The following is a 542,658-nucleotide window of genomic DNA, read 5'->3' on the forward strand; positions in this document are numbered from 1 at the left end:
AAACACTGTCTTGTCATTCAAACATCCACCTGCAGCTCCACAAATAAAACCTAAGGAGTTCCAACATATTCACACTCACAGTGAGTCCAGTAGCTACTGGCTTTTCCTAGTTCACCTCCACAAGGGCAAATAAGGGGTCCTAAGCAATTTTCCCTTGTTTTTGTTTTTGGAAAGAGTTTATGTGTTGCAGAGCACACAATTTTCAGCAAGAGGAAAATTACACGATGCATTTAAAATGGAAATTAATTTGCAAGGAGAGACCACCATGAAATGTCTGCAATGTATTAGAATGGATCAGATTAGTCATGTTGGTCAGTAGGTATTGATCTTGTGGACGTAACAGGATGTCATTTTAGTCAGTAGCCCTTCCTCTGAACACTTAAGCAAAACTTTTTAACCATTGGTAACCAAACCACCTGCCACATAGGGGGGGATATGTATACTGTGTTTTGCCCCCTCTGGCCCTCTTCATTCTGTGCCTGTGTTAAAAAGAGTCCTGTGCCTCTTTCTTCCCCACCTCATTTGTCCTGCACATCAGCTGAGATTTGCTGCTGCTGGACCCTCTCGAGTGTGGAGGCACACCTATAGAGGAAGGTTTGAGGTGCAGAGTACAAAAGGACATGGAGACGCAAGTGTGTGGACAAGTTAGAGAGAGAGTGAAAACTGGCAGCAGGTCTGGGGTTGGCGAGGTCAGGACCCACACGCTCACATGAGGGATAATCTGTGGAGGTCCTGTACAGTGGGGGGTGAGGCCCATTCAGAGCCCTGTGCACAGGCCACTGCAGACTCTTTGTGCTCTGTCTCTTCTCCTTCATCCCCCTTTCCCTTCCATTTGGTTTCTTTCTCTCAAACCCTCCCTCCCTGTCCCCTTGTTTCCTTTTTTCCAACACAGTTGCAGCTGGATTTCAAAGAGGCTCTTTGCCAGCAGAAAAAGCTGAATGTTGTGCAGGCAGATCCTCAGTCAGGCAGCCTGGGATTGTGGAATTCCTGCCTCCCACTCTTTAGGAACCGTTTTTTGCCCCTTCAGGGGCCCCTGCCATAACTGCCAGTGGCCTCCTCCGGCATCTCCATCTCCTGCAGTCGAGGCCTGTTTGCAAAGAGCCTGAGAAAAACAGCGCTCAGGTTCAGCAGCACAGTGCAGGAGGTGTGAGAGCAGAGCTCTGATCACCTTCAACTCAAACAGAGCTGATTCAAACTGTCTGAGAGGGAAATTGTAGTCATTCTTTCAGTCTGTCACAGTTTCTTAATTGTATCATACATTGTCTTTTCTATTTGCATGCTACACTTAATTGTGCATAAATATGTCTTCATTTCTTGGAAGTCCAGTCATGTCTTCCAGTGTGAAGGAACCCTATTTTTCTGACATGTCTTTTATCTATACCTCTACAGTTATATAATGCACAGCTTGCCCCTTCTCCTCACCCCCTCTTTGCCCACGGTTCTCCTTCACAGGATTATTTTCCCGGGCTCCAGCGAGGCCCACATGAGTTAGGCACAAAGCAGGTAGCAAACTTGGATGATAAACCCTTGCACAAGCTCTTTTCATGTGTTGGGCAGATGTGGCTGACCATGTACCAGTGAGGAGAGCCAGAGAAGGAGAGGGAGAGCTGTGAGATAGTTCAACACAAGAGAAGGGGAAGAGGGGGCCCCTGGGAACTTACCTCTTTCACTTTGAAGAGTGTGCAACAATAATGTAAAGAAGTAATCAAATCTACTTAGACAACAGCAATCTCCCTCCAACAACTGCTCCGCTTTTAATCACTCTCACAGCATCTGAAAGATCATCAGATTTTTTTTTGTTTTGTTTTAAATCTATAGTCACCATAGACTTGTTTTTGTCTGTGACCTTGCAATATTAATAATAACATATTCATACAAATTTAATGGCATCATGGACAACATAGTAAATAATAAAACAAAACAAATGGCACTTCCACAGCATTTGATTGGAGATAATTCTTTACATTCATTTATTGTACTTCTAGTTTATTTTGATTTCTTTCTTGTTTGGTAATATTTATAGGTCTTTTTACTCAGCTGTGTTCTTGCCCTGAATATGAGCAGTGTACACAGACAGAGAAGGATTTCCCCTGTAAAAGTCTGCAGTGTTACAGCCAGTTCTTTGCATCACTGCCCCACCTTCCCTCTCTCCACCTCCAGCCCATCACTTCCCTCGCACCGGTGCTGTTACAGTGGGAGCAGGGGCTCCCTGATAAAAAAAAAAAAAAAAAAAAAAAAAAAAAAGTCTTTGGACTCTGCAGAGAGAGAGAGAGGGAGATTGAAGAGTGAATGGAGGAGCATATTACTACTGCATGGACCGGTGTATCAGCCAGTCACTTTGAGGCGCGCACAACCAAACGAGGACGCACAACCTCAGGGTCAAATACTTTTATTAGGTCTGTTTTTAAACCTAATTACTCTGCAGTAAAGTCTGGGATTTGTACATGAAGGAGTTGTGACTCTGGGATTCACTTTTTCTCACCTTTATTTTTATTTCAGCCATATTTTTGAAGCAGGACACATCTTTTGATGCTTCGTTTTTCAGGTAACAGGCGTCACATGATTTAGGTTTTATTGCGTAATTAACTGTTCAATAATAGTGTATAAATTGGACTCCTTATTTGGATTGTGCATAAAAGGAAGTGATCTTGCAAGTTCTATAGTGTGAATAAAAACCAGAAGTGCAGAATATAGCTGCAACTGCACAGCGACAAAACCGGCAGGTTACCCATGATTTCTGCCAAAACCGGCGTGTTTTACGTGCCATTCTCAAAACTTCACCTGGACTCATAATGTGGTCTGACCTTTGGCTTGATCTTCAGCATCCACGTCTCTCTCTATAGAACACCAAAGAGCTTACAAGCTTGATCGCATGGCTCAAATGGATTAGTGAAAACTGTTGCTGTTCACCTCAGAAATACAGCAATAGGAAAACAAATAAACATGTTGTTATTAAGACTATTGGCCATATCTTTGGTTATTGTCACTAATACTTGGCTGTTGAATCCGGTTTGTTCTGACGGATTCAGTCGCTACAAGCGCGCGATGGCGAGGCGTGCAGACCGAGAACTTTCCAGTCAAACAGGTGAACCGTGCGCAGCGGCTGTCGTTTGGAGGTCCCGGCGACATCCCCGCTCCCTCTCCTCCTCATTGTCCCCGTCCCAACAACGCCCTCCAGCGGTGAACACCCGGGCCAGCCGCACTCACGGGTTTGTGAGAAGCGCTCCAGCGGCGTGCACTGGAGAGTGCGGGGTTGACAGCGTATATCAGCGAGAACATGAAGCCAGACAGGGAAATCCAGGGTCAAGGAACTCTCAGAAACGCAGCGCAGACAAAACAAGGCACGATCATGGGCACAGTGCACCGCAGCAGGGCCAAACGATGCCCCCCTCAAGGGTCACGCGCAGTCTCCAAGACGAAGAGGAGCTGAACTCAAGCTGGAACGGAGCTCCCCCCCGCAGCTCCACGGTCTCCGCTCAGCTGCACGTTCCCTCCACGTATAGTGTGAATGGAGACGCACAGCCTTCCACTGGCGCGGTCGACGAAGAAAACTTCTCCGGAGAGGTTGAAGATGAGGACCTGGGTGCATCCGCGAGGCCCGCGCTTCATAGCGGGAGGAGTGGAGGTTCGTCCTGGGCAAGCCCGGTGCCCCGTCCGCCGCCATCCTGGATGACAGCCTTGTACTTCCGCGGAGGCAGGGAGCAGCTGAGACTCAAGCCGGACGCTGATCTGGAGTTGCCGAGGGCTAAGTTCAGTCTGGAGCTGTGGGTGAAGCCTGAAGGAGGGCAGAGCAACCCCGCAGTAATTGCAGGTGGGTTCCATAACCTTACTCTTGAACCTCTCACCAATAAAAGCTACATTTTCTGTGCTTTTAGTTAGGTTATTCATGATCATAATTTTGTCAGTTCTGGTGTCATTATTCCACTTATCCAAATGCAAATAATGCTGAGAAGACAAGGGAGTTGTAGTCTCAACGTGTGAACTGATAGCGACCATGTCAGAGTAGCAAGCTCCAAGCTAAATATTGAATTAATGCATATAGGCTACTATACTATTGACACTGATGCATTAGGATATTGCAGTAAATCTTTTTTATTAGGTAGGAAATGCTCAAGACAATATGTATAATTAGAGCCCACATGACCAGAGGAGGCTGAGCTGGAGGTAGCAGAGGTGCAGCTGAAGAAACTGAAGCTGGAGTTCTGTTCATTCTGGAGAGAGTGCCATAAAACTGACAGCTTATCAGAGCATTACAAAGACAAGACTGAGTGGAGTATACACTCTCCAAAAATACCAACCTGTTTTATAGAGGATGTTTTATGGAGTCATCATGGTGCAATGCTCTATGATTTGTAAGGTATTGCCTCCATTGTCTTGTGCATTTGACCCATCCTCTCTTGCTGTGGAGTAAGGTGAACTCAAAAACACAATGTTACAAAAGTAAGCATATGCTGTCATAATCACAGACTGAATTATTAAAAAATTAAAAAGAGGTCTGTAAATCAATCACTTAATATAGTTTAGTGGAAGGTGATATGCAACTTTTTTGTTAACTAAATAATGAACTTAACTCTAAATCTGTTGTTGCTGGAATCTGCCAAAATCCGGACATTCCTCCCCTTGTTTTGTTTTGTGCCATGAAATACGCACATCTGTCAGTGATTCCCCATTGTAGTAGTTCTCATTGTGGCCCATTTAGCCTGCTATATTTGCTTTAGCCTAATGTAGATTTATGATAAATAGATCTTTGCATTTGTATGGTTACATTTAGTAGCTATACAGTAGTCAGCATGCAGTTTAATGTATTTCATTTGGCACAGGTAAGGCTTCCTATTGCCGCTCTCCTTTACTGCTTCAAAGACCAACCGTGAAAATGGCTCCTAGTGCTACATAGTTTGCTACACTTTCCCATATTGATGTCAAATGCACTCACACACATAACATAGCACCGTGGAGGGTGAAGGGGTTCCCTGACCCTGTGCTGTCCCAGTCCGCACATCTGGGAGGCAGATGTGGAATCGTCTGTTGCAAGAGCAGATGGAAACACAGGGCCTTGCCACGGCTGTGAGAAACAGCTCTGTCTTTTCTCTCTTCTAGTATATTCTATGTCTCTGTTCTGCAGCATCTCATTGAACTCAATGACAACCACACGCTCGAGATAGGCTCAATGAGTGGTGCACAATGGATTTGTTCATTTTGAACTAGTAAAAAGCACTTACTCTAAGCACTTGCTTATACTCCTCCTTCTCCTACTACTGCTTCTACTACTACTGCCACTACTGCTGCCAGTACTATTAACACATTTTAACACAATAGGTTTTAAGTCCAAGGCTGTACTTGATTTTGAAAGTCTACCATGAAACTAATAACAAATACTTCATCTTTCCTTTGCCAGCTAGAATTGCCACAGCAGCATTTGTCTCTTAATGCAAAATGAACCAAACTAATATGTCTTTATTTCTCTTTATTCACTCTGTCTGTCATGTCTTCAGGTGTATTCGACAACTGTTCCCATTCGCTGAGTGAGAAGGGCTGGTCTGTGGGCATCCAGACACTGGAGCCTGGCAGTACCAAAGACGCCCGATTCTACTTCACTCTGCGCACGGACCGAGCAATCAAATCCACTACTGTCTATAGCCACCAGCGGTACAATGGCAACGCCTGGACACATCTAATGGCTTCATACAACGGCCACAACATGACCCTGTATGTCGACGGAGCTAAGGTGTGTAAATTTATATCCTAAATTGTAGTTACCTTACTTTAGAGTTTACATGCTCAAAACTGATCTTATGGCAATCACAGCAAAGTGTGACCTCTCAGAAGAAGCTGTACTTATATAGTACAAAGCTACTGGACAGAAATCTTATTATATTATTACCTCATGCTCAATAGAAATTTCTGCATATTTACCATCATTTCTTCTGGAAATTATTTTTTGACAGGTTGGAGAGAGCAATTTCCAATCTGGAAATCTGTACAGCTCGTTCATGAAGACCTGCAGAACCTTCTTTCTCGGCAACAACAAATCAGAGAAGGGCCACAGCTTCAGGGGACATATAGGAGGTTTTATCCTGTGGGACTATGCCCGAAATCAAGAAGACCTGATGCAAAGACCACAGGACATTGATAAGAGTGATCCCCTACTGGCCATGTGGGCTGACTTCACCAATGTAAGTTAGGGTTCATGTTTCCTGTAATTTATGTCTTTGGATATTATCTGTGGTTGATGCGCAAAGCATAACAAGCATAACCCTATGAAAGTTTTCAGATTCAAGAGTGTGGTGATGCCAGTTTTTCCTGTATTAAATATTACTGACTTTTATTGATTTAGTTATGATGTCATCTGAGACCCACTAAAACTTTTACCAATAGCAGGCCTATGTTGAAATCTAGCTAAATCAATAAAATCCTTGTTGGCAAAAGTAACAAAACAAATTTCAACATAGTATCTACAATCTTATTACCGCATCATTCCAATTATGTTTTGGTTGTAGGTAGAGAAGTTGTGGACTCCATACAAATTTGGTGTCCACCCGAGCATTGTCACCACTCCAGTCCCTGAACAAGAGCTTGTGTCCCCATTTGACCCTCCTCCCTGCGGACTTACACCTTGCGATAACACAGAGATTATTGCTGGCTATAACAACAACTGGCAGCTCCGGACCTCCAAGCATGTGCGCTATAGGATCGTCAACTTGGCCGATGACGATGGTGGGAACCCAACGGTATCCAAGGTCCAAATTGACCTGCAGCATAAAGCTCTTGTTGAAGCCTTTCACCCTTATAACATCACTCTGGAGATCAACATCCACACAGTCAGAAACTCCAGTCTAAGAGAAAAGTTTATTCTGAGCAACTGTCGGATTGAGAAGATTGGGAATCGCCAGTGTGATCCTGAATGCGATCACCCCAGAACCGGTCACGATGGAGGAGACTGTCTGAGGCTGGGGCCGTGCTACAGCTGGAAAAGACAAGATGGCGTTTGTAACATGGAGTGCAACAGTATCTACTACGACTATGATGACGGGGACTGTTGTGAACCGGCGGTAACGGATGTGCTGAAGACATGTTTTGACCCAGAGTCTCCAGACAGGTAAGAGCTATATGTTTATTGATAATTCTTAAACTACCATTCTATCAGAGTGTATTTAGATAAGTTCGACAGGCAGATTGAAGACGTTTGCATTCCTGTGAAATTTTCCAACTATGGCCTGTCACGATAATTACTATATCGACTTATTGTTCAATACATGAAAGCTAGAACAATATTTTTGGGGTGAATATGCATCATATATACAATTTCTTTGCACTACTGGGAAATTTTTTGGCTATATGATAAAATTTGAGAGAGACTGAATTAATGACACTGTGTCTTGTGTGTTTCATTCTGCTCATTATCTATATATTTTTTTTAATATTATAGATTTAGAATAGTTTTTCTGGTTTAAATGTGCTGTTGGGTTACTGTGTCAGTGGCATAAGTGTCAGTATTATCTTTTATGTTCTATATTTACTTCATCAATATATCACACTTCAATATTTGTTATTGTGACAGACCTATATGGATGGCTATAGTCCTTTAGGTGTTTGCCACTAGTTATTTCATTTAATTATTTCATTACGATTATAAGAATTTATATGCACTACAGCAGAGGAGGAGTTTTCAGAATGACTGGAGAATTTATTTTTCACGGCTGTTTGCCAGTACATCTGTGTTTACATAGTTATTTTTTACAAGATTATAATGATTTTGAGAATTTTTATAAATACCACACCCCTTTTAGTTGATTAATTGATGCATAGGGTATGTCTTTAATCACCCAACAATTATTTTGTGTACTACTACCTTAGAAATAAAAAAAAGGAAATATTACATCTGATATTAGAATTTTGCTGAGTAATAATAGAGCATCAGACTCATGGTACATCTTATGATCCCAAATGTTGCATGACATTTGTTGCATACTCATACTTGAGTCAGATATACATTTTCCACCAACAGCAGCATTTGTCCTGTGAACGGAGCTCTTCTGTTCTTTGCAAAAAGTGATACGCTGAAAAAGAAAGTTAAATGGATGTGACTTTGACTGAAAGCTACACTGTGATCTGTCACCTTGTAAATCCACTGCATGGATTTAATCAGTCCAGTAATAGTTCTTTCATCTCTGTTCACACAATGCTGGACCAATTTACCAATTCTCCAATTTCCTGCAACACTTTGTTTTGTTTGATCTTTTAATGAAACTGTCACCGCACCTCCTGCTGATTTTCTTGCAAAAGGAAGTTTCATTTTCTATTGAGCACCTGCAAATGTGCAAAGTTTGTTCAGTTGTGAAAACTATAACCAATGAAAACTGTGATTTATAGCTGATTTAGTTGGGAATTTAGTATTCTGTCTGGGTTCTTCTATTTCCAGACAGTGTACCCAGCAGCATCAGACTTATGAAAACATGTTTTTTTCCAGTTCTTTTCTGGTTGTAAGTTTGGGCACACAAGGCCACTAATAAGAAGAGTTCTCCACATGAGGTGCATATCTGGCTGGAAGGGACGTGCAATGAACAGCTCAACCGAATACATGGACAAATTGGCACTCTCACTTTCCCCAGTGGTTTACAGCAAGAGCCCTGTGAAGTGGGGATGTTGGGTTAAAAGGCCAAAGTACACATTTATTTTTTGCTAAACAACTCGAGTGGCGGCCTGCTGCCTTCCATTTGCAATGACAGACAGGCCCCCGCAGAGTTCCAAATAGTTTGCATCAAGTCTCGCCATGAGGTCGTCGGCCCAACTTCGTAAAGAGCGACTTTTAATCCATTTTGTAACCACAAGGCCTGCAATGTGCCACTGTGAAACAAGAGAGGGGAACTCTATCTGTTTATTAGAAGGATACTTTGAATGCTATAGACAGTAAAATGGTGAACAGGGGAATAATGCTGACAGGGAGTAATAAAATGTAGTTGTTGGCTGCCTCTATAGTGTCTGACTGAAAGTAGCAAAACAAAAATAGAAGCATTAGACCTCCATGAAGCAAATGGTCCAAAACCTTTCTTATAAGACTCTGTAATATTAACTATGTAACTTTTTCTGGTGGAGGATCTGCCACCTGTGTGTCTCCATGGACATTTTCTGCATTAGCTCTATTTGTATTTAGATGCAGTTTTTGAGTGGGTGTCCCCTCTCTTGTAACTTGGCCTGGTGGTGTCAGCTGCTCTTTTGCATGGAGATGTATTTATTATGTAATAATTTTAATGTCATATTGTGGAAAATTCTACATATGACACCTCCATGGAGACAAGCAAGTAGTGAATCCTCCGCCAGAAAAGTTACTTAGTGCAGGGTAACACATTGTGTAATAACTAGGGTAAAGAAAGAGTATTCCAAAATAGATCCTCTTTTCTCTCAGGGCAAAAACATTATTCCAAGTTTTGAGATTTTATTGTGTTTCATTTTAGGACACTTATGCAACTCTGCTGGCACCCTGTCTATATAAATGCCCTACGAATTCAACCATTTGAGCAATTTAATTTCATATTTCCATTTTTTAAACGTAGTAGGCCATTGGTGGACAAATGCATTTGCCTTTGTAAATATAGAGCTGGGTCATCTGGAGGAAGTCTTTTGAATTATGTGCCTGACCCTGGCTCCAGCTTGCCGCTTTATCAAGCGGAAAGAAAATGAATGTGAGCGTGACATTTTCTGGCATTTGTGAAACCATTGATCTATTTGAATGTTGGTCATGGGCTTTAGGTACAGTATTTGTCTTTTGATTTGTCTGCCAGGTGCTTTAGAGCCTATTATTTAACTGCTGCTATTCATGCAAAAGTCCTTTGTTGTGATAATTGAAATTTGCATAGTTAACATTAAAGCAAACATGTTTTTCTTTTTTCTTTGAGTATTTAGTACTATACTAAAACAATTATATAGATCAGTATTTTACACTTTGTGCATTGTAAACTCAACTGCAGTACTGATATAAAACAAAACCATCCACTGGCTTCCTGTTTAAACACTAGAAGGGACAGGATTCACCTTTTCATAGTGCAGTTTACTGAACAGTTTACAGTTTAAAGTGTCCTTTACAGTGCAGTTTGAGTGTGCTGTTTTTATTATTATTTTATATAGATGGCTGTATGACACTTTTTAACCATACTTTTTTTGTTTTTTTTTTTTTTTTTTGTAATTGCATCTAAGTACTGGGATGTGTGTAGGGATAGGTGAAAACAGAAATGTTCTGCACTCAAATTGCAAATGCAAGACAATACAAGATTAACATGCTCAAATCAATTTAAACTTAAATTTAAATAAATTTAAATTAAACTTTGACTGAGTGCATGGTGCAGGGAAAACCATTAGAAGATGTTTAAAAACTCTGCTTTAACATTAAAATATAACAGAACTTTGAATGCCATATAGTTGTTTCTTTACCTTTTTGTATCTGGGAGGTCTATGTGGCCTGAACTGAACCTATGGGATATAACAGGGATTCCCCAAAGCATATTCACCTTATTTAACAGAGCGCCTGGGCTCTGGTTTTATTCAGGAGGTACAGTAGATCCTCACAGCAGTGCACATTGAACTCATTTTGTGGTGTAAGGCCATGTAATCATGCTGTGTTCGTATGGGAAAATTGGGATTCATTTGGAGTGAAAGATTAAAGTTTAGTAGGCCTCTAACTCCACAGTACCATTAAACAGTTCAGATTATTTGTAGCCTATGCAGCATCTGTGCCCCAAGTATAGAGGGCTACTGTGCACCATGTAGAGCTGGGCAACATGACTTATAATAACAATATTGTTACTTATATGTATCATTTACAGTTTTTATGTATTTTATCTTATCTAAAACAAATACAAATGTTTCTCAATGTTAATATTATGAATACAAATAAAAAAGGTCAAATTTCTTTCTCCAAAGTTTGATTGCATGTGCTGACAGATGATTGGCCAGATACATAAATAGATAGATGTACAGAGTTTGATAAAAAAAACAACAACATTTGAATCATAATTTAGATGTGATTAATTACACATTACTAGCACCAAGAGAACATTTCTGCAAAGGCCCACGTCAGCTTATTTGGCTATATTGAATGACTTCTCATGTTGTTTTGAAATGTTGTGTTCGTTTCCAGGGCATATATGAGCATCAAAGAGCTGAAGGATGAACTTCAGCTGAGCGGCACTGATGCACTAAATGTCTTCTTTGCTAACAACTCTGCACGCGAGGAGCTAGCTGGAGCCGCAACCTGGCCCTGGGCAAAGGAGGCCCTCTCTCACCAAGGTGGGATTTTCAATACATTATTTAATCACAAGCATATTTATCAATTTGGAAGCAATATTACTTTCAAATAATGTTAAGTCAGATGTGGAAAATGTAGCAGAAGGATACACAAGATACTGATCAAGATTTGTTGCCATGACAAACTGAAACTAACAAACATATTTTATTTTGTTATTTGCTGGCAGTGATGTGTCAGTAATATACATATTTAATTCTTAGCTTCTTGGTCTCCATGTTTGCACTCATAATATTCTGTACACTCATATCCCAGAGAGATGTGGGGCGCTATAAGGGCTGGCACAGATGTTCCCGGCACTTTGCCTGTTTCCTGCTTTAATCATTAAAGCCTTTTCCACTGGAAAAGCCTGATCAACCCAACAGCAACAGCACAAACAAACAGCAGAGTGCTGGGCCATTGTTACCACCTGTATGTTTTTACTCACTGCATGAAAGTAATAACTCAAGATGACCATTAGCTGTATTATGTTGTTGTTGTAAAAGACAATATTGAAAGCCTTAATCTTTCAAAGGAGATGGATTTTACCTGAGGATTCTTACCATGTGTTCTTATTTTGAAGATGTGCCTGCAGCTTGTTTTTTAGTGTTTTTGTTGAATGTTTTCCTGTAGGGAGTATGTTTAAAATTAAGAACCAATAACTCTTGAATCGGTTCTGTCTTTTCCTGATAGTATCACTATTACTTCACCACAAGAAGACCCTTATCTCTGCTGTGTAGGAAATCTAACAAGAATTTGAGAAACCAAAGATAAATGCAAAGTGAACAAATTGGATTTGGTTCTCCTTGAGCTTAATTTTAATGTTGTTGTTTTGTTTTAGTTGGGCTGAAATGCACTTACTTACATTGGTGAAGTCAGCCCATATGCACTTACATTTCTTCATTAGTGTTTGTAGATCATACAAATGTAAATACATAATTGTAATTTTGATTGTAGGGGGCATGGTGTTAAATCCATCCTACTTTGGAACAGAGGGGCACCACAACACCATGATCCATGAGATGGGGCACATCTTTGGTCTTTACCACGTTTTTAAAGGCGTCAGTGAACGGGACTCTTGTGACGACCCATGTCAGGTATCCTTCATTGACTGATAGAACTTAAACAATAATTTTGACTTGAAACTTTTCATTTGATCATTTCAGGAGACCACCCCTTCCATGGAAACTGGAGACCTGTGTGCTGACACTGCTCCCACTCCCAAGTCCAAGGTCTGTCACGATCCAGGAGCTGTGAACGACACTTGTGGGGTCATCAACTACCAAGATACTCCTTATAGTAATTATATGAGCTACACTGGTAAGTGTGCTGTTTTGACCTGATTATGTCAAATATCTCAAATAGTTTTGGTGGAAAATGAGCATGTTCTTAACTTAGCAACATTAAGAAGAAACTGTAAGTAGTAGGAAGGTAAGTATTGAAAATTAGATACTAATCAAAACTAAAACTAGCATTGACAGTATATACTAATTTACGCAGGTATTGATACTAAAAGAGTCACATTCACAAGAGAGTAATAAACCTTTCCTGTATCACTTTAGAATGATCTTGAGCTATATCAGAACATAGACCACATAGACTAGTATATGCACACGGACCACTATAGAACATACCTGGACGACTGAGGGATTACACTGATATAAGGCCACATGGTAATATAAGAGAAAGTACTATTATTTAATGTTAAAAATCGCACTCTACCTAAAGAATTACCTAAACAAAGAGTTGTTTCTCTATTATCATCATGGTATCAGAACTGGTATTGAGTATTAAGTGTATTCTTTAGTATCAGAATCGAGGTTGATGAGTTTAGTGTTAATACTGTGACTATTTTATACTGGAAAAGACTAGAAGCAATGAATAGTTCAGACTTAAGCTAAGGCACAATTTTTTCTGACTTTATCTTTTGCACATCACTCACTTAAATCGCTGAACTTGAAATTTAACATTTAAACAACTTTTCTTTCCTCACCTTAGATGACAACTGCACCAACCACTTCACACCAAACCAAGTGGCCCGAATGCACTGTTACTTAGACCTGGTCTATCAGAAGTGGCTGACAACTCAGCAGCCTTCCCCTGTCCCTCTGGCCCCAATAATAACAGCCCAGACTGCAAGATCTGTGTCTCTGTATTGGTTAGCCCCATTAAGTGGGCCACTTTATCAAAGGTAATTACAGGTAGCTCTTTGAAAGTTATAGGTTTTAATGGTGATAAATGACTGTTCAAATACTGCTTTCTCTTGTTGTAGCTCTGCTTTGGGTTTTTCGGGAGTGGACTGTGGACTATGTGAGAGTGATGGCGTCTTTCATCAATACGCGTTTGAGGCTGCTTCTCCTCGAGTCTGTGACACGTCTGGATACTGGACACCTGAAGAAGCTGTTGGTCAGTATCAAGTATAGACTGTATATATAAATGGACATAGCTAACCTCCTGTTTGCCATGTTCCAAATAGGAAGTGAGCATTGGCACACTCCCCTCAAGCTCGCATAGCAGCAGGTCACTTTGGTTTGGCTCCATATTGGAATCCAAATATGGAACTCGACTCTAAATTCGCCCCGTAACTGCTGGGCTTGATGAGCTTCCATGGGTTACGTCACCTCGCAGTCCACTTTTTTACAAACTTTACAAAGATGAGTGGATCTGGCGCTGTATTCTACCTCCCTGATTTCAGAGGGTGTGATTGACAGGTGGATTAACCAATCAGAGAGACGCATGCTCCAGTCATGTCAAAAACAAACAAGGCTGCTTACTTGTAAAAAGAAGAACATTTTACATAAATGACCTAGAAACAGTGTGGCTTTTTACAGAATTAACAATTGAATCACCAAACTATTACTTAATTGAGGCAAAAGAAGTTGTATATTTTGCATTGAATTTTCACAAGTAGATGTCATTTGAGGGACACGTGCTAAAAATCAGTGGCTGTGGTTGGATAGACGTTTGGACGAAGGTTTTTCATGCTCTATGGTCTGGCTCCAGGGACTGACTGGTCAGGAAACTTCTTTATACAGTCTATGGTAACAACACAGCAGTAACACTGGACAATATTACACCAATTTAAGACTTTTTAACTTGAGCCTATTTGTGTACATAAATTGTATTACATCCTGTTGGATAATCAAGCTAAACTGCTGTGACTGCATTAAAGGTGTATTATGTAACATTTCTGGCAGAGGGTCTCTGTCTATCTCCATGAAGAGAAGTAAGTGATGCCAAGTTACTGATCAGATCTGTGGAGTGGCAAGCCTATACCTAATGAGCACATGAGCAATAAAAACATCCTGATGAAATGATACTTACTGTACTGTAGAACATTCCAGGCAAAGTAATAACATCTCCTCAGAGACAAGCAGATAGTGGGTCCTCCACCAGAAAGTTAGTGCCAAAATAAACATTGTAATCAAAATATCAAAACTCAAAATAATCTTTCTCAAAACTAACCTGCAAATCTTACCTTATATTGTATGATTCTTCTCTAAATAAAACAGAAACAGAACAACCTGAGTCCACTGAAGGTTTCTCTCTGTAATTATTAATGAATTGTTGTTTAGGTAAACTTCCACTACTGTGCTGTGTGTTGTTTACTGTAGTGCTGCTGCCCATCCTGCACACCTCACCTCCCTGTAAATCTCAGGTGCGTGCAAGCCTAATAGCTCCTGGAAAAGGAAAAAGACGAAAATCATTAAATGATAATTGCCCCCAGCCACAGACCTGTGTCTCTGCTTTGGCCAAAGTGAGAACAAGGATTATTAGGCATCTGAGCGTCGACTCTGGTAATGTTTGGGTGCTGTTCAAGCTCCATAAACAACACACTATAGAATGTAATGGTGTGAACATATGGTCCTTGTTAGTTTAATCATTTTTACTTTGACATGTAGCAAGAAAACACTACACAAATGGAAAAAAACACATTCTATTAAACAATGTAAAAAGAATCAAATGAATGAGTGTACAATAACACTTTCCGCTGCTTCCGTGGAAACTCGACCCAAATATGTGGAAATCCTCCACTGGAATTTCTCCTTTGAAAACAAGCGGCCGGAGGACCAGGGGGGATTACGAGTCCCGCTCTTTGGCTGTGGGATCGTAATGATGATAAAGAGTCAATTACTGTCTTATTCTAAACAGGACCGCGCACACACAAGAGGAGACAGGCTGTCTGCTGGCATCCCTGCGTTCTCCTCTCTGCGCACACTTTCACACATGATAATGCACAGAGCTGCTCTGTCAGCCAAAACATGTGTACATATATTATACAATCAGGAAGGAAAGGTAAGGGGGGAAATTAGGCTGTTTTGATTCACGTTTAGGAACTGCCAGGTAGTTTCCACATTTATTTGTTACAACCGTTTCTACTTTAACAACATTTTAGTATTGCACAGTGAAGTAACAAAAACAGAGGTAATGTGCACAAACTCATGCATTAATTTTTAAAAGGCCCAATCCAAAAAGAGCTATTACAAATAAAAACAAAACAAAACAGGGCTTATCTGACCATCAAAAAAGTATTGTTATGTTATAATATTTAACCAGAAAAGGTGTACTTGACAAGAAGGATAAAATAGAAGGACAAAATAGAATAAGAATAAAGATGCATTGATTGATTGATTTGATTGCAGCTTAATCAAATGCAGTGGATTGTCGAAATACTATATTGATAAGTAATAATAGTGCTGACACCATTTAAGGAAATCACAATTTTAAGTTCAACTTTGTTTAAAAACACTACTTGTTTTAATGTCCTATTAAGTCACTGGCTCAGGGTTTAAATGCATAAAACTGTGGTTTATGTAATGAATAACACCTACGCCTAATTGAACATGTGGTTTTATTTTGGGAAATGCTTGATAATGACACCATGTTTATTGTATTTCCTTGTGATAATTGGAAATAATTAAACCATTAATGATGGGTCAAATGTAAAACTGCCTGCTCCCTTGAGACTAATGACCGTTTCCTCACTCTGCCCTCACAGGCCCCCCTGATGTGGAGCAGCCCTGTGAGCCCAGCCTGCAGGCCTGGAGCCCAGAGCTGAGCCTCTATGACACCAATGTCACATCTCCATGTCCTGACACAGAGGGGTGCACCCTCACTCTGGACTTTCTTCACCCTGTTGTACCTCACAGCCTCACCCTGTGGGTCACCTATATCTCTACAAGTAAGCCTCCTTTAACAATATACCACAGACTACACATGTTACCAACACATATACATGATTAAAAAAGCTTTTTGACTAGAGTTATTTGTTTTTTAACTTTTCTGGTGAAGTGTATGCCTCTTGCTTGTTCCCATGGAGATGGCATTGCTGTAATCCCCCACAGTATGGCTTTATCCTTGTATGTATTCAATTACAGGTGCATTTATGACTTAAAGTACATTGGCAGGATTGCCTCTCAACATATCTTACCTGCAACTTTTAGCATCAAAATGATCACAAAACTGGCTGTCCCAAAGAGAAGGAGAAATTGAGAGGGTCAGTGCTGCCCAAAGTCCATGTTAATAATGTTGATATGAATCATCTTTACATTACTTGGGTATTGATGGCTGGAAGGACATTTAGTCCATAACAACTGAATTACTAATTCCTATTAATTACTCTGCAGACCCACTTCCCTATGCAGCTTTTTAGCATCCTGTTTTGTTTGTCAGATAACCCGGCCATTGCCGATATCGAGCTGATCACAGAGAGAGGAGGGGTGATCCACCTGGGCCCTCAGCATGTGTACTGTGACATGCCTCTGACTCTGCGCCTCAGCACAAACAGCGCTGCAGTGGAGGCCATAAGACTCAGCACGTTCGATGAGAAACTGGAGATCGATGCAGCCATGTTGTCTTCAGGTCCAGACAGTCCACTGTGCTCAGGGTGTAAGCCTTTGCTGTACAAGCTCCACCGACAACCCCCCTTTACCAGAGAAGCCCCCGCTCAGAGGCAGCAGACTTTCACTGACAGGTTAGTGTCAATAATACATTCCATTTACACACTTTTATATCCCTTCTCTGTATAAAGTAAATAAAGATATGAAGATCACCATGAAGATAAAAAATATATATCTACTGTATTAATGTATTAATATATTAATAGACACCAGGCCCAAGTATTCACACAGAGGAGGGCACAGCTAATATCTTTGCCAATATCTTAGCAATATTCAAAAACTGAAAACTCTGAAAAACTAATCAAACCTACTCACACACGTTAAAAACAAAACAAAACAAAAATAAAATAAAATAACAGATGAGTAAAGCAATGGATGATTCAAATGTGAGCCAAACGTCAGAGATACAAAGCACAAACTGGACAAAAACAACATCTTGTGTGGGGAAATAAGTGAAATCAATTATTGGATATTGTTTCTGTTTGAGAACATATGTATTTATATGTTATTTTTTCCTAATATCATATTCTAATCAAATATTTATAATAGGGATTTACAGGGAGTAACCCGACACACACACATCTCAGATACTGACTGATTTCTGACAAATAAATGCTCTTGATGTGTTCAGAAATACAGAGAACAAGGATATTTTTATGGAGCTTAAGTTTCACTGACTTCCTGCTATGTGCCTGTCAGGTCACTGGATACTGCAAGGTTACAGACCAAAGCAGAGTGGGCATAGGCCTGGTTTTGTTGCAATAATCCTGAGAGATATGTTGATTGGTGATGAACGTACAGTGATACATAATCCTCCCTTTGTTCATAATACCTTAGAACTGCTTTGTATTGGCACAGTCTTTTCTTCACAAGTTCCTATTCTGCAAGATCTTCTCGTATTAAAGATGCACTGTGCAACTTTTTTGATGTAGGGTCCATCACCTGCTTGACTCATGACACTGGATGTTCCTCAGTATACGCTTACATATATTTTTCATTTATTCAGTTACTATTCAAGTTATTTGTTTCCATGGATATTGGTAGTCATTATTATTTGCTTTTTAAGTAATTTTGTGGAACATTCCTTTACCATCAATATGGAGATATGTTATTCATTCTGTATTTCTTTGTGCAGCTCTGTCCAGCTTGGTGTCCATTATAAGTACACAGTCCAGGTAGAAGCTGAAAATGTGAGTGATGAGTCTCCTTCCCTGCTGTACATCCACGGACAGTCTTACTGTGGAGATGGCTTCATACAGGGGTCAGTACAGTATAATGGCACTAATATACTACTGCGTAAAACCAAGGCAATGCTGACACTCTGATCTGTAGGTCTGAGGAATGTGATGACACTAATCTGCTGGATGGAGACGGCTGCTCCAAGAAATGCCAAAAAGAGCGGGGCTTCAACTGTAACGGTAAGGGGAAGCTATGAGTATTTTTGCAATAATATAAAAAACAAAGGATAGTGGAAGTATCGTACTGTATGGTGGTAGAAGTACAATGCAATTCTACCTGTAACAACATGCTATTACATTATTAAAATAAACTATTTCCTAAACTATTTGTTCATTATTAATTAAGTTTGTGTTCATGCTCCATTAAGGTTATTAAATGTGCAGTTATTATTATAAAGTGTTAGACTTTGGGATAGACGGTTTGGGTTAATATTACCGATTGTTAAATTGGTGAATGTTATGAGGAATGCTACTAAAACTAACACTAATAGAAGAGTTTTCTAAGGAACAAGACATGAATCATTAAAATGGTATTTAAATGACAAAATATGATGATCTCTCAGTTATAGAATGTGTATGAGTTTTATTACCACATGTTTTTGTACATGGTACGAGTTTCATGTCTTTCAGCAGGTCTATTCCTGCCGTGAGTGAGACCATTACATCTCTCCTTTCACAACAAAAGAAATTATGACTAGTAAAGAAAACAATTTGGCAAAAACAGCTTTTACAAATTGGAACACTTAAATCCAATTATTCAATTGTTGGTCTTAGTCATGAACAGAATATTTGTTTGGGTTTCCTAACCACATTACTCTCTCGTAACCCTTACTTTTCCAAACTGGCAGCTTTCAGACTGCTTTTCACATTAACACACAAGTTTTATTGTTGAGGGAGAACCCCGTGACAAACAATATAAATTTAATTAAATATTGGTTTCTAAGAAAGATAAACCATATCCTGATTGTGCCATAAGATACATTATAAATTAGGTATGAGCTATTTCAATGTTTTGTTGTTTTTACCAATTCCACTGTTCCTGGACTTATCTGCTTTGATCAGTTGTGAAAGACATGACGGTGTCTTTCGTGCAGCTGTCCAGATGTTATTGAAAACAACACAGGAGGTTTTAGAGGAATATTTGTTGCATTACGGACTGTCATTAAACTATACTTTCACACTGGTTTTGGTAGACTAACACAGAACCCATTATTATCACGGCAACCTTAACCAATCAGGTGCAACTGTATAGCTGTTAAGTGGACACTATGTTCCTGCTGTAATCTCAACAACATTGTCCAAGTCCAAACTACCTGGCACCAGAGCAGAGCAGGAACTGGTAACAAAAATCCCCTCTAATCTTTAAGGATTTGTCTGAGGTGTAATAGATTATCTGCTTTGGTTTTCAAACATCACATCACAAACATTACAACTGGGGTGAAAAAAGAATAGGCCAATATTTTAAGTGCTTTTTTTTGCTGTGATGGTAGTAATATGATGGCACAAATTCTCATTCCTGTGACAATAACTGTGGTCAAATTGCCATATTGTGATTTTCTCTTCAAAGCTCTATGCTCCAAGAAACAACTACTTAAGTGGAAATAGTCAAGTATAGAGCATATTTTATGTAATCTTTCATTCTCAAGAGACCCCTGGGTCAAAGGCAAACCACACATTGTTGGGGGGTCTTTTCAGCAGACCAGATTGGTTCATTAATCATTCCAGAAAATGATTGCATTTCTGGACCCAGAATTTGATGTGCGTGTCTGAAAATATGTGGCTTTGGAGCTATTTGGACAATCGAGTGAGCATTTATCTTTGACACATGATGATTCACTTTTCACCTGGTCACTGTAAATATTGTAGCGCCCTGTGTGGGATCTACCACGCCAAGTCCCATATTTCCCCCCCAGACTATTAATATCACAAATACGGCTGATTGGCTGAGTCAATACTGCTAACATCAAAAGCGCCAATGAAAACACAAGGTTGATTTGTGTTTCTGACAATATATTTGGATGAGAGTCAGACAATGTTGGATAATTTTTGCATTGCGCCAGATACAGAATCAAGCTTCACATTCATAGGTCTTGTTTTTGTTTGTTTCTGAAGGAGAACCCAGTCAGTGCTATGTTTTTGATGGGGATGGCGTGTGTGAGGAGTTTGAACGTGGCTCCAGTATACAGGACTGTGGCTACTTCACTCCTTTGGGTTTCAATGATCAGTGGGCCTCAACTGCTGCTGCCTCCCACCAAGACCCCCACAAGTGTCCTGCACGCGCTGTCACCGGGGAGCCACAGCTCAATAAGGTATTCAAATCAAAACTGTTTCTCTCTATCAAACGCTTATGAGCGATTTATTAGAGCTTGAGTAATTTGTGTGCTTTTCTGCATTTGAAGCTTAAAATTTCAGTTTGCACTTAGCTCTGTAGTATTTTGAAACAGGGAGAGCTAAAAAATTACACAGTTCCCCCAAAAAATTATAAATAAATAAATAAAAGTAAAAATGAAAATCTGCTGCTTGCTACAAAACGCTATGGAGATGTGAAGCCAGAGATAATCAGCTCCACAGTTTTGAACAGGAAGTCAATGGACTAGGCCTGCCACCGTAATTACTATATCGACTTATCGTTCAATATGTGGAAGCTTGAACAATATTTTTTTTGGTGTGCTTTTTCTTTCCACTACTGGGAAATTTGTGATAATTTTTTTTGCTATATAAGATTTGAGCCTCAAAAGTTTGAATGAATAACATTTATGACTCATTACAGATGGAAACTAAGAACTAAAGTGTTTCATTCTGCTGTTTATTTATTGCAGCTCATGTTTTTTTTTTAACAATATTATAGATTTAGAATAGTTTTTGTGGTATAAGTGTGATCTTGTTTCATCAATTGTTTCATCCATTCAGTTTGTTTCAGTATTATTGTTTATATATTTATATCGTACTTCAAAATTTGTTATTGTGACAGGCCTACAATAGACCTGTTTCTATATTTAAGATTTAAAATTCTGATCAATTCTGGATTTATTTCTAAAAAAAAAAAAACAAGAAAAATATTATGTGTGTTCATTTAAGACAACAGATGACTTAACATGTACAATACAAATGACCTTAGAAACACATTTCCCAATTGCATCATGTAATGGAACACTTGGGGAATGTGGGTTACGCAGACAGCCATAAAGGTAGAAACGCTCAAAAGCTCAAAGCATTTTAGTGGTTACAGGCTCAAGGGCAAATGTGTACCCAGTAACAATATCCTGAACAATATGTTCCTGCAATAATCTCAACAACATCAACATCATCCAAGTCCAAAATACCTGGCACCAAAACAATGCATGAACTGGTAATCACAAATCCCCTCTAATCTTTATGGAGAAAATGTAGTATGTGTAATGTGTACTGCAGATATATAGACCACATGTGGTATAATGCATCATCATTTAGTTCTTCTGAAGTTTAGATTAATATGATTTTGTTTTTTACACCAAAGTACATTTACACACCAGCAACATCATTGGAACACATTTGATAATTTGCTCACAGAATATAGATAACAGAATTTTTGTGAATCCTTAAATTCCTAAAATTACATTCATTCCTAAAATGAATAAACAAGTGGCTTGTAATTCTATGTACTGAATGCATTCGTGCAGAGTCAGTTAAAAATTTGATTTTGAGAAATAAGCTGTGTCTGACTGGCGGGTGAAGCCACGAGAGAAGAGTAAAAGCCCAGCTCATAAAGTTGAAGGACAATCTGGCAGAACTTTGAGTGAAACATCTTATCATGGATTCCAACTAATCCTGAGCCTGTCATTCCTATTTACAACTTTTGTATCGAGAACAACAGACACTTGTTATGAATTGCACACCTTTTGAAATTCAACACTGGTACACACAACAAATTATAATAATGTATTTCACTGAACACTCTTGAAACGGTCTACTGTACATTGAGTCTTAGTTGCAGGGTAAATGCTGTTTATGCCCCTATATAGCAAATGACAATTAAGAAGTAATGTTTTCTGGTTCAAGGTACACTTTATAACTTGCCATTCGGCTGTCTCCATAGAGATGTTATTACTTTGCTTAGAATGTTTCACAGTATGATATTAAACAAATGTTTTTCCATGGAGAAGAGTAGGCGACTCTACCAAGCCAAGTTACATGTCAGATCTGTGGAGTGGTGACTTCACTCAACACTGTATTTAGCAAATAACTGTACTTGAATAAATGCAAGATAGATTCATTTATTGTCATATTGTGGAACATTTCAAGATAAGCAATAACACTGAGCAGACAGCAGACCCCAACCTGAAAAATTAACAATTTCTAATAAAAAAATCTAACCACTGATGCTGATACTGGGACTGGACTAAACTGGGACTAAACCAGGACTAGAAGAGGACCTACACAGTGTTCTTCACCATATTCTTATATCAAGTTTTCTCCATTAGAATTGACTGGGTTTATTGTCTGTACACAGCTGTGCAGGTCTCAGTATCTGGACATAGGGGACAGACCTCCCACTGGAGCCTGGTTCCCCTGCACCACTCAAGACGACAGCAATGACCTGGAGCACACTTACTGGCTCAAGGTAGAGATGGCTTCTATTTGTGCAAACATTTCAGTGTATTAATAATCCGTGTTGTCAAATGTGTATATTTTGAGTTTCAGCTTAAGACAAATCATTCCGAGTATAAAAGCCTTCAATTACCATGCTCCATTTACTCATAATTCACAGTCTTATACAATCAAATGTATGACAACTGAAAATACAGTCTGATGGATAGTGATAATGATGTTAGGAGCTCATTTAACTTAGACTATTAATGTATTCAATGTAAAAACATATTAACAGTATTAAAGAGTTTTCAAATAAACTCTGTACCTAAATACCTTATTATTGCTACTTAAGAATCCTGTCTTTCCACTCTGGGTTCGTGTCTGGTTTGTGTGTTTTGAGCGCCGTTGCTATCATTCATTTTTTCCACGACCGCTCTTCCCACACTGAGCTCAGCGGGTCCAGAGAGTGTGGGGTAGCTGTTGATGTGACTGATTCTTGTCTGTCATGTTTGGGATTACCAAGCCCTTATTATGATACATATGCTCTGTTTTACTCAACTTTCCATTTCTTACAATTATGGACACCCTATTTGTCAGGCCCAACCATTCTGGCAATCCCCCTTATCCACAAATAATTCTTGTTAGATATAGGCCTACAGTTGTGAAAGCAGAGACCAATACAGAAAGTGCACCAAGTAAACACAATCAAAGTGAAGAACCTGTGCTTAGACACTGTAAACTAGAGTTAAACTAAACTAGTTAAACTAGACTAAGTCCATTGAATGGAAAGTATTTTATTATTCTGTTAATAATATTTGGTGGGATCATTTTAAAATCATGTACTGTACAATCTAAGGTATTAATACTGGTTAAGAGAAAGAAAAGACAGGCTGATGAATTTAACTTCTATATAAAATGCTTCTATTTAAACAACTTATATCTGGCCCATCATCTAACATCTTCATTTCCTAAATGACATTTAAATTAAGGCGAGACACTGCAGGTGAATAGGAAAAAAACAAAAATAAATATTTAGATATATCAATTTGAAACTTCTCCTGTTGTTTACTCACATAAATGTAAGAAAAAAGTGTATTACAAGCTTTTCATCATGTGATGTTTTCATATAAAAAAAAAAGGGCTTTTAAGTGTAAAAACTGCCACAATTTTTTGAGATGTTCAAAATAGAAACATGAAAAGATCCATGTTTAAATTTCTTACTTCTTTTTGTTGACTCATTAGATTAAAAAAAAAAAAAAAAAAGAAATCTAAGAAGGGAGTTTAAGATATCTTATCTAGTATTTGTGTAAATGAAATCTCACTGAAAATTTGACTGAAAATAACAATTTCGCTTCATCATTTTAAGTTTCATAGAACTCTGTGGATGAAAGTTTATTAAATTAAGTATTAAAACATCTCAGTGGAAAGTGGATCATTTTATTGGTTCCACATGAACATTGCCAGGAAACCAATAAACAAATTACTATTTTGGTTTTCTTTGCCTCACTTTAAATTTAAGTAACTTTTTGTATTCTAATATTAAATCTATTTTATTATCACGATTTGTATATTGATCCTTGAACGCAGGTGGGATTTCCTCATCCTGGAGTAGCTGCCTCAGTCATGGTGTACCTAGCCTCAGATGGTTCATGGTCCGGGGAGCAGTGTCGAAGAACTGTCGTGATTCTATTGTCAGATACAACTGGGAAGAACCACTCACTGGGTATCACACATCACAGTTTCATCAGTACTACAGCTTACAGCATTCTAAATACTGTAACTTTCAGTGCAAAGTGAAGCTAAGAGTGGACAAACCTAAATTATTTCAGTAACAGCAGTCAGCAATGAAATATCACAGATAACCATTAATTTAAAAAAAAAGATTCAGACTGAGTTTATTGTTTGTTAAGCACTGTTTTAGTTGCATTACCATGGTGCAGGAAGGAAACCACACTGAGGTAGTCACATGGCTGATAAGCAGTGCTCTATGGACTGCATTTTTACATTAGATCATTGTTACATTACAAAATCAAATTCAGTTCTGTCAGGTGGACAAAAGTTTTTGAGTGAAGATGTTTCGCCTCTCATCGAAGTGGTTTCTTCACCTCTTTGCTATGGGCCTGGACAACTGAGGGACGACACAGTCTTTGTTACATTACATTAGATTACATGGAGCATTGTTTTTCTCAGGCTCTCATGACCTGTCGTGCCATCACAACCCCCTGGTGGTGAATGTGACCCATGATCTCTCACGCCCCTTCTTCCTCACCTCTGCGGTGGTCCTGCTGCTCTCCTCTCCCTCAGTGGCTGTGGCAGGTGTGGCTCTGAGGACCTCCTGCCACTTCAGCACCTTCGCCCTGACTGGGTGCGCATCACAGGGTGGGCTTCCCCACAGCTACCTCTCCCCTTACACACGCATAACGCACCTGCATGTAGAGAACACAATATAGACATTAAACATGACAGAGTTCATCCCAGTAACTCTGGTTTTATACAGAAGTTACTCAAGAACCCTGCCATCACAAAATGATCACTTTAGCAAGCCTGATGTAAGAGATATAGGCCAAATCTAACTAGAGTCACTTTCAAACCTGGTTTTGGTAATCTGGAGTTTAGTCAGTCTGACTATGGGAAGTTTACATTTGAGGGTAGCAGATTTGGTACACACAACATTCTGGACTATAGATTGCCATGTGTGATTTAATTGTTCATCTGTTGTTTTTTAGGATTCATTAGTTTTTCTTTTCACAGTTGTTTGAGGCAGGCTTGTCAGTTGGACAGCTGTAGTCCACCACAGATAGACCATGGCTTTGTCAGGTAGGACCTATATCCCTCAGAGGTATACCATGCACACCACTGTGTGATCTTAAAATGTATGTGTGTGTGTGTGCGTGTGTGTGTGTGTGCGCGTGTGTGTGTGTGTGTGTGCATGTGCGTGTGTGTAGGTGTACAGGGGGAGGAGAGGCGTCCCGCTGCTCTGTGCGCTGTCATCGAGGCTACAGCATCAAGTTTCTCAGTGGCAAAGGAGAACTATCCTATCAGGTTCAAACTGCTCTTATCTTATCTGGCTGACATTAACATGACTTGGATTTTTTTCTTTCTTTAGAAATATGTTAAGATTTTATGGAATGCCTTACAGTAATAATTTAAAGTGTTTCTGGCATGCTTGTCGAAAAGTACGGAAAGATAATTAGCAGCTGCACAGAGGATTTTCCGGACATGTATCCAGATGTTAAAGAAAAAACATAATTATTCCATCATATTGTAAACTACCATTGCAAATTTCTACTTAATCAAAAAATACAAAGTAGCTGAAGTTGACCCCAATGCTATTTCTAACCTTCTCAAAGTGATTGTTAACATGTTGTCTGTTTGCAGAGGGAGGCAAAGCTGGAGTGTTTCCATGGTTCCTGGGACCGTATGGTTCGGTGCCGGCCTGTGGACTGTGGCCTTCCTGACCAGTCCCACATTTACCACGCCATCTTCAGCTGCCCCTGGGGAACAACCTATGGGAAACAGTGCTCTTTCACATGTGGTTCTCCAGCCATACTACAGGGTAAAGCACATCGCCAGAGGACCATTATTTTAGCTGTCCACTAATCAGCAATTATCTTTTCGATTAGTCATCGAGTCAAATAATTACATATGAGTTTTTTTTAAGATCCTATATTACTTAAAATTTATTCTTGAGCTCCTGAGTTTTAAGCCATGTTAGAATGTGGTTACCTGGAGCTGTGTTTTGTTTCATTCATAAATGTTTGAGTAATCCTACATTATTGGACTGTTCGCATCCCCAAAACTCAAAATGCTCTTTTTCACCTTGTGATGGCATGTAGTGGTAGTTTTCAAGTTAACAGCAACCTTTTACCTTTAGTTTGGTAGAGATTGGCAATTTCAGGTGTGAAATCATACAAATGATTCTAGTGAAGGTGTATGGAGTTTAATAACACAGTGGAGCACTTCCTGTGTTACTACATGACATCACAAGGTGCAAACTGAATTTTCTGTTTGAAAAATGGACGCAGGGTTTGTGTGAATGAAACAAAGCACAACTCCAGGTATGTCTGTGATGAGGAAACAACTTTATAACATAGATCAGAAAACAGCTTAATATGGGCCCTTTGAAATATACTTTTAACAAGATAAAAGTAAAAATATGCTGACTGAAAAGCTTATAATAAGATTATGATTGACTAAAATGTATTATTGGTAAGAAGCCCGATAAAGATGAACCATTTTTGCAATGAGTCATTACAGTCCTAATGACCAGCAAAAAATGCAGCAAATTTGTGACTTAAAATCTTAAAAAATGTACAACTTCTTGCTGCATAATATGATCAATGTTAACATTTTCCCTGTGACAATTTCACAGATCCTGTTTGATGAAATAAGTTTTCCTTGAACTCTTTTCTCATAGTCCAGCAGATAGCCACTGCAATGCATCTGAGCATCCCCAGATTCACACAATGGTTTAATAGCTTATAACCATGCCATGATTAAGATTAATTATATTTTATAGACCCAGTAAAAGTATGTTATGATTGTCCATAAAGCCTGACACTCACACATACTTCATGTGGGGCCACGTAGGCTCAGAAAATATTAGCTTTGGGCAACACTGAAGCCATTTGCTTATAACTTTACTGCAAAACTATAAAACTAAAGCTGAATGATCCCAGGGGGCAGAAATGAATCAAAGCAGTGACGGAAAAATCCACATATTTTAATGTCCAATGCACACTCTGTTCTGCTGTCAGGTCAATATGATTTAACCTACTATTTTACATCTTTGTAGATTAAGCAATTGCTTTGTTTTCATTCACAATTCACATCCTTTAACAAAACAGTTCTGTACACAATGCAGAGATTTTTAATAAAACCACCTTGCGCATACATTGTGTGCACCTTAAAAATGTGAAATAATGGCCTCTTATTTGGCTGCAGGTGACAGTGACAGGCTGGTGTGTCTGGAGGATGGCCTGTGGTCCTTTCCTGAGGCCTACTGTAAGATAGAGTGCCCAGAGGTTCCCAGTATCCCTAATGCACATCTGCTGACAGGAGAGTGCCTTGCTTCAGGGCACGACATCGGCTCTGTCTGTCGGTACAAGTGCAGTCCAGGATACTATGTGATGGGCAGCCTGAAGAAGAGCAGACCAAGGTATATGCTACAACATTTATGCATCTATCTAAAATATAATCTGTGTATAGTTTTTCACCTGCAAAACTGTTCATCAGAGCACATTAGCAGACACTGAAGTAACACAGAGTTTTTCTAGAGCCAACTTCAAAGTGTGTGTGTAGTTTTACTGTGCACGCCTCTATTCTCAGCAAAGGAAGTTCACTCTTTCGCTTTGTTTTACAAGTGCCCCATTATGTGCCGCTCAGTGAAATCTGTGCCTTTGATTCAGATGTTATATGCAACAGACTTTTACAATATGACATGTGAACACACAATGTTTTGGGTGAAAAGTGAAACCATGATTTTAAAATGATATTCTAACTACAATCATATGACATAATTTTGTGCTGAGCAATCCTGCAATATCCTGCATTAGAGCCTTGTTCGCTTTCTCACTTACCCCTATCTCCTTTCACTGCTCTGAACTTTGTTGTGATTATTCAAAAAAGTTCAGACTCTGGGTCACACATGGAGGGTTCAAAAATGTAAAATATTATGTACGTATGTTATAGTTTAATACTAAGTACCCACAAAAAATATAAAATATGTCTCCTTTATGAGCTGCTCATTACTGAACAAACTTGTTAATGAGATGAGGTCCCTGTTAGTGGAGACACAGCCTCTGGGCTCAGTCTAAATGGTCCACAAAGCGTTGTATCAAATATCACATATACACATTTTTACTATCACAAAGAGTAAGACCATTAAAACTCTACTGTAGCGCACTTTATGTTTTATAGTTTCACTACATTTGTTGCCAATGTGGTGCACCATTTTATGTTTGCATTCATTTGCAGCTGTGTATCTTTATGGGTTACACTTTCTCAACTATATGTGTAAACATTTTAATAACCTCTGACGCTTTATCAATTCAACATGTGAAATCAAACAGCAGCAATTAGGTAGCTTTAAACAGGCCTTTTTACTTAAGCCTTCCACATTAACTCAGGCTATAATGCATACAGTTACACTTATTTATTGAGATGGAATAAAAATAACCAGATCAAACAACAAATAGCAACAGGTACCAGCAAGGACAGATGATATTATTTTAAGTAAATCAATACTATGTTTATAGAGAACAGATATTTTCATAATGTATGTATTTTGTATGTCCAGGAAGTACTTTAAGTTGGAGTGTCTGGAGGAGGGGCAGTGGGAGGAGGCTGGGTGTGAGCCTGTGTCCTGCCCAGAGTTACCTGATGTGTACCAGGGCATGTACACCTGCACCAATGGCCTCTACTATGACAGCTACTGCACACTGCAATGTCCTGACCCAAAAGAAAATGTACAGTGGAACATAGTATTAAAATGATAAAACCAAATATCATAATTAAATATGACTCTCTCTAATCAACAGAGTGTAATTCATTGCTCAAAGGATGGCAAATGGACTTCAGAATTCACAATGTGCTCCCAGCTCCAGGGCTCATGTCCACCTCCAGCTGAGACCAACTCTGTGGAGTACATCTGTGACCAGGGCACGGCTGTGGGTAAGTAACAGCAAGCTTAATCAAATTTGCTATTTAAATGGCCGCAATCAGTGAATCGCTGAGGCTGCAATTATCTTAGTAACATAATATTCCCTGTAAAGAACAAAATATCTAGTCCTATTATAAAACTTGCTAACTCTGTACTTCAGACCTCCACACATATTTTTGTCTTAGCTTGACAGTTCATTTTTTCCCCTTCAAATGTTAGTGCTCCAGTATGAGTTTAAAATAACACTGTGTAACGTTTTGGTAGTGAAAGTTAGTTAGAAAGTTCAAAACACCATACTATTTCTATGGCAAGAAGCAGGTTTTTAGTGCAAACAAACATGGCTTTTTTGGCCATGAAGTTACACAGTAGGGCTTTAAAATAGAAATGCTAGTTTATATATTTTTCAAATGCCTTCAGCCCTCTTTGTAAGAGCATCTGATTAAGGGCTTTAGACAGTTATTACTTATGCAGTTGTGGTTGTAATAGAACTTGAAAGTAGCTCACATTCAGGGTCATACCTGAAATTACAAGGCAAATTGTTGGACGACAAAACACATAACTGAACCTGGAGGCTTTTAGCTGCATCAAAAGAGTTGCTTGGATGCTTTAGCCCTTACCAAATGTTTGTTTCATATTTAATACTATAGTAACTTGGCATCTGTGCTCTGAAACTCAAATTACATCATTCAAAAGCAAATGAGACAAACATATGATTCTTCTCTCAAATAAAACTGAACTGACATATTGTGGTGGAAATATTTATTTTTGAGCATCCGGGAGGAATGCCTTAGTAAGTTAGATGTAACTCATAGCAAAACAGTAGGAAGTCGCTCAAATCAAAGGCTGCCAGGAGTACGAGTGGTTGATGACAGTCAATGAGGCGGTATGTGGTCTGTAGCTTGAAGTTTGTGCATGAATAAATTAGTGTTTGTGGTTTGTTTTCTCTTTCGGTGCAGGTGCTGTTTGCCTCCCTGTTTGCACGGATCTGTGTGACCCCGTGGTGTTGCCCAATGGCACAACAGCAGACTCACTACAGCACTGGATGATGCCAACCCAACTCCAGGTGGGACATGTGGAGTTTAAATGAGGTCATGTTAAGGCCATAGCTTCCCTATACACAGCACAGTTTTTTGCAAAATGAAATTGTGTCATATAAGTTGTGAAAAGTTTGGTTTAAAGTACTACTACTGCTACTTTTACAATCATTACCAGATTTTCTCTGAGAGTCTTTACAGTTACATGTTTGACTTCATTTCACCTACTACAATATACCTGTATCACTTCCTCTCTCATGTTTCCACGATATAGGTAAATAAAAAAATAAAATGTATTATTATTATTATTATTATTATTATTCTATTAATTGATACTATACACATACACAATACAAAAATATGAGATCAGCAATAAAGAAATGGCTTGATACTTGATTCAGATACCAGTTTGCATGTTCTCTCTGCGTCTGCATAAGTTTTCTGTAGTAGTCCCTTAGGTTTCCCCATCACTAAAAACGTGTACAACAGGCTCCAATCTGGGGTCAGGAATCAGGGGATTTCTTAATCTAAAACAAATATCAGGAAAGGTCTGATTTTGTACTGTAGTTACTTTCCATCTGGGACTCCAGCTTAACACACACAGTTTAACACACTTCTACACCAGCAGGTTGCTGTTTCTAGGCAAAAAGAAACGTGATATGGGAAAAACTCCTCTATTCAATAATCACTAAGTGGCAGTAGGTTCAGAAATCAGTTGTTGTTTTTCCTGCTGCCGTGCAACCAGCTCTTTCTGCAGGCTGATCCATGATAAACAGGGCTCGGACTCTTACACAAAAACACCTATTAGGATGAATAATGCATGCAAACATCTGGAGGGATAAACTTCACTGCTGCTGAGGCTACTGCGCTAACTACTCGCCCCCACCCTCCTGGCTCAAACATGACTGATGTGGCCCCAACCATTAGGAGGCAAAAGCAAATTACAAATCTGCTTTAAATTGGCACTTTACCCGGATATAACTCTACAATGATCAATCTTTGTATCTAATTTTACTGCACCATGAATTAGTTCTTTTATCTCTATGGTATATTACAAATGGTCTGTTGACACTTTTATAAACCAGGGTAGTATATGAGCACAGATGGGGCACATATTTCAAAACATTTTATTAGATGTAGCTGTGAAAGAAGCAGTTTTCCAAGTGCTACAGTGGTAATAGTGTTAGATTATATATATATATATATATATATATATATATATATATATATATATATATATATATATATATATATATATATATATATATATATATATATATATATATATATATATACACATATATATGTATGCCATTCAACTTTTTACAGGTGTGTTATTGCTAAAAAACAAACAAACAAACAAAAAATTATTTTAACTTTAACATTTGAACTTAAAGAGATAGATACATTTAATGCCATACTGTGGAACAGTTCAAGCAAACCAATAACATCTCCACAAGCACGTAACGGACCCTCCATCAAATAGGTACTTGTAAATTATTTTAAAAAATGTTTCTTTTAATGTCAGAAATTGTACTGAATGAATAATGCAAATCCTGAGGTTCAGCTGAGCAGCTAAAGAACAAAATGTGTTTTGTATCAGATTTTGGTTAAACATATTTCTTGGATTTCCCAGAAAAGCTTTTAAGTTGTTCCTGCAGTAATCATGAGGATCACACACCTGACGTATGCTGTGTGGCTCTTATCACCTGTGTGGGTCTTTATCAGAGTATCTGTGTTACTGTTACTGAAAGTGGAGCAGATAGTGTGGATTAAGGGCTTTGTTGACGTCAAACTTTTGAAGAAATGCTCACATCTGACACAAGGGCTAACCGAGTTAACTTATCAAGACCAGATTTTCTAGGAAAGTGTGTTTTTTTATTTCTTAAGTTGCGCCTAAGGTGGGTCCACTTACCCAATATCATAAGAAATCTCTTGGTGTTGCAAACATGACTCACTTAAAAGTTGCTCTTTGGTGGTCAGTGCAGTGGGCCAGCTCTGTCCAGGTCAAATAGTTGGATGGACACGTGCTTGCCATATGCAGTGGAGATGCTGTTGCTTTGTCTAGAATGTTCCACAGTATGACATTAGATTTATCCCTATGTAGACTAAGTTGCATTACCAGACCAAGTTATAGCTCTGATTTGTGGAGAGGCGAGTTAGCTCACAGCAAGAATGCATATTTTTAAAAGTATTTTGAGCAATATAAAAACATGTGTAATGAAATAAATTATAGTTAGGTTTAATGTCATATTCTGGAACATTCCCGGGAAAGCAAAAACACCATACAGGCAGTGAAGCCTCCACTGGACAAGTTTCACAGTGCACCCATAACCTTAGAAAAATGAGAAACATTTTCTTTAACAGTATTAAACTTTGAAGCAAGACATTTTTATTATGGTGAAGTGTTTTAAACAAACTTTTACACAACAATTATGATCACACATGATTGCAATCCCTTTGCGAACAGTAGGAATGAAAATAAAAAGAGAATCCTTGGTGTTTGTGTTGAAAGGCAGATAACTAAAAATAGATTGTTATGTAAACACAGTTATTATATTACTAATGCATTATTTAGATTGAGACCTAATGGGGACATGCAGTTTGTCTGCCTAAACAAATCTCCCATGGATTAAAACACATAACTGCTTCTAAATCTAAAATCATAACCCTTCATGAATCCAGCTCTACTGTATTCCACTTGAGATCAAATAGTTGATGGATGTGTTTGCCACAACTCTGTGATTACTGGGCATCATGTTATCGCAAATATTTCAGTATCAGGTCTCAATCACTGGGTCACGTTGCACAGGAAACCACTGGGGAGGGTCAGCTTTCTCTTCCCATTTTTATTAGTCAACCATTGGCCATCGACCGCAGTCATGCCACTGATCAAATGTGGGCAAAGAGACGCCCACGCATGACCTCATTAGTACTGTGTGGTATGAAGGATTTGTCGAATTGTGCCTCTGTCTATCGAACATTGTTAGATGTAAGTGCCTTTTATTGTGAGAAACACTGATATCACGTTTTTACCATAGCTGATAATTATTCAGGTCACAATATAAAGAATTACAAATATTATTGTGACCATTTGAAAAACAATCAGTAGAATCAAATCAATCTAGACTCCAAAAAAGTAAATTGGCATGATAAATATTCACATTCAAAGTGGTTTTCATCAAGGAACCACTCGCCTGTTCACACACACTGGTGTATTAAGTGTTAAGTGTCCTTGGGCAAGACACACCATTGGCATTCATCTGTGGGATCTGGAATCACACCAACCAGTGGAATAGTGGTTGTCATTGGCTCTACCAATGACATCTATCTAGAGGAATTTGAACTGCCAACCTTAGAACCAGTGGAGCAACACTGAAATACTGTTGCCCAGTAAGCCTGATGTTTGGCTAATGGCTTTATCTGGCTGTTACATGTCACTTTAACTCACTTTTACCATTCGGAACTTTTGATTTAATAAAACATTTGGCAGAATTGGTAAATATTTATTGTATGAGACGCTGGGAATGAAAGTAAATTAAGAATTTCACTCTGTTTTGTTTTGTCAATAATTGTGAATAATGATTAAATCATCATGTTTCTGAAATAATGTATTATTCATTTATTACTATAATTTATTTCTTTTTTTCTTCTTTTTCTTTTTAGAGCATCGTGTGCACAGGAATGATGAAGTGGTTCCCTGACCCTCAGCACATCCATTGTATCCAGTCATGTGAGGTAAGTGTGAGCACTCAAGGCCAAATAAAGACCAAAAATATGCCACGTTATATATAGTCTAATTTATTTCTGTCAGAAATTTTAGGAATTTCTATATTAGTTCTGACGAATTATACCAAGCCAACAAATCTAAAAACGCAGGGTCTGACAGATGAGAGTTTATTTATCTTTTCACAGTCCATATCACAGTGAAATATGCACCATCACTCAGCCCGTTGTGTCAGGTGAAGGTGAAGCGTGGAGCATCCATTTTGTTGATACTATGGCACCTGTCCGAAAAACAGAAATATGAGGCTCAGACGTGAAAAATGTGTCCTTGAAATTGATTTGTTGTGGATCGGTTCATTGAGGTTATAAAAAATATTTGATACAATAATATACAGCAACAATATTTCACTTATCAATATTTGAAACATGCTCACATCTAAAACATACTATACATATATATTTGTTTAATTCATTCTTTATTATTACATTTGTTTTATGGTGTTTGTTTATGTGCTGCTTTGTGTTGTGTTGTCCTGTTTTTTGATAAAACATGTTACCCCCTGTCCTAAGACAAATTTCTCCCATGGGAGACAATAAAGGATTATCTTATCTTATCTTATCTTATTAGAAGTTAAAATTTTGTCCAGCTGACCTTAACCTTTCAGACGTCTTTACTATTCTCTATTTCTTTAACTATATCAGTGGTGGAATGTAATTAAGTACAAAAGTTAAATACTTAAGTAAAATGTTTAGGTATCTGTACTTTTTACAGTGGATACTTTTTACTTTTACTACACTACATTTGTACTTTCTCCTCCATTTTAGATCTGGACTGAAGAAAAAAGTACTTTTCTTTATGGTTTGAGACCTGCTACTTATTTTTTAGCACATTTAATTTGAGTTAATGTCCCAACTTTGAGCAAACCAAATACACAAATACACAAAAATAAAGACATTAATTCTCTTATAATAAGCTACATTCTTTATCAGAATTACTACATTTTAATCTTTGTTTTAAAAATCTCTGCAAAATACTTTAACTTTTTAAACAGGTACTTTAATAGTTCTAGTTTTTTAATGTCATACTTTTACTTGAGTGATATTTTGCCCCTGTATCTGTGCTTTTACTTACAAAATAACAGTAACATAAAAGTACTTCATCCACCACTAAACCATATTAAAATTTCAAGGAATGCATTTGTTTTTATGTTGAAAATTCTCAAACTCAGCCCACTTGTACACAACATTTACAACCTTATAAGCAACTGCAATTCCATAATTTCCTTGCTATTAGAAGTCAAATACACAAAAAGGGTCATTATGTCAAATAAACTAATTGCTGTATTACTAATTAATTATTTAGACTGAGACCAAGCAAGAGCGTGTATTTTGGCTTTCTTCAAACAATAATCACTAATCTCCCATAGATTAAAACACATAATTGCTTAATCTAAAAACACAAACCTCCATGAATCCAGATCTATTTCATTTGGCATTTCCTTGTTGCGTTTGGACTAGACCGGACTTACCAATGGAACACATAAACTGTTGATGTCTTTGAGTGTTAAAGCTCTGATGGTCCGTGCCAGCTCTGCATTTTCCCTCTCCACCTTCCCGTGAATGTTGCTATGGCGATAGAGTTGCTCCCGACCAAGCGGCCTGACACGGCGCTGTAAATTATCTCAACCGACCACATGTGCTGCCTCTGCGCCGGGCCAGATCTGCTCCAGATGCCATGCCTGCGCTTTCCCCTTACATACTCCCTTGGGTGTGAGCTTCGCGTCCAATCTTTTGATAAATCACTGAAATGGCAGCCCAAGCGTCAGAGAGCCAGCTACTGATTCTGTTTTATTACAACATCGCTTCCCCAATATCCGAAATGTTAAGGCTATGCTCCCTCCTAAGTGAATATACTGAGTGATCCAGAGGCATTTATTTCGAAGTGGAAGCTACTGATCATGTGATATCGCTATGTTAATTATGCTCTGACATTTATATTTGACATAAATCTTTTTTTTCTAGACAGTTATTTCAAGTATGTAAGCCTCCACTTGTATTTGCAATAAAAATTTGTCCCACTGTAGCTTCAAGAATATGACATTCTCAAATTGAAGTCCAGGTCGAAATGTAATTATAAAAATGTATAATTATTAATCTTGTTCAGAAATGTTATTAGGAACTATTAAATCAGTAATCTAAACTAACTGAGTGAATGAATCACATTAATCATGAGTGGAGGACGGCTTCCAAGAAAAGGAGACGCCAAAAGAAAATTAATAATGTAAATATTTGCGATGTCTTCATGTTACTGTATTTTTAGGGAAATACATTTTTGGTAGACTTTTAAAATGATAGGAATTGTCAACAGAGTACAGCAAGTCCTAATCGTTCAAGTGCAGAACTGTCCCACCTCTGTCTCTGATCCTTTCTAAATGGATAAACACAAATAACGGCACTGCATCATCTGCTCTGATTGGCCAGAGTTTAATTTTTTTGTTCTAAAATTCCATGAAAAGGTAACTGGTATTTTGAGTAGTATTTTTTACGTGTACTTTATATATTTCATTTTAATTCTGCAGCAGTTTTCTAGCCATTTTAGCCGTGTGACTTCACTTTTACAAATTTTCAGTCAGTAGCTCCTTTCCACCACTGATTTTAATTTATACTTTTATGGATGAACACATTAAAGAGTATCAGTGAGAAGTTAAAATCACTGATCCCAATAATAGAAAGCAGTGATTTTCTGGTAGCCTGATGCATTGTACATGTGTTTGCCTTCACCAGTGGTTTTGAAAGAAGCCACTATATAGAGTAATAGAGCGGCTGACCTTTTAAACGCCCTGTAGGGACAGAGGTGCGGAGCCAACTCTCGCTGCTTTAACGGTCTTCATGCATGTATGCGTCTGAGTTCAAAGCCTGGTATTCGCGGTTGGGAAGCAATGTAAATCCTAATTAACCTCAACGTGAGCCATGACCTGCTCAACGGCTCTCCTGTGGCCCACTGTGAGGTCTGTAATGTGTTGGTAACAAAGAGGAAATCCCCACAATAAAACATACGACTCAATGTCAGAGCCACTTAACCCTTTGGGAAGACAGCTACTGGCTCTATGCGTGAAAAGCTAAGGGGCTAAGGCTAAGGGTCAGGAGTAACCAGGTGAAATATGGGTGGCTGGGTATTTATCACTTTGTAGGGACTAAAATCTGTGTACAAACTCACAATATGGGGACCTGCCCTTATGTGTACAAATAACTGGTCCTCATGATGACATTATTCCTCAATTATTAAACAAACAAACAACATATTGGTTAAAGATGGAAACTCATGTTGAAAGCGTATCCATCTTGTTTGGTGGGTTAGAATTAGGGCTGGGTATTTTTCTTATTTCTTATTTGTTATTTATTTATTTGTAAAGGGACAGCACATATTAATGAACATTAAAAAAAATTAAGATTATAGCCAGAGTGGCTAATTTCCATCTCAGTCCCTTGGCAAATTGATGTAAAGGACAGAGAAAAGTATAACAACAGTCACACAAAAGTACATAAAACCAGCACACTCACTATACATACAAATTCATGTCAAACTGTTCATTTGAAGTTCAAAGTTAAGAGTTTAAGAGTTAAACCAAGAGTTAAACCAACAACCCCTCAATATAAAGTATCATTAAGAAGTTGCTGATACGATACACACCTCGATACAAAGGCCACGATATGATGCATATTTCGATACAGTGAGCTTTCGGTTCGATACAATATATTTCAAATCGATTTGATACAGTTCACTAAAAAATAAAGGCAAAATCATGGCTATGATACTAAAAGTCTTTGTTAAACCACTTCTTGATCAAATTGGATATGAAACACAAACATTTTAATCATCAAAACAGTGAAAATCTCAAATGTGTTGCATAAATGAGTTTCCTTCCTCTAAACAAGCAACAAAACTGTAGCGCTGTAACAAAATGATTTTGTGAAATATACCCAAAAATACTCTTGGTGATATATCGATACAGCAGTCCTCGATATCGATACAATAAACAATAACAATACGATATGATATATAACAACAATAACAATAAACGATATGATATATTGATATTTTGATATTTTTGCACACCCCTAGTTAGAGTGTTATTCTCCAATCAAAAATGGGTTAGATTCAGTTACATTGTTTGTGTCCGGGGAGATGTTATTGCTTTGCTTAGAATGTTCCACGATATTGAACATTAGAGTCGAGAAATAGTGTTTTAAGGTCTTATTTTATGTACATTTATTTTTAGCTATAAACACATCTATGTTTGAATAAAAGCAAGTTAGGCAAGTTTCATACCTTATCGTGGAATATTATAGCTGAGGCTAAAACATCTCCGTGGTGACAAGACGGTAGCAGGCCCCATTAAAAAAGCTACAATGCACCTAAAAGTTACCCTGTACCAATGCAGTTTTGTACAATTGCACTGAATACTGCACACATCTGTTTGCTTCACCGAATGCTGTTTGTTTTTTTGCAGCCTTTTGGAGGAGACGGATGGTGTGACACGATAAACAACCGCGCTTACTGCCAATACGACGGAGGAGACTGCTGCCCGTCCACACTGTCCAGCAGAAAGGTACGCTATTACAACACATTGGAACACTTAGAATAACTACACTTAAAGCTGCACTGTGCAACTTTTTGGTTTTATGCCATTGCTCTGCTTGGAATAAATGACATTAAACACATCTACTTTACGTTTATTCAATCACAGATGGTTTTATTGCTCAAAAAACAGGCATTCTCTCCACAGATCTGACCTGTAACGTGGCATTATTTGGTCTCCGTGAAGATAGAAAGGTTTAGTGCCATACTGTGAAAAAATCCATACAGCTATACAAGTAATAATATAATATAATATGAACAAAGACTTAGTTTATTAAGAAGGGTTCAGGCTTAGTAACGTCATTAATATCAAAACCCTCCCTACACTTTCTTAGTAGTATGCCCCTGGTTTGTTTATGTGTGCTTCTTACAGTGTTATTTTTGCATGTTTTCCCATTTTTAACTACAAACGGCAAATAAAGTAACCTAATCCCTTGATTAAATAGTTCCTAAACCTGAATCATTCTTAATAAACAATTTGTTCTTCATGTTTTTATTATAGCTAATTGAGGTGTAGTTATCATAAAGTGTTAGTGACCCCACTTATCCACTCACATCTGTACTTAAACACGGCTAAATGTCTGTTGGCTTACACTTCACACTGAGCGGAGGGCCTGGATGTTGCAGTCAGATCCTTCCTGTTTACAGTAGTAGAAGTCAGTCTTTGGCGAGGCTGCAGTGGAGCTACACAGGAGACCAGTTCTAAACAAACAAACACAAATCCCTGCTCCTTTCCTCTGGCTGCTGTTAACGACTGGGCCCTCGTCTCTACTTAAAACAACACAGGAGACTTGTGCCCTCCAGCTTTCCACTCAAATTGTAAATAAGCAGATTTTCACCACCCCGTCCGCCGCACACTTTCACCTCTCTCATGTTTTGGATTTGCTCTGCCGCTCTGAACTTGATACAGTTAAGTAGCAGAGACACAGACTTTGTACATATAAGGAAATACATGAGATTATTTCGAATGGAGTATTTCGAATGGAGAAGCAAATACAATATTTTGCTTGTATTTAAAGTAACATAACTTTCTAGATTTGGCACATTATATGTTATATTCTGTGGAAATGTAAGGTTAAAACAATAATGAAGACAGATATGTTTTATGCCATACTGTGGAATATTATAGCCAAAGGAACAACATTTCCATGGAGACATTTATTTTATTTATTTATCGTTTTAGCTAAAAAGTTATGCAGAGGAGCATTAACTTGAATCCATGTTAAAAAGTTAACTTGAAAAGCATGCAGTCATTGTGTGAAAATTTGTTTAATCTATTTTGTTTGGTGATAATCAAAGAGGAGAAGAGGAACATCTAATTTTGTAGGTTATAGTACAATTATATTATTGGTCCAAGCTTTTCCCCCATGAACTTAACATTATAATATATTAGATTCCAGGTTTATTAGTCGTAGTCACTAACAGTACTGCCAGCAAAAAATGAATTATTGTATTTAAGGATGAAATTAATATTGAGTTTGTGGACAGACAGGCAAACAGATAGAGTTCTATCCATGTTCACTTGTCAGCCAAAAATACCAGCTAATATTTGTAGTTTTTACAGTGCAGTCTTGAATACATCTAACAAGCTCTGTGTGGTCGGCTTATTTGTGTTTGCTGAAAGATGCAGCCGTATCATGTTTCCCTAATTGCTGTGTGTGATTGCTGTATATGTTATGTGTGGATGAGAGGAACAGGATGAATAATTACTAGAAAGCAGGGGTCAGGGCCTCTGTACAAACTGTACACTAGAGCATTTTACTGGCAGAGCTCTATCCCAAAGCGGACATAAAGAAATCTGAGATACAGATATAACTGGCTGCACTTTTAAGGGATAATTGACAAGAGTGAAATGTACAGATTCTACTTGAATGACAAGTATGCAAAACTTTAAAGTTGCATGTAGCTGTGCAACCTGCTCATTTGCATGAGGATTTTATTACAAATGTTCCACAGTTTGGAATCTAACTTGCTTATCTTACATTTATTCAAGTGCAGGATTTGAAAAACATTCATTCCTACTGTAAGTGTGCTTGCCTCTCCACAGATGTGCCCTGTAACTTGCCCTGTTGTCACCATCTGTTTGTCTGTGTAACATCTTGGTGTACTCTTTTTAGTCCCGTTAGACCTTCTTCAAAATACTTAAATACATTTTAATTTTGAATGAGTCATCTAGTTGTTTAGTTGAATTGTTAAATAGTTCAGAACATAAGTCAGGAAAAGGATGAAGGAAAGAATTATTAAAGCTGACAAGAAAAGAAGTTAAAAGCAGTTTCATGATAGAAGCAGGATTCATGTGATGTGTCTTTCCCAGCCATCTATGGAAGCACAATGTTCATTTGATTTGTTGGATTTTGGCTTCATTTTGGACTCACAAAAGGCCAAACCAGTAAAATAATGGTAAGAGGTACGAGGGGAGAGTTTGGTGCATTTTTATCAGCCCTATTCTCTTTTCAAAAATGTTGCTATAAACAGGCAGTTAATCCTAACGCTTTTGAGATGAGCCAACAACTTGGCTGCAGGGTGTCAGTAATAAAACCAACCCCTGCTGCTGCACTGTGATTAATGAAATCTGATGGAAGATTTAAAACATCACATTCTATCTCTCAATCTCAGTAAAACTTGGAATTGATCATTTCTTGGTTTGATCATGGAGAAACTGGGTAAATGGCACTTCCTTCATTACCTCTGAGTGGATTTGAGATTAGAAACCAATCAAAAGATCTAAATGCAATAGACTAATAGAAATACTTGTCTAAAAACTTCCTTAAAGTAGCAAAAATGTTTTATTATTTTATTATGTTTGTTTGTGTAAACAAAAAAATCAAAACAAAACAAAAAAAAACCCAGAAATGTCAGTGCATGTTAAATCCCAGCCCTGCATCTTCTACAGTGCCTACTCGTTCTCTGGTTCTCTTTTCTTCTTCTCTGGACTAAAGGAGTGGTGTTTACATTTCTTGCAGCAGACTGCGGGGCACTGGAGTTTATTTTGCAGCCTGTGGTGATGGCTCTCTTCCTAGCCCAGAGCTGGCAGCCTCTTGTTGTTGATTCTTAACATGTGTTCATCCGTTCACCTCTGCGGTGGTGCGTTCCTCTCTCTCTTCCCCCTCAAGACCCTCAAGGTTTCTCTCCATTCAAAAGGCCACGTCGAACCATTTGACATCATGCGCTTTATCGGCCTCCGGGGGGCTGTTGGACTGCGCTTTGAAACTGTGAGGAAATACAAGTCTTCGAAGAGCATGCTTGAGTTACTAAGCGGCACTTAGCTTTCAGCGCTCAGTGGGCCGGTGGGGGCAATGTTGTCCAGTAGCCGTCAGGTCACTCCAAGTAAATTTGTTTTTGATTCTCTGTTTTTGCCATTCAAAGATCCGCTCCTGGCGTCTGCACCAAACTAACAAATCTTCCTCTTGATCTCAGCGCTGTAACCAGAACTGTGACGTTTGATCTCACTACCACTTTACCCCAAAGCATACCACTGGGTTAAGTAGTCCATGGCAGATGGTATCAGCTACCTTTATGCATTTACCACCCATCATTCTTCATAAAAAGATCCATTACTAAGGACCGGACAAAGATGTACTTCTTTACAGACCATCTTTTTATCGCTGCTTCACATCTTGGACTATTCCACTATATCAAATAACTTGTATGTTTTTATATTTTATCTAAAAATTTGCCATTGTACTTTTCATTTAGACTCAAACTCAGCACACGGACTCACAGACTTGTTCTTGTTTAGCCAAGACAGTAGAGAAAATGATTTCTAAACTAATGCTGAAGAATAATAACAGGTCTCTTTACTTTGTAGTCATTATTCATTCACTTCACTAGCAGTAAGCAACTTCAGTGAGGATGGTAGACTGACATAAATACAGTCACCAATCTTCCAGCTCCGACCACCACCAATCACTCACTCACTCACACCACATCCTGACAAAAGTGTCTTGCCAAGAGATACAACAACATGCACTGGTCAAAGGGGGATATGAACCGCTGTTATTTGCGTTGGTGAAAGAGAGCTTTAACCACTCACCACACAAAACATATTACGCTTCTTTAATACTAGAAAATGTCATTATTGTTGTAAACTTTGACATTGAGGAGTTATTTTGAAGCCGCCAGAACACACAGTCAAATGTCCTTGTGACCAGGGCTTATTGCTGTGTTGTTCACCGCAGGTCATCCAGTTTGGAGCGGACTGTAATCAGGACGAGTGCACTTGTCGAGACCCAGACGCCGAGGAGAACAAGAGTCAGGCCAAGCACTCACAGGGGGGCGGAGCTAACTGACGGAAGAATGAGACAAGGCAAAAGAAGAAACAACCACAACAAACAAACATCAAATATCCGATTTGTACAGTTTCACTTTTCGATCCAAAGAAAGCCATTGAAGTCATACAAGATGTGATACTGGAATTGTGTAAAATTATGGGAAAAGTCCTTCTTAAGTGTGGTTCACTGTCTGAATGAAAGGTCCTGCTTTAGTAATAGCCTAAAGGGTATTATCTTGTCCAATTTAGTTTTGTTTCCTGACCACAGTTTGAGGTGGAAGTAATACAATTCAAACAATCACTTCTAAAAGAAAATACATTAATTGCTACAATGCTCATTTTAAGGAAATATAGTTTGTTTTTTACCAAGTAGATCTTTGCACATACATAAAATACTCATATTTATGTAATCTGGAAAGTATAGTTTTAGCTGAACAATTCCCAAAATATTTTAGCTAAATTTCTTTTTTACATATATATATATATATTTTTTTTTTTACGTTGAGTTTATGTTTTCTAGGCAAAAATGTTAAGTTTTTTTTTTTTTTATCTGTTTATGCAATTGAGTACTTCCACCTCATTATTACATAACAACTTTTCCCTCCAAGAGACAGTGACTACACATACTTCATTTAAGGAGAGACAAAACCTTCCCTTAACATTCAGTCTGAGTGCTATTAAAGAGAAGTATTGTAGTGCATTTGAATGTAATATATGTGACTCATAACACTTTGAAAATGAAGAAGCCAAAAGGAACTGGCAGTGCCTAAAGCCAACCGCACAAATCAAATGACTATTAAGGGAATGAGAAGCTTGTCACTGAAAAACCAAAGACAAGTGACTGAAGGAGACGACATTTAAAAAAATCACAAATATTACCTCATGACGCTAGTAACGCTCATATAGGTTCAACTGTATATTATTTATCAGTGTTCTCAATAGTAGCTTTTAGTCTAGCAGCAAATATCTAGAATAATGAAGGTGTAGTTAACATAAAAATATGTCTTGTTAATTCAGATAGTGTCCACATATCACAGTTTATCATCCATTCATATCTGTGCATTTTTCCTGTTTGTATTAAGGAGGTATGCACTCATGTTGTCATTATTAAAACACTTCTGAATGCTTTTCACCGGTAAAGAAATAGTCAACACAGCTTATCTTATTCTTTATGTACTATTTAACTCAATAAAAAGGTATATAAAAAGCTGCTTTCTACCAGTCCTTAAAAATGCATAGTTATCTGTCCTGTCTGTTGAATTACTGTGTATTATTTGAAAATGGCTTCTGGGTTTTGTACATGTATAAATGATGTAATTAAATAAAATCCAACACCAAATACATACAATTGTCTTGCATTTTGGATCCAGTCTAGGAAATACACCCTGGTGGTTTAAAGGTCCTATTTTGCGCAAAATTGACTATTGTGAGCTTTAAGCCATGTTAAAATGTTGTTTTCTCCTCAAAATACCTGCAGCTGTGTTTTGTTTCATTCCCACATGTTTGAGCAACCCATTCTTATTAGTTTGTCCACATCTTGTAATCTCATGAAGCTGTAGTTTTCAAGTTAATAGCTACTTTTTACCTTTTGTTCAGTAGAGATTGGCAATTCCAGGGCTGAAGTGATCCTGATAATTCTGTGGTGTGTGTGGAGTTTAAAGACAAACTGAAACAAATCCTGTATTATCACTTGACATCGTAAGGTGGACAGAGTGTTTTCTGTTTGAGAGAAGAACTCTAAATATGCAGGATCTGTGAATGAAACAAAACACAACTCCAGATACATATTTGACAAGGAATATGGAGTAAGAAAGCATTCACAAATATTTGTGTGCATAGGATAGAAATATGTGCATATTTGTCTGTAGTTGAGCATAAAATAAATATTCATAAACTTTTGAATGAGTCCAGTCGTACATAAAATGTGTTGTGTGTATTTTATCCATCAGAATACGAATTGAAAAGTTACGACATCAAGAATTAAAATAAATGAAAATTTACAATTATGCTTTCTTCAGTACGAATACGAATTCACAGATGCGACTCGACTGTCAAATATACGTCTTCACTTCACAGGCATTATTTAATGAGCAGAAGAACCATCGATCGAGATGCCGGACTTTTGCACCGCAGACAGACTGAACCAGTACTGAACCAAGACTGAACCTAGACTGATAGGACTGATCCAGGAGGACTATATATAATACCATGTTTTCAATTCACATTGTGATGGATAAAATACACACAACACATTTTATCTACAACTGGACTCATTAGAGAGTTTACGGATATTTAGGTTATGCTCAACTACAGCCAAATACGCATGGATTTCTATCCTTTCTACCCAAAACATGCTACATAGGTCTCCAGAACAGTTGATAGTCAAGGTCAGTTAAATACAATCAATTAAATCATTGTGTGTCCTTAGGCAAGACACTTCACCCACATTGCCTAGTATGAAAGTGGTGTGTCAGTGAGTGATGGTGGTGGTTGGAGGGACCGATGGCGCCGCATGGCAGCCGCGCTTCTGTCAGTCTGCCCCAGGGCAGCTGTGGCTACAATAGTAGCTTACCATCACCAGGTATAGAATGAATGAATAATGCTGAATAATGCTCTGTAAAGCATCTTTGGGGGCAAAAAATGTCTGTGAAAAGCACTATATAAATAAAGACTTAATTACTATGCACACAGACATTTTGTTCTATAACTTTCTTACTCCATAGAGGAAAAAGCATTATAACTTTGATGAGAAAAAGCTTAATATGGACATTTTAAAGGAAAATAGCAACACATAGTACACATAAAAGCAAAACAAATTCACCAATATTTTTTATTTTTTTTTTATTTTTGAAGTGAAAAAGCCACTACCAGTCAGATACATTAAAGACCATTTGTCATGCAATTCAAGAGCTGCAGTGTGCTACTTAAAAACTCCTATTTTCAACAATTTCTAGAATAAATCACATGTAGGTTTGTGGCTTCTATGGGCATTACAACAGAGAAATCTACTAGAATAGTTACAGTATTGTCATTTTGTAAGCTCACCGTATTAAACACATTTATGTACAAGAGTAAACACTGATACAACGTGATGCCTTTGCTCTTTGCTGTCTATACAAAATCTACAAGCACGGCATTTCAGTTTACAAAGGACTGCAAAATAAAACAATAAATAATGCACCAGTTTAGTCATTGTTTTCATCGGCATTATATGGACAAAAATAACTGAACAAACTCACATATAATCAACACAGATAGATGCTGTAGTCAAAGGGCAAAGCTCAATGTCTGTAAACTTGAATACTGTTAGCATAATGACTTCTTAAATGTATAAATGCAAAACATTGAATACTACATTCAATAAATTGTTTTAGTACAATTATTATTTACAGTGTTTATAGTATACAGCGTTTCCTTGTTCAGGCTTTTTTTTGAGTTAATGTAATAGTTACCCTCATCAGACCTTTTCTATCAGTCAAATGTAAAACAACAATAGCCAAAAGTGCATGTTTCTAAAAAGCATCTCTACACTAAAGAGGTCAATAAAGTCGCTAAATCATTGGACTGTTCGGAAGAGTTACTGCATGTAAAAATCCACTAAAGCAAAATAAAATAGCTTTTCACATATAACACATTCCTTTACAAAGCTGGCTCAACAAATAATGCTGTTTTTGAATTGTTTGTGGGTGATGTTTGCAAAGACAGACAGAGGAGATTTTCATGTTGGGCAGACAAGAAAACAATTCAAATGTGTTCTTTAGAGCATCTGTTTTACCTTCAGCATTTTAGAGAAGGGTCAAGGAGACTAGTTCACAGCTTCGGGTAGAACAACGGATGAATAACAGGCGAATAACTTTTACTCTTTTTTTTTTTTTGACTCATTGTAAGGCCTGTCACAATAATTGCTATATCGACTTACAGTTCAACACACTATAGATGGAACAATTATTTTTGGAGTCAGTATTTATTGTGAGTACATTTTCTTTGTACTAGAGGGGAACTTTGTGTTATTTTTTTCTGTACTATGATCAGATTTGAGCTGTATTGGACTGAATACATAACGTCTAAGACTCAGCTCATTGACATGTTCATTGACAATATTGTATACAATAGAATAGTTTTTTGGAGAGATCCTGCTTTAGGGTTGTTGTGTCAGAGGCACAATGACATTCAGTATTATTGTTATTATTTCTTCAGCAATATATCGAACCTCAAAATGTGTTATCATGACATAAAAGACAAAAAGACCAGGATATGTTAGTTTCCATTTAGTTAGAGCAGATATTTAAGGCGGTCCCTTACCAAAACTTGGTCAGAACTGAAGAAGCTACTTGGATAAGTGGCAAAAGTATTCACTCTAAAATGTTTTGAATTCAACCCTACTTGAACAATATTCAAACATACCCTTATTTCTCAGCTTTATTCTTTCAAATACATCTTCTACGGAGCAATTCTACAGGTTTTAATTGTGTAAAATGAAAATGTGCCTCTATCCATCCTTACATTTATCTCCAGGTTCCATTGTGCGTAAACAGTGTATATGTGACATTTAGAGCTCTTTGGGCTCTCCATAGTCATTGTACATGACTGTGAGAGTCTGTTCATCACAGGCCTTATGCACGTCCTGGCCCATCTCAGACCACTTGAGCCCAAACGCCTTACTGTCTGTGTAGCGACACGACAGGAACTTCAGAGACATCCTGCGCAGGCCGATCTTAGGCTCCTGCAGCAGTCCCTTACACCATGGAGAGAGCTCGTTCAGCTGGGACAGGATCAAGCCCGCCTTCCTGAGGAGAGGGAGAGAGAACCAAGATTAATGTAGCCAAATCTGAATTCTGTCCATGTTATCTCAATACAAAACATTATGGTCACAAATACCCGACAACAGTAGACATCTTTCATGCAGGTCAAGCTCAGGGTCATGTTATGGCCAGAGTTTACAATGTATCCTGACTCAAAAATATATATTTGATACATATTCCATTCCTATAATAGACTAGACTGGACTTTTTAAAGTTACTGCTACGCTACAACTTGTTAACGGGCCCAAACCATTGTCCAAACTCTAACCCTATCCTTAAGTATAACATGTTTCATACCCTTAATTATTTAAAGGGCCCATAAAAAGCTATTTTTTGATCTGTGTTATAATGTTGTTCCCTCATCCAAACCAGACCTGGACTTCTGTTTTGTTTCATTGACACATGTTTAACACAGAAATCCTGCATATTTAGCCTGCATTCTTCTCTCAGACAGAAACGCTCTGTTCTATCTTGTGATGTCATGTGGTAATACAGGAAGTGTTCCACTCTGTTTTTAAACACCATACACCTTCACTAGAATCACTTCGGTGATTTCAGACCTGGAATTGCTAATCTCTACTAAACAAAAGCTAAAAGGAGCCGTTAACGTGAAAACTACTGCTTTGTGACATCATAAGGTGGAACACATCATTTTGAGCTTTAGAGAAGTAGACGGGCTAATGATTCAGAATTACTCAAACATATGTGAATGAAACAAAACACAACTCCAGGTATGTTTTTGATGAGGTAATACCATTTTAACATGGCTCACAAGAGACAATTTTGAGTAATGTGGGACCTTCCATCTTCATCACTTCAAATGAACAATCACAGCAGAAATCAGCTGGAAAGTCCCCCTGGCTGGAAAGTGCCCAAACTGGAAAGTCCCCCTAAATTGTACCCTTTATGAAACTTAGTTAATCTCTCTCTCTCTCTCTCTATATATATATATATATATATACACATTATATATTGTATTAATTACACAGGCAAGTTACAATATATCTCAACACATTTATTCATAAATACAAACAAAACATGCAAAAATGTGGGGTCTCAAGCACGCACAAATAGAGTAAATACAGTGTCAATTTACTCCTCAGGACTAGTCCACAAGTGAGGCACACACTTTATGTATAGTCTGTCAATTTCTCATGTGTATTCACTCCTCAAAATAGTTTACCCACTGAGACACATTGCCTCAGTTTGGGAAGATCGGTAAAATGACATAAACAAAGCCAGACATTTGGTCTTGCTACATTCACATTTCATTTTATTATGATATAGAATGCTGATTTTCTAACTCAATACATCAAATACTAAAGGCCGGCAAGAACGCCCACCCTCTCCCAGGCACAGCAGTTATCTGGGCGCCCCCTTCTCTTGGGCGGCATATAGGGAGTTACAAAGCCAGGGGGACGTTCGAGCCGGTATTCATCACAGCAGATCATCCCTTTACACCATAATATCTAGCATGATCACACATTTAATCTTCAATAGAAATTTAAATTATGATCAAATTACACAGGCAAAAGAAGAAATTTGCTTCCAAAAGAATGCACATAGTTCTCTTCTACTACAGAGCATACACTGATTCAAACTGATCTTATATGGACACAATTCACAAAATGATTCATAAAAAGATCCAAACTAAAATTAGAGAGAGTAGCTCATTCGTCACAAGAACAAAACCATAAAAGATGGAGAGTTGTTTGAGTGCTTCTCCTCGTCTTTCAAATATGGATTGTGTAATAATAATAATAATAATATTAGGAAAGGGCACTGGTGCTGTCTGCCTGTCTGAGGAAAGCGTGCCAAGAAAGGTGCACTGTTTCAGCTACATTCCAGCTTTGACCCAAAACACACAATGCCCAAATGAATGACGGACACATCTATGGGATTATAAATAGTTTTAATAAGAGCAGGGAGTATGATTTCTTTAGAATTCATAAAAGCCAAACCCTTGTGAAGAATGAGCCTCCATTGTAACAGTAGAGCACATTAACTGCAATAAATAACTAAGACAATCTATTAGGGTCATGTAGTTAATCTTTGCTAAGTGGTTGTTTAAAGAGGCAGGGACGGGAGATTTCATTCATTCCAGTCACAGCGCCTCATCCTTCAGCCCAAACCCGCCACTAATACAGCAAGCTGCCCCAGGTCGAGCCAAACCACAAGTCTGCCGGAGCGTCACAGAGAAGCCACAACACGTTATACTGATGAACTGATGACACATGGGAGCACCCGGGCTACAACTCGATATGTGCAAGTTAAGAGGAAATTAACAACCGCACAAGTGGAGTGAACAAAGAGCGTTTATTTGTTCATGTTCTGACCCAGGTTCGGATTTTCCACATAAGCCACTTGCATAAAATGACATCACACACGCAGACGCTACTATTAGTTTCATAAGGCATGGGCTTAATACAATTTACAAGCAAAATGTTAAGGTTGAAGTGGTAGTGGATTCAGCGTTTTGGTGACTGACATGGACTTTACCTCGGTGGAAATAAGTGGGAAAGAAAATATCAAAAAAAGATGTTGCCCATGGAGACAAGTAATTAGACTACAAATAGAGTTTTATGTTTTGTTTTATTTAGTCTCCCAGCTCTTCCTATGTGGACATTATCTGCAGGCAAACATTATCCATTGTAGTTTTTTAAAATTTTTATTTATTTAGTTTTTTTTTTTATCAGTATTTAACCATTTTGTATCATCTATCCCAGGGTTTGGTCCACCCAAAGCCCATCCAGTTGCAAGTAAGCAAACCCATTAAAATTATGCTCTAAAATACGTCTCTAAATACCAAAGATAGTCTGCAGGTAAGACAAGGCAATATGCAAAATAATTGACGTCATGCAATTAGCGCTGATTTAGTGGTTGGTGTAATTAAGATGCTTGAACATTTAAAAAAAAGCAAACATTCATACTGACGTGATGTCTGGACATGGCTCTCAAGTGCACTGGCTACCTTGTTTAACTCCTATTGATTCACAGTTCATTAACAAAGTTACTAACCTTTTGTAGAGGGGAACTTTTTAAACTTTTAAAGTAGGTGCTTCAAGCTTTAAGCATGGCCTGACCACTTCCTTTGCCGTCCTAAGCTAAACCTACATTCTGAAAACACATATCACATCTTCTGATAAATCTTGTTTTTTCTGGCAAAGGCAAAGGCCATTTTCTCTCTTTGTACAACGAGTCAAACCAGGTTGTTCATGTTATTTTTGGAATTCCTTGCTAATTTGCACACCATTTTACATATAGAGAGATAAATCCCTGCTTGTAGCAATTACTCTGAGTGTAGCTCCTCAATTGCTTTTGGACTGAACCTATTTTGAGTGTTCTGTACATATAGTTCCAAGCAGCAGCGGAACAAAACATAGCCATTTAAAGGTCTGCTAAGTTTCCTGACCCAAAAATAGAAATAATGCAACAAATAAGACTATATCGGAGCTGCTGTAGTGTCATACACTTCATTTTTCAAAGCTCTTTTAAAACTCCAATGTTTTGCTCAAAATGGTTGTGGTTAAGAGCACTGGAATATTTATTTGGCTCAAATAAATAAAGTGCCTTTATTATTTTCATTTTTAAAGGGAAGCAGATGAGAGATTCACGGTTTCCAGATAGCTAGAGTTGTCACTATAAATCTTTACACATGTACAAAAGTGGAAAATGGTTTGACCCCTTACCAGCAGCCCTCAAAGAGACACTTATGAAACTTTAGTGTGGTTTTGGCTGTGCACATACATGCCATTCAAGACATTTATTACATAGTGGGAGATCGCACACACTATGGCCATAGTTCATCCCTTATAGCTGCTCAGAATTGATAAAATGACTGCTGTGCAAAGGAACAGTGGGTTTCCAAAACAACATGTACACCTGTATTTGACCCGGGCCAAAAGGATGATGTCATGAAAAATATATCAAAGCAAAACAGTCTTCCAACAGACTTGTTTTTGCTAAGCTACTGTTGAGTTCAGATCTTTGTCTGAGATTAATTAGACTGAAAGATGAAAAATAGACTTTCAAATTGATAAAGGGAAATGCTTAAATTAGGAAACACACATCCTATTCCACCACAATTTGAACAAGACATTATGATAAAATGTTTAAGCTGCTGATTCATAAAAAAATAAACCTACAGGTCTACTATATACATTTTCTGGTGGAGGGTCTGCAAGTGGGCATTGCTTTGCCTACAGTGTTCCACAGTACAGCATTACATTGATAAATAGTAATGCTGTACTGTGGTAGCCTGATTCATCAGCCGGTTTCACTTCGTGGAAACTGTCTGACCTTGCAGCATTAGAATTTGTTCGCTCAATGGTAGGCGAATACTTTTTAGCATTTAACCAATCACTGCTATTTGGTTGTGATGTATGTAATGCGCTGCTAATGGGGCTAACTGGTATATTAAGCTTTTCCCAAATCCCTTAGAAAGAAGGGCAATAACGTCATTCCCCTTGGTGAAATTCTCCAAATATTCTCTTTATTCTGGCTTTAAATCCTTGGGAATTGTTGACAACACTGAATACATGGCTCTTCGTTGATTTGCACTTCCAGTGTTTTTGCAAACCGTCTAATGTATTTTGATTCCAGACCTAGTCGCTGGAGAGAAATGAAATTGAGCGGAGGCACTAGGTGGCACCAGCCTGGCTAGTATTGTGGAACGTTAAAGGAAAAATAACATTTAGATGGAGAGAAACAGATGAGGGAAAAGTTACATCACAAGCACATTTCAGTTCACATAATGGCATTGATATGGGTTTCTAAGACTATAAATCCATAGGAGTGAGCAAAGAGACAGCAGAGGTTAGCTGGTTAGATCCAGTGGTGATTTTGATAAAGGAAAATGCTTTATTTGTCATTGAACAAACCGGTTGTACGACAAAATTCGACAAGATGGAAAGCTAGTCCCAAACCACTGCGCTCCACATTGGGCCAACCCGACTTGCATATTGTGAAAATGAAGTACACGCAGACACCTATAGGTACAAAGATACCCTGCAAACTCCACACAAAAATGACCACTCTGGAATTTGACCCCATGACCTTCTCGCTGGAAGAGGAGAGTTTAAACCACTGTGCCACAAAAGGGAAGAGCTAAACAGAGCCTGAAATTCATACAACCATTTAATCTATGTTGTCCATCTCATGTATAATATTTTTACACATACTTGACAGGTTATCCCAAGATTTTCAAAAAGTCATAGTTTTACGATGTATTGATGGAAAAAGTAAAGATTCTTGGACTTCACCATGGCCCAGCAAGTTACTCATAAAAGTCGAAGTTTAAGTGATGACAAGATACTTTTTACTAGAAATGGATATTGCTGTATGTCAATAGTTCTGTGTTTTTCTTCACTCAAGTAACACAGGAACTAATAAATCACCATGGCAGCCAGAGCTAAGGGCACTTGTGTTAACTGCGTATATTTTTGTCTTTCTTGTGTCTATAAAAAGCCCAACAAGCAAAGAAAACAGTCTGTAATTATTACGCTGGAGATTTCCTGAGGACAAAAGCCAACCATAACAATACTATTATCTCAAGTAGTTGTCTGATTGGAGAGGGAGTCATGTAAAAACAAAACTGGAATAAAGACACAAATATTTTGGAGTTTTTTAAAAAAAGTCCAACCAAGGACATGGTTTGGGCTAAAATGGTAAGGATAAGGTTTCAGTGTCAACAAAATAGCAGTGAATTTCAACTGACGACAAGATCTGGGCCTATGGGGAGTAAGAAGTGTCAAGTACAGAAAGGCTTTCACCAAGTTTATGGTTTTATTCAGAAATGTCACGCAATGTTGCATGAAAGAGGTCCACAAAAATGTCCCGCGAAGTGTGCCAAACAGTCTCGTCAGTGAGATCGGATACACTTCTAAAAACAGAATGGAATATTTTCGGCCACAAGAATGATAAAGCCTTATAGATCTGTTCCACTGTTTACATATTACTTTGTCTTGGCTGATAGGAGTTTCCAAAGTGCCAAAAGTTGAAAACATTATCTATATTTTGACATGCTAATGAAAATCTTGCATCGAGAGCTCTCTATTCACGACAGGCAAAAAGGGGGAATTATTTTGACTTAGGAGACAGCGGTGCATGGGTCAAGTCAAGTCTCATCGGTGAAGGTTTGTGGGTTGTGCGATGAAGAGACAAAGCTCCAAATGGTTTCATATATCTGAGCTGTGTGAAGAGAGAATAGTTTTCGTGCAACAATTTTAAAGAATCAGGAAAACCAAAACTGTCTGAAAATTATCCAAGGAAGATGATCTGTGGAGGCATTGGGTTTGTCAAAATATTAGGCCAAAGGTTACAGAGATGCTAGCTCTAACCACAATTTGCGCTGGTGGAGCCTATTCTTGGAATTTTTGGTAAGTATGTTGCATAGCTTAGATATAAACCGAATCATTTTTGAGCACTTTCATTCAATTAGTTCAATTTAGAGTTGAATTCACCTTACAAAATCATGTCAATACTTGTAAAATGGAGGAAGTCAAAGAGAAACCTACAATAACAGGATGACCAGCATACTCCAGTTATCGCACCCACTTTATTTTATGAATTTAATGTACCACTTCTCTGAGAGGCTGGAAAGCTCTACCACAGAACACCCTTCCTTGTTGTTGGAAAAAAATCATTCATCACATTTGTATAGAGTGTCACTGAAATCTTACAAAACTTATAACCAGGGTGGAAAATAAATATGCATGGTACTGTAATTAAGTGGACTTTTAAACCTTTTAAACCTGTACTTGTTCTCGGAATTAAGTAATTCAAGAGATGTACTTAATAACATTTAGTTTTAAAATCATAGAAGGCAGAGGTGGGACCAAGTCGTTTTGCAAGTCTCAAGTAAGTCTCAAGTCTTTGAGATCAAGTCCAAGTCAAGTCCCAAGTCAAATACAGGCAAGTCCAAGTCGAGTCTCGAGTCACTGCCCCATAAGTCCAAGTCAAGTCCAAGTCATCTGCTTTGAGCTTCAAGTCACTTCAAGTCTTTAAACCAAAGTATCTTCGATTATTGCAATTTATATGAATTTTAAACTAAATTGTACTTAAAAAGTCATGGTATATTTATATATGAGGATTTATAGAGTATGTAAGAGTTGTAGAAATTAATTTAGTTTGTTTTTTCTTTTTAAAAGTCTTGATAAGATCTTAGTGTGAATCATTATGGTCAGAATAGAAATAATCCAGATTTAGTGCTTTCCAAGTCTTCTCAAGTCCCTGACCTTCAAGTCCAAGTCGAGTCCCAAGTCTTAGACAGTTTTATCAAGACAAGTCCTAAAAATAATGACTCAAGTCTAGGTACATACTAATTCATCTTTGTCTCACTTTGGTCCCTGCTCCTTTTTATAGTAAATGGTCACATTTTTATAAAGGGCTTTTCCACCTTCATGGCGCTCAAAGGGCGTTACATCAAGCAACCACTCACCCATTCACACACACTCTCATACACCAGTGTACGCAGACACTGGATGTGAGGTTGTCTTGTCAAGTGTCTTGCTCAAGGACACAATGACAGAATTCATCTGTGGGAGCTAGTCACGCCGTCTGCCAAATGATTTTAGATAGATTCCAGATAAGTGGACAAACTCTCTTTTTCATGCGTATACTTACCTAGGTTAAAGTGTTACAGGAGTACTTGTAATTATAAAAGTACATTATGTGCGGTATAACTGTACTTTAGCTTTGATGAAATAAAGTACTCTTTCCGCCACAGCATCTTATAATTACTGTTGCTAACCCTGAACGCTCTGCTTGAGTATTACTAAACTCACCATGCTATTATGTATTAGCATTAATCACCCCTCGCTTTCAGTAAAAGAGCATTTTAATGAGATCACTTGAGAGGCTGTGTCTCCCAGAACATCCAGTCTGTTCAGCATGTGTCCCCATTAAAACAACTTAAGGTACGTTCAGAACATAGGAGAGTCTAATCAGTTTCATCTGACTGAGTAAACGCACGTACTGCAATGGGCCATTTCAAAGTACTTTTATACTGCGCAGATGGCTGGCAGTATATAACATCTCTAGTTTGGAAGGAGTATGTGGGCTGGAGCACTGCTAAACGGGCCCGGTGAAGTCAGAAGGTTAAGCTCTTTCTCCTTCCCAGTCACTTTAAATGAATTTCCCCCATAACTCTAATTCACACAAACAAGTGTCTACAATCAGAGACAGCCCACTGGAAGCCATCTGTCCCGCACCTCCGAGAATCAAAACAAGTTGGACTCCGCACTGACAGATGTGTTTGCAAACTTATTTACTTACAAACAATGTTAAGTTTTCTGTGAAAGGTGCAATATGTAACTGGAGGGTCTGCCACCTGCTTGTTGCCATAGAGATGTAATAGATTTTTGCCTTGAATGTTCCACAGTAAGAAAACAGATCCATCTTAAATTACTAAACTGCTGGTATTTTATTGTTCAAAAATACACGCATCTCTCCACAGATATGACCTGTCACTTGGCCTGTTTGCATCAGTTGCTTGTCTCCATGCAGATAAATAATTTATATGCCAAACTGTGAAACATCAATAATAAGATAGATAAGATAATAAGACCACTAAACTACTATTTTGTAGTATGTTGTTGCAGATGTAATATTTTTAACAAATGTGGAAACTTGTGGTTGATTACCCACCTTCTGTATGCCATTAATTTGTTTTATACTTACACATAAAATGGCTTTGTAAAATACTAAAGGGATACAATAAGTTATACATAATATAAATAAGTATTTCCGAACTAAGTATAGTCTGGAAATACTAATATTTTAGAACCATGACCACCATCATAAGTCAATAGAGAAAGTGTGAGTCAAGTCATTTCAGTCTGTGGGTAAGACCTGCAGGGGGCAAAGGCACCGCTAATAAATAATATTATTTGTGATTTTAAATCTCTCCAACTCCACCACATGTTTAAATGGTTTGGACCACAAAAAACTAAACTTGTGTTGGGGTTTTGAATATGTTTGCAACAGTTGGTAACATTCATTTTGACTGAGAGAGTGCTGTTCTCACAACTCTGCGCTCCAGCTCACAATCTTGTCTACATGCCACTTTTTCTCCACTTCGCAGCCAGACTGTGAGTGTGCACTTGTGAATGGTGAAGAATAATGTTTTACACACTGGAGACAAATTATTAAAATGACCCGTGTTTATTGGTGTTCTTGCTGTGACCTGGAACTATGTGATTTTGTATACTGTAAAATCTGTCTGATAAATTGACCATTAAGCTCTATTTGATGATCAATTTGCTTGATGGAATGTAAATTTATAAGGTTGCATATCAAAGATGTGACGACTAATGAAGGCAAGTACCGTATATTTGAGCAAAACTATTTATGTCTGGCTTTCTATTATGTATCCATTAAACAATCTTCAATCATTGTGGGACATATATGGATGAGTGAGACTGCAGACTTAAAAAATACTGATTTTAACATGCACCTTTTAACACCTATCAGCAGTTGTGGATGGCTTATAGAATGTACACCCTGCTGTGGTCTGTTGGGAATTGTAAGGCAAAAAAAAAACATTCTTTAATTTAGTTTGCCTGCCACTAAACTATTATTGTAAAGCTCTTAGTGGCAATTGTTGTTATTTTGCGCCATAAATCAAGAACTTAAAGGCACACTGTGTAACTTTTCTAGTGGAATGACTGTCCCGTCTCATGGTAATGTTTCTGTGTTGCCTAGAATGTTCCACAGTATGACTTTAAACTCCGTAGAGATGAGCAGATGACACAGGGTCACGTTACAGGTTAGATCAGTGGAAAGGAGAGCCCATTCACTGCAAGAATGTATATGATGATCATTTTAACAATAATATCCAGTAATTGAAAAATGTTGAGTTGTTTCATGTTGTTTGAGTTTTTGTTTCATTCACACAGGTTTAACACACTAATTCTGCATTTTCAGGCTGAGTTCTTCTCAGAAAACACTCCTTGTTATGTCATGTGGTAATACAGGAAGTGCTCCACTGTGATTTTAAACTCCATACAACTTCGCTAGGATGACTGATTGAAATCTCTATTGAAGTAAAGGTAAAGGTAGCTGTTAACTTGAAAACTACCTCTGTATGACATCACAAGGTGGAACAGGGCATTTGAACTTTGGAGATGTAGATAGATTAATAATAAACTTTTACACAAAAATGTGTGGCAGAAACAAAACACAACTCCAGGTATGTGTTTGATGTTCAATGTTCTAACATTGATTGTAACAGGCGTAAAGTTTACAAAAGTCAATTTTGTATGATATAGGACCTTTAAAGCCATACTGTGGAACACTACAGGTTTAGCAATAGTATCTCCCAGGTCCCAAACAGCTGGGTTATAATCTACCTTGAATGGGTGAGGAATAAATCAGATCATCATGTTGTTGCTTTGCTGTGAGGGTCTTCGCTCAGATGAAATATCAGGTGCTGAAAGTGTTGATCCCAGGTGTCATGAGCAATAATCTGAGCCAAAACTATATGATATTTATTAGCCCCTACAGAATAAAACCTCACAGAGGAACATGCTAAACTATTCAACAAGTCTAGAGATCCCTGCGTGTTTATGACTTATTATCAAGGCTCAAGCCCAATTTGGACGTCTAAAACAATCGTTTTGACACAGCATAGATATTTATTATATGTACTGTTTGGCACGAGCTGACAGACCAGAGTTTGAGGTCAAATCAGGCAAACCAACTATGATTGTTATTGTATCTATAATGTTAAAACATATTTCTCTCATAATGGTATTTACACTGTTGTTGCACATTAACTTTAGACAGAAACATGATCTGGTGAGCAGTGATTTAGATTATTAACAAAACAAAACTAAAAATCATCATTATTTGTATTGTTTGGCAAAAGCTGCAGATAAAAGTTTGAGGCAAAGTCAGGCAAACACGCCAATCACGAGTCCATCTGTGAGTCTTATTGTAACATACTTAACAACATCAATTTCTCAACTGAAAACTGATCTAATGCGTGCAGGTTTAAATCATCATAAAATACAAACCTAAAAACTAAAATGTTACCTTGGTCCGAGCTCGTCCTCACACCTCCAGGTGAACTCTCCGAAACTCTCGTAGCGCTGGTTGTAGTGGTAGAGCACCCGGTGCAGAGTGGGTGCCCCCAGGTCCATCAGGGTGTTGTAGGCCGTCTGCTGCTCCTTCCCACTGGTGTAGCCATTAAACAGGTTGTAGATTTTATCAGCTATTTCTAAAGATCAGAAACAGACAAACAAGAACTATGTAATTGCAAAGTACTTAAAAATTCCCTTAAATGAGAGTTAAAGGTATGGTACCTGACTTTATTCTTGTAAATGGGTAAATGTAGTTTGTTCACCCATGGAATTTACTATAAAAGCAGCAATATAAACAGATGTGCTCTTTCTGCATTTAAAGGGCAAATGTTACGATTTTCTGATCTATGTTATGATGTTGTTTTCTCATCACAAACATACCTGGATTTGTGTTTTGTTTCATTCACACATGTTTAAGACACCGACCCTGCATATTTAGAATTCTTCTCTTCTCTTCTCTTCTCAGAAAACACCTGTTCCACCTTGTATCATGCGTCATAAGGTAATACAGGAAGTGCTCCACTGTGTTTTTAAACTCCACACACGTCATTTGGATAATTTCAGGCCTGGAAATGCCAATTTGGATGTTCATTTATTCATCAATTTGTATTTTGATGTTTGGAGATGTAGAAAGACTGATAAAGGGTTATTCAAACATGTGAATGAAACAAAACACAACTCCAGTTTTACAACATTATAATATGGTTTAAAGCTCACAAGAGTAACTAGTAAATTTGTGTAATATAGGACCTTTAATATTTAAAGTATTTTCTTGCTTGCAAACCTGCAAGAAAAAGACACAAACATTGCTGGACTGACTGAGCTTTGGCGGTCCACACTGCTTCACTTCAGCATTAAAAAAGCTGCTCTCACGCTGTGGATGCAAACAAAAATCTATGCATGTGAATACTAACAATGTGTGAGTAGATCTTATCTGCTGTTAGATAAGGACAGGAAACAAGAACGTAATAGTATAACAGTACATCAATAACAGGCTAAATGAAATAATAATATAATTCAAGTAAAAAATCTAAAACAAAAAAATAAATAAATACAAAGGAATACAACAAATAAAAAAAAAGGTTGAGTGAGAATTAAAGGTAGGATACCCAACTGTATTCTTGTAAATGTTTAGTCATTTAGTTTGGAATTCTGTGGTTTGAAAATCGTATGATGTAGCTTTAATGTAACCTATACTGCCTACCACTGCTTATATTATGAGCAGGTTGGTAAATTATAGTGCCCACTTTGGTGATGAATAATACAGATGGCATTTTACATGCAACCCTGGATATTAAAAATGGTGAAAAAGATAAATCAACAATAAAATAATGGAAGGAATCTGTGGTCAGAGTGACGAATGTTCACTGGCTAACATGCCTCATCAGGTCAGGAATGCATCCACCTGCTTTGGCTGTTAGTGCTAATAAAGTGTGCTCTGAAGTGGAAGTATCAGATTTTACACCAACGCTCATGTATTCCAGGCATTAAAACCAAATGCCCGGGAGTATCACTCTTTACTGTCTGGAGCAGGGCTAGTGGCACGCACTGCAACAACATTCACTTTAATCGTGGGATATTCTTTTACAGTGTACAATTTGCATATTACCAGGCAATGTGGGGACAGACAGTTTTATTACAGCAGTGGACGATTACCTTTAATGGAGTGCTTTAAGGAAAGATGGAGAAAATGCCAAGCCATAATGTCAAGCAAAAGTGGAAGCAATGTGCCTAAGATCTAAATAAACAAAGTATTTAAAGGTTTAAAAGTATGATGTTTCACTTCTGTGAAATATGATATAAAATAAGTATCACCTGCAAGAAAAATGAAAGGTGCACCAGGTAATTTTTCTGAGGACGGCCCACCACATTAATCTACCTTGAAAGTTCAACAGTATGACATCTCTATGGAGGAAAGCACATTTCAGCACCAGATGTTTACATGTCAAATCTGTGGAGAGGAGACCACTCACAGAATGCAAGATAAAAATGCTTGTAGGTGAATAAATGCAAGATAGATAAGTTTGACACTTTAAGACACTTTGCACTTTAAATGTGAGCTCACTAATGCACTGATATTATTACAATATAAAATTGCATAAGATCAGGACCTTTCCCTTAAACTTTGAAGCATTTAACTTTTTCTAGGTCAATATAAAGACCAGTATGACGGTTTGCACAATTTGTCTGGCATAATTGTATGTGTGTTTTACCGATCAAGAAAATAAACCCAAATAACTCATTCCCACATACCTAAACAAGACTTAATGAATATATATAAAAAAAAAAAAATTAAATACAAGCATAAGCTGAATATAATACTTCTGAACATAACTCTTAATGCATCTACTAAAAATGTGTTTTTATTTAATAGTAAAGCTACCTAAGCTCTCACTAATGTGGTAAATAGAGTTATTTGTGTGTGCGTGCAACAGTGAATCAGCGTATTATGCTCTTGTCTCTCACCTTGTGCTTTGACGTCATCCACAGTGGGACAGGGCGTTTTGATGGTGACCTCGCTCGGACTGGAGCGGCGGCCTGTGGTGTCCACTGCCCACAACCGGAACCTAAACAAACAAGCAAAATCCCATCATTGAAATTTTAAGCCGAGATAGAACATGAAAATTTCCACACAAGTACGGTATATCAGTCCATGGAGATGAATCTACCCTTCATCTGCACCTGTGCTTACTACTTCTTCCAGATGCTCAATATATATATAGTATAAAAATAGAGCTAAAATAAAATGTAACAATATTTAAAGCGCCCATATTATGCTATTTTTGGATCTACATTATAATGTTGTTTCTTCATCCAAAACATATCTGGAGTTTCATTCACACATGCTAATCCCTGCATATTTAGGCTGAGTACTTCTCTCAAACAGAAAACACTCTGTTCCACCTTGTGATGTCATGTGGTAATAACGGGTGTGCTCCATTGTGTTTTTAAACTCCATATAATTTCAGTAGAATCATTTGGATGATCAGTCTTGGAATTGTCTGGAATCTCTACTGAACAAAAGGTAAAAGATCTGTTTACTTGAAAACTACTGCTTCATGACATCCCAAAGTGGAACAGAGCATTTTGAGCTTTGGAGATGTAGACATACAGACTAACAATAAAGCGTTACTCAAACATGTGTAAAAGAAATAAAACACAACTCCAGACATGTTTGAGGAGGCAACATGGCTATAACATGGTTTAAAGGTCACAAGATTCCATTTAGTGTAATATAGGACCTTTAATCTCTGAAAATCTCATGAAACTATTTATTTTCCAACCTTTGCTTTTACTATATGCTTCTTTTACATCAAGTAAGTAAAATGGTGAACTAAGAAATGCCGAATTGAACTATTTATTTATCCATCAAAATATAAATTAATATGAACTTGTCTTCACTTTGTAGTTGGGTCATTCTATTGTCTGTCAATGTCCTCATTTGCCAAGACTAAAATCTAATTTTGTGTAGTCTTGTGGGGTGCCAATGCAAATCATTAACACTGAGATCAACAATATGTGTCCATAATACATGATATCTCCACAGAACAAAGCCCCATTTCTCTGAATGCACATCTCCCCCCAGTGTCTGAATCCACAACTACACCTCTCACAAATGTGACAACATATTATCAGCAGTAGCACATTCACCACGTGCATGAAGACACTGTAAGCAGTATTTACCCATCATGCACTTTGGCCCTCTGCATGCCTGAGTGACAGTACACTAATATAATCAATAACCATAAGGCCCTGTTGAACACTATAGACTGACGTACAAGCACAGTGTGACGTCTGCCTCCTGCATCACACATGTGCTACGGGCTTAAGCACACAATACATTAGTGACCTCTCCGAAGCTTTGGTGCTATAGAAGGTCTTAATGTGTGCAGGCCCAGATGGAGCAGATAAGAGGAGATGAATGAGGTGCCGGGCCATGTGAGGGGAGCTGGAACTCGTCTCATACAAGGACTGAAAGCTTATAGTGCTCAATGTGTTCACATACAAAACAACTGTAGAAATGTTGAACTCAGAACTGAAAAACAACAGGAGATGTAGGCAAAAAGTCAAATAAAAGTCAATATAATTTGTGAGCTCAATAAATACAAGAAAAAATACAGCAAATGTTGGATATGATACTCAATGAAAGTGGTCTGAACACACGCAAGTCTTAACACATTTACCATAAATTAGTTTTAAGATGCCCTAAAGCTACCTAAAACACAAACATGGTAAATAGAGTTTATTTGTGAAGAGTGTAGTAGTGCAGCAGTGATTCATCATAACATGTTCCTGTCTCTCACCTTGTGCTTTGAAAAGTGAAATAAAAGCATATCTAACATCTGTGGTCTGATGCTAAACCACAGGATCCCAAACAGACAGTGGTCAGTCAAGTATGTGAGGCTGTCAGTGAAGACAAATGAACTGACTTCTCCAAAGATAAAGCACATTTAGTGCAGGATCAGGATGAGCACACATGTAACCTTGTGTTTTCTTTCAGAGGAAATCTGTATTGTGTCTTTTTATGAATCATGATGATAGTTATACTGTAGGTGGAAATCAAAAGTCTGCAGATCACGACATATTACTGCAGTACTGTAAAGCCGTGCATATGAAAATGTTGAAAACATTTCCACAGTGCACTTACATGTACGTGGTATCAGGCTCGAGGCAGCGGACAATCAGACTGATGGAGGAGGAGAGCAGGTCAGGGATGTCCCCCAGCATCACACAGGGAGATCTGGCACCAGACAAGATGTCGTCCACAAAGCTCAGCAAGGTTTCTGTAATACAAAACACAACACATTTAAACATGCTCTATCTCCACTATTTTCTCCATTAAAGTTAGTTGGCTCGATATAACAAAGGTACTGTACATTATGTTCCAGGGATCAAGAGCACCTTAAGTATTTATGCTCAAAGGCCTGCTGGATGTCCACCCACATTTTTATTACAATAAAATACCAGAATTTCTCACAGCACCAGAGCACATGTCCTTAACACCTTAAACCAGACTCCTCTCCATGCAAAAATAACACATGGCCCTAAACATGAAGTAGGTGTCAACATTTTAAATAAGCCAATAAAACAGCTGAAACATCCAATCCGCCGTTTAACAGTGATCTGAAGAAAGTCGTACGGAACTTTTACAAAGCTGTTCCCTCACGTGAACTGTATTATGTAGGTGATTCCCAACCGTTTCCCCCATTTGGGTTGCAGAGCACTCTGCCCCCAGACCCTGTATCACAAAATGAAGTAATTGCATTTCATTCCATTCATAAATTAAATCCTATTTTTTTAGGTGTGTATGGAGATTTTCCACAACTAAATTTGCACAGATATTATTTTTAATGACCTCAACCTTAAAACAGAAAGATATCTAAAACCAGAGTATAGTGAGGACCTGCAGTATCTTGAGAAGTACAGTGAAATGTTTACACATATTTCCCAGATCACGTGGGGCACGTGTATATATGGTGTGTACTATTTCTTTCTCTTTAATATTTCCTTTCTAGGTTCTCATCAACCTAAAACCAGGCTCCTGGAACAAGCTGGAGGTGGAGGGGTTCATGATTGCTGCAGTGAAGTATTCAGCACTTTGATTCCAGACTGACAATAAAAACATTTCTTTATGCAATGCAATGTGATTTTCAGCACAAGACAGTAGTATGTTTAAAGGTACACAGTTTAACATTCAGTGGAGAGGTGACTCTGCTCATCATAACAATGCATGCGTATAACCACTCATAATGAAATAGATGCTAGATGGAATTTAAGTTTAATGCCATACTGTGGCACCTTCTAATCCAGCCAAATAAAAAAACATCTCTATGGAGACATGAAGCTAGCAAATCCTCAGAAAAATTTCACAGTGCATCTTTCCTATTATCATATAGTGCAGGGGTCTCCAACCTGTAGCTCGGGAACTACTGGTGGCTCTCCACCCTCTTCCAAGTAGCTCGCCAAGGGATTTCTGAATTAGATGTGTTGTGCTGAATAAGCAAAATTGTATTAATTAAATGCCTATTACCATTATGCATGTATTATTTTGATGCCTAACTTTGTACATGACTATTGATAATGTTTATGTTTTATAGGCATCTAACTGTACCTCATCTAATGCCATGCCTCTTATATTTACTCAATTTCTTGTGACCGTTAAAACTAGCAGCTTTCGTTTAGTAAAGGTAGCTCACTGGAAGAAAAAGGTTGGAGACCCCTGATGTAGTGTAATACTGTTCCGACTTCCGACATAGAGCCACTCTTTCTAAAATGTATGTCACGTAATGTCACGTGTATCTTGACACTTTTAGTATTATAACTGTGTATTGTTATTTTTTTTGACAACCCATTTCCATACACTCAGAATGACCGTGTACCTTGTAAATAACAGTTAACAAGATACCTGCTCTAGCACTACCTTGCTTTATCCACAATTCCCATTTTTCAAACCTTAAACGTTGTCAAATATGAAAATTTGACATATAAAATAGTTGTTTCTGGAGTCTCTACCTGGGCCCCTCCCTGCTCCCACAATCCCCTCTGCTGTGCCATGTTTTCCCAGCTGGAGCCTTGTGCGTCAGGCCAGCGTCTCCGTGTATAAGGGAAAATCCGAGCGGAAAGACCAGGTTGGTGAAGCTGCTCTTAGGTGGTCATCCCCAACCCCGCCCTCCTCCTCACACAAGCAATGACTGTACATGTGTGTATTTATATTAACTGCAAACTGATGGACACCCAGTTTTCCTATCGGCATGTGCCTGAGTGATGGTTGGCCACCTACTGCATGTCTTTCCTGTCAAACTTCAACCCTTGTCACCGGCTGGTAAACAGTAACCAAGCGCACCCGAAAATCAGAGTATTTACCCAGCTCTGGTCGGACACACGCTGAAAGATATAAACACGTGTTAATGAAAAGTGACATTGTGAGGTTTTGCTCCACTTACCATATTAATTGCAAAACCGTTTGGAATATTTGTCTGGGAAGAAGGCATTAAAAAGAAGAGAGTGTTTGAGACGATTCTCGAGCAGGCACGGTGGAAATTTGTGGAATTACATTTTTTTTATTTATCAAAGTCTGTGTGAGTTTAAGGCTAAAAAGGAAACAGCTACATGTATATACAGTATATTTAGGTTTAAAGTGTGTCAATATTATGCAGTTTTTTAAATAATTAAAGGTGTATTATGTAACTTTTCAGGCAGATGGTCCATCTTCTGCTTGTGTGGAAACATGCCAAAAAAAAGGCCCAAAACTGTCAATCTCAACAAACCATTTATCTATACGCACACACAAAAAGTAATATGGATGAACTACCTTGCTCAAAGACACAGCAGCAGAGGTGCAGGGAGCAGAAAATGGAAAACCAACTCAGTGTTTGTTAAGACCTCCTTGCTCATACCTTTTTCATGATAAAAATGTTTGTAATTTGTATGGCTTCAAGTCCATGATCAAATCAGGAAGGGCATCTGAGAGATAATTAAAATTCTGTCAGATGTTGCAATACCAAAAAGACATCACAGCTTCTTGCATTCACACTGACCAGCAAAACATCACATTCTGCACTTTTTGTTTTTGCCAAATAAGTAATTCACTGAGCAGGTTACATAAAAGATAACACTTATTTCTCTTTTACTGGAACCTGCTTTGGAACTACAAATACTTTGATAAAATTATGTTTCAGATGTATCTATTTTTGTGTTCACTGGAAAATTAATCATCACCTCGTCTAAATTGAAAGCCTCCCCAATAACTGAAAAAAACAACAACTGTATTTTATCTATTATATTTTATTTTCAGATCTTGGCCTCTCAGAAGTACGTAGTGAAAAAGGGAAAACAAAAATGTGATAAATTGCTTGCTGAACCATTTTCTGGTCTGGCGTGTCTTTACTCGCTGATGTCAGATGTGTGAGTTTAACCTTTGGCAGTCTCCAATAGTTTGTGTGATTACTAAATTGTTATTTAAGTGCTGCCAAGAGATTTCTTCTCACTTCCTCTAGCACAACAACATGTTAGTAGAAAAGTCAAATTAAACAAGTCTCTACTCCAGCCTTTGCGAAAACATTGAATTGTGAAGTACTTTGGGAGGTCAGGTGCTGGCATTTTGTTGCATTCTGTAAAACTTAAACAAAAAACTCAGTTCAAGTCAAATGGCAAAACATAATTATTTACAAATAGCATAATATGTTTTTGTCTTCTATATAACTGTCATTGTTGGCAGTTTTCAGATTATAGAATGTGATAATGCCAAAATTGGAGGGAAGGGCCAGCTTTCCTTATTGTACTTTGCCATGAAAAATCACCTCAATTAATGACTAAACCTAGAACTCACTGCATTACAATTTCATTTTGCATTTTAACAATTTTAATTTTAGCTGTCCCCCAAATGTATTAATTGATATTGTCCTATAGAATGCTGTGATGTCATCTGATACCCATAAATTTTAAAAATATGAACATTACTAAGGCAGTTTACAGTAATAAATGAAACAAGTCTTCTGAAAAGTCCTGTACTGCATCACTATAAACATCATCACAACAAAGTGCTGTGCTGCTGGACCAGTCCCTCATATGGAAAGCTAAAGTTCACGGTATTAGTGAAAAAGAAAGTATGGTGGGAAAGTATGAGGGGGAGAGAGAGTCTGAAAAAGAGTGAAATGTGAGTGTGTGACACCTTTTATACTATTTGAGTCTCTTGACAAATTCACTATATTTATTGCTTTTTCTACAATGTTTTTTTAAATGAAATCGGAACTGTTAAAAGCCCTCATGGGGACTGGTGGTGAATTAACTGAGGCTATAAACACCGTGATACCTGCATTAAACTTAATTGTTCACTTTCTTTGCTGTATCTGTCCCTAAAATAAACAATAAGTAAATAAAATAAATACTGAGCAGCAGATTTTTGGAGAGAAGTGTCTTGAATGCATGACAATAAAGATGACTCAAATATGCATGAATCACTAAATACAACTTTGACAGGGTAAATGAGAAGGAAAAAAAATGTCTCCTTTCTAAAACAAAGTGCAAAAACTGTTTGTTTTGGTTCACAAAGCATTTTTATTAAGTTTAGTTTGTTTAAATAATGATATGCTAAAATCCTGTTTTATTTTATCTCGCAAGTATACATTTAAAGCAACAGAAATCATTAAATGAGACTAAATAGATGTGTGTGTGTGTGTTGCTTAGTACACCAAAGCATAAATAATTTGTTCACACATCTGGTCACACATCACACATCACCTGCCTCTCTCCATGGAAATATTGCCTGGAATGTTCAGCAAGTATGGCATTACATTTATTTATCTCTACGGAGACAGCAGGTGACACCACAGGGCCAAGTTAAATCAGATCACATCTGTGGAGAGGGGAGCCCACTCATAGTAAGAATGCAAGTTTTTAGGTCAATAAAAGCCTCTGTTGTTGAGTAAATGCAAGATTAATATGTTTAATGCCAAGCAAAAATGTGACAGACCCTCCAGCAGAAAAGTTACACAGTGGACCTTTAAATAATTTGGTCACTGAATGGCTTGCTCATATCAGTGTGTGTGTAAAGCACCTGAACCAGATCGCACTTCAGAGCTCCATTAAAACAGCCCAAACCAGCACTGAGCTCTGTCGTGAAAACAGGAATGCTGCAGGTGGGTGGCCAAGCTGTCCGAAGAAGAGAACTCAATCATAACAAAATATACCAGTCCCAAATAACTCTGACTAACTTGGAATTTACTTACGCTGCTTGAAAAGAGACTGATCAAAACTACATGTGTGTCCACTGCAGATAGACAGATGAATCAGTGGAATAGATTTTGGAGGCAAATCACAGCGGTTCTTCACCCATAACGACACTTGGCCTGGTGCTGCTGTGGAAAACAGGTCTAAAGTCTGGACCTGCTGTTCTCATACACCCTGATCTTTCTGAACTCAGTCTCAGCAGGTGAATACACGTCTGACATAGGATAAAGAACAGTCACCATGGAGATTTTATGACTATTTGAATGTGTTTACAATGACACTTAGCACATTTAAACTGGGACTAAACTGGGACTAAACCCAGATTTAAACCTGGATTAGACCCAGACCAAACAAGAACTAGAACTAAAGCAAGGCTACATCAGGACTAAACAGCGATCAAGTGTGGATACAATCTAACTCACATCACAACACTTTAAAAATTTCCACACACATTATTACAGAAAAAAAAGTAATACTTTAAAGTTGAAATACTAAACAAATATACAATGTTTATAGCTGTTTTTAGAGTTTCAGATATGAACAATAAAAAAATACTGAATATATGCCTTATGGTCATGAGTTACCTCCTAGTTGAATAGCCCCATCAAGTTTTCAAACTCTTCAACAACTTCTATGACTTCCTATAAATATAGCAATCATGCTCACACCCCAATATGTCTTGCCCAAGGGCATAACAGCGGTATAACAGCAATATAATAAAACATCACAGCCTGTATCGGTATACATTATTCTTGGACATATATCATGTATTTATGTGTGTATATTCTTACAATATCATAAATTTGAAGATTATATCAGAAAGTGCTAGCCGTAGTGGTGGGTTGTGGAAAGGTTACATGCTGTAGATACATTTGATTTGCATGCAGACTGGGTTTAAATGCGAATGAGAAGATTTATCTGCTCTTGGAAGTGACAACATGACTCTTGGCAAGGACAATGAGCTTTTCACGACATATTGAAATGTATTTTCTTTCAGTTCAGGGAGTTTAGCAGTCCACCATCTGAGATACATGGTGCTGGATTTCTTAAGTCCAAGAAGCTTATCCTACAATGACACTAGTAGAATTAAGGGGTCATTTGGGATATGTTGTAAATCTGTCTCTTTAGCAATATCTGCAAAACTCTCTCAAAATGTTCATGCAACTGAAAGTAATAAAAAAGTATGTATTTGTGAATGTTTCACGGGTCAGTTAAGGGCCAAGAACAAAATATTATTATTTTCCTATATATTTCAACTATGATAAATACTAATTTACCGAACAAAAACTCTTCATATTCAAGTCCCAGTGAAGAAACTATATTGAGCGAGAGAGCATAGACAATTTGAAAATATTCCATCCAATCTTCATTCAAAGATGATACAAGAAAAAAGCTAAACAGGGGTCATTGGGTTTACAAAGGGTCAGGTAGTTGGACAGCACATGGCGTCATTCACTTTGGACCAATCAGATCGCACATAGAGGGAAAGGGGGTGAGGCTAAAGCTCTTGTCATTCAGCTGGAGTTGTTTACCCCTAGTATTCTCTGAGTATGATTGGCTGGAAAAAACAAGATCTGCCAGCAGACTGAATAAGAGTTATGGGATGTCTCACCTTTTGAAGTGGTGCCTGCTCTAGTCAGGTCAGTGTGTGTGTGTACGCACGTGTGTGTGTACTTGTGTGTTCGTTGCTGTTTTTCTCTGTTCTTGATGGAAAGGACAGGTGTCGTGAAGATTATAATGTTTTTCACTGCAGTTTTAATCAACATCAGCCAATGAAATGAATAGTATTTGAAACATATTACGTAAAAGCATGGTAGATGTACTGGCACCAAGTTAACAAGACTTTGCCAAATAATCAGAAAATGTCAAAATATTATTGAAATGTTCATTAAATTGTAAATGAAATCACCTTAGTTATGGTTGTGTTGTCACTCAAACGTCCCTAGAGACAACACATGGACGTGCAGGTGCTAGTTTGTCCAAAAAGCTGCTTACTGCTCAAATTAATTTAAGCGAACAAAACAATATTGTGAAACTGTATAAGAAACACATCACTGCCTCCCACTTCGTCAGTTTAGAATCTGTGCTACTATTACTACTACAACTACTGCAAATAGAAAAAAGAATAGGCCGCCAACCTGTGCAGAAATTCTTGAAGAAGTCAATGTATATAACCAATCAACTCCATTGCACACTCACTAAATTATTAATTAATTAATTAATCATTACATTTATATAGTGCCTTTCAAGTGCTTTATAGTTCATTATTCATTCACTCAACACTCAGTGGTGGTAAGCTACTGCTGTAGCCACAGCTGCCCTGGGGCAGACTGATGGAAGTGAGGCTGCCAATCTGCGCTATTGGCCACTCCAACCACCACCAACACTCACTCACACAACACTTTCATACTAGGCAATGTGGGTGAAGTGACTTGCCTAAGGACACAATGACAGTTTTTGCGACTGGGGCCACACTGTTGCACCTGGTGTTCCCAGTGGTCTCCCATCCAAGTACTAACCAGGCCCAACCTTAGCTTCTGAGATCTGACAAGATTAGGCTTTTACAAATTTGACCAAAGTTAAGGTGAACTATCTAACATTTCTGGTGGAGGATCTGCCACATGCATGTCCCCAATAAGATGTTACACTAAACCAAGCTATGGGTCAGATCTGTGGAGAGGTGACCCCACTCAGAGTGAGAATGCATGTTTTTCAAGGCACTTATTTAGTATTTATTTAGTGAATAAATGTAAAATAGACATGTTTAATGGCTTACTGTGAAACATTCCATCCAAAGCACACCAACACCCCCATCACTAGAAAGGTTACATAATGCACCTTGGAGAAGACAAAACATTACCTTTTAAAACTACACAGTGTATCTTTTTGCTGGCAGCACATCACAGAACGAAAACAAAAGTTTGAAGAATTTTCCAAATGAAAAAGCTACATTTTATACGGTGGAATATTTTCTAGTTGTTTTATTTGTTGGGTAAAAGTTATGTGAGGGGGCTTTAATTAAACACAAACACACAAAAGTGCAAATCAAGATTCAATCAATAAGAAGGACTAGATGCTACCATAACACTTTGAAAAGCAGCTTCCTTGTAACAAGCTCTAATTGACAGCTGCACACATGCCCAAACACACAGTGAAAAGCCCATCTGGATTTGGTTATCAAATCCTCACTGAATAAAGCTGAGCAGAAACATAACAACAGCAGAGTGGACAAACAGCTCATTGTTTCTTGGCCTCTGTGAGTGACGCTTTCAACCACATCCAGACAGCCATTTCTGCAGCACTGTATTCTCAACGTCAGTGGAGGACTCCCTGTTGGATGCGAGATAATCGTTAAATAGGAGAATCTGCGGCAGGACTAGGATCACGTTCTGGGCGGGTAGGCCTTAGGGTGTCATTTTCAAAAGTGCTCTCGCGTGAAGACAGAAAGGTAAGGCGCCCCAAAAAATCTGCAACCTTTCTTCTCCAATTTCTGTTTTGTGCGTCAGAACAGTTACCATTTATACATTACATCTTCAGAGGGCTGATAAATTGTCTTATAATTTGAATAAAGTGTTGTGGACCCAAATTGATAGCAGTTGCCGTGAGAGCTTTGCACGCAGACTGCAAATATAGCCAAATGTGTCAATAAAACAAAGAAACACCTTGGACAGAGGCACCAACACAGCACCACGGCATGCAAAGGCTAAAGGCTGCAGTAGCTTTAAAAAACTTTATAAGCAAATAAGAGCGTGCATATCAGTGTTTTATATGGGAAAACCCTGCCCTGGACAGAGTTAGCAGCTTTCATCTGTTTAAATTATTGAGTCTGGAATTTGTCAAAAAAGGTAAGTCTCACAAGAATGTTTCAGAGAGGCAATTAGGGACACGCCTGATTATTTTAGAAAAATTCTTAAACTGCTTGGGTGAATTTGAATACAATACTTTAAGGAAACACAGGCAGGTATAGCAACTTAAATAAATATAAAAACTGGAACTGGACTATAGAAATGGATTAGTAACCCTCTGTGATCTAAATTTCCTTTGTGATTAATAAAGGTCATGACTGAGGCTAGCTCAAGATCTAGAGATGGGTCCCTGGGTGCTGCTCTGAGACGCCCACTGCTCCTGACAGATTGCTCCATTGCATTGATGGATGGGTCAAGTGTAGTGGCCAAAATGGAAATTTGCTCTCTACATTTGATTTTCATTTGTAATACATTTATAAACACTAATTAAATAAGAAAATATTGCACATACACACTGTACATTTTGGTTATCACCAGTAATAAAGCTGCTCAAAATTAGTGCCATGTATTTTTGGTATGTATTAAAGCACCTATATAATGCTAAATTGACTCTTGTGAGTTTTAAGCATGTTAGAATGCTGTTACTGCATCAAAAACATACCTGGAGTTGTGTTTTGTTTCATTCACATATGTTTTAACCCTATATTATTATGCTGTCTACATCTCCAAAGCGCAAAATGCTTTGTTCCAGGTCATAAAACAGTGAATTTCAAGTCAATCTTTACATTTAGTTCAGCAAATATTCACAATTTCAGGGTTGAACTTATCCAAATGAGTCTAGTGAAGGTGTACGAAGTTTAAAAAACACAGTGGAGCACTTCCTGCATTACCACATGACATCAGAATGCGGAACAGTGTTTTTTATTTGAGAGAAAAAAACGCAGCAGCGAGCATATGTTCCTTAGCTTTTAATCTACCTCAATGCTCAGTACAGAATTCTTGTCTATCTTCAGCCTAATATTTACATTAGTAATAGCAATATCAACCAACACAGTGACCTCTGGTGTTCATATGCATGTACTGTTATTACAGGTGTGAACAGAAGAGTGTATGAGGTATTTACGAATGGCGATGGACATAAATCTGACTACACACTGCTGTATCTAAAGCCACTAACAGAGCCCAGCCTTTGACACATTCAGCATTTATCTTCCTCTTGATGACACCCAAAGAGACTCATCACTAGCTTAAGTACTTCTCCAGTTTTATTACACACTGTATACCATGTGGAGTGATCAAGGTCTGCAGTAGTGTTTGGAAATGTCTTTTTATAAGGGCATCTTTTCATCATCATGCAAAGAAGGTTAAAAGAATAGTCAGCAAAAATGTGTTATGTTGTGTTTTAAGATCACAAATCCATACTTTTACAACTTATATTTGTAGCAATTTGAAACCTAGATACTATGTAACTTTTCTGATCGAGAGTCTGCCACTTGCTTGTTTTCATGGATGGCATTCAACCTAACTATCTCCATGGAGACAAGCAGATGGAACCACAAGGCCACAAGTTACAGGTCCCGTTTACCGATAAAGATGTTTTTCAAGTAATTTTTTTGCGATAAAAGCATATTTAATGTGACACTGCTGAGTATTCCAGACATAGCAACAATATCTATGTATAGATAAGCAGGTAGTGGAGTAAGCAGACCCTCCACCAGAATAGAGTATCCAAGTAGGACTTTGGGGACCTCTACTATAACATGATAAATCCTAAAATGTAAATATTCTTTTAAACATTTAACAGTTATATTTAACTGTCAAAGTATGTCATATAAAGAGACTCGATGCAGTCTTGCAAAGTAATCTCTGAATCCATCTGCTGTATTGCACAAGACTGTCTCCCCTGACAGTGTCCTGAGGGCTGCTGCCGTTGGCAACAGCAACAAATCCAACGTGAGTGCGATTTTGAAATCAGGTGGTGTGGTAGTTTGTTTTTGATTTGAGTTTGTAATGCTCACATAGGAGTGGGATTTTCACCAAGACATTGAGCCAATAATCTGTAATTGCCTTTACTGTCAGCTCTTTGGATTGGGTCAGTGAAGAGAAATGCAGAAGTGACCACCTACACAACACAACAGTCTATCTGTGCATCTGCTTGAGAAACATCTCTTAAGTTTGCCCTTAAATGAGATCATATTACAGCAAGACACTGCAGGACACTTCGGGACATATATGAATCAGACAATTTGGATGTTGCAATACAGTTTACGGGATGTCTGGAGTTTTTAGGGTAAAATGTTGACTTCCAGTTAGTCTAGTAAATTATGAGTTTCCTATCGTGCATCATTTAGCATTATAAACAACTAAACATTCAGCTTATGCAAGTGTTAGTGAAGCATACAAGATAAAGGAACATTTGTGACATATTTTATTGCATTTATGTGTGCTTTAAACTGGTGCAAGACCTGTGTCTGAGTTGTTTAGATGGTGGAAACAGCATATCCTCTGTATATTACTATGGGTTGAATGAATAAAAGGAGTCATTTCCATTGACTGCATATAATTTCAGCTTAATAAAGGTTTCAAATGAAACAGTTACTCACATTCACTACCTGACTTAACTCACAAAAATGTACCTGCTTGTGTGCTTACAGCTATTTCCACCTGGAGACACACAGAGAAAATGGTAGTAGTTTTATTTAATGCATTAGCTTTGACCCAGGAGAAGACACTGAGATGGAGCATGGGTGATTAGATGATGTTTAGAAGATGCCTTGCCTCTGAGGCCTGGGCACTGGAGGTGGTAGATGTGAGGTCGAGGAAAGTGAGGGGACGATGACAGGATGAGAAGAGTGATGGAAACAATGACAGGATGTGGAGAGTGAAAGAGACGATGAGATGATGAGTAGAGAGAAGGGGATGATGAGGAGAGAGAAGGGGATGATGAGATGATGAGGAGAGAGAAGGGGATGATGAGAAGATGAGGAGAGAGATGGGGATGATGAGAGGATGAGGAGAGAGATGGGGATGATGAGATGATGAGGAAAGAGAAGGGGACGATGAGAGGATAAGGAGAGTGAAGCAGCTGTGCACCTGCAATGGGGCTTTAAATTGGGCAAACTGGACGCTGAATGGACAGGAGGAGATGGGAGGAGGATTTGTGGAAAGGCGATGAAGACCGAGGAGCGGGTAAACTCTGGAGAAGATGTGAGGTAGATGCGAGCAAAGTTAGATCTTCCAAACTGAATTACAACTAGGATGACCCTGCACCACGTTACCTTTAAAATTGGCATGTAGCATAAGCCTTAGCCTAAACATAGTAGTTATTGATGGAGTATTTGCGATCTGGTAGGCTTGGAGGAGCATAGGTGATTATACATTGCAGATGGAGACACATATTAAACATGCCTGCGTGTGCCGAGATGTCTTTTCCACAGAACACTGATCAGAGCGGCTGGACCCACATCACTGCCAGACAGCGCTTGTGTGAGGTTTTCTTTGGCCCAGTGGACTAAAGCAGTACAAGAAGGCTCAGCGTGTACCTTCTCCTGCTTGTCCTCTCCAAAATCCTGATGGAAAATGGGTTAGGGGCTGTGGGAGTGCAGGAGGTAAGCATGCGCTGTTTACTGCCCAGAGGCGGCCAGAGTATAGTCAAAAATAATATGCAAGCAAAATATTATTATTCAAGTAGAAGTACAAGAGTGGTGCAACAGTAAACAGTATGTGGGAAAACTCAAGAGTAATCTGAACCCCACGCCAGATTCGAGATTTGAAGTTAATGTAATTGGAAGGACAAAAAAAATTGCACAAATCAGTGAACAAATTTATTCAAAAGACAGACTAAAACTAAGTGTGTAACAATACAATATTATCACGGTATAAACCTCACGGTACGATATTTATTGCGATATTGTGGGAAAGATCACGATATGGTGGGGAAGCTCATGATTAGAGATGTAACAATATCCAAATCTTTTAGTATGATATTTTCACGATATACATCTCACGATACGATATTTATTGTGATATTTTGTGGAGGCAACAAAATTGAATATGCTACTTTTTCCTCTTAAAATGCCTTGACAAGATTTGATCCAAAGAACTAAGACTTAAAAGTGCTTAGAACTGTTATTTCTGTACTCTACACTGAAATGGAGCAAAGGATCATGGTCTATATCAGGGGTGTCAAACTCAAATTCACAACATCTGCATGTTTTGTCTTCGTTTGAGATGTGTAATATTAAACCTTTTCTTATTAAAAATAAATGTTTAATAATAGTTTTGCTTAAACATTGAATCCAGAACAAGCATAATATAAAATAATAACAAAATATTAAATAAATAATGTCTCTATAGCCTATCTGTAGCCTGGGCCACCTCTTATACATATATGATATGATCTCGCGGGCCAAATATAATTATATCGTGCGCCAAATTTGGCCCCCAGGCCTGAGTTTGACATGTCTGGTCTATGTAGTTCCCTCTGTCTTTTTTTTAGCTATTGCTGCACCATAGCTCTTAATTTAAGCAAAGAGACTTGTAATTCAATATATTTTGATGGTCCACGATATTATTGTGAGAACTTTGATGATACGATGTCACAATATTTCAGGTATTGTTACATTCCTAACTAAAATGAACTCTAAACGGGTTGGAGCAAGAAACACAAATGTTCAAAATCATTTAATACAGTCAACATCAAGATTTAAATACTTACTTATAATACGGTCACTTAGTACACTTAGAAATGTTACCCAAGTAAAAGTAACTGAGTAATATATACATGTTCTGCCCCCCCTCTGATACTGCCTTTGCTATAACATGGGCTATTCTTCTTTTGGTGATATTTCACTATTCAGATATTCAAGTGTTTTGGTGGTAAAACAATCACAGTCATTTGGCAAAGGTTATGGGGTAGTAGCAGGGAAAGTTTGGGTAACAGGTGTTGCTTTTGGGCTTGACCTTGACTGACAAGAATAATTACAAGAGAATGGCCAGACAGGCTGAACTTCTAACAGCTTAAATAAAATAACAGACTAGACAGAAAACAGTCCATGTTTGAAAAGAAGTGTCAGCAAATCCCCCCGAGTCAATAATAAGAGCTTTTTCATAAACTAGCTGGTCTACTTAATACTAACTTTATATAGTGGGAATGTAAATTAGACATTTGATTTATTATAAAATAAATTTAGCATTTTTCGTGTACAGACATTGCTTGCAACAGTGGCATTTCAGGAGGACTTTTTTGAACCCTATTTGTTTGGTCTTTTTAACTGTGCCGAGTATAAATTCTGTCCAAACAAATATGTTGGTCCATTTTCCAGCTTCTAACATAATGTCATAGACATATTCCAGTAAAGAAAGAAGAATAACTGACAGTGTTAATATCTAAAGAAGTTGAAAACCAGTTCAGATGTTCAGCATAGAGATAGAAGAAACAGTGATGAAACATTTTAAAAAGCTGCACAAGAAACTGGTAAAAGATTGTGTGCACTTCTTAAATGTCAGCTACAACATATATGATGTTTTAGCACATTTCCAATAGACTGCCATAATACTGATAGATAGACAGATGATCAACAATGATATATAATAATAATAATAAGTAATACAGCGTAATTCAATTTATAGAAATGCTTTGTATGGTATTGTATGGACATCATTATCGGATAAGATAATATAAGCCTATTATTTTTTGTAGCTATAGCCCACCCCATGTTTGGCATACCCTTGGTAGTGTCCTAATTTTCTATAGCCAGTTTTTAAGCTCAGTTTATGTGCGAGCTGCAACGGAAATGAGTTGGGTTTTGATTGAGGTGACGCGGTGCGGAGACACAGGTGGCAGGACGCAGGAAACCCTAAGCTCATTTAAACTGGAATAACACATGTCCGGGTCCCCCCGTACCACGCACAGTACTGTGCAATGTCGTGTGAAGTACGTTAGTAGTACCTCATGCATTTGTTGATTGGGGTTGTGTGTTCCACTGACCCCTCATCCAACCTTGCCCTCACCGGCGATCAAAGCATTTTACATCACTACTCGGAGGATGTTTGTTTTCACTGCAAGATTGGTCCTGCCGGGTGGTGCCCTGACTTAAAGCAGACTTCCTATTCACACACATGGAGTCCAGTGCAAGTGTGTGTGTATGGGCTTTCGCTATGATCTCACCTTGTGTGTCTGAAGCTTGTTAGCGATTACAGCACAAACAAGCTGTTGACGGGCCTGCAGTCCTGTATGCTGTGTACAGTATGAAGGGAGCTTAATCTGGCATTACAAAACACAAAAATACTGCAGTTGCCTAGAAATGGTGCGACGAGGAGATACACTACACATCTGTTTCTTATGTGGAGAAAAAGTTACGACAGTTTGTTTTTCCTTCAAGAGATAATAACTGTGCTTTTCTAAGATGAATTCCCATAAATGAAAACTCTTATTAATTGTACTACACTAACAGGAAATGTATTACAGACAGAAGTGGGCAGAATAGCCAAAGATTTTACTCAAGTAAGAATAATGTTACTTCAAAAATCACATTGCAATCATTTATTGTACACTAAAAGTACAAAGGAGTGGTTCAAAAACTAATACTACTACTCACTCTATAATGCACAAAATCGGGCATTTTTAAAGGACAGACACAAAAATGAGAAAAATGTAGTCATATCTGTAGGAGTGGTGCAAAAAAACCTAAATGTACAAATCAATTCAAATTGTCAACATAAAACTTTTGTCATTTGTAAACTTAATTACAGTAGGAAGAGTAACCAAAACATTTATTCAAGTAAGAGTACTGTTACGCCAGTAAACATATTACTAGTAGGAGTAAAAGTAGGCTGCTAGAAAAGTACTATGAAAAGTACAATTTCTTTTAAAAGTTACTGAAATAAATGTAACCGAATAAATGTAAGTACTACCTCACTCTGGAAATAATGTAAACGTGAGTAAAAAATCTTCATACTATCTCATGAACCACAATTTCAGTGTTTTACAGATAGTAAAAAGTGCTAAAAAGTGCTATTAATGATGGTTATGTTGTGCTAAAATACATGAATCATAATGTGATTTCATTAGTGTCATCAACTACTATGCCAAAATATCTGTGATTGCAATCATGTGAAAGTCTGCTTAACATTTGAACCCATGAAATAATAAAGAATATTGTGAAGTATGAAGCCTGAAGATTGGTAATCACTGTGTAAAATTTGTTTCTAAGAGCGACAAACAGAGAGGTTCCAGGAAGTGAAGTTTTTAAAATGCATTAGAGATGGACAAGTTCTATAAAAGTGTTACCGATTGCCATTTATTTGACCTACAACTTGACCGTAAGTGACCACATAGATGGTAAATAGCCAAAGAAAATTCCTGTATTGTTTAGAAACTGGTTCCTGGAAAGTTCATACTGGGCAAAGCTTAGCAAAAGATCAATTAATTTCAAAGTACGCCAAGCTCCAATTGCTGTTTTTTAGTTTTGTAGAATGTAATGATGTCATACTCCCAGACAGGGGCAAAAGCCAGATTTCCCTCTTGTTTACATGGTATTTTCATTTTAATTATCTAAACCGTAAATCTACAAATGTTTAACCTGATCATTTTTACTAGTGACTTGACCCTAGAACTCACAATATTACAGGAAAATGGTACTTTTCATTTGAGCTGTCTCTGTAATTAAATATTATTGATCTATTGCTCAGTTTCAGATGACATCACAGTGTACTGTAGTCCAATAATTTTAATACAGATGGGAGCAGCTAAAATTAATATTGTTAAAAAGTAGATTTTTGCTGTAATATTGATATTGACAGTTATGGGGTTTAGTCATTCATCGAAATGAACAGCTTCAATTTTTTATTTCAACAAAAGTGCAATGTAATCAATCGGGGAAATTGCCTCTTACCCCCCATCTGGGAGACATCACATTTTAGAAAACAACCAATGTGAGGTCATCTGAAACCCCGCCATAAGTACTCAACAAAAGTACGGTAATCTTTTTAAGTCAACGTATGGTAAAACAACAAAACACATGTATCATGCATGTAATGGTAAGGATGCACTGTGTAACTTTTCTGCTTCTCTCCGTAGAGTTGTTACCTGAAATGTAACAGTACAGTATGGCATTACACTTATTTATCTCTACAGAGACAGCACCTGATGCCACAAGGCCGAGTTGCATGTCAGATCCGTGAAGAGGCGAGTCCACTGACAGTAAGAATGCAAGTTTTTAGGGAAATATATTATGGAGTAAATGGAAGATGTTGTTTAATGCTTTACTGGAACATTCCAGATAGAGCAATAACATCTCCATGGAGACAAGCAGGAGCCGGATAGCCAGGCTGGCGCAACCTAGTGCCCCTGTTCAATTTCATTTCCCTCCAGCTATAAGGTCAGGAATCGGAATATATTAGACGGTTTGCAAGAACCACGGAAGTTATAGGCTAATCAGTGAAGAGCTGTGAAGTCATGACGTCAAACTCAAGCGCCTGTCTGGGGCCTTTTTGTGGTACATCACAACAGTAAACAAAGCGGTTGAGGTGGATGTAGATGAAGCCATACATTCTGTCTTGGGAACGATTCCCGAGATTGAAGATTTTCTGCTTTGTTTGCTGTTGTGCCGACAATTACTTGGACACCACTGAGCGTTCCAGCGCATTACATACATCACGATCAAATAGCAGCGATTGGTTGAATAAAAAAAGTACCAGCCTACCGTCAAGCGAACGACCCCTAATGCTTCAAAGTCAGACAGTTTCCACAAAGTGAAACCAGCTGATGAATCAGGCTAGGTTGCAGACCCTCCACCAGAAAAGTTACACAGTGAGCCTTTAATAAGATATTCAAAAGCCTAAAAGTTCTATTGGAGCATTCCTGTATTCATATAAATAGTTGACGTTCACCTGTGGTCTTACGGACAAGGCGCCAAGAAACGGGGAGCTTGGTTCAATAAAATCAAAAGTGCACATTAGTGGCTGATAAGACTTTTCTGGGAGTAGATTGCAATGTTGGAATGTGCTTCAGAAGATGAGAGCAGAGATGAAGGGAGTAACGAAGGGAACACAAACTCAAAAAGGATGCAGCCAAGACGAGATCTATGGAGGATTGAGCATGATTCTGTGACTGACATGAGACTGACGGCTGTAATCAGGACCACACCGTACAGTTGGCTTTTCCCAGTCTTCCCATTTTTCTCAATTCCCCAAACGCATTCCCTCTCAGGACCTCTCTTTGGTGGTCCTCTTTGCGCACATCCACCTGTTCGCTTACATGATCCAGCCTTCTCTAAATCATCAATCATCGTGCAGAAGATTAGTGGGCTCTGTATCACGCAAAGGAAGTTTCTCTATCAGGTCTCTTAGCAACAAGTGGAGTTGGACAAGTTTCATTCGTTGTAATTAGAGCCGGGCCTAGTGTAATTTCACACATCGAAGCGTCCAAGTGGCAGCAAGAGGCAGTCGGGGAAAGTTTTGACGATTTCAATAATGTGAAGTCATGTTATTCTGGCGAAACAAAACTCTCCAACCAATATGTTCAGAGCTGGCCATGGAGACTGTGAGGGAACCGCAGAGTTCATGTCAGGTAATTTGACAAAGAATACAAGGAAAATACAGTAAGACTCGGAGCGGCCTAAATCAAATGTTACGAAATAATACCATTCATGTATTCACTGAAGTGTTACCCATGCCACTCACTTTTACACAGGCATATAAACAACTACAATACAGTAACACATTATTGGTTGTAATGCATTTGTCATGAAGTTCTACAACACCATTAAGTTGAATTTCATCATTCATTCCTGTATTTAAAAATATCATTAGAGGAAGCTTTGACTTGTAATTAATAAGCTGGCAACATAAACTACACACACACATCTTTTACATTTGCAGCTAAATAGTACTTTATATTGTGTTTGAGTTCAAATTAAACAGTGCAATCTCTTGATAAATGCTACTTAAGGAAAGTGAAGTAATTTGCTTATGCAGAAATACACAGCTGCAGGCCGACTTGCTGCTTAGGCTTAAAGGAACTTGTTTTTCATCTGAACCCATGGTGCAACACCTTAAATAATGCAACATGTACACAAACACATGTACACAAACATGTTAAGAGAAAATACAGTGAACTTTGTGCCATAGGAAAAATACAGAATAGGGTAACACTTTAGACTAACTGTGCCTTAATTGGCCATAATAGTGCAGGAAGAAAGGCCTAATTTATAAGGAGTTTATTAAAAATGAGTAAAGAGTTCATTTATTTTGTAAAATTTTATTGATACCCTAGGCCTAATTCCTAAGAAATTAAGTAGTGACAAACCCTGAATTATTCTTAAAAAACTCTTTGTTCATTGTTATTTAAGTCTTTGTTCATGTTTTAAAAGTAGATGTATTCTGCAAAATCCACATTTAAGAACTAATAAGAGTCTGATCAACTCCCGTTTTCACTGCCACAGGTACATAGCTACTTCTCTGTACTTAAAGGTACTACAATTTTATTTTCTTAATCTTAAAAAGATGATTTGGCAGTGTCGCATCATTTTTGCAAAATGAGAAGAAAAACATAGCTGTGACATTGAAGGTGCTGACAGCTGCTCGGCTCTTTGTTGTGATGATGTTTACATTATAAGATGTTGCCATAAACATTATTAAAGATAATCCTTTGTTGTCTCCCATGGGAGAAATTTGGATTAGGACGGGGGCATCACATGCTTTAACAAAAAAACACAACAACACAGCAACATAAGCACCAAACAAACAACCACGATAAAACAAATGAATAAAAGACCAAGTATGACCACGAGTTATCTCCCATCAGGCATCACAGTTTTCTAAAGCAGACGTCTTTTATTAAGTTATTTTGGGCCAGTATTGATTTTAAATACGTTTATATTATTATATATATAACACTATATATATATATATATATATATATATATATATATATATATATATGAACACAATATTATGATGATCATCATTATTATTATTATTATTATTATTATAACAATATAAATGTGTTAGTATTTTCTAGACAATAAAAATATAACAGTAGGCAATGATACAACAAGGTAAGTAACATGCCACAAAAGAAATCTGAAATATATATTGCTAGGATCATACTCTTTAAGTCTAAAAAACATGTTTAAATATACACATAAAAATTATTAAAAGCTATGTTATTTTATGCTGGTATATTGAAAAGTGAACTAGAGGCTGTGACTTAAGATTCACAAGTCATTTTTCAAAACCTTGTACTGGGATTATTGCTTTTTACTGCGTACTGATAAAAGTTCCAGCAAATATAATCACAGTGAATGTCAAGAACCCTCCCAAATGAAAAATCTCTTCTTCTTGCATCTCTGATTTTCAATAACAATAAAAAGCTGCTGACTAAATGAAGGAATAAACAACCCCGGGCCAAAAGTATTGTGCATATTATACTTGAGAGGATTTGGTCTGGCTGATCCGCTTAAGCAGCACCACGGAAAACAAAATGGACCAGTCATAAATCATTCTCTGCTTTACTTTTGCTACTATGGATTAAATGTTTGGTGAAAGTAGAATAACTATGAGCTCAAACTAATGAAAGAGACTTTCAAATAACTTCTGTATTCAAATGTTGTTGTTTCTTTGTTTATTTCTCTTGGAGATGAGTATGGACCTATGACCCAGAAACAACACGTAACAGGACAGGTTAGACATCAACTCCTTTGTCTTTGTATGGAGGGACAGGAGGCAAAATAGTGGTTAAAGGCTGATAGAGCGAAGTGGTCAATCTACTGGCTCACAGGTTGGCAGTGTAATTCCAGCTCCCACAGATGAATGTTGTCATGTTGTCATTGTGCTCTTGGGCAAGACACTTAACCCACTTCACCCCCAGTGTCTTCTGTGCATGAACGTGTGTGAATAGGTGAGTGGTTCCTTGACGTAAAGTGCTTTGAGTGCCTTGAAGGTGGAAAAGCGCTATATAAAAATGTGACTATTTACCATTTAAAGGTAAAGATATTACTTCATTATCCTGGCCTTCAAGATACTCAAAGTACTTCACAATGCATTATTCATCCACTCCACACTGACTGGTATGGTAAAACACTTGGAGCACACTGACACCACCATAAACACTCACAAACACACATTTATACATAAGGTAAGGTGGGTGAAATGTCTCTCCCATCATGTATTGGTCTCAGTAGGATTTGGACCACCAACCCTAGAAGCCACTAGACTAGCCCGACTGCTGGCTTGTGAATCAAGCAGAACTAACTTGCATGCTATTTTACAACATTCACAATTGCTAGAAAGAGCTACTGCTTAGAGGACCTCAAAGTTCATAATTACGTGTATACAAAACATTTGCCAAACAGAATGAGGAGATTACTAAAATGAACTAAAATCCTATCCAAATCTGAAATAAGTAAGCGTAAGTCCTTTCTCTTTATCCAAACAATACAAGTCACCTTACTGTAAGCTTCACATTCTTTCCCAAGAACCTGGGCCACCTATGACTCTATGCTTGAAACGAAACAGAAAACATTTCTAAGAAGTCAAATAAGAGGAAAACTATAATTTATCATTTCTGATTTTAACAAAAAAAAAAACAAGTCAATTTAGTAAAAACATATAAAAGGTTTTTAGCTCTATCAGATTGAAATGTGGTGGCTTCTTCTTTGAACGTAGAGACATCTTTTACAATTACAACAATGACCTCATCTACTCTAGGCTAAAACCTTTCCTATTCTAATTTCACTTTCCAATGCAGAGAGCTTTGAAGCTGTACCCAAACACTTTCTGATGCTTTGAGAGAGGGACTGTGGGGCGATAAGACATCATGGCTGAACTTAAAGTAAACACAATATTTTAGCGTAGCTGATTTAAAATTACCACAAAAAGCTAGGCAGGATCCATACTTTTCATCTTGTGTTTATCACTTTGACAGCACAGATTAAGCGACGAGACTAGCATTTGTTTTGTTTCGGATATGGAACAAATGGGTAATGGCGCACCAACTCTGGCAATTTGTTCAAAAGGCCACAAGAGGAAATTATGTTGCGTATTCCAAAACAAGAATCAAAAGGTCAGACTTGCCATAAAGTGATATTTCATTGTTGTTCCTAGAGAAAGCTCCCTTTAGCGATTCAGCTGTGCAGTGATTACTGTACGCACGGCCACTTTTCCCAATAAGTCTCTTTTCCATTTCTTCATTTGTGTTACAGTAGTTAGGGGTACAAAGATTGGTGGAAGGGAAGAGAAATGTCTGAAAATGTGTTATAATTTTAATGATTTTAATATGAACGTATCAGAATAATTGGATATGTATATTTCATATTTGTTTAAATGGAGGAATAACTACTGGAAATGTATCGTCTCGTTTTTTGAGATAAAACAGATCAGAGAAAGTTTCACACAGGGCATGGTCATTTTGTTCAAATTGTATTTTACAGTACACTTTCTGATGCAGCCAAAATAACTACAAAAAGTAATATATAGGTAAGTTAAAATGATTATGAAATGTATCACAATTTTTGTCTGGGATCCAGAAAACACACTGCATCAATACTTTATGAAGACGTGAGTCTGGTCATAGGTGAATTTGAAAATGGGGAGATTCACAGGTGTATTAGCCAATCTGGGACATGCATTATCCATCAGTATCAAAAAAAAAAGAAGGAAGAAATATCACAAGGGCTGAAAATCATTGCAGATTTCTGCAGAATCAGTGAGTGAAGAACTAAATTCTGTTCATCTGAGGTGAGATAAATTTTATTTGGTTTAATTATTTTGTATTTGGTTTTAGTAGGTGACCAATGAGCTCCTCTGTTTCACACGTGTCACTGAAAAAAGAAAAAAAAAAAAAAAAATCTGATTGCACGACTGACTGATATCAATCTGTAGAAAAAATACATAGAGATATCAGGCTATCTTGACTTGAGTAGATTTGAGTGAAATTATGAAATATTTACACGTAATAAGATGATTAAGGACAATAAGTAGTGTCCCATTGGTGAATTGTTTAACCCATCAAGTGAAATCTACACTTGACACAATATTCTTAATTTAAGGTTACTAGGTTACTCACCTAGATTTGACTTTTTCCAGTGTTTTGTCTGCAGTGTTGTGGACATCATAAAGTTTAATAAGGAAAAGTTGTCCCACTGAGCTCTGTCTCTCTAAGCTCACATTATAATTTAAGTTTAAAATAAAAGTGAAAATAAACAGCTCAAAGCTGGATAGATGAAGTCCCATTACATTTGTAGCGCTCATAAACCAAGCGCTCCCCCGCTGCCTTCCTTCCCCTGAATCCTCTCTCTGATGGATGATGCCCAGTTCTCAGGCTAACACAGTTTATTCTTTCATTACACCACGACAAACTTTGGTCCACGCGGGGAACTGTAACGGCCCCCATTATGGATTAGGTCATTACTGCTAAAATAAACCAAGCTTGTTTTGCCAGCACCCACTCTTACAGGCCTCTACTGCGGCCAAATAAACCAAGAGCAGCGTTATGGATTGGTGAGGTGTATACGCTACTATACTACTATATGCGCACTTCAATGGGGATGTCCAAGGGGTTTTGAACCTTAATGTGTAAAGTGAATGTTATGACTATATATTTGTACGTTATTATAATGTGCCAAATAAACAATGCAACTTTCAAATGTGATTTCCCATGTAGCCCCTCATTTTGAAACAAGCCTTTTTAGTGTAAACAAACTTAAACTATAATGTATGATACTGTAATTCAAAATCAGCAACCTCTATTCCAGGTGAAGGAGTGCCAAAATTGTTACTATTTACTGCCATCTTGTGGAAGATTTTATAACAACTTCAATAAATGATTACCTATGAGACGTTAAATGACCATAAGCATACTGCCAAGTTAGAGGAGCAGAGTGATTCCAAGGCTTTTTGGCAACTTTAACAGTACCAAAATTGCAATTTGATTATTAAAAAAAAAAAAAAAAAAAGATATACTTAAGTAAATGTTTGCTCATGTGACTGCACAAAATTATGGATTTTACAGTGTAATTTATCAACAAATTTTATGTTGATGTTTTTCTTGCAATTAGTATTCACGAATGTTCCTCGTGATAGTAAAATATAAATAAAAATAATTATATAATTCAACATGACAATAAAACACACTGTTAAAAAATGTCTGCCTGCCTAGGAATTAATTTTAATATTGTACCATTCGTTATAATTTTTTTTTACATTTCTATCCCTCATGGATCAGTAAAGTTTCTCAAAAGTGTAAGTCTAATTTTGTAACGACAAGCACCAATTTAGTTCTCAGGTATAATTCAATTATGGACTTGCTGAAAAGGCTGCTGTTACTTTCTGTTGGTGGTAGAGGTTTTCCAGGTGGTGGACTAGATAAACAAATTAGGTTTTTGAGGCCACATGGTGCTAACAAATTGGCTGTTTTGCGAGTTTGAGCCAGCACAAATAATGATCATTGGCCAGCAGCTGTCTATACAAACTGGGGCCAGCAGAATTACGCTTCCCACATCTCAAAATGGGACAACACAGAAGTCTCATCCAATATGGAAATTACATTTCTGTGAATACTGTAATGGAGAGAGGGCCACAGCTTGGCACTTGCAAACAGTTATAGATAAAAAACAGAAAACTAAACAAAACAGAATACCTGTCTCAACTTTGGAGTGGTCACTTCTTTCAGACACCTTCTCTTGGCTGATGAGGTAATCGGCTATGCGCACTCCGATTGGCGGTTCACTGTGGGTCCATTCCATGATGACCAGTGAACTGCTCGGCTCATAGGTGTAAGACAGTTTCAGCCTAGAAACAAAACATATACAGTCAAAAATGTGGTCAGCAAAACTGTCTTATTATTGTAACTGACATCTAACAGTAATTTGATTGTTGTACCATGACAGGATGCAAATAAATGGAAACACATGCACTGTTACTTAGCATTCATTAACAACTGAATAGTCTTTTCAGTGTTTGTAGACAGCAGCGTTTTAGTGACATTAATTCATCAAATAATAGCAATTTTTTACTAAAGGGATTATTTTTTAAATATATTTTATTCTATACAGCATCATTTATTATAATCCCTTGAGGAATAGATTTCCCTTATCTTACACATAGGCAAATTTGATTGATCCGCAAGGGGAATTATTTGGATTCAGTAGCTCACACATCGCAATATAATATAATAACAAAGAGCAAAAATATAAATAGTAATAATACATTCTAAGTAGGAAGAAAAGATAGCAAGAGACAGGTGTGAAATAAGACAATTATAGAAATGCAAATGTACAAGTGAAAATAAAATTGAAATATAAGTAATAAAATATAAACTCACAGCTTTGTACAAGAGGTCATAGGAAGACAGTGCAAAAATGATATGATGATTGACAGGACATAGGGTTATCTGTTACATAAGGGTGAGTTGTTGTATAGTTGTAGGGAGTATTATCTGTTAAATAACAATGAGTTACTGTACATGTGTATGGAGTATGGAATGAATGCAGTCCTGTATCTCTCACTGTTTGAGCAGAGATGCAGGAGCCTGTTGGAGAATGAGCTCCTCTGTCCCTCTATAGTCTGGTGCAGTGGGTGAGTTGTTGTACCGTTGTAGGGAGTATTATCTCCTCTGTCCCTCTATAGTCTGGTGAAGTGGGTGAGCAGGAGTGTCTATGATGGAGAGCAGTTTGTCCAGCGTCCTCCTGTCCCTCACTGTGAGAAATGTCTCCAACTCACAGCTGATGCACAGTATGTCAACATGTAAATAGATAACCTGTCATGACTATTTCATCTTTGATATAGATATATTTGTATTACTATATATATATTTTTTTTGTTTTTATTTTTACTTGCATATATACATTCATATAATTATTCCTTATTTGACAGCAATCTCTTGTTATTTTTTCTACTTATTTTTAATTTATTATTACCATATATTTTTACTCTTTGTTATTATAATATATTGTAATGTGTAATGCTCCTGTGTCCAAACCATTTCCCTTGTGGATCAATAAAGTTTACTTAGGTTAAGAGGTAAATAAAACTATATGTTACTTCTGAGAGTCCAAACTTCACTGTCATTGGTTAAAGCCACCTGTTGGAGCCCCAATAAGACCAGCAGGTGTGTTTGAGCATTCACCTGCATTTTAACAGAGAAGCACTGAATCCCAATCACTATCACAACTTCATGACTTTTTTTTTTTTTTTTTCATTTTCTATTTCAGCTTTCCCCTTTTTTGCAACACTTCATCAATTTCCTTGTAGTGTGCAGATTGCGCTGGCATATAAAATATCTGATTTATTGCTGTGAAAAGAAAATGGCAAAAGCGTACTTGTCTCTGAGGCGCTGCAGGTGCAACTTGTGCAAATACAGTGCATCGCTTGTGGATTGTGCTAGCTTAGCGATTAGCACAATAGCACATTAGCTCGGGGCAAACAGCTGGAGCCTGCATTGACGTCTTCACCGTTCGGTCCCAACAAAGTTCCCCCAGCAGGAGATGGGACCAGGCCAGTGCCATGATGGATGGTATTTACAGCGGGCCGTTTATGAGTGATGTGTTTTTGGAGGAGCTAATGTGGTTGGTGCGGGCTAACCTGGGCTGGGGAAGTGGGGCGCAGGTGGGCAGTCCATCTGAGCCAAAAGAGCTGGAGTCGCAGCGGCACCAGTCATCGATAACATCGCCTTTCCCTGAGCACCACAGCATGCTCATCATGGCCTCCTGAAGAGCCTGTGTGCACATATGGAGCAGGTGTGAACAGGACACAAAACAATGGAAAATACTTACGGTACATTTGCTACTGACATTATACTACATTACATATTGCAAGTCTGAAATAGCTCCTTTATGCCTGAAATACTCATTCACACTTTTACTTTTTACAGTAGCCTATGTTCAGAAAACAATATAATACTTAAAATTGTGTATTATGTGCATGCAAAATGAAATTAGAGAGAACTTTGATATCATGTTACTTGACTGCTGTTAGTAAGAAAAGATGCTCTACCTTGCGGTGTTAAACTAAAAAAGATTTTTTTTTAAAAGATCAGGGAGTTCACCATTTAAGCGTAATTTTACAAATGAAAACTCAGGGATAGATTTAGGCACAGTTGGATACAAAATAAAGAGCTTTCCCTTAAGAATTTTCAGATGCCAACTGAAACTATGCCTAGTGGCACTTAGTCCTCCAGAAATGTGTTCAATTTAGAACACATTATAATCACACATTGCTCATGGCATCAGCTCTTCACTGTAGTAAACCACAGTCAAAATATTCAATTTGATTCAAAGACAAATGCTTTTTGATTGACACTGTAGGACATGATACTCTATGGATGTGGGGGTGACTGTTTTAAACACTTGTTTACACACAGTGTTTTTATCATTCTGAAATAGTGAAGTGTAGTAGAGCTGCTGTAGAGCTGCTGTGGTACAGTTGTCTTGTGCAACCTGCTCTGCCTGTACTGACAGGGGCACTTGGGGTTTGAAGCTCTTCCTGTGTGCATTGATATTCTTTCTGGCCAGTGTTACTAAAGCTGTATTGATGTAGTACAGGACATTATATAACACACAGCAGGCAACCAGCCGTGTAAAGAGAGGCCATACATGAGCAATAACCTTTTGGTTGAAAAGACAGTGATTTCTCTCCTGTGATCATGGCTGGTTAAAACCTCCAGTTGAGCTAAAGTTTACTTTCAGAACTCAAACTGTCTGTGCATAAATGCAAACACTTTCACAACTTTGTTTGCACCTTTTGACTTGATAAAATTTGCAGCATATTCTCTCTGTTTTGACAGAGACATCATTACTGGAACTAATGATCTATGTATTTCCTTTTATATAGACAGTTAAATAAAAGAGTATCCAGACCTACCTGATATGTCTCATTGTTGGACACCAGCTCGTAGATGGGGGCTGCCTTGGTGATCTGCAGTAGGACAGGTTCAGAAGGCTGTCGTCCCTGTGCTGCTCTAGGGCTCATGTGGCACAGGTGACAGGCGCGGGGACACTGGCCCTGGCTGGTGCAGTCCATCCTCACGCCTGCAGCCATACGCTTGGCTCCAGTGTCCAGCAGACTGGCTATATACGCCGGGTAGGTGAGGGTCCGAGGCTCCTTATCACGCTCCTCAGACTCTTCAGAGGGAGAGTTACCTGAAAAACAGAATCAGGGAGTAAAGTAAATACAAAAAGGACACGAAAACCTTTCCAAAGGTCAAATAACACAGTTGTTTACCCTATTGTAAAATGTACTATACACTATCCATGATACTGAGCCAATGAAAGCTGAAGTAGAAAAAACGCTCTCAGTGTGACATTTATTTGTGAATTGTATGTATGAGAATCTGACAAGTGAGACATATTTTGAAGAGGAAAGAAATGCTAGAAATGCTAGACAAACATAAGATGGGTAAAGTGAATATATATTAGGCAGTCAGTACACAAATATGATCATTCTTATGCCAATCTGTACCCCCAGAACAACTTTATGTATTAGGTTATATACTTCTTCAATTGATGTAGAAATATGTATTACAATTTTAACCAAAACCTCAAGTGCCCTGTTGCATTTTTATTCCTAAAGCTGATCAGTTTAGTTTAAGATGATTATAACCTAAGAACACTTAAAAAGACACTGCAGGCATGTGTTTAATCCAATAAGGGAGCGAGGGAGAGGATAGGATAAACACAGAATATTCTTACAGGAGCGTGGTGTAGCTACTGAGCATTACCACAGCCTCACAGTCCCCTATCTGCCATTTAGAGACCTTTTAGCTCCTTACATCACACACACACAATACACAGGCAGCACTGTAAATATTTGAGTTACTGCTACAAAGGCGCACATATTCTCCTTTGAAAAGAAGGTAGAAGGAATGCACCTAGGCTATATTATATAACTTAATATTGGTACTTCAGAAAGAGGGATGAGATTTGACAAGAAAATGTATGTTTACAAAATACGTAATCTATACCACACATCTACACGTAATCTATTTTTGAGGAAAACTCCATATTTTAAATATATTGTGGATCTTACATCAACATTTGATTAGATATATTTTCTGAACAGGGCAGCTACAGTAATCTACTTCTGAAAGATGAATGTTCACAAAAAAAATAAAATAAAAATATCTGTATGTTTCCTGAAATAACATTCAAATCTACACAATTATATGTGGTGACATGTTTTAAATATTATAGTCTCTGAATCTTAAATCCAGATTTTTAAAAGGCATGTTTTTATTTTATCTTTTGGACAGGGCAGAAGTGTAAAAAGGAGGTGAAGAGTGGGGAGAGACATTCATCAAACTGTCTTTTCAGATAAGGTTTAGAGCTCTTGTATATGGTCCTATTACTGCAATAATTTTGGCACTCTTTTTCCTGTTCCAAAAACAAAAACAGTTTGTTCCTTGAGGCGGTTCATGTTTGTAAGTCCCTGGTCTGTAGCTCCAGCCTTGGGCCCACAGCACTGCTCTGACAGGCTGACAGCTGACTGACAGATTTTGGGGCAGAAACCACAATCCAGCATCCACTAACACTAACAACTCCATGCCTCAAGGTTAACATACTTTTTTTAAGATTTAAGTGTGTCTGTTTTCAAACTGTCCTGTTTTGGATAACACAACAGTTTACGATCTATTGGAATCTAAAAAAGAACAAAATCTGTGAACCTATAAATACACCACACATATGAGTCAACAAGAATGACATAGCGTTAGTAACTGATGGATTTCCTCTTAGCTGTTTTGGACACATGATGCACACCATAAACCAATTACCAGTAATGCATTAATTAAGGACCAGACATGTTTGGTTGAGGTTGATCAAGAAAAAAAAAAAAAAAAGACAATAATGCTCAAATGGAAGCAAATGAATCTATTATGAAAGGTAAACAGCAGAGAGCTCACAAATCATGGCTACACAATTCTAATAAATCATTTGCAGTAATCCTTTATGATTTATGGCTAGAAGAATATGTTAAATGGTAAATTGCCATATCTCAAAATGTTACAGGATTATTTGAATGAATGGATGGTGCTACTTTTTCATATCCACAGGTTTTGGGGTGTTATTTCAACTTTCAGTGTTTTCAACATTAGCTGCTGCACTTAGAACACTTAACATTAGATTTGTCAGCCTCTCACCCTGATTTATTACATTTTCAAGTGCCTTTCTCTCCTGCTCTAAAACACTAGCTCACACATTTATTCCTATGCTAATAAATGTGTGGTAGGTGTGAATGAGGAAAACTGTAGCGTTGTGTTGCATCTAAAACAAGAAACTGTTTGAGTTTTCACACATTCTGACAATATCCCGCCGTTCACATCGCTTTAGTCTTCTTCCATGAGGCGTTCTCAAACCATCAAAGGTGTACTCACACTTCCACCTTCCTGTCAAGTCCTATACATAAGACAAACAGCTTTAAGCTGCAGAGCTATAGGGCTTTGAAGACTATAACAAAACAGGGAGAATGCAATTCAACAGTTCAAAAGTGTTTCATTTTGATTTGATTTACATTGCTTTAAATAGGCAAATGCAAGTCGGATTTTAGAGAAAAATGTTAAAATACAGCCGCACTCGGATCTGCATTAAACGGACCACTCAACACAGGTGGTCTCAGAGTGTCTTCTGACGCTCTCTGGAGAGAGGTGAGTGTGGTATTACCGACCATCGCAATCTGTGGTCAAAGTGAAAAGGCTTAGAATTTGATTAAAAAAAACAAACAAAAAAAACACTTAGATCATGGATATTGTTTGAATGGCTGTGGCAAAACTGGGAATTTACAACCTTCATTTAACAAAGCAAATTTTATCAACTTAATATCGGTGACTCTTCTCTTCCCTCTGTCTGAGTAGGTCAGACTCTGCTTGGTCTGTCAGCTCCTCAGAGAGGTTCTCTTCTTTGCCCCCAATGCAGATTGTGTACATTGATGTACATGTAGTAGGTGACAGATAAGACCACATAAACATGTGAGGTGATGTTTATAATGAATTATTCATTGTAACTACAACAATTTCTATGTAAGTTACATTTTCCAAACAGTGGCACTGACATGTGCTCTCACAACACAGATGCAACAAACCTTTTCAGAATCTCCATTTCATATCACTGTAAAGTCATGAATATATTTTCATTTAATTCCGCTGATAAGCAGTGTGTTTGGCTAGTGACTCATCATCTCTATAGCACACAACAGATGGAGGAGAGCTATTCAGTCTTTATAATGGTGTTTTTCATTTGCCCATGCTCGCTGGATTCTCCTTCCTTCATGAAGCGTCTTGAGTGACTTACACAGTTCACAGTGCGCTACCATAACATAAGGGCTCATAAGCATAAGACTGTAGAATGATTTTGAAGTCTTTGTTTCCCTTTTATTGGCCCTAAGTGGATTTTCTATTGCAATTCATCAAGACACATTGTCAAATGTAAAGTCAATTAAATCAGTATTCATCTTAAAGTGGAACTAAACTCTGCCTGCAACCACGAGGAGGTTGGATAGTTCAATGAGAAACAGTTTGGCATGATCTTTAAACTCCACCCTTGCAGGTGTGTGTCTCTCATGACATCAGAGGTGTGTGGTGTCACAGGCCTCTTAAAATGCAGCAGTAGAGTATAACCACAGCAGCACACTCTTTTTTATGGTTTCAGACATCTAAGATGTATATTAACATAATAAGCAAGAGGTAAAAAAAATAAAAAATACTAGGAACTGTAGATAATGCTACTTAAACATCATGGACACAGTTTAGTTGCAAACTTAAGGTCCACTTTAAGAGTCTTATTCTACACTCTTTTCTTTTAAAGTCAGTTTTATGATGATTATTTATGCTTTTATTTGTTTGTATTGTGATTCTGCAAGGCACTTTGGATTACTTTGTGTACGAATTGTGCTTTACAAATAAACTTCCCTTAACTTAAGGCAGTGGTTGCCATAGATTAAATGTATTGAGTTGTACCTAAAGAGTACTTTAACACTTTGAATGTGTTGAATTGCTTTATTAACAGTTTTGTTACTTTTACTATAGTTGAGGCAGTGTTTTATATGTGGTGTATTAACTTAGTGTCCATCCATTTATGGTAAATTTTCTCTTGGTTTCAGTATTTAGACTGAGGTAAGTAAAGACATAAACCGACTTTACCTGATTTAGTAATATAGTTTCTTAATTTAGTACTTAGTTATCACATCTGTGTTAATCAATACAAGATTTCATTTGTTTGTGGATAAGATTTGATGTAGGGCTGCTCTAATGCTTAGTCTGCATAGGCTTAATTTAGTCCTGAGTATGAACCTTCTTTGTAACACTGCTCTAATGTAAAGTGTAGTTAGTATTTTGTTCACTAGATGGTGCTTGTGTATCACTGTCTCAGCAGTTTCTCTCTTCCCACATGCTGTACTTTCTACATAAACAGGGCAGACCATAGCTCACCTTTTCTGCAAGTCTATCATGAACATTATACAGTTATAGAATGGAATGATTAGCGTAATCTGCACAGTGACAGAAACAAAGGCAGTGGTTTAGAAAACAGGAGAACAACCAGAAAGAAAACAGCATATGGGAAAAGAATCATGCATATTTATGCAGAATATATATTAATAGAAAAATAATGTTTAAATGAGACAACTGCAGTATAGTAAGACTTCACTAGAAGTCAAAAGCCAGAAAGACTGGAACAAAAATATCTCGACCCAACTCATATTTATAGTCAGTACTGCAAAAGAAAACGGCAATGTATTTTTACAGTCTTGTAGTTGCTTGTACTTTCAGTTAGTAATGCCAGACTGACACATTCAGCCTTTTGCCATTTGAATGAAAGTTGTATTCACTAGACAAACTGTGATAGTGAACTTCAATGACAATCTTGAAAACAAGAAGGATACAGCACACTTCAGTATACTGTATGTGCACATACTGTTATCTTTGCAGCCTATGGCAAGATTATTTTCCCTCAGTAGTTGTCTGTATATATACAGTAGTCATCTTGGACTATTCCATTCCACAAAGTCCACACTGGGAACACTGCTATAGGAATTACATATGAGGGGCCTGCAGTCCTGCTTATGATCTCAACTGCTGAAGTGCCCTTGGGCCAAGCATTAAATCAGAGCTGGAGGCTACATAGACTGCACCTTCACCATTCTCTAGCGCACATATAAAAGAATAAACCCACTTTGTACAATTGCTAATCTATTAGAATTGCTAATGCTAACATAAAGAAAGACGAATAATGTTTGCATTTACATGGTGATTTAATGGCAATTACTTCATATGAATAGAAATTTAGAAGAAAACAGACAACAGAAAATTATAATTTGAAATGGATGATGCACCCTGCACAGTGTCCAGCTATGACCCTTGAGTCTTATAGGGTTATCCACTACATTTGCTCGAGGCTAGAAACAACAACAGGTGGACAGTTAAGATTCAGTTTGCCATACGTGTCAGCAGAACAATGCAATTTATATGATGGAAAACTATTTCAGAAAGAAAGTACAACTCAAAATATAATTATAGAATTCATAAAGGCAGCTTACAGCAAGACACATTTAATCAAAAGACAAATACATTTTCATACATGTCCATAGTCTTCAGTTACTTCATATTTACTGATAATTTCTTGTACTGTCCAAGGTGTTTGTCACCACACTTTTTACCATTGCTTTTACTCAGACAAGGTACTTTTCCAGATGTTATCTTTTGAGTTGTCTGGGTTCAACTTTCCAGTCAGATCCGGACTCCAGGTGCGCGCAGGATTTCATCTATTCTGTGCCGCCTGGATCCTCAGATGAAGCGAGCGGAAATGTCTTGGCTCACATCCTACCTGCATCTCAGCTTCACACAAAGTTCAACACGGCTTTAAAGCAAAGCATCCCCTCTTTCCTCTGCAAGCTTTCTGAGTCACAACCTATCAGCACTCTGCCTCTCCCATCTCCCTAATCCCCTTTCACCGGACCACCTACATCAGCCCCAACGTGTGCTGTCCACGGTTCTTCTGACTGAGTTGGCTAAGTATGATCAGATTCACTAAAGCATTACTATTGAAGAGTTAATAAAAGTCTTATCATTTAGTTTTATCATCAGTCTTATCATAAACGTCTTATCATTAAGTCTTATCATCATCGCAGGAGCAGATATGGCAGATGCAGAGGTAATTCCAAAATGTTACCTAGCAACCTTAATATTAACAAGAGCTAAAACTTGTATAAATTCTTTAATAGTTATGAGACAAATAAAAAGATTACATTAGAACCTCAAAGGTTACGCAGTGCAACTTTAAATGCAGAATAAATTGCCAGAAAAATGCCTTTTGTGCATATAAATGAGCTTTTCCTTGTTGATGTCACAAGTAGAGGCATCAGAATCATTTTATCATTTAGAACTCACTTGTACTTCTTGTATTTTGTACTTTTATTGCACAAAATTAACTGATGTAAAACTATAATAAATATTTACTACAGGTACTATCCCACCAGATGAGAAGAAAAACATGAATTCTGTCATATGCACTTTAAAAGCAGTGTGTGGCCCAGAGCAGATGCTGTTTGTCTAAGTGCTGATTTGGGGCAGCTGACCGTGGCCTGATGGAGCCATTAGTGACATCTCCTTCACTTGGCGCTGAAGGGCCCGTAATGCTGTGCGGGGCTGTCACATGCTCACTCTGCATGGCCCTGTACATGTTCATTAGCCCCACTTCACTCCAGAGCGCCGCCTGTGTCCGCCACTGTTTTGTGTGAAGGTCACTGTGGATGTAAAGTGCTATTCCAGTGTATTACAAAATGAACTCTGAAAGGCGAACGCATCTACACTCTATTAAAGCTCCATGTTTAGGCCTGTATAGAACATATGTGCTATAGCTGACTTTCAACGCCAAAACATGAAAAACAAATCTTTAATTTTAAACATTTGCAGTGGTCTATACATATTCCCAGCATTGTTGACTGTGATGAGTTTATATGCAGTGGAGTTTTTCTATAATAATATTGCTAACAAACAAACATTAGCATTTTAACAGCGCTCTTCCTAATTTTCAAAGGATAAATCTCTTAATCTCTATAATTAGATGCAGACAGCATTTAGACTTGGACAAAATTTATTAACCATGGTAAAGCACACAGCTAACTGATGTCTAACCGTAAAAGCGGCGTAGACAGTCTGTCCTGGTGAAAAACAAAAGGCAACATTAAGGTGCAACCAGTTTAAATAGGCACCAATATAGGCACCAATTAAAAAATAAAAAATAAAACTGTAACAACTGGCAATAACATGTAATGCAATAATGTAAACCCTTTTATCCCTAAACCTAACTTTAAGAACAAAGAAATTACGTATATTACACCGCACATTATATTGTATTTAATTTAATGTGGTCTGACCAAATATGAACAGATTTATTTCAGTTTAATTTCAAGAGTAGAGTACTGTTGGTCTTTTTTTCTTTTCCAAGATTACTGTTTTGCCGTGATTCATTGAGTTTGAGACTGTAGGACTGATGCCACTATAGCTGTTTATTTAAATCTTTCTTCGTAATAAAAGTGTGACTGCGCTGCCAGTCAAAAATAAACTATTTTTTTATTCAATAAACAGTAACTTTGCAAGTCAAAGTTAGTGTCAATCACACTTGTCAATCACCACCTCCTCACATGAAAGCTTTCCAAGGCTTCAGTCCTATTAAAAGACCAGAATGGTGCAATATACAGGCCCACTATTAACTGCAAAGACTGAGGTGGCTGGTGGGAAAATTATACAACTACTAATTATACAAATTACCACTTCACAGAGGAAAAGTCAGGAGTATTAAGGGTACTGTGTTCGTGATCAATCTTAAGTTTCTGACAGGTCTTAAAAACGTATGGAAATATTATGAGTATCAAATGTCACAATGGTAAAATGACTACACATATTACATGCATTCTGGGGTTAAAGTTTGAATGGTGTTTTTAATAATACTAATAGTTATAGCAGTAACAGTGGTAATAAATGTTGCAGTGATGGAAATATGACAAGTATAGAAGAAGCAGCAGTAGCAGTAGTATATAAATATGACATTTTTGTATCAACATTTTCATTTTCTCTTCCCATCTTTGGTATTTAAAGGGCCCATATTACACTATTTTCTTATCTCTTATAATGTTGTTGCCTCATCAAAACATACCTGGAAGTGTGTTTTGTTTCATTCATGTTCATTCACATGTATGTTTAACACACAAACCCTGCATATTTAGGTTCTTTTTAGAGTTATTTTCTCAAGCGGAAAACAATCTGTTCCACCTTGTGATGTCATGTGGTAATACAGGAAGTGCTTCACTGTGTTTTTAAACTCCATACACCTCACTAGATTCATTTGGATAATTTCAGCCCTGGAATTGCCAATCTCTACTGACCAAAAGGTAAAAAGTAGCTGTTAACTTGAAAACTATCATTTCAGACTGTGCACATATAAATGAACATGGTTAATGTGCTAGCTGTTTTTTTCCAAATAGGAAGTTTGCATGCTCGCTCTTCCGGCTCCGACTGACCCTGGCGACCATTAACTCCCATTGGAATATTGTCGCCCCTCTCTCTGTTACTGCTGCTGTGAGCCTTGTCATTTTGGTCTTAAAATGTTCATATTAACCCACTCTACATGATCCTGGGTTGTTTTTTCGGTATTTTGTTGTCAAAAAACCCCTATTCATAATATACAGCCTGGCTCCAAATTTGCCCCTGTAACCGTTGGCATTGCAAGCTTCATTTGAGTGGCGCTGAACACTGTGGGTGACGGCACACTCGCTTAGTCCACTTTTTTATACAGCCAGTGGGTGGAACAAAACATTTTAAGCTTTGGAGATGTTGACAGACTAATAATAAAGGACTACTCAAACACATTTGAATGAAACAAACCTCACATCCAGGTATGTTTTTGATGAACTAACAACATTCTAACATGGCTTAAAGCTCCGTCAGTTTTGTATAATATAGGATCTTTAAACCTACCAAGGAGGGAAATTGAGAACAGGTTTCACATTTGCCACCTACTAGTAGAAAAAAATCTAATAAACTTATGGATGGTATTAACAAAAAAGTGTAACAGTACAAACTGAATCTGCTCTATTTTCCCTTCTCACTTAATTATCAAGCTTGCACATTGCCTTCTATAGGGTCACACTTTCTGCTGCAACTTGCTTTTACCACTGTAACTTTACAACGTGCCAAAAACGTAAAGGGCTGTTAATTTCCACCTCTTGCTTCATACCTGTAGTCTTTTTAGTAAGTCCGCTCTCAGCCATTTCACGACTCCACCTGCATGAATCCACTGGGGCACCTCCGGCAAATGCAACAACAGTTCCTCCTGTCTCCCTAGCAACAAACTGCACGCTACTTTTTAATATCCCAATGAAGAAGCTTGAACGGCGCTAGTGTGGTGGTATTACAGGTAGGTGTAATGTAGTGTAGCAAAATGTTCCATAGCTGAAGGCAGTGAGCTGTTCTTTCCTTTTGTTTCCTAGTGAGAGAGGAACCCTGGAACTCCAATGAAGCCAGTATCCAGGTGAGAGACAATGAATAATAAGGTGCATGGAAGTTGGAGATGCTGGGGTAAAATGATAGAGTAACAAAAGGTAAGGTTTGCATCAGTTTTGGGGTCAATGGTGAAAGAATTTACCTCAGAAGAAGAAGGATTTACTGAGATACTGCTGTTAGAGATACAATATATGTATATGCACTACACCGCCAAATTCCAAGTTTTTTGTGCTCATTTGCTTATTATAGGAATTTAATGATTTCAACATAATTTCATGATTTCTCACTTTAACTGTATTATGCACAAAAATATGTAAATTGTGTTGTCATATTTGGTGCAAGAAGCCGTCACTGTGCGTTCCTACAGTGATCCTGATTAAAATGATGTTAAAAAAAAAACATACAGACATACCCCATACACCACATTCTACTTTAGGCCTTACAATGAAATGCCTGAACTGTTCATGTGCCGGCGGTATTAAAGGTAGGAGTAATGTAGTGTGGCAAAATGTTTCATAGCTGAAGGCGCTGAGCTGTTTTTCTTTCCTTTTGTTTCCTGTTGTGAGAGGAACCCTGGGAAGCTCTAATGAAGCCCGGATCCAGGTGAGAGACAGTGAATAAGGTGTAATGAAGTCACAACTGCCTCTGCTGCTGCTCTTGCGGAAAAAATGACACTGGTTTTAAGGTACAAAGGCCAGATTTGCATCACAGAGCTGCAACACCACAAGAGTTTCTGTCACTGGAAATAGATATTGCTCTATGAACGGTGACCTTTTTGCACTTACTATACATGGCATGGAGTTATGTTGGCCTAATGGCTCATAAAAGACATGTACTGTGTAAGTTAAAGCAGAAAGTAACCCTGCATGGGACTTCTGGAAGGACCAAAAATGTAACACTTTAAATGAAAAAATTATAATTCTTCACCAGTTATGCTAGTTATTTTATCATACATTTATAAAACAAACAAACCAAACAAAAAGCAAAACAATAAATCAAGGCTAATAAACAACCTTTGAACCATAGAAAGTGTATGTATGGGCTTAATACAATCTACTATACTTGTGTTCCTATAGACCAGGGAGACTCATCGCGCAGCTCAAGAGCCACATGCGGCTCATCAAGCTTTAATTGGTGGCTCGCAAGCTTATACAAAAATAGTCACACAGGCAATATTTTTTTTATTTATTTTCTAGATAAACATATAGTGAACATCAACATTGCAACACAAACATCTGCATTACACTAAGTATAAATCAAGGCTTCATTAATGGTGTTTCCTAAAAGAAGTGCCGTGACACCAGCAACCAGTGATGCGCCATGTCCATGTATAAACGACCTGTACACGACTGACGTTTTCAATTAAACCACCTGCAACTCCGACCGCAAATTTTTTTTTTAATATTGTACCCGACCCGCTGCCTGAGCCACATTTTAAAAAGTAGTCCATGCTCTTGATTAACATAATTTACATAACGTGACATAAACATAAATACAGTGAGTGAAATAATGTTAAATAAAGAGCTGCGCTAAACCTGCACATGTACACTCTGCACTCGTATGACCTGCACACGTCTGATCTCTGAAAACATGAACCATCTCCAATGCGATATGCGCACAGAACAGATTCACCATCATCATCATCCCTCTGTCACAGAGAGAACACTCATATTCCACTGAGTCGTGTCCTTGAGTCCAACAGAAGCTGAACCACATTAGCGCACAAGGAAAGCTGCTTTTTTCAGTGCTTGCAGTTTTTGTTTTGTTTCTGTAAAATGTAAACAAATGTGTCAAAGCTGCATTAAACACATTATAATCTCAAACAGGTTGATGTGGCTCTATAATGGTTACGGTTTATATGTTGTAAAGTTGAGTTTATGTATGCAGATTAGTAATAGTCATAATAATGATTATGATTTTAATATAAAAACGTTACTGAACATGAATACAGTGAAAGGCATGCATGCCAGTTTCCGCTCATCCCAGCATTAAGGTAAACATGGCTTTAATTGAAAATATATTGGCTGTGTTTCTTTTTTGTCCAGTTTATATGTAGAAATGCACATTTGCAATGGTGACTTGGTATGTTGGCGTATGTTGGGTGTAAGTGTCTCTCCTCTTGATTTTGCTCTTCCAATGTGGCCCTTAAAAAATAGTATAATAGTATCACTGCTGTAGGCTATCGACCCTAATCTGCAGAGGGTTCTTACACAATACATACTCAATAAATACTCACACTTACACTGTACACTATATATAATTCATATCAGGATCCACAAGATGGGAATGGTTGCGGTATAAACTACACAAAACATAAGAAAAGAGTAAATTATATGAAACACATCTTAAACCAAGAAATCATCCACTATATAAAACAACCTGAAGCAGCTATAGCAGTGCTTAAGACCCTGTAGTCTGCTCTTGATTAGTCAGAGCCCACTTCCTGTCAGCACGAATAGGTGAATTGTTGCATTCTCACTTCACCAATTCACTTTATAACAAGGTACTTGGACTTGACAGACTGTGCCGCACACTTTTTGATTACTGGGAATTTTTAGAAAATTTTGGCATTTAAGGCCATAGAAACTGGGAAGAAATATGTTTGGATCAGGTTTGAAGTACAAGAACTGCTGCAAAAGAGCAAAGAGCAAAGATTTTTCAACATGTCTAGGATTTTAAATTAAAAGCTAAAATTGGACACTTTTGGACATTTTTCGTGTTAACAGCTTGAGTGATTGACCATAATATAATAAATAGACACCAAACTTACAAACGGTAAAGGACTCAAAGTCATTTTTCCATGTTCTGCTGTCACATGTTCTTTAATTTGGCATATTTTCAACATCCAAATCTAAAATAACCATCCAAAGTGTGGAAGAAGCCACTCACGATGATAAGCTTTTTAAGGCAGGTGACACATTTGAAAGGTGAATTAATCTGACACAGCAATGCAAGGACTGCCGCTCCTATTAAAACAGTCTTTTCCCGATATCTTCTGGACAAGTTCAGGGAGATCACCTTGGACAAGATTGTGTAGCAGAAATTACTCCTGGTCTGAGGTTTTTATCATCTAAAAGGCTATCTATTGCTCTTGCTTGGGACACACAGCCTCTAGGGAGAAAGAAGAGTGAAAGGTAAGGAGCATAAAGGTCGCAGATGCCAGGGGTGATTTGGTATTTTCACACCAATAACGATCAATTTGAGCATCTGAGGCGGTTGGTAATAAGATATGAGATGGTAGAAGTGGGGATTGTCAGCCAAAAAATCTATAGCAGAGGCCATCCATTTTATTCTGCCAACTGGGAGTTACGCTGAAGACACCTTGTAATAAAATGCTTTACACCCACTCTGAGTTTCTCTGGGATTTGACAATGTGGCACTGGGATATTTTAATAGAAAACTTTCCGCCTATTTTTTTCCCTTCTCGGTAGAACTGTGAAGAAGTTGTAGAAAGGTGTGAAAAATGCTCCATAGAGAAATTAAATGTTTCTTATGGACAAATTAACTCTTGGTTTGAGACATAACTTTTCAAAAGATACAATACGTATGTACAAGGTATCCCCAGGTTTGAGTCCCCCAAATTGAAGACATTTTAAAGACCTTTTTAAGACCACTTAAATGAAAATTAAGACCAACATCTCACCCATTATGCAGGCAAAAAACACCAGATCCATTTCTAATAATGACCAACCAACTACTATATCTAGAATCTAAGAGCCACTGTGGATTAAACCTACACTTCCCCATGATCCATCTAACGTCTTCCTCCACTCTACTGGTTGTTTACTTATTGCCAGAAACCAAAGTATTGTTTGTGCATACTCCAAATTAGACGTTCATTCACGTGACGTGATTTCACGTTGTTGTTTGTTTTTCCTCCCTCCGTTTAACATTGCACTGCAGCCCGGTTGAGTATACAAAAAATTAAGATAATGAAATTTAAGATCTTTGTGAAAAAAATAAGACTTGAACAACATAATTTAAGACTTTTTAAGGCCTTAATTTAGGAACATAAAATTTAAGACCTTTTTAAGACTTTTAAGACCTCAGGGCTGCCCTGCCATACATTTTCTGGTGTGGGTCCAACACTTGACCCGTATTGCAGTAAACCAGGGGTCATCAAACTAAAGCTTTGTGGGCCCACCACACCCCTTTGACCGCCCTCCGCCACACTTGTATTTTATAGATTTTTTTTTTTATATAAAAAATATATTTATATGAAGTATTTATAATAAATAATTATATGACGTATTTACATTTGCCGCAAATTTCGCACAGAATTTTTGTCACCTGAGAAGCTCAAGATCAAATAGTGAGTCAAAGCATGCGTACAGTAGTGCAGTTAAGGACAGCAAAATGCCTAGTGTTAAAGTACAAAAAGTTGGCAGAGAGTGCCGGGTTTTCGTCAGGGTCATACAATTCGGTTCTACGACGTACCCCCCATCACAGTCATGAGCGATAATGTGGCCCTCAGAGAAAAAAAGTTTGTTGATCCCTGCAATAAACTCTATCCAGAATTTATTTAATTATAGGTATCTTTATTACTCAAAAATCCTTCCACATAGCTGACATGCAACATAGAGACATATAAATTGAATGCCATACTGCAGAGGATTCCATTCCAAGGAATAAAATTTCACGGACTTTTGTAACAATATAGAAAGGGCATTCATCCTTGAAAGAATCAAAGTCTGAAATCTGGGCATATTATTTTTACCATTTCAAAACATAATGTCTTGGCAGATGCTTCAAGTTTGGTTTATCTTCCTTCAGATTTAATTTTGGCACATGAATACTCTACTCTATTCATAGTCTTTAAACAAATTTCTAAGTCTTCTGCACAGTATTGTAGATCCATATTTATTGTTGTTGGACTGTTGGAGTGCAGGTGGATTTTGGAGCCTTATCTCTCCAAATGGCACCTGGCATTTTCCTCGCGTTGAGATTACACCGAGGCGAGCGAGGGGGAAAAAGTTTTATTCTTGGTCCTACTTTTATCGGACACACTGATGACCTTCACAGCTGGCTCTAAACTCTTGTCCAAACAAGCTAAAGGAGGAAATTGAAAATCGTGGGAGTGGAAGGCGAGTGAAAGACATCTAGAAACTTTGGCTTAAGAAAATGTGAACACAACTCAAAAATGGAACAACTTAAATGTCAAACAACTGTACAGAATAAGTTTTCAGCAGAATCTGTGGATATAATGTATGACGGACCCCTCAAGATCAAATATAACCTGGACAATGGACACATTATAACAAAAACCAAAAGTTATGACAAAAACTTTGCTAAGATTTTTTGAGAAGAAGACATTCATTTCTGATCAGATGCACTGCCTGTCTCCATGGAGATAATATTGCTTGGACTAGAATAACACAGAACAGAAAATAGCGTAATATGAGCCCATTAAAGGTCTCTAAAAATATCTAATTTCATCAACGTGAGGTCAGTAATAAGCACAGTGGGATTTTAAAGTAGATTTTTTTGCTTTGTTGTCATGTTTCCCCCCAGAATTGAAAAGGCTCAAAACAATTCTTTAAAAGTATAGCTCTAAAAACAAGCCAAAGAATAGATGCCTGCATTATTGAATTATTGAGTGTGAAGTCCGGGTAGTTTAGTCTGCAAAAACCTCTGTAAAGTTCACAGCGGCGGAAGAGTAGCGCTGCTTTTATCTGCTGCTGTGTTTCAATCACTTTTCATTACCGGGGCTTAGAAGCAGAGACTGGCTGAGGGCTGTTGACAAGCTATAGGATTTAACATAAAAACTCCGGCCGCGTTGGCAAGAATCAAAGCCAGACGAGAAAACAGGGCTCTCAGGGGAAAGCACTTCTACAACAATTATGTTCTAACAGCCTCTGTCACCTCACATATTGTACATATTCTCAATAATAGATTTGCTGTCTGTCTCTGCTCATTTGTGAGAAGCTGGCATTACAGCAGGCCCGATCAACTGTTTCACTATAACGCCAGATTTAATTTAGATTACAGTGTCTGTGCTAGTGATATGTGTAGAATGAAATGGGTTTCTGAATGCAGATTTCAACCTCTGAACTTGGAAGATTGCTGTGTTTCAATAGAATACATTTTTGAGAGACACTATTATATATTTTTTTGCCAAAAAGTTACGCAGTACGGTTTTAAAGAAGATAAACCATGCCCACATACCATACACATATTATCTCAGTTAAAACTATGAAGTCACCATAACATTTATAGGTTATAAAAGCTGGTAACTCATTGTACATTTTGTGCAAAAAGGCATGACATATGAGTCAACCAAATTTGCAGCTTAACATTACTTTCCAAACATTATGGCTGATACATATTTTTGTCACAAGGTCAGGTTTGCTCATCCCTGTCTACTGTGAAAGTTTCATTAACATAAACTGCAGCATATGGTTGTGTACAACAAAAGCTTTAATGGCACACTTCTACTGCAAACCTGCACTCTTTAGGGTCAAGTACCTCTTAAGTGCACATAATGCTCAGCAGACCTACTGTAATGATATATAATGGGAGCTGGAATGTCAGAAGTGTAGCTTCAGGTCGCAGTGCTTTTAAAGGAGAAGTGTAAATGAACTAAGCAAGAGCATTTAAGAGTGTGTGTATGCCACTGATGCATACGAATCAAGACCAAGTGCAATGATATTGATAAAAAAAAAGAATATCTGTGATTGGCTGTAGCCACGCCTTCAGCTTGAGGGTTACTACCAAGAATGCTCAGATGACCACAGGAACCACTGATGCTTTCACCTTCCTGGCCTTCTCCAGTTCTTCTTTGAGTCCCTGGCATTTCTCTAGTTTCTCAAGATCCTTATTTCCTGATGTTCCCATTGCTTGACATTGCAAAATTGACCAAAACAGCTTTATACTCTTGTTTATCCACCACCATGTCCGATTGGTTCACCATCACCATTATATCAGTCTGTATCTGGGTGTACCACAGGATCTTGCCTCGGTCATTCTCCACAACCTTTGGAGATTTTTCCCACCTTGACTTTGAGATGTCCAGCCCATACTCTGCACAGATGTTTCTGTACAGTATGCCCACCACTTGGTTATGTCGCTCCATGTATGCTTTCCCTGCCAGCATCTTACACCCTGCAGTTATGTGCTGGACTGTTTCAGGAGCCTCTTTGCGTAGCCACACCTTGGGTTTTGTGTGATGTGTATCTGGGATTCTTTTGCTCTGGAGCTCAATTTCTTTTCTTTTTTTTTACTTATATGTTCACTTATATATTATTCAGTATGTAATTCATTTTGGCTGGGTTAAGATACTTGGAACAATCTGACAACATTTAAATGCCGATCACAGATGGATTGTCCTCAGGTCATGAAAAAAGTTGCCCAAAAAGTAAAAATAATTGCTCTAATCAAGCTTCTAAATGCAGTTTCCGATATTCCTTTTCTGCAGTGTAGCAGTCTAAATTGGCAGGCTTCACTTGCTCTCCTCTGCTATTCTCTCTGTACTAACTGTTCTCTCCCACTCTGTCTCGGCCCCTTTCTTTACAATTTCCGAGCGATTATAAATAACCTATGGAAGACATTTCAGAGAGTGCAGCCTTGCCGCAGGAGCTGTCCCAGCAAATGGAATATAATAACCTCCCCCACCTTCCCCTCCTCCCCCTCACCCCCCCTTCCTCCTCCACCCTCCCCCCTCCTCTGTCCTCTGTCGTGGGCCGTCACTCCGATATGTGGAAATATCTGTAATTAGGCAGCGGGCATAGTCTCCCTGCAATTACCAGTTGATATGCCAGACATTCGTTAAGCTTGTTAGTGTGGACGGCTGGCTTCATTACCAGAGGACTGAGTGGTAGCGTACCAATAAAATAGATTTATAGGCACACCGCCAGGCGACCTTTGTGGCATATCTTTTTTTTTTTTTTTTTATCAGGGTCTGTTACTTTCTTTTTCATTTGCTCTCTACCACAGCGTGTGAAAAAAAAAAAAAAACACAAAACAAAAGTGAAAGTGAGGGGGAAGATTTATGATGGGATGCCAATCTGAATTTGACAAAACCACTTCAAAACAAAAAGGGATCTTTGCAGTGCCTGACAGCCAAGCCGAGAGGATAGATTTCTCATAATGTGATTTCGCTTCTTCTGAACTGCAGGTTACAGATATGCAGAGTCAGCTTAAACAAAACAAAACTAACCTGAGTGTAACTTCCTAAAATCCTTAAACTTAAATCCTGGCTTGTTGTTCTGGTACATGTATACTTCTTTTATCAGGTGTTTGTTGTGTTCTGTTCCAATTATTTTTAGCTCAGTTAAACAGCATCATGTGATTCTCTTAGAACTGAATATATACCAATACCCACCTACCTATATTCCACTCAAAAGTTTCTGCTTTATTGTTTGATTACAGCTATAACTTTCAGGGCTAGATCTGATCAATAAATATGCTTTTGTATAATGAAAAAGTACCCAAAATATAATCAATATCAGTGATCACATTGACAAAGCAAAAAGAGAACCAAGCTTTTGGTCATGTACAGTACTATGGAGCTTTGAAACCTAACTAGAAGTAGTTCTAGTACATCCAGCCATTCATCCTGCTATCATAAAAAGACATTTAGATAAAAGTGTTAAAATAAGGCCTTGTGAGGTTTAATACAGCCCGTCTAAAGAGGTTTACTCAAGTTCAAACTGGGACTGATTCATCTTTCACTCTTTCTCTAACTCCCATTAAAAATATTTGCCAGAAAATGTTATGAGCACGAATTATTTGTACTAGCGAATGTATTGTGTTCATAATTCTTTTATATGTTGACTTTTCACTTCTCTGCCAAAATCAAGAGCAAAACTTGATTTAAATCTATAGCCTAACTTAACTGCAGTCAAAGTACAACTACCTACCTGTCTCCAAGCAATCTCTCCCACACTCAATTTTATGCAAAGTACCACAAACTTTTGAAACGCTTGGAGTGTATCCATACATTTTCAGACTAACACTGTAAAATATGTGTGACAAAAGTAAGGAAGTTAGATCATGTTACATTATGGATATGAAAAACTAGAACAATGCAGTTTTACACATTCTTTTTTTTTTTTTTTTTTTTTTTTAACAACAGCTTGGCAAAGGTTAATTCATTTGTGTATGTATTAGCATAATAACCATTAAAAATCTTCCAAATGCAAGTTAAACTGTAGCTTTTTCTGTCCATAACTATCTGCAAAATATAAATAATAGCTGTTATTTATAATACACCATTAGTGCAAGTCTTAAGAAGTACAAATCAAAGTTATAGATAAGTGCAGGCAGACAATTAAGAGGGCAAATGAATATAATATAATTAAGAATTCATTAATGTATTTGAGGTGAGAAAAGAACAGAAAATTGCTGTGCAGGTCTGTAGCAACGGACACTGTAATAAAGGTTAATAGTGTACTAAGGGCTGATAACATCATCATTTTGACCAGCTTTAAAAGTAATAACCCTATAATGTAATAACAGACCAATAATGTAAAAACTATGGTGAATGATGTAAAAAAAGTAAAATAAAAATCTTGCCAATAATGTAATAAGTCAGCAGCTCTCAAAAATGTAATACAAAGTATAACCAAAGAAAAGATTAGACTTGAGACTGAGTACAACCAGGTCTAAAGCAGATCTATAACAGGACTCTTGTAGGTCTAAACCAGGTCTAAATATGGACTGCATCATTTCAACTATAGTTCTAAACAAGAAATCCACAAAAGTCATTACATTATTGGCTGGTTATTATATCTTTGGCCTGACAAGGATATATTTCTGTGATAATGTAATAACTGCAGCCAATAATGCAGTAATTATTGGCAAGATGTTACTATGCTTTTGGCTCACCACTGTTATTACATTATTGGCTGGTTTTTACATTATGGGATTATTACAGTATTATTTTAAACTTGGCCAAATGTATAAGTTAATGGGTCTTTTCATATTATTATTGTTCATTATTGTATCATTGTTATGTTATTGGTTGCTACAAAGTCTGTCAGAAGTGTTCATTTGACATTATGATTACCAATGTATGTTTAAATCACATTACTTTATTTGATATGTAAATACAACAGTAATTACTACAAACTCTTTCATGCCACAAATGCAGTGATGATGGTTCAAACTGAACACAAACCCCCCTCTCTTATTTGTGTAGATGCTTCACTTTGCAATTGCTGTCGTCCTGGCAACCTGTCACTCAGGAAGAGCCAGTATCACCAACAAACACATTTAATTGTACTAGAGCCACATAGCATTGGCTTAAATAGCGGCATTGGTTTCAAAGTTGATGAGAGACCAAAATGCAGACGCATGGACCATGATCTTCGAATGCACTTGCCAACCACCAAGCACGTTTCCAGGTTGTCTACCTTTGTCTGCATACATGGACAGGCTGTGTACAAAAATACATCTAATCATCTCACGCCTCACAGCATCAGCAGCACCACTAATGATTGGTTTAATGAGGACTGCAGGTTATTGAGCCTTGGATTTCACACCTTTTATAAACTTTGAAAGGATGAACTCATGTGGAAACAACTAGTGAGAGACCTTGGTTTACCTTATACAGGAAGAAAAGAGTATACTTCAAATGGCCTTTTGAAAGGAACGCTATGCTCATTTGTACAATTATAAGCTAAGAGTAGAGACAGCGTACTGGTTTTAAAGATTTAAAGGTGCACTGCGGAACTGCTACCAAAACAGCTTCACTCTAAAATCTTTGTCCAGTTGGTAGATTAGAATTTTTCTTTTTCTATCTCCATGAAGATTGTATATGGCTGTATGACATGAAACATATCTATGTACATAGAGAAAACGGGTGAAGCCACCGGGCCAAGTTACACATCAGGTCAGTGCAGGGGCACCACATTCAAAATATGTTTTTCATGGCAATATATATATGTATGTTTGCTCTCATAATGTGGAAGAGTACAGGCAAAGCAATAACATCTCTATTGAGATGAGTACTGGTGTATGTTTAATGTACTGACATCTTTGTATTCACTTATGTTGTGCAATGTTTATGTCAACAGCTGTCTCACTTATGAAAGTAGACACAGGGGGTAAGCTCTAGAAAGTAATTGTACAGCTGCCTGAACACCATATAAGGCATTACCTACTTGTATGTAATTGATGTGTGCTTGCGGTTTTCACTGCAAACAGATCAAATAAACAATATGAACTCAAATGATCTTATGAGTATGTTACATTATTTCTGTATATTTTCAAATAAAACATTATACAAGCATGCTCTGTAATGACACTGAACTATTTTGAAAGTCAATTCTGACAGTAAACCAAAGCAAACAAAACGCTTTAATTGAAGTATGTGTGAAGCCGTGGGAAGTGAGAATGAGCTGGGCTCATAACCAGTTTACCCAAATGATAAAAGTCACACTTGATTCTAATTGTGGACTCATTTAAACAACTTTGTTCCGGGATCATTTAGAAAATCCGCCCTTCTGTGGAAGTATCTGAGACTCTGCACCAACGCATCATTATCAGTAACTACAGTGCCAAAGTTTACACCTGAAATAGGACTGCAGGTATAATGAAAATAAATGAAGAAATAACAAACCCATTTCCTGCCTAATTAAATCCAAATGACAAATGTGATACTTGTGCATAATTAAAGAGTGGAAAAATTAATTAGAGTCGACTTTTCAGCAAGTGAATTTGGCCTCTCTTGTAGTTACACAGGCTTAATTGGAATTATTTTAAGTAATTAAAAATAACCCATCACAGGTTTGCTCAAAAACAAAGACGAGCTTTTTAGTGACTTGCCTCCAGTGATATCACTGTGTCTCTGAATATTTGTGACATTTACTTAAAATGTGCAGGACCAACCAAAAGCAGTAACTTTTTCTAATGCCTATTTATATCACATGTAATCTAAACATTCAAACAGCATACAGGAACACTTTAGTTTGTTTCTCCATGGAAACAAGTACTTGGCAGACTGTCCACTAAAAAAGTTACATAGTGCATCTTTAAATAAATGAAAATAGATCAGTCAGACATATTGGGCAGAATATAGACTAAATCACAGACATCTATCTAGTCTGTATTATTGTTACATAATGCAGTTCAATTACAATGTTCTAATTCAATATATAGTCTATTTTTAGGCACCATGTCTAACACCCTGCTGTACTCCAAAGGCTAAACTTAGTAGTCTCTTTCTCTCTTTCTCTTTACCCCTGTGACCTGAAATGCCCTTTCACCTCGCCTGCCCCTAAGTACCCCTCCATGCCCGTTCAGCTCATAAGCGTGAATCCACCCTGGGGTCAGACATTGGCATCTACAGCGGTCCCACTTTGGCGCTGTCTGACTTCATATCGACATGTGTACTAGAGCTGCAGGTCCCTCTACATCCATCATGCCACTTGTAAACACAGCTGAATGGTGGCGGCGGGCGGGCAGGCAAAGCGCGGTTTTCATGGCGTAAATTAGGGGGCTCTCGAGAAAGCAAAAAGCAAACAAGTTTATTTGAGCATCCGTCAGCGCGATTGCTTAGTGAAAGTTTTCAGATGCTTGCTTCCACTCGGCTGGCTCAATGGTTCCTGTCACATAATAGTGAGAGCTGGTGGAGAAATGGTAGGATGGAGAAGAGGTGCTCCAAATAGAAATATGAACAGGGCTGACCATTGGAGTAAACAAAATACAGCACAAGATCAATATTATGCTTTTAAGGTTTATATTTTGAATGCAATATGGATATCTATACTATCTTTATCACTTGCTGGCAATAGATTTTGTTCACATTGCACATTTTTAACTCATAGGAATATTGAACACTGGGAATTGAACTATAACATAAGTAATATAGAACCTTTATTAATATCAAGACTGCAATGATCACATGCAGCTGAATTAACTAGAAAGAAATGTTACAAAATACAATTAATTAAGCCAGAGGAAGATTCAGAAGTAATAAAATAAAGGATTTGTAAAGACAGCTCTCTGAAAATATTTTATGCATGGTTTATGAGTTCACGAGTGTGTTGAGACAACAGGAATTTGCATTAGTCACCGCTCAACTCTAGAAGTGTTCCTGATTGTTATGTGTGATTGGTTAAAAACAAGAAAAATAAAAATCCAGTCACTGCTCAAGTTGGTAAGTTGAAATAAAACCAGATGAGGCCATGACATCTTGTTTGATTCCTTTTTATGCTGCGCTATTTCCTCATTTATTTCTCAGGTAAAATTAAGGTGAGACACTGCTCATGAATAGGAAAAAAACGTACATTTAGAATTACCAATTTGAAACTCCTGCTTTAGTATATGTAAATAAATATAAGAAAAAGTGTTTTACACATTTTTCATCATGTAAAGGTTTCATATAAGAATAAGGCATTTTATGTGTAAACATGACTTGAGACTTGTACAGAAATTGACAATTTTTGGGACATTTAAATATGAAAAATAGTTAGAGCCAGGATTCAGTTTCTTGCTTCATTTTTGATATTATATATATATATATGATATATATATATATATATATATATATATATATATATATATATATATATATATATATATATATATATATATATATAATTTTGTATTCTTATTCAGTATTTGAGTAAACTAAACACCACTAAAAATTAGGCTAAAAATTCTAGTTTTGTCAAATTTTTTTGAAATTAAGATTTTAATATATCAGACATGGAATTAGATATAAAAAAAATCTTTATGTATAATATTGTAAAGCTTGGTGTATGTAGGAGGGGCTACTTTAATATGTGATCCTTACGTCCCTATGTGGGGAAAATTCATTTTGAGAAAACGGCCTTTGAACTTAAAACATTCCTCATAAATCTATAGATGCAAGTGGATTGAATTAAATAATAAAACATCTTTTAGTCCAGTTGATTCTTTGTTGTTTCCACATGAAAGCTTCTATGTTAAGAGATCAGACTGACCAAAAAGAATTGAAAGACTGAAAAAAAAAAAAAAAAAAGCAATAACTTAAAAAACAAACATTGCGTTGGATTTTCCCATTGTTTTTATGAAGGCTTATTTGAATTTGTTTGTCTCTCAAGAAAAACTGCGCCACCAGAAAAAACCCCAAAACAAAACAAAACAAAAAAAAAACAGCCCTATCTCCATGTCCTCTGTTTTATCACAAGCCATGATCATAATATTTATTTTCCACATTTCTCTGGTCCACCTGTCAACACTTTTTATATTACAAAATCCATATGTTTTCCTTCTGCAGCATTATCTAGTTTCAAGGTGTCCATTTTTGTGATCCGTGAAATTTCTTTCTCTGGCCGTCGCTATCGGCCGTAAACTGCAGTTGGTCGAGGAAGAAGAAGAAGCGGAGAGTATTCCAGGGTTATCTTATACAGTCACACACACACAGTCGCGGTTGGCAGCAGGGCTAGGAGTTACTGACTATAGTTGTTATCTTAGACACATCTCCAGACAGTGCTTATCCAAATGTGTGCTCTTGGCTTGGCACCGCACCCCATCCCATGCCTTTTAGACACCGAAAGCTGGACAGATGGATTGTGGGTAGAAGGGTGGAGTAAGTGTAGATGCATTACCAACGGGAGATGGATGTAGGGCGAGGAATCTAATACAAAAAGGGGGCGAGAGAGTGTTTAAGCTGGACAAGATTGGAGAGAGAGAGGGGCGAGGCGGGACAAATGGGAGGAAATGGAGTGATGTGGGTGATGGAGGAGTAGATAGTAAGCGTGCACACAGGGCTGCAGCGATGATGACCTGTCTGCTTTAAGAGGATCTATGTCAGGAAATTGCCCGCTGACCCCAGACTCGCCGGCAAGTCCTGCAAAACTGTCTCTTATGTAACTTACAACTTTAGTCTGGAACATGTTTCTGCACAAATCAAAGGCTGCTACTTAACTTGAAAGCAATCTGGTGTAACATTATGACCTGCCAGTTAAAATCCGATACCGTATATGCAACACACTGCATTTCAGATATACTTCTATAACAGCACTGGCTTTAATATTAGCTGTATGCAGTTCTGGTTCTGGATCTGCTTGTCTCCGTACAGATGTCATTTGTTTTGCTTGGAATGTTCCTCAGTATGGCATTACATTTATCTTTGTGGTGTAACGCGGGGTGGTCACAAGGACTAGATTTTTCCAACCATAATGTGTCCGTGAATGTATCTGCCTGTGCGTCACCGCGTGGCTCCTGGCGTCCCTGATTACCATATTTTTTTGGACTATAAGTAGCACTTTTTTCATGGTTTGGGTGGTTGTGCGACTCATATATTCATATTTTCACACTGACAGCCAGGAGGGGGCGCTCTAGGCTTGTGTGTTAGTATCTGCTACTCTTATTACTTCTCCTGTACTATGCATGTGTCCTGCATGTGTCCTATTGCAAGTAGTGAAATATGCAGTTGAAAACGGTAATCGAGCAGCAGAAAGAAAGTTTGGAGTGAACGAGGGACTGGTGGGGAGCGGGGATGGAGAACACAGCTTCACGGCAACTGGGAGGGTACGGCATGCAACTTTCCTGGAAGTCATTGGTTGGATCAACAAAGCCTGGACTTCAGTGACAACCAAAACCATCCTGTCGGGATTCAGAAAGGCCAGAATAATTCTAACTGGAACTGATGCTGAGTCTGACGACAGACACGCAGAAGAGGAAGCAGCGCTCCGTTTACCTCCAAAGGTCGCGGAGTTGCTCAGAAGTAACACCGAGGATGAAGAATTCAGTAGATTTAGTGATTTGGAGTGAGATGGTGAGTTTGGTAACCTTGTTCTCTTCTGTTGTTTATGCTATAGTTATCTGAAGAACTGTTCATATTGACGTTAACAGCCTGTTGTTGTCTGTTCTATTATTATTACTATAATTTGCCTTTCAAGATGAAATGTCGGGTCCTGGTCTCTGATTTTATAAAATAAATTTCTGCCAAAATGTGTGACTTATTGTCTGGTGCGACTTACAGTATATATGTTTTTTTCTTCTTCATTACGCATTTTTGGCTAGTTTGACTTGTACTCCGAAAAATACAGTAGTAACTATAAATAGGTGTGCACACCTCAGTGCCATTGTCACGTTTTTTGGCCCATGGCTGTACGTGGTGCATGTAAGTAGCGAAGCTGTTTACCTGAGAATGTCTGCTGTTAAAAAACTGCCCTAATGTGTTGTTTGTGGAAACGGGATTCAAAGTGCTGTGTGGAGTTAGTGGTGACGGCGGCCAATTCTAATGTGCTCCGAGGCCATGTAGAGTGCCCCTTCTAAATTTTCAGTAAATGCCTTTTTTGTTGTATAGGGTGGTGGTCGCTAATGACCTACCTGAAGTTAATTTATTGTTCCTTATGTAACAGATTACCACTGCTGCTTTATTCTTGCTCTTTATGCTTTATTTGGATTCTTCGTGCTGTAGTTTATTTTTTGATGAATCTTGTGGGACGGTAGCTGAGGTCTTGGAGGGAAGTGCAATATCTTCCTGGGGTTGCAGTGAAATGCAAGATTAGGCCTCAGGGTTAGAACAAGTCACTTTAGTCCAGATAGGCCCCCTTCCACGAGCACTTTCACCATCTGGAACTCTATGCACTTTAAGTTAACAAAGCCCACCTCAAATACCTCAGCACACACACTTTACACAGCACAGCATTCAGGTTTACATAGCAGTGGCACTTTAACTTATTGTAAATGTAGGGTTTAACTAGTGGTTTGTTTTTCATTAATGTTTTGTTTGAGATTACTGATGTTGATTTTGTTGTGTTTAGTTAGGGATGGGTTGAATCCTGCATTTACAAGGGTTGATTTGTTAGCTGTGTACCTAAAAGAAAATGAAATATTTTTTTTAAATGTCTGAATATTAAATAAAGTTTTGACATTTGTTTTATAGCATATTGCCCTTGTCCTTTTTTATGCCAGAACAAATTCTGTGATTAGTTTAATAAAGGGATCTATACCACTCATTTGCACTGGCATTTATTGAATTACACTGCATTGGTCCAAAATACCTTGAAAACCAAGTGAAGGTGAACTTGACCTGGTAGTACCACCTGCTAGTTTCCATGGATAAAAGTAAGTTTAATGCCACAGTGTGGAACATTCCAGGCAGTGTGAAGTATCTACCAGGAATGTCTAAACTATGGCGCAGGGGCCAAATGTGACTGTCAGACCAATTTTTCTTGGCCCTCAAGCGTCCAGGTGAATTAGCCCATATTAAGCAATACTTTTTCTACTAATTTTTGCAAATGTATCTAAACCCAATATTGAAAATATTTCTTGGAGCAGTAAATGCATTTGATTCATGTCTAAGTACAGATTTTTTTTAAATAAGTACACTTTCTATTCTGATAAAAAAAAGTTAATCAAATTCACATTATTTTGGAGAGTCAATATGTACCCACAATGCCAATTGTATTTTTAATATGTGTGAATTTTTGAAAGTACCATATTCTGAGCTTTCCTCCACACTGCCCACCTTTTGTCACTGTTCACATAAGTGGAGTGGGTGCAGTCACATAGAGTAGGAGGTACAGTTTTAAAAGAAGTGCATTGGACTCAATCTGATAACTGTGAAGCAGACTTTTGACATCTCTTTGTATAACTGGATTTTAGACCGAAAACACCTTGTCAACTCAAAATGTCAGAAATGTAAGAAGACTAGTTTTTAAAAAGCTCCCTTTCCAAACATAGCATTTTGGTGTCAGACTAAACTACATGTCAAACCATATACCTAGTAAACACTGAGATAGAAACTGACTGTCTCTATGTACCACTGCAGAAATGTATATGATGAGTGTTGAACCTTATGTGGGAAGCAGATGGCAATAATGTAAAATTTCTCTTCCTGAACACGACTACAAACAGCTGTCACAGTCAATATGCTGGTGGTAGGTAAATATGGAGGAGGTAGAGGCAATGTGCTTCCAAGACATCTGTGCACCAGGCAGACAGGGCTCAAAGCGTATCCAGGTACAGGTTACATTTGCACATCCTTTTGGTGATTCTTTTGCTCGTGTCAATGTGTTCCCGATGTAGGATTTGCAGAAGCGAAGCGAGAATAATATTGTACACAATGTTTGGTTTTGTACTTTTGAACAAGTATGGAGGCACCAGAAATAGAACAGTTAAAAGTTGTGCATTCCAGTTGTTTTTTTGATTAGATTCATTCATTATGGCGTTTTATGTGTTTTGTGAAAAGAGAGAACACAGTATTGTTGATAGCATGGGAACGGAATGTCAACTACAAATTATGGAAATTGCTCACAAAAATAGGATACCTTATTCCATAATCATACACTTGATATAGACAGTAGTTTACCAGGGAACAAGAATTGTACTTTCTTGATAATAATGAATGAAAATCGGAAAATAGACTACAAAATGCATGTATAACTTCTTAACCACATGTACAATCCTATCTCAATCTGTGTATCATTCGTTCATTCATTTTTCAGTATAAAACCAAAAAGAAGAAAATGAAAAAACAACTATTTTCTTCATTATTTGTCTCCAAAACTAAAATGAAAAAGCGGATAATGATTCGTTTTTTCAGTTTTCGATTTTGTGTTTAAATGAACAATGGAAAAAATGGATAACGGCCATTTCCTGTTTCCATGACTTAAACTGCGATGCCGGACCACATACAGACTGAACCAGGACTAAAACAGGATTAAAACAGGACTAAACCGTTTTCACAGTCCTGGTCCTGGTCCCAGTTTCAGTCCTGGTCCAAGTCCTGGTCTGGTCCCGGTATGGTCTCGGTCTGGTCCCGATCGGTCTCAGTCCTGGTTTCAGTCCTGGTTTCAGCCCCAGTCTCAGTCCTGGTTCTGTTCCCGGTCTCAGTCCTGGTCCCAGTTCTGGTTTCAGTCCTGGTTCTGGTCCCAGACTCAGTCCTGGTCTTGTCCTGGTCTACGTCCTGGTCTCAGTCCCTGTCTGGTCCCGGACATGATTTAGTCCTGGTTCAGTCCGTATGTAGCGCAAAAGTCCGGCATCGCAGTTTAAGTCATGGAAATGGGAAACAGTCGTTATCCATTTTTTCTATTGTTCATTTAAACACAAAATCGAAAAACTGAAAAAATGAATCATTATCCGTTTTTTCATTTTGGTTTTGGAGAAAAATAATGAAGAAAATTGTTGTTATTTAATTTTCTTCTTTTTGGTTTTATATTGAAAAACTAAGAAATGAACAATACACGGATTTATGTCCATTCTATTACCATGTTCTTATAATGTGCAGTAAAAGCAATATGCTTACTGCTTACTTATTTTTTTATGGGGAAAAAGCCAATAAAACAAAAACAAAAAAAGCCAAAAAAAATTTGTGCCAGACAGACGGATGAGAGAAAAATGCATCTGACAACACCAAACACAAAATCTTATGGAGACCAGTTGCTAAGGGCAGATAAAGTGTTTGAAATATGCAGGTTTACTTTCGTTGACAAATGTCTCCATGCATAAGTTTCAGAGTTCCTCCAGGCTTACAACCAGGCAACTACAATTTCAACATACAAATATTTCACTATCACATCTTTGCACAAGTCCAAAACATCTCCATCTGTCCTATTTGCAGTACCAGGTAGCCCCAGCTCTAGCTTATATCTTTTTTTAGTACAACTGCTACGATTACTACATTGACACTCATTTAATATGCACAGTACAATTCTACAGTATGTCCAATGAAAGATGATCTCATTTTAGTCCATACACTTGGTTTAATACTGCATAATCTACACAGAAGAGTGAGAATCTTGCGTGTTAATATAAGTATACGTAGAGCATGGCAGGCTGACTGAATGATTTGATGAATATGAAAATTATAGGAATCATATGAGCTCCATATGTCAAAGTGACAGAGCTGCTATGGGGGATAATGGATGATGTTCCAGTATTATCATGCCTCCAGAGAATCGTCCAGTCTGCTATAATCACATAGTATTTGCATAGAGACTAACAGAAGGACACTGTCAAAGAGGAAGACTGGAGCAGGGCCAAACTTCTATACAAATCATTGGGACACTTTTTGGTATTGGGTTTGACATTAATGAGAAATTTGAGTTGGAAATTTGTGTCTGAGTTGAAAGAGAGATTAGTACATGGTGTGCGTTCCACTTGAGAGAAGTCAGTAAGAAGGACAAGTTAAATATAGTGTACAAATTTGTACATATAACACAGGTCAGTGCGTAACCTTGCATAACGCTTGGTTGATATCCTGAATATAATTTGTTCACATTTAGAACAAAACTGAGGTATCTTTTACAGTTTGAGTATTTCCAATCTTTTAATGGGTTTGCTCTCTTTCGGGTTCATCATGAGTTAGAGTTAGTTATCTTATATGTGATTTAGTCTCATTTTATCTTGGTTTAGTCCATTTAAATACTAATTTAGTCTTGCTATACTTACTAGTTTAGATCTGATGGTACTTGGAAAGCTAAATATTATCTTAGGTGATCTTTAGTATATAAAGAGAACCACTGGCATTAAAACATATTCCCTAGCTTCAAACTTGGATTTTCTAAAGCTGCATAGTGCTTTTGTTTTCATAGCCTTATTTGCATACTAATAGGAGAAGAAAGGTACATAGTAGATTACTTCATTTTGAGTGAGGTACAAGCCTGTATTGTAAAAATATAAAAAGTATTCTAATATTTTCGTGCTGTGCTATCCTCACAGTACCAGGGTCTGTTGACTGACATATATTACATGTTTTTCTGCTTTTAAGTCTCTTATCAGTGCAGGACATATCTTCTCCATGTCAGGACCAATTCTGAGTCTGAACCGGAAGGAGCTGTGTGGACTTGTGAAATTCATTTGGACTTTTCATCTTCTCGTGCCTCCCATCATCCATCTCTGCTGTCTGTCCTGTCACCATCACTCAGCCCCTCTCCACTCACTGATTTAGTCCAGTCCTCTGGGAACGAGCATTTGTGGCAATGGGAGTATTTTAAAGATGAAAAATGGATTGGGAAGCACGTGTACAATAGAGCAAGGGAAGTTAACAACAAATCCTTTAATGAATACTGAATTTTACTTTCTTTTTTATGAAGGCTGAAATATTAACTTCTTTTAGTCCCACGTTTGGACCCAGGAGTGTTTTAAAGTTCACTTATTTCATTATGAAAATAACAAATATCTTTATAATTGTTTGCAAACACTGAGGCTTGTAATGACTCAATGGGATAAACAATCATTTATATATTCATTTGTCAATGCAAAGCAGCACCGCACTGCAACAAAAAGCTCAGTCCATTTGCTATAGTGTAATATGAGGGCTGTGGATTGGAGTGCAGAAGAAAGTAGTATCAATATACATACATAAACTGTACAGAGCTCAGGATCAAATCTCAAGAATTACTTATTGGCAAAACATTTTGTGTAACAGCGTGCAAAATGTCTAGAGAAGCATTAGTCAAACACAGTGTAAAAAAGTAAACAAAGAGCTACCTAATGACCTGCTGGGTCAATACTTTTATCACACTGTACTTCTGAATGAAAGCTATGTTTAGCATCTTAAAATCTATATTGGTTTAGCATTAGTTCAATTGAAAATTCTATGAGGTGTGACAACACAATCCCAGGCTCTTTAGCATATCTATAGTCCCTATATAAGTGCATGTGATAAACGCTGAATGTCACACGTGCAGGCTGCACTGACAGGTGCACTGACAGGTGCAGACATCTGTCATTTCTCACATGTCATGTGTTGACTGTGGAGTGATGAAATGCATGGAAAGCATTTTTACTCATTTTAAAGCGATCATCATGCCATACTATCATACCATCCCTATCCAAGTCAGAGCATTTTCAGTGACGTCTGTAATAGTGTCCACCAAGTTCTAGCCCTGTGCTTCTTCAGGTTAAAGGAAGCCATGAACTGCTGTTGCTGTTTGAGAATCCACTACCTATTCACAATTTTATTTGAATAATTAGTAGAAGAATCTGAAAACTAAATTGTGTTTTATTTAAAGTACAATATGCAGTCAGTTAACCCTAACTTTATACTTTTTTAGCATTAGCATTTTCTGTAGTTGTGTTAAAACACATTTTAACATTAAACAAATATCCTTATTAACAAATATCCTTATTCTAATATATGGATATGGATAACCATCACTAACACTAACCATCAAACCAATTCTTTTTTTTTTTTTTTTTTCATATTTAAACATTTGTGCAAATAGCAGTAATGTCTCAGCCCATCTGTTCAGCCAATGCTCCACTTCCTAAATGAACACAATCCCATATTCCTCACAGATAAATCAGGTCACATGACTACTTTGCATGAAGATAGTACCCAGAAGCGATAAAGGGAAGTCTCCTTTGAAAAGCCCGGGTTCAAAGCAATTAAAAGATGCTTGATTTGAACTCATTTTGAGAGTTGTGATGCATGAAGCTGCTATTTGTTCCAATTAGGGTTTTTTATGGGAAAAGGTTAGCTCTGTCAATCAGCAGGAGTGCACAAATGAACTAATCCCATTGTGTGGTGTGAAAGAGAAGAATAGGGTGTCTTTCACTAAAACATTTAGTGCCCTTTAAACGTGTGATGTCTATAAAAAGAGCGCTAAAAGGCTTTTTCAACTAGGTAATAACTTTCACTTCCAGGAAACTTTTTAATATTTTTACATTTCAATGATTTTATTTTGTAAGGAATTACACAGACTCTGAATTAGCACACCTATAAATGATTCAAAAGCAGTCGTATGATTTGCTAATTAATTTTATTGGTTTATAAAGTTTAAGAAAATGGCAAGATAGGCACTGACACTGGGTTTTTGTTGAGTGTATTTATTATATCAAAGGAGTTAGTTTTCAAAGTGAGCTTTGTTTTTGGAATAGATCAAACAGAATGCACCCAGATTGAAGATTAAAAAAAAAAAAATCTAGTTCAAACATAGTGAATTTTGAAAATTGCAATTAAAGATGCATTATGTAACTTTTATGGCAAGGGTCTACAACATACTCGACTCCATGGCAATGCTATTATTTTTACCTGGAATGTTCTATGGTAGGACATTAAACTTGTATATCTCCAAAAAGACAAGCCACCAGGTCAGCTACATATCAGATCTCTGGAGAGACGACCCCGCTCACTGTAAAAATACATGTTTCCTAAGGTATTTTTTCAGCAATATACACACTTGTAATTGAATAAATAAATGGTCACATTTTATATAGTGTTTTTCCACCTTTCCACTTCAGTCTACACAGACGCTGGGAGTGAGTTGCGTTAAGTGTCTTGCCCAAGGACACAACAACAACAGCATTCACCTGTGAGAGCTGGAATCACACAGCCAACCTGCGGGCCAGTGGATCTGACTGTTCTCTCAGTGATGTTTAGGTCGAGACTGGGATTCGAACCAACCTTCGGATCAAAGCAAAACATCTCAAGACAAGCAGACGGCATCAAAAAGTTACACAGTGAACCTTTAAAAGAAACTTGGACCAAAAGTCGAAATTGTAAACTGCCTTGCAACACTAGCACTTTCTCATAATTTATTTGTCTGACCTTATGAATGGTGGCCCTTTCTGACAGCCCGTACTATAACCAAACAGCCTGTGATTAATCAAAGCTGCGCGCGTGTCAGAGTTTTGTGGCAGCAGTAATGGCATCGGCGTGGGGGTCTGAAGCCCGGAGGTCTCTGGGGTGGTCTGATAAGCTCCTGGTGTGTAGCTCATCAGCACAGGCAAAGGTTAACCAGGAGGGGGATCAAAGCCCTGTTATTTGGGTCATGTGGAGAGTGCACTGATGGCTGGTGGGTTCAAAATGGCACAACAGAGGGAGAAAATATGGTATTGTTGAGAATAAGAAGATAAAATAATATGGCTGCCAGTGTGTCCTTGCCTTTGCCATAGACTCACTCAAAAAAACTTTAGTCCAGTTGACAAAATTATTTTTTTCTTTTGCTATGGATCCTACCTGAACAACTGATCATGCATCCGTTAATACAGATATTTTAAGACCAAAATGATGAGGATCACAGCAGCAGTTTTTGTTTTTATTTAATGTCAATTGGAGCCAAAGTCGATGGAGCTGGACGTAAACCCATGCTCACTTCCTGTATGGAACGCAGCAGCTAGTGGGTTAGCTATGTCCATTTATATAGTCTATGGTCTTTGTAGAATAGACATTGCAGAATAGATAAATAGAACAAATGTTTCTCTAGGCTAAGAAAGCAGAAAAACAATCTGTGTATCATTTGTTTATTTGTTTTTCAATATAAAACCAAAAACAAGAAAATGAAAAAACTGCTATTTTCTTCATTATTTGTCTACAAAACCAAAATGAAAAAACAGATAACGATTTGTTTTTTCAGTTTTCGATTTTGTGTTTAAATGAATAATGGAAAAAACGAATAAAAGCAGTTTTCGTGACATAAACTGCGATGCCGGACCGTTGCTGCATACGGACTGAACCAGGACTAAACCAGGACTAAAACAGGTCTGGGACCAGACAGGAACCAGACCAGGAGTGAAACCAGGACCAGACCAGGACTGAGTCAGGAACTGAGACCGGGACTGAGACCGGGACTGAGAGCGGGACTGAGACCGGGACTGAGACACGGGACCAGACCAGGACCAGATCAGGACTGAGACCAGGACTGAGACCAGGACTGAAAATGGTTTAGTCCTGGTTTAGTCCTGTTTGAGTCCTGATTCAGTCCTGGATCAGTCCGTATGCGGCGCAAAAGTCCGGCATCACAGTTTAAGTCACGGAACAGGAAATGGCCGTTATCTGTTTTTTTCCATTATTCATTTAAACACAAAATCAAAAACTGAAAAAAACTAATCATTATCAGTTTTTTATTTTATTTTATTTTATTTTTTGGGGGGGGTTTGGAGACAAATAATGAAGAAAATAGTTGTCTTATTTTTGGTTTTATCTTGAAAAAAGAATGAGTGAATGATACACAAATTAAAAATGTTTGTATATTGTGTATCTGTAATACTGAAATGCTGAAAAAAATTATAGTAATCCTCATCATGAATGTTCTTTTTGATCATACCATATTTACAAGCATAAGCAAAAAGTTAAGTTGGAACATTACACAAAACTAAACAATGGTTCCGAGATTGGTACCAAGGAAATTATAAAGATCTGTTCTAAATTTAATCATAATGCCAGCTCTTTTCTTCTTCTGTTTGTTTAAAGCAGATTGAAGTAAAGGTCGCTCACATCTCACTAAACAACAGTTACCCTCTGTAAAGGTTACCTCCTTTCAGTTTGTGTACTTTCATAATTAAAAGGTGTCTGATTTGGAGATATTAGCGTTGGTTTTGAGGGGGACAAAACAACAGAAGGTCATCTCCAGCACAACCCCCGTTCACATGGTCCACACAGCCATCCTCTCCCAAATGTCAACAGCTCACAAATATGTCTTCACAATTTTCACCAGCGCTGGGTGTCAAGCCTCTGCGCCAGACCTTTTAAAAGTGTGAGATCAGTCTGACACGAAATACTGTTCAAATAATCTAGAATAAATCCAGAGACTATTGGTTAACAGCAGATAGATTTATACAAGTCAGTAAAAAAATAAAAAAAATAAATAAAAAATTAAAATACAATCTTTATAGGGCCGTTTACTACACTCAATTTGACCAAAGTACTTTCCAATAAAATCAACAAAAAAAAAAAAAAAAAAAAAAGAAAAAAGAAAGAAAAAAAACATACAATACTGAACTAGGAAAAAAAGTCAATTTTTGGTTGGCTATGATAAAAGAAACCTATATCCAATGGATAATATTTTTGTAATAGTAGTAGCAGTAGTAGTAGCAGTAGTAGTAGTAGTAGTAGTAGTAGTAGTAGTAGTAGTAGTAGTAGTGTTTTGCTTCAATATTTTACCCGTGAGACATTCTCGGTTAAGGTTAACTTGAAGTTTGATGCAAAATAGTAGTATTATTTCCAGTTCAAACACAGCATAGCTCAAAACTTTGAAGCAGAATTTTTAAAGAGACAATGAACAAGTAAAACAAAAATATAGAAAATGGTATAACCTTTCTTTCAGCGCTTCATATTTTACTCAAGGTGACCAACACTCAAAGTGACCAAAGTACTTTCCAATAAAAACAAAACAAAAAAACAAACAAACAACAAAAACGTGTAGCATTGAAAGAAAACAAATCAGTAAGTCAGCTATGATAAGAGAAACCTGTTTCCAATGGATTCTATATTTGTAATAGTAGGAGTAGCAGTAATAGTAGTAGGAGTAGTAATGTTTTGCCTCAATATTTTACCCGTGAGACATTCTCGGTTAAGGTTAACTTGAAGTTTGAAGCAAAATCCATAGTATTATTTCCAAATTGAACAAAGCATAGCTCAAAACTCAAACTTGGAAGCAGAATTTCTAAGGAGACAACGCACAAGTAAAACAAAAATATAGAAAACGGTATAACCTTTCTTACAGTGCTTCATACTTGGCTTCCTGCTGTTTTTGTGCACTCCCACACAGGTGGAGCTCAGTATCTTCTAACACTAGATGGTGCAATTGAAGGGTAATTGCTTCACTTAGCGCAGAATCAATAGTATTTCTAAAAGGAAGGTCACTTGAGGAATATTACAACCCATTTTGCAGCTCCTGGGCTGTTAGCAGACATAAAGCCAAGACCTTTGCATTAAATATTTCTTTCTTTAGGGTACGGCTGCCCCTGAAACTTGGCCAAGGATATATCTTACCACGATGGCATAGGAAATGTAAGGCATGTCTGTATGGGGCAGAAGTCACAATGAGCAGACATCATGAAAACTGAATAATAAACTCAATATTTTAAGTGGAGATAGAAATAAATAAAACAAAAATCAAACTGTATTAAGAGTTGCACTATGTAACTTTTCTATTGAAGAGTCTGCCAGCTATTTGTCTCCTGGAATATTAATGGGCTTGCCTCTTCACAGATCTGGCCTATCTATAACTTGGTCTGGTTCCAGGCAAAGCAATAACATCTCCATGGAGACAAAACTCCACCAGTATGCATTCATCCACTTTCGTTTTTGCAAAAATGTAAATGTTGAATCCAAATAAATATACTTTATCACATTTCCAGTTTTAAATTTGTTCTGTTGATCTGTTTATGATATAATGTTAATTTAGTATGTGAAAAAAGGTGATGAAATGCATTTATTTAGAGTCACATTTCAGTTTTGAGTGGAGCTCACTCATGGGAGAATACTGGTGTGAACTGGTCCAGAAGTGCCACAAAAGTGAGTCACGGTTGTCAAAATCTGTTCTTTTGAGATCCGCTGTGTACTTTCAGGCCTCCTATTCCACTGTTTAAAATGGGCAGCCTATTTTTAAAAAGGAAACTAAAGGTGGCAAAGACTTCCATTAAAAAGGGCCAAAGCAGTGGGGCCTCTGAATCCCAAACAGTATTAGTGGCTGAAATGTCTGTGACCTTTACAACTTCCACTGGGTGCCTCACTCACTCCGTTTGGACAAGGGGAAGTGAATGAGTACAGTGGAGGACTGCTCCGTGGGGCCAGCTGTATTTCATAAAATGACTTTAAAGCAGAGTGAGGGAAAAGGCTGTGAAAGAAACAATGTGAAAGTGGCTTAAAGGTCTAATGTATTGTAAAGGGGATAGGAAATTTTGAAATGATCCAAAGTTGCAAAATGCGTTCTCATGTGCACAGGCTCCCCTCTCCATAGATGCGACCTGCTACTTGGATTGATGATAGATAAGTTAAAAGTACAATATGAAACTTTTCTGGTGGAAGGTCCGTCAAATGCTTTTCTCCATGGAGATGTTATTGCTTTGTCTGGAATGTTTATGGTATGATAACAGTATTATTTTATACCTCTGTAGTAGAGATGCGCTGATGGGCTATTTTTTCATCCGCAACCGCGACACAAAACTCATCATCCGCCCGCTATCCATTTTGCACCGAAGGTTTTCAAAACCGCACCCGCCCGCCATCCGCCGATTGATTTTAGATTTTAGAACAATCATACAGCAAACAAACTAAGGAGCCTCGATAAAAATGCAAACTCTATAGCTCATTCATTCCAAAATTCGCTCAGCATGTATGTTCGCATTCTTAATTGTCCGTAACAACTCCAAACTTACCTGGTTTTCTTGCGCAGCTAATTAACTGACAACGTTTTTCAACTAGGCTATTTTTGAACCTTCTTGCCTTCCTGTTGGATGTTGTTACATTCTGAACATTCTGCCATTGCCCGATGTTATTTCAAAGTCATAGCCTCACTCCATCGGTCTTTCTTTAAGTTTTAAATACCCCGAGTGGCAGTCTACGCTATAATGTCTGTGTGTTTTAAAATATAACTGATATCGAAACAAAAAAAAAAGCATAACTAAATAAATATGGCCCTATAGCCACTTACGTGTTGGCAAACAGCTGAAATAAATTAGAAATAATAAAATAAACTGCATATAATATGTGCCTTGTAAATCTTAGGCATCAATAACCTGACACAACCTGAACCTTCGAACATAAAAACGAGGTCAAATGGGCTGATTAAGGATATGACGTACACTTCATACTACAATCATAGACAATGACACTCGTCTTTTCAGATGTAGGTAACTAACAATAACTTTTTTTTTTTTTTAGTAGTTAAACCGCCACCCGCCCGAATTTAATTAAAATATAATTTTTCGTCACGTCATCTGCCCGACCCGCGGATTAACCGCGGATACCGCGGTTGTAATCGCAATCCGTGCATCTCTACTCTGTAGCTTCATGGAGGTAAAACCAGACCAAGTTACAGGTCAGATCTGTGGAGAGGCAGCTCTGCTCACAGTCAGAAAGCCTGTTTTTCTAGGTATTTTTGAGCTATAAAACCAGCTGTAATTGAATAAATGTAAGGTAGAGCTGTTTAATGTCATGCTGTGGAACATTTCAGACAATGCAATGACATTCCCAACCAAATAGTTACAAACAGTGCACCTTTAAATTCCATATTGTGGAACATTCCAGGCAAAGTAAAAAATAAACAAACAAACAACAAAAAAAAAAAAAACATCTTCAGGCAGTTGGTGGATCAATAATGCATTTATAATACATTAGTAAAGCTACTCGCTGCATGGCAAGCAATAAAATCAATAATATCTTTGAGTCTCCAGATGATTAGAAAGCAAATACAAAACCCAAACATGCACCGAATCCTCCAACTAAGGCAGTCCTGACCAAGACTAGCTCAAGATCTGGAGATGGGTCCTTGGGCACAGCACTGGGGCGCCCACTGCCCCTGACGTTTCACCCAGCGGCTTTAAAGGATGCTGAACTATTAAACTGAACACAAATCAATACTACAAACAACCATATGGGGACCTCTTTACATCGTAGATGTGACATATCCGAATACTCTGAAACACGGTGCATGATTCACACAGTGAAACAGAAACACAAATGAAGCCTGCCACCTCACGGTCTGTCATTTCTTCCAAGATGGCCGCCTAAAGATACTTCCTCTGTCAAGTGCCATAAATCATCCAGGCAAGCATGTGGCTGTGTGTTAATGTGCATTCTGCTGTCGAGGTGGGATGAAGAGGTACAGCGTGAGAAGGCAGCTAGAATAACAAAGTAGGAGGCAGGCAGAGGCGAGAGAAGCAGCGAATAGAGTCTGAGACGTGGGCTTTTGACAGAAAAAGGATGGCTCTGTGAAATAGTGTAAAAAGATGTGATGCACTGTGGAATTGGAAGGAGTGAATGGGACTGAGAGGGAGGTAGTGAACAAAACGCAGTGGGAGTTTATAAGGGAGGACTCTGTGAAGATGGGAGAGAAGAGGAGCTCCTATAGGAATGGCATTTGTAGGGTCTAGATTCATGATTAGATTTGGACTTTTGTGAGATGGAACCTGGATGGAACATGTTAGCTCCAGACACATGATATCAGTAAAGGAAATAATAATTATTTTGGTGAAGCTGTTGGGAATAACCTTAAGGGTGGACAACATAAATAAAAAAAACAAAACAAAACATTATATTAAGTTTTATATATATATATATATATATATATATATTTGCAATGCAACACAAACGTTCTAAAACATGTATTTAACTATTTTTAGATAAAGTTTAAAGGGCCCATATTGCGCAATTTTCTGATCTATGTTATTATAATGCTTTCTCATCATGTGTTTTGTTTCATTCACACACACAAATCCTCCATATTTAGGCTGAGTTCTCTTAAACAGAAAACACTCCACCTTGTGATGTCATGTGGTAATACATGAGGTGTGTTCACTGTGTTTTTTTTAAAAAAGGCAGCTTGAAAGTTACCACTTCACATCACAAGGTGGAACAGAGCATTTTGAGCTTTGGAGATGTAGACAGACTAATAATAAAGGACTACTCAAATGAGTGAATGAAACAAAACACAACTGCAGGTAGGTTTTTGAGGAGGTAACAACATTCTAACATGGCTTTAACTCACAAGCATATAGTGTATCTCTCTGTAACTGCTATTGCGAGCCTTGTTCTTTTGGTCTTAAAATATTTGTATAAACCCACTCTACATAATCATGGTGTTTTTATTTCACAATTTTGTCCAGAAATAAATCTGCAAATTTGCCCCTATAAACGCTCTAGCATTGTGAATTTAATTTGGTTGGACTCGAATGCTATGGGCGTCTCTCACACTTTAAAGCCACAGAACTTTATAGAAAAAATCAAAAAGACAGAAATATTACATTATACCTTTAAGCTTTGTAGGACATGTCTGTTCTGTATGCAGAATTGTAGAAGCGGTATAAAAGTTGGATAGGAATACATTTTACCAAGGCCATATATTGATGGCAAGACATAGCTCAAAGAATTATCAAAACAGCACTCATTGGTATCGACCAAAAGTGTTTGACTGAAAGTGCAACAGTGATGTCAATGGAGAGAAAAGGTGCATATTGAACGGCATACACATAAAGCAGGTTATATTGTCAACATTAGTATACGGCAGGTGGTTAAGACATGCCTCATTGATGAATACAGAAAACAGATGTTGCTCAATGGCGTAATACTGTCCAGATCTGAGCACTATCTTTACCATAAAACTGAACTACAAGCAGTGGAGTTAATAAGGTAGTGCAGTTGGGAGGAGCTATACAGACAGGGAGGGGAAGTGTGTGGAAGTGTGGCAGACTAGCTTACCCCAGGGCCTCCTTTACTCTCCCCCTCCCCAGAGAAGCAATTAACAAAGAAATTATGGCAGAACAATTCACCCAAAGGCGCTGCTGCATCTCATGTCGGCTAAGTGCGCTAATCACTTTTTCCATTACTGTACAGACGGAGGAGTGAGCAGGCCGAAGAGAAGGAGATGGGAGGAGACAAGAAGCACAGAGGCGCCGCGGTCTGGCCTGCCAAGTATTTATAGTCCTGACATACACACTTAATGAATTAGCACTTCCCTCAAATGTCATCTCTGTTAGCATGCTGCTGTGGTGAGGAGCCGTTTAGTCAGGGCTTTTGGCTGCTAAAACACTCGGATCTGGGACAGAGATAGATCAGTCCAATGAGGTTCATTTGGTCTTCTGATAATTTATGTTATTAGGTTCTTTTTTCAGAGCAAGAGTTTGTTGTCATACCTGACAGTTTGACAGTTTCGAAAGCTCACTAGCGGTCTTCCTCAGTGTGGTCACGTGATGTTGCTGTGACGTATCAGGTCAGCTGATTTAAACAGGTTTTGACGTTGTCTTCCTACCGGTGGAGGCAGGACGACAGCGCTATCTGCAGTCCAACTTCTTCAGGACAGTATCCCAGGTGTGTGAGACTAAAAAAGCCCCTTCATCCCGGTTTACAGTCCCATGGGCACGTTTCTGTATTTCTATTGCCTCTTTAATCCAGCAACGGTGTTTGTTTTCCTCTGTCCTAATGATGTTTGCTTTGTCCTAGTCCATAATGTGGTTCTCTTTTTTACAGTGATCAGAGATGGCCGAGTTCCTACTGTTTTGCTTTGTGTTTTGTTGCTCATGTGCACGTCTTCGATGTTTCCTTTGCGCATTCTGTTCTATGTTCCTTTATTCATGTACTGAACGCCCTCCCTGTTTCCCTGATGTATGTTTTATTGCAGGACATGCAGGGTATTTCATATATGACATTCCATTTATGCTCTGGTTTTATTTTGTTTAGACAAACTAAATACGGAAATAAATACAAAAATACGGAAACGTGCCCACGGGACTATAAATCGCTACAAGGGGGCTTTTTTACTCTCACACACCTGGGATACTGTCCCGAGGAAGTCGGACTGCAAATGGTGCTGTCATCCTGCCTCCTCCGGTAGGAAGACAGCGCCAAAACCTGTATAAATCAGCTGACCAGACACATCACAGTGACATCACGTGACCACTCTGAGGAAGAGCGCTAGTGAGCAGTTGAAACTGTCAGGTATGAAAACAAACTCTGAAAAAAGAACTTAATAACAGAGATAGACCAGGCCGGTATTTGCACATTTTTAGTGAATTGGCTATCCGTCTTAAATCTCCAGCACATGTCAATATTTTATTTTGGTCAATTTCCTGCCTAAAGAGTTCACACAGTACATTATTTTAATAATTAATACAAAAGGATGAGCACAAAACATGAATATTCAAGGTTTGTGGGTGAGTTTGTAGTCAAAGTAATTATATTATTTGGGGAAAATAATCTAAATCACCTCCACATATTGGCTCAAAAATATCGTCAGTTTACTGGTTAAAAAAAACACTTATTTGTTGAATCCTAATCTGGGTCGTACCTATGGTTCTTCAGGTGATGAGAAGAATGCTTTCAAAAAGTATTGAGCAAAATACTGAATAGCTGCTTTAAATGTGGTTTTGTAACATATTGTGCATAATTTTTATTGTTACATAGCTGACAAATGCATTCCTCACTGAGACAACTGAAAATACAGTGAAGCACCTACTTAGTGAGCGGTAAACCGTGTGGGATTTTGTTTTGAAATTTATCTCTGTTGGTGTCTCTGTTGTCTGTGTAATTTGATTGTCTTTAACCATAAGTAAAGTAATGGAAGACATAACAAGGTATTTCACATTTAATTTGCCCAATGAACAGCAGTAATACATCAAAACCGTGGGTGGGGTTTTAAACAGTTTTGCCTTGTTTTACCTTGAGCCACACAACCTGCAAATCTGACAGAGACAAATTAACTTACAAAGGACCCAAATGTGTATTGTGTAATAAAAAGGCAATTTCATTACTATTCTCCTCGGCCTAGGGACATCAAGCATAGTTGTAGATTCAATCGTTTTTGAAGCAACATGCAGCTGGACTTAGCCCACAGCGTGAATAATGTAGCTAATCTTCATGATAATCTGGTTTTCATGCTGAAGTGAAGACAACACTTTTCCCATTGGGGACAGTAATGGTTGTAATATTGCACATTTGGCTATCAACCACAGTGACATGTTATAAGAATAAGTTGAGTATTTGTCATACAACACAACAGTTTTTTTTAATTACAGTAATAGAAATTAAAGGTACACAATGTATCTTTTCTGGTGGAGTGTCTGCCATGCTTCTGTCCATAGAGAGCTTATTGCTATGAGTTGTTTTCCACAGTTTAGCATTAAACTCAGTGGAAACAAGCAGGTGGCAGTGTTTTTTGGTGGCATCAACTGGCTAAGTTAGGGAGATGATTCTACTTGCATTAAGAAAGAATGAGTTTCAAGATGTTTTTGATCACTAAATATAAATAAAGAAATAAATGTACTGTAAATTGTACTGCTGTGTTTAAAAGAGGCCATCAGAGCCTTCACTGACTGAGGAACTTGTCCTTTTACCATGTTGACAGGAACATGATGACACTGTTCTATACAATGTTTATGGAATCAGTTTTAATGTTTTCACTGGTCTCATGGTTTGGGAGCATCTCTGCTAAAAACAAGAACTGAATCAGTTGGTTAAATGGGCAAGTGAGGTGATTGTCCATCCTCAGAGCAGCCTGGACTCCCTGTACTCAAGACAGTTACAGAGGATGTCCCAGAGTATTATAAAAGACGTGCAACATCCATTAAACTCAGAGTTTCAGCTGCTTCCCTCTGGTCAGAGGCTTTTAGTCCCAAGATCTAGAACAAATTGTTTTAAAAGGAGCTTTGTTCCAGCTGCTGTCATGCTTATGAATAAATTGTAATCTATTTATGTATAAATTTTTGTATGTTTATGTTGGAAAAATCGTGTGTTTTTATATATTTAATATTTATTGTGTTTTTAGCCAAGCCTGATGGATGAATTTAACTAATTGTTTATGGAAAAAAAAAAAAAAACATTCTGCACTGTAACACTTTATTTTGTAATTGTGTTTTTATAAGTTATTGTATATAATGTGGATAATGAAATGTGAAATGTGGGACCTGCCTCTCAAATCTGCAAAACTAATTTACCTATGGGTACAAATAAAGCAGCCTAACCTAATCTAACCTAAATGCTAGGTCTAGCCATTTACTGCTATACTGTGAAACCTTCCAGGAAAAGCAATAAGAAACCTTCAAGAACACTGTACACTCAACAATCTCACTATACACCCATAAGAATATTCACAATTAGCTGTTTTTAGCTGGTCCCTAAGAATTTACCAATTTGCGGTCACAGCAGGGATCAATGATGCATGCTGAATGTATCCTATGCAACCAATGCATGCACAAAACTAAACATGTTTACAACGTGCAGGTAATTTTGTGTCTTAACACATGGTTAAATATGGCACCAGTCTTTCCTGTGGCGAGGCTGATTGAGAGCTCTCAGGTCTGGGCTTCGTGCTGTTTATTGAACTACATGTTAGTTAGCCGCATTTGTGCTACAGTGGTCACACCTGTTCTGTTCTGCCATTTTCATTTCATGGGTAACAGGCAACAGATCGACATTTCCTCAACACGAACACGCAAGAAACGAAAATGTCTTAATGCGAGAAAATAAGTCGATAGTTAAGAAAACAAGTATAAAAGGGAAGAAAGGTTATAAATGCTTATTATGAGTGACAGAAATAATATATTATAGGGAAATAAAGAACTGAGACAAATTGCTAGTTTAGGTTTACTGGATATGCCAGAATATACTGTACATTTAAATGGAGCTCTGTATATCTGAGTTCACTTGGCAACCACAAGGGGCCAGTATAGGAGCATATTTTTGGTCATGTACTTGAATAATCAGGGTTACTAGAGAACGCCTTTATCTTTACATAGACAACTCCTGAACTAGAGAACTTAATCCCAGGTTTTGGAGGAGAATGTACTATCTGTTTGTTTCTGAATGATCCGGAATATGGCATTGAACCTACCGCGCCATGTAAACAAGTAGACAACACCATCAGGCCAAATTACAAGTAAAGTCTTTGGAGAGGTGCCTCTGCACAAGATTTTTGAACAATATAGACATTGGATGCAGGTTAATGCCATACTGCAGAACATTCTACACAAAGCAGTGTCTCCCAATACAAGCTGGTGCGTGGTGTATCCAATAAACTGAACATGGCCTTCCTATACAGTACGATTATGCAGAAACAGCGAAAGTCTCAGCCGCCATGTCAGATTAACAGCCAACTTTACTTCTCGCTCCTCTGTGAATAGCTTTCCAGTGAAACCAATCAAAGCTCTCACTTGTACACTAAACAGGCCCTATAAATAAAATGGATCTAATTTAGGCACCGGAGTGTAAGAAGCAGTGTGCTGCTCATGAATTTGGTTACACCTCACTGCGAGAAACAAACAAATAAGCAAAAGTTACAATGAAGCTCGCCCACTGTGCACAACGGGGAGCTGTATTCAGGTTGGATTAAAAAGTCTTAGATCTAGAGAGAAAAGGCAACAACAGGAGAAGCCATGCACGCCTTTTGACTCTTTTAATATGTTTGATTTGCCTAATGACTCTAAACACACAACACAACAGAGGAGATGAGGAGATGATATGAAGGGGACAATTATTATAAAAAAAAAAAAAAAAACATCTGAAGATAATTACTTAAACAGCATCATATTCAGGGCAACAGTTACACATCACCACAGCAATTAAGCAAAACATTATCAAATATATGAACATATTATATGATTTGAATAGACAGTTTTTCAAATCTGGAAGGAATCCTTTGTCTGAAACTCATGAATACCTGAGTTTCATAGGTAACTGCTGGAAAGCAATTTCTACCCCATAACACTAGTTTCAAAGTGATGGAAATTTGATCAGTGCGATAGCAGTTAGTGATTGAAAAAAAAAAAAAAATCCATCTTTTGAATGCTCAGAAGTCCTCAAAATGGCATCAAGTGACTGATCCCATAAAAACAGTGTCAAAATCTTGTAGTTAAGATCCCATTGTTCTCATTGTCTCCAAAGACAAGATAATGGTCTGAATATATGCACTAACTCTATGTATTCAGCCTCATATTTTATTATGGGTAGTTTTATGTATTTTAGCATGTTAGCGTGTATGTGTATGTGTGTGTCTGGGTGGTTTAGTTGTGTGGGCTCGGACAGGTGTGGGGGGTGAGTAGGTGGAAGAAAAGTGGGCTTGTTTATAATCACTGTAAAGTACTTACGTTACATTTGTGTCTGAAAAGTGCTTTATAAATACAGTTTGACTGATTGAACTAAGACAATAGTGCAGAGAGCTGTACCTCTAATTTGCACATACCTACTACCTTAGTATTATTGCTGGGTTTCATTTGACATCACCACATTCTATTGGCTAATAATTTGATAGTACAGTAGGAGGTAGTTAAAATAGATATTGTTAAAATATAGATTTCTGCTGTAAGACAAACAGTTACTGGTTCTAGTCACTAACAGATGATGAAATGATCAGGATAAACATCAGTGAACTCATCTTTTATCTAGTGACATAAAGTACATTGTAAAATAGGAAAAACGGTCTCTTTCTCCCCATCTGGCATTATGACATCACATCTGAAAACCGCCAATTGTGCCAGGATTAAGGGATAAAAAATCCTCACTGATAATTCCTATTATTAAAGGATTACAGATCTTCTAAATTAGACATCACCTCATTTCAATTGACCAAGTACTTACACACTTAAATAATTCTACCAGAGAAGAGCTCATTTGACCATGTTATCATTGCAACAGGACAAATGCCTTTTCCCACAGCAGTGTAAAAGCAGTGCCATTGATCAGAATGTATGTGTGTGGAGTGTTTACCAGCAGATCTAACTCTCGGGAGGCCGCTGGAGTGTGAAATGGGGACGGCTGTGAAAGATGCAAATGGACTTACCCTGGTAAATCACTGCTTAAAGATATACCCTATGTCCACATACACTCCCACACTGCATGGAGATTTAATATTGTTTGGTTATGCCTCTCCAGTTTTATTATAATGCATGTTGTGCTGTGAATTCAACTACCACAGAATGAGATGCGCTGGACTCTTTGAAAACAAGCCATCATCTTGCGTTCCTTTTTCGCATATAACTTCCCTTGGACACATTATGCTAAATTACATCTGAAGAGATTTCTGAAATGCTCACTTTCACTTGGCCTCCAAAACATGCTGGTCCATTTGATTTTTGTATTCTCAAACTCAACCCCTCTCCGAGCACCACTCTCTGGAAACCTTTGAACGCGATCCTATTGTAAAAGTGCACGTCTTCTCTGGGCCTAATTTAAGCTTTAGCTGGGGAATAGCCAGTTAAAGCTCCTGTTTCTAAACCACCGTGTGTTGATTGAAGCGGCCATTTTCAAATAAGAGCGGAGAACAGTTTACCCGCTTCTGCCTTGTCCATCCATCCTCGTTATAAAAATCCCCTTTAGCTGCGGGGCGTCCCATGGCCAGACACTGCAGTGGTCCTGTAAGCGGCTGTATTAAGACTGACTCTTCAATCCCACACGATCGATGCCGTCACTTACACACAGGCACAGCGCTGATTACACCGGCCTCAATTTGCAGCGCTGTTGTGGAAGTGCAGTCGGACAGAGCAGGGGGTGCCCGAGGAGGTGCTGCCTGCAGGGCTCCGGCTGCTGTGAGGCCGAAACAGCTCCCTGTTGGCATGGCAACTTGGCAGGTAACAACTTAATTACACACAAAATTATGGTCGGGTTTTATAAATTGTTTCACAATTGACAAAGAACATTTCGTGGCTACAAACTCATTACATTGACAAGTTAATGTATTGGACTTGACCATTTACCAAAACATTGTATAGCTGGACAATTAGGTTTAAATAAAATGATTCTAGTGTAATATTTATGCATGTTTCCAACCATTTACTGTATTTTGATTTCTCCTTATTTAACTTCTAAACACCATAACAAGACTACTGATTTGCCTAGTGTCATTGTCAATATTGGACATTTGCACATGACAGCACATCCCATTACCTGTAATTATTACTATTAAAGATCCTGTGGTACACAAATACATATCTGGAGTTGTGTTGTATTTCATGTTTGAGCGCGCCTTTATTATTAGTCTGTCTACATCTCTAAAGTTCAAAATGCTCTGTTCTACCTTGTAATGTCATGAAGCAGTAGTTTTCAAGTTAACGGCTCCTTTTAGCTTTAGTTCAGTAGAGATTCATAATTCCACGGCTGAAATCATCCAAATGATTCTAGTTAAGGTGTAGTAAGTTTAAAAACACAATATTACCACAGCTGGAACAGAGTGTTTTCTGTTTTAGAACTCAGCCTAAATAAGCATGAAGTATTAAACATGTGTGAATGAAACAAAACAAAACTCCAGGTATGTTTGTGATGAGGAAATAACATTATAACAGATCCAAATATACCATAGTATGGGCCCTTTAACATGTTACGCTCAAGCCCAAGAAAGAAAGAAGAAACAGGTAAAATTTTTCACTAAAGCTGTTATTTTAACAGCACACAATTTACTTGTGCAGGTCACGCTTGCAGACAAACTATTAACTGCTGTCACACATTTGTTTTAAGAAAAATCAAACCCAGTCTGGTGGAAAATATCACTCTAAATGTGTCCCTGTGATTCCTGCCTCAAACGGCAGAAGCGATGGGGTAAGTTGAAGACAAAAGCGAATCACTTGAGTGCACTTTTTATGTCGGATTACAGAGCAAAAACTTCAACAAAGGAAGCAGGCACAATGCGAGTCATTCTGTGCACGCCTGACATCCCTTTGTGAGAGACATGGAAAACGTGAGCAGGGAGAAAAACATATTAAAATGAGCCTGTTATGCTACCTTGCATTGTACAGTGTGAAGCAATTGTATGCTGCTGTAAACAAACAACAACAGGAGACGGGGAAGGACTAAACAGACGCTAGAACTGTAATTCTTCTGAGATTTCTATTCACCATCATTAATTAATAACCCCGAACAAAACAAAAGGTCTATAGGACTAAGCCTGCTATGGTTAGACCAACCTTCTACTAAACAATGTACTTTTATGGAAATGCAAAGGTCTGCACGTTGACCAAAACCTAGGGCTAGGTTTAGGTTAAGTTTAGGTTAACCTTAACTTAACAGCACTTTTAAGACAAATTAATGCAGGATTTTTACACATATACACAAATATTCTTAACACCTGGCCAACCAGAACCACACACTTTGACAAAACTTTGCAAAGATGAATGGATCTGAAGCTGAATCCTGCCTCCCTGATTTCAGAGCGTGTGATTGACAGGCAGATTAACAAATTAGAGAGCTGCATTCTCTGTTTGCATCAAAAACAAACATGACTTGTTACACATAAAAAGGGGAAAAAAGTATGCACCAAACTATTACTTATCTCAGGTAAAAGAAGTTATATGTTTTGTTCTATATGATAGGAGAACTTTGGAGAGAATATGTCTTCCCCACCTGAGACCCATGTGCTATAAATTAGCGGCTGTGGTTGGATCGTCTCAAGTTTGGACGAAGTTCTTCACGCTGAAGTTGTCCAATTTCAGTCCCTTCTGGATTTGATCAGAATATAGAAGGGACTGGCTTGTCACAGAAATGTTCTTAGAAACATTCAATAGTAAAGAAAAGAGTGCATTATGATCTTAAAGGCACAATACATAACTTTTCAGGTTGGAGATGCTTTTGCTTTGCCTGCTATGTTCCGCAATATGGTATTAAATCTATTTATCTAATCTATATAAGATGTCTTTACTCAGATATGGCTCAAAAATACTTTTAAAAACATGGATTCTTACTGCAAGTGGGTCATGTCTTCACAGATCTCACCTGTAACTTGGTCTGATGGCATCTCTTGCTCGTGTCAAAATTTAAAAGTGTAATGCCATACTTTGGAATATTGGAGGTAAAGCAATATCATGTCCATGGAGACAAGTAACTGGAGGGCCATGAATCAGAAAAGTTACACATTACACCTTTAAAACATGCAACCATCACTGACCAGCAATCTAAAACCCCAGCTGGATCAGGGCTAAAACTATTTCAAATAAAATGAAGTTAACAGAACATGAACTGCAATTACTGAGTTTCCCAACATCTTCAGACCAGCTAACCTATTGTTTTACCTTTCATTCTATGGGCTCACCCCCCTCCATTCACTCACGCTGTCTCTTTGTCTTGGTCCATCTTCATCAACCACCTTAATGAGTTCCACTGGAGCTCATTTGAGGCGGTGATTAGATGTGCACTAATAAATGATGCGTGTTCTCGATGGGACGCCGTGTTGGTGTGGGCCAACAGTCAGCAGGGGGCACGGGGTCTCACTGCGCGCCTGTTGTTGTTAGCTCAGAAAATGCAAATATCTATATGGTGCTTAGTGTCGGATAAGGTCAGTGAATACAAAGAAGGAATGCCTAATCTGCAAAACTAATTAATATCTGCAAAAGGTGTAATGAGGTGTGATAGTGCAGAGATGTTTGAATATGTGAAAGGAAATATTAAATGAATGGCTCACTGATTATAAAAATCTAAACATCAATTTCTAATTAGTACAGTTTGAATGTGTTTAATAAATAGTAAATCATGGTAAATAAAACAAAGAAAAAAAGAAAAGTCTACAAATGAAAATATATTAATTTGAATGCGCCCTACAAAATTAATATTAAAGAGGCCATGTGAAAAATTACCCGTAAAAGTGGTAGAACAATGAACCCACTATTAGCTGTGAAAATTAGCATGATGGATTTATGGAGAGTGTGATATGACCTTGATGGGTCACTGGGATTATGCTAATGTTTCCCTTGACAACTGGGTAAATTACCTTCATTTGTCACTGACCAATAAGAGAAAAGATTAGATCAAAATATATTTATTCCCACTGCAACAGCCAAGGGTGTACCACGCACTTGCTTAATGAAAACTAATCTGAATTTTATATTAGTATAGAAACTTGACTGCTTCATAGTGAGGAGACCAGAGACAATGTGGGTTACAACGTTGAGTTACATAAGACTGCATCAGTAACAGAGTAAAACAACAATTTTTTAAAGTTAATCACAATATTCTAATGCTGATAAAGTAATTGCTAGGCCTATCATAACACAGTTTGTTTACAAGTAAATACAGACGATAAACGATATTGAAACTCATTTGTGCCACTGATACAATATCCCTAAAACAGGATTATCCCACAAAAAAGATTAATATGTTTAAAAACATGAAAAATAAAACACTTTAGTAGTTATTCTGAATCTATAATGAGTCATAGAAGCAATTTATTCCACCCTCTGCAGCTCATATCTTTTCCTAGTACAGAAAAACAGCAAAAAGTTCCCCATTAGTACAAAGAAAAAGTACCTGTGATAAATACTAAGCCCCAAAAATGTAGTTCCATCTTACAAATCAATATAGTAATTATCGCGGCAGGCCTTGCAATTGGTCTAATTTCTGGAACACTTAAAGATACTTTGAGCCAAACAGACAGCTGTGTATAAACTGCCTGATAGTAAACAAGAAATAATAAATTAAATATACTAAAGTGTGCTAACATTGACTCATTATGGTTACCAGTGTTGGGGAGAATACTTTGAAAATGTATTTAGTTACAGAATATTGAATACCTCCATTAAAATGTATTTTGTAACGTATTCTAATACATGGTCCAATCAGAGTACTGCATTATGAATACTTGGAATACTTTCACGCAGAGTTGCATTTAAATTATAGTTTAAAGAAGCAATATAGGGTTAAAACAGCTTTATATTTGTTTCACTGTTTGTTCTGCATTTATTTATCACTGATCAGAGGAAAAATCACACTTGCACACACCACAAGAACGGTGTGGGATATTTTTCTCACTAATTCTGAGCACTTTGAAGTATTCCTTTGATTTTATAAAAGTAAATGCATTCTAATTACCACCAAATAAAAGAGTAACTGTACTGGAATACATGTACTCGAAATGTGTATTCTGAAAACACATTCTGGGTACATGTATTGTATGTATTTGTTTACCATATTTATTTCATTCATATAGTATAAAACGATATCAACAGTGTTACAACATACAAGAAATGAATAAAAAGGAGCAGAAAGAAGGAGTAATCTTATGTTATCTGTCCCTTTTTCCCTTTTCCAGTCAATACATCAACACCAATAGTTAATTTAAAACAGTTCAAACAGTACATTTCAGTTCAGGCACAATTATTAATCATTTGCAAACAGAAATCTTCACTATTATGCACAACAACTTAGTTTTGTTTTTCATACATACGCATTGCGTTCGATTTTATGTGTTTTTAAAATGCCATCATTGTACTTGATTCTTTTATATCTTTGCCAAGACTATTCAATAAATTAAGTCTTTTCACAGCGATGCTTTGCTCTATAACCTTGGTTCTGAATCTGTGTTTTTGAACATGTAGGTTCCTTTTAAATTTTAGTGGCTTGTTCTCGTCTCAAACAGTCTTTGAATATTTACAGATAATACATTGCACTTTGCTTTATACATGACTTTGAGGAGAATTAAGTCAACAATGTCATGCATTTTCAACACTTTAAGTTGAACAAATAATGCGTTGGATGGCTCTCTACAATGACTGTTGGTGATAATTGTCAAGGCCCTTTTTTGTAAAATAAATAACAGCTGCAGGTAAGTTTTACATGTTGACCCCCAAATTTCTACACAGTACATCAGATATGGTGCAATTGGAGTTATACAAGGTTAATAAAGCTACACTATTTAGTGAGAACTTTACATTATGTAGCACAGCAATTGCTTTTAAAATGTAGCCTTTAGTGTAATTTATATGACACCTCCAGTTTATGTATTCAGTTACTTCCCAACACTGATGGTTACTTGGCACAAGTTTGAGCAAAATAAGGTCAATAGATTGAGCATTTGTTTCATGTTTTGCCATGAGGTTAAAAGAGCATTTCCCGGGCACAAAGAAAAGGACTGTCTACAAAGTCAAAGGCACAAACTCTGCTCACTTTCGCCATCAGCCAAATACTCCATATGCTGCTTATTTTGCTCTTTCAAACAAGCTACAGGAAGCACAAACAAAGAGAATCTGCTTCCTCCAAATCCTAAAGTCACTCCAATAGATGTCATTATAGAGAGAGGGGACACAGAAGCTCCAGGCTGAGACCCAGTTTTTATTTAAACATCAAAGCAAGTTGAAAGAGAGAGAATGACAAGCACGCACACACAGTGAATACCCCACAGAGAGGTTCAATCCACCATACCTGACTCTACTCCACAATACTTACTTAGCATATAATACACTGCACACAAAAGTCAAAAAGACAGTCTGCTCGTGGCGCACTTCTGCTGCTGTGAAGTGTGCACAAAGAAGAGATTTCAAATATGTCCACGGGTCCAAAGAATCAAAGCAAGTGAAACGACAGGTGAGCGTGGTCTGTACAAGTTTGGACACTGCCATAAAGGGACAAAGGTATGTACAATGGCTGGTCTGGTTGGATTTTGGTACAAAAAATAAAATGAATTTTGGTGGACAGAATTCACGTAACCCCAACTTTCTATGTAAAATTTCCAGTGTTATGGAGCCTTTATAGAAGTCTTAATCTATGTTTATACTTTAAGTCTCGAAACCTAAGTCTGAGTTTTGAGGGGAACTGTCCGCATTGCAAAATAAAATGTGACCCAAAACCGGTTTCGTTTGTGAACACAACAGCACTAAAGTGTCCTTATTTTGTACATTTACACGTCTATAATATTTAAATGTATATCAGTGAGATTTTGGTCAATATCTAATGACCTAAAATGAGTTATCTTTTTATCTTTCACCTTGATTGTGCATTGTGTAACTTTTGTGGTTTGTCTTGGAGGGTCCGTCAAATCCTTTTCTTCATGGAGGTGTTATTGCTGTGTCTGGAATGTTTCACAGTATGGCAGTAAACCTTTCTAGAGATATAAGTCAGGCCACGTTACAGGTCAGATCTCTGGAGAGGCAACCCCGCTCACAGTTAGAATGTTTGTTTTTCTATTCTTGAGCTATAAAACCACCTGTAACTGAATAAATGTAAGGTAGAGCTGTTTAATGTCATACTGTGGGACATTTTAAGCAGACCAATGACATGTCCATAATAACAAGAATGTGACAGACCTCCAAACGAAAAGTTACACAGTGCACCTTTAAATAGGCTTTTTGATATTTTATGTTTGACTCATATTCTTTCCTAATATATAGAATCAAAAAACTTTACCTAAAAATTCTCACTTTCCTTTAACTTAACTGCTGTTGTCTGGCAAACATTTGGATGTTTAATTGTCTTTTATTGTTGCCGTTTCCAGTGAAAAAATATCATACTATGGCATTTGAGCACTGCAGAGGTCAGATAAATGTGATTAAAATAGGCCTGAGTTCAGATTCAGTCACATCTGGGGAAAAAAACTCACAAAAACTAGAATATGAACATACTCTAACTCGATACAAAAGAGTGTCTTGTATATGTCTCAAAGCAAGAGCTGAAAACTGCAGAGCTATTCAAGTACCTACAAAAGCAAATATGCACTTTGTGTCAAAACAAAATTAAAATGTAAATCACTACTTGATTGTGGACCATTTTAAACAGTTGAAGACAAAAAACAATATTTGTTTCATTTGAAAGAAATTGCATGCTAGCTAAAACCACAAAAATACAGCTTGTAATGATGTATATTTAAAAAGTGTTTTAAAAATGCAATTTAGTGTAACAAAATAAAGAAGCAACTAGATACGCATTTGATGAGTTTCCTTTGGAGTTGAAAGAGCCACTTGAGCTGCCAGTGTCACTGAAAAGGACTTGGTTTGAGGCGAAATAAATTAATAACAAATATCTCATTCTGTTTATTAGCCCAGATTCATAACACTAGCACTTCCAGTAGCCGCAAACATTCGTCATGGCGATAAGCATACTGTATTCACACACACAGAGCTATTATCAATATTTAATACTCTCGCAGCTGGCAGCCAGGACTAATGCAGCTCCACAGGCAGCCAGGAGCTTTCCCCCATGTTTATTCCAATAAGATGGCGATTTTTATTTGCTTTTTATCTGCTTGTATTGGTTTGTGCGCGGGAAATGACAGAAAATTATTAAAGATGGCAATATGAAATGTGTGTGTGTGTATCCGCAGCAACAGAATCTCATAGGCCCACGCTCCAGAGCCACCCACCAGCAGCTAATATAAATTTAATGATGTGGTACAGTAAGATCTGAGACTGTGTGCATATATTGTCACTGTGTAAAAGTGTAGTGGATTCTTGTTCGCTAAAATGGGATATGAAATGTAAAGAGCCATAAATTTTATTCTCACATGTACACGGATGTCACAAAATTACATTATTTTGAGGAGAATCATCACAATGTTATAATTCAAGGTTATTGACACCATTACCACACAACATTTGGAATACTTACAGAGGCCATATTACGCTGCTTTCTGATCTATGTTACAATCTTGTTTCCTCATCAAAAACATACGTGGAGTTGTGTTTTGTTTCATTCACTCATATTTAAAACATAAACCCTGCAAACTTACTCTGTGTTCTTCTCTCAAACAGAAAACACTCTGTTGCACCTTGTGATGTCATGTGGTAATACAGGAAGTGCTCCACTGTTTTGGAAGTGCTCAAAATTTTTTCATTCTCCTTATGGTTTATTTTGTAGGATCATGTGTGCCTCCATTAATGTTATTATTAGTTTGTACGACCATGAACGTAAACCAAAAAAAAACCTTAAATTTTTTCTATAATCATAAAATATAAACTTTTGTGCCTTCGTTAACATTAGTATTAGTCTGTACGACCATAAACATAAACAAAAAAATCCTTACATTTTTTTCATTCTGATTGTGGTTTATTTTCTCCGATCATAAACGATAAACTTTTGTGCCTTTGTTAACATTACTATTAGTTTGTATGCATTTATGTTAGAGGGGTTGGTTTATGGAACAACCTGAGAGATGAGTATAGAGCATTATGTTTTGAAAGATATAGAGCTCTGGAGTGAATGACTTATGCATTAAATTCTATTTGTTTTAACTCATATTTTGTGTCTTATATGTACAGTTGTAAATGCAGACTTGATGTTCATGCACTGCTTTCTTTTCTTTCTTGGAATTCTGTTATTGTTTAATAGGGTTTGGTAGTTTTGCTTTAGATTGGACCCTTTCTGTCACGATCCATGTAGTCTGTTTTTGTTTTTGTAGTGTTGCAAAATTACCCAATAAAAAAAAAGGAAGTTTTGGAGATAGATTTGGAGACAGACCAATAACAAAAGTTTACTCAAACATGTGTAAAAGTAACAAAGCACAACTCCAGATATACTATTGATAACATGGCTTAAACATGGCATTAAAGCTCACAAGAGTCAATTTTGCATATATAAGAGCATTAAATCACTTGTATTAACAGTGAGATTGTCATTCTTCTAGTGTGACCGAATGAAAATTTCCATATTTTTTCATAATTTTAGCTCTGACAATTGTCCCCTTAGAATTATAGGGTTATATGCAAAATGTTTTAGTGATGATTATTCTTTTATTCTATTTATTTATTTATTTGAATACATTGTACCCTTTTTCAATATTTGGTTGGCACTTTCCCCCCCATCATCACATTTTAAAATCACAAAATCACCAATCTATGTACTTTTTCAGAATGTTGCTTTTAGATGGCAACAAACAAACACCAGGAATACAATGGCAGCACACTAAATGTTAGAGATGATAACACCTCAATTAACATCCCACCTTACTTTTGTCCCCTCTCTTTGCATGCTCTGCCTCACCTGCTCTCTCCCACATTTACAAAGTCCCCACAGAAGTCTTTGATAATGACTGGCCGACTGGGGCACAGTGATTCATTGTCACTCTGCACTTTTCCACCAAAAATAAAAGTCAAACCTTTGTAGTTCTCTCACTGCCAGGTGCACCCCCCTCCGATTGCCTTTGTGCTCTTTCTGGCAGCTCTCCATTGACTTTAAGGTGAAAAATGACAATTTGTGAGGAGGACGGGAAAGCAATGGGTGTTTGAAGGATATTACTGCAGTTTTCTAGCCCCCGATCACCCTGACACTGCAATTTATTAAAGAGTGCACTATGGAACTTTTCTGGTGGAATGCTTGTCTCCATGGAGATGTTGTCAGTTTGCCTTCATGGACGTATAGCTTAGCTGGAATATCTAAAGAATAAAGAATGGAAATAACTAACTTTTCTTTTACAATGGCTTGTCTCTGTTGTAAAAGAAAGTTATGCGTCACATCTGTGGAGAGGATACTTTTCAAGATACAAGACAGATGTGTTAAAATTATAAACTGTCAAATATTCCAGGCAAAGCAATAACATCGCCAAAAGTTACATAGTGTATCATGATGTATGTTTTTTATTTTATTTTTTATATTTTGTTATAGTCTATACCAACTACTATGAAATTTACAGTCACATGAAACAATAATTATAAATGCTTAGGCTACTAAAATAAATGTTAAATGTTAATTTTCAAATACGGTTTACATGGCAATTATAGGCCTCTAAGTTCGAAGGTTTCCTAACAAATCCACTACAAGAGTCCATTCCCACAACTCCCCTTTGCCCACCGCTCCACAGGAGTTTGAAGACAAACTAAGAATATAGAGCACATGGAACGAACTGGATAAAATCCACCTGTGTACACTATTTATTTTCAGAAAGCACAGCGCCCCTACTCGGACCCGTTTTAGAGTTCGAATGCTGCCTCTGCGACAGAAAAACCAAGCCCCATCTCACTTTTAAAGCAACAGACTGACAGGTGGAAGGTTGACAGAGAGAACGAGCTCTGTAATCTTTTGAGAAGAGAAGAGACAGTGCAATGTAGAGGCAGAGTGAGCATCTTCTCACTGAGGAAAACTGTTCCAACTTGCTCAACCACTCAGCTTCTCTTTTCTCACCCAACCTTGTGCTCTCTCTTATTTTGTCGTGACATTTTTTTAAATCACCCAAAAAGCCCAAAGTTCACCCTGGCTCTCCAATGGTTTCCACCTATGTTGAGGTAACAGGAGCAACAGCAGCAGCAGTAATACGGCTCCTAAATATCGGTTCAGCCAATATTCTAGTTGGACAAAAAAATCGATGTAACAAAACTATTTATTTATGCAATGTTGTACTGTAGTTACTTGAGAGATAAATAACAGATACAGAACACATTTGGATTAGTTCTGTCTCATTTTAATTTTCAAAGTTTTAAGGAAATAAATGCTGTTTTCAGTCTCTGCACTGCTATTGGTTGATGTCGAGTATGAGCAGATGCTTAAAGCCATATTATCAAAAGCTGTATCAGAACTGAAAAAGCTGGTTCGGTGCATCCCTATGTACATTATAATCTTTCCCTCTCTTGTTGTCAGCTAATTACCATAATGCATGTATGTTGTTTCAGTATTCATATCGCACATCTCTTTGTTGACAGATTTCCATTAAGACGCCCAGTACAGTAAACGTGAGAGCCATGTCCTACAGCGGCCAAACTTCTGATCGATCTGTCTATTAAAAAAGCACAGACGCGGACATCCACACGCGTCGAAAATGACACTTTCTCTCCGGTTGGAAAATGAGCTGTCAAAATCTGGAACCACAAAGCTCTCATCAGCTCTGTATTTGTTTTCTTCCCCTCTGAGTCGCACGCTGCTTTTAACAAATTAATGCCCCCCGACAGCGTACACAATTCTCAACTCCACAAGGTGGAGTGATACAAAACTTATTTAAATTATACAAACAATCACTAATTTAAACGCATAAAAACAGAACATTTTACTCTGGATATAATAATCTTCCATCGCTGTCATTGATACAGCTTTGTACATTGAGTAGAGCGGATGTTTCCTCCTTTGTGAAGAGCTGCAGTGATTTTGAATGGGATGAATACGATACTAATCAACTGTTTTTGCATTTGTAAATTAAACCTTTATTGATTCAGGTTCTGGACACTCTTCAGTGCGTAATCAATACTGCCGTCTAGTCAGGGTTTTTTTTTTTTTAAACAATCCTCTAAATGCCTGTTGGAAAAAAAAAAAGTAACTCTCCCTGACCTTGAGAACATTTCAAGAATCCTGAGTCATTTCCTGAATCCTGTTTGGCCTGTTTAGATTGAACTGCATTATAATATGGTACAAGAACATATCAGGATGAGGATAGAAACACTGCCATAATTCTGATATAAAATATTTTAAATTAAAGGTTCATTGTGTCACTTTGGGCAGGAGTCCGTTAAATACATTTCTCAAAGAAGATGTTACTGCTTTGCCTACAATGTTTCACGGTATGATGTTAAACCTTTCTGTCTTCTTGGAGACCAAACCAGAACAAGTTACAGGTCAGATCTGTGGAGAGGCCACCCCGCTCACAGTCAGAATGCCTGTTTTTCTAGGCATTTTTGAGCTATAAAATCACCTGTAATTTAATAGATATAAGGTAGAACTGTTTAGAGATCTCAGGAGGTTCAATTACCAGTGAACCAAAGCCCTATGCAGTAGAGATGCGCGGATGGCGGTTACAGCCGTGGACTCTGCAGTCGGGCAGATGACGTGACAAAAAATTATATTTTAATTAAATTCAGGTGGGTGGTGGTTTTACTCCGCTTTCCTTTCTTTCAATATACATTGAGTAGTAATGTGTTTAATGCAGCTTTGCACATTTGTTTTACAGAAACGAAACTTAAAACTGCATGTCTAATTTGCATAAACTATTAGCGGTGAAAGAAACAGCTCACTCCTTCTGCCCTGAAGGTCAACTTCTGTCAGACCTAAAAAGGACAAGGTGGAATATATGTGTTCTTTCTGTGACAGAGGGATCCGCTAATGGTGAGTGTGTTCCGTGCTTCTATTGTGTTGGAAATGGTTCATGTTAAACTTTTCAGAGAATGATGATATGTCTGCAGACATAGACTGTATATATGAATGGACATATGTCCTAGCCTTCTAGTGTTGTGGCAGTAAATTACTTGGTGGCGCCTAGACCTCGACGCAGATCCATAAATCAAAAACTACGGCGACAAGGCAACAACAGCAATGTGTGTTGAGTCAACACAGAACTATACTTCGCCCTTAACTCAAATAAAAACCTCGGAACTCGGCGATCAATTGGTGGATGGCAGACGGGTGCAGTTTTGAAAATTGGTCAAAAACTGTGGGTGCAAGTGGATAGGATGATAAGATTTGTGATGGGGTTGCGGATGAAAAAATAGCCTATCCATGCATCTCTAGTATACGGGTGAGCTACACCATAGTACTAGTTTACCCCATAGTGCTAACATAAATTATTCTCAAATATAGCTAATCCGGATCATCATCCTAACTCAAAATCTGAAGCTGGGTCAGTGGGTGCGTCACCGCAGTAGTCCTGGTAGGTTGGAAGTTGAAGGATAAGTCAAGTGCAATAAACAGAGAAACAGAGAAAGTAAGAGAGTAAGTTCAGTTTATACCAAACAAATAAATCAGAAATCATCTCATCTTCTGCTTGCTCTTACACATGCAAGTCCTGTACAGCTGACAGTAAATCATTATGTGAAGACTTATCAATCTGACGCACACTTCTTCTTCTCTGACCTCCACCTCTCTCTCCATCCCTCCATCATTAAGGCACTCTGCACTCGTCTGATATATGGGCTGTTTGGCTTTTTATGAAAAACATCCATGAATTTAACATGAGCTATGGCATCAACTTTACGGCCACAGTGTCCCAAGGCCTGAACATGTGCCTCCTCAGAAAACAGTTAAGGTCAGAGTGGTGTCTGGAGAGTTTGCTTAATATTCACGGAGTGGTAAAGTAGAAAATATATGGATTTAGTTCTTGAACTTTGTCATTAGGCTGTTTTTTATTGGGAGAGGATATGTGTGCTGTGTACTAAAATAGCTGTACACACTTGAAATGAAAGCACAACAGTAAATAGCTTCATAAAATGCACTCTATGAGGCCATTACTTGTTCTACTCATCCACTTAACTACAAAACTGTTTGGTTTGGCTGTATTTAAGCTTCACTTGTGAAAAGCGTAGGATGGGTCCCTTTCTGTAATGATTTTTAGATTATAGAACAGGGTTATGAAACTTAATTCTCTTGAGGGTTAATTTTTTTTGTGTGTGACTCACAATCACTTTTTTTTTTTTTTACAGTTTGGGCTCTGTCACAATTAGGGATGGGCATGACTAGTTAACTAAATGATAACTGAGCGTTAAGAAGATTTTCGTCGATCACTTTCATTTTTAATCGACAACCCAAATGTAGGTTACTGTGTGTAGCAAAGAAAACACTGGAGTTGCAGCCTCACAGTCCCATGTTTTGGCTATGGCACACCTTCTTGGAGAGCACTGTACCACTCAATGCATGCGTTTACATGCACATCAGTGTCTCAGGTATGATTGGGTTTTTTGAGTATCCCGGTTTCGTCATGGTGCATGTATACGTAGTATCCCAATTACTGAAACATAGAGTTGAGTGTGCACGCATCTAAAAGACAAACAATTTTCAGTCTTTTCATCACAACAGACAAGAGCCAAAACAAATAAAGTGATCACATAAAGTGAGTGAAATGACTGTTAAATAAAGAGTTGCTCTAAGATGTAAACAAATGTGCGCAAAACTGTATGAAACACATTATAATCTCAAACGGGCCGATGTGGCTATGGTTATGGTTTATATGTTGTAAAGTTGAGTTTATTTATGCAGTTTAGTAATAGTAATAATAATGATGATCATTTTAATACAAAAATGCTAATGATCAATCGAAAATCAATCGTTAATTCTCCCTAGGATCGATTAAGAAAATGTAAACGATTGCCCATCCCTAGTTTCAGTAATGATACTATAACAACTGTTGTTCTTTTTACAGATACTTTGGACCATGGGCCACAAGTTGAGTATGCAAGTTCAAGAATATCATATAGAGACAGATGTCATACTTTCAGATGAGGTGCTGATGACATTGTATTTCCATAAGAAAATTCAAAAATGAACCTAATAATTTCTGGTTACACCCTATAAAAGTTGCTACGTTTCAACAAAATTCTGTATTTCATGTGCACCTCAAATAATAATACATATACATATAAGATAAATAAACAAAACCAATTCCACACACCAATTAATGGCAACTTTAGTGATGTTAGTGGTTTTCAAATGGGTCTTGTTTATTTTCTGTTGATAGACACGAAATGAGGCTTTTACTGTCAAATGAATGCAACACCCACAGTATCTTTAAGCTCCATGGACGTCTCTGTAACATCTGTTCTTATTATATCAGGGAGTCATAGAGGTCACGCACATAAACCCCATTTTAACAGTTCAATTCGTAGCCCGCCCCTTCAGAGACCCAACGGTGAGAATTGAGTTATAATTAGGTGCGACTGACGGCGTCTTGGAGGTAATTAAGCAGAAATGGCTGATGAAATTCCCCCAGGTGGGCAGAGGGAACGGAGACAGGAAGTCCCAAATTAAAAATGATTATTGGAGGGTGATGAGCGAGAGGACGGGGGCGAGCAAGAGGTGGCGAAAAGAGGAGGTGAGAGAGAGATTTGTCATGGATCTTTGCGCCCATGTAAACGACAGATACTCGGAGCACAGAACAGAGCCACCCTGGACGAGAGCGTGGCTGGCTTTATGATGCTATAACTGCTGGCCGTGACAATATGCATCCAATTAACAGGCATTATGCGATTAGCCAGCCTATCCATTCATCTAATGTGATTGGCCTCATTAGCGGAGGACTTCATGAAGCAGATGATCTGAGCCCACTCTATGTGATGTGGCTCTGTGCCTTTCACTGATCTGTAAGGACAAAAGCATCCATCTGAAAACTAATGGTTGGTAAAATCACATCTACATTACTATTCAGAGTTCAGTTATGACACATTTATGACAATATGCAAGGTAGATTTGTTATTCTCTAATCATCAGATTATCCAAGCAATAACATGTTGGTTTTTCAATATGCTACTTAATGGTGTCCACTAGGGGTGTAACAATAAATTAAATATCGTGATATCTTATCGTCAAAAATCTCACAATAATACAGTGGGGCATCACAATATATCAAATCACAAGTTCCTTTGCTTAAATGCATTGTTTTACACCTGCAATAACTAATAAACATTGGGAACTACATATCCAATGATTCATTTCAGTGCAGACAACAAAAAGTAATATGTTTTTTACTTGAATTCTTGAGATTGTGACAGTAATAATTCACAAAAAATTCTTGTCAGGGCATTTTAAAAGCAAAAAAAGCATCCTATCTACAATTATATCAGCCTCTCCAAAATATTCCAATAAATATTGTACCGTGAGATGCATATCGTGATAATATTGTACAGAGAGATTTGGATATCGTAACAACTCTAGTGTCCACAGAGATTTTTCTTGACGTTTCACAGCATCGCACCACATGTGTATATCATGCCTTTATTCAATTACAGGTTTTTTATTGCTAAAAATCAGTTGAAACCGTACATTTTACTGTGAGTGGATTCACCTCTATACACATCTGACTTGTAACTTGACCTTGGGCTGACTGGATGAACTATTCTAAGTAAAGCAAGAACATTTCCATGGAAACAAGAATAAGTTATAATGGCCAGTCACTCAAGTTGTGCATAACCCTGCATTCTCTAGCGCTTACATTCTGAAAGTCAAAAGCATTTGATTCCACAAGTCTCTCCCAGAAGACCCTCCCAATACAAACCAATCAAAAACCACTTCACAACAAGTCTGTCTAATTTGCCCTCATTAACAGTATAGCACTATTCCCACTGATCCCTCACATCCATTTTGTATTTTTCAAAGCATTATTTAATAAGACCAACTTTTTAAAGGTTGAAAAATATGCAATGCTATTTCAAAGGCGAATTGATGCTAACCATAAAACATAGCTGCACAGCAACACTTTTCTTTTCCATCCATTCTATCCAACACTCTTATCACAGATTGCACCTGACTGATTTATTATACATTAAAGAAGGATGCGGTGTAAGATAGATAGTGTACTCAGTGATCCCTAGACACATTAGAGCGAAGGGTATCAAGTCATGCAAAATGCTTTTATCTTAAAAGCCTGTACGTCCCATCTCCAGACACAACAGCGATATCGGATGCTTCAAAGGCGTGGGTAATGTTGAGTAACAACATGTACGACTCAGTCACGGCACAAAAGAGGCTACGGTCGGCTGGGCTGCAGAATAATGGTGATTATGGAAGGCTTTATTGAATATATGAGCTTAACACTATCATTATCCCTCCATTTTAAGCTAATGTCGGCGTGGGGAGGGAGTAATTATGGGTTTGAAGTGGATCCTTTAGATTTCACTGCATTTGTGAACCACTATGTTTAACACCTCATTCTGCAGTGAGGGCAGGCAACAGAAAGGTGTTAAAACGATATAAAACTGTGTAAAGTGTTGTATCATAAGTGAATTATTCATTTTGGAGACAGAAAAAGGTTATGGTGACTTATTTTATTATTTATTTCCTTTTTTGTTTCTTTCTGTAGTTATTTAAGTTACGCTCTCAACAATATCGCGATTGCTGGTTTGTTTACCTGATTTCCAGGAGAGACAGAACCTGTAAGTTGGTCTGATTTCTCCATGGATGTACATTTAACTGTACATCCATGTACAGTACAACTTTAATAATTATTGTTTGCCTGGAATATAGAATATATGTTTTAGAATTACAATATTACTAATTAGAATATGACTAATGAACATTGTTTTGGTGGTGTTTCATTGCAGAAAACGAAATGTACTCTCAATAGATGTTAGTATTATGCAAGAAATGCTAGACATTTACTAAATAGACTCAAAAGAAAATAGTTTAATGGGAGTCAACACTGTTTCAGATTTTGAAATGTCCAACCCTCTACCATCCATCCAAGTTCAAATTCAGTACACCACTATGACCTCCAGTGGGACCGAGCACTCTCCCTGTTCAGATGCATATATTCATTGGCTCCTGTAGTGCTTTCGTAAACTGGTTGGTGTGCCACTGTGCTCTGGGTTCAGACCTGTGCTGTTCAATACAGCTAACTAATGCACAGACACACCTGAGAGACAGCGCTGAGGGGAAATACTACTAAACATCCCTGGGCAAGGTGAAAGTTGTAAACACAGCCACCAGCAGGGTTTCTGGACAAGTCAGGCAAAAAGATGTACTTAAACTATGTCACTAGAGGGGGCAGTGGTCAACTACAGCCTGAAGACACATATACCGTATATTTATCTTTCACTAAACTGTCAATAAAAAAGTTGATTGTCATCAAATCAATTAGCATACCTGACAACATAACATGTTAACAAATCAGTGCATTGTGCTGCACAGTTATATGCATAATGTGTATATATGGTTTTGCAATGTCAAATGATACCCTGGACTGAATACCGACATCAACGTCATGTGTGATCAATTTCCACCTTCAGCTATTTGCTGCATGTCACTCACCCCTTTCACGGTTGCATATGTATCATCCAATAAAGTAGGGCAAAAAATCCTTGAATATAACTGCAAACTGTATATACAAATGTGGTTTCCAAAAAGTTTAGTACTGAGATACTATTAGTAACTTCAAAATAATATTACCAAAGTATAAGTCAAGTGAAGTCTAAAAAAACTATGTGTACAACTTAGTTACTCAAGTAAATGTAACACAATAAATCTGTGCTCCCCATCTCCGCCAGTCTCTAAATCTCTTTATGTAACCGGACGCCTCTGTCTCTCCTCTCTCTTTCCGAAGCCGCTGGGTGTGTCGAGGAGCCTGGCAGAATCCGAAGACTTTTCACTGATAAATATTCATCCACCCCTCCCCATCCACACCCCCTGCAGCCTACTGTGTCTGCTCGAATGCTAATCAATTTTGGCTGATATTCTTTCCACTGGCCTACATAAAGCTTTGCAGAAATGGCTTCCTCCCTCTCTCCCTTTTATTACTATACACTTGGTGCCCTCTCACAACAGATTATTGGGACTTTTGGATATAATATGCCTCATGACTTTGCACGGCCCTGCGGATGTGTGGAATGAGTGGGTTTGATGTGATTTGAAAGTGCATGCTCCAAATCAGGACAAAATGGGAAACTTCAGAGTTATTGACTGTTTGACTTTTAGATTAGATAACTGCTGCTTAAACTGTTACTGAAGTTAGCAAAATGACTACGTTTGTTAAATTGTTAAATCATGAGTAGAACTTTATCAGACATGATCTCATCCATCAAAGTACAGCGTTAATATAAGTTTTGGTTTAAAGTGCGTATCAGTTGCTTAGGAACAGTAAAAATGGAAAATAATCAGGTTTTAATTGTCTGCTTCTGCAACTTAGTAAACTTAGTGCACTATCTAACTTTTCCAGTGGAAGGCACAGCACCCACTTATTTCCATGGGGATGTTAATACAGTATGATATTAAGCTGACATTTCATTTATTTAAATTAGGGTGAATTTACAGCGCAAAAATTATTACATGAGCATGATCTCCTGTCCTCAGTTCTGACCTGTAACTTGACCTAACGGCATCACTTGCTTGTCTTCATAGGCTACGTTCAGACTGCAGGGCTTAATGCTCAATTCAGATTTTTTTGTGAAATCTGATGTTTTTGTGAGGTCGTTCACATTTCCAATTAAATGCGACTTGTATGTGATGTCCAGTGTAACTTTAAACAGCCCAAAAGTGTCCCGCATGTGCACTGGAGGACACGATGACGTCAACCGCAGTGAGCGTGCTCTGTGTTTACGGAAGTTGTCCAAACATGGATGCGAGCATTGAGCACCTGGCGATTTTAAAGTTCCTTTCATACCGGAGCCAGAACATGTACAACTTATTTGTTTTAAGGAGGAGATTGAGAAGGAGAAGGACGAGGTTTTTGGCCGTGGCGTTTTGTGGGGCAGCGGCAGGAACGTCCGTTGAAAGGAACGTGTGGATGTGGAGATGTAGTCAAGAGTGGTGAGTGGTGATGTGCTTCGCTTCAGTAACACGGAGTTCATTAACAATTTTCGCCTACTTCAGCACAGAATAGTGATGTTTGTGGCTTGTTGTCGTGTAGTTCGGATGAATGCACTTTGGCCGTTCAGACTGAAGTTGCATGTCAAAAGATCGGAAACATATCGGTTTTAGGACCACATATTGAAGTGGCCTGGGTCGCATTTGAAAAAATCGGATCTGTGTCGTTCAGACTGTCATTAAAAGATCAGATAGAGGTCACATAGGGGCCAAAAAATCTGATTTGGGTCACTTCAGGCTGCAGTCTGAACGTAGCCTTAGAGACAGATGTTTTTAATGTCATACTGTGGAACATTCCAAGCAAAGCAAAGCAATCTCTATGGGATACATGGCATGCCTTTCACCACAAAATGGGCCTTTAAATATCAGTCTATTATGTTAAACCGTTTTGGGTCCAGGCTCTTATTACTAAAACTCCTTTTAGCTTATTAACAGTATTTTGCATATTTTATTTTGGCCATATGCTGAATTGGAGCTAGCTCAAATTGGACTGACTTGCATCTCCTGGTAGCTGGTTTGGCTTTGTTGCTGATATTCTAAAAGTATTTGTTATGACTTGAAGAGATTCATTACATGAGCCAGTAGTCCTTGAGATAAAGCAAAACCAAACGTATTGATCTTTTCATCAAGCAGCTAAAAAAGAAAGATGATGCAAGATGTTAGAAGAAAAAAAAAACAAACAAACAAAAAAAAAAAACTACGAAAACAAGCAGGGACAGATGAATCAATTGTTGCTGATGAAAAACTTTTGGATCTATAGTCAGCGGCTGTATATGCAATTTTGCTGATTTTGTAGCTCTAAGTTGTTGTGGCTGTTGCAACTCTGCACTAATCCCACCGCAGTATCTTTTTTGCTTTCCCTTCACAGTAGTTCTCGATTCTGGCTTATCCAGTGAACTGCTATGAACCTGCAGGCACATACAGGTGAAGCAAGACATAATCCTCTATACCTTTCCTCACACTTCTCGTCTTTCTCACGCCGGTGGCATACACGTGTAATCACTCCTGGACAGAGGCAGTGGGGAGCCGGGCCAGAGAGAGCAGCAGGGGCTTAGGGGTAATGGAGGAAAGGAGAGAAGGGAGGAGGAGAGGAGGAGGGAAGGAGAGGAGGATGTAGGAAAAGGAAGGAGGGTGATAGGAGAAATGCCTGTGGTCTGAGTCGACGGGAGACCTCTTCCTGCTGAATGTAAGCTGCTGTCTGGGCGTACTAGCTCCTGGATTGAGGGAAGAAAGGTGATGCCAGGCCACAATTTAAGCAATATCCAGGCACTTAGAACAACAGCAAGTAATGGGGCAGTTCAAATTATACTAAAATTTCAAATTAGATTTTAATGTCAAGGATAAGTCTTGGTACTTGATAATGATTTCAATAGCACAATGAAAAAAAAATAATAATAAAAATACTTAACAACCCAAAATAACTGCAGCTTCATTAGTCTTGCACTGTGATATTAAAGTAGATCTGACATAGCGCAAGACCATTCAAAGGTCCAGTTTTGTCCAGTGTATATTATTGTTTCCAGTATCAAATTTTTTTAATAATAAAATGTAAATATAGATAATCTAAAGAGCCATTTGGATTACACCTTTTATGATCAGTATCAAATTACTGTATTTTTTGGACTATAAATTGCACTTATTTTCATGGTTTGGGTGGTCCTGTGACTTATACTCTGGTGCGACTTGTGTGTCAGTATCTGCTGCTCCTATTATTTCTGTACCACTGTCACGTCACACTTTACTCCGTATGTCTCATGCAGAAAAAGCCTCTGTCCTGCTGAAAGTAGTGAAATATTCAGCCGAAAACAGTAAGCGAGCAGCAGAAAGAAAGTGAGCGAGAAACTTGTGCGTGACTGGCAGAAAGCGGGAATGGAGAACAGCTTCATGGCAACCAGGAGGGTTTGCCATGCAACTTTCCTGGAAGTGACTGGATGGATCAACAAAACCTGGACTTCAGTGACAACCGAAACCATCCTGCCAGGATTCAGAAACTGAACTGATGCTGAGTCTGATGACAGCTACAGAAGAGGAAGCGCTGCTCCGTTTACCTCCGGAGGTCGTGAAGTTGCTCAGAAATGACACAGAGGATGACGAATTCAATGGATTTAGTGATTTGGAGTGAGATGGAGAGTTTCTTGTTCTGTTCTGTTGTTTATGCTAGAGTTATCTGAATTACTGTTTATATGTGACGTTAATAGCCTGTTGTTCTCTGTTGTATTATTACTATAACTTGCCTTTCAAGATGAAATGTTGGTTCCTAGTCCCTAATTTTATAAAATTAATTTCTGCCAAAAAGTGCGACTTATAGTCTATAGACTTATCTATGTTTTTTTCTTCTTCATTATGCATTTTTTGGCTGGTGCAACTTATACTCCAGAGCGATTTATAGTCCAAAAAATACAGTAATATTAGATTACCTTTATTTCCTAATTTAGAGGCAGTAATGAAAATATAATAAAACATCACATAATTTGTTTACATTTTCTGATATGTCAACCATAATTTCATCAGTCTAATAAATCAGTTGGAAAAATGGAAATTAAGCATTACTGTAAATGCGTCAATAATCTGCTAAAAACTCTGCTACGACGATGACAACGTCTGGACAATTTGCTCACATGGTTTAAACAATTGTAATTTATTCAGGTGTGACTGCATCAGGAATGTATAACTCTTGGGATATGTTAATGAGATCAAGAGAATTCACATTAATCCTCAACGGGAATCAGCTATAACAGGTTTTAAAATGGAAAAAAATGACTTCACTGTGGACTCATAAGGTCAACAAGGTACTCAAATGAGAGGAGACTGGAAGAATTGATATGCGGACAGAAATGGAATAGATCACTGACAGACATCTTGGGATCTGGAAGTGTCATAATGAGTTACATGAACTTGAGCCAGCTGCGTTCTACACAGGGGTTTAATGACAACCAGCTACACTTAATTGGGCAAATGTGGCTGAACCGTTTTTTTAAAGAAACTAGCACCACTTTACCAAACCCACCAGTTCACTAGAATGCTTTGAGCGCTCATATTTCGGTGGAAAGTTTAGGGATATTGGGATAAATGTACTATGAAATCACTATTAGCGATAATGTATTCAGAAACTTCAAGTTAACCAGTGCACGCTTATACTGAGGTGTAATGTAGCAGAGTATTTTCCAGATGCCCAAAATGTCTTAATATTTGCATTTTGTTAAAGCTGCTTTTGGTCTCAAAAAAGGTGCATTAACAAAATAATAATACTATAAAAGATATCTGTTTTCATTCATTTATGTCCTGTTATAGGTCTACTGCAGATAGGTGCAGTCTTCAAGAAATGGGGGCTAATGGAACTGGAAAGAAAACTCCTGTGTAAAAATTATTTGGGTAAAGATAATTAAAGGTACTCTATGGAGCTTTTGTGGTGGCGGGTCTGCCATCTGCTCACCACATTGATAGTGTTCCATTCCCTGAAAAGTACAACAATATAATATCAAAGTTATGTATCTTAAGTATTTAATAAAGACCTCAAAAATGCACCATTGTGTTTATTTTGAGTGGGGTCACCTCTCACCACAGATCTGACCTGTAACAATCTGGCATCAGCTGCTTGTCTACATTTATATAGATACCACCATGTATCACCAGAAAAGTTTCACCATGCACCATTAAAGGTGCACTGTGTAACTTTTTGGTTGGGTGTCCGTCACCTGCGTGTTTCCATGGATATGTCATTGCTGTTCCTGGAATGTTCCACAGTCTGACATTAACAGCTCTACCTGGACCCATGTGCAGTTTTGATGAGGGAATGTGCAATCAAAACTGCACATAGGCTTAGGGAGTGCGCAATTATTAATAGAGTACTGTGAAGACTGTGAAAGGTTTGCCTGTAAAGAGTGACTTAAAGGTCCTGTTGGTTTATTCCTCGTGGTCAGATTAGTGTTTTCACACCGACAGTATTTGGTGCGCACCAAACGGTCCATTCGAACCAAAAGTGGTTAGTTCGGTTCGTTTGCGTTGGTGTGAAAGCATCAATCGGACTCGGACCCGAACCAAATCAAGCGGACGAGACGCAAAAAAGAGTGGTCTCGCGTTCGCTTGAATCCGCACCAAATGACCAACTTTGGTGCGGTTCCTCTGGGTGTGAACGCGAACCCGGTCCAAACCATAGACAGTATGGACAAACGGACTATTCGAAATGCATCATGGGAGAAACACGTCTCCTCTGCCTGAAATGACGCGCTGTACGACTCCAGCGCAGTAACAGATTGTTGTCCAGACGCAGAGGCGATTCATTTTCGAATCATTTTACCAACAATGGCCAATACAGAGAACGTAACACACGAAGATCAGAGCAAGAACCAGTGTGCGAACGTGTGGCTTCAGAGTGAGTCAAAATTGGGGGTGCGTACCCCTGTTCGGGACCTACACGCACAGAGAAGTCCCGGTGTTCCCCGTGATCACACTGCAACCAAAATTTGTTATTTTAGGCTTTAATTAACCAAATAATTTTATGGCAATAGGCAATCGCCCATTCAATTGATACAACTTAAAAAAGTCCCTGCTTTTAGCTAGTGTGAGAAATACAGTCGGACAAACCAGAGTCCTGAACCAGCGGGGCAGCTCCAGTTCAGGCCGGCTCAGAGGAGCTGGAGCGGGGAGCCTCGACCTGAGGAAGCGCTTTCCCCGGGAAGAACCAAATGCGCGGAGGACGGACGCTCAGAACAACATATAACAAACCAAACTGGACTCACGCTTCTGTCCGGATGCTGCACCACCTCGAACCAGCTGCGATTCTTGAGCGCGGAGGACAGGAGCAGCGCGCCCGACTGTAGTCCACAGCGCATTCTTGCTTTTCCCGCACGGAACAACGCGCAGACGACGGAAAACGTACCCGCTCAGACCCAGTCATTGCGCACTGGTCTTTCTCGCCACTGTTTGAACCAGCATATGGAGGATGAAGCCTCCGGACATCTGGCAAACGAGCTTGTAACAGAAGACCAAGGACCAGACCCCAGCCCCGTCCTGAGGAGCTGCGCGCTACTGTGAGCACTGTTGGCTGCTGCTGTACCCGAACTCTGGGCTGATGCGGTGAGTTTGTACAAAGTTCTACATGTTGCTGTTTTCTGAGTTCATGGTGATAATTTGAGATGAGGACGGCCCGTGGTATTAACAGGAACATCGGTGTTGATAACTGGAGTATCGCTGTTTACCGGGGAAACAGAGACACGTGAATCGAACCAGTTTTGGTTCGTTTGCCGGTGTGAACGCGGACCACACTGGAGTGTATTTGCTACATAATAACTTTTATTGCCTGGTGCGGACCAAATAATCGAACTAGCGGTGTGAAAACGACCTTAGTCTCTTATTTATTACTACAGCTCAAAAATACCTTTAAAAAACAGGCATTCTGTCTGCGAGCAGGGTTGCCTTTCCACAGATCTGACCTGTAACTTGGTCTGGTTTGGTTTCCATGAAGATAAAAAGGTTTAATACCATACTGTGAAACATCCAGACAAAGCAATAACATAACATCTCCATGGAGAAAAGCATTTGACGGACCCTCCAATAGGAACGTTACACAACGTATCTAAGTAAACGTAAACGTGTCAGAGCTTCTGTGTATTTTACCTCAAAGAGCTTGCATTAAAGCTCAGGTGTATTCCACATAGTTAGGTCAGTAGTGTATTTTAATCCGTATTTATTCTCGCGTGCCTATGCTTTGTATGCATGAAGAGCCCAGTGGATCTGAAGCATATTTGTATGGTCTGACCTTGTGAAGAACATTGTGATTCTCCATTTCCATTCATTAGCCTTATTCCATACGTCATATACAAATGCATGCAATATTCATCAGGCATTACCATACCTGATCATTAGGCTTAATTATTCAACAAGGAATGGCCCCTTGACTTTCTGTGTGTCTCACTGCACCATGCTGCCTTTGGGCCCTTTGTAGGTCATTACGTGCCCACTCCACATCACTTATTCATGTAAATCAGATCACAATGCATACTGTTTGATATTAGGACCTGAACGCAGAAGCAGCAAGAACAAAGAGAGGGGAGTAGTTTCAATTATGTATTTACCTCAAAGGCAAGCTCTTAGTACTATCCTGTTTTCAACTGATTTGACTAATACAGTTCATCTAGCTATTGCCACAAATGACAAAAACAACTATTGTCTTCTATAGCAGCAGGACATTAGAAACAAATGAGCAAAACTTGACAGAGGCATTCTGATTACAAGTTACCATATTTTTCAGATTATAAGTTGCACTTTTTTTCATGGTTTGGGTGGTCCTGCGACTTATACTCAGGTACGACTTATATATTAAAATTTTCACAGTGACAGTCGCGAGAGGATGTTCTAGGCTTGTGTGCCAGTATCTGCTACTCCTATTACTTCTGTATCACTGTCACTCTGCTCTACTCCGCATGTCTCCTGCAGAAAAAGCTGCTGTCCTGCTGTAAGTAGTGAAATATTCAGCCAAATATGGTAATCGAGCAGCAGAAACAAAGTTTGGAGTGAGCGAGACACTTGTGAGGGACTGGCGGAAAGTGGGGATGGAGATTACAGCTTCACGACAACTGGGAAGGTACGCCATGCAACTTTCCTGGAAGTCATTGGATGGATCGACAAAATCTGGACTTCAGTGACAACAGAAACCATCCTGTCGGGATTCAGAAAGGCCAGAATATTTCTAACTGGAACTGATGCTGAGTCTGACGACAGCTACAGAAGAGGAAGTAGTGCTCCATTTACCTCTGGAGTTCGTGAAATTGTCATGGATCTATGATAATTTATTGCAGTTCTATGGAAGTTGCTCAGAAGTGACACCGAGGATGAATAATTCAATGGATATATGTGATTTGGAGTGAGATGGAGAGTTTGGTCAATAGTTCTATTCTGTTGTTTATGCTATAGTTATCTGAAGAACTGTTCATATGTGATGTTAACAGCCTGTTGTTCTCTGTTGTTATTACTATAACTTGCCTTTCAAGTTGATTTCCCCCCAAAAAGTGGGACTTATTTATGTTTTTTTCTTCTTCATTATGCATTTTTGGCTGAGGCGACTTATCCTCCGGAGTGACTTACAGTCACAGTAATAAAAGGATTTTTAAAGGTGCTGTGAAACTTTTTTCTTGAACAGTTCGCCAAATGCTTTTCTCCATGGAGATGTTATTGCTTTGTCTGGAATGTTTCACAGTATGGTGTTAAACCTTTCTATCTTCATGGAAACCAAACCAGACCAAGTTCCATGCCAGATCTTTGGAGAGGCAACCAGCTCACAGTAAGAATGTCTCTTTTTCTAGGTATTTTTGAGTTAAACCACTCTAAATAAATACATGTAAGGTAAAGCTGTTTAATGTCATACTGTGGAACATTCCAGGCAGAGCAATGACATCTCCATAGAAACAAGCAGGTGACAGACCCTTCACCAGAAAAGATACACAATGCACCTTTAAAGTAACTGTTGCTTTTGGAAGCGAAAATGTGATTCATTAAAAAAAAACTTAAAAAAAACTTTTTAAAAACAATTTCTCTTTCATTTTCTTGCCAAAAACTCCAGATACGAACAATCAGACATTTCAGACAGAAATTAAATGACTCACATCAGATGTAACTGCTAACATGGCATTTAAATAATCAAATAACTTTGCAAATCAGATAATGATGTGATTTTCGGGCGTGCAGGTAAGCTACTGTTACTTTCTATTCAACAAAGTCAAAATATAAAGCACTTCTAACCCAGGTCTAGCCCATATCCAGCAGCTCACTACGACATGCATGTTCACTGACCGGTCAATGATATCAGAATATAGTGGTCATTTACATATGCTCTTTAGGGTGGGTGTCCAAAATGGCTGCCCAGAGGTGATTTGATGCAGAGGTTGGCACGAAGCAGACAAAAGGTGATTAATCATGCGAGTTAATAAGGGAGATGCGTTCGATCAAAACAAGGCGTGTCTCTCCTTGCTCAGACTTTGCGCTCAGCTTTGACTTTGATATATTTGCATGATAAAATGTGTTGGAGAACTGTGTGACTGTTTACCCTTAACTTATTTTCATCCTTCGAAGGCAGGCCCACACAGGAAGTTTACTTCTGTGTAATACGCAGTGACAACTTTGCTGGGGCACAGAATACAGTTAATTTTGGGAGACAGGTTTGCCTATAAAAAGACATGCAGTGCTGTTTGGGAGGCCACTTTTTGGGTGAAGTGTCTGACAACAGTTGCAGCTTCAAAGTCCTTCTTAAACCTGCTCTAAATACAAATATAAACAGTACAAAACAAAGACTGATGAGATAAAACTTTTTGAGCGTGTGAATAGTAGTCAACAATGAAGATATTACAACACTGCAAAAACTAAAATCTAGCTAAGTTAAGATTACTTGAATTAAGAAAGTTTTATCATGATTTGAGTAAATTTCACTTCTATCGACCAATGGAACAAGATGTTTTGTACTTAAAATATCAAAATACAATAAATTATGATTAAACTACAAGCACATTTTCCCTCTACAACTCAAATTTAGAAATACAATTATGTAATACAATTTAATTAATTCATGGATTATAGCAAAAGGAACATTTTAGCTGTTAGAATTTTGATATTTAAAATCTTCACGTCAAAGAGGTCATTGAAACTCACACAAAAATGAAGCCTGAAGACAAAGTGACAGGTAGGCCTATCACTTTGCTTTTTTTAAAGCATGCTTTCTAATGGGGTCTAGATTGTTTGATAAGACACATTGTTCAATGCATCAGTTACAAATAATTATTACAAAAATAATAAGTGATATTTCAGTATTAAAATGTACACTGGTATTCATTGGTATTCATAGTGTAGTCACATAACCTGCACATTGGCTGTGTATTTTTACCAGGCCGATCCCGAAAGTTTAATTCTCCACAGAAATCGTGACTTTTGACCTGTCAAGCTGCAAGAGAGAAAAAAAGAAAACAGTGTTGGAGGAACCACGACACAGGCTCATATCCATTCAATACAAAACAACATGAGCACTTCAGGCCTCTATGTGGGACTATGAGAGGAATCCAAAGGGCAGAGTGTCAGAGATGTACTGTAAAAGGTTGACGTTGTAAATAAATAAGTTCATGAATAAAAAATATGCCACAGGCCAGGCACATAGTGAGGTGACCGAGGTGCTGGAACACAGATACAGCTCCTTTGGTGTTAGTTAGTGATGGGCCCAGTGTCACCATTATACAAGAGCTGTACTGGCATAAACAGCCCAAAGGTCAGAGCGCGTCACCCAACTCACAGATGGAGAAGTAAACGAGAGAGGCAGAGGGAGAAAGTACGGTATAGCTCAATGATCAAAGCACAGGCCTCAACAGCAAAATAATGTGTTTACATTTACATTTCAACATTGTCACCTCAGAGTGAAACTTAAACAAGTTGTGTTATTTTCACTTCAAAAGATGTCATTTGCACAAAACCACTTTGAGTGTATTTGGTAAACAAACAAATAATAAGTTACACTATTTGAGAGTGATTTATGGTTCAATTAAAAGACCTATGAGAAGATTAGATGAGACCTAAGAGATTTTCAGTTCTTTTTTCAGCTTTCATTGGCATAACTCATAACTAATGTATGTAATGCCTTGTAATGTCCAGAGGGGAAAACTTTCCATAGTTTCTCTGTTCAAGTGATTGAGCTCCTTGCACAAGCAGGGAGAAGTTGTGACAATATTCAGATCAAGCACAGAGCTGTGACAGTGGACATGTTGTCTACTGTGTGACTGTCTTGTTGACTGTGGATATCAACTCAAACTTCAGCTTTTTTAAGCTCTGCATGGTGCACAGAGTCTGAGTGACACATGAGGATGTTGGAATAAACCCAGCACACAATACACAAGGAACACGTTGTCATGTACCTCATCAACAGTAAGGCCAGAGATGTCCAGTGTGCTTTTATTCACTGCATGTTAATTAAGTAGCCATAGCTTAGAGAAAAAGGCTGGCAGAAATATGCATTTGATGCTAATTTGTGGTTGGATGACAGAAAGTATAGCTGATTTTGTGGCATTTTCACACCGTGTGGGTAGAAGTGAACTGACAGCCAGCTCATTTCAATACAGTGAAGGCACGCATTGCAAAAGTCCATCAGCACGACTCGGAGAGGCAGACAGGGTGCTTGTTTTTGGCATACAAGAAAGATTTATATCTGAAAATAGTGAAAAGACACGTTATGTGGACTTTATGATGCAACCACCTGAAACAAACACAATCCACATCTTATGTGAGACTAGAAAATCAGGAGGCATTTTGCACAGTTTATTTGGTAACCTATAGACAGAATCATCATGACATGCCAAAAAGTGCAAGAGACCAAAACAATTACTCCCCATGCATACGGCGTAAACTGTCAAGTGGCAACGATTTGTCCCCTGTATCCCGATTTTAAGAGGAAACGGCAGTATTGCAACAGTCACCAAACAAACACCTATGTAAATGAACACGAATAATAAAAAAGTCATACATATACTAAAATAGAGTACATAAAAATACATTTAATTAGAAATTACCAATATTGTTCAAGGTGATTGTGTTTATGTGTTTAATGATGAAAAGAAGTTTTACATTGTTATATAAGTTTTACATTGTTCTGGAACTGGTTGGCCTTGTTAACATCACCATGAAAACTTAAGACAAAAAAAAAACAAAAAACATTCTCCTCTTGACTAAATTACTGCACAGAAATAAAATGCATGCTATTTTAAAATGTTCCTGTAGTTATGTGGTTTTATCCTTGAGACTACTCCTTCAGTATTCTTATTTAAGAGCAGTAGTGTCTGAGTCCTGATCTTCAGACTGTGACCCAGTGGACCTTCAGCTCTCATCACAATTCAGATGGTGGGCTGCACAATCATGAAAAATACATGTCTATTGTTCATGTTGTACAAATCCTAGAAAATATCAAACAGACACAACCCACTGTCAAAGAAATCAGAGCAGCTATATGGACACTGGCTCCAAGAGCATGTTCTCGCCTACAACAAATGCTTTTGGGCTCTTTAAGCTTCTGTATAGTTTTTACAAGAGAGAAAGAAAACTATTGGGAATGACTGTACGTGATTTATAGCTTTTAAAAGTCTAAACGACAACTCAGTCTTGTGCTGTTTGAAAAGTCTACAGTTTGGCTTGTGTGCAATGCTAAATCAATGCAGATCGAGCTTTGATGAATGCACTTTTCTCAGGGGAACAGACTCAACATGACAAAAGGAATGTGATTTTGTCAATACAAGTTTCGCTCTAATCAGGATCAAACGGACACATGCTGGAGTATGTGGGGCCATTGGCAGAATCAGGCTGCGATTTAGTTTACTCTTTAGATGAAATATACCTATGTAACATGTTTAGTCTCTGCGTTTTACGAGCTCACATGAAAAACATCGCACTTCTTTGAGGATTTGTTTCTTTAATACACAAAAAATACAACACACACACGTACACACGCAAACGCAAAAAGAACACAATGCACAATGGAACTTTTCAGGTGTCTCTGTGAACATATTATATTGCTTTAACTGAAATGTTCCACAGTCTGGCATTAAACATATTCAACTTGTGTGTTTTATAACACAAAAGATATTATCTCCACATATCTTACCTGTATGGCCTAATGGTATCACCTGCTTGTCTCCATGGTGATAGATAAGTTTAATGTCACACAGTGGAAGAGGGCATTAAAAGAAATAACATCACCATGGAGACAGCGGCAGCCCCTCCACCAAAAAAGTTATATAGTGCACCTTTAATTAAAAAAGTTAACTGGAAAAAAGTTACATAATATTCTTAAATAGGGTCAACATTTATTTATTTGTTGGAGCTTTCAAATTATATAATGTTAATGACCTCAATAAATAACAAGATCGCTAAATACAAAAAATGGATGGTTTATTATTATTTGTGCCTTAACTTGCTCTGAGAATATGAGATTTTTTTTATGATGAAATGTTTTCTTTGCTTTCAGCCTCTTCTTTTGATTACACGACCGTTGACGGACAGCTGAGGAGGAAATCCCATCGTGGCTGCTTTTGAGTCAATGACAAAGCTCAAACTTAATCAAAACACATGGCACACAGCCTGTCCACCTCTTCAACACTGATATATTTCCACAAAGCCGATGAGCTCAAGGCCACCGCTCGTTTGGATCCAAGGAGGAGTTTTATTGAAAGTAGATTGAACGTACAATGACAAGCTTTGCCATAGAGACTGTGAAATGACTGTTATTCTAAGAAATCTACACCCATCAAGCAGAGCACTATGATCATGTGTTTTTAGCTAATATCTAATAAATAGATGATATACTATTAATCTTACTATTAATGCACGATTTGAACTATGCACTTTGAATAACTTTGTGTGCAGATTGTGCTGTATAAATAAATTTGCCTGTAAATAGTGTCACCCTCAACAATTGGTAAAATGTTAATACTGTAGCCACAGCTGCCCTGGAGATGACATGGCAAATGCCTCTCTAACCACTAATTACTCAAACACCACATCTAGCATCCAACAACATTATGAACTGGTTGGAGCTGGTCACCTGAGTCAATGTTGGAGAATGAAATCAGTAAATCAGTAAAATCATCTACAATTGAACAAGCCGTTTTACTTCAAAAAAGAAAATACAACAAATGAAGAAATCATCAGACAAAAAATTGTATGTTGTTTGATATTACATACTTACTTGCATTTTAACAATATTCATTTTAGCTGACCCTGATCTGATTGTGTGGTATCATCTGAAACCCAGCAACAGCAGAAAGTCTTCAGAATTATTTTTCAAAAATGTGAGTTTTTGTCACATTTTTCAACACTATTAAGTTAATTTGATTTTATTAATGTGACTTGGATCTGAATATATAATCATCAGCTGAAGTTGTCTGAATATGTCAATTCTATTTTGTTCATAGGGGAGAGAGAACACAGTCAGAAGACTGGACAGAAGGAGATTTGCAGCTCTGTTAAAACTACAAAATGGAAAATGAAATACCTATAGAGGTTTACAAATTGGACTTGAGCCTTTTATATGATCTTGCTGTACTGCATGATCTGTCTGTCCAGTTTGAGGTGGAAGGAGAGGGCCAAGAACATGTCATGTTCTTGGCCCTCTCCTTCCACCTTCCAATGACAAAACCTTCCATGCAGAAGTATGAGTGGGGAACTTTGTAGGCTTTGGCAGTGGAGCCACAAAAAAAAAAGAAAAAAAAAAAAAAGGCTAAATTAAATCCAGCCAAGAATGTGGTGGGGGATCTGAAGCTTCCAGTGCCAGAGAATGTGACTCTGTATTGGCATGAACCCCACATGGATCTGGTGAACCCTGTGGAGCATCCATTCTATTTCTATAATAAAAATCCAGTCTGCGCTCTCACAGAAATACTGCAGATACTGAGGAAGCAAAGTGCTCCTGAGTTCAGGGTGGACTCATTTGAACAAAATGGCTGCTACAACACCACCTTCTGTATGGAGGCAAGAGTGAGTCAGATGCCCTGTGTGGGAATGGCCATTGCAGCACACAAAATGGTGGAGATAATGGGGTATAAGGAGCTGATGGAAAAGTGCAATCCATACTCACAAATATACCCTTCCAAGAGTAACTATTCCAGCAGCATGTTGGCCAGCAGCAGGCACTAAACAAGGAGAAACTCAAGCAGGCAATTAAAGCCAAGAAAGAAAGAGAGGTAAAGTCTCCACTGGAAACTGAAGAAATATCTCCAGAGCGTCAGGAAACGGTATCAGAATTTACAAAAGAAATGTATTTTGAAAATGTTCTGGAACACACACCTGCAGTAACAACAACAAATCCAACAGGTACCTGATATCGTCCAAGATATAACATCCCTGATCAACGCAAGAAAAAGTCCAACATGTATCAGTGAACCTACAGGTGCTACCTGTGGAAGTCCTTTCCCACTTGGCTTTCACTGGAGTAACAGAAAATGATGGCATCATGTGTGAACCAAACTCTACCACCACTCACCAGGAGCAGTGTGTCTGCAGCCTGAATCCAACTGTGCCTGAAGAACACCAGAGCAGCACTTCACAGCACCAAGTGCCACTGCCCATGAGCCAGAGAACAATAGGGAAGAAAGCCCAGCAGAGCACACCCTGCATCAACAAACACAGGAAATATCCACTCTTCTAGAAACCATAACAGAAATGAGCAACCTGCCTGCATCTCTCCAGCTTTGAAGATTTACAAAAAATTGGCAAAAGAGTGGCCAAACCTCTCAAAATGGACTATGGCTGCTCTTATGCACCAAATACTACAGCTTTTGAAGCAGTGACCCATCTCAATGCTGAGCTGAGAGCCTTACAGACCCACTCCAAATCCGTCCCATCAAGCTTCTTGTCCAGACTGAGGAGGACATTTCAGTAGGCCATAATTTGATAAGAAGATGCATTTAGAACCATTTTAATAGAAATAACATTTATTTTGAAATGTGTTTAAATGTATTTAAAAATAAAGAATGCATAGCAAATATCATATTGACTCTTGTGTATTTTTCTTTGTCTTAAATGCCTTTAATACTAACACTGGTGCGCATTAAGCATATTGATGTTGTTGATGTATTGTCCTAACTAATTAGACTGCTCTAATGTGTGAAGAGTAAGTTTGAACTGCTACAGTTCAATATTAACTACATTAACACAGAGTGTTAATGTAGTTAACACAGTTTATTAAGATTATTGTAAAAAAACAAACAAACAAGTCAGTCAGTTTTCAGTCGAGGGAAAATTTTGTTTTAAGGGCCAGTTTAAAAACAAAGAGATAATATGGACACAATTATATTTTCTGATATATAAAATATAAGTTCTAATATCCACTCATTTAGCACCATGTGTGGAAAGAATCTGCCTTTTTCACTTCATCTGTCAGTGGTAATGATATTCTAAATGTGGGTCAAATGCACGTTGGATTACCTCCCTTTAACAAGATAAAGTGCTTGTAATCCCTGACACGAGCAGAACTTTGACACACTAAACAACTACGCTCAGTGTTTACAACCTGCTGCTCTTTCCGCAGTGAGGAAACCCTTGCATCAGACTGGTCTTCAAACACACACATTTTGCTCTAAACTGCACAGCCAAGGTCCCAGGTTGCTACTGGAAAATGAAGAATTGTGCCAACCTTGTGAAAGAATAGAATAAAGAAATGTTATAGCTTTAGCTTTGAGTCTGCTGTCAAATAAATACACTTTAGGTTCAAAATGGATTTTTAGTGGCTACGTAAGAAAACGCAACTATGAACCCAGACTGTCCTCAAATTAAATATGGGAGAACACAGGACTGCAGTGATATGGTTCAAATATGGTATAGGTCTACATGTACAGTGTGCTTTTTCTCTACACATTTTTTCATTTGTTAAGCTGGTAAATAATAAAAACATGCTGAGATGGTCAAGCTTAATGCTGACCGATCAAATAAAGAGCCATATTCATAAGCAGATGTTTGAAATGAGGAGCGCAGATGTGCAGTTCAGTGGTCAATAAAAAGAGCAAATATCCATGGATATTGTATCGCTTCGTCTGGAATGCTCTACAGTGGAGAATTAATACATCATGCAATTATTACAGATGTTCTTATTGTTCAAAATATATGAAATACCAGAATGCAAAAAATTCCCATTCCTATTGTGAATGGGGTCTCTTTTCCATAAATCTGAGATTGATAAATCGAATGCCTTACTGTGGAACATCAACAAAAAGCAATAACATACCAAGCATACTGTAAAACATGATTATGATGTTTAAACAAGGCTGTGTTGACCCACTGAAGGGCATTTGGACAGGTCTCTTTTTCCTTCTCAGTGATTATCAAGGAAATGTCCACATACATAAGCTAATTCTGGTGCATTTACCAAAATGTGAATTAATTTATATTGTCCCTGTAAAATAAACAAATAAACAAATGAAGACAAGTGCATCAGAGCATTTACCTTGCAAAGGAAAAAGCGATGTGTGTTTAAATTGGGAGAAAATCAAAGATGCAGTTTCAGTTCTCCCTCAGTAATGACAGATTACATAAAAGAAAAATGATTTAAGTAGTTTTAAAAAAGAGTACAATTTCACTATGGATTTGCCAATATTCTTGAAAGCCTATAGTCTAATTGAAACCACTTAAGGTTTCTCTGAGACTATAGCTCCTTTCATTATCCAATAAAAATTGATTAGGAAACAGAGTGATATACTTTCTTTTGACCTAATAAATCAGTTGATATGTTCACTTTTCTCTCTAAAATTAAATTCCTCGAACAAATTTATAAAGAATAAAAATGATTTATAGAGAATAATGAGATACAAGGGTACAGCAGGAGGACTGATACAGCTCAGCTAGCAAACAAAAGTGGGATGAGTCTCTATGTTTAATATCAAAAAGAAATGATTGTAATTTCCAAGATGCAGTTAATGTTTTCACCTGTAGGGGGCAATTTAGAAGCATAGGAACACTGCACACTATGTTACAGAAAGAAATGTATGAGTCACTTCCTTAATCAATCTGCTTGATTTCCCCAGAACTATAGTTTATGACCAAACCAAACATAGAAATATTAATGAAATTTGAATATATGCTTGTCATTAAATCAATATGTGGCTCAGTTTACACAAGGAAGCAAAATATATTCACATGTGTTATAGGGTTAGAGGTATTCTGCAACCTAATACATGCCAAAGTGAAATGAAAGAACAAACGCTTTGATGAAAAACACATCGGAATGGGAAATATTGAAAAGTGAAAAGTGTTTTTAATATGGCATCGCTGGCACCGACAGCTGCAGCAACAAAGGAGCTTGAGCGATGAAACAGAACATATTTGATCACTACGGTAACCCCAGCAGAGAGTTGGAGCTTGGGATTTTTCAAGCACACATGCTGAAGATGAAGAGAATAATGTATAGACTGTACCTTGAAAATAAGCCCTCAGTATAAGACCCACGAGTTGGCAAAGATGGTAATCACAATATGTTTTACTTCCAAACTACTGTCTTGGGTCGCATGCTGATAAGAGGCAAAAAGTGCAGTGATGACTCTCAGCAGACTTTAGTTTTTCACTTTATTTGATAGAGCTTACCATAGGACAATAGAAAAAGAAAAGAAAAATGCAACGGTATACAGCTATACTCTGTGACACTTCTACATTTTGATACTTAAGTACACTATTGATCTAAATTGTACACTAGAGTAAATGTCACCACAGCAAAATCGGTGGTAATGTGTCCTCTGCATTTGACCCATTCATACATGCTATAAAGAGAGCTATAAGGTCATGGTGTGGAGTACCTATATGGAGGACAAGCCTGTTGCCGTGTTTTAGGTTGGAGGATGAAACTGGAGCACACACACAGAGGCAAGTTTGAAGCACTGAGGCTGATGAGATGTACTTTGTTACTGGCTAATTACCTGTTTGAATTGACAAGTTTTCAAACTTTATATACACTAACTGTATCATAAATGCAAGGATTCAGTCCAATTAAAATGGTGGTTTTGTTTATTTTTTATATTTGTTTCTATGGAGCACTTGGAACAGTGCAGAACAACCTCAGGTAATTAGCCACTTCATTCACTCTCATCACAGTGCACTTGGTGGGTTATGGAGGGTGCCAATGGAGCCACTCCAATTGTGATGAATGATTTGTCAACAACAAAATGAAACCGCATTGGAGTGCGATAAACGGAAGGGTGAGGAGTGTGCGCCATAAGCCCTATTGTTGGCTGTCTCCATCTGTGCTGTTGGTGCTACAAAGGAGCTGAAAAGCTGATAAAACATCATAAAGAGCAACAGTTTGATTTAAAGCAACAGGTCAAAACTTTGTTGAAACATGTAATCATAATAACACTCTGTTCCACCTTGTGATGTCATTTCACAATACATGAAGCCCTCCACTGTATCTTTAAACTCCATGAACTTCACTAGAATGATATAATTTCAGCCCTAAAATTGCTGAAAGGTAAAAGGTAGCTCTTATCTTGAAAACTACTGCTTCATGACATCACAAGGTGAGATTTGGAGATGTTGACAGACTAATAATAAAGGATGACTCAAACATGGCTTAAAGCTCATAGGAGTCAGTTCTGCATAATGATATAGGTCCTTTAAAACAACTCAACAAATGGTAAACTTAAAATGTATTCATAAAAAGAGAAAGGGCATCACACTATGCAAATTTGCTGAATGCACAATACAGGTCAAGTAAATGGCTTGTAAAAATATTCCAGTAGTTCATGGACTATCTACCATAGATTCAGTGGAGATGATGCACTATTGAAATTCATTGGTGCTCCTGGCTAGCTCGCCAACAGTCACATCTACTCAGGATTACAGTGGCATCTGCATTTAAACTGCAACTCCAGGAGATAATAGCCTTAAGATTCAATGGTATAATTCTTTAAATGGCTCATATTTCAGTTATAACTTCATCAGCACATTCACAAATCGCACTGATCTATGACGATGGCCTGTAAAAAGATCCAGATTGTTTTTGAAGGCTCTTATCAGCCATATGCTAACATTCCTCTCCATAGATTTCTTGTGGGTAGATTGGTGGGGCTATGAATACATCTGAATATGTTTGTGGGTCTGAACACAGAAAGTGGATCTGCTAAGAGCACACCTCCTCTTATCTAGTGCTGCAGTATGCGACTTAAATCTGTGCAACGTAAACCTGAGAGTGTGATGTGCCATGTGTGAAATCTCACCAATGCAGCTACGTGCCATGTTTGTGAACATTTATGATGAGTACAAGAATGCTCTGGCTGTAAGATGAATTCTGCTGGTGAAACGGGTGGATTTCATTTCATCTGCAGTATTTTAAACCAAATGGAAACTCAGAAATGTAACTTTTGGTTTCTTTTTTAATAACTTAAAATTGCTTGACCTTGATTTAAATAGATTTTGACCTGTCACACTGCCAATAGGAATAAGTATTTTATTTTTATTATTACATTTCTGGAGATTATTGTCAAGAAAAATGCTCTTTACATTATGCATTGTATGGTAAAGGCTGGTAAATAAGAAAAGAAATTAGACTATTAAATGTAACCTATTCAGTTTACACAGCATTTCTCTGATAATAACTAAAACAAAAGCTATGGTCAGGGTCACCTTTTTTTTCCTCCAATCTGGTACATTGTTACTAAGAATTTCCAATTGATTAGACACTTAATTCTCTGTCATGGTGCATTTTAAAACTTTGTTGTATACTAAATTTGGCTTTAATGTGAAAAGAAAGTCTATAGCAGAAATAGTAACTCTGGGCATGGTATCATATTGTGAGTTTTTGAGTACACACAGCATCATTCAAGCCATCTGACCATATATTTAGTCAACTTGATCATAACCTACTATCTCATCAAATTTCTGCATGCCTCATCCATTAAATTGGCTTCTTTAACTTCAGCTGTTTTCCATCCGTGACCATCTCAATCTTCAGCAACAAAACTGCTGCTGGAGCGTGAAGACCACGCCATCTGAGCTCTAATTACATTAAGACTCCAAAACTGATTTAACACATGGGCAAAAAGGGGGGCTTTCATTCGCTGTTTAATTAGCAGTGGTAAAAAGCAAAAGTTGTGACGGTTGAACAAAAGTTTGTGAGAAGTGAAAAAAGCTGAGTAAAGTATATAGCACAGGCCAAATGCAAAATATGAAAAGGGCAGTTACGTTAGAGTCTAAACTCGATAGTGCACCATTTGAAAGATGTAACTATAACATTTATCACAAATCTGTCTCAAGCAACTTTCACTATGTAATGTTTAGCAGTCCAAGCTTCACAGTGACAAAGTGGATTTCCAAGTGTAAATGTGTTTCTTCATAAAAAACAAACAAACTGTTGAACTTTGAACTGTAGTAACGGCCTATGTGTCATTTCAAAGTCTATGTTTATTCATGGACTCCTCATTAGCGCAGTCAAGCTGTTAGTATTTTACCTTGAGTCCAATTTATATATGATAAAAATGAAAAAAATATAATACAATTGCTCTGCAAGAAGAAAACATTATCAGTTGAATATTTAACCACCATATAATATAAAGTAATAAATAGTGTATCTGAAGAGGTAGCAACTAAAAAGGACAGGTTGTCAGTTTTCAAGATTTATCTTAGTGGTTATGGAAAACATTATTTGAATATTTTTCTGACTACAGATCTCACTTTTTTATAATATAAATGCATTTTAATCTGTGCAAGCTTTTGTAGAAGACTGTAATACTTAGAAAGTTGTGCTCACAGAGTCCTGACTTGCTGATATATTCTCCCATGAAGCACCTCCCAGTGAGTGGATCGTATAAAGAGCCGCAAAAATCTAATTATATTATGCAAACGCGCATTGAGGAGGCTGTGAAATGACGTTGTAATACATTTAGAGTGTGACAGTAGATGAATCAGCCTAAAGAATTTTCAATTATACAATGAGCCACAAAAGAAGGCTTCTCTAAACGCGTTATGAGAAGATGTGAATATTTTGGGCTGGGGTGTTGAGGTTCCTGGTTATAGGCGCCTGGAGCCAGTGGGTCTGTGCATGTTAATGAGAGAAGTTTAGTAGCTTGTTCAAACCCAGAGACCACACACACACACACACACACACACACACACACACGCACACACACACACACACACACACACACACCACACCCACACACACCCACACACACACGCGCGCGTACACACACTCCCAAGGCAACCTCTCAGTGAATCTTCCAATCTCAATCACAATATCATGTGATTAAAGCTATTAGGAGTTATGGAGAGTAATGTCTGTGTATAGATTATATAAACTCTTACAACATTCAAAATTACGCAAGCAATTTTGTGTTCAATACTGCTGGCAATTTGTATGTTGATGTTTTAATGAATAACATAAAACTTCTCATGGATATACAGTGGTTATTTAATTAAATGTTATTAATCAGAGGGTAGCGAATACGTAAGTGCTATTTTTAGGTATGTGTACTTAACTTTACTTTAAAAAAGATTTTTCTTTATGGTTAGAGACCAGCTGAAATGACTGAGATTTATTTTTAGCAAATTACATTTGTGTTAATGTCCCAACTAGATAAACAAAACACAAAAATACCTAGAAAAATTAAGAAACCATGTGAATCACATGTACATGGTTTAATTGTTCAAAAAAATTACATTTACTTTATACTCTTAAAGTACTTTTTAAACAGGCACTTTAATAGTTTTACTTAAGTAGATTTTTTCATGTGATACTTTTACTTTTACTTGAGTAATCTTTTCCTCTTATATCTGTACTTTTACTTAAGTAACAAAATTGAGTACTTCATTCACCACTGCGTTTAACATCCGTAGAACATGGCTTATTGCAAGACAGGGTCAAAGAGGGTGCAGTTAAAGGGCTCACTCAAGATTTATTTAGTTAATTTATTTCTAGAGAACTGAAAGTTTAATTAATCTTCACAACAGATAGGCACTTCTTCAAATATCAAGAGGATGACCAGTGAACATATTTAATTGCAATTCAACAACACAGTGAAATATGCCTTTTGAAGCTATAAGGTCCTAGCATACATTGCCATTGTTTACCATGCATACACTTAATCTACATGCTTTACATTGTATACACAGACTCTTTTATCTGCAGTCTAGTGGAATAATGTCACATAGTATTTACTGCAGAGCGGCTTTGTGAAATCCTCTGGCATTGGTTGTGGTGTGGCTTGCTGCTATCAAATACTTATGGTCTTTAATAATCGGCGTGTACTGAAAGAGAACAGCATGTGAGAAGAGAGGATTTGTGGTGCAAAAGCAAAAGTGGGCCTATGATTTTCTTTACAAAGACGAGAACAAGGCGATAACTCAAGTGTGTACATAAACAGTGGGGAGGCACATATCACAAATGGACTCAACATGTACAACAACAAAGGCAGAAGACAAAAGGGAATGGGAAGTCATTTTACGCCTTTTTTGTTCATTCACTGTAGTTAATTCAGTGTATATACTATCATAAAGTTTTAAGCTTTTATCTGATTGCTTCAAATGGCTTTTAAAAGGCCTAACCTAGTAACCAAGGATTTCATCTAATTTGTCACCTAGGTCTTTGGCCATACATTATCCAAGAAGTTGAATTAATTCCTATATAGTAATACTTGATGTACCCATTATTAACCATAACTATAAGACATATCCACCCAATATATTAAAGGGCACATATTATGCTATTTTATGATCTATATATGTTAAAAATTTCCCTCATTAAAAAACATAGCTGGAGTTGTGTTTTGTTTTATTCACAAATGTTTAACACAAAATTCTTCTCTCAAAAGGAAAACACTCTCTTCCACCTTGTAATGTGATGTGGTAATACAGGAAGTGCTCCTCTGGGTTTTTACACCGTCGCTTGAATCATTTGGATTAGTTCAGCACTTTTGAATTGCCAATCTCTACTGAACTAAAGGTAAGAAGTAGATGTTCAAAACCTTCACGACATCACAATGTGGAACAGAGCATTTTGAGTTTGGGAGATGTAGACAGACTAACAACCCAGGGTTACTCAAACATATGTGACACTAGAGTCAATTTTGTGTGATATAGGACCTTTAAACAAAAATGTATCACCCAAGACAAAGATCTCTGGTCATTAACGTGTGTATGGAAGCAGAAACATAATGACAATATGATTAAGACTTGTTGGCTTGTAATGTAAATGTTGTGCAGAATTGCAGGATAAAGGGTGATTAGCCTGCTACTGTTTCTTGGTTTGCAAAACTGGCTTTACTTGTGTAATTATATTCTCAATTTATAAACTAAAATGAAGCATCTCAAAAACACTGCAGCTCAAATGCTTTTAACACTGCTTATCCATAAACTTCGCAGAATAGAGACTCTAATGGATAGAAAACATCGCTTGACTTCAGGCAGATTTGACCAACTTGTCCTTGACATATCTTCCTTTTGGTAAAAGACATTGGTGGGACATGTCCTTGTTAAAATAGCTCAAGTATATTTTCCAAATTGAGAAAGGGATAGAAGAGGCACACACTTGTCTTTGAATATGTACAAAGGATTGCAGCATGCAGTAATCCCCAGTTAATGAATGGAGAAAAGTTTGCCTCTAACTAAATGTCTGGACAGTCCCATGAAAGTTTGATTTTTAGGAAAAGAATAGTAAAAATCTGTTTATTTCCATACTGACGTTTTGAAGGAGTGCCAATATTATATCTGGAGCATATTTACATAATAGTATCATAAATATCAAAGCCAACATTGCATGTGTCTATGAGGGTTAGGGAGAAGCTTGGTCTTTTGAGTGAAGGGAAAAACACATTTATTTTAATGACTGTGGGAAAGAAACAATGTCCTGGGAAACTCGGAGTAAGGCGTTTTTAATTATGCAACAGTCGGCGCTGTATTTGTACTATTTATAATGTGTGGATGAGAGTTTTCCAAACATACTAATCTTTATTTCTGTCTGAGGATCTTTAGTCAAAACAATGCAAAAGAGACTTGGTTTCATTAGAACTTTTTGTAGACTTTTGGTAAACATTAGCAATGACAAAATTTTGCTATAAATAAAATGAGACTTTTGACTTTTAATATGAATAGTACCAGAATACAATACTTATATAAGACTATTTTGTTACTTTTTATTTTTTATTTATTTATTTTTTTATTATTATTTTTTTGAGTGATTCATACATGTGAGTCATCTTGCATTGTCTTGTAATAGAAGAATTAATTACTAAAAAATACTGTTTGTCCCTGCCCACAGCAATTTACAGTGGTTCTTCAAAATATGTGTAACGGTTAAATGTGTCTGATCAAAAATATACTTACATATACTGGCTACAGTGAAATAAAGAGACAGGTCAGGTTTTGAGCACAAATCTATGGACCCTTTCCAATTCGACGCTTTAGATTAAGAGATTTGCAGTGAACGAAGTGCAAAAACATATTCAAGAAAACAAGTTTATAGCATCAATGTTTAAAATAGTGTCACTCGCATTAGCTTTGATCGCCTGCAGACAATACCTCAATACATCTTGGTGCTTCTTTTGTGGAAAGAACACATGAAGAAAGGAAATAGTTAAAGAAAAGAGAGATGATAGAGCCATGTGTGCTGGCCTCCTTGTGCTCCGACCGCTGGGCTGTTCCTCACATCAGAAGAAGAAAATGTTTGAGTTTCAGCTGCAGCTCGACCTTGACTGGCTCAGGTTAGAATTCAATTTGTGTGGAGAAGACGAGTGGATCTTCAAGTGGCGCTACTGAACGGATGCTGTAGGATGCCATTAGAAAACGCAGTCAAATAAAGAACATTTAATGAAAGACAAGAGGCCCGCAAACTGTGGAGTGTTGTTTCAGAGCAAGGCTGGACATGACAAGCCTTATTTGAAAATGTGCTCAAAAGTTTTAAATGTATGTATAGTGCAAAGTACTATTTCTGTCATTTCAGGGTTGACAATCAATTATCTGCCAATGGTTTACACTGATATGTTCTGATTTACACCTCAGACTTGCATGTTTTCTTTGCACACACACTTTGAATGGAGACCGATTGCTTTTGTGAGGAGTCATACATTTTGAAACTCAACTATGAAATGCATCTGTCGACATCGCCCTACTCAGTGGATAACATAAAACGGTGAGTTATCAAGCGCTGGGCTGACTCAGTCCAACTATTCATCCGTCTCATATCCAAGAGCCAGACTCTCTGATGAAATAAACCTGCCTAAAGTAGCTGTTTGCTGAGCAGAGGAAACAGATCAGCGCTCACTGCTGAGAGCACATTTTGAATACGCTTCTTTTAGAATCTGTACGTGTGAAATACAAGTCTTTGCAATTACATATCAGAGCTACCAAAAGGCCTGATCCACATTATGATACCTGTTAGTCTCACTACAGTGGTTCCTGGTTTCACTCTATATGAAAAGGTTTGATAAAAAACATATCTGACTCAAGACTTTTCATTTGAGATACAGTATTTCTGAAGTTCCACTCAACACAAGTTTTATTCAGGCACCAAAGTGTTATTTAAGTAATAAATGTCCCTTTCATTCAGAAGTTGTATGCTCTCCCATGTTCTTACAGTTACCACCATAAATCTAAAACAAGCATCATAGGCTAATCCTCCAGATAGGTACTCCTGGCCATTGGAAGATTTAGTAGAACTAGAACGCTTTCTTTTTAGACATAAGACACACATTCATCTTTCAAACCAAAAAGTGTGTATCCAAAAGCCTCTATTCAATCCACATTCTAAAATATATTCAATCTTTATTTAATCAAAAAATGAGAACACCTTGCTGTATACGACTACGCTATCTACTTTTAAAACTGCAAGACATCACAAAACCTGACATTTGACATGTAATCCAGAATAAAATGGACAGAGCTCATGTCCTTTGATAAGAAATCTTACATCTAGAGTACTTCGAGATAGCAGTGTAGTGGTGTGATCAATGCATTGTGTTGCATACAAACAGCCCCAGGCCTATGTGTCAGTTCTGCTTGAGGAGAGCGCTCTGAATTCGCTGACTCCGCTCCACACAAACCTCTTTTTTGTGGCACATTGGCCCCACAATCTGTTCCTCATCTGCTCCAACTTCAGCCGCTGGAGCTGTTCCATTTCGTTAGGCCTGACGAGCTGGAGAAGGCTTTTTCCCCTATTGTACAAAAAAAAACTTACATATCCTCAGAAAACCATGATTCCATTTGACCTTATAACTGTGCACAAACTCTCACTCCATCTTAGACCGAAAAGACTGTTTTGAAGATCACTGATAAGATTTTAATTATGGGTTAAACAAACAGAGAAGGACATAGTTATAAAAGTGAAATAAATTTTTACTTTTATGTTTTAATCTATTTAAGAGGTTGAAATTAATTCATGAATATTTTTGTCAAAGTCAATAGTCTGAAAGCCTAAAAAAATCTAATACTGGCCTGAAAAATATGTATTATTTAAACTCAACATCTTCTTAAATTGGGTTTAGTGATTTAATAATGTCAGTAAAAACATATTCTACACCACAAAGTATACACTTCTTTGAATAATACTGTAAAAATCATAGTCCACATAAGCTCCCTGCTGACCTCATAGGCACTGCACAGACACATTCACACCCTCTTGTTTGACCAAAAAGGCGTTTCTGGAGCACGCTGACATCTGCTGCTACTTTAATTGTCGGATACCTGAACAGGCCCAGACATTTATCACTCCGCCTACCTCCTCCGCCCCGGAATGACACGTCCAACACGTACGCCCGCACCTCTGCACCCCACCTGTCCCCTCAGCACCTGCCCCTCTCCTCACTACTGCCCCCTCCCTGTCAGTCCAGGCCTCTGTATCATTAGAAGGGTCTCCTCTCACCTCCTCTAGTGTCATCTGTAGTCTCTTTATTTCACTCCTAATCCTTCATCATTTCAGCTCCTCTTCATCACCTCTCCTACACCCTCCTTTGTCTGAGGCAGCTGGTATTTTCAGACGTTACAAGTCGATCTATCTAACAAGTCAGCCCAAAGGCTCAGCTGGAGTTATACTTTATACTGTCACACACTTGACCTCAAATGTCTCTCAGTGTGTTAGCCAGCTCACAGGTTAGAGATTTTATCGCTTTAAATTGATATATTTTGTAGTATTGTGCAACAGTACGTTTTCCAACAGTATCATTTTCCATATGCTATGTTATTATAAAGGGGAATTTTTCTGGTGGAAGGTACACCACCTGCTTGTCTCCATGGAGATGTTATTGCTGTACACACTATGGCATTAAACTGTGGATTGCTGTTACACCGTATGGCATTAAACTCATCTATCTCCATGGAGACAAGCAGGTGCTACCACTAGGCCAAGTTATAATTCAGATAGCAACGAAATGGCTCTGCTCAAAATAAGAATGCATGTTTATCAGGCATTTTCAATTAATAAGAATCCATGAAAGTAATCCTTGAAAGAAATCACGCAGGCAAAGCAATAACATCAAAGTATGTGACTGAGGAGTAACCTGTCTGATACCAGTCAGCAATGAAGGGTCTCCTGAGGGTACTATTCTGTCTCCATCCCGGTTTATTTTATTTATTTATTCTAAAAAAAGGACGGTGCACCGAAATCATTGATCTCAAAGAGAAAAGATGCTACTCTCCATCTGCGGTCCTTTGGCAAGTACAGGAGACATTAAAGATCCTATTTACATAAAAGCACCTCTAACTGAGTCTTGCATGGGTCCATTTTTGGAGACCCGAACCCGCCCGCACCCATGCAGTACAGCACCGTGCCCGCCTGTTTACCCAAGATTATATCAAAGTTAAACCTGCACCCGCCCGGACTCAGTGACATTCCACCAGTTACCTGCCAGTGACCGTAATAAATCACACACATATTAAAAGCATTCTAATTGAAGCATCCATCAGAATACAAATTGAAAACTTACAACTTCAAGAATTACAATCATGAAATGAAATGAAATGGTTATGCTTTCTTCATTACAAATACGAATTCACAGACGCGACTTTACTGTCATCAGAAGAAGAAACATTGAACATGATTGAGATGCCGTACTTTTGCACCACACACACCACGGACTTAACCAGGACTAAATCAAGACTAACCCAGGACTAAACTAGGACTAAAACAGGACTCATTCCAAGAAGGAACCAGGAGGACTAAATCAGGATTGAACTAGGACTAAACCAGGACTTAACCAGGACTCACTGTTGGGACGAGCCCGGAGACGCACCTGCGTAGACCATTGGGTGACCGCCGGCGAAAGTTCCGGCACAGAGCTCCACACCCCAGGGAGGTAAGCACAGCAGTCGCCCGATCGCGCTTTGCGGACACCCTGCTCCACGGGCTCGGGGTTCTCTCTCTCTTTTAAGTTCAAGATTAGTCCTAGTATAGTCCTGGTTTAGTCCTGATTTAGTCCTGACCCACCCATGTGTAATCACTACCCGCCCCCATACCTGCCCGTAAAATTCCAGAACTTTAAAACCCGCCCGTTTCAGTTTAGTTTACCCGACCCGGTGCAGGACTCTGCCTCTAACAACAACATTTCAACAATAGCAAACAATCTAATTCACCACAGACATTTAAAACAGTCAAGTCATTAAAACCAAGTCCCATAATCACCACTCACATATTCACTCTACACACCTCTGATTTCCAGAACATTTCCAGGTACTGCAGCATGTGGTCGCTAAAAATAATGCTACTAATTGCTAATTCTGACCATTTGCACATTGAAAAATGTGTCTGTAGCTTTTATTGCTTCTTTCAGTGCAAGTAACAATGTGCAAATGCTCCAATTTCGGTATGACCTAATATATCAGTTATAGACTTTCATTATGTTGTTATACAATTATGATCGGATAAGATTTTTATACAGACTCTTCTTTTGCAAACACATCCACAGATAATATCTCTCGTTACAGAGTTAGGCATTATTACAAATGATTGAAATGAGCTTCTAGTGGACACAATTTGACCTTTCTTTTATTGCTTTGGAGAAACTCAGGTATGAGTCTTGTAATTCACTCGTGGAGGTTTATTGTTATGACAGCTTGTTAGAAGAAAGAAAGAAAGAAAGAAAGAGGGGAAAAACAATCACTTGAGCTGCTTGTTTTTAATGCAACACACAATTACGAGATTATGTTGTATCTTGAGATAAATGTTTATGAATACAAATGAGAAATCTGAACTGTATAAACTGCTGAATGTGACTGTTTGGCAATGGTACTTCTAATAATGGAAATGTATGTGGACAAATATCACATGCTTATAAATGTAATTTCACTTGTCATTGTCTTAAATATAGATTTCAAATATGGTATAAAAGTAAAGTTAATGGAGAATTTTCTTTAGATTGTGATTATGCAGATCACAATATATAATAATAATAATAATAATAATAAAAAAAAAAAAAAAAAAATAAATAAATATATATATATATATATATATATATATATATATATATATATATATATATATATATATATATATATATATATATATATATATATATATATACTTTTTATTTGTCTGTTTATGTCACGTTAACTTCACTTTATCTTTGTTTTTGTTTTACATGGTTTTATTTCACCTTTGTTGCATAATGGTATTCATGAACAAACTTAAATCAGGATGTTTCTTTTTACAATAATCGCAACACTTTCTAAGCAGTTATGTTTAGGTAAGGAAGTTTCTACATATTTAGATGGTATACAATTGATAGAGTGTTGAGGAAAACAACCTTTTCCTCTCGTGTTCGAATACACTTGAAACAGAAATAAAGTCCAGATAATTAACTTATTCCAAGATTAGAAAGCCATACTTGTACAAGTATGTAAAGGAGTCTGTGTCGACATTCCCATCCAGAGATTCCATGTTTACACCTATACAGTGACTTTTATACTCAAACTATCGTGGGAGGCTACAGTAGTTTAGACTTAGCGCCTCTTCGTTGGTGCACGGGTCGGCCAGGACTCTTGGCACGTTGCATAGTCCAATCAGACTCCATCTGGGGTGTTATCTGGAAGTCATGACATCATCATGATTGTACAAAATAGCTAAGCCTAGTTATTTATCCTAACAAGAGCCAACCTCCCTGTCAATGGAATGGCTTTTAATGTTGAACTTTTGTCAATATGATTCATTGTTTTTATTTTTCCTGCATTATTTTTTGCCCTTTTGACTGTTTTAATATGTATACTGTAAAGTATATTTGAGTGGTCTGAAAAGCACTACTTTTTTTTAAGTATTATTATTATTTTACTATTAATGGAAGAACAGTTCTATCTGCAGTCACCAAAAGAACTACTCTTGTTTTCCAGTAGCCTCAATACATTTCCAGCATACCATATTACACTGCACAAACTGGTGTACCCAATGTTCAGTTTCTCTTCCTTTGTCCTTTAACAAGCTCCTGTTGCTCCCCTCTCTCTGCTTCCTCTCTCCTTGTTAAAATAGCACATTCTAATAGACTAAATAAAGCTCCTACATTGTACCTGACGGCCAATGGACTGGCTGGTCACACCTACGCACAGTGCAGCTCCGAGACAATGAGGTCATAAACGCTAACGTCTCATTGGCTGGTGCGTTGTAGGGGGCGGGGTATAGGTCAAACTAGATAATGAAGGAACGGTAAAAACAACATGGAAACAGAGCTAACGTGGCGTGACACTGGTCCTAGCCAGCGTTGCTTGTGTGAAATCCCGCTTTTGTGTCTCCTGTATTCTCAATTGAATGTGACATTTAAGAATTTAACAAGCTATATAATGCCACCTTTAAGTGCGTTCTGAAGCATTTCCAAACTTTAATTGCTGCACGGCTGTTTTGACAGAACTCCAATGCATCTAATTATTTTCAAGCAAACTGTGTCGCGCGATTTTTCTTAGTGTGACAGGTCAGCCACTGAGCGGAGGACAAGATGGGATAAATAAGGACTCAGAGCACATCCTGACAGCAGTCACACACTTCTTTAATTGATGTTTTGACGTAAAATGGTGGATGTCATAATGTGGAACTAAAGCATGACAGTTTGAGTGAGAATCAATGTGTTAATGAAAATATGATTGTGTATGTTTCATCTAAGGTGAATAAATTACAAATCACAACAATGTTTTGTTTAAACAAGTTGACATTAATGTACTTTAGTGATATTCTTGTGTATATGCCTACAGGGAGGACATTCAGCTTAAAGGGCCCATACAAAGCTATTTCCTGTTGTGTGCTCATTGAACACAGACCTGGAGTTGTGTTTTGTTTCATTCAACCATGTTTAACACTCAAACTGTGCGTATTTAGGCTGATTTCTTCTCTCAAACTGAAAATACACTGTTCAACCTTGTGATGTCATGTGGTAATACAGGAAGTGCTTCACTGTGTTTTCAAACTCCATAAACAAGGTATCCCCAGGTTTGACTAACCCAGATTTAAGACTTTTTAAAGGCCTTTTTAAGACCACTTAAATGAAAATTAAGACCGACATCTCACCCATTATGTAGGCAAAAAACACTAGATCTAATTCTAATAATGACAACCAACTACTATATCTAGAATCTAAGAGCCACTGTGGATTAAACCTACACTTCCACATGATCCATCGAACATCTTCCTCCACTCTACTGGTTGTTTAATCATTGCTGCCAGCACCAGGAACCAAAGTATTGTTTGCACATACTCCAAATTAGTTCTTAATTCATGTTACGTGATTTCAATTTGTTGTTTTTTTTTCCTCTCTCCATTTAACATTGCACTGCAGCCCGGTTGAGTATACAAAAAAATAGGCTAAGGAAATTTAAGACCTTTGTGAAAAAAAAGACTTGGACAACATAATTTAAGACTTTTTAAGGCCTTAATTTAGGAACATTAAATTTAAGACCTTTTTAAGGCTTGTAAGATCCCGCGGCTACTCTGATACAGCTTCACTAGAATCTTCTGGATCATTTCAGCCCTGGAACTGTCTAATTTCTATTGAACTAAAGGTAAAAGGTAGCTGCTAACTTGAAAACTACCACTGCATGAGAGAAGAAGAATAGCTGATAGCAAAGGTCAATTAAATATAATCAATCAATTAACTTGCCAAGGTACTACAGGTGGAAATTGGCACTGGCGCTACAACCTGGTACAGTGCATCTCTCCGGTTAAGGGTAATGTAAATTGTGCACTGTCCCTGTCTCAGTGAATAAAACCACTATGACATCACAAGGTGGAAGAGAGCATTTTGAGCTTTGGAGATGTGTATGAATGAAACAAAACATAACTGCAGGTATGTTTTTGATGCGGTAACAATATTCAAACATTAAATCTCACAAGACTCAATTTCATGTAATATAATTCCTTTCAAAAATCTGCCAGATCACTTGGATGAAGAAAGAGGTAGCAGTGAAAAAAGGTATGCATAACATCTTCTATATTTTAAAACAAATTCCAGCCAAAATGAACTCCAAACTGACACTTTCTAGTCTGTGATTTTATTTTTTCATGGTAGAATGTTGAATTTGGCATTACGATCACAGCAGAAAGCTAACAAGAAAGCAAAACAAAAGGGACAAAGCCGTACAAAGAGCTAATTGGCCACTTTAAGCCGTATGAGGGACACAAAAATACTTAATTGCCAAACTTCAGAACAAAGCTTTGAGAGTCACCCACACTGCACCAACGCTTCACAGCAGGCAGTATGCTGGCAGTGGCCTCAACTGGACAAACACCATCAACATCACTATCACTTCCAGCTAATGAAAAGCTATTCTGACTTTGAAAATTTGTAACTTCGCGATCAATCTGGTTTTCCTACATGTACCAAAGCGTGATAACATGAACGGGGGAGCAGTAAAGAAGGCGGCGGTGATTTTTTAATTTTTTTTATTTTGCCGCTAGTCTCTGATCTCTGGCGTAGTAATTGAGGTCATGTGTCTGACAATGGAAAACTCATATCACGAAGCAGCGAGAGGGGAGAGGAGCTGCTATTAATCACCCGGACAAGGCATCATGGCCGGGCACACACGCCGACTGACCGCACCTAATGAGCTATATGCACTCTGCAAACAGGCCTGCTACACTGGAGAGGTACACTGATGTAAATGTACTGGTGCTTCATTAGGAAACCATTGAAGCATGTGGTGCCTCTTCTTATCTGCCCATGCTTAAAACACAACAGCTGTACACATTGTTTTATTGATTTGTGATTACAGTGAAACTTGATCATTTTGGGGTTTTTTTTTTTTTTTTTTCCAGAATACAAGAAAGGCCCCCGGTTCAACTAAGAGCTACAGAATTCACAAAGATGAGTCAGTTTTAAAAATATACAACTTGCACATTGTAAAATTACTTTAAGAACAACAACAATAAATACAATATTTTAATTGTAGGAGTGTAACGATATCCAAGTCTCACGACACGATATTGTCATGGTAAGAACCTCATGGTATGATATTCATTGCGATATGGTGGGAAAGCTCATGATATGGTGGGGAGGCTTACGATTAGGAATGTAACAATATCCAAATCTCTTGGTATTATATTTTCACGATATACATCTCATGGTATGATATTTATTGCTATATTTTGTGGAGGCTAACAAAACTGTGAATATGCTACTTTTTCCTCTTAAAATGCCTTGACAAGAATTAATCCAAAGAACTAAGATGTAAAAGTGCTTAGAACTGTTATTTCTTTTTGTAGTCTACACTGAAATGGTGCAAAGGATCATGGTAGTTCCCTCTGTCTTTTATTTTAGCTATTGTTGCACCATAACTCTTAATTTAAGCAAAGAGACTTGTAATTCGATATATTGTGATGGGCCACGATATTATTGTGAGAACTTTGGCGATATCATGATATTTTGATTATTGTTACATCCCTATTTAATAGTGTAAACAAACTGATATTTGTATATCTATCAATCTAAGTAGTAAGTGATTTCTTAAGTAATTTCCCTTGTGGATAAATAAAATTAGTATAAGTCTAATTCTATGTATAGATATACAGATATATCACTCAGTAATCACACAAACCTAGAGTCTAGTGACTTCAATCTACTGAATTACAAAATCAGTCCTCTGGTAACAGGATCACATACACTGATCAGCAATAATATTGATATTTGCAAACCAGAAAAAAAGAAAGTCACGGGAAATTAGACAGGAAATAAGATTAATATCACAAAAATGAAAGAAACACAGTGAATATTTCGTCTGTGTTGTATTGAATTTGGAACTGATCTCCAACAATATTTTAATCTCATTTGAAAGGACAATGCTAGCCTGTTAAAAATAGACAGAGTGTAGCGAGCTGTGGTAGGGGCGGTGGGGTCCCATGCAGCGGCTAAGTATCAGAGAATGATCCAGTGTCTGTGGTGCATGTGGAGGTATGTGACACCAGAGCAGAGCCACGTTTGGAGCAAAGGGTGAGCACATGGATCATCAAACTCTCCTGTGAGCTCATTACTCCCTCCAAAAGGCCAGAGCGCTTTCCAAGAAGACCACAGAAAGATTAAGAAAGATGGCTCGGATTTCACGTTTTTGCCGATGAAATCCATTGGTCTCTGGGAAAAAGAATGGCGAAGGGCCCGAGTGAAACCGTTAGACGTGGATTGGAGCCGATCAAATGTTCAGGACGTGGGTGACACAAGAAATTTAGAACTACGTACTAAGATGGAAGAAGTACTCCACAAAGCAAATAAAAAAATACTACAGCAAATGCTCCTTCCACTGTATTTAAAGGTGCATTGTAAAATGTTTCTGGTGAAGGGTCCGTCCATTGAGAAGTTATTACTTTGTATGCCTCTGAACATTTCAGTCATCATGGAGACCAAACCAGACCAAGATACAGGTCAGATCTGTGGAGAGGAACCCCACTTACAGTCAGAATGCCAGTTTTTCTAGATATTTTTGAGGTATAAAACCACCTGTAATAAATGTAAGGTTTAATGTCATACCGTGGAACGTTCCAAGCAGAGCAGTGACATAACCATAGAAACAAGAAGGTGATGGACCCCCAATCAAAATGTTACATAGTCCACCTTTAATATCAGCCACGTATATTGAAAATAAATTAATTAAATGAAAATGTAATCCCCAAGAAAGTATAAGCGTACTGCTTCAACATTAAACTTAATAGCCATTGTACGTTATGCTACTACTAATGCTACTACATCAACAAATACTCTTATCACTACTTCAGGTGCTTTAAAAGTAGTCATACTGCTGCTCCTGTTATTACTACTACTGCTGCAGACAGTTTTGTATTGACAGAGACAAAAGATTAGAGATAATAATGTAGAAAAGTGAAAGACTAAACCTTGAAGAAAAAAAAAAAAAAAATAGAAAAGAGTTTTATACTTATTTGTAGGCAAGTAACCAATACCTTTCCACTTCTGACCAAAAAACAATATTGGATTTTAAGCTCTGCATTGGTTCAATCAACAGAGCCATCTTCAGAGTCTCTGGTCTCTTTCATATTTCTTTATACAGGTTGTTGACAAAAGCAGACAGATACTGTATTATTGACTGAGAAAAGAGTGATTGTGCTTTGTGGTATTCATCAAGTTTTGTTTTTTTTTCACATGTGCAATTTGAAAGCACACAAATGCTGCATTTGGACAATAGTGACATATTTTCTCTATTCTTTTTGGAACATGTTGGCCACATGTGCTGCAGGTAGTTATTGTGTGATATGTAGCTGTTGTGTTGAGATGCAAGATGTTTTCATTGTTTACTACAGCATTCAAATAGCAAGTTTTGAAATATATACCGTACTTTCTGAACTATGGAGCACACCTGATTATAAGCCACATCAACAAAATTTTAACAAAATTTAATAATTGTACATATATAAGCCGCACCTGAATATAAGCCGTGGGTGTCCACGTCTTCAAGAACATTTTCAATTTCAAGCCATCTTCTTTATTGCCTCTGAAAGCTTTTGTCGTCTTTTTGCACTGAGTCAGCTCATCACGATGCCGTCGCCAGAGTCTCACCATCGACTCACTGATGCCAAACTCACGTGCAGCAGCTCTGTTTCCTTCTTCAACATGACAGCCAAATCACTTGCCGTTAATTTAAAAGCTGCATCATCTGCATTTCTTCGTGTGTTTTCCATGAAGAGGGTGTGTGTATGAAGTGCAAAATAACTGTTCAAAACACAATCAAACAAGCATCTTCCTCAGAGCATCAGCCCCATCTCTCCCCGTGCTCTATGGCGCATGTCTCCTGCAAGAGTCTCTGTCCTGTCTGTATCATGTCAGTGTCTCTGAGGATTTCAGCAATTTCAGAATTTCTGGCTCTCTCGGGAGCTAAGCTATCAATCAGGTATGAATGAATGTTCGGCTACTGACATTTGAGACATTTCTTCTCATCATTTATGCATATGGGTAAGATGTATCCCCCTCACAAATTTTTATTTAGCATCATAACTTATTTTATCACACGGTGATAAACTATTTGACAGAGCTGACAATATCACTAGCTAGTGTAGCAACTTCATGTTGACCCTAGATACATGTGTTAACTGCACAGACAGTGACACTTTCTGCACTCAGGCTGCGTGTATCCGCTGTGTTGCCAAACCATAGACCGTACATATGAATGGACAATGTGCCAAACAAAGAATTCCATACATTACCCGCATCGTTATATTAGCTGCAGGGTTCAGAGTGTGAGAAAAAAGTAGCGGCTTATAGCCTGGTAAAAAAAAAAAAAAAAAAAGTTTTTATTGGCAAATGGTAAATTGTCACATTTTCATATTTATATAACGCTTTTTCACCTTCAAGGCACTCAAAGCGCTTCGTTAAGGAACCACTCACCCACTCAAACGCGTGTATACAGACACTAGGGGTGAGGCGGGTTTTGCCCAAGGACACAATAGCACTTATCTGTGGGACATGAAATCGCACCACCAACCTGTGAGTCAGTGGATCTTACCACCCAACCAATGATGTTTTATGTTGAGAGGGGGAATCGAACTGCCAACCTTTGGACAAACACTCCCTTCGAGCCATAAAAGCTTTATACATTTACTTTTGAGATTTGCCATATTGCTATATGTCCTTGAATACGTGACAAAATAGAGCTCCTTTATGGCTTTTGTTGCAAAGGAAATAGTCATTTTAGAATGTGTCTCCAAACTTAAATTAATCCCAAATAGAAAATAAATGCAATATTTACAAACCAATTCTTCCACAGTAATCCTAGTTGTGACTATTGGGCAGCATTTCATTTCAGTGACTACAAAAGTTGGTTGTTAACTTTCTCGCAAGCCCAATCGTGTAAACTTGCTGATGTTACAATACAGCAGAAATAAGTGATTAGATGACAAATATCTAGATAAGCCTTATGTCGTTATAATTTTGTGTCTATTCCAATAAATGATAACAGCTGACATGGCAAAACCTACAGGCTGTGGACACCCTGCATCTGTAAAAAAGCAATAAGAGAGCACAGCCATCGATACAAAAATGAATAAACAACAAACAAATTGAATCACACAGGGTTTTTTTGAGCTTGCCAAATCGTTTAGTAATGTGTTTTCGGGAGTGTGAGCGCAAAAAATTAGGAGGAATTTGCTTGTGATGTGGGTGCGAAAAGCCAGTCATCGGACGCCATCTGTCAGCGCCGAGGTGAGGGGAGAGAAAGCGGGGAGCGCGGCAGGGGCGTCCTTGGACAAAGCATCGGTTAGTGAGAGATGGATAGGGAAAAAGAGAGACACACAGAGAGAAAGAGCCAGAGGCAGAGAGAGAGAAAGAGAGAAAGAAAGAGAGAGACCCACACATTGAGAGAGAGAAAGAGAGAGAAATAGAGAGAGAAAGAAAGAGATCCACACAGAGAGAGAGGGAGAAAGAGAGAGTTAGAGAGAGAGAGATAGAGATAGAGAGATAGAGATAGAAAGAGAGAGATAGAGACCTACACACTGAGAGAGAGAGAGAGAGAGACTCACACAGAGAGAGAGAGAGAGAGAGAGAGAAAGAAAGAAAGAAAGATAGGGAGGGACCCACACAGTGAGAGAGAGATAGAGAGAGAAAGAGAAAGAAAGAGAGAGAGATCCACACAATGAGAGAGAGAGAGCGAAAGAAAGAGAAAGAGAGAGAGAGAGAGACCCACACACTGAGAGAGAGAGATAGAGAGAGAGAGAGAGAGAACCACACAGTGAGAGAAAGAAATAGAGAGAGAAAGAAAGATAGGGAGGGACCCACACCGTGAGAGAGAGAGATAGAGAGAGAGAAAGAGAAAGAAAAGAGAGAGAGAGAGATCCACACACTGAGAGAGAGAGAGGAAGAGAAAGCCAGATAAGGAGGGACTCACACACTGAGAGAGAGAGATAGAGAAGGAGAGAGAAAGAAAGAGAGAAACCCACACATTGAGAGAGAGAGAGAGAGAGAGAGAGAGAGAGAGAGAGAGAGAGAGAGAGAGAGAGAGAGAGAGAGAGAGAGAGAGAGAGAGAGATAGGGAGGGACCCACCTTGACAGAGAGACAGATAGACAGAGAGAAAGGTAGAGAGATCCACACAGATAGAGAGAGAAAGAAATATAGAGATGTACCCACACCGAGACATAGATGAATATAGAGACAGAAAGAGAGAGAGGGACCTACACTGACAGAGAGATACAAGGAAACAGAGAAATAGACCCAGGGAGAGAGAGACATAGACAAATAAATAGAGAAGCAGAACAAAGAGAGAGAGAGAGGGAGACACATGTACACACATAGGAAGAGAAAGGATGAGAGACAGAGAGAGGGAGAAGGAGGGTGTTTGGAGTGACCGACAGGAGACAACAGGAGCAGACAGGCCATTAGTTATCTCCACTGGCACTTAAGAAACAAGCAGGTCCCAATGAACACTGACTGAAAAGTGTGAGGAATCAGGGATAATAGAGCCAAAAGCAAAGACTTTGACGGTTCCATTAGTTTCAGTTACAGAGCAAAAATGATCACCACCGCAGTAATAAGAGTCTATAATTGCACAAAGGATAGACTGAGATACACTGTGTATATGGATAGTTCAAAATATGCAAGTGCTCTGGGAGACTGGGTTATTTTCAACTCAAAAATCCATCTATCTATTAATTTTCTTCCACTTAAAAAAAATTAATAAAAATAAACCTTTATTACATTTTGGCTATCAGATATAAAAGAGCACAAGGACGCACAGTTTGCTCGTGTCCCAGATGAAGGTCTCATTGGCTGAAATGTGTTAGCGTTTGGTGTTTATTTTTACATTTGATAGCCAAGATAAAAAGGAGCTTTTTCATGTTTTTCTAAATTGGTAGAGTACCTTTTTTCTGTATCAGAAACCACATGTACACAGGTTGGAGCAAGGATCAAACAGCCAATATTCGGGTCACTGCTGTCCAAATACATATCTCAAACACTAAAATCTGAGGCTACGTTTATATGATGATGGTCTGAACAGAAGACGCAAAAGTGGCATCACGTCTTCACTTTTATTTCGAGTTTACACAAGCGTTTTCTGGGGGAAATCTCCGTGCATACGGTGACGCAAAAGTGTGTGGAATTCGATTGGGTATGCATGCCAGGCAGCTTGGTGGTGACGCTAGGTGGTGATGTATGTGATGTAAACGTGCACGCGATGTGAGCAGATCTGACTAAAGTTTTGTGTCTTGGACAGTGTAGATGGAAACACGGCAGGGAGTATTCAACTTTTCCACTCTGGAGGGTGGTTTCAGATTTTTGCGTTTTTAAGCCCCAAAAACGGCATCACCATCTAAACGAAAGGCACTTCCAATAAAATATTTTGCTGTTTTTACCCGCAAGCATTCTCGTGTAAACAGGCCCTGAGTCAGCGTCTGTATTGTTACTTTGCAGGTGAAGTCATCAACATTCCTAGGGGGTGCGATGCTAACTGTAGGATCTTCTCTGTCTGAGGCTTTATTCGACTTTAATCTGAGCTTTATTTTAACACAATCTGACCACAAAGAGCTGGAACTACAACAGGGGAGCTGATTTGTGCTGTTAGACAATTCTTTTGCATGTAAAATTATAGTCACAAACAAGCTAACTTTTTTGTTGAAAGTCAAACACCTAAACAGAACCATGAACACTCATATTGACCACAGATTCCAGAAAATGTGTTTTTCCTTGAGTTTTCAGACTATTTTAAAACTTTGACAGTGTTTGCTAATGTGTGCATTGTGTCACCGTGGTAATGCCTAGGGATGTATCAATAAACAAAATATTGTGATATCATATTGTCAAAGTTTTCACAATAATCGTGGATCACAATATATCGAATTACAAGTCTCTTTGCTGAAATTAAGACAGAGGGAACTACATAGACCATAATCCTTTGCTCCATTTCACTGTAGACTACAAGAACAAATAACAGTTCTAAGTACTTTTTAAGTCTTAGTTCTTTGGATTAATTCTTGTCAAGGCATTTTAAGAGGAAAAAGTAGCATATTCAGAGTTTTGTTGCCTCCACAAAATATCGCAATAATTATCGTACTGTGAGATGTATATCGTGAAAATATCAGACCGAGAGTTTTGGATATCGTTACATCCCATCCTGAGCCTCCCCACCATATCGTGAGCTTTCGCACAATACTGCAATAAATATCGTACCGCGAGGTTCGTACTGCAATGATATCGTATCGTGAGACTTGGATATTGTTACACCCCTAGTAATTCCTAAACATTCCACCATTAGAGATACATGTAGAACGCCTCCATCGTGATGTCAGTGCAGTATCAATTAAGGAGTACCTAGTTTCCTATATATATATTTCCGGACATGTTGCCCATTAATTGCAGCACAATAATGAAAAGTTAAATTACAATGCAAGTCTTGTATCTTCCCCAACAACAGTGGACCAGTAGTAAGCTAGATACAACCAAAACATTTGCCAATTAGTTAATGCATACAAACATATGCTGGCAGTTACCTTTGCAGTAACTTAGCAACAAAATTATCAGGTAACAAAAATGGTGGATGACATATGTTGAGAAATTGTTGTAAATAAAGCCGGAAGCAAAGACTGTTAGACTTTGATCGTTCAATTAGGTAAAACCCTTGAAGAGGTGCTGGAGCGGCTTATGTTCAGTGCTGATTATAATGTAACGCTTGGCTACAATCAATAGGCACAAACAGATGGTAAAGTGTTGTGGCATTAAATAGTTAGTAGTATGTGGCGCATGTATCCAGGCACAGCAGATGGAACACGCCACACACATTTTATCTCAGCAAGAAAACTGCAATATTTGGCATGAAAATACCTGTCATTTTAAAGCCTAAATGAAACACAACTGGAAAAAGCGTCAACAGAAGCATACTGGTGAGAAATTATTGTTGAAAATACTGGTGAATTATGACAATAATTTGCTTCTACGTTCAATTTGGAAATGCTTTTGTTGAGTTGAAATGCACAAAAATGGGCTGTCATAGAAAGAACTCTGGCAATAGGGGCAGCTATGATTTGTTACATGCATAATAGTGCTAGAAAAAAGCTTGCATATTAAATTAACTGGTGTAATTATTAAAAGATAACAAATGTCAGCTGAAATTGTTATGGGCTTTTGTGTTGAGTGTACTGTATGTACAAATGATTAAATATTTTGCGATACAAATTACGCCAATACAACGCATCCATATAGCTGATGATATTTTTGTTTAATTGTTGCTGTTGCCGAAATTTAATCAGTTAAGTATCTATCTACCCATCCATCTTAAAAGAGAAGAACTAAAATAAAGGTGATGCACTACCTCCAGAAAGTTATACTCTGTTACTTTAAATGTATGCATGTACTTTATGTTTATAGCTAATTACTAGTAAGCTACCAATGCATATACTGCTTGGAATGTTTCTCAATAAATAAGTCAGTTTCTGTATTTTGGCTTATACTAAATGTAAATATGGAGCTGGTATGTATTCAACAATATGTTCACTTTGAACTTGCTGCCAACAGTTTTCATGAAAACACATATTGCTTTGGTCTAAAAATGGGGTATATAGTATTTGAATGGGATTAGCATCTAGCAGTGTATAGTATAGGGCTTAGAGAAGTTCTGCCAGTTCCCTCTACACGGCTGTGACTTTGCACAATGACTCAGATATTTATAGATCTCTCCCACTCCACTGCAGATGTAGATCCCAATAATCGCTGTTAATAATCCCCATAATAACCCTGTGTGTTCAGAAGCAGGGGACGTCCTACCTTTGCTGATGTCCTGGTACTCGAGCCACAGCTGTCTCTGGACCTGTTTGTTGGGGTACCAGATGGTGCAGGACTCCTGGAAGCCGTACACTGCCTCCTGCACGTAGTGATTCCCGAACTCCCTCAGGATGGACACGTAGTCACTGCGCTGTGTTGCCCCGTCCAGAGAATGGATGGCGGAGCTGAAGGCTACAGGGAGGAAAATATGCGTTTAGTTAGCATTTTCCATCGCTCTTAAAAGCATTATGTTTCTGTAATACACACTGCATTATTGGGCTTAGAGTGGTGCAGGGAGTGGAGAAAAATACTATACAAAGAACTACAAACACCCACACTAAGAAAGTAATTATGTCTATTAGGCACAATCCTAATTTATTTTGCATGGTAAATGGAAGCTGTATTCAGTCACCACTAAATATATGTTTCTTACTTACAGGTAATTTGTGCAGTGCTTTTTTGCTCATCTATCTTAAGATAATTCTTGTTGGGAATTGCAGGTGTACAGAGTCCATCCTTCCAACTGTGGGCATTACTTACTAGTTAAAAAATGTGTAGAAAGATTTATTTAAAATTTATGTTTGCGAGTTGGAGTTAAAGGAAACTGTAGCCTACTCCAGTAAATAAGGCTATGTTCATACTGCAGGGTTCAATGCTCAATTCGGATATTTTTGTGAAATACGATTCTTTTGTGAGGTTGTTCATATTTCCAATTAAATGCGACTTGTATAAGATCTCCAGTGTGAACTTTAAACGCCCCAAAAGTGTCCCACATGAGCAATGGAGGACACGACGACGTCACAAACAGTGAGCATGTTCAGTGTTTAAGGAAGTTGCCTAAACATTGACGCGAACATTGAGCACCTGGAGATTTTAAAGTTGCTGTCGTACCAGAGCCAGAACATGTACAGCTTATTTGTTTTAAGGAGGAGACTGAGAAGGAGAAGGACAAGGTTTTTGGCCATGGCATTTTGTGGGGTAGTGGCAGCAATGTCTGTAGAAAGGAATGTGTGGGTGGGGAGTTGCAGCTCAGAGTGGTGGGATTGTTATGTGCTTCACTGCTTCACTCAAACGGAGTTCATACACAATTTTCATATGACGAGAAGAACATTTGTGTTCATTTGTGACGAGTAGGTGGATGAACGTGACCTGGCCATTCAGACTGAAGTCGCATGTCCAAAGATCGAAAATGTACCGCTTTTAGGAGCACATCTCCAAGTGGCCTGGGTCACACTTGAAAAAAATTGGATCTGTGTCGGTCAGACTGTCATTAATAGATCAGATACAGGTCTGCATAGGGGTGAAAAAATTGGTTTTAGGTCACTTCAGGCTGCAGTCTGAACGTAGCCTAACTTGTTCGGTTCCAGTATATTTCAGTGTATTGCCCAAAACAGACTGTATGGTCACCAATCCATCCAGTGACAAGAAAGAAAATATCTAATGTATTTGTGTTCTCCTAGAGTGCACCATGTAACTTTTTTGTGGAGGGTCCACCAACTGATTGTCTCCTTGGAGCATTGCCTGTAATTTTCCACAATGAAGCATTAAAATCATCTGTCTCCATGAAGATTAGAAAAAAAATTAACTAGGCCGAGATAAAGGTCAGATCTATGGAGAGGCATCTCTGTTTTTCATGGTATTTTTAAGCAATAAAACAATGGAATAAATGCTAAACATGACAGTTTAATACCATACTGTGGAACATTCCAGACAAAACAATCACTTCCCCATGGAGACAAGCGGAGGACCCTCTACCAGAGAAGTTACACAGTTAATCTTTAAAGTAATTTTTTAGGCTTCATGGAACACATTTAAAAAGTAAACAAACAACAAAGTAACATATCACATTTACACAGTACATTTTTAAAAAGTAAAATCAAATACTCAAGAGTTTTCAGGAGACCCTGTTGTCTTAATCGCAAAGTTCTGTGGTATGCTGAGTGAGTATTGGTGCTTCATTTGCAGTGCGCTGTGTTGACTCTGCAGACCATTAGATTAAAGCTTGTGATCAATGTCTAATATTGTTGGGGCTTAAGAGTGTCGTTTGGTGTTATAGACCCGCACTAATCCATTCTAATCCGGGTTTAACTCACTTTTCATTGAACAAAGGTATTTCAATAAACTGCAAGCATCTTAGCTGGGCGTCACTGTCTTTATGAGCTTCAGTGGACTTCAGAAAAACACTTGAGTATTCGTACAGCACGTCAGCATAAACATTCTGATGTTATAAAGTGTCTATAAATTGCATGTTTACTAGTACAGGCCTACATGAAAGAAAGTCTGTGTTAGTGGATTCAGTAAGGGCACAAAGATTATTAAAAAGATTTGGGCTTTAGAGCAGAAATAATCAGTTCTGTTTACAGAATGGGCTGTCATCAGACGAGAGCAACTTTCTTCAAATTAAAATTTCAAAAAAAAAAAGAAGCTTGCTCTATTTGGGATTTTCAGAAAGCGTGTTTATTAGCACAGGCAGATGCATGATTTATTTATTAACATGGGGGCAGTAGTTTCATTTTGAGTTAAATATACAAAATGAGAAGCATACCATCACAGAGCAAACACACTATTCATAATTAAGATTTTACTCACTATATGTGCACTTGCATTTAGAGTAACATACAACTCCCAATACACTTGTACCTTCAGCATTTTAGCTGAAGTGGGCTACATTTATCTATTATTATCTAAAATTAATTAGTTTGAATGAGAAAAATACAATATGGTTAAAGTAAACATTCATTATTATTAGAAATACATACTTATTTATCAGGACTGCACTCAAAATGTCACTGTAATAATACAACATGATGTTTGTAAAATCCCTTTGTCGTACAGGTAGAATCCATGGCAAAGCTGAAATTCAATTCAACTGTCAACTGTACAAAAGTTTTTTTGATTGAATGTTTCACAGCTTGGATGAGTTGCGAAGTGTATTCGTAAAAACCTTTTGTCCAGTTGACAATGTGAATTTATTCTTTGCAATTTAACATGATGGACTTCTTGGCAATAGGTGTACGGAGTTTGTATTGTGAAGCTTGATGTTAATTTATCATAACTTAAAGGTGCACTATGTAACTTTCTGGTGACAGGGCCGTCAAATGCTTTTTTCTACAGACATGTTATTGTTTTGTCTGGAATGTTTCACAGTTTGGAGACCAAACCAGACCAAGTTACAGGGCAGATCTATGGAGAGGCAACCAGCTCACAGCTAGAATGCCTCTTTTTTGGGGTATTTTTGAGCTTTGAGTAATTGAATAAATGTATGGTGGAGCTGATTAATGTCCTACTGTGGAATATTCCAGGCAGAGCAATGACATAACCATAGAAACAGGCAGTTAGCGGACCCTCCACCAGAAAAGTTACACAATGCACCTTTAAATATCTGCTGATGTCGTGACGTAAAATTACAACAGAATTTTTTATTCAACGTAAGGAAGAAAACAATTTAGTAAATTATTTATTTATTATATTGTGGGGTGCCTCAGGGGTCAATCCTGGGCCCCCTGTTGTTCAATCTCTACATGCTGCCATTAGGCCAGTTTAAGCAGCAATAACGTGTCGTACCACAATTATGCAGATGACACTCAGATCTACGTCTCTCTGGCAGCAGGAGACTATGGACCATGGAGCACTTGGTCACTGCATCCAACAGATCAGTGTGTGGATGCAAAACAACTTTCTCCAGCTAAACTTGACAAGATGAAGTCATAGTGTTTTCCACAGAAACAAAGGGACAGTGTCAGCAGTCACCTCCAGTCTCTCTCTCTAAAACCTTCAAATCAGGCAAGAAATCTAGTAATAATGGACTCAGACTTGAACTTTAACAGCCACATAAAATCAATAACATCTGCAGCCTTTTACCATCTAAAAACATAGCAAAAATCAAAGGTTTACTGTCTAAATCAGACAGAACTATCCAGCACAGTAGGTTAGACTATGTAAATAAGCTGTGACATGCAGAACATCCAGAACGCTGCAGCTCGGGTCCTTACTCGAACTAGGAAGTACGAGCACATAAGTCTGTGCCAGGTCTCCACTGGCTTCTGCAGAGAAAGTTAAAATGCTTGTGTACAATCCATGCACCAAAGTACACTGTGACATTTAGTGTCAATATGAACCAAAACAAGTTAAACGTAGTTTCAAATTATTGAACAGAATTTTTTATTCAACGTAAGGAAGAAAACAATTTAGTAAATTATTTATTTATTAGTACCAAACATGTTATGTACCAAACAGAACATGTACTTCCTGAAAATAGTATTAATTTGATTCACACATATATCAATATCTAACGCTAAACATGACTATCTATACTATCTATACTGTGCAGTGTTCATATGATCCTCTTCAAGGCTTTGGAATCCATTTGTATTCGCTTATAGCAATACAATACATGAACAAACTGCTTACTATAGCACAGTACTAATGCACCTTTTTCAAGATGGCAGCAGTCATAGTAGCAGCGACACTTTTTATTGAACATAAGCACCGATAAGAGCTCCTTGTGTTCTATTTTCCATGCAGTTGTGTAATAAGATCGCACCTATATCTCCATAAGAAAAGCTACGTTTGATGGGTTACATTGACCGTGCGCTTGCCATGATCTGCTCCACAAACACTGAAAAGCAAAAGTGCAATAGCAGTTTATCATTATCGTTTCGAGGAGTTGTGATATTAATATCTCAGCCCTCACGCCCGGATCGCTCTCACTCTCTTTCTCTAAAATTAAATTAGGAAGCCAGCGATGTGCGAGACAGGGCGGATGAGCGATGGTGGCTGGGTTATCAGATGTAAAAATCACTACACTAGCCTCACCCCTCGACTGGCTGGCTACGGAAATATGATGCTCTAAAGTGGGAAGAAGAGGAGACAAAAACAGGAAGAAAATATCTAGAAAGTGTTCTCTCAGCAAATATAGACACTTTCGAACCATGCCAGCGTCATCAGGAATGCATTAGAAGTGTCATGGCCGTATTTACAGAAGAGAGGCACTTACCAGAACAGGAAACATTTATGTTTGACTTTAGGAATGAGACATTTTCTGGCTTCATAATAGAAACAACATCTCATCAGGGCAGCGAAAGAGGATTTCATTTGAATGAGAACTACCACAAGAAATACCAAAGCTGTGATACTTGATGTGTTCTTCTTTATTTTTATTATTTTATTGGAAAAGCACTTTGTGTGTAAACTCGGTGTGACTACTGCATACTGCTTGCATCTAATTGTTAAAAATAATTTGATCGCAAACTCATAATACAGCCTGATGTGTTACTAAAATACATTTGGGGATGAGAGTGTGTTGGCTGTGCGATGGCAGTCTACCCCTGATTAACAGTCTGAAAAGCTGTTCTAAATTTGTGCATGTTCTCAAAAAGTCATGCATGTGATTACAAGCAATATCCCAGACTGGAGATAGATTTAAATACTTCCTGCTTTTAGAGTTTTAAGATCTCTAAAAGTTTGGTATCAACTTCAGAAAATGTTGCTGATGATGAAATGATACTCCAACATTTCTCAATTTGATACCTCCACCAACTACTATATCCATTGCGTTACTTGCCTGTCTCTTCTACATTCTGTAGGAATTCAGAAGGGTCTGAAATTGGACTATAGCGTGTAAAATAAATAAATTAATTAATTAATAAAAAAAAAAATTCTAACTTGAGGTGATCCAAGCACTGTTGCTAATTTGTAGCGTGTCTCTCAAATGTGGAAGACACCTCATGAAAATGATTTTAATCATTCATATTAAAATCCATAACTTCATTTACCTGAGATAAATAAGAGTTTACTGTTTGGATTGTCGATTCTGCAGAAATCCTTGGTGTTTCTTAGGCTACATTTATAAGATGACGGTCTGAACAGAAAAAGCAAAAGTGGTGTCGCGTATTCACTTTTTATTCCGAGTTACACGAGAGTTTTCGGTAGCAAATCTGCATTTATACGGTGACGCAAAAGTGTGTGGAATCCGATTGAGTATACATGCCAGGCGGCTAGGTAGTGACGCTAGGTGGTGATGTATGTGCGGTAAATGTGTACACAACGTGAGCAGGTCTGACCAGAGTTTTGCGTCTTGGGCAGTGTAAACGGAAATGCTACGGCGGAACATATTCAACTTTTCCACTCTGGAGGGTGGTTTTGGATTTTTGCATTTTTAAGCCTCAAAAATGTGGTCACAGTCTAAACGAAAGGCACTTCGGCCCTAAATCCTCTGTTGTCTTTGTCCTTTTTTACTCCTACACTATGCTTCATCTTTGTTTGTCAAAGCGTGTGGTTCTGGCTTGCCTGGTAAGTGTCTTACATCATACAATTCCAGGTCCAATATATAACAGAACATTGTCTATAAAAATATTTTAACATTTTAACATAACCTGGCCCCTCCCTATCTCACTGACCTTGTCTGTCTGCACTGTCCACCACGCCACCTCAGATCAGCCCACACCAACCTCCTCACTCCCCTCATCAGAACAAAGCAACAGACCTTGGGGGATAGAGCCTTCGCTGCTTCCGCCGCAGCCTCCCTCTGGAACTCACTCCCACAATCCATCAGGAACTCGGACTCACTGCAGCACTTCAAATAACTACTAAAAACTCACCTGTTCAATCTGGCATTCCCCCCTTAATTCCCCACGTTTTCTACTGTGTTGCTTTTCTACAGTGTCATTTGTAAAGTGTCTTTGAGTGTTCAAAAAAGCTCTGATGTATTATTATTATTATTATTTTTCATTGTTGTTAAGTTATTATCAATATTTAGTCATACAATACATGTTCAAATAATGGTTAGACCTATAATTCATGTTCAAATAATTCTGATTGCACAGTCTGTTCTTTTTCTGCTGTATATTTTCTTTCCGACTACATCCTCCTCTACAATTTGACACAAAAGCACAAAAGCTACAGAGCATGTTGCCGGTGTAAACTGAAAATGGATAACTTTTTCACCTTGGTCCATCTTAATTTGTTCCTTTTTTGGTTTGGAACTTTCTGAACTTCAAAATAAATAGCTTTAATGGCACTATTGACTGCAGTGAGTGAATGCGCCGCACAACTAAATGGGTTTTTGGAGATGATGAAAGCCCTACTGCACTTGAAGTCTTTAATCAAGGCACATCTTACACTTTTGACACTTTTTCTTATTTTTTATTTTTATTTTTTCAGGAAAGTCTATCAAAAGGCATTTACTTTGCTTTACTTTGTCACATCTAGTACACTAGCACATTATCAGGTTACCCATAAAACCTTCTTTCATGTGTTATCATAATGACTTTCTCCTATACGCCCTTTTTATGTTGTTTTGACATTACCTTGTACAGATGCGATGTCTTTTCTTTCCAGGCGTTCGATTTTGACCCTTTTGACCTGACCTCGTGTTAATTCATGATTAAAGAGAGGTTGACCCTGGGTTCTGTGCAGCCCACCAGACGCTGCACTCTCAGCACTGGAATCAGGCGGTAATTGACTCTTTGAAAAGCTTTAATTTGTGTAATGGCTCCTCCGACTTGAACCTTTTAGCACTGCTGCGCATAGTGGCTAGGATTTAGCATTACATCCTGTGGTGGGAGTCGTTATGTTTTCAATCCCGGCAAAAGCTCTGCAGGGCACACAGAGGGCTGCAAACTCTCTCTTTTTTTTCATTTTTTTTCATTTTTGAATATTTGTATTTTAATGAAACTAATCATATCTTACCTTTACCTAAACTTTAGTGTGAGCAATTAATGGACAAAAGACAAGATTTGTCTAAATCTAAGTTAGAAACATGCTTTGGGATTACACAGTGGCAGAGTGGTTAGTGCAGAGTGTGAATGAATGTGACATAGTTGATAGTACACAGTATATCTATCGATCTATCATTTTGGGCCGATAGACAGCACTATTTTGGGATTGTCAAAGCTGTGTTTTTTTGCAGTGCTCCTAACTGACCCAGGTTTTGTTTCGTCAACTATTTCACACATGTATGCATCATCAACATGCCTCTGTCACAGAAAGAACATCAATATTTCACTGAATCATGTCCTTTAGTCCAGCATCAGTTGCACAAGGAGCTGTTTTTTCCAGCTTAAAGTTTATGCAAATGAGCCATGCGGTTTTAAGTTTTGTTTCTGTAAAATGTAAACAAATGTGCACAAAGCTGCATTAAATATATTATAACCTCAAACGGGTTGATGTGGCTCTATAGTGGTTATGGTTTATATGTTGTAAAGTTGAGTTTATTTATGCAGATTAGTAATAGTAATAATAATGATAATCTTTATATAACGTTAATGATTAATTGACCTGGTGTAGTCCTGATTCAGTTCTGGATTAATCCTGGTTTAGTCCTGGTTAGTCCTGTTTTAGTCCTGGTTCAGTACTGGTTTAGTCCTCCTGATTCAGTCCTGATTCAGTCCTGGTTCAGTCCTGGTTCAGTCTGTATGCAGCGGAAAAGTCCGGCATCTCGATCAATGGTTCTTCTGCTCAATAAATAATGCTTGAGAAATGATAACGGATTTTTGACAGTCGTAGTCACGCTGGGCACCCGCACGTACCCAACCCAATGCAGGACCCTGGTATGATGTAAGATTCTGTAATGTTTGCAAAAAATGAAATTGCAATATCTGCCAAAAGCCAAAAAAATTGCAATACATTTTTTTCTTTAAATTGTTCAGCCCTATATACTAGTATGTACTTGTATGTACAGTATATACTAGTATGTCCCACCTCATATTGGTTGGGGTAATCCACAATTTAGTTTTTAATTTAAAGACTTCACAACATCTAACACTATTAATTGCTTAAAATGTGTTGTGGTGGTTGTGGTGGTTGTGCTGGTGGTGTTGTTGTTGTTGTGGTGGTTGTTGTGGTTGTGATGGTTGTGGTCGTTGTTGTGGTTGTTTGTTTGTGGTTGTTGTGCTATTTATTTATTTAATTTATATATATATATATTTTTTTTTTATAGCAATAAAAATCAGTTTGAACCATATAGCACTTTTTGGACACATTACCATGATATTGTCCAATATGATTAAATGTAGTTTCTGACTTTAAAACAATTCTTTTTTGTAAGCATCTCGTAGCTCTTTTAGCTTTAACAACCTAAACAATGCTCCAGCTGTTCTCATTATCCACTCACCTACGTGTCACAATAGCTGCAGTGTGATAGCTAATTTACGCCACCGTGTGCACTTTTCACAGACTTTGTACTCGTGTCCACACACCAGTCAGTGCTAATGATGTTTATGTAGCAGTGATTTACCTTGAGACAAGACCCACTGATTGAGTTTGACGTGGTACAGCACCGAGCGCAGACTCCACTGTTGGACCAGAGGGTACCCAGACACCTCACTGTAGTTCACCATCCCTGGAACACACAAGGCATGCTGGTTAATGTTTCAGTATAAGGCAACACAGTTTATCGGAAAATTATTGATATTTTAAGAAAAGTAATAAGGCAGAGTATACTGAAGACTGAAATGTATAGCCTTCTTTAAGGTGGATCTGTAAGTCATTTAATTTTGTGTGTGTGTCTTAAAACATTCATATTAACTCACTCTACATGATTCTCGTGTATTTATTTCACCATTTTGTCCATAAATAAATACCTATTCAGGACATAAACTCTACTCCAAATTTGTTCCTATAACTGCTAGCTTTGGTGAGCTTCATTTGACTGGAGTCGAATGTCCCACTCCCTTAGTTCACTTCTTTATACAGTCTATGAAACTGAATTTACTTTATACTGTATGTTGAAATGTTGTAATAATATTCTTATTGCAATAATAAATAATGGAAGACCAACTTCTTCTAGCCATAAAAATTTGCATTGTTCATTTCATCAGTGATGATCAGGTTTGAGTATCCTAGTTTCATCATGGTGAATGTATACGCACTATCCCGGTTTCAGAATCCTGAATAAGGCTGTATTCCGGTTATGAGAAACTGGGATGCTGTAGCTGGTATATTCCGATAGTAACCGGGATACTGTGGCATGTATATGCAGTATCCCAGTTACTGCAACATAAAACTGAGTGCACATGCAGACAAAAGACAAACACTTTTCAGAGTGAAATGACTGCACTAAACCTGCACACATACAATCTGCACTTGTATGACCTGAACATGTATGATCTCTGAAAAGTTAAACATGAGCCATCTCCTATACGATATACCTCATCAGCACCTCCACTGTCACAGAAAAAACACACATATTCCACTGAGCCATGTCCTTTAGTTCAACAGAAGCTGAATCGCATCAGCACACAAGGAAAGAGCAGCTCTAACAGTTTATGCAAATGAGCCATGTGCTTTTAAGTTTAATTTCTATAAAACATAAACGAATGTGGCAAAGCTGAACTATATTATCAAACGGGCTGATTTGGCTTTATAGTGGTTATGGTTTATATGTTGTAAAGTTGAGTTTATATATACAGAAGGTTTTAATTAAGAATCTGTTGCAGTGTAGAACTTGTATAATGTTTGGAGACGTTGGGTTTGATCTGTGCAGTGGATCGTAGCTTCTTACTGCTGGTTAGGACCTTCCCGAGCTGCTTATGCTAAAGGAGCTCATGGTTGTTTATATTTTTCCTGGTTTATTAAATTAAGTACATTTTTGTCAATAAACCGGGATACTACATTTGATCATGTATACAGGGATATCAGTACCCCGGTTTCTCAGTGTGCATGTATAAGCTGTATCATCGGGATATGGCTAAGATACTGATGTGTATGTATACGCACTCAGTAAACATTTTTCATCAGTGTTTTTGTCAATGTCATATTTATGCTGGCTAAAACTAAATACAAATTATATTACAAAAATGCATATATATTTTCGTCAAAATGCTATGTACTTTGCATCAGATCAAAGTCCTAATGTCTCTTTTAGTGTTCACTAGACCTGAATATTTACGGTATGATTACATGAGATGACAGAAAATAGTAGGTTTTAGATCAAAGTATAAACCCATTTGAGGCTCCCAAGAAACATATAAACATAACATCACTTTGAGTTAGCGACAGCAAAAGACAAGTAAAGAGTTCCATAGAAAAAAAGTACATCAATATTAAACATTTGCTGAGATGAACTTTTTTTTAGGAAACTTTGTCATCAGAAAATTCATTTGCAGACATGCATTTGATCAGTTGCAGTGATATTCAGAGCATGTAATGAGTCAGAGCAGAAAGTAGTAAACCAATTACATATGCTATAAATAAATCAGGAATAAAATGTTCCACTTAGAAGGCAGATATGTGTGTGAACTTCAGGCGGAACTGGGGTGAGTTTGAGGGGAACAGGCTTTATGCATTTATGAATGAGGACATGTTTAAATGTTTTACTATATTATTTGCACCACGAGAATGAGCAGACACAGACAAACCCTGAAGGTTTACAAGGCTGTCATGTGATCAAAACTGAGTAGGATTTAGTAAAGGAGATGGTGAGGTGTCTGGTGGTTCTGCTGCTGTGGCATGGCGATGAATTGGGTTCATAGACTGTATAAGGAAGATACCCTCATAGCAGCAATTTCTATCTCAGAGTTTTTCTTCCACATCTTCCCACAATATCACTTCAAAAGGGCTATGACACCTATAACATCTACTGTACAAAACATCATGAATGAATGAAAGTCATACTATAAAATGAAGCTTTAATACCATAATGTCACCTGGAAACACTTATTCCATGTATACGTTCCAGGATAGGTCATCACATATTGATATTTTACATTGAGAGGAGGAATTGTGAACCACTGCTGATATGTAACCACCTCCACAACTGCTTTCACACATATTCACAGCCCGCTCTATCCCCCGTATTGATTTCAGTCTCAATTTCCAGTTCGTTTCTTTGCTTCACGTCAATACCTCCTCACATAGCGACAGCCTTGAAGAAGTCACATGTTTACAAATACTATCCAGTTAGTCACTATCAAAGATTTATTCTCTATTACATCCATTAGCCCGGGTCCTGTCACCTTATCTACAGAGTCAAATCAGCTGAGGGTACATCTTTTTATTATTGTTATTTTTATGTGAATCAGTTGTATAATAACGTTAGCTGAAAATCTTATTATTTTCACAGGGGTTGCAACAGTTCAATTTCCTTTCAAACAGAGTGATTCAATAAGATAGGACACTTTGGCTGTTATTATAGTTGCATATAGATTTCAAGTTTACTGTTAATATAAGGGAAATTACTTGTACTCAGTATTGTGATGTAGAAACTAAGGGTTACATAAACGGTAATCCAATTTGAAATAATTAAAAGTCTTATGTTACGCAAAGTTGACTCTTGTGGGCTTCATGCCATGTGATAATGCTGTTACCTCCTCAAATATATACCTGGAGTTGTGTTTTGTTTCATTCAGACATGTTTGAGTAACAGTTTATAAGCATTCTGTCTACATCTTCAAAGCTCGAAATGCTCTGCTCCAACTTGTGATGTCACACAGTGGTAGTTTTCATGTTAGCAGCTACCTTTTACCTTCATTTCAGAGATAGACATTTCCAGGGCTGATTTTTTTAAGATGATGGATGGGCTGTATTTGAGTATGTTTGTGATGGCAAAACAGCATTTTAACAGATCAAAAATAGTGTAATGTGGGCCCTTTAAAAGCATCAGAAGATTTGTGTCAACTAAGGTACAATTATACACAAGACATGTGGTACAGAAATACAGTACAAAGATGATAATGATAGCTTTGACAAGATGAGATCTATTACATAGGGGTGAGTCGTTGTACAGTTCATGGAGTACATGCCAATGTAATACTGACAACAGAAATAAAAAAAATAAAAAAAGTCCTGGTACCTGAAGTGCCTGATATATTAAACTAAAATCACAGTAGATGATTTGTAGATTTGGTGATTAAATTAAGGTTGTAATATTCAGCTATAATTCGGTCATTCAAAATCATTTGCTGAAATAATTCACCCTTAAATGTGAAATTAGGGTCTTTAACATTACTTACGTTTATAGCGGGGCCATAAGAAAGAGCCATGGGTAATACATCATCCCGTCTCCCATGGCAACTGACAGAGGTGTATCGGAGCAATGCTGGGATTACTGCAATACATCACTGAGGCTGCCCCAGAGCTCACTACACATCCACAAGCAGCAGGACTGGACTGGACCAGAATGGACTAGACCAGGGAAGAAGGACAGGACGGGACTAGACCGAGTAGCTGACCAGAAATATATGCTCAAGCAGGGTTTAAGTGTAACGGGGTAAATTATGCTGATGAATAGAGTGAATAGAGACTGACCAAGACGAATTTGTGATAACTGCTGATATTTGATATATATGGGGTTTTTGTTTGTCTGTGTTGTTTCTTTTAATACTGTACTTGCCACTTGTCATTTCATACCCTTAAATGAACTATAAGAATAATGTGTATGATTGACCATACTTTCTTTTTTCTACTCAAATTTATCAATAAAAATGCATATTGCTAGGGATACTATTTTAAATTGCAAACCGCTGTAATAGAATCCAATGTAAACAGATATTAATACTGCATCACTCTGTGGTGTAGTGTGTCTGTGTAAATAATTTACTGATTGAAGAATAATGAGTTCTGAAATAGGAGTTTCTATTATAGCGTATAATGATATTAGATGTCGATATTAGAAGTTACAAAAGCTGAACTGAGGAATAGCTTTTGTGCCTGATTTGACTGCAATTCTCTTTCTAATACAAGTATATATTTCAATCAATATTTTGGCTTCAGCGTTCTCATAGCAGGTCAACAGTTTGCTATTTTAACACGACATTTTACATGAATAATGGTTTCTATTCCATGTGCTGGAATGGGTTTGCAAAGTAATATCAATCAAGAAACTACAGATTATATTAAAATCCTAAAATAACATGCATTCAAAAAGATTATTATTATTCTTTTTTTATTATTATTATTATTTTTTTTTTCAGTTTAAAACAGGGGTGTCAAACTCAAATTCACAAAGGGCCAAAATTAAAAACTGGGACCAAGTCGTGGGTCAAACTAAATATAATCTGCATGCTTTCTCTTCTTTCGAGATATGTAATGCTAAAAATGTTCTCATTAAAATAAATGTTTAATAATAGTTTTGCTTAAACATTGAATCTAGAACAAGCATAATATAAAATAATAATAAAAAAAAAGTTAATAAATAGCCTATCTGTAGCCAGTGGGCCAGCTCTAATACATATTTGATATGATCTTGCAAACTATATCTCTGGCCAAATTTAGCCCCCGGGTCGGAGTTTGACATGTCTGATTTAAAAAAAAAAAAAAATAATATATATATATATATATATATATATATATATATATTTTTTTATTTTTTTTTATGATACAGTTACAGTAATACTATGAAACATTCCTGACAAAGCAAGAACATCTCCTTAGAGACAAGGTGGCGAACCCTCTACGAGAAAAGTTCCAGTGTTCCTTTAACCACCAAATCAAACCCTCTTCATAGATACAATAACACAGAACAGCCCTGCATCCTGCACGGACACAAATGACTCCTGAAGTGTGATATGTGAGGGGATGCGCTGAGGGCCATGAGCCGTCTTTTACAAGATTACAGCCAAAGTGTAACATTTGGCCGAGCTCTGACGTTCCCCGCTGAACTTGATGAATAAGGCTCTAAATGTGATGTTCCTGCATTGTCCTCACCTTCAGCTCCATCCATTTATCCCCTCTTATGGGAAATGGCTGGATAGATATATTCCCCGTCACACCCCCACACCACCCCCGCCTCCGCCTTTGCCTTCTGCTTTAGAGAAAATGAATAACAAGCTCAAAACATATACAGTACAGTGGCGTATTCTTCTTCTCGCTGAAAGGCCTTGTCTTGCCTTTTAGCCCTGGGGTGCACTGCTCTCATTGTCTGACAGAATGATTAATTTGAGCCAACTTCACATTGCAAACATCCCCAAGTTCAATATTTTTTCTTTCTTTTCTTTTTTTTTGGTATACATGGGGCCAGACTCGTTTGGAAGAGCACATGACTGAGCACTACGAACCACAATGTATTATAGAAGAGAGCATTTATTCTGGTACAAAAGCTGAAACTGGCATTGCACCACAACTATAATCTTTAAAATGGAGGGATGTTTCCTATTGAAAATACAGTAATAACCCTGCATGTGGCTGGGTGTCATTGCATAATCTGACTATAAAAGCTTAAAATGGCTGTATACAATGTTCAACTGTATATGCGAGTGGACTTATGTAGCTGACCTACTAGCCATCGTGCTCCAAATATGAAGTGGACATGAGCATGCTTACAGCTCCATCCACTCCAGCTCCAATTAATTTTTTATTGAAAAAAATGTTGGCCCTCTCTATGTAACCACTGCTGTCAGACTAGTCATTTTGCTCTTAATAAAAAAAAACTAAAAAAAAAAACTACCAGGTCACCTACTTACAATAAACATGTACCAGATTGAAAAGAGAGAGTGAGATAGGAATCATTCAAAGACAAGAGTAAAAAACATCATTCTCCAACAGAGGCAAAATTAACAACAGACTCAACAAACTGAAAAAATGGATCCCACGTTTTCTTGAAAGTCTTCAATGACCCCCCCAAAAGTACATCTTACTTTTTCCATGTTCACAAAATATAGAGTGTCTCTAATCCAGGCGTGGACTGTGGGCGAAGCAGGAGACTTCCATTTAAGAAGAATAAGATGTTAAGCAATGAGGGTAACAAATGCAATGACATTTTTTTGATACTTTGGCATGATCTTAAAATGTTTGTATTAACCTGCTACATGATCCTGATGTTTTTATTTCATTATTTTGTCCATAAATCAATTCTGATTCCTCGTATGGAACTTGGTTTCTAATTTGCTGGTGACCTTGGTGAGCTTCATTTGACTGGAGCCAAATGCTAAAGGTGGCGTCACACTCCCTTAGTCCACTTCTTTATACAGCCTATGGTTTTGTTCGAGTACAGATGCATTGTAAAAGTAGCTCTTAGGGCATGAAGTCTGCATTTAATTAGAAAACTTTTATTGTTTGCAAACCAGGACATAATGCTGTTCTCGTTAGTACTACCATGATAGCAAAACTTTGTTCTGGCCTCTCAAAGTGTGAAAAGCATTTATATATTCAATGCAGAAAATAATTAGGATGCTAGAAATGTGTGGAAAAGTAAGGAATAAATTTGGATCACTGCAAATTGTTTAAAATGAACTAGTTCTGTTTTCACATTACATTAATATATTTTAAAAATTCACGTACAGCACCTTTAAATTGATTCTTAATTAAAACAAAATTTATACTGTTAGTCCTGCTAAAATAAGCTTTAAATATTGCGCATTCTACAAAGGTCGGAAAAACTTTTAAAAGTGACCCCAAACACACCTGTGTGATGCAACATCAAGTAATAGACCAAAACAGTTGGAAATGAATTACACATTTTTGTAGACACAATTGGAGCCTGTTAGCATTATTAATGTGAAAGTGACTTCTGCAATAAAAATACAATGTTTAATGAAGTTAACCTGTTGGAGTGCAAAGAGGACACCACATTGTCCTGAAATATTGAGCAATACCAACAGCAATTGAACCGGCTTTGCCAAAGGACACACCAGCACATGAACTCACTAGAACTGGATTTGAACAGGCAGCCGCAATTAACTTCAACTTAGTATTGATTTGTGGCATTATTATTATCCACTAACCCATTTTCCATTCTCAGTTTTGAAGAATTGCAAACTTTACAAACTCTGTGCAACCCCTATTCCATTTCATTTCACAGAAAAATGCCTTGGAGAAATCGTATAGGATCTCTGCACAGAAATAGAACCAATTAGGACTGCAAAAATAGCTGATGTAGTGGAAGCTTTAACAAAAGGCCGCTTGCCAAGTGTTGATCAGTACAGGATGGCCAGTGAGGGCTAAAATTAGAGAATGTACACTGAGCCGCTGTATTTGCAATGTCCGAGTTCAGCTTATAAGGTACAAGAATGTAGTAACAGCAAAAAACACATGTACCTAGTTGTATTTATATGCTATACTAAGCTAAAATCAGTGAGGGGATTTGGCTGCCTTGGCTATACTGTTGATAAAAATGTGATGGTGCACAATTTTCTTTTTTTTATTTCTGTTTATCTGTGAGTTTCAGAATGGAAAAATGTAGGACCGTATCCATAGCAATTAACAATTCAAATCTTCTGAATGATGAACCATTAACAAACTGGCACCATGTATCAGCATTCAGAAACTAAATCTGATTTAACATTTGGGTTGAGTTGAGTGATTCTGAGGTCTACATTTTCAATCAATCAATAAATAATATTTTTATCCAACAAATTTGGAATTTCAAATAAATTCTAAAGCTAAATGAACATCAAAATGACTTCAAACCTGATCGAAACACAAATTGCCAAGACAAGATGGTTGGCATTTATTCCTCCAATCAGTCAAGGAACTAAAGCAGACCTGGTGAAATAGGTCTTCTAATGCACAAGGGAGAAGTGTGGTGTTCTGTCCATCAGTAACACAATGGATCAATATCTCAGTAAGTGACTCGGTGAAGTTCTCCGCAGGGAAGAGCCACGCTGTCCGCTTCTGCTATGAAAACCCAAAGGATTGCCATTTACACATAGTTTCACTCCTGACATTTGTCTTTGTTAACCTGTCAGCCGGGCCATGGTTAAAAAAAAAAAAAAGAAATAAACAAAAAAAAAAAGCATAACATGTCCGAGCAAATAACAATAAATAATAATGTCTCATAGCAGGCTTTTTGATTCACTTCCCTAAACTGTTTGAGTATATGCTCCTGTTCTAAAACATAAGCCTAACTTTTATCTTTAAGAGCGTGCAATAGTATCAGTTAACCTAAAATGTCATTCATTATTCTAATTTCTGGGGTCATAGAAAGTTTAGGGAAGCCATGGGAGTCTCTTTTGTAACCTTTTTCCACACTAGCGCACTTAAGGTTTTAAATGAGCTTCTTAGCAGAACATTTGAAAATGACTTTATAATGTATGCAGTGCCCTTTCTCTCACCAAATCTGCACATGAAACCTTCTGCAAGGCTTTCACAGCAATATTCAGATTAGAAATTAGGATGTGCCAGACAGAAAACTGCTGTCTTTGTCTTTAATCAGGAACAGCCTTTCAATATCCAGCAATTTGGAAAATTTGTACTACCTCTGCTACATGTTAAAGCTTACCAAATTGTGTAAGATTTCTAGAAGATATAGCTGATTAAAATAAACAATAAATCTGATCTATTTAAGGGAAAAAAAAAAAAAAAAAAAAAAAAAAAAGACATCTCCAGTATTTGGCCAAGATGAAACCACAATAACTTGTGGTTAGCTAGCTCATCATCGGTTTCAGACTAGACAATACAAAAACAGTTACCACACATGGACTGGTTTGGCAAACTCCCGCGAACTGAGAGCTGGTCCAGTGTTCTGTGAACGGGACAAAAAACACAGTGCTCTCCTCTCCAGTACCCTGGAATATGCCTTACCAGGAAGGCGGAGGAGAATGATCCCCAGTAGATGGAGCCCATCCTCTGGTTCCCCTTCCTAAACAAACGGACCACTACCCTGGTCTGCCAATCCATAGATAATGTTCCCGACTGCCACACAATGTTGCAGAGACGTGTCAACCAAGACAACACCACAACATCCACAGAAATAAGAGACGGATCTCATCCACCTCATCCACCCCCGGAGCCTTGTCACAGAGGAACTTGCCAACAACCAGAGTGACCTCAGCCTGTGTGTGTCTGCCTCTGAGACTTCAGCCTCTGCTTCTTAATGACAAAATGTGACAATGGGTTTGAGCACATCCTCAAAATATTTCATCCACTTGACTGCATCCCTTACCCCCAGTATCTGCACCAGGTTCAGGGGTTATCACCCAACAGATGACCACAGCTGCAGACAGCTGTATCAACAAGAAGTGGAAAACATGAGGTCCACTCAGACTCAGTGTCCCCATTTCCCCCAGGATCTATGAGAAGCTTCCCCAGAGGTGTGAGATCGCGTTTTAATTTGTAAAAATATATAATATTAAAATATATTTAAACATTAATACATTTGTACTAGACTGCTTTTGTTTTTGTCTAATGAGAAAGTAAAATGTCTGTCTGTCAAAACTTCCCACGATTGACCATTGAACAACGTCTTAAGACTGTAAGCGCTTCATTATTGTAAACTCTAGGCTAAGGAAGATTCATAGCAGAGAGCCCAGGTAGGAAAGTAATCTTATGGCTCATAGAACACCATTAACTAGCCTAGCAGCATGCTCCCATTTCACTCTCGGATAAGTCTGGGAATGAATGATTCAGAGGAGAAGATGACTTAGTACAGGAGCCGGAAAAGTCAGAACTATGGGCCATGGTGTGCCAAGTTCATTCTCTAGACTAATGGCAAACTAAATGTAATGCAGCAGAGGTCTGATTTCCTTCCCTGGACAATCCTAATAGGCAGACGAAATGACAGGACAAAATGTGGGCCCTCAAGAATGATGAGCTGACACTGCAGGGGTGGTTAGGTTGCAGCCTAGGCCAAGCATGCTTAATAATTCAAGACAAGGAGAGAGGGAATTACCATAATATTTGGTCTAGTTCACTTCTTTTCAGACAGGAACACTAATCCTAATATTATAGTCTCGATATAGACCAAGTTTGAGAACAGAAAATGACCTTGTAAGATGTACGACTTCCCCCAAACTACAATTTATAAGCTTTAAGCCTTCAATTAGTACAATGAAATAGAGCAACTTAAATTATATTTACACATTTTTATGGATCAACCATCTCACTTATTAGTGTGACATAGACTTTGCAATGCACCTTTAACTAGAAGTGCATAGGCTTGTGGCTTGATTGCCTGTAATTGGCCAGTATGTGTTTAAAGCTAAACAAATTGGTGGGAAGGTTTAGGTGGGTCTGTGCATAAAAGTATAATTTCAGTCAGATGAAAGGAAGTAAGTCACTAGCTTGGATAAAATTGCAATGAAAGTCGGTAAAGTGGTTTTTAATTAGCTCAAAATATACCTCTTGAATAATGAGACAAACAATTAAACTTCAAATCAATTTTCCAACATAATCTCACTCCGTTTCAACCTTGTAAGAATTAGAAACAACAAATTATAAGATGTTCTGTATTGTGTAAATCTGTTTAGGCCAATTTGGTGTACAAGAGATAACAATTTACCAAGCCCAGCTCATGAATCTGATTTAGAGATCATTTAATTACATTCCCCTTTTCTTATCAAAACACAGAATAGCTTTTGAGATTTAGGGCATTTGGCAAACACAAATAAGATGGGAACCTGAAATATGCAATTTTCACCAGTTTAAAGGTGAACCTCCATGGAGATGTTCTTATAATGTTCTACAGCGTGGCATTAAACCTATTTACCTGTATGGAGACATGTACTGGATGCCACCGGCTGAGCTACAGGTCAGATCTGTGGCAAGGTGCTCACACTCACAGCAAGTTTTCTGAGATTGATTTATCTTTTTAAACAATAAAAACATCTGGAATTGATTCAGTGCAAGATAGGGTAAGGGTATAGATATAGTAAGGGCATACTGTTAAACTTTCCAGGCAAAGCAATAACATTTCCATGAATACAAGCATGTGGCATATACCTCACCCCTCAGAAAGGTTACATAGTGCACTTTAACAACTTATTTTGATCAATATTTTCCATACATTGAAGAGAAAATACAGGGTGAGAAAAGGTGGCTTAGAAAAACAGGAGATACAGAAGAGCTCTGACAAGGGCATGAGTAGCTGACATCGACATAAAGAAAACCAAAGATCAAATATATACACTAGTGAATGGACATGCAATCTAGTAAATGAAAAATCTCTTTTTCTGAATCAAAGTCAGTTTATTGAGTAGAGCCTGGTGACCTTGTTCTCAATCTAAATCTGCTTTATTGTATTGAACAAGAAAAAGTTTTAAATGAACAAATAGGGACAAAATAACAAAAAACACAAAACTCGACAACCACAGAATATTACAATAGCAAAACACAACTAAAATTATCAATAATCTTCCAGTGTTGCATGTAATTAGGCTGCACATGTGGTTAGTGACAGCTCAAGGTGACATACTTTTCATTTCCGCTGTGATGACGGATGCTTTCAGGGGATTTCACAAATTGTCACAAATTTAGAAAAAAGGTGCCAAAAAGTTCAGTATATACCTCGGGTGCCTCTGCGGTCACAAGGCCATATGCTGCCGCTTTAATTATGAGGGACTTGGGGAGATGGACTGGGTTAAAATACAGATGAAGTATGAATCACTGCCATAGCATGTGTCTCGGAAGTCCTGTTTGATACTGAGGGCCCACACAAGTCTCAATGCTATAAATAACCCAGACAGACATGGAAGCAGGCTCGCATTTACATACACATCTGAGCCTAATTAAAAACTAAAAATACAGGAAGTTAACATAGGCTAAATGCATCCACGCAGGAGGTCTGCTCGATGTTATGATTCAAACAACGGGGAGACGAGACAAGTCCTTCATATGCAGGCAGACTCTCCAGGGGATGTGGCTTTAATTAAAACATGCAGTAATTTTACACAGACATTTCCAATACTGACGTTTGACCAAGGCTAATTTTATATGCAAGTTAAAAGCTTGATTACAACATCGCTTTTTTCAGTTTATGGGCTTGAAACAGCAAGTCACTGGTCTCCAAGTGTGAATGAAATGGACACAAACTCAGTCTATCCAGGACTACAACTAATCCTGTATTTTTAGAGTTCTAATCCACTTTATAATAGCTTCATTTGTGTTTCATTCATTTAAGGTGGATATAGAATGAAAAAGAGCTGAAAAAGTAAATATATCTGCTCCCTTTGCACACAAACACATTAACAGCTCCAACTTGTTGAATCAACATTTACGAGTGACTTAAAGTGACTACAAAGGAAATACTCAGTAACACAAAGGGACAGTTACTTTGCCATCTCATTTTTTTTTTATTGCCTGAAATAAATAGGCAATTCAAGTCTGTTTGAGAAAGTCAATAATTAGACATGACTTCCTTTCAAAGATTGACACTTTTCCCACTGATTAATGGTAGGTGTCTCAGGTTTCAGCCAGTAGACCGTGATCCTTTTCTCACGGTCATCAGGAGAAGATACAGCGGCATCTCATATTTTTGTAACATAACATCAAGGGCATTTCATTTAAACATATGAATATGTTTTTTTTCACCCAGACACATTATTTTTCATCAGTTCTTTTAGTGTGTGTGATGTGAAAAGTTTACCCTCATAACATGCAAGGTAGGGAAATCCTCTAACTCTGTATTCCTGGCCTAGCCCTGAAACTCAGGATTCAAAGCCCGAGCACTTTGCCAAGATACAAGATGGAGGAAAAGTACTTTGCATGCAGAAGAGATTTTTTTTTTTTAATTCAAGGACACAGTAAAATAGTATAATCTCCAACAGACATTGAAAGTGCCACTTTCTAGTTCGAAGCTACGCCAACTGGTGAACTGGCATCTTAACTCTACCAGAGCCAGGAGTCTTGTGAAGTTGGTGCCGGAGGTGGTCCATATGGTTATGCAAGACCCTTAGTGCCCCTGAACATGCCCTTCCAGCAGTCAAGCACGAATGTTACTGTATTGGCATCATTTCAGAGTACCGACCATTTCTCTCAAAAACATGGACCAGCTTAACTCCTGTCTGCCAGATAGCAGTGACCTCCCTACTCAACAAGAGCCAGCCCCTGATACAGACCCAAAACATGCTGTCTCTAGAGGTGGAAACAGACACGCTGTTTAACATACTCATCAAATCACAAAAACAATAGTTTTTTATTGTATTCATTTCATTTACTTATTTGGTGGTCAGTGAACACAAGAATAGTTTACTTTTTTTTTCTTATTTAAGCTCAAAAAGGAGTGGGAAGAGATACTAGATCGACAATTACTACTTATGATAAAAAAGGTTGCCATTTTTGTATACACTGACAGATACTTGTTGTGTTTTCAAGTATAGAAGATTGAAAGCTAAAATAAGTTTCAATCAAGTTTGAAAATGTCTAGACTTTATTTGAAAAAGGTTCATTTGGCCTTCCAGTATTGCATCCAAATAAAGGTTCTTTTGGACAGACCAGTGTGTTTACACATACATGTCTAGACATGTCTAGACTTTGCACTTAAAGGTGCACTGTGTAACTTTTTTATCGAGTGTCTGCCAACTGCTTGTCTCCTTGGAGCTGTAATTGCTTTGCTTTTTAAGAACGCCTGTTTTTTATAGTATTTTAAGCAATAAAAACACCGGTAATGGAATAAATGCAAAATAGACAAACTTAAAACCTTACTGTAGAATATTTCTACCAGAAAAGTTACACAATGCACCTTTAACATCACGTCTTGTTTGACTAAAAGAAATCGTGGAATAGTGTTCTGTATTGTTTTCGCTCAATCGGATTTGTCTTAAAATAAGTCCATGGGGCATCCACCGTGTAGCTGGTCCTGGTATATACTTTGACTTGTGGCAGTGTGGCCGGAGCCAACAGTGCACAGAGGATGTCGCTGATGAAGCCACCCTCTGTATAAGTGATGGGCTCTCTACGCCCTTCACCTCTATATAAAGACAAACAATACAGCACATAGCTTTTGACAGAGAGGGCTGTACCGGGCGCTCCGCAGGGGTCATTACTTATCCCCCTGGCATTGTCCTGGTTGGTCACTGCAGTCTAATTCTGGTGCACATGCGAGAGGCAGAAGTGCAAGGGGGACACTGGGACCACACCGTGTCTCATTACAGGGCTAAATCAGGACTGCAGGTGGCGTTGCTGCTGGCAGGTCTGTGTCTGCAGGAACCCCCCCTGAGTCGCCCTATCCCGGCCCCGATAACACGCTGTGACCCCCTAGCCGCATTAATTATCCCCTCCACTGTTGTCAGCTAATTAACTGACGTTTAACACAGGAAATGGCTATGGCAAATATGGCCCAATTAATCTGAGTCAATGAATAAATTAAAGAAAGAACTCCTAAATGTGATTACCCAAAATTTAATCTTAATTGAGGCTGTATCTAAAATATAACTGAAAACAAGGACGGCTGATCTAACACAAGCCTGCAGTAAAATAAAATAAAAAAACAAACAAACATGAAATATAATATCAAAAACATGAAAGGGGACACAGTATGAATTGGTGATGACACACCGTAGTTTCATTTCGAGCTGACTTTTTCTCTACAAACAAAAATAAGAGTTAGATCTAATCTTACCTAAGTCACCATGGCAACTGCAACAAGATTCTCTGAAAGTTGAAAGTTTCCAGACTTTTACATCTGCATTGTTAAAACTATGTAGGCTGTATTGTTGCTTTTGTGCAGAAGGGCACCAATACTGAAATGAGTAATGTAAACTATGGAAATAACTCTATGTAGACAGTTTTGCAAAGATATAAGATCTTAAAAATATTACATGTGGGCCTACATAATTTTGGCAATGATTTTTTTTTTTCAAACAGGCAAGACAAGAAAAAAGAGAATGTTTTCCTATAAGTCTAAATGTTATGTAATCTAATTCTTCACAAACATGATTCTGCCTTCATCATTCTAGTGATTTCTTGTTTAGATGGATGGAAGTTGATCTATTTTGGTTAATTAGATAATTTGATTTTCAACATTTTATGCAACAAATACACTGAAGTTACCCTGACTCTGGGTCTTGTCAGCAGTGTAGTGGTATAGGCTGGTGGAGACAGAAAAAAAAAAATAAAATAAAACTTTGAGACAAAACAAAAATGTAGTTTCATCTTGAAGTTTTGATGAAATGTAGTTGTGTGGTATTAGAGACTTTACCATACCTTATTGAGTCCACATATCTGACAGGTCCGTGGTTATACTTTTCATATCAAGAACCACCTCAGAAAAGATTTGACTTCCCAGGTATGTACAGACATAAACAGGGTAAAAAAAATGTTGAATTATGCTACATTTTCTAACATAGAAATCACCACAAGGAGGACAAAACAGGAGGACCAAACAGTGAATAAAACAGTGAAATAATTGAAGAATATATAACAACTCTAGAGGACCTTGCATACCACCAGTAGTACATGCATGTTTCAGAAACACAGCTATAGATACAAGCATAATGTAATAATCACTCACTAGCCTTCCAGGTAGTCCACAAGTTTTCTGCATTCCATAGCCAGTCTCCTAAATTTTTCCATGGCTATGACTTATGGATTATGATGGTTACCACAGAGATTGCCAATTTAAAATAAAATATGAAAAGCTTTTAGCATTAGGCCTCTAAAAATGACAGGCAGAAACTTAAAATGGCCACATACATCCCCTCCGTCAGCATTATCTGGGCTGTTTGTGTCTGAGGGACGAGGTGTAGCGCCGAGCACACACAGAGGAGGCGGTGACAACCAAACAGTGAAATGATGGCAGCACTTCGCCCTTCAGCCTCCTTTGAAGATATACTGCTCCAAACACAGCCCCGTGATAAAGAGACTTGTTCTGCTCACCATCACGCTATTTCAAGTACTTTATCAGGGCACACTTTGAGCACATCAGGGCCCCGCTGCACTGAGCTTAACCTGAACTTATCTCCAATGCACTCTGCCATTCGTTTTGAAATCTCAGCTGTGCACTTCTCTCTCTAAGGCAAAAGAACAGAATTAGATTTAGTCAGCTTTTTATACAACTTCAGACAGACTGACCACGATGACTAAGGCCAGGGATACGCTGCATGCGTATTTCACCCTTCGCAAGTGTAAAAACTGCAGTTTTGGAAGCATATTTTTTATGATGCATTACAAGTGAATGGGGAGGGTCACACACTGCCCACACTAGGGGTGTGGACTATGTAGCAGCACCTCCTGCACACACAGATTTTAGAAAATAGAACCCAACCTATTTTTTAACCTATAGGCGTAGTGCACATATCCCTTTAAATACATACAGAAAACATGCATTTGCTGTTGATTTTGTGCTATTAACATCAGCACAGTGTGTTTGTGGTGTAGTGCTATGTCATTTGAAAGTTCAGAAAGACTGGCACACAGTCAGGTTTGAGTCTTTCCCATTGAGAAACAGAGCCCGTGCCTGGTCCTGCTGGAGCTGCTGGTGTTTGTCCTTGCGTGCAATGTGTTTAGGGCCTAAAAACACCATCACAGACAGTTTTATAATTACCAAAAGAACAAAGTAGAATAATGATGTTCTTTTGCATCAAATATTGTTGGGACAAATAAAATTTCAAATGTACTACTGTCAGTGCAATTCTGCTGCAATTGTTTGCTGCTATTTAGATTTTTACTCAACTTAATTTTTTGAGTTGGCCACAAAACTAAAACTGAATGAAGACTATTGTGTTTAAAATAAATAAATACTGGAAAAAAATTTAAATAATAATAAAATAAATAAATACTGTAAACATGAAATGAAAATATTTCCCAATACAAAAGAAACCAATCTGTCAATTTTCTCAATTTTGAAAATTTGTGGAGCCAAAATATTGTACCTGCCAAATCCTCGAAGCATTCCACAGTGCATACTTGAATGTGCATTTTTTGAAATGTGAAAGTTTTCTGTTTTCACAACTTCTCTATTCAGCCAACATTGTAGATTTACTCAAAAATATAAAAATAAGGATCTGTAAAATGTCAGAAAACTTTTTCCAACCCCACAACGCAGTATTTTGTAAACATATTTCAACAACAAATTTTGGGGACATGTCTCAAATTCCAGCTACCACCAGCACATGCGAACAGCCTGGTTTGTCATTCTTGTTTTTCTCTCCCCATATTCCTGTCTAATCGCTGTCACTATCAAAATAAAAAGCAAAAGTTACATTTAAAATATACGTATATTACAAACGTACATTTCCACCACATTTGAAACCAGCTGCACGACATGCCTGTCACCTCTGAAATATTCACTTGCAAATGTGTCTTGCGCTTGAATAAATCATGTTTTTCAAAGTCAACACATGCTGAATAATTGGTGCGCTCCAATGCACATCAGCACCATGCCAGTACACAACTACTCCCATAGCATCAGGACTGCAGCCTGCACCAACAGGCTGTTTCTTTAAAGTCACTGGGGTTGAGGAGGTGATGACAGTGCCCCCTATAGGCATGACCTTCCCTCACTGCCACCAATTACATCAAGACCTTATAAAATATAGATTATGTGCCATCTTGCTGCTGACATATCTAAAGGCTTGTTGCAGTAGAAGAGGTTAGGCCGACCCCGAGGGAAGACCAGGGTGAATTATGACAGGATGAAAAGTTACTGGGAATGACCTTGATCAAAAGCCGAACTTGAAAAACAAATTTACAAAACAAAACTTTCATAAAAAGAGAGGCTAAAATGTAATCAGGGCTCTAAATATTCAAATGTGCTGATTGTGATGGTACTCATTATTCTATAACGCGAGGCAGACCAATAAGCATGTATTATTAATGGATAGAAGTGCAGTTTGGGACAAGTGGCATTTAACTTTGTGTCTTAACCTTTCTGCATAAATGTCACGGCAGATTCTAATAGAAAAGTTGGAGGATCAGCAAACAGTCATTTCATATATTTTAACCTTAGGGTAATATTGGATAATCATATCATTTTAGAAGCATGGTGTTTTTTCTTGAGCTTCTTTTTTGTATAAACGTTAAAAGGCAAGTGGCATTTCATCGATGACAATTAAAAATAGTGAACGCAAATGCCAATTATAAATCAAGTAAAAATTCAATATATGTTGTAGTATTTGTACTATCATATCAAATGGAGTAGATCTGAGGGAAATCTAAAGAATAAGCAAAGAATAGATACTTACAACACAAAAATGGGTGCCCTTCTTTCACATGTCACTCTGTGTATTGTTCTTTGGTCTTTCTTCAATCATGCTATTGTATTTTTTTTACCTTTTTCTCTGTTTCTGTCTCATTTTTCTCTGTCTATCTGCTCTCTCCTACTCCGTTATCTCTCAAGTGCCATCTTATGGGAGATCTGCTTAGCAGCCGTGAGCATAGTTGGTTTCCAATTAAATTAAGATGTATTTGCCTTTCAAACCCGTGCCTGTCCTCACTCTTTCTCCCATTGGAATAATTGATGGGGGTCTGTGGCCTCATGATGAATGTGCTCCGAAGCCAAAGATGAATAGGAAGATGAATGATTGGAGGCTGTGGAGGCCGGAGAGGCTGGAACAACGAGTGCTGACATTGTGACAAATACACTGACCACAGGTACTGAACCAGGGCGAGTGAGCCACAGGCCAGGGACAGGAGAGAGACAAGCACATCTCCTCTTCTATATCATACACAGATACACCTGAGCATCATAGTTAAGTGCAGGAGAGATGCTGAAAGAGAAGATGTGTGGCAGTGTGCCAGTTGTGCCAAAGTGTGCCCACTGTGCCGCTCTGTGCTATAGCCACTGTATGCCACTGTGTGAGCCAGTGTTTGTGTGTGCCCTCAGTGGAGATGCCGAGGCCAACTGAACAGGTGTGGGAAGGTGAGAGCCTGCCCCAGGTGACTGTATGTGGATGGCAGCAGCACTTTGTCCGCCAACGTCTCCAAGCTGAACAAGTTTTTCTTTTGCTTTTTTACATGCTGTCAGACAACTGAGAGCAGGCAAGTGTTTCTGAGAAGAAATCCAATGAGCGTATGATGGGCCATCTGTTACAAAAGGCCAGTAAGTAAAATCCTACTGCAGAACCAAACAAAGTACCTTGTGGCTACAAACAAGCACAACTTTCTAAATATTTGATAATATGATAAAAAATATGGAATATTTTAAAGGTGCACTATGAAAGCTTTCTGAGTGAGGGCCATGATCTGCTTGTCTCCATGGTTATTTCTGTATTTTGTTCCACAGTAAATATATCTCTGTGGAGACAAACTGGTGACTGGTCAGATCTGTGGAGAGGTGACCCAGCTCACTGTAAAAACCATGTTTTTCATTGTATATTTATCAATAAAAACACATTTAACTGAATAAATAAACAAAAGATTTATTGGAACTGTGGAATATTACAGGAAAATAACAACTCCACAGGGACAAGCTGGTGGCAGAGCCTGAACCAGATAATTAAGATGTTTGAGAAATACATCATCTCATTGCATAGATAATCATACCATCACCTTTAAATTGTGTAATAAAAAAGTGTTTCTCAAAGTCATATTTTGTGTCAACATTCAAATAGTATCCTTGTGTCACCTGGTGTTTTCATTTTTCTCAGTGTCCAATGTTATTTTATAGCTAGTGGGGTATTCAAGCGTGTATTCAAGGGAGATTATCATATCTTTTTCAACAGCATGAAAATTTGTCTAGAAAATGAACTCGTCTGCAGGATGTCACCTCTGCAACACAGTTTCGCCTAACACTATTGGACAGTGAGTGAACGCTTGTCAGCTTCTACAACAGATTTTATGATACTCACACCATTCGCGACAAGGCAGCCGAACCAAATGTCACTTAGTTTGGAGACATCTTCACTATGAGAGACTTTGGGTCCAATATGCCTTTGCTTAGACTATGAAAAATAAAGGGAAAATAAACAATAACTATAAAGCTGTCATGCCAAACAATTTTATACGATTTTCAGTCAGAGCCAGGAAGATTCAGTTTATACATTTTATTCCTCTTGACCAGAATGTGATTCAGCAACTATATGTGTGTAAACCAACTAGCCAACTATTTATTTCATTTAGAGAAAGCTACATTTTGCTAAAATTAGGACAAGATAAAGAATACCTATGCATATCATTGGCAATTAGAAATGTCCTGAATCTTTATCTTGATTTAAAAGTTTACCTTGCTCAGTTTTTACATTTTTTTACCACTACTTCTTTCATGAATCAGATTATTTATATAATGGAGATATTTTCAATGGTAAGAAGCAAGGTTTGCAATTATTATTTTCACACCATCACTGGCCTTCTTTTCAGTGGGAGTATAGAAGTTAATGGATGCTGTCATACAAAGATACCCGTCTATGAACTCATTATCCAGTCATCAGACCATGTTACATTATCGATACAATACAGTATGCTGGTTCGCTCTTGATTCATTATAATACTTTTCAATGCACCTCCGATCTGATATAAGAGAAAATACACTTTTTTGTTTGGTCCATATTTTAGCATTCAGGGTGATACTGGGATAAGCCCGGTTGTCTGTATATAGTGACAAAGACAGGAACGGCATAAGATCCATTTAGATTAGACTTTTAATATCCTCTGCTTCCAATAAAGTGCAGTAGACTTGGTTGCCTTGGCGTTGTGGTTTGATTGTGTGTCATGGCGGATGTGACCCCAGATGAGGACGGGTTGAATTGCTGCGGCAACCGGCCTTGTATCTTGTAACAACAGGCGATAAACCCAACAGCAATCTGCTACTTCCTACATGATGTCACAATAGAAGAAAAAAGAGCTGACACTGGGCATAGAGAAATGTGTATCGCTTTTTGTTGTTTTTGCTTTCTCTGTGATTGTATTTTGTGAAAATGACAACAATCGTTTTGTCACTTAGTTGTTAAATAAGACATATTGTGCCTTTGTTTGCTATATACTGTAGTTCTAATCTATGCCACCCATGGAACATTTTCTTATAATCTAGACATCTGGACACAAATTGCAATATTGATCTAAAATGATAGAACCAAGTCAGCTGATTTCCGCATTTAAAAATTGTGGTGTCCAATGGGAGCCAACATCACTGTGAATGACATCAACAACAAAGAGCCATGCAGTTGTCAACACTTCCGGTGGACAGTTTCACATCACCTTAATAAGTAGTATTTATTTTTTCATTTGTACCCAAATGTCTACAGGACATGGTAGCTATTTTGGTACAAGATGTATAGTAGTGTACTAGTTTCTATACATAGCTGTTGTATTGTTTGTTTTTCTGAAATGCCATTTTTTTACCATTCAAAACTGTTGTTAACTGCTCTGCCTCTGAATACTGAATAGTGAATACTGAATAGTCTTATAGGTTTGACAACAACTTTGCTGTAAAAGTGGTAATGGCCATACCATACAAAGCATTATCCAGTTCAAGGTGAAATTACATATAGATTTCCCAGATGGTAAATTATTAAGAATAAGCCGAAGCTATTCATATTTAGACCACATTTACTATCAAAACTAAACCTAATCTAAAAGTTGCATCTGAGGCAGGGGAAGGTCAGTTGGAGCAGCTAATGAGAGCAGCAGATGGACCTGAGCTCTTATAGTGAGTTTGAATCTTCACAGAGACAGTCTGTATTCTGAGCAGCTGTTGGCTCTGGACAGATGTGAGCTGCAGACACCGCCGGCCCCAGCTCCACTCATAATGAATAAAACAGAGAGAGAGACGGAGCTGCTCTGGACTAATGTATCCTGACAGAGCACTGAGCCGGACCCCTCTGCTCCTGTGCTCTCCATCCTCGTCATAATGTGAGACACATTTAGAACACGGGACGGCTAGTATAGTTACAAACAACTGGTCATTCAGACATTTTAGATTCAGAAATAATAATATTAATGAAATAATAATGTATTAAAATTCTGGCATATATTTATAGCATAGTTGCACTATTGGCCATTTTGCACTGTCCTTTAATAAATAAATAAACTACTCAAAACAATTAGGGGAACACTTTATTTTTGGGATATCACAGACATATATTGGCGCATTGGAGTTTTCCCCTGAGCTAGTTTGGAACCTTAGCGACCTGTGAATCAGTTTCACAGCCTTTGACCCAATTGCAATAAACAAGGTCTAGACAGGACTGTCAAAAGCGAGCCAACCTCCAAATCTGGAGTGAGTTACCTAGTGGTAGCCACGATGATTTTGTGCTCCTGACCTTCCGAATCGTTATTTCTTTCTTGTTTGAGGAATTTCTGATCATTTTGACTCTATTGCAAACATAATGCGTTACCTCCAGCCTTGTGAAGTCACACAGGCAGTCCAGCTGCTGGAGGATGGATCATCTGTACTTTCAGGTGGCCAGAAGGTTCAGAGTGTCTCCCAGTGTCATCTCCCACGCATGGAGTTGCTTTAGAGAGATGGGCCGGTACTCCAGGAGGCCTGGACAAGGCCAAATAAGGGCCACCACCCAACAGCAGGACAGATTTCTCCGTATACCTGCGATGCGGTCCAGGAGAAGCACTGCTAGGTCCCTTCAAGGAGACTTTCAGCGGGCCACTGGAGTACGCATTTCTGACCAGACTGTCAGAAACAGACTCCACAAGGGTGGCATGAGGGCCAGGCGGCCGTTGGTTGGGCCGGTTCTCACCGCCCAGCACCGTGCAGCCCAACTGGCCTTCAGCAGGGACCACCAGAATTGGCAAATTCGCCACTGGCGCCCAGTACTGTTCACAGATGAAAGCAGGTTCACTTTAAGTGCATGTGACAGACGTGACTGAGTCTGGAGACGCCGTGGAGAGCAATATGCGGCATGCAACATCGTTCAAGCATGACTCATTCGGTGGTGGGTCAGTTATGGTCTGGGGAGGCATATCTCTGGAGGGTCGCACAGACCTGCATGTGCTTAATCAAGGTACCATGACAGCTGTTAGGTATAGAGATGAAATCCTCAGACCCATTGTTCTACCCTACGCCGGTGCAGTGGGCCCCGGATTTCTTCTGGTACAGGAGAATGCCCGGCCTCATGTAGCCAGAGTGTGCCGCCAGTTTCTGGAGGAAGAGGGCATCAATGCTGTGGACTGGCCCTTGCGTTCTCTGGACCTGAACCCCATTGAGCACCTCTGGGACATTATGTATCGGCATATTCGGCAGCATCCAGCCACACCAGAGACTGTCCAGGAGCTTACCAATGTGCTGATCCAGGTCTGGCAGGAGATCCCCCAGGACACCATCCGCCGCCTCATCAGGAGCATGCCACAACATTGTCGAGAGTGCATACAGGCTCGTGGAGGGCATACCCACTACTAAAGTGGCTGTGCAATGTGCTGTGCTGCAAATTCATCATTTCTTCCATTGTCATTTCTCCCTACAGTCACTTTGTTTTTCAACATCATTTCATAATTCGGTCCTCCAAGAGTTAACTTTTGTTCTTCTTGGCCAGTTTGATGCTCCCAGTGTTCTGGGTACATTGGGAATTTAGTTTCAGTACAAAACTGTAACATTTGTGCATTCGACATTGAGTTTTGTAATAAAATACAAGTGTTCCCCTAACTGTTTTGAGCAGTTTAGATACATAAATACATAACTATTTTGAGGACTTCACCATTTAAATAGTTAATTGTTAAGGCAATGACCCTAATTTTTCATCATTCAGTAACCCATGGACACAATAAATATGCTTTAATATGTTAGTAAATAATTAAATAAAATATACATTTGCAAATAATACAAAATGCAAATAATACAAATCTTGATGAAGCAACACATTAAGATACCTGCCTATAGCTGCAATTTGGCCTTGCAGTGCCCCATGCGTTTATAGAGATTTGGTTTAATGCCAAAGTGTGGAACATTCCAGACAAACAAATAACATCACCTTACAGAGAAGCAGGTGACAAACTTTCCATCAGCAACATAGTGGACCTCTAATATAAATGGGAACTATAAACATTAAGTATGATGTTATATACTTAAATAAGTAACTAAACTCTCTCCTCTGCTCCTCTTCCATCCTCTCAAAAGAACACCTTTTCACACCCTGCACCTCACCTCAAGATCTGTGTTCAAACTTAGATTCCCACCATTGTTCTTACAGCATGCAACTGAAATACAGATAACAAAATATTACACTTCACCAAAGGCTGAAAACAGTGAAGCCTCTGTCCTCTGCTTTCTGGAGTATGTGCTGTCAAATACTGCAATATATAAATTCACCCATCGTCTTTCTCTCATCAGTTAAAAGTAAGATAAAGGTTACTGAGCTGTATGCAGTATAATATGCTGCAGAACTTGTATTATTCTCTGGTGCAGATTTGCCAATAACACACAGGGTCAGGGGCTGTTATATGACTTCTCACTTCAACAACTTCAACAACTTCCACAACAATCTGGAAAAACTACTGAAGACGCCTTTCACCCCGATAAGCACAGATAGACAGGATCTGAGGGGACATTTGACATAAGCCTTAGTTTTAACACAAAAATAAGAAACATCAGCAAATTAAAGTCATTATTTATATATAAAGGAGTTTTACACATCACTACGTTCTGACACAGTGCCTTCACAGCTCAGTTATTTGTCCAGAGATCTGTCAAACAATGGCTGACACACTGAATTACGCATTGATTTTACCCCATTTGCCCTCATGAAATATGTATTAAACGTGTACTATGAAACTTTTCAGGTGGAGAGTCTGTCACATGTTTATTTGCCTGAGTTGTTATTGCTTAGCCAAGTTCTGCACTGGCATTAAACACACCCATATCTATCTCCACGGAGACATGCAGGGTCAAGTTACATTTCAGAGCTAATTGTAAGAATACATGTTTTTCAAGTTGTTTTTTACAATTAAAGACCCCTGTAACCCTTGGAGTGTTTTAAGTCTCGTCTTAAGACCCACTTTTATTCTCTGGCTTTTAACACCGCGTGAGTTGTGTGGTCCTCTGTTTCTTTTATTTATTTGTAATGTACTTTATTGGCTTTATTTATTTATTGCTATTCTATGATTTTGCTCTTGTTTTATTGTTTTAAGACTAGTATGATTAAATCTGACCGTTTATTTTATCATTTTATTATTGTTGTTATTATTGTGTATTTGCGCAACACTTTGGAAACTGTTTGTTTGTGAAATGTGTTATAGAAATAAAGTGGACTGGATAATAAAAACAGGTTCTGATTAACATTAAAGGAAAGCTGGGATCGTGATCAAGTGACCCCATCAATCCTTAATAGAAAAGCTACATAGAGTGGCTTTAAGTTATAAAAATTGTGCATGTTTTACAGTTTGACTTTGCAATTATGTAAAATTAGCCACTATGCAAAACCTATGCCTATTTCAGGGTTCTGGTTGTAAGTCTATAAATGCTTTGTTGTGTGCATTTCCGACAGGGCAGTGATGAAGTACAGGAGCACAGCTGTGAGCTCTCTCTTTCTGTGTGTGTGTGTGTGCTCTGTGTGTGTGTATGAAATATGGTTCAAACCTGTGAGGTACTCTGGGTCGGGCACCGGGTCAGACAGCTCCTCGTGGCACTGCACCTCCGTTGGCACCGATGCCACCACCATCCCGTCGGGCAGCTGCTGGTCAATGCCCCGGGCGAAGTTCTTTTGCCTGGGGAGGGGCACATAATGGGAGGTCCAGTTAGGGGACAGAGGGACTAAATTATAGAAGCATTTGAGAATATATCAGTTTAAATGCGTTTTTTATTTCAAGCAAATTAATTATGCATAAATTTAATATACACAATTGCAAAAAAACAAAACAAAAAAACAAGCACAACAGCAGACAATTGTGGAAAAATATTGATACCGTACAAGTTTGTGTGGTAATATTTAGGACTAAAATATCAAAAAAATGACATATTTTTAATGCATCTATTTGATATCAATTGGAAAACTGGAACAAAGAGCCCCAAATAAACAAGCTCAAATCAGTCACGTCTTCTCTCATTTTTATGCAAGCTGTCTCTGATCCAACCTTGCCCATTTACACAGGACTGTACCCTATTGGAGTATATTAAAGGGACAGTCTGGAATTTTGGACATAGGACCTCATTTCCTCATTTCATAGTTAGCTGGAGTGTTGGAGACATGCGGAGACACTTTTTAAAATATTCCATCCAGTCCTTGTATTTGTAGAGGTCCCTGGTGCTAGGCTAGTGCATGTCAATGGCCATAGTTAGCCTGCCACTAAAAACAATCTTACCCACTCCACAAAGCACCTGAAGCAAAACTATTATTACACCAGATGTGTGATGTGAATGTCTGCGTTGATAGAATAATGCAAGGCTTTGGGGGCAGGAGTGCTACTTGGATATGCAAAAAATGTGCAGGATTGTTCTTTTGGTGCTCTTCAGTGTAGGGACCAGTCTCAAATACAAAGTAGGAAAAAAACTGAGGCACTCAAAAAGTACAAAATAATTAAAAGCCTTTAATACCACATGGCAGATAAAGTTAAAATACGCCAACGCGTTTCAGCCCTTCAGCCTTCATTAGGGCAAACTCGAGATGGTTATCACAGTGCAGATTTAAAGTAATAGGTGTAGGTCACATGTTCACAGTGGGCTGGCCCACAGTCCCCTAGATGCATGATGGGACATGTAGGCTTAACAAATTTTAATTACAGGCTATACAAGTTCAAATACAATAATACAAGACATAAATGGTACAAATCCCAACAACCAATACATAGAAAGATACAGTATATGAAAATAGTATAAAACAGTATAAAAAACTCATAAAAAGATACATAGTGTAAGGATATATACATATATAGTGTGATAATTCAAAAGTGCTTCAGCTATAGTTTGCATAATATATTTAAGGGCTAGTCTTAAATAATTTCATGAAGACAGGGATATAGAACAAGGATCGATTACACATTTAAAGCTTATAGTTTTAAAGGAAGGGGGAGAAATCTAACTCTCCATTGAGTCCTGGAAACTGTGTAGCCTTGAGAGTGTAGATCCAGTAGGTCTCTCTCTGTAATAGTTTTTTCAGTCTATCTCCTCCTCTTATTGTTTCTTTAATGTGTTCAATTGCACAGACTTTTAGGCTTTTACAGCTGCCATGGTTGGCTTCTTTGTAATGCACGGCCATAGGATACAGGGGGTTACAGGTCCTTATAGCCTGTTTGTGCTCAGCCAGTCTGTTTTTCAATTTGCGTTTTGTTCAGCCTATGTAAAAACGACCACATGGGCATTCAAGTCTGTATACTACATAAGTAGTGTTACAATTAATTAATGTTCTAATATAAAAACTTTGACCTGAGTTAATGTCCATGAATGAGTTTGTCTGTTGTACATGTTCACAAAAGGTACAGTTACCACATCTGTAGCAACCAGCCTTAGTGTCCAACCATGTCTTTTGTTTCAAAGGAGGGAGATAACTGTTCACTAGTCTCACTGAGCGTAGGGGCTTTTCTAAAGGTGATGGTGGGGGTCTCTGGGAGAGCGTCTCTTAGGGTGCTGTCGCTTCTTAATATACTCCAGTTCTGTTTGATTATTTGTTTGATTCGGTTTGCTTCAGTGCCATATTCAGTTACAAAATACACTTGATTAGTACTCAAATTTTTCTTTGGTTTCTGAGTCAATAGTTCTTCTCTATTAAGACTTTTGGCTCGATTGTAGGCTAAAGACAAAGTACTGTCTGTGTAGCCTCTGTTTTTGAATCTACAGCTCATATCTTGAGCATTTTTTTCAAAGTTAGATTCAGTATCACAAATCCGCCGTAGTCTTTGAAACTGACCATAAGGGATATTCTGAAGCAACCATGGGGGGTGAAAGCTGTCTGCTTTTAAAATTGTATTTCGATCAGTTACTTTTCTGAAAATTGTGCTGTGTAAATCCCCATCAAGGTCCTTATAAATATTTAAATCTAAGAAATGTATTTCTGATAAGGAGTATTTTTTTCCTACTTTGTAGTTGATAGAATAATGTCTGATATAAATCTAAGCTTGCATCGCATGAATCGTCGCATGTTGAGGGACTATTTTCTCATATATCAGTTCACTGCTGCCAAGCTTTTTATCAGGAAGTACAACTCTCTGCTGCTGCTCAGACATAAATCCTTCAAATGCAAGGTTGGTTTTACTTATAAAATTATTCTATCAACACAGACGTTCACACTGACAGTGGTGTAATAACAGATTTGCTTTGGGTGTTCTGTGGAGCAGGTAAGACTGTTTTTAGTGGCAGGCTAACTATGGCCATTGACATGCACTAGCTTAGCACCACTGACCTCTGCAAATACAAGGACTGGATGGAATATTTTAAAAAGTGTCTCCACGCATCTACAGCACTCTGGTTCACTAGGAAATGGGGCCCAAAATTCCAAACTGTCCCTTTAAACCTCATACAAATAATCAGGTCAACACAAACATAAACCTTTCTCACTCAAAAATGACTTCACTATGAAAAACTACTGTTACACTTGATAGCATGTAACAGGATGGCATTGTATTAATTTAAATAAAGTTAATTTTCACTGTGATGAAAATGTCTGTTATGGTTTAATAATGTTATATAAGGAATTATTTCCACAGGCATTATAGTGGAAGACATGCTCCACAGCACATCTGAAGTTGATCACCACAAAAGTGCAGGCAAAGAAAAGAAAAGCATGGCTCTTCCAGCTTCATTGCCATCAAAATGTCCATATACATTCACCCCACAGCTAAACACAGCCTTTTTCTCATAATGAACGATTTCCAAAGCATCATTATAAACTCGAGCGATGACAACAGAAGTTAAAGGGAGTGGATGACAGCCAGAGGAGCTGAGTACATCAAAGACGTATAAATCTGAAAAGCGTGTGTGGGCAGATTGCAAAGTGATACATTTTGGCACATCATTAAGAGGAAATCAATATAAAGTAACAATTATGCAGGACGTTGGCTTTTTGGAGAGACAAAAACTCACTTTGCTCATGTCGTTTATCATTATGTTGATTACTGGCTTGTGACGTCCAAAAGCTGCTGTCCTTATTCGTCTGCTGCCTCTGACTCTTGGTTGAACTCCCAGTTTTTTGTTCACTTCATCATTCTGCATCTTGATGCCAGTTAGATCCACAACAAGGCCCGGAAACAAACTGACTTCAATAAATCAATAACTTTAGGTATTCATGTGTTTTGGGACAGACTGATGAGGAAATATAGCCTCTCTGGGAGTCAGGGTGCCATTTTGAATGCTAGTTCATTATTTGACTTGACACAGGAAGTAATTGCCTAATTAGGCGCTGTCATTGAAAAGTAATGCCTTTGTTAATTGCCCATTACCCCATTTTGAAGCTCATTGTTTTTACGTGATCAATACAAATCTACTGTATGTGTCTTTTAGAGGTACACAAAGGTCTCATAATACTAACTATACACTTTCATTTTCTTATTGAACTACAGTGGGTTATAAAACACTTCACAATCCACATTAAACAGCACATGCACAAGTGCTTCATATTGAAGATAATAAAAGAAAGCAAATTGTTGATAAAACAAGAAATAAAAAGGATAAATATGTGTAAAGATAAAATATAGTTAAAAGAAAAGTTAAAGGAGTAGACTAGTTAAAAGAATAGTAAAAGAATAGTTAAAAGAACAGACTAGATTCACATCAAATTAATCAAAGGACCACACAACTCACACAGTATTAAAAGTCAGGGAATAAAAGTGGGTCTTAAAATCAAGCCAGTGAATTTCTAGCTTAAACGGTTGTAGCTGTTTAAGAATAGTGCATATTGTGTTATGTAGAATTCCTTTGCAATTTTGGAGTTTAAACAAAAATGAACTTGTTAAAATTGAAGCCATGTGTATCTGGAGACAGCATGAAGCATTAGCCAGGTCGGTCCCAGGCAGAGTCAGTGAACAGGGGCAGTGATTAACAACAGATCCAGCTCCAAAGGTGTGCCTCCATTGATTAAACGTCCCCCAGAAGACAAGTGAAATTTAAAAAGTTTTCTCTGAAAGAATCAAGTAACTAATGTGAGGTTCATTGCCCCCCACAATCCTGCCTCAAAGTCAACCATTTACTTCCTCTTATTCTCATATAAGAACTCCAGCTGAACAAAGATCATAAAGTCATGGTGAGTGCAGGAATAGGTAAACTTTACTGTCCTCTGCATTGACCTTTCTTCAGTGAGGAGCAGTGGGAGTCTGTTCTCCAGATCTTGAACTTGTATGAAAAGGCCCCACGCCACCCTGGAGTTGAACCCATAACCTTGTTGCTGAGAAGTAGGAGGGAGTACACACCAGGACATGAAAAGGAATAAACCAGATATAACCAGGTAAAGTCCAAAATAAAACCACACCAGGTCAGAAGCAAGAATTGAACTGTTGATGTTCAATTTGAGTTTAATTCGACTCAATTTACTTTAAAAGCCACAAATCACTGAAATTAAATGAAATGAAAAACTGATTTAACCAAAATAAAGTTCAAACAATGAAACAGTCATTGCACAATAAAATGCAAGCAGATTAAATATCAAGGAATAAAACTAAAACAGCTGGATTTATTTAGTTTAGACACTGGTTCGCTTCCAAGCAGGTAGCCTAATCAGTCTGTTTGTCTGATTAAAACCGGCCTTAAATACACTTTTTTACTCCTGGATGCCTCACAATGTACATCAATTAATTACAAGTAGATTAACTAATGCTCATTATGAGTTTTACATGTATAGAGGCACATACATTATATGAGAGACAAATTGTGTGTGTGTCAATGACGTAAATTGTAAAATATTTACAATGCCTGTATGTGGCAGTTGGATTCAGTTTATTTTTATTTGGACTAATGACTTATTTTCTCGTGTTTACTTTGCTCACAGGTCTTCAACCACCTCCTGGGGCCCCCTTATTAAACCAAGCAAAAACAGCCAAAACACCTTTAACAGGGATTGTAGATGTTTGTGTCAATTTACAGAGAATTGTTATAATAAATCCTGTTCTTAGTAGGGGCTATTAAAAGTAATTGTTTACGGGGTTTGTAATACACATCACGCAGCAGGATCTATGCAGTGTTCATGTGCTTTGCTGTGAAAAAATAACAAGAACACAAATATTTATAAATCTGAAAAAGTGTGGCCTCTGGGAGAATCTCACTGTGACAGAATAATGTGGGATACAGCCTGTTGTTTTAACAGTCGCATCACAGTTTGAACAAGAACAAGTTGAATTTACATAGACACAGAGAAGTCATGTTTTCTGCTCATTTAAACCCATGTCAACCTCTGACTTCCACACGGCCTTGCATCGTCAAATAGTGTAGTTCTGAAATAACTATAAAGTTGTATTGTTGCTGTGATTTTCAGAACAAAAAAATAATAAAAACATGGCATTAGATAGTATTGCGTTGCCAGTAATGTTACACAGTATGACAATAAAACAATTTTTATCAGTCATTCATAGTTAAGACATTTGCTAAAAAAAAAATAAAAAATAAAAAAATAAAAACTATGTGTATTTAAAAAAGTTGTACTGCATTTTTCCTGGCATTTTCAGAACCACAAAAAAAACTCTGCTAGGACATATTATTGCTTTACCTGAAATGTTCCACAGTATGGCATTAAACAAATGTTCATCTTTCATTGATTCAGTTAGAGGTGTTTTTGTTGCTAAAAAAATCTAGAATGTATATGTCTAAATAGATATAAAGTTATATTGTTATATTTAAATGAAATGTTCCACAGTATGGCATTAAACTTCTATTGCTAAAAATACACTTGTGCCCCATTTGTCTCCATGGAGATAAATTTGCATTGTGGCAGTGTAGCTTTAAGAAATTTCATTAAAGGCACCACTCAACAATGCTATAACCAAAATGGAAGAAACACAAAAGCTCTGCTTATAAAATGGCAAATAAATGATAAAAGCTCATATATGCAGCCTTTTTTCTAACTCTATATGACGCCCAAGGCTCTTTACATAAAGAAACATGCATCCACACATACATTACATTCATAGAACACTTTTCTTTTATTACAGCTGTATTTTTCCTATTGAGATGTGTTTTGACGTCAGCATGATGTCTTTGTTGATTGATTTGTATGCGAGTGAGACGTACTGTTTGTGACTACAGTAAAAAAAAAGGCTATTCTTTATTGTGGAACACAAAGAAAACAGTAAACTGAGAGTGAAAGAGAGACTCAAGTAGAAGTTGTCCGTAAACAAACACTATGAATCACAAGATCCACAGTTAAAGCTGAACTATGTAACTTTTCTGGTTTGTCTCCATAGAGATGTTATTGCTTTGCCTGAAACATTCTACAGTACGGTATTAAAGTTACACATCTCCAGAGAAACAAGCCTGTGAGGTAACAGGTTAAAATTTGGTCAAATGATTTATTCCTTCTTTTTTTCTATTCTCTTTGAGCGAGTTTGATCTAAGAAATGGACAAAAATAAATAAATAAATAAAATGCTGTGAATCCGAGAAGCATCTGTCATCAAAATAACTGTATGATTTTTGGCTTTTTGGCTTTCATGATAACAAAGCACACATTTGGGAAAAGTTACAAGTTTAAGTGGATTGCCTGAGACGGTGTAGACTCTTAATGTCTCCTCTCTCTCTTTACGGCACACCAGGCTCCCAACATTGAAGATCCCCGTTGTTTTTTTGGGCAGATGACGCTATGTAACATTTACCAACCATCTGGCTCATGTTCGTGTGTCATCATTCATTTTCTCCGGAGTGATATCTCTCTCCAAAACTTTGACAAACTTTTTTTTTTTTTTTTTGCACAACCATAAGTCACATACAACCAGACACCTGTTAGATGAATTATTAAAATGTTGAATGTGACAAACCCAAGGAGGGACTTGATTGATAGTATCCCATCCACTTTTGTTTTCTCAGCTTCCTCCCCTGACTCAGTGACTAAATGTCCCCGTCGTCTTCATCACTCTTGCTAAAACCCCATTTAATATTTTAATTAGAAGAGTCAATGGATGTGTTTCTCCAGAGGGGCGATTGTTGCTACAGTAGAGAGATATGTGCCAAAACTGGAAGAATAGGGAAGATGTTTGGCGTGGTGGGATAAGTCAAGAGGGAATCTTAATCATTCATCCCAAGAAGAGACCAGAATGAGAACAAAGGCAGTTAAAATATTCATTAAAACCTGCTCAGAGCTGGTCGTGTGCGAGGAGAGGAGGAGTTGTGATGGGGAGGCAGGGATAGCCAGTGTTGGGAGAATAGCGAGATGAGGTTAGCTATTTAATATCTCATTACTGGAGCCAACTGGTTCCCGTGGAGACCAGTAGACAGAGCTCCTGCTCCTGAGTGCTGTAATGTGAAACAGAGATCAGATCAGGAAGGCGCTGCTCCTAAGATGCCACAGCAACAGGCTCTAACTTCCTGGTGTCATGTGGAGAGATGTTTGCAAAGTTCTTATGACATTTTAATTAATTAACTTTTATTTTATTATTAATATTTTTAACAAATGAGTGCTTTTTAAAAGACATCATTATAGAAAACTAGAATTAAATAAAACTCATGAAATACTGAGGATAAAATATTGGAATTGTGATGCATGTTAATTTGTATAGAATCTCCTGTTTTTTCACTAGAAATCAATAGAGATAAGGATTATAATTTTGTAATCTTAAAATGTAGTTCATTAAGAATTTTTTGAATTAATTGCTACTATTGTATTCATTTTCTTAATGCCAAACAAAATTATAAAATAAAAGTTATACAATGAAAATGGACTCATCTAAAGTGTATGTTTTAATTCAGCTTTTAATTCTAAATCACCATACTGTTTTCTTTCATTGTATTCTGTATGTTACATTACTTCATGGAAACATTCCCAGCTTTGCTGAGATATATTATAAAAGTTGCACATAATAAAGTATAAAGTTGCACTTGCAGGGCAATGGATAATGTCAATGCAGCCATGTTGAAAGTGTTGACTTTATTTTGGACTTTCAGGGTGAGATCTGGGGTTAAGAAATATACCACATAATAAAAACTTTCAAAGAACCCTCCCAGGTCTGTCCCAGAGAGAGAAGCAGAGGGTACTATGTGCTCCCTTCTCAAAAACAAGTGCGAGAGGTTTTCAGAGCTGAGAGCTTGAAAGACAAACTGCACTTTGCTGAGTGAATCAAACTCGGAGGAGTGCTATACACAGGAGAGGCAGAGGAGGGCTCCACAGCAGACAGGAAGTCCACAAACACACTACACTATATGTGTGGGGACTACCGAGGGGCTATCAAACAATTCACATTTATTTTTGTATTACTACTCTTGCAAACTCTATAGTGCAGAGTCCCAGTATTCATTTCTTTTCCCAGTGTATCTTGTTGCAAATAAATAAAAGATTGCCAGTGAAAGAGTTGATTTGCTGTTTATAAAAAGTCCACAACCCGTATTTACAAGTGGAGCACAAATACAAAGAGCAAATATCTCACAGCCTGCTTTGAAGAAGAATTTGAGATTAGTAAATGTGAAACTTGAGGCAAGTCTGGGCTCAAGACTAAACAAAAGCAAAGTGTCTTTTTATCAGTGAGGGCAGAGGCAGACACTCCGTGGCACTGCAGAGAAGGCCTGTTTGATCAAATGCCAATACACATCACAGAGCTGCTCTTACCATCTGCCCTAAGCTGGATGGATAATCACATTCTTCCCAGGCCCTTTACAAATCTCTCTATAAAACACAGCAGTCATTTATTTCAAAGTAGGAGGGTTTTCTTCAGCAAAAGGCACAAACATGAACTTCTGGACCTGTTAAAGAGCCCTTATTACTCTATTTTCTGATTTACATTATAATGTTCTTCATCACAAACATACCTGGAGTTGTGTTTTGTTTCATTCACACGGTAATACACAAACCTGTATAGTTCTTTTCTCAAACTGAAAACACTCTTACCTTTTTCTTACCTTTTCTCAAACTGAAAACACTATTACCACTTTTTGATATCACGTGGGAATTCTGAAAGTGCCCCAATGTGTTTTTAAACTCCATACACCTTTACTAGAATCATTTGGATAATTTAAAATCTGGAATTTCCAATCTCTACTAAACAAAAAGTAAACGGTCAGCTGTTAACTTGAAAACTACTACTACATGACATCACATGGTGGAAGAAAGCATTTTGAGTTTTGGAGTTGTAGACCGACTAATAAAGGATTACTCAAAAATGTGTGAATGAAACAAAACATAGCTCGGCATGTTTTTGATGAGATAATGACATGGTTAAAAGCTCACAAGAGTTCATTTTGCATAATACAGGATCTTTAAGCTATAAGCTTTAAGCTATTTAAAAATACATTTTTAAAAAACATAGTGCACTAGGTTGGCTTTGTATGTGGGTTTGGGGAAGAGCAAGTTATGATGTGTAGTGGTTGTTAGAAATCTTGCAAATTTGAAAATGAATCTGCGTTATTTTGATTTCTTGTCTTATTAACACTTATCAGAACTGTGAGAGATAAAACTGATGACCAGATTACAAGTCAATGTATAAGGAAAGGATGTAGTTTTGACTGATCAGGCTAGTGGAAACTGAATGCCACACAACGAAATGCACTAGTATGTCTAGTCAAGTCATTAGCCATATCCCTTGATACATGGCTTCCCTTCCCAAAATACATAAGGCCGGGCTACAGCAATATGAAAAATACATTGAACTTTTTCCTACAAAACTTGGAATTGTAAGCATAAATTACTACAAGATTTACAAACATTCCAGGTGTACCTGACCTAAATCATCTAAATTAACTTATTGACTGGGCTCTCATTTAGCAGCACTAACCTGTGTAAACAGGTGCAACGCCGCTATACCCTGTGTTCATTTCACATTCCGAAGTTCATTTGGTTCAATTAGGTTCAATTGCAGCACACCGCAACCAGGTCAGTTTTAATTCGTTTGGAGCCATCTTGTTTAATTAGACCCTGCATTAGGCATGTGTCCCGACAGAATCCTACCCCCTCCCCCTTTCACCCTCACCTCCTCTGCACACAGCTCACTCTTCAAAGTCTACTACTCTCTATATTCACAAGCACGTCCAAATGAGATAAGAGCATTGGAGATTTTTGATGATATTAACTTTGCTGCCTCGCCCGTCCCTCTGCGCACTATATACCAGGGTTCGATCCCTAAGTGGGTGGGGATGTAGCCTCTAGGTGGTGAGTCCGTGCACACACCAAATTAAATTCACATGCCGAATAGATGGTTGTATCTGACCTCCTGGCTCTCAGATTCCAGTCGAAATGACTAGGCGATGTGGACAGTCATAATTAGCCACCTTCAAAGTGCAGCAACATCCACATCAAAGACAAGCTTGCCATGAAAGGGAATTTCAGAAGTCTCCCATATGTGTAACATGAGAGTATTTCTTGTATTGTTATTGTCTTGACCAGAGCTGGAAGGAGTAGTGATGATGTAAAAGTAGTTACATAATTTTTTTACTGAAATTAAGTAAAATTAGACATGTAAAAATGTACCTAATAGTGCAATGTGTCCCCTGCCTGCTTGTCACCATGGCGATGTAATTGTTTTGCCTGAAATGTTACACAATATGACAAGAAACTTATCTCAGTGTTGACAATTCACACTGACGATAGAATAATTTTAGAAGTAAAACCAACCTTGCATTTGAAGGCTTTATGTCTGAGCAGCAGCAGCGAGTTGTACTTCCTGATAGAAAGCTTGGCAGCGGCGGATTGATATATGAGAAAATAGTCCCGTAACATGCGACGATTCATGTGATGCAAGGTTAATTTTTTTTCAAATATTATTTTATCAACACAGACATTTATTTCGACAGTGTGGTGTAATAATAGATTTGCTTTGGGTGCTTTGTGGAGTGGGTTAGACTGTTTTTAGTGGCAGGCTAACTATGGCCATTGACATGCACTAGCCTAGCACCAGCGACCTCTGCAAATACAAGGACTAGATGGAACATTTTCAAAAGTGTCTCCACACATCTCCAACAGTCTGGCTCACTAGGAAATGAGGCCCTATGTCTAAAATTCCGAACTGTCCCTTTAACACTCATTATTACTGCCATGTTAACAATACTCAAACAACTACATGCTGTATCTATTACTACTTAACACCTACTACTTCTAGTATAACTACTACTACTGCTGCTACAACTACTACTACTACAGCAAAGACAACCAATACCTTTCCAGCTTCCACTCTTCTATTACAACATTCATGAAGGACTTTCCTTGACGGTTCTAGGCTTCACTATCATGATTATTATCTTTCTCAAATCAGGCTCCCGGCTTGTCACAAAATAACCTTTAAATACACTCATTCAATTGCTTAGTCTTTTTTTATCCCACGGAGCTGTTTCTCATGTTTTAGTCATTTTTCCTACATGTGTTTCAGCCTATGCGGACTTTCAGAGATAATAATAATAATACCTAGCACCCTATGAAAGGTTACGCCTATACTGGAGCTTCTTCTTTATAATGGAAGCTGATAAGGGGCTATTCTATGTACTTTCTCTTTATATTCAACATTAATAAAAGCTGTCATTTCGCTGCTACATTCACTGCAACATCAAAGCGGTTCTGCTGCAGGAGTCATGACCTAATCTCACACACGGAAATAAGTTCCATATCTCCTCGGACACAGAGTAAGACAAGTGAATGTACAGTATATGGACCTTTGTACTCTGCTTAATGCACCAACTGGAAACTAGAATGATGAAGGAAACCAGAGAAAAGTGGTTAAAAAGTCTTTATACTAGGCCTGCTCTCTCCCCACCATTAAATGGAAGTTCAGACACCTTCATTCTTATTCTTACTATGTTGGAACTAATATGGGCATAAATAAACTACTTTAAACTACAACCAAAACCTTCACTAAACAACCTTATTTCGAGTTCTGTGACTGACAGAAAGTTCAACTAATCAGAGACGCACAATGTGTCCAACTTACAGGGCTCTTGCAAACCATCAAGTGTATTCCAATTCCTGACCTAGGCACTAGACTCAGACTCTCAAAAACATACTTGGAACTTATCAAACATGTTAATCCATGATTTTTGGTGAATATAGCATGCACAAAGAATAAAATATGTTATATGTTAGCAGTGAATACCTCAGAGAAGTGTAGTAATGCGTCATTAATGTATTCATAAGACGAACTTCTAAATATTTCTGATATTCCTAAATGATTTGATATTGAGCATGTGACCCAGTTAAAACTACTTAAAAATGTAACTGTACATGTTTCTTACATATACATACTAAGTTTGACAATTGGCGTATGTAGATGTAGATTATGGAAAGTTTTGTTAAAAACACATTTTAAAAAATCACAGATGAATGAAAAATGTTTGGACTTAAACTGAACTTTTTTTTTAAATGATAGAATACCAATGCTCGCGTCCATTTCACATGTATCATTTAAAGTATATACATTTGATCTGAAACAACTTGATAAAACCAATTTGATTTAAAAGCTCATATTTCAAAATACAAATTAACTCTTTTATTTGAAGTCACATATTTGAACAATTACAGTTGTAGAAAGCTCTGAGTAAACTGTGTCTTAACAAGATTTGGCAATTTTAATCAAGCTACTTACCCACTTGTAGATTAATTTGTGAATGTAATATTCCTTGTGTTTGTGTTGGCTTGGTGACCTTTTAAAATTGATTGCCTAATTTTGTTTACTCCTGACTGAGGTTTTATTACACTGGAGTGTGGACTACAGCAGCTCCATGACTTCAGTGTGCTCCAATCACCTACTGATTACAAAATGTTCAAAATCTACCACTGTTCTAATGGACTCATTTAAATGTGACCTTTTATGCTTCAGTAGAGTAAAGTAAAATTTTGCTCCTGCTATTATTATTATTTGAGTAAAGGCTATGAACAAAGAAAGATTTAGCAATGTACCGCAAACTACCAGGGTGCCACTACCTTGTAATGGACAGCTCAATGCCCAGTCAGTCATTATAATAGCTGTATTTTTGGTTTATCTGTTTAGCAAACTAAATTCTCAAACCAAACTCATTTCCCATACACCTCAGTAGGGCTGCAAGATTAATCACAATTAAATCAAAATCAGACTATGGATGCAACTAGCAAACCATACAGTAGACTGGACTAAATGAAGTACCCTAATATGTACTGAAATGTGATTCTTGTATTAGTTTGCCAGTTCATAGTCCAGTCTTTTTGTCAATTCTTCTAGATATGTTGTAAAACATAAATTGCAAATGTAATCGCAAAGGTTGTCAGCAAAATTGAAATTAAGAACCCCCCCGAAATAAAAATATTATCACTAATTATGGTGTCCCACATGGTCCACTTTTTGCCCAGCGTGTGTTCTTACCTGAACGTGGCCTTGAGTATCTGTCCGGAGGTGCTCTCTTTGGTGTGGTTGTTGTATCCATAGAACAGGTCTCCGAACACAGTCTGGTTGGCAGGGACATCCACAGCCTCTCCACAGTCCACCCCCTCAGTGCACGACTCTGACAGGGGCAGACAGGAGCGATGGTCTGGGCCCAGTTTGTAATCCTCAATGCACCTACGTGACACAAGTGGATATGTAAATTTAGCTTTTATTATTGAGTGAGTGTGGCTAAAAAAATGAGTTTTGAGCAGCACTTCAGTAGTATATTGATTTCAGTAGACTTTTGGAATTCTCTATGACTGCTGGTTTGATGTTAGATTAAAACAAAAAGAGAAACATAATTTTTTTTTAAAAAGAACAAAAAATATAATTCAAGAAGAGTATTTTGCAAAATCAACTTTTTGGATCTTTCTGCCATGTTATAACATTGATCCCTCATCAAAAACATGTCTGAAGTGGTTTTATATGGCATCCATGCATGTCTGAGTATTTTGGCGATCTCTCCTGGGCCCTATTCAAGCCCTCCTTTGCAATTACCAGCAGTAGAATTCTAGCCAATGCTCAGCCCACAAGCCTGCGTAAGTCATGCTCCCGTACGACAATTCTCCATAAATATACAAAAGCATGATACCAAACAGTGCATAACTATTTCACAAATCTGATGTGATGTGCAGTAGTTTCATTAGCAGAATGCACACTGATTATAATGTGAGAGCTCTCTGAAAGAAGGTGACTTATTTTGAGCATTCTCAAAACAATAAAAGGTATCATGTGATCTAAATACCGTATGTTCTGTGTTAGCAGTTAGTAGTAAGTGAGTGCAATAGCACATTTGATGTATTAATGGAGTAAAGAACTAAAAAAAGTACTGCTAAATATTCCTAAATGATTTCACCAATGTGAAACCACGTGACCCAGTTATAACAACTTTCAAACATGAGCGTGCATGTTTCCTGCACATACACACTAAGTTGACAATCATGTGATAAGTCTCAGTGAAATGGGGAGGCTTGTTTTTATTATTTGTTGTGCATATTTTTTGCATGTTTTTATTTGCTGCTTTTACCTGTTATTGTAGAGTTTTTACTGCATGTTTTTAAGTCTCACATAAGCGCTGACCTATAACCCCAATGCACATGACTCTCTTCAACCAATGAGAGACCCCGACCAATTAACGGACCTGGAGCAGGGTGGCAAAAGACCGGAAACAAAAGGGAGAAGGGAGGCAGACAGAGAGAGCGGAGAGAGGAGCCACCACCAAAAGCCAGATCGCAAGCCAGAACAGAGCACCACAATGCCTGATCAATGCAGAGAGAAACTCTGCCTTGTGTGTAAGTGTTGTACATTTTTTAGTGGTGCTCCAGCTCCACAGCCTTTGGCTGTAGGCTACACTGTGTGTTGTGCTGGGTGCTGCATTTGGTGTTTTTTTGCTCAGGACGCAGCACTGGTTGGAGTGCAGCATGGATACAGCGAGGACAGAGCAAAAGGACAGGGACCAATCAAAATGATCTAAAGAAGGGCACCACAGTGCTGAATCCAGGCAACGGGGGAGTGAGGGGCCCCGCCTTGCCCTGTAAGTGACGCGGGATACTGCTGCCCCCCTCACATGTATAAGCTTACACAGTAGTAGTCTGTTGTTCGTGGGTTGTTGCTGCCAGTCTCTGTTTTGTCTGCAGGACACGGACACAGATCAGGCGAATGAATGATCAGACCCTCTCCATCACATTATGAACATTTTAACCCTCATCCACCAAGTATTTTAACCCTTTTTAAACTGGTTTTACTGAGGATAAATTTTTTTACTTGTACTTCTTTTCTTTTCTTTTTTAACTCTTGTAATAAATGATTTATACTTTCACTCTGGGTTTTGTTATTGGCACTGCAGTGGCTCCCTTCTCTTGATTTCAGCAGTTATACTCTCAAATTTGACGTTTTCATTTACATTTTTAGCAATAACATTCAAACCATGTGTAAATCACTGTGGGCTTATGTGCATGTAGAATACTCAGATATGATCCTTTTCACTCACTTGAGTAATTAAGCGTGAGGAGCATGTGGAGCCATAGACTTTGCCTGATGCCTGTTTGACATGTGAGTGAGCAGTGACGGGTTAGGAGAAGAGGCTGCAGAGGGTTCACACACAGAGGTAGATAATACTGAGGATTTACTGTGGGGAGCCTAAGTCCTAGTGCCAAATGTCGGCCGTCTAAAAGCTGGACTCTATAGAGAAGAGCCTGGATTAGCCACACGAGCGGTGGGGGAAGTGACAGGAGGAAATACTGATAGGCAGAAAGACAGTGTACAGAGTGTTTATGTAAATCTGACACAGAGCAATGATATACAGTGTGCCTTATGTGGAGGCAAGGAGCCGCACTCACAAGCCTGTTCAGAGGGGAAGAAAAACAAAATGAAAAATAAAAGATTTTAATATTTTAGTTTGATTAACCAAGGACAGAATCTAGCAGATAGTTCACTAGTTATACTTCTGGTTGTGTCATGAAATGCTGTTGCAAATGACTGCAAAATAAACTCTGTGACAGCCTTAAATTTTAAGGGGAAAATTGGGAAAAAGACTATTGAACTGAGTTGAAGTCTCGAGCATGCATCCAAACATCTGCATCAGACATAACAAATACCTTTCTATCCTAAGTAAAAGGTGAGGACCAGGTCAACAGTGACTCATGACCATTAACTCAGATCTGCACATTTCTGCAGACAATAGTTTCTACTTTTCTCCCATTGTGGAACTTCAGACAGATTCTTTTCACCTACTCAGTCTGCCCAAGTCTTTTGTTCCTTTTTCTGTGTATCCTGAATCATTTCTGCCAGTTTGTAAATGGTTGGACTTTTATGATTAAAATAAAATAATGAATGTGTGTAATTAATTTAGAATCTTATTATAAATGTATGTCCTCAATTAACAGGGATATAGCACCAAATGGAGAGCACCTCCTTTCACTGAGCACTATGTAAACAGTACCCTTTAAGGCTACATTTATATGATGACAGTCTGAAGGCAAAAGTGGCGTTCCGTCTTCACTTTTTATTCTGCGAAATGAGATGAGCCTTTTTAGGAGGAAATCTGCGAGTATACGGTGACACAAAAGTGTGTGGAATTTGATTGAGTATGCTTGTACTTAAAGCAACAAGGGCATCTTTGGACATACGAAAGTTTTCATGGCACATATTTTCATCAGCTACTCCTTCCACAAAATTGTCTCACCATCAACTGGTTCTCCCAGGTCTCGTCCATAGTCGTCTGGCTTTCCTGCGACGAACTAGTGCATCCAGAATTTGACAGAGATAATTGCAGACCCTTCTCTGTTCACAAATTGTATCTCTGAATATTCCGTACATTTGTTGGACTGCCTCCTGTAAGTTTATTAAAGCTGCCAGCGCAGCTTGAAGGTCCGACGCATGGAAATTATCTGACATGTTTGTTTCTGTGAAACGCTACTGCGGAGAGTATTCAATTTTTCCACTCTGGAGGGTGGTTTCAGAGTTTTGCGTTTTTAAAACCCAAAAACGCTGTCAGAGTCTAAACGAAAGTCACTTCCAATAAAATATTTTATCATTTTTCCCCGTACTCGTAAACATACCTTGACCCTCCCAGTCTGAAGCCCTGTCACTTAAAATAACTAAAGCTACTGTGTTGTGTAACTATACAAACTATTGTGAAAAAAAATTGTTAAAGATCCCAACATTTTTTTTTTTACCAGTTAGAGTTTCTGATTAAGTTCTTACGTTTTATGATTGGCATATTTGTTTTAATTAACTCTTCATTCAGCGCTCCAACCACAGATTTCCAGTGTTGCTCTTGAGTAGAAGAATAGATAACTGATTATTTCATATATTTTAACTAACTGTTGAAAAAAATGCATAGATTTTATGTAACAAAAACAGTTTGCAGCTTCTAATAAAACAACACCATTCATTAAACAAATAAATGCTAAGAGGTACAAAAGAAAACTTTAATTTATAATTGTTGTTTGTTTAAGAGTTGTTAAACTTAGCAGATGGATAAAGTTCAGCCAGTGCACTCACAAACTCAGTGCCCACACTGCAGGGTGACTCAGAGCCAATTAGAGTGTATGCTATGAGAGAAAGATAAAGAAATCAAATTGAACAAAACTCCAGAAATCCTTATACACAACTTCTTACCTGTCACTTTAGTCGTGTCCAACTGGCGTAGCTAGTATTCAGAATAGATCTTTGTACTGGATTAATACGAGTACTCAAAGTCAAGTGACCTATAGAGGATCTTTGCAGAGCCCCATTTGAAACAGCTAATAATTCAACCTTCTCAGAGAAAAGACAGTCATCACAATATATTTGGTCTATGGTAAGTGAGTTTGGACAGATTTATTTTGTGCTAACATAAATAGAAAAGATCAAAAGACTCTGTGATGAAGCTGAAAGGGCTCAAAGTCTCATCACTGATGCAAATACTATGGTGTGCTCTGGCCACAGGAGTGGCCTCTGGGCCCCATCCAAATAAAGCCCTTTATCAGAGCTATCCTGAGGAGGATTCAGACTGCACACAGAGAGTGCCTTTAGAAAAACTATGTTTATACCTGCAGTGGGGACTTGAACACAGTATTACAGCCCAAGGCCTAAGAAAAGTATAACTGAACACTTCAGTAAAAATGTATTTATTTACAACGATATGACCAAAAACACTCACTTATTTCTGAGAGATGGAGGGCTTTTATGTTGGTTACATTTTGGAGAACGGCCTAATCTGCTTATGCATTGTATGAATTAGAGTCACCAATTTACCCAAAACCTTTTTCCCCTCCAGAAATAACTGCAATCCAATCCCTTCATCACTGAATGTATCAACACATTTATGTAGTTTAAGTTCATTGTCTTATTTTATTTAACATTGATAGAATTTAATAATAAACTTTACCAAAAACTATCAGGCATTTTTTATTTTGCTCTTTCACATTATAATGTAGTTTCACTGTATTATTTAAGAGAACAAAGTTCTCTTAGCAGCAGGATTTAAAGATTATCCTAATTAAACCTTATATATGTCCCTTTATCTATAGTCTTTACCACTGGTGCACTGCGGCCCACAGTCCAGAAGAAGTTCTGGTTCTTATGTAAGTCAAACACACTCTGGTTCTTACCCACAGAACATGAGGATGTTGTAGAGAGTGGGGTCGTCCTCTAGGGGCGCCAGCTGCTGCAGACACAGCTGCTCACAGCCGCCGTTAAAACCATCGGAGCAGTCGATGCCGATGTGGTGGTCGTAACACCCGGTCCCATCCTTCATTGGACTCAACCCGGGAGGGCACTGAGGAGGAAAGGGAGATTTCAGTGACTTATGCAAGCAAAAGGCAATTAAAAGTTAGGACACCAAAGAGGCAGAGTAAAGACAGACCGGTTGGCAAACAAAAATATTAGAAAAGGAGAAGCATTTTAAAGGTGCACTATGTAACGTTTCTGGTACGGGGACCGCCACCCATTTCTCTTCATGGAAATGTAATTGCTTTGCCGGCAATGTTCCACAGTATGGCATTAAACATATCTGGCAATTATTCAAATAGGTATTTCAGTGTTAAAATATTCTTTGAATAATATGCATTATTTTTGTGAGTGGGGTCATCCTGCCACAGATCTGAACTGTAACTTGGCCCGGTGGCATCACCTGCTTATCTCTGTGAAGATAGACAGGTTTAATGCCAAACTTTGGAACATTCCTGGCCATTCAATACTTCATATGTGCCTGATTCGCCTTAAAGTACTGTTGTATTACAATGTAAACCTATATGTAAACAGAAGATTTTCTAGAAATACTGCTGTCTCCATAGGCTTTGTTTTAGTTTTGATCATTATAAAACAGTTCTAATTTTATCCAACTGGTCCAGTTGAAAATTACCACTTTATTAACATTTGACTTCCTTGTGCAACAAAACCTTTAAGTGTTTGTGTTCAAAAACTTTTAAGACAAGAATGACTTTTGGTCAGTGCAAAATAAATTGTATTTATTTTAATGGAATAACACCTTTTGCATAACATTTCATTTTGTTATTGTTCACATTTTACTGTGACCCAACTCTTTATGAATTAGGGTTGTATTTTGAGTGAGTACGCACTGCTACATTACACTCCTCCCAGATGGGACAGGTAAACAGACCCGAGAACATCTGTGACTCAGCATGCCAACAGTAAGAGCTCCCACAGGCACTGCACCGGGCTGAGGCACACAAAGCAAGATGTTTTATTTAAAAATTGTCATCAGCCTAAATTAAAGCTCCTGGCTATGACGGAAAAGAACAACGGTACAAGCTGTTAACAAGAAGGGGAAATGTAGGGAATTAAATGTGAGACTGCAGTATAATTTGGATTTGGAGCAGATGTTTCAGGAATGAGGAAAAGTATTTGTTAAAAAGGCAAATGATTTCTGCGAGCTGAAAAGGTAAGCAGCGTTGAGATGGAAATCAAGAGACAGACGCTTGTATTGTGCTCCTGCTAAATGCTTCATTATAGTCAAGTGGAGGGTAAAATGTTTCTGTATAACTTGTTGTTGTGTTGTTTTATATCAGGCAATTTTAGGATGGCCAACTGTCTGACAAAAACATAACAATAGCATTATTTTAATAGGGCAAAATTTGGTTGAACAATCTTTTAGGGCAGTGTTCAGAGTAACTAGAGAATGGAGTCTGAACATCCAAGTATTGTTGCATGGTTTCAATGGAAACTTGGGCTTTCTCCCACATTGCATTTGTGCTGCTAAATTTGCTTTAGCTTTAGCGAAGTAATAGGTGAGTGAATGGCAATCTGTCTGTGTGTGTCTAGGAGTTGAACAGTGACTAACAGTCACTGCTAAGGGTAAGATAAAGTTTGTTAGCTCATGTTGTTTGACGATTTGTGCCATTCCTAAACCCACAGAAATAGAATGGTTGGATTAAAGCGACAGTCCAGAATTTTGAACATAGGGCCTCATTTCCTAGTGAGCCTAAATGTTGGAGACGTGTGGAGACACTTTTTAAAATATTCCATCCAGTCCTTGTATTTGCAGAGGTCGCTAGGGCTAGACTAGTGCATGTCAATGGCCATAGTTAGCCTGCCACTAAAAACAATCTTACCCACTCCACAAAGCACCAGAAGCAAATCTATTATAACGCCAGACTGTCAGTGTAAATGTCTGTGTTGACAGAATAATGTTTGAAATAAAACTAACCTTGCATAGCATGAATCGTCGCATGTTGAGGGACTATTTTCTCAGCATCAGCGGAATTTTACTTTGCCATAAGATATGTGCTACGTGATATCAGTCTGCCGCTGCCAAGCTTTCTATCAGGAAGTATAACTCACTGCTGCTGCTCAGATATAAATACTTCAAATGCAAGATTGATTCTACTTCTAAAATTATTCTATCAACACAGACAGTGTGGTGTAATAATAGTTTTGCTTCGGGTGCTTTGTGGAGTGGATAAGACGATGTTTTTAGTAGCAGGCTAACTATGGCCATTGACATGCACTAGCCTAGCACCAGCCACCTCTGCAAATACAAGGACTGGATGGATTTGGCATTCCAGTCACTGTGGTAGTCTCACAAACTACAAGCTAATTTCACTGTTAAAGAACAGACAAGAATCAAACTGTTTCTGTGTGTAATGGGGTTCAAGCAATGGATAAAGAATTTATCTTTTTTTCTCCATTGTTTTGGGTTGCACTGTATCACTGAAGCACAATTATAGTCTGTGAATTGTTGTGTTTTCTGATACAGTACATATTTTTGATCAGCTCCTCCAGTGTACATTTTGTTTATCTTAATCCTGCAGTATCTATTTTTTTAAATGAGTACAATGTGTAATTTAATTGATCCCCAGTAAGTCAGCAATTATGGGTCACCCTGTAAAAATCTGATGATAGAGGATAAAGTGCATGTTAGTGGCCCTTGCTTCATTTCACCATTCAGAATTGTATAGCTGTGCACCCACATGTGGATACTAAAGCGTTGTGCCAAAGGGTTGTGAGAAAAATAACTAGTCATAAAGATTTAAATAGCCCTCTTTTCATAGTTTGGAAATCAGGCACCCGAGTTTTTAACTGGGACTAAACACAAACTCTGCCCACAACCACATTTCAGATAGAGCTGCTGAACTGGGCAGTACCTGGAGGACTAAAGAAGAGAGTGAAGTAGAGGCTGAAGTATAAGGAAGACTGATGGATCTAAAAGGTATGCACACTTCAAACTCCACCCCTGCAGCTTGGTGTTTGTATTCAGAAACCCCTGTCTGTAATCAAGACAGTTTTGTGTGATGTCACTAACTACTAGTATTGGCTGTGGCCAATGGAGGCAACACACTGTCAGTTTTATACATATTTTGGACCAAGCTGCACATTTACCTTTAGTTTGCACTGAAATTACCCAAAAAATGCAGAAGATAATACTATTAAAACACCACCTAGACAGCTAAGTAGTGGAAAAAGTGGATTTAATGTTTAGTTCCACTTTAAAAAGGTACACTTTTAGAACAGTGAAACCAATTCTTTGCACAGTCTTGATTATTTACTTCGTCTGTGAGAATGACACAATGATGAACTGTCAGACAACCCCACGCCACCTCGTAATGAAACCCATTTAAAAGACATTGTTGCTCTGCTCAGGGAGATGAGGCATTGCAGCAGGATTTAATTTCAATTTTACACCATTCAAAAGGACTGTCTTTAGGTTTGATGAGTGGAAAGAAACCATTTTAGTCCTCTAAGTGCAAAACAGCAACGGGTGTCAAAGATAAATTTCTAGAAATTAATACAAGCCTTGACAATGTGGAGTCTCGGGGAGCAATGGAGGAGTGTTTAATTGAAATTTGTACCGTGTTGAATTCATAACGGTCCACAGTGAGACCTCATTTCACCCCGTGTCTCCACACAGCCGGGCAGTATAGCTTCAGAGCTGTTTTTAAAAGTGCTTGTCGGCTCTTATTCTGTCAGCGATTTCATTCAAAGTCCTCTTTTTAATAAGGCTATACTTTCAGACCAGTGTCAAAGCAACCTGGTTTTTCCTCATACCCGACTCAACACTATCCAGAGGTCTTACGGGATTCACTAGTGGTATAAAGGGATATACATTTCATTTGTTTAAACCAAAATTAGATCCCAAGAGTATATGGTTAAAAGCAGCAAAGAAATGCATGCAAGCTAGCTTTTGTATTTGGCTGCATCTACAAATGTGTTGACTTAAAGCATTCACAAAAAAATGTAATATAATAAATACATTATGTTGAATACATTCCCCAAATCATCTACGTGTCTGACTTTACAGCATTAGGATTCACTCCACAGTAGGCGGGTACTTTTTTGTTTAACCAATCACTGCTATTTGGTCAAAACGTATGTAATGAGCCAGAACGCTCAGTGGTGTCCAAGTAATTGCTGGCTTCACAGCTCTTCGCTGATTGGCCTGTGAGCGGTCTACAACTTCTGGGGTTCTTGCCGTCTAGTGTATTCCGATTCCTAATCTAGTCACTGGAGAGAAATTAAATTGAGCAGAGGCATTAGGTGGCACTAGCCTGGCTATCTGCAGTCCATGTCTGCATACTGAAGGTGCACTGTGTAACCTTTCTGGTGAGCGGTTATAGCTATTTTCTTGTCTCAATGGAGATGTTCACCTTGCCTGAAATGTTCCACAGTATGCCCAATGCAGGTGACACCACCAAGTTGCAGGTCAGATCTGGGGAGAGGCCAATTCTGCTCTCAGTAGGAATTCATCTTTTCAAGCTATGGCAACAGTTTTGTAATTGAATAAATCTAAGATACAGTAGATACTGTAAGTAGATAATAATTTGAACTGTGGAACATTCATGGCAAAGCAAAAAATCTTCATGGAGACAAGCGGTGGCTGACCCCTATACCATAACAGTTATATAGTCCACCTTAATTTTTTAACAATGCATTGTATATAGCTCCTTTAGAGACGCCCACAGCGCTTTAGCTACCAACTGTGAAGAGAGCTTCTGTATTGATGGCATCTCTCCTCAAACACAGGCAGCTTTAGTTATTGACTTCTATAATAATATAATGGACTTCTGCCACATCCCAAACTGATCGCTTTCCATCTGCACACAGATCATAATCATTGAGTATTTGTGCCTTTGTCCATGGACAGAGATTTGGACAGATCTGGTCCATAATCCAGGCTAAATCACTGTAATCCTCTGAATAAAACAAGTCCCTGAGTGAAGAGGCGCTAAAGCCTCGCACATTTTATCTGATTAAAAACTTTTCTCACTTGTGTTTTTTGGCTTCAGTGTGAGGACACAAGCTATTCAGGCCTATCCGGGTTACTCCGAATAATTTAGCACTGGAGTTTTGGGCAGTCTGCTCCTTACTCCATGGAGATATTAATGCTTTGCCTGTAATGTACCACAGTATGGCATTATAACTATTTATCTAGCATTTATTTGATCACATGTGTATTTAATTTAGCTGCTCAAAGACACCTGAAAAAACATGCACTCTTGCCGTAAACTGGGTTGACTTAGTGTCACTTGAATTTAATGCCAGGAACATTATAGGCACCAAGAGAAACGTTACATAGTGAATTTAAAATACATATTATTCATTATTATTGTGCATATGTTTGCTAGTGATTTTCAAAAATATACAATATATTTTTGTCCCTATTCTGTATAGATCAAGGTTGCTAAATGATTTGCAGTGAGTGTGTGGAGGACAGTTCTATCCACTTTGAATAGTAGGACAGCGCTCAAGGATCCACCGAGGCAGGTGTCCATCACATAAAGAGAAGACCTTCACACAACTTTGACTGAATATGTTATACTGCGTTTTGCCAACTTGTGCTGACCAGGGCAGTATATTCACATCATTCAATGGAATCCTTTTTGCAGACTTATAACAAGTTGAGAAAGTTTTGATAACATCATTTTCATATTTTAAAATTCTACAGTTTATTTGGGCAAAGTAAAATGTTAATTTCCTTTAAGTCATCACTGTGCTTTAAAGGGCCTTTATTGTGCTGTTTTTTATCAAATATAGTTCTGTTTGTTTCATCCAAATATTTTTAATACATAAGATTATACATAACATTTTTAATAAATAAACAAATACATTTTTAATACATAAAAGATACATAAACCCTGCATATTTAGCCTGAGATATTCTCTAAAACAGAAAAACACTTTGTTCTACCTTGTGTTTATAACCTCCATACACCTTCACTCGAATTATTTTGATAATTTCAGACATGGATTTTACAGTCTCTACTAAATAAAAGGTAGTTGTTAACTTGAAAACTACTGCTTCATGACATCACAAGGTGGAACAACATTATAACATGGCTTGAAGCTCACAAGAGTCAAATTTGCGTAATATAGGACCTTTAATTGCTCATTCAAGACAGTTACGTGTAAATTAGGTCTGAAAATGGTGTGCTTTATTATTAACATTAGGTTCATGCTGGAAAACATTCACTTGCTACAACATATTGCATAAGACTACGATTTAAACGTTAGTGACTGAAATACTCTAGTGCTTAAGTAGTTTTATATCATAGTCATATTTTATACCATTTGATACGTTAAGAGCAGGAAATGGTCTAAAATGCCTTATCAGTGTTTTTCATTATCGCAGACTGATTCAATTAGATGTGTGAAAAATAAATTCTTCTGCAAAGTTCAGGCTATGAGCAAACATAAAGAATGATATCATGGTGTGACATTTAAATATGAAGCAGAAGCCATAAGTCACTGCTGAATGATGAGCAGATGGCTGGATAATCGCAGGACTTTAACACAGACTAAAATGGTCTTTTTGAACAAAGTAATAACCATCTATCATATGCGCTATTTCATAAAGTGGACAGCGAGTAAAATGGTCATGCTGTAGACCAAGACTGAAAGAAGGCCTTGAAGCTCCTTGCCTTTTAATCCTGTTTCTTAATGGAGATAAATCCATGCAGCTCTGGAGGCTTGAGAGAATGTGCTCCGTGGCCAAACACCAACAAATTCACGAGAGAGACGGATAAGCTATGTGGTTCTATAAATGAGTCTGATTGGCCGACTGGTGCGTGACTACAGGGCTAATTTAATAGTCACTGTAATGTATACGTGTTTCACCAAACAGGCTCAGACATTCTGTTCTGGCAGTGTAATATACAGTGCTTTAGTAAAATTATTAGTTTTTTCTTTTTTTTTGGACACAAGAAGGTTGTGTGTCCTTAAAAGCCATTATAATTCTGCCAGAGTTTCCCTAAAATGCCAGACTAAAATTTCCCCCAATTAAAATGGAATCTGTTCTTGGACCCTTTGGAGTTTAAACAAATGGCTGAGCTCTTTGTGAAGATGACACACTAGTTTTGGACTGTGCAGCCAGAGGTACTCTAATTGTAAATGGTAACAAGCTCTGCACAGTGGAAAATCAGATTTCAAATACTGGCTAGATTTGTTTTGGTTAATATTGGAGTAAAGCTGCTGTTAGGAGATATGGACTAATAGGCAATAGATTGAGCATCTGTTGTGTCTGGACAAAATTAACCAAGAGGCTAAAAATTTAAGTTTTATCAATTTCAGTTCTGTTTTTTTCACATGGCAAAAGTGCACTGCATCTAAGTCTAAGTAAGCAAGTATGTTTTTATTTAGTGCTTTTCACAGCCATATATCACAAAGACGCTTTACAGAGCATTATGCATTCACTCCATACCTGGTGGTGGTAAGCCACAGCTGCTCTGGGGCAGACTGACAGAAGCAAGGCTGCCAATCTGAACCATCGGCCCCTCTAACCACCACCCCTCACAGACACAGACCACTTTCATACTAGGCAATGTGGGTGAAGTGCCTAGCCTAAGGACACAATGACAGTTTTGGTGAGTGGCGCCCTCCTGTGGCACCTCATTTTCCCAGTCGTCTCCCGTCCATGAACTAACCAGGCCCGGCCCTGCTGAGCTTCTGAGATCTGACGAGATCAGGCTTTGACAAGTCTAAATCACATTTCTAGTAATGGGTCTGCCACTTGATGTGCCCATGGAAATGTTATTGTTTTGTCTAGAATGTTCCACAGTATAGATGCAACTTACCTACCAAAAGGGAGACAAGCCGGTTACAGCTCTATGCTACAATAGAACTCCGACTGGTCTAGAGTCGCCCCTATTCACAGAAGAAATTATTGTATTTTTGAGCTATAGAAACACCTGTAATGAACAAATGCTAAATGACAATGTTTAAAGTCATACCATGGAACATTCCATGCAAAGCCGTAACATCTCCACAGAGACAAACAGGTGTACCATAAAAATAATTGCTGATTAGTCCATGTTTGTATGATCAATTTACTTTGACTGAGAAGTTAAAATAGAAATAGAAGGAAATGTATTTTAGCCCAAACACACACAGACAAATCACTGCATATGAACTGTGCATCACCTTATCTATTCTGTTACATAAACCATTTAGCCTTAAACCTGACTCTAGCTTTTTATCTTCCTGTCACGTTTGCTAATAGGAAAAACTCGGGAGTGCACCAGCGGCCATTGTGTGATGAGATAAGCACATGGGGTCAAAGTTCATTCTATCTGCGAGTGCTAGTTTCTCCCGCGGATGTTATGAGCAGTATGTTTGGTTGCGGCGGACATTGGTGACCCCCCCTCACCTTCTTCACAGGGAAGTTCAGAAAGCACTACAGGGGGGCGGCTGGAGGTCAGGTGGGCATGAAGCAAGTGCAACTCTGTCTTCAAGAAATGTTTTAAAGGGTCAAAGGCTGATGTTTTCCTCATAGCAGGATTATGTGTGTTTGGGGAAAATAAGTATTCCTACATAGCTTTATTATTTAACCCTTCCAGACCTAAGGGCATTTTTGGTACATTTGTCCTCGCCTGGATTTTTTTCCTAATTTTGCTATTAAAACTCCCACTTTTATCCCCTAATGAAGTGCTATACATCCTTTTTTTCAGTACAACCTGTTCTTTTCACAATCTGAATGCTGTAGTTGTGTCATATGGCTGTAATAAAAGCTATAGCACTAGAAATACAAACAAAAAAAACGGAAAATAATATTCACACTCCTTTATTCAAAACACACAGCAAACATGTATAAACAACTTTTTAGACATAATAAATACTTAGTTTAGGGTCTTAGCTACAAAAGTGCAAAATATGAAGTTTGTAGGTCCAAGTCCTTCACTAGTGCCAATCATGGAAGCAGTTCCTATCAGGCACCAGGCATAGTGCCACATCACATGCCTTGCATTTCCATGCAGTACACTGCCTCTTCCCCCTGTGTTTGTCAGCAGTGCACACATGACAGCCTCCCATATGATCCTTGCCTGCTGCGGTCTTCCTGGTGTGGTGGTTAGTAAGTGTGGTCGAGATGAAGTACTGAGGAGTGGAGATCTGGATCTTCCATGTCCTCCATCCCTGCCCCTCCTCCTGCTCTCAGAGGAGATCGTATGTGTTGAAGGTGTTGATGGTTCTGGACGGGTGGCTGGGGTTGCAGACACTGATGAAGCTGGAGAGACACCTGAAGTGAATGGCACAGGGGAATCTGGAGGAGCCTGAGGAACATCCTCTGACTCAGCACTAAACAAAAGAAAAGGAAAAAATGTTAGCTTGTGTAAAACTTGTGTATTACATATGTACTACAACAAGTCTAAGTCTAGTGCAGCAGGGGCAAACACAATGCACAACCCCATCCCCCACCCAAATGGTGTCAACAGATTATGACCTCACTAATTAGGACATCCACACATCCTAAACCACTTCATCCATTTTACACATGTAGTTTGTAGCTCGTTATTACAAACAACAACATACATGTCATAAGTCTAGTGCAACAGAGGTAAACAGTTGTCTGAAGTTCACAATCTTATCCCCCACCTAAATGATTATACCCCTCACGCATCACATAAAACTGTATCCAAACAATGCGTAAATAGGCATTACGCATGCTACTATTATGTATTTACGCCCGTTTACTACAAGTGTTGCATGATGTTTGCTCTAAATAACTATGAAATATTTGCTACTTACTCTTCAATAAGGTCCAGATCCTCCAGTTAATCCAACTCTTCATCTGTATAAAAAGTGTCCACATCGGACTCGGCGTCACTGCCAGGCTCCGTTACCATCGCCACTGCTTCCAGCAAGGAAAGTGACGCTTTGCGTGCCATTTCTGTTCGTTCGTTCGTTCGTTCTTTCGTTCGTTCTTTCTTTCTTTCTTCTGATAGACTTCCAGGAGCTCTTTATCCTCTGTGCGCAAAACAACAAATGCCTTGGCACACGAATGTGTGTACGCCAAGCGCGCATCTGTGCGCACCTGCTCACACCCGCGCGGACCCGATTCATTGCTTGGCACTAGGCTGTTTACGTCCTGTTGGGTGTATTATGTATCATTTGCAAGTAAAAAAAAAACTTCTCAAAGAAAAATAGTAAGGGATGCGCAATTACGCACACCGAGATGCGTAATTTGCCATTTACTTGAGAAATAATGGTACTTAGGCCTGCTTTATCAAATGCTATGAGCACAGTCGCTCAGAGAGGAGTAACTATCTTGACTTACAACAATCTCTTTGGCAAAGTTTGGGCCAATGAAAATGGATGGAGCGCGTCACGCGCCGAAGAGCGAAGTTCCTATTGGACACCTGTTTTCACTACGTCACCACGCAGCTCGTGCGTGTGACGTAGGATGATGCCGGAAAGATGCTCGTAAAGCCACGGGTTTATGGTCTTATCTATACGAGGAAAAAAAAATTAAGTCTCTATCTTTTATGGTTAAAAAGTTATCCGCGGTTATGTAAAACATGTCCGCCGGTATCATATACGATACCGTCGGTCTGGAAGGGTTAAAACAAAAAACAGAAATCACAATGAAACCAAAATTTTGTACTTTAGTAATAGTAATTTAGTAATTATTTACAATTATGAAATTGTTTTCTTTGGCTCATGAATGAAGTTGTACTTGAACTATGACTTGAACTTTTTTGCCAATACATTTCTGGAGAACTGCACTCCATTTTCTGTCTGGATGTCTGGTCTCTTTTTCTAATCCTTATCTGTAAGTAAAACAACGAACCCTGACCACAAGCTGAGATGGAGTTGAAGAAACTGCATGACCAGACTACATCATAATAATTCAGCCACAGAGACAATACAACTGAAAGAGAACCAAAGGGACAATGTTATGAGAAAAACTTTTTTTTTTTTTTTTTTCTAATATTGCAATCGGATTCCTTGATGTATTCACCTGCACCTTCTTTTTAACCATTAGGCATTATGGATTTTCCTTTTTAAAATAAGAGGTGCCTTAATAAACCAACAACTAGACCAGTGGTTTTCAATAGGTGAGTCACTAGGGAGGCGCGACACAGGCGGACTAAACCAGGTCTGATCCCAGGACTGAACCAGGAGGAGTAAACCAGGACTGAACTAGGCTTTAGGTGCTTTGCGGACACCCTGCTCCGTGGTCCCGACGCAAAACATTGCAGCACGGAACACATTTTGAAAGCTCATTGTGGGCATGGTCAGGAGATGTATGCGTATCATACATCATTTGTGCTGGGTATTTTATTTGGTGTTAATAAAAACATTTTGAGCAGCCTAAACTTGCAGATGTGGTCAATTCCTTTCCCTTCTTCATGTTTGATAGAGCTTAAGAAAGTGAACGTCCCCATCCTGTGGGATTTGCAGGCGGGACTGGGACAAAATATCGCAGATGCAGGCAGGAATGGGAATGAAAATTCTGTCCTATGCAGACCTCTAGTTCAGAGTTCTCCCTCTCTCTCTCAAATCCAAGATTAGTCCTGGTTTAAACCTGATTTAGTCCTGGTTTAGTCCTGGTTTAGATGTCGGCTCCGCTGTCTTTAGTAAGCGGAGGCTCACATTCACCCAATTTGAAAACCCCTGAACTAGACCATTTTGTGAACTGTACACAACCAGGGAAAACGCTGTATATGTAGGAGTTCTTCTCTTAAACTCAAAACACTCTTGAATAACACTTGGATAATTTCAGCCATGGAATTGTCACTCTTCTCTGAACAAAAGGTAAAAGTGTAAAAAGTAAAGTGGCTGACTTGAAAACTGCTATGACATCATAGGGTGGAACAGAGCATTTTGAGCCTTTGAGATGAAGACAGACTAATAAACAAGGATCACTCATGTCATGTGTGAATGTGTGAATGAAACAAAACAACTCCAGGTATGTTTTTTGAGGAGGTAACAGCATTATAACATGGCTTAAACTTTACAAGAATCAATTTTATGAATGTGATAATATCATGCCATGAAATATCCAAAAGGTAAATGCACAAATATTGAATCTATTAATTTCCATGGGTGATTTGAATCAAGAACTCACTGTATTACAACACAAATCTGCATTTAAACAATATTCATTTTAGCTGCCCCCATCTGTATTTTATTCTGATATAGTAACATTAAGGTGAGATATAAAAAGCCTGATAAAAAGCACTTTGCATTTAGATTACCAGTATTGAATTGAGGTTAACTGTATTTCATTGACCTAAACAAACACAACAATTCTTAATAAAGCAAATCTTGCCATCTCTAATAGTAACTGCACTCTTCATTCCCCATTGGCAGCCACTTCAGAATGCTGAACTTGAGCATTTGTCAGCAGTGTAAACATAAGCCTGTGCCTCCTGCTCCTGATGACCTGCACAAACACAACATCAGAGGTGACAATCTAATGCTCTCATTCTTCTGCAGCCCTCTATCTCTGCCACATATTGACTCCACTCGACACTGCTTACTGTCCCCAAATGTGATCGCACTCAAGATTGTTTTTTGCCGCCTAAGGGAAAGCAGCCAATACTAAATGGTGGCTCACACACTAAAGCCAGCGGCACCTAAAATGAAACTACTGATTGATGACACTCAATACCGAAATGGCCACAGCAAGTATTTTGATACAGACAGATCAAGAGAGCATTTAATATTGTGAGTAGGTTATTGAGTGATGAGAAATAGCACTGTTGCCATAACAATTAGCAATTCAAATCAAAGTATTGTCTCGATCCAGTAGACAGAAAAGTCTTTAAAATGTCACCTATAAACAGGAAGCTGAAACCAATGAATTTATGATGACAATTACTTTTTTCTTAGTTTCTTGAATGGGAGGTAATTGACAATTTTTATGGCTTCACCAATTGTTTAAAAATGTTAAAGCACACTTGACTTTCCAGACTTCTCAATCATGTTATAGTTGTTTCCTCTTCTCATTTAACCTCTCAAAGTTGTATTGGGAGTGATTCATCCATGTCTGAGCAATCTTTAATTGGTTATTTACAAGATGCCATATTGCCAATCAACCCGTTTTCACCACCACCGGCAAACAAGCACTGCTCTGTGCTTACTTCGTTATCCAATTAAATTTTCTTAATCAGTGATTCACGTAGGATTAGGCAGTGTCGTGTAGTCATGTTGCTAGAAATGAAAAGAAATCTGCTCGAAAGGGTGATCTACAGCTATCCATAGGTGGTGCTGACAACTTCATGACTCTTTGTTGTGATGATGTTCACGGTGAAGTCTGCTCCCTGGGCACTGTAGTTTTCTAACACGGAAGTCAGCGCACTTGTTTCTTTTACTAAGTCGTTTTAGATGAATATTGTGATTTAAAATGTGCACATTATAACATAACGAACCATGGGTATAACTTCTTGGCTTCTTTTTAAAGACAATACATTAAAGTGTATTTACCTTGTTGATATGTATGGGCTGCTCGCTGCAAGCCATCTTCAGAACTGTCACCGCTGTTGGTGGTGGCGTGTTGTATATCAGCTGTTGTTACTTCCTGTAAGTGTGGTCAGCCTGATGGACCTGACAAGTCGCTCAAACTGACCACGCCTCCCATCACCCAGTGTTCTCTGGAGGAGGGTGTCCCAGGTGTGTGAAAGGAGGAACGCTCCATCATCACGGTTAATGCTGTCCGTGCCTAGTTTCCTGATTTCAGTGTCCTCCCTGATCCAGCGTATGAACTTGTTGTTTTCCGATTCAATGACCCGCGCACCGTCCCAAACCAGAATGTGTTTTTTTTCTTTTTTCTTTTACGGTGGTCTGATATGGTGGATTTTAGGTTTTCCTGTTCTGCCTTGTCTTTTTGTGTTCTGGTGAGTCTCCCTGATGTTTCAAAGGGAATCGTAGAGTATAGTTATACACAAACACAATATGCCTTCTTTAAACTGAATCTTCTGTGTTTTCATCTCAGTTGCTGTACTGATTTTACATATTGTCAAATTTTAACTCCTGTTTAGCTGTCCTCACTCCATTTACTTTATATTACTCCTTCTATCAACTCAACGTGCATCATATACAGAGCATAAAAGCATGGAGACTATTTCAGATAGGCTTATACACAAAACAATACAGACACAATTTGATGCTCTCCTATCTTCGTCAATTTACTCAAGTGTCATATTGCAACAGTGTATACGATCAGGTAATAGGAACACTTCCTTGAACGCCTCGATGATCAAAGAGTGATTTTTTGATTTGGCAGCTCATAGAAAATGCATGCGTTGCCTTTTTGACCTATAAGCACTCCCCTTTTCAAGCATAACGTGTGAAAAACAGACGAAAGGCGCTATTGTACAGTACACTTGAACACTAACGATGCACGCGCCTTTGGGGGTTGTGAGCAAAGCAGTGTACACAAAACAACCACTGCATAAATTGTTCTGAAGCAGCCCAGCCAATTCTTATCCTGGCCAATCTGTGCTGTCAACATCATCCTTCTTTCCACCATTTTGTCAGAGAGATGTGTGACAAGACATGGCTAATTAATCCCACAATCATGCTGTGATTATTACGATCTTTACTTACCCTGGAGTGCAATACTTTGGAGACTCGGAGGACGGAAGGCTTGGTAAGTAGCGCAGAAAGTGTCAAAGAGCCAGCTAGCGTCGCAGATATTAAACACAAACAAGAGACAGGCAAGGCTTTTTGGCTATTGCAGTTGTGAATGCTAAGACAAGGTGTTAATTGATTAGGGCGTCATCAGAGCGTTGGGCCCGAGCCAGTTTACCACCGTGATTATAGCAAGCAAGGCTCATTTATAATCTCGACAGACGCGCGATAATTACTAAAAACACACGCTAATGTATGCAAGGCAGAGCGCTGATGGGCAGGATGAGATGATAATGTGGATATGAGTTTAAAGCCTGTCCTCTTTAGGCCTATTTAGTCTAATATAAACAATATGGTATACACAAGGCGCTGTGCAATGCATTAATATGGAAGAGTTAGATTTGGACAGTAATTTCAGAAATGGTTTTGTGAGAATGATTATGCAAGTCATTAATGTTCTAAATATTAACATAAAGGTGTTGGTTGTTGTATTTATAAATCAGTTACAAGTGTGACAGGCCTGAAAATACTGGAAAATATACTTCAAAACATTTACACGCATTTCAGATATTTAATGGATCCTATTCATCTAGGAATCAATGCCAAACAGAACACATTTCCACCCATCAAATTAATAATAAAACACCAGGGGCTAATAGGATTCAGTAAAGTTTAAAACTCTAACAAAATATTTTATGTTGATATCATCACCCGCTTGTTTCTATGGATTTTTTATTGCTCACTAAGCATACACTCTGGTTGTGAATGGGGTTGCCTCTCCACAGATCTGACCTGTAACTGGTTTGGTCTCATCTCATCTCAAACATCCCAGATGAAGGAGTAACATCTCCATGGAGACAAGCGAGATAAGCGTTTGACGGGCCCTCCACCTGAAATCTTCCACAATGCACCTTTAAATACCTAGTAAATGCACAACTAAAGTGACCCTAATTTTCTAATAAGCTCTGAGTTAAACTTCTCGGCATGTAAACGTCTTGTCTTATCTGTGTATCTGCCCCATTTGGATAGCACACATTTCCATAATGAAAGGTGCAAGCCAAATTTGTGCTGCCTTTTTCATTTAATTTGCCTTCCCAATCTGTTCACAATTAGCTCCTGATTTACAAAGGCAGCAGCGCAGCACCTGGGATCAACTCCATACAAGATACTGTGTAGCAAGCTGCATAAAAGTAACCAGAAAATACACAACAACATCAGAGGATTTACTATCTTAACTTTGTATTACCTTGAATCTTGCTGCCAAGTCCAGTGAATCAGATGATGAAGAAAATAAATATGGTTTCTGGCTTTTGCTATTAAACGCAAACAACACATTTAAAGGTCTTATATTACGCAAAATTGACTCGTGCGAGCTTTTATCCATGTTAAAAAGTTATCACCTCATCAAAAACATACAGTACATACATACGGGTTTGTGTTTTGTTTCATTTGGGCATGTTTGAGTATTTATTATTAGTCAGTCTACATCTCCAAAGCTCAAAATGCTCTGTTCCACCTTGATATATATAAAATATTGTAAATATATAACAAATTAAATAATAAAATATGAGCATGCAGAGCAATGTGAGGACAACTCCAAATGCAAACTAATAATGAAAATAAAATTATTTGAGTGTTTTTCAAGTGACCACTGTTATTGTTCATGAATCCAACAGCAGAGGGGAAGTATTGGGAGAATTTCAGTCAGACCATGTTGTTCTGCCAATTCAAGAGGACATGTGACCTGAGCCAGGGATTTCACAGAGAGAGACATTTTGTCACTGAAAACACTTGACTTTGTAATTGTTAGTGCTGTTTTTCCACTCATACATGAAGTCCACAGTGTTAATATCCCTGTGTTCAATATATAAAAGAGAAGTTCAAGGAGGCTAACACACTGAGCATAAAGGACAGAATAAAGGAGAATGTATTATTGGAACAACATTGTGTCTATGTGTGCCCTTAAAAGTGTGTAATATTGTATTTTATTTTTTAAGCAATATGAGATAAAATGTCTTGATAACAATTTTCTGCTCAGATGAAATTAAACTGAAATCTAATGTGATGAAGATATGAAGAAAATAAGGTTGTGTTTTTAAAGTCTTAAAATCATGACTTCCAAAGTAAAATCAAGTCTCTCCCTGATGTTTGCCTAACCTCTTAAATTACTCATATGTTCTTCTGAGCTTGGGAGTTTTTAAAAACAACCCAGCAGCCATTTCTGTCTGTGGCAAAGAGCTGGGGACTTATCTTGGTAATGTGCAAAAACAGCATTTCCTGAGCACACCTGAAAGGCTCCACTCAAGTACATCACAGTACTTGAAAAGAAATAAAATTGTTAGGAGGGAGCGCCTGACAGCTTACCAATATAGTCTGGGATTTAGTGCAAGCAAAACACTGGCAGACGGTGCTAAGACTGCACAAATAACCCCCTCAAAAAGGCATTTGCTGGAGCCCCTAACAGATGGAGGGGAAAACAAATGTAGATGCTACTTTTCCTGGTTGCTAAGCACCACCTGGAGGTAATAGATGTGTTCTGTGTCTAAGAGGCGAGAGATGGTCTTAGATTGCACTGCCAAGGGTCAGCTCGACCACAGGAAAAGCCCATGCTCACACAGGTATAGACAAGATTTGAAGTGACTCAAACATACCTATTTCATTTTGGCACACACAAAAATTGTATCTAAGGTGGAATTGAGCTACATAAAAAGGAAAAAAAAATCTAAGGTAGACAGTCATTTTCAAACATCTGGTGCTGTTGGCAATTTGGAATGGCTAGCAGCAAAACGGAAGTAGCATTGACTGTGTAACAAAGTTATGAAAATGATCATTATGACAGGTCTATACTATTTTCTGTACAGTCTTACAGTGTTGTGCAAGTTCACACTTTTCATGAACTAGTTCAAAGTTCAGTTCACACTTGTTCAAAGTGAATAGTTCACGTTCATAGTTCACAATTTTAATTTTGAACTAGTTCAAAGTTCAGTTCATTTTATATTTAGATGAGATCTGTAAATGAAAGGCTGCATTTATTTTTCAAACTGACTTCTAGTTTACAACAACTTTACAAGATCCACTGTTGGACAAGTGACTTTAAAACTGTGATGTGTTATTTATGACTTGTTCCTGTCATTTCAAAGTCATTTGTTACATTACAATATTACTGTATAAATGTAAAACATTATATGACTATTGCAGCACTTTTAATTTACTCTCACCAAAAGAACTGTGAAGATGCTGAACTTTTGTGCCGTATATGGACTGAACCAGGACTGAACCAGGACTAAACCAGGACTAAACCGGAACTGAACCAGGTCCAAACCAGGAATAAACCAGGTCTAAACCAGGACTAAACCAGGTCTAAACCAGGACTAAACCAGGTCTATACCAGAACTGAACCAGGACTAAACCAGGTCTAAACCAGGTCTAAACCAGGACTAAACCAGGACTAAACCAGGACTAAACCAGAACTGAACCAGGACTGAACCAGTTCTAAACCAGGAATAAACCAAGACTAAACCAGGACTGAACCAGAATTGAACCAGGTCTAAACCAGGATTGAACCAGGACTGAACCAGGACTAAACCAGAACTGAACCAGGTCCAAACCAGGACTAAACCAGGTCTAAACCAGGACTAAACCAGAACTGAACCAGGTCTAAACCAGGACTAAACCAGAACTGAATCAGGTCTAAACCAGGACTAAACCAGGTCTAAACCAGGTCTAAACCAGGACTAAACCAGGACTAAACCAGGACTAAACCAGGACTGAACCAGGACTGAACCAGGTCTAAACCAGGAATAAACCAAGACTAAACCAGGACTGAACCAGAATTGAACCAGGTCTAAACCAGGATTGAACCAGGACTGAACCAGGACTAAACCAGAACTGAACCAGGCCTAAACCAGGACTAAACCAAGACTAAACCAGGACCAAACCAGGACTAATCCTGGACTAGAACTTGGAATCTAGGACCGCCCCTGAGAGAACCCCGAGTGCGATCGGGCGTCAGCTGCGTTTATCTCGGTGGAGCGCGGACTTCTGCGTCGGTCCTTTCGCTCAGGATCACGGTCTACGCGGGCGCACCTCCGGCGTTTCACCGCTGCTGATATCGCGGTGATTTTAGCAAATTTGTGTGAAGAAAAACGAAAAACCCACCATTTCAATCCAGGTTAAAAAAGCATTGTGACGCGCGTTACTGACATATGTACCAAGTAAAATAATACGCGCGCAGAGCAGCACGTCCTGTGCGTGTAGATTTCAGAAAATAGGATCCATCCTATTTTTTGACGCTCTACACGAGCGTAGGCGCGTATCCCCGTCAAAATCCACAGAGAGCATGTATCTGTTGTTGTATCTGTGCATTTACCATCAGCACATTGTGCTCCCTGGGCAGTTGTGTATCATGTGAAAGAGCCCAGATCCACATACACTGTTAATTAGTGCTTTGAAATTTACTTTTGAAATCCTTGCGTTTGCCGTGGTCAGCCTGTACAGAAGGTAAATACAAGCAGCTAAACGCGCCCAGTCAAGTTTGATTGACTTCTCATTGAGAGACACAAGAGCCCGTACGTTCTGCTAAAGCTGCCGGTGGAGTCGCCTTCACGTTGACACGCGGCTGTGGTTTCGCGAGGTGAAGTGCGAGCAGAACCTCACTCGTCAGGTGAAAACAAATTCCGACGTTTAACTGAACCCCAACAGTGACGTACGTCGTTCATCACACATAATCTGAACAAATTCACGTTCAAGTTCTTGATTTACAAAAGTGTTGCGTTCAGTTCAAAGTTCACTGAAAAACGAACGTGTTCAATGAACGCGTTCTTTTGAACTCGTTCATGCACAACACTGCAGTCTTACTACCTAGTAACATAATTCCAGTAACGCAACAAGTCCCAACAGATTTAAAAAATGACTTGATACAACAGTTACTATAAGCTATTGTGATATTCTGTTTGGGGACTGGGAAGCCATCCAATCCCAGTGTACCCTGCGGTCAGCCATGACTCCTTTATAAGAGCCATTTGCACCTCTGGATTCTCTCATACATATTCATACTGCTGCACAATGACAGGAAAATGCATTCAACATTCAGTACGACTCATGTGAAGAGGTCAGTGCAGCAGGCGATAAATCAAAACTTGTATGTTTTTCTTATATGTTCTTATATGAAAGAGTTTGTGTGAATGTGGTCAAAGGTGGCGTGCTTGCAGTGACGTTTGATTTTCGTCAGTGTAGATGTTATAAAAGGAAGTGACTCACCACACAGCCAGTGGAGTCCAGTTTACGGTCGGAGATACAGCGGAAGTTTCTGCTGCAGCCGCCATTGTCTTTGGTGCAGTCCCTGACCGGTCCAAACGAGTCCAGCAACACCTCCAGAGAGTCAAAGGACGAGCTGATCATCAACTCCTCCCTGTGTCAAAGACCAGAGGACATTCACTCAGGGATTATGGGAGTATGAGGACGCCATATCAATTTGTGTAGTAAAGGGGTGTCAAGGCAAATAGTTTTTTCGATAATTATCATTATTTGTCACAACAACAAAAAGGGACACCAGGCCCAGATGCCCCTGATTGCCAGGCCTTGCCCCACAACGGGACAGAGGGGGGCACTTCTTCACCTAAACCTACATTTTAATTTCATAATGTTGGACACATACTAGAGGAATTAGACACTGGGAATGAACAAATATGGATTTCACTGTTGACAATGAATTATAAAACTGTGAAGTTTCTTTTTACAATAATAATCATAATCAAAATTGCATAAACTGACATCCCTCGAATTGAATTAGGCAAGCGTCAGCCCTAATCTATCAGGTCCTATACACTTGTTTATTTCCATTATGCCTTCTTTACTGGTTCCAAATACTAGCTTTCACTGATTGGGCTATGGTATCCATAGTTACCATACAGGTATCGATTTGTTGTGAGCAGTAGCCATGGACATGGTACCATATTCACCTAATGGAAACCCATCCAGAACAGAACCAAGGGCAGATAGAAATGGGGAAAGACAAACTTTATAGGGAAATTGACACAGTAGCATGTTTTATTTCTTATTGGAGTGAATGCAGTTGAATGGATTTCAAAAGCAGTTTTAAGGTAAATACAGTTATAGGATATTTGTGATTTGTGTAGGAGAGTGTAGACAGGGGTAGATGAGGAGGACTGACCCTCCATTTGACATAACATACATGAGATTGAGAGAACAAAATAAGTGTTACATGGGTCATGAGGAGCAGCTGGAAAATGCTGTTTCCACCTGTTTTTCACCTGTTTGCAGCACACTCAGAAGATTACAGTTACACTTACAGTCTTTTCAGATGCTTCCTACATGCAACTATGAGGAGTCCTGCAGTTTTCTTTTTTGGAGAAGAGTCAATACAACATCCTTATTATACTGTGATGCTCAAAGTGATTTACCTATTACTATTACTACTGCCCTATGCAACCCCTTCCGACATAGATAACCATACTCCAATGGGGGAAATATTGCCTCTCCCTATTTTTATTTTTTTTTTTTTTTGAAAGAAGACATCATTAGCCCTCTGCATCATGAAAAATTATATTATTCTACACAGGATTTCATAGACAAATCTAATCATGCAAACACCCCATCAAGTTCTTTCCTTAAAAAAAAGAAGGTGGTTAATTTGAAATCATTAGATATTCCTTTCCTAATGCACTCCTAGCATCCTAATTATTCACTGGGTATGTAAGCACTTTTCACAACTTTCAGAAGCCCTCACTGTAATGCTAACAACAACCAGCCCGCTATCCAGTCTTACTTCCTGGTTCATGGACAATAAAATATATTTATAATTTTATGCAGACAGCAGAAAATGGTTTCATTTGGACCCTAAGAGCTTTGTAGGGCTTTTACTTGTCTGCGTACACTTGTGTGACTGTGTGTGTGTGTGTGTGTGCGTGTGTGTGCATGTGTGTGAATGGGTAAATGGTTCCTTGAAGTAAAGAGCTTTGAGTGCCTTGCAGGTGGAAGGGGCTATATAAAAATCTGACCATTTACTATTTAACCAACTACCTACTGATTTACTGAGTACCTCTCACTGTTTATTTTTGTACAGCATTGAGTTTCTTATTGTTTCATACATATTTATATCACTTTCAGGCAAAGAATAAATTAATGACACAATTCGTCCTGCCAGCAATACATGAGTAACTATGAACACAAACTCCCTGGGATCATGTCTGAGACAGTCTGCACGGAAACAAGCAACAATCAGTGAGCAGAGTGTTGTAGCACATGCATACCACCTTGATCTGTTTAACTTAATAAAAGAAATATCTCTTTTCATGAATCACAAATACTTTCATGTTTAATTCATTCACTGTAATCCTCATTAGAAAAGCTATGACCGGCACAATTGCTATGCTAAGTACTCAACTCTAGAGATAAAACACTGCAAAAATCCAGTGCGCTAACCTTGCTCCCAGCTCCTTGAGTCTACAATTTAGATTCTTAGTTTTTTTTTATTCAATAATAACTCCCCCAATCCATTGTGCAAGGTCACTTAGTAGATGATCTGCTCGAAGGACAACAATATATTTGGTCAACTTTTTTTTTCCTGAATTTTAATGTAGTGTATGCCTATTTCTTGCAGAGAAGAATTGCATTACGGCTAGATAAACAATAACTTTTATAATAGGATTGCCATGAACCTTGAAAATGATGGCCTCAAACACCAATCTTTACCCACAATTCCCCAGTCCTCACACGGCAAGGGTGAACTTTTCCTCCTGTTTTGATGCTATCTTACAAACCAATTTTTCTATTATAATTGCCCATTGCTTTGTTGCCATTTACTCAGAGGGGGCCTATTGAACACAGCCTGAACAGATGACGAAACTCACAGCAAGCGTTAAAGCTGAATTATCTGGCAACCACAATTACATTCAACACAGGCCCACAGTTTGTTCATTCTACACCATTTACAATAAAGGTTAGACAAAAATGCTCACCACCGCACAGATAACTGCCACAGACTACAACTGTATTAAATCTCAAAAAGAATAGAGTATATGGTAACAGTAAAAGAACATAGTAGGGTTTTTCTTCACCTACTGAGACAAAAACGGTTATCTGACCTTCTGGGATTGTATTGCTCAATCAAAAAAAAAATAGCATTGTTATCTGTGAGGGCGCAGCAGAGGTTGATAAATTCAACGTATTGGAAAGTAAATCTATTTTCATGCACTGTTTAAGAGAAATGTGACAGAATAATGGTGCCAGTACACAGTGTTGCAGTGTGGACAAAGATAATGGTGTGGTTTTGCATTGAAAATATGGGTTTAAGTAAAAGTAAAATAAAGTAAAAATATGATCTCTAATGGAATTTTGGGCAGCTGTAATCGTCTTTACACTTGTTCTGACTATTTGAAAGTGGCAAGGGCATAAATAAATAAATAAATAAATAAATAGCTCAGTTGGTAGACTGTCCACTGATCTGAAGGTTGGCAGTTCCAATCCCGCTCTCAACATGAACAACATTGGTGGAGTCGTCAGCTCCACTGACCCACAGGTTGGCAGTGCAATTCCAGCTGTTGTGGATGAATGCTGCCGTTGTGTCCTTGGGCAAAACACTTGACCCACCTCACCCACATTGTCTGTGTATGCTGGTGTATGAATGTCCTTGATATAAAGTGCGTTGAGTAGGGATGGGCATTCGATAAAATTTTCTTAATCAATCGTTGGGAGAATTAACAATCGAGTTTCAATTAATCATTAACATTTTTATATTAAAATTATCATCATTATTATTACTATCTGCACTACTAATGCATAAATAAATTAAACTTTACGACATATAAACTGTAACCACTATAGAGCCACATCAGCCCGTTTGACATTATAATGTGTTTAATGCAGCTTTGCGCAACTCTCACAGAAATGAAACTTTAAACAACATGGCTAAATTGCATAAACTAAGCAAAGAAAAAAACAGCTCTTTTGCACTGATGCGGTCAACTTCTGTCGGACTAAAGGACACGACACGAGTGGAATATAGGTTAGGGTGATCATATTTGCGTTTGTCAAATCCAGGACACCGTACGGGGGTGGGTGGTGGGGCCTTGTCATCGACATTGAGCTACTTTCACCTGGCAAAGCTTTTTAATATTTTTCAGTGTCCTGGTGAGCTTTGAGGTCCATGACACCCCCACTGGACACCGAAACATATGTGCTTACTATGCACATGGTCTCCCACTTGTCCTGACCGGGATGGAAAGCGGGGAATTTCTTGCACATGTCATCGTTAAATGCGCGTCGGCATGTTGCAGACTGACCGACTGTTTGTGTCTGCTCGCTCCTTTTGAATGCACAGAGAGCTACGAGAGCCGCTCAGTTTAATGTCCCAATGAAAGGTAATGAAAACCCGGACATTTGCATCAGAAAAAAAAAAACACAAAAAAACAGACAGCCAGGACGTGAAAAATGGACGTTTGGTCACCCTATAGCCACACACAGCAACCTACATTTGGTTTGTCGATTAAAAATGAACTTTATCAACAAAATTCTTAATGATCAGTTATAGATTAATCAACTAATCATGCCCATCCCTAGCATTGAATACCTTGAAGTTAGAAAAGCTCTGTATAAAAATGTGACTATTTACCATTTATGTAAAAAAGTAAATAAATAAAGCCTAGAAGTCACTGCAGACCAAAACAGTAACACACGGTGATTTAAGTCTGGGGATTTAACAACGACCCTTTCTCAGCAGAGCCCTTACCAACTGCGCTGCCATGTTGTGAGTACACATTTATCAGTAATGCAGCCCTCTCAGGTCCCAGGCTCTGTATTGGCAAAGTGTGATTAGGCTGTTGTGTAATCTGATAGTGAACAGTGACATCACTTAGAGCAGATAAACATTTTAATTGTGTGTCAAAGCAGCAGATAGAGAATGCAGTGCCACAGGAGTAATAGCTTTGAAAGTGCCTGCTCGAATCCAATGGTTTTATTCTAGTATTGATTGGATGTGTTTAATTTGAGATAGGCCACTAATATAACCTGTGACACTGACATGGGGGCCGCCAGAGAGACATTTAAGTTAGTGGTCAATTTAAATAGTAAGAAATGCTAGTTCATTAGAAAATAGTTCTATCACAGTGGGCTCAATATTCCTGGACTGACAAAGGAAAACTGATTAAATAAAAATATATTTGTTTGTGTTTGAAAGGTTTGTAATTTTATGAAGAGTTTTTTTTTTTTTTTTACAATCTTAACTGGATATATTCTACATCATCTGGAAGAATTGTAATCATATATTTGTTCTCAAGTAGTTGTTTCTTTTTTCTATATTTATATGCTATTAGTTTGACTGAAATGTTCCACTGTATGGCTTTAAACTGATCTATCTCCAAGGACAAGCAGGTGGCACCTTCAGGCCAAGTTACAGATCAGGTTTATGGAGAGGTGACCCCTCTGACTGCAAGAATAAGATAAAAGAATAGGAATAAGGAATAAAGGATAAGGGATAAGGAAGAAGGAAGAAGGAAAGAAAGAAAGGAATCCTGTTCTATTTCCTCAGCCCCTCCATCCCCAAAGATCTCGGATTCCTCATTCAGACTCTCACTATGCTGGCAAAATATCATATACACAAAACCAAATGGGCTCAAAATAAACCAAATATTCATCAATATAATATCGAAATCCAACAATACTTTCAAACGATAAAACAGGTGGGTCCGGTCAAGTGGTAACGGAGGGAAACGGGCAGATTTTTTACATTCAAATAGCTCTTATTCAGAAACTAGAGGGACTATTGAAATAAGTAAGGTATTAGAATGTAGGAAAGAGTTAGCACTCCAAAAAGGTAAAGTTAACCTGTGATATTCTTTCAAGTTGTTGACAAAAAATTTAAAAACTCATGTTGGTAACGGAGGGAATGAAATATGCAGCACTTTTTGGGCAATAAATACAAACATCGATAACTAGCGGTTCTCACTTACATATCCTTAACAAACTGGTTTGAATATTTGCTTCATATAGTTTTCTACCATATGGTACAAGATTAGGTTGAAAAACCTCTTACTTTTTGAGTAATGAGATTTTTTATTAAGAAAGATCATGGTAACAGAGGGAAAAATAACGGTGGGAAAATTGTGCAAGGAAGTAGAAGGTGCATGATTTTGCATAATTTGTCAGCTTTTTTCTTCCGAATACTTTAATATTACTTCAAAATGAAAGGTAACTATTTCTATAAAATATGCCAGTCCTTCCAGGAAAATTTTATCATTTTAAATACTTTTTTTTTCAAAAATCATGTACCTTCATCAACAGTTCAAAGATCGAATAACACAAGATATGATGAAATACATCACTTTATTTACATGATTTGCAGGTTTTTGAAATTTGGGAAATAATTTTTGTCCCATGTTTCATACATGGTCTGTTTAAAATGTATGTAACTTTAGAACCAAAAATGGTACAGAAAAAAGGCAAACCGTTTCATAAACTAGAGTACATATGTATCTGTTGAATTAATTTTTATATCAGATGCATTAACTTGAATTTTTGGCCTTGCTGTTTACTTCTGCTTAACTGGGCCCAGGTCCAAAACAAAAAGCAGTTAAAACTTACAATATCTATAAAAAGTATAGTACAGCTTTATTTAATTTATGACATTATTTTGTTTTGTTGTTTTTTGTTTTGTTTTGTTTTGTTTTCAGTTGTTTAGTTTTGTTTTCATTCCTTCTACTCCACTGTATAATAATTTGCAAACCACCCCCATACTGTAGGGGAAAAAAAAAAAAAAAAGACATATGTATGTATGTTTATGTATGTTTATGTGTATGAATGTATATGTATATTTTCCACCCCTCACTCCTGCCATAACTGTGAACTGGACTTTGCATTGATGCAACAACAATCCAATCTGCACTTTATACTGTATATACATTTGTTGTTTTGTCTTGTTGTTATGTTTTTCTAATTAAAAAAAAAAGAAAGAAAGAAAGAAGAAGAGCAGAAGAAGAGAAGAAAGAAGAGAAGAAGAAACAAGAAAGAAGAAGAAGAAACAAGAAAGAAGAGGAAAAAGAAGGAAGAGGAAGAAGAGATAGAAGAATAAGAAGAAGAAAATAACAAGAAAGAAGGAAAGAAAGAAAGAAAGAAAGAAAGAAAAAAGGAAGAAGAAGAAAACTGCAATTAAATAAATGTCGTAAGACTTTTAATGTCCTAATGCGAAACATTCCACACAAAACAACAGCACTTCCATAGGCCAGGAGGTGATGAACCCTCCATGGAGAAAGGTTTTATACAGCTTTAAAATTATTATTGTAACACACTTTTGTCCACTCACATTGCCACAATATTAATCATGCCTTAACATTTTTAGGCCATAGGTTCCAGAGACAGGAGTAAGCGTAAACTATTAAATAAAAAATACATACATTGTGACATTTACATTGGATATGTGTTATCCAGCTACAAAATAAATGTCTCGAACACATCTGATCTTAACTGAAGGCAAATAAATACAGCTGTTAGCACTGTCACTTCTTAGATAAGCCATGCACAATGAATGGTGGATAAGCAGTACCTGTTTGTAAAGTGCACATTTCGTCGGAGGCAGCTGTCACACTGTGAGAGCGCTTCAATTACAGCCCCCATTAGCCCACATAGCTAAACAATGGCAAAGTGTATGTCAATGTATGTAGAAGGAACGTTTTAAGTCCATTTAACAACATGAATAACTAGCAAGTTATAAGCTCCAAATACGCCTGTCAGTATAATTCCACTGCCGTAAAGCCAAATGAGGAGATAAAAAGTGGTCAAATGAAAGGGCATCATAAACAAATGCAAGGGAGAATTAGGGAATAAGTTAGCAAGAGAGAATATTAGATCTTAGATAACAAGATGTGGTTAGGGTTTTAAAGTAAAGCAAGACTTAAAAGATATTATTAAAGATGGATATTGGTGCATGTGGATCAGTGTTCTTCGGTCAGATATTCAGTTTGAAAGTTTGCCTAATTTAAAGTTCATTTCATCCACTTTTTGTTCTCCTTTGGATAATTTCTTGTTTCGGAAATGTACAAAACTTTTAGACCTGGTTTAGCCCAAGAATAGCCTGGAATTGTCTTGTTGTACTTGATTTAAATCTAGTGGTACTAAGAAAGCCAAATCTTTTCTTACGTGGTATACGGTCTGCAAAGTTTGAGAGCCACTGATGTAGATAAAACACACTGATAACAACAAAACATGAGATAATCTTTCCAAGTATATAATGAATATGAAATACCTGGAAATAAAAGATTGAAATACATGCTCTATCTTGCTCAGTGTCATCACAGAAGATTTCTTGTTAAAAATCAATTCAATACTAATCTACTTGACCATGTTGGGGTCAAATGTTCAGCTTCACAGTGTATTTTATTGAGTTGGAAGCATTCAGATAACCACAAAACTACAAAAACCTTTATTGCAATACCACAGTCGAGGAATAAAAGCACTTAGAGTAGATCTGTTATTTTCAGCTTTAGCAACTCATCCCGCATGGCCATGACATTGAAGATGCACTTTGTACATTTACTTTTTCAAGCAATAAATGCTCTAATAAATGACATGGTGGATAGTATAGAGAGTAGGGGAAACAGAACACCATAATGCCTGATGTTTTATCACATTGTATATCATTGTTTAAAATTCACTTGTGTCAAATGTCTGAAATGGTTCTTGTTAACTATATTGCAATCGCCATAAACAGAACAGAAATAATGGAACAGAAGATAAATGTCATGTAGTTCAATGATTTGTATTGACCAAAGTTCTTCAGAATGGTGTGTGTGCGTGCGTGTGTGTGTGTGTGTGTGTGTGAGAGAGAGAGAGAGAGGGGCTGTATGCATTATTCATCAGATGTATGGGTCAGTTTAATGCTTATTTTATTGTGTGTGTGTATATGCTGCATTCACAAATGACATGCTCCATCATAAGCATGCCCTCTGCAGCCCAATTTGTGCAAATAAAAGTCACTTAGCATGAATAACAAACATAGTTAATAAAATGGTATGGTGCCAAGTGTAAAAAGCCTGCAGGAGAGTTTTTAATTGCACTTCACACTTAAAGCAAAGGTCACTACAGTCTATTGGACATTAAGCACTCAGGGCCAAAATGTCCGGTTACAACAGCGTTCAAGGTGCCATTGGCATTAAGGGAATATTACTGTCCCTAATGCTAAAATATGACAATTTAAAGCTGTGCAGTATAACTTTTATGGTTGTGGGTTGCCTCCTGTTTGTTTATATGGAGATTCTACAGTAATGCTTTATCTGTTATCAGTGTGCTTTATCCTTCTTACTTCTCATCAAATAATAGGTCTTTTTAGAACAAGCCATTCTCCAAAAATCTGGCTTTTAAATTGGCCTCGTCATGTAACCTGCTAATCTGCTTAAGTTTAAAAGTCCATTGTGTAACTTTTCTGGTGGAGGGTTCATCAAATGCTTTTCTCCATGGATATCTTATTACTTAGTCTGGAATGTTTCACAGTATGGAATCAAACATTTCTATCTTCATGGAGACCAAACCAGACCAAGTTACAGGTCAGATCTGTGGAGAGGCAACCCCGCTCATAGTGAGAATACATGTTTTTCTATGTATTTGTGAGCTATAAAACCATCTGTAATGTAATAAATATAAGGTAAGATCTGTTCAATATCATACTGTACAGGCCAGTGGCAGAGTTAACAATTTGGGGGCCCGAGGGTAGCTTGAGTTTGGGGCCCTCACTATAATGCACTGTTTTGTTGTTTGTTTGTTGTTTGTTTTTTGTTTTTTTTATATGTATCACCTGTTTTTCCCCATTGTTTTACATACACATCTCTATTTGAATTAGGTTGGATAGAAAACTTATGTCGCCTTAGTTATGTCGCCTACTAGATAACCAGAGCTGAAAGTAGTTTTATTTTAGTACAATTACATTTTTGTTTACATCCATTATATACGATTATGCAATGATTATGTTCAAATCAGGGTCAAGCTGACTAGTTCATTCTAACGTGAAAGGGGGGATGCTTTGACAGTTAAAATAGATTTGACAATCAGGTATTATTATTATTATTATTATTCATTTATTTAATTTATTTATTTATTTATTTATTTATTTTATTTTTTTAAGTAAACTACTCTCATTTAATGTCATATTGAGAGAAAATCAAATTGCTCTGAAGATCTCGGCCATTCACGGCATTGAGAGCAATTGTTTCGGGGCCCCTCCAGGTTTGGGGCCCTAAGCGGTTGCCAACTTTTGCCTACTGGTAGCGCCACCTCTGGTACAGGCAGAGCAATGACATACATATCCATAGCAACAAACAGGTGACAAACCCTGACCTTCAATATCATACTGCAGAATATTTCAGACAAACCAAAGCAATAAACATATCAATTAAAACATGTACCAGAAAAGTAGCGCCTTAAAATTTGTATTTTGCTAATAGTATAGGAAAAACTTAGGGAAACATCTAATAGCCCAAACAAGTTTAAGTATTTCATTTACATAAAGCATTAATTTTAATCATGATTCATTATACCCCTCTCCCTCTGCACCATCTTCTCTCACACAAAATTATGTTACTTTATACAACATTAATTCAGCCCAGAAATAAGCAAATTATTTTTTTAAACCCGCAAAAACATATCATTTTAAAGCCAACTCTGCAACATAATTTGGATGCAAAAGTCATGTTGACGCTTTTAATGCATTTCCAATTCTCCCGTAGCACGCCTCATTCTTTATCATTCACAACATTACCACATCGGCCACGTTTAAAGCCCCGGAGACACACTGTTTATTAAAATGCCACACAAGCTTTTAAATTGAATTACTAAAAAATGCTGTGTGAAGCAATCATTTGACATGGTGTACAGCAATTACAAGTACAAGCAGCTAAGCAGGTGGGAGCTCACTTTGATAGCTAATACTATGCAAAATCTGTGTTTACTCAGCTACCTTGAAAGTATTTGTTAACGATGCAAATACATGAAAAAAAATAAAATGAAAAAAATTAAGGGTACCAGATTATTTTTTCCATATATTTGCGCAGAATTTCTCTTGTCGCAATAGAGATTTACTGTATAAGCAGCTCTTGAGGTCAACATAAGTCCACTGTATGCTGTCTGCCTCTAATTAGAAAGCATTTTAATTGTCTGTTAATCAGTTTGAGAGTTGTTAAAGAGCTTATAAACTCATTGCTGTGAATAATTGGGACGCTCAGACTACATAAAGTGAGTGAAGAATAAATTAAGACTGCAAACCATTTAAAACGGACTAGTTCTGGTTTTTATGTTTCACAGTAAAAGTCCAATACAGCACACCTTTAAGCAGAGATGATTTTTTTTTTTTTTATTTCTACTGTTGATTAAAAGTGGAATCAGAATAGCCCGTTGGTGGAATTATGGAAGCCTAGAGAGTTAACGCTAATGAGAAACAATGATGTGGACATTCAGTTGTGTGGAACTAATTTTACCTGACATCATTTTCACAGGGCAAATAACCGCTGGCGAATCAGGGCTGCATCAGACACGCTTGTGTACTCTAAACCTGTGGAGAGGGCATGTCCCGGCATACAATAAAAGACAATGCACACCGCTAATTATGCTACGTGCTAATGTGCTCTCTGTAAACGACCTGTTCATAGACGCCATGTTAGCTTGATTGAGTCATAATGCTATAGTGGCCACGAGGCAGAAAAAGTTCAGCAGAGGCAATCTTTGAGGTAATGAGACATAACCAAGGATAGGCAGGGACAAACCTATCCCATTGTGGGGAATGTGCACAGTATATTATGATCAATTACAGTTATGCTAGTCTTTTTTTGTTTGAGCAGTAAAAGCTCTTTTCCTGACTAAACTGATGAGGATTTAGAGGCCCAAGACAAATGTCAGTACAGGCCTAAAAAAGTATTATTATTGTGGGCTTATTCACCAATATCCACTTTACCATAAATAGAATAAAGCTCATTATTTGCCAATTACACAATCACACCGTATCTTCAAAGTAGAATTAACAATCCTTTTTGTCAGACAGGAGAGTTTGTGTACCTGCTTTATACATATTTTGGCAGCTTCCTGTCAGAAGAGTCATGTGATGGTGTGGTGACTTGTCTTGTAGGCTGCACTACTTGATTTTGCCAGACAGTAGGGGGCGTAAGCTTCTCCATTACCGCATCCCATGTGTGTGATAAGGAGTAGGTTCCCTTGTCACGATTTTGGCTCCTTGGACCTTGTTTGCAGATGTCGATGGCCTCTCTGATCCAGCGTTGGTATTTGTTGCTTCCTGCACAGATGACCCTGGCATCGTTCCAGTCCATAATGTGGTTTTGTCTCTTGCAGTGGTCGAATATGGCTGATTTCAGATTTTCCTGCTCTGCTTGTTCTTTTATTACTCTTGTTTGTCTGTTTGCCATTTCATTTCCATACACTTTGTGATGTTCTTTTTTATGTGTTCCAAATGGTGTTCCTGTTTCCCCCAGATATATGGAACTTCCCACTAAAATACATTTCTTTCACCTCAGATAAAGAGCATTTAGATTATCAAACATGTTTCTCAGTTCTCTGTTTAAGTATAAGCGGCCATGTTTGCTTTGAACAAACAGACCATGTGTTCCTCTGCCTGGTATATATCATTCCAGATTCTGGCCCCATATTATAGTCTTTGTAGGGTATTATAAGAACTGCAAGCCCAGCTTGGCTTACCAGGGTCTGCACCATATAAAAATCACTGATCTATTCGTAACATATCACATTTAACAAGTACGTAAAATGCTTGCTTCACACATTTGTATGTATTGAAATCATATTATTATATATTTATTAACATGACAGCAACAGTTCATATATAATTGATACACTGTAGTCCTAAGTGAACAAATCCACAATGCCAATAGACAGTCTAATTTATTATTATTGAAAGTAACAAAGCAGTCTGGAGCTTCTATATTATGTATGTGCTACGTTTCGCCATATAGCGCAGTGGTAACTAGGCCGATTTATAGCTACAGTTTTTAAACATTGAATAAATGCTTATATACGGCTTATAAATGTTTAACAGTGGCATTTATGTAAAGTGATGCTGCCTTCCTTTACTGCCTTACATTTAATAAATGTTATGTGCAAGAATCAGGGACCTGTCAATATGAAGAATGCACAATGCTCTTTACAGTGCCTATAGAAAAATGCACAGGCCGAGGCCAGTGAGGAAATGGTGCTATTCTGTTCATGAAAAGGTTCATCTGTGTAAACACATTTGAGACTATTTTATATTTTATAGATTTTTCTTCTAAAATATATTTTCAGCATTTACAACCAACCAATCCAATTATAACTTTAATATTTTAACTGTATGTTATTTTAAAACTACGGTTATATTTGAAATGTCTGTTTTGTCCAACTCTAAAGCATCGATTATTTCCAATTAAGTAATAATTAAGTCTAAAATATAGATAATACAATATGTGATATACTGAGCATTTTAGTTGCTTCCAGAATCTTCATAAGTTTTAGAGATGCAATGAATGACCTCTGCGTTTATCAATTTAAACCAATCTGAAAGTTTTTTGAGTAAATTAATTTTGGTACAAATCAATTAAAGTCTGCAGTAAAAAAAATATACCAAAAAGATTACTTGAATTGTAATATTCTGAGAAGTGTGTTGGTAAAACTCAGGATACTAAAGCTGCCCTTTGAGAATCTGGATGTAAAATGTCACCACATCATCGCTTTAGCCTGATACAAATGAGCAGGAAAATGTATGCCAATTAACTACATTTCTGAATTATGGCCAAAAACCTGTGTTAACCTTTGGACCAGCCTTTGCTAATCAAGTCGTTTAACGTGGACATGGAGCCAGACTTAATGAAATGGCCTCTGGGAAGTATTTCTGGAGCTGTGGAAGGTCACACTCACCCTGAAGTTAAGCCTAAGTTCACACAAGTTGAGCTGCACTTTAAGTAGTTTGACGCAGCAACTGGTGACCTGAAAGTCTAAGCTTTTAACACAAAGCTATAGTGGAATTTGTGTCTCCAGGGTTTCCATGTTGGCAAAAAATAAAAGGGAAAGGGAAACATCATATTAATGACTATACTAACTTTACTGAACAGAGCTGCTGCATGAGAAATGAGGCAGTTGATATTTTATAAACAAAAACAAAACTAAAACTAACTAAATATAAGTCTCATCGCTTACATTTAGTAATAACAGTAATTACCCTCAACAGTCCCACTGCAAAAACTATACCTTAATTACTACACCTTGCACATTAAGAAAAAAAAAATCATCAAACAAATACTTAATTAAGAGTGTTTCAGACTTAATACTCAATTAATACCTTATACTTACCTGGAGTTCACACATATTTATCACACAATCCCTGCATATTTAGACTGAGTTCTTCTCTCAAACAGAAAACAGATGCAGATAGACTAAATAAACCAGGATTAGTCAAACATGTGTGTGTGAATGAACCAAAACAAAACCCCAGGTATGTTTTGAGGAGGTAACAACATTATCAGGAGGCTAAAAGCTCACAAGAGTCAGTTTTGTGAAATATAGAACCTTTAAATAAGTCGTCACTATTCCTGAATCACTTTAAATTATGATCATCTTGCTTCATGCTTTATAAACTGTTACTATACACTTGAAATAAAGCAGAAGTTGATTTTTTGGGGGGGGGTTTAGTTCATGCCAAAGTGTGAAAAGTGTTTATATTGGAGAAAGATGAAGTTGCACATCTGTCAGTGCATCTGACAGTTCCATTGGCTTTTATAGAGCCTGGTGAACTTGTCAGTGGTTGACTTCCAATATGTTTGGGATGTTGCAATACACTCCCAGACAGAGTGATATTGTAGCAGAAGTTGTGAGCATATTTCCCAACATGCACATCAGCGCAGCTACTGGTGGTCCCCTGAGAGGCAGACAAAATGTAAATGCAGAGACACAATCTCTTTGACCAGAGCTGGGAGGGGTTACAGCGAGAGGATCCACACTGACTGACTAATACTGTGGCATCCCTGCTGTCAGAACTAACTCTAATACTACTGTAATTCTGCTGTTGGGGCTATGACTCTGTGGTCTATATATAAAGTGACAAGTTTCAAGATATTTTGAATAGCAAGATTTTATACTTATGGTACCTAAAACTGACTCATAACTCTTAAATATACAGTACACTGTTCCAAAAGAAAAACAATTAAACAATGCAAATTCTAAGGATGACATAGGGAGAATTCAGATCAGTTAAGTCCAATTGTACATACTTAGTTGGTTCTCAATACTGCCAAATTTCTGCACTGAAATGATTAGCTTTCTTCTAATGTATTGGGACTATTGTAATGGATATTGTAATGGCTAATGTGAAATGGATATTATCATGGATATGACAAAAACAAATCAAATGCTGCAGCATAATCTTTCAAACAAAGGTAAAGAGATATTTCTGACTTTTGTGTTTCATTTTAGATCCAATTTTAACAGTATTGCAGTCTGAATGACATATGACCGGGTCCCAGATTGAGCTCCAATGGTAAAAACCTTTGAATACAAGAAATTTGTTGAAAAAAAAATGTGGCAAAAAGCTTTTGTAACCATCCAAAATCTTTCGAAAGCATTATAAAAAAAAATACTCAAGAGAACACCTGTGTAAATCTACAGTCTCCAAAAAGCACAATCATTCTTGGTTTTGTCAAAGTAAAAGATCACAATGGACATAATGCCTTCAAAACCGCAGTGGAAACAAACTGTGCCTTTCATACCGGCCTCTTTTGTACCTGTGCTTTTGTCAGACCTACACAATAAGCCTCATTGGTGGAAATGGGAAAAACTGTGAGAAGAAACAGCCTTACCGTACATCCACAGCGTCCTCCATGACCGTCATATCAGTCTTACACTTGGCCGAAGGGTTGATGGCGAGTTCGGCCGGAGGGATCACAAAGCTTTTACTCAGCGGTAGCCACATGCCCTCTCCCAGTGTGTATGTGAATCTAGACAAAGCAATACAAAAAACTGTTAGTGTATTCACAAAGACATTTTAGGATGCAGGTCTTTCAGAGTGCCTTTATCCATGAGTTTGAGAGCTGAAAATGAGGATAATTACAATAGCAATTCTGAATTCACAAAGCAAAATCTTTTTTATTACTTATTATTTTTCTTTATATTTTTCTTTTTTTTAATTTTATTTTATTCAATTGTGCCTTAAAAGGGAAAATGAAACTAATGAATAATTTCTGTTTGCTGATCTCCCTCGTATAGTTAGTTCTTTGCAGATTAATAATAAGAACTTTGATGTGAACAACGCCTTTAAAGACACCCAAGTAGTGTTCTAATAACATTTTTTGGGATCTGATCCGATACTTGTACTTGGAGTACTCACCGATATCGATATCAGTTTGATACTGCATAGCGTATAGCTACTCAATTTTGTTACAATACAAGAGCGAAAAAGAAATATTCTAAAAGGCTATTTTTTATGAAAACCTGCAAGAATAAATTCCATTTTGAGGAATAAAGTATTGAGTGAAATGTATTGCTGTAGTACTGATTTAAGTACTTTTGCTTTTCTACTTTGTCACTTTCTGTCACAGAAGCTTTAATAGATCCATGCACAGAGTGCATAAAACCAACAGTGAGGCCTGTAAAAAGATGCTTATCCTCAGAGCACATGGCTAATTTTGCAGTGTAAACAAAATCCGAGTTGTCGCTGTTGTCTGCCTCTGCTCTCGGTAGCTGTAGTTATTTTACCAAGCTCAGTGTACACACCATATGGTCCACACCAAAAGCTAAATGGATCTAAGAAGTAACTATTATTCTGTGTTACTGCGTGATTTAAGCGTCCACAGAGTCTACAGTCTGCATTTAACCTGTTCAGAGTGTTAGCAGTAGCATTAGCCACAGACGTCAACAACAGCTACTCGCATCTACAGGTCTCATTCAGGAAAATACAGAGTGGTATCAGCTCGGTGATTTGGTCTGAGAACTCGCCGATACCGATACCTGAAAAAATGTTTAGAGCTTTTGCCGATACCAGTATCGGCATCAGAACAGCCCTACACCCAATGTACTTAGCGTGATCCTAAAAGGTAGCCATGCTGCTTTGCATTGTATTTAACTTTGGCCCTTCAGTCCCACATTTGAATTTCTACAGTGAATAGTGAGAAAGTGGAGTTGTGTAAGGTTAAAATAAGCAACAAATAAGCAGTTTTTAAACCTGCCATTTTGAAAGCGACACCCTTATATTTCACGAACAAAGCCGAAAGTCTTTTCTTACACTGCCAAAAAACTCCGAAACACATTCTGGGAGGCAGAGCAGGCGCTTGCTGATATTCAGGCTCTGTTTCCAACAAGGCTGCTGAGCCAAATACAAAGCTGCTGAGTGAAACATTTATGTTGTAATGCATGGAGACCCACATAGAGGACAAAACTTCAGCTCCTGGACAGAATAGAAAGCCAGAGCTTTTATGGCTACAGGGTTACAATGAGCCCCGGAATCAAAGGGCCTGCTCACATATTAACTCTGCACAGCTATACTTTTATCTACTTTCTAAAACTTCACCAGTACAGGTCAGTCAGTATGGAAAATGTCCACTCCAAATGTTTCTTGGCTATTTTGAAAGTCTCAGGCCCTCAAGTCTATCTGGTGCTCTTCGAAATGTTCAAGAATGAATCTGAAAAAGTTAAATGTGCACTTAATCACAGAAAGAAAATAAATAGTATTTATTTAAATTTACACCATTGTAATAAAGTACTATTAATAATCCCCCTTGGCAAATGAATGAATATTATAATATAGCTTTTCTGTCAAAGCAACTCTGATTAGCTATTTTTGAACTCCCAGCCTCTGTGTGTATATAATAAAATCATGCAAGACCATTTACAGTCTACAAATAGCTCCAATCACACACCATTTTGGACTTGAAACCCTCCTCTGGTTCCATAGTGCTCTCCAGTACCACTCTGATGTATGTGTCCCCTTTACCTGACACTTCATCAAGGCCTCGTCCCCCACCGTGTCAAGCCAACGCCGCCAATTTCTCAAAGAGGAATGTTTTTAGCGCTTGAATGATTCTGAATAATGGCGTCAACTTGGCTGGAGGTTATTTATTTTACCTTTCAGCAATGTTATTCTTTTTGCATAACTCTTTCTCTGAGCAGAAGGACACCGTGTGCTAATGGACGCAATGCATACCAAATGAGAAGCTGTGATAGGAAAGGGGCCAGTTGCAGATCCTCCCCGGAGAGAAAAGGCAGTAATAAATCTGTAAACAGCAGATGTCTGGAACCAGAGCTTTAAAACTATTCTTCAGATTTGTTAGTCCGATATCATCCATAAACACAATAAGTGTAGAATGCTTATGCTACATAACCTCCATGAATATTCACAAAGGATTCATTAGAGTTGGAAAATTATGTATATATGCAGATTGTACTGGTAGCATTGAATACATAGGAAAACTTGTTGATTAAGCTGTTTTTATTTAGGCATATCATAGCCCAATTTGCTTGCAATAACATGCTTTGTTAGGATAATGGAGAAGAAGTAACAAAATATACAGTTGATAAGAATTTAAGACATTAATTGCAATTGTTAAAAATAAGTGTACATCTGCAAAAAAATAAAATAAATAATAATAATAATAATAACTAAAAATGTGGAAGATTAAAACCGAAGGAACAAGATTTCCATGGAAACAAGCAGAAGGTCAGGACACAATTTTCTAGTTTTTTCAGTGCAATAAAAATGTCCAGAAAGCTTCCAAATAGCATTTACGCTATAAGAGATAGGTAAACTAGTTAAAGGCCATGTACTTTATTTTTTTCCATACACCGTATTTTTTGGACTATAAGGCACACTTTTTTTCATGTTTTTGGTGGTCCTGTGACTTATACTCTGGTGCGACTTATATATTAAAATTTTTACACTGACAGGTGCGAGAGAGAGGGCGCTCGAGGCTGTACCACTGTCTCTTCACCCTCCACTGTGCATGTCGGCTGCAGAAGAAAGAGAAAGAGCCGCTGTCCTGATTGGTATCATGTCAGTCGATCGCACAGTTACTGCTTTACCACTGAAAATGTGAAATTTAAAGAAAAATAAACCATCCTGTTAGGATTCAGAAAAGCCAAAATAATTTTAACTGAAACTGATGACGACAGCCACACAGAAGAGGAAGCGGCGCTCCATTTACCTCCGGAGGTCGCGGAGTTGCTCAGAAGTGACACTGAGGATGAAGAATTCACTGGATTTAGGTGATTTGGAGTGAGATGGAGAGTTTGGTAAACTTGTTCTGTTCTGTTTATGCTATAGTTATCTGAAGAACATGTTACCTGTTGTTCTCTGTTCTATTGTCATTACTATAACTTGCATTTCAAGATAAAATGTCGGTTCCTGGTTTCTGATTTTATAAAATAAATTTCCATGAAAAAGTGCGACTTATAATCCGGTATGACTTATATATGTTTTTTTTCTTCTTCATTGCGCACTTTTTGGCTGATGCAACTTAGACTACAGAGCGATTTATAGTCCGAAAAATACGGTATGTGAAGGGAAAAAAATCTTGCATCAAATTATAGAACATTTCATTGTTTGATAATCAGGAAGCGTGTGGTAGCCTACAAATTGTTTTTAGTTTTACTCCGCTCTGGTCAATGAGAGTTATGAAAAACGCTCATCAAACTCATCGCAGTGAATAATTATGGTGCTTGTAATGCACGAGTGAAGTGAGGAATAACTTTGATTCTGTTTTCCACATTTTAATCAGGTGCAGTGTCTTTTACAGTAACATAAAACCGCATGTGTGTATTAAAGCTGAAGAAGAGGTGTGACCAACTGCTGTCATGAAGTAAGCTGTCATATAAAATGCATGCTCTACTTAAATGACATCTTCCTTCACACTTGCTATTACCACTTCTTCAAATACAATGTCCATTTCTAATAACTTATCTCCCTCTAATGAGAATATGCAGTGAATTGTTGATACTCCCTTAGATACTGCGTGACGTATTCGGCCGAGAGTGGGACAAATTAGCGGCCACTTAACGAGCCCTGCGCTATAATGGACATCAGGGGAACGTTGTGTTAGCGTATGACTTATCTAGTGCAGCCCAAAGAGAAAGTGGAGGTGGAAAACAGTAAGAGATCCCGGGAGACGGCAGTTGTTGGGAGGAAAAACATGTCTGCGGTCCTCTGAGATGCTACGCTAAGGCTAAAGCTGCTTCTGAGCGCTGACTCTGAGCATTTATCTGCATGCACCCTGGAGGATCCCGTATACATCCTCCCCTTTGGTTCATTATAATCTCCCTGTGATTCTAATTGGCTCGTTTGCTTCTGTGTTTAATGGTAATATCCGCTAAAGTAAACAACAAGGCATGCGGGTAAGCTTTAAAGCATTACTGGTGTTCAAGCTGGATCACAAAAAGGGCTGTAGGGGTAAAAATTTGAAGTGGTATTACCAGATTTATCATGTTGTCAACAATCGGATGATGGCTCCGGCAATTTGGTGAATTTGTTTTTCACAACTCTGTACCCTCATTTCAATCTCTAATCTGGATTTTTCAATAGTCCATGGGCTGAAAAAAATCTTTAGGACACAAAATTGACTTTTAAAACTTTTAAAAACATTTCTGTTATGAACTTTTCAGAGTTGTATTGTTAGTTATCTATGCATGCTTGAGTAATGCACCTATACAGCCCACAGCCCTATACTTGTTTGCAATTATTTCAAAAACTTCCACTTTGCCAATAGGTTTAGAAAAAGTTACATATCCTTTTTGTAAAAAATAAAACACCATAAATGAAAAAAACTTCAGTAGGAAAAAGTCTGTTCTGTTCAGAAGTTTTGAACAGGCCGTCAATGCATCTATTTCTATCATAACATTGTTTAAGCACACTATTACAGTATTGCATTTACAATAAACAAAATGTATAGCCCAGTGATACTCACCATTTATTTATTTTTTTCACAAGAGCCACTTTGGAAGAGCAAAATCAAGAGGAGAGACACTTATACCCAACATACGCCAACATACCAAGTCACCTTTGCAAATGTGCATTTCTACATATAAATTGGACAATCCACAAAAAAGAAACACAGTCAATACATTTTCAATTAAAACTATATTTACCTTAATACTGAGATGAGCGGGAGCTGCAAGCATAGCCTTCACTTTCTTCATGTTTAGTAATGTTTTTATATTAAAATTATCATCATTGTTATTATTATTATTACTAATCTGCATACATAAACTCAATTTTACAACATATAAACCATAACCATTATAGAGCCACATCAACCCGTTTGACATTATAATGTGTTTGTTGCAGCTTTGCGCACATTTTCTTATGTTTTACAGAAATGAAATTTAAAACCACATGACTAATTTGCATAAACTGTAAACCTGGAGAAAAAAAAAAAAAAAAAAAAAAAAAAGCTCTTTCCTTGTGCGCTGATGCAGTTTAGCTTCTGCTGGACTAAAGGACACGACTCAGTGAAATATGAGTGTTCTCTCTGTGACAAGGGATGTTGATGATGATGATGGTGAGTCTGTTCTGTGTGTATGTCGCGTTAGAGATAATTCATGTTTTCAGAGATCAGACGTGTGCAGGTTTAGCGCAGCTCTTTATTTAACAGTCATTTCACTCACTTTATTTAGATGATGTTAATCAAGAGCCGGTACAATATTTTCAAATATTTTTTTGCGGTCGGAGTTGTGGGTGGGTTAGTTGAAAACGTCGGTCAGGTCATTTAGATCCGCGGATCACTGGCTGCTGGTGTCACGGCGCCCTCTTTAGGAAACACCATTAATTAAGCCTTGATGTATACTTAGTGTAATGCAGATGTTTGTGTTGCAAAGTTCATTAAATGTTTATCTAGCACATCTGAAAAAATATATTGGCTGTGTTACTATATTTGGTATAAGCTGCATGTGGCTCGCGAGCCGCACAATGAGTATCCCTGGTCTAGCCTAATTATGACCTACAACATGTGATAGTCTTTTACTAGAGATAAACATGCTGTATTTAAAAAAAAAATAAAAAATGGACCCTGTATTTTCAGTATCAACAATAAATGCAAATCCAAAAGCTTTTCACTTTGATAAAACATTTAAAAACTTGTCCAGGCAGAAGGACATTTGACTGTGACCTTTTTGTGGCAATGTCAATAATATGGTACCATGTTTTTACTCTGGTTTAAAACCCAAGAGAAAATGGAGAAGTCTAGTCTTAAGCGCTCACTCAAACATTTAGATTGGGATGTGCAGCGGGTGGCAGCAGTCTGAGGACTCAGCACTGCTCAGAATAAGAAAAGCTCTGGTGCCAACAGACACATCCTAACAATAAGTCCACAGTATCAGCAGCTTCCTGATGTTAACTCCCTGCCTGCTGTCTATGTATCAAACTACTGGGGTGCATTTTGGAGACTTCTTTGAGTCTTAAAGACTAAAGAAAGATGACACATTTGCACTGTTACCTTAGCAATTCACAGTCCTCAAAATGGTAATGGTTTAAAGGGCTCATATTACGCTATTTTCTGATCTATGGTATAATGTAATTTCCTTACCACAAACATACGAACAGTGCATATTTAGGCTCTTCTTTCTTCTCTCAAATGGAAAACATTCTACTGTTCCACCTGATGTCATGTGGTAATACAGGAACTGCACCACTGTGTTTTTAAACTCCATACAGCAGGGGTCACCCAACTTTTTTCTCTGGGTACCACATCGCTCCTGACTGTGATGGGGGGGCCTGGCCAGGGTTGGGCAGGACAACGAAGGAACACATGCTGTTGAGCAGCCAGTCCGCCTTTCATCCAATGAATCCTATCTTCTTTCATTTGTCCTCGCAAGTTAGCGTACTCTTTATGGTGGGTTTCATAGTGACGATGCAGATTATATTCACGGTTCCTTACACTAAACAATAAAATAATCAGTTGTCCAATGTTCTTTGAAAACTCTGCACTTTCTGTCAACTTTTCGTACTTTAAAACTAGGCATTTTGCTGTCCTTAACTAAACTACAGTACTCTGCATGATGAAAATTCAGCTGCAAATTCGGCGGCAAATGTTAATACGTCATCTAATTATTAATTAAATATAAATACTTCATATAAATATTTTTAAAAATCAACAAAATGCAAGATGCAGACATTTGCCAAAAAGTAATTTAAAAAATAGACCATGACCACTTTTGAGGATTGCCTCATAGGGCCAATTCAAGTGGTGGGGGGCAAAGGAGCCGGGGTGCCGGTCAAAGGGGCATGGTGGGCTGGAGTCGTCCCGCCGGCCTTAGTTTAATGTCCCAGGCCATACAGCTTCGTTAGAATCATTTGGATACTTTGTTATGAAAGTTGTTGCTGACTAAAGGAAAAAAGTAGTTTGAAGGTTTGAAGGTAAAGATGAAAACAGACAAGTGCACATCAGGTGCAGAAAATACTGAAAGGTGGTAAAATATAAGCAAATAGTTACACATCTGTGCAAAGGTTTTAGACAGGCCTGAGGACATACTGTATGATAAGTTTCAAAAAAGTTCCAAAAGTTCCAAAATAGTTCCAAAAGTTCCAAAATAGTTCCAAAGAGTTTACAAAAGAAACAAAAGAAAATGTGTAAAATTGCTTTTGAAAATATGTTCTTTTCATTCTAATCTAGTTTCATGTTTGATTTTTTCATTTATGTTAAAGCAGACCTATCAGCTTTAACCATGTTATATTTGTTTCCCTTCCTCATTTACAGTCTCAAAGTGATATTTGGAGTGATTCATGCCTGTTTGAGCTATCTTTAATCACTTATTTTTAAGACGCCATATTGCCGATCAACCCCCGCTTCAGCCCCGCTTCATACACCCGCTGCTCTATTCTTCTTCAGCTCTTCCATTTTATTTTCATAATTGGTGATAGACGTAGGATTTGGCAGTGTCTCCTAGGCATTTTGGATGCTAGTGTGAGCTGTAGCTACCCATTGGTGTTGCTGACTCTTTGTTGTGACGTCTGCTCCAATTGGGCATCACAGTTTTATAACATGGATGTCTGCAGACATGTTTCTTATTAAGTTGTTTTACATGAATATTGCAATTTAAAATGTACAAATTATAACATAATGATCCATGGGCGTTGTAGGTTTTAACGATATATAGCAGGCTCAAGCAGCATATGTGTTCTTTTAAAAAAATCATCATATTCTTATATTTCAAAGCTTAAAATGTGGCCTCTTAAATATTATTAACAACAAGGCACCAATTGCAAGAAAAGATTGAAAATTCTTCAATACATTTTGAAACTACAAATAATATATGCATACAAACTCGATATTCAGCTGACGCAGCTCTTATCTATATCTGTAGCAGAATTACAATGAGGATTTTGACTGCACAAACTGTGCAACAGCAGGAGGCAAACCGGAGAAAGTTTGGAGAAGTCACTCTTACCTGAAAATGCGATCAGAGGGCTGTTCTCCCATCACAAGATCAAACCCTCGCTGGAAGATGGTGTAAGGCCAAGGACTGCATGAAAAAGACAGATCAGAGAGAGAGGGAACATAAAACTGTGTTCAATCAAAACTGGAGAAGTGGTAAAACTTTTAGTAGGGCCTGCCCCCTAATCCCTAATCTGAAGACTCAAAATTACAAGGGATATTTTTGCCGTCCAGCTCCACACATCTGCTCCACCCTCAAACCCAAGTCATTAAGAAGGTAGGATGGAAGGTGAACAATGAATGAATGAAGTAAAATAATGTGATGAATGGAATCTGCATTGAAGCACATTTTATCAGCTTCAATACATAAACCACATTTAGTGTCTCATTAAAAAAAGTCACAAAAATTACTATACTGATTTATCATTCAATAAATGACAGATGGAACAATATTTTTTGATGGGGAATTTTTTGTTAATTTTTAACTTCTATGACTCATTACAGATGCAAACTAAGCACTAAAGTGTTTCATTCTGCTGTTTAGTTAATGCAGCTTCTGTTTTTTAACAATATTGCACATATAGAATAGTTTTTGTGATTTAAATCTGTTCTTGGATTATTGTGTCAGTGACATAAACTAGCTTTATTATTATCATTTATGTCTGTCTCTTCCGCAATGTGCTATTGCGACAGGTGTTACAATTATTTACAGTAATATCTGGATTTCTCTTGTTACTTAAAGGTACACAGTGTCCTTCACCTGCATGTTTCTATGGATATGTCATTGCTCTGCCTGGAATGTTCCACTGTATGACATTAAACAGCTCTACCTTACATGTATTCAATTTCAGGTGGTTTTATAGCTCAAAAATACCTAGAAAAACAAGCATTATGACTGTGAGCGGGGTCGTGTCCATGGAAATGGTTTGCTTTGCCCTGAATCTCTATACTTTACTATAGCTCCATGGAGACTGACGAGAGGCAATCCCACTCACAATAAGAACGTATATTTCCCAATGTAAGCAAAACACATAAAACTTATAACTACCCACACCACCAGAAGTTACATATATCCTACCTTAAATCATTTAATAACTAAAACAAGGCATTTTTAATGTTATTATTAAAAGAAGCATACAGCTGAGGCTTTTATTTGTGTGTGCCTTGCCTTGTATCTGCTTACATGTGTGAAATGGCAAAGCATGTCAGTCAGGAGAGAGTGGGAATAGGCCTATACCAAAGGGAGTGTGGTGTGAAAGAGGAGGAGTATGATGGAGATTAATGTAGACCGGCAGCTCAGGGACTGAACAGGCTGCAGAGAGACCAAAAGAATAAAAGAAGAGAGGGAGAGAGGAGGGGGGGAGAGAGGGAGAGAGAGAAAGAAAGGAGTAACAGAAGGATGGATCAGAGGGGACAGAGAGAGAGAGAGAGGGAGGGAGAGAGAGGGAGAGAAAGGATAGAGCGGGGAAGAGTGAGAGAGAAGGTAGAGAGAAAAAGGATTAAGAATGTGAGGGAAGAGAGAGAAAAGAGAAAGGCTGAGGGAAAGGAGAGTAAAAGGCAAGGCAAGGCTTTTTGTATAGCACAATTTGTAAACAAAGTAATTCAAAGTGCTTTACAGAATAAGAAAGACATTAAAAGTCACAATGGAAACAAATCAAAACATAAATAATAATCACAAAATTAGCATTAAAAGAAAAGAGGGCAGAATAAAAACCTTTCAGTCATATGCACAGCTAAACAGAAGTGTTTTGAGCCTGTATTTTAACATTGTCAGAGTAAAGGTCTGTCAACTTAAGGAAGACAGATTTTAGCTGCATTAAAACTGAAACCCCGACTCCCCAGGTTTAGTCCTGATACTGGGCACCAGCAGGAGGCCGGTCCCTGAAGTCTGAGAGAGTGCTCAGGGACCGGCCTCCTGCTGGTGCCCAGTGTCAGGACTAAACATGGGGAGTCAGCGTTTCAATTTTATGCAGTTAAAATCTGGTCAGTCTTCCTGAACACGTGAGACAGGCAGACTCTGTTTAAATCCAGGCTCAAAACGCTTCTATTTAGCTGTGCGTATGACTGAAAGCTTTTCATTCTGCACTCTTCTCTCTCATTTAATGTCTCTCTCTCTTTTTTAATTTTATTATGATTATTTATGTTCTGATTTATTTCCATAGTGAATTTTAATGTCTTTCTTATTCTATAAAGCAGTGTTTCTCAAACTTTATTTCTGGGGCCCATATTTTAAAAGTCACAAACCTTCACAACCCAAGTCAATAGACATTACTCATATGTCACAAAATAAACATGGATTTGACCATTATTAATTTTTTTCATTATTAATGAGGATATTTTATTATTGACTGAATGATCGTATCTCTCTGAACAATTAGTATTACTCAATTTTAAACAACAAAAAACATTAATTGAACCAGCAATAAAAGGATCCATAAGTTGCCATTTGGACATTAAGTGTAGCCCATTTCTGTTTCTTTTCAACATTCACTTGAACAAGCAATACTGGAACAAAATAGTCAATAAAATAATTACAAAATGATTATAACTGATAAAAAACATGTCTTAATATTTCAACATTTTTAATGAAATAGGTGGGTCTATCTGTGTTTTTGTAGCATGTTCTAGTCTGGGGTGCAAGAGGAGAGAGGTGCAGCAGACCAGGCGTATACAGACCTACATGCAGCGCAGCCCAGTCTTTGGGGAAGTCTTTGTTATAAAGCACTTTGAATTACTTTGTTTACGAATTGCACTATACAAATAATATACAAATTGCATTGCCTTGCGAGATGGTTCATATGGCATATGGTACATGTCAGAGATGTACTTGGAAAGAGTTGTACACCCTCTCTTCATGCTTTAAAATCTATTCTCTGAGCCACAGGAAGTCAGTGCAGGATTTATGTACTTGTACTTCCTGGTTTGAATCAGGCCCAAGCAGCAGCATTCTGGATGCACTGCACCTGTCTTAACACTCATTTGGGGAAGCCAGAGAGCACGCTGTTACACTAGTCTAAACTACTGGAGACAAACGCATGGATAAGAGAGTGGATAGATAGAGAAAATGAGTGAGGAGAGAGAAGAGAGCAAGAAAGAGTGAGAGAGTGAAGGAGGAGAGAGGGGGTCCTAGGGGAGAGTGAGAAAGAAAGACCAACACAGACAGAAGTGGAGGAGTGTGAGAGGAGAGAGAAAGTGAGCGACAGAGAGAGAGAGAGAGAAAGGTACAGGGCTGTTCTGAGCAAACTCCTACACAAAGAAGAACATTGAGAAAGAGATGCCACAGGCTGCTTATTAAACATTTAAGTCACCCCGAGATGCCCGTCTGTCATGCACACACTCAGCCACCAGGGGGATTCACACGCAGAAGGGCACTGGTGGGTGGGATGAGAAAAGAAGAGCAACTCAGATGTCTCCAAAAGGTAAATAAAGCATCAAAAATATTCAGAGCGTGTAGAAAGTCTAGCAAGGGATTTGGGAATGAGCAGAAGGCTGGGATTTTCACTACTGTGTCATTCTGTCTGAAGTAAAGGCAACAGATCTTTGTCTCATATAGACTAAATGTAGCTACGCAGTGCTCGAATTTGCAACATGTTTGGGGCAAAATGTCGTAAACTTGACAATATTAAAATACACAAGATACACAATTGTATGTACCACTTGCTGTGATAAGAGAGAAAATCAGATAATTTTATATTAAGGATGGATAAAAAAAACAAACATACTAAATCGAGACTTTGAGCAGCATGTGTACTGAAAGTTATTATGTCAATTAATTTAGATTTTTGTGTTGACAGAAGCTAATTAATTTGGTTGTGATTCACGCTGCCAGTAAGGTATTTTCAGGACTTTGAGTGATGACATTTTTTAGGATGTGAACAAAATAAAAACCAAAATATTCCAAAAATATAAATTTTTAACCGCAACTGACCCATGCATACACCAAACACTGGAGTAGAAAACAAAAATGGATAGGCCTATTTTCACAAAGAAGTGTTTTTTTTTTTTTTTTTTAATCTGTCACCCTGAGAGGTCATCCTGGAGTTTTTGGCACCAGCGGCCGAGAGGGTTAGCCAAATGTCAAGGACTTTTTAACAGGCAGGTGTGAACCCAATTAAGCGGTTATGGGAGTCGCTACAGGGAACAGGCTCCGAAAAAAGCATTTTAGGGCCAGTATATTTCTTGTCCTGGATTGTAATAATTAGAAGAATTTTTATGGTGACTATAAACTTCAGTGAGTGGTTTTATTGCGTGATACTTTTAGTTCTTGTTGATTTCTCTTAACCAAAAAAGCAGAATGTGCAAATGTTCACGGGCCAATGTTGGTTTGAATATGTCCTACAATAAAGCATAAAAGTGCGATCCACTATGTGACTAGATTTATTTTTTATTTACTCTTTAGGTGACAATGTTAACTTGTGCTCAAATATAATTTTAAATGGTAATATACTTTAACTGAATGTTTTCCTATTCTACCCACCAACATCAACCTTATTTTCTAAAGCAGTACTGATAATTGTGAACCCATATTATCCTAATTAACATGTAATTGTCTTAAGTAGTTTTAATTAATAACATACATTGTAAATTTAATCAAATTATTTTGAAGTAGAAAGTGTAGAAATAGAAGTGTATAGACTATACATTAGACTTACCATACAGCAGTTTGCATTCTTATTATTGCTACTAAAACAATTGAGTATTTTGAGCAATATATTCCATCCATCCATTTTCTTCCACTTATTCGGGGCTGGGTCGGGGGCGCAGCAGTCTAAGCAGGGACTCCCAGACTTCCTTCACCCCAGGCATGCCCACCAGCTCCTCCGGGGGGACCCCGAGGCATTCCCAGGCCAGCCCAGAGACATAGTCCCTCCAGCGTGTCCTGGGTCTTCCCCGGGGCCTCCTTCCAGTGGGACATGCCTGGAACACCTCCCGAGGGAGCCCCAAGCCACCTCAGCTGGCTCCTCTTGACATGGAGGAGTAGCGGCTCTACTCAGAGCTCCTCCCGTGTGACTGAGCTCCTCACCCTATCTCTAAGGGAGCGCCAAACCACTCTGCGGAGGAAATTCTTTTCGGCCACTTGTATCCGCATCTTGTTCTTTTGGTCATTACCCAAAGCTTATGACCATAGGTGACAGGGGGGAATGTAGATATTGACAGCTTTGGCTTTCGGCTCATCTCCCTTTTCACCACAAACGGTTTGATACAGCGACCACATCACTGCAGATGCTGCACCGATCCGCCTGTCAGCCTCATGCTCCATCCTCCCCTCGTGAACAAGACTTCGAGATACTTGAACTCCTCCACTAGAACTATATAATAAGTATATACTATGTATATACTATATTGTAAGTATATACAATATATTCCTGTACTTACAATATATTTACATTGTACTTCTCTGCTCTGCCTACTTATGATAACCTTGGTTTCTATGCCTGCACTGACAATTGTGGACCAACTTATACTAACTAAAAGAACCAGTCTCCATGTAGTGAGTTAGCATGACAGACGCACACTTACCCCTGGTTGGGCCCCCACTCGCTGCGTATACACAGGTGCTTGTGCACAGGGTCCCTCATGTATCCGTCCAGACAGAGGCATTCTCCTGCACACACATAAGCATCATTCATTACTGTCGAGTCTTTTTAATTCAATACACAACTCCCCGCGCTCCTCTTCATTGGGCGACCTCCATAAAGAGCCAGTGCAAACACAAGCACTTACAGCCTAATCAGCGCGTATTGATGTGCTGGTTTACAGTTAATGGGATGTTTAAATTATATATGGTCTCAAAAAGCACTTCTGACAACAAGGGGAATATCAGACAGGAACAAGTGAGGTTGCTATACTGTGTGTATTCAGGTACTGTAATAGCCTATTAGGTGAAAAAAAAAAAAGAAATAACTCAAAAAGCAAAAACCTCTGTCAAGGCCCTGTAATGTTAAAATGAAAAAAATGTCATGCAATTTTGGGCAGTGGGAAAGCTTTAAATGTGCGCTATATAACTATGCAACTTGGTGGAGGTCACATTCACTGTAGTCACTATAGTCAAATAAGTATAAAAAGTGTGAATCCATCCTTAGACAACCACAAGGCAAAATAACTTGGAAAACAGGAATGTACAACAAGTGTCTGAAAAATCTGTGTGAATAGGGTGCAGTTCAGTGCCCAAACCTTAAGTGCTATTCTAGCGTGAAGTTTGATTGGATTCAGTAGAGGTAGCTGTGTTTGAATGTTTTTAGTGTTGTCTGACTGGTACTTTTCTGTGGATAACATCGCCTACTTAAATAGAATGTGATTAGATCAGTCATTAAGCTAATGAATAGACACTTGCGCTGCCATTATTTAGAATAGCGGAGCTCATCCAGGCCTGTGCTCTTACCCACATCCACTTATTATCACTGCAGCCTAAGGCAACCATTTGAATCCTGAGCAAATAGGACAACACACTCCCAGAGGAATGGACAATATAATTACACAATCTGCTAAATATGTGCCCACTGCCCTCGTGATAAGGCTTTTAAGTTATAGTAGAAATTTAGACACTTGATGATTTGTAGTTGTGGTACAGTTTTCTTAAATTACACAAAAAAAAAAAAAAAGAAGAGAAGAAGAATCAGTTGGACTTTTTTTCATGGTCTGGGCGGTCCTGTGTGCCAGTATCTGCTACTCCTGTTACTCCTGTACCACTATCACTTTGCCCTCTACTGCGCATGTCTCCTACAGAAAAAGTTGCTGTCCTGCTGCAAATATTGAAATATTCAGCCGAAAATGGTAATCAAGCAGCAGAAAGAAAGTTTGGAGCAAGAGATCAAGAAACTTGTGAGGGACTGGAGAAAGCAGGGCTGGAGAACACAGTTACATGGCAACCGGGCGGGTGTGCCATGCAAATTTCCTGGAAGTCACTGGAGGGATCGACAAAGCCTGGACTTCAGTGACAACCGAAAACATCCTGTCGGGATTCAGAAAGGCTGGAATAATTCTAACTGCCTGTTGTTCTCTATTCTACTGGTATTACTATAACTTATCTTTCAAGATGAAATGTCTGTTTCTGGTCTCTAATTTTATAAAATACATTTCCACCAAAAAGTGTTACTTAAATATGTTTTTTCTTCTTCATTACGCATTTTTTTGACTGGTGAGTCTCATACTCTAGAGCAACTTATAGTCTGAAAAATACGGTAGTCAGTGTGTGATAGACCTTAGAGGAGGGAGTTATTGTTGCAGTCTCACATTGGTTTGGATTTCCCACAAACTCAACAGTGACTATGTTTACAGGTACACCAAAAATCTGCTCATTATCTGATGTAAGATGTAATGTCATGTATACAGATTTAATTAAAGTAATTTGTTTTTTAACATTTGTGCAGCTTTTGACAACAAAATGGAAAAAAGGGGGAAACAAATGAAAAAAAAAAAAAAAAAAAAAAAGAAATAAAATGTGTGATATTTCTGTAAAAGTACCATAGCTGCTAAAAAAATGAAAATTATTATTACTTTTTTTTTTTTTTAAACTGTCAGAATTTACCCAATGAACTACTAGAAAACACACAGTTCTATACCTTAACTATTTTATGGGTTTCCAGCACCCATGGGTTCTCTACGGTAAACACCCGGGCTTTCTTTCTTGTTGACATCCGCTCGATAAGTGAAGTCTGTTAGCTAAAAACAAGCATCAGCTCTTTGTTGTGTTGCTGTCAGCTCCCGGGAGTAATGGGGGCCTTGACTTGGTACAGTTTGATTGATGGGGTTGTACCTTTGGTTTGGGGGGTCACTCAGGGGTAACGTGTACTACATGCTCCACTCATGCTCAGCAGGGGGGAGTGAAGGGCACAGGCTCACCACTGCATGCACCATGCACTGTTAATGCAAAAGGTCATCTGTCAGGACCTGCCAGCCTAAAAGGAATCACTCATCCTACTGCTAATGGAAGTGTGGTAGAGCAATGAATAAAAAAGTTAAACTGTTCTGAAAGAGTCAATATAAATTACAAAATAAGGAGCATAATGAAATCATACAGGGCAAAGGTGCAGTTTCATCTTCTTTGGGGAACATCTTGTAATTAAATGTTCTATATTACGCAAAACTGACTCCTGTGAGCTTTAAGCCATGTTATGATGTTCTTGTCTCATCCAAAACATATCTGTAGTTGTTTTTTTTTTGTTTCCCACATGTTTGAGTAATCCTTTATTATTAATCTGTCTACATCTCCAAAGCTCAAAATGCTCTGTTCCAATTTGTGTAGTTCACAGCTACCTTTTTACCTTTAGCTCAGTAGAGATGAGCATTCCAGGGCTGAAATTATCCAAATGATTCTAGTGAAGTTGTATGGAGTTTAAAAACACGATGGAGCACTTCCTGCATTTCCACATGACATCACAAGGTGGAACAAAATGCTTGAGAAAAGAACTAGTCTAAATATACAGGGTTGGCATGTTAAACATGTGTGAACACTAATAAGATGCCACACAAGTATGTGTGTTAGTTTCAGAGTAGTTTCACTATAGTTAGCTCCTCCCTTCAGGCATATATACAGAAGTATCCAGTAGCATTTTGACCAGAACTGAAAAAGCAGCTTGGATGAACTGCAAAATGTATTCGACCAAATAAACTTTTGTCCAGTTGACAAATTGAATTTCTCCTTTTGCCATGTGTGAATCATTCATGTTTGTGATGAGAAAACATTGTAACATAGATCAAAAAATAGCAAGATAAATGCACCTTTAAGGTACAAAACATACATACTTCACCTACACTCAAATTCTAAAGCTTAGATGGAACCATAACAAAGAAACAACACAGTCTGAGTTGTATCCACATAGTTCTACTTTCTCTCAGTTCTCAGTTGCTTCCTTATGGTTTGCTTCCAACAAACTGCTTCCATAAGTAGCTGTTTTTAACTCCATTGGCCCCTTTAAGATGAATGTACTGATAGTAGAAACATTGACAGTTAAAATACAAACAAAAGTTTTACCTTGGCGTCTTCTGTCCTACGCTTTCTGCATTGAGCAAAACGACGTCTTCTCTTGTATATTCTAAACATGCATTTCTCCTCATCTCCTGCAGTGTGCTGTGAATCGGTCATGGATGCTAAGCCCGTGACTTGATCCTGTAGTTTGAAAGGAAACCACTGAAGCCTGTCCTACCGCCATGTGTGATGTTTTTCAAGCACAAAAGCAGGTTGTTTTTCATACAAACATCACCTGAATGGTATTTGAAAACGCCTCTGTCGCTATCACAGAGCTGCCTCTCCAACAAGCACTCTGCCACTCTGCCAGCATTCACGAGCTGTGGCTCCCAACATAATACCTATTTTGTTAAATGTGTCCTAAAAGAGCTGAGATGTTTGACATGGGCCAATTTTGCATCTGAATGACAGACTCAAATGTGTCTGGGAGAAGGATGGAGCAGCTGCCATTTGACAAGCAATCTAGATGGAGTTTTGGGAAATGGGGAATCGGTTGAAATTGACAGTTTTTTGTTGTGAATTCTGGATCGAGAACTTTTTCTTCTTTTTAAGAATTCAGTGCCAATAATAGCCATAATGTTTGGTTGCTTTTAATAACTGTGAAACAAAAAAAAAATACACATATACTATAATTATGATGACGACCAAGTTGGCGTAAATTCACCTCTGCCATCATTTTTCTATTTTACGAGAATCTAGCCCTCCGGTTTGATGAGCACCTGTGTGCGTAAGTTTTTTGATCCAGTGTAGCGCTCCAATTTTGTTATTTCCATATAATATAATTGTTTGGACGGATTGACAAACTGATCCGTAAAGCTGGTCACGTGATTGGCTGTGAGCTGGAGACATTTCTCACAGTGAGGGACAAACTGCTCTCCATCAAAGACACTCCTGCTCAACCACTGCACCAGACTATAGAGTAAAAGAGGAGATAATACTCCCTACAGCTGTACAAAAACTCACCCACTGCATCAGACTACAGAGGGACAGAGGAGCTCATTCTTCAAAAGGCTCCTACAGCTCCGCTCATACAGTGAGAGATGTGGGACTACATTCATACCATACTCCATAAAGATTTATAATAACTCATCTTTAGGTAATAAATAATACTCCCAACAACTCCCTAGAACTGTCCAACAACTCACTCTTATGTGACCCTATGTCCATTTCATATTTGCATTATTTCCTCCTTACCACATCTTGTATATAGCTGAGAGATATATTTGTATTACCATATTTTTCGGACTATATGTCGCACTTTTTTCATGGTTTGGGTGGTCCTGCGACTTATACTCCGGTGCAACTTGTATATTAACATTTTCACACTGACAGCCACAAGAGGGCGCTCCAGGCTTGTGTGTCAGTATCTGCTTCTCCTATTACCACCATAGACTTCGCCCTTTACTGCGCATGCATGAATCCTGCAGAAAAAGTCGCTGTCCTGCTGCAAGTAGTGAAATTCAGCCGAAAACAATAATTGATCAAGAAAGCCTGGACTTCAGTGACAACCAAAAGCATCCTGTTGAGATTCAGAAAGGCTGAAATAATTCTAACTGGAACTGATGCTGAGTTTGATGACAGCTACGCAGAAGAGAAAGTGGTGCTCCGTTTACCTCCGGAGGTCTCAGAGTTGCTCACGGAGGACTAAGAATTCAAAGGGTGATTTGGAGTGAGATCGAGAGTTTGGTAAAATGTTAACATACTAGATGCCTATTCAGCCTGTTGTTCTCTATTCTATTGTTATTACTACAACTTGCCTTTCAAGATGAAATGTCGCTTCCTGGTCTCTTTTGTAAAATAAATTTCCCCCAAAAAGTGCAACTTATAGTCCGGTGAGACTTTTTTGCTTCTCACTTTGAATTTATTATTACCATTTATATTTTTGCTCTTGTTATTATATTTAGATGTTATTATATGTGGTGTGTAATCATATATAATATGTCCATATAATGTCCCTTGTAGATCAATAAAAGTGTTTAAAAGGCTCATGACACTGTGATGTCTCATGTGGTGTTATTTTTCTCCATATAGTCTCATAGGTAATATCAGCATAAAGACAAAAGGAGACATAAGTAACAGCATGTACTGTATTTGTTTTCATTCAAGGACATTGTGAGTGAATGTAAGTCAATAATTTCAATCATTTTGAAATATATTAACGCATTTATATAATCTTTTTCATTTATATTTTTTTTATTCTTATGTCCTTGTCCATTGTCATAAACTGTGTGGTTGCATGAATGTTTGTTATCACTGACTGCGAAACAATTGCTCCTCCTAATAAAGTGTTAAAGTAAAAGTTGAAGATATTGTGAAAAAATATTGAAAGAAATCTGCATTCTTCTTGCATTTCCTGTAGCTCTACACAATTAGCCTGGCAACCGAATTCATAGCAAATTTGAATACCTGCTCGTGCCCACACCTTCCTTTTCACCACCTTTCAAACGAGTATTCCAAATGCTTTAGAAAAACACCCTCCCTGCCTAAGCTTGTGTGGGCAGGAAGCTAGCATTTCCATTAGCACTGGTTATGTCACTTGTTTTACACCGAATTATTCAGCTCGTCATTAATCAAGTTGGAGTGTTATGCTGTTGGAATGTTTGTCTCTGGAGTAAGAACATGAGTTGTTTGTATCACATGCAAGTACCGTACAGTGGCGGATAAGTTCGTAGAGGGAACACGAGAGTTGCATCTTCCCTTTTTGAATGTCTTGGAGGAGCAGTCATGATGTTGTCGTAGCCCATCTTGGTTTTCATCAGTATCTCCTAGGGCTGCGAAGAGGATTGGATTTTCAGCTATCTATAGCACCTCAGCAATCCGCCAGCAACCCACACCGCCGCAGTAGACGTACACACTGAGCGCTTTCATTACCAATGCAGGCCTATGAAAAATACAATATCGTTACCACCCGCTCTGCTCCTCCATATATCATGTGGAGAGGTGAGCAGAGGTGTAGGGTGGCTAATTTCCGAATTATTCCAAAGATGGGATGGGACGCTGGCCGCACTTTTATATTAATTTTGAGCCCTCTGAATTCGCTCTCAGGGGAGGGTGAGGCTGCTGAATAATTGATGCACAAAAGGAAGACACCGGTTTTTCATTGGGTATTTTTGAAATTCTAAACTGTGGAATACTTTTCACGGTCGCTGTTCCTAATATTATTCTGAGTTAATAATAAACATTTCAACAGACATCATATAGTGTTTCAAATCCTTCATTGTCGCAAGAGTAAAGCAATCATCCAGACCTACTGTATTAGTGGATTAGTGGACCATTAATACAATGTACATTTTTCATTAAAGGTGCATAGTGTAACTTTTCTGCTCGAGGGTCTGTCACCTGCTTGTTTCTATGACTATATCATTGTTCTGCCCAGAATATTGTACAGTATGACATTAAACTAGCCAGGCTGGCGCTGCCTAGTTCCTCTGCTCAATTTCATTTTTGTCTTGCGACTAGGTCAGGAATCAGAATACACTTGACGGGTCGCAACGATTTCCAAGATCGAGGATTTAAAGCCGGAACAAAGAGAATGTTTGGTGAATTTTATCAAGGGGAAAGACGTTATTGCCCTTCTTCCTACAGGATTTGGGAAAAGCTTAATATACCAGTTAGCCCTGTTAGTGGCGCATTACGTACGTCACGGCCAATTAGCAACGATTGGTTAAATGAAAAAAGTACCTGTCGAGCGAACGAATTCTAATGCTGCGAGGTCAGACAGTTTCCATGAAGTGAAACCGGCTGATGAATCAAGCTAATATTAAACAGCTCTGCCTTACATTTATTAAATTACGGATGGTTTTAAAGCTTAAAAATATATATATAAAAACAAACCAGACCAAGTTACAGGTCAGATTTGTGGAGAAGCGAGGTTACTTCTCCACAGATCTGACCTGTAACTTGGTCTGGTTTGGTCTCCGTGAAGATAACAAGGTTTAATACCATACTGTGAAACATTCCAGACAAAGCAATAACTTTTCCATGGAGTAAAGTAGCTGACGGACACAATGTACCTTTAAGAACGATGCAAGAAAAACAACAAGAACAACGTGGCCTCTGTAACCTTAACTAATACTACAATATAATTACATGTCAAATATAGTACATAAAGTCTGACCAAAAACTGCAACTGAACTTAACTCTTATTTATTTTGCTATTTACTGGACACACTCAGTAAAGTAGGCATGTTGTTAGTTTGTGTAATGCAACTTTTAACTTTCCTCAAATAAAAGGTTATTTTTGGAAGTGTTTTGTTTCCATGGCACAGACACAGTGGCATCTCAAATTAGTGGCATGACACCATTCCATGTGTGGTGTTAGGCAAAAGCACATGTACGTCACAAACGCTTTTGAGTTAAACTAGTTCAGCTGTACAAAATAAAAGCTCTTTATGAACTTCTATAAGAATATGGAAGTAAATAATATTGGTTATAAAAGAGAAATTACAAAAGCCTTCATTACAACATCCAAATATATTACATCTAAAGTGCAAACTCTATATTCCTACTGTCCCTATTCATCTGAACTGGAAATTCTGCTGCTTTCAAGTACACGCCAACTTATGTATGCTTAAGAGTCTCCAAAACTCTCTTCAAAAGCGAGAATCTTTTCCTCCTCATTCAAACATTGGCCATAACCACACTACTGCAGTATACTTTAAATGTATGCCATATCAAGTTTGTTTTGAGAAACACCCTCTCACTTGCCATTGATTTTCTGGGATACTTGGAGTCTGATTTTTACCCAGAATGCATCATGTTTCTCTCTCATCAATCAGGAGTACTCTCTCACTGCTCTTGCCATTAGAACGAAGCTTCAGCTTTTTTCTGTACCCGGACTGCATTTTACATCAATGTGTTGTTTTGCTATTCAGCCCACCAAGTCTATTTACAATTTCATAAGCAGCGCTGCTATGAGAATGGAGACATACAGATTGTACTCAAACCATATTTACATGACTGCTTCCATCTTTCTCCTTTTGTGATGTATTCAGAGTGTGGAGAGAGAAAGAATTGATTTTGAGATTGTTTTTTTGAATGGCAACAGTTATTAGATACGAACAGTACGCAGGTAGATACAGGCAATGTGTACTTGTCAGTTGGGTTATTGACTTTGTGACAGAAGGCTGTAGGGAGCAGAGGGTGATGGAGGGCCAGGGGCACAGGGGACTGTCCTCTGACCTGGGCCTGTTAACATGTAACTCTACAGGTTTAGCTAGATCTGTCATGGGCACAAGGAGTTCAGATGAATCAGCAGCTGTTTAAGGGGGAAGTAGACAATCAAGTATCAAGTTTTGTTCTATGTTTGACATTGGGTTTAGAAAATATTTAGACAATGTGTACAGTGCTTAAAGATGCATTATGTTTTCTAGTGGGGGTCTGCCACCTGCTTGTTTCTGTGGAGATGTTATGACTTTGCCTGAAATGTGACATGTGATTAAACTGATATATATTGCATTTATTCAATACAAGCGATTTAACTGCTCAAAAATAAATGGTCACATTTTCTCTATAGCACTTTTCCACTTTCAAGGCACTCAAAGCGTTTTACAACAAGGAACAACTCACCCATTCACACACACACTCATACACAGTGTACGCAGACACTGGGGGACGAGGTGGGCCAAAAACACAATGACAGCATTCATTTGTGGGAGCTGGAATCACACCAGCCAACCTGTGGGTCAGTGGATAGGACCGCTCAACCCATGATGTTTATGTCGAGACACTCTACCAACTGAGCTATTGCCGCCCCAAATATAAAAATACTTTCACCTTCACTCACTGCACTCAAGTTATAAAATGTGTCAATTGCAACATCAGAAGGATAAGAAAACATCTGTAGAAACAATTAACAGTGAGTCTGATACGTCCACGTTCATGGACAAAAAAACAAAACAAAAAGTAGATGGAGACAGCACATAGTGGTTTAATTTTAATCCTATATTCTATCTGTGCTAGTGAAAAACAATTTTACTTTATTATCAGGCAAAGCCCATTTTCTACATTTAGACATTCAATATGTTTAGATTTCTCAACAACAGACTTTCAAATGTTTTATGCACCATTCAGCTATGTTATTTTATGAGTTTTGACATTTTTTAAGACCAGTTCACATTTTCACCTCATGATTTGAAAGCATCTCTTTACCGGCCATATCCATTAGACATGAAAACATGACTAAAACTGATGCTGAATCAGTGTTTTCACACCTCTACAAAAGTGTTTACCAATGTCTTGACAAAAGCTTTGGGACAGATTTTCAAAGTCTATTGCAGGTTATCAATCAATACTTGTAATCTATTTATAACAGGAAAGGTAGAAGTGCATTAGCCTTGACTAAACTAAACTGAAGGAGTGGAGTGAGCCATACTGATTAACATCTCATCCATCTTTCCCATTACCAGAGCTGTCCTTTTAACTGATTTTAATTAGCTGAGGTGTATTAGCGGGGAGAGGCAGCAGGTGCTCAGGTCCAATGGGAAAAACAGCTTTATTTCTGTACTGCCATGAAATTAGTATGCATGTATGTATTTTTTTACGGAGTAGTCACTCAATTGTCTGGAGTGGTCCATGATAAAAAATAAAAAGGTTTAAAAGTTCATCATCTGGACCATTTCTATATTCTCTAGTACCTTCAGATTGAAAATGACTTCTGGATATCAGCTGAAAATTTTTCTATCATACACTGGGCAACACAGTTTACAAAAATTGTATTATTTTTCCCCTAAAGCTGCTGAAAAAGAAAAAAATCAGTATAGCCCCAGTTATAGCATATAAGTCAATAATAAGTAGAGTATAGTTTGCCTTGTTTGGCCTGACAGAAGAAACACATCTGCCATCTACTGGTCAAAGAAAATCAAATCAATCTTATTGATGGCATCTTTAAAATATGAGAATATTGTACCCAGCTAACCTCACTATGTGTGTGTAAATACCATTCAGAAAGTTTATAGCAAAACTCTAGCATAATATAATATTTTGCTCCCTCCTAACCTAACTAACAGAACTAACTAATTCACTCCTAACAAAAATAACAAAAACACAATGCTGCTCAAGGGTAGAAAAGTACAAAATGTTAATAATAATAGAATAATAAGAGTGTTGGCTCTGACCTGTGTCTGGGTCACACTGGTGCTCGCAAGGGTCAAGCAGGCGGCGTCCACACAGCTCATTGAGCCAGGGCCCGCTGGCGTTCTGCTGGTAATACAACAAGATCTGAGCCGGGTTCAGCCAATCAGACGCATCCAACTGACTGCCCTGGAGCAAGATGAACCGTGAGCCTGCACACAAGACAAGGACCACAGACGTACAATATTAGCAGAAATGTACCGTACACTGAAAAATATTGACTCTGCTGATGATTTATTGTTACCTTATTGGCCTGTACAAATAGCAGCAATATTCCAGTCAGTAAGTTAATTGTATTTGGACAAAAACTCAACAAGCAGCAAATAATAATGCAGTTGCACTATACAAATCAATCAAATTAATTTTATAAGACTGCGAAGAATCATAATACAGAATGAGTACAGTAATACTCATTATTACACAAAATTGACATATTGCTGTCTTCGGTATTTAGTGGTTAGCTATTATATGTGTAGATCATCATTTTCTTGTATATTGAATCACTTCATAATAGAAATGACACAGTGACTTACTGTTTAAAAGTGCTGAACAGATGGTGATATTTATGTTTCACTTTGTTTTTAAATTTTGAGCAACTGTTTATGACTCAGAATCTTGTCTTTCACAGAATTACAAGAAAATATAGAGCAGTGAACGGGGACAGGGGTGGGTGAAACCAAAACAAAATCCGTTCAGTGAGATAATTGGGAAGGTATGTCCTGTCAATCATTATATCATCTTTGCAATGTTTTTTTTCCTAATGACCTCCAGTAAATAACTGATATATATTTGTATTGTATATTTACTTGTACATGTGCATTTATATAATTATACCTTATTTGACACCAGTCTCTTGCTATCTTTGCTACTTATTTAGAATTTATTATTACCATTTATATTTTTAGTCTTTCTTATTATAATATATTGTCATGTGTGAGCTACTGTGTCTAAATAATTTCCCTTGTGGGTCAATAAAGTTTGTCTATGTTTAAGGGAGAGAAAAAGGAATTGTCTAAACCATTACAAACATGGTTAAAAGTTCTTAAAATGTAACACAGAATCTCTTTTTTTGGGGTTAAATGTTTGAGTTTCATGTGTTTAGCCAAGCGTTGTAAACAAAAGGCTGCAGCACCAGGAGAGCGGGGCCTGGACACAGCAGGTGTACTGTCATGAGTTGTCTGATCAGTGTGCATTAGCCGCACAAGCCACTGAACAAACTCCTATCCATTTGCAAACACGGGCCTCGGTGGGCTCTGCTAACCCAGGCATATTTAATGAGCTGTTGGCAGGGCGTGTGTGGCCTACTTAGTGCCAACCTCTTTGATGCTCTCACATACTGGGCGCAAACTGACAGTGTGCAGGTCCAGTGCAAGTCATGAAACCTTTAACATCACCGTTCTTACATTATTTACACTTGGCTTTTACTTTCTGTTTCCTATTCTCTGTAAAACAATCATCCAAACCTACTATATTAGTGGATGGGAATTGTGCTTTACCATTTATACAATGTTTCATTAAAGGTGCATTGTGTATCTTTTCTAGTGGAGGGTCTGTCAAATACTTGTTTCTATGGCTACGTCATTGCTCTGCCTGGAATGTTCTACAGTATGACATTAAACAGCTCTACCTTACATTTACATTTACACCTTCATCTCCCATTGTAATAGTTAGATACTGTACCTGATTTTTACCATCTTGAAAATGTGAACTACAGAACTAGTAATGGCTTGCAGTGGTCCAAGTTATTCCTTTTATCTTACACACTACGATCATGAGTGTGCTTTTTGCAACTTTTAGAGACCAGAGTAGTTTTGCTGTAAAATATACATATATACAATAAAACTAACAAGAACTAACATGCTAACCGTGCACTTCTTAATTAGACTTGATAATTAGACTTGATATGATGAGACAGTATTGATATTGTGGGCTGCAATATATCGCCAAGAGTATATTTTTGGTATATTTTACTAAATTATTGTTGCATCACCAGTTTTGTTGCTTGTTTAGAGGAAGGAAACATGTTTATGCGACACATCTGACATATTCACTGTTTTGATGATTAAAATGTTCGTGTTTCATATTAACTTTGCACAAGAAGTGGTTTAACAAAGACATTTAGTTTCACAACAATGATTTAGCAATTATTTTTTTAACCGTATTAAATCGATTTGAAATATATAATCGAAGTGAAAGTGCACTGTATCAAGATATCATGGCCTGTGTATCAAGGTATGTACCGTATCAGCAGCTTTTTAATGATACCCAGCCCTAATGTACACAGTACACAGCAGACTTATTCTGACATCAAGAGCTGCTTATATATCTACTGGCACAAGACAGATTTTGCTCCATTGCATACAGGGCATTTTAGAATCATTTTTAAATTTGTATTTTCTTTTCTGCAATTTAGTATAAGAATGAGTCTTCCAATATTGGTTAAAATTTATCTTACAATTTATAAGCTTCTCCAAGTGCTTTATAATTGTCCATTATTCATTCACTTCAGTCACACTGGCAAATCAGGTTAGAAAAGTACTTAGACAGACACATTTGAGGCTGCTAATGTTTTCTCTAAACAAGACTCACTGTAATTGCGATCATTATAAAGGCGTAACATTGTGTTTTAGCACATTTTCCTGGCCATATGAGGGAGACACATGCGCAGCTGCTGGCATTAATAGGCTTTTTCCCCAGTTGGCGGGATCCAGATTTTCATCCGATTCGCCATGACATCAAATCAAGTCTGATGAGATTGTGGAGACATTTATGGAAACATTCTAAATCGATTACAGTTTTGTAATTCAACAGGCGAATTGGCCATCTTTCATCTCTCCTTTCAAAGTTCCCTCCCCGGACCTTCCCTGGAATCTTAATATGATCCTGGCAGAGTTGTGATGGCGTAGGAATGAAGCGCGACTCCGAATCAAATCACAGCGAGAGATGATCGACGAGTGAGGCCAGTCATAGTCCATCATGGAGCAGCACCACAGACCTGCGAGGCTTCTACCGCTGAGGAGTTTGTTACTCTCAAATACAACTGAGAAAATGAGGGATTTTCACATCAAGTACTATCAACACAAATCAATGTATTCTGGGCAATATTTAAATGATCTATAAAGTGTGTAATAACTAAGAAAAACACACAGAAGTAGATTGGGTAGAAAATTGGTTAGAAAATAAAAAAAAACAATCATAACTCCTTTCTTGCTTTCCTTCTTTGAAGAACTACAGAGCAAAGATTTTTCATTTTAAATTTAGTGCCAAAAAACAAACTGAAAAAAGTTAATTCAGCATGTTGAAAAGTCTTGAGTACCATGTGCACCACCAGTTGTCCTTCTAAGACAATTTGAAAAAACAAAACAAAAAACAAACTTCATTTTGTTGCAATTCCAAACTAACACGTTATACAAAAAACATGATTGGCTTTTTTGTCCTGACTTAGTCTCAAATTCATTTTACACAGTGATGAGTTAACACAGGGACATTTGGAACCGTACTTCACAGATCAGAAGTTCACAGACCAGTTCTGTCCTGACTCTGGCCTGGTTGTGCTGTGATGCTTTGAGGCCACATCTGTCTTGTCCCTCTGGGGAAGACTCAGGGAGGAAGGGAGGAGGAGGGAGAGGGAAAGTTGGACCTGTCATTTACGTTTGTGTTTTTGTGTTTGTGAATGCAGTTCAAATTACAGGCTCAAGCACAAAAGAGCGCTCAGAGAAATACTGTCACATGCAGTGGCTCTGTTCCTCAGAGAGGACGAGAAAAATGCCAGCTCAGCCCCCCGTGGATGAGGGCTCTCCTGCTGTGAGTGTGTGTGTAAAGCTCACCGTCGGCAATGAGGTGTTCGGGCACGTGGAGGATCACCCGCACTGACAGGCTGCAGGCCAGATGAGAGGCGTACACCAGGCCCAGGGCACAGCTGATCACACTGATGAGAGTCAGGGTGGTCTTATTGATGGGGCTCCGTGGGGAACCTGCTGCTGGCGACACAGGAGCAGAGAGAGAGGGAGAGAGGGGGAGAGAGGGGGGAGGAGAAGGGGAAGAGCGCACTGAAGTGAGGCACTGACCGCATATTATTCACCCCATACACAATCAACAAACACATACACAATGCTGCACTACAGACAGCTTCAAAAACTACAAAAGTAATTGTCAATTTGAACAAATTGTTGCTCAAAGCCTCAACAATTTCAACATTATCTTTTATGCCTCTTTCATTTTATATGTTTTTCTTCATATAATATGCTGTAGTCAAACCTGAGACTTTGAATGACCAGTTTTAATTATATCAAAGCATGGGCATCACATGAAGTCTGAATTTCATTAAACTGTATAATGACAATAAAGGCTTTCTATTCTATTCTATTCTACATGTAAAAGTTTAAAGCAGGCCTGGAAGATCCAAATAATCAAAACATTTTAAAAGACAAGATGGCAATTTATTTTTGTATTTTTTTAACAAAATGCTCCTCGTGCACCCCCTCCGTCATTCTGCTTACCCCTGGGTGCACCCATACCACAGTTAACAAATACATGCAAAAACATTTGGAAGCATTGAATCCCTCTGTATGTCATCACTGTGAAAGCAGTTCTTCTCTGCTCTATGTTGTACAGATGGAAGCTTGGAAGGCACATTTAGTGCATTAAATATGACTCGCTGTTTTGCACCCACTGCAGTGAAAACACATGAACAATATGTTCAACTCTCTCCTTCACCAAGGGTCAAGCTCGGGAGAGATATGGAAAAAACTACAGTAATGGTGTTTCCAAGCAAAAACATAGTATCATTATTATCGCCTCTGTAAGTCAAAGTTAAGGTCACCCCAAGATCTGATCTGCGACCTCTGAAGAAACCCAGAATGCAATGAACACACACACACACGCACACGCTCACATGCATGCACACCACGCCCGCAGCACCACTCATTCTCCAAACAGGCCGAGAAATAGGCTTAGCGTTCATGAAAAGGTCTGAGGATCAAAAAGTGCTGGCCTTTGGGAGCTTTGGGCCTGGTCGCACACAAATCGGGTTTACCTTTGAAGGCGATGAAAATCCACGCAGAGGTGTAGGGGACTAAAAAAAAAAGTGTGGACATAGGCCTCCATAAAAACGGGGGAGAGGATGTTTTGCCCCGGTTTAAAGCGAGAACTCTCCCCTTATCTGTCCCACCGCAGTTCCCACTATGTAAAGTGCTGAACGTGACCTCATAGCCGCAGGGCCAACCATTCACACAGCAAATTCACTACGCCAAATTCACATATAGGCAATGACCTTGAATATCGCCGCTCGCACTCTGAATAAAGTGGCCATTTTTCACTTGCAATATAACTGAGATTACATTGTCACTTTTAAATTACTCTGGCAGAACTTTTTTATATTCAAACATTGCCCAAGGCTACGCTTCAAACAAAAGGAGAGTAAAAAGCCGACCTGAGCTTAAAGGCAGTTTATTTAATCAAGCACATGCAGGAGAGAACGGGCTTTTCCAGTGTGACAAGGAAAATAAATTGTGGATTTGATTGAAAAGTAAGGGTTAATACCGCAAAGCATTTCAAATAGTTAAACATGCACTTAGGTCATATTTTTCCTGTTTTTGTTAACTATCATTTCTTTTTCTTTTTTTTTTTTTTAAATATGGTTTATAGAAAAATATTGAACCACTTTATCACTTTTTAGATCAAGGGTGTATTGCTCAATATTTTTATCACTGTGTCTAAAGTTTCTCTTCAACAGTCACAGCTACAGAATTTTAAGTTTGAATTTCCATACCTTTCCTTTTTCTTACATTTTTGTATTTATATAGGACAAATAAAACGTACATTAGGCCTGTCACAATAATAAAGTTTGAAGTACGGTATATTGCTGAAGAAATGATAGAGGATAGACGATAATACTGAAACAAATTCATGCCACTGAAAACCCAAAAGCAGATTTATAGCACAAAAACTATTCTAAATGTAAAATATTGTTAAAAAATGCTGCAATAAATGGCCAAATTAAAACACTTTAGTACTTAGTTTGCATCTGTAATGGGCCATAGCAGTTATTAATTCAACCTTTTATGACTTAAAACTTATTATATAGGCCAAAAAAATGAAGATTTCTCAGTAGTGCAAAGAAAATGTATACATGAAACCCCCAAAAACATTGTTCCAGTTCAAGTATAGTAATTATTGCGACAGGTCTAATGTAAATAAAAATAAGCATTCTCATCCTATCAACTGCTACATTTTCCTAGACAATGGCAAAGTATGGGTAAATATCTGAAGCAGTATTATATGTAATTTTGACATATAACTTAATGTAACTGTTTATACTTGAGCTAGTAACCTGAATTTATGTATTTTTAGAACAATGTAAAAAAACAAAAACAAATCTGTATCCAAGCCCTGGAGTCTAAACACACTACAATAACGGTAACACACATACATATTCTGACGATTACTACAATTGTTATTCACGTGTTAATATTTATTTATTATGTCAACAAAACAGATTCTGACCTCACAGCATTTATTTTTCCATCATTTATTCCTCCCTGCCTTGTGGCTCTTTTGCTTGCTAGATCTAAAAGCCAGAGCCAGGCCACAGTTGCACGCAGCTATTCTTACACACTGCTCTAATTAAAGGTGTTGCTTCGGGAGGCGCGGGTCTGTTTGCCGCACCTGTGCACCTGACGACAGAATAATTGGCTCGGAGGCGTCGACAGGAGCGCCTAACGCTTTGTGACAGGAGCGATTATTTTGAGGCCATCCCGTCTTTATCATTGCCACTTTTAACCCCGCCTCCAAACCGTACACCGCATCAGAGACGAAGCATGCGGACAGAGAGAAGCAGCTCCACTTTGACAACATTTGCATTGGGATTGTCGGGGAAATAATATTGGTGTGTGATGTTTCAGAGGTGGAAGAAGTCACCTAAATAAAGTAAAGTGACTGTGTTTTGTTATAATACTACAGCTATCAATACAACTTTCTATTCAGTTACATAATTAAAGGTGCACTTTGTAGCTTTTCAGGTCAGAGGTCCACCATTCCCTCGTCTCCACGGTGATGTTTCTGCAATGCCTGGCATATTCCACAGTATGACATTAACCATTTGTGCAAGTATTTAGTTAATTAAAAGTCAAACACAAGCCAAAAGTCACACACAACAAAAATTCAAGAAAAAATAAATAAATAAAAATAAAATAATAATAATAATAAAGAATTTCCTCTATTTCTTCCTGTCTAGTCTATTTTTTATTGTTTGTAATAATTTACAAACAGCTGTTTTTGTATAATTTGTATTCTTTATATCTTTATTTATCTTATTATTTTTTAATATCTTTATTTATTTTATATTTTTGATATTTTATATATTTTTTTAACAATACAAATAATAATTCTGTTTATTGCTAGAACTCAAAATTCTTGAAAATGTGTGATCTGGTTCCTGTGATTACGCAGCTCTGACCAGCAACTTGACCCGGTGGAGATATGTTTAATGCCATACTGGGGAACTTTCCAGACATCACCATGGAGATGAGCAGGTGGCAGGCCTTCCACCAGAAAAAGAAAAGTTACACAGTCCATATTTAAGTAGTGCAACTAGGATAGCAGAAGAATTAGTGCTACCTGCCTGATCCTGTCAGAACCATTTGTACCGTTACTATGACAACTCATTTTGCCTTTAGGTTAAAAAGACCTAAGAGCTAGTCACATTTATTTTGTGTTAAATAGTAAATGCTGGGCTGCTGTAAGAACTGCTGCAGCTTCTTGCAAAGCTACTTCCTATTTTATTAAAGTTGATTGATATATGCTTTAGATATTGACTACCACTTAGAAAATGTACTGTGAAAATAAACATAATATATTAGTATAACATTCAGGTCCTTTCCACCTCTGGTAATATTATTTCACATACAGACTTGTTCATGTCAGTGCAATGTAAGTGCATATGATGATCACACTGTGTGCATCTGATGTTTTCTGTCCATAAGCAGATGCACTGTCTCATGCACATCAATGCTCCAGTACAACTACATTCAACAAACCACCACAAACTGTACAAGTATCTGATGAGTGTATCCACCAACAAGACGGGGCTCATCCATCTCTGTTATGCACTGCGGAGGTCATGCGGTGTGGAGGAGATGACACGACGGACACTGCAGTATATGTAGTACTGTGTAGTAATAGTACTCCTTACCCCCGGAGCCCCACACGCTGTTGGCGTTACCATTTCTCATACCTCGACTGCGGCGGCGGCTGCGGTTGGGGTCGGTGTAATAGGCCAGCTGAGGCTCGCTGTCCGCCTCCGTCCCAGAGTCTCCATCCGGGTTCAAGAAAGTGGAACCCGCTGCAGGGGTCACACGGACAGGTTTCAAAAAGACGTATTATATGATGATAGGAGAAAGGGTGTGAGCCAATGGAGTGGTTTGAGAGGGAGGAGAAACTCAGACACAGAATGAGTACGAGAGGACAAGATACGGAGCACTCCAAATCTGAAATGAAGCCAGATATCAGTGCAAAGGTTTTCTCATATCTCAACTAAAATGATGCTGCACTCAAAAAATGAAATGTTTACACTAATTAATATACTAATTGTGTCCCATTTTCCACTGAATAATTTTATGTGGATTTAAAGTTAATCATTTTGATTGTTTAAATAATGTTCAGTTACCATACTGGTAATAATATTTTGATGGAAAAAAAAAGGTACACAACACTTTCTTTTTTGAGTAACAATGAACTACGGAGACTGAATCATTATCATACTGTAAAACAACTATTTTAAATGTAGCCCCTGAGAGAAAATTGAATGACTGAGTATTTGTGTAATACAAAAAAACAAACAAACATAAAAAAAATCAATATGTGTGGATGATCATTTGAAAAAAAAGGTAGGTTTAATCCAATATAAGATACAAAGCATGAAGCACCTACAGAAAGAACTTTGTGAAATGTCAAATGTGAATAAACAATAAATGTATAGATAATTGGTGTAGCTTATGGTTATCTGTGCAGGTTTTTGTACAATGAGTCTTGGAGGAGATGGGTTTTGAGCATACAGCACCTCCATGTGACATCACAAAGAAGGAGAGAGATCTAATAAAGCATCTTATCAAACTAAATATGGGAGTTCCTATTGATTTCCCAGCCTGTTATAACCTGCTGTAAACCCATATATAAAGGATATGTACCAACTGCACTTTATATAACTGTAATATAGGATTCAAAATATCTGCAAAGCAAATATGATATTATGAAGTTAATTTGATGGTTTTATGCTTCCAAATAGACTAAAGGGTTCTGAGATCAGCTCATACAGCCTATTATTGTGAAGTCTATAAGCTCATTAAACCTTTTATTTTCATTCAACAATTCTAGGTCACATTGTTTTTTTAAATAAACCTGTGTTTTTCTGCATAAATATATAAAATTCCAAGACCACAGTGATGGTGAGAGAGGGGTGAATGAAACACTAAAAAGAGCGATCAGTCCTAACACGATAACAATTTTGTAAATATGTGTCAATTAAACACAATGGTAATAACTTTTTAACTAGTCTGTGCAAACAAGAAGTCATGATGAGAAAAGCAAATCAAATAATCAATTACAGACAGATGCAGTGATACAAAAAATAGACATAGTGAATGTAATGGTACAGCAGCTACATGACTCTTGCCCACAAGTACCTATTCTTCAAACTACTTCTAAACTTGTCAAATAACAACTTTGAGTCTGTCAGTTATTTGAGATACAATATGCACTAGACCTACACATTATTGGAAAAAAATGAAATAGTGATTTTTATGACAAGTATTGCGATAGATTTGTGATTTATGTTTAAAAATAGGATTTTGTTCAGAGTGCAGATAGTAAAAATTCTATGGGCATTAACATTTGAGAGAAGACGAAATAACTCGCCTAGCCTCTGACAACAGGCGCCACATTCTACATATTACTGAACACACTCAGAGTCTGCTATCATTTTATTGGGCCCAGAAAAGGCTTCTAAATGCCTTCAGTGGAACTGGACTGTTCTCCATCATGTTGGTTTTGGATCTTAATTCATCTCAAAGTTTTGCATACGAGCCCAACAGCTATGGTTCTCATGGGGAATACTTTCTCTAAACCTTTTTATGTAGCTTGCAGCTCGTGTCAAGGATACTCTTTGTCACCTTTGCTGTTAGCACTTCTCCTGGAACCTGTTACACAGGCAGTTGGTCACAAACCCATGGCTATCTTTACACTTCTTACTTTATATCCCTTTACACAGATCACATATTACTTTATATAGATAATGTCTCACAGTACCTTCCTCACCTCCTCATTGTATACAATACATCCAGTCTGATCTCAGGTTGTAAAGTATACTGGGGAAAATCTGCACTTCTTCCTTTAAATTCACCTCAGGACATTTCTCTACCAGATATACCAGTGGTGCACTTTAAATATCTATCCATCCATTACAGAAATGGCTGCCTGACAAATGCCGAATGACATCTCTCCTTTTTTATACAGATTAATATCAGTCTGGTCCCCACTTCCTCCACTGTGGTCAAACATGATTGTACAATCAGATTGTCTGAAAACAGACTCACCGGTGATCTGACTTACATCTTTGTTAAGTATTGAAGAAGTGTAGTCTAGATCCCAAGCAACAGAAATTATAAACTGTTCCAATTGTAACATAATTAAAACAGGCTTGCCAAGAAAGTTCACATTTATGCCCTCTGCCACTATTCTTTTTTCTTTTCTTCCACTAGTCTTCACTGCATGTATCTCAGCCATTAAAATTATTATTCTTCCTCGAGTTACCTTTATAAGCTCAATGATTCTGCTTTCCCCTACTAAGGAAAACTGGGAGAAATTACATCTACAACTACATTTATCAGGAAGTCAAATAAACACAGGGTTAAATGATATGTATTACAAAAGCCTAAAAGTGAAGGAAGGTTTGGTGTCCCAAATATTGAATGGTACCATTGTTCATTCATGCTTCGGCCTTTATCTCTGCGGTTGAACCTTGCCCTGTCCGCTTCTTGGAAACTTTTAGAGGAAAATATAATATTACCCCTTACCCTTCAAGATATTATATATTGCAACATCTCCCAGCAAATCCACAAAATATATGGATCCACTGTAACTGAAATAATCTGAGTTTGGAACTATTTGAACAAGCACTGTAAACTTTATAATAAATGGTTTTCACATTCTCCAATATTTCAAAATTACAGTCTGAAAATAGAAGACTGTCTCATTTCCTCCTTGGAGTAGAAATGTACATACCCTGGATGATATATATTCAACTCCTCTGGCCTCCAAAGTTTCCAAGATTTGCAGAAGAAATATAATTTACCCAACATCATTTTTCTTTTACCTTCAATTACGAATAGCAATGCGCACATATGGAGTGCCATGGGGGACCCGTCCTATTGCTCATTCAGCTCATCAACCTACATATAACCCAAAAAGAGTGGATCTAGAATACATTCTTCTTTAGAGACAGTTCTCATACTCTGTGCAAGTTGTCAAGCAGTGGGAAGCTGCTTTTGACTGTTCCAAAGTGAACAGGGAAACTATATGGCAAAATATACAGCTTTCTTCTCGTAATCTTAATCACCAAACCATTCATTTCAACACTATTCATAGGACTTAATTTACCCCGCCGCATGTTATTCAAAATACCAGCACTTCCTTCACCCGAATGCACACTCTGCAGTAGTAATGCAGTAGAATTATTTATTCATTTAGTTTGGGAATGCCCTAAATTATCTGCCTTTTGGGAAAATGCAGCAAAAACTCTCACTAAAATATTATTAAAATCAATTCTGTGTTCACCAGTTTGGGGCGGGATGGCGTAGCTGATGATAGTAACTTCCTCCATGTGTGCTCTTGCTGTGACATTGTTGTGAAATACAATATATCTAATGTTTATTGTATTCCAAATGAAATCTTCACCCATGAATACTAAAATAATTAAATAAAATGAAAACAAAACAAAACAAAAAAAGAATAGCATTTTGGACTATGTAAGTACAGCTAAAATATTCTATAAAAAGATATGTTGTTGTTTTTTCAGTCATGTTGATTACAATATATTATGCAACACTACTATGCAGTTTACTAGTGCTAAATCTGGAGGACAAGTCTTTGTGAAACGTGAAAAGAAAACCCCTTTATCAAAGCTGTGTAATTTTGCTAGCTCAGCACGATACGTAAGAATACACCAGTGAATGCAAGCTAACAGTGACGAGAGCGAGAGTACGGTCCCAAGCGCTGTGTGTCTGATTAAACCGGAGGCGAGAAACAATGGGCTGATGGGAGCTGTACTGGCATCTCCGCAGACCCGACCAACACAGAAGGAGGCTGTGATGACAGAGGCTTCATCAGCTTTTCATATTGTTGTGTTCGGAACAATACCCAACGCAGATATGAATGCAGGGGGTAAATAATATTGGCAGCTACGACTATCTGGGAGCGCAGACGTTGGCGAGGCTTTTCTCCAGGAGTGCAGCCATTTCTGATGACGCGCCATTGTCTCAGGACTACTTCAAGAACGCAGCTAAAAATAAATGTATGAACTTGAGCTGTTCGTATAAAGGGGCTGCGGCCGTTTGTTTTCATGCAGTAAAGTCAGAGTTGTCATGCCCCAGTAGGTGGTATTGTAAATAGAGAAGCGCTGATTCAGTTTTTAACTTCCAATACCGATTTTGATACTATGGTCATAAGAATCTGCCAATATCTGATATCAACCAATACCACTGAAGAGAATGAAAACAGCATTTATTTCCTTAAAACAAAAATAAAATAAGTCAAAACTGATCCAAATGTGTTCTGCAGCTGTTATTTATCTCTTAAGTAACTACAGAACAATTTTGTGTAAATAAAAGTTCAAACATTATTACTATAATTTATTAGTCTTATTACGTCAATATATATGCCAAATCAGGATATCAGCTGAACCGATATTTGGACACCGATATTAGATCCCGCAAATTTGCCAGTTTTTGGGCCAGTATCCGATACCAATATTGGATCAGTGCATCGCTAATTGTAAAAACACCTCTTGGTATCCCAGTGTGCTGTCTCTGAAGCTGTTTTAATGTCAAACATCCAAGTAGTGTGCTGTGAGCATGTTGATAGCAATGGTGTGATGGCAAAACTCTTCACTGGCCATTGAAAGTTATGAAGTGCACTTAAAAACTAATAGTGGTGAATAATTTGAATGCTAGGAATTCATTTTAAATGTAATAGTGCTTTTGAGTTCATTAGCGATTCCAGTAACTCTTGGTTGAGGTTTATTCTCAGTCTTCGTGTTGCTAAGTTGTCTTAAAACTGGGCAGCATGTTCACAAACAGAAATAGCCATTGACTCATGCTTAAGAAGTGTTTCAGTCAAGCTCAGGTCAAGATGATGGCATGTCAAAGTGACAATCTGACAGCTACAGGAGGTTTAAAAACACACACTCCAACATTGACTGTAAATAGAACAACACTTATTCACAACTAACTAACAAAAGTTCATAGCTCTCTTTTCTGTTCATTCTATGTTCTGAAATAATACAGTAGCAGTAAACACATCATGTCTTAGTGGCAGAATTTACACTCTACACTTAATACAGCAGTGAGGGACTTACCATAGAAGTAGTAGAAGTAGTAGCATTAGAGGGTTAAGTAATGATTCATAATGTTCCCTCATTATTAGTTTACTCAGATTTAATTTTGATTTTTTGTTTAATCGATGTATGCTTGAGTAATCCTGAATTGTTCTGCATTTAGGACTTGAATATGAAAAAAAAAATAAAATAAATAAATAAATCAGATTTTGCCTACCCCCTATCCCACTTCCACCACATCAAAATGTAGATTCCAGATCATACAAATAAGATTTAAAAATGCTGTGTAGCAAATAAATAAATAAATACCTCAATGATGAACAACTATGAAGAGGCGAGGCTAATCAATTCTGCATTTTGAAACAGGAAGTAATTTATTTTATTAAGCCGTGTTAGCTCAATGTTGCAATTACAATGAACAAAATGCAAAATAATGATCTACAAACAATTTGTTATAGTTTTTTTTTTTTTTTTTAATGCAGCCATTGTACAGGCTGATAGAAATACTTGTAATAGAAAGAGCAATTATAGAAGTAATAGAAGTTATAGTGTTAGAGATTTATGTAATGGTAGTAGAAGTAGGCAAACAGTTGTCAAATTCATTTCTTTGTTTCACTTTCCAATTTATTCCACCTCCACAACATATATAACAATATTAGCACACTACACTAGCCTATGTGTACCAAAAATACATACCAGACATAAAACTGAAGACATGTTACTGTGTACATTCAAAAAGGCCCTACTTAAAAGGCATTGAACTGTTCAGCATAAAAAATGAAAATTCTAAAACAGATTCAAATTTGACAAAATGTGTATTCACAAGGACTTATATAAAGTTCATGTACAGTTGATTTTCAATATAAACTTGAAGATGCACCCAGTATCAGTGAGAAACGCCCAGGGCAGATGAGTACAAAGAAAGAGCTCACCGTGGGCCAGCTGGAGGCTTAAGACCAGCTCTCAGTGTTGTGCAGTCCCACTAGTATCCAGGTGGGGCAGCACACAACTTTACTATGAAAGATTCATTATGTGTGCTGTATTGAGACTACACAAAAGTTTACTCTCTCCAAAGTTACTGTATGTACTGTATACTCTTGGACAAAGTTTGAGCAGAGCTGAATTTTCTGAAAGCAATTTTAAAACTAAATGGAAATGGAAACGGGAAGATGGCATGGTCTCGAATAAATGTGTTCATCATTACTGCAGAGCTACAATTTATAATAGCTAGACCTTAATTAGTCTTAATAAATGAAATGAAAGACTTAATTCATAATAAACAATTGTCTATCAGTGTCAGGAGTTAGGGTTAGTGTATCAATTATGTAGTTTCTAACCTAAATAAATCTATATTATTAAACTATTTGTTCATTTTGAATTTAGTCTTGCATCATGCTTTATTAAGGCTAATTAGGTGTAGTTATTATAATGTGTTACCTTATCATAGCCTTCTCAAATTCTATAGGACAACACTCACTCACCAATATAGTCACAATAATCACCATAATATTAAATCTATATCAGTAACAGCATTTAAAAGTTCAGAAAGAAAGATATACACGTTCACAATGCAATATAATTTGGATTCTCTATTTATTCTTTACTTAAAATAAGATAATAAAGTGAGGCAGGGTATGATAAGGAGGGAGTAGGTTTTATCAGTATGTTATGCAGGTGCTTTCTCTAAAAACAATATATTACTATGCAGCACTCCAAAACTATAAGACTGAATATATATATCTTTCCTACAGGTTGGAAGACAATAGCAGTGGAATAGTAATGTACTTTTGCAGAAGTGGACAGTCGCACAAACAAGTCAGGAGGAATTTACTGCACTGTACCGTAAAGAGAAGAAGAGATGCCATCTTAGACTGCCTGCATGGGACGACCAAAAATATGAAATTCTGATTCACATACTTTGAATAAATTCCAACGTGTTTCCATGGAGAATGACAATATGAATGTTGAGCGTTGGGTTGAAGAGTGCAAGTGAAGTTCATTTCTTAACCTGCGCAAATATAAGTGTATAAATCAACATTTGAGAGTAGATTTTGGCTTTTGTTGTGATAAGATCATCGTACATATTAGAAACATTAACATAAAATTACCTATTTTAAATTGCATAGGTGGGATAGGAGCAGGTTCATAGAAAGTATAGGTGGACAACTAAAATGAAAATAACTTAAACTCTATCAGTTTTTAAGTGCTAATTTCACTTTCACCAAACACTGGGAACAACAATTTTGAAAGTTGATTTTGAAGTTTCAGGGTTCAAAGTAGGAATTCTGCAATGGAGTTCTGTACAAGTTTAAAAAGTCGAAACCTGAAAAACGAAACCTTGAGAGGACAACTTGATTTTGGCTCTTGATTTTGCTTCTGAAATGCTACTCGAGTCTCCAAATTAAGAATTCCATGTTTGTGTGGTCAAGTTTAAATTTACAAGACAAAAAAAACCCAGAAAATTCCACTTCAAGGGACAATTGGAATGCAACATCAGCATGGAGACAACCTGATGTCAGTGGTGGATATTTAGAAAAATGTATAATATTGTCATTGTTGTTCATGTGATTAAAAAAATGTAAATATCAAGTATATTGTCTATAATTAAAACAATTAAGACTGACAACAAAAATAGCTGATTAAAGTGGTGTAACAATAGTGTAATCTTCCAAACAAGGGTGTAAAGTATTTCGCTGCTATTGTTGATTTTATGGTATTTTCCGATTTTGTTCAGTTCAACCAACAAATTCCAGGGCACACTTTAGCACGTTATTGACACGTTGCTAAAATACAATGAAATCAAGATAATGCAAAACATACTGACATACGTATTTCTATATCTCCCACCACAACCAAAAACAGTTTGTGTGCCCACCACCAGCAACGTTACACAGGACAAATTCTTGGGTGGTCTTTTTTTTTTTTTTTTTTTTTTTTTAATTCCATCTGACAGTCTCTCACAACCTGACTACTGCTCCCTGCTTAATTTCGCTGCATCGTTTCACCTGCAGTAATGACTTTAACAGACGGGGACTCACTGGCTCAGCACTAATAACCCAAACCACTGTCAGCGACTGGGAGCGGAGCTTTGCCACACCAAAGTTCTTTCATTTAACTGCGCTTTCTTCTTCCTCGCCACCTCACACGAAACGTCTTTAAATGTGCTGATGTACGAACTGTGTGTGTTAGTTAGGTTCTTCTTCAGCAAAAGGAAACTAAATCGACAACAATAGCTGTACCTGTGCATATTTTAAGATGAAAAAAGTTGACAGGAATCTTCACAAAAGCGCAACACAAAACACCATGAAGCACAGTTAATTGCTTGCTTCGGCGTTCGCATTTAAATGCAGCTGGTCTCTTAAAGGGGAGGACTGTGAATTGAAATTGCTATCGGAGTAGAGCTGTTTGTTCATTAAGTGCATTGGTAAGCACATCTGAAAGCTTTGGCTGCATTGAAAATATAATAGTTACATTTTAAGCCTGAGTCTTGTTTAAAATTCTCATCTCGGTTAAATGAGTGTTTATCATCTTGCCAGCTATGTGGAGGGGAACAAAGGCCGGCTTACTTAAATATTCGTAGTGTTGCTTGGGTACAAAGCAGTGATAAGCAGATAATATAACAGCCAACTTGAGACCAATCCAGAATAAATGTGGCTTCAAATCAGACCATGGATAAAATGTTTTTCTACGTACAATTGGCCAATAACCAGTGAGAAGGATTGTCTGATTATTTTTGCTTGGACTAAACAAAACAATTGCGAGATTCACTAATTTCTGGATTTAAAAAATACATAAACACTATTCCCTTGAATGTATTTGTTTTGCCACTGAAAATGCTAAAAAATCTACTTTTATAAACATTTACTCGTTATAACAGTGTTCCCTCATTATTAGATTACTCAGACTTAATTTACATTTTTTTGATTAATTTATGTGTTTGAGTAATCCTGAATTGTTATGCATTTAGGGCTTGAATATTCAGAAAATTTCTGATTTCACCTACCCCCTATCCCACTTCCACCACAACAAAATGTAGATTCCAGGTTATACAAATAAGATTTTAAAATGCTGTGTAGCAAATAAATACATAAATAACTCAATGAAGAAGGTTAAAAGTGTCTTGCCCATGTACACAACAGCAGTATGCAGTGGTTGAGGCAGAGGTGCAAAAATTACTTCCCTGAAATGATTCCCGCACAACAGCTCATAAAATAGTCCTTACCAAAACCTTTCCAAGTTGTTTAATTTCTCACCTGCTTTGAGAAGCAATTTTCACACTTCACCACTGATAAGACATTTTTCGCTCTTTCCTTTTGGGTTGTTTGTCTGCAGATATCAGTCCGACCACCAAAGAAGACTACCAAATAAGTGTGGCGTTTAATGTGTGAAGCATCCTACTGCGTCCCCATTAAAAACAAATGACCACGGATCCGGCTCATGTGCACAGCTGTGGACCTCTGACTCACTTCCATTTAAAGCTCAAAAAGTAACCACTTCCCTGCAGCGTGCCATTCATTCAAACATTATTTTTTATAATTCCATTCTCAAATTTGGAGTTCATTTGGAGTTGCCAGTGCTACAGGCTGCACACTGCGAGCTGTTTAGAGGTTCAACTCTTTGTTCTTTTAGGATTTTGGATAAAAGAAAGTGCAAGGATGTTTTTCTGCTATCACCAGTAGCGATTTCAGCATCATTCATAGATCAGGTACTCCAGGGTGGCCAAAGACATTTCAGTGGTCAATTTTTAGTTATAATGAAGTAAACAAGCCCAAGAGTCGTGTGGTTGGGAGTGGAAGAGAGTGAAGAGCCACTGGCAAGTTACTACCAGGAGATATTAGTGTGATCAAATTATAGGTGACGAAAATGAGTAACTAACAGTATCTACCTCAATGCTTCATTATCACAATTTATCACAGTTTTTGAGTGGGAAGTCATTATTTATATTCAGTATGTGTTCCTTTGTGAATAAGACATTGAAGGTGCAATGTATAACTTTTTGGATTAGGGTGTTCGTCACCAGCTTTTTAGTCTGATTCATCAGCCGGTTTCACTTCGTAGAAACCGTCTGACCTAGGGTTCTTTCACTTGACTGTAGGTAAGTACTTTTTTTCATTTAGCCTATTCGGTCGTGATGTATGTAATGCACCGCTAACGGGGCAAACTGGTATCTTAAGCTTTTACCAAATCCCTTAGGAATAACGTCTTTCCCCTTGATAAAATTCAGCTTGTCACCATAGAGCTATTATTTATTTGCCTGGAATGTTCCACACTGTGGCATTAAATGTATCTATCTTGCAGTCATTTTAAAAAATGTATTAATTCCACCCTTGATGGAGACTAGTAATGCCATTCTGTGGAACATTCAAGGCAACACTTCACTATCTTCACAGATACAAGGAAGTGACCAATCATCCACCAGAAAAGTTACATAGTGCTTTTATAATTACATTTATACATTAGTACAAAAAGTAAACATACTATAGTTTTGACAAATGATTGTTGCATAATCAAATCTGAGTGGACGCTATCCTCAAATAGAGAATTCATATTATATAGGATTGAAACTCTGACCTTATTAGTCTCCTGATAGAATCCTGACATGTGTGGGCTCATTATTAAAATGCTAGATGGTTTCAAGTGAAATGACAATGAATGGACAAGTGAGGAGAGTTCAGCACAAACAAAAAATACAAAAATGAAGATTCCTTTTATGAACATTTGCTTGTAATCTTCTGGAAGCAAAGTTTTACAGGAAGAACACTGATCTGAAATGAACTATAAATTTCCAAAATGGCATTTCGAAATGTCACAGGTACTTTTCTTTTGTTTAGGATAATTGGTGAACATTGGGCTCCACCGGCAACCCTAATTTTATCTTTTCTTGATGTCTTAGTAAGGAGTTAAACTAAGCACTATTGCATCAAGTGCTTTTCATTCCGTATTTCAGACTCTTGGGTGGCCTCAAATGCCCTACACATTTTACAATCACTCCTGGACGGCCGTGCTATTGATAACCCCTGTCTAAAGAGTTGAAAATGCCTCATGGTCCTTGGGAGTTTGTAAAGGGCATTCACTGTTGTCAATGATTAAAACTGTGCGGTGGCATTCAGTGACTCGCTGTGATTTCTGGCCTGCATAGAGCCTTCTGTGATAAATACTTGGTGATAAAAGATTTGTGTTTCTGGCCATTGATCATCGCACCTGCAAAATGAAAAGGTACTTACTAGTAGCTCAATTCATAAGCACAAATTGAGAAATTCCTTAAACTATATTTCCAAATAATTGATTGGTTCATGTAAGGGCTTTCTGTCTCACTTATTGCACTGTATTGCATTTGCAACCGCCCAATTTAGTAATCCCAAAAGTTGACCTAGTTTTGTTCAAACTAGTAAAATAAAGATTTCAAGAACAGTTTGGAGATTGTGGAACACAGTAGACTTTATCAAAACTTGGGGCTGCTTGTGCAATTTGAGGTTGTGTCAGTACCTTAAAAAAACCTTTCCCCCTTTGATATGATGTATCTTGCTTTTTGTTCCATTTTATGTTTTATAGTGTTTAACCTAAAACTTTTGAGAGGTTTGTATAAAAAACATTATTAAAATTTGTATCTGAAATAGAAATTCAAATATTGAATGCTGAAGTACTGATACTGAAATTCAAAAATTATACGATGGTCCTTATTTATATCAGAACTATTATGTTTACTGAAAATAATTTTTTACATCCATTGTGGTATCAAAACCGGTATCGAGTATCAGGACTCCGAATCTGCCGAATCTGATGCCAAAATGAAAATAACACTATTTCTTTAGACAACAGAATGTCATTTTCAACATGATATAATAGTACTTTCTTTTTAAATTACCATGTGGCCTTATATCTGTGTAAACTGTGTAAACAGTCAGTTCATTTGGTCTTCCAATAATTTGTGTTATTAGGTTATTTTTTCAGATCAAGAGTTTGTTTTCATACCTGACAGTTTCAACCACCAGTGAGCAGTTGAAACTCTTCTGAAAAAAGAACCTAATAACGTAAATCCCTCACTTGTCCAGATAGTGGTCCATAGGCGTATACTAGTTTACGTGGCCTTATACTAATAGTTTTGATACAGCTCAACATCATTCTAAAGCTATTCAGGAAAGGTTCATATCTGGCCTGTGAATGTAACTTTTTAGTAGCAATAATTGCTCACACGAGTAGCTGATTTCGATACTTTTGACAACTTCTACATCTTCACAGAAAGAAAAACTGAAATTGTCTGTTTTCTGCTTTCCTCAGGCTTTGGTGTATGTGACTCACCTCTGGTATTGCTGGAGAGCCTCTTGCGCTGGCTGGTGGACGTGTTGTGGGGTAGCAGAGTGTTCTGTTGGTGGTTGCTGTCGATGGGACTCGTGGCAATGATATTGTCCTTGTATTTGTTCATCAGAGCCAACTTTGTGTTGTCACTCACTGCAGGCCGCAAAAGATACACAATCGTACAAAGCACAGTGAGCAAAGTAGGCTGTGCCCACACTGAAATAATAGTGCAGTTAGAAAAAGAAAACGAGCAGCTTGTGGACAAGTAATTAGCTACAAACTTAATTAAATTGTAACAAAAGGAACATTATCACTGTACATGTAACTCAAAGACAGCTAAGAGATCAATGAAGGTTTACAAGAAAGATTTGAGAATATCTGTGGGTTAGCCAGTCACAATTAGCCACAAGCTAAGTAGTGGTAATTCTCAAAAACTATAGGCTTTCTAGTTCTGATACCAGGTAATTTCTTTTCACCTAAAAACTCAAATGAAAATATTTTGCATGCAGTAGTTGTACTAACACTTTTATTTTCTAATTCACATTCAAAGCCAACATCTAAAGAACTGCAATGGCAATGAAAATTTTAGTTAACTTTCTTCCAGAAATTACTTATTTTGTCATCCAAATTCTGTTCACTTAACTTTTGTAGGAATAATAATTTGAATTATAATGAGCTGGAGCTATTCATTTACAGTCAACAAAATGTCTGATAACAAATATGAAAAAATAACTCATTCAGGTATGTGCTTCTTCAACATAATCAACATGTTTTTTTTTTTCCTTTTTTTTCATTAAAATACCTGATAAGCTGTGGCAAACAAATAAACAAAGCGTGATGAGCTTTGTGTGTGTAGGAAAGGTCAGTGGCGTCAGAAGTGACATCTTGCAGGTTTAATACAAATTACTGACTGACCTCTGCAGTGTTTGTGTGTATGAATATTCTATGCATAGGTCCACGCTTGCATCCTCCATTTTTTCCAGTCCATTGCACTAACAGCTCTCTTCTATCTTAAATGCATAATGCCCAGGATTACTGCTCTGTGAGGCGGGGCTGTCAGGCTTTAGAGGAGCACCGAGTGAGCGCTCTGTCATCATAAAGGATCTCAGAATAATGCACAGCCAAGAAGCGGCCCTCATTCACATTCAGAGGGGCACATGCTTCAAAACAACTTCGCTTCACAGACTCAATCCCAACAGGACAGCGCTAAACTCCACCATAACTTAATTATTTACTATATACTACTACTATAAAATGCTTGGCAGATGGAAAAGCCCTTTAATCACTGTGTGTTAGCAAACCCACAGGTATAAAACACAGAGTAATTATAGTGACATAAAAAAAAAATGTATTCATGTAACCTGATTATTCTTGTTCATGATGCTAATTGTTTAGAGACATGACACAAGGATCCAATTGTCATGTTGTTGTGTTGATAATTGCATCGCTATTTATCAAATTTCTTACATGTAGAACGTCATTAATATTAAATTGCTCCTATTCCAGCTGGTCCCAGGTGATGAGCTTCAGTCTCATAATAGCTCCATGGAGATGTTATTGCTTTGACTGGAATATTACACAGTGCTAAGACTTATCTATCTCCATGAAGACAAGAAGGTAACTCCACCAGTCTACAGGTGGAGGTACAGGTCCGATGTCCGTGTATGTTTTTAGCAATAAAAGTAATGCGTTAAATACAAAAGCTATGTTTAAGACCATAATGTGGAACATTCCAGGTAAAGCAATAATATTTTTGTGCAGATGGGTAGGCTGCCGATGTACCAGAAAACTCTCAAAGATGCAGTCTACCTTTGAGAGTAATGTAAAATGAAATTATTGTAAGTACATGTACAAAGTTGTAGTAAAAGTATTGATGATTTCTGATTGAGCTAGTCTTGTAAGGCTACATGAGTGATGAACTGAACCGCAACTTACTCCTTTCCTTTTTTATTCATGACTGACTGATGTTAGAGCCTGCTTTCTTCTCTTAGCTCCTTGCTCACATGCTCTTACCAGGCGTCAGGTCCATGTTGTTCTTGTCGTTGCAGCCCTGCAGTGAGTCCAGGGTGCGGGTCACCTGACTGGAGAACTCCTCCCCTCCGTTCATGCACTCCCTCTGCAGGTGGTGCCTCAGGTCAGTGATGTCGTACTCATACCTGTGACACAGCAACAGCCAATCACACTGACAGCATGTGGACCCCTGGGGAATGATTTCAGATTTAAAAAAAAAAAAAGATGAAACTGAACAGTATTTGAATCTAAAAGGCTCTTAGTATTATATTTTACATGCTATTGGCTATAATAGAAGAAAAAAAAACTGTTAGATAATATAGAGGGTACTCATAACTAGAGGGTACTCATAGGGTAAACAACACTTTGGGGGTATGCAAAAAAGGTTGAGAACTACTAGTGTTAGGGATGTAACAATATCCAAATCTCACGATATGATATTTTCACGATATACATCTCACGGTACGATATTTATTGGGATATTTTGTGGAGGCAAACAGAATTGTGAACATGCTACTTTTTCCTCTTGAAATGCTTTGACAAGACTTAATCCAAAGAGCTAATATTTATAAGTGCTTAGAACTGTTATTTCTTCATGTATTTTCCATCAAAACGGAGCAAAGGATCATGGTTGATGTCGTTTTTTTAGCTATTGCTGCACCATAACAATGAATTTAAGCAAAGAAACGTGTGATTTGATATATTGTGATGGTCCACGATATTACTGAGACCTTTTTATTGTTAACCTCCTAACTAGTGTAGCACATAAATACCTGCAAATACTGGTAGAATGATTCCCCGTGTCATCACTACAACTGTTACTGTGTCATTGGGCAAGACATTAAAACTAGGATGCATAGACAGACCACTACCAGTGTAACAAATCAGTAAATAATGGCTGGGCAATATAACTGTTCTTATTAGTAAATCAGATTCAAATGTATGCTGTGGGTCAAATGTCTATAATGTCAGTGTTGTATTTACATTCTACATAATCTGTTGTTCATGATGATGATAAATTGTGCATTATTATATTGTGTGTGTTTTTGTGTGTACATGCTCTGAACCCTACTTGTACCCATCCAGTATGGGAGTCTCCCTGATGCTCAGAGTCCCGCTGGAGTTGGGCCCCTGTCCTCTGGAGTTCCGGAGGCTCTCGCGGGCCTGTCCCCCCATCAGCACAGACGGGATGTAGTGGATCTCATTAGCCGCCTCTGCACTAGCGCTCTTCTGGGGCTGGGGGATACGGCGACGTTTGCACCAGCGCCTCCTAGTGTACAGGATGAGGACCAGGCACAGCACGGACAGTAGAAGGGCTATCATCCCACCCTAAGAAGACACAAGTGCAGACAACAAAGTCAGTCTAGAACAACAACGCACACACCCAAGATTATTATATGTTATTTAAAGTTGCTCTGAGTAACTTTCTGGTGGTGCATATGCTACCTTGTTACCATGGAGATATTTCTAAAAAATCAAACTGGCATTAATAATTAGAGATGCTTTCGCTGCTCAAAACCACATTGAAAACTATTCTTACTGTGAGCGTGGTCACTTCTCTATAAATCTGATCTGTAACTTGGCCTCATGCATATCTTTAAATTTAATGCCATACAGTGGAACATTCTAATCTACACCAACATCTTCATGGAGACAAGCAGCTGGCTGACCATCCACCAGAAAAGTTTAGTTAATTTTGTTCATTACTGGTGAAAATAGTGCCAAGTCCAATGGATCTGTGCTGAGACGCCAAAGGTAAAAGTCAATATAAAAGGCAGGTTAGAAATGCACTTAAGCCAATAACACCTACACTGTTTAAACGCAGCTCTCATGTTACTCTAGCCAGTGCAGTCAGTTCACCTTCAGGGGTTGGCCATTAAAACTTTCAGCTTTTCAACCCAACACATTTGTATCTCTAATGAAGTCTGCACTACTTCACTTTTAGAGGTTTGAACTCGCTGTGACCAAAGCTGGAATAATTCTGCTAAATAATTGTGCAGAATGAAAGTAATCACAGAGCTCCATGATGAAAAGTACATCAATTTAAAAGAGTGTTTGTAAAAGTCTTGTCATTTACTTCTCAATAAGCACATTTGAGGGAATTAAATGAAGCTGTGCACTGATTTCTAAATAATTATGATTTGTCTATCATTTGTTTTTGTGTAAATATTTCACCTTATGACAACGGACTACATAACTACTACTACTTCAATCTATTTGCTGAATCTAATAATATACTAAGTTTGATTAAGATACTGGAACCCAGAGAAAAATATTATATGTTTTTAAAAGAAGATTTACTTTTTTTTTGTATGTGTGTTTTGCCATGTGCGTATTTCACTCTTAAAGGTGCATTGTGCACCTTTTCTGGTGGAGGATGCACTACCTATCTCTATGGAAATATTATTACTTTGCCTAGAATGTTCCATGGTATAACTTTATACATATCCATCTAGCATTTATTCATTACGAGTGTTTCTATTGCTGAGAAATACGTGATTAGGGGCAACTCTCCACAGATCTGGAGATGCATTTTAAACTTTTTTTTTTTTTTTCAAACTATGGTTAAGGGTTTTATGCATTTTATCTTTATTACTGTTCCTTAAGACAAAAAGGTTGGGTTTTTAGCAATACCATTTGTAATAAAAAAAATAACAAAAAACAAAACTGTTGCTTGAGGATGTCAGTCAATTCCAGTTAAATCCAAACTGTAACAACAAATTAAAATCATTTAGTTTCATCCAGTGCAGTTTTATTGTGGTTGACTGGGTTAGGTCACACAGCCACTTTAATTTGCCCCCATCCTCTGTCATTTGAAGTATTTATGTGTCAGTTCTGGGTGTTGGAGGTCTAACCACTCGCGGCTGTGAGAAGAGGCAGTAGACAGACAGATATGGGTCATGCACTTTAGCAGCTGGAGGACAACAAGGACACAAAAAGACCAAAAAAAAAAGTGAAATTCTGACAGTCTGTCCCAGCACATGTGGCTTGATATGACAGGGAGGAGAAGGTACTCAGCAATGGAGAGATATAGAGACAGGCAGCCTTTGTCAGACAGAATATCACTAAATAGTAGCTCGTGTACAAGGCAGATTTATGTTGTTTAAGTTCAGTTTTATGACTATTTGAGTTTTTAAGCAACTTTAAACAGAACAGGAAGATGGAAGATGACACAGACAGATTATGGATTTCTGAAGGATGTACAGTAAATGATGTTGTTCTGCTTTTTGTTTGTTTTGTTTTAATTTTTTTGTTTTATTTGGACAAATGTGGACTGGAGAAACACTACTGCGACATTATTTTAGTCTTAAGGCATCAAGGCAATGTGGCTATTTTCACATAAAAAAATTATCACTTAAAGTTTCCACATTATGCAAAATTGACTCTTGTGAGCTTTTAGCAGTGTTACAGCGTTGTTACCTCCTCAAAAACACCCCTGGGGTTGTGTTTTGTTTCATTCACACATGTCTGAGTACCCCTTATTATTAGTTTGTCTACAGCTCCAAAGTTTAAATGGTCTGTTCCACCTTGTGATGTCATGTACTGTAGTGGTAGTTTCAAGTTAATGGCTGTCTTTTACCTTTAGTTCAGCAGAGCAATTTCAGGGCTGAGTAATTCTTGTGAAGGTGTAGGGACTTTAAAAACAGTGGCGCTCTACCTGTATTACCACATGATGACATCACAAGCTGGAGCATGGATGAGTTCTTCTTTCTTCTTTCCATTTGAAAGAAGAACTTACCTTAAATAAGTAGGATTTTTGTGCAAAACACCAATTATCCTTTTTGTCAACTGTCAGTGTCAGTGGTCTTGCTTATTTGGTGGATTCGCAGGCAACCATCAACTCTCACATTAATTTAGTTTGAATAACCAATACCCCAGGCACATCCCTTGGGAAGTTATATTGTAAAAAACATGACAATTCCACATAAAAATGCATTTCTTTACACCATATACTAGTATATTCACCAGCCACCAAAAACTGTATCCACCTTATTCCACTGCTCCTACTTTTACTTTTGACTGCTACCAACCCACACGTCTGTTGTGATTGGCACTAAATATAAATCCAATTCATTTCAATGGAGAAAAAAAGAAAAGTCTCACTGCATACTATTGTTTATTCTGGATCCCCATTAGTGCATTCAGTATGTCGTTATATATTTTTCCTATAAATAACTACATGTTCTGTCAAGAGCGGAAGCCTTATGGAAAAACATACAAGCGGAAGGATAAAGGTAGTGTCCATGGCAACTTCCAGATTAAGGTGAATCATTTCTTTTTCTCAGAACAGAAGTAGATTTAATGTTAAAAGATTATATGAAAAGCTCTTGTGTAAAATTAGACCTGAGCCGCCTCCAGCCATGTGCACCTGTCGCTGCTATGCACTTCAGCTGACAATAACACAGTTCCAGCCCTATTCCCCTCTCCTATCAGGGCGGTTATTGTGAAAAAATAACAAATTGTTACAAAGCGATAAAAGGCAATTGTTCATTCACAACAGAAGAATTTAAAATGGAGGAGGAGAAAAAAAGAATGCGCGTCTTTTCAGTCAAAGTTATGGGCCGATAAGCAACGAAGATGAAATGAGAAATGGATTTTAATCATTGATTTACATACACAATCCCCTCTCAGAGTGTGTGAATAGAAAATAGGCTTTCATAGGCTCACATTGATTTAAATGAACAGAAAAAAAGGTGCATTTGCATAGCTTGTTTGCTTCATCTGCATAGTCAAGGGCATAAAGCAATAGAAATATGATAAAGGCCAATTATAGTGTTAATCTGCATTCACGCTGGTCAATGGGGAGAACAAACTCATTATGTTTGGAAAATATCTGTTTCAGTAGTTTCAAAGTCAACAAGACAAGAAAATAACTTTATTGCTGTTGTCTCCTTGACTGACTTAAATGCAATAATAAACAACAACATGTTTGGTGTTTACGCTTCTCTGCCTGGAATATGATTTTATGATATGATTTGAATTTGTGATCAACTGTGACCCAACCAATAAAACAACAGAAAAGTTAGGATTGTGTCGTCACACCTAATAATAACTTTTTGCCCCTCAAAAAAATCTATAAAAAAATATAGAATCTAGATTACAAGATGCCAAAATACCTGACTTTTCAATCAAAATATTTATTTATTGTTAAAATGTGTTCATCAGCGAAATTGGGTTATTCCATGGCATATGCAAAAATAACATGGCCTGCGTTTATTTATGTATTTTTATTTTCAGTCTTGAGCTCTATATCATGATGAAGGAAATTGTTATCCTTGGACCAATGAAATTGAAGAATGAAGTTGACATTTTGCTCGGGTCACTTTGTTATGCATCTCATGGTAAGATACTTATTGCAATATTTTGAAGAGGCTGATATATTTGTAGATTAGACACTTTTTTTGCTTTTAAAATACCTTGACAAGATTTTGGTGTGAATTATTACCGTCATAATCCCAAGCATTCAAGTAAAAAAACATATTTCTTCATGTTGTTTGCACTGAAATCAATCATGGGATATGTAGTTCCCTATGTTTATAAGCTGTTGCTACTATAAAACCATGCATTTAAGCAAAGGAACTTATATGATATATTGTGAGACTTTTGATGATACGATATCACGATATTTCGGTTATTGTTGCATCCCTAGTTACTACGTGGCTACATACTGACTTGTGATTACTGAATCAGCCAGAAAACAAATAATTATAATTTTTTATGAATCAAATGTAAAAAATAATATATATTTTCCCTACGTCCCATTAGGTCAGTCACGATCATTACTTACCATTCAGTGAAAGCTGGACAAATATATTCTGGGGTTCAATATTTATCATGTGTATTCATCATTCATCATTTTCACCATTTTTATGTAATAAGGTAAGATAAGAGCTGTAGATGTAAGAATAAGTCACCTCTATGGTTAATTATTGCTTCATTCTGCTATTTATTTGTTGCAGTTCATGTCTTTTAATGATACTGTTTATTTATTTTACCACGATTATTCTACTTTGTATCAGTGGCATTAAGTAGTTTCAATATTATTGTTTATTGCAATATCTCTCTGTAGCTATATATCATGCAAAAAATCAATAAAAGATAATGAATGAATAGCTAAACACAAAACCGCCATATTCTTTCCTTCCGTTCTGAACTTGAAATGTCAGACACTTCAAATGTCTCTCAATCAAATCTGAGCCGATGACAAATGTAATCTAAAGCCATCACTGTGCATTAGTGGCCGTGCGTTCAGACGGCTAACACAGACGCTATGGAAAAAGCTGTTTAATGTCCGCTATTAGGCCAATCAAAGTGCAGCTTAAGTGGACTGTGTCATATCATAAAGCCAATAAAACCAAACCACACAGAGGAGCGTGCCAGTGCTGCTGCTCTGTAATCCACTTACTAACGGGCGGTCATGATGGTCTAATGGCACCGCTCGAGCCTGGGAGACAGAACTCATGGGCTCAAGTCCTGAATGAAAGAGGAAGGCATGGATATTATCAAGATATCACAGAGGGCATGTTTCAGAGTGCAGCAATCAATCTGTCACTTACACTATCAGGGTTTTATAACACAGGAAAGGCCAGAGATGAAGATTACACTAAAACCAGGAAAAAGAGGTTTGGCTGGAAATATAAAAATGTATAATAGTATAAAGTATGAAATATATTGAGTTAAATGAGAGTGGGATGTTAGTGATTTGGGCTACTACACAACTACACAATGCCAGGATAGACATGTCTGGAAAACAAATGATTGAGTGATTAGTACACCCAGATACAGAAGTTAAAGGTGCACTGTGCAACTTAACGCTGTTTAAATTGTCTGGTGCAGGTGACAGACCCTGCACCAGACAAGTTACACAATGCAATTTAAAGCATGAACCATTTTTGACCAGTCACATGTTAAGTTAATACTAAAGTCCAGGTAGAAAATATATCTTTTGAATGAGGGAATCAATCTTAATGAATCAATTAATTAATGAAGACATCACTTTTTCAGATTGACCTTTTCAAAACTCAGGCTCTTGCTTTCTAACATTCGTACTGTATAGAGAACATTTTTTTTTTTTCCTGTGAAACCGTTCAATTGTAACTATATAGTGCATGACATAATGTAATTGTGCTGCTAAGTCTTTATGATCTCGTGGTAACTCTGACATTGTACAAATGTGAATGTCATGACCCTATTCCACAAAGCACAAAATGAGAATTAATGGCAGAAATGGTTTCAATGATTGCATTCAATTTATAATCATTTAACCCAAGGCCTAATGCGACATGAGAACACAATTGTGTAAAAGAATGTGCTTGAATAGAAATGTCTGTTCAGTGATTGTAATGAATACAACCATGTATTGAAGACCACACTACTGGTGTTTATTATACAGTAATATACAAATCTAATCTAATATCCAAATAACTTTTGTGACGTGCTCCAACTCAAATTGTGATTTCAACTGGACTGTTTATATTGTGCAGCCCTAAAATACACATTGTAATTGTGATGCAAAACGGACTTAAAAGACATACATTTAAGTGTAAATGTGTGCTCTAATCTGCTCTAATCTGCTTGTACAGAGTGTACAATGGTGTCTTTATGTGTGTGACCAGTCTAAAGTCATGGCTGAGGCTCATGGAGCTCTCCTCTGTCCCACACTGAGCAGCAGTCTGACATGTGAAGTATTAACATTGGCACATGCACACGAGTCAGGTGACCGCGCTATTGGCCGTTCTGCCGTTAAGGTCCTGGTGGGGTTAAACTCCTGACAGGACGAGATGGAGTGTCCCTTCTGTAATGAATAAAGCAGTTAACAGAGCACTGTCTGCACACAAAGACTGCACCCAGAGGTCCCTCCCCCATCTGCTGCGCCCTGTGCACCCAGCAGCTGAAGGTTACCTCCAAAGGGAAAGAAATAATGATCCCTGTAGCAAAAGGAGGTACGCTCACCCATTTCTGCTGACTTAAAAATGTACCAGTAAGGCCGGGGTGCAGTGAGCAAAGCGCAAAAATCAAACTTAAAGCACAACCAACTCTGACACAAGAAAGAAAGTCTTTAATATTAATGCTTAGTTTGTGCAGAGCTGGACTTTACATGCTAAATATTTTCAAACTGATCAAACAGCTATGATTTAGAAAGCTTAAAATGCTCAAAGTAACTTTTCAGAATCTGCTAGTCTCTGTGGAGATAGTGAAAATTAATGCCATATTGTGGGACATTCAAGACATTCAGGTAATAACCTGAAGAAAATCAGACAGCAGACCCTCCACCAGAAAAGTTGCACAGTGCCCTTAAAAGAGCAAGTACAAAACTAGAATGTTTTCTACTGTATTATTGAAGACGTTATTGTGTCTCCATGTTTGAAATTGGCAAAACTTTCTTGAAGCACAATCTCATTTGGACTATTTTCAAATCCTGGCACAATCTGGCACAAATGTTTCACTGCAGCGTCTGCAAGTCTCATCTGCACAAAACCAAAACTCATTTTGACACTTGTTCAGGTGTGACTAATTCATTTATTGGCAGGAAAGTGAGCTGCTCAAGACATACTGAAGAAAAGGTACTGTATCTTACACCAAAATGGTGCTATACATTTCAGAGGCCAATAGAATTAACCTCCATCTATGACGTGTCTTGTTCACCATACACTTATTTTAATTCTAAAAGTCAAATGTTCTTTCCACGGTGGTTCCTAGTTTACTGAAGCTGGCAGCAGGAGTGGCCTTTTTGGAAAGCCAGAACAAAAGAAAAAGACACAGCTTGGAGGCAATAATGGAGTATTGTTAACAGTGTCCAGAGTTAGGTAGTTTAGCCAAAAAAGTTTACACAACTCAAGTAAGATCAGTGTTACTTTCAAATAATATTACACACTAAATAAGTATATTATTATAAAACATGATTCCACCTTGTGATGTCATGTGGTAATACAGGAAGTGTTCCACTGTGTTGTTAAAATCAATACATCTTCACTTAAATCATTTAGATGATTTCAGATCTGGAATTGCCCATATCTGCTGAAACAAAAGTTTAAAAGTAGCTGCAAACTACCACTTCATGACATCACAAGTTGGAATAGAGCATTTTGAGCTTTGAAGATGTATGCAAACAGACTAATAATAAAGGGTTACAGAAAAAATACATGTGAATGAAACACAACTTGAGATATGTTTTTGATGAGATAACAACATTCAAACATGGCTTAAAGCTCACAAATCAATTATGGGTAATATAGGATCTTTAAAACAATCTAGATAAAGGTAAGGCAAAAATGTTTACAGTTAATATTCACAGATTTTTATGTCTTTGTCATGTGTGATGGACTGAATGTTACTGTGCCTATGTCCTGTGTTTTGTCTTGCCATCAACCTGCCAGTGGGACATATTTAATAAATAAACATAACCATAAACATATAGGACTTTTAATACTACCTATATAAAGATAGGTAGTGCAAAAATGTCTTTAAAACGTTATTCAAATAAGACTATCAAATCCCGGTGTGCTTATATAGGCTAGGTTTAGTCTGTTAGGCCTCCCCAGTGTCCAGTGAAAGAAAATACTATATAACTGCTATGTCATTAAAACATTACATCAGTCAATTTTTTTGCCAGGTTCCAAACACGATTACTTTGTTGTGTTTTGGCCCCATTCTGGCTGCAGCCCCTCTTTGTTTTGCCTCAGAGACTCAGGAGGACTACAAAGAGGCCAGACGTTGTGGCCGTGTGCCCTCCTGGAGCCCACAGGGAAGCCCTGCATTGTTTGGTCTCGCTCGGCAGGCCTTTCAAAAACATGGCAGAGAGAGACCAGCCCGCGCCTTTACAAGTGCTCTGAGCTGCATTGATTGAAGGTTTATGTGATCAATGCTATCAAGACAGGTTTTAGGAGGGTCACCACCTGAATGTCAATATGCAACGTGCTCTACCGCGTCGCCATATCACCTCCGTAATAAACATGCGTGAGGTAGTAAAAAAAAAGGAGGAAGGAAGAGACAGATTTAATGGGACAAAAATTGGAACATAAACTATAGAGTAATGTGTCATGAGCAACATTATTATGGGAAATGTCAGTCTTACGTCTATCTAAAACTAAAAGATAGCATTAATTTGGAACTTGTTTTGCTAAAAGTTTAATGCAATGTTGCCGCAAAACATCACCTACGTTTCTTTGTTTACCATCTCCAACTAAAGCCATGTTCATAATATTTGTCTTCGTTTGGTCTTGTTTTTTCCCTATCATGTAATTTAGTCCTGTTTTAATCCTAGTTTATTCCTGGTCTAGTCCTGGTTTAGTACACCCTCAACCACATTTCAAATACAGCTACTAAACTGGGAAGGTGATTGGTCAGGTATCCACATATCGCACTCCACCCAAGCAGCCAGTCATGACAGTCTTTTGTGATGTCTCCAACTACTATAAATTGCAGAGGCCACTGGTGGCAGCACAGACTTAAATTTAGGTGTTTTTGACCAGAAAGCTTCAAATCTAGCTAGTAGCCAAAAAACAGGACTATAGGAACAGTAGATGATGCAATTAAAATGCTATATACACATTTTAGTACTGCAAAAAAGTGGATTTTCATTCTTAGTACTTTAACTACAATACAAGTAGTTTTAGTAAATTAAGCTTTGGCAATTGTAGTATAAATAATGTGCTATTCTCATGTCAATAAAAGAAACAAATAATAACCACATCAAAATCTAAAGCAAAGTTATCATAAATTGAAGATACAGAATTGGTATCTGGTACGTCCATCTTCCTTTGCAGTGTCCCATACGCCCTGACAGACCAGACTGTTCCGCACCTTTTGGCATGAATGAGCACAGTCAGAGATTATCACACAAAACAAACAGCTGAGATCAACCACAAGTGTCCAAGCTGCCAAGACGCAACATAGAACACAGCCTGGTACAGAAAGTCCTCAACTCCAATGGGCTCACAAAAAAATACCACGGTTCACTTTATGTCCTACCATTTTGTGGAGGGTTTCACTATAATACCTGCTCAAATTAAAAAGTTGCATTATAGCCTCTAAGGAAACAAACAACTAAGCTCAAATGTGTGCGCTAGGGACAACATTAGATTCTACCAATAGGCCCATATTGTAAAAGTTATAATAAAATATAATTGACTCGGTACTCTACGATGATTGAATTGATCCATTGAGGCCTAGTGGCGAAACAGCAGATGATTAAAATGTGGAAATTAAAAGCTGATTCTCTGGAGCTAAACTGCCTATCACCATGGAGGAGATAGTATTGTAATGTGACTGCCGGCTGTTGTTTAGTAGCTCCAGCGCTCCAGGCCTCGGTGGGGGAAGCAGTTTGAAGTGTCAGTGTCTCACCTGGTGTTAGTGCAGCGGACACAAGGTGACTCATCTATTATGGATGAACTGTAGTGGCCAGTAGAGGACACACTGGTCACCTTGTTGGATCTGAGGCAGAGAGAGTGTCTTTAAACACCACACGGTGAACCTGCCACTACCCGCTGACCGTGGTCCCAACACTGCCACATATGCACGTACACAATGGTGCATTTTACATGGGGAAGTGCAGAAGTTGTTTCAAATGTTAGATTGAATTCAGGCTAGTGTTGAAAGAAATCCGCTTCCCTGGCTCAGAACCCAGTGCACTTGAGTGAGTCTGGCTCCCCCCAAGGCTTAAGCCCTCAATGCAATTGGCTGCACTTCAAGCCGAAAAATGCAGAAGTCTCAGTCCATCCATTATAAACAGTTCTGTGGTGGGCAGCTGCCAGGCGGCCAACTGAGGCAGGTAACTGGCACGCTCATCTGGACTGCAGAAACATGTGTAAAACATGAATGACTTTGTTAAGAAAGTCAAATAGATTGTTCTAATTAATTGTTGGCATCAGAAGCAAGTCACCTCTTGTATAGAAAGTAAACAAAGAATACAGCTTGCCAAGTTTGTAAAGTTACAATGTGCACACAAAGATTTAGTGCGGTATGTTGTAATAGTCAAAAGGAAAACACAGAAGATGCCACGTCAACAGGAAAAGGCTGTATATTTCAATCTTTTACAGAGAAGAGCCTTGTTAATGCTGGTATAAAACCATTGTGACAGCTAGCAGTGTGCAATAAACTGAAGCATGTGCTGTGTTTTGAGTTTCCTCTATCTCTCTGGATACAAGCGTTGGTGTGCTGGTGTGATACTGGTGCAGGTGGTCTCTGGGTTCAAAAGAGTGGAAAGTGGCCTTCACAGTTGTGTTCGGACTCAGATTTATGGGTCGGGATCTCCAGCCGGGTGGGAGGCTGCAGTGGGCCCAGGGCAGCACAGCGGCAACAGCACTTCCATCTGTTGTCACGGTCTGCTCCTATCTGCATCCTAATCCGTCTCCACAAAACAGAGAACAAACAAGGAGGCAGGGGCTTCCACACTTGGCTCAAAGACTCAGGGCTGTGGTAGAGAGGATGTGAAATGTAGAATAAAACATCTACATAAAGTAGCTCTTTCAGTTTCACAATTTTCACCATTAGTGTCTTATAGCAATAATGGGCTTTGCTTATATCCTGAAGTCCAAGTGAGAGCTAAACCAGGAACTTAACAGAAAACTGACACAAGAACATGCAGTACTCATTAAGTACTCAAGGTCTAAATAAAGATTAGACCAAGAGAAGTGATAAATAATCAAATTTGTATGCACTATTTGTTTTCTTATTAAGATTAAGGTTAAAAATAGAAAACAGCTCACCAGAATTAAAAACCAAGAACAAAGAAAACACCACCTGTGTCACCTGACACCTGAAAACCACTTGACCAAATGAAAGCGATGCAGTTAAGAGGCAGAGCTGGTGCATTGGCTTGCTCATTTGTAGTTATAAATACAGGCCATATTAAAATCACTGGGCGCCTCTTTACATGCAAATGGCGTGAAGGGTATGCAAGGTCACATATTTGTCATTATTCATGGGCTAAAGGTGGTTGACATTCAGAGTGCGCCAGTGCCTCCACTCAGCAGATGTAGCTCGTGGTACAAAAGAGTCTGCCAGAGCTGACTAATCATTGGTATATGCAGCCATAATGTGCTCTCAATGTCTGAACACACACACCATCCATCACGCACAGATCCTAATGTCTTTGGGCTGCATGGGGAAAGGGCATTGGTGGAAGGTGTGGCATATCTAAGATCTAATAAATATACATTTCCTCAGGCAACAGAAGGAAGCAGCCAGATCTGAGGATTCATTTCCTACTCCTGCAGACATAGCAGATAAGGTTTGATACAGTGCGGGCATGCAAAATCTACATCCTGCAACCAGCTCTGGAGTTTTATTAATGTGTGCTCTAAAAAACAAATACCAGTGTTTCCCATACAGGAGAGTATAAGTAGTCTTAGTCAAACCTTTGCACCCATAGTCTAAGGACAAGATCAACAAAAAATGATCAGTGTCTTTAACATACAGAAGTAGGGTTCTGGAATCAGTGTTTTTTTGTTTTTTTTGGATCAACCAAGGCAGTAAGTGATTTATACTCTTTAACGAATATCAATTTTATCAAATAAGGATAACTTGTACCAGTATAGCTTCTATAAAACACCTATATTGTAAGTTATTCTTTAGTGCAGAAGTCAAAAGCTAAAGTTGGAGATTGGAGTAAATAGCTGGACCTTGGCCGTGCTGCCTCCATGTTTTCACATAGTATTACAGCCACAGTTGATGCCAGGCGTGTCTGTGGCCTGAGGCGGGTTGCAGAACAGCAGGCTAAAGTGCACACCATGCACTCTCCATATGAGAGCTCAGTGTATCAGGGACAGCGCAGTCAGAGGCAGACGGCCAGCAGGCTGTGCACCAGCTTTAGGTGGAATGTTATGACCTACAGCAAGGGCAATGTTCATATGCAATGAATATGAGTATCAATAGGCTGTTTTCACATTTTACAATTTGATGAGTTTATAATTTGTGATGGAATGCAGGGTCTATTTAACTATATGAGAGATTTATTGTTTTGAAAAGAAATTAAAAAAAAAAACTAAAAAAAAAATAAGAGCCATATTAATCTTATTTTTATAGTCAGTGACAGCGTGACAACCATCACGTCTTTGGTGTTGAGTAATAGCAGAACCTTTTGAAGCTATTGTGAAGCTATTGTGAACAAATAGCTAGCAATTTATGTCACAATATGGCAATTAAAAAGCAATTGTGACCTGTTTTCCAGCTTAGTTTTTAAACTATAGGGATTCTAGAAAGTTCTCAGGGCATATGACGCAAGCAATTAAATGTAATCAAATGTAACAATCTGTAGTAAGGTAGTGTGGGATCTATGAGAACATCTATTGTTTCAAGAAAAAGGTCAAACTAATAAAGGTTGTTCCTTTAGTGCTACTACTATGTAAATCCAAAGTTACCATGACAGAAATGTGTAGAATCCGTATCTCCTCTTTGGCTGAGTCATTGGCCGGGTCTTCTGTGGGTTCAGGCAGGCTCACACTGCCGTCCTGGTGGTGAATGTGAAAGAGCAGAGTGCCGTTCTCCAACCACTGCTGCCTCCAGCGCACCAGCGGGATATCCTCTGAGTTACCAGAGATCTCTGCAAGACACAAAAGGAACTGGCTCAGGCAACTGAAAACTTAATAATATAAGTGCTTTATTGCAATAATCCGATTGCCTGGTATGTCCAGAATCATATATCTCTCTATTTTTTTTTACATTTGTGTTTGTATTTGACCGATTGTCTGGACATCACTCCCTCAGTCGTATCTCAAGTCAGGCTCAAACATGTCCAGTAAAACCAGATTTGTTTTTTTCAGTGACACAACATGTGAAATGAAGGAGTTCATTGGTCACCCATTATTTTAAACAAAATCAAAATTCTCACCACAGATCAACAGATTCTGCACCCTGTGAGTTTTTTTTTTTTTTCTTTCTTTCCTCCTAAGCAGCTATATTTGTTTTGATATGGATGGACCATGTATGTCCCCATTGGTTAATCCACCTGTCAATCATGCCCATCTGAACTTGGGGAGATGACCAGACTCACATCTTTGCAAAGTTTTAGAAAAGTCTGGATCCCAGGCAAGTAATTTGAGTAATGATTTGTCGTAAGTCATGCACCAGGGGCCTTTTTGTTCATTAAGGCTTCAGACTTCTACAAACATCTCAAAGTTTTGCTCCTTTTATGGGTGATTTAGTATAAGACTCTTTCTAAAAAATTGCTAATTTGCTCCAAAAGTCCTCCCCATCAATGTCAGCTCTTTCACCTCAAATCCCCTTCTAAGCTGCAAATATCTGATCCAAAAGCTGAGAAGAAACGCTGGGGGAAATGAAGAGCAGAGGATGATTTTGTGAAAGCAGCCAGCCATGAAACTCACTTCTTTGTCAAACCTTCAGATGCCAGACGCTGCCTCTCTGTAGCTGATATAATAGCACAACACTGAGGAGCTGAAATGGAAAACATTACGTATGCATGTGCAGGGCTACGCTCTGTTTTGTAGATGTACAGAATGGGAGGACTGCTCATAACTCCACAAAAGAAAAACAAAGATTACAGGAAGTAGTTTGTGTAGTGGTTTACCAGAAACGACACAATTTCAAGTAAAGCCATCCAAGCTTTTATTCGATGAATCGTTTCATAGTGCCTTAGTCAAACAAAATTTTTAATGAACTTTTTAAAGACACTATTTATTATAGTACTTCTCTGTGTGAATAGTTATTATTTATTGCATCTTGTAATTATAGTCTGACTTAGACGCTGGTCAGATTATAGACATACTAAAAAATGCTTACGAGTTGACAAACTCACTTTAGTTGAATAATTGACGCACAGAGCATTTACTCCACCAGGAATTTCTTAAGATGACTGCACCCCTGATTTCAAGACACATCACACTTTACATTTAAATACGTAAAATACAGCTTTTTCAAATGACTTTATGGATACATTTAAGGTTAGGGTTTTTTGGAGGGAAAAAAAGACAAAAAAATGTCATCTACGATCCATTACAAAGATTTATAATATGCTAGCATACTTAATAGTCACAAAGCACAAGCCTGTACTTTATATTGTAAAAAAGCCAAACTCTTAATTAGAGATAATGAAGCAACGTATGCTTTATAAGTAACAATAAGGCAATAAGTAACAATACAATGGCTAAAAATATATTGAATACAATTATTAAAACTCCAAATCTAAACTCTGGGTGACAGATGTGTTTTTGTAATTTTTTGTGGCAAAAGCAGCAGTAGAAAAACAGAGTAGTTCCGCTTTAACTACTGTGATTGCGGATGTGAATAGGTGTTGACTGAGCAGGACCGGCCTTGACCTCCCAGGGGCCTTGGACAAAATTGGGGCCCTCGATCTGACCCTGGAGCCATTTGATATTACCACAGTCACACTCGACACGACCACACCGCCTCCACAATCCTTAACACAAGTTTGTTCTATTTGGTGGTCACAGAATAACCCCAGCAGCAGTAATTCAAGCCTCTGACATGTTTTAAATTGAATACCTACACAATAGCAAGTGTCAGTCCTTTTTTTCCTATTGGCTTGAGAATACTGTGTGGCATTTAGAAGAGCAGGTTATTCAAGGTTTTGAATAATAATATAAAGTGCTCTTAAATGTGTTTTAAAATTGTGTTAATAACTTTTTTTTTCATTTTATCTTTTTGAGAAACTCACATTATCTAGTATGAATGTGGTGTGTGCGCAAGTGTTTGGTGGGTTAATAGGGGAGATGGGGCATTCCACCCTAGGGCAGCTGTGGCTTCAATAGTACTATCTTGTCACCAAAAGTATGGGCTGAATGAATAATGCAATGGTAAGCGTCTTGAAAGGGCAATACAGATCCAAATATTTATTAAAAGCTTTTTCTTCTGGGAGTTGTGATTGATAAAACACTTGTTAAGATGCAGATAGCGTCCAACAGTCTGATTTTGTTACCAAGTGCTGTTTTTACAATGTTCAGAAAGTGGGAGACTTCTAAATGTGTCATCATTAAATATAACATAGTATTGGTAAAGCTATTATTTTTTGACCCCAGTCTTAATTAGCGGTTCGGTCTTCTCTATACACCCATTAGCAAGATCCTACACCCTGCATCTCTCTGTAGTTTATAGATGACTTGAGATGCATGCCACTGAGATAGACAATTACACTAATTGCGAGCTCAACTCTGAGCACTACGCAAGTCTATTATCTAAATATATTAAGCCAACTGCACTGCTCTACAAGCTATTACATAATTTAAAGCTCGTTTCCAACACGTAATATTTTACAAGCAACAACAGAAGATGCCAGGCAAGCACAATGTGGAAGAGAAGTGCATGCTGGGAGTCCAACGAAGAAATGAACGGACAAAGCCCATTAGTGTATAGTCCATAATTGATCAAAGTCTACACTGGGCGCATGGCTGTAGGCAGAAATCACAGCAAATAAATAATGATGAGATTAGCTTGATCAAAAGAAACAGCCACAACTTCAATGCATGGACAAGGGAATTGGGACGACAACAGGGGGACAGGCACGAGACAAAAGAAGACAAAACCTACTTAGCCTTGTGTATTCTATATATAAACACAGGCTTACCCAGGCCCAGGACACCATTACACTGATTACTCGGAGATGTAGCTGCAAGCAACATTTTCCTGCTGAACACGGACTTTCACACAGCCATGCTAGCTCAGGGATCGCACCTTTGCACCTGCGCTGTTTAGATCCTGATTCAATCTGAGTCATGACTGAATTGGAAAATAAATTAGACTTATGTAAAACATTTATACACATAATTTTCTTAAAATATATTGGAACAACAATTATAAACTCCTTAAAGGTACACTATGTATTTACAGTGTGGAGTACGCCACCTGCTTTTACTGTAGAGAGGTTATTGCTTTGGTTGGAATGTTCCAGAGTATGGCATTAAACTTCAAGCAGTTAATGCTACCGGGCCATGTTGCACATCAGATCTGTGGAGAGGTGGAGAGACAGCCCCTCTTAGAATAAGAATGCATGTTTTTCAAGGGATTTTGGAGTAATAATAACAACACCTGCAATGAAATAAATGCAATGTACATTCCAAACAAAACAGGCAACTCTGCTGGCAAAACAATCACATTTCCATGGAGACAAAAAATATATTATCTGTACAGTCAAAAACAAAAAATAAAAACATTGCCAGATTGAGCAAACAGAATGTACCAGTCTGTATATGTTTGCATTTCACTCACGGAACACGTCGTTTTCTATCTCCTGTTCCTTACTCTGCTTATCCTTTCAGAAATACATTGTTTGAGCATTAATCAATATTTAATGTCAAATTCTGACGGCAGCCATTACACCGGGGATTTTATAGATACGTGTGGATTTTACTCTCTTTGGCCCTGTGGTTCCATTCTGACTCGTATAACATTGTCCCATAAAGCCCAACATTTACAGCATAACCTTTTATCTGCCCATCTTCACCACCACCCCTGGAAATCATTTCAGTGGGTGGATCTAACTTTCAAAATGGATTATAAAAAGGTAATTTGTTTTTTGCCCTTAGTATTAAAGTACTATATTTAGAATTGTTAAAAGCATTATTATAATTAGCAGTTATTTGTACAATTATACTTTGCTAATGTGCTAATATTAAGCAAAATTAAATGTTAAAATAAGAGAATTGATACTTTGGAGCTGATGTCGTCAACATTTCGTGGGGGTGTGACGCTAAATGAAAGCACTACTCTGTTAGAAGCTCTGTTATTCAAGTTAGACTTTAATGAGCTTTATTTGAACTCAATCTGACCAGAAAGAACTGATTTAGTAGGAACTACAACAGGTGAGCTGATATGTGCTGTAAAACAAGTCTCACACATAAAATTACAGTCACAAACAAGCCACCAGTTTTTCAGTAAATCACTCTCATATTTTTGTCCAGAACTGAAAACTTTAAACAGGACCATGGACACTCATATTGATCATAAACTTCTGAAAATGTGTTGTTAAAATTAATTTTGTATTATTGACTGTTGTTGTTGTTTTTGTTTTTTTGTTTTTTTGTTTTCAGACTATATTAAAACATATTAATACTGAACATATATTTGAACATTCTGCCATAGAGACACATGTAGAACACCCACGGAGCATGAGGTGCACTGCAAAGTATCAACATAAAGCTTCTGCAAACATAAAATGAGCTGCTTTGTATTAATATCTGAAAATTGGATGTCACAGTATAAAATTTTTGTGTTTCAATTGTGAGAGGAAACATCACAAATATTATAGATTTCATTGACAATATTGCAATTGTTGTTTTGGAGATGTGCAAAATTAGAATATTGAGTAAATGGTATAAACAAAAACAAGTATATAAAGTTAGATTTCTGGGCTACTTTACGATTTATTCACTTATGATACTTGAACCTCAACCAAAACAAAGACAAAGCACGTATGTGATCAAATTCCTTCTGAATAGATATTAAAGTAATGAAAATAAAAGAGACATTTTTTGCACCCCTATGACCAAACAAAAGTAAAATCCTAATCTACTGTTAATTGCTTTGTCTAATATATGACTAATATATCTAATCTTATCTAATATATGACTTTATAGTAGTTCATGTACAGGGTTACAGGATCTGACTTTTTTCAGCATGCACATTTCACTGTATTTTTAATATGCTAGAGATTACATAATGACAACTCTTAGGCTCTCGTCAGACTGCAGGGCTTAATGCTCAATTCCGATTTTTTTGTGAAATCCAAAATTTTTGTGAGGTCGTTCACACATTTCCATTTAAAAGCGACTTGTATGTGATCTCCAGTGTGAACATTAAACAGCCCAAAAGTGTCCCGCATGTGCACTGGAGGACACGATGACGTCAACTGCAGCGAGCGTGCTCTGTGTTTACGGAAGTTGTCCAAACATGAACGCGAGCTTTGAGCACCTGGCGCTTTTAAAGTTCCTCTCATACCGAAGCCGTTGAAAGGAACGTGTGGATGTGGAGACATAGCCAAGAGTGGTGAGTGGTGATGTGCTTCGCTTCAGTGACACGGAGTTCATTAACAATTTTCCGCCTACTTCAGCGCAGAATAGTGACGTTTGTGGCTTGTTGATAACATGTAGTTCAGATGAATGCGCTTTGGCCGTTCAGACTGAAGTTGCAAGTCAAAAGATCGGATATGTATCGGTTTTAGGAGCACATATCGAAGTAGCCTCGGTCGCATTTGAAAAATTCGGATCTGTGTCATTCAGACTGTCATTAAAAGATCAGATACAGGTCACATAGGGGCCAAAAAATCGGATTTGGGTCACTTCAGGCTGCAGTCTGAACGTAGCCTTACTTTACTGTAGAATTGCTTCATTGCATTTTTCTAATAATATGATTTCCCATAATAAAATTAAAACAATGCATAGTCCCTTATGTTCTCATCCCGTTTGCGTGACAATATTAGTCTTTAACTCCAGCCTTCAGTGCGGACTGCTTTATCACACAAAGGCCAGGCCCGCTTATGCAAATCCCTCTTTTTAATTCCTGTGCTCATCTGTTGGCACTTACCTAGCTTCAAATATTTATAGCTAAAAGCAGCATTGTTAATACGCACATTGTACATGCATAACATCACAATGCGGTCCCTTCTAGCACTTTTCACGCTGGTTGAGCTAACACGCCCACTTTGTCAGACCATTACTGTGATTAGCAGTACACACTTGGACACTGGCCATAACCCTGATATAGATTATTACCTGTTTACAAAGCACAAGGCTTAATGCTTTTACTGCGTACGTGTGCATGTGTGAGGGCCTAACAAGAATTTATCTAGGCATTAACTGGTGTACCTGATGCTGCAGTGGGCTACTTTCTTTTGCTCTGTAAAGCTGACACTGACTATAAGCTTTACCTATGTAACTTTTCCGGTGGAGGTTCTGCCATCTGCTTGCCTCCATGAAGATTGTTCTTGCTTTGCTGAAATGTTCCACAGTAGGGTTTAAATTGAATTATCTATATGCAGCTCAGATCCAGGGACAGGCAAGCCCACTCACACTAAGCGTTTTGGCGAGGTGTTTGTTTTTCCATACAGGATATATGAAGGATAGACAAGTTTAACGCCATACTAGTGAAGATTGTAAAGCTGTAAAATCTCCATAGAGACAAACAAGTAGCAGACCGCACATGAGAAAAGTTACACAGCAAACCTTTAACCTTAATGCAAATGGTGTGCCAGCTTGTAACATGTCACTTTTAAAACACAGTGCTCCTATTTTCCCTTGGGGCAGGTTGGCCACTATAGCTGGATTATAATGAGAGTGCTGTTCAGGACCATGGACAGCTCCACTCCTAAAGAAAAAAAATAAACTGTCTCGTCTAAAGGGGGCAGAGCAGCAGAGGAGGAGGAGCGGTGAGGAAGGCTGTGGGAGGAGTCAGTCACCTACAAGCACCCAAGTGAATCACTGTAATGTGATTATGTAGCATTATAAGGTACCAGTGCTGCACTCTGATTCACTGCACTATTTAGTTTAAAAGGCTTTCGGCTACATCTGTCTTAAGAGTATTGAAGTTTCATTTGTAAAACCAAACCAAGCTAAATACAGACTTGACCTCAACCAAGATAAGCAATGCGTACAGAAATTAGACATCACTCTTCACTTGTTTTAAAGGGACAGACGGATCAAAACTAGTTATTGAGTTGTAATCTTAGTAATCATATATTGTTTCTGCTCAGAAGACTTGCTCCTCTCTTCATTGGCCTATATAGCGATTCAGGAAGCTCCTTTGTGTTTTTAAAGCTCTAATAGACCATCACCAAGCCTGTTCTGATAATGATATTTCTTAAATTGCATTCTCTACATAGTTTAGGGTGACTGAGAGTAGCCACCAATGTCTTAACCTCATTCAAACTGCTCAATTTTTAATGCAACAGCAGGTATAGTTCTAGTCCTAGAATGGTGACTATTACAGACAAATTTCAGGTTCTTCTTTTCCAGGAAGACATTTGGAAACATGCGATTACAACTTCCAGTGTAGTTATCAACAAGGGGCTCACCTAACCTGGATCTATTAAAACCGACTGTGATAAAAACCCATTGAAGTAAATGTGATCAGCGGTAAAATGAAGATCAGCACTGCTGGCTGCTACATGCTGCTTGGAATAATCATGAATTTGGGTAGCCTGATTCATCAGCCGGTTTCACTTCGTGGAAACTGTCTGACATCACAGCATTAGGATTCGTTCGCTTGACAGTAGGCAGGTACTCTTTTATTTAACCAATTGCTGCTATCTGGTCGAGAAGTATGTAATGCAATGGAACGCTCAGTGGTGTCCAAGTAATTGCTGGCTTCATAGCTCTTCTCTGATTGGCCGGTGGGCAGTCTACAACTTCCGGGGTTCCAGTGTATTTTGATTCCTGACCTAGTCGCTGGAGAGAAATGAAAGTTGTTGTCAGTTGTATGTCAGTGGGGAAATGATGTAAACTGAGGTATGGCTGTAACTGTTGATTAGCCGAACATAACGGAACGCTACACTCACATTTAGATGAAGAAAACTGGGTCTTCAAAGTTGTAATCACACCTTTCCAAAAGTCTTCCTGGTTTATGATGTAAGCGTGAATAGAGCCTAAAGTGAAGTCTTACCTTTACTTACGCCTGTGGGTGATCAAAAGTCAATACATCAACTATGGGCCTTACAAGAGGAGAACACTGTGGAAAGTAGCCAATCTACTATTCTACATGTGCTCTATGATTTATAATGATCTACAAATAGTTTCATATTTTATCACAAACACTTGAAATGAGTAGTTTCACGATAAATTGTAGATGGCATAGTGCTGGTTCAGATGCTAAGATGGTAATAAATAGACAGTGAAGTGAAAAGCAGGCTGCTCTGTACCATTCAGGGCACATATTTGGGAGCAATATAAAGCTGTCAGCCTTTAGCACCCAGTGGGGAGGTTTTGTACTGTTTCTGGCAATAACATCACAGCCCAGTGTCAGGAGGGGAATAAAATCATTCATCTTATTGGAGAGAGCTGGTGGATATCGCAGCAACAGATTCCCACCAGCCCTTTGGGACCTCTCAGGCCCAAGTTTTCTGCTAACAACGTCACAAGGCAAAGCGCTGAGTTGAGTGTCATTGTATAGAACCATTTCTGTAACAGCAGAGTGGTATTTCATATTATTTGGTATCATTTAAATATATTACTTGCTAAAACAGATCAATAAAAACAACAGAATTTTAAATATTTTAAAATGAAAGATGGCATATGCATACATTTATTCTTGTCCTTCAAGATTCAAAGTTTGTGCCAAAGGAACAACATTACGCCATTTTCAGATCTACATTACAATGTTGTTTCCTCTTCAAAGTTCTTCTCTTAGCATGTGCTCCACTGTGTTTTTAAACTCCATACACCTTCACTAGAATCATTGAGATCATTTCAGCCCTGGGATTGCCAGTCTCTAAGCAAAAGGTAAAAGGAGCTGTTAACTTGAAAACTACAACTTTATGAGATCATAAGGTTGAATGGAGTATTTTGTGCTTTGGAGATGTAGACAGTATGATGTTTATGCATTTGAGATTACACAGTGTTATTTCATATTTTATCTTCAATATTTGCATGTGTGAAATAGACAACTACATTGAAGTCTATTAAATGCTTGAAATGAATATATGAGGTAATAATAGAGACATTGACACAGCTAATCCAGCCTAACAATTTTCCTTGCAAAGTAGGTGTTATATGAATCATGCTGGCAGACAGAAGAGATGTCAAGAGCCGAGCACAAGGTCTCAGTCAAAGCACAGCAAGTCAAGTGTAAAAGAAAAGGTTTTTAAAAGGCTGAAAAAGGGTGGAATTAAAAATCGGTAACAATTAAAAGTACATGGTAACACTGGCTCAACTGAGTGTCCTTCTTAAAAGCACAACTTGAGACAGTTATGTCACAGCACCAAACGGTTTATATTCTTGTTGTGTCCTTGGGCAAGACACTGCGTATATGTGCACTCAAATTAATATTATCAGATGTTTTGAGTTAAAAGACTACAAAAATTACATGCAAACTAATGAGATTTGTTTCTGAACATGGTCCCTCAGATTTCTCACATCAGATTTTGCTATTTGCATGTCATTTAAATTATCTTAATGCTGAGTAAATCAGATAATAATCAGATTTTAATGTGTATGTAAACATACCCACTGTGAAAGGGAATTCTTTGGAGCAATATTTTCAGTCAAACACTGGGCCCTTGTAGTACAGAATTTTCTTATATGGCAAAAAGATAAAAACCATGGAGGATTGAATCAATACAAATACAATAAAGTGTAACTAATCTACTGAGTTGGCTGTATTACTATTATGTATTGTCCAAAACTAAACTGTGCTCTACTCAGACAGTGATAGAGACGGCCACATTGCATGATCACTAGAGGGCATGGCCATAACCCAAATTACTCTAGAGCAGAAACTTCCAATTTCCCCCAAACCTCTGTGTAATAAATGACTATTAAAACAAGTGCATTAGAGCTCAGGGCCAGAGCTGAATGAGAGGCTGAAGGCAGAGGAGTAATAAGCGTATCATTATTCCTATGTAAACAGGAGAGCGCCGCCCTTCAGGTCTCGAGTCTGTCCTCTAGACACACACACATACACACACACACACGCACAGTCTCTGAGGGGCCAGGGACAGCATGTCAACTACTCAAGCTTTGTCCAAATGTTATCAGCACAAGGCAATATTTGGAGACAGGAATCAAACACTGACGCAATTTGGCCAGTGTGTTGTTTAGGTTTAGGGTCGAAAAAATAGTTGAGTATTTTCCTTTTAGCATCACAATTAAGAAACAAATAATAAAAAAAAGTGATGGATATTTTCACATAATGGTCTGAATGACTCACTTGTCTCAACTCAAATCTTTAATATGGTGCAATATAAAATACAATAATAGTCCCTAATTCAATAATGTGCATATAAGTAAGGAAATTAGCAAACAAATTAAGGTTAATCAAAAAAATCTTTTTACTAACCCAAAAACTAATCCAAAAATTAAGGCTGCAAATATTAACAATAGAGGCTGGTCTAGCATAAAGTAAATAACTAAATAAATGAATTAAAAAAAATTTAAAAATCATTATTTCTACTCCAAAACAACCCAAAAGATATGGTATAAACATAGACAGCATCATTATTAAATCAAAATGTAAAAACAGAATACATAATTATGATTTACATAAATTACACACATTATTCGTATTCATATTCTTTATCTCGGGGATCATCAAACTAAGGCCCGCAGGCCGACTCCGTCTGCATTTTGTATTTTGTTGATTTTTTCAACTAAAAAATTATATTTATATGAAGTATTTATATTTAAATAATTATATGACGTATTTACATTGTCTGCCAAATTTCATGAAAAATTTTCATCACCTGACAAACTCGAGATCAAACAGTGACAGTCAACACAAGCAAGTTCTGTAGTGCAGTTAAAGACAGCAAAATGGCGAGTGTTAAAGTATGAAAATCTGACAGAGTGGCGAATTTTCAAAGAACAGTGGATGACTGATTATTTTTTTGTTCAGTGTAAGGACTGTTCAGTTTGTCTAATATGTAAAAGTGTGGCAGTTTTCAAAGAATATCATCTGCATCGCCACTACGGAACCCGCCACAAAGAGTACGCTAGCTTGCGAGGGCAAACGAGAGAATATAGGATTTGGCGGATGAAAGGCAGACTGACTGCTCAACAGCATGTATTCTTTCATCGGCCTACCCAACCCCAGCCCTCCATCACAGTCAGGGGCGACAATGTGCCCCCCAGAGAAAAAAGTTTGGTGACTCCTGCTTTATCTACAAACATTCACTTACCACATTCAACCTTTATTTAGTTCAAAATTTATTTTAAAACATCTTGGTTAATTAATTTATTAATCATTGCGTTTACATGGCGCCTTTCAAGACACCCAATGCGCTTTACAGTTCATTGTTCATTCTCTCCACTCATTCACTCCTATTGTAGCCACAGCTGCCCTGGGGCACCTGGTGTTCCCAGTGGTCTCCCATTCAAGTATTACCCAGGCCCAGCCTTGCTTAGCTGCTGAGATCTGACAAGATCAGGCTTTGACAAGCTGGTGTGGGCAGTGTACAAAGAATCGGCTAAACAAAATAAATAAATAAATAAATAAAATTATGACTACAAAAATAATAAATATTTTCACCTATAAAATACAATAAAATAAAATAGATTGAAGAGAGATTAAAAGAACAGTTTCTATTCACGCCTCACATTCTTCCACCACTACTCCCCTCACTAGTCGCATGTGAAGCCATAATCTGTAATCGCTTTCCATTTTTCACTATAACAGAAATATACCCAACCATAAGAAATGAGAGAATCAAATTATCCTTGCTCTATAAGCAGTTTATAAGTCGAATGTGAAATTTAGCCATTATCTCAGCTTGGTATCTTCCTCGCTTCCTACATTATAGCATGAAGTGTGACGCCTTCCCAGTGAGTGGACAGGTGCAGACATTTTCCATGGCTCTGATGGATGTTTGCTGACTGGGTTCAAACAGACATGAGCACAAAGCAGTCTATTGCGGTGTGATCGTCAGCGTGCCATTCACACCCATAATGCTCTGCCACTGTGAATTTTAATTTGCACCCACGTGTGAGCCACATGTTCTCCACTTTAACCAAGACAAATGAAAAGACACGCCATTGTGCTGGAAAACTGCAGCACACGTGAATATAAAGGATTACTCAAATCTGTTATTTTACGTCTTAGCAAAGCCCTTTGGAGAAAAAGGATATGTAAGCAATTCAGTAAAAATGTACAGCTGCATACATTTGAGAAGAAATCAACTGTGATTTTTCTGACAAGTATTTTGATTACAGATAGATCAATATACTCTATAAGTTGGCCGATATATTCATATATTGAGGAGATATTTGTTTTTTTGCGTATTGGCTATTGGCTTTAAAGGTGTATTGTGTAACTTTGCTTGGTCTGGAATGTTTCACAATATGGTATTACACCTCTCTATCGTCATGGAGACCAAACAAGGAGAAGTTTCAGGTTAGATCTGTACAGAGGCAACAATGCTCACAGTCAGAATGCCTGTTTTTCTACGTATTTTTGAGTAATGTACTTGAATAAATGTAAGAGTAACTGTTTAATGTCATACTGTGGAATATTCCAGGCAGAGCAATGAAACAAGCAACCAACCAAAAGTTACATAGTGCACCTTTATCTATCTTCAGCAGAGGATAATATTTTGTTAGCCCCAACCAGCAGTCTAAATGAAGTTTTACTGGTGCTCCTGCCCATTACTTCCCATTGCAGCCCTGAAGTACGTCTTGGAGGCGTAGGTCGGGGTGAACTCAAATCAAGTGACTGGTCTTCATAAACATTTATCACACCTGACTGATTGTGATTCAGCTGCTAGCTCTCTCCCGCCCAGCCCCAACTCTCCACTGGCGCCATCTTACTACTATAGGCTAATGAATGGATAACAATAGAGCTGTGTGATATACAAGTTATGGTTAGTTCAACTTCAAGTCAAAGTGTGTCTGAGGACGTTTTTAGTGAGTAATATGTCTTCTCTTCAGCGGGACCCTTCTGCCAAGCAAGAAAAGAAACACTAAGCTGGAATGAGTGCATCTGGCTGCGGTGTAAATCCTATGACTAGCTAGTGACGGCTAGTTACTTTCGCCTAAAGCTCCACACTGAAGAGTGCAAGGGAGATACAGCACTCATCAGACCCAGAGCAGAAGACACAGACCCGCCGCCGGGACCCGGGGCACCGTAAAAGTTTCACCTGGGTGTATCTGAAGAGGGTTTAAGTCTTCCTGGTGCCCTAGTTGCAATATGGACTGGTCGTAACTTTTAGATTTGAGTGGGAAGTAGGATTAAGACTATAGTTTTACAACCAGCTGGTTTGTGTGGACCTGACTGGACCAGGACCAGTTTAATCTCTTCATATTGGACAGTAATACACTTTGGGAGTGTAGTAGTGTTGCTGACGTTGTGAGTGGTGTATCAAGTTGTTTTGTTGGGGCTGGTTGTTGGGGATGGTTATAAGTGGTATGTTAGGTTGTGCTGCTGCGTAAAACTGCATTTGGCTGTGCTTTGTGCTCTGATTGTGATAACAAGGTATAGTTCAGTCAATAATAACCTAAATGACTGTTTTTGGCATTCGATTTAATACTAGACCTATATATAATACATACATTTATAATATATAATGCCAAAAAGTTATACCACCATCCGCCACTGGGCCATTGGTTCCTCTGGATTTTAAACAGTCTGTGTCGGCAATGGTCATGAAAGCAGACAATATATATTTTGTTCTTTGCAGAGGACGTTTTATTATGTAGATAACTATAGGCTTTGTGATTATTTTGATATGACTGTGATATATTGTGCATCCCTAGAAACAAAGTAAAGTAAAATTGTACTAAAGTACTAGATAATAAATTTTATACTGATTCAAACTGGACTAAAAAAATCTTATCACAATCATATCTGTATCCATCATGACAGCATCACTTCTGTATTGTTCTTATTGTCAGCAGAGAAATGCGTGTGAATAATTGCTCTTTGTCAGGCCCTGTTTGTCACCTGGCCTTTGTCACCGACTCATCTCTTTCACATCAAACCTCGGTAATCTTAAAAAGGCAAAGAAAAATAGATCTGAACTTCTCAAACATGAATATTGCAGTCATTAAATGTCAAGTGAGTTTTAGAATTTACCGAACAGAGCAGAAAAAGTGATCTTTAACACCAGAGAATACAGGAGTGTGCTATATTGACTGGTAGCATCACTCACATTTCAGTTCATCATCATTTTGAGTTATATTTTCACTTTAGTTTATTGAAATGAAAACTATTTGTCTTATTTATATTCTGAGATGATTCAATCAGCAACCCTGCCGTTCTATTGTGTATATTCATTTTATAGACCTATTACCCTATGTAGCCACATCTATTTCTACTCAGAACTGACACAAAAATTTTATCACAAAATTTGACATTAAATATTGCTTTCAATGCTACATTCACATGTAGTGTCCCTCAGGAATCGTTGCCAACACAGAATGTATGGCTCTTCGCTGATTGGCCGGTGCCTGGACTCGCACTTCCAGGGTTTTTGCAAACCATCTAGTGTATTTTGATTCCTGATCTAGTCACTGGAGAGAAATGACATTGAGCGGAGGCACTAAGTGGCACCAGCCTGACTACTTTAAAAGTATTTTGAACTATAAAAACACTTGTAACTGCATAAATGTATAGTTGCTATACTGTGGAACTTTCCATGGAAAGCAATAACATCCCCACAGAGACAAGAAGGTATAACAGAAATGTTACATAATGCACCTTTAAACATAATGGGATTCATCACTTTGCAAGAAGCGTGTAAGCAATTCTCCAGTTATTATCTTGCTCCTCCTTTTTTACAACGGTGGAAAATTCAAAGCGACAACACACCCACAGGGCTTTGGGTAAACATCTGTAGCCGCAGCAAGTTTAATGTTAAGATATGGGTATTGTGTGGTAATCAGAAAGCCCAATAGTTGTGTCTAAAGAGGATCTGCCGCTATAGCAACAGCCATGGAGATTTCCAGGTAGCGGAGACACCCATTGTGACTAGTGGGGAGAGCATATGGCCCTATAGCATTGAATTTAACAGCAGTAGCAGTAGCAGACAGGGGTGTGCGTGTGAGGGGGGGACTTAATGCTCAATGTGAAAGCTATTCTGCTCACATCCTCCTGCAGTGCGAGGAGAAGCCAGCAGAGTTTCCATCATTCTCATAGCTCACAGCCGCGGGAGGAACAGGTCCATATATGAGAGAGGGAGAGAGGGAGAGAGGCTTTAACTTAACCAGGTGTAATGGTATGAAGAAGTGAAGATACGAGTAGAGATAGGACCCAAACCTGAAACTACAACTTATGACAACCCAGTTTCCACAACTTTCTATTCCAGAACTTTGTCACTGGTAGAGTTAGGAGGAATAGCAAATAGATTGTTTGCTGGTTGGATAGTCAGTTGACAAAGTTTAGTTTGCCTGAAATGAACCAATATCTCAGTATAATGCTGCATTCTTGCCAACAGCCATATATGTCTCTTTGTTGGATTTAGTACGCCTCTATATTAGAATTTAAACAAACAAATTGGAATTGCAAATGTAATGCAAGCGTAAGGTTACTTAAATAGGATGTATGTGCTTCTTTGCAGCATATTCAATTGAGAAAACGACTACAAGTGATTGGAAAGAGCGGTCATTGATATCCCATGTGTCAGTATAGTGGACTTAGAAAATACCATTTCACATGTGTTAGCATGCAGACATCTAATCCCCCACAGAAACGGTGTTGTTTCTTTAGTAATACCCCACAGCAGAACGTGAATCCAGCGCATTGATTAGCAGCTGTACAGCCTGTGTACACTGGCACGTAGCAGGGGAACGCTCTGGGCTCTATTTAAGGTGTACTTCTGGTGAGGCCTTTCCAATTTTCTACATGAATGAGAATAGGAAACGGGGCAATCAATCAAGTCGCACCCTTTCTCTAACAAGCTCCCGACACTGGACACATTAAGCGCTGCCCGGCAAATTTGTTCAGGCACAAAAAGTTGGTCTTTTAAATTTTGATGTTGAAGGATTAAGTACACAAACCAGAGTGAAGAGAATAAAGAAATGGCTGTGATAGGTTAGCTCAATCAGAAAGGGTTAGGTGCAAATTGTTCAGCATTGAGATACTGAACAAAGTTGGCACAATTTGGCTGTGATTATTCCAAGAATCAAAGATGCCAAGTCAGTTCCAATAAATTCTAAAAGGCTAAAATAGGTATCAGTTAAATGGCTGGTAATTTTCATAAACATCAGTTTTTGCAGTGGTATTTTGGGGAAAAAAATGGGTACCGCCCCTTTAAGCAGCTCATACTTAACAAATGTTATAATGCATGTATCTTTTTACTTCAGTTACACATATGGTCTGAAACCTATGACCTATTTTTTGACAAATCTACATTTAGCTTGGCTGTGTTTCTGCAAAGTCAGTGCCAAAGTTGTGCGATATTTACCTCCCTGCTTTCGGCGGATAAGGTTTTACATCAGAGCTGGTCCCAAACACAGTTGACAACGTGTTCCTTGGATTATCTGGAGCCACACAGACACCTGTTCAGCAGAGATGCGTTACAGCACAATTTTATTAAATTCTCTTTTTGTAAACAACCCAAGCCAATTTCCATTCTGCTGCCTTTAAGTCTCCATGACAAAATGCAAATAGCAGTGCAAGTGCACACGCTTAAGCTCTCACAAAGGCAAGTCCTCAACATGATTTGGCATTAACTGCAGGCTCACAACGCCAATGAAAACACAAGCCTATAGTGACTGCCATTTACAACATCTATAAATATAAATCTATGTATTTCCCTGTCAAAGTTGGATCAAATATAGACGATGAAAAGTGAACCAGGACTGAACCAAGCTGAAATGAGGTTGAATTAAGACTGATTTAAAGTGGTAATAACCTTTTTTTTTTTTTTTTTAATGTAATAAGTTAAAATGTGATTTTCACAGTAAAGATATATTTACAAATTACTGGTACCTCCTATAGCGTCAAAATAAGATCTTTGTGCTGTCTGAAAATTATTTATTAACTGTGAATCAGGAAGCAACAGTGGTGTGCTGAAAGTACTGAACAGCACTTATAATAAGCTTCATCGCAGCGAATAATTATGAAGCAAGGAATGCATTCACATGAAGATAAGAGTGCAGCATACACATTTAAAATTAACTACTTATTTTTTTTCACCTTTTTAAGACAGGTACAGTGCCTTTAATCTGGATGGCATTAAGATTTTTACCTTTCAGATTAGTTTTTATTATTTGCAGTAATGTTCAATTACACAACTGTATAACTGCATAATCTGACAGTACTTCAAATCAGTGATCAGTTTGTTCCATACACCTATATAGTTTGGGCCTTTTTTATTGGGAGTAATTTTCTTACTTTAAAGCAGTGCAACAGTTGGAGATATACCAGCTGGTAGTTAGCAACATAATGTTCTTTTCTCTTCACTGACTGTACGAGAGCTGCTTTCATTTTTTGCCATAACAACCACACCATTCAAAGATGGCCGCCGCTGCCATCCTATAATAATGCAGTCCTCCTCATTTCGTTATTGACTTAATTCTACGTGCACATCGGCTCGTCATGCAGACAGCAGCATGCGCGGAGCAATGACCCAAACAAGCACCACAGCCGTTTGCCTTCCTGAGACGAATAGCAATTACAATTTGTGTTCTGTCTCATTGGTCAGACCATTTGTTCTCGCACGCAGGCTCCAGTATGGGAAACAGCTTAATCTGGGCGCGCCAGAGATGAGGAAATATGTGTTAATGACAGGAAAGATTTTAATTCTCCATTTCGCTCACATCCGAACTCCATCAGTTTTATATCCACTTGTGTTATGTCATTGTCATCTACCACGGTCTACATCACATCAATCTAAAGTAAATAAAAGTATATCCAAACTTTGATCATTAAATAAATAGATGGTTGGCAAAAACATTAGCTGTGCATTGTTTTATGGGCCACAACTGCATGATGTATTTGTCTCTTATTCCAATCATTTACAAAGTTACTGTCTCATTTTGAAGACAGGAACATGAAATACCATGTGCATACTTCAGTTGTCTACTAGGGGTGTGCAAAAATTTCGAAATATTGATATATTGTGTGGTTTAATGTATTGATATATCGCCAAGAGTATTTTTTGGTATATTTTACTAAATTTTTTGTTACAGTGCTACAGTTTTGTTGCTTGTTTAGAAGAAGGGAACATGTTTATGCAACACATTTGACATTTTGACAATTTTGATAATTAAAATGTTTGTGTTTCATATGAACTTTGCACAAGAAGTGGTTTCACAAAGACGTTTAGTATCATTGCCATGATTTAGCCTTTATTTTTTATTGAACTGTATTGAATCGATTTGAAATATATCATATCGAGCCGAAAGTGCACTGTATCATGACATGTATCGTATCGTGGCGTATGTATCGAGGTATGTATCATACTGCCAACTTCTTAATGATACCCAACCCTATTGCCTACAATGACAAAACAAGACGTGTACCTTTGAAAGAACTGATATCCTCAAATTGCCCATACATGTCTTTCACCTCATCTTACCCTATTTTCAGACCTGTTATAATGTTTCCTCATCAAAATATACCTGGAGTTGTGTTTGGTTTCATTCACACACACACACACACACACACACACCATTTAGACTGAGTTCTTCTCTCAAGCCCCAGAATTGCAAGTCTCTACTAAACAAAAGGTAAAAGGTAGCTGCTAACTTGAAAACTACCACTTCATGCCAACATTCTAACATGCCTTTAAACCCACAGGAATCCATTTTGTGTAATATATTTTACTTCTAACTACAGTAAATTGCCTTCCTTTCATTGTACTTTAATTAACTCATTGATTTGTCATAGGTTTTATGCTAAACCCTGCTCCTAAATGTCACGCACTCAAACATCGCACAGGATACAAACTTACCCTTTAAGCCTGGCAATACAAGGATATATTACCTGCCTCTCCACACTTTTACAGAGGACAAAGAATAATCAGGAGCATCTTGTTCCATCAATGTCCATTTTTCATCAGTCCACACTAAAATTGCCTCTCAGACCCACTTCAGAGCTCCCCAGTTTAATGGCTGACTCAAAACAGTTAAAGTGACCCGCTACTTAAGTCACCTTGAATCCTTAAGCTGCCGTATACCGCTGGGACCGCTCCCTTCTCCCAAAAGGTAATTTAGCATGCCTGCCAGAAAACTAAGCAAGGAAGTAGCATGGGCTTCTCAAAAACCATTATCCGCTACGCCATTCAGCATATAAGCAAGTCATTTAAGAGCTTTGTATGAAATAAACTTGATTCATTCACTGTAAGTAAATGGGGCCCATTTCCCTATTCTTTTCATTAACCATTCATCAGACCATTAAAGTTACAAAACGCACAACACGGCGTCCATCAATCAAAGCAGTTCGCCTCCACACTTAACATTCTTAGTCATTTGGAAGAAGTCAGTAAATTGTGAGGCATTGCAATTGAGCCTGCACCAGAAAACCCCAACCAAAACACACTGAGAACATCTTTTATCCCCCATTGTGAAACATTAACATTAAAAGTTACACACTGTTCAGATTCTTACAATATATTTGAGTTCAGTTAGATCTCCAAGAAAACATATGAGGATTACTCAGATATGTATGAATGAATCAAAATACAACTCTGAAACCTAATGGAGATGGAAAAGCATTACAGCACAGTTAAAAGCTCCCTAGTTGCACATTAAGTCTCCTTCAAGCATACAGTATACATACAATCCTGTAGATTTGCCGAACATCTGCCGTGTGATAATTGCTACGATTTCATTTGTTATCTGCAGTGTGACGTTTCACAACATTTCTTTCCAATTAGCATAAAATCTGTGCATTGTTTGAATATGCATGTACTGTTTTGATCCCACCATGACATGTGGATATTCCCCATTGTTTGTTACAGAGCAGAATGTCAATTAGTGAGAAATCTTTAATTAATGTGAGATATGATAATCACGTACATTTTGTCATCTGCAGAATAAACTCTTTGCCAGTTTAAATGCAGTGAGATAGTTATATTTCCTCTCCTTCACACTTTGAGAAAAAGAGCACAAGTGAAAAAAGTATGTGTGATTTGACTTGTATAATCCAGGAGTTTGGGCTGTGTTGAGCCCTCGCGCTGCCGTCAGACATGGCCAGTCACTGGAAGGCTGACAAAAACATCAATGCTCTGGATCCAAGAACAACTGAAAGTACACAGCTGAAAAGTACATCTCTCACTATATGAAGGCCACTACAGGCTTAAAAAATAATTGATTATCTGATTTACAAATTCAAACAAAAAGCTTAAAGAATCAGAAATCAAAATGCTATTTGACCTTAGTGGATTGTGGGTAGTGGTAGTTTTTTTTTTTTTTTTTTATATATTATACATAAGGTTATATATTAGTGACAGTAATAACAGGATTATAAGATTGTAAAAAATTGTGTGGATATCCCAATTCACAAATGCACTGCGCATACAGGTTTGTTTAGATTTCTCTAGTTTCACAGACTATAAAAATTCCCCCGTGACATTTTTGACCATAAATTCCACCCCAAGCTTTTAAGTGTATTGATTGGCTTATATAAAGTACTTCAATTATGCAATAAAAACACATAGAAAGACACTTGAACTTTTCATTTATTTAAGTGAAGTTGCACTATTTGAGCAAAGTGCTCCTCTCTCAAAGCCTCCGCTGTTTTGCTTCTATTTTTCAAGTGTTGCTAAACCCATTTGACTTGCGCTCTCCAAGTCTTTAGAGTATTGGAGCAGCATATGTTTATTGCAGCAGATTTGTTTGCCTGTGTAATCAGCCTGGTAAATTAGGCCTAAACGTCCAGAGAAGTGGGGATGCCAATCAGACGGAGAGCGGGTTCAGACCAGCTCCAACCGGTTTGTAACGCAGGAACAAGCCAGCCACCCCGACGGAGCTCGATGTGCTGAGGTTTATCAGAGAAGCACAGAGCACACTAACAATGAACTTGTCCCTATCGAGGTCTTTTGGACGGTATGTACTAGAAACCCCACTGAGCTGCCCTGACCGCTGGACTGGTCCGGTTCATTGATCAAACGCACCAGCAGAACCTAATCTAGGGAGAGCGGGGCTTGTGAACTGCAGGGCTAGGCAGAGGAAGAGGCTGGTCAAAAAACAGAATAAACATTGGTATGATTGTATACTTTAAAGGTGCATTATGTAACTTTTGGGGAGGGTTCCAAAGTCCATCAGAGGGACCGTCAAATGCTTTTCTCCATGGAGATGTTATTGCTTTGCTTTGCTTTCCTTTGCTTTTGGAATATTTCACAGTATGGCATAGCTTTCTATCTTCATTGACACAAAACCACGCCAAATTACAGGTGAAATCTGTGGAGAAGCCACCCCGACCAGTCAGAAACCATGTTTTTAAAAGGTATTTTTAAGGTATAAACCCACCTGTAATTACTACTAATTACAGTAGTAATTAGTAGTAAAGTAGAACAGTTTAATGTCATAATGTGGAACATTCCAGGCAGAGTAATGGTATTGCCATAGAAACAAATAGGTGATACTATATTAAAAAAGTAATATAGTGCATCTTTTAAGTTTTATGTCTTATATAATGTAAAATTGACTGTGACGTCATAGATAAACGCCCTGCGCTGTTAAGTCCATAAATCATCACCAGACTTGTTTTAATCATTTCTGACATCAAATCATGCTCATTATTATTGCATGATTACACCAACATGTCCCGGACAATTTAACTAAATAATGAGGGCATTATTTATTAGTTAAAGTATTATGTATTTATATTTGGAGTCACCAACATTCCCCCGTTAATACTGAAAAATCACAAATATTACCATAAACAAAGATATCTTAATAATAGGCTCTAAGCAGACATAGTAAAAAAATATAATTCATTATGAATAAACATTTTGTACAAATTGTTTTGCTTCTGATTTACAGCTGGATCCTGTAATTTTTCTAATGTTACTAGCAGTGGCCACAGCTTAAGAAAAAAACGAGTTCACTAGGTCATAAAGAGCATTCATCTTGCGATAAAAAAATTAATGCCGTTAAAATTATTTTGCTTTAACTCATTAATAACGTGATATTTTTGACAGCACTTTATATAGTACATTATATTTTGAAATCATGATCATATTTATCACACATACATCCTTGCAGAAACCTGTTCTTGTATACTACTTTAATCCAGGTCAAAAAACCATTGTAAACCTGTAGCAGGCTTCAGTGCTTGTGCAGAAAAAATTTATTTAAAGAAAAAAAAAAATATCGTTGCCAGGTAATATAAAAAAACCTGGTGGAAAAAAGGAATACCTGAAGAAAATAGTTCAGTAAGTTGGCAGGACCGGGCTCACTGCATGTCAACTAGCCTCCAGGAGTTTGATTGAAGCACAGCACCCTCCCACAGCTGGACCTTCTACTCAGGCTTTCTTCCCCTTTGTCGGAGAATTGGTTACAGTGCCACAAGAATACATAAAACTTTGAACAGGGAGGTACCATCACGGGTCAGGGAAAGAGTCAGGCTATGTTGTAGCAGAAGGGCTTTGAAAGAATGAGACGAAAGATGAGGTGTCAGATTGGAAATAAAGAAGTGGATTTTGTTGTTGGCAGTGTGGTTTTATGTGGTGAAAAACAAAAGGAGGCAACACAGATAAACAGAATACATATGACTGATCTCGTCTTCAGGATTTTAAAAAGAAAAGGGAAAAAGCGCTATATTCTTTGACAAATTCTTGACAAGATATCCAGTATCATGCAAGGTAATGAGGTGTGAAAATATCAAAATTATGAAAAGATCAGAGAATGTCAAAGAGGTCATGAGTAATTATGGTGTTTATCCATGTGTCTAAAGAGATTCTGTCCACTTTTGGGGCAGTAGCTTCACTATACAGCACACTCAATCTGCTTCTTTTAATTAAATTGCAAGGTTTGGTTTGTGAAGATTGCTAAATAATTACACTTACCAAATTATTCATATTAAAAGTACTAAATTAATTATAGTTGTTGACAAGTAAGGTGTGAAGATATGCATATATCTGATCAAGACCTCTTTGCAAATATGAGATAAGACCAGCCCAGAGGCTCAACTATGGTCTATGAAAATAAATAATCAGTTTGCCCAACAGCTTCAACATTGCCTGAATCCATTCCAACTGTGCCGTACTTTATAGAGAGTCTACCAAACAATCCCAGATAATTAAAAGGCCCAATATCAGGCTATTTTCTGAACTATGTTATAATGTTCATCAGAAACCTGAAAAAATCCTGGAAAACCTGGAATCGTGTAAGATGTAGGTGGGGAGGTAACAACATTCTAACATGGCTGAAAGCTCACAAGAGTATTTTGGTAATACTGGATCTTTATGAATGCAGCAATGAAGGACTCAAAAACCACCTGTAGCCTATTTACTTCTCAGTACTGTACAATACGTGAACACCAAATCTCTCTCTCTCTTGGCCTGCACTGTATCGCATTGTCTTAGTCCATTGGCCTCATTGACGCAGCGGATGCGCAGTGGCCCTGATCTCACACTGATCGGCACATTAAATGAGACATGGCGACTTGCCCGGCACAATCTCGATATCTGCAGCAAATTGAAGGTGATTTTCAATAAACTGCAGTGGCGAGCGACGGATAGGCAGATCACAGTCTTTGGGATCCATTTGACAAGCTGTAATAAGAGAGACGATCTGACGGCAAGTGCGTTTCAAGTGGAAGTTTGAAGAGGTCTGCTGTCGACCCTTCTGTAATGGATATGCGGGAGAGGAGCTAAATGTGCACTGATAGGAAGAGTCTGATAATCCGCCTTTGTCTTTGCACGGGGAATATAAAACAAGGAGCACGCAGGTAGAAAAATAATAGTCGAAAGTCTCAAGTTCATTTCTTTTGATCCTTAGCACCTGGATTTGAAGTAAACTTTTGAGATGCGGTAATAAGAAAACTATGCGAAACAAAGTGTGAATCTGAATACCAAGAAGAAAGGGAACGCTTGTAGCAGTGTCAGAGGCTCAGATTAATAAGAAGAGAAAGTGAAGAGAAGTATTTTAGGTCATTAACAGTACTTCAATTTGAACCAAAAAGAATAGACTGCAAATTTGAAATCTTTCGTGTAAAGCAAGGCAAGTTTATTTGTCGAACACAGTTTGTACAGTTAGTAATTCAAAGTGTATGAATGAAGATAGCATGTATGGGTTCATTCACAGGATGTTTGCTCATGATAAAGAGTGGTCTTACTATGAAGAAAATGCTAATCTTAACCAAGGCTTTTGACTCTGGAATCATAAATTGCATCCGAGTTTCTACCATACGCAAACTTAAAGGACCCATATTGTCCTATTTTCTGATTTATGTTATAATGATCAAAAACATACCTGGAATTGTGTTTTGTTTCACATAATCAGATGTTTAGCGCACACCAAACAGAAAACACCACCTTGTGATGTCATATGGTAATACAGGAAGTGCTTCACTGTGTTTTTAAACTCCACACCCCTTCACTAAAATTATTTGGATAATTTCAGCCCTTTAATTACCAACCTTTGCTAAACAAAAGGTAAAAGGTATCCCTTAACTTGAAAACTACCCCTGCAAGACATCAAGAGGTGAATCAGAGCATTCTGAGCTTTGGAGATGGAGACAGACCAATAACTAATAATGAATGATGTTAACTTAAACATGGGAATAAAACAAACACAACTTCAGGAACGGCATTATAAAGCTGAAAAAAGTCAGTTTTGCATTTAAACAAGCCATTCATAAGCATAACCTTCAGATGATTTCTTCCTCTCCTTCCATGATTTCCAAAGTGGATTATTTATTTCCAGGGGGCGTACTGATTGTATTTAATAATCCACCGACTGCAATTAAGAGTTAAGGTTAAGGTACACTTTACGGTCCCCGTAGGGAAATTTGGAACCTTTGACATAGAACAGCATAGTTAGGAAGCCACTTACCCATGTGTATATGACAAATGTATTTCATAACATCTTCTAATTAAATATAACTAATCCATAAAAGTAATAGAATTGCATGACACTTTTCCCCTGACAAATCTCCACCCCCTATCTGTATATCACTAAAATTATCTCTATTAATTAAAGCGGCGCTGTCGATCCTGAGCTAATCCTTCTATCGCATGAACAAGATGCAGGGTTCAATTAGCGCCACAAAAGGGACGGGGCGGAGGTGGTGGACAGCTGCTGTGGCTCACTCTGATGACATCAGTAGAAATCAGTGCATGGACCCAGTGCTGTGGAGCATCACAAACATGGCTGCTGCTGCCTGCTATACACCAGCAGCAGAGGAGGGGAATGTAGGAAGCAAACATCAAGATACATGCAATATATAGATTCTCATCAGTATTTAGTAGCATCAAAAGTCATTCGTAGAACTACACTGAAACACAGAAAACAAGAGGAAAAAACACAGATTTTTCAATTACATCCAACTGTAAAATAGTGTTTATGTTTTGACTGAGGAATCAAAATTGAGATCAAGTCTTAAGTCTTTAGTTAGTAAATAAAGTTTTAGTATGTAGTGACAAAACTGATTAGTACTGATTGGCGGAGGGTTGAAAGTCTTTTTTTGTTTTTTTATTATAAACTGAAGAGGCTTAATTGTTTCCCACTGCGTTCAATAAACCACCTGCTAATGTTGGATTTGGAGATTAGTTGTCTAAAATCAAGATAGAACTTAATTTTGCTCTTCATTTTTAAGGTAAGATGTTTTGTAGAGATAAATTTTAAAAATGTGACTAACAAAGTGTTATCAGGCACAATTTGTTTATTTAATATTTAATTCCAAAATCTAATTAAGATAATCTGAACAATATACTACAACTGATTCATTTTCTTTTTCCTGTGTTACTTGTATCTAGATCCTAGAATGATATCCATGAATTTGGTGCACAATCACCTAAATAAACAACAGTTACATGAGTTCTTTTCAGATATGACAAACTACCACATAAGAAGTGTATAAGTGTGACAAAGTCCCTCTTACAGCTGAATTTTCTTTTCAAAAAGCGTTTCACGGTGCCCAGAAAATGGACTCTGAACAAGAAAAGTGCTTTATGGCTGTAGTCGCTGCTGAAAAAGTGCCATAAATCTTCCAAACTGACACCCGCACTAAACAATCTTTGCTCAGGGAGTATCTTGGCTTAATCAGAATTGCGGGGTGGGTATCGGATCTCCAACATCTTTGTCATCTGGCTGTCTCCTCGGCGCATGTAAATGTGGCACGTGCTTTGCATACTGGGGGATACAGCCACTGAAAAAGCTATACATAAAACAATATAACAATTTAAACAAATATTATCTGCCATAGTTTCTAGCTTCATACAAATCACTGCGCTTTTCAACACCCCTGCAGTTCTCTTGTTAAGACAAATTTCATTGTTAAGGTCTTGAGGTATTTCCAGGACATATTTAATTTTATCCTACAGGTATTTCCATTTTTCAGTTTTATCCTTGACCCACGACTGTTTTCAACAGAGTAAGGAACATGATTCGCTATGAACTGTTCTGCTTATTTAAAGGTACACTATGTAACATTTTGTTTGGGGGGTCTGTCACTTGCTCGTTACTATGGGTATGTCATTGCACTGCTTCAAATGTTCCACAGTATGACATTAAATACCCTACATCTACCTTGTATTAAATTATAAGTGGTTTTATAGCTCAAAATTACCTAGAAAAACAGGTATTCTTACAGTGAGCCTTTCCACAGATCTGACCTGTAAGTTGGTCTGATTTGGTCTCCATGAAGATAGAAAGGTTTAATACCCTTCTGTGAAAAATTTTAGACAAAACAATAACATCTGCATAGAGAAAAGCATATGACAGAGCTTCCACCAGAAACGTTACTCCCTCATGTTGCACTATGATAGAGAAACAACTGTCATTTTCAGGTCAGGTACAATCATTCTTTCTTTTTTTCTTTTTTTTTTTTTTTTACATTTTGACTTCTCCAAGCTTTATTTTTGCTAATTCAATCCCCTGGCTTGTGTGCTGATCTGAATGCAACATGTGAGTGTGTTGTCAGGGCAGCTCTTGTAATAATCACAAACATGGCTTGTTCCATGATGGCTCAGATTCAACATGGCGTCGCTGTGTCGAAACATATTAAGCAAACAATGAAATCGCATGGAGAGCGTCGTCCCCAGACAAAGTGCCAGGAAGCGTGTGTTTTGTGTTTTCTCTTGATCACAGTTGGCCAGAAGCAGAGCTGTAACAAAAGCAACAAGGCAGGAGATGACTACAGAAATTCTTTACAAAAATGCCATGACCGAAGAAAAAAAATATATTTTCAACAAGCGTGATTAAAAAATAGAAGTCATTGACATCACTTAACTTCAGACTCAAACTAAACTGAGAGTATAAACAGTTACAAGTGTTGTTTTTGTGTTTTAGCCAATAAACAGTTGAAGTGGGCAGTATTTTGAAATATCAAAACTGTAGAATATAAAAAGTCTAATAGTACATCATAAATCACACTTCAACCCACTCCCTTTCCAACATGGCAAATGAAAGACTTAAAATTTTTACTTTCTTGCCTGAGATATCCATTTCATTTATTTTGTTTTGTTGAAGACAAATGCTCAAAATGAACAAATAAACCAAAGTAACTAAATTATATTCATGCAAAAAAGACAAACCCGCTGAAGAAACAAACTAAATAAACATGCACTTTAATCTTCCAAATTATTTTACAGTAGTTTCACTTTCACTTGAACCTTAATCGAAAGACAAATTTTGGACAGACTGAAGAGAAAAGAAAAATTACTCCAAAGAACAAGACATACCCCCCCTCTACACAAGCAGATAAACATACACAACGATTGCCGTAACCCATCAACAAAGCCAGTTACTGATCAATTATTCAAATGCTGTAAAACCATGTCAGGAAAATGATATCACTAACATCACAACATGGAATCCACAATAGACCTGCTGCTCTCACACACATATTTATCTCTATGTAGGGGCTCAGACTGATAGGCCATGCTACTTACTGAAGATATTTTTACTGTCAAAATCAATGAGAAAACATTCCAGGATTTCCATTGGGAATTCCTGTTGTTCCCGTCTATTCCGGCTCTGTGGTTTTCCGATCAGCTCCATTCACACTACAGAGCTGACCTTGTGTTTACATCATTGACATTAAAAATCCCTTTGAACTAAATGTCAGGTTCGTTGGTATGAGGTCTCACCTTCAATATAGGGCCAAGGTGAATGTTAAATATAGCAGCGAATTGACTATCAAGATCAGAGGTTGCCTTGGTATTAATGTTGCAAATATATGCTGTCTTAACAACAGAGTGCGGTGCCAAAGGAGCTAGCATAATGGAATTAAAAGCCTCGTGTTATCTTTAGGTATTACTCTTCATGAAAATTAATACAGCATACATCATGCTTTGGAGACTTTTAAAGTTGGCAAAACTTTAACTTTTTTGGCAACAAAAAACTGTAATTGAATTAATTTAAGATAGAGATAAAAATAGACCCCATACTTTGGAACATTCCACACGTAGAAAATCGCAATACCATTTAATGAGAAGCAGGTGATGGACCCTCCACTAGAAAAAAAGTGAGAACATCATTAACAAAATAAACCTCAACCAGGGCATTGCATCTAGCCTGATTCATCAGCCGGTTTCAATTCATAGAATCCGTCTGACCTCGCAGCATTAGAATTTGTTCGCTCGACAATACGGGGCAAACTGGTATATTAAACTTTTCCGTAGGAAGAAGGGCAATAACATCTTTTCCCTTGATAAAATTCACCAAACATTCTCTTTGTTCCTGCTTTAAATCCTCAATCTCGGGAATCGTTGCCAACACAGAATGTATGGCTCTTCGCTGAACTCGCACTTCCAGGGTTTTCGCAAACTGTCTAGCGTATTCTGATTCCTGACATAGTCACTGGAGAGAAATGAAATTGAACAAAGGCCTGGCAACATTCCCTCATCCTGCAATAGTAAAATTTAAGCTATCTTTGAGTTTTTTGTTATGTTTTTTATCAAGTCACAAGTTTTATATTTTTAAATTGTAAAAAAAAATCAGCAAATATAAGTATCACTAAATGTATTATTTCTGTGGTATTTTTCAGGCTTGGCAGTCTCACCCTGACAAAAGAGCTAATATTTCTCAGAGGATTTTCAAACCTTGCTTGGGGCTACACTATAATTGTACCTGAAGCCAAAAGTTTGTACATAGTTACAGTTTGATACAATGAGTCACAATGAAAGTGGGAAGGGATTGTTGTTGGTTGCCCACCAGAGCCCACTGGAGTGTTCACAGTCCCCGGGCTCCAGAGCATTAGCACACAACAAACAAGGCAATACCAGAGTTCCCAACAAGTTCAGCTGAAAGTTACTCTCTCCCTGCACAACTATTTCATTGTTAGGGTCTGGTAATTACTCTGTGGCTTCTTATGCTGCGAAGTGGAGGGCCCCTGGGTTCTCCAACAATAGGCCAAAAACCTGTTGTTGGTAGGGATTTTATTTTTTGAGGGAACCTATTTAGCTACCGGGTTAAACAAAAACATTGGATTTTATTAACAGGTTTTTAGTTTATTTACTAAGCAGAAAAAGAAGTTACTGTTCAAAAACACAGATGAACACAGAAAAAGTAACTTTGATTCACTTAAAGGGACAGTGCTATTTTATGACCTATGTTATAATCTTGTTTCCTTATCACAAACATACCTGGAGTTCTCTTTTGTTCCATTCACCCATGTACATAACACACAAATATTTAGGCTGAGTTCTTCTCTCAAACAGAAAACACTCCTCTTCCACCTTATGATGTCATGTCATAATACATGAAGTATGCTGCAGGGTTTTTAAACTCTATACACCTTCACTAGGATCATTTGGATAATTTCATTAGAGCCCTGCACTCCTGCAGGACCCGACGTAAAACAGTGTGGCGCGGGACACATTTTGAAAGCTCATTTCTGGTGTGAGAGGGAGCTGGACTGCACAATGGGGAGCAGGCGAGTGGGAAGATAACCTGCAGTCCTGCAAACTAAATATGAGTGTAAAGTAAAATATACAAATGATTCATGTATGCCTATCATACATAATTTGTCCTGGATAGTTTATTTGGCATTAATAAAAACATTTTAAGCAGCCTAAATTTGCGGTTGTATTGTAATCTCACGCACATTTACACAATTCCTTTCCGCTTCTCCGTGTTTGATAGAGCTTAAGAAAGCAAATGTCCCCATCTTGCGGGATTTGTGTGTGGGAGTGGGACAAAATATCGCAGATGTGGGTGGGAGCGGGACTGAAAATTCTGTCCCGCACAGACTAGGGCTGTAACAATATCCAAGTCTAACGATACGATATTGTCACGATATGAATCTCACAGTTCGATTTTTATTGCAATATCTTGGTAAAGCTCAGAGTATGGTGGGGAGGCTCACGATTAGGGATGTAACAATATCCAAATCTCTCTGTACAATATTTTCACGATATACATCTCACAGTACGATATTTATTGTGATATTTTGTGTAGGCTAAACAGCTAAAACTGTGAATATGCTACTTTTTCCCCTTAAAATGCCTTGACAAGACTTAATCCAAAGAACTAAAACACTTACAACTGTTATTTCTTCATGTAGTCTACACTGAAACGGAGTAAAGGATCATGGTCTATGTAGTTCCCTCTGTCTTTTTTAGCTATTGCTGCACCATAACTCTTAATTTAAACAAAGAGACAAAGAGTAATTAGATATATTGTGATCGTCCACGATATAATATTTCGGTTATTGTTACATCCTTAACACAGACCTCTTAATTTCACCCCTGGAATTGCTCATCTCTACTGAATTAAAAGTAAAAGGTTTAACTAACTTGAAATCTACCACTACATGACATCACAAGGTGGAACAGAGCATTTTGAGCTTTGGAGATAGACGGACCAATAACTAAGAATTACTCAAACGTGTGTATGAAACAAAACAACTCCAGGTATGTTTTATTGATGAGATAAAAACATTCTAAAGCTCACAAGAATCAATTCTATGTAATACAGGTTCTTTAGTTACTGTAAGTAAGATATTGAGACCTTGAACACCAGCTTCCACTTTCAAACCCCTCATTCCCAGAGTAACCTTGTGTACTATAGACTACACATACTACAGTGTTCATGTACCCTTGGATTGATTTTCAAAGCTCTGGAATTTGTGCCATGGTGATGGACTGACATGAGTGAAGTAGGAGCCTTTTTACTTAGTCAGTCCACGTCGATTGAATTTAGAAAAAGCTAATATTAATTGATGCTAATTGAAGTCAATGACAACCCGAGGAACAAGTGCTAATGCTTGTTTGATTAACCTAATATTTAAAGGCCCAGGAGGAGGTGCTGTGGCGTCAAGGTGCATTTGACAGCCAAGTTAAATATTGAACATGTAAAATGTGTTTTACAAGAAGAAACCACTCCCTGACATGCCCACTGTGTATGTGAATGTCATTTCAGTGTAGTTTTTTTTTTATTTTTATTATCTTTCAGCATTAGATTTATTTCAAACATTTGCAACGTTAATAATTCATAATGAGCAACTTTCACAAGTATCTGAAGCCAAACCAGAAAAAGGTGAGAAAAAATAATAAGAGTATAAAAGGATCTGGTCTTCATTAGTGGAGAGTTCATCATCACATCATTACCAAGAGTGAAACACACAGTTTCTTTTGTGGTTCTAGTCAAAGTAAGGTCATAACACACTCAAAGTTAGTTAAGTGTTTTCATTTTTATATATATATAAATAAATATAATATATATATATATATATATATATATATATATATATATATATATATATATATATATATATATATATATATATATATATATATATATATATAAAATCATTCACAGCCAGATTCAGCTAATTACATCTCTTCTAAATGGAAATACAAAGAGCCAAAGTTCATAAACTGTGTTGTTTTTTCACATATCTGTTTGTCACATTGTCTTTGTGGTTCATGCCTTTTCAGACAAGAATAAATAAACAGGAAATTAAGCCTCTGGGATTCATGAAGTTTTTTATTGCAATACTGAAAACTGAGATCTGATTAAGAATTGTCAGTGTACTTCAAGATCTTTGTACAACACTATATTCTCAATAGTTTTGTTTATTCTTTATTTAAGAAGCCAAACTAAAAGTTCAACTGCCAAAACCATCACACTGACTAATAAAAAACAACTTACATAACTTGTGTATATCACTTTGGCACAGTCTATTGCCTGAAAAACAAACTAATCCACTTTAAGATAATGCAACAAAATGTGATTCAAGATTGTAAACAAATTAATTTCTCATCCAGCGACAGCATTCAGACAAATCCCTCAAATCAGCTTTATTTTCTCACAGTGCTTTATGGGACAAAACAATAACACAATTTACACAGCATCACTTGATATAATTTGGACAGTTTTGACAGTCATGCTACTCTGAAACACTTGTCCTCATGGAGTCTGATTCAAGTTTGGAAGAAAAGAGGCAAAACAGCTGGAAATGTCCTTCAGATATCATCACGTTATTCTTTCAGTTTTGCACATTGATGCGGAATAAGTCAGATGCCCATCCCTTTGCATTAAAACAGGGATCTTGGTAGAAATACTACACTGACTGGTAACTTTATGCTAAGGTTGAGTCCCTTTTTCAACTGCTCAACCTCATATGTGAAAAATCCTCCAGCAAGTCCTGACAAAGCCTAGGTCAAGATCTGGAGATGGGTCCCCAGGTGTGACACTGCGGAACCCACTGCTCCAGCTGTATTTCAATGAACTGGCAATAAAGTGTACCTGTTCATACTTGTCTTATAGTTATAACAGAAATACTTTATGAAAATGTTGGTTGCATAACATGTACAGACAATGTATATCATTTCTCACAGATTAACCACATAAAGGCCCTATATTAGACAAAATTGACTCTTGAGAGCTTTTAGCCATGTTAAGTTGTGTTTTGTTTCAATCACACATGTTTGAGTAATCCTTTATTATTAATATGTGTATATCTCCAAAGCTCAAAATGCTCTTTTCCACCTTGTGATGACTTGAAATCTACCATTTCATGACAACAGCTACATTTTACATTTGAACTGAACTGATTTGTTTAGGGTTGAAACTATCCAAAAAGGATTCTAGTGAAGGAGCATGGAGTTTAAAAACACAGTGGAGAATTTCCTGTATCACCACATGACATCACACAGTAGAAAAGAGTGTGCGATAAACATGTACATGAAACAAAACACAACTCCAGGTATGTTTTGATGAGGAAACGACGTTATAACAGATCAGAAAATAGTGTAATATGGGCCATTAATTGCTATGCCATTTGTTTACATTATTTACATTTTCATACCTAAACTAAAATGAGTAAAGTTATTGCAACACTATAGCACAAAGTGAAGGCAGAGCTGATGAGGGCGTGAGGCTTGGATGATTGACAGCTGTCTGGACATTGTAATGGGCCGCCTCCACATGGCAACGACATAACAAGAGGTGTGGGAGAGAGGGAGGACAGGCAATAGTAGTAGAAACCATATCACTCATATATATTTATCACCAAATTATTAACTTAAACAATTTTACAAAAAGGCTGCATAATGTAATCAGCAAGATACTCCGGTAATTTCAATTCACTCAATTAATAATGAACAAATAGTCTATTAAACCAAATAAGATTTAGTAACAACTTCATTGTAAATTAAGTCTTTGTGCATGCTTTATTAGGACTACTACTTTTTTTTTCGGGTAGTACAGCCAAGACATGCTTTTCAGGACCACACAAAAGAGTCATTTTAATCAAAAAGTAAACATGCATCTTTTGAGTAATTGTGGGGAGGTAAAAAAAAAAAAATCCCTTGCCAAGCTTAATCAAATCCCAATCGGCGTGCGCTTGGCCCCAGTGCTGCCTAGAGTCCTGCTGGATTACCTTCATCTACTTAATGGCTTCCTGATTGCATGTCGAGTTGTTCTGTTAGCTTTATTAAAATTTCATTTCTGCAGTAATTAAGCAAAGCACCACTTCTTTTCTTGAGGGGTGCCTTGGCTGTGGGACTGTAGCCATATTAATTAAATGTGATGGGCTTGTAAATAAAGCTTGCTACTGCACAATTGCAATGTAGGAAATTGTAAGCGGCAGAAAAAAAGAGGTCAGATAAGGGAGTATTAATAGTGCCGTTGATAATTCTATGGGACATAATTTTGTTGTTATGAGAGAATTGGATAGGCATTTGTGAATGGAGCGGTTCTTTTCAGAGCAATAGTGAGACTACCTCAAAAGCAGTTTCACCTCATCAGGGTATAAAGTAGGCACTAAGCCTGAATCACTATGAATGTTCATTATGAAATAAGACTTCTTCATGCTTTACTAAAACAACACTAACTTTCTGGAGGTAACAGGACATCAGATTCAATGGAAAAAGAAAGTTAAAACCACTTGAGCACATTCTAGATGGAGATGCCAGAGATGCCGCACTGAGAAATATTATAGCCAAAGGAAAAATAACTAATAACAAACAAGAATCAGGTTTGTAGAGATGCAAGCCTGTACATAGTATGAACTAATATTTCTTCTGTGTTTTTCAGTGCAATAAATACATACAAACTGAAAACATGGTTTTATTTTAATCTATTTTTTGGCTCAAATAATTACATAGTGGGGCTTTAAAGCAAATAAAAGTGTAATTATTATTGTATTACAGTATACTTATTATTATTAGAGTTATAGCCAGCCTACCTCAAAAATGATGTCCCCTCTTTTACAAAAAAATTGCTTCTCGACAGAGAGTAGAGCTATTGTTACGGTGCAGCACTGTAGCAGAATGCAAATCCAAAAGCTGATCCAAAAAAATAGGGAAAAATACAATTTCTCCGGCTCAGTTGGGGAGACAGGTCGTCCGTCTTCTTCCTCTGGGCTGAGACGATAACATCTGTTAGCACATATGGCACATGGGAAAGTGGAGAAGAGAGCCTTTGTAAATCTAACAGCAAACTGTGACGACAACAACAATAAATGGTGGACTGAAATCATATGCTGATCCCAGGCAGGACTATAGATCTTGTGCACTGTCAATGGGCAGAGAAGGCATGAAATCATTTCAGCACAGGGACTGGCAGGCTCCCATTGTGGGCCGTCCTGTTGATATAGAAGATTAGCTTTGAATTAAATATGTCTCTTGTGATGCAACAACCCCATTCTATAGGTTCTGTTCAGATTACAATCAATGGTAGACTCCCGAACCAATCTATATGGAAACAGACAGTCCCCATTGCACAAAGTTAGTGAAGTTCTGCAAGATAAATAATAAGATACAGTTTTTCCCCTGGTTTATCCCTACATTTGCTCTTAATGTAGTTAAGTTAATTTTCATCCTGTTCTGGTTTTGTATTCACACAGTTCAGACTTATAACTTAAGTCTTGTACTAATGACGCATCTCCATTGCACATGTTTTGGGTTGGTGGGGGAAACAGGAGTGCACAGAGGAAATCCAATAAACCACAGGGAGACTATGCAAACTCGAACAGAAAGGCCTGGGCATCAAAGGTTGAACTTTCTTGCTGTGCGTACTAACCACTCAACAACTGTTCCACAAGTATTTGGTGACTGTCAATTTAATACTGGTGATTATATTGTGCTGCCCTACAACCTTATTGGGATGTCAAAAAACACACGTAGGTTCTCAGATGATATAATATCACAAGCTCCTTTGCTACTTCGTTGAACTTTTAATACATCAAAGACAAAAACCTTAACCAAATGTGCCTAATCTTGATAGCTCTATGGAAATTCACAGCCCTGAAAATGTTTAAAAGTTTCTAAGGTTCCGTAAAATGAATAAGCCTGTGCGTGCCTCGCTGCACTGTGCAGGTGTGGAAGTGGTGGAGCCTGTTGCCATATGCTCAGAGCAATGCACAGACCCTTTTAACCTTACACCAGTGGACCACACACACACACACACACACACACAGAAGTCTATCGCAGCCAAACACCTCATGTTTAGGGATGCATCTGGAGCTGGGCCCATTGTTTAAGAGACTCCTATGGAAAGTGCACACACAAAACATCAGTAAATATAATTCTTAGGCTCACAGCAAGGAGCCATTTTTTCTGCAAATAACTTGGCAACAGGAGCTAACGCATGTGTTGATTGCCAGCCTGCTTTTATAGTGGCTCTTTAAATTGGTGTGATTGCATTTCATTGTGGCAAAGGCGGATAAAGCTTTAAAACACCTTGGACTCTAATGAGAACATTTTAAATATTAAATAAGCACAACATAACTAATGAAATGGCATTCACACATCGGTTGCTCCTGTGATTGAATACATCACTTTCACACAAATTAGATAGATCATGCCAACCAAAGATGCTACCTTTAATGAAAAAATTTACTTTGTGCGTCACAAAACAATAAAACAGTCAAACATAGCTAATTTATACCTGACAGTCTGTAATGAATGCTTTACAGTGGAGAAGATCTGATTTTGAATGTGGGTAGCTATAAGGGAATAGTATTTTATTTTGGTGAGCCGGCATATGTGCAGGGTCCATTGAGTACATGACTTTTATTGATTACTGCAGATCAATACTGTATAAACGCCACTATATGAAAATCATGATGTATTTCTAAGAAAGAGCACTTGCATTTTGCTAGCAGTTCTCAAACCTGCCATGCCAAGTAACTCCGCATAGTAAGCAAGACTGAAACTTTAAATGTGTCCAAATAATTGCTGAAACACTAAGAAGTTCATATACCAGTCACTCTTATCTTTATAACCACTGCATTGTGCAATTTTTCATGACACTTAACCTAAGGGGACTTCTTAACAAACATATATATTTCTTCATTTCCCCTTTGGAAAGCAACAGCATTCCTCATATTTTGCCTGAAGTTGTTTGGAGCCTGTCTAAAATTGTGGAAACTAATAACACTTTCACTTCATAGAAACCATCTAACCTCGCAGCATTAGAATTCGTTCGCTCAGTAGGTGGATACTTTTTTCATTTAACCGATTGCTGCTATTTGGTTGTGACGTATGTAATGCACCGCTAATGGGGCGAACTGGTATATTAAACTTTTCCCAAATCCCGTAGAAAGAAGGGAAATAACATCTTTCCCCTTGATAAAATTCACCAAACATTCTCTTTGTTTCGACTTTAAATCCTCGATCTCGGGAATCAATGCCAAGAGAATGTATGATTCTTGCTCTTCCGGGGTTTCTGCGAACCATCCAGTTTATTCTGATTTTTGACCTCGCTGGAGACAAATGAAATTGAGTGGAGGCACTAGGTGGCACCAGCCTGGCTATGAAAACAGATAAGGTTTAGAAAAACAAAAATGTGACCGCAAAGCTTGTCATAAAAAATATGATTAGACTTTTTTTTCCTTTTTTTTTTTTGCAATTTCTCACAACAATAGAAATCAAAAGGAACACTGCAATAAAATGAATATATTTCTCTATATCTCCTATTTGAAAGTAATGGCATTCTTCTCACTTTCCCTGAAGCTGTAGAGGAACTACTATAAAACTGTGACAGTGCAAATACAGCAACTATGGAACAGGCTACATAAAAACAGGTAAGGCTTTGAAAAACAAAGTGCAAATATCATCGCAATATCTGTCAGGAAAAATGTGATTATATATATTTTTTTTAGATATTATGCAATTTCTCACAACAATAGAAATAAAAGAACATTCAAACAAAAAGTATATATTTCCTCATATCTCCTATTCATAGTAACAGCGCTCTTCTTCTCATTTCCCCTGAAGCTGTAGAGGAGCTACTATAAAACTGCCATAGTGCAAATACTGCAGTTTTCATCAAACAAACATGCAGCCAAGTGTGACTCTATCACCCCATCTGAAAAGTCATACATCTCTTACATTGCCTTTATTCTATATATTCCACAACACTTTATGGCATGCTTTCTTATTGACACCAACCCTTGTATTAAAATAAGCACATTTCCAATATTTAACCTGTGGGCTGGCTGTGCAGACGCCTGTAACATAAAGGAATGAGGTGCATATTGAAGTGTGACAGTGTCAGCTTATTTGGATGGCTTCATTTGCCGTTTCATACAGTGGAACCCGAAGCTCAAACACATTAGAGCGCTCCATCAGAGGCGGAGGATGAGGGAGGGTGAAGGTGACACCACATTAAATCTAGTGCCACCAGTTAACGTCTGCCGGACTGGAGATAGTTAGACTCACATATTACCTGAGCACGTGCATCGCCCACTCTAAACCCCTATATGCAAATGGTCAGGAAGAGTGATCCGTTTAAGGGAGCTGCTGGGGGCTGGAGGAGAATATGAAATAAACAATGCATGCAAAATGTTCGAGTGGCATAAAGACCAATGAGGGAGTTTAGTTTATAATATTTAAGTTACTCTCAAAGTGGCCAGAGGAGTGAAATTATTGCATAACAAGCAGTAAGAGGGTTATGCTTTAGAATTGCACAGATAGTTTGACTTAATGTGATACCATAAAAATATTCTAAAAAGCTTATCGTTAAAATTGAGGAGAAGGGCAAATACTTGCACAAAGCTCAACTAACAAGAAAAAATGACAAATTATTCAACTGTACAGATAAGATGGGGAATTCCAGTAAAAACATTTCAATCACTTATGTTTGGAGATTTTTGAAAAGTAATGGTCCAGTACAAGCATATCGTTTGTAATTATATTGATAATATGCAATAACTTTGAGTTAGATTTGAATTTGATTTGATTTACTGTCTTTTTCGGACTATAGGTCACATTTTTTTCATGCTTTGGGTGGTCCTGCGACTTATACTCTGTGTGACTTATATGTTAAAATTTTCACACTGATAGCTGTGAGAGGGCGCTCTGGGCTTGTGTCCTGTACCACTGTCACGTCGCACTCCACTGCGCATGTCGGCTGCAGAAGACAGAGAAAGAGCCACTGTTGTGTCTGGTATCAAGTCAGTCGATCACACCATTACTTTTGTATCACTGAGAATTTAAAATTTAAACAAACATAAAGACAAATGAAACCATCCTGTCAGAAAGCCTGGAATAATTCTAACTGGAATTGATGCTGAGTCTGACGACAGCTACAGAAGAGGAAGCGGCGCGACGTTTACCTCCGAAGGTCATGGACTTGCTCAGAAGTGACACAGAGGAGGAAGAATTCAATGGATTATGTAATTTGGAGTGAGATGGGTTCTTCTGTTCTGTTGTTTATGCTATAGTTATCTGAAGAACTGTTCATATGTGATGTTAACAGCATGTTGTTCTCCATTCTATTGTTACAATAACTTGCCTTTCGAGATGAAATGTCGGTTCCTGGTTTCTGATTTTATAAAATAAATTTCCCCAAAAAACTGCGACTTATAGTCCAGTGCGACTTATATATGTTTTTTCCTTCTTCATTACGCATTTTTGGCTGGGGCAACTTATACTCCAGAGCAACTTATAGTCCGAAAAATATGGTAATTAGATTTTAATAGCAGCTGTTGACTTGAAAAGTACCACTACATGACATCACAAGGTGGAACAAAGCATGTTGAGCTTTGGGAACGCAGACAGACCAGTAAACCAGGATTACTGAAACACGAGTGAATGAAACCAAACACAACCCCGGGTATGTTTTTGAGGAGATAACAACATTATAACATGGCCTAAAGCTCACAAGAATCCATTTTGTGCATCACAGGAGCTTTAAACAAATGATTGCCTGGTGTAACTAGTGTGAGTGATGTTGTGAAGAAACCCATAGTGTCTAAAGACTAAGACTCTTGGGAGGCCTGCAGTAATTGATGTCCATTCTTCACGAGCCCACCTCCAACGACTCCCTGCCAAACACGCTGTTCATTTTTTCCCCTTTACTGAGAGGAAGACTTCAATATTACTGTGAGTGATTAAATGTGGGGCCTCTGCTGTGTGCTTTTAGGATTCAGTCATTTATTTTTGAATTGTCAGCAGAATTGTAAAGTTTAAAAAAAGTGTACTCAGTGCAATTTACCAGCTGAAACTTTGATGTACCAGCCCAGTATCCCAGATCAAATATATTGATGATGAGTAGTGTTGCCAACCACTTTGGAACGGAAAAGAGTATCAAAATAAGTGAGGTCTGGGAAATGTGAAGGCCTGTTTAAATACAAATTAAAACTGCAATAAGTGAAAATATTTTAATCTAATTTTAATATCTGCAAGTATCAAAAACTGTTTAATTAAGGTAACATAATTTCATTTGCAAACAATATACCAGTATCCTGTATACACCTCTACATAGTTCTGTAATGCAATACCTAATACCAAGCATTACCATCTGTGTTGTATCTCTGTAATCTGATCCCTCAGTCGTCCAGGTATGATCTTACACTTATTCTGCTACAGCTCAAGATCATTAGTATTAATTAATATCTGATTTTTTGACAATCCTAATATGAACTAACTACTACTTTTAAAAAACAAGTGCTCAATCAAAAATACCAAAGGAAATGAGTCACAAGCAAGACAAATACAATGTCAAAATCGAAGGACCCAATCCAAGGAGGCCAATGGCAGTGCTTGAAGCTGGCAAATGTAATGGAACTCTGTGGCCCCATAACTCAAAATGATGTTAGAGATGAGGAAAGAGTGGAGGGGACAGGAGCAGTGATTAATTGTTGTAATAAAAGATAAATGCACTGTTTTTTGTGGGTTTCTAAGTTTCAAACCTTTAGTAACGCTTACAATCAATTATATTTTAACAGTAGCAACAGTATGCCTCAAGTGTCATTGTAGTAAAATGTACTTCCAAGCTGATTTGAATGTGTTATATTATCTACAAGAGGATAGTGCTGAAATTTTTGTTTTGAAAATAGGCAGAAATACAATCTTGAGTATTATCAAGGAGCTTATCCAAAAGCTGAATAAGAGCTGATTTTCAAGAAAAAAGAAAAAAAATGGCTAATATACCATCCTCTAACATACTTACATGAGGTCCTGTATTATGCAAAATTGACTCTTGAGAGCTTTTAACCATGTTAAATATTGTTAGCTCATTAAAAACAGACCCACTTGGGCTTTGTTTCATTTACACATATTTGAGTAATCCTGCATTATTTGGTTGTCTACATCTCTGAAGCTCAAAATGCTCAGTTCCCTTACAAGTGACATCATGTATTGGGAGCTTTCAAGTTAACAGTTACCATTTACCTTTTGTTTAGAAAAGATTGGCAAACATTCAAACAAATGTTTCCAGTCAAAGTGTATGGAGCACTTCCTGTATCACCACATGACATCACAAGGTGGAACAGTCAGTCAGTCTAAATACGCAGGGATTGTGCATTCAACATGTGTGAATGAAACAAAAAAATTACACCTCCAGGTATATATTCGATGAGGAAGCAACAAAAAATAGCATAATATGGGCCCTTAAACTCAACAAAGCTATTTACAGGCACAGTTTACAACACTTTTGTTGGGTTGAAATATTTTCAGATGACCATTCTAGAAACGCATCCAAAAAACATATTGGATTATGGATTTTTGTCATCCACTCCGAGTTGAATGTATCTAAAATCGCACTGCTTCACAACCAACCTCTACAGTTCTCACTCTGAATCACATTCAGCCCCAACTCAGCCGCACCTCTGCATAAGCCGTCTCCTCCCTCCTCCCCCTCCTCCTGTTGACCTTGTCTCTGCCATGACTGTTTTTCACTGTTTCCCCTTTCCCGTTGTCAGCTGTCTCAAACACACAAGGCTGTCTGTAGCTCCCCTCACCTGTCACCCTTGGGTGCTTTAATCACCAGCTTAATGTCACCGCCTATTTTGGGAACGTGTCAAAATACATACACCATCTTACAAATGCCAGTAATGTCAGAGCGCTGGTGGAAAATAAACAGAAAGCTGCGTACAAGGCTGTTGATCTCGTGATATCTTGTCGCCAAAGAAGTATGTGATAACTACAATAAAGGGCTGCCTGTGTCTACAGGCATAGGTTGGTGGTATAGTTACATTTACTCAAGTACTTTTAGTTTACTTGATAAAACTGACTTTCTCTGAGAAGTTTTCAGACATTGTATTTTTACTGCTACTTGAGTAATGTATTTTACAGCGTAGTTCTTGTCACTATGCTCCCATTGTGAGTAAGTAAATTGTGTTTTGTCTGTTTCATTCACATGTTTAACACACAAATTCTGCATATTTAGCCCAAGTTCTTCTCTCAAACTGAAAACTCTCAGTTCCACTTTGTGATGTTATGTTGTAATACAGGAAGTGCTCCACTGTGTTTTTAAAGTCCATACATTTTCACATTTGAATGATTTCAGCCCTGGAAGAAAGAGTACAATGTAGTTGTTAACTTGAAAACTACAGTTTCATGACATCACAAGTTGGAACAGAGCATTTTGAGTTTAGAGATGTAGACAGACTAATAAGGGGTTCCTCAAACATGTGTGAATGAATCAAAACATAACTCCAGGTATGTTTTTGATGAGGTAACACCATTCTAACATGGCATAAACCTCACTTACTTTATAGTTTTGTCCTTCCAATCACATTAACTCAAGATAATTACTTTTGCATTTACTTATTACTCATTTTGTTTCCATTGAGCAATATTTTTGAAGTACCAGTGCTATCTGCCTCCCAAGTGTCTTCATTCAGACAGAGGGAAGTGAATACGGCTGGCAGGCTAAATCAACTGTGTGGGGTCACTTTATTAGCTCAGCTCTGAGACCCCCAGCTGTTTTTGGACCTGGAATAACTGTGTCCAATTTAACTGGGAGTTAAGTAGGCCAAAATCAAATGCCATGTGATCCTTCTTCCATGTGGAGAGAGCAGGCTTAGTGTAAATATAGGCTAAAAAGTTGAAACACATTTTCATAGTTAATAAAGCAGGGCAGCGCAAAGTGGGGTCTGTGGGATAAACTTTAAAAACTGTCTGATCTGCTCATTAGGGGGCACTGTGATGTAAAATGGGAATCTACTGTAATCCTGGTCTTGTTTGGCTCAATAGTATTCAAGTTTGCTATAAAGAAATGTAAAAAAAAAAAAAAAAAAGTTTGTTTATTGTTTAATTGGCAGATAAGCACAGAAATTGTAAATATGGTTAGTTACAAAAGGGCTCCAGGCTACATTCTGATTGTAAATATGTGTACTGAATAGTGGAGCAATAGCAGCAAATCCTGAAGATCTCTGGGAAAGAAGACAAAGGTTCAAAATCTGCATGCACTCCTGCAAGATACTACAAGAAGAAACCAATTTTCCAAATGTCTAACTAAATTCTTTCTATTTAGCTCCTCCCATCAGACATATAAGGCAGTGACTTTACAGTATCCTGCCAGAACTGAAGAAGCTACTTGAAAGATTCGTTATGAAAATGTATTAAAAAAAATGTAATTTTCTTTAGTGATGCAAACCTATTTAAAAGGAGCACACTCTCAGTTTACAGGACTCAAAATGGCACATAGCCAGATCAACTCCGCTACACTTTCTTTCTTTCTGTTGTCCAACTTTTAGGAGCCTCGAGAACAAACCAGAGTGCCTTTGCTCAGCAGGTTTACAGTGGGCTTTTTCACTTGCTTTTTCTTGTTCGTTGAGCAAGGCTTCTCAGTTTCTCAGTAAACAATATACCGCATTTGGCTGGAGTATATTGGAGGCAGGAGTATACTGGATATTTACAGTCGTAAAAAACGTGAAAAACAGACCTGGTTCATTTTAAACAGAAGTGCAAATGTATTCCTCACTTCCTTTACACATTCCTAGCATCCTAATTATTCACTGCAATGAGTTTATAAGCTTTTCACAACTTTCAGAGGCAGAAGCAAAAGAGCATGTTTCACAATCTGTCCCACCTCCGCAGCCATAAATAAACTGAACCCTCCCTCTCTGTACAATTATGACTTATCCTTGTATTATATGTCTTATTTATTGTGTTATGCTGTGAAGTGGCATTCCTTTTCTCTCTGGGGACAATAAAATATGACTAACTTGCCGGCACGCTTCTAAACGCTAGCATAATAACTGCAAGGACAAGAATTAGATGCACAGCACACATTTTGACCCTAAGAGCTGCTTTTGCAACATATCTGTATAAAATTTACTTTATTAAATTAAAAAAGTGTGCACTCCATTTGACTTATTGTGACACTGGCATTATGTAACTTCACTTCAGTCATGACTATTTTTTGTTTGACTCAAATTGAAATATCACCAGAAATGTCGCCCAGAGCACGCTCGCTGCTGTGACCAAGCTGTCGTCAAACTTGGCCCTTTTTAATCTCCCCCTCCATTTCTATTTTGCTTTAAACAGACATTTTAACCGCCTGCATGTTTTACTGCTGACAATCCCCCTGAGGGACAATCTCTGACAAACGGCTGGACTCATAAGCATGTAAATACTTCACATTTGGGGCTCTGTGGGTTCATTGGCACATTGTGGTACAGCAGCAGCAGCAGCCTGGGGCCAGTCTTGACATTGTGTAAAAATACATTGGCCATTAATCCACTCGGTTTAAACCTGCAGCCGCTGTATCCGTCTTGGACATGCTCGGCCAGGTGACTTTATGAGACATGATCACACAGGAAATGTAGCAGGGTGCAGGGCTGAAAGGTTTCTACTTTTTTACTCCTCTAAAAATATCATACAGTGTAAAAGTTTAATGTATGGAACAGAAATATATAATTTTCTTAGTCGAGTATAGGCTGTAGTTGTAAATTTAGTGTAAATTAAGGCAAAAACTTGAACACTATAAACAATGCAATTAGAACAATAATTCATTTATTCTTTTTTTTTTTTCAGTTTTCGATTATGTGTTTAAATGAATAAAGGAAAAAACGGATAATGGTCATTTCCCATTTCTGTGACTTAAACTACAATGCCGGACTTTTGCACCACATGCAGACTAAACCCGGACTAAACCAGGACTAAACCAGAACTAAACCAGGACTCAGTGTCGGGACGGGCCCAAAAGTGCACCTGCCTACACTGTCGGGTGATCAGGACTGAAGCCGGGACTAGACTGGGACGGAGACCGAACACAAAATCGAAAACGTGGCTTTGGAGACAAATAATGAAGAAAATATTTTTTTCGCTTACTTATTTCTGTTTTTTATTTTAAAAATCAAATGACGGAATTATACATGGATTAATTACTGCTCTAATCACAAAACTATTAGCAAATGATAACTTGCCTTCAATCTCCTAATGTTCATTTTTTATATAATATATAAAAATATGTCAGTATTCACACAAATTTTAACAGTATTCTCTACAATGTTAGTTTCAGTGTTTTTTCTAGCAATGTGCTTCATAGCTTAAAAGGAGCCCTATGTAAGTTCTAAGTGTGTGTTATGTGTGCGTGTGTGGGTGTGTGTGTTATTGCCATACTGGTAAATGGTCACATTTTTATATAGCACCTTTCGACCTTCGCAAAGGGCTTTACAACAAGGAATCACTCACTCTTAAACCAGTGTATGCAGACACGAGGGGTGAGGTGGGTTAAGTGTCTTTCCCATGGACACAATGACAGCATTCATCTGTGGGAGCTGGAATCACACCGCCACCCTGTGGGTCAGTCGATGTGACCGCTCGACCAATATTTTTTATGTCGAGAGCGGGATTCGAACCACCAACCTTTGGATCAGAGGACAACCGTGGACAAACGCTCATACCAACTAGAGCAGCTGTTGGACTACACACCAGAAAAGTTACATACTGCACCTTTAAAATATGTTCTCTTAAACCATTTGTAAGACTTTATCCCAGAACTAGAAGGTTGCTCAGTTGTCATCCAGGCCTGTGCAGTATATTTTTAAATATGTCCTGGTCGGGTTGATTCTCTTCCCTTTTTTTCCAATAATTTCTAAAATTGGCGTTGTTTATTCTCTCTGGAAACTTCACATTTAAACACTGCCCATTATTGTGACAATTTTAGTTTTCTCCAGCTTTTATTCATATTATCAGTCAAAATGCAAGATGAGACAGCTTTTATTACAACATCTTTCACACATGGCTGCTAATGTGGCCATTTATTAATTCTGAATGTGCCCGGTAATGTGATGCTGGCTATAATCTATGCCATTTAGTTGACAATTAGGCTCCAGTCCCAGTCAATGTTAAATTATAGAGAGTATCACACACTCTATAACAGGCGTTGGGAAAATGTCCACTTTTGAGAAATGACTTATTATAATTTAAAAAACACAAAACTTTATTAAATTGAGAAAATGAGCTGGGTGATTGCGCATGGTGTTACTTCCAACTATGACGAAGACGACGTGTCATTTTTGTCCACTAAAGATGTTTTATCTGCGTTCGCTAGATAATTCCATCAATCAAAAGTGGCAGTTTAGACACATTGGGGCCATGGTAAGTTAATACACACAAGTTTGTGTCCTTCACCTGTGACATTGCTCGCTCAAAAGTACTTCTTACCTGTTGTTGCGTGCCAAATACTCAAAGTAAACTCAGTGTCCCATTTAGAGTTATGACTGATTGATCTAACGCAGCCATATTTTCATCTGTGGAAGCTGGAGACTGACAGAACAAGGTCAGAAGTTGCCGACGGGAGATAGCGATGTGCTCGTAACTGCAAATACCTGGCGAAAAAATAAATAAAAATAAAACGCTATCACTATAAAAAAGCCAAAATGTCAGGCTACCCACTGAGACAGGGGCTAGATTACCGGAGCACAGACACAGCTTTGTTCAGATTAACTTTTAATAAAGGAGGGCTCTTCAAAACAAGTGTGGAGTAAGTGATAGGCTTGCAGCAGCATCTTTTATACAAATGGAATACAAAGCTGACAGCTCGTCTTGTTTTTCACAAAGGTTTTAGAGCAAGCTGATACTGAAAGTACAATTTTGAATCACAGGTCAGAAGAGGTAGTGTTTTGAACAAGCACGAGGGTAAGAGCTGAAAATACAGCAACACAGTGAAATGATTAGTATTACTTTATTTTCACTAAGGGGACACATTCTACAAACATTGAAAGGTCTACCATCTCGCTAATGCACCAATACTAAGTAAATACAAGGTAGAGCTGCAGTTAATTTGATATTTTCTATTTATTATTTTCGTTCTTGGAATATATATGCGACGTAAATAGACAAAAGTCTGCATTCTTGATTAGTAAGCTTTAAATTGCTGTGGGAAGCTGAGGACATACATTTGTAAAGGAAAGGTTGACAATTTCTATTCATAAACAAAACAGCATAGGGCTGAAAAAGTTTAAGGTGAACCACAACTTAATCGATTATGGAAATAATTGTATAGCATAATTGTGTAAAAAGATGTTTTGAACTAAACACAGAATTCAATTACTCCATTTTTGTTTCTTTTTTCTGTACATCTATATGAAGACATTATAAAGTGGCTTCTCTTTAACTTTATCTCTGTGAAATTTTGCAAGAATCTCATATTCATGGGCCTTTAGCGATCTAGACAACTAATAGATATATCAAAAGAAAAATCACCAGATAATTCTATTCCCAAAATAATCGTTTGTAGCAGCCCCGGAAAAGAAGGAAAATTGCAACTGGTTTGGGCAGAGGATCAGATGCAATGGGGAGAAATTCCTATTTTCTACATAAGAGGAAATACATCCAGTCTTTGAACCGTGGTCCTTTGTAGAATAACACCTTTTTCCTGAACAAACTGACAGATCGAAGCCAGACGCTGATGTCATGGTTAAAATAAGACGTATTGGTTTTATAACGGAGGTGATGCAATCAGGGCATCGTAGGGAGAAACTGAGAAACTGCTTCTTCTCTCACATAAAAAAAAAAAACTTGCTTTAAAACTATTCTTTGAATCTCTGTGTTTGACTTGTTTGTACCTGCTTTGAATTTTTCTTGCATTGTTCTGCCTTAAGCGCTCTCCGAGGTGTCCCGTTCATGGTGAATCATAAATTACTACGGGCTAATCTTAAAACAAGGATGGAGTTTATTTGGCAGTGAAGGCGCTTGGCTGTTTGTCCAGTTCTTAACCGCTCCCCGCTGGCTGATGTGTGCCTGCATACAGATAACTCTCTCCACCTCCTCCTGATCTTTGGCACCAGGATAGACTCAGAAAACACATGTGGGCAGCACCAGCATTTTGGAAAACTATATCAAGGAGCAGTTGAAGTCTGGAGGCATAACTGCACTCTTTGTGGAGTTTTTCTCATATACCTTTCTTTCCTCATGCAGATCCAAATCTTTAAAATTATATTGGGTATTTTTCATTATCGCATTGTTTGTTTGTGTTAAAAGGAATGGTCTTGTTTATGTATTTTGGGCGCTGTACTTGAACAAAATAAATGAGGATTTCAAACAATATTTATGTGCTATAATGAGCCATGGCAGAAGCAGACAGTTAGGGCCCCATGTACACTGGAAACTAACTTGCTTAAAGGTGTACACTGTACAGTGTAACCTTTCTGTGTCTGCTGGGCTTGTTTCCATAAAAAATGTCTGTCTAAAAATATCTCTTTCACTTAGATGTGCTTTGTTTATCTTGGAAAAACAAATATAAGTTTTTTGTGAGCATAACATCCATAGTATTGGTTGTTTTATTGCTTAGAATCATAAGATACATATTGTCACTTGATATTAACAAACATCTAATGAGATAAGAGGGGTTTTTTTTGTTTATGGAGAACAATATACATAAAAAGGAAGTATGCATTATGAAGAGAAACCATCTTCAAAGCCTGAGTTTATTGAGGTGTATCCTTCTGACCTTCTGATGTTTGTCCATCGCCCAATGTTCAGACAATTCATTCAACTCAGGTCTCAACACTAAAGAATGAGATTTCTTCCATCTGCCTGACTGAGAATGAACAGAGTGCTGACAAGATTACCAAAAATGGAGGTCATACAAAAGTGATTGTGGAGACAGAGACTCCTAAAAACAACTGTGGCAGAAGTAATAAACAAACTTTGAGGTTACAGGCTCTTCTGATTCATCCAGTGTCTTGCAACACCACTCCCAATGTGGTCAAAAATGAGGAACCATCCAAATCTACAACATCTGAGCCAGAAGACACTAAAACAAGTGTCCACTTCTATGCTAAAATACCAGACAAACCGGAGGCAGCCATCATGAGAGCTCCAGGAGCTCAGCAAACAGGAAACAAATGGAGAAAAAAGAAAGAAAAGCAAGGGCGGAATCTGCTTTTGATTTCGATGATGAACCTGAAGGCGTGTAATCTACATCTAGATTCTTTGTTTTAGATTAGATATTGAATTACATCAAAATTCAGGACCAGTATTTAGCCAATACTCAACCACATTATTCCACATTAATACTATAATTTACAATCAAAATCTCAACAATTATAATACCTATTTGTCAATATTTTATGTGAATTTAGACTTCCATAAATCAGGTTTTTGTTGTGGTAGATATTTACTTTGTGGCGATTCCTCCTTGACTACAAAGGAGAATTAAGCTTCCAATACAATTTAATCTTTGTAAATGTTTACTATTGTCATTGATGTTGACATTTAACTGTTTTAAAAGTCTACTAAAGTGAGTTTAATTTTGGAAGTTCATTGCTCTCAAATTTGCTGATGTCAGTTTGGTGTGGGGCTCCGCTCCCTCTCTGTCATACAGTGCCGTTGGACTGCTGCAGGGAAGCTGACTGTTCCCCCAGCTTCAACTGAGTGTATGTGAGAGACTCTCAGCCAATCAGAACTGACCAATTTGCATGTATACCAATACCAGTATTGACACTTAACGCATTGACTATACCATTGTGTTTACATTGCCTATTCAAACACAGTTTAGCAGAGACAGACAGTTTAGATTTGCTTAGTTCTCATTGGGTCTGGTTCAATAGTTGTAGTTGCCTACATTTGCTGGTGCAGAACTTCTAATTTGTATGTATTCAACTGTGATAATTACACAGCTTTTATACCATTAACAGAATAGAATAAATATAATGGCAAAGAAGATCAGGTCAAAGCAACAGAATGGGCCCTGTATCATAATGTAAAAAACTAAAATATCACAAGCTTCCCCTATATGAAAGAGCACCAGCCTCCATTGGAGTCAACTCTAATTTATAACCCATATGTCTTCATGAAAGAGCACCTCTTTTACTCTGATGTCACTGTCTGCTCTGAGTTTCTGATGCTCACCCCGTTGCCATGGTGACAGTGTAAACCCTCTGTCCTCTGTCTCACAGTTCATACTTCACATGTTTACACGGACCATCACTGCAGCACTCTGCTCTGGCCTGCAAAAGACCCAACATGTACTGCAATCAGAGAGAGAAATCATGGCAACGCTGAACAGAGATATAGAGAAGGATGGTAAGCTGTGAAACGAGTCATGTACCTACCTTCTGTATAATGGACTCCAAAATATGATCTAGAAATATTCACCTCTGCCAAAGAAAAGTTTAAAAATATTTGCCAACCTTTTCAGTGAGGAATTATTGTATACTGACAGCACCTTGCACTGATTGTTGTTTGTTTCTTCAAATGTTCTAATTTAGCTGTGTTGCTGGGATTCTGATTGTAAGTATTCCCTCAGTGTGACATGCTCATGAAAGGAGGACAATCTGTGGAAATTTTAATATTCAAATTTACATTGTGAAAAGTCAGACAGAAGTTTTAGAAGAAACTTTTCCAATGGAGAAAGTGGGCAAAATCAACTTTAGTGGTGCTGCCAACTAGGAAAACTCACCAAAAGTGTCCTGGCAATTTGGCAGTAGTCTTCGTCAGTGGTTGGGCAGAAGGACTTGTCTGAATTCGATGACAATGTATGATAATGAAGAAAAGAGGTAACAAATGCAGCTGTGTCCTCCCAGGTGCACCGGATTACTGAGCCGCTTCAATTAGACAATTAATAGTCAATCATTCTCTGTGGGGCCCGTGAGCACGCTGAGCAGAGCCACGCCGAGCTGTCAGCCAGAAGACAGCAGAAAAACACCCAGGAACCAGACACTGAACTCTACAAGTGAGGGATAATACAGTTTATTATTGTGGGCTGGATTGAAACTGATCTGAATCCAAGTTTTTGAGTAGCAGAAAATGGAAAAAAGAAAAGTGAAATGTATTGTGAAGTAACGTGTCAATGTGACAACCACAGTAGACCGAAGTGATTTACACACAGCAGTAAACCACAATACACAATATACAGCAAGAAAAAAAAGATTAAGATCATTTAGGTGAAATAATAATAATTTGACTACAAAGAAACTGAAACGTCCTGCAGCTTAGTTTATGGTAGACGCTTGTGCAAATAGGTGTGTCTTTGGCAGACTTTTAAAGTGCTCTAGTTTCTCACCAGCCCTGATGGTTAAAGGAACAATCTTCCAAAGTTTGGGAGTTGCCACGGAGAATGCCCTGTCTCCTCTGGTGCTCAGTCTGGTGCGAGGGACAGAGGAGCAGCTGCACCACACACCTCAGAGCTCAACTGGACATGTGGGGCTATAGGAACTCGGACAAGGTGGGGCTAGGCCATGGAGGCTTTTAAAACCAGGAGAATTTTAACATGTATTATAAAGATGACAGGTAGCCAGTGGAGGGTGGCAATCACTGGGGTAATATGTCCCTGTAAGGGGATGCCGCGTTTTGCATGGTATCATTATTAATTCCACTTAGGACTTTTGAATTGAAATATAAGTAGTATACATGTGTTTGAGAGTGATTGAAAATCAGGACCATTGTAATACAAATTAAAAAAGAAATCCAAAAATACATGTAATATTTAAACAAAAGCTGAAACCTGTGTATACATGAGGGATCAGTTACTATAGGTTGGTTGAGTAGAACTAACTTCATTGGTTTCATTTTTTACCTCCTCTTTGGAGTAAAACACTGGCTGAAAACGTAATGGACTGATCATGCCTTTCAATAGGTTGCTTATTGTTTGTGCTACTAACTACTAGATAAAATGTTTTAATAGTGACTAATATTACTGATTTTACAGATAAGAGGATGTTACGATTCATCTGATAAAAATACTTTTAAAATATCCAGAAATGGTTTGGTAATTGGTGTCACGCACAGTCTATGCAAAAAGACGGAATAATTCAAAGTGATACACACAAATGGATAAAGGATTAAAAAGCAATATAAAACCAGCAGCAGAAATAGCAGCAAATCCAAGGGCAGCTTCAGATTCATCCAAACAGAAAAGCCTCACAGTGAGAGGAGACTAAGGCCGCCCTGTGCAACTAATGAAAGAGACAGCATCAGCATTTCAATACAATACTGTAAACTCAATGATAGTAATAGGTCTTATGGCATGATGAGCTACAATTTCTATACATTAAAGATGAGGGAAAGCTGGTACAGGGCTGTACATGAATAAAAAAAAATTTAAAAAAAAGGAAAAAATACAACAACAAAAAATGGAAATATGTTTTAATAAGCAACATCTTGAGAAAGCAACTTGTCTATCTACAGTGATTTCTTAAATGTTTTTAAAGTATTTTATTCCTTTACTTCTATGCTGTAATTGTTTAAAATATTTGTGATTTCTATTATTAGCCCAATAATTGCTATGAATTTTGAGCACCCCAGCCGGTAGATCTGGTCTTTTTTTTTTTTTTACAATACATCCATTAATTTACATATATACAATATACATATATACAATGAGCTGGGAGCTTGGGTTAAACGGTTAAAAACTCTATTCAACTGAAACTGCAAAAGGCCACAAATGTTATATGAGCTCTTTATGTCACCGTACAATATGGTCAATAGAATAGTGTTCACATTGTTGAGAAAAAGGGCAGTAGAACAGCAGTACTCACAGTGCACAGCTCTAACCTCCTGCTCTGGCCCTGTCATAAACACCGCTGTGGCACAGAGCAGAACAGTAGCAGCCAGGTCATTTTTCAGGTGAGCTCATTTGAATACAGGAGATGGTCTGCGTGCCCATATCCAGGCCCAGATGTGCAAATCCCAGCCAGCACGTAGCCAGCTCAGGACTCTCCCAGAGGGCGACTTTATTACCTCACATCCTCTCAATTTATGACACAACAGCAAAAGGGTAAATTTCTAATAACCCAGCTCGGGCTTTTCTGGCACTAACGAGCGGCTGCAGTCCTGGAGCTACAATTTACTGTCACTCACACAAACCCCCTCCTTTCTCTCCAAATTGCTTCTTAGATGCTTCACAGTGAGGCAATTTGGCGCAGAAAATGCCAGCCACTGTAAAAGGTTGGGAGAAAGCAGCATGTAAATTAGAGTAGGTTGCACCAACATGCACATGCAAGTGGATTTTGGGACCAGATGTACGTTTGAAATTATCTCACTTCAAAGAGGCTGATGGGCCGAGGAAAAATAAAAAGATTCTCAGCATGGTGCCGTCTCTTTCCAGTCGTCCAGAATGAGGTATGCTGATTTAAGGTTTTGCCTTTAACTAGACCATTGAGACTAGGTCTTTTTCACAGCACTCTATGAAAAGTCTGCCAAAACTCCCAATAATTGTGGGGGTGAGCTGAGGAAGCCAGACTGGGTTATCTCAGTTTTACACAAGAGCATACTCGCTTCTGCTCTTAAAGGAAACCTGCTTCAAAGATTTTCAATGTCACTTTTGTTCGAGATCTGGAGGTTTCTAGAATCACATTAACTCTTGGCTCTGAGTGCATCGGCAAACTGTGGCATACACACTGAGGCTTAAGGTTGCTTTAGGTAAGTCTATTTAACCCATTGGTGAGATATATTCTGGGTCTGTGGTGGTTCATGGTGATCCCATGTGTGCTCTTGGATCAGTGTTGGATTCTTTCAGAATGAGCTGTGTGGGTGGACATAAAACCAATGTGTTTGGCCTATTGCAAATCAAATTCTCAGTTTAAATGCACCTTTTAAATGGTTCATTCATTCATTGTAGGCATTTTCATTCTGAAGGATTTAATGGTAAAAATAAATATTCTTATATTTTTGAATACTCTTGCATGTTAAAGTACAGTTCATAGAGAATAATATGTTGATTTTAACTCAATAATTAATTAATGAAATTTCCAAAATATGTAATGGAACAAACAGTACATGTTCAGTTCAAGAAAATACAGTAGTGATTTGCAAACTATTCAATATTAGTAGAAAAACGTTAAAGCACTGGTGAGAATTTTCAGAGCTAAATGTGCTTATATACAGTACAAATACACACTCATGCTATCACCTCTCTTTATGATGTCTAAGCTCTCAGTGCACTTAAATGCTCCATATATGTTCCCCTATCCTCTCCCAGGTCCCACTGTACCTGCTTTAAGTCATGTGTAACATCCCCATGCTGCAGAAACTAATTACCAGGTCCCACTGCTGCCTGAAAAGTGCACTTTGCATTTTTGGACTTTGGAGGGAGCAGCTGCAATCAGAAAATTGCCAGTGGTGCCATAGACCTCATTTAAACTGGCAATGAATGTGCTGAAGCGACTGCACCGTCAAAAACATGATCTCACACCAGAAAGAAAAGTGCTGTCAGCAGGATCTCAGCGTGGCATGGGACAGGGGCCGGCCTATATTACAACATTAGTCATTTAAACCAAGTTATATGTGGGCTAGCCTAGTCAGATGAGAATCTAACCTCCTTTCACCCACACATTTCAGACTTTAGAGAAGTGCCTGAATACATTACAGATACCTACATACCTAATGACTACAGGTTAAAATAACTAAAATTTCTAAGTATAGGAAGAATCGGTGTACATAACTATACATTAAGGTTACATTCAGGTATTTTTCAGGTTATTTTTTTCTATGTAGGATTGCACAGAAGGAAAAAATAAAAAAATCAAACCCAACATCTGTGAATGTGAATGTCTTAAATTAAGATTCTAAATTTAATCAGATTATTACAATTTACAGGGCAATTTAACCTTCTCTTTCAAACACCCATGTCAAATAAAAGTCCTATTTGACAACATATGTAAGACTATTTCAGTTTATGTATTTCAATACTACAAGAATAATGTTTTCAGAACTGTTCTTAAAGCACATTACTGGTGATACATGATCCTACTGCCTCCTGACTGAAGATGAGGCCATAATCTCAGGTTAGCTCTGTGTGTAATTCAATTCTTGAAGGAGTCGCAGAGTGTGCAAGTGAGGAACCCTGAATATAATTGCACAACTTGTCCTCCAGACAAAACTTTACAAATTAAAAATACCGAAGATATGAACTGTTGAAAAAAATAGTAAACTAAGAAATGCTACTGTTCCAGACTTTGGGAAATTTACAGTACATTACCAGTTTATTCTAAGTAGCCTTTGATATGTGAATGATTTAAAACATACATGTATTTGTTTTTAAACTGATAATCCTTAGTACTACAGTTAGCTTTTTTAACAAGCCTACAATATGAAACACTGTATTTGAACCATGTGTGTTTTATTTACAACCAAATGTCTCCATAAACTTACCTCGGCGAGTACAGTTAATAGCACAATCATTTATCATGAAGCTTACTGTCACCTCAGCATTATCCTCCCAGACTTAAATACCTAAACAAGAGCACAGCGGAGGGACTAGTCTTATCGGCCAGGCTCAAACAGTGCTTTAAAAGGTAATTACTGCTTGTTATCATTACAGGCCCATATGCCCTCTGTGGCATTTGTTTCCTGAGAAGCGACTGAGGCTGCAGATTGTCATTCAGAGAAGCTCTTCTTAAACACCAAAGGAAATCAGGACACATAAACACAAGAGCAGCTGCTTCTGTTGGTATTTACTCAACAGTGGCAGTCTGTGAGGGAGGCTAATCAAAAGTTTACTGCCTCTAAATGCAAAGAAAATATTATGGACAAGCTTATTCAAATGCAGCTGTTTCCATGGAGACATATTGTGAAAAATGTTACAATCTACAAGTCAACAACTAAAATTATTGACACATTTAGGCTGTAGTGTGGCAATACTTTTACACATGTGGATGTTGATTAAGGGATCACTGTCACTTTTCTGGTGTAGGATCAGCCACCTGCCTGTCTTTAGGAGACAGCTCTGCCTCCACTCTTCCACTGTACTGTGTGTTTTGAAGCCACTTCTTATTCATAATACATGTATTATTATTAGTAGCAGTAGTATTAGTAGTAGTAGTAGTAGTAGTAGTAGCAGTAGTATTTAATATATTAATTAATAATGTACTGTTGGAGTAGAAGACCTTCCACAAGAAAAGTTACGTGGTGTACCTAACTAAACTTTAATTACTCCAATAAAAAAAAGTGACACTACAGTAATAGAAGCAATTAAACTGCCTAAATTCATGTCCATAGTATGCAAAACACTGCACACAACTTCCTTAGACTGTAAGATATACAAACATTAGTTACTACTAACTTAATAAATCAGGTGCCTTAGATAACCAAAACATATGAAATGTAGATTTTTTTGCTAATTCTGAGCTTTGTACCTTGATGTTGCTGATGTGTGTTTCCATTTGACTGGCTTCAAATACAAATTACAATTTAATAAAACTAAATTAAAATAACAAGATTACTTTTGCTGCAGTATCATATGAAGCCTATCTCGACAGCAACAAGTTCATGAGAGCTTCAGCACCATGGACAGCGACGGACACAACTCCACAAAGCCAACTTTACAGCAGCTAGCCAAACTTAGCATTATACTTCAGACACAGATAAAAGCATATAATGTCATGACGCGTGTAGAGGAATGCATGAAATAAATAAGCACATGGCAGCTGACAGCAGTTATTGTTTTTAGCTATAAATAATAATTGATACAATGAAGCAAATAACCCCTTTAATGACACTTTATGCAAACGAAAACACTACTCGTGAGTTGCAGTGTTAATTAGATCACCCAGGATTGACTTTTAGATCCTATAAGAAATGTTGCTAGCCTGATGGAGCTAAGTGGCCGGTAAGTGTTTGCTATAACATGTGCTAAGCTATGATGTAGCATCCAGATATCAACAAAGCGCACTGGATTAATGACGGACAGTTTACTGCACTTAAACACCGCGTGGCTTTTCAAGAGGTGCCAAAAAGCGATAGTATTCACTAATGTCATTTTGCAGCAGTCAGACTGTAAGCTAATACAGCACATCTGTTTAGCTAGGCCTGCTAATAAACATATGTCCCACAATAAGAGGCAAGCGTGATTTAATCTGGACAATTAACCACTGGTCAATCACTGAGCGCGCGCAGTGTTTTATGGACTTACCGAGGACGAAATAGGGCAGCTCGGTGTTCTCCAGGTCGTCCACAACCACCACATCACCGGGGAAATCGTTCCTTACGGAGAACAGCAGCTTTGGCTCAGAGGCCGACGGGCTGTGCATGATGCTCAGGTCGTTTTCCCTCAAAAACGGCAGCGCGGACACGGTTACGCTCTTCATCTTGCACTCGGTGTCCTGGCTCTGGTCCTCGTCGCCGTTCAGAGCGCACACTCGAGCCGCCTGGAGGAGCACAAGGACCCAGGCGAGACGCACGGAGAGCCCCATGTTGACGCTCGCCATCTCCGTATAGTCGCTGCAGTAGTCGTTAGCTCTCCTCCTCCTCCTCCTCCTCTCGCCTGTTCCCGCTGCCTGCTGCCGCTGCTTGAGCGCTCGGCGGATGAGAGCATCCGCGGCGTGACTGGAGAGGCTGTGATAGGCTGCACCGGCGGCCTCTCACAGTGTGGGAAACAAACGCCCCTTGTCTCCCAAAACAACATTTCTCACGTGTTTTTGCTGCTCATACATCGGCCCATTGACGAGTGCGCGGTGATTTAACACTGGTGACCCCGTTTTACTGTAAGTGATCGATTAACTCTCCAAATGGTTTCAATGACCCAGTCGGATTTACTAATAGGGCACTCCACCAGAGTCCCCTGGGTCCTTTAATGCCAGAGAAAGTTTAAAAAGTTGTTTGTTAGTTTGTTTAAAAAGCCTGATTGGTGCGTAATTTGAACAACTACTTAAGAGCGCGGGAAAGCGACTAATCTCATAGCACTAGATATATCCCTCCGCAGCAGTTTTGAAATAGGGCTTGGAATATTACACCTTGATGATCACATTTTCAAAATCAAAAATTGGAGCACCCTCGGTTTGGGTTGGTTGGTTGGTTGGTTGGTTGGTTAAAAAAATGTGAAAATAAGAAAACTGTTGCACTTAATTTATTCATAATTTATTCACAATTTACTAGTGAGATGGTATATAACCTGAGAAATTTAAATCTGTGTGAGTTTCTTATCTTTCATTGTGTTCTGGTCATTTTCAAGCATGTTTTTTCTGTAGTTTGGCTAAATAAATCACTACAAATTTATGCTCCTGTTTACTGTTGGTGGATATAAAATTGGTCAAAAATAGGGACACCTGGGACATTCTTTGTACACCATGGGACAAAATCACTGGTTTTGAAGAAATGTTCTGGAGCATGGAAGAAAAGGTTCAAAACTGACTGTCCTGGGTTGGGACCCTAGACCTAGGTTGTGTCAATATACAGACAAAATATGAAGCAACTTGCACTGCTCCATAGCATAGTTTATCCTATAGTTTAGATCAGTGTTTCTAAAACCTTTTTTCTGGGGACACATATTGTAAAAGTCACAAACCTTTATGACCCAAGTCAAAAGACATTATTTGTAAACCACAAAATAAAGGTGGATTTGACCATTATTGAACATTAATGAGGATATTTTATTGTTGACTGAGTGATTGTGTCTCTCTGAACAATTAGTATTACTCAAGTGAAATGAGAAACAACAACAAACAAAATTATGAAAACAATGAAAAACCAGCAATAAAAGATATCCATAAACATAAGTTGCCTATTTGGACATTAAATGTAGCCCTGTATACTTCAGACCTAGATGCAGATCATGACAAGGCGACCCCCAAAAAATCTCTGGCAACCCACCTGAGGATTGTGGCCCAGTCTTATGAAACACTGGTTTAGAGTGACGGCAAGTCCCTCTTTTGGTTGTTCTGCACAACAATTTAGACCCATGTCCAACTTAGGGAATGCCCCACTTATTCATTAGTGCCGCTCAATTTAATATGTTGAAATATGTTGCCCCTATTGCTATTCCACTCTCTCGGTGTGTGGTAGTCACCCTAGTTCTGAAACCAATGAAATTACTGTATTAAAGCTGGACTGGACACCTTTAGTTTTCAGTTTTATTGATACAAATGAGAACCGACTCTGTTTATAAATATTGTGACCAAATGATGGAGCATATGAATGGAGCCTTTCAAGAGTAGTAACCCAGCAACCTTTCCTTTTAATCCATGACATTTGTTTGATTGCCATTTGGATTTGAATGCAAACCCTCAAGATTTTGTTTTCTATGTCAATCTGATATTTAAGCAGCTTTGTGCAGTTGTAATATCTGTTATGTCTTTGTCCCTCTTCAGTGCTCATTTGAAAATAGGCCACTACTTTTTATGAGTGGGGCTGTATGTTGGATTAACTTCAATATAGTGAACATATGAGAACTTGATGTTGATTGAAGACTGAGAAGATTACGCATTCGTTTGTTCTGATTTTGACATTTGTGGTATTACGGTTTGGAGGTCATTGTTTGTTCTTGACAGTTCAAATGGTCAAATATAAAGTCTGTGCTGCTCTGGGAAACAACATACTATCTTGTTATGTTATATTTGTACTAAAATTATTTGTATTTAAAGATCCTATATTATACAACACTGACTTCTGAGAGCTTTAAGCCATGTTAGAAAGTTGTTACCTCATTAAAAACATACCTGGAGCTGTGTTTTGTTTTGTTTTGTTTGTTTGTTTCATTCTCACATGTTTGAGTAACTCTTCATTATTAATGTGTCTGCATACTGAAAGCTCAAAATGCTTTGTTCTACCTTGTGCTGTCATGTAGTGGTAGCTACAGCTTTTATCTTTACTTCAGTAGATATTGGAAATTCCAGGGTGTTATGGTCACAGGCCTCCAGCTCCTCCTATAGCCATATTTGTCCTTTGTGACTTTGTTTTGAGAGTGGTTTGTGTTTCTGTTACGGTCATTTATATCCTCTTTTTGTTGGCCTACTTTTAGTTATACATTTTGCTACTCTGTTTAGAGCCGCTTTTTGTTAATTATTGTAAATATTCTCCTTTTGTTAGTTTTACCTTTACAATTCGTTTAAATAAATTACAAGTTTAGTTTTACCATTTTACATCTTGGTTCTTTTGGTACTTCCCCTGTCCCTAGCAGAGCTGGGTCGTAACACAGGGTTAAAATTATCCAAATATTCTAGTGAAGGTGTATGGCATTTAAAAACACAGTGGAGCCCTTCCTGTATTAGGCTACGACGTGACAACACAAGGTGGGACAGGATGTCTTCAGTTTGAGAGAACTCAACCTAATAAATATGCAAGGTTTGTGTGTTAAACATGTGGATGGAAAAAACAAAAAAACAAAAACCACAGCTCCAGGTATGTTTGTGATGAGGAAACATTATAGGACAGAAAATGGTGTAATAGGGCCTCTTCAAATGTCATTTGGTCACAACAAAAGATGGAGGATTATTAATCAAACATCCTGCAATACTTTTTTCTTTTTCTTTCACACTAATAAGACTAACAAGACTTTCATCCTGGATACTTATAAAACCTTGTTGTTCCCTTAGAGTTACAAAAGCCTCTGCCTCCACCTGAGATTGTGAGTCATCAAATTTTAGAAAGCGAACACAATTTATCTGGGGCATGATTTCTTTTTTTTTTTTTTTCCTCAATCTTCCCATGTGTCATTTCACACTTCCCTCTCAATCGATTTGAACACTAAATGTGCTGGCCTGAGGTTATAGCAGTTGTTGGTGGTACACTGGCAGGGGGGTCTTCTGTGTCACATGACCCTCGGAAGCGCAATAAAAATCATAAGGAGTTTTGCAGTGAGCTGATAGGTGCAGGTCAGAGCACTCAAATTGGACAGTTAGTGGAGAAATGGCAGCTGCCGAGCGATAAATTGGTTTACCCAGGAGGTCATGTTGTAGCCACAGATAATAAGAGTAAATAAATAAGAGCGCAGGTGTGTGGCCTATTACAGGTAGAAATGGACATGCACAGTACTCACCAATGTAGGATTATGTGTCCACAATCCAAACTTATAACTTATAACTCAAAATCATGTGACAGTGAGCCTCAAATAAGACATCATAACGTTATGCATGCCTATGTTCCCTCAGCTCTATGTTCCCACATTTCAGTTTTTTTCTTTTCTTTCCAAAATTAGGCCTTAAGTTCCCACATGTCCTTGATTATCAATTTGCATCAGAATTTATCCCCATTTCTCCCAATTTGGTCAATCACACCCAACCTATTATCCAGCAGCAGTTGACTACAGATGTAATGCAGAGGTCATGGTGCAAAGGATCCTAGTGACTCTGAATCATCCTTTTAAATGTGGTATAAAAATAAAAATGACTTGACTTAGAGTTAAATTTTGAGAAAAAAAAATCTTAGCAATATGAAAAATCTTAGAAATTAGGGAATATAGGGCTGACCCCAATGTTGCTGTGGAAGATTCTAGTTTGATTGTGTTTTGAACAGTTATTTTCCGCTTCATGCGCACACCTCCTCATGGAAAACACACGAAGAAATGCAGATGATGTAGCTTTTAAGTTAAATGCAATTGATGTGGCTGTGGAAGAAGGAAATTCAGCTGCTGCGCGTGAGCTCTGCATGAGTGAGTCGATGGTGAGATTTTGGAGACTGCAGCGTGACGGACTGACTCAATGCAAAAAGACGACAAAAACTTTCAGAGGACAGAGAACTTGAAAATGTTCTTGAAGACATGGACACCTGCGACTTATATATTTACAATTTTAAAATGTAGTTAAAATTTTGTTAACGTGGCTTCAGATGCACTCAGTAGTCCGGAAATTACGGTACAATTGATTTAAACAGCAAATTTTCAGCAAAAGGTAAGAGTGACTAACTGAAAAACTTGTGAGTAGTGTTATTTGTTTAACAGTACAAATCAGCTCACCTGGTGTAGTTCAGCTCTTTCTGGTCAAATCGTGTTAAAACAAACCTCAGATTAAAGTGTAACTTGAGTAACAGATGTTCAGACAGAGCAGTGCCTCCAGTTAGCTTCACACTTCCAGGGAATGTTGACGACTTCAGCTGCAAAGTAAATAGGCTTGAACTTGACACTGATCTTTCTACTGTGGTCCATGTCGGAAAAAAAAAATACAAAATTACAAAATATTTTATACAGTATGTAAATAAATTCTATGTTTTTAAATAATCTGGAACCAACATGGCCTCTCAATCTTGCTGATCTTGCCTTTTATGCTTTCCATAAAATAGTAAAAATAGTAATGTTTGTACTCTCTACTTGCGTTCTACTTGTTAATATTGCTCAATTATCCTTCAACTTCCTGCTTCTCCGTGGCATTCTTATAATTATTCCTGGAATGTTTCACAGTATGGCATTAAACATACCTATTAGACATCCCGGTTGGCCTAGTTACAGTTCAGATCTATGGAGAGAGGAGCAGTAAAAATATTTAATTTCATATTTCAAGATAGATACTGCCATATTGTGGAATATTCCAACCAAACCAATAAATCATCTCCACAAAGACATGTAGTTGAAGGATCCCCTTAGCGGAAAAAGTTAAGTAGCGCAGCTTTAATGTAGAATGTGAGTACTATTCATGTGAGCGAAGGAAGCTAAAGTACCTCATATTGACTGATGCAACTATGATTGTACAATGAGGAGTTTTGTTGTTTGGAAACTGTCCTCAACAAAGAGTTCAAGGCCCAGCGATGTCCTTGGATCATTATCAACATCCTCCCACTGCTTACTGTTGCCTATTGGAAAGACAGAATCTATTTTCTTGCAGATTCGTCTGGTTAGTGAGCAGACTTGAATGTGAATTCCTTTTGTCTCATCGTTTAATTTAGAAACAATTAGCACTGATTACATCTTTACGAGCACATTTTTACCTGAAATGATCTTGTTTTATAGCCAGACTAACTGTAACTCCAGCTGCTGCGTAAGTGCTGCTCAAGTCTAGTGGAGATTATTATGAAGTCCCCAGTGTTTATGATTAAAAGCATCAAGAAGACGAAAAAGAAGACACCAAGAGGGAATGACAAAACAGCTTTCTGCACTGCGCGGAGGAGGGGGGGGGGGGGGGGGGTACAGACGATATTGTGAGACCGAGCAATTGCCGGCTGAGATGAAATCCAGATAGATAGGCTTGCATGACTTCTCCGGGGTTGGTGCTGATAATCAAAAGATGTGGAGAGAAGAAAAGGGAGGGTTGAGGGCGGGAGCGAGGGATATGGCAGAAGAAAGACAGTCAGTGAAAGAGCCCACATACATCAGCGGACGAGACTAGCAGGTGCAGCGGTGGCAGAGGAGGACGAAGCCAACCCCTGATCAAGAGAAAGATTCCACTGTTTAATCTTGGAGTCTCTTCCCAAACGAGCGGAGATTTGGCCCTGGTCACGGCGTTTTCTGTGATCAGGGGCAAAGACATTCATCTGGGCCTCCTCCTCGGCCACTGCGACACTGCGTGGGTTGCAAAGTTGATTACATCCCCAGAAAAGGCCTTTGTCATCACGCGGATAGGGGCTCAGACAACTGCTTCAAATCATAGCGCAACTGTTAAAGGCTTTTCCATACAGGCCCTGCTCCACTATCAGCATGTGAAGGGAACGCGCCACTCCACACTAGATTATGGGAAGCGGGTAACCTCTCGCAGGAAGATTACAGTGCCATAAATCTGAGCGCCTTCATTCATGTGGATTTGTATGGCTCTACAGGGGAACCTATAGAGACCGTGGGCTGATTTATGCCATTTGAAAAATCATGTTTACTGTAAATGTGGCTTGCCAGACCAGTGCAAGTGCTAACTGACAAACATTTTACTGTGAACATGTGTATTTGCAAAATGATCTTTTTCTTTTTAGCTTTCTAACATAACATTTTTTCAAAGCATGCCTGAGAAGGTTTTAGACATCACCCATGCATGTTTCAGAAATATAGTGATCTCTCCCAGGCCCTATTTGGCTGACAGACTAGTGGGATGGCATAGCACCAAAAGCCTATGTCATCCATGCTTCTACACTCTGTTTCTCCATAAATATACTTTACAAATCATGACACAAAACTGTACACAGCAACTTGTCAAACATGATGCGATGTGGAGTGATTCATGAGCACGATGCATGCTGACTGTGTTGTGATTGCACTCTGAAGGAAGGCAAGACAAAAACAAAAGTGATATTTATAAAACATGTCTGCATTTTCATTTTTCAGGTAACATGGTGATCTAAATCTGTTGTGTTATCAGATAATGCCCCATAGAAGTAAAATATGTAAAATATATAAGGCAAAAAAAAACAAAAGACATGTAGTGACTTTATTGACTTTACTTTGTTCTTTGATTTAGACATGATGGTTGTTTGGATAGTTGGATAAAGGAAAATAAACATACAAAATACAGAATAGTACAAAATGAATATCTCCAGTTTATCAATACACGCATCAAGAATCTCGGACTTCCGGTCATTGCACAATGCATACTGGGAAGGATTTTCCGAAAAAGTGAGCATCAAACCTCCATGTTTGATTTTACAGAACAAGAAAGTGCAAGCTCAGTCTGTTTGTCTTCTGCACCTCTCGCTTAACAAACGGGATCCCGCTTTGATGGCTCCCCACACACAAAATGTTCGCTGCAACCTCGGGGTGATTTAGGCAGTCAGAGGTTTCCTTTTTCGTCCTTCCCGTGGATCAATACTGCCCATTGCCTTCGCCTTTCACTATTTTTCAATTCCATTGTGAAGGGAAACAGTTTGAACAGAGGGGTTTGCAGTCACACACATCTGATTCCCTTTTGCATCTATGGAGTTCACAAACAAATTTCTCGAGCCGCTTTCCATTGTTAGGACATCCAACAACCACACAATTAACGATGTCCGAATCCCAAAACTAAAATATGACAATATCAGAACCAGAAACAAAAGCAATATGGTTCAAAAGACTAGAAAAGACTGGCTTTGTCAATAGACACATCCCACTGTAAAATCAGACATGGCGGTTTGATGCTTACTTTTTCGGAAAATCCTTCCCAGTATGCATTGCGCAATGACCGGAAGTCTGAGATTCTTGATACTTGTATAGGACATGTAGCCACCATGAATGTGTTGTTTGTTTTAAGCTTTATTTCTTTTCTTGAATTGTCGTGCTTAAATTCCTATTTCACATAACTCTTGACTGAAATGCTGAGATGTTGAATGATAATGAGGACATCCCAAGATGTTCTGTGCAGTTGTGTTATTTGTGTAGAATTACAACAACTGAAATCCCTGTTGACTAAAATACTAAAAATATACAACTAAATTGCATATCTCTGCATTCTACTATAGACAATACAAATGATTACATATGTCGGCACAATTGTCTTTTGACGTCTCAAACCAACCAATGACAGTAGAAAGAACAATCTCCATGATAACGGAAGCTTGGTTGACAAGAAGATTACCATACGAAAGACTGTATAAACTGTACAAACCCAAGGCTATGACAAGGTTTGAATGGCTCTTCCTCAATGAGATGTGATGCACGAGAAAAGACTGCTCTTGTCCAGCTGTACTGAGAGATCATGAAGGACTCCTACAATACAATATTCAATGAAGAGCCTTATTCAATACTGCCCACTGAAGTTCCAATCTGTGGTAATTCCCACATATCACCACCAGAGGCTATCTACGTTACTGCTGTCTGTAATAATGTACCAGCTGTGGCCTGACAGAGGAAGGCCAGAGAGCAAAGGTGAGCTTGAACAAATGCCAGGGGAGGTGGTATAAATAAAAATTCGACCCTAATAAAATATATTATGCCATCTTTTTTCCATTGAATTATTTGATGTTGATCCAAATCAATTTGTATGTAAGACTATCATAATAAGTATATTGTTAAATTAAAGGTTCTGCACTATGCAAAACTGACTCTCATGAGCTTTAAGACATGCTGTTACCTCCTCAAAAACTTACCTGGAGTTGTGTTTTGTTTCATTCTTGACTCGAGACTTGAGCAGGAGGGGTGCTCTCCTCCTCCCCAGCTTTCTCAAGGCCCTCGCGACTTTTGCCCCACCCACAATTGGCGGGCGGGTCTGTTGTATCCAGCGCCCCCTGGCTGCAGGATCTAAAGGCTGCCTATCTATATTTTGGGATCTACTCCAATTCCCTCTCCTCCCCATTTGCTAGTCTTGTTGTTATTGTCTGTACTGTGTTTTTATTGTATGTGCTGATGTTGCAAAGAGGTTTCTTCCTTTTTTTTTTTTCTTTATGTACTGGTTCTAGATAGTAGTGCCCCAGATTCCAGATTTTAAATAGTTAGTTGTAAAGAAGATAGTCATGTCAGATTCCAGATAGTTAGAAGGAGAAGAAGTAAAAGATAAATGTGTAATTGTTTTTAATCACTGTAAAGCACTCTGTGTTGCATTTTTGTATGAAAAGTGCTCTATAAATAAAGTTTGATTGATTGATTGATTCACACGTGTTTGAGTAACCTTTTATTATTAGTCTGTCAACATCTCAAAACCTCAAAATGCTCTGTTCCACCTTGTCAGGAAGCAATAGTTTTCAAAAATAACCGCTCCCTTTTACCTTTTGTTCAGTAGAGATCTATAATTCAAAGGCAGAAATGGTTAAAATTATCCCAGTGCAGGTGTATGGAATATAAAAAAAAACAAAACAGTGGATTCCTAGATGACAGTGTTTTCACTTTGAGAAAACTCAACCTAAATATGCAGTGTTTGAGTTAAATGTGTGAATGAAGCAAAACACAACTCCAGGTATGTTTTTGATGAGGAAACATAGCATAAGCTGCGACCTCTAGTATTCAAATGGAAAAAGGCATATATTTTGATATTTTTAGTCCTCTGTTCACATAATCCTTGTCATAATCTTGTGGTGGATGTCATCTTATTTGTCAACACGATCTCTTCATCTACCTTTAGAAAGTAGAATGACAACTGTAACAGAGCAACCAAAAATCTCCGATATTTAGTTCCTGCTGTAGATTGAATGATTATGTGAAAATGTCTTAAAACTACTTTCGTGTCCCACTCTCTGCAGACAAGGCTCCAACCAGATGTCATCTTAAAGGCTTCTGCTGCACAGCTCAATATTATGTGTAATGATCTGACTCACACCACAAAGAACAAGCACATCTAACCAGCAGCGATTTAGTCGCACACAAAATGCCATTTCCTTTTAGCAGAAAAACATCTGGATCCGAAAAGAGAAAAGGTCATTGGAAAAAGTTAATTCTTCACTTGAAAGAAGATGGCTTGCACACAAAGATTTTATCATTACCGAGACAAAAGAGTGAAAAATGCTCATGCCAGCGAGTACAAAGTTATTAAGAGGATGAATTAGGCTCACATCGAATCTTAGGAATCAACAAAGATGCTTGACTGTTATATAGTTACATAGCTACATTCTATGACACATATTGGTTATTATTTTATATTTTTAATCCCAAAATTTATTTTGTACAAAGTTATAGTGTTTGTTGACTTCTGAATCAAAAATGTGGAGACAATCTCACTGTAAACATCATCACAAAAAAGCTAGCCCATGCTGACAGTCCCACTTCTGAAGAAAAAAAAAAAAAAAGAATGCTGGCCTTGATCATTTTATTTTCATCTAAATTTTTTTTAAGTAGTGATTTTATTTTATATATATATATATATATATATATATATATATATATATATATATATATATATATATATATGTGTGTGTGTGTGTGTGTGTGTGTGTGTGTGTGTATATGTGTGTATATATGTGTATGTATATATATATATATATATATATATATATATATATATATATATATATATATATATATATATATATATATATATATATATATATATATATATATATTATTTTTTTTTCCATTTGTGTTAAAATGACTAATGCTGAATGTTATGCATTTCACATCTTGAGAAATAAAATCTTAGATCTTAAAGAGCTGTGGGCTTGAATGGAGGAAAATAGGAATGTTTGTTGTCAAAGTCGAAATACAACTTTGTTCATACACCAGTGCATGCAAACACTGGGGGCAAGGTGGGTTAAGTGTCTTGCCCAAGGATACAACAATAGAGAATGGGATTTGAACTGGCAACTTTTGGATCAGTGAACAAACATTACACCAAATGAGTTACTGTCATCCTCTCTCTCTCTCTCTTAAGTCCAAGCCCTGTTTTGTTCACATTGAATGTTCAGAAGTGTGGGAAGAAAAAGGACAAAACCCCCTTTCCTCGTGTCTCTGGTCTGTGCCGTGGGCCTCCTAATGTGTTGTCAGCGCTCTCATCCTCTGAGCTAAAATTAGAGCTGCTAAGCGTCACAGCGCACCTCAGGGATCTCTCCGTCATAGCAACTTATGTATCTAGCAGGCCCCCAGCACACACAGAGAGAATACTGCTCCTGCTGCTTCATCAAGATATGATCAGAAATTATTCTGTTTTAATATGAATGAAAACACATACCTGAATCTTAAATTGTGACTACTGTGTTTTGCACTTTAGCAAATCAATATAGATCCAGTGTACATGAATATGAATATATGTGCTATAATAAAATCAGTACTGTTTCTGGCACCATTAGCCCATTTTTTATTTTATTTTTTCATGTATATGTAACACCTGGAGAATCCACAGGTAGTTTTAATAACAAAGCAAGCCAGTCAGCGTGTGGGTCTAACAGCCATACGGCAGCTTTTATTTACAGGCTGAACAAAACATTATGGTTGCTTTATATGGAACAGGTGAGAATGCCACTGCAGGGGTGAGGCTCCACTCTAAAGCTGGGGTGAACGAGACATGCAAGTGAAAACCAAAACAAGATTAATGTAAAGAAAACTGTTACAACAACTGAAAACACCCAATTACAAGTGCCACCACCACTGATAACTATAAATAAGGTCACCCTCTAAAGTGAGCCCCCTCCACACCCAACCACCTCCCACCTACACCCCCTGCACAGCTATGATAGATTAACAATATTGTAACTCAAACTAAAAACTCAAAAAACAGCAACCAGCACTGAGCCTGAAAACACAGTGTAGTTAAACAATAAGATAAAGTTAAAAGCATACAAACAAACTGATTTAACCAGAAATAACCCTGTGTTTGGCCTAAGTGAGCTGGTTCACCTCTGACCTTTATGGTCACATGGTGATCATGATCAGCTACCTTGCCACATATACTAATACTGCACTGAACCCTTCTATCTTCATGGAGACCAAGCCACACCAGGTTACAGATCTGTGGAGAGGCAACCTCGCTCACACTCAGACTGCCATTTTTTCTAGGTAGTTATAAAACCGCAAATTTATTTATAATTTAATAAATGGAAAGTAAAGCTATTTAATGTCATAATGCCAAGGCGACAGACCCCGAACCAAAAAGTTACTCATTGCACCTTATCTCTTACTGTCTTATCTCTAAAACTAAAATTGCGGTTCAACTTTGAAAAGAGTTGTACCAGATCACTCTCACTTTGAGCTTGTATTCAGATTCAAACTCTCAGTCATATTCACATTCACTGGAGTTGAGGTGTTGAGATTCTGTTTCCTCAATCTAATGATGAAAATCTCATATTTCATAAAATGATTGTGCTCAGAGTGCAAATATAATTTTGGCTGTAGGAAGTGAGCTTATTGCTTTACCAAAAATTGAAAAACATTCATTTATTTTTGACAGGAGAGAAATTAGAATTACTAAAACTAATAATACGATCATTTAAACTGACTTCATAAACAGATATTGGTCATTAACTTCAACTTTTCATACTTGAATTTTATTACAGGTGCATTATGTAAGTATTGAGGTTGGGGGTGCTCTATCTGTTTATCTCCGTTGCTTTATTTGAAATTTTCCACAGTATGGCATTAAACTTGCCTATTGAACAAATGAAAGATAATAATGAAGAAAACTCAATTGAAAAACATGCATTCTTCTTCACAGATCTGACTTGTAAGCTAGACTGGTGGTGTGACATCCATGTCTCTATGAAATTACTACCCGGACAGTGCACCTTTAACACTCAATCAGAAGACATTTAAAGTAACCTTTTGTGATCTTGCATTGAAAAGAATAAAGCTTCAATTCTTGTAACAATAATAGACTGATTTGTCAAATCAGAAATGAGATTTGTGGAGCAGCTTTGGGTGAAGGCTCAGAGGGGCCCTGGTGAAAATGGCAGAGGGACTTCAGACACCTGCCTCTTCAGGACACAGGCTAGAACTGGAAACTGAAAACCCAAGATTTAACATGTGTTTCACTTATCAGTTATCATATACCATACATGTAGCTGTAATTTACAGACTGACCAATTTATAATCTGTTTCTCCACCATCCTAAACATGGATAAAACCAGTGTGCCCATGATCCCTCCAGTATATCAAATATCTAGAGTTATAGGGAACATATTTTGTGAAATTCACTTGATTTAAGGTTTCAACCACATTCCCTCATTATTTTAGCTTTATTTCAATTGATTAATGTATGTTTGAATAAACCTGCATTGTCTTACATTCAAATATTGAGCTGTTTTGGATCAATATTGCAGTTTACAATGAACAAAATCTGAGCTAATGAGCTGAGCTATATGTGTATTATAAATTAAAACAAAATACAAAGACAAAAACTGCATATGCCTTCTTTTTAGATATTCCACAAATATTTGATCAATATAACCTCCCTGTAACCTCAAGAATAAGTGAAGAGAAAGATATGAGATTCAGAACTAGTTGGAACATGTAGACATAACCTTGAAGACAAAATATTAGAAGTTTTTAAAAGCATTCTTTAAAAAAAACTCTAATTTACTGCACTTTGACATTCCACAAACTCTTTGTACAACACAACTGGCCTATACCAGAAGCGTCACTTGAAGGTTACAGACATTAGAAATCTAATTCGTTATTTGTATATATGATTAAATGCACTTTTGTTGATTTCTTCCATGGATAAAACCCTTTCGGTATAAACATATAAGACCAGCAGAAAGCCTTTAAGCTCGACTATGTTCTTTATGTCTTTGCTGCCTTTTTGTTTGACGATTCCCACTGCTGTGTTTATCAAAGAGGATTTAGATATGAAATTTCAAACACTTGCATCAAAATAAATGACATAGCATCGAGTTGAAAAGGCCATCCTGCTGTATGGTCCAAGGGTTCTGAATGTAATTTGAATGTCAAGACCAAATCTGGATGGTGTTATGCAACTAAAGCTTTGGTAATCCTGAGTTGACGTATGGTCTGGGTTTGTGGGTGCTTTAGGTGTGACGGACCAATTAGATCTGTGTTTTTATTTCCAGAAGATGCAGCCTACATATCCACCTATTCAGGAATTGAACATATTAAACGTGGAATTGTGTCAAATAAAACAGATTGTAACATATTGAAATCACATGGGATTGCAACGTCTAACCCATTTTGTCAAAGTAACACATCTCAAATAATCTAAAACGAGGTGCAAAACCAGTAAGCTTTATCAGTGCTATACAATACAAAGTGTTAAATAACTTCAATAAGATGAGCCCTTGACTATTATCAAATTATAAAATGTTCTGATTTGTTTCTATATTAAAGGTGATTTTTTTGTCTGGAATGTTTCACAGTATGGCATTAAATCTTCACATTTTCATGGCCACCAAACCAGGCCAAGTGACTGGTCAGATCTGTGGTGAGAGAACCCCTGTCACAGTCAGAACATATGTTTTTCTAGAAATCTGAACTATAAAACCATCTGTAATTGAATAAATGTAAGGTAGATCTGTTTAATATCACACTGTGGAACATTCCAGGCCCCCCAACCAAAACTTTTTTGCACCTTTAAATAAATATAATGAAAAAATCTAAATCCAAATCTCAATCTCAATCACAATCTAAATCTAAATCTAAATCTAAATCCAATGTAAATATGCAACTTTTTGATAGGAGGATCCTAGCCAGGCTGGTGCCACCTAGTGCTTCTGTTCAATTTCATTTCTCTCCAGCGACTAGGTCAGGAGTCGGAATACACTAGACGGTTTGCAAAAACCCCGGAAGTGCGAGTTCAGACACCAGCCAATCAGTGAAGAGCCATACATTCTGTGTTGGCAACGTTTCGAGAGATCGTGGATTTAAAGCCAGAAAAAAAGAGAATGTTTGGTGAATTTTATCAAAGGGAAAGATGTTATTGCCCTTATTCAATCTTAATATATCAGTTAGCCCTGTTAGCGGTGCATTACATATGTCACGACTAAATAGCAGCAATTGGTTACGTAAAAAAAAGTACCCGCCTGTCGTAGAGCGAACGCACCCTAATGCTCATCTAGTTTCCATAAAGTGAAACTGGCTGATGAATCAGGGTAGGGGGGTTTGCCTTTTCTTCATGTTATTGCTGGAATGTTCTACAATGTGGTGTAAAAATTAAAATATCTCTATGGAAAAAAAAATTAACAGGTGATGCCATCAGGCGAAGATCTGTGGAGAATTGCCCTTCACAAAGTAAGAATGTTTAGTTTTTTTCTTCTTTGAGCAATAGCAACAACAGATTACATTCAAGATAGCCGAGCAGATGACTAGATGACGTTTAAATAAAGGAAATGTATGGAAATGGAAGCGCTAGCGTCCTTGGAGTACCCATGGACCATGTGTGGAGAAAGCCAACCAATATTTTGCAGTGAAGACATTTATAGCCAAGTGCAGAGGTAAGCAACATTATAGCAACTAATTCAGCAACAGTTAATAATGTATGCACCGATATATAATGAACGCTTGGGTTTATTTATTCATTATGGAACAGGCCTAATGTGCACTGTTGGTCCTATAGCTGATGTCAGAACATGGAGTGGGCATTTTGAAGGACTTGACAATGTTTTTTCAGCAGAAACACTTACTAATTCGGAACACAGTATCTGCTAATAACCACAGAGTAGACCGACAAGCTGTCAAACATAATGAAGCATTTAGCCAGCTCTCAAACAGCCCTATATTTCCCTGCGGAGGTGTGACTCAGGCACAGGCAGAGCAAACAGCAGATAGTCAGAAACATGACTCCAAACGAATGCTAATGTCCCTGTGCACTGATGGTTGGAGGCAGAAGGCTAACGCTGATGCTTTATGCTCTGTTTGTCGGCATTGTTTAGCTGAGTCAACAAAGGCTCAAACAGTCTCACAAGCAAAAAGCTCACAATGACAAAACTGAATGTGAAAGTATGTTCTCCCGTAGGTTACATAATATGGATGAAGAAACTTTGTGCTCTTAGTGTATCTGAGAGACTTTATGGTTGGAAAAACAACTTGCACAACCAAAAATCGTCTTAATCTGTTTACAAAAATATAATTTACAAACAAATTTTTATGAGCAAGTTATTTGTCCACTTGATATACATATATGCTGAGCTTTGTAGTACTAAATTAACTTATATCAAAGGCTGAAGACACGGATGCACTTTGTGTCATTATCCAGTCTTCAGAATCTATTAGACTACTATATGAATACTCAGTGCTGTAAGGTACTTGCAGGTATTTCTTTGACATTCTGCACTCAGCCCAGTGTTTGGTTCAATTTGTTCTGTTCACTTCCATCATTCTCACTATGGATCAGTCAAATTTAGCAGCTCTCTGACAATCATGACAACAATTGCTTTACCAACATCTTTTAGTTTCATTTAAAGGGACAGTCCGAAATTTTGGACATAGGACCTCATTTCCTAGTGAGCCAGAGTGTTGGAGATGTGTGGAGAAACTTTAAAAAAAAAATCCATCCAGTCCTTGTATTTGCAGAGGTCGCTGGTGCTAGGCTAGTGCATGTCAATGGCCATAGTTAGCCTGCCACTAAAAACAGTCTTACCCACACCACAAAGCACCCGAAGAAAATCTATTAATATACCAAACTGTCTATGTAAATGTTGTGTCGATAGAATAGTGTTTGAAATAAAACTAACCTTGCATTACATGAATCGTCACATGTTGAGGGACTATTTTCTCAGCAGCAGCCAGTAAAATAGGTGCTATGTGAGATCAGTCTACCGCTGCCAAGCTTTCTATCAGGAAGTATAACTCGCTGCTGCTGCTCAGACATAAATCCTTCAAATGCAAGGTTGATTTAACTTCTAAAATTATTCTATCAGCACAGACATTCACATTGACAGTCTGAAGTAATAATAGATTTGCTTTGGGTGCTTTGTGGAGTGGGTAAGACTGTTTTTAGAAGCAGGCTAACTATGGACATTGATGCGCTAGTCTAGCACCAGCGACCTCTGCAAATACAAGGACTGGATGGAATATTTAAAAAAAGAAATTTCTCCACATGTCTCCAACACTCTGGTTGACTAGGAAATTAGGTCCTATGTCCAAAATTCCGGACTATCCCTTTAAAGTGTTTTCTTTGCACATGTTGGCTGTTTTTGCTGCACTAATTTGCCCTTCTGAAAGAAAAAAAGCTTGCTTACTCCCCAAAGCAAAATTTTCTCCACTATTAGAGGTAGCAAGAACAAATAGCTAGGTTGAGCTAATTACTGCAGGAACCAAGCCAAAAGTCCTCACTCTCTGTCTCCCATTCCACCACACAAACGCCCTGCAAAGACTTTCCTTGCATTTATTTTCTGCCTTTTCCATTGGGACGAGACTGGTGGGAGGGTCTGGGTGCTACAGGGTTTACAAGACTAATGGGCGACATCTGCCTCTGCTCCTCTCTGGACGTATTACCTGAGACACCCGGCAATGACCTCACGGAGAGCCCCACTAAAGCAGCTGACCCCATGACCTGAAATGGTACGTGGAGACTTGACCTCCTCGTTACGACCATGATCGCCCCCTAGAGTCCCACAACCTCAATGACATTACATACGCTCCATGTATGTGCTCCAGCCTACCTGAGTTTCAATAGAATGTATTTTTATTGGAAAATATATACCCTTAAAGCATGTTTTTCATCGCCAAGTTTTTTTAATTTTTTATTCTTGGTGTGGTAAGTGTCGTAAGTGAATCTTCATTTGCATTATGTCATGTGAAAAACACAGTACCTGCTTTTTACAGGGTCAGCCCTATCTTCCCATATCCCTCTGTTCCCTCATTTTATTATTTCTAAGATTTTTCTCAAAATGGAGCTCTAATTCAAGTCATTTTTATATCACATTTAAAGGGACTATTCAGAGTCATTTCAACCTACGATCCTTTGCACCGTGACCTCTACATTACATCTGTACTGAACTGCTGCTGGATAATAGTTAGGGTGAAACTGACTGCCAAATTGGGAGAAATGGGGATAAAATCTGATGCAAATTGATGATGAAGGAAATATGGGAACATAGGGCCTAATTTTGTAAACAAAACAAAACCTTAGAAATGAGGGAACATAGGCATACTCCCTTTTTTACTGTCTTCATTATTTTAAATATTTTGCAGCAGTCTACAATTATTCATCACCTTCGTAAAGAATTCTCAGTATCCTAATTATTCATTGGTTTTCACATCTTTCAGAAGTTAGTGAAGTTTTGTAACAACATCAGCATGCCAACAACTGAAGATATAATGTTATTAGATTTGGAAACTCTGCCTTTTCATGTGCATCTGTCCGTTCGTGTAACATGTCACCAACGGAGCTGATCACATGTACGAAACAGTGGCTCCTCTCAAAGCAAACCTGCCCCCATAATGTGGATGGATGAGTGAAGAGAGTGATGTTCTGGAGTGAATGAATTGAGTGATGCTTTTGATAAGGATGATGTTGAGAGAACTGGGAGTGATACAAAATTGTTGTGATTCTCCAGATATTATAAAGCCATTCTCTTTGTATGTTTGATTTTATGAACTATAACATCAATCTGCCCAAGGACTACAGGTCGAAATTAGCGCTGACCGCTATAACCTGGTACAAAGCACCTCTCCTTTAAGATTAATATATATTGTGCATTGTCCCTGTTTCATTAAATAAATAAACTAAACTAAACTAGATGCATACAGCACATAACAGTCTCATTTTTACTGTAAGAGACTATAAAAATATACACATAATGAGGCAAAAATAATAATCTAATATATGTAAGGAAAAAATATAGATAACTGTAGAGAAGGACTGGTGCAATTTGTTAATAGTAATAATAAGTATCATAATAATAACAAACTCTATACAGTGACATATGAATCAAGAATTGAATTGCAAAAGGCTTTAGTGTAACATCTTGCATCATACCACTGCAATAATCATGACTATAGCCATTTAAACTTGAAAATGCATGTATATTTTTCCTCTCACTCCACAGTATGTCCGCTTTAAGACAGTAAATAAAACACATGCTTCACTTAAAAACACTGAAGCCACCATACCTCACCCACCACTGCCATTAACCCCTAAAACAACTTCCAAAAACCTGACCTTCTGCTCCCACGCACAGTTAAACCCCCAAGACCCGTGGCATCTGGCTTAGAAAACGTGCATTAGCTCCATGTGTCCTCACCACGCCTGTCTCCTTCATTACGCCCTAGCATGTGTTTCTCTATACGTCCATGTTTTTGGCGTGGGCAGCAGTGGCGCGAGGTTCTTGGACATGTCAGAAGGTGCCAGTGGTGCCCCCAGAGTTCTACCATCTGTGCGTTATTGCTTGTCATTAAGGTTTCTAATTCAGCGTTGTCTTGGGGATTAGCCAAACGAGGGCAGAAAATGTCATTACTCTAGTCGTCCTACTGAGCTACCGTGACCATATTTACATATTTATACACCTTAATTGTCTTTGGCTGTGCGGGGATGACATTGAGCCAGAGAGAGGGAGAGCGAAAGAGAACAGGACAGTGGGAAAGATGCCGTTAGAAATGGTCAGATCTTATTAGGATCACAATTAGGAGTGGAAGAAAAGAAATAAAAATGCAAATGGAAGACCAAAATGTAATACATCCATGTTTAAAAGCGGACACATGTGGAGCCAAGCGGTCCTCTGATCTCAACAGCACTGACTGAATATGTAAACAGGCTTATGTCAAATGATTCAGGGTCCACTTGTTCTTTCATGAATTCTGTATCTTGCTGTTTTGCTTGTTGACTGAAAACATGAACACATCTTTAGTCTTGACCGTTCTGACTACAATTTTTCCTTATAGCAGACCTTTTATGTAAAGTTGACTTTTCAGAGCTTTTAACAATGTTATGGTTGTTTCTGCTTCTCATGTACCCTCTCAAACTTTGGAGTGATTTTTGCATGTTTGAGCAATCTTTAGTCACTTATTTTCAAGACGCCATATTGCAGATCAACCCCCTTTTCACCAAGCCAGGCTAGCACCACCTAGTGCCTCCACTCAGTTTCATTTCTCTCCAGCAACTATAGGAATCAGAATACACTAGACAGTTCGCTAAAAACCCCGGAAGTGCGAGTTTGGGCACTAGCCAATCAGCGAAGAGCCATACATTCTCTGTTGGCAACGATTCCCAAGATCGAGGATTTAAAGCCGGAACAAAGAGAATTTTTGGTTAATTTTATCAAGGGGAAAAACGTTATTGTCCTTCTTCTTATGGGATTCACGAAAAGCTTAATATACCAGTTTGCCAAGTTAGCGGCACATTACGTGCGTCACGTCCAAATAGCAGTGATTTGATAAATAAAAAAAGTACCTGCCTACTGTCGAGAGAATGAAATCTAACGCAGCAAGGTCAGACGGTTTCCACGAAGTGAAACCAGCTGGTGAATCAGGCTACTTTTCATCTCCACTGGCATTACACATCGCTCTCTATTCTGTTTTCCAATTTTATTTTCTTAATCAGTGATACATGTAAGATTCAGTCATCGATGTTGCACACTTTGTGATGTTTACTGTGATGCCTGCTCTCACTGGGTACTGCATTTTTCTAACAGCAGACTTGTTTTAGGTGGTGTAGATTATAACTACATAGCAGCTCAAGCACAATATCTTCAATCTTTAAAGAGGGGATATTATGCAAAATCGACTTGAGCTTTCTACCATGTTATAATGTTGTTCCCTCATCAAAAACATGCCTGAAGAGGTTTGAGAAGTCATCCATGCATGTTTAGCGATATCTCCCGGGCCCCGTTCAAACCCTCATTGCAGTAAGCTGTGAGATTCTGTCCAGTGCTCAGCCCACAAGCCTGTCCATGCTCCCACAAGGCAATTCTCCATAAATATACAAGAGCAGAATGCACCATGATTGTAATGCGATAGCGCTCTGAAGGGATAAGGAGTTCTTAGAAAGCAGAGGTAACATGATGATCAGAGCATGTTAGCAGTTAAGACCCCACAGAATTTTAATTCCCTCTCTTTGAAATAGCATGTTTTGGCATTGCCTGGTCTAATCTCATGCAGACAATAATAAACTTCTTACACCTTTCAGGTTCATTAACAAATTTCTGTTTAAATATTTGCTGGATGGTCCTTTTTTACGGTAAGTAGGGTTAACTCTTCACAAATTTGACCTACTTGTCTCCATGAAGATAGATTAGTTACACTTAAAACTATAAAATGCGTTAGTAGTGGCACTAACCATTTCTTCAAGGACTGCGTAGGCAACCCAACTGCAAATTTCAAAAGTAATTATAAAAGGTTTTCACTTTCAAATGCTTAACACGTATTTCAAAACAAAGATATGTACAGTACGACTTGAATAACTCATACTGTGCTACTTTTTTCATGTCTGAGTCTGTGAAAAATCCATTGATATGCTTGTGTTGCCAGAAATAGTGTCGCTTCAGGGAGATAACATCAACAATAGAGTAGCTAATTCTTGATGATGAAATGAACATGATGAAAATGCTGATACCCATAGAATATACATGTCTTCAGCTGTTCTGTGCCTCTGGGGACTGTGTGCGCCTGCTTCAGTTTTGTGAATCACCAGAATCTCCCTCATATGAACACACCATGATGCAACCACACGCAGCCAGACGAAAGCACCAAAAACAACATTCATGCCCTCAGCAAAACGGAATATATCATACTCTACTTCTTTGACCTACAGTGAGTTTTAAAAGTAAATAGGAAGCATTTTGAATACATTGACTGTAGAGGGTAAATTAGCATTGTCAGCTTATGCAACTCTCTGAAACCTCTCATTAAACATTATAAATTAATATGTATGAATTGTTGATGCCTGCTTTATAGTTAGATGTAATTTACTGTATTGTTAGTTTTCAGATTATAGAATGTAATAGTGTCATACAAGAGCCACTTTTTCCTATTGATCGGTGGTCTCCATCCTTTTTTTGCACCATGGAACCATTTTATGTTCAACAATGTTTCACGGACTGGGTGGTGCTCGTGGACCGTGGCCTGTGGGAGGAGGCTGGAGGAGGCGTGGTCCGCGCAGCATGGTTTAGTCCTGATTAAATCCTGTTTTGGACGTGTTTAGGTCATGGTTTAGTTCTGTTTTAGTCCTGATTTTAGTTCTGGTTTTAGTTCTGGTTTTAGACCTGGATTTAGACCTGGATTTAGACCTGGTTTAGTCCTGGTATTAGACCTGGTTTATTCCTGGTATTAGACCTGGTTGAGTCCTGGCTTTAGACCTGGTTTAGTTCTGGCATTAGTCCTGGTTTACTTGTGGTTTAGTTATGATTTTAGTCCTGGTTTTAGTTCTGGTTTAGTCCTGGGTTTAGTTCTGGTTTAGTTCTGGTTTAGTCCTCGTTTAGTTCTGGTTTAGTCCTGATTTAAGTTCTGGTTTAGTCCTTGTTTATTCTTGGCTTTAGTTCTGGTTTTAGTTCTGGTTTAGTCCTGATTTTATTCTGGTTTTAGGCCTGGTTTAGTCATGGTTTAGTTCTAGTTTAGTTCTGGTTTAGTCCTGGTTTTAGTTCTGGTTTTAGACATGGTTTAGTTCTGGTTTAGTCCTGATTTTAGTTCTGGTTTAGTCCTGATTTTAGTTCTGGTTTAGTCCTTGTTTTTTCCTGGTTTTAGTTTTGGTTTAGTCCTGGTTTTAGTTCTGGTTTTAGACCTGGTTTAGTCCTGGTTTAGACCTGGCTTTAGTCCTGGCTTTAGTTCTGGCTTTAGTTCTGGTTTTAGTTCTGACTTTAGTTCTGGTTTTAGTTCTGACTTTAGTTCTGGTTTTAGTTCTGGCTTTAGTTCTGGTTTTAGTTCTGACTTTAGTTCTGGTTTTAGTCCTGACTTTAGTTCTGGTTTTAGTTCTGGTTTAGTCCTAGTTTTAGTTCTGGTCCACACGGTCCACTATTGATTACATTGTCCGTTGCAATCAATGCACAAATCTGCATTTTAACAGTGATTTTACCTGCTTCCATCTGTATTAAATATTATTGGTTTATACAATGTTGCGATGCCATCTGAAACCCGGCAATAGTCCATGCATGCTGCCATTGAAAATCATGAAAAGTACACAGCAAGTAAACAATATTTTGATGTAAACATTAAATCGTACAGAAAAAAACTGCAGATACACATGATAGAACATTGTGAACATACAGAATGTGTCACAGCAAGAAAAACAGTCTTCAGCTGTGATTTTATTTATGTAGGGAAAAAAAATCATTCCCTGCTGTCCACAGTTTAGCATCATACCATGTTCAAAAGTCCTGCATAAAAACAGAGCCCAGACTGATCTGTGGAGTGGGTGTGCTTTCCAAAGCCTCGTACAAAAGGGACATGTATTTCAGTGATCCTCTGTCATCTCTGCTCTCCCATCACTATGGTTTCATCCACATTTTTGTACTTTGTAATTTGTGGAGAGGAATGGACTATTGATGCTACTTTAATATGAACTATTTCAGTATAAATTTTTAAAGGAAGATTTAAAATGGTTTCTTTCCTCTCACAAACTCTCTGGCACTTTGCTTGTTGTCAGTGAAGGTAATGAAAGATTTTACAATTTGAAATGTATATTTATTCATTTTGTATTACTGAACTTATTTATAGGTCTGAAATGTAAATATTTTGGTGTAATTATCTTATTTGGACCGCAGGAAGAATAGTGTCAGCTTGTCTGCACTAATGAGGGTCCTAAAAACAATAAACAAGCACACAACAGCTGAAGTTGGCTGCTTTGATGGTTGGTTTGTTGGCCCAGTAACTCAAAATGTAGTGTTAGAGTTTGTTGGAAATATGCAAATATCTATGACAGCTTGCTATGGGTAAATATGGTAATCACAATATGTTCTTATAGGAACTGGCTTTACAGTCTGTGTAACTCCAGATGATTCTATGTGCACCAGCACTATATCAACAGATCCAAACTATTGCAGAATACAGAGATTACACAGTTGATCAAGTTTCTAATCATGTTAGAACACAGGACACAGATAAAATAAATCAGGTAACATTTTCCTTTCATTTTCTTTAGTGATATTTTTTCCACATTTTAATGAGCACGAGCATTAGTCATGACTTTGGTAAATAGCCACATAATTGAAAACATTTCAGCAGGACTTGTGAAAGTGCACCTGTGCCACACACAAAGACACGGCTGGCGTGTTATTCTGTTTTGAACGCTGGAACAAAAGTTTGATTTGCATGGCCTCCGCTGCTGATCTGATCCCATTGAAGTCTTAAAAATCCCTCCAATATCCCACAGACCCCATCATCCGTGTGAAGCTCAAACCGTTTATTTATCTGTGAGCCAAACAGGCCTGGAGCGCTCTGTGATGCAGCCCACACGAGCCCCCCCATAAGCATGTCCTTTGCCGTTGACACACACACAATGACATCTTTGCATTTTCACTCAACAGGACGCATCGGGTCATCTATGGCAAAAAGGTGCAAAGACTTATAATCTCATGTTATTGTCAAGCCTCCATAGTTGCTTGAAATAGAAGGCAATAGATGAAAGGCTCAAGTGCAATTATTTTCATGCCTATTTTTGCCCCTGGAGAAAGGCCATGATTGGCTGCTACAGCACTTTCACCCCACAGCAAGAAGGTTCTGAGTTTGACTCCTGAATGGGTTTCCAGCAGGCACTTCAATTATCCCTATCAACCCGAACATGCACAACGCAAAATCCTCCAACTAAGATACTCCTGACAAAGCCAAGCTCAAGACCTGGGGAGCAGTGCACTGTGGAGCCTACTGCTTCTGACAGGTAGCCCCAGTAGCACTGCATGAGCTTCAGAACACACTTCTTCAATACTTTACGAAGATGTGAGTCTGGGCACCGGTTTTCAGATGGGCATGATTGACAGGTGGATTAGCCAATCTTGGAAACACATTATCCGTCCGTATCAAAACAGAAATGACTGCTTATGAGAAAAACATGAAAAAAAATCACAAGGGACTGACAAAGATCACAGATTTCACCAGAATTAATGAGAGAAGCACTAAACTCTTAATCTGATCTGAAATAAATTAAGTGAAAGATCGTTTCACATGTCACTAACAACCCACAAACAAACAAAAAAAAACTACTTGTGATTGCATTATCCAGGCTCAAAGCACAACAGAGACTGTGAGGACCAGACTGACATCTATTTGTATAAAATGTAATATCCATTTGTAAAAATACAGAGAGATTCTGGATTTGCCAGGCAGCCAGGGGCACAGGAAGCTGGGCCAAATGCGGAGAACAAATTTCCATACAGGGATAATGAATATAGCTTAAAACATCATTAACTACTTAATCTTGATTATCTTATAGTATAGAAATAGAGCATTTTCCTTTTCTGAAAATATATAGACAAGGGAGCATGCTTTATATTGTCTGTTTTGACATTTATTTGCTTAAGATCAAGTAAAATCAAATAAAAGAATTTGGAGAGATCAGTTTGAGAAAATACTTTTTGTCACATCATCCAACCCTACATTATTAAAATGTAAGATACATGGCTAAAGCAAAGACATTGTGACATCATTTTGAATATTTCAGACAAAATGACTAGTATTAAATCAAATTTGAAGTGATCTGTTCCTGATTCGAAAGACAAGTACAGTGATGGCTGTCACTCAAAGAAGTCTTACTGTAAAAGCATTCCACAGAAAAACAAATATCTGCTCATTAATACACCAACCGAACTCTCATTTTAGTCCACGATGCGCTCTCTTCCCTTGTCCTCATAGTCCCTCAAAAGTTCAAACTAATTTCTCACAGCTGCTGGAAGGTCGCTGATACTTGGATCCGTGAGAGGGCTGGAAAGTGTTGATGTGATCCTTAAATAGCTGCAGATAGGTAGTCGCAACTCTTGTGAAGATGTTCCCCAGATACTTTTACAAATAAAACGCTGCCTTTGCTTGCAGTGAGCGTCGAACTCCCCTCGCGATATGGCAGTGGCTTGATGAATGCTTCTTGTGGCTCTGACTTAACCAAGTTCATATTGAAGTGTTCCCTGGAGCATTGCCATCAATCAAAGCCTCTCCCAGGAGCTGTCAAGCCATTTTTGTCTGGCTTCATGTCCCTCTATCCTGAGCCATTTTGCACCACAACAAATGTAATATCCAGCTCACCTCATTTGCTACTATTACAGGCATGGTTCACACTGTTTATTTTCTTTTCAGTGCCCCTGGGTTGTAAATTTAGCATGCTCGATTTTACTTATAAAAGGGCTTCATATTGGTGATGTAATAGCTTCAGGTTCAGTTCAGTTTTCAGTGTCTTCTGTTTTTGTGTGGCCATTAGTACTGAGCACAAGTTTGGATCTCTCTAAATTGGGGTGCATGAGGAAATGTTTTGTGTTGTTGTGTCCATGGGCAATACGCTTAAACAACTTACCTGCATTGATAAATTCAGAATAACATCAGAATAATCAGAATAAGTTGTTTACGTTGAGTGGAGTCTAATAGTGATGTGAAGTAGGTTGAAAGCACAGACGAAGGAAGCAATTTGGCCTATACTTTTACGTTTCAATAATTACAAAAAGTGCAGGTACCAAAAAGTGCAGTGTGTAATAAGGAGGTCAAGCAGCAGTTTCCTCTCCAGCAGCAAAAAAAGCAGAATGTTGTATGGAAGAGACTTTTATCTTGTCTGACTGATTGGATAAAACTAAGCAAGATAAAACAGGGATGATAAAATTAACATTAGCTTTAAAATATCACCTAAACACTCAATAACACAAACCTCAAAACCAAGAAAGTATTAAAAATCCAGCTATATACATAAAAACCCTAAATCTATACACCAGGTAAACTTTAAAAAAAAACACAAACCAATAAAATACCTACCCCACTACCCCTGTACATTTTCTTGACTTGGTCCAGCCTGGAACCTTCAAAAGAGGACTTTGTAGCTTAGGGACTCTTTTAAGACCTGGACACAAAAAAAAGGCGTTAACATGGATCTGGAGGTAAGTGAACATGCAACAAACACCAGTCATTAAAACACTAAAAACACACGAACACACAGGAGATGGAGGTAATGAAGTACAAGTATTAAAGTAGAATTTTTAGGTATCTGTACTTAAGTGCATTTTAAAGTAGATACTTTTATTTTTACTTCACTACATTTGAGAGCAGGTATCTGTACATTCTACTCCACTACATTCTGAAACTGGACTGAAAAGTAAAAATGAAAAGTTGGTTTGGTGTAATATGTGTTCTTTAAGGATTATTTTACTTTGTGGTAACATCCTGTCTAAAGGTTTTCAGTTCGTTTAATTTTTCAGCAAACTAAACAATTTAAACTAATTAACCCTAATGTGAAATACTTTTACGTTTTACTCTTAAAGTACATTTTAAACAGAAACTTTAATACTTTTACTTAAGCTTAAGTTTTCATGTGACATTTTACTTTTGAGCAACTTTTTGCCTTTGTATCTGCACTTTTATTTCTGTATCTGCACTTTTACTTCTGCTAACGCACACATGAATACTTATAAACATACTGACAATAGATATTGCACCATATATATTGCACAACTCAGTTTATTGCAACTGGTTAATTATGTCTCCTTTCTCTCCAGGAACCAGCATCTTTCAATTAAAGTGCTACTGTGCCTCAAGATTAAAGAGGTAAAAGGAAAGGCAATTAAATAAATACACTTTAAAAAACAATTAAGAGCAATGTCCTTTTTTAATATGTACAAATATGATTAAAAGTGTTGTGCAATCAAATGTGCCATATATAATTTAAAGTGTTTTAAGTGGGTGAAACTACGAACTATGAAAAAAGGAGGTAGCATCAGAATTGCCAGTCAAAAGGCAACAGGTTGGGTTCTTGTGGGATCACACTGTCCATAGTTTAAAATTGAGATACAGGGAGGTTGAGCTATGGTAAAATTTATACCGGACTTTGCAGTTTCCTAAATCCACAAGTTTATACATTATTCCTCTATGAATACTGTTCCTGTCCATTTGGCAAACATGAGCAGGTCCAATATCTTTGTCAACACATTTGTCAACTCTTTTACCAATAAAAGTCCGTTTGAAGGGGTAGTCTTGTTTTTGTAAAAATGACTTCTCTCTTAATTATGGCCAGTTTGCAGATTTAGACTTTAATAAATAAAAGGTTCAGCATTTTTGGATATTTCTGTCAAAAGCTGTGAAAGAAATGCTAAAGTCATCACCCCACCATCATGAATGCAACCTATTAGGGCCTAACTCTGACATTTTGTGGTGTCCAACTCCAAGTTTAGATCTGATTCCAATTTAAAATCCTATATAAAGGCATATGGTGCTGAGGTGCTATTATGGCTGCAACTTGAGTTTAATTCATCCCATAGACAAATACAATATGAGACGTACCTCATTTGCTCCCATTACAGATACGCTGTACTGTGACTGCTCCCTCTATAACGCCCCTGGGCAGTGGATTCAACAAGCGCCAGCCTCCTTCACCACTTACTTATTCATCACAGACGGGTGTGTGGAGACTGGAGCCTTTCTCAGCTGACACGCACCAGACTTAAGAGAGAAAGAGGAAGAGAAGGAGAAAGAAAGAGAGGCCAGCAGACGGAATTAAAGAGGAAACAGACAACCAGGGATCCTTGCCATGTAAGACACAGGCTGGAGTGTGAGATGTTACCAAGTTTTATAACAAATGTGTTGTCATTACAAGCAGCATAAAGATGTCAAATTCAAGAGGAAGAATTTAATTTTTTTTCTTTTTGTGGGACTGACATAAACACTGTACTGATGGGGTTCAATGCTATAGCTCTGCAACACTTGAGTTAAAGGTCCTAGATTATACAAAATTGATTCTTGTGAGATTTAAGACATGTTCAAATAAAACATACCTGGAGTTGTGTTTTTTTTCATTCACACATGCTTGAGTAATCCTGTATTATGTCTGTCTACTTCTCCAAATCTCAAAATGCTCTGTTCCACCTTGTGATGTCATGAAGCTGTAGTTTTCAAGTTAACAGCTCCTTTCCTGTATGGAATTGACTGGGGAAGTGCACTTCTCATAACTGCAGAGGAGCAACAGCGTAATTCTATGTTTAAAAGCAGTTTGGGAGATTGTTTGGGGATTATTTACGCCTTTGATTGTCATCCCTCAACCATTTTGTACCTCTTAACTTTATTTCTCTTCCTTTTTTTTTTTTTTTGAAAGACTGTGCCTGTAGCCGAATTATATTTTAAGGAAACACAAGCCTCTACATCTCCAAATTTCAAAATGCTCTGTTTCACCTTGTGATGTCATGAAGTTGCAGCTTTCAAGTTAACAGCTACTTCTTACCTTTTGTTTAGTAGAGATTAGAAATTCCAGGGCTGAGATTTCCCAAATGAGTGAAGGTGACTGGAGTTTGAAAACAGAGTGGAGCACTTTCTATATTGCCACATTTCTGTTAAAGTGTGTTATACGTGTGTGAATGAAACAAAACACATCTCCAGCTACATTTGTGACGAGGAAACAACATGATAACATAGATCAGAAAATATAATATGGACTCTTTAACATCCAATATTCATTTCCTATGAGCAATGTAGAGGCATTCAGTTCAGCATCTGTATGGAAATGACCAGGGAAGTGCACTTATCATAATTGCAGAGGTCTGAATATGAAATTATGAAACTGGCTTTATAAATATTGGTTTGTAGTTTTCCTTATAAGAGATACATTAACAAGCCCATTTTACTGTTTAAACTGAGTCTATTGATACTCCAGATGCCAGAGTTGCACCCCTGCACCCCCTGAATTGGCCAATCTATTACCTAATTTTAATAGTCTAAAGATATTATTCACCTGATTAACAAAGCACCTTCGTTGAAATCACGCGAAATCCTCAGGTGCTAGTCATTTCAGGCTAGGAAATCTTAATGAGAGTCATTATAAAAAGATGGGAGCATTTTTCCTTTATTAGCCCGCTGCTCCTTTGGGCTCAGACTCATAACACCTCCACCTTGATCCAGAGACCCCCTTCAGCGCGCTTCAACCTCCTGATGGCACTCCTTTAACTTCTCGTCCCTCCGCGCGCCCCTCGCCTTCATTTTTCTCATCTCTCGGAGGTTTATGGTCTTTTCCTTATTCCCTCCACCCCTCCCGTTTCTACTTTCCTCCCTGTCTCTCTCCCTCGCTCACCCTCTTCACAGTTTTCTCCGCGCCTCTCCTCCAATCAGAGCTTCGGAGGGGCGGGGCTTCATCCACCAGGAGCGTGTGGACAGCGCTTGTTGAAGAGAGAGGCAGCGTGTTGCAAAGCCAAGACAGCTGCCCCGAAGAGACGCTTATTTTTCTGAACCGTTTGGAGAAGAGGATCCAGGCTTTAACCCCAGAGTGATGGAAGGATAAACAAATTCAGAAAAAAAGCGCGAGAAGAGTATTTTGGCATTGACGCAACTGTTCTACCCGTGCGTAACCACTTCTTGGTAGCAGGTGCAACGGCGTAATTCTATGTTTTAAAAGCACTTTGGGAGATCGTTTGGGAATTATTTACGCCTTTGCTTGCCATCCCTCAACCATTTTGTACCTGTTAACTTTATTTCTCTTCCTTTTTTTTTATTTTTTTTAATTTTTTTTTTTTCTTTAGACTGTGCCAGCAGCTGGATTATATTTTAAGGAAACACAAGCCTCTCCGAACTTCACTATCCTCTCCATCTTAATTGCTCTGATGAAGGAGACAATGCCTGGATTAATAGCAGAGCCTCACACAGAGGGGAACTGAGCGAAGAGTGAATCGAGCATAGGAGGAAGAGGAGAGTGGAAGTCATTGGCTTCCTTACTACACCTTTATACCTAATTTTCTCCGCTTTTTTCTGGATACTCGGACACGGACTGCACCGCTAGAGACACGCCGGGAGGAAACGCACCCGGGCTGAGTGGGTGAGTAACATGCATTTTTTCTAGCCTTACTTCAGGCAACATACTGTATTGTACTCTGATGCTTAGAGGAGCCAGGGCAGAAGGACTCGGGCTTGGGATGGTCAGTTGCATTGCGTCCAAGTCGTGACGCATGGACTGGGATGCGAGCTCGTTATGAGATCGCGTAGCATCAATATTTAAATGGTGCCCAAACTATATCAGAATATATTTATCTAGCTACACGTGGCTCTTGAGACAGTCATTTCCATGTTTGGATGTTACAGCAGGCGATGGTGACGAGCCTTATGTCACTCTACGCTTCCTCAACTTAAACCTAACTGTCTTCCAAGCTGTAGACTTGCACCGACTCCTGTTTTTGCGTCTCTCGCTCTCTCCATCTGTCCATTCTTCACTGTGAAAAGCCGACGCACCCAGTAATTTCCAAGAGATTCCCTGACCCGTGTGAACGCCACATTCATCCCCTCAGCCACTTTGTCATGATGGTAATGCGCCTTGGAGTGGTCATAAGGAAATTCAAATCTTGTATCTATACTGAGCAACTGTGCGCACATCGCTGCCAGTGACTGAAAAGAGGTCTCCAAAAGCCGAAAATAACAGGTCTACGCCGTTGGCACTGCGTTTTCAGAAAAGACAGCTTGAGCAAAAGGAGCTATTGAGGTAAACTGTACGCTATGTGGCACTGGGTGTACATTTGAAAGACTGAGAGCTCCAGGGGTGTTACTGTGAGTGAGTGAAGCGGGCATTATGGCTGACCAGTGCAGGCAACAGCAGAGAGGGGAACACTCTTACTTCATCAAGTGTGTGGTGGTACATAGTGTGGTCAGAGGTAGTGGGGGGAAACTGTAAAACATGGATGGTAATTCTCAAAAATCTTATCTGCGTCAACATCAATAGATTTACAGTATCAAACTTGTTTTTTTTTAACTGCAAAACTATGCACAGTTTATATTATATTTTATTAATTATTTAAAACAATAGCAATAACAACTTTCTCATACTTTACATTTAGCATGATTGAATTGAGCATAAATAATTAAAATGGTTGAACAAAATATGTGTAAAATATATCAGCTCTTGTATTACAACTTAATATATCACAAAATGTCACTTAAGTAACTATACTGCTGTACAACATTGGATAGCATTTTCTAAAATTACTTGTAAATATACTAGTAGTAAGTATACTAGATGCTCAAATGTGAGAGTGCTCGTCAATAGATCCAAAGGTGGCCAGTTCGAATTCCTCTCTTAAAATAAAAGTCCGTGGTAGGGCGGTCAGATTCCTCGGCCTACAGGTTAGCAGTGCATTTCCCGCTCCCGCAGATGAACACCACGGTTGTGTCCTTGGGCAAGACATGTAATCTGCCTTGCCCCACTGTCTGTGTGTACTGGTTCTTAGATGTGAAAGAGCTCTGAGTGCCTTGAAGGTAGAAAAAGTGACCATTTACCCGTTTCACCATGCTTGATAGCACTGCCCGATTTTGTTATATGACCCATGTATACGTAGGTTAAATGTGGACTTTTCTTCATATGACCACCTGCATTTGACTGAGCTTGGGCCTGGCACAATCTGTTACGAAAAAGAACTAAGCCTACCATTTTTGCATCATGCCTGTATTTTTCCTCTGCAGTGTCACAGCGTTACCTAAGTGAGAGATCAAACTCCAGAGTTAGCAGTACTCCGGCAGCATAGTGTAGATACAAACATCTGAGGGGCAGTAAACATTGATCTGAGGAGCAGGTTTATGGATGAGAACAGAGTTTATTGCTTCATGACTTCATTTTTAAAATACAGACAGACCACTGGGGGCAACACACTGAAGAAATATACAGACTATACTGTACTATATAAGCCACTGTTCTAAAACTTTCCACTAACATATTACTCTTGTGTTTTCAATAGGGATGTAACAATAACTGAAATATTGTGATATCGTATCGTCAAAGTTCTCACAATAATATTGTGGACCATCACAATATATTGAATTACAGCAAAAAAAGTAGACAGAGGGAACTACATAGACCATGATCCATTGCTCCATTTCAGTGCAGGCTACATGAAGAAATCACAGTTCTATGCACTTTTAAGTCATAGTTCTTTGGATTAAGTCTTGTCAAGGCATTTTAAGAGGAAAAAGTAGCATAGTAACAGTTTTGTTAGCCTCCACAAAATAGCGGAGTAAATATCATACCGTGAGATGTACATTGTGAAAATATCATACAGAGAAATTTGGATATTGTTACATCCCTAATGGTGAGCCTCCCCACCATATCGTGAGCTTCCACATAATATTGCAATAAATATCGTACCGTGAGGTTCATACTGTGGCGATATCGTATCTTGAAACTTAGATATAGTTGCACCCCTAGTGTTTAATTTAGGATACTGTACATGTGATTATGTATGCGATTCAATGTATTCGGGTATGTAGAATTTTGAATGATGTAATCATATACCAGGGGAGAGTTACTTTTACAAAAAATATAGCGTGGAGTTATTCCTGATAGCAGTAGCAAGAAACAGAGTGGAAATTACAGTGACAGCAAGCATTAGATTGTGCAGTTTAGGGCTGTAGTCGACAAAATTCGCCTCCATAAAATCCTTATTATCCCATTAAAGTGAATAGTCAACTAAACGACTGAATGCTTACAACCCTTGTACAGTTAGATGCCAATCAAACAAACCATTAATAGTGCACACAAGTTATTTACAAAGATATATGCATGTGAGGAATCTAATTTGGATTATTCGCCCTAGTAATTCTGAAATCCATTGTGGAAGTACTTAGAAAGACCCCTGTTCTATACAATTTCTAATAAACTGGTTGCTACAGTAGATTTAACCCAAAATGCCGTCTGTATACAAGGCCCTGGAGATTGAATAAATGTTGCTACATACTAGAAAATAGAAATTTGTGTTTTAGCCCAAACTTTCCCATCCCCAACATGAGCATCCCTGAAAAACAAGTTTCAAAGGCAACAACTTCAGGTCGATATTGCAAAAAAAAAAAAAATGTATTAGTTTATTTGTTTTACTTCTTTTGTGTGAATTGTTGAATAAGACTTTTTATACAAGAAATGCGGTTTCTTGTGAAGGTCAATCAACAGGTTACATGTATATTCAACAGACACTTGTAGTTGTTATGCTTGAACATGCACAGATTTTGTTTTCATTCTTGTGGATAAAAAAAGTTTTTGTTTTTGGCAGGTTTAAATGCAATTAATTAATCAATGCAGTTTCTCACATTCATATGTTAATTTATTGTTTTTTTTTTTTTTATCTTAACCTTTTATTCTGCCTCTCAAAATGTAGCTTCCCTTGTATTGGCTTATTTTACATGCATACACATGTCAGGTAGACATCGGCATACAGATACCAAGGCTAAACAGCACAATAGCTTTGTAAGAATGAATAATGTATAATAAATGACCTTTGACCTTTTCATTGCCTGCGGTTTGTTTGATCCAATAGTGCCAGAACACAGTTGTTGTTACCGTGTCTCATCAGTTCAGTGCATGTATGTAGATATGATTCTGCTTACAGTGAATAGTCTTCACAAAAGACATGGGCACAATACGACTGTGCCCTTCAAACTCAAAGCACAGGAAGAGGTATTGATAGTGCAGCTTTTCTCACTGTAACAGAGAGCTTTAGGTTCATCATGGTTCACACTGTTTTGCTTTGTGAGTGTGAAAGCAGCTCTGTCGATGGCCTATTGAGATGTTGTTTTTTTGATGTGTCCCTGTGCGATTATGTGTATTATAGATGATCAGAATAACTGGGCGGCACAATATAATGCAGTTGAATCTAAATTGGAATTTGAGTGGATGCAGTTGTCAAATCACAAAGGCTTCTATTGTTCATATATGTCCTCTACAATTAACACAATTTTATCTTTTTTTTTTTTTATTCTAGTATGCAGTAATACACTTTCACATACATAGGAAATTATTCTACATTGTGCACCTTGTAAACCTCAATATTAATCTAAAACATAAAGTGTGTATGACTTTTATGATTCTCTAATTTTGTCTTAATTTGGTGAGACTAACTACTGTAATTATAAATTAAGAATTATGAAGAAAAGAAGAAAAAAATATGTTGAAAATTGTAGACAGTAGAGAGTTCTAAACTATTGAGTTATCAACAATTTACATGCAACATTTTTTTGTGATAATTTACATTAATTAAACAAAATAAAGGTGTTTTCTTTCAATAATCATTCTTGTGTACATTAGAGGATTTTTTTCTAGATAGCTGCTATGAAGCCCCCAGTTTGATGTCGAGATTTCCAACCAGGAAGTGAAATTTCAAACCTAACAAATGGCCTAATTTGGAAAACCAATGTGAATGTTTTTGAAAGAGTCTTAAATTTAATGATCTAAAACTGTTTTAGTAAAATGAGTAGTCTAACTTGTCATGAGCACTTTAATAATGTAGAAATGGGTGCACCGACTTCCAGTTCAAAACAGCAGAAGTGATTGTGTGCTACTGGCCCTCTTCAGAATGGCGTTTCACCCTAACAAGCAGCAGGCTTGTCTTTGTACATTTTCTATTCTCTCTACTCTTCATCTTTCACTGTCAGAGTGTGTTGTGGAGACCCCCTTTCTTCTCTGTACACATATAAAGTGTGCAGGCAGCCCACATGTATTGATTGACATGTATGCCTCTTTTATGTTAAGGCTTATGTAGCTGTGAAAAATCTTTAAGCTGTGTTACCGGTGCATGGAGAGCGTTATTTGGCATGTAGAGCTGGAGTAAATGATTATTGATTCATGTGGTTGGACTGTAGCTTTGGAGCGAGAGCTGACAGTTTACTCAGAGCGATTATGACGATACTCTTATCAAAGGAACATCAGCATTTCTGTCAGAGCCCCAGTTAAAGTCAGCCTCATGTGTGCTCTGTGCGGTGCTTTCAAACGGGGTCAGTGTACACAAAAAGACTATGTAAAAGTGACATCATCATGAGTGAAGACAGACATTCAATCTTCAAAGGTCAAGGCGATTCTTATATTATATTCTTCTCTTTACTACATGTTGTCCAAAACCTATTAGTTATTCCCCTACAAAAAATGATGAAATATGCAAAGAGCAGTCCACCATAACAATCATAACATGGCTTTTAAACTTCCTCTTTAAAGATGACATTTTGAGGACATTTGACGATTCAAAGAATATAGTGTAAGCATTGTTAATTGCTATGCCAAGGGAGCAAATTTTGGATGAATGGTGGACAAACTGGACATGTATTGCAATGTTCCTGACAAACATTGCATTTGGGGTGTGTAAAAATATTGAAATATCAATATATTTTGATACTAAATTTGATCACATAGTATCGTTATCAAGAACTGCTGTTTTGATATATCGCCATGAGTTTTTTTTTTTTGGATAATTCAATAATTTTTTTTTGTGACCGCATGATAATTTTGTTACTCATTTTGAAGAATGAAACTTGATCATACAATACACTTGACACATTCACGAGTTTAATAAAAATTTCATATTAACTTCGCACAAGTTTAACACTACATTTAACACCAAAATATTTTTGGGTCTACACTAGGGATGGGCATGATTAATCGATTAATCGATAATTGATCATTAAGAATTTCATTAATTACGTTAATTTTAATCGACAAACCGAATGTAGATTGCTGTGCGTAGCGTGACCAAACAGGGGTCTGTACATGTGTCTCTCTGCACTCAGAAGGAGCGAGCAAACACAAACATTCTGTCAGTCTGCAGCGTACCGAAGCACAAATGCGTATTTAACGATGATTTGTACAAGAAATTCCATGCTTTCCGTTGCGTTCGGGACAAGTGGGAGTCCATGTGCACAGTGTATAAAGCAGTTTCGGTGTCCAGTGGGAAAAAGTTTTGCCAGGTGATTGTCGCGCAATGTCGATGACAAGTCCTCACCTCCCGTACGGTGTCCTGGTTTTGACAAACACAAATATGGTCACACTAACCTGTATTCCACTGAATCATGTCTTTTAATCTGACAGAAATTGACCGCATCAGCGCACAAGAGCTGTATTTTTATCTTTGCTGAGTTTATGCAAATTAGCGATGCGGTTTTAAGTTTCGTTTCTGTGAGAGTTGCACAAAACTGAATTAAACACAATATAATGTCAAAGGAATTGATGTGGCTCTAGAATGGTTACGGTTTATATGTCGTAAAGTTGAATTTATTTATGCAGATTAGTAGTGCAGATAGTAATAATAATGATGATCATTTTAATATAAAAACGTTAATGATTAATCGATAATCGATCGTTAATTCTTCCGACGATCGATTCAGAAAATTTCATCGAATGCCCATCTCTAGTCTACACCATATCGTAATAATATCGTATCGTGAGCCATAAATCGTGAGACACTGTGAGTCCAACCCCTGAATTGAAGATTGAGTACACGGTGCACATTTTAAACACATCTAGATACATTAATATTTAAAAGAAGACTGAAATATTTACTGCTTAGATGAATCTGTCCTTCACTTGGCGTGGTAATGATATGACCCAAAGTATGGCCCAATGACACCAATTTGCAGGTTGTGTTTTGTCCTTGGCCTTGCATGATAAATTAAATGATTGCACGCGGGAGGGCATCTGGAGCAGAATGATTATCAGTGTACAAATTATTTCACTGCTGGCGTGTGTGTGTTTCCAAGTATCTTTTTTACCACGTTTATTTAATACAACCTTTTAGCTCTTCAACAAGTAATCCGAGAATTAGCTCGCTCCCAATACACTTAACTGTCTTTTCATTGACTCTATTAAGACCATTTTAAGCACCATTGCTGCTTTGTGTCAGCCATCCAAAACATCACCACCAAAGGAATACCACCACACAATGTCCCAATACCCAGGCCAGTGGCACAACAGCGGTACTGTGCAGCTCTGCCCTGCCCCTAGTGGCCAATCTGTGCTGTGTTCGGTGGGTTGTTGAGGGGAAAAAGGGGAACAGTGGAGTGTTGGAAGTGAGCAACATGAAACGCAGTTAAAGGCACTCTCTTTCGGTCTTTGTGGCCCAGTATCCCTTTGCTTTTGTACTTCAAAGTCCACAGCCTTCATACAGCCTCCCTCTGCAGCAGTAGCATAGAGTTAGTGGGGAATTGTCATAGGGGAGTGTACGGATGCTCCATTGTTTACTATATGAGCATGGATTCAGAGGAGTTGGCAAAGTCAGAGAGCTGGTGACATTTGAATCGCGACAGGCGGTGAAGAGCACGCTGAGCATGTGGTGGGTGTAGCTAATACTGTTTTTACTAGCGCACAGTAAAAACAGACTATTTTTAATCCGTGGGGGATTTTAATTCTGGATCCAAATGTTCTTACAGCAGAACAGTGCAAGCAAATCCCTGTCTAAATAGCAATCATTCACATGTGTTTCTGGGCTGGAAAAATATATATTCATGAAGCATAAATATTTAAAAAAAGCTAATTTATCTGAAAGTATGAATATATTTACAAAGAAGTGGTAGTGTTAGTCTTAGTAGTTTTAGGAATTAGTGTTAGTATTAGTAATAGTAGTTATAATAGTAATGTTGAGTATTGGCAGAGGTGGGATCAAGTCATCATTTTGCAAGTCTCAAGTCTTTGACCTCAAGTCCAAGTCAAGTCCAAGTTGTCTGCTTTGAGCATAAAGTCATTTCAAGTCTTTAAACCAAAGTACCAAGTATAGTTTAGATTTTTGCAATTTATATGAATTTTAAACTAAATTGTACTTAAAAAGTAATGGTATATTTATATATGAGTATTTATAGAGTATATAAGAGTGACAAGATCAAGAGTGAATCATTACAGTCAGAACAGATAGAATTCAGATTTAAAAGTCCTGTTCAAGTCTTCTCAAGTCATAGGCCTCAAGTCCGAGTCAAGTCCCAAGTCATTGACCTTCAAGTCCAAGTCGAGTCTCAAGTCTTATAAATAGTGACTCAAGTCTGACTCGAGTCGAAGTTACGATTTGGACGTCCCCACCTCTGAGTATTGGTCTTAAATTTGGTCTTAAAATCGCTCTGCTTGATCCTGGTGGTTTCATTTTTCTGTTTTGTCGGTAAATAAAATCTGGAACTCAACTCCACATTGCTTCTATAACTGCTAGTCTCAGTGAACTTCATTTGACTGGAACTGAATGCTATGAGTAACGTCACTAGTAGTAGAAGTAGTAGTAATAGTAGTAGGGCTGAGTATTGGAGTTCACTTAAGGAATCTTTACTAGAAGTCACGAATAAAGTTTTATAAAGAGGCCGAAGAAGAATTTTAAATCATTACAACTTGCTCTTTTCAGTTGCACTAAACCGAACTATGACATCCCAGCTCTGTCTGTGATTCGAGGATCTGTAACATCAAAATGCGTTTAAAGACAGTTTGATTTTGTGCATACTAAAGTCAGACTTTCCTGACTTCAATGCATCTTTGATACAAATCCACCGGGTTTTCTTCTTTGCAGTGGAGCTTCCAATTTATTTGACACATTATGGCTCGCATTACAATTAGCTAAATGCTGGATTCATATGCAGCAAATGTGTGGAGGACTTGAAGCTAACCACTGGCATGAGGATCCAGTCTGAAATATATTTTAGCAGTTCTGTTTATTAACCATACAAAAATATAATTGCTAAGAAAAATCAGAATGAAACAAATGGGATGAAAAAGAAAAAAAATATTGAGTGTCTTCCTTTACTTAAATGGCAGGGTGGTTAGCACTTTGACCCTCGAGAGCAAGGCTGGGTTCCTTTCTTAACCTTCCTGATTCATGTGACTTTTAAACTGTGGTTAACATCAGTGCCTAAAAAAACAACAAACAAACAAAAAAACATATTGTACACATATTTTCTATTTTCATATCTGAGATTTGTAAATGTTCAAATCTAACATTGGAGCCAAAATCACTTTTTTCTACTAATTAGATGTGTAAATGGGTTTAAAATAGAAATGTACGCTTATTCCTGGCCTTATTTTGGCATTTCAGTGCATTTAAAAAAACGGTCTCTTTAAGATCGACTACAGCAGGGGTGTCCAAACTTTTTTCATCAAGGGCCATATCTAAACACAGACAAAGCAGAGGGCCGATCGAGGGCCACAGACTGGTGCTCAGTACAGGGAATAACTGAAATGTGTGCATGTTTAACATGTCAGAATGAACCATCAGACTTAATTCATGCTAAGCTCCTTAAAACCACACACTAAATAGGAAATAGATTCACTTTATCAAGGTAGATTTTCAAAAACTTGCAGTAAAAGTTTATTTTTTAATTGATGCAAGGTAATTTGGGCCAATTCACCTGGAAGTACAAGGGCCAAGAACAATTTGTCTGAGGGCCACATTTGGCCCTTGGGCCATAGTTTGGACATGCCTGGACTACAGCCAGTACAGTTGAATTTTCAGGTTGGCCTACTTATTACGTGATAAGCAGAACCACTGGCGAGCTCCAGGCGGTATGTGAGGAGCCCCTCTTAGCTCCGCCCCTACCTGGCACCGCTGGCCACTGCGATGTCCGTTATGTCTGGAGAAAAGGGAAACGGCGTGATCCAAGCAAAAATGTTCCCTCTGTTTCAAAGTTCGGAGTGCACTGGTCCACGCCATACTGGATTGTTGTTGCTGTCAGTCGCCTGTCAATCACACTTGCTTCCCCCAAACCACCTGGCACCGCCCACTCTGGAGGATTTTTCAGATTTTGCTTAGGGGTGGAGTAAAGCTTCAGAAGGGTGTCTAATGGCACACACACAGACACACAGACACAAATGTTTTATTTCTTTTTGAAACTTTAAAACATTTTTAAGACTGAAGTTAAAAACTCTAAAAGACAAAATTTATTCTTTACTCTTTTGCTATAACAGACCAGCTTGTGTTGTTGGCAACTTCAATAAAATGACTTCTATTTGACTTGTTAGCTGCTCATTGCACCCTCCTTCTCTTCAGACAGTCTCTTTCCTGACAATGATTAGAAAAGACATTTAGTGGAGAGAAATACAATGATTATAAGTAAAATTGATCTGTGTATCGAACTTGGTCTTCCAGATTCATCAAGGCTGACATCCAAACTCTTATCATTGATTTTCTTTTTTCACTGTACTGTTAACTGAGCCCCTATCTGCTCCAATTTAAATAAGCTACTTTAAGTCAGACAAATTACATTAGCAACTGGACTCTGCCAACCCACTGATAATTATTTTGGAGAGTTTATTAGTTTGGAAACATTTAGTGGGATAGTAGGATGAATAGTGCTATAATTTTAGTTGACGTAATAGCAGAAGTAGCAGTACATTGGGTTTTCAATAGATACTAATAGATCCTTTCAAAACTACACTTATTTGAACAATCGCTAATCACACATACAAACAGCAACACATAAATGGGATGAAATTAGTAAACAAAGACCGTATATATAAAAGGATAGGAAGTGACTATGGAGTCACTTCTGGCTCCGTCGACTCTGGTTCCAATTAAATTTACACTGAAAATTTGTGACTTCTCTCTCTGTAAATGCTAGAATCAGCCTTGTCATTTTGGTTTGAAAATGTTCGTATTAACCCACTCTATATGATCCTGGTGTTGTTATTGTGGCTGAAAATGTAAATTTAATTAAACCTTATATTGTCTAATAAAATATATAGAATTTTCATTATCATTATAGTATCAAAATTGAGCAGTATTTTAGTATTGAGCAACAAAGTTGAGTTACTTTTTCCAATTTACTAAACATAGACACTATCACCATTTTTGTCAAACCTTATTATTTGATCCTAGTGGGATTTGTTGGGTGCACTGTCGCTATTATTACTCTTAAAAAGTAGGTCAGAAAATTTAGGGTAACCGTGTACAAATCAAATCAAAGATGGCGGCTCCAACTTGTCTCTCAGATCAGTGGCGTTCCTCCCCGTTGGCCCCGGAATATATTTCACAGCGCGCACGTTTGCTTAGATGAAGTGGGTCGCTCCAGAGTGGAATGGAGTGGAACAGCGAGCGCATTAAAGCAGATGTATCAGTGCGGCTAACTTGAGTCTGAACATCTGGGAGGAGGCGATAATAGCCTGTCTGCCCGCCTAGCCACATCACTACAGGCCCCAGGAGGAGATCGTACTTTTGCTAAGCATGCTACGGCAAAATATGCAATATGTTCCACTTTAACAACTTCTGTTTGATTCAGTTGTAAAGTTTGGGAAAGTGAAATGGACTGTCACGTGCTTCTTCAGGGTCTGCTGCTAACATCTCCACAGCTAATTGTCTTGCACGTTGTGTTGCATGTTTATATTGGTGCTCGTACTAATTAGCATGACACTTCACTAACACTTTTGCGAGGGAGAGATTTTGTTTTGATTCATCGTGATCTTGTGAGTCCATCTAATGGTGCAAAATCTTTTTCAATTAATCTGATCATAATAATGTTTCCTATTAGCAACCAGGTAGCTGCTAACATCCATTAATATGATGTTAATACTAGGACAATTAATCATTAGGCATATGTGCAATTACATGCAAACGTTTTCCAATTGGCATCTATTTACACCTACAAGTCAAATTTTAATGGAATTAGTGCAACTATAATAATGAGAATTGGATAGATGGTCGTGTATACAGCAGGGGTGTCAAACTCAAATTCACAGATGGACAAAATTAAAAACTGGGACTAAGTCATGGGGCAAACTAAATATTTATTGAAACATTTTAACATCATCTGCATGTTTTGTCTTCTTTTGAGATATGCAATGTTAAACCTTCTCTTAAACCTTCTTCTTATTAAACCTTCTTATTAAAATAAATGTTTAATAATAGTTTTGCTTAAACATTGAATCCAGAACAAGCATAATATAAAATAATAACACAATTTTAAATAAATAATGTCTCTATAGCTTATCTGTACCAGGTGGGCCAGCTCTAATACATATTTGATATGATCTTGCGGGCCAAATATAATATATTGCGGACCAAATTTGGCCCCCGGGCCTGAGTTTGACATGTTGAGTATACAGTCAGTCCAGTCAATAGTTTGGACACACCATCTTATCCACCATCTCATTCAGTCTTTCCTTTATTTTTTACAACTTTCTACATTTTGTATACTTATAGAGGACATCAAATATATGAAGCAAAATATATGGAATTATGTAGTAAAGAAAGTAAGTTAAAAACAAAAAAAAGTCAACTAATTATTTTTTGACATTGCAAATAAAAATAATTGCAAGTAAATAAAAATATATTGTTTATATGTTTTATATTATTTAACTTTTTTCTTTACTACATAATTCTATATATCTTGCTTCATATATTTAATGTCTTCGGCATGTGCATAAAGTGTAGAAAGTAGTAGAAATAAAGGAAAGAAACCATTGAATAGGATGTGTCCAAATTTTTGACTGGTATTTCTGTGATTAGAATAGCTGAGGAATCTTTATTTACAACACAGGAATAGTGTTTTTACCAGCCTGGTCTGAAGTAGTGCTTTTGAAGTTTACACACACCAGTAGGTGGGAAGTTCAGTCGTTGCATCATGTTTTTTAATACCAAATCTCCAAGTGCAATGTACAAAACCACATCCAGAATCCCACTGAAATCATGCTAATTCATATCCGTAGGAGGACTGTTTTTCTTGTTACAGTCTTAGATCCAGCCAAGTTAGAGACTGCACACTCGTCTGGCTCATTTTGCATGCCTGATTACATATTTAATTCATGAGTCGACATTGATAAAAAGCATGTTAATAACCACTCCTCTTCCTCCCCTCCTCTTCCTCCTGATCTTAGCAGTTTTTGGCTGACTAACCCCGTACAGTGCTTTGAACTCACCAATGCATGGTTTGATGTGGGAGCGCACTTAATTGAATATGACTCCACCAAAAGACATAGATTTTTATCACGAGGGATAATATGGTGAAATTAAATGCCTGGAAGGGATCTATTGTGTGTGAGGCATTTGAACCAGATCGATATTTATAAATAATATAGCAGTTGAGGGGAGATGTACTGCGGATGCTAAAGATTGGTGGTATTTGAAGAGGCTGCGTGTACAAAAGGGTCAGGGTTAACAGTGGTTTAGAGGATATATATTAAAGGAAAAGGAGAATATCTTATTTGCAATATCCAGTAATAACATCAGTGTGAGACTTCAGTGACCTAACATATAAACCAACCACGCATGCTTTGACATATATACGGATTACGTTTTTATTAATAAGGAACATAGCCTGTAGTTATAATGCTAAGACTTGATGGACAGGAGGCTATTCTTTTAACAGATTATCGATTAAAAAGATTGAAAGTGGAATCTTGTTTGTTGGAAATGGTTCATTGATTGGTGTAGAAAAAATATAACATTTTATGTGTGGGTCAGAGATAGAATGTATAGTTTTTAAGAGTACCAGCATCCAAGATTATTTAAGGAAGCCTGAAGGGATATGTAAAGAAACAATTATTACTGTTGACCTCTACACCTTCTGGTAATAGATCACTGATTCGCAAATTAGACAGTTGATGTTTTCTTGATGACGTTTATCAATTTGATATTATCTTCCTTTGATGAAACTGGGCAGAAAATGGTTACTATGGCTTAGGTCTTTCTTGTTATTGAGAAGGTGCTTGTGAGGTAGTTGCGGTATATTTATTGTGTGTTTTAATCTATTTTTTATTTATTATTGTACTTAAGGATGCACCGATCCAACACTACTTTGCTGATTGGATATTGGTTTCCAAATATCAGTTTAGCTGATATCCTGATTGGAAACTTAAATTGTTGTAATAAAACTGTTTACTGGTCATAGTTGGCCCAGAAAATCTCAAAATGTTTGAGCTGTTATTTATACAAATTTGTTCTGTAGTAGGGCTGGAAAAAAAATCATTATCACAATTATTTGGTCAATATTGAAATCACGACTATTCAAAAGGTTATTTTTTTAGTTACACGATGCATTTATTCAGCATTTCTCTCTCAAAACAATTTTGTGATTGATAATTTCCACAAAACTTTCAAATTGAAAATAAATTCAGGCTACACATATGTACCTTAGAACAGTTTTGCAATGTATAAAACATAAAATGAATAAAATACACTTTGAACATGAAATAAGGCATAGAAAAACATAAATATATTCAAAGTAAACTATATACCCAGCTGTTCTACAATCTCTACATTTAAAAAATAAAATAAAATAAATATACTTATTTATCTAAAAATATCCCAAAATAATCATTAAGCTTTAAATAGTTTCAACCCGATTATAAGAGTTTGGAGATTGATCAAAATGTAATTAATTGCACAGTCTTATTCTGTAGTTTCCTAAGCGATAAATTACTTATAACATTTGGATAAGTTCTGTCTTTTATTTTTGTTTAAAGGAAATAAATGCTGTTTTCAGTCTCTGCACTGGTATCGGCTGATATTGGGTATTGGCAGATATTTAAAGCTAAATCGTCGAAACTGGCATCAGGACAGAAAAAGCTGGATCAGTGCATCCCATGTGTATTAGTTCAAAGCTTCAGACAAAGCAGTGCCTAAACTTAGCTACATTAACTAAGCTTAAGTTGATGACATCAGCCAAAAAGTATCAATAAAACAATTTCCTTAACACAAAACATGACTTTCCCCCACTTTGTATAAACCCCTAAATGATCCTAAAATGGATTCTTGTGAGCTAGAACAGCTACTTTTTACATTTAGTTCAGTAAAGATTGATGATTCCAGGGCTGAAATTATCCAAATGATTCTGGTGATGGTGCGTGTGTCTTAAAAACACAGTGGAGCACTTTCTGTGTTACCACGTGACATTACAAGGTGAAATTTTGTGTGTTAAAAATTTGTGAATGAAGCAAATCACAACTCCAGATACATTTTTGATGAAGAAACATTATAACATAGATCAGAAAATAGTGTAACCCTTGAAAATCAGGTCTTTTCCCATCACAATCATCATAAGCCTCGCCAAACCTGAAGCACCACTTTCCACTTGGCCCGCTCCCCTGATCCTGAAGAGAGCTCCACGGACTGAAGATCTTCTCACTATAACATGATGGGCCCGTCAAGGTCACTAACAGCACTGCATGAAAGAAGACATCACAGCCTTAATGAAGTCATACATCACGTTTAGCATATGCCTCAATTAGAGGCTTCACACACATTATTGAGATGATATTATCTGAGTGCATTCATTAGTTCAGCTCTAGTAGTTCAGCGCTTTGATTAGGAGCGTGAGGGGGATTTCTGCTTTCGACTGGGACCACTGGTGATGTGAGTGGTGGAACGTGTTTGGTTTAGTGGAATTGATGGTCAATTTAAGACTGCATGTTGGATCTGTGATGATTGGCAGCTTATGATTTGGTATGGCTGAGGTGGTCATGGCAATATGCTTCAGTTTTAAAGAAGTAAAGGTTGTTATAAAAGCCTAAACAATAATGGAAATAGCATGCTGGACTATTGGATAAAAACAAACAAACAGACAAATAAAACTATTACTCCTGTGCTACTACTACTACTACTAAAGGTTCAGGTCTCTGCACTGGCTTCCTGTGGCTCAGAGAATAGACTTTAAAGCAGCTCTCTGTGTACAAGTCTCTCCATGGCCTAGTACCAAAGTACATCTGTGACATGTTAGTGCCGTATGAACCATCTCGCACTCTGAGGTGCTCAGGGACCGGCCTCCTGCTGGTGCCCAGAGTCACGACTAAACACGGGGAGTCAGCGTTTCAGATTCATGCAGATAAAACCTGGAACAGTCTTCCTGAAGTTGTGAGACACGCCTCTACTTTGACTCTGTTTAAATCCAGGCTCAAAACAGTTCTGTTTAGCTGTATATGACTGAAAGGTTTTCATTTTTCATTACGCACTCTTCTCTCTAATTTAATGTCTCTCTCTTTTTAACTTTATGATGATTATGATTTATGTTTTGATTTGTTTTTATTGTGATGTTAATGTATTTTTTATTCTGTAAAGCACTTTGAATTACTTTGTGTACGAATTGTGCTATACAATAAACTTGTCTCTCATTGCTTACTACTACTACTACTACTACTACTACTACTACTACTACTACTACTACTACTACTACTACTATTACTATTACTATTACTACTGCTATTACTACTGCTATTACTGCTGCTGTTATTACTGCTACTACTACTACTACTGCTACTACTACTACTACTACTACTACTACTACTACTACTACTACTACTACTACTACTACTACTACTACTACTACTGCTACTACTACTACTACTACTACTACTACTACTACTACTACTCCTACTACTACTGCTACTACTACTGCTACTGCTACTGCTGCTAAGTGACTGGATGTTTTTTTTGTTTTTTTTTTACATCTTTTCAGTGCAATTTCTTTGATCATAAACATGTTTTAATTGTTAATTGTTCCAATACTCCTCAGTTGCAGTATTGTTGGGTTATATTTGTGAAAAAATGTGTTTCAAATAAGATTTACAATATAGCGTAGTTGAGGTCTTGCTGTACTTATTATTATTTTTCTAAATGTATCACTCATGCACCAGCAAATATAACTGAACTAAGTGAATAATTCAAATTAGAAGGTTTATGTCAAGAAGAACAGGTTTCCACCCACTGTGAAGAAATGCACAGCCCATGAAGGGTCTGCTAAAGTTGGTGTTACAATGACTTTTCCTTTTGACACTAATCTTGTGCACACAAAGCTTAAGCCATGAGTATTTCAGTCTCACCTATTGATCACAGCTGCACAAGAAAATCCTCCCTGGCTGGTTTTATTTCACTTGTACACGACACCTTTAGTAGCCCATTGACTTACAACAGTGTACATTTAACACTGCGGCCATACTGTAGTTTTACCCTCTCCACTTAAGATGAAACGAACCGTGAAAAATCACTTTTTAAGGCGAGCCCGGCTACAAAATGTAATAAGAAGCATCATGCGCCTTCACAAATTGTATTAAAAGTTAGAACAGGCTATTAAATTGCTTTTTTATTGTGCAATTCAGTTTCATAACAATGCAATCACTGAAGCTGGGGTTTTTACATAAAATCAATTTAGTTTTCTTGTACAAGCAGGCCCACTACTCTACACTGTGTTTCTTAAATTTGATTTGCCACTTAATTTAATTTAGCATGGCGCGTGTGTAAACAAGATGAATATACATGTTTCAGTTTTGGTGAAGATGGATATCTGTTACTGCCACAGCATCGGTTTATCAAATGTATTTTATTGTAATCTGCAAATAGTCGCTGTAATAATTTCATTTTGGGCCAGACTCTGTTTCCCATTGCCAATGTTTGAGAAGTTTTTGAGGTAATTTGATGTTGCAGTCGTTTAGTGTCATGTCTTTCCCAAAATAAATTCAGTTTTAGTTTTCAAATATTGGTTGCAAAATTGGGAAAACACTAGCTATTTGTTCGTGGGTATTGAAAGTAAAAAGTGATGGATTTTCCAGAAGAACTGCTTAGCTTTTCTACATCAGAATTTTACTTTCAGTTTACTGGTTTGTACTAGTTTAATAATAGTAGCATTAGTAATAAGGCACTTGTTCAGTATTTCTACCTGTACAAAAAGAATTATATCCCTGTTTGAAAGGGACATTTCTTAGATACCAAACATTGGGAACACTGAGTACCTCCGAAAATGATATTATTATTACAAGTAAATTACAGTTCATTTTGTTCCTCCGAGAAAGAAAATTAGAATTTGCAAGTCCACCAGAGCCTGATTAAGAGTAGAAATACTACTTGTACTAGAAGTTCAAAGGCCATATCATAGTTTTCTTAAAGGTGCACTGTGTAACTTTTCAAGAGAGAATCCACAACCTGTTTGTCTCCATGGAGATGTTAATGCTTTGGTTAAAATTGTCCACAGTATGAAATTAATCTAATCTGTCTTGCATTTATTAAACTGCCAGTTATTTGTTGCTCAGAAATGTCTTTAAAAACATAAATTCTTACTGTGAGTGGGGTCACCTCTTCAGAAATCTAACCTGTAATTTGACTTGCAAGTCTACATGGAGAGATACTGTGGATCATTCTAGACACATCTCCATGGAGACAAGCAGGTGATGGACCCTCCAGCAGACAAGTTACTGTCGTACACCTTTAACACCAGATCATGTTTTCAATTTTATCATGATTCAGGCTAGCCTGATTCATCAGCTGATTTCACTTCATGGAAACTGTGTGACCTCACAGCATTAGGGTTCTTTCACTTGACGGTAGGCAGGTACTTTTTTAAATTTAACCAGTCGCTGCTATTTGGTCGTGACGTATGTAATGCTCCGCTAACGGGGCTAACTGGTATATTAAGCTTTTCCGAAATCCCATAGGAAGAAGGGCAATAATGTCTTTCCCCTTGATAAAATTTACCAAACATTCTCTTTGTTCCGGCTTGAAATCCTTGATCTCGGGAATCTGTGCTAACACAGAATGTTTTCACTGATTGGCTGATGCCCCGACTCCCGCTTCTGCGGTTTTTACAAATCGTCTAGTGTATTTGGATTCCTGACCTAGTCACTGGAGAGAAATGAAATTGAGTGGAGGCACTAGGTGGCACCAGCCTGGCTAGATTCTGGCATAGTGGTTTTATGAATTCATTATCATCATCATTCTTATTGTTCTTATTGTCAGCCTAGTCTTCTCAGCACAAATCTGACCTGCTTTGTAGTGTCACTTCCTTGCTTATTTGAAAATGTATGTTAATGCCATGCTGTATAAAATCCCAAACAAAACAATGACATCTCCATGAAAACAAGCAGTAGCCCGACCCTCCACCAAAGTTACACATAGCACCTTTAAACTGTGATTGTACCATCCATCTTTTGCACTATTGGGAAATCTATGTCACCTTATGTGCTCAAAGATCGTGACCAGGAGTGTGCTATGTCCAGCTGATCCCCCTATTGGAAAACCAGTACAGTTCAGTGCCATTGTGTTGCTCAAATACAGGGCCAGAGAGTACCAGAAAATCATCTCAGTGATTGCTATCTCAGAAAAGAGTGAAACCACCGCAGAAAACCTGAGGTAAGCCCTGACACCCATACTATAAATCACTGCTAGGCCTTATCGTGCTGGGGTCATCTCTAAATCGTCCATTAAATGTTTAACAGTGAAAGCCCAGTATGATATCAGCGGTAGATAAAGTGGGATTCCTTCATTGGTTTGGTCAAAAGGAAGAAGACTGGGTGCCTGGCTGAGAAAATTATTTATTGGACATAGGGGGAAGTCTGCTGAGATCAAAGCCCCTGTATGCACCCCCGACTGAGGTGCAAGTCTGTTCAATCACTCATGGCAGCATGGGGTACGGACACTGCGGTTTCTGGTTTTTAATTGGCCGCTGAGAGAAAAGAGGAAGAATTGAGAGGAGATTGCAAAAGGTTGATGGGATCCCCGGGTCATGATGGTGATCAGGTTAGAGACCATTATAAAGTACAGTACAGTGGCACATGGCGTGGTCCTTGGAGGTTTTGGATTAAAGTTAAAAATATTGATCCGTTGTGTATTGGAAAGACAGGTAAAGGATGGGAAACGCATCACACCAGAAGGCAAGAAAATTAAAAGTGGGGAAAAATAAAAGTTTGATATTGATTTTTTTTTCACACAACAAAGAAGATTTGCTGCCAAGATCGAGAGCAATATCATATTAAATCCTGTTGCTGTGTCGGAATGAGAAAATAAAGCTGCGGAATGGCCCCTCCCTTTGAGTTTTTTTAATAACTTCCTCTGTGAACGCTGGCACCGGAGAATTACAGCTCACAAGATAATTGGAAAAACATCTCCGTCCGAGTGGCGGACTTAGTGGACAAGTGCGCATTATTCATAAGGCAGTGAGCAGGTTTTGTTGCGACGAGGAATGAGGTTGTAAAAATAAAAGCTGACCTTTGAGTAAATTGTTATCACTGCACAATTGCAAAATCGATGAGCAATAATAAATTTCTTTTTTTTTTATTACAATAACACAATGAAGAAGCGAGCATCACACTTGCTACTTTTAGTCTTTTAATTTGTAAACTTTTTGCAATAAAGATTATTAAAGAAAAGGGAACACTGTTGATTTTCTTTTATTGCAATGGGAGACTACAGAGCAATACTGAAGCAAAAAAAGAAGAAAAATAAAAAATCTCAAATCTTTTTTTAAATGGTTATACTAGTATATGTGACAGAGTTGATATTTCGCGGTGACAAGTAGGCCTATAATTACTATACTGATGCCCAAAATATATGCAGTGTTCTTGTTCCCGCTCTTCCTGGTCCCATAAACATGAAAGACTGAGACCATTTGCTGCCTAATACGTATTTACATGTAGCTGAAGGTTCATTGGTCTCGTATGTTCCACTGTCAGCAGTCATAATATTCCCACTCGCGTATCTGTGTATGCTTTTATCTCCATGTTTTTACACTTTAACATCATGAAACCAATTATTAATTTGTTTACAGTAGAAATATTTCAGCCAGCTCATAACTTTAGGTCAGTTTTATGTGCAAAATCAACATCCTAGAAAATCTTGTTTGCAAACGCTTGTGGGTTTATTGCAGCGTGTCGACTGAATGCAGAGAGCTTATAAGGACAGGAAAGAAATGGATTAGAAAAAGAATCAAGATTTATGGCTCGCGCTTAATTAAAATTCTCGGAAACTAATGGCGAGAAAATTGAAGCGTTCCTTATAGATTTCATTTCCAATGTCTGGTTTCCGTGCGCAGCGTTGCAGAGAGTGGCTGTCGTGTGATATCTCTCATATAACAGAGCTGCTAACATGTAATGGCAAAGTTGGAGCCATCAAAAAGTTGTCAAAAGCTAGTGTGTGTTCACATCTGGCTTTTTCCACACTGTCTATTGCAAAAGTAGCCCAAGTCCATTAAAAATAAGAGAAGAACTTTCAGGGCTCTTCACCAGTAACTTTTAATATTGTAGAGCTCTGAAGGCTGTCGGTGACAATAAGCAAAGAGCAGCACAGTTGTCTGATTAACATTAATAAATGATGGCTCCAGAGCAAAGTAGATTTTTAGTTAACAGAATAATTCATGAAACCTGCTTTCAAAGTCACTGCATGAGGCTTTTCTTTTGTTTGTGGAGATATTTTAAAATCACAACTCTGGGGAAAACTTCCACTTTGCTTTAAAGAAGCACAAACCAAGATTAGTTACAACTAATCAACAAAAAAATGCAAAAATACAATTAAAAACGTGTTTGATCCAGTCGTGCCAGTAAATAAAGGCAAAACCAACAAAAAACATGCAAAAAAATAATCTTTTATTGAAGCCAATTAGTTAATGCTGCGGTATTTATTTGTTGTAGTCTTCATTATTTCACACTGTACAACTGTTTTTGAATTAAATTTGGATTTTTAATTTGGATTTTTATGCTTTTTAAAAACTTTCTGGGTCACTTTTGTATTCTTTCCTGAATTTTAACCACCAGAGGTCACTAGTTATAAAATATGCAATAGTGTCACATATACTCTATCTAATGCTTGTTATTGACATGGCTAAACCAATGGAGTATTTCGAAAGAAATGGACACACACAAGAGCTAAAAGAACACCTAAACACAATAGATAGCACTGGAAACATCCAATTCACACAAAGAAGAAACAAACAATACAATACATTTTCTGGATATGAACATTACACACAGGGAAGATGGCAGCATCAAAATAAAAATACAGAGAAAACCAACTCTCACTGACCAGTATCTCTTATGGGCATCAGAACATCCCACAGCCCACAAACTCTCCATTGTGAGAACATTATTTGACAGAACCAACATTAAAACAGATGAACAAGACAAACAGGAAGACGACACACACATTCACAACGCTCTGCGGCAATGCCATTACCCAAAATGGGCACTAAACAAAGGAAAACTACAGGTTAGAGAGACAGAAAAACAGAACCAGAAAAACAAAAATAAAATGGAAAAAAAGAGCACAAGCATGGTAACATTACCTTACATCAGGGGCATAACAGAAAAAGTTCAGAAGGCAATGAGACAACACAATATTAAACCACCAGTGAAACTGTACAGAAAACTCAGGCAATTACTTGTCTACCCAAAAGACAAAATAGAACAGGAGCATTAATGGAATGTCATATATGAAATACCCTGCATGTCCTGCAATAAAACATACATCGGGGAAACAGTGAGGGCATTCAGTACATGAATAAAGGAACATAGAACAGAATGTGAGAAGGAAACATCAAAGACGTGCACATGAGCAACAAAACACAAAGCAGAATAGGAAGAACTCAAATCAGCCATTTCTGACAAGAAGAACTCAAATCGGCCGTGAAAGACAGAAGCACATTATGGACTGGGACGGAGCAAACATCAATGGGACAGAGGAAAACAATCGCAGCAATCGAAATATGGAAACGTGCCCATGGGACTATAAACCAGGACAAGGGGCTTTTTTACTCTCACACACCCGAGATACTGTCCTGAGGAAGTCGGACTGCAGATAGCGCTGTCATCCTGCCTCCACCGGTAAGACGACAGCTCCAAAACCTGTTTAAATCAGCTGACCAGACACGTCACAGCGACATTACGTGACCACTCTGAGGAAGCGCGCTAGTGAGCAGTCGAAGCTGTCAGGTATGAAAACAAACTCTTAGTGTGAAAAAAGAACCTAATAATATAACAATTGAGTATTTACTCCTAAACTAGAAAATTCCCAATGTCTACTTCAGATTGCGAGATAGTTTTTTTGTTTTTTTTGACTGTCACCTTATCCCAACATGTCTTTAAATGACGTGTGGTTACAATACTATTAGAGTCCCCACAGACTCCATTAAAACTGATGTCACCAATTCACATGTAATCATATACCCTTACCTATTCCAGTAAACAGGGCTCAATACAGTACACAATAATAGAAAGACCCATCTGCTCCAGGCATCTCTGACCGTAATGGGGAGAAGAAGCTGGAGCCTATTGGCCATCATAAAGTGTTAGAGACCAGGGTGCGTTTTTGCCCCCCCCCCCTCGCTACCCTTGTGTGCGCTAAGATAGATGTTTGTCATTATTCCTTGTACCTCTGGCATCAGGCTGGAATCTTCTGACCTTTCTAGGGATCAGCGCCACTCTGGGATTACCAATCGATCAGACGGGCCGATGGAGCTATAGCATGTGGAAAACCCGTACAGTAGATATGTGTATTGTCTCTAATGCAACCACTGAGAGAGTTATGGGTGAGGAGGAGTCAGCTTTTATGACCTGGAGTTGCTTATGTTTGATGTTTTTTGGCAATTTTTTATAAAATAAATAAATAAATAAATGAGTAAAACTGAATTAATCTCTTGTCTTTCTTCTTGTTTTTAATGTTTAGATAAACCTAACATAATATTTATTTTTTCCATCACAACCTATTGTAAAGGTGCATTGTATAACTTTTTCTGTGTGGTGATGTTACTACTTTTTTCTGGAATGTTTCACAGTATGGTATTAAACTTTTCTATCTACATGGAGACTAAACCAGACTGAGTTGTGGGTCAGATCTGTGGAGAGGCAACCGCGCTTACAGTCAGCATGTCTGTTTTTCAAGGTATTTTTGAGCTGTAAAAGCACCTGTAACTGAATAAATGTAAAGGAGATCAGTTTAATGTCATACTGTGGAATATTCCAAGCATAGCAGTGACATATCCATAGAAACAAGCAGGTGACAGACACGAAACGAAAAGTTACATAGTGCACCTTTAAATCTAAATGAATAAATAGATAAACAAGAGATAACAAATTAAGTATAAAAACATTAGAAGACCTTTCAACTTACTTTACAACAATACTTTGTTTGAAAATGGCTGCCACTTTCTAAAAGAAATGACTATCAATTAAATCACGATCTGCAGTGAAAGTTATGCATTATTTTTTAACTTAATAATATTCTACAATAAGGAATACAACGCCCACATATTTATGCCTGGTTTTATTCAGTTGCAAAGAAATGTAACTGAACTGAAACCTAATTAAAGTGAAATTTTGTTCGCAATTAAAAGTAAAGTTAAATGGCTTAATTTACTCAAAGTGCAAGTACTTTTAAATCTTACTTAAAGATGTTTTTTTTTTTTCCATCAAAACCATGCCTGAAAAGATTTTAGATGTCATCCATGCACGTTTCAGTAATTTAGCGATCTCTTTCAGCCCACAAGTCTGTCACCCATGCTCCCACATGACAGTTCCTTATAAATATACAAAATTGTGATACAATACGGCAGAAGTGGGACCAAGTCGTTGTTTTGCAAGTCTCAAGTAAGTCTCAAGTCTTTGATCTTAAGTCTGAGTCAAGTCTCAGGTTAAATGCAGGCAAGTCCAAATCGAGTCTCGAATCACTGGCCCGTAAGTCCAAGTCAAGTTCAAGCCAGTGCTTAATAACAGTTTTTTTGTCATGTGTCTGCACTGAAATGGAAGGATCATGTTCTCTGTAATTCTCTCTGTTTTACTGTATTGTACTGTATATTACTGTAGTACTTTTCAGGATACTGTATCACAGTACTTCAGTTCCATCCAAAGTACCAAACAGAGAAGTGGGAGGGACATGTTCCAGTTTATTCCTGTAAAATTCAGCACCGCATTTATCAACTGTAAAGAGAAAAGTATTTTATAAAAACAGATATTTTTTAGGAGAACCATCAAGTCTTCTGAAGTCACAGGCCTCAAGTCTGAGTCAAGTCCCAAGTCACTGACCTTCAAGTCCAAGTTGAGTCCCAAGTCTTAGTCCATTTTATCAAGTCAATTCTCAAGTCCTAAAAATAGTGACTCAAGTCCTGACTCGAGTCCAAGTCACGACTCGCAAGTCCCCACCTCTGCAATACGGTACACAGTGACTTGACAAACCTGCTGTGATGTACAGTAGTTTCATTAGCGGGATGCAAACTGATTGTGTTGTGATGGTGCTCAGAAAGGGGAGTGACTTAGTGCAGTAAGCAAAGGAAGATAGACTCAGAGCTTCAAAAACAAAACTGAAACTTCTAAAACATGTTAATACGTTGTTTTTGTTGAATAGAGACTTTTCAAAACCGATCAAAGGTTTCACGGTTTTCTAAATATGCCATGTGTTAGCAGTTAATACCCCATAGAAGCCAAATACCCCCTCTTTGAGTACAAGCACAGGTATACAAATATTCTCAAAAGCACCCAATACATTTACACAATTGCAGTAACTTAAGTACTGTCAACAAATAACCACCCATTGTTGTCTGAATTCGTCTAAACTAATATTTTCCCTCATGGTTGGAATAAACACAAGTCTCGTCTCGAAACTGCCCATATGCAAATACATCACCGGGGAAAGGGTCTATATTATTCGCATCCGCTCGCACCATAACTGCCACGATGAGGGAGCCAAATGGAGATGTAGTGTTTTTGGAATAAGCTTGCGAGTCGCCTTGACCATCGTAATGAGGATTTCCAAATGGCTTCCAGTCTCCTTGACCGTGCTCATGGGTGTATCGGCACACAAAAAGGTATTAAATCTGATGAGGTGATTTGAAAGTGAGCAATATGACCAATGGGCTGAACAATGAGCCCCCCCGGACACGCACTCCCACACACACGCGTAATGAGGATGCGGCGCTGATTGATGAGCGGCTGATGTCCATTCGCTGATTCCTTCACGGCGCGGGGCTGTTACTCTTTCCACGATATTGAGTTGTAATTTTATCTCTCGCGGGGTCAGTCCTGGGTTGCTCAACTGGAGGATCGTTGGTTATGTTCAATATGGCCGATGATGGATGAAGATCACGCAGTGCTTACTCATGGTGTGCTCTGAGAAACATGTGAAGTCAACTCAAATAATTACTGGTCTTATAGCGACTGACCGGAGCTGCACCAGTGATGAGACACTTTGTTTTTAGATAGTTTCTATTGCTGTTGAAAGATGTATCGGGTAGCATCTGACTTTCACCAGATGCACTGTTTCCATTTTCAGTAAGTTTTGCAAAGAGGCAAAAAATTTAAAAAAGCAAAATACTAGAATTTCTTAAGTAAAGTAGGTGCAATTTAACACAAAAAAAAATATTTCAAATTCCATTAAAGACCATATGGAAGATAATTTGATTCCATCAGATTTAGATTTTTAAGTACCGCTGAATTTCTCGCTTTTAATTTTTAACTCTGAAAAAAGATGTTCGAATTATTTTTATTCAGAATTTTAGTTGCTGAAATTTTAAGTACACTTTTTCAATATGTTTCAAATTTAAAATAAAATTAAACCTTTAGTAAATATTCAGCACATATTTTCAAGCTCTCAAATTCAACAGTCAAAATTCTGAGCAAAGATCCAAGATGCCGAGGTAGAATCGATCCTGTGTGAGTGAGGAGGACAGAGGCTGTTTCCTATTGGCTGTTCTCATCTGTGGCCGGGGTTTACACTTAAGAAGTCAAAAAGATGATGTTTTGATGAGGCTAATTCTGACCAGTCGGATTGGTTTACTGCACCATTTCCTGTTGTTACTAAGTCAGATCCGATCACTTCAGATAAATTGCTTAGGCCTTGGCATCTTGGATCTTTCCTGTGAACTTTTTTTCACTGCTAATTTTACACTCTGAATTTTAACAGTTGAATTTGTGGACTTGAAAATATTTGTACTGAATATTTCAAAGGTGTTTTTTTTATTTATTTATTTTTATTTTCAATATAATTTTCAGCAACTAAAATTCTAAATAAAAATAATTCAAACTAAATGCAAAGTCAAAGCAAGAAATTCAGCGGTATTTAAGATTCAGAATCTGATTTTACAGAAGACCATATCATTGACAGATGGACATTCAAAGTTGATGAACTTAAAACCCTGTATAAATTAACTTAATAGCTTCAAATTCAGCACAGTGATAATTGTATTTGTATATATTTGTATTGTTATATAACATTTTGATGGTGCATTTGACAAATATAAACAAAATACTCATTCATTCCAATCTATCTGTTATTTACTGTACATTAAAAACATTAAACCCACATTTATGAAATAGTTGGATGCAGTGCTGTCAGGATAGAAGAAGGATTAGACATGAATAGACACACTCAATATTGGTTCCGATACCATGATGATAATAAAAACACTCTTTACTTAGAATGTCATTTACAACATTAAATGATTTTATTACCACGTATCTGTGTGATCCCTGAGTCGTCCAGGTAGGTTCCATAGTGGTCCACGGGTGTATACTAATCTATGTGCTCTTACACTAGCTCAAAATCAAATCAAAATCATTCCTAAACAATTCAGAAAGGTTCATTCCTCTCCTGTCAATATGACTTTTTAGTATAGATACGTGCTTGTTTGGATACTAGTTTTAGTATCAGTTAGTATCTGATTTTCGATTCTTGTTTCGACCACCTTGTTTGGATGTAGAGTACAGCTACCTTTCACAGTGAATTAGTAGAGACCTCACTGCCGATAGCATCTTCCCCGTGTAAGAGGCACGAGATAATGGGCTCAAATATACAGCGGATTTTTGTGCCTGTATCATTGGAGTCCTGCAGGGAGGTTGTTTGGCTCAGCGTGCACACAGCAGTTAACAGTGTAAAGCAGGAGGCCGTGTAAGAGCCACAGACTTTATAAATCCTGTAAAATGCATTAGTGATTTTAACTTGCCCATGGTTACACACCGAGAGAAGAGAAGGTCACATGTATTTTATGATGATGATAGCAGCAGCCACTCAAGATATTTAAAATGGTAGAAAGTGAAATAGAAAGCAGTGGTGGAACGCAACAAAGTAAATGTAATAAAGTATGGTACTTAAAGGTGCACTATGTAACTTTTCTGCTTACTCTTACATTTGAAAGCAGGTTTGTGTACTTTCTATGCCACTACATTTTTGAACAGGCCTGAAAAGTAAAAATATTTGTTTTATTTTTGTTTGAGATCAACAGAAAAGGCACAGGAATGATTTTTTACACATTCATAATTTGAGCAAACAAAAATATAAAAACAAATAAAGAAAAACCGCTAGAATAAAAAGATTGATTCAGTTGTTTCTGAAAATTCAGCTCAAATCTATATCAAAATCAACTACATTTTAAGCTTTATTAGACCCCAGAATCATAGTGAAATACTTTTGACTTTTAAATACATTTTACTTTAAGACTTTTCACTTTTAGTTTTAGCTGATTATTTTTTTTTCTAATCTGGTATCTGTACATTTACTTAATTGTTTTTCTTCCACCATTGCATGACAGTTCATGTTTTAATGATACTATACATTTAGAAAATTTTGGAGGGATAATTTATGGTTAACCCATCATTACAGGTCTGTCTCTATAACATACCTGATTTGTATATTGCATTAACATTCTAAAACAATTAAACCTGGCCATGAAAAGCCCATTACAGTTTACATATTGTGCATTAGGTTAGTGTCAGTTTAAGTGAAGGGACTGCCCTGCTGGAGTCACTGGCTCTCAGTTCACTCCTCATGGGTGCGGTCACACTCTAATGGTTTTGGGATTACTGAGCCAATTTCATACGTCCCGCTGTCACAGTCGCCATGGCGCCCACCGAGTTCAGCCACCTGCGAATGTGATCAATTTGCAGAGACAAATTCTCCTGAATAGGGGAAATATTTAAAAGCAGCTGAGCGGGCTAGTACAAACAATTTAAACTCCAAATGAACCCTTCCGTTGTGTGTAGAGCAAAAGTACACACTCTCTCCCTGTCTCTATACACTTTTACACACACGTATTCATTGATACATCCCTCATTTGACAGTGGCACTTGAACATCTCTGTCAACATGTTTTACTGACCTGAATCCTGCAGCGTGTCACTTTGGCTGTCAGCGCCGTCGCTGATAACAATAAATGAATGTAGAACAGTGTCACAACACGTCTCCATCAGGCAGATGCTCTTCATTTGGAAGAGGTTTGAATAAAACTAGGACTCAATTAGTGACATTTTGCCTTTGTACAGATGGTGGAGTGGGCTGGAGAGTTTTTAAACAATAGTGTAAGGTAAAAAGCTTTGTGGATTAGTTAGCACACCAAAGTATATCATTAGAAAATTCAAAATCCTAAGAAAAAAGTTTTGAGTAAATTAATCTTTTAATGCAGTGTATTCAAAAGCAATTTAATTTATGGCTTAGGGTTGATGTGGGAAAAATGCAGATTTTATTATCGATTTTTAATAAATATAAAAGTATGTGTATATAAAAGTATGTATCTAGTTTCTGAATATAAATGAGAGTACTTAGACAGAAGAGTAGGTCACATAATTAATCATAATCGTGCCCAAAGCAGGATCAGTGGAATTGTAAAGGAAGGAGGCAAATTAATCCAATGGATTGCTAAAAAAGTAGGACCTGTTCTCTGTTCCATCCAAAATCCTGTACACTTCTACTGTCTTAAAGACGTACCACACTATTTATGATCAGATTCACTCAGAGCAGGACAAAAGCACACCCATTGTTTGAATGAATGGTTGGACAAGCATGTCTTTCAGCATTACAATTTCATTTAAAATTGTTGTATTGCACAGCCTTAATTTGATAAGTTTCCCCACAGGAATCTAATTTTGAGTAGAGATCAACTACTTATGCAAACTATTTTGTAATATAGTGAAGAATATCTCAGTTTTATTAACTTAATGTCCCTTAAACTAAACTAAGCCACCTTTTCCCCTTTGTTAAATTATGTGTTTTTAAGCAGACTTTAACAATACATCTGGGCTGCCTGGCCAGAAGCTGTTTCTGTTTCTCGCCTGGACTGCAGTCTCTGTACCCTGGAGTCTATAAGTGAAATGTATCACAGTGCACTGAGCCTCAAACACCTGCTGCATGATGGAAAGATTACATTAAGACTTGTATTACTTTCTACTTCCAGCTGAAAATATGAAATATGCTTTCCCTCTGCTATATGGCAACAAAACTAGACATCTACATAAATGTCACCCTCTGTGGTAAAAATAACACCAGCGGGAGTATATGGAAATGGTCAGAGCCTTTGTCAGTGATGGAGGGCCGCATATGCTTTATTAGACAAACATGTCACCAGTCTGGAGCTAGTTAGTGAGTTATGTGCATTAGGGGTCTCTCAACATGATGTCTATAATGATGAATACCTGTAGTGTGCATTCTCGGGTGTATAGGCCTTGACATATGGACGAGATTTATGCGTCTGCCGCTAGAACTGCTAAATATTCATTCAGCATCTACATCATCCAAACAAGCTGCTAACACCACTGACTCTGTAGGTTAATGGCTTTGTGCAACAGGCTGTCAGCAAATGAGGTCTGGAGCCCCGAAAAGCATTGTAGTGTGAATGCAGGCGAAAACTAAATGTAATCTGGTATTGGAGTTATGAGTATGAAAAGGTTGAAAACTTTACAACTTTTAGAATGGATGGCTAATGCATAAGTAATTCCATAGTTATCATAGGCTTTAAAAGTTTCATCATTTATCCAAGCTTGGGAGTGGCACCGCTGTAACTTCTCTAGGGGAGAGTCCGTCACTTGCTTGTTTCCATGGAGATGTTTATGCTTTGGATTCCATTAAATATAAGCAGGCCAAGTTACAACTCAGATCTGTGGAGAGGCGGCCCTGCTCATTCTGACCAATAAAAATACCTGCAAATGAATAAATGCAAAGAAAAGATATAGCCTCTTCAAGGAGCAAAGCAGTTGGCAGACCAGTCACCATAAAAGTTACATAGTGGGCCTTTAAAGCGTTTATGACAGATTTTTATGATTCTCTGAGTTTGACTTAATTTGGTGAGATTGTAACTATAAAGTATAAATTTACACCAATCAAAAAGCAATTTACTGTCCCAAAATTAGTCACAATTGTGTGCGTTGTCACAATTTCCAATCAGGAAGTGAAGTTTTAAACCAAAAAATTGGGCAAATTGGAAAAATAAAAATTTGTGTGTTTTTTTTAATGTTAAATATAATGATCTTAAGTGTGCTTTAGTAAAATGAGTATTCTAACCAATCATAGGCACTTTAAGGCTGAATTTGTAGTAATAAAGTGATGTTTGTAGTTTAAATATAATATGAAATACACTGTCTAGACTTGAGAAGATAAAAACACCCCCGTGCAGTGTACATCTCCACCATTCCTTTGGACAACAGTACAGACGAGCCCAGACAGGAACACCTCAGGCCCCAGAGGAGAGCATCTCTGGTGAAATGGTCCGGAGGTGACAGGCAATATCTGAAAACTCTCGGATCTGCTGCTGTTTGCACACATTTGTGACAAAGCCGTCAACAGGATCTGTCATAACACCAATCTGAATGTAGAGAAGGCACACACGCCAAGGAAAAGAACCACATGTACTGTACTGTGAGAAGGTTTTAGGCAGCTGTAAAAAAAAAAAAAAAAAAGAAATATAACACATTTTTGGTGGAATTTCTGTTGCGCAAAATCAATAAAGGTCTGAAATGTGAGTTCAGCTTTTTCAGTTGAAGAATGCAGATACTGATACAGCTGCCATTACACACTATCAGTGGATCCAGTGCAGCAACTGGAAGTATACTTATACACAAAGTATACATATTTATGGTTCAGTGACAGACTGATATGCATGTGCTGTATGAAGACGAGGTCTGAATCCATATATCATTCGTTCATTCGTTTTCAAAATAAAATCAAAAATAAGAAAATGAAAAAACAAACAAACAAAAAAACAACAACTATTTTCTTAATTATTTGTCTCCAAAACTAAAATCACAAAGAAAACAGACAATGATTCATTTTTTCAGTTTTCAATTTGGTCTGGGCCCGTTCTCAGTCCTGGTCTCAGTCCTGGTCCCAGTCCTGGTCTGGTCTCGGTCCTGATCACCCGACAGTCTACGCGGGCACACCTCTGGGCTGGTCCCGACACTCAGTACTGGTTCAGTCCTGGTTCAGTCCGGCATCACAGTTTAAGTCACGGAAATGGGAAACAGACATTATCTGTTTTTTCCATCATTCATTTTAACATAAAATCGAAAACTGAAAAAAAAAAACCTAATCGTTATCCATTTTTTTCATTTTTGTTTTGGAGACAAATAATGAAGAAAATTGTTGTTTTGTCGTTTTCTTATTTTCATTTTTATTTTGAAAAATGAATGAATGATACACAGATTGCTCTGCAGGTTTTTCCTTCCTGCTCCTGTCACACTGTACAATGAACAATGCTAACCCTGTAAGTGTCGTTAACCTCTACTAATTAGGTGCAGTACGGTAACAGGATGTGAATCTTTACTGCTACTATTCACTCAAGTCACTTTCCTGCTCTTTTTATTTCATCTGCCCATATGCTGCACATAGTTATAGCCGCTTATTGTACAAATAATATTATATACTCAAGTCACTTTAACATCTATTTATGCTTGTCCATATGCTGCACTATTTATAACTACAGTCAGAGCCACTTAAATGTTTTGCAGCCTCATAGCGATCATAGTAATTTATCTTGATCTTGATTGCATTTCTTATGTTCCTGCTGTCCACATTTTTTGGAGAAATAAAGGTTGGTTTTATACTTCATAAAACACAAATAAAAACAAAACAAAACTGATCTGAATATAGCTGTTACTTATTCTTTAAGCAGGACAGAACAGAATAAGTTTAAACATTATGGGAGTTGACTGGCCTGTTCCTAAATCAAGTAATGCAACAATACTCAGTGCAGTATGGGTTTGTTCAATATGACACACACGACTTAATACAAACTTCAGTACTCAAAAACACTCCATAAAGGCCAGACTCTGCTAGATCTGAGAGGAGATATTGTAACTGAATGAAATACTATTTGTATTGATTATTAGCATGAAAGTAATAGTGTCTTTGTTCTTTTGAGTAGACCAGTAACAATAACAGATTTTGCTGGACAATTATTTGACCAAAAAATTATTGCGATAAATGATAATATTTGACACATATTGAGACCATTTTCAAATAATATAATGACAATGGAATAAAAATGCAAATACACCGTTTCAAAGATCAATAAACTTGACTTTCTAAAGAACATTTAACACGGGAACTGCAAGATAACCAAAAACAATAGGCCTAGATAAGACAGACTTGTTAACATAAGAATAGTCTAATGTAGTCTTGCTGACAGAAAGGACTTGTTAACAAAAAAATGCACTTGAATAAACCATTGTTGAACCAAGCACAACCAAAACAATAAAGAAAATGGATTATTAAGTCTTTGTAACTAAATTGCCTTGATTTAGATTTTAGTCATTGACTTACATTGGAATATTGTGGCCCCTCTCTCTGTGGCTGCTGCTGCTGTGAGCCTCAGCATTTTGGTCTTGAAATGTTCGTATAAACCTGTTCTACATGATCCTATTTCGCTATTTTGTCTGTCAGAAAATCATATTTATACTATAGAGGCTGGCTCCTCTCTTAGTCTAGTTAGACCACCTCAGACTCTTTGGTAGAGGAGAAACAAACATGCATGCAAATAGAAATTATCGCAGCCAGAAAAGTTATCAAGCTTGTTAAAAGTTACCTTTCAATTAACTGATTTATTGATTATTGTTTATCGTATTGTAGGCCTACTTGTGAGGCGTAGATAGTTTGTTATTGTGACTCATGTATCCCTCTGAATGGAAAATTGTATTGTTGCATTCCTAATTACTGGTGCATCATTAGTTTTGTTTTCAACTTCACTCATTAAATTGACCTTTTGCCTCTGAACTACAAGATTTTATCATCTCTCTACGGATAATATGTGTCTCATGCAATATACTTTGACATTGGTGTATCCTCCGAGTCCTTTCAGTCCCATCTTTCAGTCCCATGTGCACTTTGACACAGTTTGTAGCCGCTTTAAGTCTTCATGTGGCCCTTATGACTTAATTGTTTCACTTTGAACATTTCTTACAGTGCAGGAAACTAGATCGACTCTTTGTCTCTCTGTGGATATAAAAGGTTTGGACACCTCATCTTTATCCCCTGTCCCCTTTAGCAGGAAACACCCAGATGGCAGCGTATCCCATAATTCCGCTGTCGTCCTCTCTTTCTCTCCTCTGTCTCGCCCCCTTCACACTTGTCTCCTTAGCCTCCTCTCACCTTTCCTACCTCCTAGGCCATCTCCTTTCCTTCCTTCCAGCTCCCGGGATGTGTCTCGTGTTTTGACGGCTTTGCATTCAGTCAGTGGCACGTCAGCTCCGTCTCTCCTGGCTGTCCATCACTGCCGCAGAGCCTATACCTATGCATTAAATATCAGGCGTTATGGAGGCGGTGGGGAGGGAGTCACGCAGTCTGAGGCTGGACTGTGCTCACCCTGGCAGGGCAAAAGGAATCTCTCCATGGGCGGATGATTAAGCCTACAGCGCTGTGGGCGTTAGACTGAACAGTTGGTAAAAAGCTTTTGGAATATTTCTCAGAAGCTGTTGCTCTGCAGGTGGATTAGGTAATATTTTGCATTCATTCTGCTTTCTTTTGCTGCTTCAGACTGTACAAATGCAGGAGGAGGAATGGGCTTAGTAGAAGTAACTATGGAAATAATGTTAAAAACTGTAGTAATAGCTGTAGTACAAATTATATTATCAGAATGTAATCAGATTTACAAAAGATCGATTGATTTATGTCCACTAACGATGCTTATTTAGATGATTGTTTAGAGCAGCCAATGACGATAAGCTTTGCCTATATTTTTTGGCCGATATGTAGAGCTGATTTTGATTATTTTCCCCCAAATTAATTTTATTATTATTATTATTAAATTATGTTCCCCCTTTTTTAACCACAAACTTGTAAGAGAGCTATGCAGTCACCTTCTGTGCAGTTATCTCTTTGCACTTAAGTGTTCAAATAAAACGTTGTGTGTACTCTTTAAGCACCAATTCAGCCAAAAGAAACTATCGACCTATACTGGAGATTTAAGGCCAAGAGCCAATACGTTAAAAAGTCCAAATATTGGGCCAATATGTCTGTCTCTAACCTAACAACTCTAGAAATCAGATAATAATCAAATTATGATGCTGCACATGTAAGCATATAGCCTCTGTTGTAGTTGTTGTAGTTGTAGTAGTATTTAGTGCCTTTACTGAGTCCTCCAATCCACCAATTAGCAAAATCTAAACTGAAATTAACAAATCACATCAAACAATAGCTGTACCAAACAAACGTTGTAACTCTATTATGAGATAGGTAATAAGGCAAACATAACAAAGCACTTACTCCCCCTAGTTTTTAATGGATGCCTCATTGATTTGACAACACAGTTTTGGGGAAGTGGTCGGGGGGCTTGTTCTCATAGACAAATTCAGACTAATTAGCTGGACTATTTCCCCCCACAATATTACCACTGAGAGGCATTTAGTATTTATTATGATGGCGTGATTTTCTCAGCTGGGTGGTGCTGATTGAGAGGCCGTTGGAAATGCAAGACTAAATAATTGAGCTATCAACTTGTGCTGCGGTGTGTAAACTCAGGCTTATAACGGCAGTCGAAGATGCAGACTCCTGGAGACTTTGTGATTGCCTTCAACCTTTTGAATGTTACATATGGCACTGTAAATACTTGGATAAAAAAAAAACTCAGTAGTGATCTGTACAATGGTATTCATAAACTGACATAAGTGTATTAAATATTTAGAGCAATCTAACAGCAGCTAAATGCTCTTCTAGCGCCACACAAAAATAAAATGTTCTTAATACATTTACATAGATGCATACATACATATAAAGGGGCACTATGTAATTTGGATATACTTTAAATGTTTGACCTGGAATATTCCACAGTATAGTATTGCATTTATTTATCTTTCAACATCTCCATAGAGGCAAGTAGGTGATTTGCCAGACAATTCATCTTAAAGGTCCTATATTATGCAAAGTTGACTCTTGTGAGCTTTATGTCATGTTATAATGTCGTTACCTCATCAAAAAGAAATCTGGAGTTGTGTTTTGTTTCAGTCACACATGCTTGTGTAATTCTTTATTAATCTGTCTGTCTCCAAAGCTCAGAAATGTTCTGTTCTCCTTTGCACTGCCATCAAGGTTGAACAGAATGTTTTCTGTTTGAGAGAAGAACTCAGCCTGAATATGCAGGCTTCCTGTGTTTAACATGTGAATGAATGAAACAAAACACAACCCACATAAGTTTTTAATGAAGAAATGACATTATATTGCTATATCAACTTTGGTTTGTCTCTGATTTGGTACCAAAATAGTAGAAAGTAGAAAAGCCAAGACATTTTAACATTTTAACCTGCAATTCTTGGCCAAAAGGCAGTTACATGTATATAAAACGCATTGTACAAGCTTGCAGTGATCGATGCATGCATGCACAAATCTTTCTTATGGTCTCCTATTAAAGACAATTAAAGACTATTATATAATGCATTTATATTTTACTTTGCTCATGTTGTGATGCTTGGTACATACTGGTCCAGACCAAAGCCCCCAGTGCATGATTTGCGATGACATACCTCCCATGTTAATGTTCCTGTTTCAATCTTGTTGCCATCACCAGTCCCATCCTAATAAAAATGATGGTGACACAGCCTCATACAATGTAGTTGTGAGTGTAATAAATAATAACAGGACAAAATCCATCTTCATATTATGATGCAGCTGATAGGACCACATGCTTCACTCTTATTGATTTTCACAGGGATCTGTCGACACACTCGGATAATGCAATAAACGTATATGGAATATTGTGATATATGTTGTAATATATAGGGACATGATGAAAGTTATATGCAGGGGATGGGGTTTGTATAAATGCAATGAGAAATTTAAATATAAATATGATGCTGTATGAAAAAAGACTTTATAAATTCATTTAGATTTGCAAGAGGAGCTTTAAAAGTGAGCTATGTAACTTTTATATTTGCGTCCTGCCACCTCCACGGAGATGCTTTATATTCCACAGTATGACAATAAACTATTTTGTATTTATTCAATTACAGATGTTTTTTTTTTTTTTTGCTCAGTACCACCTTGAAAAACATGCATTCTTACTAAGTGGGGTTGCTCTTCACAGATCTGACTTGTAATTTGGCCTGTGGAAATAGATTTAAAATTTAAAGCCATATTTTTGTAGCCAAGCTGGCGCCACCTAGTGCCTCTGCTCAATTTCATTTCTCTGCAGCGATTAGGTCAGGAATCAGAATACACTAGATTTGCATGAACCCCGGAAGTGCGAGTGTGGGCACCAGTCAATCAGTGAAGAGCCATATATTCTGTGTTGGCAATGATTAACGAGATCGAGGATTTAAAGCTGGAACAAAGAGAATGTTTGGTAAATTTTATCAAGGGGAAAGATGTTATTGCCCTTCTTCCTACGGGACTTCGGAAAAGCTTAATATACCAATTAGATCCATTAGCGGTGCATTACATACGTCATGACCAAATAGCAGCGATTAGGTAAATTTTTTTAAAAAAAGTACCCGCCTACCCTCAAGCGAATGAATCCTAATGTTGCAAGGTCAAACGGTTTTTATGAAGTGAAACTGGCTGCTGATGAAGCAGGCTAATATTTTGAAACATTTCAGTTAAATCAATAACATCTGCATGGAGACAAGCAGGTGGTGGACTTAAAAATTTAAGGGTAGAGAATAATTTTACTTTTATTTATTTGATCCATTTGCATTTAGTTTGATAATTATATGCGGTTGCTTAATTCAGAGATAGGAAAAGTAACCAAGTATCTTTAACCATTACTTATGTCACCTTCCTGTTATCAGATCCCATAGTGCGTGTTAACTGCTCCCCTTCCCCATGTTTTGTCAGTCAAACCCATCTTAACTCCACTTCAAAATGGTTCTATCTCACCACCATCTCCCCAAACCGCTTGCGTCAGATCACGAGTGTCACCCAGTTGAAGGAGTTTGAATATTTGACACTTGATTCAGATTTTGGCTCCAGGTGTTTGGCGGAGAACAGACCTGTCAGTCCTCGTCCTTGTCACATTGAGACAGACTGCTGTGAAGAGCCATCATTCTCAGCACGCTCCCGAACAACTGTGCGCCACAACTGTCATTTAGCCCCAACCAAATCGCATTCTGGATTTGATTTGGAAAAGCAACCTCATTATATCTGCTGCTTATCTGTATTGTTCTTGTAATTGGAATTCTTAATGTCTTCACCAGGTATGAAATTGTATTATGACATAAGGGGAAATTAATATTGCAGCGGGCTTGGCAGAGATATCAGGAAGTAATGGAAAAATAAAGCGGTAGACTGACTGCGTGTTGTCTTTTTAATGTGGTTGATTGTGTACATTATGTGTGTCCTGTTGTGAAGATTGCCTAACACTGCTCAATGTGTGAAATAATGTTTCATATGTAGCAATAGCCTGGTTAGAAGTGTCAGCTTATATGTTTCATTTCTCTGTAATGGCAATTCAAACATGGTATTAAAATCCATAATTGAGAAATGCAATCCTAGCTAATTAAAAGATATTGCTATTTCAAGAACTTGATTTTTTTTTAAGTAAAGAAGGGGTATTTTACTTCTGTGGGGTATTAACTGCTACTGCATAACATATTTAGATCAACATGTTCCCTTTTATTGTTTTGAAAAAGCTATTTAACAAAAAAACCAACAACATCTTAAATTAAATTTTGTGTTAAAGCTCTGCGTCTCCCCTTCCTTTACTCTTCACACTAAGTCACTCCCCTGTCAGAGAGCTATCACAACGCAATAAGCATGTATCCCTTTAATGAAGCTACTGCGCGTCATGATTTTGTATATTTATGGAGAATTGTGATGTGGGAGCACAGATGATGTAGGTTTGTGAGCTGTGCATTGAACAGGATCTTACAGCTACATGCATGGATCTAAAACCTCTTCAGGCATGATTTTGATTAGGGAACAACATTACAACACGGTAGAATGCTCAAAAAAGGATTTTGCATACCCCCTTCTTTAAAAATGGGTTTCTCTTTCTGTAGCTGTATAGCCTGTATAGACAATTTTCTTGGTGTGTCAGGGTGGGCTGATCAGGCATGAAATCATTACCACCAGCACCATATTAGTGATTGTACTTCTGTTTTATTTCACTTGGAATGCGAATTAAACGGACATCTTGCTGTGTGTTTTAGGGGCTAACTACTTTGCCACCATACAGATCACTTCTATCTCTGCCTTCTTCTACTTCTTATCGTTATTTTCTGGTAGGTGACAGCCAACGTTTATGTGCATTTCCGCCACACACTGTGCCAAATTGGGCCAAACTGGGCCAAACTAACTATTGGTTTCAGAATGATGAAAAGTTATTATAGTTGCCATAGCAATTAACAATTCAAAACAAAATAATGTCTTTTGGCACCATAAAAGGAAACTGAAACCTATGAATACCACTGCCTTAAGCAATTTCTCCTTATAGGTCTTCTCTTAAGAGCTTTGAGCCAAGTTATAATGTTGTTACCTCCCCAAAAACACAGAGTTGCATTTTGTTTCATTCATACATGTTTGAGTAATCCTGTATTATTAGTCTGTCTACATTTCCAAAGCTCAAAATGCTCTGTTCCACCTTGTGATATCATGAAGCTGTAGTTTTCAAGTTAACAGCTCCTTTTATCTTTAGTTCAGTAGAGATTGGCAAGAGAATTCCAGGGCTAAAATTATTCAAATGATTTTAGTGAGTATATGGAGTTTAAAAACACAGTGGTATTACCACATGACATCACAAGGTGGAACAGTGTTTTCCATTTGAGAGAAAAACTCAGACTAAATATTTGTGTTAAACATTATAACATGGGTCAGAAAATGGCCTGATATGGATTCTTTAAAGCCGTGCTCAGACCAAACGTGCCTGGCGCGAATAACCTGAGTCAAACTGCTCTACTTTGCGTGTTTTTTGAGGCAGGTCGCTCAAGTTTGGGAATTTGGTCACAGAAGTCAATCTGCTCTATTTGCGACATCGAGTAGGCTGACCGGGACTGAGACCGGGACTGAGACCCGGACTGAGACCCGGACTGAGACCGGATTTAGTCTTGGTATAGTAATGGTTCAGTCCTGGTTTAGTCCATATACTGTGCAAAAATCTGGCATCGCAGACCAGGACTGAGCCCGGGACAAGACCGGGACCAGGACCAGGACTGAGACTGGTTTAGTCCTTGTTCAATCCTGGTTTAGACCTTGTTTAGTCCTGCTTTAGTCCTGCTTCAGTCCTGCTTCAGTACTGGTTTAGTCCTGGTTTAGTCCGTATGCGGCGCAAAAGTCCGCGATCGCAGACCAGGACTGAGCCTGGGACCAGACCAGGACCAGAATAAAGAGGAGGGGGACGAAGACTGGTGTAGGTCCTGCTCTGTTGAGCTTATTCCGGGCTCTGTACTGGTTCATGGTGGTATCGTATATTATATCAGCTTGTTTCCCATGGCAACAATGAGTGTATCCTCCATGTCGAATGAAAGTTCACGTCTGTCTCAGCACTATACATCACTATCAGAACTATCAGTATTTGATTTGTTACTTCATTGAGTCTAGTATTGTTCTAAACCAATGCTCCTCTTGCCTGGGGTCTCACTGTTATCACTGACCCATGCTTTATCTGCTCAAGCCACTGTCCTTCAGCCTCCTTGAGTCTTTGCTTATAACTTCTCGTTCTTCCTTATTGTTCCTCCTCATCTATCATTTCTGCACCCTCTCTCCCTCCATCCTTATCTTTACGCTTTATCCCCCTCAATTTCAGCTGGGGCTTTTCTTGTGGCCCCCGGGTCCTTCATTACATGGGGGGCACTTCTGTAGCCACACTGCTGTTGCCTCCTCTCTCCGCCTATACCACTGTGGGATTAGCTTTATCTCGATCTCTGCCACTTGCTTATCTGTTTTGGGGACTCTTGAAATAAAGCTTTGGTAGACGTGTGATGTACTCGAGATTAGCGCAGGTATGGAAATCCGGAAAACGATTAGATGCCCTTCCGTTCGTCTGGGGGAGAGGGGGCCGGATCGCTGCCAAGCACTACACAGACATGCTGATACGTGCTAAATCCTATGTCCTAAGAAGGTCACACGCAGCCTAGCATTTTTAAATTTAATCCTGGCTCTAGGTCTAACAAGTCACGCTATACTTCATCTTGTCTTCTTTTGGATTGGCTCTTCTCGCTATACTGGCTGGTGGTATTACATATTGATCTGGGATATGTTGGGCTGCTGGATGATGACAAAAATTATTATCGTAATTATCTTCCATCATGATTATTTCAATTGATTACTTTCTACTGTTAAGATGATTCTCCAGAGGCAAATATAGACCATTTTTTTAAATTAGTAATGCTTTGTGACATGTTAAAAAGCATGCAGTTTGAAGTGTCTTTATTGCAGATTTATAGTGGCCGTAATTTTGAGTACATTGTTTTTTTTGCTGAATTTATAAATAATTAAAATCACTACTACAAATTAGATGACTTGCACAGCCCCTGGATAGGTATAACACTCAATTTGATTTGAAACTGAACTGATACAAAGATAATCTCGCTCCAGGGTCTTCAAGTATCAGAAATGCTATTATGCACTGTGATAGTGAGAATTTATGAATATTCATTTCGTTTGATCATTTTAACAAAGTATCACATTTCCACTATATAAAATGAACACAAATTCAACATATGCATGCACTGTACGAATAAAATCTCCATAGTGATTACGTAAACTTGTATTCTTACGCAGTGTTACTTGAACATATTAAACAGTAACACAAACTAATTTCTCAACACGTCCAGTAGAAGACATTTGAGACAACAGTGGAATAGTTAAATCTGACAGAACCTGTGAAATACCACTGATATTTAAGATTACAGAGTTACACAAAGTTAGGAAGCTATATGAAGTTTCTACTACTATCCACTGTGGGCTGAATAAAGTTTTGAGGTACAAAAAGTTCTCTAGCTTATGATTGGGTCTCTGTGTAGTTGATGTATTGGGAAAAATGTATAAACTTTGGAAGTTTACTGCAGCGAGCTTGTCACTCATAGTTAGATTTCAAAGATGGGGATTTGAGCTGTCGTGTCAGTGAAGCATCAAATCAGCTCAAACTTCAAATCCTGTGTGTGGTTCTTTCTACTTTTTTATGAAAAAACAAACAAAAGCAAATTGTGTTTGGACTATGACATCTTTTTTATTATTTTTATTGTTTCTTGACATTATGTTATGTGGTCACTGTCCTTTTTAAAGAACTATTAATATTTTAGATTTTAATATTGTTAAAACTGGCAAAACTAGAATATTCTCTGTTGAATTTACCATTATTACTGCCTCAGTTCTCTGACATGAAGAAAAATGCCCATCTTTTCTTGAACAACTATAATGTATTTTCATTCTTGTCAAGGTGACCCTCAATTTTAAAGATAAAGGCTATTTCCAACTTGAGAAATACTGTCATGAAAGATCTATTGTACGGTTATATGTAAATGTGAATGTTCTATCCTATACTGGTTTCATTGCAATGTAGAGTTTTTTGCTCATATTAAAATAACATAGTTTTGGCAGACTACATGTTGTACGTTTATAGAAAAAGACTTTAGATAACCACAGCTTCAGATCTGCCTCCTCAACAATAGCCACGGAGCCAATTGCCTCCCACATACTGCAATGGTTTGAACAATATATCCTCTCCTACCATCATAATCCTTTGTTATGAGCTATCTCACAAGTAATGCAATAGAAGAATGGAAAAATCACATTTACCATCAAGGGATTGTGTTGTTTGTTGCCTGTAACACAGTATAAATCATTCAAAATATGGTTCACAACCTGCTGGCGATAGACATCTTATGAAATCCTGTTCTTTAAATATAATGATTCATTTAAAGGTGAACTGTGTAACCTGCGTGTTTCCACAGAGATGTGCCTGGAATGTTCCACAGTATGAACATCAACTTAAGAATCTCACTGGAGACTTGGAAGCCAATTTAGACGTTTAGTGGAGATTAGTGGAGAGGTGACCCCACTCACTGTAAGAATGAATTTTTTTTTTTTAAGATGTTTTTTGAGCAATAAATGACATCTGCAGTGGATGTTTGTGGTTAATGTTAATCTAGTTCAGACATTCTGTGGAGGAAACTGATTTCAGCCACTTGTAGCCGTGATCTTGTTCTTTCAGGCATTACCATACGCACACTTAGAGATAGGATGAGGAGCTCAGCACAAAGGTGGAGCTCAGAGTAGAGCTGCTGCTCCTCCATGTCGAGTGGAGCAGCTGAGGTGGCTTGGGCATTTGCTCCGGATGCCACCTGGGCACCTCCCTGGCGAGATGTTATGGGCATGTCCCACTGGAAGGAGGCTCCGGGAAAGACCCAGGACACGCTGGAGGGACTATGTCTCTGAGCTGGCCTGGGAACACCTTGGGGTCCCCCCGGAGGAGTTGGAGGAAGTGTCTGGAGTGACGGAAGTCTGTGAGTCCCTGCTTAGACTGGTGCCCCGTGACTTGGCCCCAGATAAGTGGAAGAAAATGGATGGATGGTTAATCTAGTTTTAGCCCAAGTTTAGTCCTAAAGTGGCAAAGTGGCATGTTTTGGTTCAGTTTTGATTCCCGATCTGCCCAGGCCTTTCTGTTCAGAGTTTGCATATTTCTCCTGTATCTTGGTGTATTTTTCCCAGGTATTCTGCTTTCCCCCATTAACCCAAAATAGGTCAAATGCTCCATCCAAGGTAGATCTGATCAAGCCGAAGGTATGGAGTAAGAAAGCTGTCAAAAATATTCGTGCGCATAAAATAGAAATCCGTGCGTATTTGGGAAATCCGTGCATATTTGGCTGTAGTTGCGCATAAAATAAATATTTCAAAACTCTCAAATGAGTCCAGTCGTACATAAAATATACTGTGTGTATTTTATCCATCAGAATACGAATTGAAAAATTACGACGTCATGAATTACAATCACGAAATGAAAATTTACGATTACGCTTTCATCAGTACGAATACGAATTCACAGACGGAACTTTACTGTCAAAAATACGTCATCACTTCACAGACATTATCCATCGAGCAGAAGAAACATCGATCAAGATCAAGACTGTGCAGCTCAAGTTTGTAGCGGAGGGTAAAAACAGAGTAATAGCACAAGAAGCTACAACAGCGACCAACAAGTGGGTTAATTAAAATCTATTGTAAAAATGTCTTGAATTCGGGAACCGAACGCTGCTGTATAATATTGTGTAGAAACACCTCCTTTGAACGGGAAATTGCACCTATATGTTAGATAACATAGTGGAGCCAGTTGGCTAACATCCGACGTAACGTTATCCCAGGGCTAATTAGCAAATATCAGGTTCTCTGTAGGTTTAGATTAAAACATTCACGACTACAGCCACAGCGAGCATCAGTCAGTCTTCTCTTCAGCTGCATTTCTCGCATGAAATGCTACCAAAAGTTCCTCGGGACGCTGAAATGTCCCAGTTTACACCAAACACTACCAAACTGTCCTGGTTACGACGTCACAGCTAATGAAATGTTACACATTACAGTTTAATGCAGCTTCCAGCATCAATTAATGTTCGTGTTTACAGGCAACACCTTGATATGTTTACAGTATTTACCGGTAAGTATAACGTCACCGTGACGTGGATGGATTTGCTCATTATAACCCATTATAACTCATGTATAACCCATTGTCTGAAATGCAGCTGAGATGAAGACTGACTGATGCTCGCTGTGGCTGTAGTCGTGAATGTTTTAATCTAAACCTACAGAGAACCTGATATTTGTTAATTATCCCTGGGATAACGTTACGTCGGATGTTAGCCAACTGGCTACCACTATGTTATCTAACATATAGGTGCAATTTCCCGTTCAAAGGAGGTGTTTCTACACAATATTATACAGCAGCGTTCGGTTCCCGAATTCAAGACATTTTTACAATAGATTTTAATTAACCCACTTGTTGGTCGCTGTTGTAGCTTCTTGTGCTATTACTCTGTTTTTACCCTCCGCTACAAACTTGAGCTGCACAGTCTTGATCTTGATCGATGTTTCTTCTGCTCGATGGATAATGTCTGTGAAGTGATGACGTATTTTTGACAGTAAAGTTCCGTCTGTGAATTCGTATTCGTACTGATGAAAGCGTAATCGTAAATTTTCATTTCGTGATTGTAATTCATGACGTCGTAATTTTTCAATTCGTATTCTGATGGATAAAATACACACAGTATATTTTATGTACGACTGGACTCATTTGAGAGTTTAGAAATATTTATTTTATGCGCAACTACAGCCAAATATGCACGGATTTCCCAAATATGCACGGATTTCTATTTTATGCGCACGAATATTTTTGACAGCTTTCTTACTCCATACGAAGGCCACAACGACATTGATGGACGGGTCAAATGCAGAGAAACAATTAGGTTTCCCAGTATTTAGATTTTAATTCAGGTCATTAAGTATGCAAAATATTGGCTGTAATTGCTGTGAAAGTTTGAGACTGACTGTACTTGATGGAAATGTCAGTTTGTCTGTCCAGCCTCCCTCCTTCCCTTGGACATGCCCTCCATGTTCTTACAAATGTGCGGCTACATGTGGCCCTAACCCCAGTGTGCAGCTTTTATGTTATACTATTTCTTCTTCTCGACAAGCAGGTGTAAGGCGAAAAGACAAACCTGCTGTGACAGAAAAACACAGGGACAGTGAGAGGAAGAGATGTCAGAATGTGAAAGGTGATAGGGCCCACTCCCACCTCCGAGCTGACAGGACACAAAGAGGCGTTGTTATGGAAATGGATTTGTCGTCTTGTCAAATGAGATAATTCAGCATTGGGAGAAAAGAAAGAGACAACAGTGTGGAGGAAAGTAAGATGGGGCTTACAGTTACAATTGCTATTTTACATTTGTGTTGGTCAGTTGGATTTAAATGAATGTGTCAATCTTCAGCTGTTGTTCCAAATCCAGAGGGGAAAAGAAGCTATATTTGAGTTGGGCTATGGGCAGTAGGGATGAACAATTTTGAGATCATATCTCATTGAAATTTTACTGACAAGCATTGTGATTGAGATTTGATTTTTGATTTGGTGTAATTCTGTACTAAGTTCACATTTTACTTGCCTTGGAACATTTGAGAGAAGACTGAAACAAAACTAAACAAATACAAGAATCCTATGCATTTCTGAGACAGAGATCTGTTTGTAGAAGTCTAAACTACTGGGTTTGTTTTATTCATTTACGAGACACATTATTTTGTTGTTTGCACAGGAAATTGTGCTACTGCAGTTATAGCGATCAGGTAATGGCAACCATTCAAATTTGGATTTGATTTCAATATATCTTGCAGCTCTAAGTGGTGTTGACTCAGGGCAGTCATCATTTCTGTGCAGATACGGCTGGCTGATATGACATGAAAACTGATATTACGATCTGATAATGATGCTGTTTTGGGTATTCACTGCTTCCTTGTTTAATGCAGTTCTCTGTTAACGCACAGATTCTTTTCCTTATCCTCTCCTTCTGTTGGTCAGACTCATGAATTGTGAACTGAAATCATGAGTTATTTATTTGTTTTTTGCCCACCACTAGTTGCAGGCTTATACATTGATACAGAAGATACAGAAAAAAACAAACTAACTTAACTAAAAAAAACAATTGCCCAACAGGGATCAATGTTACAGTTAGAGTTGTAGTCCTTTCTGATTTACCCAAACTGGTATCCATATATATTATCTTTTAACAAAATTTCTGTGACCAAAAATATACACAACGCACAGGTTTAATTTGACCCCACATGTTTGTATGCAGAGTAATTTGATCATATAGTTATAGCTCACAGTATTGATGACGCTCAAATATCCAATTCCGATGCATGTTTCAGTTTTTATAAGTGTCTGGGTATCAAATTCTTAACATCGTTTTTCCTGTCATTGTAGAGTGAATTACAAAATGAGTAATTGGTTTGTAGGTCAGAAAATGTCAACAGTAAAGTGGGAGTTGTAAAATTATATAAAGTTGAATCTTGTTGGGCTCATTTTCCTGTTTTGATTGCTTCCTAAACTCAAACACAACAGACATGGTGAGGGTATTGGTTGGACAAATGACTCCAAATATCCTGGAAAAGAGCTTAAGACGAGCTATAGCGTTCCTGTCCCGCTCGAAGTAGAGGGACACATCTTCGGGGTGAGGATTAAGATGAACACCACTGGATTAAATGGCTTTGGGGACTGTCTTCTCATACATCTTAATAGAATTCACAAGTCTCAGTGTTTAGGCCCGACTGTGGGTGGACGCTCCTTTCATTTATCTGAAGTAGCGAGGGCCCTCTGGGTTGACAACTGGCTTACAGCGCTCACGGGCTCAGAGACCATGATTACTGAATAAAAAGAAGTCATGGAAGAGGGATAGAACTGGGTTTAGGGCTGTGGGGCATGATCAGATCTGTAAAAGTGAAAAAAAAAGAAAAAAAAGAAAAAAGAAACTACTCTTAAAATAAATGAACATCAAACATTTACCCCTCAGTTTGTGTTGATGTTAAGCTTCATGTGACTTTTTCAAATGGTTAATGATCCTGTTACCCAAACTTGACTCCTGTAACCCATATTATGTTTTTACCTCATCAGAATATACCTGGAGTTGTGTTTTGTTTCATTTACGCATGTTTGAGTAATCCTGCATTAGTCAGTCTACAACTCCAAAGTTCAAAATGCTCTGTCCCACCTCGTGATGTCATGATGCGATAGTTTTCAAGTGAACAGCTACCAATTGAAAAGGTTGCAAGGTTGTGCTCATCCAGATGCTTCAAGCAAAGGTGTGTGGAGTTGGCGGTCTCACAGCAGGAAGGTTCTGGGTTTGATCCCTGAATCTCTCGGGCCTTTCCGTGTGGAGTTTGTTCTCTCGGGGTTTGGGTGTGTTTTCTCTGGACACTTCGTCAACACAAAACATGCACCGGAGGTAAAATCCTCCAGCTAAGGCAGTCCTGACCAAGCCTGGCAACAAGATCATGGAGATATGTCCCAGGGCGCGCTATGTGCTGCCCACTGCCCCTCAAAGGATGGGTGAAATGCAGAGGAGAATTTCCCTACAGGGATAATAAAAAGTACTAACACACACACACAAAAAGAGTTTAAAAACAGTGGTGCACGTCCTGTATTACCACATGAGTGTTTTCAGTATGAGAGAAAAACAGGATGCAGGATTTTTGTGTTAAACATGTGTGAACGAAACAAAACAGAACTCCATGTTTGTGATGAGCAAAAAACATTATAACTGGTCAGAAAATCGCATAATATGAGCCCTTTTAAGCTTCAAATCTCCCTTTGTGTTTTCACCCTCAAAAAGTTGAAAGAATAAACCCTTCGACCTTCGGGTTGGGAGACCAGTACCACCACTGAGCCTCCGTTGGTGCATGCAGATTAGATTTGCAGTTTATGTTTTACTTTAATATTTATATTTTAAACGTGTCAAGAGAATTGACAAAAAGAAATGGGAACTGACAAACAACATGTATTTCATAACACGTTTGTATAGATCTAAACTACAGGGTTAGCTGTTTTTATGCAGAATAAGAACATTTATTGTTGGTGGAGGAAATTATGGTCCTACAAAAATTACAGCCTTTGAGATTTGCATTTCTTTTTTTTGTAAAACAACAATTCAGTGGTAATAAGGGAAAGACGTCCATCTACAAACACAGGAACATCTGTACAGAGTTCTTCGCTGGTCCAAATTGCCCCCCACCTCTACCCAGCAGAGTTTAGCTCCTTGATTTTTACCTGAAGTAGATGTAAACTACATGCGTTTAACTGCTATTCCATTGTTTTCCCTCACAGGGGTCTTGTCAGGACTTCTTCACCAGATTTCACTTTGAGCTCTGTCCTTTGATTGTGATCAGAACTGCAACAATAAGGAACCATGATTATTCATCAGCACACTGTTTATTCTCTGCATGAAACATTTAATCACAATAAAACCAGAAAGGATTCATTTAAATACCAACTATGAGGAGAATTTGTGAAAAGCCAAGTGTCTGGTAATAATAGAGGAGATAATTATGCTGGTCTGGAGCAGTCTTTGTTGAGGTGAAGATCCTTAACTAGGCTCCCGTCGGCCACACACTGCTAAAGGTCAGGCCACTGTGTGAAATTAGCCAAGACTGAAAGGTCACAGAGATTGTTCCCTGTTATTAGATAAGGCCCAGGGCTTTAATACGAGCATGTTTTCTCTTTTTATTGATGGATGATAGTGGCCCTTTGTTTCCCCTTGGATTTTTTCACAAACAGGAGCGAGACAGTGAGGCACAATGCAGTGAACACAGATGCAAAATGTGAATGAAAAATGCAAATGAAGTTATGATGAGCAATACTTTTCTCTCATTGTTTTGTAAGTTTGCTATTGTTCAATTAAGGGCAGAAATCATATTCGTGACGGGTCTTAATTGAAATCATGAATATGCAACACTTTTTTTGTATTATTAAAAGTTGTTGGTATTGTTTTTGGATTCATATTTTTAGAAACCAATTTTATTATTATTATTTTTTTTTTTGTAATTGAATGTTGCAAGGATTGCAATCATAGTTAAAATTTGACAAATTGCACAGCGCTCCCCTCTGCCTCTTGTCGTCTGATTTTGCGCACTGATTTGTACTTTTGACACCCGTTCTGGCTACAATATATTAAGTTAACTTAAAAAAGTAATTGTTGGCTTGTATTTAACTATAGCTTTATATTTCAAAGAGAACAACATATAATCTATTTTTAGAAATGCATTTTAAGGTCTTATTTAGGGATAGGTGATATATTGGTTCCAATATCAGTATTAGCCGACATTGCAGATATTGGTGTTGGTCAATACTGGAAATATCTGCAAATATTTGGGACTATTTTCCCAGCACTGTCCCACACTGTGTTCCCATGTGTCATTACAGATTGTCCCCAGTTTGTCTCTTTGAACAGACAGATGAGAAACAACAGAAATATAAGAGTAATTAGTAGGGATGTAACAGTAACCGAAATATTGTGATATCGTATCATCAAAGTTCTCACAATAATATCATGGACCATCACAATATATCGAATTACAAGTCTCTTTGTTTAAATTAAAAGTTATGGTGCAGCAATAGCTAAAAAATACAGAGGGAACTACATAGACCATGATCCTTTGCACCATTTCAGTGTAGACTACAAGAAGAAATAACAGTTTTAAGCACTTTTAAGTCTTAGTCCTTTGGATTAAGTCTTGTCAAGGCATTTTAAGGAAAAAGTAGCATATTCACAGTTTTGTTAGCCTCCACAAAATATCGTAATAAATATCGTATCGTGAGATGTATATTGTGAAAATATCATACTGAAAATTTTAGATATTGTTACATCCCTTATTGTGAGCCTCCACACCATATCATGAGCTTTCCCACGTTATTGCAATAAATATCGTACCTTGAGGTTGATACCGTGACAATACTGTATCGTGAGACTTGGATATCCTTACAGCCCTATCAGTTAGGCTAAAAATATGGCTGCATATTTACACAGTCATCTAACAAGTGTATCCCAAATGAATACATTTTGTATTATTTTTACAAAAGTGCTAAATATCAGTGTCACCATGTTGGTCAACGGTCACAACAGCAAGATATCTATATCAGCTCCAAAAATCCATATTGGCCTTTGCTATCATAGACATTTCGCATAACTGAATTTAGCATTTTGTTTGTGATGAAGAACTCCTCACCATCCCTTGAGAGTTATCATCACTGTATATGAGAAAGCTATCTGCAAATCAACATAATATAACGCCGTAAAGTTTTTGGTTACCCTCATGAAATAGATAAAATCAATATATGCAATAGTTTCTGCTCCAATCTTAAGCTGTGTCCGTGCGTCTGCGTATCTTTACAATTCATGGCATTTGAGAACAGAGAGATAAAAGAGTTTTGTGGAGAAAGTCTTAAAGCAGATGGCTGGGGCACAGAATAATAATTTATGTCCTATAACTTTACAAAGAGACACAAAGGAGAAGAACATTCATTTGCAAACCAGTGACGAGCTTGAAAAAGGCATTCAGTTTCTCTGAGTTTCACAGATGCGCTGGCTGACACGAGGCGAGGGGGATTAATAAAGATGCTTTTGTTAACTTGTCTTCCCATTCGCCGCCACTGCTTTAATTGTATTCTATTCATGGCGTTCTTCAGACACATCCACACTCCGAGACGTTGCCTTTGGTTATTTTATTTGCTGCATAAAAATTTCAGAAATTGATTGAGGAGCGTTGAATGCGTGTCTACAATATTTTCTCTTCATAAAAACAAACAAGCCGAGAATAAATCCTGTGAAATCTCTGACAAAAGTGTGTATCATTTTTAATTCAGTCACAACACACCAGGAAGTATTCTAGTGGCTCAAATGGAAACTGGAGCTTTTCTAGTCTTTGGTTCCATAGTTGATTTAAGTTGTCCCCATTTGGATTTTTTTTTACTTTGTCATCTGCATTTGAGCCATTCATGTTATGCAGGAAAGGTCTAATTTAGTTAATTTTCTAAGATTTTCGTTTCGGGTCAATGGAACTCAATTGAGTTTTTAGTTTTAGTATCAGTTAATATCTGGGCGAAGATCTTTTTATAATCCTACAGAGTGTATTGGAGAGTTAATGTTGGTGTTGTAGGTCACAAAAACTATATGGCCATAAAGACATGCAGTTCCTCTTTTGCACATAACCATTGTTATTCTCAGTTTTTGTTTTCCTCTTTGATCTTCCATAATTTTGTTTGGGATTGTTGCATCAGAGACACAGATCCTGTGGTAATGATGTTATTTGCAGACAAATCCTGGTGCACAATACAAACAGACATATCAAAGTGCACAAAGGCTCAGGGAGGCTGTATGGATCTGTTGGTTTCACCCACAGCTGGAAGCATTTCCATTTATAAAACTCCTTCATGTATATTTTGTCATTTAATGTGGCAGTACATCTGCTGACAAAGCAACTGACTGCTATTAAACAATTACTTTATGTGAGAGTGATCATTTAATCTCATCTTAATTATGTTCTGATGGGATGGTGACTATATGGACCACTTAACATTCTCAAGGTTAGCAACTTATAAAAATACCTCTGCCCATGAATGATGTACTGTGTATTTCAATCATGATCAGAAGGCTTGATGCTCAATAGCAATTTTGATATCGCAGATTTTTTTCTTAATAGAATAGCACTTTCACACACAATTATAATGGTGTTACCACGTAGCAGTTCTGATAAAGGTCAAGAGTGTGTATGACATTATTCAATAGCTTTATCATTCAATAATTTTTTCAATTGCCACACAGTCCAATAAGTATCTAGGTATATTTTTGATAAACATTGATTCCACCAGTAGAAGCAAAACTTTAAAACTGTGAGATATAAAAAATGTGAGCTATATTGGAGGAGATCTCAAATGTTTTCACGGTCCTGGATGAAGCTTGTTTAAGAAGAATCAATGAGCTGCTGAGCTCCTCGGGGTTCCCATTTCTGTCCTCTGTTTAGCTCAGTGGGAAAGCACTAAAACTTGAGGCTAAATAAAAAAGACATTAAACTTGCATTTGAGAATTACATAACGCTCTATTTAAAAATAACATTAAGGGAATGATATGAAGTTTAACATATTCAGCCCATTGCTTTTTTCATAGGCCATTCACATGATAGATTGCAGATAAGTTACCACAGGGGGCTAACTGCCTACATCTGCATACTAACCCAGGGCAGGGTTATGGAGTTTGCCACCCCAATCAGTGGGGCTGAGGGGGTAGAGTGGAATATGGCTCATAATATTTGATCAAATAAAAAAAAAAAGAGAAAATATCATAAATAAGCTTATTACTTTGGTGTTGAAGTTGAAACTTTTGGAAGAACTTGGTGTCATCATGTCATTAGCTGTTACTTCTTTAAAAAGGCTGAAGATTTCTGCCCAACTTAGGCCTGTCACATTTTGAACGATAATATTGAAACTACTTTATGTTACTGACACAAAAATAATAAAGCAGAATAACCCTAATAAACCCTTTTTAAATAGGCAGTATCATTACTAGAAACTGAGCTGGAACATATAAATAACACAATGTACTATTATCCATCCATTTTCTTCCACTTATCCGGGGCCGGGTCGCGGGGGCAGCAGTCTAAGCAGGGACTCCCAGACTTCCCTCACCCTGGACAAGCCCTCTACTACTATTATTTGTCACTAATTAGGCATAGAAGTCACTTTTTCAACCTTTGACAAGGCCAATCTTATCGTATTACCACAAAAATACCACTAAAGAAACTGTACACATGATAAATATTGAAGTCAAAAACATGTTGTTCCAGCTAATTATTGTAATTATCGTGACAGGCCTAGTCCAAGTGTCATCTCAGAAGGATTTTTCCATTGGTACCTCCTGGTGTTTGAATGCGTGCTGCACACTACCATAGCCTAATACAACCTCTGAATGCTTTGGGGGCTGATGTTGTGATGGTGCCCTTTGCGTGTGCTGTGTTTTTCTCCATGGCTGCTTCCTTCCACTACTGTGCATGTGACTGGAGCTGGGAGACACAGAATAGCCCTGAGGAGTTGTACAAGTGAGACTAACCGCCTCTTAGTGTTTGTTATTTTGAATTGGACACATTGGGGCATGATCTTTAAGCTAAAATAACAAGCAAATATACCTTAAAGGTCGTATATTACACAACATTCACTCTTGTTAGAATGCTGTTACTTCAAAAACATACCTGGAGTTGTGTTTTGTTTCATGTGGAACATGCTACATAGGTCTCCAGGAAGAACAGTTGATAGCCAAGGTCAGTTAAATACAATCAATCAATGAACCTGTCCAGGGACTAAAGGTGGAAATTAGCACTGATGCTACAACCTGGTACAATGCATCTCTCCTGTTAAGGTTAATGCAAAAATTGTGCGCTGTCCCTGTCTCATTAAATAAATAAATAAATAAATAAGTAAATAAATTTCATGTAGTTGTCAAGTTAACACCTTTTGTTCAGTAGATGGGCAATTCCAGGGCTGAAATGATCCAAATTATTCTAATGATGGTGTATGGAGTTTACAAACACAGTGATGCACTTCCTGTATATACATGACATCACAATCCAGTCCAGTCCAATCCTCTTTATTTATATACACGTGTGAAAAGCCAGAGAGTAAAAGTGGGTCCTAAGACCAGACTTAAAACACTCCACTCTGGGGGCTGTTCTGTCGTGGAGGGGCAGAGTGTTCCAAAGCTTAGGGGCAACCACAGAGAAGACCTGGTCCCCCCTGGTTTTAAGTCTCGACTTAGGCATCACGACCTGGAGCTGGCCCTCGGACCTCAGAGAGCGCACGGGGGTGTAAGTCTGGATGAAGTCCGAGACATATTGTGGGGCCAGTCCATTGAAAGCTTTAAAAACAAACAATAAAATCGTAGAATCAATTCTAAATCGAACAGAAAGCCAGTGCAAAGACGCAAGGATTGGTGTGATATGTTGTCTTTTGATTCCTGTTAAAAGTGGTGCTGCGTTCTGGACTAACTGCAGACGGGAAAGTGTGTTTTGAGCGATGCCTGTGTAAAGTGTGTTGAAGTAGTCCAAACATGACGAAATAAAAGCATGCATGACCTGTTCAAAAAAATTTAAAGAAAGGTTTGACTTCGGATAAAAGCCGTAAATGATACAAACTTGATTTTAAGATGCCGTTTATCTGCTTATCTGCTTTATCTGGGAGGAACATGATCTTGAGAGAAGAACTCAGCCTAAATATGCAGGATTTGGGTTTTAAAAATGTGTGAATGAAAAAAAACACAACTCTAGGTCAGTTTTTTAATGAGTAAACAACATTATGACATAGAAAAAAGTAATGTAATGTGGACCCTTTAAAAGTGAAGTAAAGCACCTCATGCCCTTCATAGAATTTTTTTTTTCTTGTTCTTTTTAATCATTTTTTTGTAGGTTCCTGGCAGTTTTTCATTTTTCAGCCATGCATTTTTGTTGACTTATCATGTATTCACATGGTAAGCCAGTACAGTAATAATGTAAGTCCTTATAACAATGCCCTATGTTTGAAACTGCATGCATGCTCCTCCACTGTCGTTTATGCTGGACCTAATGGTTATCTTTAGCACCGATCCCGAGCACAATCAAAATAACTCGCCTCATTATCTGAAATATCTTCTTTCACTTACCAGAAAACCCTGTCCCTGTTCCCCTGGCAACCATCCAAACGGAGCTCCCCTGTCTAAGCGATGCTAAACATATGTAAACAGGCCCATATCTGCTGCATCAGTGTGACCGCTCTGTATTTTTACCATTTGGACATCAGCGTTCTGAAAGCTGCCCTTCAGCTCTTTTAGCTTCTTAATTAAAGCGTCCATTGCTCCGGCAGTTTCCCCGTGAAGGCGCTGTAAATCTAGCCAGCAGCTCCCACTCACAGCAATTTACTCCAACAATGATGCAACGCGGCGTATATGGGCCTCGCAGTCCAATCAGCTCACATGAATAAATAAGGACTTAAGGGAGAGACCGCACCACCATGTATTTTATGGAGTGTTGAAAGAGATTTTTTGACAGCAGCCCATCAAACTCACTTATGGACAAGTTGGGACATTGTGTAGAAACTTAAACCGAATGGCTGTTCTTGTTAAACAGACGTAAAATTTGACGTTGAGTATTGAAAAACAAGTGATATTGCTGCAACCAAGTAATCGTTGCACTATATTTTGTTAAAAGTGTAAATTTACTAATGATGATGATGCAATTGAATTTCAGGGCTTTCCCACGCATTCAAATTAGCTAAACTTTTGCATCCATTATTCATTCATTCCTGATGCTTGGTGATGGTAAAAAAAAAAAAAAAAAAAAGGCTGCCAATTTGTGCCCACTGACTCTCAACAACCACCTCCACAGACGTCATATTCAAAGCCAAAGAGGATGAAGTGTCTTGCCAAAGGACACCACGATCAAGTTGGTGTTGAACTTGAAATTGAGCCTTTTGGTTTCTGAGAGAGCATCCAAAAATAAGCAATATTTCTTTACGATAGACCACGATTTTTGGATTCTTTTGCAGCATTTCTTAGCAAAAACATGACATTTATTTAAACTAAATTGTAGGAGCCCTTGCACAGCAGTTTTCCTAAGCCACATCAATTTCAGTGCAATAAATTATTCCATCTTTCTTTGATCAAATCCACTCCAGAATAATAAGTCTATAATTATTGTCGAAAATTGGCTCAAAATGAGAAACATTTTTGGACCATTTTTCAAAACGTCTGTCTCTTGCAAAGGAATTCTTCTCTTCTAAGATTGTTTATTGCCTTATTAACAACTAATTTTGAATACTTAATTGGCAGATTCTTTCATTCTTTTTCCATGTACATTTCTTCCACAGCATCCTCTCTTTTGTCTACATGAGGCTGTACACAATGCTGATGGACTGGGGCAGATGGAGGGAGAAGAGAGTAGATCTGGGAGTGTGGAACATGGGAGGACTTATTGTTTTGCTGCAGTTTGGCTGTTTAGTATCTGTCACTTTTGGCTGTGAGCTTCCTCTGCCATGTGGGCTGTACACCATGGCCTGTTTACAAAACCGTGGCCCCGAACCACGGGACTGAGCTCCGCCACTGAGTATGTGTGCCCCATGAATCTCACCTCGCTTCTGCATGACTTTTCCTGACACTTTTTGCAAAATATTTTCTTCCTGTTCCAACAAAACTAAGGAAGTCATGACATTGGGAGTGCTGAAAAGACAGCGCCGCACAAAATGCACACCAGGGAGCTAAGGTTATTTTTTAAGTTCTTTTTTTGGGTTTGTTTTTCGAACTTGTACAAAAGGATTTTGCTAGTTTTACAATGAAAGTGAGTATGGATTTTTTCCTAATTTATGAAAGATTGTGTACTATTTTAAAGGTGCACTATGTAACATTTTAACATTTCTGGTGAAGGGTTGGTAGAGATGCTATTGTTTTGCCAAAGGGGTCTGTTGTATCGGGCCCCAGGGTGTTAGGGGTCCAGAATTGAACACTATTATTCCTATTCATTTATAATAGAGAGGGGCCCACGTGAGACTTCTTGCCACCGCAGGCCCCCCAAATTTCTGTCACTTATATTTTCTCTCCTGTAGATGTTTTTTATTGATGGAAAAAAACAAAACAAAAAAAAACTACTTGAAAATCTTGTTTCTGTGAATAGGTGATTCACAGATCTGACCTGTCAATTGGAGAGATTTTATTTTCTTTATTCTGGTAGAGTCTTTATTGTTGTGACCTTAAGCCCATATTGTCTTCTCCTGATGTAGCGTTGTGACATAAGCATAAAGATCTGCCCAGTTACTACATCACTAGCCAGGCTGGCGTCACCTAATGCCTCCGCTCAATTTCATTTCTCTCCAGCAACTAGGTCAGAAATCAGAATACACTAGATGGTTTGCAAAAACCCCGGAAGTGTGAGTTCGGGCACCAGCCAATCAGCGAAGAGCCATACATTCTGTATTAGCAATGATTCCCGAGATTGAAGATTTAAAGCGAGAACAAAGAGAATGTTTGGTAAATTTTATCAAGGGGAAAGACATTATTGCTTCTTCCTACAGGATTTGGGAAAAGCTTAATATACCAGTTAGCCCCGTTAGCAGCGCATTACCTACATCATGACCAAATAGCAGCAATTGGTTAAATTGAAAAAAGTATCCGCCTGCCATCGAGCGAACGAATTCTACCGCTGTGAGGTTGAAGTGAAACCGGCTGATGAATCAGGCTACCACATCACACCAATATACCAAATAAAAATAAATACATATTGAAGTCATTTATTGTACTATGTCTGTATCTATGACTAAATTATTTCTAAAACTGCTCATTCAACCATGCCTTAATTAAATGTCAACATTGAGTATTCTGAATCAGTCCAGGCTCTGATGGTGCTACTCTGAGCAGTGGCCTTCATCAGGTATTTCAAAGTAAACTCATTCATCACTGTACCTTCCGCGCTGTGCTCTGGCAAAACCTCCAAAAGTGAAACCACTGTCAGCCCTCTCATCAATCACATTTCTGATCATGCATTGTGAACACTGCAGTCTCCCCTCCGCATCTCCTCTCAGTGTGAAATCGTACAGTCAGAGATATCAATGCCCCTTCTATGCACAATGTTTTATCTGTAGATAGACATTGAGCTGTGTGTTTTTCTTTGAGTGTGTGAGATAAGAGCAGAGTACACATCTGGTTTGGAGATGAGTCGCAGTGGAGCAGAACAACAGGCTGCAGGCAGAATGCACCTTAAGAAGAGCCTTTGAAAAGAGATGGGGATAAAACAGCTTTATGGCTTTATCATGTAAATCGCTTTCTCTTTACACCTGTCTATGCATAATGCTGCATTGTGATTCTCAAACTTAAAGTGCACGTGACAAGATAGGCCACTCATTTCACTAAAGTTAAAGGCACTATATTAATGAAAATTGACTCTTGTGAGCTTTAAGTTGTGTTAGAATGTTGTTCTTTAATCAGAAACATACCTGGAGTTGTGTTTTGTTTCATTCACACATAAGTAATCCTGCATTATTAGTCTGTCTACAATCTCCAACTCTCCAAATGCTGTTCCACCTTGTGATGTTATGAAGTGGTAATTTTCAAGTAAACAGCTATGTTTTACCTTTTGTTCAGTAGAGATGGGCAATTCCAGGGCTGAAATTATCCAAATGATTCTATTGAAGGTGTATGGAGCTCAAAAACACAGTGGAGCACTTGCTGTTAGAGGTAGGACCAAGTCGTGGTTTTGCAAGTCTCAAGTAAGTCTCAAGTCTTTGACCTCAAGTCTGAGTCAAGTCCCAAGTCAAATACAGGCAAGTCCAAGTTGAGTCTCGAGTCACTGGCCCATAAGTCCAAATCAAGTCCAAGTCGTCTGCTTTGAACCTCAAGTCATTTCAAGTCTTTAAACCAAAGTATAGATTTGTGCAATTTATATGAATTTTAAGATAAATTGTACTTAAAAAGTCAAAATATATTTATAAATGAGTATTTCTAGAGTATATAAGAATAGTAGAAATGCATTTTTTTTTCCTTTTTAAATGTCTTGACAAGATCTTAGTGTGAATCATTACAGTCAGATTAGAAAGAATTCAGATTTAAAAGTGCTTCTCAAGTCTTCTCAAGTCACAGTTGAGTCCCAAGTCTTAGTCCATTTTATCAAGTCAAGTCTCAAGTCCTAAAAATAGTGACTCAAATCTGACTCTAGTCCAAGTCATGACTTACAAGTCCCCACCTCTGCTACCTGTATTACGTCATGCCATCACAAAGTGGAACAGAGTGTTTTCTGCTTGAGAGAAGAACTCAAGCAGCCTAAATATGCGAGGTGTTAAACATGTGTGAATGAAACAAAACACAACACAAGGTACAGTATGTTTGTGATGAGGAATAACATAACATAAATCAGAAAACAGCGCGTATTGGCCCTTTATCATAATTATTTACTTGTGGTTAGGCATGGGAAATTGATATGACTCAGATTTAAGCAGATTAACAAATTTAAGACAAGACTAAAATAGACCTACATTAACATGGGCTGTGCAATTTAGCAAGTTTTACTCAAATTGGATCAAATTATTTGCAGATTGTGATGATCAGTAAGACACTTTGTAATCAACATGGTCTATCAACCAATCCAGTAACAGTGAAAGCATGTGGTTTGGAGACGAGTTTTGATTTTGGAGGAATAAATTTGATATTTTTTTTAGTTAATTTGCAATGTTGAAAAGTCTGTTGTCAGTGTCCATGAATTTTGAGATTAAAAGTTATATATATTAATTAATATATTTTTATAGGATAGGTAAATATGAGGGTAAACAAGGACTTTTCAACAATCAGGTCTAAATCACATATAACTTGAATAAAAAAAATATTTCAAAAAAGGTTTCAACTGGGTTATCCTTTTACTTTTAAACCTTGCATTACCACAGTACCACAAACAGAATCTCTAAACAAATTTCTAAACAGAATCTGTGGAAAAAAGGATTAACTTCAATGAGAAAGGAGTCTCATATCTCCCAGAACACAGCTCTAGATCGTACCAGACTATATTATATTCTCTATAAATTTCATCCTTGGCTGTGATTTAAAGTAATTTATTACTTTTGGACATCCCAAGTGCTGGGAATATACTGCAGCTCTGTGAAATACTGTGCCCACTGCAGACCAGCGACCTTCACAACTATATAACAAGACAAATGCACACAGATACTTGTAATATAAAATGAAGATCTTTCCACCATGTAATTCAGCCATGAGGATGTCTTCAAGTCTTTGTTGCAGCCTCCAGCGTGGATGAAGTTGGTCATCAATAACTATGAATTTCTTACTGTGTAGTTGAGCAAGTCTGGTTTTGTCCCAGTATGGATTATAGTGTGCTGTCTGCATCTAATTATAAAGTGTTTTATCCTCCAAGAATCAGGAAGTGCAGTGTTACTATGGTCGTTTTTTTAGCTTTACTTTGAGGAATCAATTTGGACCACCGCAAACCATTTAAAATGAACTAGTTCTGTTTTTCACATGTTTAAAACTGTAAAATTCAGGTTAGGGATGACTATGTCTCTCGGCTGGCCTGGGAACGTCTCGGGATCCCCCTGGAAGAGCTGGAGGAAGTGTGTGTGGAGAGGGAAGTCTGGGAGGCCCTCCTCAGACTGTTGCCCCCGCGACCCGACCTTGGATAAGCGGAAGAAAATGGATGGATGGAATGGGCATGATTAATCGATTAATCGATAATTGATCATTAAGAATTTCATCGATTCATTGATGAATGTAGGTTGCTAAACAGGGGTCCATACATGTAGCTCTCTGCACTCAGAAGGAGCGAGCAGACACAAACAGTCGGTCAGCTTGCAATGTGCCGAAGCACAAATGCGTATTTAACAATGACTTGTACAAGAAATTCCACACTTTCCGTTCGGTCGGGACAAGTGTGAGACCACGTGCACAGTGTACCAAGCAGCACATATGGTGGTGTCCAGTAAGAAAAAGCTCACTGGGACACCGAAAACATGAAAAAGTTTTGCCAGGTGAGAGTGGCGCAATGTCGATGACGAGGTCCTGGTTTTGACAAACGCAAATATGGTCACACTAACCTGTATTCCACTGAGTCATGTCGCATCAGCGCACAAGAGCTGTTTTTTCTTCTTCGCTTAGTTTATGCAAATTAGCCATGCAGTTTTAAGTTTTGTTTCTGTCAGAGTTGCGCAAAACTGCATTAAACACATTATAATCTCAAACGGATTGATGTGGCTCTAGAGTGGTTACGGTTTATATGTCGTAAAATTGAAATTATTTATGCAGATTAGTAGCGCAGATAGTAATAATAATGATGATAATTTTAATATAAAAACGTTAATGATTAATCGATAATGGATTGTTAATTCTCTCGACGATCGATTAAGAAAATTTTATCGAATGGCTATCCCTAATTCAGGTACAGCTCCTTCAAGTTTATGTTTATATCAATATTTATACAATGCAATAAAACATTTACATACAGTAAAGTCCGAAATGATTCAAGAATTTAAGTAATATTTTCATAATTTCACCTTTTCATGCAGAGAGTATTTCTATTAGCACACAAATTGAGTGCAGCAGGTTTTAATATTATCCCAAGACCTTCGTAGTTTGTGACAAGGTCTTACCTTTTCACTGAAGCATCCGGCATTATCATTATAATTAAAACAGACTCATTTGGATTTGCAATGAGGAACAGTCTGCAGTGGAAATGTCTTTTATGCATTTTTAAAAGTGAAAAAAGCCCTAAAAGCTTAATCAACAGGATAGTAATAACCCAAATGTTATTCTTTTTTGTCAACCTTTTCGTTCCTATGGCATGACAACTCAACATTCTGTCCCTATAATAATCAATATATTTTCTATAGTTTCAGTGCTATAGCTCCCTCCATGCATGTTTGCCCTTCCCCTGTGTGTTCAGTACAGTGTGATCATCAATGCATGAAATTGGCACCAGGAGACTTCCCTGTGATTCTCATGTTCAGCTTATTGCGTTTCACCTTTTATGTCCCCTCTTGTGTTGTGGAGGGAGGCTGCAAAGAAGATTTTATAATTACATACAAGTTGATCTGGCCTGCTAACCTATAGTACAAAGAGATTGATATCGCAAAGGTTGAAGTAAGGGTTTTAGTGAATGGCAAATTGTGGAAAATTTTGGTCACTAGGCCCATCATGACAATTACTATTATCAACTTATTGTTCAATAAAAGCTGGAGCAATGTTTTTGTGGGGTCAATATTTATCATGTCTACAATTTTCTTTGCACTACTGGGAAATACAGGTTTACACTATGGCATTCGTACATTTCATGGATTTCAGATTATGGTTTGTCAATTTGGTGCTATTTTGAGTACTTTTCGCCATTCAAGTTCAACAATGCCGAGCTCTGTTTTCTTTGCTCGGGATTGTTGAAGAACTATTTTGTCAACACTTTTACAGTCTCATAAAAACCCGTGTTTATATTATGTGATGATAAAATTAACTGTATTTTTCCTTGTCATTGAAAAGTCACTCCCTGTAAAGTAAGATTTTAGTTTCATGGCAGATGGCGATTGTTATAAATTATTCAATTTTTTTTATTGCAGACAAGGATATAAAAGCATGTTGTGTTGTTACCACCTACACCGTCAACACAGGGGGTGGTGTCTAGTATCACTTTGAGTAACTGCGTGACTGGAAAAACACCAATAAATAACAGTAATTCCTGAAAGCTGGAGGTCTCCAAGGACGGTCAGACATATGAGCAAATGGCACTTAATTCTGTACGGGTTGAATACACTCTGAACTTATCAGACCACTTGAAATGAATCCCTGCTTTAATGCATTCTTGTATTTGAATGATAAAAGCCCTCTGAGGCATGCAGCCAGCTAACGTGCAATGAAATGACTACACGATTGGTTTGTTTTTCATGTGCTGGTACCACATTGGTACTAGTAATTTTGTTTCCTTTGCATCTTATAGGGAAACTGGCTCTGTAGTGTTCATTTAAAAATACAAAGGTTGTAGGTTTAGTTCTTATGGCTGCTATGTCATTTGGCAAACACTTCACCCACCTTGCCTATGTGCGAAATGTGTGGACGTCTTCAATTCAATTCAGTTCAATTCCTTTATTGTCATTGTCGTATAAAATATCAATGCAGTTACGTTAGAGCATACTGCAGACTGCATAGTATTTTAAAAGTGCAAGAGAAGTTGGGGAAGCCTTAGGGCATGTGTAGCTTATAATCACTGAGTAGTGAATTCTTAATGTAATTGAAAAGAAAGTACAGTAATTTCCATAGTAAGGTTAAGGTATCCTTTATTGTCCCCTTGGGGAAATTTGTCTTCGCATTTGACCTTGTCAAGAGTAATGGGCGCCACAGTCCCTCGCCCAGGGACCCATCTCCGCGATCTTGTTGCTAGACTTGGTCAGGACTGCCTTAGCTGGTGGCTTATCTATTGAATGTTTTGGGTTCACAGGGAAAATTGGAGAGTACAGAGAAAACCCTCCCAGACACAGGAAGAAAGATGCAAACTCTGCAAAGGCCTGAGTGACCCAGGAATCAAACCTGGAGCCTTCTTGCTGTGAAGAGTGCTAGTCACTCAGCCATCGTACTGTAATTTCACATTTCTTTGTAAACTATGTATTGAATAAAATGCTGATCAATAACTATTTGATAACCTTTCTGATATACAAATTAAAAGTGTCAGTTATATAAAAACCTGTCACGTCACCATATCATGCTGTGAATGTTAAAGATGTCCACCGGTTGTGGCAGACAAACTGCTAATTTGAAACAACTTTGAGTCTGTTTTTGTCCTGATTGGAGATTCTTGTCACATAGCCCCACCCACTTGTGAACTGTGGGCGGATATCAGTGAAGACACAACAACACAACATCCTCTAAGATATAAAGGGTTATCTGAAAAACATGGCTGAATACAGAGAGAGATACAGGGTCACTTTGCCATTCTTAACATGGTCTTTCTGGTCTGTGGATTCAATTGCGAGTCATGATCTATTCTGGAAGCGGCCTTTGTCAGCGCTCCTGCATTGAAAACAGGTCCTGATGAGCCAGTGCTGCTGATAATGTGGCCATGAACAACTGCCCATGAAATAGACATCCATGTTCATATAGTATTAGAAAAAAAAGAAAAAATATATAGTAGGTGATATCATGCTCCAGGAAACATGGGTTTTTAATGAACACTTATTTCTATTTTTCCACAGCATGAAGCGCAGTTTCATCCACTTTGAAGACGACACAATCTGCAGTTAGAAGCAAAATTCCCATATGAATTTCACGTAGACTTAGATATGAAGAGATTGAAAGCTCGATGAAGATAATAAGACGTTACAGCTAATGACACAAGACCTATTTATTTCTGTTTTACTGTTCTATTTATACTGTATTTTCTCGCTTTCTTTGTATTAGTTTAGAATTATAGGCATTGGTTATCACATTGTTGGTTAGCCATCCCTTTAAATTCTTAATATTAGAATCTTTAGAAAATATTGTGGTTAACGATGAACAGAAACTTAACTGTATGTGGTTGTAGTATAATATAAGTCATATACTGAAATGTTGAGGGTGTCATTGGAGGAAATGGTGTTAAAAGTAAGTATTCTGTAAGAACTTAAAAGCTCCGTTAGTGATGACCCTGTGTTTACTGAACATCTAAAAACTCTTTTATACCAGCAGCTGTGTTTTTTTTTCTAATAACAAACACTTTGTCTGAAACTGTGGTATTGGCGTATACTATATCTTTGTGCACTGATGTTACAGTGGTTCTGTAGGAGAGTCCATAATGTTATGTCTAGTGTTTTTCCCCCTGTGGAAACTAAAAGCTATCAGTGAGCTATACAGCCATCTAGCTATCTATCTAGTTTCAAGGAGCGTTTGTCTCACTTTTACACTCGTATGGTCTGTGCCCGCCGGCTGTATTTTTACATATTGTTACATTATACAGACAATCTGACTATTGCAGCGGTCTTGAGTTTTGGTTGTTTTTAAAGCCCACTGGCATATTCTGTTGTTTAGCCCATTTAAATGTGTGGGTGGCATTATGTCCTTTGCAAAGTTTTAATATGAATACAGAGGTCAGCTTCAGGTCAACAGTGGAATTATAGTCTGAAAATGTCTGCTAAGAAAAGGTCTTTGGATACAACAATACAAAAGTGACATAGAGGAACAAAGAGAAAATCTGAGCCCAGCAAGTGTCTGAAATTGAGTCTCCCATTATTTTCTACTCTGTTTATGAACTTGTGGATTTTTTAAGGTGCATTGTGTAACTTTTCTGGTGGCGGGCCAGCCACATACTTTTCTCCATGGAGATGTTATTGCTCTGCCTGGAATGTTTCACAATATGGTATTAAACCTGTCTTCATCTTCATTAAGAGCAAACCAGACCAAGTTACAGGTCAGATCTGTAGAGAAGCAGCCCTGCTCACAGTCAGAATGTGTATTTTTCTAGATATTTTTTATAACTGAATAAATGTAAAATAGAGCTGTTTAATGTACCGTATTTTTCAGACTGTAATGCTTTATATATTAATTCTGGTTGTGCTTACTGACCTTGAACTGATTTTATGTGGTACATGGTGTTCAAAAATCTGTCAAAATGCTTTAGTATGACTTTGGTAAGCTATGAAGCCTCACTGGATTGTCGGAGCATTACAGCTACCGAAGTCAGGAGCCTCGCGGAGTAAAGCTCATTTTACGGTCCTTAGTCCGACAGAAGCTGACCGGAGCAAACTGTTTTTTCAGCGCTTATAGTTTACGCAAATTAGGCTTGTGGTTTTAAGTTTTGTTTCTGTAAAATGTAAACAAATGTGCGCAAAGCTGCATCAAACACATTATTACTCAATGTATATTTGAGTCCTCCTTGTAGGAAATAAAAATATATATATCTATCTTAAATTATCCACCCACATTCACATTCATAATCCACATTCACCAATACAGGGAAGCAACGCCGCGGGAGTTACGTCACAATCTGCCAATGGATCATGGACGCCTTGGCAGTCTCAAATATTGTCCGTTTGTTTCGCTTAATGTACTTTATAATCTGGTGTGCCTTATGCATGAAAATAGACAGAGAATTCAACATTATTGATATTGCGCCTTATAATCTGGTGCACATTATAGTCCAAAAAATACAGTAATGGAACATTCCAGGCAGTGCAATGACATATGCATAGAAACGAGAAGGTGACAGACCCCCAACCAAAAAGTTACGTAGTGCACCTTTAAGATATGTTAAACTGCAACGCTGCAGAGTCACAGAAAACGATTCTTTATCTCTTTTCATGAAAATTGCTAAAATTTTAAAATCTAGACACACAATACCATAAATGCTTTATCACATTTGATTTGGATAACAGAATTGGGCAATATGATCCATTTTGGAGTTGTCCAGTCAGAATTCATACCATTCAGTCACATTTTTTTCTCAGACCTGGAAAAAGAACTGCCTGAATCCAATTATTTTTGAAGTAATTAGTCTCCTATGTTTTCTTGAGACAGCTTTTCATAAATGCATTGTAAGCCTTCATATAATGAGGATAAAAAGCATATGAGTTGGCTATATATAGGAGCTAATTATCAACCATTTACTTATAAAAGGGTCCACACAAAGACTTAATCCAAATTTGTTAGATAGTGTTCCTGATCCACAGACGTATTTTTAAAGCAAGTAAGATGAATGAAGCCTTTAATTATACTAAAAATAAATATGGTGCAGTGGTTTCTTTATACCACCCATGATAAGATAAGAGTGAACATTTATTTATTCCACAATGGAGAAGTTTTGATGTTGCAACAGAACAGACGCAATAGAATATAAAGTATCAACAAAAGTTCTGGATAAATAAGCGTTCAATAATGGGTCATTTGATTAAACATTGAGCTAGAATATTAAAATGTACTTTGACTAAAATTAAGTCCCAGGATTTGACATACAATAAGAAGAATATGATCAAAAATATAGTTCTGAAAAGAGAATAATAATGCATATTCAATGAGTGTTACATAAACCCACAAAAACTAATAATAAAATAAAGTGCAGTTCTATGTATATACTTTTCTTATGTTATTGCTTTGTCTAGAATATTCCACGGGATGATATTAAACCTTTATATCTCTATGGAGAACAAATCAGACCAAGTTACAGGTCAGATTTGTGGAGAGATTTAAAATTCACAAATGTTGAACCTGATCAAGACTCAAAAACAGGCTACCACAAAAATCTGCTTTTGAACAATTTTCCATTTTTATTTTTCATCGCTTTTGTAGTGTTGTTGTTGTTTTGTTTTTGGTAGTTTGAGAGGAGTGTCAGTACTTTTTAATACCCCTGGAAACCCTGAAATCACAGCTCCAAAAACACAGCACGCCCTTTGCCAGCCTGTGCCGCTTTCATTTCACTCTGGTTCTGTCCTCGTGACCTCCCCCCCCGTTTTTGTCCCCGCACACACCGAGCTGTTTGTTTGGTGCCCGTCCCCGGAGACACGGGGCTGGACGGGACCCGTGATTAGAACTGGCACAGCCGCTCTGCCTCCAGCACCCTGCCTCCAGCACCCTCATACCTGCAGCAATGGCCAAAGAAATTTAACATTTTCACATACAAATCCCTGCGGCGCTCATCTGAATAATCGCCCGCTCTGCCACTTTCTGCGTCTTTATCATTTAAATAAACACGGTGCCAAGAGTAGCCTTGGGTCTGTGCAGGTGACTTCATGTTTCTAAGAGGTGCTGACCTTATTTTAAACTGGTTTCAGACTGTATTAGAAAGGCTGGCCACTCTTACTCTGGGGTTCGAAGCTGGGTGACAGCGGTGAATTCTACTTATTATTTTGGCAGAGTGAGTGAAATACTTATTGGAAGTAAGGGCATAACAAAATATTCCTTCTCTTGTATACTCTAAGTAATATATTAATACAGTTCATGCAATAATATGTGAAACTGGATTGTCAAATAACCTTTTAAGGCTTTTCACAAACTTATAATGGGAAGTTTATGTTTACTCAAAATCATCTAAAACTGATTTAATACTGATAATCTGGGTAGTGAATGCATTTACATGGAGTTTACATTAGCAGCTAGAACCAAAATGGCAGAAGGTGGTGTTTTATGTTGTAGAGTGACAAATTACACTGCACTATATGTCCCTCTGGAGTATAAGTCGCACCAACCAAAAAATGCATAATGAAGAAAAAAACATATATAAGTCGCACTTTTTGGGTGAAATGTATTTTATAAAATCAGACACCACAAACTGACATTTCATCTTGAAAGGCAAGTTATAGTAACAACAACAGAACAGAGAACAAGCTAAATAGGCGTCTGGTATGTTAACGTAACATAAGAACAGTTATTCAGATATCTATAGCATAAACAACATAACATAAGTTTACCAAACTCTCCATCTCACTCCAAATCATTGAATCCATTGAATTCTTCATCCTCTGTGTTATTTCTGAGCAACTTTGCGACCTCCGGGGGTAAACCGTAGATCCATGAGGTAAATGGAGCCCCGCTTCCTCTTCTCCGTAGCTATCATCAGACTCAGCAGCAGTTCCAGTTAGAATTATTCCGGCCTTTCTGAATCTCGACAGGATGGTTTTGGTTGTCACTGAAGTCCAGGCTTTGTTGATCCGTCTAGTGACTTCCAGGAATGTTGCATAGTGCACCCTCCCGGTTGCCGTGAAGCTGTGTTCTTGATCCCTGCTTTCCGCAAGTCCCTCACAAGTTTGTCACTCACTCCAAACTTTCTTTCTGCTGCTCGATTACACTTTTCAGCTGCATATTTCACTACTTGTAGCAGGGCAGCGGCTTTTTGTAAAGGAGACATGCGCAGTAGAGCAAAGTGACAGTGGTAGAGTAGCAGATACTGACTCACAAGCCTAGAGTGCTGTCAGTGTGAAAATTGTAATATATAAGTTACACCGGAGTGTAAGTCGCAGGAATACCCAAACCATGAAAAAAGTGTGACTTATAGTCCGAAAAATATGGGTTTATAGGCATGGTGAAGGTGCATTGTATCAAAGCTCCTGCTCTGTTTTAATGCTTTGCCCAAGGGCACTTCAGCAGTTGAGATCACAAGCATGACTGCAGGCCCCTCAAGTGTAATCCTTTATAGCATTTTTGTGTGGAGTTTGTGGTTGACATTAGCACCTAGCAAGTAGTTTGGCTGCTGGTGGTGTTTTGTCACACATCTAGCAAAAGAACAAGATAGTGCAAGGGTGTTTTTTGTTGTATTTACACAATTCAAAACATTTAATCATTTGGCCTTACCTTGAGTTGCCTGTGAACTACAGAAGGTTGGCGGTGGAATTGTTGAGTGGTTTCTCTGTGTTTTTCTTTGTGCTCTTAAATGTTTTACTAACCCTCACCTGCACCTGCTATATTCTCTTTGTTGTCTATGCCAGAGGTCAAGTACAATTTATCTGCAGTTTTTCTTACATACTGCGCATTTTAAAGCTCCACCAGATATGCTACAGTCACAGTTATCACTACACTGTAATACATATAATCACTACAATACACTATATATATATATATATATATATATATATATATATATATATATATATATATATATATATATATATATATATATATATATATATATATATATATATTAATATATTTTAAAGCTGGAACATGCAGCAACACCAAATTAAAAATATCATTTAATTTAGTTTACAACTATAGCTATGTACTGTTTATTTCATATTACAAGTATTACAACCAGAACTGCTATTAATAACACCCATTGTTTCAATGTAGAGATCGACTGATGTGGTTTTTTACATGGCCAATCCTGATCCAGAGGAACCAGTTGCCAATGAGCTCTGCCGATATTTGTGGGCTGATATGCAGGGACAGTTTAGATTATTTTCATAGTATGTAATTTTCATTTATTATTCAAACATGGCCATTTTTAAAATCATAACTCCATAACAGAAGTTTGGTCATGTTTTGAATGAATTAATGCCCTTATTGTCAATTTCTTCACATGTACAAGGCAAACAGAGGAACAAAGGAATCGAAATTGGACCTGTCGCCCCATCTGTACATTTACAAACATAATACATGACATGGGAGTACAAGACATGAACCGGACTGGAAGACAGGTAACAGAGGAAGAAAACACTGCAGCATAACATGAGGATAGCTGAGGATAAAAAAATAAAATAAAATAAAAATAATAATAAAAAGTCCAGGCCCCAGACCATGCCCCTGTGGTACAGTTATCACCACACTAAACATTATGTATTGTTCAGACAGCAGGTTGGCCAAAACTAAATATTGACCATTGCTGGAGATTTAAGGCCTATAACCGATTAATTTGTCAGTATTTTGTTTTAAATTGTTTATCACTCTGGCAAGTTGGCAACAGTCCTAATTTTCCAGCATTCTGAAACCCCTGCATATTTCTTCTTACCAGAGTCACTGCAGACACTGGCCACATACTAGAAACTGCATAGTCTCCTAAATGTGATACCAACTATTGAACCGACCTGGATTAATGGCTTCCTCATAAGAAGTGTTTCCTGAGGGGGACCACAACATGGGAAACAGGTCAAGCATACATACGCAAGTTTGCCTCTAATTAATTCTGAGTGCAACCCTGGCTCTATCGACCTTATAAAATGCAACCCCAATACATGTGTTATTGATCCTCCAAGTATCACTGGGACTGTGTGCGCCTGCCACATCGCACCAATAAAACTAAAGAGGCAGCCAGATCACACTATTCACAAACTGCTGTGGTTAAAGGTAAAGATAAAGGTACACTGTGTAACTTTTCTGATGGAAGGCTCTCTACTTATCTTGTCTTCATAGAAATTTTACTGCTGCACCCGGAATGTTTCATAGTATGGCGTTAAAGGTATCTACACTACCAGTCGAAACTTTTAGAACACCGTCATTTTTCCAGTTATTTATTGCAGTTCAAGTCGTGCAGGTGAACAGCTTGAAATTGTACAAAGGTAAGAACTGAACAGCCAGAGGTTAAAAAAAGATAATGATCCAAAACGCAAGTCCAAGCTCTGCCAAAACTACCTCAGTAAAACAGAACAATGGCGTGTCCAGCACCGTCTCCAGACTTAAACCCCATCGAGCTGGTTTGGGATGAACTGGACAGAAGAGTGAAAACCAAGCAATTTACAAGTGCCGCACATTTATAGGAACTTCTGCAACAGACTTGGGAAGAACTTTCTGAAGAATATTTGATTTCTATTGTAAAAAGAATGCCACGAGTGTGTTCAGCTGTTTTATCTGCCAGAGGTGACTACTTTGAATCAGAAGCTTAGAATACGTTTTGGTCCTTAAATTGATTCCATGATTTCATTTCTTTTAGTCAATAATTCAGTCCAGTTTATCTGAGTATATTGAAATCATACACAAGAACTAGAGCAAGAAAAGATCACGCTGGCATCTACATATTGATGAAGCCATCAATATGTAGCCTTGTGACGATCAAATTATCAAGAAATGTCAGGCATTCCCATAGGCTCACGCGACGGAGACTCTTTCCACCTGGGCCTATAAATACCAATATAGAATCAGGTAGCCCCAAGACATCTTCTTAATGTTTCTTCTAAGTACATTTTCTCTTAGGCTATAATGTTACATATACTGGATTCACAAATGAAAATTATTTGGCATTTGACATGTTAGTGATGTTTGCGATTTTTATAACTCTAGATGACTAAATTACAATACACATTTGAATAGAACACAAAAGAACAAAATATATTGCTCAAATCCAGCTTTTTGTTGCATTCAGATCTGACAACAAATCCCTGATATCTCTATAATACTGTATATTTGTATTAGATTAGATTCAAGCGCATTATAACAGTTCGCTTGCCAGTATGTTTTTCCATAATTATCTGAAATCAGTGTTGCAACATCTTACATTTTCCTTTGAGCAGTATTGAAGATAGCGAGCATGTCACTGTGTCTAACCGTAACAGTGGGGTTAGCACCATCTGTTCCACGCTCGTATCCAATACTCGGTACATATGTAATCTTTATACATGGGCCTAAAGGGCAGCACAGGAGAAGCACACCGCACACAAGAAGATTACTCACAGCTAACATTTCCAAGACATTTACAGTTCAGATCCAATTTTAAGAGGCCCCATTTTTCACAATCTGCTGAGAGAATGCCAAACATGGTTGATATTTTGAGCCGTCTCAGGTCTTGGTCTGTGCAGACATCAAACCAGAGAAAGATAGCTTCCCTTAGGTCAACAAGATATGACGGATAGCCTTTGCAGATGTACTTCTCATAATTATAATGCAATCTAATGCAAACTCGTGCCAGTTCCATACACAATATGTTAAAGAACTTAAAGGTGCAGAATGTACATTTTCTGGTTATTTGCTTGTCTCCGTGGAAATGTTATTGATTTGCATGAAGTGTTCCAAAGTATTTATTAAATTTCCGGTGTCTGGTGGTGCAAGCTGCTTGTCTCTAGTGAAATAAATACTTGTAATGCTGTATTGTGGAAAGTTTCTCCATCAAAAAAGTTATACGCTCCACCTTTAAGACATGTGCGAAACCTTTGGCAAACTGATACATGAAGTACTGCATTTTAGAAAGTACGAAGAGCAAGTGTTAAAGCTGTATGTCTAACTATCATTAAACATACATTACACAAAGTTCTCCAAAATCTGCACTTATTTCTACTGCCTAAAGTATAATTACACACAATAATGTATGTAATTTATGTATTTTTTTCTCTTTTAAACAGTACCTAAAGGATAGTTAAAAGTAAATTATGCTTTTAGGTTTTTTCTATTGACATTTTTATACAGGTGTGTCATATAGTCCAAAATAATCTTAAAATGTCTAAAATTTGAAAACCAATCTGTTGTTATGTTCCCCTGTTATAAAGTTAAAGCACCAGGAGACAGATGTGAGCAACACAGCACTTCTGAATGAGTGCACATTGTAACCTTAGGCTGAAGTGTGTATACCTCACATGAACTCTCTTGTGAAATGCAGCAGTCGTCATCTCACTGAATAATACAAAAAAATACAACTTGGTCCAACTACAGAGAGGTCTATGGCTTTTCATCTTCACAATAAAACCAGTCTATTTGAGTCGAAAAGGATGAACTTTAAAATGCGCAGTTGCGGCTGAGTTCTGACATTATGTTATGATATTTTATTTCTGTTGGAGAAAAGGTTAGCTGTGGTGCTGTGTTCTCCGACACCCCAGTGGACTCCATAACATGCTGCTTTAGACCAGCTTTTCCAAATTGTCCTTGTAAAGATTTCACTTTTGTGCGCTGTATCCACGGGTTGAAAAATTAGTATGATGAAAAATTAGGACTGTTGCCATAGCGAAAAACAAAATACCATATGCTTTGAACGTGAAAAAAGTCCTCAAAATGTTGCATATAACAGAAAGCTGAAATCCACGAATAGCCAAGATTTGTTGTATTTAAGATTTTGTTTTGTAAAATAATGGACTGAATGTTTAGTGGAAATTAAAATTTAAATTAAAGGTGCACTATGTAACTTTTTTCCTCCTTTTTTTTCTATGGAGATGTCATTGCTCTGCCTGCAGTGTCCCACAGTATGACATTGAACAGCTCTACCTTACATTTATTCAATTACAGGTGGTTTTATTGCTCAAAAATACCTAGAAAAACAGACATTCTGACTGAGCGGGGTCGCTTCTCCACAGATCTGACCTGTAACTTGGTCTGGTTTGGTCTCCATGAAGAGGTTTAACCAATACTATTTTTGGTATATTTTACTAAATAATTTTGTTACAGCGCTACAGTTTTGTTGCTTGTTTAGAGGAAGGAAATTATTTTATGCAATACATTTGACATTTTCACTGTTTTGATGATTAAAATGGGCGTTTCATATTAACTTGGCACAAGAATTGGTTTAACAAAGACTTTTAGTATCACAGCCATGATTTAGCCTTTATTTTTTATTGAACTGTATCGAATCGCTTTCAAATATATCGTATCGAATCAAAAGTGCACTGTATTGAGATATGTATCGTATTGTGACCTGTGTATTGAGGTATATATCATATCAGCAACTTCTTAATGATACCCAGCCATATTCCACATAAAGCAATAACCATGGAGAAAAGTATTTGACAGAAAAGTTACACAATGCAGAATTAAAATTTAAATGATGTTATCCACATTTTAGTTTACCTTTTAAAAAAAAAATGTTTAGCCTTTTTTGCCCATTTGGCACACCACTATAACAGAATGTTGTCCTCCACTAAGTGCACTATGCGGCTGTTGTGTGTCACAGATTGGTGAGTGGCTGCCCTCACACTTTTCATGTCTGCTGGACGTCAATGTATCGACATAGCCGGCCCCAATAGCCGCGTAAATGCTCCATTAAACTAATTGTTCGAGAAGTGGTGAGGTGTTCTCGTCGGACTGGGGCCACAGCAATTAAAAGTGGATATGCTGACACGCTGGTACGTCCACACACTGCCTACATGTGAGGGAGGGAGTCAATGAGCTCTGGCCTTTAGCTGTGTTAGAAGTGATTTTAAAACAGTAGCTGCAGATGCGTTAACACATGCATCACAGCATTGATTGGGCCTGTTAACCTGTTCTCACTGTTCCCACAACACTCCATGGTAAGCCTGTGAGATGGGAACTGTAAATACTGCATCACGAGTGCACTTCACTGGCGGAGCTGCTAAATGGGAATTTGGAGTGCCCGATGTTGAGTTCAATTTCAAAGTCACAGAAGCCTGGTCAAAACTGCAGAGTGGCTCCAAGCGACAGTGAAAATGGGCATTTAAAACAGAGATGTCCCCAATGTGTATTTCTGATTACATGCATGAGAAAACACAGTGTATAACCTTGTCACTCTGGCAATCCAAATAAGGAGCGCCAAGCTAGCATCATGTCTCCAGAGTGTCATCATATTAAATGTTCAATTGAGAAGAGGGACTTTGCTTTGCTGGTGAATATAACCTTCACAGCACATTTGATACAGGCTATGTGCTTACCTGGGCACAAAGTTAATAGTGGAATATACAGTATAGGTTAGGTCACTCATTTTGAACTTTATCCATGAGTTTCAAATTGGGACCATTGCCATAGTGATTAACATTTCAAAATTTAAATGTTATATCGTTTGAACAGTTTTCAGAAAGTCCTTCAAAACTGGAAGAAGTCATGTTAAAGTATTGGTCTAAGAAGCTATAATTTGTACTGCCCCAAGGGGAGGGGAGGTATTATAGTACTGCAGTAGGAGAGAACTTTATGCTGAAATCAATCACTTTGTCCCTATGACTCCCTTTTGAAAGATTTTCCACCGTATCTACAAAACCTTATTTTCATATCATTGTCATAGGAAACAGTTTTTTTGGCAAGTGGGAGATGGAATTCATTTTACCATTGGAAAAGTGCCTGAGAATGGAATAGAGTACAGCGATCCTCATGTGAGTAGCACTCTCAAAGGTGGAATAGAAGTGGTACCAGTGGTGGCTGGTGGTATAATATTTTGGGGGGAAGCCTAGGCCAAAATTATAAATATACTGTGTATTATAAATATATGTATTATATATAGGCTATATAGTATTATAATGAATGCCAAAGACAGTCAGTTGGTCACTATTGGCTGAACCATATCTTGAATTAATATAAATAATTTGTATCATATTTCATCAGTCCCCTGTCCTACACACTGTGTTTGGTTATCGTAATTCGAACACACTGCATAGCCAAACTCAAAGCTTATGCAGAACAACAACCTGATCCACTGGTCACAACCAGCCCCAGCAACACAACATAATACACCACTCACAACCATCGATAGAGCAACGAATGAGTGCCCCGGGTCCCGGGGGCGGGTCTGTCTCTGTGTGTCTGTTGCTCTGGGTCTCATGAGCAGTGTCTCTCCCTCGCTTGTGTGTCTCCTGTGTGGAGGTTTAGGTGAAAGTAACTAGCCGCCACTAGCCAGTGTGTGAATCAAATCAGCCATTGCACTCATTTCAGCTTAATGCTTCTTTTCTTGTGTGCAGAAGGGTTCTGCTGAAGAGAAGACTTATTACTCCCTAAAAACTGTTCCTTGGATGACTTGAAGTTGAACTTGCCATAACTTGTGTAGTATACAGCTCTGTTGTTATCTATTCATTAACCTATAGTAGTAAGATGGCGTCAGTGGAGCGTTAGGGTTGGGCGGGAGAAAGCAAGCAGCTGAATCATAATAGGTCAGGGGTGTGATAAATGTTTATGAAGACCAATCACTTGATCTGACATGTACTTCAGGGCTGCAATGTAAAGTAATGGGGAGAAGCAACGTACTGACGTCAAATTTTGTCAAATCTTCAGGCTCTCCATAGACCTCCATTTAGTCGCTCTGAACTAGCGAACTCAAAGGCCAAACACAAGACTCAGGTAAAGTTATATGAGCACATTTAAGGTGATAAAAATATGTCTATGCAGATACATGTTCAAGTTTCAACAAAATATGAAATATATAGCCTAATACAAAATAACAATTTTATACATGTTCTTTCTTATCTAGGTCAAGATAGGGAGTGTACTCTCTATTGACCAGCTGTCACTGAGTAGTACCTGTAGTAGCATATTAGTAGTACAAATAGTCATTGAAGCAACTGCTACTACTACTACTTCATATTTTGTAAACAAACGAGAAAAACAACTGAAAACCAATTCAGTTTTAAAAGTATCATCTTTTTAATTTCTGCTTTTAGATTCTCCTCTTTTTATCTCCCATATTGCACATACATTTGTAGTCGGCACAGCTCTCCCAGCTATTCTACAGTAGGAATGTCACTTCCCCCTTGAGGACGTGCTGTACTGTCATTATGCATGCTTTGTTGCCATGTTTGTCGTATTCCTCTAAACTGAGTAAACAGAAAGTAGTCCTCCTGGGTTTTACTACTTTAGTAATGCAAACACTGAAGCTACTAATAAAAACAGGCCCACACAGATTAAGGAGTATACTGTTGGGATAATTGGGCTTAAATTGTGTTAATATCTTTACTTTGCATGAATAAAATGGACTTTTTTATTAAATGCCATTCTGTTGGTTTATTAAGTGAGTGTGCTGAGCAAGATATTCTGATTCCACTGGGTTGTTACTGTGTTATGAAAAGTTAGAGTGTGAATAATGTTGGCTATGTACTTTTCAGCGTTCAGTGTTGTTTGGTTGACTTACAGTGTGTCTTCAGTAGTGTTCAGTCAGTTGTAATATATGTGATAGCTCTAGGGAAGTTCTTTGTGTTGGTAAATCTATACAGTTACCATAGAAACTTTTATTTGGGCTGTGCAATTTGTTACTATATTTTCAAGCAATATTCAATAGTCGACAGAAGTTAAAGTAATATGTGGGCCTTTCTAATTAAGAGGTCTATAGCCTCAGTCAGGAATAAATTAGACTATTTTGAATGTGTTAAATGGCACTGAAAAACTCTGTATTATGTAAGTTATGTTCAGGAATTTTTAAATTACTTTTCATTAAACTATAACTTTTCTGATGGAAAGCCTGTCAAGTGATTTTCTCCTTGGAGATGTAGTTCATTTGTCTGGAATATTTCACAGTATGGCATTAGGCATTTTAATCATCACGGAGACCAAACCAGACCAAGTTACAGGTCAGATCTGTGGAGAGGCAACTCCATTCACAGTCAGAATGCCTCTTTTTCTAGGTATTTTTGAGCTATAAAACCTCCTATAATTGAATAAATACAGTATGTGGTAGAACTTTCTAATGTCATGTGGAACATTCTGAGCAGAGCAGTGACATATCCAAAGAAACAAGCAAGTGAAGGACCCCCAACCAAAAAGTTACATAGTGCACCTTTAAGACAAAAGTCAGAAAAAAAATCCAGATGGATCATTAAGAGGAGTAAAAACCACGATGAATTGCTTTGTCATATTGTTCAGTCTTAACTCAAGTAATATAGTTTTGCTTTGTTCCTTGTTGTATCACTTGCTACATTACTACTACTCTACTCTACTACTACTACTTATGTTATATACATACAACATACAGAGATCAAATATACAAGAAAAAGTACCTTGAATCTTGTCCAGTGGTTGCAGAGTTTTTGTGCTTGTTCTTCTGTTTTGTGCTTGTTCTTCTGTAAAGTGTTTGTTTTGGTCAGAAAGATCATTGTAACCTTGCCCAGAGATTGGACTGGTGCTGTTGAAAGCTTTTGTGTGGCTTGTCTTTAAGGAGCAGATTGGTAACAGATAACGGTGTGCATACTGCGTGGCCAGGCTTAAAGGTTGTCTGTGCACAGAGATAATGAAGAGGGTGACAAATGAACCTTGGAGAAAAACAAGGGACTAAAGCAGCCGTGAGGAGACGCCGGCGAAATTAACCCAATTAGCTCCTCGTGAAGTCTGGTAATTTCGACTATAAGGTTAAAAATACATCACAAGTGCATCATGGGTATTTTCCTTTCTTCCTACTCAGAGAAATGCTGCTTTACTGCTGCGGCTCACTGAAGCAATTACCAGATCTGTTCGGGCTTTAACGCGGAGGGCTGCTGCTAACTAAATGGCTTTCTATAGGAAGCCCAGGGGAAGCCATCATTAAGGGAAGGCTGTGAATGCCTGTGATGGTGAGGCAGATCTACTCCCTGTGGGTCAGTGTGTGCGGCGCATGTCCCGTGGAGGCCCTGGAGACTGCAGCGCATCTGTTCCACACCACAGAACTCTACTGTGTCTCTCTGGCACCGCTGCTGAGAGAGGCTAATGTGCGGGCTAATGCGGCCAGGTGAGGAGATGGAACCTGAAAGAAGACCTCAGTTGTGTTATTTTAGGGTGTTCTCACACTTACACAGTGCTGGAAAGTAACTGTACTTAAAAGTGCACTGTGTAACTTTTCTGGTGGAGGGTCCTTCGAACTTTTCTCCATTTTTTGTCTGGAATATTTCACTGTTTGGTATTAAACCTTTCTAGCTTCATAGACCAAACAAGACCAAGTTACATGTCAGGTCTGTGGAGAGGCAACACCGGGCACAGTCGGAATCCATGTTTGAAGTGTAAAAGGCAAGATAGTTCCTCACAAGTGTCTGTTTACATTTAACCATGCAGTGAGGATCAGGGTGAAACTGCTGCAGATTAGTGTGACTCTGCTTCCTGCGTAATTTATCCCTAGCCTTATGTGCTTTAAAAACATTTATCTGAACTACTGCACCACAGTTCACAAATAATGACAGTTTTGACTTGCATCTAAACTAGTGCAGTGCTCTGATCTTCTGAACTCTTTAGAATCTCAAAGCAAGTCTTTTTACTGTAGATAAGAAACAGCTGACGTGAAGTGCGTTCACAACTTTGTGTCTGTGGTGTGAGGTCCTTTAGGTGACATATCCCACTGCAGTCCTCTATTCTCTTGAGTATGAATGTAGCTGGTGATTGGAGGTGTTCCTTGGCAGCCACCCTTCCACCTACACCCGAGCAGCTGTGGCGTAGATTAGTAGTTTATGTAGTTTGTCATTCATAATCTATGCCATATGTTGTACTTGATAAACCAGTATACCAGTAGGGAATTTAAGAAATGTTCACAGGTAATTGGTTATAGTGTCAGTAATTGGTGTGTTACCTGACTTTGTTCTTATAAATTAGTAAATGTGTTTAGAATATATGATAAAAGCAGCACTCAAACCCAGAAGAAAAAAGAGGCCTTGTCTTTAATAAACAAATGTATACAACTTGCTCGCGTGTCCCTGGAGGCAGCTGCTGTGCATCAGATTGATCCAGCCTTAAAAGCCCTGACTTCTCCTCTTATTGATTCACACAAATGCTAATCTCCCAAATTTGAATTCCTCTGCTAGTGGCTGACGAGATTCAATTTGCACGCTTATAATAAGGTTCAAATAAGACGCATAAGCTCCTGTGGGAATGTGAGTAGATTACTTTCTTCACAGACAGTCCAGTGTGGCGATATTATACACATGACATCACAACAGGACCAGTGGTCTTCATTAAGACCTCAGGACTGAATGACACTCACACTCGCTGTATGACTGAGATCACGACTTCAGAATGGATCCTAATGACGGTTTATTACCACAGGGAAGCCAGTTACTCAGTGGTGTACAACAGCGGTGTAAAGAGAATGGTAAATGGCATGATCAAATAGCAAATAACAAAGAGCTGAAGCTGCCTCCTAGAATATCTATAAAAGTACTTGCAAATAGAGTGACAGTGTACTAGTTGGTTATAGCTGCACAAACCCCCTCTTACACCAGTGTACTCCCAACACTGTAGCCAAGGTGGGTGAAGTGTCTTGCCCAAGGACACAACAACAGTGTTCACTCTAATCATTGAGAGACTGCTGCCTCACAATGGCTTTCATCCCAGGACTAACCAGGCCCACACCTTCTTAGCTTCAGAGATCATACAAAATTGGGCATTCACAAAGATGCGTGATGACTGAATCAGCAATGTTTTTCAGCCTCCTGTGATATGTTTTTCCAATACAGATGGACTATTCATTTCCCAGATTGACTAATCCACTGTTAATCAAGCCCATCTGAAAACAGGGAGTTTCACTGGTGACCAGGCTCACATCTTCGCAAAGTAGCGAAGAAGTGTGTATTCTGGATCTCGGGCAATGTGTTCTTTAGCGTCTCTGTGAGAAATTGCATTTGGTTTTTGCTCCACTTTAAGTGCGCTTAGCTCTTTAGCATATGAGCAAACACTTGATAAATGAGGCCCATTGATCCTTGTTTTATGTAAAAAGAGTGGTGGGCCCATTTGTTTTGTGTAATATATAGGGATGGTCATGTCATTTAAAAATAATGCCATACCAGGTTAGTACTGCAAGAAATATCTTAATTATACATTTTTTTTTCCAAATCATTCAGCCATACCAGAGATCACAAAAGTACAACTGCAAAAAGTGACAACATTCTAAAACTAAATTAAAACTCTATTTCAGTGTTCTCTTACAGCTTGTTCAACATTTAGTAGTCCATAACACAGGCCCTCCAATCCATTATACAGGAGAAGTGTCACTTCCCCCTCGAGGATGCCATGTTTGTCAGCTTTAGTTCAAACGCACTCATTTAAAACAGAGCTACATGGAGCATAAAGACCCCACACAGAAATAACAGAGCATTTGTGTTGAGTTGAGCTACTCCTCTCCTAAACTCCAGGCTGGGACCTTCCATATTTCACAGCCCCACCTCAAACCGGGGTCCCACATGACACAGTGGCAATGAATAATGAGCCTGTGTGGCACCCATGGGACCGGATTACATTTTTCATTTTGTTCCAGAAGTGAAAAAAAGAGAAGAGCTTTGAATTATGCAGCAGATGCTCTACTATTTATCAAAAGGCACCAGCAATAGGGGTTATTAAAGAACAAACATATCTATAGCTTTAAAAATGTAATATCAGAATGCTTTGTGAAAGGGATACAAAAGGAAATTTCATCATAGTGAAAAAAAGAAAAATCAATTGTGGGTCTAGTTTAATGTGAAATATATGCAAAAAATAAATGCAAAAACACTAAAATACACTTGAAATTATTTGTTTATCATCTATTATTATATTTTGTGTTCTAAAATAATCATTTTAATTAAGTTTAATGTGAAATATATGAACTTTAAGAAAAAAGTACATACAAAATTGTATTTTGTACTTTATTAATCTAATTTTGTTATTTACGACCAATGACCATGATGGATAGAATGACATATATTTAAATTCTGTTATATTACAATTACCAGGATTATTATAATTCTTGAGCAGTTTACCAACACATTCAAAACCCATGCTGTTTTTAACCACCTGCAGTTCTTCCACACACAACTATTGTAATACTAATTGACTGTACTAGAAAGAGCTATTGCCCCATGATACAAAATCCTTTGCCCAAATATCACCATAATGAGCACGAGCTGTGATGTTTACCAGTGGTGAGGTCTGCTCCTGCACTGCGAGACTGGGCCTGTTAGTGCATCGCTGCTAAAACACTGGATCTCACATTCATAGTCAGTGTTCACATTTCTCCCAATATTCTGCAAGCTGGATTAAAAAACAGCATCATCAAAACACCTGGTAAAATATAGATTTTGGCAATGGAAAAAAAAAAGAAAATCCCCAGTAATTTGTGTCTGAATTTGAGTTTCCTTTCAAACAGCTGGTGTTTCAGAGTGGATTGGTGATTGAAATCTCTTCATTTTTGAAAACCCTTGATTACAGTTTTGTGCTTTGTGTAGTCTGAAAGTTTTCTTCTGAATGGGGAACACTGTACCATTGTAAATTGTTTTACTTTTCTTCTTTGGAGTTTTAAAATAAATATTGATATATAAATATTTATTGCTTTGTAAGTAAGAAAGGCCCTCACAATCTGAGTATTTTCTCATGGTCTTTTTGGTTGGATACTGTCATGTCTGGTTATAAATATACACTACCAGTCAAGTTATGGCTCTTCTTTATTTCCCCGATTATTTACATTGTAGATTCTCACTAAAGTCATCTAAACTACTCCTTTCCTTTGCTACATAATTCCATATATCTTACTTCATATACAGTATTTGATGTCTTCTGTATGTATGTAAAATGTAGAAAGTTATCAACTTTCTACACAGCTTTTATGCTTTTGACTTATAATAATCACATGTCGATCACATGATTATGTATGATTTGTGGTTTTGGGTGCATTCATACTTGTCCCGGTTTGGTCCTGGTTGGAGTTTAGTTTAGAGTTGGTATGATCCTGATGTACTCCTCGTTCAGGGCCACGAGAACGCTTGTGGGTAAAAACAACAAAATATTTTATCAGAAGTGCTTTTGTTTAGACAGCGTTTTGGGGCTTAAAAACACAAAAATCAGAGTGGAAAAGTTGAATACACGCCACCATAGCGTTTCCGTCTACACTGCCCAAGACGCAAAACTCTGGTCAGATCTGCTTACGTCACATACGCGTTTAAGTCACACACATCACCACCTGGCGTCACCATCTAGCCACATTGCATGCATACCCAATCGAATTCCAGACACTTTTGCGTCACTGTATGCAGGCAGATTTCCTCCAGAAAACGCTTGTCTAAACGCTGAATAAAAAGTGAAAACGTGACGTCACTTTTGTGTCTTCTGTTCAGACCGTCATCATATAAACATAGCTGTAGTCTTGTTTAGTCCCAATCATTAGTGATGGGCAGATTGATACCAAAATTGATACTCATGCTCCTCAAAAAATACAGTTTCCAAACAAAATTCTATGTGGTGCATGTGTGAATTAACTCTGATATTTTGCTGAGCACTCAATGTTCCCTGTAAGACATTTTCACACTAATAACATATTGCGCAACCCACTTCATGTATAATTTATCCAGTCTGTATTTAAATGTATTTTTTATGCATTGCTCTGAGTTAGAAATTCTTGTTCTTTCTGAAGGCTCAGTTAATAGAAAAGGTTCTCCGGACATCATTCAATATGTTGTTCATTTGAATGCCTTTTTGCACACTCTACCTCTCACTGGAGCTTATAGAGAATCTTACAGCGTCTCTTGTATATGTGTAATGTAATATTGAACTATAGGAGTACTGTCATGGCAGCTGAGATGAAAGAAGCGCTGTAGTTTTATAAATGCACACCTGTCAGCCCAGTGCACGGTGAGGAGTTACACTGGGTTTAGTCGCACTTCTTTGATGTGGATGTCAACTTTTTTCCATTATCACCTTTCTCCTGTGTCTACCTGAAAGAACTAAGAAATACAGACACCATTAAATGAAGTCTAATTCTTCAAGCAATATTATTAGTTATTATTAGTCAATTAAGGATCACTGACTGTATGGAGCTTATTAGTTAACTGTTTAAATATGTGATGCCACCTTTATGCAAATACATTTCTTTAGATTAACATAATAATGGTAATTTAATGGAAAATTATGACTACAGTAGTAGTAGTAGTAGTAATTTTATTCAGTCATTTTGCAGCACTACAAAACAAAGCAAAACAAACAACAACAAAAAAACAAAAACATAGACCATAGAACTATAAGAACGAAAAGGCATCATATGAACAGCAAGTTTGCATTTACACTTTCACTTACGACCCACTGCATATACAAGAGACAAAATACAAACCAAAACAAACTAAATCCAGTGGACAATTCATTCATTCCAGAGCTCTACATCCTTCAAAACACAACGCCGCATACTCCTTTTCACTATATATTACTGTATGTTTAAATAACATGATATATGGTGAATGAAGAGCAGATCTTAACTTGCTGCTTGAACCATTTGTTTGTCTCAGAAATATATTTACTTTTCACTCTTGTATGTTCTTAGCCTGATTCATCATCTGGTTTCACTTCGTGGAAACCGTCTGACCTCACAACATTAGAATTTGTTCACTTGACGGTAGGCGGGTACCTTTTTTATTTAACCACTCGCTGCTATTTGGTCATGATGTATGTATAACGGGGCTAACTGGTATATTAAGCTTTTCCTAAATCCTGTAGGAAGAAGTGCAGGAACCCTTGATAAAATTCACCATACATTAGCGCAGGCCCAGACTTGCACTTCGGGGTTTTTGCGAACTGTCGCTGGAGAGAAATGAAATTGAGTGGAGGCACTAGGTGGCGCCAGCCTGGCTATTATGGTCTTAACTAAGTATAAAAATGTCCATGGGGCTACACATAGAGATTTATCTAAAAAAAAAAAACGCCATCTTGTTCATTTTCAATATTTGAACCTCACAGGATAGCCTAAATGCCTTTAAAAGTGCATTGTGCAACTTTTCAGTTTGGGGGTCGGCAACCATGCTATTGCTTTTATTGCATTTATTCAATTAAAAGTGTTTTTATTGCTTAAAAATACCTTCAAAAACATCCTTTCTGACTGAGGTGTCGTCTCTCCACAGTTCTCATCATTAAATTGGCAAGGTGGCATCTCCCGCTTGTTTCTACGAAGATTGATAAGTTTAATGCATACTTTGGAACACTTCAGGAAAAGCATCTCCATGGAAACAAGCAACTGGCGGGCCCTCTACTAGAAAAGTTACATAGTGCACCTTTTAAATGTAATGCATGATTTCATTTAATTATAAAATATAGTGACTTTTAGCATCCACAGACATTTTCTTCATGTAGAAATTAAAAGGATGTCCAGTGTAACTTCATCATGTTTTCTTTCTTCACACTTTGGACATATAAAGGCAAAAGGCCAATTATGACTATATAGGGTAGTGCAATTATGTACTGTTAACTGTGGTCATTAAGGGTGAAACTTCCCTTCCTCGGCTCTGTGGGCGAGATGGAGCACTGGCTACTGGAACGCTGCTATGACATTGTTAGAACAAGCTCACCAGCTGTCTGCCCCCCGAAGATGCACAACTCGCTCCCACCATTACTTACCCCGTGAAATGGCCTTTAAAAGAGATGCCACTGTGCGCATCAAGGCAAAAGTGACCCAGAGCCAAAGTAAATAGCAACGCATTATGCACCTCGGACCAGTGATTAATAAGTACTGGGCGCGGAAAAGGTCAAAAAGCAATAGGAGGCAAGCAAAGGATTCATACTGTAAATATAACTATTCAAATGCAGGCTAAATAAAGGGTTTTTGGAAGGTAGGTCAGGTGTGAAATTACATTAAGATTTTTCTTCGATTTATGAAAACAGCAAATGGTCTGTTTCATTTTAACGCAATAAAATCATAAATCATAAACAATGGAGCATAATGAAAAGGGAAATATTACAACGTTGCAACTTAAGGCCTGAAAAGCAGCAGTTATAAACTTTGGGCCCCGACATACCACTCGCAAACTGGTTTAACTTTAAATTTTACATAAAAAAAATAGAGTGAACCATGATGAAAATGACTTGGATATAGTGGCAAAAAAAAAAAAACTAAACAAAACAAAAATATATACATATATATAAAAACTATTGTTAACACCCCACTGTGTAACTTTTTATCCATAAAACAGATTAAAATAAAATTGTTTTTCTCCTTCACTGGTATGGCTCTCGATTTCCATGGAATCATGCAGGTGACATACCACCAGTGTTGGGAGTAACCCGTTATAAAAGTAATGAATTACTGTAATCCGAGTAATTTTACTTATTACAAATACAAATGTCACGTTACAATGCTTTTTTAACCTGTATTGAAGTGGTGGGTTTTTTTGTTTTTCTTCATACAAATTCGCTAAAATCACTCTTTGGGGACACTCAAGGGACTTGGATTAGGACTCTGGGGTGGACCTAATCCAAGATTAGTCCTGGTTTAGACCTGGTTTAGTCCTGGTTCAGTTTTGGTTTGGACTTGGTTCAGTCCTCGGTTCAGTCCTCGGTTCAGTCCTCGGTTCAGTCCTCGGTTTAGTCCATATAGGGTGAAAAAAGTAACTTAAAGTGCTGCAATAGTCGTGTAATGCCTTACATTTTATATACAGTAATGTAATGTAACAAATTACTTTGAAATGACAGTAACAAAGTAATAAATAAAACATTACAGTTTTCAAGTAACTTGTCCAACAGTGCATAGCACATCGAGAAAGGTGTTCCTTCAATAAAATGACATATTTAAATAGAATAGTAAAAAAAAAAAAACCCTGAATATAAATTAAGAAATCTATATAAATAATGTACATGTCCTTTCACTTTCTGCTGCCTTTTCATATTCCAGTGAGTACTAACTATGCCCTATCCTGGAGTTGAACCTGGCTTGCGCCTCTCCTCATTGTGCCTCATCATTATTCACTGCACTTAGTGGGCTTGTCGTGGGCTTGGTCAGGGAGCTCTAAAATGGCTGCTTTCCATTAAAATTGATTCAAGGTTACAGACCACTCATGACGATCTGTGGCTTTGAATCTGAATAAGTCCATCTGCGCTTCTGCACTGCTAATTTGGCACCGCAAAAAGCCCATCATTTCTTTCACTTGACTCCTACTAGCGCTATTAGCTTGCATATGTTGCTAACTGGCAGTGCTCGTTTTTGCACACATATGCCAACTTACTTTAGAGGCCAGCTGCTTCCGGTATGCACCTTCTTTTGGACTTGGTACCTACTCATTTAAACACGTCTTCTAATTTTACTAATTGCTTATTTCGCCTGGTCTTGAATAGTAGCTTGGCAACCGCTTGGGCTGAAATGATGACAAAAAGCCATCACAAAGCATTGAAATTGTACATAATTAGGAGTAATGGCGACCAGAAAGCTAACATGAGTGATCATCAGAACATGCAGGGTAACCCAATTTCCCTCTTATGTTTTTTAAAGGTCTTATATTACACTAAATGGACTCTTGTAAGCTTTCTTTTAGCCATGTTATAATGTTGTTACCTCCTCAAAAACTTAACTGGAGTTGTGCTTTGTTTCATTCACACGTGTTTGAGTAATGCTTTATTATTAGTCTGTGCATCTCAAAGCTCAAAATGCTCTATGACTCCTTGTAGGGCTGAATGATTTTAAGAGAAAATCGAATTGCGAGTTTTTTGGCAGTGCGATTTCGATTTCATCCACGATTTTTAGATTCTAGTGCACATGAACATTTGCAAACATCACAGAAACTTGCATCATACCAGAGTCCTGCACCGACAATTTGATCCTGGACCGTTTGTTTACATTTTACAGAAACGAAACTTAAAACCGCCACCAGAACCACAGAATATGAGTGTTTTCTCTGTGCAAAGGATGTGCTGATGATGGTGAGTCTGTTCTGTGCTTCTATTGTGTTGGAAATGGTTCATGTTAAACTTTACATGAATGGCAGGTTTAAATTCTAGCCTAAAAGAGTTGTAGTGGTGAATTACTCATACCCATAAATCAAAAACGATGGCGACTAGGTGACGGCGGCAGGTTGAATCGACGCAAAACTATACCTCGCCCTTAAAATTGGGCTTTAGGAGCACTGCAAAAAACGGGACTTTGATGCTCCCCAAATTGTGTTGTCTGAGAACACGATTTTCGGTCCAAAATTATAGCTCGTTCAGCCCTAACACCTTGTGATGTCAGGTCTGAAATCATCCAAATTATTCTAGTGGAGTTGTACAGAATTTAAAAACACACTGAAGAACTTCCTCTATTACCACATGACATCACAAGGTGGAACAGAGTGTTGTATGCAGGTTTTTGTGTGTTAAACATGCATGGGTAAATGACACAAAACAGATCTCCAGGTATGTTTTTCATGAGGAAACAACATTACAACATAGATCAGAAAATAACATAATATAAGATAAAATTATCAAAAATCTTCTCATGTGAACAAACCACTCACAGTTATTTGTATAGATTTCCATTTAAATACATAAGGCTATTGACCTAATCCTACTTTTGCGTCTCTGTAGTTGTCAATGTAGCTGTATGTAGAGTTATTGATGGGGCAGAATTAGCTTAGCAGGTCATTTAAATGCGAGGCTGTGCGCTGTAGTGACCACAAACATCCATAAATGACATTATTGGCTAAATGTAAACAGGATTAGTGGTAACAGTATTCTGAAACACGGAAAGGGGCAGATCAATATTATTATGCTGTTGGAGTATCTCAAAATATCAATAAGACATAAATCAACTTTATTAGTGGCATGTTAAATCAGTTATTATGGCAATGGCTATCAGTTATAATAGCAATTTCATTAACATACATTCATGTGGTCTTATGGATGGATGGATACCGTACAGTCTATTTTTTTATTTTGTTACTATTTTATTTTGAAAGTGGACTATGGAACTATTCTGGTGGAGCGTCTACCAACAGCTTGTTTCCATGCAGGTGTCTGGAATATTACACAGTGGCATTAAACTAATCTGAACTAAATCTATCTCCCAGTAGACAAGCACCGTCATGATCAAGCCAAGTTACAGGTCAGATGTGTGGAGAGGCGACGCTACTCACATTACGAATGTATGTATTTTTCAGCAACCCAAAACTTGCAATTGAAAAATATCCAGATAGTATAATGCCATACTGTGGAGCATTCCAAGTAAAGACATAACATGAAACAAGACATCAGAAAGTCACCAGAAAGGTTACATAATGCACCTTTAAGTAAAACTAAAAACTATTGATACTGTAGTGACATCATGCTGGAAGTGTTCTACATGTATCTCTAATGGTAAAATGTTTATGAGTTACCGTGGTGACACAATGCATGCCTTAGCAAACACTGTCAAAAAAGTTTTAAAACTGTCTAAAAACTCAAGAAAAAAAAAGAAGTAAAATCATGGTCCTGTGATTTTCAACAAAAATGGTGAACTAACTGAAAAACTTTTAACGCCTCAGACGGAGCAGAACCTACAGTTACCATCACACCCCCAGGGAATGTTGATGGCATCAGCTGTGTAGTATCAGTACTTCTAAAAGTATTTGGGTTTCACAAACTATACCAGCAAATAAATGTTTTATTTGCTGGTTCAAACTTGACCCCTGACTGAGTGTTATGTAGTGATCTTTATGGCTGATATCCCTTTGTTTAGAGCAGTAGTGAATATTCATGACAGATACATTTAGTCCAGTCCTAATTGAGTGTCTGGCCTGGTACAGACATGGCCAGACTGGTAAACATCTGATGGGCCACATGGGGCACAGCTCTTGCTCAATTATCTCCCAACTGTTTGTCTATATAAAGATTTGACTCAGCTGTGCTTGGGCTGACTGGGGCTTGTTAACTAAATACTGATGCAACTGGTTGGGTTTTAGCTTGTGTCAGCCTCATAATAAGAAGTCAAAATATAACACCAGAATTTCACAGTAAAATTATGGTTTTTACCATAGTGCTGGGCCTTAGACTTAGACAAACTTTTTACTATTGATCCACAAGGGAAATTATTTGGACACAGTAACTCACACATCACATTATATTATAATCACAAAGAGCAAAAATAAATGGTAATAATACATTTAAAATAAGGAGCAAAAATTGTATAATATAAAGCATAATTATGTAAATGTATATGTACAATTGTCAATAAAGTTAGCGTAACTTTGTGTTATCACAATACTAACATTTCAAACTCCATTTTGATACTAAGGAAGGTTCCTTTATGTCTTGTGAATGTGAGTTTTTAAGTATCAATACGTATTAAATGAATATCTAGTTTCGATGCTAGTTTTAGTATTAGTTGCTATCTGATTTTCGATATTTGGGCATGAGTCTCATAACATGTTTAATACTATCCCTTAAGGTCACCACACACTACAGGATTTTTCAGTCTTTAATGATTTTTAAATGTGCAACAAAAAGTGCACACCACAGGCACAAGGAGAACAGTGTGAGATTTAAAATCTTCAATCGCAAAGACTGCAGCAGGATAAGTAATGAGTGCACCTCACATCTGCTGTTTCCTGTCTAGGGTAATAGCACTCACTTTGAGACTCCTAAGTGTTCAAAAGATCAGAGCATTGCACTTCTAGTTTGGATGCAAGACCAAACTGTTACTACTATTTGTGAAATGTGGTGCAGTGCTTCACATAATGATTTTTAATACAGAAGGTTGACGATAAAAGTACACAGGAAGTAGAGTCACTATCGCTCATCTGCAGCTTCACCCTAATCCATGTAAAAAGGTGAGAGAACTACTCTCACCTTTTTACTTTTAAAGAACGCTTCAAGCTGGATTCGTAGCACTGTTTTGTGGACTGGGTGTCATTATTTGTGAAGGACAAATTCTATGGATAATATGGATCAGATGCGTCAGGTTTAATGTACATTACGAGGGATGAGTAGTAACATCCTTTTTCCCCGTTTCCTTTTTGTGAGTTTGTATCTTGCGCTTCTGTGTTCGTCACTCCTCTGCCCGTGACGCTCTGCTTTATTGGCTTGTTACCGTAGCATTGCTGATGTTTAGTGGTCATGATCTTACAGAGCAGCTCAAAGTCACACGTATCCTAAATTGGGCAAATTCTCCTGTGGTGTGTGGCGGCCTTTAGTCAAAAACTACTAGTACTACTTGTTTGTTTTGTTTCACCCTGTGACATCATCTAGGGTTTTTTTCCAAGTTAGCAACTAGCATTTACCTTTAGTTCAGTTCTGTTTCAGAGAAGAACTATAGCCTATAAGACAACCTATGCAGGATTTATGTGTTAAACATGTGTGAATAAACCAAAACACAACTCCAGGTATGTTTTTGATGAGGAAACAACATTATAACTGATCAGAAAATTGTGTAATATGGACCTTTTAAGCGACAATCAGTTTTTTTGTTTTTTTTTGTTTTTTACATGGAATTTATTTTTATCCTGTCTATGGTAAAAGAAAATCCATTGTTAAACCAAACCAAAGCACTTCCTACCTCCACACTCTTTCATTGCTTTGTAGTGGCCGCACACACAATTGTTTTCCACAGTTTTCCCAAAAGGATTGTGACAATAGAAACACAGCTGATCTCAAGCAAAAGTGTGCTGAAAACCCAACACAACTCTCTAGGCTAAAGCATTACAGTATCTTGGCAAGATCCATCAAAATAAATAACTAAACGAGCACAGAAACCACCAGTCTGAATTAAATCTGTGCTTTGCCCTTTTAAATTAAATATGCCGTATTGTTTATATAAAAATATCTTGGCCTGATGCATTAAAATTCATTGAAATTAAACATTTATACGCGCTCCCTGACTTCAACGTATTTTGCAGTCTTGTGCGCTTCTTGCTACTCTTTTTAGCCCCATTTTCTTCCACTACACAATTTCCCTACGGACTGAAATGTAAGCGTTTTGCAAAAGACTTTATAAAGTGACCACTCGGCTACATTACTAACTTGGGGAGGCTATAAGATTGTTGGTAAATTGGCTTAAGTGAACTCATACATATTCCAAACACAGCCTAAGGTATGCCTGTATTGCAGTGTACGCTACATAATTTGACTATGCTATCCCTCTTGGCTCATTCAATTACCCCAATGCTTTCTGCTGCTGCCGGAGGAATACCAAGGCCAGTCGACTCCGCCTGGACCCATTTGACAAGGATTAAACTAGCAACTAATAAAGTCCATGGTGCAGTGTACAGGTATAAACACAGACAGTTTTACACTTGTACAGCTGGGATAATGAAGATAGATGGGCTGAGTAAAAAGTGAATGATCCTCAGAAATCTGAAATGAAATTATTACCTTAAAAGTTATTCCCAGTGTTGTGTTTATGCTTGTATGTATCTTATGAGCTCTGATTAAAGGTCCAGTATTACGTAAAATTGACTCTTGTGAGCTTTAAAATATTTTTACGTCATCTAAAATATACATGGAGTTGTTTTTTGTTTCATTCACACACCATTTATTATTAATATGTCTTCATCTCCAAAGCTCAAAATTTGCTCTTTTCCACCTTGTGATATCATGTACTGGTAGTTTTAACAGCCACCTTTTTACCTTTTGTTCAGTAGTTATTAGCAGTTTCAGCTCTGAAATCATTCAAATGTTTATAGTGAAGGTTCATGGGGTTTAAAACACAGTGGAGCACTTCTTGTCGTTAAAAACCAGTGCTAGGGACAAAGGAAAGTAACATAACCAAGTAAGGCATTTATAAATTGAAAGTAAGTACAATAACCAAAAAAAAGGTGATTTACATTCAATAAAATCAAAAATGCCAAATACAACTAAACAATACCTCTAATGGGATAAGTATAAATCAAACAAAATGCACATGCCCAAAGGTCAAGCCAAACTGGCAGATACAACAAATAATAGTCAATAACGACCCCTAGAGACAGAATACACAATTCGCAGTAGCAATGGCAATGCCCCCCCATTGCCATTGCAACTGCGAATTGCTACTGCAACTAGAGACATGTCAATCAGTGAGAGTGGTTATTTGACATCGTGTTTTCTGTTTAAGAGAAAGCTCAGGTATGTTTTCATGGGGTAACAACATTATAACATAGATCAGAAAATAGAGTATTATGAGCCCTTTTACATAAATCATTTGACCCTTTAAAGGCCCACAATGTAATTTATGTGTGTCCTTATGGAGAACAGGCTTTCTTCTCCACAAACATAACTATTATTCCTGCTTTTTTCATGGAAATGCTGTTTCTTTGGCTGTAATATTCTACAATATGGGATCAAACTTGGAGAATGTTTGCAAAATCTATGTAGTTTTCACTTATATTTCTATGCAGTCATGACGTGACATCCAGAAAGTGACATGGTGTTGCTTTAAGTTTAGCCAGGCTTGGGGTGGCATAGATACAGCAGATCAAACATGGAATGATTGTAATATTAAAAATGAGCTGCCGCTGGAACCAATTCATCTTCCAGCTATCTCCATGAATCTCTTTTGCCTTCACTAATAAATCTCCAGACCAATTATATTACAAACATTTCACACGATTCTGAAAATGATTCCCAATACCAGCCACCGACAGCTAATCAGTAACTCGCGACTGATTGCGTTTCAAACGCACTGCCGTCCACTTTTTTATTAATTATCCAGAGTCGATTCCAGAACACGTCAACAAACTTTGTGAAGGAAAAGAATGAGCCTGTACTGTCAGTCTATGGATTCCTCAGCCTAAAGATGGCCACATGTTTTTCCTGTAGTCAATGAGTATAATTGATATATTTTACAAAGACATATGTTTTGCCAACTGTTGTACAATATTCTGCTTTTCTCTTTAAGATGGCAGTAACTAGTTACAGTTAACAACATCTGTGCAGTCATTAAACATTTTAGGAGATACTGTTAATTGCAATTCAATTTGGTTTACATCTTGCTAGAACAGTGATGGTATGGATGGCATCAAGGAAGAATACTCCGATATCACAATGATAATAAAAACATTCTTTCTTAAATAACAAAAATAGAATGTGAGTTCCAAAATTTGATAATAGTACATTATTTTATGAAACAGCGTGGCCTTGTATCTGTGTAATCCCTCAGTCGTCCATGTATGTTCCACAGTGGTGCATGGGTGTGTACTAGTCTACGTGGGTTTAAAACCATTCTCAAGGTATTCAGGAAAGGTTAATTGCTGACCTATTAATGTGACTCTTTTAGTAATGATTTTGGTCTTCCAGTTTTACTTATAGTATCGATTGGTATCTGATTTTCGATACTTTTGACAACCCTAACACTTATGTTAAATCAATATGCAAAACACCCAGAGACAGGCATTAGTATACCGAAAAGAAAGACATGTCCTACTGCAGTATCATGTGAAAGAACCAACACACGACAAGCACATCTCATGATCTTGTTTTATGTAAATATAATTTAAAATCAATAGAAGCCGTATAAACAAAGCTGATGTAAAACCTAGCTGAGTGTAGTACTGAGGATACACAATAACTTTTATTGATCCTGTCATTCATTATTAAAAGTTTCAGTGGAGCATGCTGCTGACAGGCTCTTGTTTCTTAATTATGGTCTGGCAGAGGCGTTAACAGTACAAGCGATGTCTCTTAATTGACCATATGGATATTTGTTGTCAAGCTGGAGTTCGGCCAGCACACTTTTCATACACACTGTACATACAGTACCTACTGTATGTATCGATGCAGTAATCATATATGTCCAAAAACAAGCAAGTACAATTTGTTCTATTGCATTTGTTCTATCTCACTCAGGACATGTGTGTACCTCATTTTCTGTACTGTCTCAGATGTAATTGCTGGACCTGCTGTTTTGTAATACAGTCATGTAGTATTTGTAATATTCAATGGTATAGATGTTTTCAAAATGTGCTTTCACTCTCCTGTTAATTGGTTTCTCAGTTAAAGATGCATGTTTTGGTAGATTGTTAAATTTTCTATAACATGGTTTTAACATTGAAGATTTTAATGATAAAAAGTGGAATATGGAATATGGATTTTTCTATATAAATACATTTATAGCATAGGGTTGAAAAAATTGTCAAATATTAAGTTTGTATCATAACTATTTGTTACGTCATGTCTCTGGTGTGTTAGACAATGTGAATTCTCAAATTGTAAATTCAAATCAAATGTGCAACTTTTCTGTTCAAGGCGAATTTGCTGAAATATTCCACAGTATGATATTAAACATGTATATCTCCATGGAGACAAACTTATGATGCCACCAAACAAAGTTACAAATTGTGTCTGTGGAAAGTCAGCCCCTCACATATTTCAAATACATGTTTTTCAAAGTATTTTTACAGCAATAAAAAAGCCTGCAAAAGTTCAAAAAAGCAATGACATCTCCATAGAGACAAGCTGGCGAGTGGTGATGGACCTACCACTAGATTTCTTTGGAAATTTCACATTTTGACTTATTTGTAACTTTATGGGCAGATCAGGGATTTTCTAAACGTCTCAGCAGGTCTTAAAAAGTTACTGATAAATTATTCACAGATGCGTGTCAAAGTCATACCGTGTACCAATTTCTCTTCTTTAATCATTATCTTTTCACTTTCACTGGTTTGTGAAGTCAACAAGCTGCTCTGAAAAACCCGCAGACAAACTGAGAATATAAGTGTGATGACAGCCAGAGGAGGTTGGATCATTTAGTGTTGACAGATTGTAGAGGCCTGCTTCTGTTCAGACACAGAGAGAGTACTTTAGGATTTAGTGTACCATGCCGTTGTCATGGTAATTTCACAATAGTCTAGACTATCCAAGAGAAGAGAGTTTTGCTTAATTAGAAGAGAAAATAAGAGAGAAGAGGTTGAACTTTGTGTCAGTTTTTGTTTCATGTGGATGGATCCAGTAATTACAGAGATATTAACCCTAAACCAGGTCAGTAAATCTGCAATCTGACAATTAAATCTTAATTATAAATGTGTTTAATGCAGGCATTTTGTTATGCAACCTATGATCAAAGAGTTAAACTATACGTTTTGATTTATGTGTGTTATTTTTACATACAGTATAATGGCGAGCATTATTCAGAAGCGTAATATCAGGAACTGTCAACAAAACAAAGGGGCACAGATGTGTGTGCATATAGAGGAAAAACCGCCTATACACAATTGTTGAAATAAATAGCGGCTGCATCTATCTTGTCTTTGCTATTATTCAGCTTAGTTGTCAAGATTCAGCCATATGTTCTACTGGTTTGGAGAGTAATACCAACACCTAATGACAAGTGTGGAACTATGGTACTATTTCTTTTCCATGTGTTAGAATAATCAACTCTCTGGTCTCATGATCCGCCTGTGCACGTGCACTCCACACTTTCGCCTCTTCTCTACGAAATCACTGTTTCTCACTGTCTCACTTTTTTTAGTTCCACAAGACTAAAATTTCTCACTTTATTTTGATACCAAGGAAAAGGCTCAATATTTGATGCCAATTAATACAACAGATTTAACAATTGCAATTAAAGACAATAAAATGTCATTTTCATCACAGAGCTTTAATAGTTTATTTAAAGGTGCACTATGTAACTTTTCTATAGAGGGTTTGCCACCTCCTTGTGTATGTGAGGATAATATTGCTTTGCTTGGATTGTTCCACGTGTGGCAGCAAATCTATCCCGCATTTATTCAATTACAAGTGTTTTTATTGGTCAAAAGGACCCTGAAAATCATGCGTTTTTACTGAGATCGAGGTCCTCCCTCCACAAATCTGACATGTAACTTTGGTGGCATCAGCTACTCGATGCATGTGTTTAATGCCAAACTTCTGAAAATTCCCAACAAAGCATTAACATCTCTATGGAGACAAGCAGGTCTCCACCAGAAAACGTATGAATAGTTCTTCTATTCTACTAGATGAAGCTAATAGATAAAACTATACAGGAAAAGTCCAAATGTATCCTGATTTTTATTTAGTATTGATTTACTATTAATCAATTCAGTACTGGCTTTAGTATTAGCTTACGTAGGTATATATTTTTTGGACGACACTACCTCCGTCTTCCCCTCTCCTCCGCCCCCCTCCATCTCGCGGTGTGGGCCTGCTTGGACTTCCATGGGGGTAGAGCAGGTGCGCAGCTGCTCCTGTTTTTGCTGCTGACTCTGGTAAACGCTGGAGGTGAGTAGTGGGCTGCTCTGAGCTGTGTGCCAAAGAGCGGACCAGGTGCACCGCAGCATATGCACAATAACACCCATCGCTGTGCGCTCATCACCGCCAGCTTATGTGAAACCTGCCCCCATATGTATGTCGGATGCAATAAGGCTGCTCAGGCTTAGTAATTGCATAGTCCAGATGTGAGCTGCTTCTTGTGTGTAATGTGTATGTATACTCGTAGTGTGACACAGGGTGCAGCTAGCCCGCCCAAACCCTGTAATTGTGCACTTTTCCAAATGGGCCAGAGGTAGGGTGATGGAGTAGGGGAGTCCTTAAGCACCGACCTTAGCTGTTAGCTTGGACACTAGCAGCTGGGTGGTGAGCCAAAAGAGCAAGAAGATGTGGGGAAGAGGTGCTTTATTTTAGCCTGGTGTTGGCCTAAACACATAGTCAGCTCAAATATCAAAGATTTAATAACAATCTTTAGTTTACACTAGAGTTTCTTTTAAAGTGTCTGTAAAAATACCTCCTATAATGCCCTGATCTCTTCACAGGATCTCATAGTGGTTTTATACTGTGAAGTTTTTCTTTCATTATTATTGCTAGATTAACTTTTTACACCTTTGCCGTAAAAAGTCATCAAGTCAAAAGAATGTACATTGAACTCAATTTACTCTTAGCCACTGTTTTTCTCTGCCACCAGCTTTCCAATTAAATATCTCATCAATCTGCATTATATTTGATTAAGGTGTACTATGTAACACTTTTAGCAGAAAGTTCACCACCTGCTCGTCCCCAAGAATATTTCTTTGCCAGGAATATTCCACAGCATCAAACTATCTATTTCCAAGATGATAAAGAAGCGGCAGATTTATAGAGAGGTGACCCCACTCACAGTAAGAATGCAGGTTTTTCAAGGTATTCTTTAGCTATGAAGCGTCTGTAATTCGATAAATGGTAAAAGGTCACATTTTTATATAACTCTTTTCTGCCTTGAAGGCACTTAAACTGCTTTACATCAAGGAACCACTCAGCTATTCACACACATTCATACATAGGCATGTGCAGACACTGAGAGTGAAGGGTGTTAAGTGTCTTGCCCAAGGACACAACGACAGCATTCATCTGTGAGAGCTGGAATCGCGCCGACAACTTGTATGCCAGTGGATCTGACCTGTGCAACCAATAATGTTTTTATGTCTAGAGCAGGATTCGAATCGCCAACCTTCGGATAAGGGGGACAAACACTCTCACCTCACACCTGAGCTATAAGTGAGCTACTGCCACCCCAAATAAAAGCTAGATTAATACCTTTCTGTGTAACATCATAGTGCACCTTTTACATACCTTCTCCCTTATAGCCCTCTCTAAAGTGTTTCATTCTGCTTTTAACAATATCATAGATGTAGTGTAATAATGGTTCAAAGTTACAACATATATATCGTTTTTATGGTTTATAATAATAATCATCATAATAATCATAATACATAACACTTGTATAGAGCTTTTCATGTCACTCCAAGGTGCCTCACATAGATCCAGACAGGTAAATCTACTCTTGGATTAGTGTGTCAGTGACGTAAACTAGTTTTGATATTATCGTTTATCGTCTATATTTACTTCAACAGTAGCATTTCACAAATTGGCCTACCCACACCTTCACTGCTAACCCTACCCAGTACAAAATATAGTTCTTCTCGTCACGTGTGTTCTTGTGGATGAAATGGAGAAGAGTAAATACGCTCCTGGGCTGTGTGAATAATGCACGGACAACATTAAATGTCAAGGCTAAAAATTCACAGTTCCCTCCCCATTGTCTCGCTGGTGTGCATGACATGTTTTATGCATTTTGTAATTAGCAAGAGTGTCTGGAGAGAAGGACGTACAGAGGCTAGCGGTATGTGTCCTGTCTGTAAAGGTACACATGGGGAAGTATAGGAAATCTACACGAGGGGCATTATCAAGTAGAAATTTCTGGGCCAACATGGATAAAAATGAGTGCTGCTTAACACAATATAAATGTATATAAAAAAAGAAATAAGTGAAATTATCAACATGTTTTAACTTTTAATTGAATACATTTTAAAGGAACAGTGTATGTATCTTTACTGTTGGAGGAACTGATGAAATGTTGTTTTGCCTGGAAATAACTTTCACCATGGAGACAAGCAGGTGACAAGACCAGCCAAGGTCAGGTCAGGTCAGCGGAGAGGTCACTGAGCTTGTTGTAAGAATCCATGTTTTCAAGATGTTTTTGAGCAATATAACACCTGAAAAAAGCAACCTAGACAAATGAAATGCAACACTGTGGAACATTTGAGCCCGCATTTCTATGGAGACAAGCAGCTGACGGATCTCTTACCAGAAAAGTTACATCGTGCACCTTTAAGGTTTTTATGACTGGAATAAAACTTAAATCTGTGTAAGATATTGCTGCAGAAATACAGACTTTTTATCTAACCAAGAACTGCTGAATCTATAGAAGACATTGCACTGGGATTTGGAGTTCACCTTTTCCATATGAACTTTACTGGAAGACGAGAGAAAGAAATAGGCCTTGGCAAAAACACAATGTGTGAATCATTTTTAGGACTTTGTTTTTCAGCTTTTTAAGATAATGACGTTGCAGGCAAAGATGCTGCATTTACAGGAATATTGCACAGTCTGGCATTAAATTTACCATGGAGACAAGCAGGTGACTCCACTAAGCCAAATTACAAGTCAGGTTTGTGGAGAGGCAAGCCTGCTCAAAATAAGTTACAACATAGGTTTGATATCTTATGTGAAACATGCAGACAAAGCAATAACATCGCCCCAGAGACAAGCAAGTGCTGAACCCTCCTCCAAAAAGTTGCATAGCGTAACTTTAAAGCTACTCAGTTACATTTACTCAGTTACATTTGCTTGAGTAACTTTTTAAAGAAATTATACATTTCAGAGTACTTTTCTAGCAGCATACTTTTACTCCTACTTGAGTAATATTTTTGGTTGAAGTAGCAGTAAATGTTGTGGTTATTCCACAAGTGACAAAAGTTTTATGTTTAGAATATGAAATTATTTAAATATTTGTATCTCTCTCATCACTCCTTCTGACATAATCTAGTTTGTCTGATTTTTGTGTTTTAGTCTTTAAAAATACAAGATTTTTTGCATTGTTAAGGTTTTGTCCTTCCAATTATATTATCTTAAAATTATAAAGCAGACGGAATGCCCCAACAACTTACTTGAGTAGTATTTTTCCCAAACAGCTTTTACTCTTAGGGCCTGTTTACATGAGAACGCTTGCATGTAAAAACAACAAAATATTTTTTCAGAAATGCCTTTCGTTTAGACGGTGACGGTGTTTTGGGGTCTTAAAAATGCAAAAATCTGAAACCACCCTCCAGAGTGGAAAAGTTGAATACACTCTACACTGCCCAAGACGCAAAACTCTCAGATCTGCTCACGTCACGTACACGTTTACGTCACATACATGCGGTACACAGAAACAAATATGTCGGATCATTTATGTGTCGGACCTTCAAGCTGTTCTGGCAGCTCTAATAAACTTACAGGAGGCATCCCAACAAATGTACAAAATCTAGAAGAAGCAATTACCTCTAACTCATTCTGGATACACCAGTTCGTCACAGGCGAGCCAGACGACTATGGACAAGACCCTGAAGAGTCGATGGTGGGACAACTTTGTGGAAGGAGTAGCTGATGAAAATATGTGGCGTGAAAACTTCCGTATGTCCAAAGATGCCCTTGTTGCTTTAAGTACAAGCATGCCCAGTCGAATTGCACACACTTTTGCGTCACCGTATGCACGCAGATTTCCTCCCGAATACGCTCGTCTAAACGCGGAATAAAAAGTGAAGACGCGACTTCACTATTGTATCTTCTGTTCAGACCGTCATCATATAAACGTAGCCTTATATGACTAATTTCTTGGACCACTACTTTGTACTTCTACTTGAATAATATTATTTTGAAGTTTTGGCTACTCTACCCACCTCTATTTATATGTGTCACAGGATTCTAGCCAAACTTTCCTCGGCTCTTGGATTCACTTTCATCCCACGATCCCCTGGCCTTACTGTACCTGTCGCAGTCCTCTTTGTGCATCCTTTATTCAGTTTCACAGTTTCAATTCTTCTCATTGTTGCAAACCAAATTGAGGCTGCTCAGAGCTATATAAAACCACTATTATTTGTGGGTAATGACATTCATAGGTACAGTGTGTCCCTGTTCTGTTGGTGTAATTACTTTCTTGATTGGCACCGCATGAAAAGGAGCAATTGTTTCACTGTGGATTGTTCTTTGTGGGAATGAAAAGTCAGGTTCTATTCAACCAGAGCTGAATATGGGTTTTGTGTTTTTGTTGAGGCCCTGTTACAGTTTCATAGCTTCTGGTGGGGGAACAGCGCGTCAAGCATTGGTGACATTAGGCTTATTTGCACGGTAAAAGTATTTCCTGTGGACATTTCTTGATTTGTAATAAATGCAGAGGATGCCTGAGATCTTAATCTGAACGTGCCATGTCTGTAATTTGTAACATAAATATTCCGCCAGAAATTACCTACTATATTTTGCCAAACACAGATGTCCGGTGATAATACTAGTCCCTTGTGAATCTGCATCTCAGTGTTTGTTGTGTAAATGCGCGCCTTTTCAATCTCTTTCTTTTCTTTCTGTATTCTTTTCTCTTTCAATCTTAGTCAGTGTCAGTAAAATAGGATAATTTACGGACTTCGTGCTGCAAATAACACAGAGGTGGGGCGGTAATTTGCAAATTATCAGAAGTCCCCAGGTTGTACTTATCCATTGCGAATAGGGCTATAGTGTTGGTGCAAGTAGACATGATCAGATGCATTCACTTTTAACATTGTCAAGGGGTGGGTGATACTGACAAAAAAATAATACCTCTTAATATTTATTTTTTCGTTCATTCATCCATAGTCAATAGTCAAGTCATGTAAGTGGTATCAGTTTATCAAAAGTGTGTTCAAATGTTCCTATGAATGTTAGTTGAAGTTTAAAGTATTGTATTACTCAAAATTAACTCTTGTGAGCTTTAAGCAAGAGGTGGGACCAAGTCGTTGTTTTGCAAGTCCCAGTCAAGTCTCTAGTCACTGCCCCATAAGTCCAAGTCAAGTCATGAGCTTCAAGTAATTTCAAGTCTTCAATTCAAAGTTCCAGATTTTTGCAATTTATATGAATTTTAAACTAAATTGTACTTGGAAAATCATGGTATATTTATATTTGAGTATTTATAGAGTATATAAGAGTTGTTTTGAGTTGAGTTGAATTTATTTTTCTTTTTTAAATGTCTTAGTGTGAATCTTTATGGTCAGAATAGAAAGAATTCAGAGTTAAAAGTGCTTCCCAAGTCTTCTCAAGTCACAGGCCTCAGGTCCGAGTCAAGTCACAAGTCACTGACTTTCAAGTCCAAGTTGAGTCCCAAGTCTTAGTCAGTTTTATCAAGTCAAGTCTCAAGTCCTTAAAATAGTGACTGAAGTCTGACTCGAGTCCAAGTTTCAAGTTAACAGCTACCTTTTACCTTTTGTTTAATACAGACTGGCAATTCCTGAGCTGAAATGTTCCTGTTGTGATTCTGGTGAAGGTGTATCTAGTTTAAAAACACTGTGCTACACTTCTTGTATTGCCACATGACATCAAAAGGTGGATCAGAGTGTTTTCTGTTTGAAAGGAGACCACAGTCTAAATATGCAGGACTGTGTTAAACATGTGTGAATGAAACAAAGCATAAACACATGGGTTTGAGAGAAACATGCCTCTCCTCTGTAATCTCACTGCACCGAAGGAAAATTAAAAATGCATGGCCGTGAGTGCTCTTGTTTTTTCACGCTTAAGCCCGCATTTATCCACCTGAAATTAATTCTCTAATTTGTTTGTAAGATAAACAGGGAATCCTCCAAGTCCCAATCCACTTAAAGCCTCTCCTTCACTGTTGTACGTAGTATGTGTGGAAGCATACAAGTTTGTCCCTAGCTGGCCCCACTAGTCGCACTGCCAGTGAATAAGAGCCTGTCCTCGTGATAGGGCAAAGTGGTGTGAAGGATTCAGAAATGTGATAATGTTCCTTTTTACTTAAAAAATAAAAAAGAAAGGCGTTAGTTGTTCCCAGCTGTTGTGTTTTTGGATGTGTTTTGTCAGTCTTGTCTAAACACAAAATGTAGAAAATGAAATGTTTTTTCTTTTCTTTATTTTCAATATTGTTTCTTAACTGATTTAGACTGGCATAATAACTCAAGAAAACAAGTTGTGGGGTAAAAAATACAGAAGAAACACAACAGTGGTATAGTGGC

The 542,658-nt window shown here is 37.9% G+C and overlaps 2 protein-coding genes and 1 long non-coding RNA gene across 3 annotated transcripts; 2 read left to right on the forward strand and 1 right to left on the reverse strand.

Annotated features, from left to right (window-relative positions):
* Positions 1 to 2,755: 2,755 nt before the first annotated feature.
* Positions 2,756 to 43,693, forward strand: pappa2 (pappalysin 2). Its single transcript, XM_020936041.2, has 27 exons — positions 2,756 to 3,811; positions 5,493 to 5,725; positions 5,946 to 6,173; positions 6,498 to 7,096; positions 11,132 to 11,280; positions 12,233 to 12,372; positions 12,442 to 12,595; positions 13,274 to 13,466; positions 13,548 to 13,681; positions 16,275 to 16,457; positions 16,949 to 17,249; positions 18,311 to 18,436; positions 18,508 to 18,593; positions 20,526 to 20,722; positions 22,903 to 23,013; positions 24,570 to 24,705; positions 25,173 to 25,347; positions 25,734 to 25,799; positions 25,928 to 26,024; positions 26,361 to 26,538; positions 27,927 to 28,140; positions 29,281 to 29,449; positions 29,522 to 29,654; positions 30,600 to 30,706; positions 34,344 to 34,415; positions 38,915 to 39,013; positions 43,221 to 43,693. The coding sequence occupies exons 1-27, from the start codon at positions 2,944 to 2,946 to the stop codon at positions 43,329 to 43,331; spliced, it is 5,259 nt and encodes a 1,752-aa protein (XP_020791700.2). The 5' UTR covers positions 2,756 to 2,943; the 3' UTR covers positions 43,332 to 43,693.
* A 3,052-nt stretch (positions 43,694 to 46,745) lies between these two features.
* Positions 46,746 to 409,100, reverse strand: astn1 (astrotactin 1). Its single transcript, XM_020936068.2, has 24 exons — positions 408,806 to 409,100; positions 351,461 to 351,642; positions 338,179 to 338,429; positions 337,104 to 337,246; positions 335,094 to 335,243; positions 322,380 to 322,529; positions 318,016 to 318,168; positions 314,173 to 314,340; positions 303,610 to 303,694; positions 298,103 to 298,177; positions 289,534 to 289,671; positions 273,947 to 274,097; positions 253,994 to 254,160; positions 248,838 to 249,032; positions 235,040 to 235,167; positions 209,228 to 209,332; positions 199,996 to 200,184; positions 91,532 to 91,809; positions 90,254 to 90,387; positions 88,311 to 88,462; positions 63,844 to 63,979; positions 61,662 to 61,762; positions 59,149 to 59,332; positions 46,746 to 48,099 (listed from the first exon to the last, which is right to left on the reverse strand). Exons 1-24 carry the CDS (start codon positions 409,098 to 409,100, stop codon positions 47,862 to 47,864), a joined length of 3,948 nt encoding a protein of 1,315 aa, XP_020791727.2. The 3' UTR covers positions 46,746 to 47,861.
* Positions 409,101 to 435,777: 26,677 nt separating this feature from the next.
* Positions 435,778 to 437,415, forward strand: LOC129408305 (uncharacterized). Its single transcript, XR_008631872.1, has 3 exons — positions 435,778 to 435,804; positions 436,420 to 436,468; positions 437,221 to 437,415. It is a non-coding gene; the product is annotated as an uncharacterized LOC129408305 (long non-coding RNA).
* Positions 437,416 to 542,658: the final 105,243 nt, after the last annotated feature.

The sequence above is a fragment of the Boleophthalmus pectinirostris genome, unplaced genomic scaffold (genome assembly GCF_026225935.1).
Source record: "Boleophthalmus pectinirostris isolate CB_2022bp ecotype Guang Dong unplaced genomic scaffold, ASM2622593v1 HiC_scaffold_16, whole genome shotgun sequence".
NCBI lineage: Eukaryota > Metazoa > Chordata > Actinopteri > Gobiiformes > Gobiidae > Boleophthalmus > Boleophthalmus pectinirostris.

What these genes read in the sequence shown, in the direction of transcription:
- pappa2 (XM_020936041.2), top strand. Translation starts at nt 2,944, where the DNA reads ATGTTGTTATTAAGACTATTGGCCATATCTTTGGTTATTGTCACTAAT. An exon ending in GGGAGCCACAGCTCAATAAG is followed by an intron (nt 20,723 to 22,902) that starts GTATTCAAATCA and finishes GTCTGTACACAG; the next exon opens with CTGTGCAGGTCTCAGTATCT. An exon ending in AAGGAGAACTATCCTATCAG is followed by an intron (nt 26,025 to 26,360) that starts GTTCAAACTGCT and finishes GTCTGTTTGCAG; the next exon opens with AGGGAGGCAAAGCTGGAGTG.
- astn1 (XM_020936068.2), bottom strand. Translation starts at nt 409,100, where the DNA reads ATGGCGAGCGTCAACATGGGGCTCTCCGTGCGTCTCGCCTGGGTCCTT. An exon ending in CGAACACCTCATTGCCGACG is followed by an intron (nt 314,341 to 318,015) that starts GTGAGCTTTACA and finishes TCTTGTGTGCAG; the next exon opens with GCTCACGGTTCATCTTGCTC. An exon ending in GGATGACGTCAAAGCACAAG is followed by an intron (nt 59,333 to 61,661) that starts GTGAGAGACAAG and finishes TCTGATCTTTAG; the next exon opens with AAATAGCTGATAAAATCTAC.